The sequence below is a fragment of the Vipera berus genome (genome assembly GCF_964194415.1).
Source record: "Vipera berus genome assembly, chromosome: 2".
Lineage (NCBI taxonomy): Eukaryota > Metazoa > Chordata > Lepidosauria > Squamata > Viperidae > Vipera > Vipera berus.
Window position 1 is genome coordinate 63,350,578 of NC_138203.1, and position 576,716 is coordinate 63,927,293.

Here is a 576,716-nt window from a genome sequence, read left to right on the forward strand (position 1 = left end):
TGTTCCTCTTCTGTTGTTTCTGTTGACTTACCCAGTATTTCCAGACTCATTGTTCCGAAGGTATCTAATAGCTGAAAAGGAGTTAACACGAATTTCGAAATGTGATTAGAAAAGGAAATAGGTAAACTTAATATCCTTTTAACGATGCCGACCACAGTTTGAGCAAGATGGCTATTCTCTTGTCTTCTACTGCTTAAAACCCACTGGAGACCAATCTTGCAAGCTCCTTGTAAGGAGTGATTGTCCGGAGCACTTGAGGGCGATCTCCTTCCCTCCTTCTCCAATCTCCTTCCCTCCTTCTCCAGAGAAGTCGAAGAGCCAGTCTACTTACCAGGTCTTGGTTCTTTGCTGCTATTATTGGCTTTGCTTTTTGCAGAACTGTCTTCACGTTGCCATTTCTTGTTCTGGAAGTCCTTTTATCAACAATACCCTGAGCATATTGTGTGAAAGACACTTTGGTGCATTCACTGTACACGCTGATTCTGCTGATCATTGAGGAGCATTTTGAACTTTAATTATTTTTTTCTTCATCTTGGGATATTTAGAAACCAAGACATAGGCCCATGAAATAATTCTAGAGTTGGTACCTAATTGCCAGCTTTCATCATGGAATGGGATAATGCCATCCCATTCCACTCAGATAGATTATATATATTTTAAAACTTTGATTTTTTTACCTTTCTTGGTTTTTTCATTTCCATAAAAAAACTGCAATAAAATTTTTAGAGGAGTATTGCATGGAGAAACGTAAATGCTTTTCGCTTCCTTACTGCTTTTCATCCAAAATAGATGATTGAGGCCTGCTTTTTGTACTGAGCAGTACAAAATAATTAGAATTTTTTTTTTAAAAAAAATCTCACTTGTAATTGAAATATACAGGGGTTTATACATCAGAATGTAGACTGTGCCCTCTTAGGGCACATGGTATTGTTACATTTTAGTTTAAAGTTTTGCATTTTGATTTTTTTGGGGGTTGGGGAGAGGTTAAGAAGCTTCAACTGCCTTTGATAATAAGAGCATCTTCTGTATCTAAAGGAAGACTATACAGCATACAGTATTCCATACTTGGATATTTTTTTAGGCATGATGTGTTTCAAATTTTCAACTGTAAATTCAGAATTAGCATTTCTAGTAATTTTAAACATTTATTTGATCAATATATTAATGAAAGCACTATTTCATAAAAAATCAGTTTTGTTTCATTGGATTATATCTGTCTTAGCATTAGCAGAAATTATTTCCACTTGTGCAAAGTAAAATACTCAGCATTGAGGTGTATTATAATTATCTATGCTCTATTTAATAATATTCTAAAGATTACTCAGCTTTCAAGATAAGTCTCCCTGGAAAGTCTGGAACAAGGAATTACAGTGTGGAAAAAAAGAGTTTTTAAACTGGGGTTCCTGTTTTGCAAAATCATCATTAGATACATTCTTGATTTATTATTATTTTTAAATAAAGAAGTGATCATATTGATTAAGATTATAATTATTGGTATTAAATATAAAATTATGGATTGTTCTGTTTGGCAAATTCTTTTAATATTATTTGAAAGGAAATATGTAGTCTGTTCTTACGGTGTGATGCCATTTCCTCCCCTATGACTAATTGTCCACTTTGGAAAAAAATGCTCAGTGAATTCCTAGGGGTCTAGACTGGAATGTGAAGTCCAAAAACAGCTTAGTAGCAAACAATTTCTGTACTGTTGCCAAGAAAATTATATGAATATGTCCAAATAATCCAGGTGTTGAGTTTGACTAAAGATAATTTACTCAGAGAATACATTCTAAAATTTATCAGTTTAATATATTGGTTAAATGCTTCTGTTATCATTTTGTTTTATAACAAACATTTATAGATTTGGGTTGCAAAAATCCAGATAAAGGAAACCTAGCTCTTTGATATCTATTAGTTGTCTATCAGATTTTCTCAGCCCAGATCTGATATTTCTAAATATAGGGACCATAATTGATACTCATTGGTGGATTGCCTTTAAAACTAATAATATAAGTTACTGATGTAAATTGTAACTAAAGTGCTACAATTCAGGCACTAATCCAGAGAATTCACTCAATATAAATCCGTTCCATGTTAGACATGCTGCTTACTGAGTCTGAAGGATGTAACAAATACCTCATTGCTCTGCAGGGTTTCCTGCTTCTAAAACTAGAGAACAACAAGAATTTGCCTGGGAGGTTCCGAAGTAGGAGGAGCAGAGCTCTACTTTGTTCTCTCCCAGAAAGGCTAAAGGAGCTTGAGCAGAATGACAATTATCAAGAACACCTCAGTCACTAGTGGGCTCTATACAGTTGGAGGAAGAGGATATCCATATCTATAGCAGCAAAAATATTAATTAAGAAAACAGAAAATAAACTAGAAGGAGTAATTTTTCGCTTCAAAGGCATAGGTTACATGACCATTCCCATCCATAATTTATGCTAATAACTATTAAGAACTAATGTGCCAAGCAAACTTATACTGTGGGTCATTTTCCAACTGCTTTTATAGCATGAACAGAATCCTGTTGTTTCACCTTGAACATCGCTGAGTATTAAGTCAGAAGAATCTTTGCCAACTCATTTCCTTTTAAAAGAATCCTTTTTCAAGACATCAGTTTAGTCTTCTTACTTCCTCAAAATGCTTTCATTAAGGTTGTAGATTGTCCTGACTGGCTTTGTGTAAAATCTGCAAGATTTTAGTAAAAGTTGGGTCCCAAGATGCTACATGGCATTAGAGTAGACTCTGTATACAATTGGGAACGTTTACCTTTTAATTCCTACTCTTTAAAATAACAGATGACTTTCTAAAATGTTTCGTTATCTCAGTTACTCAAGGCACTTGAGTTATTTTTGTATCTTGGGGTGTATGTGTGAAACTGGTCTTAAAGCTCCTTAGTAGCCCAGATGCCTTCCATTCTTCGGTGCCACCAAAGTTAAATGCACATGGCGCCATTTCGATTTTAAAGTGTTCTGCCTAAATATTCCCTACCCAAAATGTTCTCATTTCCTTCCTTGGTTTCACTTAGTTTTGATAGTATAGACCTTTGCTAGCCTCTTGGAAAGGGATAGACTGATGTTTGAGTGGCATGCATAGTATGAGTGAAATCATTGTTTTTCTTGGCCTGTTGGGAAGTATGCAGGTATATTAAATATTTCAAATGAAATGGAAAAAAGGATTTGCTCATTAATTTTTTTGTTTCTGTAGTACCAAGATTTCATTCATTGTAAAAGCCTTTTAAGCCTTTTTCTTTTATTATTTTGTAAACTGAGAAACTACCATGCAGTAAATTGGCAGGCACAGCCCCCAGCTTTCACTGAAACCATGCAGGGCTCAATTATATTTGTTCACTAATCTGTTAAAAATTATCTCTTTATGGGTCATCTTATATTATCTTGATCTATGCAGAAATAGTAACATTACTTATGAATGTATATTTAACATCTGGGGATCTGACATTTGCAACATTGTGTTAAAGATGGGTGTACAACATTTATAAGAAATTACTCTGTCTTCATTAGTTATACCTGTGGGAAGTGGGAGAAAAAAGACTTAAGGGTGGAAGAAGCTATGAAAAATCTTTATGAAAAGTACTGCTGTCTTGCCAATCTTTAAACCCCGTGAGTATGTAATGAACTAGCATCATGTTTATAAGCTAACCAATATGCACTAAATGGTAATTCTTGGAATTATTATACCACCTTTGTGTAAAATGTCCAGCTGAATTGGTTAAAGAGTAGGGTGGGAACTTGGACTGTATTTCCTTGGAGAGAGTGGGGAGGGAGGAGGGAGGGAGGGAGAGAAGGAAAGATAGAAGGAAGGAGTTACCCCTTCTCTGCAAGAATTGTATTTAGTTTATGGTCAATATGCATATTACATGGACATTTATGATTCATTTTATTTTAAAAGCTTTTGGATTTGTGAATGCTGAGAATTAACAGTGTTTCTCTTATTCCAAACATGTGGTTTTTGGATGAAGTATTGCAGCTCAAGGATGTCCGTAGTTTAAAAGTTGAATCCTGACTGCAGTTGTTTCTTGCTGGGTATGGATTTTGCATGCCAGTGTATGTTTCCTTGATCATTGATAACAATTCTATTTTTCTGTTCTTGTCATAAAATATTTAGTAAACAAAAACAAAAGGACAAGTGCTAGTAAAGTGGTGCATTTTGATATATGGATTGCTTTTTATTCCCTCCCTCTTAGTTTTCACACACAAAGCCATTTCCTTTTAGAAACGACTATGGTAATGCATCTCATCATAAAAGCTGTACAAATTTTTAATTCAGTATCTCATAATGTAATAAGAGTTATTAATACTTGCTAAGAGAAAGGCTTTTTTCATTTGTTCCCCTCCTTTTTTTTTAAGATGACAGAATGGTTGAAGATAGTGGAGTCTCTAACTCAAGCATTGAGTTTTGGCTGAACAAGACTCTTGAGTGGGATCAGATCACCACTTTAGAATCTCAGCAAGATGTCTGCCTTCACTTGCCTGAATTACAGGAATTTCTCCTGCAGATTTATGGAGCTTTGAAACATATGGTAAGTGAATTAACTGAAAGAATGAACTGTTTTGAAGACTGTTACAGAAACATTCTGCACCCCACATTTTGACAAGATAAAAAGCTAACAGTAGCACAGAGCCTTGTAGTACTGACCTAATGTATTACTGGATCATAGAAGCAAATTGGAGAAACAGCCATAGGTAATGCAAACAGGAATGTGTTTCCTGTGTTCCTGATTTATTATGAAATGAGCCTTTTTTTTTCTTTTTTTTTGATTGGTTATATTCTCACATGAGAATTTCCTATTCAATGCAGCAAGCTTTTTAAAATACCTTAAAATAAACAAGCATTTAATTCTTATTCTCATGTCATATATTCCATTAGATACAGATCCTTAACTTATAAAATTATAAGTGATCTCTTAAACCTTGGAGTCTGCTGGCTTATTAACTTTATTGTTACTGCTTGCAAAATGTTTTCAGATCACCATTGTGTGATCACAAATAAATATCTAGTTTGCTGCTGCTATTTTGCTTCTTTATTATTAGGTTGCAATAATTTGTAGAAGACAAATTGCAATTAATTAGGGTATTGTTATATGCTGTGTGCACTAAAATATATTTTGTTGATAATAAGCAGTTAGCCTATAAAATTAGTGTAAATAGGAAAGTATTTTTGATAAAATGACAAGTGGCAGATTAGCTACTGAAAAAATTATTTTGTTAGCAATTGCCTATATTTCTGAGGACATAACTTTTTCCCTTGAAATTTTCTAATCGTACTGAATTACTTATAAAACTGGGCTTCAGATGGGCCTTCTGTATTTGACTCCACAGTGTCTAGGGATTGTTCCAAATGTGGATCAAATCTGAAGAATTTATTGTAGTGAGAAGTGATTATTATCTTTGCTGTTACTTGCATATTATCTTGGTTTGCTACCATTTTAAAAGCCATTTTAATATTAGTCATTAAAATTACAAAAAAGAGAAGATGGAAATGCCTAATTATATAAGAATGTTTATTAATTGCATCATGTTTTACTTTAATAGCAAAGCTTCTGTCCATTTGGTTAATTTTTCTTTAGGTTTTTGTAGGTATAGGGCCTGTTAAATTTCAGTTGCAATTTATGTTAAATGTAGCAAGTAGTAATTGAAATATTAAAATTTCTTTATACTGTGGTTGGGACTCAGTCCTTCACATAATGTATAAAATTATGTAAGCAGTATGACATTTTCAATAATTTGTTTTTATTTATTACTCTTATCTTGTAAGTTAAGAGAAAACAACAAAATATTTTTCTTAGTATATTTGTGTGTATTTTTTTCATTTTCCCCCCTCTCTGAAGGAGATAGACTGTTTCTAATTCTGATATATAAAATAAGTAAATAATAAATAATTATTTTGAACTTCTATAAAAGCATTGTGTTGATCCACAAAAAGTTGAACTGGCTGGAAAGACGTTAAAATACTTTAAATCTCAATTTACAACTTTAATGTTTTCTTTTTGCTGTCTTGATTTCTATTTTTCAATTGTATCTCTGTAAGAACAATTGAATAGACTAGTGGTGTAGTGACTATAGTATGTAAGACAGTAGTGTGAACAGTTGTGATTGCTTGTGCATAGCTCTAGGTGTAAGGTGTAAGTGAGGAGTAGTTGGTCTGGTGGTCTGGGAATCAGGCCTAAGGTTTGTTTAGGTTTACCCAATGGGAGTGGGAAAAGTCCTGTGGAGACCCAAGGACAGGTAGCAGAGGGGGTGGGGGAGGACTAGGGCAGTAGGCCTGTGCTAGGCCTCCAAGGGCTGCCCACCCCCGCATCCTGTGTTCCACCTAATGACCTGCATGTTTGTTTAATAATTTATTGGGGGGAGCCGGGATGGGGGGGATTGCTAAATGAGATGTTTCACTTAACAGCCATTATGACATGTGACCGTCGTGGACAGTCACTATGTTTTGGCATCCACTAATTTCAAAACTAAGCATTCTCTTTAATTTTAGAACTCGACAACTGCAGTCCAAAAATTTCCATTAATTGGTCAGTTATTGGGAAGACTCTGTTGGAATCCTTTTGTCATTGGATATGGTGAGTGTTTATAACTTGTTTTGTTAAAGTACTTTCAATGTAAGTATCAGACAGTGGTCCATCAAGCATAAAACCATATACATTCATTGGCATCAAGTTTAGAGACAAGGATTTTGTAATGAAAACAACAGTTGCCCAAAATAATGAAAAAATAATTTGTCAAAAGGCCTTGGGAAAAAAAAGCAAAATCCATTTTAAAATGGATAATAACGAATGTTTATAGAATCCAAATTTTTATAAGAGCAGATTTATATACAGGTACTCCTTGAGTTACAATGGAAATTGGGACTGGAACTTGTATCGTTAAGCAATGCGTGCCTGACCAGGTCTTTTGCCAAGACAGCTGCTGACTCTGCAAGGCTGTCTTGCGGACAACCAGGCTAGTGGGAGCAAGAAGATGGTAAAGGTCAGTTGGGCACGCAAAGCGCAGGGCAATAGGGGCTACAGAGTGCAGGGAACCAAAAGAGCAGAAATGAGGGGGAAATTTGAGTAGAATAGAATAGAAGAATAGAATAGAATAGAATAGAATAGAATAGAATAGAATAGAATAGAATAGAATAGAATAGAATAGAATAGAATAGGACCTTGGAGGTCTTCTAGTCCAGCCCCCTACTCGAGCAGGAGGACCTATACCATCTCAGACAAGTGACTGTCTAGCCTCTTCTTAAAAATCTCCATTGATGGAGCGCCCATGATTTCTGGAGGCAAGCTGTTCCACTGGTTAATTGTCCTCACTGTCAGGAAGTTTCTCCCTAATTCCAGGTTGCTTCTCTCTTTGATCAATTTCCAACCATTGTTTCTTGTCCTGTCCTCTGATGTTTTGGAGAATAGGTGGGTGGGGGAGATGAAGCATCCCTGCAGTCATGTGGGCAGGTTACCAAGCATGCAAATTTTGATCGCAAGGGGGGCTGCAGTGGCTGTAACTTCGGGATTTTTTTCAGACTCAACATAACTTTAAACAGTCACTGAACAAATGGTCATAACTCGAAGGCTTCTTGCAATTTTTAGGTCATCTTCTGCAGTTGGTAATATAGTACTGATGTAAACAAGCAGGACTGGTAACAAAAATGGTCCTACTTTAACACTTGCTATATCATCGTGAAGAAACCGTGCACATCAAAATCCTTTCACATACGATACCATTGTAAGCAAACAGTATCTAATACAGCAAAATTGTCTTAGGATTTAAATGGTTAATTAATACATATAGAGTTTTAACATACAGTTTTACAGGGTTTTTTTATAGTGTGACAAGTTTTGAATGATTGAATTTGGACTCTTTATTAACAGAACGGTGATAATTAAAAGTTTCAATACACCAACCTTTGAGTACTTTTGTCATACCAGCTTTTCTTTCATTGCTGTCAGTAGCAGGGAAAATGGAGGAGTAAAATGGTGGCTCTAAATTTCATTTTATTGGGAGAGTGCAGTCAATAGTGGTTGAGGGGAGCAGGGCTGCATGCATTTCCCCTAAAATAGTCTTCTCTAACAAACATTTTGCTTTGACAGCTGCTTATTTATCAGGCAAAAATTAATATAAAGATTCTTAGGGGACCTGTTTGTTTTGATGAAGGTAATTATTTATGAGGAAAGAGATATTTAGGGTTAGTTTTTATGTTAGAAAAATAAAACAGTGCACAAATTTGAATTTAATGTCATAAAACTGTTCTATGTATATAAATACATTTTATGATAAAACTATCAATAAAATAAGTTGCAAAAAATAAGGTGGCTTGATTCAGAACAAGCTAGCCAGATTGAAACTGATCAGATTTAAGTTTGTCACAATTAACTAGGTTCATATTGAATCAGCAAGACAATCAATTAAACCCATCTCCAAATACATTAAAATATGTCTTATATTAAGAGAAGGAAGAATGAAACAGTCTATATAAATGAATTGAATGAGAATGCAATAGAAGAAAAATAACCATAAAGATTTACTTTGTCCTTGTTTTTTTGTTTTTGTTTATTAAAATGAGCAAAAGAGTCTTCTTGTCCTGCTTTGATTTTTTTTAAAAAAATAACCTTATTTGGATTGGTACCACAGATGAATGCCAGAAGATTCTGATGTGCTGCTTATGTTGTCTATACACTGGTGAACCACAGAACCCTCTGGAATTGAAGGCCAACAGCTGGATACAAGTAAGCAAATGAATCCTCCCCTCAGCTGCTTTACATTAACTTAATTATTTAAAGGTGCAGCATCTACAGCATATAGACACTGTGTCATTTTTGAAAACCACTCTAGAGACATACTAGATTCACATTGTATTGAAATGTATTCTCCTTTAATTAAAGTACAAACTCTGCTGTCTCTCATTTTGAACATTAAAAAAGATGTGGTGTTTAGAACCAAAATAATTTTAATGGCCCTTAATTGAATGGAGCCTAGATTCTGGCAGCTTTAAGTAAAGAACAAAGTCCACAAATCAGCAAGCAAGAGAGTGCTATAAAAGCAAACTTTCAATTAGGGGGAAAAATAAGGCAATCTGGATAGAAGCCCTTGTTTGTTTTGAAAACAATTTATATATGCTCTATAATTTTGCTTTTATTTTTGTTTAATCTTTCTAGCCTTGGGAGAAGCTAATTGTATCCAAATTTTATTCACAGACAGCTAAAGAAAACACTTGTGCGCAACATAATTTTTTTTAGTGAGTTCTGAATTAAATTAATCTGCAATTGCTTGAATTTTACGTTGCACAGTCTTTCATGTAAAATCTGATGGCACTTTTTTCCTAAATAACCCCCTCTCTTAATTTACTTGAACCATTTTTAAAAGAAAAACCTGCCTGATCAATTTATTCCATCATTAAGTAAAAAAAATAAGCTTATATACAGAAACTTTCTTTTTTAAAATATAGTTTATTAATTTTTTAACATAATCACAGTATTTGGTAAACAGCGTGCTGTCTGGGTTTATATTTACAAACAATAACAGTCTCTATAATTCTGTAATCCATATAGTAGCTTTCCTTGATTTTCTCTTCTTCCAATAATATTCTCATTTATTAACCTTAAATTAGTACATTTCTTAGTATTTAATAGATAACAATAGATATAACAATTTTTATCTATTTTAATAGATAATATTTTTCTAGTATTTCTACTAGTAACAACCCCACATCAGTGTGAAGCGTCTTTTCTAATTAATCATCTTAATCACCTTAACATAGATCCGGTTTTTAAAGTTCTTTTTTACAGGTGAAACTCAAAAAATTAGAATATCGTGCAAAAGTTCATTTATTTCAGTAATGCAACTTAAAAGGGGAAACTAATGTATGAGATAGACTCATTACATGCAAAGCATGATTTGTCATAATTGTGATGATTATGGCATACAGCTCATGAAAACCCCAAATCCACAATATCAGAAAATTAGAATATTACATGCAATCAATAAAACAAGGAGTGTACATAAAACAATATCGGACCTCTGAAAAGTATAAGCATGCATATGTACTCAGTACTTGGTTTGGGCCCCTTTTGCAGCAATTACTGCCTCAATGCGGCCTGGCATGGAAGCTATCAGCCTGTGGCACTGCTGAGGTTTTATGGAAGACCAGGATGCTTCAATTGCGGCCTTCAGCTCTTCTGCATTGTTCGGTCTCATGTCTCTCATCTTTCTCTTGGCAATGCCCCATAGATTATGGGGTTCAGGTCAGGCGAGTTTGCTGGCCAATCAAGCACAGTAATCCCACGGTCATTGAACCAGGTTTTGGTGCTTTTGGCAGTGTGGGCAGGTGCCAAGTCCTGCTGGAAAATGAAGTCAGCATCCCCATAAAGCTCGTCTGCGGAAGGAAGCATGAAGTGCTCCAAAATCTCCTGGTAGATGGCTGCGTTGACCCTGGACTTAATGAAGCACAGTGGACCAACACCAGCAGATGACATGGCTCCCCAAATCAACACAGACTGTGGAAACTTCACACTGGACTTCAAGCATCTTGCAGTGTGTGCCTCTCCATTTTTCCTCCAGACTCTGGGTCCTTGGTTTCCAAATGAGATGCAAAAGTTGCTCTCATCAGAAAAGAGGACTTTGGACCACTGAGCAACAGACCAGGTCTGTTTTTCTTTAGCCCAGGTAAGACGCTTCTGACGTTGTTGTTCAGGAGCGGCTTGACAAGAGGAATACGACATTTGAAGCCCATGTCCAGGATCCGTCTGTGTGTGGTGGCTCTTGATGCACTGACTCCAGCCTCAGTCCACTCCTTGTGAAAGTCCCCAACACTTTTGAATGGCCTTTTCCTGACAATCCTCTCCAGGCTGTGGTCATCTCTGCTGCTTGTGCACCTTTTTCTTCCACACTTTTCCCTTCCACATAACTTTCTATTAATGTGCTTTGATACAGCACTTTGGGAACATCCAACTTCTTTTGCAATTACCTTTTGAGGCTTTCCCTCCTTATGGACGGTGTCAATGATGGTTTTCTGCACAACTGTCAGGTCAGCAGTCTTCCCCATGATTGTGATTCCTACTGAACCAGACTGAGAGACCATTTAAAGGCTCAGGAACCCTTTGCAGGTGTTATGGCTTAATTAGCTGATTAGAGTGGGACAGTTTGAGCCTAGAATATTGCACCTTTTCACAATATTCTAATTTTCTGAGATTGTGGATTTGGGGTTTTCATGAGCTGTAAGCCATAATCATCACAATTATGACAAATCACGGCTTGAACTATCTTGCTTTGCATGTAATGAGTCTATCTCATATATTAGTTTCCCCTTTTAAGTTGCATTACTGAAATAAATGGACTTTTGCACGATATTCTAATTTTTCAAGTTTTACCTGTAAATTTATTTTCCCCACAATGTTCAAAAACATTTTTACATGTTAAGATTAAGTATATAAGTCTTTTTCCTCATACAAGCCATCCCAACAATTTTCCATTTCTCATATCATAAAACAAAAAAGAAGAAAAAAAGAAGGAAATAATATACTACTTGAAAAACCTGTCCCTCTTAAGCTAAAATACATTTATGTCCAAAAAATTTTCTATTCTTTTTTACCATATAAACAAATATTTAATCTTTAAGTACTCAGTCTAATAAATTCCATCCACAGCTAATATTTTACAACTATTCAAAACATTCTTATTAATTGAAATTTTCTCAAAATACATTACATTTGAGTATCTAAAACATTTCCCTCATATAAATCATCCTAACATTTTTATATTTCTCATATCATAAACAAAAATACTATGTTACTTAAGGAGCCTATCCCTCTTAAACTAAAATTCATTTATATCCATAATTTTATTTCTTTAACCATATTCAAACAGGTGCTTAATCTTTGAATATTCCATCTGATAAGTCCCACCATCTAATTTCTTAATTCTAACTTTAGCCTCCCCCCCAAAAATATCTTTCCTAATCAATGCTCCGCTGCACCAAAAGGTCTACCCATAGTTTGGTAGATATTTTTGTAAGTACAAGAGACGAGTCAAGTAAGGTGTTTTTATGGGAATATTTTGCCCCTTCGTATTCCTTGAAAATCTTTTTCTTTCTTTCTCTCTTAGTTTCTCTTATCATTTTTTGTCTCTCAAATTCTCGTTCTCCTGACAGCTCTGTAATCCATTTTGTTGAATCTTTTTTCTTGTCCTTAGACTTAGCAATCTTGAAGTATAAGTTGTCTTTCCCATGTCCAATATTTCCTGCAGGTTTTTCTCCACCTAGGTTAAATCATAGTTCCTTCCATTGTTGAATTCCATCTTTAGATCTCTTTCCTCTGGTTTATGTTGAGTTGCCTGCTTTACTTGATCACTCTTATTTTTATTTTCTGAGAGTGTTTTTTTTGTTGTATAGTTAAATTGAAGATGTGTTCATTTAAATTTTCAAAGTTATTTTTAATTTCTTCATGGTTTGAAATCATTGTCATTTATATTAGTTGTAACATAGCATATACATTTCCTCCTGGAAAGTATTTGTTTTTTCTTGGTATGTTTTTTCTGCAGATCTCTGATGTTCCATGATAGCCAAAAATCAAAATTTTCCTTTCTCTGCAAACAGCTTTAGAGTCACAGTTCAATAAGTCTTTATAATTCAGGAAGGTCAATTTTTTCCTAAGTTTTATGGTTCTTGTACATAGCCCAAAATGTTTTCTTTTCTTTCTTTGTTTAGTTAATGCGTTGAAGGTCAGAAAAACAAGTTATCTTTTCCTGGGCTTGCCAGTTCCTGTATTAGAGCAGCTATAATTGTATATTTTCATCCACCACTAGATGTTAGCACCAGTTCGTTTTTCAGTTTTCAAAACAGGCAATTGCCTTGTTTTTATCAATAATCTTTTGCCAAGAAAGTCTTAACTAATTCCACCAATTTCACACTTATCCAGATTTAAGTCTTATATTCATTTCATTTCAGTATTTCTGTCCCCCATAAAAATTTAATTCGCCACTTCCATCTGTGTGAGGGTGGAGCAAAAATCCCCCTCCTCTCACTTTTGGAGGATTTTTGCTTCTTGGTTTTTTTTTTCTTCCAGGAAATCAATTATCAAGTAGAAGAGACAGAATCGGTATTCTTACCCAGTTCCAAACCCGTTATTTACAATCAAGCTTAACCTAGTGCTTTTTGGCTTCGGCTGCTTGTAGCTTGGGCTAGACTGGAGTAAAGCTAACCTTGCTTTTGTTGGTTTCTGGAGGGCTTTTCCCAAAAGACCGGATCAACTGCCGTCTCTCTGTGGTTGGCGGGGCTTCCCTCCTTCTTTGTCGCCTCTCTGGGGCGACTATAGGCCCATTTAGGGTCCCCAAACAGAAAGAATGAGCTGTAGGATGCGGAGCACCGTGATCCCTTGGCTACTTGCGCTACTGTGCAAAACCGGAAGGCTGAAACATTTTCTATTTAGACAACTAGGTGCATCCTTTATAATTATATACTCTGGGGTTTGTGATGGAATAGTAGTTCATTTTGAGGAATAATACTAAAAATACATGAAGTTGAGCCTCTTAATGCAGGTTCTATTGCAGACATGTCAAACTCGCGATGTCACATGACGTGCGACGTATCAGAGCTTTTTCTCCATTGCCGGCAATGGGGTGGGCACGGTTTCCTGGTGACGCGTCCGGCCCCTGTATTGAGATAGTTATCGAAATTGAGGTCTGCTTTGAATTATGAAAACCTGGTTTAATAATTGATAGTAAACTGTTGCAGCTTCATTCCTTCTCATGAGCTATGAAACTAAACAAGTTTCTATTAAGCATAGTTTGCATCACATTCTTTCATTTGTGTATAGCATAACATGTGACTCCATTTCATTAAATCATGGTTTAGTTTCACACAATAACAACATTTGAAGTGCTCTTTGCTTAGTGAATACAGGTAGTCCTTGTTTAGTTAGCACCTGTGCAATAGCTGTTCAAAGTTGCAACTGATCCTTGAAGTTACAGCTGTTGTAGTGTCCTGCAATAATGTTGTTGCCATTTGCGATCTTCCTTGCCAGCTTTCCAAAAGCAAAATGACTGGAAAAACCAGCAGGGAAAATCATAAGTTGCTGTGGTAAGCTTCCCTCCAACCTTCCTGCACACCTTGCCATGCCTTCCCTGAGTCTTTCTTTGCTTGCACAGACCCATGGCCTCCCTGCACTTGGAGGCACTTGGACTGACCCCAGGCCTCCCTGTGCTTGTGTGGACCTGTGCCCTCCTTTCTTCAGCCTCCCTGCACTCATGCGCCACACCATGGAACCTCCCTCTGCCAATTTACGTGCAACCTTCATAGAGCTTCCCAGGGACTCCCTTGCCCTCCTGTGGCACCACTGCACCTTTTACCTGGGACTCTTGCTGCTTCTTGCTTAATGACTTGTCCATCTTGGGAATTCAACTGCAACCGAGACTGTCTAGATTGTTGTCGCTAAACAATGCAGTCCCATGGGATACTTGACAATCACATTGCTTAATCCCAGTCCTAATTGCTTTCTTGACCTGAGGACCACCTGAATGGTTTCTAACCAAGACTTCACTTTGCTCTGAACCTGTATGAAAACATTATCACTAAATTGAGCAAGTATTCGGAGGCAGTGCAGATTATTGCGGGGGATTTTAATCACACAGATCTGAAGCTGGTATTCCCAAAATTTCATCAGCACATTAAGTGTGCAACGAGGGGAAGAAATACTCTTGACAAAGTGTATACAAACATTAGACGGGCATATGAGGTTAAGCCTTTGGCACACCTTGGTGGATCGGATCATGTGTCCCTGCTTTTGACACCAGTATACACACCCCTTAGGAAACAAGTCCTGATACAAACACGGACTGTTACGGTGTGGTCTGAGGGAGCCCTTCAGCAGCTGCAGGACTGTTTCCAGGAGACTGATTGGAATGTGTTTGATCATCAAGACCTGGAAATTTATACATCAACAGTCTTGGACTACATTAGATTCTGCACAGCAAATGTTACTGGGGAAAAGCATGTAAAGATGTATCCGAATAGGAAGCCCTGGATGACAGGGGAAGTCCGGCGATTGTTGAAGGCCAGGAACTCTGCTTTTAGAACTGGAGATCGGGTATTGTATGGTATAGAAAGGGCGAATTTGAAGAGGGGTATTGTTGTGATTCAGGGTCAGCCTGTGGGTTCGGCAGATGGGTCGGATGATTCAGAGGAGGAGGAGGAGGAGGGGTTTGGAGAGCCTGCAGAGGACAGTTCTGAGTTTTCGCAGAGCTCTCAGCCAGGCCCCTCCCATCTGGTTACTACGCAGACCCAGCTGTGTGAGCCTGACAGCGTGGATGAAGATGACCCACAGCTGGCCCTGTTCAAGGACGCCCGACGCAGGAGGCAGTCAATCAGGAGTAAACAGAGGAAGGCAATGGGGCACCTCGGAAGGAGGCAGAGAGAAGCCACGCCTTGAACTGTTTAAAATGGGAATGTGTGGGAGGGCTGGTTTGCTGAAGGCAACCGTTTGAATAGCTCCTGTTTTAGTGGTTCGTGTTTTGTTTTGCTCAGTTTGCTCTGTTTTGGATCTGTTTTGTGTAAATAAATTTGGCGGGCTTCCAGCCTTTTGCCTTTTGTAAAGGGGTTGTCCCTGCCTTTTCTGCAGGGCCGGTAGTAGGCTGGAACAGAACAGTTTGCCTTCAGCCTCCCACCCCCTTAATATTATTATGGAGCAGGTACGTGCTGAGAATGCCCAGCTCGTCCAGCAACTCGCTTTGTTGGCAGTTCAGGTGGGTCAACTGCAAGCTCAGGTCCATGCTGCACCCCCACCATCACCACCACCCAGGAGAAAATGCCAAGTTGCGATGCCGGATAAATTTAATGGCACTCCAGAACTGTTTCCTGCTTTCCTGGGACAATGCCAGCTCTTTATCAGTGTGAGAGCAGCTGATTTCCCCACTGACCAGGATAAGGTGGGGTTTGTGTTAAGCCTTCTTTCGGGTGATGCAGCTCGTTGGGGCACGCCTCTGCTGGCTCAACCATTGTTGGACAACTTTGTGGGGTTTTGTGATCATATGCGTCTGATGTATGAGGACCCTATAAAGACGCAGACTGCTACTCATCGCCTGAAAGCTCTGAGGCAGGGTCAACGCCCCCTACAGGGCTATATCAGCGATTTTCGGCTGCTTAGCCAGGATTCTGCCTGGAATGAGGCTGCGCTTGTGGATGCCTTCCAGGATGGATTGTTGGAGGAGATGTTGGATGAGCTGGCCCTGTTCTGAACCAGCCCTCCTCTGGCCTTGTAAAGGCAAACCCCTATTTAGAAAGAAGAGACTGGAGAGCGTCCAAGGCTAAAAGGCATCCGCCAAGATTTATTACGCAGTTAACAAAAACACTAGAGCTTGTCTTCTCAAGCGGAAAAGTTGCTTTCAGCAACCAGCCCCTCCCCAAACACTCCTTTTATAGAGAGCTCAGGGCGTGGTCTCCCTGTGCCTCCTCCCGAGGAGTCCCACATTCTTTCTTTGTTTGTTCCTGCTCGACTGCCTCCTGCGTCGGGCGTCCTTGAACAGGGCCAGCTGTGGGTCATCATCTTCCGCACTATCGGGCTCACGCAGCTGAGAAGAGGGCCCCGGCTGGGAACTCTGCCAAGCCTCCACGCCATCATCAACCGGTTCGTCTCCCACACGGTCCTCCTCCCCCTCATCTGAGTCATCCGACACATCTGAGCCGGCTGCCGAAACCACAGGCTGGCCCTGAGTCACAACACTATCCCGCACCGCAGGGCCCTTCCCCCGGGTCTGCCGATCCGGATGCGGTCGGGATGGGAACTGTTCGTGAAACGCAGTCACCAACGCAGGGGCATGAACGGCGGTCGCGTCTTCCCATGTGAAGTCCTCCGGCCCGTACCCTTTCCACTCGATCAGGTACTGGAAGCGACCTTTCAGCCAGCGGGAATCCCTGATGCTGGCGACCTCGTACTCGGGGGTGCTGCCTCCATCACGAGTTCCTGATGGGGGAGGTTCCGCTTGGCGAAGTGGACAGGCCGGTTGTTCGAGGACCAACAAGGACCGATGGAAGACGGGGTGCACGCGCAGGGAACGTGGCAGAGTTAAACGATAGGCGACCGGATTGATGACGGCCTCGACTGGGAACGGTCCAAGGTAACGGTGGTCCAGCTTCCTCGCCGGCCGAGTGGATGGTAGGTTCCTGGTGGACAGCCAGACCCGATCCCCCACCGATAGTGGAGGCGTATCCCTTCTCGACCGATCGGCGAACCTCTTGTAGTCGGCCTTGGCCTTCTCCAGCTGCCGTCGCACCAACCGATGGATCGCCTGTAACTCCGCCATAAATTCGTTCGCTGCCGGCTCCGATGAGTCCACGGGAGAAAGGGGGAAAAACCGGGGGTGATAACCCACGTTGGCCAAGAACGGTGTCATCTGCGTGGAGGTGTGCTGCGAGTTGTTAAAGGCAAACTCGGCTATGGCCAAATAGTCCACCCAATTGTCCTGCTGCAGGTTAACGTAGCAGCGCAGATACTGCTCTAAGATGCCGATGACCTTCTCGGTACCCCCGTCGGTCTGAGGATGATGCGCGGACGAGAGGCAAACCTTAATGTCCAACGCCCGCATTAACTCCTGCCAGAAGCGGGCTGTAAACTGGGCCCCCCTATCGGAGACGACTCTATCGGGAAGGCCATGCAGCCGGAACACCTGTTGGATGAACATGCGACTAGTGGCGCGAGCTGACGGTAAGCCGCGACAGGGGATGAAGTGCGCCATCTTGGTCAACATGTCCACCACCACAAACACTGTCGTGAAGCCGGAGGATGGGGGTAGATCCGTCAGAAAGTCCATGGACACAGCCCCCCAGGGTCTCTTGGGTGTTGGCAAGGGCTGCAGTAAACCAGGCGGGGCCCCTGTCGCTGACTTGGCCTGCCTGCAAGGAATGCAGGAGGTGACATAAGACTGGACATCGTGTCGGACTCGGGGCCACCAGAAGGTACGGGAGACCAGGTTCAGAGTCTTGAACAGGCCAAAATGCCCCGCAGCCGGGTTATCATGACACTGGCTGAGGACGAGTCCCCTGAGTGGCCCTCCTGGAACATAGAGCCGGTCACGATAATACAGGAGTCCATCCGCGACCGACCAAGGCGAATCTGGCCCCACCTCTTCCTTCCGCTGAGCCACCCACGCCTCCTGCTGCTGCGCCTCCCGGATCCGAGCCCGTATATCCACCGGCTCCCGCACCGCAGCAAAAGACTCGACGGGGATCACTGTCCTGGGCGGAAGCTTGTCTTCCGCTCGGGTGTATTCGGGCTTTCTGGACAGAGCATCCGCTCTCTGGTTGTGCCCGCTTGGTATGTACCGCACCCGAAAGTCAAACCTCGCAAAGAAGAGGGACCACCGGATCTGGCGTTGATTCAAATTCCGAGCGGTCTGCAGGCTTTCCAGATTCTTGTGGTCCGTCCGGACCTCGATCTGATGCCGCGCCCCCTCCAGATGATGCCTCGAACGCCGCCTTGATGGCCAGCAGCTCCTTCTCCCAGATGGTATAGTTGCGCTCCGAGGGGTTCAATTTCCGAGAGTGATACGCGCAAGGGAAAAGGGTACCGCTGGGCGTCGTTGCCTGGAGTAACACGGCCCCAATGGCAATGTCGGAGGCGTCCGCCTCCACGACAAACGGCCGTTGCGGGTCGGGATGTTTCAAGATGGGCTCCTTCATGAAGGCGTCCTTCAAAGCCTGGAACGCCTGTTGTTCGGGGGCGTTCCACTGGAACCGAGTCTTCTTCTGCAGGAGCCGGGTGAGGGGGGCTGTCAAGGCAGCAAAGCCAGGGATGAATGTCCGATAGTAGTTGGCAAATCCAAGGAGTCGCTGAACGTCCTTCACGCGACGCGGGGGTTGCCAACTCTGCAACGACTCGACTTTACTCGACTCCATGGCGATGCCCTCAGGAGAAATGCGGTGACCCAGGAAATCGATGGTCACCTGGTAGAACTGGCACTTCTCCAACTTGGCAAACAGCCGATGTTCCCGGAGGCGCTGCAGGACCTGACGGAGATGCTGATGATGCGCTTCACGCGACGGGGAGTAAATCAGGATGTCGTCCAGGTAAATCACGACAAACTGGTCCAACAGATCCCGAAAGATATCGTTCATAAAATGCTGAAACACAGCGGGGGCGTTGGTCAGGCCAAACGGCATCACCGTGTACTCGAAATGTCCATAGCGAGTACCAAACGCCGTCTTCCACTCATCACCCGGCCGAACCCTGACGAGGTTGTAAGCTCCACGCAGGTCCAGTTTCGTGAAGATCTTAGCCTCCCGGAGTCGGTCCAAGAGCTCGGGGATGAGGGGCAGCGGGTAGCGGTTACGCACCGTGATGGCGTTGAGTTTCCGGTAGTCACAGCAAAGCCGTAACTCGCCCGACTTCTTTTTGACGAAGAGCACGGGCGCAGACACTGGCGAGGACGAGGGCCGGATGAAACCACGAGCCAAATTCTTTGTCAGGAAGTCCCGCAATGCAGCCAACTCGGGCTCCGACATGGAGTACAAACGCCCCACTGGGAGAGGCGCATCAGGGACTAGATCAATGGAACAGTCATAGGGCCTGTGCGGGGGTAATTGGTCCGCCTCTGACTCGCTGAACACATCAGCAAAGTCGGACAGTTCGGGAGGCAAGGAAACCCCTGAGGAACCCTCCACCTGGCCGGCACAGATATGGCGGGTGTGGTCCACGCACTGCAAACTTGGGAAGGTGACCAAGTTCTGAGACCAATAGATCTGTGGATCATGCGCCCGGAGCCACGCCAGTCCCAAGACCACGGGGAAGTGCAGATCCGAAGTGACGTAAAACTGAATGGCCTCCACATGGGTACTGATGGCCATACACACGGGTTGCGTGGCGGCCGTAATAGGCCCGGACAGGAGCACTCGACCATCGATGGTCTCCACAAGCATGGGCGGATCCACTGGACACTGGGGAACAGCCCATTTGGCCACAAAGGCCGAATCCATAAAGTTAGTGGTAGCCCCAGAGTCAATTAAGGCATGGACCGGAATCCCCTCTGGCTTGCCAGGAAGGATCAGTCGTGCCTCCAGAATCAAATGCCGTGGAGGTTCACAGGCACCGTCGGAACGGCGTCGCTCGGCGTGGTCGTTGTGGGTCGCCCGATCTTTCACACCGTCTAGATCGGGCTCGGGCCGTTTCCCGATAGCAAAGCAGGGGACTTTCTCGGGGCAGGCTTGGTCACTGACGCCCGCTGACGCTTCTTCGGGCAAGAAGCAGCCAAATGTCCAGGGTCCCCACAGTAAAAACACAACCCCTCCGATCGTCGTCTGTCCATTTCCGTCACCGATAGACGGGACCTGGCGGCACCCAGCTCCATTGGCTCCTCCCTCTGGACTGGGGGCTCACGCACAACAGGGGCGGCAGGGGTCTGTGGGGTGGCACGGCGACTCTTACGCTGCTGCAGCCGGGCATCGATCCGCAGACAAAGATGGATCAGCCCATTCAGGTCTGAGGGAATGTCCACGCGGGCCAGCTCATCCAACATCTCCTCTGACAAGCCATCCTGAAAGGCATCCACGAGCGCAGCCTCATTCCAGGCGGAATCCTGGCTAAGCAGCCGGAAATCGCTGATATAGGCCTGTAGAGGGCGCTGACCCTGCCTCAAAGCTTTCAGGCGTCGGGTGGCAGTCTGCGCCTTAATCGGGTCCTCGTACATGAGGCGCATATGGTCACAAAACCCCCCAAAGTTATCCAACAAAGGGCTAGGCTGTGCCAACAGAGGCGTGCCCCAACGAGCTGCATCTCCCGACAGAAGGCTCAACATGAATCCCACCTTATCTCGGTCAGTGGGGAAATCAGCTGCTCTCACGCTGATATAAAGCTGGCATTGTCCCAGGAAGGCAGGAAACAGTTCTGGTTTACCAGCAAATTTATCCGGCATAGCTATCTGACATTTCCTCCTGGGTGGGGGTGCAGCATGTACCTGAGCTTGCAGTTGTGCCACCTGAGCTGCCAGCAAAGTGAGTTGCTGGGTGAGCTGGGCATTCTCGGCAAGAAGCTGCTCCATCGTAGTAATAAGGGGTGGGTGGCTGAAAGCAAACTGTTCTGAACCAGCCCTCCTCTGGCCTTGTAAAGGCAAACCCCTATTTAGAAAGAAGAGACTGGAGAGCGTCCAAGGCTAAAAGGCATCCGCCAAGATTTATTACGCAGTTAACAAAAACACTAGAGCTTGTCTTCTCAAGCGGAAAAGTTGCTTTCAGCAACCAGCCCCTCCCCAAACACTCCTTTTATAGAGAGCTCAGGGCGTGGTCTCCCTGTGCCTCCTCCCGAGGAGTCCCACATTCTTTCTTTGTTTGTTCCTGCTCGACTGCCTCCTGCGTCGGGCGTCCTTGAACAGGGCCAGCTGTGGGTCATCATCTTCCGCACTATCGGGCTCACGCAGCTGAGAAGAGGGCCCCGGCTGGGAACTCTGCCAAGCCTCCACGCCATCATCAACCGGTTCGTCTCCCACACGGTCCTCCTCCCCCTCATCTGAGTCATCCGACACATCTGAGCCGGCTGCCGAAACCACAGGCTGGCCCTGAGTCACAACAGGCCCGTGTGGATATTCCCTCAGACCTGAATGGGCTGATCCATCTCTGCCTCCACACAGTTGACACCATTCTTGGTTTTTCCCCCCTTTCTCCCGTGGACTCACCGGAGCCGGCAGTGAACGACTACATGGGAGAGTTACAGGCGATCCATCGATTGATGCGACGTCAGTTAGAGAAGGCCAAGGCCGATTACAAAAGGTTTGCTGATCGGTCAAGGCGGGATACACCTCCACTATCGGTGGGAGATCGGGTCAGGTTGTCCACCAGGAACCTACCGTCAACACGGCCGGTGAGAAAGTTAGATCACCGATATTTAGGACCGTTCCCAATCGAGGCTGTCATCAATCCGGTCACCTATCGCTTAACTCTGCCACGTTCCCTGCGCGTGCATCCAGTCTTTCATCGGTCTCTGTTGGTCCCCGAGCAACCAGCCTGTCCACTCTGCCGAGCGGAACCTCCCCCATCAGGACATCGTGATGGAGACAGCACCCCCGAGTACGAGGTCGCCAGCATCAGGGACTCCCCTTGGCTGAAAGGTTGTTTCCAGTACCTGATTGAATGGAAAGGCTACGGCCCAGAGGAGTTCACCTGGGAGGACGCGACCACCGTTCATGCCCCTGCTTTGGTGTCCGCTTTTCATGAACAATTTCCATCCCGACCGCATCTGGATTGGCAGACCCGGGGGAAGGGCCCTGCGGTGCGGGATAGTGTTGTGATTCAGGATCAGTCTGTGGGGTCGGCAGTTGGGTCGGATGATTCAGAGGAGGAGGAGGAGGAGGGGTTTGGAGAGCCTGCAGAGGACAGTTCTGAGGCTTCGCAGAGCTCTCAGCCAGGCCCCTCCCATCTGGTTACTACGCAGACCCAGCTGTGTGAGCCTGACAGCGTGGATGAAGATGACCCACAGCTGGCCCTGTTCAAGGACGCCTGACACAGGAGGCAGTCAATCAGGAGTAAACAGAGGAAGGCAATGGGGCACCTCGGAAGGAGGCAGAGAGAAGCCACGCCTTGAACTGTTTAAAAGGGGAATGTGTGGGAGGGCTGGTTTGCTGAAGGCAACCGTTTGAATAGCTCCTGTTTTAGTGGTTCGTATTTTGTTTTGCTCAGTTTGCTCTGTTTTGGATCTGCTTTGTGTAAATAAATTTGGCGGGCTTACTTCCAGCCTTTTGCCTTTTGTAAAGGGGTTGTCCCTGCCTTTTCTGCAGGGCCAGTAGTAGGCTGGAACAGAACAGGTATTAGGAAGGCAAAAGCTGTGTATAGAGGAAAAATTGAGGATCATCTGAGAAATCATGATACTAGACAAGAGTGACAGGGGGTCCAGTACCTGACTGGCCACAAATCTAGTAGTCTATCAGTTGTAGAGAGTAGTGCTTCTCTGGTGGAGGAGCTGAATACCTTCTTTGCCCGATTTGAGGTGACACCAGCAGTGGCTCCAGCAGTGCTGCCAGAGTTATCATCGTTACTTCGTAAAGGAAACGTTGTTAGAGTGGAAGAGGGAGAAGTGAGGCAAATATTAAAGGAGATAAATATGAGAAAGGCCATGGGCCCTGATGGAGTGGCTGGTAGGTTGCTGAGAATCTGCTCAGAACAACTGTCAGAAATCTTTATGAAGATTTTTAATCGGTCTCTGGCCCAAGCCACTGTTCCACCTTGTCTGAAATCCTCTACTATTGTACCTCTGCCAAAAAAATCTAATATAGATAGTTTGAACAATTTCCGTCCTGTGGCGCTTACACCTGTCATAATGAAATGCTTTGAAAAATTGGTGCCGAATCGTATCATGGCTTGTTAGCCTGTTGGATTTGACTCTTGTCAATTTGCATATAAGGGAAAGAGATCCACAGAGGATGCGGTGGCCATGGCCTTACACGCTGTCCTGACTCATTTGGAGAAACAAGGGAACTATGTGAGATTGCTATTTGTAGATTTTAGTTCTGCATTTAATACTATTCTTCCGCATAGACTAGTGCCCAAATTATTAGATCTGGGGCTCCCGCCATGCTTATGCAGGTGGATATTAGATTTTCTATCAGATCGTTCCCAACGGGTGAGGATGGGTTCTCACATCTCTGCGGATCTCAGTATAAATATGGGGACGCCGCAGGGGTGTGTGTTGAGCCCGCTTTTGTACACACTCTACACATACGACTGTGTTCCCTATTACCCCAGCAATAAGATCATTAAGTTTGCAGACGACACAACGGTGGTTGGTCTGATTACTGCTGGGGAAGGGGAGTCAGCTTATAGGAAGGAGGTTGAGTTGCTGACGGAGTGGTGTAGGGAAAATAATTTATTCCTCAATTTTTAAAAAAAACCAAAAGAGATTATTGTGGACTTTAGGAAATGCAAATCGAACATTCATCCACTTATTATTGAAGGGAATTGTGTGGAACAGGTCAGGTGTTTCGATTTCTGGGAATGGAGTTAAGAGATGATCTGACATGGGGAGCAAACACCAAAGTTGTGATGAAGAGAGCACAGCAGAGGTTATACTTCTTGAGAATTCTCAGGAAGCATAGTCTCTCAAAGGACCTGTTGTTGGCATTCTACCACTGTACCATAGAGAGCGTGTTAACCTATGGTCTGTGTGTGTGGTTTGGGAGTTGTACAGTAAGGGAAAAAAACAATGCTGTCCAGGGTCGTAAGGACTGCGTAGAGAATAATTGGTTGTACTCTTCCTACTTTAGATCAAATCTATGCCTCCAGGTGTTATAAGAAAGCTGTGGAGATTGTGCAGGATTGCACACACCCCGGAAATGATCTCTTTCAGCTTCTGCCTTCTAGAAGGAGGTATAGGGTCATAAAGACCAGGACCAGCCGCTTGAGAAATAGTTTTTATCCAAAAGCGGTTTTGTCTGAATGTAGCAGAATGCAGTTTCTGAGAGAACTTCTGTATTTAGTTTTTAGAGTGTTAGAGTGTTTCTAGGGGTTAAATGTGCATATGTGGGGTGGGGTGGTATGTTGATATGTATTTTGTTGTTTTTTGTTGGTTTCTGTGGGGTTGATGTGGATTTCTTCAATTTCATTGTTCTGTATGGGACAATGACAAAGAGTATCGTATCGTATCGTATGAAAGGGTTGGGAGGGGTTGTTTCTGGGGCGAGGGCATCCGGTTAGTCCTCCAAGAAACAGAGACAGCATTAAATTTTTAGGGACTAAGGAATATCTGTACCATTTTTATGATGGTTATTCCTTCATTAACTTTCCTTTTCAGTTCCAACTGGACTTTTTCATTTGCCACAATTTGCAAACACAGTCGTTGTATTGAAAAGCCATTATTATCAACAATTTTCAAATAATGTAGGATTCAGAAACATACATTAAATCTTTGTGTGTAAGTCAAGACTTCTTTCTGCATGCTAACTAAATCAACATACTAAAGTAATAGCCATTACTTTGTAATTATGACAGTAAGCTTTGGGCTTTTACATTTTTTTCTCCTTAAGCGTCATTATGAGAGGGGTTTGAAAATGTTCACTTTCATTTTACATTGATGTGTGACCCAACAAAGAGAAAGATGTGGATTATCCTTTCCAGTAGCAAATTGCAAATTTTTCAGATAGTGATGAAATAGTTGGGAGATCTTACTCTGACATTAGTTAGGAAATAAAGCGTAAGCATATTTTTTTCTCCCATGCACTTGCATCATTTTTAATAATAGAGAAAGTGAACCAGCTATCCTGGAATTGATCTTAACCAATAGGGTACGCTTACTGGCTAAAGTAAAAGTAATGTGGACATAAGGGGAAAGAGACTATGTAATGTTGGAATTCTTGATTGTAATCAGAGCTGAGGCTGACTGTAGTCAAATATACTGTGTACACTGCACTTCAAGAAAACCCATTTTAATAAAACTTAGAACATTGATAAAAATAAAACTTAGAACATTGATAAAAATATTCCATGTCAGGAAAAAGTCATTGGGAAAGAACTCAGGGTGGGTGGGAGTTCCTAAAGGAAAAAGCTACTGAAAGCACAGTAGCAAATAATTCCGAAGGGAGGGGAGAATAGCAGTCAGCAATATAGTTACACAAAATATTAGGTAAGTTATGAAAATAAAAAGTTGGACAGTTACATTTTAGTATGTTCTTTTAATTGTAAGTTTTAATTGTAAACTCTTTCAAGAAAGTTTTTTAAGTGGGAAGCTTTTTTTTTTTTTTTTTTGAAAAGTGAACAAATTACCCAAAACATACATATAGCCTAGAAATTATTCCAGAAAGGTTAATGCTCAGGTTAAACTGAGACTGGCAAAGAGTGAAAAGAGCTGTTTTGGATATGTTCTAAATAAAGAAGCAATACGAGAACTGCTCAGTGAAGATGTCATATAGCTCAGGGGTCCCCAACCTATGGTCTGCGGCCCAGGATCGAGCTGCGGGCTCTTAGCCAGTGGGCCGTGGAAATGGCTGGCCGGTTTACACACGCATGGGTGCACATTTCCCCCACTCATGCTAGCGCCCATGGCTACGTTTGCGCATGTGTGCGGGCACGAACGGGGATGCTAGCGTGGGGTGGCTGTCTGCAGCCCGTTTGCGCATGTGCTACTAGCCCGGGTGGTTTGTGCGGCCCATTCGCGCATGCACAAATGGGGCTGCTAGTGCTGCACCAGTGTGTGTAGCCCCATGCGTATGCAATTTTGAAGCAGCTCTCCTTCCCTCTGGTCCTCAAGCTCAGAAAGGTTGGAGACCTCTGATATAGCTAATCGGTCTCAAGGAAAGTGTGGGATTTTTAAACTACTATTTTTAATTACATCCTCTTTGAGAAGAGGGTATACATTCTATCAGGCAGCTGCTGTAAACATCAGGATGATGGAATAGGATTAAAGTTTAGATTTATAGAAACATGGTCAGGGAATACTTGGCTCAGGTTTAAATCTCTTGTGCCAGATGAGTCCTGAAGATAGTTGCTAACGATCTGGCCAACTGTCTATATTCTCTTCGAGAAATCCTGGAGAGTAGCTAAAGTGCCAAACAGTGAAAAGGACAAAACTTGTCTCTGTCTTAAAAAACGGGAAAAGGGAAGATCAAAATCTATTGTACTATTGACACCTGGGATGACCTGAATTGCAGAGAACATCCTAGAGCTATTTTAATATCTCAGGGGTTGCCACAAAGAAGAGGGAGTCATGCTATTCTTCAAAGCACCTTAAGGCAGGACAAGAAGCAACAGATGGAAACTAATCAAGGAGCGAAGCAACCTAGAACTAAGAAGAAATTTCCTGACATTTAGAAAAACAAACCATTGGAATAGCTTGCCTCCAGAAGTTGTGAATGCTCCAAAACTGGAAATTTTTAAGAAAAGTTTGAATAATCATTTCTCTGAAATGGTATAGGGTTTCCTGCCTGAACCTCCATGGTCCCTTCCAACTCTGTTGTTCTGTTCTATTCTATTCTATTCTATTCTATTCTATTCTATTCTATTCTATTCTATTCTATTCTATTCTATTCTATTCTATTATTCTATTCTATTCTATTCTATTCTGAGTTTTATAAACAGTGTACAGGTAGGTTGTGATTAGTGTGAGAATATAATGCATTCTGATAATTGGGCCTCCTCCACAATCACATGACAGAACTTCAGAAACTTAGCAGTACAGCTGGAAATACTGCCATTCTCACTGTCCCATGTTCATGTGACTGCATTTTACAGTGGTTTTGCTAAAAACTGACACTTCCAGTTTTAGGCAAAGTCACACCCATATTAAATCTTTGGTTCACTTAATGACTGCTGCATTCACTTAATGATGACCACCACAAAATGTCATCAGATTGGGTTGGTCACATTTTATGACCATCATGATGTAATAGGCAGGTTCCATTATGGTCGTATGTCGAGGATTACCTGAAGTTGTTAAATGTCTGGTAGCAAGAATATCTTCAGAAAGGTATTCCCTGTTCATTTAAGTAGCCAAAGTATCTTCCCTCTGAGAAAATAGGCATTTACAGTTTTTTAGATCAATGCTGGGATCAGTACCTGGACTTGGAAGCCAATGCAGATATTTCAGTATTGGATCATATAATCCCTGTATCTTGCACCAGTCAGTAGCTAGCCATTGCATCTTGCACAATTTGCAATTTTCATAGCGCACAGCAGTAATCAAAGTGGGTTGTAACAAAAGTATGGATAATTTTTGCTAAGTCCAGCTAACGCAGGAAGAAAAGCAGCTAACACATTAGCTATCATTGTGAAAAAGTGCCCTTTTCAATCCAATGACAAGTGGAGCTCCAAGACCACATCCCAAGTACAAACCTGTTGCTTTGGGAGGAGTACAATCGCATTCTGAGCAAGTTTCAGCTTAATTCAGAATCCGTTTTTTTTCTCTTACAAATATCCATTGGGTCTGGGTTTAATTTCAATATGTTGTCCGTCACTCAAGCCCAATATCAAGCATATTAATCAGGTATACCAAGAGTATTACTGTTTCATTAGAATGATAAGGTAAAGAGCAACAGAAAAGGTTGTTATCTGCAGACAGATGGCACAGCTCCAAAGCTCCAAATGACTATTCCCTTATGGTTGCATACAGATTAGATAATATAGGAGACAAGATATAAACGTGAAGGACATAAGAAATCTGTGACCCACGGTAGTTATCTAACAGTAGTCCCTTAGCACCCCCTTCTGGACATAACGTGACAGGGAGGACCTGCACCACAGCAAAATAATGCCCCCAAGCCCTTTTCAAGGCAAGCTATAAAAATACCCATTGGGTCAACGTTACTGAAATCTACTGAGAGGCCTAGGTGAAGAGAAAGGTCTACATTTCCCCACCGGCTTCCATCAAGGTGACTAAAGCCATTCTATTTCATTTCCTGAATGAATACCAATTGACATGGATTCAGAAAATCAATTCCATCCTGAAATTCTATGGCCAAAACTTTCTAAGTCACCTTGCTCAATGGAATATTTCAGAGTAGCCTAAATTTAGAAAAGTCTTTTAGGTCAGGGGGAAGACTTTGAAAGCATTTATAACTTTCCTGAAGACACATGCTCAATCACATAAAACAGGGCTTTTCAACCTCTTCACCCATTATACCACTTTTAGGATAAGGCACTCTCCGAGTACCACCAGTCGCCCAGCAAGGTGTCAAAAACGTGACCAAAAATATATATATGATAAAGTACAGGTAGTCCTTGACTTACAACATTTCGCTTAGTGACTGTTCGAAGTTACGACGGCACTGAAAAAAATGACTTATGACCATTTTTCACACTTATGACTGTTGCAGCATCCCCAGGGTCATGTGATTTACATTCAAATGCTTGGCAACTGATTCATACTTATGATGGTCAGTGTCCCAGAATCTTGTGATCACCTTTTGCAACTTTTTGACAAGCGAAGTCAATGGCTGGGGGAAGCAGCTCATCACTCAGGTTGCAGGGTGCCTGTGTGGGAGGAATCCATGGAGGGGGGGTGGGACTGGGGTGGGTGCCCTCCTTCCCTCCCTCTCCCATTGTCCTTTCCTTCCTTTCTTACCTCCTTTGTCCCTTCCTTCCTTCCCTTCCATCTCCCCTCCCTCCTCCCCTTCCCTCCTCCCTCCCTTCTCTGGGAGCTTGAGGTTGCTAAGTGAGGCCAGTAAATACTTGCTGCAAGGAAAGCAATGGGACGGCGCAGCAGAGGGAATTGGCGTTTCTCCGTGTGTGCTGATCAGCGCGTGCTGAGAAATGCCGGATCTCGAGTCTTCGTCCCAACTGCTTGCCTTGCTGCAAGGAAAGCAATTGGGACGCGCAGCAGAGGGAATCGGTGTTTCTCAGCACATGGTGATCAACCAGAAAGCAAGCTGAAACAAAGAGGGAGGCTGTCAGGAGCACAAGATCAGTGTGGGCTGAGAAACGCCGATCTCGTGCTCCTGGCAATCTCCCTCGATTTCCACATGTGAAGGTCAGGGCTGGCCTTACGGAGTCGCCAGAGCTCCCGTGGGCTGGGAGGATGCATACACAGGGCCGCTGATCAGCTGACGACTCTGTACCACCAGCCCCAACCTCTGCCGACAGGCTCCAGTTGGCAGAGGTTGGGGTCAGCTGTACAGAGTCACCAACAGTGGAGGGGGGAGGGAGTCAGGTGGGCACATTTTCCCCTCCACATTCTGATGGCTTCGCCTACCTTGGTGCGGATCAGAAAAAAACATGGGCCTTGATTCCCACCTGCTACTGCGGGATGAGTCCTGGGGAATCATTGCCGCTTTGCTTTCCCCTCCATAAAGAACATCGGGAAGAGAAGAGGGAGGAGGAAAAGAAAATGAACACCTACCTGGCGAGGATGTCTCTGTCCCCTTCAGTCTCAGGCTTGCTTCTGGGGAAAGGTTGCTGACAATGAGTCCAAGGGGATGGCGCGGCCTCACTCTGCGCTCTTCGCCTGCAGGCTGCCAGCAAGCAGCATGTTTTCCAGTAGCAAATGAGCTGGTAAGGAATGGGGGGGAGAGGCGAGGGAGAGGAAGGCAACGTCGTGTACCACCAGCCAGGTGCTCGCGTACCACCGGTTGAAAAGCCCTGACATAAAATACCTCCCTTAACCGTGGGGCCAGACTGAGCCTATTTGTTTAATTAGGCTCAATTAAGCAAGTAGTGGCCTTCATTTCTGCACACATACTCATCCACAATCTTAAAATCTATAAGCTGAAAAATATAAACCTGGCAAGCAACTGAGTCCAAATCAAAGGAAATTGTGATGAATCAAATCATACGGGGGTACTGCTAGTTCCAGTTTCTCTTGCCCGGTATCATGATCAATGAGGTGAATATGGCACAGCATCACCAGTTTGTTTGGTGCAAACACAACAGAGTTAGAGAAGTGATACCTCCATACACTGCTATAGAGGAAGATCTCAAATGGATCTGAAGAACAGCCCCATTCTGTGTCTAAAGTGATTTGTTGTGAAAGTTTCTGTAACTACTGTATATGCTATCCATTTGTCCATTATTTTCAGCCATTTAATGAACTGAGAATTCTGCTAGAACCTTAGAGCATCAACTGCCGGGGCCATTTCTGTTCTCTACAGATCATTCAGACTTTTAACACTACAGGTGGTCTGACACTTACTACTTATTGTTTAATGACTGTTCAAAGTTACTATAACCTTGAAAAGGATGCTTTACAGCTTCTAAAGCACTTCTGTAAAATATTTCCCCCACAGTTGCATAACCACATTTCGGGTTCTTGGCAGCTCAAATTTACAACCAGTTGCAGCATCCTGTAGTCACATGCCCATTGCTTGTGAGTTTTTGGGATTCACTAATCATCTGTGTGATGATTACTCGATTCCCCTAGTACCTTTAGAAAATTACCTATATCCAAAGCTATCCTGTTCTGGACAATGTTAGATGGTCTTCCATCTGTGCAAGGTTTGCAGCAGCTGTCAATCTAAAACAGACCAGGGAATTATTTGTCCATGACTACAGAGTTGCCTTTCCACTCTCAGGTCACCGTCACCAGAAGAATAGAACACAGATTCCATATGTATATGGTTGACATGACAGACATAAAACTGAGCCATTCCTGACTGGGTAGTCTTGGCCATATATGTTGGAATTTCTTTCCCTGGCCTACTGCAGCCTGCACTATTTCTTTAGACAGACCCAAGAGAAATGACTGTCCCCTTATTAATGAGGCATATGGTGCAAATTGGAAAGCAATTCTGCTTCCATAACACACTCCCTCCAAAGTGTTCAAGTTACCACCTTCTACTGTGTGGCACTTGCATATTATTCTGTCTAGAGGGCCACTCAACTCAAGCAGATTTTCAAGAGATACAGAGGAGTCTGATTCTAGAAAAAGTGTCATAATTCTTTTACTGAAGTTTGCATCTGCCTGCATGCAGTGAAATTATATGTTGAAGTTACTGAAATTTTATAATTCCATTTTACCTTGAATTTGAAAACTAAATAACTAAAAACTGGTGCATACTTTTAAAACCATACTTTCTAAGTAGTCTTGGAAGAACTACAAAAATTAGTCCATGTTCATTTGTTGATCTACTTGCCAGTTTTAGTGAAGAAAGATAAAGTATTTGAAGGTTACTAACCTGTGAAATCAACCATAACCTGGTAAAACCACTCTGTTAATGAAAATGACATAATTTCCACATTAATCACCATATCGTCTACCTTGAATGAATACTTGGCATCATGCAATATGAGTTGTGCTGTTTTTCAGAGAACTGAAACTTTTTAAAACTAATTTATGTTATGGTTTTCAAAGGAAAGAAAATCCGCTATAACACTAATCCACTAATTCTTTTCAGTACTTTTCATTTATAGTTCTAGTGGCTGGAATTTATTTAGAAATACCAATTTTTATTTTGCTAACATTGAATCAAATCTATTTAGAAAGTGTAAATCACTTTCTAATTTTTAACTATATCCCTTTAAAGTTATATTTTAAAAAATATAAAGGCAATTCATGTATCAAAACATCATTAAACCCACGCCTGGTAATAGAAAATATCAAAGAAGAACCATGAAGATTCGAATGTCTGCCTCAATAAAATGACGTTTACAGTCTAGTGAAATGACAGAACTAGTACAATTCTATAGATAAGGTGATTTACCTCATGCAAGGCCTATTAAGTGAGTGCAGCCGAATAACTATGCATAGAGCTCTAAATGAACTTTTATCTCAATTACATTTACCTACTTTACTGATAGGATAGTTGTGATTTGAGTGATGGTCTCACTGTTATTGGGGAAAATTTTAATAAGTTATTTAATGTATTTTACTAATATTTTTGGGGGGGAGAGGCTCTGCTCAGCATGTGTTGGGGTAAGAACAAATGGACACCTAGACATTTGTGAAACCAAAGTTGAACATACTATACAAGTTAATAATTTTATGCATATCAAGTGGGAATGGATTGCAGAAATAATTTTATTGTAGGAATAGAAAAATTTTCATATAATTTGTTTTCAAAATTCAGTATCATCAATTTCCTATAAAGCTAACACTAGCAATGAAAATTATTAAAAGTAAAGCAAAATGCTAAATGATGTTGAATTATACTTACACTTCTCCCCTTTCAGCTAGCCAGGAAACCAGGTTTCATTGGTAAAATTTTATCAATATCTCTTCTTGAAATAAAAGCCATTTCTTATTATTTGCTAGCAGTCATGTCATACTCATCTGGAAGTACCTACTGTATCATTTGGTTTTGCCTTTCTAAGAACTGTCTCTTAGTAGTTATTCCAGCTAGTCAATAAATGTTTAGGTAACTAAATAAAAATTAAATGCTGAAATGTTCCCCCTAGTATTTTCTTTTACCCGTTTCTTTCTCATCCCATTTTCCTTTATATATTTCTTATATGGTTTGAAGCCTGAGGCAGAAAATACACTGTTTTACTATTTTTAAATACATTTTTGTTATAAATACCATTTGCCATAAATGTTGGATTTTTTTTTGTTTTTATAAGAAATTAAATACAGAGTTTCTAGTTCTATAGCAAAATGTGGACACATACGTACAGACACACCATCATACAGGCAAAAAAAGAATGTTCAGTTCCTTCCAGGTTGGACGGTGTAGATTGAATAGCTGCAGCACATGAAAGTGATTAAAAGAGGACTGCAAATATAATAACGACAACATGGAGCAGACTACACTATTCAATATTGGAATGCCAGGTTCACTTTAATCACAGTGCTTCCCATAAAGTGGGTGGTCACAGTATGCAGAGAATTGTCTGGAATACTTTCTGGAATACAGATTGCAACAGTATAGAAGAAGACAAAGTTCCAAAGATCTCCTAAGGTTGTTTTTTTTTAAGTGTGTTTCACCTTAACTTATTTAGGCTCCTCAATTTTGCCAGTAGCTTTTGTAGAAGATAGACTTGGGGAAGGAAATGAAGATTTTTGAAATAAACCATTTACTGTCAGTTAGCTCTTTCTTCAATCATAAAGGAGGGCTGCTGAAAATTTTTTAATAAGTAATTACTTTTGCCCTTGCAACATTAGCAATTTATTTTTAGTAAGATCTATAGAATGGTACATGTTTTGTCTTACTGTTTAAAATCTTTTTATTTAAATACTAAAGTGCAATGAATCTAACGATCAGTCTCTGATTTAAATATTAAGGAACTTGTTTTGGTTTTACTCTGAAGCTTCATTTAATTAGTTTAGAAAACATTCTAACATTGGTGGGAGGGGATAAAAATGCATGGTTTTACTATGTGTGTGTATGAGAGAAAAAAGAGTATGTAGTGTGTGTACAATCATTGATTTGATTTCAGAATAGTAATACTGTGCAGACCACAGTGATGTGCTAATGTAATGACAAACATTTTAGAATAGGGCTGTCAGCTGTGAAAATTCACTGAAGGTCTTTGGTCCAATCATATCTCTGCTCAGTTTACCTGCAGGCTTGTTGAGGGATAAATTTTGCGGAGAGACTGAGCTCCTGAAGAAATATGGTCTATAAATCTATAAAATAGAATGAATAAATCAATTACATCTGGTGGCTAATATCCAGCAGCAGCAGCTGTTGATAGGTTTGCCTGATTTTGTTCCTAAATCATTGAATATTTTTTGTCCAAAACAAAATAAAAATCCTGAAATTAAGGGGACTGGAATGGAACCAAATCTGATCAAATGGAAGCCTTATCTCTTAAAAATCTAAATAATTGCTCATGAGGTCACTTCAGCTGAATGTTGCTTCATTCATATGTCTGGCTTCAAAAACTTTTAAATTGCATCCGGACTACAAACCTATGAAATTGTAATTGGCAGAAAGCCATCCTTTCTGTCTCTTCCACAAATTACTGCTTAAATTAAGAAAACCTACACCATGGTTTTGTCTCTTAAGTATAGGATGAAGAAGTAAAATAAGAAAGAAGAAAAGAGAGAAAGAAGATGGATGACACACTCCACTATTCAGTCTCAGTTGTTCAGCATCAAATGCAGCCCTACTTTTACAGAAATTGGAAAAAATATTGTTTCTTGATATTTGGGTTGTGGGAAACAGTGGGGTTCAGAACAAGCTGCTTATCAGAAATCTAAATAGGATTCAAAACAAACTCCTCATTAAAAAATCTGACCATGGAAGGAAAAACAATACAGAAAAGTAGTAAAGTTACTTTGTTAGCACAACTGAAACTTTGAATGGTCGGAAAACAGAGCAGTTGTTAGGCAAGGACTGCATGTAGGCTAATCAAAAGATGACAAGGAAGTGACTTACTTCCAACACCTTTTGATCCAGGAAAGGATGCAATTTGATTGGCTGAAAGCTCTCCTATTCATATCCTCTATCTCAGGCATGACAAACTGCCAGCCCGTGGGCCGGATGCATCATGCCGAAACCGCCCCCACTCCATTGCCGGCAATGGGGAAAAAGTCGCAATATGTCGCGCGACGTCATTCAGCGTCAGCCTGTGATACCGGCAACTGAGTCTGATGATTCTGAAGAGGAGGAGGAGGAGGGGTTTGGAGAGCCTTTGGTGTCAGAGGGAGGCTCTGATGCACTGCAGGACTCTCAGCCTGGCCCCTCCCATCATGTTCCTCATCAGACTTAGCTGTGTGAGCACGAGGTATTGGACGTAGATGATTCACAGCTGGATCTATTAAGGGATGCTAGGAGCAGGAGGCAATCCAGCAGAGTAGAACAGAGAAAGGCCATGAGGCAACTCGGTGAGAGGAGAAGGCAATGAGAAGCCACGCCTTGGGACTGCTGATAAAAGGGGAAGGTGTGGGAGGTGCTGGTTGCTGAAGGCAACCGTTTGAAGATCTTCTGCTAGAGTCCTGGTCTGTTATTCCTCTTTAACTCTTGTTTGAGCTTTCGGTTTAACTCTTGTTTGAACTTTTTGATTTCTTTGTAAATAAATTTGGTTGGGTTTTTCCAGCCTGTTGACTATAAAAAGGGGTTGTCCCTGACATTCAAACAGGGCCGGTCGTAGGCTGGAACAGAAGAACACATTGCGAGTTTGACATGCCTGCTCTATCTGCTGCTTTAGCAGGAGCCTTTTTATTGTGTAGATGCTGCATTGGGTGAAGAACAGTGCCATCCAGAACAATAGATAGAACATCCATTAAGTCATGCAACATCCATGCATATTATCTTTCATTTTATGACATCTTGCCCTTTATATAAATGCAGCTCATGCCTGATAGGAACATTCTGCTCAAAAACGTTAAATGAATTTCAGACAATCTGGTTTAATTTTTTCCATTTACCTGACTAAAAAAACCTCCCACTTTCAACTGGAAAGAAAGTAAAGAAAAAAGAAGAAAAGCTGCTTTTGAGGAGAGAGGCTCCACCCTGGGAAATACAAGAAATCCCTGATTTACATCTTTAGAGTTCTGAACAGCACACAATAACGAGTATTTATGGATCATAGACATACCCTTACTCAGCAAAACAACAACTTTTTACGCTTGAAATGCTAAAGGGATAAAAGAGCCATAGGAAACAAGTCAAACCAACAACTTCAAACATGGCTTTGAAGCTAAATGCTCCATGGACTGCACCAACAGTTCACAAGAGCTCATGCACACACATTTAACAATATAATGCCTTTTATGCGTGTGTGAATTTTGAATGACCTCTGAAATCACCGTAAGCAAGAAGATGCTGGAGTACAGGGCATAGAGTACAGTTATGAATAAATTATGACACCAGCATAAAAAACTCTTTTAAGAGCCAATTACTCTTTATTTCTAAAATGCACTCAGTTAAAAATCACAGAACCAACCAGACCCAACAAGCTATCAGCAGATGTTTTTGTGGAAAGGGTAATAATAATTGAACTATTTTGATGATGTCTTACTGAATTTGTGTGCACTTTGCACGCTCTTCTATTCTGTTGATTGCGTAGCTGGTGTCTTTGAAGATGAAGACATCATCTACAGAATGCACGTGCGTGCACACACTAAATCTCAGCAGAAACCAACATTACATGTACATTCACCGATGTAGCGAACAAAAGCAGCATGTTCACTCCAAATACTTGCAGGTAGTCCTCAACGTGCGACGACTCATTCAGTAATCATTCAAAATTGTGACGACACTGAATGAGGGGCATCTTTCCCGTCAATTTTCCACAAGTAAAATCAAACAGGAAGGCAGCGGGAAAGATCAAAAGTTGCTCCTGTAAGTTACTTTGCTGCTTTTTCTCCCAAGCAGCCCCATTACAGAGTATGAGATCCTGGGGAAATATTCCTTAGCAAATGTCCCATGAACAGCCATACTCCATAATGTGCACCCGCCTGCAGCCCCCATTGACCCACTTGCAGCCTGTGTTGGCTTGCATGCCTATGGCCCTTGCCAGGCCACCCATGACCCATGCCAGCCAGCCTGCCTATGGACCCCAGCACTGGCTGCACTTCCTAATGCTTCTGCAGCATGCTCACACATAACTCCTACATTCCCTATCTGAGACCCCTACATCTTCCTGCTTAACAGGATGGCAACTAGGATAGCTGGGATTGTTGTCGCTAAGTGATAAAATCACATGATGTCACCTTTATGACCACATTGCTTAGAGATGGCAATCACGGTTCCAGTTGCAGGACTACCTGTACATCATGTATATGAGATTAAGCAAAGGAGTGATATTACCTCCAGCATTCCACCTGTACTGCATGACTGGGTGAGTTCTTACCCCAGCTCCTGCCAACCTAAAGTCTGAAAGCATGCAAATGCAAGTAGATAAATAGGTACCACTTTGACCAGAAGGTAACTGTTTCATGTGTGCCTTATTTATATTATTTATATTTAACATAAATAAACACCATTTTCCCCTACTGGATAATGGGTTTTGCTATAGAATTAACAGACTCTTGATTTTATCTGTTTATCAGATTTGTACATTGTCATTTAACTTTTTGTCACTACGATGTTCATTCAGTCTTGTTTTAAAAATCCAAACCACATTTAAAAATTGTGCCAGTTTTGACATGTATGCCGCTAGGTGGCAGTAAAACAACTATTCTGTAGAAAATATATACTTAATTTTCAAGTACATCTATGAAGTATCTAACCTGCCCAACTAATATTCCACAAAAATATAATAAGCAAGAGTTGAATGTTGCTCTTTTCCCACTTTTATTAATGTTTTTCTTTTGTACGGTATCTTTTTTTAAAAAAAAATCTCTACTTTTATTCTTTACACCAAAAGAGTACCGGTATATTAGTCTGAATCACTGAATCAGTTCAAGGCAGGTTTATTACTGAATGTATTTGGGCTGGTTTCTTTCAGTAGATTCCTGTATTCTATTAAGTCAAACATGCCTTTTCATATTTTAGATATTGAAGTCACATTATTGTTGCTATAACATGATGTATCCTTTCCCCATTTTCATATAAGATAAAAAAATTGGTGGAATATATTTTAATTATTTCCTCTGTTGACATGTTCCTTTTAGAACTCATTGTGCCATCTGCTGTCATTTTGTGGACTGGGAAATCATGGTACTGATATTAATAAGTTTATTTCGACTCTTGGCTTCACCTCAGTAGATTACTACTCTAAAGTCATTGAAAATGTGAGTATTTTGTATAAGTTGTCAATTCGGCAAAGTGAATCTTCATTTACCCCTGATTTTGACACATGTAGAGAATAGCTAATATCTTCCTCCAAGTTGTCAGGCATCTACAGTATTGTTAGTTGTCACTAATTCTCATGAATAACCTAAAATACTTGTCCCTACCAGTTTACGAAATGGAGGAATGTGGCTGCTTTGACTTACAGCATAAAAGATCAGCCAGAAGTTCCTATCTAGCAAAGAGCTGATTTGCTAAATATGATTGATAATAGCTGTCTCTTTGTAAAGAATATAATGGGAATGATTGTAGAGCAAGTTCTTTATTTCCATTCCAGTTTTTCTTGCCTAGAGGGTAATTTCTGTGGCCAAAATGAGAAACCCAAGACAAAGCAATGGATGGAGCTAGAATGAAAACTAAATTGGATTTAACATGTTTTTAAACCATGCACAATTCTTCTATTTTCTGTACATAGTTAGCTTTTTATTATACTTGTTTACTGGTGAACCAATTAAATGTGTAAATGCTGAAGTTTAATATAGTCCATCATATTAAATATACTCCATTATTACTTGATTAATAGTCATATTAATAATGAAATTAGAACGCTGAGCCTGTTGATCAGAAGGTCGGCAGTTTGGCGGGTCGAATCCCGAGTGCCGCGTAACAGAGTGAGCGCCTGTTTCTCGTCCCAGCTTCTGCCAACCTAGCAGTTCGAAAGCACGTAAAAATGCAAGTAGAAAAATAGGGACCACACCGGTGGGAAGGTAACAGCGTTCCGTGCGCCTTTGGCGTCTAGTCATGCCGGCCACATGACCACGGAGACGTCCTCGGACAAGCGCTGGCTCTTCGGCTTTGAAACGGAGATGAGCACCGGCCCCTAGAGTCGGAAACGACTAGCACGCATGTGCGGGGGAACCTTTACCTTTTTTATACCTCTAGGACTAAAGACAAAAACTTGGAATGGATGTCTTTATAGGACATTGTTAGAACTAGAATTTAAACAGAGAAAGCAAAAAGTAACTTTCATTCTTAGAAGGAAAAGCTATTTTGAATTGTTTTTTTGACATAAAGTAAATTTGGAGAAATTATTTTCTCATCTTTCAGGCCTCAACAAATAGATTATTCATTCACCTGGAAGCACAAATATAACAGGGAGAAAATATCACTGATGTAATCATTACTGGATGATTTTTGATATTATTTTAAGTTGATAATTACATTTATTTAACAGATAGTCTCATCGTTAGTGATGGAACTCAGCAGAACCCAAGTTAATGGATTTAATGGTCAACAAACGTAGGTATTAATATTAATAGAACTTTGTATAAGTAACTAGTGCAAATAAAGTTCTATGGAAAGATACGTAAGACTGAAACTTATTAAAATTACATAGACATATTCCAAACTATGCATAAGCATGGTTTTATTTATTTATAGAAATGATACATGTTACAAATAATATAAAAACAGCTCAAAGAAAGTCCTCAAATTGCTTTGTGGTCCTAATTTTTCACCAATTTTAACATTGAAAGGGCAGATAAAGTTGTCATCTGTTGGACTTTCTCTTCAGGTGGGTGGTTGTTGTTTTTTAATGCAGTAGTGCCTATGATAGTTTTTTGACAGGAAAGACATCTATGGTGGTAGCAAAAAAGATCAAGATGTGGTTGCAGTCCATAGGCTGAAACCCTAACCCTTTTCTACAAGCATTGACTGCCATATTAATTCTTCCCCCTCTTCACAGACACTAATGTTAAATACTTATTTTTAAAATAATATTAATATTAATGTTGAGTTTTTTGTCAGCTAAAAATTGAAGTTTTCAGCAACTATAATCAAGTGGTTTGCGGGGTGGGGGGTGCCTTGGAGACTTGGGTTGTCATGTTTGTCATATAGAAATACCTAATGCCTCCAGATATATTGGACTAACATTCTTAATTCTCCCCCCCCCTATTATGAATGTTTCTAGTTACAGCAGGAAAAGAATGAAGTTTAGAGCTCACTACTAAAAAAAAACTTTTTTGCAGTCACGAAGCAGCCTAAGTGAATATTGAAAACTAAATTGACACTATCAAGCTAAGTAGGAAAGGAAACAGCATTTTGGCTAAAAGACTATTAAATAAAAAAAATACTGGGATGCTTGCTCAGGCTACACATGTATGACAAAACAGAAAAGAGATTAAAATAAGCAATACTATAAAAATACTGATAGATAAAAAAATAAAATCATCCAAAAGGGATTTCAGGATTATAAATTTCTCTTACAGACTTTTGTCATACACAGTAGCTGACATGGCATGTACACACCAAAGTATAAAAAAAGAAGTTAAAAAGTAACCAATGGTTAATGCTGAGCCTAAGCCAAATTTGGCTCTCTATCCTCAGGCAAGTTCATTTGTTTTAGTTAGTCTGCCTGATTTTACACACTGCCACACAAAATCTGGCAGCCTTGTGAAGAGCTTAGTACATAGGCACGTTATGTGCTGTAAGTTTGCCATTTTATAAATAGAACTTCTTGACAATGTGTATTTAATGAACAATTTAATATATTTTGTTAAATTAAATTTATATACTGCCCAGCTCCCAGTGAAAAGTTTCCTCATCTATGTAAGAGGTCTAATTTTGTTTCTACAGCATCTCTTGTCGAGTAACATCCATGTCTCTTCTCTGTGTACCTCTTATAACTCTGCCTGATGTAAAACCACTGATTGAAGCACTCCTTAACTATCATGATCATGGACCACAAGAAGTGCTTCACTCTCAGTTTTTAGAAGCAGTGAATGAGGCTATACTACGGTAAGTAGGCTCCAAAATAAGAACCTTTTCTTTTTTTTTTTTTTATTGAAAAGTTTTAAAATACAGTTTTCCCTTAAGAAACCCCCCTTCCCCCTCCCTGCTCCCCCCCTACCTCCCCCCAACCTCCCTCCCTCCCCCCCTCCCTCCACCCTCCCCCACCCCCCCCCCCCGACTTCCCAGAGCTAAATACAAGGTATATACATATAAAAAGGCAACCATAGACAACCATATACTAACAACTATAAGTTCTAAAATCCATCACTCTCTAACTTATATAGGATAAGACACACCTTAACAATATTAAATATATATAAAAAACTAGAATAAAAAAAACGAAAAAAAAAACGAAAGAAGACTTATTCGAATGCTACATAAAACTTCTTAACCCTATACTTGTTCTGGATAAACTCAATCCATTTTCTCCATTCCATAATATAGCGTTCTTGCGAATGATCTTTCAAATAAGCCGAGATCTTCGCCATCTCTGCCAGGTCGGAAACCTTTAAAGTCCACTCTTCTATGGTCGGCAGTTCCTCTTTCTTCCAATATTGGCCTATCAAAAGTCTTGCCGCCGTAATTAAGTTCAACATCAGCTTGGTGTCCACAACTGTAGCGTCTGCAATGAACCTTTTCTTGTCTACTAACAAAAATGCTAATTCAGTAACCCTATTTGTTGAAAATTAATTTTATATATCTGTGCTGGACTAAGAATTTATTAGGGTCTATTAACAGTTTATGGATAGGTTCTCAGACATGGGTTTTCATAAACTATCTTGATTATTCCCTCATTTGATGAGCTTTTGGGCATTCTGCATAATTGATGCAAATGTTGGAAATCTGTTTCTACAGATGGATTTCATTTTGTAAATTGAGAAAGAATGTGTTTTATTTGTAAAATAACTCGTTTACCACTGCTATGATGTTTTTTGTAATGATGATTCAGATGATACTTTTGAAAAATGTTAGCCTAACATAAAACATTAAGTCTTATCCATATATTCAGTAGAGATAAATGCCTTTTGGCCACGTATAGAAATATGATGAAAGTGTTTTCTTTTTCCAGGAAAGAGTAGTAATCTCTACATCACAATACAATAAATAGCAAATTCACATTTTATTTTAGATTTTGTTCAGAATTAAATGGAGCTATTGTTTTGCACACCCATATTTTAAAGGAAGTCTTCTTCAATCTAGGATATTTCAGTGTGTTAAACTAAATGTAGCATTACCACCAGCCAGCGTGATCAGTGACTCCACTGCCTGGGGATGAGGGAAACAATTATCAAATATGTTTGGAGGACACCATGAGCTACTGCTCTAAAGTGATCAGTTCCTTCTGCTGTTTCTCTTCTACAACCTTTCTGTTTGGTTAATAGGATGTACTGGAAGAAAAGGACAGAGTCTCTAATGGGGATGCCTGCAAGCAAAAGTCAATGGGAAAGCCAGATTCATTTAACAACCATGTTACAATTGTTCTCGACTTACAACTACAATTGAGCCCCCAATTTCTGTTGCTAAGTGAGACAGTTGAGTGAGAGAGACAGTGAGTTTTGCCCCATTTTATGACCTACCTTATTATAGTTGTTGAGTGAGTCACCGCAATTGTTAAGTTAGTAACCCGGCTGTTAAGTGAATCTTGCTTCCCCATTGACTTTGCTTATCAGAAGTTCACAAAAGATGATCACAGGACTCTGGGACACTGCAACCGTCATAAATATGAACCAGTTGCCAAGCGTCTGAATTTTGATCACTTGACCACAAGTTGTAAGTCAAGAACTTATATATATATACTTGTTGACTTAGAACCCAAATGTGTGCTTTGCATAACATTTCATACCTGTTGTGACTCAGGGCCAGCCTGTGGTTTCGGCAGCCGGCTCAGATGTGTCGGATGACTCAGATGAGGGGGAGGAGGACCGTGTGGGAGACGAACCGGTTGATGATGGCGTGGAGGCTTGGCAGAGTTCCCAGCCGGGGCCCTCTTCTCAGCTGCGTGAGCCCGATAGTGCGGAAGATGATGACCCACAGCTGGCCCTGTTCAAGGACGCCCGACGCAGGAGGCAGTCGAGCAGGAACAAACAAAGAAAGAATGTGGGACTCCTCGGGAGGAGGCACAGGGAGACCACGCCCTGAGCTCTCTATAAAAGGAGTGTTTGGGGAGGGGCTGGTTGCTGAAAGCAACTTTTCCGCTTGAGAAGACAAGCTCTAGTGTTTTTGTTAACTGCGTAATTAAATCTTGGCAGATGCCTTTTAGCCTTGGACGCTCTCCAGTCTCTTCTTTCTGAATAGGGGTTTGCCTTACTCAAGGCCAGAAGAGGGCTGGTTCAGAACAGTTTGCTTTCAGCCCCCCACCCCTTATTACTACGATGGAGCAGCTTCTTGCCGAGAATGCCCAGCTCACCCAGCAACTCACTTTGCTGGCAGCTCAGGTGGCACAACTGCAAGCTCAGGTACATGCTGCACCCCCACCCAGGAGGAAATGTCAGATAGCTATGCCGGATAAATTTGCTGGTAAACCAGAACTGTTTCCTGCCTTCCTGGGACAATGCCAGCTTTATATCAGCGTGAGAGCAGCTGATTTCCCCACTGACCGAGATAAGGTGGGATTCATGTTGAGCCTTCTGTCGGGAGATGCAGCTCGTTGGGGCACGCCTCTGTTGGCACAGCCTAGCCCTTTGTTGGATAACTTTGGGGGGTTTTGTGACCATATGCGCCTCATGTACGAGGACCCGATTAAGGCGCACACTGCCACCCGACGCCTGAAAGCTTTGAGGCAGGGTCAGCACCCTCTACAGGCCTATATCAGCGATTTCCGGCTGCTTAGCCAGGATTCCGCCTGGAATGAGGCTGCGCTCGTGGATGCCTTTCAGGATGGCTTGTCAGAGGAGATGTTGGATGAGCTGGCCCGCGTGGACATTCCCTCAGACCTGAATGGGCTGATCCATCTTTGTCTGCGGATCGATGCCCGGCTGCAGCAGCGTAAGAGTCGCCGTGCCACCCCACAGACCCCTGCCGCCCCTGTTGTGCGTGAGCCCCCAGTCCAGAGGGAGGAGCCAATGGAGCTGGGTGCCGCCAGGTCCCGTCTATCGGTGACGGAAATGGACAGACGACGATCGGAGGGGTTGTGTTTTTACTGTGGGGACCCTGGACATTTGGCTGCTTCTTGCCCGAAGAAGCGTCAGCGGGCGTCAGTGACCAAGCCTGCCCCGAGAAAGTCCCCTGCTTTGCTATCGGGAAACGGCCCGAGCCCGATCTAGACGGTGTGATAGATCGGGCGACCCACAACGACCACGCCGAGCGACGCCGTTCCGACGGTGCCTGTGAACCTCCACGGCATTTGATTCTGGAGGCACGACTGATCCTTCCTGGCAAGCCAGAGGGGATTCCGGTCCATGCCTTAATTGACTCTGGGGCTACCACTAACTTTATGGATTCGGCCTTTGTGGCCAAATGGGCTGTTCCCCAGTGTCCAGTGGATCCGCCCATGCTTGTGGAGACCATCGATGGTCGAGTGCTCCTGTCCGGGCCTATTACGGCCGCCACGCAACCCGTGTGTATGGCCATCAGTACCCATGTGGAGGCCATTCAGTTTTACGTCACTTCGGATCTGCACTTCCCCGTGGTCTTGGGACTGGCGTGGCTCCGGGCGCATGATCCACAGATCTATTGGTCTCAGAACTTGGTCACCTTCCCAAGTTTGCAGTGCGTGGACCACACCCGCCATATCTGTGCCGGCCAGGTGGAGGGTTCCTCAGGGGTTTCCTTGCCTCCCGAACTGTCCGACTTTGCTGATGTGTTCAGCGAGTCAGAGGCGGACCAATTACCCCCGCACAGGCCCTATGACTGTTCCATTGATCTAGTCCCTGATGCGCCTCTCCCAGTGGGGCGTTTGTACTCCATGTCGGAGCCCGAGTTGGCTGCATTGCGGGACTTCCTGACAAAGAATTTGGCTCGTGGTTTCATCCGGCCCTCGTCCTCGCCAGTGTCTGCGCCCGTGCTCTTCGTCAAAAAGAAGTCGGGCGAGTTACGGCTTTGCTGTGACTACCGGAAACTCAACGCCATCACGGTGCGTAACCGCTACCCGCTGCCCCTCATCCCCGAGCTCTTGGACCGACTCCGGGAGGCTAAGATCTTCACGAAACTGGACCTGCGTGGAGCTTACAACCTCGTCAGGGTTCGGCCGGGTGATGAGTGGAAGACGGCGTTTGGTACTCGCTATGGACATTTCGAGTACACGGTGATGCCGTTTGGCCTGACCAACGCCCCCGCTGTGTTTCAGCATTTTATGAACGATATCTTTCGGGATCTGTTGGACCAGTTTGTCGTGATTTACCTGGACGACATCCTGATTTACTCCCCGTCGCGTGAAGCGCATCATCAGCATCTCCGTCAGGTCCTGCAGCGCCTCCGGGAACATCGGCTGTTTGCCAAGTTGGAGAAGTGCCAGTTCTACCAGGTGACCATCGATTTCCTGGGTCACCGCATTTCTCCTGAGGGCATCGCCATGGAGCCGAGTAAAGTCGAGTCGTTGCAGAGTTGGCAACCCCCGCGTCGCGTGAAGGACGTTCAGCGACTCCTTGGATTTGCCAACTACTATCGGACATTCATCCCTGGCTTTGCTGCCTTGACAGCCCCCCTCACCCGGCTCCTGCAGAAGAAGACTCAGTTCCAGTGGAACGCCCCCGAACAACAGGCGTTCCAGGCTTTGAAGGACGCCTTCATGAAGGAGCCCATCTTGAAACATCCCGACCCGCAACGGCCGTTTGTCGTGGAGGCGGACGCCTCCGACATTGCCATTGGGGCCGTGTTACTCCAGGCAACGACGCCCAGCGGTACCCTTTTCCCTTGCGCGTATCACTCTCGGAAATTGAACCCCTCGGAGCGCAACTATACCATCTGGGAGAAGGAGCTGCTGGCCATCAAGGCGGCGTTCGAGGCTTGGAGGCATCATCTGGAGGGGGCGCGGCATCAGATCGAGGTCCGGACGGACCACAAGAATCTGGAAAGCCTGCAGACCGCTCGGAATTTGAATCAACGCCAGATCCGGTGGTCCCTCTTCTTTGCGAGGTTTGACTTCCGGGTGCGGTACATACCAAGCGGGCACAACCAGAGAGCGGATGCTCTGTCCAGAAAGCCCGAATACACCCGAGCGGAAGACAAGCTTCCGCCCAGGACAGTGATCCCCGTCGAGTCTTTTGCTGCGGTGCGGGAGCCGGTGGATATACGGGCTCGGATCCGGGAGGCGCAGCAGCAGGAGGCGTGGGTGGCTCAGCGGAAGGAAGAGGTGGGGCCAGATTCGCCTTGGTCGGTCGCGGATGGACTCCTGTATTATCGTGACCGGCTCTATGTTCCAGGAGGGCCACTCAGGGGACTCGTCCTCAGCCAGTGTCATGATAACCCGGCTGCGGGGCATTTTGGCCTGTTCAAGACTCTGAACCTGGTCTCCCGTACCTTCTGGTGGCCCCGAGTCCGACACGATGTCCAGTCTTATGTCACCTCCTGCATTCCTTGCAGGCAGGCCAAGTCAGCGACAGGGGCCCCGCCTGGTTTACTGCAGCCCTTGCCAACACCCAAGAGACCCTGGGGGGCTGTGTCCATGGACTTTCTGACGGATCTACCCCCATCCTCCGGCTTCACGACAGTGTTTGTGGTGGTGGACATGTTGACCAAGATGGCGCACTTCATCCCCTGTCGCGGCTTACCGTCAGCTCGCGCCACTAGTCGCATGTTCATCCAACAGGTGTTCCGGCTGCATGGCCTTCCCGATAGAGTCGTCTCCGATAGGGGGGCCCAGTTTACAGCCCGCTTCTGGCAGGAGTTGATGCGGGCGTTGGACATTAAGGTTTGCCTCTCGTCCGCGCATCATCCTCAGACCGACGGGGGTACCGAGAAGGTCATCGGCATCTTAGAGCAGTATCTGCGCTGCTACGTTAACCTGCAGCAGGACAATTGGGTGGACTATTTGGCCATAGCCGAGTTTGCCTTTAACAACTCGCAGCACACCTCCACGCAGATGACACCGTTCTTGGCCAACGTGGGTTATCACCCCCGGTTTTTCCCCCTTTCTCCCGTGGACTCATCGGAGCCGGCAGCGAACGGATTTATGGCGGAGTTACAGGCGATCCATCGGTTGGTGCGACGGCAACTGGAGAAGGCCAAGGCCGACTACAAGAGGTTCGCCGATCGGTCGAGAAGGGATACGCCTCCACTATCGGTGGGGGATCGGGTCTGGCTGTCCACCAGGAACCTACCATCCACTCGGCCGGCGAGGAAGCTGGACCACCGTTACCTTGGACCGTTCCCAGTCGAGGCCGTCATCAATCCGGCCGCCTATCGTTTAACTCTGCCACGTTCCCTGCGCGTGCACCCCGTCTTCCATCGGTCCTTGTTGGTCCCCGAACAACCGGCCTGTCCACTTCGCCAAGCGGAACCTCCCCCATCAGGAACTCGTGATGGAGGCAGCACCCCCGAGTACGAGGTCGCCAGCATCCGGGATTCCCGCTGGCTGAAAGGTCGCTTCCAGTACCTGATCGAGTGGAAAGGGTACGGGCCGGAGGACTTCACATGGGAAGACGCGACCGCCGTTCATGCCCCTGCGTTGGTGACTGCGTTTCACGAACAGTTCCCATCCCGACCGCATCTGGATCGGCAGACCCGGGGGAAGGGCCCTGCGGTGCGGGATAGTGTTGTGACTCAGGGCCAGCCTGTGGTTTCGGCAGCCGGCTCAGATGTGTCGGATGACTCAGATGAGGGGGAGGAGGACCGTGTGGGAGACGAACCGGTTGATGATGGCGTGGAGGCTTGGCAGAGTTCCCAGCCGGGGCCCTCTTCTCAGCTGCGTGAGCCCGATAGTGCGGAAGATGATGACCCACAGCTGGCCCTGTTCAAGGACGCCCGACGCAGGAGGCAGTCGAGCAGGAACAAACAAAGAAAGAATGTGGGACTCCTCGGGAGGAGGCACAGGGAGACCACGCCCTGAGCTCTCTATAAAAGGAGTGTTTGGGGAGGGGCTGGTTGCTGAAAGCAACTTTTCCGCTTGAGAAGACAAGCTCTAGTGTTTTTGTTAACTGCGTAATTAAATCTTGGCAGATGCCTTTTAGCCTTGGACGCTCTCCAGTCTCTTCTTTCTGAATAGGGGTTTGCCTTACTCAAGGCCAGAAGAGGGCTGGTTCAGAACAATACCTTGAAAGGGATTACTGTAGCATGATGGTTATGTACATATGTATATTATCTTTTGCGAAAGTGTAGCATGCACACAGTAGATTGTATACCATGCTAAATTGGGGGAAATCAAAACCCTAAATATGGAGAAATAAACTGTACCCAATACAGGTGGTCCTTGACTTACAACAGTTCATTTAGTGATTGTTCAAAGTTACAACAGCACTGAATGACCGTTTTTCACAGTTACGACCTTTGCAGCATCCCCATAATCATGGGGTCAGAATTCAGATGCTTGGCAATTGGTTCATATTTATGACCGTTGCTCTGTCCCAAGGTCATGTGATCATCTTTTGTGAGCTAACGAGCAAAGTCAATGGGGAAACCAGATTCACTTAACAACTGTGGCAAAAAAGGTCATAAAATAGCGCAAAACTCACTTAACAAATCGTGATCATAAGTCGAGGACTACCTGTAGTAATATAGAGGAAGGGAAAACAAAGGTGACTTTGCCAGACAATGAGCAGGAAAAGGTCATGGGGGAAAAAACTAGGAGTTTGCAGTAGTTACTCAAGTTTTAATAGTGTAATATTAATTCTGTAGAGAAAGAATGGATAGATTTTGGAGCATTGGTGTTTCTTTTATTCCATAGTAAAAAAAATGCAGAGGACTTATGTCTGGCCATACTTTGATTTATTTACCAAGCAAAGTTTCCATTGTACTAATTGCTTAGCTCTTTGATATGAATTTCATCTTTGTTTTGAAATGCTGAGAAACAAACTGTGCCATTATTTTCTTAAAAAATGATATTTTCAAAGGTGATTAAAGTAGGGTGATGGGAAGTCCAATGGCTGCATAAATTGTATTCAAAAGCACCATATCCTCCCAATTTGGAATGAAGTTTAGAAATATCACTTGTAGCAAGGGACACTAAAAGAGCATTTCTCTTTGAAAATAGATAAAAATAGGGAGAAAGGCAAGAATTGCACAACACTTCAGTGAAATATATACAGAAATATCCACTCCTTTTTTAATACAGGAAAAATATCTCCTTATCTGAAACTGCTGTTCTGCAGCTATGGCTTCGTCACCTTCCTAGTCTAGAGAAGGCAATACTACAAAATATTGGACAATTAATATCCAATCAATCAGGGTCAATGGAAGAGATGGCATGTGTGATAAAAGATTCTTTATTGGTGAGTATAGTCTGCTGTAAGTATTGGAAACTCAACACATGTGGGCTCCAGAGCAGCAGCCCCCAACCTTTTGGGAACCAGAGTCCGGTTCCATGGAGAGAGGTTTTTCCACGCACCTGAGGGGCCGTGGTTTCGCATGCATCCCACAGATGGGGCTTTGCTTCTTTGCACAGACTGGTTTCTGGCATGTCGCAGCCCGGTGCCAGTCCACGGACCGGGGGTTGGGGACCCCTGCCCTAGAGCACCTACCACCTCTCCAGTCAATGCAGCAGTCTCCCATTATTATAACTTCAACTTCCTTGTGTTCAAAAGGCACTGAAGTATTTCACAGATTCACAAGTACTCTTATCTTTAGGTGCAAACCATCCAGACATTTGCATCTCCTCTCCAGTTTTGTTGACCAATTTACATAAACTCTAGTGAGCCGTGCTATTGAACATTATGGCAATTTTATTGTTGGTAAAGATGTCAGGATACAATTCTCAATTGATTCTTATTACAGTTCTTAAGAACCAAATGTCATTGTAAGTAAATCTTACAATAAACTTTAGCAGAAAGGAAAATTCAAATTCTGACTGGCTAATTCTAGAATTTAGTAGATTTGGAGAGGCAGACACCCAAATCCAGTTCATCCAATTAAAGGAAAACATGAAAAGGAGAATGGATTGGAAGTAAGGAATCCCTTATACTTTCTCAGGAAATTGATCTCCACCTTCTTTCCCTTCTAGTTCCTTTCCAATTTCCTACTACCCCTCCCCCCCAAAAAAGTAAATAGAGGAAGACAGAGATTAATCATGTTGTTTTTTTCTTATCAAGATTACTCTTGCTAACAGTTTAATAAACAGTTAAGTTGCCAAATCCTCTTTTACTTGAGTGCCCAAAATGTACCATATGTGCTAAGCCAATCATAAAACTTCCTTGGGAGAAAAAACACAATTCTGTATGCAGTGTAAATAGCATTATAAACAAAAGAACCTTATAACATCAAAGCAACTAGATTATCCTAAGCTCAGGTAGCTTTTCCATTCTCCCTTAGTCCCTATATACATATTTGAAGAATGAGGCTTATAAAAAAAATTCTAAGTATTAAACATCAGGATTTGTCTCTTATATCTGGTGGCAGTCTACAGGAGGGAAGGACACATTTTAAAATAAAATTTCATTGTATAACTAAAGCAGTGAATGTGATAAATTGTTGTAAACATGTCCAGAAATACAGAATAAAGGGTTTTGAAAAGTTTCTGTATTCTAAAATGAGAAACTGACATTATGTGTTGCTATATGGTTGCTGTATGATAAGTTTAACAGTTGAATTAATTTTACATAGGTATTTGTACATGTAATATATCCTTTCTTGTTAATTAGTTGGGAAGTTATTACTTTTAACTTTTTAATGACTATAATATATCTAGGATTTGCTTTTCACTGTTGAATCACTAATGTGTTTTCTTTTTGCTTTTCATTTTAACAAATAATGTAAAACAAACAGCAAAGCTTATAATTGAAGTTAAAATGATTTAATAGAAAACATGACTAAGTCAATAGTTGATACTATGTAAATGTTTTAGAATGTATCTTCATTAAGTTGCTATATAAGTGATATAGCAAATGTTATTCCTTTCTGTTTTACAAGATGTCACACTGAACTGTATTTCAAAGCAACAACTTTTCAAATCTATTCTTGGTAATGAAACATTGCTAAGTTTTATTATGGAAGGAATATAATACGCAACATTTTTAAGCTAGGATTCTACATGTAATTAAAGTGTGATGGTCTAGTAACTTCTGGTTTATACTGTGTGCTCCTCTTATGTTTCCATCCTTTTGGAAAGAGTGAAACTGATAATGAAAATTCTCTAGTTACCACAAATTGCAAAAACTAATGGTAAGTTTCACATCTATTGCACATAGAACAACTAACTTATAAATATTAATTTTCCTTTGAGGAGTTCGTCACACTAAATCTTTCAAATGATTGACAGTGGACACAAAATAGTTGTTTATTCACTTTATATTGTGTAAATATCTTTTGCCAACAACTAGGGAAAGGATGCGATTTTGTGTGTGATGTTGTCAGTGAACAGTTAATTTGATCTGTCAGCCATTCACACAGATTCCTATTCATAAGTATCATACCTATAACTGAATTGGAACTTCAAAAAAATGTTCTTCTAAACCCACAGTTCTTTTTTGTATGATTCTGTTGGGTAAACCTAATGGTCATGTTTTGTAGCTACTAGGCTGACTTAGGAATAACAACTCTTAGGCCCACAAATGTAGATAATAACTACTGAGTTAGTTTTTAGCTTGATTTCTCAGTTACTTTCTGACTTTTAAGTACAAAAGGGCTATGTCTGGTTCACCAAACACTGTTATCTCCTGTTCCTAAGGTTTGAGAAAAATTTAAGATTTAAAAATTGCAACTTGAGAGAAAAAAACTGACAAATATGAATTGTACCATCTTTGGAATTCTTTACTGATATTATTATTATTGTGAATCAATTAGTGAATGATTAGTCAATTAGAGATGAAGCAATAGTTGTAATAAAGGCTGCAATGTGAAGAAAAGGCTAGGCTCTGAGCTCATTTGCCAGTAGCTACTTTCTGCTGAAGAGTAAGAAAATAGGAAGAACTCTTTCCTGATACCAGAATAACAAAATAATAGAATAACAGAGTTGGAAGGAACCTTGGAGGACTTCTAGTCCAATCCCCTGTAGCATTTCAGACAAATGGTTGTCCAATCTCTTCTTTAAAAACTCAAAACTTCTGGAGGCAAATTGTTCCACAGATTAATTGTTCAAACTGTCAGGAAATTTCTTCTTAGTTCTAGGTTGCTTCTCTCTTTGGTTAGTTTCCATCCATTGCTTCTTGTCCTGCCTTTAGGTGCTTTGGAGAATGCATTGACTTTGCTTGTCAGAAAATTGCAAAAGGTGGACTTCTGGTTTGCATCATGATATCACAGCTGAAGGAAAGCGGGGCTCTGCTTCCCATGGCTGATTTCACCTTGCCAGGGGGCTCTAAATGGGCCTAAAGTCTCCATGGAGGGGACCCTTGTAGATCACAGAAAGATGATTTAATAATAATTTAATAATTTGATTTCTATACCGCCCTTCTCCCGAAGGACTCAGGGCGGTGACAGGGCAATACACAATAAAGATCAAATACAAAAATTAAAAAACCATTAAACATCATGCCCATAAAATCAATACATATTAAGTTAAAAACTAATTTTAAAAACCCAACCCCATCCCGTCAGACCAGGCCAGCTTGTTCGAAAAAGAATGTTTTAAGATCGCGCCGGAAGGAGCGAAGGTCGGGGGCCGTCCGGAGCTCAACCGGTAAGCGGTTCCAGAGGTCTGGTCAATCCATTTCATCCAAGGAAAGCCCTCCAAACTGGCAGGGGAAAGGCTAGCTGCACTTCTATGGCTAGCCTAAGCCATTGACAACCAAATAAAGAAAACACCAGCATTAACAGCATTTTAAACAACATGCGTGGTACTGTATGAGATTATTAATTCTCTCTCTACTACTTTGATATTTGACTCCTGGGTAAGACAAACTCCCATAAAGCAAGAAATCCCCAAGCGAGGAAGGGGAGTTTTGCTCCCCCCTTCCAGAGGAAAAAAAAGCAGTGGGTGAATCTTTTAGGGGGGGGTGAGAAGAATATAATGCCAAAGTGGAAGTTCTACAAGACAGAGTGTTGACAAATTGCAGAACTGAGAAATCTGTTAAGGGTTTTCTCTTTGGAAAGAATATTGGGGTGAAATTCAAGAAACTTTAAAGCGAAAATAATGGGTTTATTTTTAAGTGTTGAGAAATGGATATCTGAGGACATCTAGTGGTGACATAGAGGTACAGCATTAAGCTTATTGCTGCTAGAACAGAGGTCCCCAATCTTTTGGTCACCAGGGACCATTTCCATGGAGAAAGGTTTTCCCACAGACTGGAGAGTGTGTGGTTTTGCATGCTGCCTGCATCCCGTGGATGGGGCTTTGCTTGTTTCTGCAGACCAGTTACTGGCATGCTGCGGCCCGGTACTGGTACCAGGGATTGGGATCCCTTGGCTAGAACATTTGGCACAATGCCTAGATACAGATAAACTCTCAGCTTCTTTGACCTTCAGCTAAGCTTTCAGTTCAATAGAGAAAAATATTATGGACTACTCTCTACTTGGTGGAAGATATAACTGTTTTGAAACTTGCTGACTATTCTGGACTACAAATATTGACTGAATCTTAACTCTTGACTTTCCGCTTCTTGGTTATTCTTTTTTACTGGGGGGAGACTAAAGGATTGACTTTAAGATGGTTGGACATTGTGGATTACAAACATTGGATTGAATCTTTGGATTCCTGGACAGAAGAATTGTGACAAAATACCCTTGGTTAATGATAGACCTATATTGTGGAACTTATTGGATTACAAAGGCTACACATAAAGACTATAAGAACTATATGAGATGATTTTAAACCTAAATTTAATTTTAAGTTGTGTATTATGCGTTGATTATAAGATTGGTCATATCAAACAAGACTAACACTTGGGAAATATAAATAGAAGGAGGGAACAAAAGGGAATGCTCCACATTTAGCCAAAAGTGGTAAAAAACCACCCCAAGTGTCTGCCTCTGAAGCCCACAATATGGCACATCAGAGACAAAGAACTAATAATTTCCATAAAGAAATACAACCTATATTGCAATCAATTCAAGAGACAATTGAGTTATATAGAGAAGATTCAAGAAGAAACCATGAAGAGACTAAAGAGAACATGAATAAGATAAATGAGCAAGTTCTTAAGTTAAAATCTAAACTAGGGAATCCCCAGAAAATGACTACAAAGAAAGAACAAGGAACCCAGAAAATAAGAGGACAGATTGGGAAAAAATGATCCAAAGACAGAGGAAATAAAGGAAGGAAACTATAGACTGACATAGACAAAGAAAAATACTGAAGACCCAGAGATAATATCAGACATGGAAAGAACACACCATCTCTCAAGACCTCAGAATATACTTGAAGATAAGGAAGAAGATTGTATAGAACAGACTATAGAGCCGTCGGAAGAAGCGTTAAAAACTGGGAAACAAGAAATGAAAATTGAAGCTGAGGGAGGAAGAAAGTGGGTGCTTCTCAATGAATACGACTGGATTGAACTCCCCCTCAGAAATACCTTACTCAAATGGCTTTTCCTATCACAAAGAGCACCCGTAAAAATTGAGGAAAAATGCTCTGATGATTTAAATACATGGCTTTGGAAGTCTATCTGGCAAAGAAAGAAAGCTAGAGATAGACTAAAGAAAATAGAGGACTTGATCGATTGGTTGGGGCCTCATATTACCAAACAGGTGTTTGAATATGGCTAGAAACAGATAACTTAGATATTAAAAGACTATATTTAGAAAGATATGATTTATACGCGGTGGCTCAGTGGGCTAGGACGCTGAGCTTGTTGATCAGAAGGTCAGCAGTTTGGCGGGTCGAATGTTACTCGTCCCAGCTTCTGCCAACCTAGCAGTTCGAAAGCACGTAAAAATGCAAGTAGAAAAATAGGGACCACTACGGTGGGAAGGTAACAGCGTTCCGTGCACCTTTGGCGTCTAGTCATGCCGGCCACATGACCACGGAGACGTCCTAGGACAAGCGCTGGCTCTTCGGCTTTGAAACAGAGATGAGCACCGGCCCCTAGAGTCAGAAACAACTAGCATGCATGTGCGGGGGAACCTTTACCTTTATACTTAGAATGATGTATTTTTCTATGAGATGGGATAACAGGATGGTTTTTAATAAGGGAAGCTTTTACTAACCTCAGTGTAACTACTGTTGAGAAAATCGTAATGTATAAAGATATTTTGAACACTGAAGGGAAAACAAAATGGAAATGAGCTGGGAAAACAGGTTATTGATCTAATAAGGTGACTAATTACAAATAAAATTGAGTTACAAATTGGATAGAAAAGATGTTATAATTTAGAAACAATGTCAGTAGATACAATATTAGAAAAATATGATGAATAAACATATTTAATGTATTTATGTTATATGTATTAATAGTAGAAAGAATTGTATGTTTGGTCTTTGAAAATTGAAGAAACATCACTTGAAGAGATTTAAGAAAATATCAGAATGTGCAGAAACTTAAGAGCGATATTGAAGAACAAAGAAAAGATATAGAATAATTTTAATATATATTGTTGACTAAAAATGAACCCAGACAACACATTGTTTATTAAGCACTTATGATTTGTAAAAATTATAAAATCAATGAAATTTTATATAAAAAAAAGAAAATTGCAAAAGGTGATCACAAGACCCTGGGACATTCCAATTGTCATAAATATGAGTCAGTCGCTAAGCATCCGAATTCTGATTACGTGATCATGGGGATGCTCCAACGGATGTAAGTCTGAAATCCAGTCATAAGTCACTTTTTCCGGTGTTATAACTTTCAATAGTCACTAAATGAACTATTGTAAATTGAGGATTACCTTGTACCACAGTTACTGCAATGGCAATAGTTCTGCTATTCAGAGTTATATACAGAAACATTTGCCACTTGGCTAGTCAATGAACTTGGCCATTTTTTCCCTTCTAAATTCCTGTTTCTGGAGTAGAATTGGACGTAATGCTATTATTTCTTCACAAAGGATACTTGGAGATAGGCACAAAATCCTGTATTCGGTAGCTAATTATATCCCAGCTGATCACGGGCATTTCTCTTGGCTATTTGCTTGTACCTACAGTACATAAAAAGTAAAGGTGCTCTTTAGTCTTGATATTATTAAAAAGTTACCATTTTTCTACTATTATTTTTTTACTTCCCATTCTAGCTAGCGACTCAGATTTTCCCAGGTGGTCCTATATCTAAATAAAAGGAAGGCAGCCCTCTTCAACTTCTGAGATCAGCCAAAGTCGGTGGAGTGCAAATAAGATTGGAAACTGACAAAAACCAATAAAACAAAACCCCTCAGATTTTGATGGGCTTAAGTCACTTTAAATACAGTAAGATTTTCTTTGTTCAGTTCCTTGTTGGCTGCTTTTGAACTATAGTCCACTGATCCACTCTATATTGCTAAGGCAATTTTCTGCCTTCAGTTTAGCCTATAAACATTCAGGATAATATTCTTAGCGAAAGTCTTTAGTCTTTTTTTTTTTGTTAGAGCCTAAATGGCAGCAAGGCTTAAGTTCTTTTAAAGGAATGTTATAAAATGCCAAAACTGCATGAGAAAACTTCAGTTAATCACATATAGAATTGCTAGATTCAAGTTCTAAAGCATATCAGATTTGCAGAGCATGTAAATTGTAAAATTATTCAGAGACAGCTCCCAGATAATTATTAAATCACTAAGTTTGGTTCTGCTCAGACACTCAGAACAATGCTTTAATTACACAGGAACAGTTAAGTAGCTTATTTCCAGAAACAGTAATTTATTTTAAAATGTCCAGTGAGTTTCATATCTAAATAGGATTTCAATTGCCATTTCTTTTGGTGTTGCAATTACTTGGGTTGTTTTTTTTACTCATTGTGTTGAATTCCTGAATTCTTTTATTTATTTTTTTTAACAAATGCTACTCTTCTTGCAACAAAACATTAAAAAGGAGGACAATTAGCATTGTTAGGAAAGCCTTGAAGACTGTGGTAAATAAAATTGCATACTTAATGACCTGAAAATCAAATCACCTCTCTTCTTCTTTTTACATATATGTGTAACAGAGCAATTTGTAGAATGAATACTTTTTGACTTAAGTATATCCATCTATCTACAGTACTTTGAAACGATAAAAAATTTGAAATGGCTTTTAAAAAATCCTCATAAGTTTTGCATACAAATATAAGGAAAATGGCCATGAATTCCTATGAACACTAGGTGGCACAGTTTAATATGACAAACAGAATAGTCTGGTAGAAAAAGACACAAAAAGATGCCATCTAGTCCTTTCAGTATGATAGTGGCAGTTAAGAAATGAACCAAATTTTTAGAATAAGGGTGCTCTTCTGATATTATGCATTACAATATGAAAAATATATCTAGGAAACCTATAATTTTATCTATTATTCACTAGAAGTATTTTCTAGAGAAACATGAAAAGTTTTTATCTTACATCCAAAACAACATTATCTTAAAACTCTAATCATTTTTAATAAAACCCTTACAGGAAACTAAATATTAGCAGCACCAACCAGGTGGATTATTTGTTGTAAATATGACTATCTTCAAGTTGACATTTGGCAGCCATCATTAAGTTAAAACTATTCTCCTTTGTGCAAAAAGAGACATTCATCCTCTCCCTGTATGGATGAAGTGATAAATTCTTCTATTTCTGCACATTTTATCCTTCCACATTTTTCTACACTTTGAGTCACATGGAAAAGGAGCACTTTATTTCGGAAGAAGATGAGAAATAAAGGACAGAGTTGCTCTCTATATGATTCCATGAGAAAGGAAGTGAAGTGCTTTGTCAGGAAAGGGAGGGATTTTGGTGGAACATATTTTTAGGAAAAAAGAATGAGGTAATAAAAAAGACAAACTGGGATTTTACTTGCAAAGTTGGGATTTCTCTCTCATTTTCTAGATCTTTATGCTTTTCTACTATTAGTTTTAGCTTAGTTACAGTTTTCGCAGCTTCAAAAGGGGGTTTTCAGTACTGAAGTAAAAATAATAACAAAACTTTTCTTCAAAAGTAATTATAACATAAAACCAATGAGATTTGACTCATAAAATGTGGATTAAGTGAGGAAACTGTAAAAAATACTTGTAATGTGAATACTAGAAAAAGATTTTACAGAAAATGTGATAAATTTAGTTTTGACTCTTCTGCTTTAGATTGTTCTGTGAGGTACAAGATAGCAGTTAGGTAATTGATAATGCTGTAAAAGAAGAAAATAACATGAAGCAATGGAATCTCTTCCATGTAAATTTGGCAACCTATCCTAAAAATTAATTCATAATACAAAATATTAAATTAGGAATCTCATTTTTATAGTAGATAAAATACTGGAATTAAGCTAAGAAAACATGGGATCAGGTACTCACCAAATATGAGGAGCCTAATAATGTTTTAGAGAACAGTGATATTGGTTTCATAATAACATCTCCATTTAAAACTAGTCTCTCCTAAAAAAATAAAAAATGGAAATTGCTGGGGCAGTACACGTCTAATGAAGCTTGCCCCTCCAAAGGTGATCTTGGACCACTTGCTAATTTTGTTTAGCCTTACAACACTAGAAGAAGGAAACTATGGGTTATCTTAAGTTCAACTTTGCAAAGTCTTGTTTAGTCTCTTGCTGAACAGAGTAGAGCAGACCATGTGTGCAGTCTCTGCCTCCCATGTCTTTGTATATATATCCTCTCAACCCTTTACTTTGCCACACTGACCAAGGAAGTTCAAAAGGTTCTTTTCCATAAATGTACTTGAACGCACTTAGAAACTTCCTATAGACATTGTTGCTGAACATGGTGATTAGGGATTTTAACACCTCATCATGATTAATTTTCATCCAGTTTCTCTACTTTTTTAGAAAAGTATCTGAACAAAACTACTTTCTTTGTATATCCATTAACATTATACTCTTGCTTAACAATGGCGACTGTGACTGCCAGAACTGCTATTCCTAAACAACACCGTCACATGACATTGTGCTTTACAACCACATCACTTGGTGACAACAATTCTGTCCCGATTTCCTTCGTAAGCCAAGAACTACCTGTAGATAATTTTTCTTTTAAAAAAATGATAGTTCCTTTGTCATAAATAATTGTTTTATTGCAGCAAGTGACAGGCAAGCACCCACCTCTCCCTCAATATTTGTTATGTAGCTTGGATGGCAGGTCTCAATCTGCATGGATTTCAATCCCATTTAGGTTTATAGCCCAGAGTTTCCCAATGTTTCCGGCTTTGCAGATGGGGGGAGGGGCAGGGGATGCTTTGTGCAAACGGCACGTGCAGCTTTTTTACACGCAGCTCATTCAAATGGAGCGCCCACGCTGCGTGCACAAGTGATACGGGCACTCGCTGGCAGCTTCCACAGCCTAATTGCAAACCTCTCTCATCCCACTAGTGAGCCATTGCCCACAGGTTGGGGACCCCTGTTATAGCCCTAGCATTAAAAAAAGGAAATGGTTTGTTCTAATTTCTCACTTTTTCTGTGAACTTGGCATCGTGTTCTGTTCTAGTGGAACACAAAACATTGACATCCTTGAATGTCTTATTCAATTGAAGCGTAGTTCATAATAAAATGAACATTTTGAATGGGATAATTTTGTTCTAAACACATTTCTCATTTTCTATGTGTGTACTTAGTAAAATATATTTGATTATTATTACTGCCAGCTTCATTGGCCTTTTAAAGTCACAATTTGGGAGGAAAAATACTTTTTGGTGGTAAGATTAAACTAACCTGATAATTCATTTTTCTTCTTATTGTTGAAAACATGACTTTTTCCCCCTGCAAGATTCTAAATTACTCAATTTGTTTTGCAGCATCAAGCTGCATGTCATCCAGCTGTCTTCAGAACTATTGATGAAATTTTCAAGTAAGTTTGCATGTAATTTATATGGGAGGAAGAACTATTTAAAATGTTTCAATCATATGCAGTTGTTTGAATATGATAGATACATATTTGATAGAATGAATTATTACATGTCAAGATTTGTATATATGTGTGGATGTATAGGTATACGGATATGGGGATCTTTAATATATCTTAACCAGGGGTCATTACTTTCCACATGATAGCTTCAGAACTTTTTTGATGAATTTTTGCAATGGTTCTTTTTCACAAAAGTGCTTCAGATTCTTTAACACTGTTTTTGGGATTGACTTTACCTTATATTCTGCTATTACTTAAATAAAAATGCAATGTAAACAATTGAATTTAATTGCACCAGAGTGGCCTTGTTTCATTCAGAAACTAAGCAGGATCTGACCTGATAGGACTTAGATGGAAAACTAAGAGTTGAAGACTAGACTGGATTATTTTAAACATAATCCACCCCCAAAGGGAGTGACAGACAACTTCACAATATTTCAGAGAAAATTGCATTGGTGTCTGTCTGATCTTGTTGGAATCAAACTGTATGCAAAGGTGAATATATATTATTTATAATTAAAATCTGAATCTGAAACAATTGACTAATTTCTATAGCGCAAAGAAAAGTTGCTTTTAGTTATTTATCTCTGTGGAAATTAGATTAGGTATACAAATAATATTAATATAATAATAATAATAATAATAATAATAATAATAATAATATAATAATAATAATAATAATAATAATAATAATAATAATAAGAAGAAGAAGAAGAAGAAGAAGAAGAAGAAGAAGAAGAACTAGTTGGAAGGGACCTTGGATGATGATGATGATGATAATAAGAATAAGAATAAGAATAAGAATTAATAAGTTGGAAGGGACCTTGGAGGTCATCTAGTCCAACCCCCTGCTAAGGCAGGAAACCCTATACCATTTCAGACAAATGGCTGTCCAGTCTCTTCTTAAAAACTTCCAGTGTTGGAGCATTCACCACTTCTGGAGGCAGGTTGTTCCACTGGTTAGTTGTTCTAACTGTCAGCTGAAGGGAGCTGATTTATTAGCAAGGACTTTCATAATCCCATTCCCTAGATTATTTTGATGGAATGCTCTTCCTTTGCAATTAATTTAAGTGGTTAAGGCACCTCTTATTGATCATTAGACTCTTTGACTCTTAAACTCTCAGCCTGAATGAGTGGATTAGAAGCAGATCACCTTCTGAGCAAAGGTACACCATATAGAATGTTGATAGCAGCCATTTTGGGGAACTGGGGATTAGAAATGCAAACTCTTGTTCAGTAAATATGAAGATTTCTACTCTTCCCCCTCCCTCTGTTATATTCACTTAATGGTTACTTCCACTAGAACCAGTCCTTTTCTTTTCCCAAGCATTCAAAGTTACAGAATTGGAAAGACTGGTAAATTAGTGAGGCTGGTAAAACAGTTTATCCAGTACCTTCATCGTTTCTATATGAAATTGCTGATGGGATTTGTGGAGCTGCACATCAAAAACATACTTATTGACTCATTAAATAATTATATTTCCAATTTCCAAAGCCAGCAGTGTATCTAAAATATTAGGGATTAAGGAAAATGAAAGATTATTGTAACAATGCACAGGAATGTTTTCTATTGCCGTTTTCACTATTAGTTTAATTTTACAAACATATTCTGGTGTGAGATTTTGTAACTAAGAAACTTAACTGGGTACTTCAGTTATAGTAGATATAGTAGATCATATGGTTTGCAGTTGAAAAACAATGTTCCAACATCATCAGAAGGATTTGTTCTAACGGCAGTAACAGACAGGTGTTTAATATAGTCATATTCAAGGACAAGCAAAATGAAGTTGGGGTTTTCTTCACTTCTCAAGCGGTTTAAAAGCTAGATGAGTTAAGCCCAAAGCTTGAGGCATGGGAAGAATGTTCTTGTTTGGGTATTTTTTTTGCCTCCCTCTCAATTAGCGACTGTTGTGATTGGCATACTCATAATCTGACCTGTCGTAATTAAACTTTTCACTGCTCAGGAATGCACTGCTGGAAACTGCTGGAGCTCAAGAAATAATGATTGTAATGCAGGTGTTTACACAGTGCTTTGTTAAAGCTTACCATGAGAATAATAAGCAGGTTAGTCAAGTTTCTTTCTCATTATTTTTTAAAAATGAAACGCTTCAAAATTTAGGGCAAAAGAATCATTTTGAAGTTTAGATCAGTGGACAAGTATAACAACCCAAATAATACCTTTAGATTGCAGTAAATGGTTGGTAACGTCCATTTCAGAATTTTAAATGATATCAAATTTAAATTGGACACAAAGCCAATAAATATTTTTCAATCTACATGTTACTTAGCTAACATCAATATTCACTGCAATATTTCATTGCAGTTGTAATTGAGCATGGTGTGGAAACTTTAGATGCATCTTTATAACTTATAGAAAATCTTACTGGTCCATCATCTAGGGCAGGGATGTCAAACTGCCGGCCTGTGGGCCAGGAAACCGTGCCCACCCCATTGTTGTCAATGGGGAAAAAGCTCTGATATGTCACGCGACATCATATGACATCGCGAGTTTGACATGTCTGATCTAGGATAAAACACAGCTATCTGTTTTAATATGAAGTAAGATGTTAAATTTTTTTGCATTCAGATGACCTTTTCTGTTCCTTGGATTTATATAATGAATAACTAAAACACGTCATTGGTTTATAGCTAACCTCATTTGGCATTTCCTCTGGTTTGTATTACTCTCTATAATAACTTTACAAGTGCTCCTTTTTGCTTTAGTCAGTTAAAGTAGTTGTGAAAATTTTAAGTTTGGGCCACACAAATACTTTAATGTTTCTCTGCTCAAAAAATTTTTTTAGTAAATGCTCCAGTGGTTTTTCCATTTTGTGAGGGAGATCAATTGATCAGTGGTTATTCATGTTGCAAATGATGCAGTAATTAATTCTAATTAGCATTGTAATTAAATCTCTTTTTTAGTTCCAAAGGGTATGAATTAGGAGTAAAATTGTAGCTGTCTAAGTTAATATGTATAGGTGCCACACCCATTAAATTTGCTTATAGGGTAGCAGCAAATTTTGCTGCCTTGGCATGAATGGGGTGGCTGGGTGGAGAACTTAAACTTAATTCGTCTCAATCCTGCCAAGACTGAGTGGCTGTGCATATCGGCATCTCGGGCTAACCAAACTATTCCACCTTTAACGATGGGGGGTGAGGTGTTACCCCCCGTTGATAGGGTCACAACTTGGGCATCTTCCTGGACTCACGGCTCAATTTTGAAGATCATATAGGAGCCGTGACCAGGGGGGGCTTTTGCCCAGGTTCGCCTGGTGTGCCAGTTGCGACCCTACCTGGACCGAGATGCCCTACGCACAGTCACTCATGCGCTCGTGACCTCCCGTTTAGACTACTGCAACGCTCTCTACATGGGGCTGCCCTTGAGGACCACTCGGAGGCTTCAACTGGTGCAGAATGCAGCCGCGCGAGTTGTAATGGGGGTTTCCCGATACTCCCATGTAACACCTCTACTCCGCGAGCTGCATTGGCTTCCGGTTGCCCTCCGGGTGAGATTCAAGGTGCTGGTGATGACCTATAAAGCCCTGAATGGCTTGGGTCCGGGATATTTGAGGGAACACCTGCTGCCAGCATCAAGTTCCTTTCGTCCAGTGCGCTCACACAGGGAGGGTCTTCTCAGGGTGCCGCCAGTAAAAGATTGCCGGCGGATAACACCCAGGGGGAGGGCCTTCTCTGTGGGTGCGCCTGCCCTCTGGAACCAGCTGCCCGTGGAGCTCAGGACTGCCCCTGACCTGCGTTCATTCCGCCGGGACCTGAAGACTTGGCTCTTTGAGCTCTCCGGCCCAGGCTGAGAATTTTTAACTGGGGTTTTTATTTTCAGGGATAATTTAATCTTTTTAATTGTCTTTTAACTTTTGTATTTTGTATTGGTGTGATTTTAAAATGCCCTGTAAACCGCCCTGAGTCCTTCGGGAAAGGGCGGTATATAAATCTAATAAAATTAAAATTTAATTAAATTAATTAAATTAATTCCACACCCTTTAAATAGCCAGAAGCCAACTGTGTTAATCACTTTGTTATTTATGTGCTTCATTGTTAAGTTGTTTTTAATATGTTAAATATTAATAATTATGTTTTGGCATTTTATTTACGGAATTTTTTACTTTTACTGTTACAATTTAGGGAAAAATTGAGATTGGTATGGTATGCAGGCAGACAGGAATGCTTTCTGGCTTTTTGTTTACGCTTTAGTCCTGAACAAACTGAGTTCTGTCCATCTCCATGGTATGGGTCAGTGATGGCAAAACTATGATGTATATCAAAGATGACATGTCATGAACATTTTGGGTGACACATCCGTGCTCACAAACACCTGATAACAACTATTCTCAAAAGCATGCCTTTAAAACCCCCCCTCCCCCTCCCTTCTCCCCCTCCCTTCTTTGAGGCCTTCATTAAGAATGAAGGCCTCAAAGAGCCTCAGGTAGGGGCTGTCAACAGAAAGAGAACACCGCCTGAATGAAGATAAGCAGCACACAAAAGATCCTGGGGAACGCTAGGCCACAGAGACAATTGCCTTTCCCCAAGGCTTGCGTGCCTTGGGGAATAGTGCAAAACAGCCTTTTTGAGTGGCAGTAGTGGTGCCTAGGACTGAAGTCAAGGCCTGGGCTCCATTTCAGGCCCAGCCTTGGTGCTGCTGCCAAGTGCTGTTGTTCAGAGTGTCCTAGATTGGCGGGGAGGGAATAGAGAATTATTTCTCTTTTGTTCAAAGATGTTTGTCTGTGACACACCAGTTAGGCATCTTCTGAATTTTTGACATGCTAAACCCAAAAGGTTCGCCATCCTTGATATAGTACTGCACAAATATTTGCCATTCCTAAACTATGAATAAACTATTAGCATGTGCCTTAAAAGCATAACATAAGTTTCCTAATACATTTAGAGCAAGAGATCATTTATGCAATCATGGGTATCCATGAGGAGAGACATGTGGAAAAGTGACAATACACAGGTCACGGTTATGCATATGATGTAATTATATCATTTGCATCATGACATGACTGGTCCAATCACTTAATTTGCATTATTTGTGTGATAGCTTGATGATGCACATGGCTTTTACCAGCTCCTTAATATGTATTATCTTATATTTTAATATTTACTAAGCATATTTGCTTGCAGGATTATCATTTGGTACAATCAAGACAGAATGAATGAAAATAAAATATTTTTTTGCTGATATAGGCTAAGATGTCTGTGTCTATAATTCCCCCCCCCCCAGTGTTGATTTGTTTCCTCCCATCAGGTATTGAATACGGTAAATTGTCCTTTCTGATAATCAATGATAAAGGATGAAGCTTTCTTAATCTTCTTAAAAGCCATTTATGAAATGAATTCTTTAAGTAATATGTGTGTTAAAGAATTTTTTTAGCTTTTGCTGCCTTACAAGCATCTTCAGTGAAATAGTAATTCCTTCACAACTTTCATTTAACAAAAAAACTTTTATGATTTCTTATCTTGATTTACATATGTTACAGAATAAGGAAGTATAATTTATTCATCCAATCATGTACTTCTCTGTATTTCCAGACAATGAGTCATATGTATCATTGTGCTTTCATTTACCCTAATTTGGGAAATATTTGAAGTGGGATTTCTAAACAATTATTGCTGTTTCCTCCCCATTCCCTATTGCAGAATTATTTTTTATTAATCAGGTAGTTCACATGGATTCCAATGGTTGTATTGAAAATTGTGAGCTTTGATATCTTTTGTTTCTCATGAAATGAATACTGATGCATTAAAGTAGCTTTCCCCAACCATGGTGAGCTTCAGTTACTGAATGTAGACTTTATAACCCAAATCATGCAGAAAGACTGCTTGAAAGAAGCTTTTTTAAAAAAATTCCATTTATATCCCGCCCTTCTCCGAAGACTCAGGGCGGCTTACAAGCTTAGCAGTAGCCTTCATTCTATGTATATGCCTGCTTATTAGGGCTTTCACACACACCCCAAGCGGCATTATTACAAAGTCAGCTTAATTGCCCCCAACAATCTGGGTCCTCATTTTACCTACCTCGGAAAGATGGAAGGCTGAGTCAACCTTGAGCCTGGTGGGATGCGAACCTGCACTAATTGCAGGCAGCTGGTGTTACTTAAGGAGGCATTAGCCCACTGCTCCACCAAGGCTCTTAAGCTGCATAGTAAAATAGGCTTTTGATAACCATGCCACTACATATCTCTAGAAAGCCTTTTTTTTCCATCACAGAATGGCCAATTATACAGTCTCTTCTAAATAACCTATTTCCGTGCATGTATTTTAAGTACAGAAAGCAGTTTTTAGCTTTAGATGCATATCTTCTCTTATGGCAGATTTTAAAGATTCTCATAAATTGGTTTAGGTCCTTGATAACTGGAATTAAAAATAGTAATAATTTCATTTCAGCATAAATTTCCACTGAAGGCCTATTTTCCTCATAATCCACACTCACTTGTGATAGCTTTCCTTAAAGCTCCTTCAGGTAAGCTCACTTACATTTTTTTCATGTTACTCATTAATATGAGTTCAGGAAGCATCAAGCATGCTTAATACTGGTGTTCACATTTCTCTTTAGATTTGCCTGGTAATAGTCTATATCAGCATTTAGACCACCTTGCTGGAATGCTCAAAACAACAGTAGAAGTCAAGTGCTCTGAGTAAGTAGCAGTGGACTTGCTTTCCTTTCTACTTTTTTAAAGATTGTCTTAGCTTGTGAGCGATCCTTTTTTGTAATTTGCTACCATGTATGGGAAACAAAGTTATTTTCAATGCATGGTTTTCATTAGTGTAAAATTAGCACTATTGTATATTACTATTCCCATCGATCTTCAAATTAAAAAAAACTTCACTAGTCTTAATAGTTTCAGTTTGGAGCCTTCTGAGAACTTAAGTCATATTCCAATACAGTAGTACCTTGGTATTCAACTGCTTTGAAACTCATCGAATTTGGTACTCAGCCCATTTTGACATTAAAACTTTGTCCTGGTACTTGTTTGGTACACAACACACAAGCTAGAATTGTCAATGTTGGCTGCCTTGTGACTCACTACATTATTCCTTACAGGAAAAATGTATGTAGTACTCATTGTTTTTGGTACTCATCGTGCCTCCTGGAACCAATTAATGATGTGTGCCAAGGTACCACTGTAAATAGAAAGGCTGATACGCATGTTGGTGTTATTCCAGGTCTTTGGATGAAGCCTTCAACAACTGGCTTTTGTTGATTCACTTTGGAGAATGGGCTGATCTTGCAGCGAAGCAGTTGCTGTTGTCACAAGCAGAGTCCTCTAATTTGTTGTGGCTTTTGGTATTTTACTATACTCCAAACAACGTGAATCAGCAGAGAACTCAAATAATGGTAAGTTCTATCTATGGTAATAAATGTTTTGAAAAGCAAAGATGTTTTTGCGACAATGCTTGCAAAACAGCTCAGAAATCATTGCTAAAGATTCATCATTAGCTTTATTTTATAGGCTAGAACAGTCTTCAGGAATAAAAAATAAGAGTGGCTTAAAGATTGGATGAATGAGAATGAGATGCTTAACAATGAATGAATGAACCTTTATTGTCAAAGTACAACCATGTATACATTGAGATTGGCTGAGCCTCCCTTCGTGCCCCCACCCCCCAACTTACAGTGACACAAACCCTCCATCTTATTACACCATGTGAACTAATTGCGCAACACACCAGCCTCGCAAGTCAATTATGCATAAAATTTATAAAAATTATTTCCCGTTCAAAAGCCTAACAGCCCATGGATAAAAGCTGTTTTTCAGCCTGTTGGTATGGCTGGCTATACTCCTATATCTCCTACCCGATGGTAGGAGAGTAAAGAGATACCGTCCAGGGTGTGAGTCATCCCTGAGAATTTTCCTCACTCTTCTAAGGCAGCGAGCCCTGGCGATGTCATCCAGTGGTGTCGGGACAGCCCATAATGTCTTGTGCTGTGCTCACCACCCTCTGTAATACTTTCCTATCCGCGGCTGTCAAACCAGCATACCAAACCACAATACCATACGAGATGACGCTCTCTATAGTAGACTGGTAAAAGAAGGTCATAAGCCATTGTTCTACCCTGTTCTTCCGCAAGACCCTGAGAAAGTGAAGTCTCTGTTGGGCCTTTCTGGCCACCTGGGTTGTATTAACTTTCCAGGTCAGATCTTCGCAGAGGTAGACTCCCAGAAATTTAAAGGAGGAAACTCTCTCCACACAGTCCTCCCCGATGTAAAGTGGGGCAGGTTCCTCCTTTTTCCTCCGGAAGTCTAGCACCATCTCTAACAAAGTATCCATAGTCCCTTGGCATGTGTTAAGATCTATGAAGATTTGTATTCAGCCAACTATATTCTCTGACAGATCTTCTAAATTATTTAGTGAGAAAGTTTTATAGCTTTTGAGAGTCTCACTGTGTGACTTTGAGTATTAGTAATAAGAGGGTAGTTCTGTAATGATTACTAATGGAGAAAGTAGGTTAACCTTATATATCTTATGTTCCTTTCAAATTTAATATTAATCTTATGATAAAGGAACTACTGGCTCTTTCTGTATTCCTATTTGACTTATTGCCAAATACTTTTTAATGTAAAGATGTAGGGGTGCTATTATTTTAGTGATATTATTGAATTTTATCCTACCCCTTAAGATGGCTTACTTTAAAAAAAGTGAAATGTCATTTAGTTCAGATAATCTAGGGCAGGAGTAGGCAACCTCGGCTCTTAAAAGTCATAAAAGAGCCGAGGTTGCCTACCCCTGGTCTAGGGGTTGCAAGGGCAAATGGGACCAGAACTGTTGTTACTAAACGATCCATTTGTAAAGTGCCACATAAGATGACCACATCATTTGGTAATGGCAATCCCAATTATTATCATAACCCCAAGACAATGCAGGTTATTTAAGTGAGGATCTCATGTGACCGTGACATGGGAAGAAAGAGGAGTCCTAGAGAAGCATATCAGCAGGTAAGGGGGGTCAGGTGGGGAAGGTGGATGTTAGGGAGTACAGATGGGTAAGAATTGCCACCTCACTGAGAAGAAAAGGGAAAGGCAAACATCCTCTGCATGCCACTCCTGGGTGGGACAGTCCTCCCACTGAGTAGCAATGTGGGGATGTTTTGTGGTGCTTCCCCTGCACATGGCTGAATGCCTGGTGGTTACTCGGTCAAAGGCTTCTTGCCTGGCAAGTTATCTGGAGGAGAAAGGGCAGCTAGTTGGTGAGCGCAGCAGAGGGGAGGAAGCAAAGAAGATGACAAAGATGGGAGGGGGCATTGTAAATGCAAGTTGGCCAGTATTTTGATCACATGATCACAGGGATGCTGCAATGGTCAGACGTTTGAGGACCAGTTGTAAATCCATGTTTTTCAGCACCTTCGTAATGTTGATCAGTCATTGAACAAATCGATATAACTCAAGGACTACTTGTCCTGCATCCTACTATACAACTGAAACACTGGTCTAAAGCAGCGTATTTGTCTTTGCTTTCTTTCTCTCTCCTAAGTTCTTATTAAAACACTCTCATTAGTTTTGTCTCTTTCACATTTCTCAAGAGAGCTGACAATTGGGTGGTCCATTGGCTCAAGGCCAGAGAACAGTTAAGTTGCTATGAGCAATTTTCAGGTGATCTATGTAGTGATGACAATTGAACATTCCAATTGCTTCTCGCTTACACAACACATTACTATTTATCCTTTGATTGTGCTTCTATGCCATCTATGCTTAATATACATTAGAATATGTATAGAAAAGTCTCCTTGAATGGGAGCAGCTTTACTGAAATATAGTATCAAATATATAATTGCAAAAGAGGTATTACTAATAACAGAATCTAAGGTGGTCTTTGGCTGGTAGAAAATAGCACAACAGATGGCACCACAAAATATTTGTGATTTCTATAAATGCTAATTGTCATTTCCTTTACTTTCCAAGTCCTTTTTCATTAAATTGTTATCAAGCTTCTGTTTGCACCTTTAATTTCTGTAGCTACTCATATCCTAATTTAACATTCTACAGTAAATAGTTTCCATCCCACACTTCTTTTTCTATAGTTGCAACACAGATGCCTAAGAAATTAAGGATAAAAGGGTTTTCCCCCCCCCAAAAAAAAGTCTGCAGCAATTTCCACAAAGAAAAGGAAATATTTAATTCTTGACAACAGAATGAAACTGCCACCATGAGAAGCTTTATAGAAAATTAAGTTTAGAAATGAAATTCTGTGTAAATTACTCGATATGGAAATTATTCAGCTAAAAGTTAGATTTGTAAATACTTGTATTATCTGAGTACTTTGTATCAAGAATTTCAGATAATTGGCTTTTATAGCAAGGCTACTTTTTGTTAGTGTAAGGACACAACAATTCTATTTAAATGTCACACAAAAGTAAATTTCAGAAAATTTACCTTTGAAAGAAGCGAGATAAATTGCCACTGTTTTTTATGATCTGCCTGCTTGCTTTTGGTTGTTTCATGGTGTTTTCTATATAACATTTTATAGATAAAATAAATAATATATATTCCATCTTCAATACCGTTGTTAATTCTTGTCCTGTCAATTAATGTTGGTCTTTCATGCCCCATTTGGAGAATGTGGGCCAGGATTATCAGGGAACTAAAATTTATGTATGTATTTAAGCCTTTCTCTTCTATGTTTCTATAAACACTGGTGTTATGAATAATTGGTGTGATAATTGAGTTAACCATGATCATTTCTGAGCAACATGGTTGTATTCTATCCTGTTTAGTGGATTGGGATAAAGCAGATATTCAACAAGGCTGATCCATGGCTTTGGTCTTGCTGCCAGGTCTAAACGCATTTTTCAAGAGTGAATCTAGCCATGAATCTTGCTGTTGTTTTTTTTTACATCCTTCAGAAGTTCAAGAAACCAGTGCTAGCTACTTCCTTGTTCTGGCTTCCCTTGAATAATATTATTTCTTGAGAAAAGTAGGTCACAAAAATGCACTATAACCTCTAGGTTGCCTAGCTGGCTTGCATGCTTAAGGCAGGACTAGAACACATGGCCTGGTTTTTAGTCTGGTGCCTTAACCACTGTACCAAGCTAGCTCTCATAGGTCGGTTAAGCTGCCTTTTGAACTTTGGTTTTGCCTGTTTTGATTGTCGTTTTTATTTTACAAATGTTATTATTGTGTTTTTATGTTATGAGTTACCAAGAATCTGTATTGGATAGTAGCAAGGATAACTATGTTATATATGTAAATATTTGACTTTGGGCACATCTCATGCAATACTATGTAGTGACTGACAATAGAAAAGGAGTGCATTGTTTGTTTAAAAATAATGAGATAAAAGATATTTAAACAGGATATTATATATATATGTGTGTGTGTAAATAGAAGTGAATAAGGAAATCACTTGCTTAAAATTAAAGGCCAGCAGGCAGGAAATTTGCATATTGCTTTTTATTTCTTTTCCATCCCTGACATGCCTTTAATGTAGTAAATATTTCAAGTTCTATGTGGCCAATAATTTCCTTTAATGCACAGACAATCAAATTCTGCTTCCATTTTGGCTCCAGAAACTGTTTGTTCTGGCTGCTTGAAGAGGTGAAAAGGAGGGGAGGGAAACTTTTGACAATAATAGGAGGAGGAAGCCAAACACTTGAATTCCTATCAGAATTTTTTATCAGAAGAAGTCAAATTGCATGGAGTTTAATTGATTTGTAGTTGTAGTATTATGTTGAGCCCTCAAATAACCTTCTGTTATTTCCCCCACAATATAACAATCTACCTTTATTCTGCTCTGTGGATTTTACCACTTCCTTTTATTTACACACACGGGTCAAATTCTGGATCACGGCCTGCAGTGCTTTAGTTTTTCAAGACTAAAGAGACAATTTTAAAAAATCTTTTGTATCTTTCCTCTTCTGGCCCATGGTCTCCTTCCCTTCTCCACTCTCATTACTTCCCATTATCGGCCTACGAATCCAGTCTGTACTTTGCTGCAAATTTCATAAAATGAATATGACTTTTATTCTTCAGCTAACCCTTGATTCCTTCCAATTGTTGTCAACAGGTAGAAGCTAGATCTGTATGTGACTATCTGACAAGCCTCTCAAGGATGCCAACCATTTCTGTTGCAGACCTACAAACTCTATTCAGCAGCAAAACCAGTGTAAATCATCCTGCAGCTAAACATATTTTTATGCATCTGATTATCAGCTTTGTACTATTTACTCCTAACGGACACACCGTAGCCAGGGAATTGATTACATATGTAAGTTTTTTTTTCCTAATAGCAGAATATTACAATTCCTGTACTGAAAAAACATAGTCATTTATATGTTTCAATTTTTCCACATGGTACTTCGTTGGTGTGTTTGGCTATACCTCCCATCACTCAAGATAGTAATCGTAGATCAGAAATGGGAATTGTAATCTGGTCTAGTAATTTTAAACAATTAACTGGTTTTGACTATAGGGACAACACTTACGTTTTTTTCAACCTTCATTGGGTTTAATTTAATAAGGTCCTGTGCTTAGGCATGTTTTGCTGCTGCTCAGCTCTTGAAAATATTTAGCAGAAGATCCTCTTTGCGGAGTAATTTTGGTTCCCTCATTGGGCAGAGCAGAAACTAGTCAGCAACAAACACCTCTTCAGAAATCACTAATATACCCATTTTGAGTTCTTAATGAATGAGCTTTTAGAATTTTTTTGCTTTCTCTTTTGGCCTGTGAATATCTGTGAACTATCTAGCATGCTAGAGAGCAGAAAAATGTTTGTCTGTGCCATAAGGTAATATTCTAATTTTAAATTTATTTTTTCCCCTCAACTTCTTTCAGATTCTAGCTAGAGGTGGTGAAATCCCAGAGGTTATTGGACTTCTTACCCGTATCTCAAATACAGCTAGCCAACTTGGAGTGAAATATCAATGCTCTGTAAAGCTAGCAAATGATCTGCTCCAGGAATTCCGATGTGGTGCTTAGTACTTATTTAGAATTATGGAATAGAAGGAGAGAAAGTAGCTGTTTTCAAATGGGCATTTTCTGAAAGAGATTGGAAGACAAGACTGTCATTTACAAACTGTACAATAATGATGTTCATGTAGTTTTTCTGCATTTGCAGTTCAAAGTTACTCAAAAGTGCATTGTAAAGCTGTTCTTTTTTCTTTACTTTGAGAAAATGTTTAAAATAGTGGCATGCTTTATTGATGCAATCATTTACAAGCATCTTATTTCTGCTATACCACTTTGTGGCATCTAAGCCCCGTTACAAGCACATGATTATTAGTGATTCCTTTTGAACTAAATTTTTCCATTAGATCAGTGACCAAACACCTACTTGTGTTTCTTCTAACTTGTTTTCTTCAACAGGAAGCAAATATCATATTTTGTTAAAGTGGCATTAGTCAGCAAATGTATTTTCCTTTCCTGGGGCTACATGGACCATAGACCTTTCCTGAGCTGCAGACATGGAACACTGCCAAGGAAAGATTTGTGCAATTTTAAAAATTGATTTTTTTAAAAAAATTCCTCCTTTCATAGCAGAACTAACAAGCTGCTATTAAAAGTTTGTACTTAACAAGGATGTCTCCCAATTTGCAACTTAAGAATCTAAATCTCATAAATAAAAGACTTGTTTGGAAATCTCTGACAAGAGAGATTTTTATACTGCACAAGAAGAACATACTTCCTGTAAACCAGGGGTGTCAAACTGCGCGTCATCCGGAAACTGCACCCACCCCATTGCCGGTAATACCAAAACCGTCCCGATAGGTTGCGCAACATCACTTGACATCGCGAGTTTGGCATGTCGGCTGTAAGCTATGCATTTGGATTTTTAGAAGTTTCCTTTAAGGCTTCTAATTTAAATCTCCTCCTACGTAGGAATAGTGGGATTCTTATGCCAGCATGCTTTTTGAGGGATAGGATGAGTTCCCAAAACAAGGAGAAAAATCCCATAAACATTAAACTACGATAAATGATTAACATGAGATACATCAGGGTTTGATTGCCGAGTATATACAAACTGGCTCTTCTGACCCCTGCACTATGTAATTGGTGTTTTTGAAGTATGATGTTCTGGATCTCTAATTTATATAAAACCTTAATGTTTTCTATTCTGGTGACTAGCCATTTAAACCTAAGAAAAATTAATTTTTCATACTACTATATGAAATACAGGGCTTTCTCTGCCCCTTAAAACTATGTAATACGTTTGCCAAATTAGAATCTGCTCCTCCCACTCCTGAAAATAAATTATGTGACTGTTACAGAACTGCATGTGTTCAGAATTCTACAGTTAATCCTCAACCATTCAAAATTAAGATGGCACTGGAACGATCCTTTGAACTGAACGATTGTTGCCCTGTCCCCACGGTCTCGTATTTAAAATTCAGGCACTTGGCAACCAGCATGTATTTAACAACAGTTGTAGCATCCCACGGTCACACGATTGCCATCTGCAATCTCCCAGCTGGCTTCAGGCAAACAAAGGTCAATAGGGGAAACCAGATTTGCTTAACGACCATCTGATTCACTTTACAACCACGGGGGGGGGGAGGGAAAGTTTGTATAATTGGGTGTGACTCAGTTAACAAACACATTGCTTAACAGCCAAGACTCCCGACTCAAATATGGTTGTAAGTCAAGGACTGCTTGTAGCGTATTCCAACATCATCTTCTAAATCTAAAGGAGATCATTCATTTCAAAGTAGTGATTATAACAGTCTTTTTTCCCCCTTCCATTTTAGAAAATACTATTTCTTGCAATAATACTTGTGATGCTTTCCTGTATCAGTAATGGACCCAAGGTGCATTTTTGGATTGCCGTTTTATGGAAAGTTATAAAAACAGCCTGTTAGGAGGTAGCTCAGTTACTCCTAACGCAGAACCACATATACATATAGTGCTGTTTCCCATCAAGCTGCCTAATGCTTGAAAATTTGACACCTCTCCTCCTCCCCTTTTTAAAGGCATGTTCATAGTTGCAATTTAAATGATATCTTAACATTGATTCTGGGAATTTGCACCGGGGTGGTCCATTTAATACCAAATGCCAGAAGAGTTTCCCTTGCTTTTTCTGGCTGTATTCCTTCAACCGACCGTCTGAGTCTATAAAAGGTGTTAAAAGCCCTTTGAACTGCTTTCTAAAGGGCTTAGGTATACTCAAACTGACTAGGCCCTTTGCATGGCCAGCGTTCTACAGACACCGCAACTCTGACTGAAGTCTTGCATCCCTGTTGCCATCCTGCCAACCCACAAGCAACCTGACCAACTTTCAATTGGCAAGCAGCAAATCCTTCAGTAGTTGATTTCTCCCTAGACTATCATTTTGTTTTAAGCAATAAAGTATTGAGAGGAAAAAAAATGTTTTAGAAACTGCTAATGGTTTGACTTTTCCACATTAATCCTCTCATTATTAATCATATTTCTCTTTAATTGGCTAGTGAAAAAAATAATGGCCAGACTCATATTAGCCTACTTTGGATACATGAAGACCTACCTCTCTGGAGAATGCTTTCAATACTGGAAAAGGTGTGTGTGTGTGGGGGGGGAGAACCAGCAGCAAAATGGATGGACTGAGTTACAGTGGCAATGAGTACATTGTTGGAAAACCTGAAGCCCCAAATTAGGGACAGATTGTCATTGGGGAAAATTTATATATATAGAAGTTGATACTAGCTCCATAAACCCATTCATCAGACTGCCTTGGGCTCCTTATGGGAGGATGAACACTACAGAAATAAAATCATTACCACAGCATGAGAAGAATGAGAGAAAAACTTAACAGCTGCACTTTTATATGTTCCTGCATTTGGATTAAGAATGTGGGCATTGTCACACATATTCCATGCATTAGGTTGGATACAAAAGCACTAAAGACTATTGTTTAATACTTTATATACTCTTCAGGTTATATAGACTTATTTTTATATCAAACAAAAGCCAACTTGAATTCTTATTCAGAACTCAAAACATGGCACATAATGGAATTAAAATACCAAATAAAAGGAAGAAGATGTCACTGGCATTCAGTTAATCTTTTCTAAACTTAAAAGGTACATTAACTGATCTTGTGATCGTCAAAGAATTGTTACTTTGTACTCAACGCTACTGAATGTATGTCTGATATCTTTGGCATTAAAGGATTAATTAGCAATATCCAAACAAGTCAACAGAGGTCTCTTTCTTTTTACATGGGAGAGCTGTGATGGAAGTGGATGTACATTTAACAGAAATGTTTGAATGTAAAATTGACATATACAAAAGCCAAATATTTCTTCTGGATGTGGATTGTTATTTGTACTTCATGGGTTTGTTACTAATACAGCACATGCTATCCACAGCCGTTATGGAGTTATGTAGTGTTCTACATTTGACAAAACAATCACATTAATATAGTTTAAATCACAAAGCAATTGCTCCCTTTGTAGTGTTTTACTTTCTGAATTCCCTTAGTCAGCCTGTTATCTTTCACAATGGCGTAACAAAATGACTTGCTTTTCCTTCATTATCCTTTGCAAAAGGATAATGTGAAATAGAGCACAACTTCTTTCAAAGAATCATTCCGATCCTTTCTTGAATACATCAAAAGGTCTACAGTAAGAGCCATTGCTGTAGCTCAGTAAGAGGCCATGCTGGCTCCAGATGTCTGCAGAGCTGAATCCAGGACTGCCAGCAGTTTAATTCAGCTTATTAAAATTTAGAAACATTAGTTTGGTTTGAAAGGCAAAAAGGGGGTAAATAGGGTTACTCTGACTGGATACATGCATGAGTAAGAGTGTGTCTCCCCTCTTAGCTAACAAGGGCATGGCTGCAGATTTTTAACTCATTAGTACATCCACTGACATTTGAAAACAGCGCATGTATACACACAGAGATATGTCTCAAGCAAAAAACAACTATCACAATGTTTACATAATCAGTTTATTTACAAAATATGTTTTACAAAGAAGGGAGTGATACAAATTCAGATTATTGAGGTTGTACCATTGCTTTGAATGAAACGTAGTCAGCGTTGGGCACAGGAGAGCAGTACAATAACAAATCACAGTAATACTTTAATTAAGCAAAACACATTAAGTTCAATTTAAATTAGCATATAATATTCTCTTGACTGAAGGGTTTAGCTCTTTGTATATTTCTTTTTCTCTTTTTGGCCTTGGATCCACATGCATAATTGTATTTTACTATGAGGGAGATGAAGGACTTGTTCTTCCTGGTTTCTGTCACCTTCTAGAAAAAGACGTACTCTGCACAAAAAGTTTTTCAGCTGATTGTTTTAGCAGCAACATAATCCTCTCTTTGATGTCCAGAATCAAAGAAATTCTAATACCACCAGCATTTGGTAACAAATACAGCTAAAGCCTCTGCCTTTCCTGTAAGGGAAACAGTGGTAAGACGTATTATTCTATCACAGCGAAGCAATGCTTTTTTTAAAAAAAAATGCAGGAAAAGAGTAATAAATGGGATGGCTATTCTTTACAACCCCACTTCTTCAGATGGCATCTCTGCCACTCTAATTTTTCTTGAATGCAGACAGTGGGAAAGAATTGCAGCATTGGTAATTTGATGTTCTCTGACTATCAGGTTTCCTGTCAGCTTCTGTGCAATTTGAGAAGGCAGGAGGCTGTGGTGTTCCATAACAGAAGGGAAAAAATCACACCAGAATGGTGTAAGGAACGTCTAACTATGCAATTATCACAGTTGTTTTCTTCAAATATATATATCCTAGACACAACAACAAGAAAGTTCATAGCTATTCTTTCTGAAAACATTGGGAGAATAAAGCATTCAAGAGATTACTCATTGTGTTTGTTGCTTGAGTTAAGAATTCCTTTACGCAATCTACAAATACTTAATCATTGTGTATTCTGCAGGATTGTGGCTGGGTAGCCCACATAAAGATTTGTGCTTCCCATCAAAATATCAGTCTCTGCTAGCTTTGAAATAAACATTAGTTTTCACCGGCATCTGTGTATTCAGAAAATATTTTTTTGGGTGTGTGTGTGTGTGTTTTGCTTTGGTTTTTGCTTTAGGGCTCGACTCCTGTTCCTGCTGAACTGAGCCAGTATATAAAATCAGAACTGATATCAGCTCAGTAGGCACCGGAGGACGGGTCCATCAACAGCCAGGAACAGCAACTGCTGCATGGGGCAGCTCCCATACCAACAAAAAGAAAAGAGCATTTATTAGAAACAATAGCAATTTGTCCAGTTGATTAAACTTGCAACCTGAATGCTTAAATGCTAAGTTTGTTTTAAAGGCAAATATGTAAAATGCTACAGGATGGGCTGATACACTATGTTAGTATCTAGGTGCTAAGCAAACAAAGTATAACAAACTTTTTTTAAAGCAGCTGGTTACTTCTCTACTGTAACTAAAACCTGGATTTCCCCCACCCCCATAAGGTTTTTTTCCCATTCTTGGTAGAAAGAAGCACACAGGGATTGGGTAGCATCTTCATTGTTTATAATCTGCATTCTGTGAAAATACTTGCTATGATACAATCGCTGCAGGATCAATCAGGTCTCGGAAATTTTAGGCAAGTCTTGGATCTCAACTTCTCTTCAGGTGCAGAACTTAGCCACTGTGAACAAAGAGGAAATCAATCACTGTTCACCAATCAGCTAAGCTCTGCACCTCACTAGAGAGGTCTCCATCGAAATATAGTTAAAAAGTAGTTGATGTTCTTCAATAGCTTCTCTGTGTATCTTAAGAGGAGGGTAGCAGGTTCCAAGAAGCTGAATGAGACCATCATGAATTAAGCCACAGAAGGTAATGTCATAGTTATGTGGTAATCCCTGGCAATGTGATTTTAATCTTAAATCACAAATCAGCATGCCAGGAACCCAAACAACCAAAACAGGAATGGAATCTGTACAAACTGTCAGCTGTAATAAGAACTTTATCCGAGAACTGGAGATTTGAAAACAACTTTCACATTTATTTCATTCACCTGTTAGAATACAGTAGTGCTGCAGATCAGCTCTAGAAACAATTAGAATGGTGTACAAGTAAATTAACTATCTTTAATGAAGATCGTGAAATTATTCTAGAGTAATATGATGGCTCACTTAAGCACACAATGAACCATTTAAAACAGCGGTCCCCAATCTCTGCAACTTGGCCTGGCGGGGGGGAGAGGGAAACTGGGCCATGCAAGGGGTGGTCTGGGGGCATGCACACACCTCAACTTGTGCGAGTGGTGGACTGGCACACATGCATGCAAGCGCAGCTTGACTTAAGCAAGTTGAGCTGCACACGTGCGGGTACACCGGCCCGCTTGCGCAAGTTGAGCTGCACACGCTTGTGTGCCGGTCTGCTGCTCACACAGCCCAGTTGCAAATAGGCCACAGCCTGGTAGTGGGCCCTGGCCCAGGGGTTGGGGACCCCTGATTTAAAACATACTCCTATCCCTTTAAAGAACAACAACCAAAAAAAGCTTCCAAAGTATTAAACTGCAAGATGTTATGTCAGTTCCTTTCATTCTACAGTATGTGGAATAAGAAGCTTAAGAGTTACAGATTTACAAGACAGGTCACAGAATTGATGCCACATGTCTCCTAAAGAAGATTTATGGAAGCAATTTCATAATCCTGGAAGTTCCATTTTACATATATTAAACTTTCATACCTGAGAGATCCCCAATTTGCACCTACAGAATACAGGTCTGGAGGGGATGCTTCAAGTACTCCAATTAATTACTCCATATCTGCATTATAAAATTACATTCCAAAACGCCTAAATGGATGAGGGAAGTATTTTATAACTAAATTTGCCTTACAACTACCGAAGTTATTCATTATATCTGTTAAGCATTTGGAACTAGTTTTCGATGTACAAAGCATGATATTTAATCAAAGCTAAGTCATTTGTGGTTGTTAGTTTTTTTCTAAGATGTTCATACCCCCTTAAAGCTGGCATTAGAACCATTAAACTTCATGTTTTATGAAATTAAAAAGGATGGAGTAAAAAGTTGGCATACTGCAAAATTCAAAAATGTCTATGTATGTATTTCAGAAGATTTTGTAGTAGACTGTGCTCTCTAGCAAAGATTGAGGAAAGAACTAAACGTTTTTATAAATCAACCTAGTCCATACAGAAGCTTTTCATATACTTACATAAGTTCCATATGAACTGTTGTTGCAACCTCTTGCAAATAACAGATACATAGGTAGTTGGAATTATCTTTTTTCTTGAAAAGATTGGTCAATTCAGGAAAAAAAAGTAAGCATTTGCTCACTGATAAAACAAGGATAATTTAAGGAATTTTTTTCTTCAATACTGTAAGAATTACATCAAAAGTCTTGTTAACTATTCAAGGTTATACCACTATTTTAAATGGTTTGATACAATAATTTGATAAAAAATAACCTTTTCATTCATTTATAAGCCTTTGTGGTACAGCTGCTGTCCTTTGAAAGTGCCCAACTAAATTATCTGGGGGGAGGAGGGGAAATCACCTTGTCAGATAACATTTCTGCCACTACTTTAGCTGTGGATGCATCCATCTGGTCACGAATTGTAGCAAAAGTTTTATAGGCAATTTCTTGTTGTTTTGCATCCTCATTCAACATTAATTCTCCATAGAGGTAGACACCCATTGCCTGTAAGAGGAAGAAAGTCATCCTACAGCATATATAATTTTGTGATGTTTTCAAATAATGTAAGACCGTTATAATTTTTTCTATTAAAATTACCTGTAAGAATTTAGCGTAATGCAACCAGTCATTTCTTCTTAAACCCAAGCAAAACTGAAATGTAATTATCTCTAAGAAAAACCCAAGTGAACAAGTGAGTTTCTGCTTGAACAATGGGAATTTACTTTCACCTTGACTATGACCTAAATGTTTTAGGAGCATCCATTTATTTTGCATGTCAAAGTTCCAAACTATTCCAAAGTATCATGGCATTTCAGAAGTATAACTGCGTAGTAAGGCAACAGGATATTCAATATTTCATGAAAATCCCCATATATCATTTATCGATGAAATCTTAATTGATGGAATAATTCCTTGAAATTTTTTTAGAGACACGACATTTATTAAAAGGCATAACCTAATATTGCAGGGAGCAAATGCAATGCATCAGATAGACATGAAACAAAAATTAATTGACCTCAATGCAAGAGACAATTTCATCCTGGTGAAAGCAATGGGAATTTAAGTCAATTATGACCAGTTAATTTTACAGTTTTGGCAAGATTTAATTGTGATAGCGTTCAACTAATTTAGGGCTCCACAGAATAATGGGTCGACTTTTTTCATCCATACTGAATAGAGATGATTCTGATATCTGAACCACTGAGAAAACCTCACACATTTTAAAGAAAGACAACTTCCAAAGTTGAAGAACAACAAATTAGACAATAGAAGAAAGACACAAATTTTGTTCACTCTTCTCAGTGGTACTGTTACCATTTGTAACCAAAGTACTGGGGGGGGGGAAGGGTGTCTACATATCTTCCTCAGTGCCGGTGGTGATAGGAAGAAAAATCCTAATCATCTCCCACACACAAGTGTAGACTCACCTTTTTCCTCCCTCCCCATAACTGATTTTAAAAACTACACAAGAGCCACAAGTTCTACATTATTTTGACCTGGATCCTAAGAAAATGAAGAATTGGAGAAAAGAAAGTAAAATATCGAAACATAGACTACAACAGTTTTGGAGACAAAAAGCAATGGATAGTTACCAAACTCACCATCACAGTACTTAATAATTATGACAGATTATTAGATAATAGTCTACTACTTAACAACCTTCAGAACTACACATGAAACCTGTTTTATCAGGAAGAAAACTTTCTCAGGAGAGATAGCCTAGGTGGGTAATCTTCTTTCCAGTGTAATTTGCCTTTCATTTTCCATAGTGATAGACTTTTAAAAATCTGGGATTGTATGACAACTTTGTACACTTAGACAACCTACACCATTTTTGACAATTCATTTTGTTCTCTTTGTGTTTGAAATAATATGCTTCCCTTTACACAATAAGGAGACCTTTGTTTGTATTATTTACCATAGAAGCTTAGCTTCACTTTAAATCAGGTGCACAGTGGTTTCTGAAACTGAAGATACGTATTAGCAAAATCTATTATTATTTTGCTATTTTTGTTATGTTAGTATTTTTTACAAACAGGAAGAAAGAAGAAGAAAGAAAAATGAGAGAATCTAAAATTTATCTCCTTTCTGTTATGCATTTATTGCTAAACCATGCAAACTTCTCTCATGGAGGGGAACTCTGCATTAAAGTAGAAATAAACCAGCATACAGGATTTAAATTGAATGGATATTATCATCTCTATCTGTCACTTACTGCCAAAATGAATTGTGAAATCCATCACTAAAAATTCCAAATCTGATTTGATTATTTCACCACTATTTTCCATAGCTCAAGTTTAGTCTACATTGGAAATTCTGTTATCTTAAATATTAACTGGTCATATTGGCATTTGGTTCAGACTTTTGAAGAAGCAAATAATCTTTCCAGACAGGAACAAAAAGACACTGGCTTGATTTCAAATGGTATCATTCCAGAGTTTGCATACTTTTTTTCTCAGAAGACTCATAAAAAAAAACAGCTATGGATAGACTTTGTCAGCAAAAAGCAGGGGGGAAAAGCAATAATCTTCACACACACTTTTTAAAAAATGCACAATTGTTTATCTTGCACTTTAATACAGATACTGTAAGTGGTCTAATTATTTGAAGAGTATATAATATCGGAAGTGCTGATGCCACACTTTGTTTTAATTTGTATTTTCCTGCATAAATTAATATTCCCTCTGACAATGGGCACCGGTGACAGAATAAAAGCTGAAGAAAATTCAACGGGGGCTAGGAGCTTTCAGAGGGTGAACTTCCACTCTGAGGTTGGACATCTCCTCCAGAGCAACAGATCCAATTTCAATGAAGCTCCTACTATGCAATGTGAACACCACAGTGAAGAACTTGTAGTCAAATTTTAACAAATCTGAACAAAAAGCAGGATTTATATTGGTTCCACCTTTGAAAGATCATTTCCAATGTATCTGTGTTGTGTAGTTTATGTAGCATTTGGCAATACAACAAGGGTGCCTAAACAACACTGACCTGATCTTCCTTGAGGAATTTCTCAACATCAGCATATCCTGCCACATACTTGTGCTTAACAATCAGCTCACACCATCGATGTCGAACCTTTAGTAAGAGAGAAAAAAATATGAAAATTTTTAAACACTCATTAAAATGTGGCTGTGACATTTAAATTAACTCAAGTTGTTTTTTTTAAAAGACACCCCCCTCAGAAAAAACTCTTCCATTTTAACACTAGATTCTCAATATTAACCAGGCATGCTAACAATGCAACATGGCTCCGTTGTAATAAAAAAATGGAAGTCTAAAACAACCAGTGTTACAATATCAAATAATTAAAGGTAAAACCAATTTTTCAAACAAATTCAGTTTTTAATAGCATATTTCATCCTGAAAATCTTTTTTATTGATAAAGCACCTAAAATTATTTATTTATTCCAAACCAATGCTCAGAGTAAAGCAAAATATGTGAAGTTATACCCAAGGACATGCTAAAAATGGCAACTCCTCTTACAGTGCTCAGATTTAAACCAGAATTCATTAGAATTTTGGGGGAAAAGAGATAATGCTGGTAGTTCTTTGTGCCGCTGAGAATGACAAAAACTAAGGGCTCTCTATCGAGTCTTTGTTTAGCATTACATGTAAATTGGGATTCTTGGCTTTAGAGGAATGTATATAAGGAATGTATATAATCCCCAAAATTGCTGGGGAGTTGTGCCACAGAACTTTTTCACATGGATCCAGCTTGGGAACTGCTTTCCCATGCTAAAAGCAAGAGTGTGTATGAACTTGAATTAGCGGAGCCTATCATGTGAATCTCTCCATAAAAGAAATCCCTGTCCCAGAGATTACTTTCATTCATTCATATTCACACAGTCCTGCGGTATAGAGGAACTTTTTTTTAGCTAGAGCCATCTTCCCTCACTCTCCCCAGAACAGAAGCTGAGGCAGAAAATTGTTAAACAGTCTGAAGAATCAAGGCAAGGAGGTGATGTCGTTATCCTTAATTCATGCCCGGAAATTCTTTCCCAAGTGGTATTGTTCTCTCTGTCTCTTTCAAAGGTCTAGGAGGTTTTTGGGCCTCTGTGGGGAAAAACCCACCGATGGAAACCATAGCAAAAACTCAGCAGGTAAGCCAAGATTTTACTATCATCTCCATCATCTTGTCAGCTATAATGAACTACTTGCTTCAACACAGGTTTTACTGACTGAACAAATACGGAAGAAAAAAACATGTTTTTTGCCAAGTTGCTGATGTCAAGAGAGGCTATCAACTATCCTCCCCTCCCATCCCAGTGCTTCCTCTCTCTATTCTATGGCAACAGAAGGACTAGAAATGCAAAGGGCCAGCATGCTGCACAACTCACAACATCTCATGTCTCAATAGCAAATTAATCAGTAGCTACAAAGGATCAAATCCTAATAATTTAGTAGGATGTGGTAAAATAGGCAGAACAGTTCCCATTTATTTGTTTGTGGGGTCTTTATGTATTTAGGCACGCTCTATACCAGGGGTGTCAAACTCAATTTCATTGAGGGCCACATCAGCATTGCGGTTGCCCTCAGGGGGCTGGGTGGGTGTGGCCTGGGTGGGTGTGGCCTACTGGGTGGGCGTGGCTAGTGTGTATGGCCTACTGGGTGGGCATGGCCAGCTCTACATCGTTCGCATCAAGGGTGCCTATGGGGGCCTGGGCAGGAGTGGGACAGATCTGAGGGTCTCTGGCAGAAGGAGGGTCTCTGGGCCAGGGCCAAGGCAGTGGGGGCCGTTCCCTCACTGTTTCCAGGATGGCTTTGCGGGCCGCATGAAACCAGTTCGCGGGCCACATCTGGCCCCCGGGCCTTGTGTTTGACATGTCTGCTCTATACAGTAATGGAATTAAGATTAAACTATACAACAAACCAAAAAAAGTAATATACTCACTGCTTTGCTGTTTAATCTTAGTGATTATTAGAATATAAGCAACTGTGGAATAAAATGATTCATTTTGCAGAATAGCCCTCTTTCCACATGATACAGTTCAAACCTGATCAACCACCTCAAAATTGGTGCCAAATCTCTTTCATGCTTCCCATTTCTCAAATTAACAACTTGTAAACTCACCCAATTTGGACTTGAGCTTTGGCTGCACCAGAAGAATTTGCCAAAGCAGGGACATGAGCTAATTTCTTATTTCCAAAAGTGGTTCAAAATTTGGGTTTGATTATCTATATATGCTTATACACATTTACCTGAGAATAAGCTACTCAACCTCAATGGATTACAATAAAAAAACTGAACCTGGTTTGGCATACTGTTTAGATATAATGTGTATCACAGTTTATCAAACTAGACTATTATCCGTTTAGAGAAACATGGAAAGAAGCAACAAGTCCATAAGAATATTTTCTTAATTTTCCTGGTCTGGAGGATGAAAAAAAACACCCTACTTCAGAATACAGTCTTTTTTTTTAAATTTAAAATTAAATCACCAAAATCAATGGCCTTTAGGGGTTCTAAGCTCATGTTCAGGATGAAAATCAGAGCATTTAATTAATCTTCCACTTGGAAAAAAATGTGTTGTAAACTTATTGTAACAAATCAACAAAATCAGCATTTTGACTACTTTGATAATTTCTCCTTAAAGTAATTATTCCAACAGACCACTTATATGTTTGAGAACCGGCTTATGCATAAATAAGAAAATATAAGAAAATGGTTTAGTCAGCGACTTGCAAATACAATCTAAAAGACAAGTAATTCAGAACATATGCTTTATTCAAAACAAAAAAACCCTATTACTTTGGTCTTTAGAAAGAGTCCACCAACTTCAGGGAGTTAATGGCTGTTTTTAATTTTAAAGATGTCAGGAAAAAAATAATTTTGAATTATAAATTATTTCACATTATAATACAAAAGAAAGAAAAGATCCTATACAATATATTACTATAACTTCAGAGGCTTTCAGATTCTTACAGCTTCATAAATTTATTCAAACCAGAATAAAACTCAGCCGCCAAGAACAGATTCATTCACATATTCAAACAGCATATATACTTCCTGTTATTTCTAGGTAAGGAAATTATACATAGAAAAAATACGTACTGATACGCTTTTGCTAGTTTTATTCCTGTAGTATCAAAACAAAAACAAAAACCTCACAATCACAGAAATTACTTCTCATGATACATAAGATAAACCTTGATGTTATTAGGAGGGTACTTAAGGAAGTTATAACCCCTCTTGATATCTGCAAGGATGAAGAACAATTTACTTAATAAACATCAAGCATTTTGCAAAGTAAACATTATTACTTCTGCTTAAAATGAAAGAGCTAAAGAAATGATTAGAGACATTAACATTTAGATCAAAGATTAGGCTATCCTGTAATTAAGAATTCACATAATAATAGTTTCCAGACTATCAGATGCACAATAATACCACAACCATTAAAATAACCCTGATTTCAACTCCCATAACCAGCTGTATTACAATAAATGTTCACATGCTACCGAGCACATGTTGCAGAGAGGGCTTCATCTGCTTCCCATCTTGCACACTGCTCAACATAACACACATTGTCCCCTTACGTAAACATGTTAACCCCTGAAAAAATGGCTGGCTCATGCTTATAGATAAGATCCCCTGTTCACCCCCAAGCTTTCCAGCTAAAAGGTTTCATTTCTGGGAGTAGAATAATATCGATCTGAACCCCCAACCTTTGGACTACTCTGAGTCAACAAAGTTCTGCAACATATCAAAAGCAGCTAATTTATTTGGTGTAGAAGTAACTAGGAATGCAGCATTTTAGATTCAAAGGGAAATGATGGTTAAAAATATCTGGGGGTAGAGGAGGGCACATGGAGCACCTGGGATCAACTCCTTAAACCAACTATTTTCTTATCCAAGGATCACAGGGCTGCCATCTGTAATTGAAATATGATCCTGGGTAAAAGCATCTTTGATTTAAAAAGCGTTGCCTATAGACCTTTGGCAATCCTTACAATCCTTTTCCTTTGAAACAAAACTGCTGGATATCCATGAATTGCTGCAACTTTTGAGGGCAGATGTATCGTTTTCTAAACTGGCGTTCTCCTGCTTAGCTGTAGTTTAAGAGTGCATACATGTATCTGCATGGTCCATAGAAAGAAAAAGGGAGAGAGAAATATGTATTCTCCACAATTAGTGATCACACTGTAAAAGGTCATTCTGGGTAGTGAGAGGGGTGGTATATAAATTTACCAAGTAAATAAATAAATAATAGAAATGATGAATTCCCAATAGAGCGTTATGTAGCCAGGCTTGACCAGTTGGATAATAGTTATTAAGGACAAACAAAACCTACTCTGAAGTCAGCTTGGAAAGAAAGAGGAATACCATTGATCCATTCTGCTTATATCCATTGGATAAGATTGCCAAGAAATCAAATTTTTGCCCATTCCAGGTCGAGATATTTGTAGTTATACAATTGTGGTTAAATACAGGTAGGAGTTCTCTTTAAGATACTGCTCACCCATCTCCAACTAATCAACTATAACCAGTCACATTTGGGTGAGCCATCATTGGCTTGGGTTCCTTTGTTCTACATCAGGGCTAGGCAACCTCGGCTCTTTTATGACTCATGGACTTCAACGCCCAGAATTCCTGAGCCAGCTGGCTCAGGAATTCTGGGAGTTGAAGTCCATGAGTCATAAAAGAGCCGAGGTTGCCTACCCCTGTTCTACATCATCAAAAAAAAATTTGGGGTGGGGAAAGAATTTTAATACAGGAGCAAACTTCAAAAACAAGAGTGTAATTAATTAGGAGACTAGTATATCCACCGAATACCCTTTCCCCACTTTGAATTGAGACAATTTGCTCAGTTTAAATGATGCAAATACAACCGTTTCAATTCTGTATAATCAATTATATTCTTGTTCTTATATTCTTGTTTTTCTCCATGATGAACTATCCCTAACAATATTCTCATCACCACTGTGAGTTTATAGACTGCTGCTGGTTGTCGTCTTCCCGTCGTCCTTTCTCAGCATTAGAGCCTTCTCCAGAGAATTAGTTGTTCACAGAATGTGACCAATTGTAGATAATTTGAGATTCTTCATTTATGGTTTGAACAACTCTGGGCTGATTTGTTCAAAAGAGCCATTTGTTTATTTTCTTGGCTGTCCAACACCAATTCTCCAATACCAAAAGTTCCAAAGTGTCAATAGTCTTCCTAGTCTGCTTCTCCAAAGCCCAACATCTGCTTCCATACTGTCACAGAGAATACCATGGTTTGCATGATTCTGATCTTTGCAGGTATAGACACATCATGGTTTTCTTCAACTTTCCGTATTGACTTTTGGAGGGAATTCTGCTTTTATAATTCTGTTCTATGCATTTACACCATTCATCACCATAACCTCAGTACCTTTATAAGCCCCTTCTTTTCATAAACTATTTCTGAGAGCAGGTATAACATTTACCATTAGAATACAAAGAAAATAGGACAGCCAGTTAAGTACAGGGAGGCCAAAATTATGCCAGTCTTCCAGACTGCTGTGTATATGTATCAGCTTATTACTAAGGACTGCTTCTTAACTGATTCCTGCATTGTGACGCAAAGTGAATGCTTTAGAAAAATGCCTGCTGTGGAGTTTTTTTAGCATGTTCAAAGCCAGAGGAGACAAATTAGTCTAAATCATAACTCTGGATGCTTATTTAGGCACACCTAAAATGAAGCACCATACAGCTTATTGTGCTGGGGAAGTGTTAAGTACATTTTTGACCTTCCAATGCGAAAAATGAATTATAGTACAAACAAAAATAAATCAGTGCTTCACAGTACAGTTTCCCAACTCCAAGATGAGTATCATATTGACATAAGATTATGTTACAGTGTTTGAAATCACACCCCAGGCTAACCTTCTACTTCCATTAAAGGAACAACTATATAGCTCATAGAAGGATGTAGGCTAGTATCTTACCTCAACAGCTAAACTTCATTTACAGGATATCAGCAGTCTACATTGAAAGCTGTATACTCTCCCCTTATTTATTCAACTTATATGCCAAATACATTTTAAGGGAAGATGGATTGGAACGAGATTACCATGGTTTTAAAACCGGGGGCGGGGGAGGATAGATCAATAACTTGTGCTACACTGATAACACTACTCCGACAGGCAAAAAAGCAAAGGATTGGCAAACTCTAGTAATCAAAACCAAGGAGCATAGAGAAAAAAATGGGACGCAATTAAATAAGGTAACAATAACAACAACACTCAGCCTTAAAAATGACAATAAAGATATTGTGGTGATAGATAGCTTATGCCTTTTAGGATCAACCCTTAAAGCAGCTGGCTCAGGAATTCTGGGAGTTGAACTCCACAAGTCATAAAAGAGCCAAGGTTGCCTACCCCTGCCTTAAAGGAACCAGCAGTTAGAAACCAGCAGCCCGGATAGCCTTATAAAACGTACTGAAATGTCATGAAGTTATCTATACCTACAAAGATCAAAATCATGTAAGTGATTCTGATGGAATCTATAGAAGCAAAAGTTGGATCTTGAAGAGACAGAAATATTAATACCGTACTTTGGAGATTGGTGTGGAGAAGACTCCTTAGAATGTCACGGACAGCCAAGAAAACAAATTACACTCCTTCTGAAATATCCAATGTTGGATTTGGACAGAAGATTTCAGATGAAAAACTCCCCAGTTCTAGCAGCTAAAAGACATTATGCAGGTGTTCCATTCCCCACCCCCACCCCTTATATCCATGTTTTTAATAAAGGAAGAAAAAGAAGGAAGCTGCATTAGAAATACACAAGCAGTTTCGCCTGGAAATTATTATTTGCAGTCCTTCCAATAATATTTTTGGAATGCTTCAAGGTAAAGCACCCCCAAATTTGGAATAACATCATTTACAATTTGACAGTTTGAATTCTATATTTATTATATGTAAGAGTTATTAGGGCACTTATCTACTCTATAGATAAGATGAGGAAATGATTATCTATGGCAGAGGTCTTCAAACTTGGCCCTTTTATGACTTGTGGACTTCAACTCCCAGAATTCCTCAGCCAGGCACGCTGGCTGAGGAATTCTGGGAGTTGAAGTCCACATGTCATAAAAGGGCCAAGTTTGAAGACCTCTGATCTATGGGGTAGGCAACCTCTGCTCTATTATGACTCTTGGACTTCATCTCCCAGAATTCCTGAGCCAGCTTACCCTTGAATACAGAAACATAACTGTGGATAAGCCGAAATTTGTTTGTTTATTTGTTTTTTGCTTCCCATCAGGAATTCACAATTGCCATATACAGTAATGCATTCTTTTCTCCTTTTTTAACACTCAAAATAATCGAGCGAAGTAGGGGAGGGAGGGAGAGAGAGAATATGACTGATCCACAGCTTCTCTGATGTGCAATCCTTCTTAGATGCTATATATATAGTCACACAGTTTTTAAAATAAAGTGAAATTTTAAGACAGACATAACTTGGGTGAAAAAGAAAATAATTTAGCCATGACTTTGTCCTGAAAAGGTGTGGGGAAATTTTTTTTCCTAAACAAATGCTGTGTGGTAGCAAACTTGCTGAAGGATTAAGCAGAACAGATGAGACACTGCCCAATTCAAAAGCTGGTAAACAGAAATACCACTTTGCGGTAAACATGTTCTCTGATGCCTGCCAGACTTTTCATGGTCTGGGAGATGGATAGAAGTTATCTTCTCTGTTAAGAAGCTCAAGAGTTCTCTATAGTTTACAGCAATGTAACTCTGGCATGTGAAATATGATTTCACAGTTTCGTTTGCTTCTGTACTACAACAGAACAGTTGTATAAGTGCTATTAGGTATCACTGTATATTATGCCATAGCTTGCACTGCTCACATTTTCTGCAAAAGCAGTTTGCTTATATTCTGCCTCCTTTTTTCTCCCCTGATCTCCCCGGTATTCGTTCTAAAAGCCTTGATCCAAAGTGTGTCTTAAGCTGCTGGAAACAGAATAATGTCATGAAATAAATTTCTATCTTCTCCAAGAATTGCTTCAAATGGAGCCAATCAGGAATATATACAGGAAGGGCACAACAGCTAATTTGAGAGCTAATTTTTATTACAGGTAAAATTGACTGAAGAGCCACAGGAAGCAGGATGATTTTAATAGAAATTTAAACGTTTGCAAATATTTCAGCAGATCGATTCTAACTCTGGTTTCTCATTTCTAAATGGAAATAATTATATCTAAGCTCTCCAAATAATTTTGAAAATAAGACAATAATTCTTTATCCAGAAACAGTTTCGAGTGAGCTCATACCACGTGCAACTGCTGCAGGAAGCATGGCTGGTGAATAAATGAGGCAGCTCCATTTCAGTGTGGTTTTCAATCCTGAACTCTTCTGGATAAAGTAAAAGCACATTATTTAGGGTAGCGTCAGTTTTTGCTGCTATTCTCAGTTCATGGCTTACAGTGTTTGAGCTGATGCACACTTTGTATTCTTAATTTTGCTAGTATTATTCAGATTTGTTGTTTTAAAGGCCTAATTCCATTTCTACATGTATGTCTGTGTGCATACTAGTTTGGGGACTTTGGGGGCAGAAAAACAGTTTATACATTGTGATAAAAGCAATAAAATGATTATCCACTGGTAGGAAAAAAAAGTGAATTCCTGAAATAATAAAACTTAAACGGCAACTCCAAAATCAGTTTAAAATACACTGCTGGCCAGTGTATTAAACTGGAATTATAGACACCATGAGGAACATCCAATCTCTTCACTTCCTGATCTGCTTTTTGACTAGCCAGAACCAGGTGAAGCCTTTTGGATTAAGTTAACTTTCTTTGCCTTTATCAATTCTTCACAGACATTGGGCCCCAGTTGAGAATTAGATTGAGATGGACTGATAGAAACTCGTCTTCCCCAGTTTGAGGTCTTTCAAAGATGGGCGTGCTAACTTGGAATTTTGGGGAATTCCAAATTCCAGGAACTTTGGTAGGACAGTAAGTTGAATAATAACAACAATACAGGTAGTCCTCAACTTACAACAGTTTACATAGTGACTATTCAAAGTACAACTGCAGTGAAAAAAGTGATTTATGGCAGTTTTTCACACCTATGACTTTTGCAGCATCCCCATCTGAATTTGACCAAAATTCAGGTGCTTGGCAATTGACTCATATTTATGGCTTTTGCAATGTCCCAGGGTCATGGGATCCCCTTTTTGCAATCTTCTGACAAGCAAAGTCAATGGGGAAGCCAGATTCACTTAACAATCATGTTACTAACTTAACAACTGTAATGATTCACTTAACTGTGGCAAGAAAGGTTGTAAAACTCACTTAACAAATGTCTCACTTAGCAACATAAATTTTGGGCTCAATTCTGGTTGTAAATCAAGGGCTTACTGTAATAGCAAATCATATTTATGAATCTATAAAATTGATGGAACATGTTTTGTTTACCATTTGAACTTGCAATTCTGTCTGACAACTATGATGATGTCAACAACAATTGTACACCAGATTTATATCCTTTTTTGTTGGCAGGAACATGCCCTCAGCAAAGATCTGCTCAGGGCATTTTTGCTGATGGCAACATGGATAATGATTTTTGCCAATTTCTCCTTTTTCTAACTGGATTAGATGGCTCAGATGGAGAAATTAAGTGAAATAAAGCTGCTGTTTTCAGCAGGAGCCAAATTCTCTTGTAACATTTAGCTTATATTGACATAATCTATGTGAAATATTTAAGTATTCCCATCCCTCCCTAGAAGATCAAGCAGAGTTCTTTAATATCATTACTACTGAATTTATCAATGTCTGACGTAGGGACATGTGACAAGCAAAACTATCTTCTTCCACTAAGTTCATTAATTCCCTTGAAAAAGCAGCATTACCTGGCCTTCAAAAGAATTTCAACCCAGGCCCCAAACTACTACTAATTATCAAATAACACAAACTGGCTCAAATAGGAATAAGTGAAAAAAGGTTTGAGCAAGGGATTTCTTAGTTTGTAATTTGGTCATGTCATTCATCCAATGCTGACTTACCTGTACAGGCTACAATAGCCACATAAGCAAAAGCAACACAATACATACCAAGTATGTATCAAAATAATTTTTATATAATTTATCTATCAAATTTATATGTTGCCCATCTCCCTGATAAAAGTGACTTTGGGTGGTGTCACATTCTGCTCTCCTGTCTACACCCTATTTAGCACTCCTACTGTGCTTATATAGCAGATTTTATTTTTTATTCTTTTAATCCCAGCATTAAGATGAGAGCTTTGATGTTCAGTTTTGCCTTCCAGTTGTCTATACTCTGTATTTTATGGGTTCTATACTCTTCTATTGTATGGCAGTGAAAGCTGGACCATAAGAAAGGCTGAGCGCCAAAGAATTGAAGCCTTTGAACTATGGTGCTGGAGAAGACTCCTGCGAGTCCCTTGGACTGCAAGGCGATCAAACCGGTCAGTCCTAGAGGAGATCAATCCTGACTGCTCTTTAGAAGGCCAGATCCTGAAGCTAAAACTCAAATACTTTGGCCACCTAATGAGAAGGAAGGATTCACTGGAGAAGAGCCTAATGCTGGGAAAGATTGAGGGCAATAGAAGAAGGGGACGACAGAGAATGAGGTGGCTGGATGGAGTCACTGAAGCAGTAGGTGTGAGCTTAAATGGACTCCAGAAGATGGTAGAGGACAGGAAGGCCTGGAGGAACATTGTCCATAGGGTCGCGATGGGTCGGACACGACTTCGCAACTAACAACAACAACAACAACAAATACTCTTCTATACTCTTTACTCTGTTGGACAGACCTTTTGCAAAAAAAGCAGCAAATTATAACAGGAGGCTAAGTTTTTGTAAATAATGTCCATATTTTCTTCTATGACTGCTGGACATGAAGTGTCAAGAAATAAATAAGAGATCTACAACTAGCAACAAAAGCAGGAAAATTAACCAGTGATCAATTCTTTGGAAGGAAAAACAAGAGGGACTATGACATATTTTAATGTTCTTTGAGAATAAGAGCTGAAGCTTGATTTCACTGATTCCTGACAGTGAAACCCTAATTTGGGGAGGCGGGGGGATAAGTGAAATTAGAAATACAGAAGATGCCTTCTGTACCTATCAGTGAAATAACTAGATAAGTTCTTGCAATTAAGCCTGTCTGAAGTGGGATCTTCTATAGATCAAACAAGGGCTCCCTTCAGTAAGCTACAGCTTATCCTTAGCCTCTCATGATTTTGGTCAGTGGCTCCAATTCACTGGGGAATCCCACTTCTTGTGAAAACTGTCACGGAGTCATTGCTGCCTTTTGATACAGAATTGACTTTGGAGGCCCAGGTTCTTCATACTATTCCCCAACATACTGAAGAATTGTAATGAAGTTATTTGAAGTTTTAATACCTGTCAGTTTTCCAATTCTACACCCATTTATTAAGATCACTGGAATGGTAAATAAGCCTAGACAAGATTGTGTACATACACACACACATGATTTCTCAATCTCTAACCTTGTCAAATTGAACACAAGAAAACAGGTTTTTTTATAACAACTGGAGCACTACCCTAATGTTTCTTCAAAGGTTTCACAAAATTTTATATAGCTTATAAATCTCTTTTGTTTTTCCTTGTTTTTTTTCCTTGATTGTGCTTTTAAGTATCTTTTTTTTAAAAAAGTGGATAGAAAAATCCTGTTTATAATTACCCAGAAGTGAGTCTCTGAGTTAGTCTAAATATATACAGAGTTAAATTATTACACTCTTTGCTTCTATTTTATTGTCCATAGTAAGGCAAGATTATAATAGCATTCATTCTAATTACTCTAATATATAAACTTATACTGTGTGGTTTATAACTAGATTAAAATTGTTTTCAAAAACAACTAAATAATATATTTCAATTTTATTTTAATCTCCAGCTCACCCTGTTGGTCAAGGAGCTGCTGAAAGACAGTTATTAAATTTTTCTGACTCCCAATATCTAGATAAATCTAATATCTTGCAAGGTCTGCTGGTGAAAACATTGTTTTGAGAATAATTTTCCAGGAAACAATAGAGCTCAGCCTTAATCTTGTCCTTCCACTTAAAATGAATCTTAGAAAATGTAGAGCAAAATAGTCAGGTGCTCTCTGGTAATTCCCTGTTTGTCCCTTAGAGAAAATTGTGGAACCTACATGAAAGGATGTTTCATTTCATTTTTAATACAGTAGAAGAACTTATCTCCAAAATTCATTGTATATATTCTACAAAGTATAGAATTTCAAACCTGTTCTAATTCTCTCATTGAGACTGTCCAAAAATATAGTATACATGGCAACCATTTGAATCCTTCCTCCTTGTTGCTATCAATACAGCATAAGACATCCCATGCAAAGAAAATGCATATTGAAAACCAGTGCATACACAAGCCTTTTGCACAATGAAAGGCACATTCAAAGGCAATCCTCTTCAGCTGTAACCAAAAAAACTTAGGCAAGAAAAACCAAATGTACAGGTACAGATTAGGTGAAACTTGGCTCAATAGCAGTAACTGCAAGAGGGATCTTGGAGTGCTAGTGGACAATCACTTAAATATGAGCCAGCAACTACCAACAGAGGGATAGAATCAAGATTACATGAAATGTTAGTACTGCTATATAATGCCTTAATAAGACACACTTGGAATACTGCATCCAGTTTTTGTAAAAAATGTTGAGACTCTAGAAAGAGTGCAGAAAAGAGCAACAAAGATGGTTAGGGGACTGGAGGCTAAAGCATATGAAGAACCGTTGCATGAATTGGGTATGTCTAGTCTAGTGAAAAGAAGGACTAGGGTTGACATGATAAGCAGTATACCAGTATTTGAGGGGCTGCCATAAAGAAAAGGGAGCCAACCCATTTTCCAAAGCACTAAAAGGCAAGACAAGAAGCAATGGATGGAAACTAACTAAGGAGATGTTTACTCAGAAGAAAAGGCCACTGTACTTACTTCTGCTAAGCAAGATTGCAGTCTTTATAACTAGATATGTGATGACATCATACTGTTAACCTTCCCAGGTAAATCAGACAGGAAACATGACCAGATGAGCTAATTTTACTTTATCATTAGCAAAATATTGAAAGTACAGATTTCCCACCATCTCATTTACATCCCGAGAAACAAGGAAGCATCCCTGATGAACCTCTTTTTTATGTCCTCTATTGTCTGACAGATCAAGGAGAGGAGGTAAATCCCCTCCTTGTGGGATTTAATGTGTTTTGAGCTACAGAAACTTCCTTGTTTAGGCAGACAAGAGTATGCACCACAACATTCCCTTTTGAGGACTGTAGGTGCTTGTTATCCAGTAGCTGTAGAAACTGTAACAGTAATGTTATGTCAGTTGCCTTTCTTAAAGGCTAGAGTGAAGCCCTTGATTTCACCTTGCAAGATGAAGCTGAAGTAATATACCGGTATCTCCCACAGAGATTGTGGCTTTCCTTCAACACACACATACGCACGCAGACACATACCCAAGTACATTTGGAACAATTTATGCCAGGAGAGAATGAAAATCAGTTTAGTGTAAAAATTCACATAGGTCTTGGTGTCCTGGCACGTAACCACAACACAGGCGACACAGCTTTGATGCTACCTTCTCAGTTATTTCTCTTCCAGATATAGAGGTCCTGACATTTCTTTGGTATTTGTATGTGATTAAAATATACCCTAAATATAACTTAATTTCTATAAATAGCAAAGTGTGTTTCAAGGCCAATTAAAAATAAATCTGGCCTTTAGGACATGTATAAACAACAAATACATTAAAGCTGAAATAAACATTACCTATTATCTTAAATATCTCCTTGGATGAAGGAGACAATTTTCAATTGTGGAGTTTTCAATTTTATGTACTGACCTATGAAAAGCTTCAATCAACATTGCAGTAACTATTAAAAGATATTACAACTGCAGCAAACTAAAATCTGCCTTTGTCTTAATTTTGTTTCACATATAATTCTATTTATGGGAAAAAATCTAGTGCAGATGCTTCCTTTTGTTATTATACAAAACAAAAATCACATTCTGAAAGGAGGCTTGTAGTAAATGAAGAGTAGCTACTACTTGCATAAGTACAGTAATGCTAAAACATTAAGATGTTTTAAGAAAAGATTGGATAACCAATTGTCTGACATTGTATAGGGTTTCCTGCTTGAGCAGAGGGCTGGACTAGAAGACCTCCAAGATCCCTTCCAACTCTGTAATTCGGTGAGTTTTGTGGTAAAAGAGTCTCCTTTCAGCCTTATCCACTTCTATTCTTCCTCCAAATGACCACAAGGAAGACCCAAGGGGCTTTTCCAAAGGCAACTGGGCTTTGTTTTTTCTTGAAGACACTTCGTTTCTTATCCAAGAAGCAGTTCTGAAGAAGCTTCTTGGATGAGAAGCGAAAACACCTTCAAGGAAAAACGAAGTCCACTTGTGTTTGGAAAAGCATCTTTGGGACAACCATGACCTGGATGACTGAGAATCCCCATAGACATCCACAAAGAAGAGTTCTGAATTGTTCTCCTTCACTTGGATTACCTACAGTTTCCTTATTATCTGAATGCAGACAAACTATGCTTCATTTCATTTGGGATTGGTAGTTATATCGAAGGCTAAATCCAATGTAGGATTCAGATGAAACATTAGCTGCAATTCACTCAAACCAGGATCTTTGCTTAAAAGGGAAGAGGGATGTGAAGCTTGTAGTGCTATTTTTTTATAGAATGTTTCCGTAAGGTGTTCTATAAGCACTTTATACAACAGTTTAAGAATTATAATAAAAAAATGTATGCTTATCATCTAAAAAACAATTAACAAGGCAGAAAGCTTCCAAATCTATTCATAGACTCACAAATGAGCAAATATGTTGCCCTGAATATTAATGCCGATGTCTGGGATTCTGGAATCCTTAATATTTGAAGATTACCTGCTTGAGGGACTTTGATTTGATTTATAGCCCTTCTTCATATCTCACTTGACAGTGTCACTCGGACAAGGATCGCCATCAAAGACTTCAAGAGCCTAATCTTTAAATAGTAAATGAAGAATAGCTACTACTTGTACAATTTACCAAGTACCTGGCAGGGGGCAAACCCTTTCCAATACGGAATTTGTCTGGAAAATTCCCAAGCATCCATGAGATATTTAACTTTATCCTTTTTAAATTTTATTTTGTTTTAACTGCTTCCTATTGGAGCACAGCACTTATCTGGTTTTTATGTTTTTAATTGTACACAGCCAAGAGTCGCTCTGTGAGTGAGATGGGTGGTCTCTAAATCTGATATATAATTAAACATAAAATAAATAAATAAAAGTTCAGAATAATCCTATTCCTAGATAATGTTTTTATAGTCTATTTTGAATTAAGTTAAGCTTCTGGATCATTTTAAAGACAGGCCCTGTAAATGATTTAGTTCCCATAAACACTTGCACAGTTTTTAGACTGCTTTGAAAATGTGTTTAGCTGCTATCTGTACTGCCTTTGGCTGTGATTTCTCTTTCTTTTTGGTTAGCCAGCAGAAGTTATTATGGTGGCCGGTGGGGTTGATTTTCTTAATTGTAATCTATCTTTTCTTCCTTCCCTTTCCTTTCTTAATTATAAACTACCCAGAAGTTGTATGGGTTGAATGGACAGGTATCAATTAATAAATGACTGATTGTACATTATGTGATTGTTTAAGATCTGTTTTTGAATGGAACTCGGAATGAAAAGAAGCATTTTACTTTTTTTCCCATAAACTTCCAATGAAATATATCTTGAGTACAATTTAGTTGAATATAAACAAAAAGCAGTTTTACTCACAAATATAAACAGGTACACAGTTAGTAAAAAGAAAACGAATCCACAATAAGGCATATATCATTTCCAGATGTGTGTATTTTTCAAACGCAAAGACACAGTGGAGAGATGTGACTTGGCTGTACTAACCAAACTATGCAAGCATACATGTACACACATGCTTTGTTAAAAACAAATGTTTATTAAAAACATAGCCTGTAAAACTGAAACTAGTCAATGCAACTCATGCTCTACCTGTATTGCCTTCGGGACAAATTTAAATTTTTAAAATTGATTTTAAAACAACAACAACAACAGAATAATCCTGCATCCAACAGAATACAATTGCTCCATGCTATTGGCTTAGTTTGTGAGCTCCCTGTGTCTATAACTGGATTACCTCTGCATCCTGCTCACGCAGGTGATAGGTTTTCTGCAAGTATTCCAACATTTTTGAACAGAATGTCCTCTTCTGCAGGAGACTCTCCAGAAGTAAGACCAGCTGGTCCGGGGAAAGCTAAAAGAAAATAAATAGCTTGTGAGATAAAATTATAACGTTTTTGTAATTCAAATAAAAGAGGATAGCCAGTGACTAGCCTCAGATAACCTATGAAATTATACCATGTGCTTGTAATATATAAAAACAATGTGCGAGTTCATTAGGAACACTCTTGTGTCATTATTCTAAGAAATTCCTTTATCAAAATGAAGTGAGAGGTTGTTCATTTGTCCAATTCTTACTTAAGTAAGATTAAACCTATACGAAATATATGGAATATTGCAAAATATAACACATTATGTAATTTTCATAGAAAATTATCGGAAGCACAAATTATACTGCATCACTTCCTGGAGATCTTAATATATATATATAGGATTAAATAAAAACAAAACAGAAATACAAATTTATCCAACTTTCTCTTTCAAAATTGAAATAGCAACAATATCATTTGCATGCACACATGCATCCCTATCTCCATATATTCATCTATCCATCTACCCCTTTTAGTGCAATTCTAAGCATACTTATTCAGAGGTAAATTCCCTATGATCAGTGGGTTTAAGTTTCAATTAAGAGTATAAATAATTCTAGTTTACTGCACGCACAATAGAAGAAAATGAGGGATTTAATTGCAGGGAAAATGAACAGAGAAAAATTACAAAACCACCATTGCAACAAGTTCTTAAGTGCTACATTTATTCTGCTTTCTTTATATGAAAAAAATATTGAAAATAAGGTCAAGGGACAGGAAATAAACCATTTGAATGGGAGGTTTGGTGTTCTAAAAAGCAGTATGTGGTTTCTTGTGTAGCCAATGTTTTCATTCCACAAAAAGAAAAGATAATTCTGTGCATAAAATTTCTAGCTTACAGATCCAACATAACCAAATAATGGAAGATCAGGACAGAACTGCTCCAAAATGAAGGACAGTTGGAGAAGACATACTGCAATTATCTGTATGTTTATAGTTACCTATAACATCTCCAAGAGTATAGATTACTGGATTCTATAATCTCTAAGGATATCTAACCATTTTGTAGGCCTGTATTACTATTCTCCCTCCCATCTTTTCTATTACCTATTCCTATTGATATCTTACAACTATCACTTTGTTGGCTGTATCATATGAATTATGATTGTATCTTATTTTTTATGATTTATCACTTTTTTGCTTGTATGAGCACCGAGAGCTTATGCACCAGAGACAAATTCCTTGTGAATCCAATCACACTTGGCCAACAAAGAATATTGTATTGTATTGTATGGTATGGTATTGTATTCCATTCCATTCCATTCCATTCCATTCCATTCTGTAAATCAAAATAGAGTCATTTTAAAAGGTGTTCTTGTTGTCAGTTGCGAAGTCATGTCCAACCCATCGCGACATGGACAACGTTCCTCCAGGCCTTCCTGTCCTCTACCATCTTCTGGAGTCCATTAAGGCTCACGCCTACTGCTTCAGTGACTCCATCCAGCCTCCTTATACTCTGTCGTCCCCTTCTTCTCTTGCCCTCAACCTTTCCCAGCATTAGGCTCTTCTCCAGTGAGTCATTCCTTCTTATTAGGTGGCCAAAGTATTTGACTTTAAACTTCAGGATCTGGCCTTCTAAAGAGCAGTCAGGGTTGATCTCCTCTAGGACTGACCGGTTTGATCGCATTCCAGTCCAAGGGACTCGCAGGAGTCTTCTCCAGTACCATAGTTCAAAGGCTTCAATTCTTTGGCGCTCAGGCTTTCTTATGGTCCAACTTCACAGCCATACATTGCAACTGGGAAGACCATAGCCTTGACTATACGCACTTTTGTTGGCAGGGTGATGTCTCTGCTTTTTTAGTGTGCTGTCTAGATTTGCCATGGCTTTCCTCCCCAGGAGCAAGCATCTTTTAATTTCTTGGCTGCAGTCCCTGTCTACGGTGATCTTGGAGCCCAGGAAAATAAAATCTGTCACTACCTCCATTTCTTCCCCATTTATTTGCCAGGAATTGAGAGGGCCAGATACCATGATCTTGGTTTTCTTCATGTTGAGTTTCAAGCCAACTTTTGCACTCTCCTTCTTCACCCACAACAAGAGGCTCTTCACTTTCTGCCATTAGAGTGGTATCACCTGCATATCTTAGGTTGTTGATATTTCTCCCGGCAATCTTAATTCCAACTTTAGATTCATCTAGCCCTGCCTTTCTCATGATGTGCTCTGCATATAAGTTAAACAGGCAGGGCGACAGTATACAGCCTTGCCGGACTCCTTTCCAAATTTTGAACCAATCAGTGGTTCCATGTCCAGTTCTCACTGTTTCTCAAGAGACAAGTAAAATGATCTGGTACTCTTAAGAACTTGCCACAGTTTGTTGTGATCCACACAATCAAATGCTTTAGCATAGTCAATGAAGCAGAAGTAGATGTTTTTTTTGGAACTCCCTAGCTTTCTCCATGATCCAGCGTATATTGGCAATTTGATCTCTAGTTTTTCTGTCTCTTTGAAACCCTGTCTGTACTTCTGGTAGTTCTCGATCCACATACTGCTGGAATCTAGCTTGTAGGATTTTAAGCATAACTTTACTAGCATGTGAAATGAGTGCAATGGTGCGACAGTTTGAACATTCTTTGGCACTGTCTTTGTTTCGAATTGGAATGTAAACTGATCTTTTCCAATCCTGTGGCCACTGTTGAGTTTTCAAATTTGCTGGCAAATTGAGCGTAGCACTTTTACTGCATTGTCTTTTAAGATTTTGAATAGTTCAGCTGGAATACTGTCACCTCCACTAGCTTTGTTATTGCTCAGCTTTTCTAAGGCCCACTTCACATTCTAGGATGTCTGGCTTGAGGTCAGTGACCACCTCATCATGGTTATCAGGGACGTTAAGTTCATTCTTGTATAGTTCTTCTGTGTAATTTTGCCACCTCCTCTTAATCTCTTCTGCCTCTGTTAGGTCCCTGCCATTTTGGTCCTTTATCATGCCCATTTTTGCATGAAACGTTCCCTTCATCTCTCCAATTTTCTTGAAGAGATCTCTGGTCCTTCCTATTCTATTGTTTTCTTCTATTTCTTTGCACTGTTCATTTAAGAAGGCATTCTTATCTCTTCTAGCTATTCTGTGGAATTCTGCATTCAATTGGGCGTATCTTTCTTTTTCTCCCTTGCCTTTCGCTTCCCTCCTTTCCTCAGCTATTTGCAAAGCTTCCTCAGAGAGCCATTTTGCTTTCTTGCATTTCTTTTTCTCTGGGATGGTTTTAGTTGCTACCTCTTGGACAATGTTGCGAACCTCCATCCATAGTTCTTCAGGCACTCTGTCTATCAGATCTAATTCCTTAAATGTATTTGTCACCTCTACTGTATATTCATCAGGGATATTATTTAGTTCATACCTCAGTGGCCTAGTGCTTTTCCCTACTTTCTTCAGTTTAAGCCTAAACTTTGCAACGAGAAGCTCATGGTCTGAGCCACAGTCAGCTCCTGGTCTTGTTTTCACTGACTGTATAGAGCTTCTCCATCTTTGGCTGCATATCACATAGTCAATCTGATTGCTGTGTTGACCGTCTGATGATGTCCATGTGTAGAGCCGTCTCTTGGGTTGTTGGAAAAGAGTGTTTGCTATCACTATCATATTCTCTTGAGAAAATTCTATCATTCTGTGCCCTGCTTCATTTTGTAGTCCAAGGCCAAACTTGCCTGTTATTCCGGTTATCTTTTGGCTTCCTACTTTAGCATTCCAATCCCCCATGATGATAAGGACATCAATTTTTGGTGTTAGTTCTATAAGGTGCTGTAGGGCTTCATAGAACCGATCAATTTCATCCTCTTCAGCACCGGTGGTTGGAGCATAGACTTGGGCTACTGTGATATTGAATGGTTTGCCTTGGATTCAAACTGAGATCATTCTGTCATTTTGGGGATTGTGTCCCAGTATTGCTTTTCCTATTCTTTTATTGATTATGAAGGCTACTCCATTTCTTCTGAGGGATTCTTGCCCGCAGTAGTATACATGATGGTCATCTGAATTAAATTCATTCCTGTCCATTTTAGTTCGCTGATTCCTAAGATGTCGATGTTCAGTCTTGTCATCTCTTGTTTGACCACGTCCAGCTTGCCTTGACTCATGGATCTTACATTCCAGGTTCCTATGGAGAACCTTTAAAAGGTATCATATATTAAAACTGGGAGAAAAGATTGTTTGCTTCTCTATTACTCTAGGAGAAGGTATCAAACCTTGGCAATTCTGGGAGATGAATTCCACAGGTCTTAAAGTTGCCAAGGTTGGACACCCCTGTGCTAGGATATCCTACATTTCTTTATGATTTGTTTCCATTTACCAGGTTCATGCAATTAAAGCAATAGGTCATTATGCAAATTTATTTTTTTCAGTACTTACAGACTATGCAGAGTTATCCCTCTTAATGCAATCTGTGACATTACCATTTAATCAATAAGGCACAAAAATGATACAATCATAAGATGGACAATATCCATCTTGCATATAGTTAAAGCTACAACTTAAGCACATTTACCCAAGTTCCAGTGAAGATTAGTGAAATTTATCAGTGGGCTTGTGACAGAAACGGGTAGCTTTTTAGAAAAATTGGTACTTTGAATATAAAATCTTAAATGTAGCAGTAAGAAAACAAACCAATTAGCATTCTGGAACCCATACTCTAGATGTGCAGATTTCAACTGCAGAACGTTTATGATGGCAAGGGAAATATAAGACTTGAATTTACATGTTTGGTTCGTATTTAGATTGAGGAATACAGTTTTAAACAACTGTGTCTGCTCAATTTCATTTATATAATACAATTGTTTGTGGGGCTGTTTAAAGTGAAATAGTGGGGTGCTTTTGGAAAATCACTGTCTACTTCTGAAAATAAATCAAAGTTCAAGTGTTGCATAATGTTATTTTATAAATATTTCTTCTTTCTCCATAGAAACTGCTGCCATTTACCAGACTTAAAAATTGACTTGTGGTTTCCTTTGAAATGTACCTTTGGCATTGACTTTATACGTTAACTGTACAAGGAACTATTGTTTAAAATTTCATCAGTGTTCTGAGTTTGGCCAAGTTAAGCAAAGAAATGTAGAAACAAGGTAACCACACGACCTCAGTTTACCTCTGTGAAATTCATATCATTACGCGTTATGCCATTGAAATTTTGAGATTTTGAAAAATTATTAAAAAGCAACCAAAATGATAGGACAAAGTAAGAATCTTCCACTTATTACTTCTGCCATTCATCTCCAATCCTGAATTTTATATTTAAGAGCAAACGATACTAGGGAGAAATTAGAAAATATGAACATATAAAATGTGCATTTCTCATGTATGAACTAAACGTATATGCATATGTGAAATGTACTGTATATGCAAAATATACCCTTTCTATTTGATTTTTAAATGGTATTTTTAAAACTTTTAATCAGTTGAAGAAGTAGAATTTAATAGAGGATAAACGTGGACTTGTTCCATACACGACTCATGATGTATTTATGACCACCTCAAGATATTCTCTCATACCGTTTATGCCATGAGTGAATTTTGTGCCCTTCAGATAGAATGCATACATTAAGTTCTAACTATGTTGTCTATAATTCATTCTTTAGCTCAAAACAATATAAATAATATTAAAAATGTACAAACTTAAAATATGTTTTGATTGGTGATTAGCTTTTTTCAGCTGCATTCTCCTTTCACTGACGTGTATCTATGTCAGCAGTCTTCAACCTTTCAGACTCCACAGGCTGGCGGTGGTGGGAGGGGGAGAGGAAATGGTTTCACGTGTGTGCCCGCAGCTTGCACGGCCCGGTTCCCAAAGGGCCAGGAGCCAGTACCGGGCTGTATACCAGGGGCTGGGGACCCCTGATCTATATGATTACATGATTCTCTCCATGATAGTTTGTTGATTAATTTGCAAGACTTTCAATTATTTGAACTCTTTGTGTGATGTTTTCTAGTTCATGATTAGCAAATCCATGCTGATTCTTTTCTACTAAATCCATGCTACAATTACTACAACTAGCTTATATGACTCTTCCTTATAGCTTATAACAATAAACAGTTAGGACTGATATTTGGGCAGAATATCACCATTTTGAAATAATGCACTTTAGAGTACTCCCATAAGAGATAACACAAATTACTGCTGCAACTCTAAGTGGGATCATTTAATTTCTAACGGGATCTGGTTGAATTTCAAAGCAACTGAAAGCAGTGGGGCAGTCTACCAAAACTAAAAGGGATGGCAATTTAGGTGACAATATCTGGATTGCAAAAACTATGAAAACACTAGAGGGCAGCAGAAATATTACAGAAAGCTGCTTTGCTGCCCTCTAATGCTCATCCAGGGATGCGGTGGCTCAGTGGGTTAGGACACTGAGCTTGTCGATCAGAAGGTCGGCAGTTTGGCGGGTCGAATCCCGAGTGCCGCGTAACAGAGTGAGTGCCTGTTACTCGTCCCAGCTTCTGCCAACCTAGCAGTTCGAAAGCACGTAAAAATGCAAGTAGAAAAATAGGGACCACTACGGTGGGAAGGTAACAGTGTTCCGTGCGCCTTTGGCGTCTAGTCATGCTGGCCACATGACCATGGAGACGTCCTTGGACAAGCGCTGGCTCTTCGGCTTTGAAACAGAGATGAGCACCGGCCCCTAGAGTTGGAAATGACTAGCACACATGTGCGGGGGAACCTTTTTTTACCTTTAATGCTCATCCAAATTTTTGCAGCCCTAGATGTACTATCCCTAATGGTAAACCAGCACACTTTAAGTAGACTTGTAAGTTTACAGGGGACAGTGTTACTGTACACAGGCTCCCAATCACTTTATTATATTTTCATTGATTTTTTTTTCTGACATGGATTCATCCAGATACTAATGAATGACCTGTGTAATGTGCTCCCACTCTATACAGTAATGTTAAAGCATAAGAATCTTTCAACCTCTTAAAGATTAATATACGGGTAGTCCTCGACATTACAACAAATCATTTAATGACCGTTCAAAGTTACAATGGTACTGAAAAAGTGATTTATGATCATTTTTCACACTTATGACCATTGCATTATTCCCACGGTCATGTGATCAAAATTCATAGCCTTGGCAACTGATTCATATTTATGGCAGTGGCCCAAGTCACCTTTTGCGCCCTTCTGACAAGCAAAGTCAATGGGCAAGCCAGATTCACTTAACAACCATGTTACTAACTTACCAACTGCAGGGATTCACTTCACAACTGTGACAAGAAAGGTTGTAAAATGGAACAAAACTCATTTAACAACTGTCTCACTTAGGATCAGAAATTTTGGGCTCAATTGTGATCGTAAATCGAGGACTATCTCTATGTAAAAGGTTAGGAAAAATATAGGCCTGCTGCACTGAATTGGATGTTTGTAAGAAATTTTCAGACCTCTGGCCAAGCAGCATAATACAAATTTAACAAACAAAGTGAGTTAAAGAGAAAAGAAAGATAAGTGATAAAAATATAGTAAACTCGGCTGGTAGGAAAAATTGCATCAGTGAGAGATACTGCCAAAGCAATAGAGGGCTTAAAAGCTAGCCTGAAAAAAATAATCGTTTTTCCCATGATTGTTTGTGCCAAATGTGTTTTAAGAGAGAGTACTAGAGAGAAGACATAAATTATTATGTTATGCTGAGCGGGCTGAAATAGTCTGCAATTTTCAAAGAACAGTTCCATATGCCAGCCAGAAAATCATATTCCTTGAAATGGTAAATTCTCGCAAGTGTCTCTGGTCTTTAAAGTTTAATAATTCTTTTAAGTGTAACAACTGAGGTTTTAAATCATTTTTACTGGGTTACCGATAACACACGCTGAACTGTACTGTGCTCTTCTGCGGGTTCACACATGTACACGTTTTTTGAAGTTTGCATTCCCGACTCTTTAACTTCCAAAATCCAGTTGGAAAAATGCAGTAAAGCCAAGTTTGAAAAAACAAGAAAAATACATTCCTAAAAATGCAACCAAATTAGAAAAGAACAATTGTTAACAATGCATTCTGACTAAGCAGCGTGTGGATAGTCCTAGCTCCCCCAGGATCTAAACAGGAACTAGATTTATACATCTACTTAGTAAGACAAATGCCTAATGCAGTCATTTTTTAAAGTGAACTGAAGTCTCCAACCGCCAACTCTTTGGAAAAAGTTTTGACAAAGCAAGTACAGGATTTGAGCAGCAACAAAAGCAAGCTCCTTTTTATCCCAATGCCAAACAAAATAGTCACAGGGAAAACCCTCTCTTATTGCATCCAAAGCTTCCTCACTGTTTTCTACAAGGTCACTGGCCTCTCCTCCCAGAAGACCACCCACCTTAAAAGAGACTATTTGTCAACCCTGCATTAGCATAATGACATAAATACCAGATCCTCAACTAATTCTGGAAAAAAAATGTCATTGAAACGTTTAACTACTGACCTTCCACCGCTATAAAAAATGTGACAGAGATATATGCACTTGAGCATCCAACAGCATGACGACTTGTGCCGCACCCCTAAGCCAGGACACAAATCATTAAGGAGTACAGCTGGTATTCTGAATATCCCATTTGCTACAGTCTGCACTTGAATGAATTCATTGAAAGCCTCCTCAAAGGGAAAAAGTGCCTGGACTCATGCGGCAACCAAGTGACGCTGGCGTGATTTCTATTATTACTCCATTATCACACTGGGACCTGTGCCTAAATGAGCATACTTCCTCCCTGATGCCATTTCCTTTTATCCTGGCTGTAGCCTAAAATTGGATCAATGGGAGTAATATGTATGATGTCATTTCATTTAGAGCTACTGCCTCCTTCTCCTCCTCCTCCTCTTTCTCCGGCACATACAGATGGATCAATTCTTCCCAAAAATGGTTAAGAAATGCATAGGGAGTTGATTCTCCCAGAAATGGGTTCTCCGCTATATCCGTCTATGTTATTACGGAAAGGAACTGTTTATGCTGATGGAAAACAGCAGTTGGGTGTGGGGGAGAGAAGGCTTGTTTTTTTGATCCACTACTGTGTGCTGGAGAATGCTGGCTAAAACTCAACACAAACAAGTCCCAAAACAGAATTAGAAAACTTGACCTTTGAATATTACAAAGAGATATCTTTTCTTTTCAGACATACAACAGATTCAAGCGCAGCCCTTCCCCCGTAAAAGAGCACAGTGTTTTACTCTCTCTGTAAAGGTTTTTACGAGATTTCCCGGAGTAAAGCAGAATGCCTTCCTATGCCTCTCTCAAAAAAAAAGTAGGGAAGGGAAAGAAGACAATCCACAGCTTTGGTATTGAATGGCTGCCTTTAAACAAAGCTTCCTTATTAAACACTGATAAGAAAGCTGTCAAATTAGTTCAAGAAACTGGCTTTATAGGGTCAGGGTATCTCTCGCAGCCTTGGAAAAATGGCCAAGAAAGGGAATTGTCAAGACTCTCTGGTCATAAACCCTTTGCTTTGTCAATTTGCCTTCAGGGTTTGTTTTCTACTGGCTGTAATTAAACTAAGACGTTCTTAGAACAATTGTTTCATCTGCCAAGGACAGAAATCAAGAAAAATTAAATATTACAATAAAATTCAAAGCGTTGTTTCTTATTTAACAGTAAACACATTTAGAAAGACCTTGTCAGGGTATAACTCAAATGATATTCCTCAATGCTGTTGTTTTTCCTCTGTACTCTGCACCCCACCCCACCCCCGTCTTTCTTTCTTTTCAAATAAATGCAAGCATTTCTCCTTCAGGGACAAACATACGTTTATTTTAACCAACATGTGAATTTAATAAAAACAGCCACAAAAACAGCTGTGAAAAAAAACAGAACAATATTCTGCAGCAAGAAGGTTCAACCATGGAAAAATGAACCAGGACTGAGTTAAGAGGCAGAACCATCTATGAAAATAAGTCTTCAGCTGATGAGCTGAGTGTCTATGCACACAGTCCGAATGAAAAGACAATGCTGTTTTAAGGCCAATAAGCCTAATCTATCCTTTATTATGAGGGCATGCAGCCTTTTCCATACAGGGTGACAAACTACCTGCTAAGCTCTCTCTTTCTCACATACAAACAAAATCAAACTTTTTTTTAAAAAAAAAAGAGAGGGTTAGGACCAAAAAAGAGAGAAATCTATATTGATATTGAACTGAATTTAAATACGAAAAATGTGATTTCTCATCATGAATATTTTCATTTCCTTTCTTTTTTTGTTGCCACAGAACAAAATGATCCCCAACTACTGTTTGGGGTGTAACATCTGGGGTGTAACACAGCTCTGGAGCAGCAGATCTTTCACCTTTGATTTATTTAGATTATCTCTCCTTTCTTCTCCATAGGTTTAGGTTTAGGTTTTAGGTTTTATTAAATTTTTATACCGCCCTTCTCCCGAAGGACTCAGGGCGGTGAACAGGGCATATCATAAAACTACAAAAATACAAAAGTTAAAAAAGAATTAAATTATTGCCCATAATAAAAACAATAGAAAATATATATAAATATTAAAACCCTAAATAACTCCCCATCAGGCCAGGCCAGCTTGTTCAAATAAATGGGTCTTTAACCCGTGCCGGAAGGAGCGGAGATCCGGTGCCATCCGGAGCTCAACCGGCAGCTGATTCCACAAAGCCGGAGCGCCCACAGAGAAGGCCCTCCCCCTGGGGGCCACCAGCCGACATTCTCTGACTGGAGGCACCCTGAGGAGGCCCTCTCTGTGGGAACGCACAGGGCGGAGGGGAGTCAACGCCGGCAGCAGGTGTATTTACTCTTGATTTCTGAGGTCTATGAATCTTGGGAGAACCTACTCAAGGCTAAATCCTCTCATTTGTTTGTTATTTAGTTAAAATATTTGTAATTTTCAAATAATTTTTATTCTATTTTAAATCTGGCTTAAAGAAGCTCCAACATCCAATTATTTTATGAGCTTTCCATTAATAATGGTTGATACTTTTAACCACTACTACAATTTTATGCTGAAAGTTGTTTTCAGGTAAATATTCTTCTGAATATTGTATCTAACTTCTAAATCTTGTTCGTGATGCTTTTTATGTGGGGAGAGGTCTTGAGTTGGCAGTCGGCAGTCTTTCAAGACTGCCTATTCAATCCACTTCTCAACATATAACCATTACACTGTTTTTCAGCACTACCAAATATGACTAAAGAAATAACTTTAAGAACCTCTGAAATATTTGTCCATAGAAACCTTAAATGTTTTCTAAAACTTTTAGCCTTTCTCATAGTTTAAATACCTGCCACGCAGATGGGAAAAAAGCAACAGGGGTTAAATGAGTATGTGCCTTCTGTTCAATGTTTACAGAATAATTTATATCAGCACTACATACACCATTATAGATTCAAACTGAAATCGCATCTTGGTGTGCAAAATATAACCAAAATGCTCCAGTATATGAAATTATGTCGCGATTTGAAATTCTGACTGCTATATTTTAAAAATCACAACACCCACTAAAAAAAAGCGGGTAGGGTTTCTGAATCAACCAGAAAATTTACTTCATATTCGTGAATGGGCCTTCTGGAACTCAAAAGAGAATTCTTAACATGACACAACAATTTTCTATAAATTCAGAGGCACAGCGGTATCACTGATGCTTAATAATAGTAGAAGTGCTATCAATCAGCTACAGGGTGATTGTATTGACATCAACAGTAAATACTGTTGGAAACAATGTAATTATTGTTGCCTGTAGTACAATGTTTCTTGATTTATAATTCATCATTCTTCTTTCCAACCATGTGCATATAACTCAAGAAGACAGACACTTCAGATATACAATTAGGATGATTTGCACCATAACAACTTTGGCTTTAAAATATTATGATTCTTTTTATTCTTGCTGAAAAGACTGACACAGAAACTACTAATATGCTCTGCCATTGCCTCTTACTTTCAGCATACTTAGCCCTCTAAGACAATAGCTAGAATGGAGCTGATTTGCATCTAGAAGACTAGAGACTGCAAGCAAAGTCAAGAAGTATGTAGAGAAGCTCAGTTAATTATCCTTTTATTTTAAAGAACTTTTATACAAATTATTATTATCAGAAAGGGAATTCTTTTCAGTTTATTTATTAATACATTCATCATGTTTTTTTAAAAATATGAGACATTGCTAGATGAAACTAAACCTTAACAAGTAGTAAAATAAAATGTAAAAAGTGAAAAAACAATTTGTTATAATTGAATTTCATTGAAAATGTCATCATCGTGCACAATCTGAGTTTAAACAATCACTGCTACAATTTGGCCCCAAATCCACAGAATTATTAACATGACTTTAGACTGATCAATGCACATTAAGAATGTATAAATTTTTCTGTACCATCAGAATTTAGGATTGACATTATAGTTTGTGGATAAAAACAATACTAATAATATGGAAAAGAAGCAAGAAGGAAAATTGATCGTTTTTTCAGACCTTTACTCCTCCTTTAACAATAGTGCTTAGTTTATAACATTGTTAACAAAGTAACATGTATGTTTTTTTAGTTTAATGTATTTTTTTAACAAAAAGTAATTTATAAATTCATTTTATACCTGTTTTTAAAGGAACAGCAATGCCAAACAATAGTATTTTATTTCAAAATAATGTCAGATTTAACACCCATATACAATATTCATTGATACAGATTAATTCAAACATTTGCTTCTAATTGGAGGAATACATTATTTAGATCTGAAATAGACAACAAGATCTGGTGTGGGCACCCCTCTGTACCTGTTGCTGCTCTTTAAAAAAACTGTGTCTTTTCCAATAGCCAATAGATTCAAGAACACATTTGTTTATAGGCCACGTGAATTTGAACTCATTTTCTCCTGAACTGCATAGTTATAACCAGAAGCTTAGAAAAGATGCAGTGTCTTAAGGAATAGCAATAGATACCCAACTAACCGGTGGAACAACCTGCCTCCAGAAGTGGTGAATGCTCCAACACTGGAAGTTTTTAAGAAGAGACTGGACAGCCATTTGTCTGAAATGGTATAGGGTTTCCTGCCTTAGCAGGGGGTTGGACTAGATGACCTCCAAGGTCCCTTCCAACTTATTAATTCTTATTCTTATTATTCTTATTATTATTATCATCATCATCCAAGGTCCCTTCCAACTTCTTCTTCTTCTTCTTCTTCTTCTTCTTCTTCTTCTTCTTCTTATTATTATTATTATTATTATTATTATTATTATTATTATTATTATTATTATTATTATTATTATTAACAACAATACCCCAGAGGAGGATTATTTTCTCTTTCTGGAGCAACCCTTTTCCTAATCTCATATTTATCTGTCATTGAGTTTATTTGTTCTATTGTTTAGTAAATAATATCCTATATCAATCCTAGAAAAGAGTAGAATTTCAAAACGGTGTCCTTCAGAGAACTCAAATTACAGTATCAGTTAATAATATGGCTTAAGCATATGGAAGATACTCAAAAATAGAGTTGTGTCTGCTGTGTTTCTTCTTTAATCTGACAACACATCATAGCCTTCAATACTTTCCTTATTTATATTAGCTAAGCTTCCTTCTAGGTTCTCTTATTTCCCAATAACCATTTCATATCAAATTTTTCTTGCTATATGTAGTTTCGATGATTAATACAGCCAAACCCTAGTTTTACTTCAAGGCCAGATATAAATTGCCAAGACATGATTTTTTGTTTTAATAACTGCTCAAATGTTCTTGCTAAAACACAGCTATGTTTAATTTGTGTTAGATATCCCTTTTGTGAAATTGTTTAGATTTATATTAAAGGAGTCAATATAGTTCCCTGAATAATTTCACACAGAGATGATCTGCGTGAAACTGAGGTAAATACAATGATGACACTGGATATTACTGATTTTGTGATTGTCAGAAAAAAAATAATATGCCCTGAAAAACTAGCCTCTCTACCAAAGGAGCAGAAATTGGCTAAAAGTTAATGTTTAAAAGGGGATAGTAGAATTCAGAAAAGTACTGTTAGTTTACTATCCATACCATATAAAATTGAAAAAGGCATGATTAAAAATAGAGTATAAAGCATAGAGAAGTACTAGTCTTAAGGGAGAAGACTCAATTAATGTCCATGAAGAGTAAGCATCTCATTCATCTTTTAGTGGTTCTTTAAAAGTGTCAACACTCATGTGGAAGAGTAATTCAGGCTGGTGATACTGGTTTTTTTTTTCCTCTTCTGGACTTTCAAAGGTTTTGTTCAATGGCCTACACAAAGCCTCCTAAACAAATTTAATAGTCCTGGGAAAAGAAGGAAAGCTCTCATATGAATCTGCAGCTGTGACATAAATTACTTTCCCTATTAAAGGAAGAAAGTCTCTCTTTTCTCAAGGAACCTGGAAATTATAGTTCCACTAAAGGGTTTAGGAAATATATCAGAATTCTGTTGAACGTTGAATATATCAGAAATTTGTCTGAATGTTTACAGTCAGTTTTGAAGTGTTTATACCAGAATTCACAGAAGCCTGTAGCAATGATCGTGCTTGCTGGGGATAATGATCCAAAATATTTAGAGGGGACCAGGTCACCGACTTCTCTTGTTCACACTCAAAAAAATGTGTACCCACAAAGAAGCCATGACAGCTTCAATATCAAGTAAGATCTTATTCTTTCCAGAAGCATCAGATTATGAATACTGCACTTTGAGGTCTTACAGTTTTGAATGACAATAGATTGGATGTGCATTAGAGTCCTTTTTCCCAGAAAATTGTCTCTTCAAAGTTAAGATTAGCAGAATGAAGTCAGCTAGGGTATACTCAATAAACATTTTAAAGATGTTGCTTTATCTCTTAGAGGCTGCACCGCCCACAGAGGCTTCAACACAAAAAGTTCCAGTTGTATGCAAAATATATTTCCAATAATGCTTCTAATGGAAAGAAGATCCACTTAAGGACAAATCTCAACTCCGCAATGCATTCTAAGTGCTTTGAAATGTCATAAATGATTAAACATACAAGATCTAACAAAGTGTTGAGCTAGCAAAATGGAAACCAGGTGGCTTCTAAGCAGGTTTGGTCAGGTAATAGGGCTTTGCCCCCCCCACCAGTCTGAGTATTCACAAAGAAACATTTCATCAGAACTTTACCCTTGAGCATAATAATTCCATTTTAGAGAAAATGGATAATCCTAAACCTTTAATGTCTGTCCTATATACATAGATTTTTATGTTGATTGCCCTGTATATCACAGGCTTTCTGTATTGGCGTAACCCTGTATTTAAAAAGAGACTGAGGGAAGAAAAGGATGTGGAAGAGTTTTCCTGTAGTCTGTGGAAAAGGATAGGCCTTCATTTTCCTTTTTAGGCAAACTAATGACATGTAAGTGAATCTGTATAACGATATTACAGTCTATTAAGACCGACTGGACAAATTATGTTGCCATAGATACCTTCAGAGATTTGGAAGAAACTTCTGCTTCTTCTGTTTTTCAGGGTTTAATAATTGATTCATAAACTTATTCCAGTATGAAATTTATTAGGCAAGAATGTGGTGATGTGTTTTTATTTTGTTTTTCAGGATTATAATGCAAAGATTTTTTTAATATACCGGTAATCAATTAAATTTCCATAGTTTAAAAATATTTCAAATGCTTAAAAGTTAAAAGCATGCAAAAAGCAAAGCCTATTTAATGGCAGCTACTGGATAGCACAAATCTCAAAAATACTTTTAAAAATACTGTTATAACATTATGTATGCCCTTTTTAATAAACCTTATGTTTTGTTTTTTAAAATAAATCCGTATCCCAAGAATACTTGCAGCACAAACCGAATAAAAACAAACAAAATTAGAAAGGTATGCATATAAAGTATGTGCTTTTCACTTGATGAACGGTTGGTTTAACTGGAAGAATTTTGATTCAAACTAAATTTCTTTCAGCCCAGTTTGAAAGGTGACCTGCAATTTTAATACATTTTCTTTAATCAATACACTTTTAATGCCTTCTGTGGGATTTAATACTGAAACTGGCTCCCATTATTTATGCAAGTTTATTTACTGTCTAAATATGTCTAAAAGTACGTCTACTTCATCCTTGACGAGTTTGATCTATCTCATGGCCATACTGAATGCAAGTTTATATATATATTCTTACATTTAATGGACAGATTTTTTAAAAAATACAAATGCAATGAACTGAGGATGGAAATAATTAGGGAGATGGCAGCATACAGAGAGAAAAAATGTATTTTCCGTCTTGCAGCATTTCTAAATAAAATTCTAGTTTGGGAGGTAATATTCTTTCCAAGCTAAGAAATTATAAAGAATGAGATTGAATGCTTTTACTTATTAACTACTTTCCAAATGATTTATGCTGTTTGTATGTTAAATTTCTACAGCTCAAATTAAATTTTATTCCTGGTTTTAGAGAAGCATAAAAATGGGATATCAATCTATCATCCCAGCTTTAATTCTCAGATAAGTTTTGTCATGGACCTATTATAAAACCAGATCACAGGATTGCTTGGAACTATAATTCAAGGCAAACATGTGATGTTAAAATGCGACAAAACTATGTTTAACTCTCCCTGACCAAACAGTGTGGCATTTCACTTAAAATTCATGAATATCTCTTCACTGTTATTTTCAATTTTTCAGAAAACAATCTAATACATAAAATTGTCCGAAAGTCTGTATTATCCCTTTCAGGATATTTTTGGAATTTCATAACCTTCAATTAACTCAGAAAATTCAACATAAAGAAGACAGAAGCATCAGAGTCCACGTTCCAAACTCAAACAGACAATAGGACCAATTAACTGCTAAGGATTCCTTATAAGAAAGTATTTAATTCTTTTCAAGATATCTTAAGATTTAACCCTCTTATCCTCTTTCATTATCCCATCATCATTACCCAATTCATTTGTGCAAATGCTAATGTAATCTAAATACAACTCTGAGGTTAATATTAGTTTAAAAGAGGAGCAAGGCAAATGCTCAACATATAGAAGCCATACAAACTGTACAGCAATACGCACTAAACCCCACATTTAATTAACCACAGTTTAATGGACTTCATATGCCAGGGCTACATTTTTCATTCTGACATCACCTGAAAGTAATGAATGCTATTAATGATCTTGGGCAAAAGATCCATTCTTCCTGAAATTATCTGGAAAGTATTCATTTCTGTTTATGTGTAGTAATGTCATCAGTTCACTTCCGTGTCTGCCCCTGATATTCAGGGAGACATGCCAGAATCCTGCATCTCTGACCACCTTTCTGCGTTTGAATGCAGAGGAGAGAGAAAAGGGACCTGCAGCTGAACTTTGTGTCTCTTTGGGTGCTGTCCATGTCTCCTCTATGCCATATTCTAAAGCTAATTTTTTTGTTCCTGGCGAGTCACCCTGGAAGCCCTGTGGCCCTGTTTCGTAATCCTTGGCCCACTGTTTCGGAGGTGGAGAAGGGAGGAGAGGAGGAAGAGGAGGAGGAGCCCAATTTCTCCATTATATCTCTTCACTGCCTGTGTACTCTTTGTCCCCTCGCCCAGTGATGGTTTCTACCCCATCAGCTCAGCCCTCCCCATCCCTGTTCTGCAGCACCCATTTCTTACCCAGCTCAATGAAGGCTTTAGCAAAGCCTCTGCACACATTCTCTGGTTTGTGTAAAGGCAACCTTCTTTCCACTTCGGCTTGCCACAAGCCGGAAAGAAAAGAACACAATTTTTTTCTTTCATCCTCTCTCTCCTTACATTTTTCCTTCTTTTTGTGCCCCAGTTTGAATTGATATTTGGTTTTAACCAATACCTTTACCACCGATATTCCATTAAATAATTGTTTTAATGTATCATTATTGATCTATGAATCGCTAAATTAAAAACAATGAATTTAAACTTTATTTGGATTCTTTTTGTAGAAGAAACATGTAAATTATGTAAAAAGAAAAATTAGTAATGATTGACGATGCCATTTATTTTCTATTTCAGCAATTTATTGGCTGTACAAAGCTGATACTAAATTATTGCGAAGTAATATATCTCAAATACAGTTCTAACGCTAATAAATTGATTGAAAATCATTCTTTTTATTTCCTTCAATATACTTTATTCCAAAGTGAAATATGAAATAAGAAGCAGAGCAGACAATGGACTGGATCCAACTGATGTAGATCAAAGGCTTTCTGATTCAGCAATAGATTACTTGAGAAATAGAGGATAGTAATTTTGTTGATTTCTCCCACCTCATACATTACTAGAAGTTAAGTCTACTGTAGAATAGAAGGAGAGATGATGATAATAGTTGTGGGAGGATGAATAAATTGGTTTAAACTCTACTTTGTTTTGAATTTGTCTCAATGGACACTCCTCACATGGGCCAAAACATACACTCAGCCGTAATCTCTAAAACCTTCTCAGGTCACCTGTTGTTCCAATAATTCCTTAACCTTTTGCAATAATATTGGTGTGGAATTTATCATTGCAGTTTACAGATTAAACATCAGACAATGCAATACGACATAAAACTTAGCACTTAGCAATTCAAATAGCACACATTCTGGATGTATTCCATGAAATATACACGAAAGATCATAATTATTGTTGGATTGGACAATAATGCAATAATAGTCAATAATATTGCATTTTAAAACTTAAAAATTATTCGTGATGCTAAACAATAAACATTACTTAAGGAGGAGGACTACACAAATGAATCATTATTCCTTAAAGTGTTATCTTTTATAAAATGATATCTCAATATATATGTTCATGTTTTAATAAAATCAATTCCAATTAATATAGTCTTTTCTTTGGTTATATATTTCATGTCAATCCTGCTCTGGAGAAAAATATGCTTATTTTGTACACAAATTAATATTTTAAATAGATTTCATAGCATGGATATTGAATCTGAATGTGGTTGTCAAAGAAAATAATGCAGAAGTATAACATCTACACTTAATTGCATATTTAGTTTAGCCTATTTTTGAAATTTGAATCTATTTCTTTGCATTATGTTGATTTATTTCCTAAGTGTTTATTGATTTTAGTACAAGTCCAATAATGCAAATATTTTAAATGCTAAATGTATAGTTAACTAATTCCAGTAATAACAATCAAGATAAAATTATTTAACTTTACATAATTATATGCATATTTATTTATTTATTTATTTATTTATTTGTTTTTATATACCGCCCTTCTCCTGAGGGACTCGGGGCGGTGTACAGAGCAAGGTAGGTATACAGTTAAACAGTAGTAAAAATAAATGAAACCCCAAGCGCTATCAGGCCAGGCCGGACTGCTGGAACAGGTAGGTTTTTAAGTCGCGCCGGAAGGTGCGAAGGTCGGGGGCCATCCTGATTTCGGTAGGCAAGCAGTTCCAGAGGGTTGGTGCACCCACTGAGAATGCCCTCCCCCTGGGGGCCACCAGTCGGCATTCTCTGACCGGTGGCACCCTGAGGAGGCCCTCTCTGTGGGAGCGCACAGGACGTAGGGGTGTTGACGCTGGCAGTAGGTGCTCCCGCAGGTAATCTGGACCCATGCCATGTAGGGCTTTGTATGTCATCACTAGCACCTTGAATTTCACTCGGAAGATGACTGGAAGCCAGTGCAGCTCATGGAGGAGAGGTGTGATATGGGAGTATCGGGAGGCCCCCAAAAGTGTGCGTGCAGCTGCACTCTGCACCAGCTGAAGCTTCCGAGTGGCTCTCAAGGGCAGCCCCATGTAGAGAGCGTTGCAGTAGTCAAGGCGAGAGGTCACAAGTGCATGGGTGACTGTACGTAAGGCATCCAGGTCCAGATAAGGTCGTAGTTGGCGCACCAGTCGAACCCGAGTGAAAGCCCCCCTGGTCACAGCTCCTATGTGATCTTCCAGGGATAGCTGTGAGTCTAGGAGGACACCCAGGTTGCGGGCCCTATCAACAGGGGGTAATAATTCACCCCCGATGTTAAGGGGTGGAATGCTCTGAGTATCCTGGCATGTCGGTATGTACAGCCATTCAGTCTTGTCTGGGTTGAGTTGAAGCCTGTTCCTCCCCATCCATTCCCGAACCGCTTCCAGGCAACGGGACATCACGTCGAGGGCATCACTGATGCTGTTTGGAGTTGAGATGAAAAGCTGGGTGTCATCAGCGTACTGATGGTACCCTACTCCAAAACCACGAATGATCTCACCTAGCGGTTTCACGTAGATGTTGAACAGGAGAGGCGAGAGGACCGACCCCTGAGGGACTCCACAAACGAGAGGCCTTGGAGTCGACCTCTGTCCCCCTGCCAACACCGACTGCGAGCGTCCCAGGAGAAAGGAGGAGAACCACCGCAGAACCGTGCCTCCCACTCCCAATCCCCTGAGGCGCCGCAGTAAGATACCATGGTCGATGGTATCGAAAGCCGCCGAAAGGTCTAATAAGACTAGGACAGAGGAATGGCCCCTGTCCCGGGCCCTCCAGAGATCATTTATCAGAGCGACCAATGCCGTCTCCGTGCTGTAGCCCGGCCTGAAGCCCGATTGGCACGGGTCTAGATAATTTGCTTCATCCAGGACCTGAGGAAGCTGATGCGCCACCACACTCTCAACAACCTTCGCAAGGAAGCGAAGGTTGGAGACCGGACGAAAGTTATTTAATGAAGCTGGGTCCAAGGTGGGCTTCTTGAGGAGAGGTCTCACCACCGCCTCCTTCAAGGCGGCGGGGAAGTGACCCTCACTCAGAGAAGCAGAGATGACCGCCTGAAACCAGCCTCGTGTCCCCTCTCGAGCTGCATAGGCCAGCCAGGAAGGGCACGGGTCCAGTAAGCATGTGGAGGAGCTTAACCTCCTCATAATCCTGTCCACTTCCTTTGGAGTCACAGGATCAAACTCCTCCCAGATGACGTCGACAGGACTGCCCATGTCCTGTTCCTCAGACTCTGCCCAGTTGGAGTCCAGGCCGGTTCGAATGCGAGCGATTTTATCCAACAGATATTGACCGAATTCCTCGGCTCGACCCTGTAAGGGTTCCTCCCTCACCTCTTGGTTCAGAAGGGAGCGAGTCACTCTGAACAGGGCAGCCGGGCGATTATCTGCGGACGCGATGAGGGTGGAGAAGTAATTGGATCTCGCCGCCCTTATCGCTGCGAGATAAGACCTGGTGTGGATTCTTAGTCGCAACCTATGTGTATAATTAGTTAGTAATATATTTGAATATTTACAGAGGATTGCAGAAATGTTAGATTATTTTTCATTGCTATTTAAATAGTTTCTATAATTTTGTATATTCTGCTCCAATATTTTTGTGTAACAATCTAAACCATACTGTGTTATATAAAATCAAATTAAATCCAGTCTAGCTCCAAAGGAACACCTTTTGAAAACTCAAGCTATTGCAATTAAATATTGATTCTTTGTAAAGTAAGGATTAAAGGGGGTAAAAATCTCAGTCAAAAACATTCTCTACCAGACTGCAAACCTTTCAGTTGAAGTTTGCAAGCTTTCAGGTTAGTGCTACATAATGGTATTCAACAATTTGAGTACCCATATACACTTCAGTTTATTGAATTAAAACATACATTGTCTAGCTCTTACTTCCCTGTACTTAGATTTTGAAAGTTAAAATAGATATTAGCTTGGACAGTTGTCAGACCATGTTTCTTATTTATGAAATGCCTAGAATCTTTTGTGCACATTGTTTTGGAATGAACAGGGCTTGATATGTTCTTTCCAAGCTTTTACATATCAATTGAGATTGGTAAAATGTGAGGTCATCCTCTTTTATTTTCTGATAGTGTTTTCAAATAAGGGGTTTGTCACAGAATAGTTAATTGTAATCCAAGCAGGATTATGAAAGAGTAAAAGCAGGTGTATAATATAGGGAAGTAAGAGCTAGAGAAAAATTAGCAAAATTGTCCACCTTCATATTTTTAATTGTTCTGTTAAAATTTGCTAGAAATTTGTTACTGAAAATGTGACCTTGTCATTATTAGAATTTCCATTCACATTGCAGAATCAGATTTATTTACTATATTTTGATTTTGCACTGAGAATTAAGGAAGGCAATATTGAATTTTAAAATTACATTTTTAAAAAAAAGAAATGTACACATAAAAACTGTTCTTTTATTTTCCTTTCAAAATAGACCTGAGACAAAAGAGGATCTATGAATGAAACTTAAAAGGCAAGTCACGTAAAATGTTAGAAGCAATTGTTCTATAAGCACAAGTTTTAAAAATATATTACTTACAAATAATTTTTCTTCCAGTCAGCTACAAAGTAATCGAAGACCACTTATGCTAGGAACATTTTCCTGCATTATGTTTTTCACCTGGTGGGAAGGTGGAGTTCCCTCCTTTACTACAAAGCTAATCCAACTGTTGTTCCACCCTTGAAATTACGGCATTTAGATCAGCAATTAAATTCTCTGTTCACCTTTTCCCTTACTAAAGCTTCATTTAGACACAATTCAGTAATTAAATTTAATTAGAGAACTTAATTGTAGCCTCTGAATAAATAAAACTCATCCGATTGGATTACACTTTCCAAAGACTGATATTCTAATCTCAAGAAAATTTTAAAAAGTGGGAGTTTCTTCCCATTCAGTTCCCAGAAAAATGGCCGCATATGAATATTTAGGTTTGTTCATTAAATCATTTAGATTTTTATCTATACCAGTCATGACCCCTCTTCCTTTTTTAACCTTAAATTACAGAAGCATCATGTGGTTTAGCATACCCAATGACTGTTTGACAATATATAATTTGAATTTCAATACTGCTATACAGGAATTCCCTGAAAACCCTGGGTGTGGTCCTTACATTATAAAATAGGTTTGGCAAATAAATGCATTGTATGCTATAAGCTTACAGTCTACAGGAATAACTGGAATCCAACACACTTGTTCTAATATTAGAACTTACAGTATATGCTAGTTAAATAAATCAAGGTGAATGTTTGCTTGAATAAGAATGAGATTTTTCAGACAGCACAGAGCTTTAAATTTGTTTTCTCTGTGTCATGAACACAATTCATATGGATAAAAATATCTTCTACTTCAAGTTGCATATTAAACTTTGTAACAAAAGTATTAAATTATATAGAATTTGGGTTAATCTAAACAGTTATATAGGTTTCCCAAAATGGAGTTAAAGATCCATTTCTCCCTCATTTGATTTGTTCGTGAATTACTTCAGAAAACTGAGGAAGTACTGAAGTTCCCAAAATATGTAAATGACTTTCAAAACACTCTCTAAATAAAATATACCACTGCTATGTAATTGTCCCTCATACAATCCGAACATGCAGCTATAAAATTCAAGAGGTCAGAATAGAATTAGATGAGGAAAAAGCAATAATACAATGTACCACACAGACCTATATTTATTCAAATTCATAATAATCAAATGAAAAAGGTCATCCAGAGATTTATTATGAATTTTGCTGTTTCTTTTCTTCAATCAGATAAAAGAAAGAAAGTACCGAATTCCTATCTGGAAGAGGACTGAAATAAGAACCAATAATTATAGTTTCAGCCAGATAGGACAAAGGTTTTTTTGGTGGTCTATAGCAGGGGTGTCAAACTACCGGTCCATGGGCCGGTTGCATCATGCGGAGGCCGCGCCCACCCCAGTTCCGGCAATGAAAAAAAAAAAGTTGTGATACATCGCAACACGTCACATGATGCGGTGAGTTTGACACCCATAGTCTATAGCATTTAACACTTTCTGGATGAAATCATACTTCCAGAATGTCTCCAGTGTTGGTGTATTGAGTCATTGTCAGTGAAGTCCAAAGAGTCTACCCACAGAGAGAGGCTGGTGGATCACATACAATTTCTCCTTGGCAGAGACCCTGCCCACATTCATGTGTGGTCTAAGAATCTCCTGTAGTCATGGGCTGACTGTTCCAGGAAAAATATATGAGACTGTAAAGATGGGACAATTTTGAATTTAAACATTAAAGTTATTGTGGGAAAATGAGTAATTCCATTAATTAAACCCTCAGGAAGACTAACTGAATTAAGACCCTATATATCTGACAATTATTTCTTATAGAAAGTATAAGAAAAATATAATTTTCTTAGAATTGGTAAAAAGGGGGGGTACGTCTATTTTTTATGGAAGTTCATTTACTGAAGGCTTCTCAATATATCAATACAAGTTTCATTCTGAAAAAAACTAGTATGTGGAAAAGAGTTAACAAACAACATTTCAACTTTTATTTTCATAAAATTAAATTAATTTTTATCTGTGGAACGGTTTCAAATCATGAGATATACTGTCAGTTTCTACAGACTTATTTGTTACTCAGGAGGAATTAGTCAAATGGAAACTAGGAGAATCAGATGTCCTGCTTTTGAAAATACAAATTAAAATTAAGCTCTCAGCTTGCTTTCTGAGGGAAAATATTCATTATCAAAGAAATATATATATATTTGTTGTGATCCTTATATCATTACCAAAAATTTTAAGGCCTGTGAAGATGCACATTAAGAAAGACCATAGTAAGCATATTTGTTCAGTGCATTCTCTTTGTGCCTGTTCTGTGTATAAAATGGAAAGCAAGGAACTTGCAAGCTTAACAACATGATAAAAAATGTATATTTCATTTGATAAGATAGGTTAATTTCTACATATTAGAAGAGGAAACCCATCTTTAGCTACTTTACACAAAGAAATTAATACATTTTGATTACATAATACAATATGTCAAGTGCATGCTATATTATGCTAATATAATATTTAGATCATTATGACAATTAACATGATTCATATAGAAAGTTGATGTTTTGCTTAAAATTGAACAGTATTGCTAGGAAATAATTTACTGCAGATAATCAAAATTAATTACATGGAATGGATTTTTTAAAAATACATTTCATTAAAAAAATAGAAATAAGTCAAACATTTTACTGGTTTTACTTGACACTGACATTTTTAAAGCATTTTACTCTACCTGCTTCGATCTTATAATGTATTTTTATTGTCCTGATAGTACTGTGGTTTTTTTTTCTTTCAATTAAAAGGAGTTACAATGTCCCTTATCTGACAAGCAATTCTTTTTACAGATCTATCCTGCAAATATTTAAGTTTGTTTTATCAGCTAGTATCTCACTGGAGAAGGAATAGGAAGACATCAAACAGTGTCACCAAAGGATTAATATGTTTTGGTTAAAAAAGGAAATGCATGATAACTTTTATTGTTTATTTTTATCATCATAGGCAGTTGAAATCTCTTCAGTAATCAGTTGAGAGCACTTAACTGCTCAGGTGTGTGTTTGTGTGTGTGTGTGTGTGTGTGTGTGTGTGTGTGTGTGACTGTACATTCCCAAACAATAATTTTAATATGCATCTTAAAATGCAAGCTGTATACATGATTTAGAAAAAAGATGATTCCTTGTTTTCATACAAAAACGTTAACAGCCCAAATGTACAGAGGTAACAGGTACAACTGCTGGAAAGCTCTGAGAAAAATTAGGAGCAAAAAGTAGCTGTTAAAATGTCAGCATCTTATTAAGTAACTTTGAAAGTTTGGGGACATAAGCTTTTGAATTCATAACCAAATACAAGCTCACAAGCTTGAAGATGATCAGACTCCAAACAGTTCAGAAAACCAAAATGATTTCTGCATTTATTTCCAGATTAAATCATGAAACATTTTATACTAAAAAAAATCAAAATCTGGAAAACTGGATGAGAATAAATTTCTGCTTCATATCCACAAATAGGCATAATCTCTAAATACATGATACACTGAGTTGGAAAAATGTAACCTTTAAATTTCACTATGCAAAAGTAGTTTTGCACTAAAAAGTTATGCATATGAAACGGTAGAGCAATCATAAAAAATAGTTCTGTGGGCTGATTATACATGAAAACGGAATTACTATATATCCTATTTCTTGATAATTGCTTTTAGATACGCAAGAGTCAGGGATTGCTGCTGGACTGTTGCCCCTAATCTAGCTATGGCACACAAAAATGACAACGAAATCCGCATACTCAACCATACAAGGTAAGCAAACCCCTCTAAAACATTCATTTCAAGTCAAGATGTCTACAACATGTGCAAAGGACGTTTCACTGCAGGCTTCTCATAATCAGATTTAAGCATGGTTTTGTTTCCAGTCAGGAAGCTAAAATTAGTTTAACTGTTCCTGAATGACAAACTAAAACATAAACATGTAGCTTCTCATTATTTCGGCTTCAATTGTCCTGTTTGTTACAAAACCAGGTTATACTGAGCAATTTTGTGCTTTATGTGCTATTATATAAGGAACTGATATATGATGCTATTACCCATGGCATTAGAAATTTAAAGTGATTATAAATGAATGTAATTTAAATCTGTATGCATATTGGATTTCTAGCCAAGAAAAGAAAGATTATCTATTTTGCTCCCAATTTCCAGAAAAGTATTCATTTTACCTAGAAAAAGAAACATTTTACTTGATTTTGAGAGATCATCTTTTTTCTTTTTGATGTAGTCATATAGACTTCATGTTTTGAAACTATACTTATAAAATTATCTGTACTTATACATGTATTTTCTATCTGCAATGTATACAGATAGTCCTTGACAGTTTAACAACTATTTGAAGTTGCAACAGCATTGAAAAAAGGATTTATGAGCGCTCCTCATTCTTACAACAGTTGCGGCAGCCTCACTGTGACGTGATCAAATTTCGGCACTCAGCAACCGTGTGTATTTATGACAGTTACGTCATGCAGGGTCACACAATCACCACTGCAACCTTTCCAGGTAGCTTCTGGGAAAGCCAGATTCACTTAATTGGGAGATTCAATTAACAAATGCAGTGATCGCTTAACTCTGACAAAAAAAAAGGTTATAAAATCAAGCCTGAGTCATTTAATAACCACCTTGCTGAGTAACAGAAATTCTGCTCTTCGTTGTGGTTTTAAGTAAGGAATACCTGAAAATTACCCAGAGTCTTCGGAGCATATCATATGGAAAACCTTAAAAATACAGGTAGTCTCCAAACTTATGACAGACCCTGAAAAAACTACTTACAACTTAGATTCCAAGTCTGATGTTTGCCTCCCGCCCAACAGTCACATGACCACACATTATGATGTTTTGCTGAAAACCAGCATTTACTTCTGGTCTCTGGTAAAAAAAACATAGCAAACAACTGTTCACTTAATGACTATAATGCTGGCTTTATGACCATGGCATTCGCTGCAAAAAAAAAAAGTAAAAAAAAATTAGATGTGGTCATGTGATAATCCGCTTTGGAACCATCAGGACTTATGATCAAAACTTTGTCATGTAGTTACAAGTTGAAGAATGCCTGTAAATAAATTGTAAATAAATATATAAAATATATAGGTATCATTAATTTACCCATATAAGAAGAATTGATGAAATATCAAAAGCATGTAGCAAGAATCAGCAGCATCACAAGCCGTACTTTTAAAAACCACGCAGAGACTTCAATAAAGAGTTGCAGAATCACAATGAAGGGCAGGAGCTACATGCACTCTTATAAGCACCAAATAGCTTAACCAATGAGGAATTCTTGATATTCATGCAATTCCAAATCACTGTTGCAAAAGCAACGAATGCACTTGGGGCCGGAAAGAGGGGAGAATACACAGTCTCAGTAGGAACAGGGCCAGGATAATACAGTGGTTGTATAAAAGAAATGCATCATCAAGAAAGATATCTGGGCTATGTGAATGAGTGACAGTTGTAAAAAACTTCGCATCTCAAATAATTGCCTTGGTTTGATTCAAACCAGGGCAATTACTTGAGATGAGAAGCTTTTTAATACAAAGTACAACTGTCACTATAACAATAATATAACAATATGTTATGTTATAACAATCAAACTGGATTTTGGAGCTGTTTCTTTTCTAACAAAGAATTATTTGCCAGATTTTGTCTTTAAGATATTGTTTCCTGATTCTTAAGAGAAGAACAGGGCAAGAGCAATTAGATAACATATATTAATATAATTGCTCATTCTCAGTGTGCAAAGTTCCCAAGTCCATAAGAAGGATCACATTTTTCCGTGTTAAGTTAACCTAACCACCTGCTTGCTTATGGCTTCACTGCTTTTTTCAGACTTTGATAATAGAAAGACTATTTAAATAAATCTGATGCAAACGCATGATGAAAAGTAGAGAATATTTTCCAGCTTTTTCCAAGAAAGAATGGGGGGGGGGGAGAGAAATTGTTCTGAGAGAAAATTGGCTGCAATCTACTGAAGAAAACGGCAGTTAAAAAAAAAGAAAATGTGTACCTGGGTCCGGGGTATTTGAGGGAACACCTGCTGCCGGCATCAAATGCCCTTCGCCCAGTGCGCTCCCACAGGGAGGGTCTGCTCAGGGTCCCACCGGTAAGAGATTGCCGGCGGGTGACACCCAGGGATAGGGCCTTCTCAGTGGGGGCGCCTGCCCTCTGGAACCAGCTGCCAGTGGAGCTGAGGACTGCCCCCGACCTCCGGTCATTCCGCCGGGGCCTGAAGACCTGGCTCTTTGAGCTCTCGGGCCCAGGCTGAGGAGTAATTTATTTTAATCGGGGTTTTAAATGCACAGGGTTAGTTTAATCTTTTTTAAATGGGTTTTAACTTTTGTATTGCTGGTTTTTTAACTCCCTGTAAACCGCCCTGAGTCCTCAGGGAAAGGGCGGTATATAAATGTAATAAAATAAAATAAATACATAAATACATAAATCACACCTCTAAAAATAACATGAAAAAGTTGAATTACTTAATGTTTGATACTATTAATGAAAAATAGTTTTAAAGCTGATCAGTTCCAAGTTTCAGTGTGTGTGTGTGTGTGTGTGTGTGTGTGTGTGTTATAGTAAATCTAGACATTTCTCCCTGTTTTGGAAGGTGGGGTTAGCATCTAATTTTCTTTTTTTTTGTTCAATATTTTATTAACTTTTTAAACTCACAAATCCTTAATATTTTATCAGCAACATATTGTCTGGCTTTCAATGTTTAGTTTACTAATACATGTTAAACTCCTTTCTCTCTAGCTCATTTTTTCTAGCCATTGATAAAATATATCCCATGTTCTAAAGCAGGGCTTTTCAACCAGTGGCACGGGTACCACCTGTGGTACAGTGGCACCTGGTAGGTGGTACACGACCATCCTAGAAAAGTGGTACCGGAGGAGGGGACTGGCAGCACCGCACAAGCCTGAGCAAGAGATGGCTGGAACTGCAGGGCTGACAGGGCTCAGCGGAAGTGCCAGGATCAACGCTTCTTCGGGGCTGCCAGAGCTCAGTGGAAGTGCCAGGATCAGCGCCAGGCTCTAGCTGTAGCTCGGCACTGATCCTGGCGCTTCTGCTGAGCCCAGAAGAAGCGCCAATCAGCTGGAATGTTGCAGCATCTCCAGGGTCTTGTGATTTACATTCAGATGCTTGGCAACTGATTCATATTTATGACGGTCACAGTGTCCCAGGGTCATGTGAAGTGACCAAAACCTGCTGCAACCACCCAGCAGACAGGGGGAATAAAAACCAAACACAAGTTTGAGTACTTGTTTCTTTTTCTCAACATGCCACCGATCGCATCGTGCCCTGGCCCCCTTAGCACCCACCCCCAGCCCCATGGAAGGCTAGAAGAAGCTCCCATCACAGCTTCTCTTATCTCTCCCATTCTTTTCCTCCCCAATGTCACAACTTGGGGCTGCAAAGAGTGGGATCCCCCTGCACGCACACACAAACAAACACATGCATAGGTCTGGGAGAGGTGAGCTGAGCTGAGAGCCACACAGAGAAGTTTCCTGCCCGGAGTATAGGGCAGCTTAAAAAAATAAACCTGCAAAGCACTCAGAACGCGGTCCCCAGGGATGCTCAGTCCCATGCACTCGTCACCTCCTCCTGTGCACATGGTTCCAGGACTGCCCCATGAATCTAAGGATGAGCACATTCTGGTTTTGATGGTAACTACGAGGTTGTAAATCAGCACCCAGTCGGCCTGGGCTCGCTTCTTCTCTTCCTGAGCTGTCAGCAGGGATGTAAACAGGGGTGCCAGGTGCTTACCACCTCCTCCTGTGTGTGTACCCAGGGGGTGGGGCATGGGCAGCCCCTCACTAGTCCTTTCCTGCCAAAACCTCCTTTTTTATATCCTTTCCTTTTTATATCCTTTTATATCCTTTCCTCTATCCCCCCTCCTTTTCCGTGCATCTCCAGCTGCATGCTGCTTTCAGAAGCGCCAATCAGCTGGAACCAGGTGTTGATCTGGGGCTTCTGCCGAGTCCCGACAGCCTTGCAGCTCCAGCTGTCTCTCCCCTGGGCTTGTGCAGCACTGCCACCGCTTCAGCTCATTCCTCCCCACCCACTACCACTTCTCTAGGACGGTCGCGTACTACCTGCCAGGTGCCCAATACCACCGGTGGTACGCATACCACTGGTTGAAAAGCCCTATTGTAGATAGCTGATATGCTTGGATTAATTTTGTCTTTCCCTCATTCCTTTTTTTTTCTTACGACTTCAAACTGCTTCTAACCTGGACATTTTCCAATTCATGGCACTGTGTCTATCTCTGTTATAGCTAAGATTCCCAATCAACATACAATTCCTGATCCCTCTGTGATTTTACCCAGAACACATGTAACGTTTGTGTATTTTTGTCCTTATGGTACGTAGTAAGTTTTAAAGTAAACCGGAATTCTGAAAGGTGTGGATTTCAGCACAAAAATGTATTCCTAGCTGGGAGAGAAGAATCAGGTGGGCTCATACAGAAATCAGGACCAAATAAATTACTTTATCATCTTTGGTGAACTGTACATATTAGCATACTTGCTCAAGCCCAGTGAATCAGAACCCCAAAGTCATGACTAATCAATTAACTTAATTAATGGCTTAATTAACAAAAATGTTTGCTTCCTATGGCTTAATGAATCACACTGGACATGATCACTGACAAACCCAGAAGTTTAGAAAAGGTTAAACAGTTCATGATGTCAAAAGAAAAATGGAACTACTCAGTTCAGCATATAAATAAGTAAAAAGGTGGGATAGGGGGGAAAATAGAAATCAAGAGGATGCTAAACAGTGAGGACGCTAACACTCTAAAATGTTAGATGAGCTAAGACAGTTTGGCTCAAGGGTAGATGCAAAGTCTGAAACTTAGCATAACAGAAGTGGGAACAGAATCAATACCAAGATAGATAAATGTTTTTAAGGCAAACCCCTCCCCGCAAAATTCATAAAAGTGTGCCCACTAGAAAATGTATCTAAACTTTATGTAGGTTTATAATTTTTAACTGCCATGCTCATCAGCTGTGAAAAGGGGAAACATAACAAGATTACAGTTCAGATTCTGACCCCTATACTCAATTCCTGTCTCTCCCATCTTACTCTACTTAGGTTACTTTCACTGCATTGTGATCACTTGCTTCTTACGCTAAGATCTATTAGATTCCCAGCTACAACATTTTCTATTTATTCTCCCAACGATCACATCTTTGTCAAAACTCAGATGGTGATTGCTATTGGTGTCCAAGAACAGACAAACAAGATCAAAGGAACTAAAAAAAAAGAGCCCTACTAGCCTGTTACAATTATGAAATGTATGACAGGATTGCTTTCTTGACAACTGTTTGCATCCAGTGAATGAGATATGCCAACATTAGATTTTTCCTTCTACAGATTACTGTCCACCATATCTAAAATATGTCATAGTTTAAAAAGAGTTATTACAAACATGTTGGCTCTTTGAGGAAATTTACAAGCTAAGTGGCAGAAATAGCTTATGGAAAAATGCAGGCAGTGTTCCTCTAAATTTTTCCAAGGTATTACGAAAATAAGCTAGTTTAAAATCTCTTAAAAATAAGTAAACGACTTTGTTAATTTAAATCCTTCTTTTCAATTAAAACAAATGAACACACCTCATTTTAGGTCAAGCGTTGGGTATATACAGGTAGTCCTCAACTTACAACCATCTTTTAAGTGACTGTTAGAAGTTACGACGCCACTGAAAAAAGTGACTTATGATCATTTTTCACACATTGCAGCATCCCCATGGTCACGTGATCAAAATTCAGATACTTGGCAACTGGCATGTATTTATGACGTTTGCAATGTCCCAAGGTCATGTGATCACCTTTTGTGACCTTCTGACAAGCAAAGTCAATGATGAAGCCAGGTTTACTTACAACAACTGCAGTGATTCACGTAATAACTGAGGCAAGAAAGGTCATAAAATGGCGGTAAACTCACTTAACTTAGCAATGGAAATTTTTGGCTTAATTGTGGTTGTAGGTCAAGGACTACCTGTAAATCCTATATCCTGAACAATGCCTTGTACACTTCAAAAGCATTTAGGATGTCATAAAAATGGGACAAGCTGTCTTCTGTAATGCCATCCTTCTCAGTTCTTGCTAATAAAAGGAATGCAACTGGCATTCAAAGAATTGCTTTTGTTAGACTTGATTTGCAGTGGCTTGATTTGTAGTGATTATGGTATTTGAAGAAGGCATTACATTTTTAAGCATCTGAGCCCCGGTGCTTTTGAAGCCCACATTACTCCCGATGGACCAGGAGAGTATTATGGACAAACTTGATATGACAATTGATGAAGCAATAATGAAAGCATTTGAAAATTCCATCTTTAATGTAGAAAATTAGTAAATATAGCAGGTTTCTTAACAAAGACGATGAGTGACAACAAGGTAGAGCAAGCTTAAGAAGATGAAAGGAAGGAAATCCCTAGGACCAGACAGGAAACTTTACCAAGCATTTTAAATATTTAGTAATACCTGGAAATTTGCTTCTAATGAGACAGAGGGTGCCAGATACATGTCAAGACAATACCCATTTTTAAGCACTTTGAAGAACATTTGGGAATATGGAAAATCTAAATGCGCCAGTTGAAAAATGGTATTGCAGAGGGAAAGAAGAAAAGGTAATTTTAGGTCAATGTTATAAATGATAATAGCTATCACTCAACTTGCTTTTAAAGCAATGAAAGGTACAGTTAAAGTTTCATTCAAGCATTAAATCTGTATACATGAAATTACTGGGCTTCTTTTTCTGTATGGCTTCTATTCACTTCTCCCTGAAAACAATTATTTATGAGCTTCCTTTGGGCCCAAAAGGATCATCAAGAAACTGAACATTCTGGAGTACTTGCAATATCAAAACAGAATTCAGTTAAATATAAAATTATATTCAATATTGTTTGAAAGTCTCCTTTTAAACAGATGCCACCACAGGAAAGTAACCTGTCCCATATTTCTGCCAGCTTTATCTCTCTCGCTGACACAATACTGACTGGAGATGACAAAATGGATCTTAAGGAATGGGGAATTTATGGGATCTGGCCACATGCCTTTTAGAATTTCAGAGCTAAGGTTAATAGTATAGATTTATTTGAATAGAAATAATGGGTTTATTCAGGCTCTTAAATATGCCATAATAAGTTTTTGCTTATCATGGTGGTTAGTAAACTATGGTTTATGCTGAGCACTGTATCAAGCACTATGCCTTGTTTAACAAACCATGATTTAAACAAACCAAAACTTGGTATATTGTGTGACACCATTCTGTACATAATGTATGCTGCTTCAGTATCTTTGTATAGTTTTTGCTCAGCTGTACATGATTTCAGTCAGACTAAATCTATTATACTCAGTGAATGCAAACCTATCTGTCTCATTCTTGATGAAGAAAACTTCAACTGGTGATTCTAGTAACTACAGCACGGTTCCCAATACATAGAAAATAAAATAAAGCAGAAACTTAAAATGGTCCCTGTCTCAGTCAAGAATGAGCTAAAAACTTATGTTTGTTCTGGACATTTTTCTCTGTATTAAAGGACTGTTTGGGTCTAAAATATTTTCACACAGAGCTTCATATCCTTGAAATACAATCTTCCAACACTGAGCCTCACTTCATGCCATTAGCAAACTGCTTATGGCTGGGCATTATGCTCTATGGGACTATTCTTCTCTCCTGAAGCCCACACATCTTAAGGTTGCCAAGGCTGAGAAACAGCCCTTTATGGTCACAATTCCCTGACAATACAATTTTCAGTCTTGTCTACTGTGCTAAACGTATAGACCACACGGGGGAAGGTTATTCTAGCATATCAGCATTTAAATTCTTTACACCCCGCAATCCATCTGGACTCAAGGTGGGTCCATAGGCAGTAAAACTTTGCTATTCATGAAATAACGTTAAGTGGGGGGGGGAAGGATTTGTAATAAATCAGTATTAAAACCACATGAATAACAACAGTTTTGATTGTCAGAACAAAAAGACTGTGGAACAGGCACATGGCACATCTTGTGAATAATTTTTTTTCTGGGGTGTTGAGTGAAATAAGTCAGATGGCCCAGCTGAGAAATAAGCAACACAAAAATAAATGGTGCTATCCCATATTGTACACTGGTGTTTGAGAAAAAGGCAACTGATTAAATGATAACAGCTTAACTACAGTTACATTTTAAACAGGAAGCTTTAGAAATGAAGAGAAACACAAGCTCAAGCAGCCTAAGCTACCTTATAATAGTTGATCAGGACAAACTTAAAACTAAGAGGTATGAAGTCATGTTGTTAAAACTATTCTCAAGGAGTGCTGCCAACTGACAAAAAAGACAAATGAAGGGGGGGAAAAACCCTCTCAGGACAAGTAATAATCCAGTTGCATTGGTACTCTGGAAATAAGCCACTACTGTGCCTTCTTCTGGCACACCAGCCAGTTATTACATTTAAACTGAATCAGTAATATAATGAAATAGGATCAGTCCTCAAAAAAAACACACACGTAATGTTAGCTATTCCATTGTCCAACCATAATTCTGCCTACTTTTCTTTATCCCTTTATACCAGGGGTAGGCAACCTTGGCTCTTTTATGACTCGTGGACTTCAAGGTGGCTCAGGAATTCTGGGAGTTGAAGTCCACGAGTCATAAAAGAGCCAAGGTTGCCTACCCCTGCTTTATACAAACCTAACTAATCTGAAAGTTACTAGGCTGTGAAGATTGCCTTCTGTCACTGAGCAATTATAGTTCTTTTAAGAACTCCTTATGTGACATCATCAGTGAAGGGGATCTGGAAAAGACAGACTTTGATTTATCACAGTTACACTATTGGATGCTGGTAAAGAATGCTGGGCCTACCTACAAGAAAGATTTACCTACAAGAAAGACAGTAAGTAAAAACTGCTGTCCTTTTGTTGAGCTTAACATTTTTACCAAAACAGAAATATAAGAAGTAAGATTTAGGTTTACTGATAGCTGCTTGCAAAATTTACTGAACGGGGGCGAGGTGAAGTGAATGGGAAAATGCTAATAAATCTGCTGAATTAATAGCACTGCAAATCACAACTTAGGAATTTTACAATTTGAACTGTGAAATAGCCAAGATGGAAGCAAATTTGGTCAATTGTCCAAAGACAACAGTGCAATTACAAAGGTTTAGCACTGATGTAGCAAGACAGGGCCTTGGTGCTGGGTCTGCAAGTGCCCTAAGAATCACTATAAGAGTGTTACTGGCTGAAGCATTCTAAATTGTTCTCCATTTATCTGAATCTAGGATAATAGATCACATACTGGTCTAAAACAATAAACTCACAAAATGCAAATAATAATAACAAAAAATACAAAGATCTGCAAACAGAAATAGAACTACCGTGGCAAAAAAAAGCCCTGGGTGCAAGCTATAGATGCCATAGATGCCTTGGGTGCCATCCAAAAACAAGTGGAACACCACTTGAACACCATAAGCATTGAATCACCACCAGTCAATTGCAAACGGCAGCTTTATGAAACAGCTTATGTTGTGTAGTGGGTTCTGGAGAGCAGGAAGGACGCCAGGCCGATGAGTACAACATAACAGCTCTTTATTTGGTGGAAGTGACTGTACTGGGGAATAGGGGCTAACTGCACTCTTATATATACCTGGCCAGTACCTGGCCAGGTACTCAACCAACCAATCGGATTGAACCTCTGTTTCCCGCTGAAAATGCTTTCCGCCAAAACAGTTACAGTTCAACGCCTCCTGGTGGTGACTCTTATACAAGCTTTAGGTGTTCCAATAAAGCCTAATACATAACAGCTTACATCCTGCAACAATATCTCTAACACTTTCAAACATCCATATCTGCCTATCCCAGGTTCTGGGGAAGGCTTTGATAGGCAGACAAAAATGTCAAATCCAATCTGGCTGACTCTGTGACAAACCATAATGGATTTCTGAAAATAACTGACAAAATCTTACTTACTCAAAAATAAGTTTCACTGTCTTCAGTCATTTTTCTTTTACAAATAGCTTTGCATAAGATCTTAGCTTCAATCACATAGCTATGTGCAAAATACTTTCAATATACCAACAGGGCAATCCTGTGCAGATCTTAGGGAAAGGGTGTCCAATCTTAGAAACTTTAAGACCTATGGACTTCAACTCTCAGAATTCCCTGAGGAATTCTGGGAGTTAAAGTCCACAAGTCTTAAAGTTGCCAAGGTTGGACACCCCCAGGTCTAAAGACATTTTCCATATTGCTTTTCCTATCTCAGGAAAGCTGTGAAAGGTATCCCTACGGTTTCAACAGACAAATTTATTCATCTTACATGTCAGATGTTGCTGCCAAGTGCTTTCATACGAGATGGGAATATAACTTGAGATATCCTTCTTTCTTGAAGTGCAGCATCTACACACTCCACAGTAAAGGAAATTAAGGGCCCATTCAAGCCTTCAAGACAACCTGACTGAGAAATAATGCAAGCCGTTTAATGTTTGAGCTTGCACAATGCATTAGCGATGTGCATCGGATGAAAGCCTTAGAAAACATTCCTCTTGGATATTTCATAACAAGACGTTTCAACTGACTATGCTTGCATGTTTCAACAAAGGCTTCAAATCTTCTGAGAGCTCTCCATGTGATACAAAGAATTTGGCAATAGCTAGTGGATCAGACAGACTAAAGGTAATATTTCAGATTCTTCTTCATCATCATCATCGAGTTAATCTATATTAATAAACTCATAATTTAAATTGCATTAAGTATGCATCTGACTACTTAGAAGCATATTTATAAAAACTAATTCTGGTGCTGTGGTTAGTAACTGTTAAGCTTCTTACATGTTGTTATTGTTACTTACGAGGGTGGGGTATCTTTGACTATAGCTGGTCTATATGTAATCAGGTTATTTTTGGTTTTGGCTGACTTGCAAGCCTACATTAGTGATCCCCAACATGAAGCTCAGAGAGGGGCAAAGAATTTGCAGACAGCTCCCTATTGCATCCCACTTGATACATTTCAAGAAACTTTAATTAAAAATAGTAATCAAAAGCAAAATACCACTCTCTAACAATACGTTTATGTTCAAAATGCCTCTGAACCTCAAAGTCCCCACAAAACCTTCTTCAGAAAAATATGCATAATTTTTTAGTTACCCTGAACCAAAGTAAGAAGAGGCAAAAGTTGTTCCCTTGAGAAAGAAAAGCTAAGTGGGATGGCAGGTAGAATTCCAATAAAAGGTATTTTGTAATCATTGATGGCATTCATGCCAGTTGTTTTGTGAATGGGCAGTACTAATACTTCATGTGATCTTGATTCTATGCCTCTGTTTATGCAACCCATGATTGTATTGGCTTTTTTGGCTTCTGCTGCACACTGCTGGCTCATGGTCAAGTGATCATGGTCAAGTGATCATCCACTAGGACTCCAAGGTCCCGGTCACAGTTACTGTTTTTAAGCCAGGTCTCTCCCAGTCTGTACTTATATATTACAACAGCAAGCAATATTTCTTTTCATAGTTGTAAATTAAGCAAACACCCCATCTTGTCATGTAATTTTCCCTTCTCCTACGGCTACTTAGTCTGTTTTGTTTTCCTTATGTTCACTGATTTCTTTCTTGCCCTGTCTTTGAAGTTGTTCATGTTCTGTTTTGAGAATTGGGATGATTCCAAGGGTTGTGGGTAGCCCAGGAATATTTCTACTTCTTCGACATGCACTTGCATGAATCCATAAAGCAAATAACCAGCCAATGCAACTGTAGTATATTACAAAACTACAGTTTGAATTGATTACTAAAAGTACAGCCAGGTAGGTGGGAGATCTCCAGGTTTTCAAGAATCAGTCCAACTCTTACCTTTGTTCCTGGCTAAAGTTGGAGGCCAGGTCATGTCATCTGTACTTTTCCACTTGCCCATACTGACTTCCTCACTATAATTTTAACTTGGCAATTGCTCAATTGAGACAACTAGCATGACAAACAAAATAAGAACTATCCTTGTAGTTCCAAGATTAATCTGACTCATTGAAGGGAAAAAAATATGCTCATCTAAAACTCCAATCACTCATAAATATGAATTTATTTAGGAAAGAAAATGCCTCAAAAAAGTAGAAAGTGCAGAGTACATGACTAGTTCACCATAGAAAACACTACAGTCTACTTCTCCAAAAGGAGAGTATGATCTGACTATTAACTGAGCAACTGTGGGATGGATATAGCCATTGTGAATGTCTGAGAAAAAAAGTTACCTGTTTCTCAAAATACGACAAGTTATACACAACTTTGCTTTTTTGACACAACGTATGAATACACCTTCATTAATAAGGTTAACAACATGAATAACCTTACTTCTGTAAGTATATCAATTATAGTAATTTTTTGATTTTCCTAATAATATTATTTGCCACCATTTCCTCCCACAAGCTATTAGAGAATTGTTCTGTTTTAAACCCCATCACTTACTGCTGAGGGACCCACAGGTTATTGGTATTTGCTTAGTCAAGGATATTCTTGGATAAAGGGATGCCTCTGAACTCACCCAGTTATATTTTAAATAACGTTTGACCACATCAATGATGTGATTACTTGTGCCACCAAGTCATTTTCAACTCTTGGTGACCACATAGATTTTTTTCCATGATGAACTATCACTGTCCTCGCCTTTCAGGTTTTCCTTTTCCTTTTCAGGTTACACTGATCACCAGTGTAATGTAGTCCATCCATCTCGCTGCTGACCACTCTCTTCTCTTTCCTTCCACATTTTCCAGAATTACAGCCTTCTCTAGAGAGAGAGGCACTGTCTGAAGTAAACAATTTGAGATTAGTCAATTTTGCCTCAAGTGAGAATTCTATGTTGATATGTTTGCTTGTTTGTCCATGGTAATCTCAGGAACCTTCTCCAACATCAAAGTGCAAAGATGCAACATTTCTACCCAACATCTACTTCCATAGTGTTACAGGGAATACCATGGCTTGCATGATTCTCATATTTTTATGAATAGAAACTTCTTGGTATTTGAATAATTTTTCCAAGGCCTTCATGGTTTCTTTATCAAATGTTAACCTGTAGTGTATTTCTTGACTGCTTGTTCCGTTACGGCTGATGGTTGATCCTAAAAGGCAGAAGGCATCCACTACTTCAACATCTTCATTGTCAATTCTAAGGCTGGTTGTTCTACCTGTTGCCATTAGTTTATATTGAATTTTAGTCCATTTTTTCCCTTTTCTGCTTAAACCTTTATTAAGAGAACTTGCAGATGTCATCAGCGTAGAGCATGTAATTGATGTTTCTTCCTCCAATTTTAAAATCACGCTCAACTTCTTCCAATCCAGCATCCATTAATATATATTCAGTATATACATTGAGACTAATACAGCCTTGTCTTGCGTGGAAAAGAGGTCAGGCATAAAGAGGTCATCCCAATGCCAAACTTTGAGGGTAGTAAGAATATACAGAGCAACAGCTGCACTTCAAAGTGTCTGAAAAGCTCATGGGAAAAACTCACATTTGGAGGGGTGTGTGTAAAATCATTCAATTCCAAGAAATAAACAGAGGTTTAATACTTAAAGACAGGGAGAAGGGGAGAAGCTTTGGACCCATAAAGTAGAAAAATGGTTGGATAAAGAAGAGGTTTTAATGTGGTAATAACAGACTGAATATGGTATTACAGACTAAAAGGTGTTGTAATGTTATTACTCTACACTGGTCCACTTGACATCCTCCCTCTTCGGGAAGGAAGCACTAAGGTCAGATAAAGGATCTTTGGGTTGAAAAATAATCCTGATCAGAAGACCCATTCCTATAATCATCAGAAAGGACTTGACATTTGCTTCACCCGGTCTCTGGTTTTGGGAATGAGTTATGCCCTTCCTCAGAATGTATTTCTCACTCTAGAGTGCACCACACTCAGGACTCAGGACACTAAATAAGAAATCACATTGACAAAAGATGGCTGTTCATAAAGGGGATTTGTAATTTCTCTGTAGATGCCAAATTGGAAACATCCTTTATTTACAGATTTGTGGCGAGCAATTTAGAGCAAACCAGCTTATGCCATGAAATGCAAAATCCATTTTCCTTTGAAACACACAGTTGTTTTTGTTTAATGAGTGTGAATTGTATTTTTAAATGAGACTGATCTATCTGTCTCATCTAACAGAGCAGTTTAAAAAAAATAGTAGCAAAACCTATCTTTTTAATTCATGATGTTCCAAAGACAGCTTCAGACATGGCATGATGCCTGTTAAGACCTAGTAATAAAGCTCAAGGAACACAGCCAAAAATGGGACTAAAATTAAATATAAAGACTAAAGTAATGACAACAGATACAACAAGCAGTCTTAGAATTGGCAATGAAGATATGGAAGCCATGGAGAACTTCTGTCTTTTAGGATCAACCATCAACAGTAAAGGACCAAGCAGTCAAGAAATACATTTCAGACCAGTACTTGGTGGAGAACCCATGAAGGTCTTAGAAATATTTGCAATGTTTTTATTTACACAGATATCAGAATCATAAAAGCCATGATATTTTCTATGAAAATGAAAGTTAAACTTTGAAGACACAGGATAGGAAGGATATTGACACTTTGGTGCCAAAGAAGTATACCCAAGAATATCATGACAACCAAGAAAATTAAAAAATGGCTCTTTGAAAAAATCATCCAAGTGTTCTCATTCAAAGCTTAAATCTCCAACTCAAACTTGTACTTTGTATTTTGATAATTTTAATACAATTATAGGTCTAGCTCTCTGGAAAAGGCTGTAATGCTGGGAAAGGTGGAGGGACAGGAAAAAAAGATGATCAGGAGCAAAATGGATGAATACAATGTTGGAAGACATGGTTAGGGAGAGATCCACCAGGGACCAGTTCCGTGGAGAAAGATTTTTCCATGGACCAGAGGGGGTTTTGCATGATGCCTGCATCCCAAAGATGGGGCTTCGCTTGTTTGCATGGCCTGGTTGCTGACATGCCAGGGACCAGTGCCAGTCCATGGACCAGGAGTTTGGGACCTCTGCTCTAATATATGTCACTATGTAACATTCTTTGTAATGTCTGGGTTTAGAATGTATTCATTTGTTAACAAGAACTCTAATATATATTAAAGATAATTCCAAAGAAACATAATAGCAATTTTCATGATGCCATATCTAAAATGTACCTATGATTATTCTTCCTTTTTTGCATCAAAAAGCCAAAAAAAAAAGCCTGGCAGATTCAGAATGCTGGGAGATATTCTGGTATACTAAGTGATGCTCCCTTAAAATGGAGACTTTGAGATCCTATGAGGAAAAAAAATAAGTGTTACCCTTACACAGAAAATGTTTATCAATTAAAAGATACCAGTGAACATAAAATAGAGGACTACATTTAAAAGCTTCTGCAGCATTCTGTAGAGATTATAACTACTTAAATTTCTACTGGAAATCTAATTTTATTTACACATAAACAGAAACTAAATGAGGAAACTACGTTTGGTAAAATTTCAAATCAGTTGATAGCTGCAGAGGGCAATTCGTCCTGATTTTTTTTATGATAAGCATCCAACCAAAGAAACTGTAACTGAATCAGTGTATCTGGTAAGGCCACCAAGGACTTAGATAAGAGGAGAAACAGCCCTATGAAATGGAAGAACAACTACCTTAAAAAAAAACTCATCAGGGAGCTAATGATGGTTGATGATACCCTGATCTCCACTTCCAATGTCTTAGCTAAGTTGAGCAAACTGAGATGCTGAGCTCTTAAATTAACTACTCAAATCCCAATGCTTAACTCCCGTGTCAACTGCAAATGCCCTAGCTTATATCGGAAAGGTAACTGCCAATAATCCAAGTTTAAACACTTCCTCACTTTTAAGTGAGGCATGATTAACATTTAGAGTTGTTTCAACACCATTTCCTCTGAACGGGAAAATTAATAATACTGAGTATTCTGTAGACAATTAGAATAGAGAAGTTTGAAATGTAAGAACTTAGAATAGACATGTCAAACCCGCGACGTCACGTGACGTTGCGCAACATATCGGGACGGTTTTGCCATTGCCGGCAATGGGGTGGGCATGGCTTCCACGTGATGCATCCAGCCTGTGGGCCGGCAGTTTGACACACCTGACTTAAACTGTAAATCTACAAACAAAGAGGCAAAACATTATTTTTTTAAAAAAAATAACAAAATACAATTTCATCAGTGATAAGCTTTTATTCTTTAAGTATCAATAGGAAAGTAGCTGCATACAACAATTAGTAATGACCCAAAGTTCATCTCATTTTTTAAATTGCCATACAGGTTCAAAATACTGAATGGATCTGCTGCTCTTGAATGCACATGTGAAGATCAGGCATCTTGTACTGATGCTGACAAGTTAATAATCAGTTTAGCCTCACTGATTTCAAGAAATCAAATATACTTACAACTAAGTCTGAATACAATTCATTCCTCCCTTGTGGAATGGATAAGTTGGCAGTCACCGATACACAACTGTCCTCTCTTGACAAACGCTTGGCTTACACATCATCATAAGTTATTATTTGTTTAATGCTTAATTATTGAATCAATCTTATTTGGCTCGGTTTACCCAAACTAAGCCAAAATCAAGCAAGTAATACTATGACTTCTATGTGAATAGTCATGCTGAGTCTACCAGACCATCTCTCTTCTTGGGATCAAAGGACAACAACAGAAGGAAGTATTGAGAAACTTGCCAAAAATTGATGAAAACTAACTATACTGGTCAAAAAAATAAAGGAAACACTTAAACAACACAATGTACTGTATTTAATAGTAGGATGTCTTATTTTGTGTTCCCTTTATTTTTTTGAGCAGTATATTTTAGGAAGCATAGCTGCCCATCAAGGAATGCAGAAGATCTGCAAAATGTAACCTACAACACGTTATCTATGCCATAAAAAGCATAAGTAAAATGGCTTTGGATCAAATTGAACCTGCTTTGTAGAAATGGTTGCCCTGCCATGTGGAAAGGAACCTATGGGGTTTGCCTTCTTAGAAGCAACTATGCTGATACGCTTCAGTTTGAAAAAGACCTCACTCCAAGTTAATGAGGCTTGGAATGCCATTTAACGGCAGGCTTTCTGTATTCCTACAGAAATCTTCTTTCCCTCTGCAACTCCAAAGAACTTCAAAGCAGTTTTCTAATTTTGTACAGAGATCTGCTGTTCAACCAAGAAAAAAAAGGGGTGGGGGAGCCAGAACCGGTAGTCTTAAAACTACTTCTGTGGAGGGTGGCTCAAATTATTATTGGCATAATTTATTGATCTGTCATCTTCTGTTAGTGATATGAATACTTGACACAAGCCAGAAAATACAAAAATGAAAAGCTATGGTTTTGGCCCTAAGTAGTGCAGACAAATCTAATATGCACTAAAAAAAAGCACAATACTTTCAAGGCTATGAAATTTGCTGCTATGGTTTTACAAACTACCTAGATCTTAATGAGGTAATCCTTTCTTTGCCCACCCCTGAAAATGATCAGATTAGGGAGAAAGTTAAAACCTTCATCCTTAAAATTATTTTATTTTTGTAGGGAAAGAATATACAGAGCTGGATGCAACCAAATGCAATGCATTTGCAATCTCAGGCAATAAACTCTGACACAGAGTGACAACTGTGTCCTTCAGAGAAGGGATTATCTGTCAGTCCGTGGAGCAAAGAGGACCAGAGTAAAAGAGAAACCATTAGCTTTATTTTCAGAAAGTTCCAGGCTACTAAAAGTAGTAGGTGGTAGGAAGTCCATTGGCTGTGACCTTCCACCCTTTCCATCAAAGTGGGAAATGAGAGATTAGTATTGAATTGAATCAGGATTTCCCCAATCTGGTTTCTCATAGATGTGCTGGGATTATAATACCCAGAATTTCAATCCAGCAAAAATCTTCATCCTGTAAATGGCATCTGAATGGCATCTGATCTGGAAGGATGCCAGATCAAGGAAAGATGCAGTAGATCAGCGTGTCCAACCATGGCAACTGTAAGACCCATGCTATCTGGGGAATTCTGGAAGTTCAACTTTGGGAGTTGAAGTCCACAGGTCTTAAAAGTTGCAAAGGTTGGAAAGCCCTGCTTTGGATGACTAGCAGTTTCCAATATCCCAGAAGCCACGTAAATGCTTGCATTCAAGCAAAACTTGCCAAAGAATTTCAGTCACTAAAATGATTCCAGCTTTGAAATTCATTGACTTCTAAAGAAGTAACTTAGGTTATTTCAAATTGTACTAAGAATGACATTTGTACTACTCATGTTGTAAATTGCAACTTCCGCTAAATTCACCTAGAGAAATAATCCAGAATTAGTCAAGCTTAGAAATAGGACCTTTTAACCCAAGCAGGCAAGTTAATCAAGATTAATCTAAGGCCTATTGATTTCAATGTAGTCACTGCACTCTAAGCATGACTAAGCCTGGAAGTAAGCCAGGGAAAGAATACTGCTTTAAGAAAATACTTTTCCTAAATTGATACATTATTTTCTCCAGGTGATTACCTTTCGGATCTACATGAAAAAATAATGTAACATTTTAAATAATCAACCAGAGACACAAGGGAGGCAGGAAATCTTGCTTTTTCTTTGACACTGCTTAAAAATGAGCATGTGTTCATCAAAACGTCCAACATTCTGAATCAAGTGTTGGTTTTCTTGACCCATACAGTATTTGATTTTCCAGACCTTGTTATCTTTTAAGGCTCAGTTGCAATCTGATCCTTAAATGGCCACCAATATCACTCAGTGGGTTAGGACGCTGAGCTTGTCGATCAGAAGGTCGAATCCCGAGTGCCACATAACAGAGTGAGTGCCTGTTACTCGTCCCAGCTTCTGCCAACCTAGCAGTTCGAAAGCACGTAAAAATGCAAGTAGAAAAATAGAGACCACTACGGTGGGAAGGTAACAGTGTTCCGTGTGCCTTTGGCGTCTAGTCATGCCGGCCACATGACCATGGAGACGTCCTCGGACAAGCGCTGGCTCTTCGGCTTTGAAACGGAGATGAGCACCGGCCCCTAGAGTCGGAAACGACTAGCACACATGTGCGGGGGAACCTTTACCTTATCACATTAAGGATGCGGTGGCTCAGTGGGTTAGGACGCTGAGCTGTCGATCAGATGGTCGGCAGTTTGGCGGGTCGAATCCTGAATGCCGCGTAACAGAGTGAGCGCCTGTTACTCGTCCCAGCTTCTGCCAACCTAGCAGTTCGAAAGCACGTAAAAATGCAAGTAGAAAAATAGAGACCACTATGGTGGGAAGGTAACAGTGTTCCGTGTGCCTTTGGCGTCTAGTCATGCCGGCCGCATGACCACGGAGACGTCCTCGAACAAGCGCTGGCTCTTTGGCTTTGAAACGGAGATGAGCACCGGCCCCTAGAGTTGGAAACGACTAGCACGCATGTGCGGGGGAACCTTTACCTTTTACCTTAATATCACATTAATGAAATTTTCCAGCATACATAAGCTTCCATTTAGTAGCCATAGAAAGAGTTCTACTATCTATTGTTTACAGCCACAATTCACACCGACCAAAATGCTCTTAATGTATTTTACATCATATGGATCAATAGACTTGATTGTCAAAAGTCAAGGCAAGATCATGCTGCATTCTGATATCCTGATTATTTAAAATAGAAAGGCATGGCAGTAGTTTTAACATTGTTTCTTACAAATACATATAACTGCAAACATTCAAGCTGTGATTTGCCAACATTTAAATTATTGCATTATAGAATGTAAATTGAAGTCTGTCTACATGAAGTGGACAACACACAATTAATGGGTGGTCTACACTCCTAGATTTGTGTCCAGTATGGAGTATATTGCTAGTACTGTATGCCCAAATTATTCACTTCCTGTGCCAGATCGGATGTAGTCCCAGTCTCATTTAATATGTGCTGTTGCAAGTTGATGATTTCAGACTTCAGAAACTTGACCTGATAATCTGTTTTATGCATAGTTTATAAACAGATTCATCAGATCCAGTGTAAATTGTTTAATCTATATTGAAAAGAAAAGAATTTCCCTCAAGTTAATCATGACTCCTGAGTGACTCATAACTCCTAGTGAATACAACCACATAATTTCTTTGTAGCGTTAAAAAAACAGCTGGCACTACCTTCTTCTCAGCTATTCTTTTGATTTCCCCATCTAACCAACACCTGTGGAATTCACAAATGGTCTGTCCCATTAGCACAGACATGTCAAACACAAGGCCCGGGGGCCAGATGGTTTTATGCGGCCCGCAAAGCCATCCTGGAAACAGTGAGGGAACGGCCCTCCTGGCCCAGAGACCCTCCTTCTGCCAGAGACCCTCAGATCTGTCCCACTCCTGCCCAGGCCCCCATAGGCACCCTTGATGTGAACGATGTATGCGGCCCGCAAAGCCATCCTGGAAACAGTGAGGGAACGTCCCCCACTGCCTTGGCCCTGGCCCAGAGACCCTCCTTCTGCCAGAGACCCTCAGATCTGTCCCACTCCTGCCCAGGCCCCCATAGGCACCCTTGATGCGAATGATGTAGAGCTGGCCACACCCACCCAGTAGGCCATATGCACTCTACCCGCGCCCACCCAGTAGGCCACGCCCACCCTGGCCATACCCACCCAGCCCCCTGAGGGCAACCGCAATGCTGATGCAGCCCTCAATGAAATTGAGTTTGACACCCCTGCATTAGCACAAGGCAAGACAGCCCTGCTTTGAGATCAGCCAATATCAGCTTGGTGCAGCCACCTGCTCAACTAACCTGCTTGTAAGCTGCACTTGAAACATTGTTTTCAACTTAGCCCAAAATCAAGGGAATAATGAGAACATATGGCCATAATATTGATATCTGATTTGATACCCAGAATCAGCCTGATATCTGGATATCTTAATTCAATTACTAAAATATCTCTATGGTATATAGGGCTAGGCTAGGCTATGCCACTGAATGAGAGTACAGTAATATGCTGTTAGCAGCTGTTCTGGTGACACAAAAAGTGATAACTGTTGTTTGGTCCATAGGTATACTATGAGAGGACACAAGGCTTAGCCCACCCCATGCAGATTGTAATTTTCACTTTTAGTTTACTTAATATAAGGATAACTATACAGGCGGTAACTGTATTCATGGGAACAGAAAAGCTACCGCACAACATTTGCTGTTTACTATATTTCAGAATGTGCTTTGTTTGATTTTTTTAATGTTATTTTTTTGTTCTAGTCTGAAGAATCAACTATGCTGATAATGCAGTTTGACTTCTATTTATAAATTACAAAGTCACACAACTGCAAGCACTCTGAGTAAGTGCAGCTGAATTGTTAACTTATTTTTGGTTTAATAATTGAGACAATGAGCATTATGTTTTCATCTTTTGAAAGTGTATATCTTATATCTTTACCATGAAAGTTTGAAAGTACCTCACTGTGTTACTTTTGAAACAATTATGCTAAAAGTAAGATTAACTATATGTACAGCCTAAATAAAAGTCTGCTTTTACTGGTATTATTTAAGGAAAAGGGATTTATAAATATTATGTCTTAAGACTGGCTTTTTGCATCTTTTCCAAGATATCATTACTGAAAGCTAACTCTGCAGCCTGAAATGTTTCTTCTTACAAAAAGTGGGTGGAATTGTGCATTAAATAAAATATTTTGGCCAGATCTCAGACAAAACAAATATCACATTCCAGAATTTGACAAAGTTTAACCAAGTTCAAAGACTCAGGCAAAATCTTTTAAAGAAATCCATTATTTACACATTTTGTTTCTCTTAGAACCATACAGACACAATTCACTAGATATGTTATTTAAAATCTACTCAAGTAAACTGGTTTATATTAAAGAGGCACCTCAAAAAATGCTTACACAGAATCACAGGCAAGTTCACTAAGCCAAAACTATACAGCAGACATGTCAAACACAAGGCCCGGGGGCCAGATCCGGCCCGTGAAGTGGTTTCATGTGGCCCGTGAAGCCAACCTGGAAACAGTGAGGGAATGGCCCCCACTGCCTTGGCCCTAGCCCAGAGACCCTCCTTCTGCCAGAGACCCTCAGATCTGTCCCACTCCTGCCCAGGCCCGCATAGGCACCCTTGATGCGAATGATGTAGAGCTGGCCATGCCCACCCAGTAGGCCATATGCACTCTAGCCACAACCACCCAGTAGGCCACGCCCACCCAGGCCATACCCACCCGGCCCCCTGAGGGCAACCGCAATGCTGATGCGGCCCTCAATGAAATTGAGTTTGACACACCTGCTATACAGTTTCTATCAACTGCAAAATTATTCTTGGTTTTCCACATTTTGAGGACTACACACTACAGGACCTAGAAGACACAGTCACAAGTTTTGCCCATTAAAATCATTCCAAAACACCAAAAAACTAGCAAAATGTTAAAGCCCTAAATACTTGGTGAAACCAAAAGGAGTGTTAAGCAGCTAAATTGTGTATGTGTGTGGGGAGGGGTGTTTCAGCCTTGCATTAAGCAGTGGTTTGTTTTTATCTTGGTCTATTGAGTTACTTTCAATGGCTGCATAAACAAAATCTATAAACCATGATTTAGAAATGCCAGGTTCTTGGTTCATATGTCATACTAAGCCAGGGGTTCCCAACCGGGGGTGCTCGCACCCCTGGGGGTATGAGATGATATTCTAGGGGGTGCAAAAACATGAGTTTTTGAAATTATAGTGTATATGCATAATTCGTTGCCATTATTTTGAACTTTTGTAAGAGGTGCCTGAAAATATCAGAAGCGTTCTAGGGGTTCAGGGTATAGAAAAGGTTGGGAACCGCTGTACTAAGCTAAACCAAAGACCCAACGTATTTTTATATGTTATAAAAACCCCATTGTCTGGCTCTAAGATTTTATTTATTGATTTGATTTATTTATATGCTGCCTTTCTGCCTGACAAGAACACTCAAGAAGACTTACTATTTAAAGGAAATACAAAGAAATATCAATCATACATTATATTAATGAAAACACAAATAATCAAATTAGAGGGAGTGTTAAAAGCTCTGACAAATGCAGAGTCACGGTATAGCCTGAAAACTCTGATTACAAATCTCCTCATCTATTTCTTACTTTATTCATTGGTAGAAACAGCCCACCTGTCTCCAAGCAAGCATACTGTACACCCAGTCTTTCCAACGGAACGTTTGTGTTCTTTTTTTAAATCACATCTTTTATTATTTTTATAAATAAATCTAGATGGAGAATGTAACTACCGTAATACTCCTTCCTCCTTTTATTTCCCCAACAACAACCACCCTGTGAGGTGAGTTGGGCTGAGAGTGTCTGAACCGAAGTCACACAAGCGGCTTCCATGTCTTACTAGAACTCACAGTCTCCTTGTTTTTTAGCTTGACACCTTAACCACTAGACCAGGGGTAGGCAACCTTGGCTCTTTTATGACTCATGGACTTCAACTCCCAGAATTCCTGAGCCAGCATAGCTGGCTCAGGAATTCTGGGAGTTAGTCCATGAGTCATAAAAAGAGCCAAGGTTGCCTACCCCTGCACTAGCCCAAACTGGCTCTCAGCTTTCTTAAAATACCCCACTGCAAATTTAGGTGTTATCAAGATTTGAACTTGCATCATTGGATTAAAGTTCAGAGGGCTGTTGTATTTCACCTGCTTTGAACAAAATTTGTCTTGACTGTGGACATTGAACGTATCAAAATATAACAAGAAGATAAAATGTGATTGCACTGTATTAAAATGGGCAAATCATTTTAAAACCATTGTGATCAAATTCATTTTATAATGAGGGAGGGAGGGAGGGAAAGAAAGAAGGATCAAGCTTGTCAGTGAAACTCAGTTGGTTTAAAAAGACAGGGCTCAGGTGACAAAAATGCAATGGGTGAAAACTGCAATCTCACCTATGTTTACCTGGAAAAAATGTTTCACTCTGTGGGGGGTTTACAATTGCAATCTTAATTTATTTTACTTTCCAACAAGTAAAGGCAAGAACTGATAACAATGTACATTATTTCAGAGTAAAGTTAAATGGCTTAATTTTTCTGAAACATGCAGCTTTTTGCTAATTGTGTGGACAACACCACTATCCTAAAATTAAGATCTTCTTTCTTGGGCCTCCAATTCTCTTCTCTCAGAATGTCTAATTCAGTGACAATTTGCTTTTCTATTTATAGTATTTCAAATCTGGTCTGCCAATTACTTCTGAACCGGGCTGTCTCCTCAGCATGCAAAACAATGTAATAGACATGTCAGTGCCAGTGCAGTTCCATTAGTCACATTATAGCCTTTGCATACAATACTATTACTTCTTTTTTCAGCACTGGCTGTCTCATCCTCAAATCATTTGTTGCACCATGTTAGAATGTGAAAGCAGACCAAAAGGATTGACACTTCAGTTCAGTAGATGGCAGTTTGACTTTTCCTTCAATCCAGCCCAGCCCAGTTTAGCCCAGACATTTTAAGCAAGTCATGAAACAATCAATCCTTCATCTAATTCTCAGCCAAGTCTGACAGAAGGTTATATATTCCTGCACTTTTTACAGCCTGTAACTGCTAATATATTCCTCTTATATATTCGTGTTGTCTGAAGTTTAGGAGCAGACCAGCTTTTTGGAATCTAATCAGTGAACTCACTTCAGTGTCCAATTTGTTATCACATTCACAGGTTTAGAGAAAACAAGTTTAAGGGCTATTCTAAGATAGGCAAAAATGTAAACATTATTTCAAGGACAAGCTTTGTTCTTACATTGGGAGCTCCATCATTGGACTCTGCATTCCACAAGATGCAACAACAACAACAAAAGCGCCTGATGATAAAATAACAAGTCAGCATTAAATGAAGAAGCAAACTGAATTAATTCAAAGGAACTACATTGCTCGTTTTTATCATTGCTTTATTTGCATCTTTGAAACTGTTTCCTTTATATGTGTGCAAAGTGCACACGTTGGAGAAATTATGTATAAAACACATATAGTTGTAAAGGCATGACATGGTTGACTATAAACGAATACACCCGAATGTATTTTATTTTTGCTTATAAAGGTGACAAAAACTAAACAACATTATATTGCTGTTAAATAGGCAAAATCTATCACAGATTGCTCATTTTGGAAAATATAGCTTTTGTTGAATTTTAATGTTCCAGGATGTAGTCAGTGAATAAGATATCCTACCTCCTTTTACTACAAATCTTAATTATCTGGAGAAAATATTGTTCCCTTAAGAAAAGAGATACCGAGATAAAGAGAGGGACACAGTCCTCGTAGTTTAAAGATGGAAGTGGACAAAAAAACCAGCACTGATTTCAGTGAGAATTATTTACTAGTAAGAAGCCAAATTTCCCAAGCACAATTTTCCCAAGAAGTGAATTGCACATGGTACTGAATGATGCTGGACACGCTCTAGTACCGCCGAGCTTCCTGGAGTCAGTCAGTCTGTCTCAGCTGAAATCTTAATAGGCAGAGATTGTGAACACAGATGGTTCTGTACACTGAAATGTCATTAATCTAGCAAAGCCTTAGGATTGCAAGCATGTCTCTTTTGCTAGAAACTAAAGAGAAATATATTCTTAAACTTTTGTATCTGTTACATGAAAATAGAACTAACCTGGACATGATTTTTTTATTGTGAAATACTGATGCAAACTTCATTTGATACTAATCTTAATTTAGTTTAGTTTATTTGTCATTCAAACTGAGGCTCTCTAATGTAGTTAACTCTGATTACTTCAATTTACAATAAATAATAATAATAATAATAATAATAATAATAATAATAATAATAATAATAATAAACCTTTATTGTCAAAGTACAACATGTGTACATTGAGATTAGCTGAGCCTCCCCCCCCCGTGCTCCCTCCCCCCAACACATGATAAATTCTTAAAAATGGCATTAAGATGCTAAAGCTAACAACACAAAGACTTCTTGCTTCAGAAATTCCTCATGAGTATTAATCATGACCAACTGAATTATTTAGAACACAATAAAACTATTTTGAACCTTAAAGACAAGCTAAGTGTTATGTTATTCACATGATAGCCACTCTCTCCACTTGACAGCCTAAGTGAAAGGGACTCAAAACATTACCATGTGAACGGATTCCATGTGATCAGATCTTGGTCACATTAGACCATTAATTCCTCAAGAACAACATACAAGCTGACAGCAGACCACTTCTTTATTAAAAAAAACAGGTAACAATCTATTCTCAGAAATATACCTACTTAAAAATTATACTTTGGATTACTTCAGGTTTTCTTAATTGTTCCCTTTAAATTACTGCTTTTTTTTCTGTTACACTCTTTTTTTGCTCTGGCATTAATGTATAAATGTGAAATTGCTTGTGTTATTTTATCAATTCCCCCAAATGTCCAGCACCTTATAAATTAAATTGGATGCATTTCGAAGAAATCAGTTAGGATCATAAAGAATTGAGAAGGAAATCTCAGCAATTATAAATGAAGGCAGAAAGAAAGGATAACAAGGCACCGAAATATAATTATTTCTATGAAAAATAGTAATTTGTAACATTACTATTCGGGCTATCTATCCTTTCTTTTGATGATAACAAATGCCTTGCCCAGGTTTAGTGGAAGGATATCATGGACCAAGTATTTCTGTTGAACGTATACCAAGAAGCTTGTTCTTCCAATATGGCATGGTTGGCAAAGGTGCATATTCATTGTGATGCTGGCAGAGGAATTCTGGGAGTTGAAGTTCATAAGTCTTAAAGTTACCACGGTTGGACACCCCTGGTATAGGGGCTTTATCAAGAGATACTAACAAGTAAGCAAAAAAACCCAACATCTAGGAGAGACCTGTATGAAATTGGTATTAGAAACTCTTCTTTTTTAGATAAAATTCCTCTGACACATTTCAGAAGGAAAAGGTTTTTTCAATCTGCCCCAAATAAGATATCAGAACATTTGGCATCCACTTCCTTGTTCCATCAGTCACGCTCTGAACAAACAAAAGCTTCAAATAATTCTTGCTTCGTATCCATGCTTAATTAAATATGAAAGTCAGAAATTCTGCTCAAACCCTGCTGGATTCCTGTAGCATCTTTACCAATGTGTTCCTAAAGGGAGAATGCTGGGTGGCGAAAAAAATCCATCACAGTCTACTCCCATTACTCTAACTAAGCCAAAATTATAATTGTAAAATTCAACAACCATTCTATCCATGCTATCAGAGATAACCTTGTAAGGACATATTTAGCATTTCACACACACACACACAAACGCAGACACACACACACACACACACACACACACACACACACAAACTGCTCTTGTTCTGTTGCCTTTATTTCTCCCTCAAATCTCCCAGAATTAACAAGCAGATCAAACTGCCAAATTGCTTTATCAAGTACTTTTGAGTACTTTGTACTTTTATAGTCAAATGATTTCATTTTCCTTAAGAATCCAAGAGTAGAACAGGTATTCTTACTGATATATGTATATATAGTAATCTGTAAAGGAAACCTATTTTGCTTTTCTTTCCCAAATTCTATGTCTTTACATTTGATTCAGGGTTTTTTTTCTAACTCTCTCCACACTGCCACTTTCTTATGCTTCTAGCAGCAATAATCATAAGAAAAATACAGGTAATCCTCAACTTACAACCACAATGGAGCCCCAAATTTCTGTTGGTAAGTGAGATATTTGTTAAGTGAGTTTTGCCCCATTTTACGACTTTTCTTGCCATAACTGTTAAGCAAGTCACCCCAGTTGCTTAGTTAAGTCACATGGCTAAGTGAATCTGGCTTCCCAGTTGACTTTGCTTATCAGAAGGTCACAAAAGGGGATCAGATGAGCCAAGGACCCAGCAATTGTCATAAATATGAGTCACTTGCCAAGCATCTGAATGTCGATCATGTGACCACGGAGATGCTACAATGGTCATAAGTGTGAAAAATGGTCATAAGTCACTTTTTTCAGCGCCTTTGTAACTACAGTCGCTAAATGAACTGTTGTAAATCAAACACCGCCTGTAATCACATACCATTCACTGATTAATTTTGGCTTTCTAGTCTTCTCTCCAAACATAAAAGTCTGGTTTGTATTTGATATTCAAATGATATGCTCACATCTTGAGCTCCAAAATTAATAAATGAGGCAAAGGACCTCTTACAACCTTCTACTTAAAGACCATGAAGAGCAGCTATCCAATCTGCAAATATTAATCAACTGGGCTTAGAAAAGTAATAATAACAACAATAAAAAAAGTTGGAAGGGACCTTGGGAAGTCATCTAGTCCAACCCCCTGCTCAGGCAGGAAACACTACCATTTCAGACAAATGGCTGTCCAGTCTACCAAAACATTCAGTATTGAATGATTCGATTTACAAGTATAACTGAATGTGGAAAGTGGATCCTTTGAAAGATTCTGTGTTTCAAGTTGATAGCAAATTACATTAAAGTTCAAAAACACTTTTCCATGCCCACCATGTTTTTAAACTCTTTCTGTGTTCACCGTCAGAAGATGAACACACATATGAAAGGAATATCAATATGTATAAGAAGAAAAAAATCCAGAGATAAAATGAGTGGGAAATGGAGAACATTGGCAGCAAATAGAAGGCTATGCTCTATTGAGTCTCCTAACATTAGGCTTTTAGAGCAAAAAGTACATTTAGAATCAGTGATAGCAACTGTGGCTATTTTTATAAATGGCTGCAATGATGCACAAGGCCAGTGCTAAAGAACAAATTCACGAGAAGGAACATGGATAAGGCTAAAAGGGATTTTGTTTCAGACAAAGCTGACATCTGACCTCCAAACATAAACCTGCTCATTGGAACCCACCATTATTATTACTTTTTGCTTTAGGCCCTATTCTAGAGACTAGAAAGGTTCAGAGTCACCCAGCCTGCTTAAAAACAACACATAAAGAAAAGATGGGAACTCGGCCACAAATGTCATTGCCTAAACTTACCCCTCAGACTAAACTCTTGGACACACTGAGGCAACAATATATAAAAAAGTGTTTCACCATTGCCTTTTCCAGAAATGTGGGGTTTTTTTTAAAAAAACAAGGAAACAACACTTTCTACTCTATTAGACCTTGTTGTTGTTAGCTGCGAAGTCGTGTCCGACCCATCGCGACCCTATGGACAACATTCCTCCAGGCCTTCCTGTCCTCTACCATATTCTGGAGTCCATTTAAGCTCACGCCTACTGCTTCAGTGACTCCATCCAGCCACCTCATTCTCTGTCGTCCCCTTCTTCTATTGCCCTCGATCTTTCCCAGCATTAGGCTTTTCTCCAGTGAGTCCTTCCTTCTCATTAGGTGGCCAAAGTATTTGAGTTTTAGCTTCAGGATCTGGCCTTCTAAAGAGCAGTCAGGATTGATCTCCTCTAGGACTGACCGGTTTGATCGCCTTGCAGTCCAAGGGACTCGCAGGAGTCTTCTCCAGCACCATAGTTCAAAGGCCTCAATTCTTTGGCGCTCAGCCTTTCTTATGGTCCAACTTTCACTGCCATACATTGCAACTGGGAAGACCATAGCCTTGACTATACGCACTTTTGTTGACAGGGTGATGTCTCTGCTTTTTAGTGTGCTGTCTAGATTTGCCATGGCTTTCCTCCCCAGGAGCAAGCGTCTTTTAATTTCTTGGCTACAGTCCCCATCTGCAGTGATCTTGGAGCCCAGGAAAATAAAATCTGTCACTACCTCCATTTCTTCCCCATCTATTTGCCAGGAATTGAGAGGGCCAGATGCCATGATCTTGGTTTTCTTAATGTTAAGTTTCAACCCAAGTTTTGCACTCTCCTTCTTCACCCGCAACAAGAGGCTCTTTAGTTCTTCTTCACTTTCTGCCATTAGAGTGGTATCATCTGCGTATCTTAGGTTGTTGATATTTCTTCCGGCAATCTTAATTCCAACTTTTGATTCATCTAGCCCTGCCTTTCTCATGATGTGCTCTGCATATAAGTTAAATAGGCAGGGCGACAGTATACAGCCTTGCCGGACTCCTTTCCCAATTTTGAACCAATCAGTGGTTCCGTGTCCAGTTCTCACTGTTGCTTCTTGACCCGCATATAGGTTTCTCAAGAGACAAATAAGATGGTCTGGTACTCCCATCTCTTTAAGAACTTGCCACAGTTTGTTATGATCCACACAATCAAAGGCTTTAGCATAGTCAATGAAGCAGAAGTAGATGTTTTTCTGGAACTCCCTAGCTTTCTCCATGATCCAGCGTATGTTGGCAATTTGATCTCTAGTTCCTCTGCCTCTTCGAAATCCTGCCTGTACTTCTGGTAGTTCTCGATCCACATACTGCTGAAGTCTAGCTTGTAGGATTTTAAGCATGACTTTACTAGCATGAGAAATGAGTGCAATGGTGCGATAGTTTGAACATTCTTTGGCACTGCCTTTCTTTGGAATTGGAATGTAAACTGATCTTTTCCAATCCTGTGGCCACTGTTGAGTTTTCCAAATTTGCTGGCAAATTGAGTGTAGCACTTTTACTGCACTGTCTTTTAAGATTTTGAATAGCTCAGCTGGAATACTGTCACCTCCACTAGCTTTGTTGTTGCTCAGCTTTTCTAAGGCCCACTTCACTTCACATTCTAGGATGTCTGGCTCGAGGTCAGTGACCACCTCATTGTGATTATCAGGGACATTAAGCTCATTCTTGTATAGTTCTTCTGTGTAATTTTGCCACCTCTTCTTAATCTCTTCTGCCTCTGTTAGGTCCCTGCCATTTTGGTCCTTTATCATGCCCATTTTTGCATTAAACGTTCCCTTCATCTCTCCAATTTTCTTGAAAAGATCTCTGGTCCTCCCTATTCTATTGTTTTCTTCTATTTCTTTGCACTGTTCATTTAAGAAGGCATTCTTATCTCTTCTAGCTATTCTCTGGAATTCTGCATTCAATTGGGCATATCTATGTTTTTCTCCCTTGCCTTTCGCTTCCCTCCTTTCCTTAGCTATTTGCAAAGCTTCCTCAGACAGCCATTTTGCTTTCTTGCATTTCTTTTTCTTTGGGATGGTTTTGGTTGCTACCTGTTGTACAATGTCGCGAACCTCTGTCCATAGTTCTTCAGGCACTCTGTCTATCAGATCTAATTCCTTAAATCTATTTGTCACCTCTACTGTATATTCAACAGGGATATGATTTAATTCATACCTGAGTGGCCTAGTGCTTTTCCCTACTTTCTTCAGTTTAAGCTTAAACTTTGCAAGGAGAAGCTCATGGTCTGAGCCACAGTCAGCTCCTGGTCTTGTTTTTACTGACTGTATAGAGCTTCTCCATCTTTGGCTGCAGAGCATATAGTCAATCTGATTTCTGTGATGACCGTCTGGTGATGTCCATGTGTAGAGCCGTCTCTTGGGTTGTTGGAAAAGAGTGTTTGCTATGACCATCGTATTCTCTTGACAAAATTCTATCAGCCTGTGCCCTGCTTCATTTTGTACTCCAAGGCCAAACTTGCCTGTTATTCCAGTTATCTTTTGGCTTCCTACTTTAGCATTCCAATCCCCCATGATGATAAGGACATCATTTTTGGGTGTTAGTTCTATAAGGTGCTGTAGGGCTTCATAGAACCGGTCAATTTCATCCTCTTCAGCACTGGTGGTTGGGGCATAGACTTGGACTACTGTGATATTGAATGGTTTGCCTTGGATTCGAACTGAGATCATTCTGTCATTTTGAGGATTGTATCCCAGTATTGCTTTTCCTACTCTTTTATTGACTATGAAGGCTACTCCATTTCTTCTGAGGGATTCTTGCCCGCAGTAGTATACCTGATGGTCATCTGAATTAAATTCACCCATTCCTGTCCATTTTAGTTCGCTGATACCTAAGATGTCGATGTTCAGTCTTGTCATCTCTTGTTTGACCACGTCCAGCTTTCCTTGATTCATGGATCTTACATTCCAGGTTCCTATGGAGAAAAAATCTTTACAGCATCGGACTTTCCTTTCACCACCAGACACATCCACAGCTGAGCGTCCTTTCGGCTTTGGCCCAGTCGCTTCATTCTTTCTGGCGCTACTAGTACTAGCCCTCTGCTCTTCCCCAGTAGCATATTGGACGCCTTCCGACCTGAGGGGCTCATCTTCCAGCGTCATATCGTTTTGCCTTTTGGTACTGTCCATAGGGTTTTCACGGCAAAGATACTGGAGTGGTTTGCCATTTCCTTCTCCAGTGGATCACGTTTTGTCAGAACTCTCGGCTATGACCTGTCCGTCTTGGGTGGCCCTGCACGGCATAGCTCATAGCTTCATTGAATTACGCAAGCCCCTTCGCCACGACAAGGCAGTAATCCATGAAGGGGTATTAGACCTTACCGCCCCGCAAAAGTTCTATGGGAGCTTCCATCCTAGCATTGCTACGTAGCTTTATTGAGACCAGCTAGCGTCAGCCAGGGGCACCATAACCATTCCTATGGTTAGGAAGAGCTAACAATTCTAGCTGCCTCATGCAGCAGATGTGAGCCTCCATTAAATATTAAATTATTGAATGAATTATTTCTGGTTGCTGCAGAGGGGGTGCATCTGTGCATTTCTACCCCAAGAGCATTTTATTTGCAGCTCCATAACCTGAAAGCAAGACTTTTAACTCCTTTAGCATAACCCAATTAAAAGCGTACAGAAAACTTAAATCTACAATGGAGCTGTGACTCCTTGCTCTTTGCTTTAACTTCAAGGCAACATTTAGTCCACAATAATGTTCTTAAGTGAAGATGGTGGGTGCTCAGTCAAAAAATCTTAAGCATAATCTATTACATTAGATTAAGCTGGTATTCATGTGTGGATACAAACCCAGGAAAGGAGTAATCGGATATTAAAAAAATAAGGAAGGAACCATTTCCTCTTTTCCTGATTCTAGCACGGAAGGCTTGCCATAAAGCTAACTATTACGTTAAATAAAATTTTATATATACTTCTGCCACTAGCCATAAAAAAGACCCAACTACTTTTTTTCCAGTGTATTGTTCCAGGAGGAAATCAAAACTGATACACACATATGCATGCTATAACAATGATTCCTATAACAATGCAGCATGAAACAGAAAATGCACGAAAAATCTATCTACATTGCATTTAGGTCATCGGAATTGCAAACTCTTTCAATTTTAAAGGAGGACTTCAAACAGATTCCTATCCAGGATGTTTGTAGGCGATAACATGTTGCAAAATAAAGGCTTGGGATTCCAGAAAAGTGTTTATTGCTTCCCTTTTCCTTCTGCCTCAGAAACCTGGCAAAAGGTCATTCAGAAAATGTGTAATATTTTAAAACATAATGGAATAATATGTTTTATTTAAAATGAAGAGATCTTATACATCAACTAGCAAGCTTCACAAGTCACAAAAGTGGAGACACAGCAAGTCACCCACTGAGATTATAACTGGAAATTGTCCCAATTTATGAAATTGGCATAAGAAAACTGGTAGAGATCATGTTCAATGAAATCCAAAACAGGAGACAATGGGAAAGGCAAAATAATGCTAGGAAGTCCTCCTTTTGTAAAACTAAGTAGGGCCCAGGGTGGGGAGAAAGCAGAACAATGTGTTCAAGAAGGGAAGCTACTCCAGACTGAATGTCCCAGAAATCTGAGATGAGCACCTTCCCAAATTGGTAACAATCATCATAAACACAACACAGTACTCATATTGGGAAATAAGAACAACAGAAGCAACATGGTGATCTAAAAATGAAAGGGAACAAAATGTATTTCCAGAATCTTATTGTCAAGCCAAGTTACATTTTCAAATAATTTCCTGCTTCCAGAACTTGTCCACATTGGCTGCTCAATTTTTCTTTAATTCATAGACTTTACCTACCCTTTGAGATCAAGTGATAGCGATAGCTTCACTATTGTTCTTTAGGTCTACTGGTGCAGACTTCTTCTGGCCCAGAGTCAAACTGGAGAACTTTTAAATGTATGAAGACTACACTTTGTACATGTGTCTGAAGTCATGTGAACTCTAAACATATAACTCGATTCTAAGTTATGCCTTTTGGAATATCATTGGGATTAAGTAACATAACCTACCAAAGATTTTGAAAGGCTGCATTTATTTATTTAAAACTTAGGAAGTCTGAATAGAGCAAACCCCCTTTACACTGCTTCTCAGATACTGGAAGGCCACTCTAACGCAGAATGACTAGGAAAAAAGGAACAGTCTGTTCACCTAATACTAAAGCAGCAACACACACATACACATGCACTACAAATTACAACAGCAGTTCTATTGGAAAGGAATTGCAGCCACCAATCTGATTCCCAAGCCCCTTCCCTAAAGCAGGGGTGTCAAACTGCCGGCCCGCAGGCCAGATGCATCATGCCAAAACCACGCCCACCCCATTGCCGGCAATGGGGAAAAAGTCGTGATATGTCGCAACACATCACGTGACGTTGCATGTTTGACACCCCTGCCCTAAAGCAATAAAAGCATTCATAGAAGAGAATATTTGTAGCTCAGGGTTAAACTGTGGGGTCCCTGGTACCACTGGTGATGTTACCAAGTTTGATAATGAACACCTGCAAGAAAGCAACCAAGCTCCGAGAACACCAAGGATCCCACAATCCAGCACTGCTAAGCCACATAGGAAGAGGCAGTCAGACTGACAACTTTGTAAATACCTTAACAGTAGTTCCATGACAACTGGCATGGACTTGCAACTACCTCCCACTGGCTGGCAGTGATGGATATTTACATTTTCCCTACCACAAGCAAACCAGTTTCATCCTCTGCAGCTCCTAGGAGCAGCTGAAAACTTCCTCAGAGGCAATGTGTGTCTCTTTCCTCTTTTGGACACCTTGCTTTTTTCTCTCTACCTCTTTGAAACTCTACACCCAGCTTAAATAGACATCTCCAAAGTTCCATTAAAGAAGGAAAGAAAACAAAATGTACTTCTAAACTCTAGACTTAAAGGCAGCATCCCAAGAATAGATGTTTTGGAACAGCTACTTGCACGAATGAAAGTACCACCAAATACCCTCATACCAGGGCATCACCATCTGCAGAAATTTTATTTATTTATACGATTTCTGTAGACGCCCAACTCAACCAAGTGACTCTGGGTGGCTCCCAGTTTGACATGGTTTTGTGTTAACTGTAATTCATTAAAATGCTTTGAAGGAGAGACACAACAGAATGAAAGGCTCTGCTGCAGCAGTGTGGCTAATTTTCCCTTCAAATAAAAGACCCGACACTTCTGCTGTCTGTCTTTCTTCAGTAAAACTTGTGTTTCCCATTAAGGTGGTCTTAATCTTTCACTGAGCAGCAGGGAAATGGCTGCTGGCAATGAACCACATTAATTAAGTGATGTAATTTCACGTACACTTCAAGTTACTCCCAACACATGGCCGTGCTAGTTGTGTGCTCTTAATTTTAAAAGGGTCATATCAGATTGGAGAAGAAATCAGAAAACTGCCTTAGAGTGTGTTTCACTAATATTCCCAAAGGTCTTTAGACTCCATCAAAATTATTTTACTAATGACACCTGTCTGTGCAACATATAAATGAGGAGATATTCTTTTTTTTAAAGACGCAATCTGAGTGGTTGTAAGCAGAACTATTTTGAAAAAAATAAAGATAGCAGCATATTTAAATGGAGGAAAAAGGCAGGTCTCATTTCCAAATATTATGGTCAAACTTTTCTTTATTTGCATCCCTGAATAGAATAATTTTCAAATTATTGATCTGCAATTAATTTCAACACAAGCAAAGTGACTAAAGACAACCTTTCATCAATTAAACTATAACATGAAACAATAGATAACTGTGTTTTAAGTTTCTGGCTTCAAAAATATGAAGATGTGAATACTTTCTCTTTTTTTGAATATATCAGTGTTATACAAAATCAAATAATATATGGAAATTATCATATAACCCTAAAATACAACAAATGAAAAGCAACTATTGGCCTGCCAAAAAAAAGGCAGCAAAATAACACCCCCCCACAAAAAAAAGAGTTACCATGCTCAAGGAAACAACATATGTTGAAAAGATATACATCTGATGCCAACTATAAGCAATTGCCCTTAAGATATAAAGTGGCCATTTAAAGATCACAAAAAAAGAGAAACAAATGAGCAAAAATTAAAATAAAAAGAACTCATATTTGCACATTTATTTGATTTGATTTCTTTTCATCAACTTATTCTGGGCAATGTATATCATAAAACATTAAAACAATTAAAACAATGCAAAATAAATATGCATGGCACCAAGCTAAACCATTACGATGGATGTTAATACAACCAGGAAATGCACATATTAATTTATAGATGCAAATATGAAAATAATATATACTGTAAATAAAACCACAATAATCAAAAGCCTATGTCCTAATTCTTCTTAGGAAGAAGTGTTCACCTTTCCCCTGCTACGAAAGAGGCATTTTAAAAAAAGTTTAGAATTGAGTATTTCTTTAGATTGTGAAACACATCCTGAAAATACTAAGTCTAACAGGATAACATTAAATGATATATCTATACCTACATATATCCCAGCTGCTATAATGTTCCTTCTTAAAACTGAACAATTATTTCCTTACACTTTTTAATAATATGCTTTTACATTAAATGCCAATCTGTTTAATCTATTATTACAAACAACCTACAGTACTACTACTTTCAAATAATACTCCATGTATTTGATAGCCAAATATTTAAATTACAATTCTTTTGTCTTGGTCCTAAATAAATATGGTATTTGAGTATGCCAGCTTTCCAACAGATGTTTGCAATTAAATTTCCTATTGCTATATCCCCAATATATCAATTAAGTGCTCTGCAGTTAGGAACTCTTTGGTATTATGGCTGATCTCATCATAAAGCAAAGAATAATATACAGTAAATATGTTAAGAAGTTCTTAACCTTGCCTAACTTCTCTTCTTATTTTATGGTAACACCTAAAAATAATTCATTTTATCATAAAAAGTATAGATTTAAATTAGATTTACTATGGTCTCTTTCTTTGAAGATTTCAGTTTTTGTTCCTTAGTCTGATTTTACAACAATTTTGCTCAGTGTTTATTTTAGATTGTTCCTCCTTGTTATAGAAAAATAAAGCCTAAGCTAATCAAAAAATCGAAAAACTAGGCTGTGTACTCAACCATCCTGTTCAAAGAGGAATCAATAGGTGTAAACAACAAAAAAAATTATGGGTGTGAAAGGCAAAAAAAAAGCAGTCAAATATTAAGAACTTGAAAAATAATTGGAAAAGAGAAGTCAATTCAGGAAAGGAAATAAAATAAAAAAAGAATATCATATACATGGCAACAGGAAGTAGGTCTTAAACTAGATGTTTGAGCACAGCAAGCAGTATGACAATAAACAGAAGAGATAAAGGAGTAAACTGAAAAATATCCAAGAGGCAGGTTAAGATGGAAATGACCATTTAAATACCTGTACAAGCAATACCACATAGCAAGTTAAAATTGCACTCCCTGGTATTCCCAGAAGATAGCCCATACTTTTCCAGGACTAATTACTGTATTTGATACCTTCGAGGCTTCTGTCCTACAACTTCTAATATGGGATAGCCATAAAATTATCATCTAGTGAAGAATACCCGCCTACTTTCCAGTTCTTGGAAAAATTTTCTAAGCTTTTGCTCCATGGAAATAATTTTTCAAAACGTTAAGTAACACTTAATGTTGATGATCTTCCTTTTTTAAAAGTCACTAAAGCTATAAAGCACAAGATAAAAACAGAGATAAAATACATTCACTAATTTTAATGGTGCTGTGATGGTATAACTTTTACATGTTCTCACTGTTTTTTAAAAATCTTCCTTATCAGCTTACTAGTAAAGGCAAATGTTTCTCTTTTTTTTACAATAATTGTTTTATGATAATTTTCTGAAACATTTATGAAGTAACACCAGTCAATGGGAACAAAACCTTCACTGGGAATTAAGTTGTCTCCTATTTACTAGTATTTTCTTCTTGTCTAAAGATTTTTTTAAATCAATGTTTCCTTTTGATTTGACATAATCCAGGCTTTTAAAACATCATCTTAATGTCCCATTATAACAATATTGTTGCATTGTTCTTTCATATCCTATTATTATTTATTTATACATTTTAAAGAAAAGCTATTATGTCATCCCATTTTAGATCACAAACAGAATATAAATAAATAAAATTCATACTGCTGGCCATCAATACCGGAAAAGTTTCATGGATCACTGTTTAATCTCACTGCATCATTGTACAAAACAGATTGTTACTTATTTGAAACACTCAAATTCTAATTGCCTTCTGGTCAATAAATCACATGAGATACTACTGTGATAGCCTTCGTTTTTCAGGTTTCAGCACTGCAAGTTCCATAACCTTTACAAACATATTCGTGTTAAAACAACAGTTAGTTATTCCTACAGAAGAATAAACGTAACTCTGTTTATCTTCTTGAAGAAATTACTGGTTATTTCACATTTGATTTTGTTGAAACAGTAAGTTTTGATCAAGACTTTTAAACTGATCTGTACAAAAAGTGAAGTAGCATCTTAAATACAAATTACTATGCGTGTCCAGTAAAAAATTCAGCTGAATAGATTGTATTATGACAGCCTGTGTTATAACGGTAGTCAACTGATGGAGAGTCAGAATATTATGGCTTCATAAGTTTATTCTTCAATTGTCCATCTCTCCCAATGCCACATTCAGCTGTACTATCCAGAGATATCTGTCAAACAGACCAATGTCCATACTAAGGCAACATAACCCTGGAGTTGGCACTCATATTAACAGCAAGAACTTGGCTACAGAAACAGTGATGATTCATCAGACTTTCTAAGCTGCATTGTCAAGCTATAAAATAACATACTGCCTTTTAATCTTAATGAAGAAAGATATATAGATTTTCAATAGTTCAACTTAATAAAGAAGCAGTTCTGGTATTTACAATTCTACAAACAGCTCAACATAGTTACTTACCAATCAGTTTTGAACAACAGCACAATTCACAACACAAGGCAGAGATGTAAAATTACTTGGAAGGAAGTTTCGTGGAAATCACTAAAATTTAACTTTGTTGAAAAGAGTTCAAGGATAGAACTTTATTCAAATGGATTTGACCCTCAGCATTATCAAGAAGTATAAGCTACACTTGTTAAGTAGGAAGACTAAACAAACACGCAGAAAATCACCAGTAAACCATCTTGCTGAAACCTTTCCATTTACTTAGCTATTCCTATATTTCATAGCAAGACAGGCATAAAAGACAACACATGTCTAGCAACATTATTCTTGAGAACAGGAAATGTTATTTAAGTAAACAAAAAATTACAAGAATCTGGCAGGACAACCCATATGTGCATTCAGCTTTACCAAGTAGTCCATCAAACATTATTTAAACCTAATACCCATTTTTTAAAATTTTTAAGAATGAAATCTTAGGAGCCTTGCACATAATTAATACTGATTAATCCAAGCTGGGAAATTCTTTTAATCTGAAAGTCATACATCAACTTGAAATTTGATATACTGTTTATTTCTAAGACACTAAGCAGGTTTGTTATTTGAATCAGAGGCTTTTAAAGGTTGCATAAAGATGCAAGAAAAATGTGTTTTATTTTCCACAAAGACCTTTTTAAACGCTCCTTGGCTACAAACAGAGCACCTAGCCTATATTTTACAGCTCTGTTCACAACAATGCTTCCAGGAATAGTACTATATGAGTTACTTGGTGGCACACAATCAATAAATTTTCATATCATTTAAAAATATATTTTTAAAAAAGCATAATATGCAATAAAAATACAAACAACGTGATACATGATAATATATCAGATCATTAGGAGTTGGTACCTTTTGGAAAGTGACTTTTTCTGGTCGCTGCCTTTTCCGCCGAGTGCTTTTTCTGAACCTCTGATTTACTTGAATCCATTTTACGACCTGTATGTCAAAACCATACAGCTTTTTAAAGAAGACGCAACTTGAGCACAACTACTCAGCATGAGTAAGAAACTATAAACAGATTCAAGATACAATTTTCCATTGCTTCACTGGAAGGGGAAAAAAAACTAGGGGGGGGGGGGGGAAACCAGGATAGAGAGATGAGGAAGAGAAATATTTGTTCCAGTCCTCCATATCGTGTTTCAATCCATTTATCTATTTCTTCCTGGTCAGAAAAAAACTTTTCTCTCTCTGTTCCCTCCACCACCCTGACCCAAATGCAGTAAGTTCCGTCTGGTGCTATATAATCTAGCCAGCGCCCCAGCAAGTTAAACCTCGCACATACCCAAACATGAAATTGAAATTGTTACATAAGTGCAGCAAGGCGAAAAAAGTGATGATGGTGGAGGGGAAAAAGGTGCGACCGAGTTCAAATAGTAACACATCTTCCAAGGGGAGAGGAGCATTTTAAAAAGAATCGATCTCGGCATTTCCTTCATCGCCCCTCTAAATAGGGTGGGATTAAGGGGTCGCGGTCAAGGTAATAACGAAGGGGCAGCTTCCCCGTGTCACTTCTCGTGGATATAGCGATACTTCAGGATCGGAGGGCGGAGGGGGAGTGGGGCGGACAGAGATGCAATCCCGTTTTGCAAAGAAATAAAAATAAAAAAAAAATAATATATATATATATATATCCACGATCTAAAACTACCAGCTCCCAAAGGAGGAAAGCGCCTTTTTACCTCTTCTTTCACTTGCTGGGCTAGTCGACCTTCTTGCCAAACGCGACTCTCTTCCAGCAAAGGCTAGATGGGGGAAGACAAAATAAAGCGCAAGTTTATTCCAGGCGATCTGGAATAAAGAGCTGAAGGAGGAGGAGGAGGCAGAAGAGAGAGCCCCGATCGTGGACCCGGCTTCCGAGATCTCGTTTCCCCACCACCACCACCCCCAAAAAAAGATCCAGCGTCCCCGAAAGCTGCAAGATCGGCTGCGATCAGAACCAAACTTCCCCTCCGCGCAGCCCGAGCCTTAGGGCGCAAGGCGAAGGAGTCCAAAAGCCTGCCCGGTCGGGCCGGCGCCCGCTGCCCTTGCAAAGCCCGCCGGCTGCGATCGCTCCCGAGGCGGACACGCGGTCGGTCCGCTCGTGTGTACCCCTCGCTAGGGCGGCCCCGGCAGCACCAGCTGCGGCCGCCGCGAAGGGGTTCGCCGGGCTGCTGGTCGCAAGAGACGGTCCACTCCCCACCCACACCCAACCACCCCCCCAACACACACTCACACACTCCGCGCAACAGGCTCGCAAGGAGCGGAGGTCGCGGCTTCCTCGGGGTTTTCTTCCCCGCTGCCGCGGCAGACGAGGGAATCTCCTACGGCTGCAAAACACCTTAAGGGAGGCAGGGGACACCCCCCCCCCCGCTTCCTCCCCGGTCTTCGTGGTCCAGCCTCCGAAATCAAAGTGGGGGGGGACGCGGAGGAGGAGGAGGAGCCTGCCTTAAGGGAATACTCCAGCCCGGTCGGCTTTGTTCGCCCCCCATCCGCCGAAAAGGTACCGCGGAGGGACGGCTCAGGGCGGCGAACGCCACCATTTAAAATATCAGGGGTCTTCAAACTTGGCCCTTTTATGACTTGTTGGACTTCAACTCCCAGAATTCCTCAGCCAGCTTTGCTGGCTGAGGAATTCTGGGAGTTGAAGTCCAACAAGTCATAAAAGGGCCAAGTTTGAAGACCCCTGACTTAAATAGTGCAGCGTCTGCCTGTCTTCCTCCTTTGCGTAAAAAGGCGCCGTTTGAAGTCGAGCGCTCCGAGCAACAGGCAACCGCCGCCTCTCGCTCCCCCCCTCCCTCCCTCCCAGCCACACACAACCTTTCCCCCCCTCCCCGCTGACGTTTCCGCGCGAACGGCGTCCAGGCTGTCAGTTCTCGCTTGCACGCAAGGCAGGCAGCTGGATCGAAGGTGGTGGTGGTGGGGGGCGGGGAAGGAGGGGTCGAGAAGAGCGAGCGTGAAGCGGGTTGTTCCACCTCGCCTAGGCCGAGTGTGTGTGTGTGTGTGTGTGTGGAGGGGGGGGGGTCTCTCTCGACGGCCCGGCTGGCTTCGCGGCTTTATCGGGGGCCGGCAAAGTTCCTTCACTTTTCCTAGCTTGTAATTCGAAGACCGGGTTTCTCCGGACTTGAATAAAGCGAGGAAGATGAGGGTGGTTTTTTAGACTGTGCGCTTGATTAGCGTGTGTGTGTGTGGGGAGGGGTGTCTTACCGGTTACTACAAGGAGCGAGGGGGTTACCCTTTGCACGGTCACGGGCATTCCTTAAGTGTTTGGTGCAGGGGTAGGCAACCTTGGCTCTTTTATGACTCGTGGACTTCAACTCCCAGAATTCCTGAGCCAGCTATGCTGGCTCAGGAATTCTGGGAGTTGAAGTCCACGAGTCATAAAAGAGCCAAGGTTGCCTACCCCTGGTTTGGTGGGACTGGAAGGGGCCAAACGAGCCCTGCTTAAGAGCGGGGGTGGCGGAGGGAAAAGGTCGTTTGCATTCATCCAAAAAAAAAAAAAGGAGGGGGGGTCCCGGATTTCTGCCGTAAAACTCTGAAATTTAAGACAGCGCTATATTTAATCCTGGAAATGCAAATGCGTGCGCTGAATGGACACTAAAATAACGCTGGCGTAAAGTTCATCGACTTTTTTTCCCCTTGCAAGTTGCAAATGAAACAAATCGTGAACCTATTTTTTTAAAAAAGCGCAGCGAGGTAGAAGCGCAAAGAGGGACAATTCCATTTTACATCAGAAACGTCCTTCCTTTCTCCAGCATCCTGCCTGCCCTCCCTTTCATTCCAAACCAGAGCTTTCTGTAAGCAAGTATTCTAACTGAACATATTAAAATGCAAGGAAGAATTTAAAACTTTCTTTCCCCAATAGCTAGCTCCTTGACCTCTATGGAATCCAAAACGATATCAGATGAATTCCATGGAGACTCTGAAGTGCATCTTAAAAGCAAGCATTAAGTTTTGCTTTTTGCTACTGGAATCTTGCCATTTCTATTAGTCACGGCCATCCCGCAGTTGATTCCTCCATTAAGCTGAAGCTTGGCAAAGCCTAAACTTTGCTTTAAGACCGCTACTCCACCATCAGTTGTTTACTTAAGAGTAAATCCCACCAAACTTACTGAAATATCATTACTAAAATTTGTCTACTGGTATGAAAATGTACAGGAAATAGGAGATTAAAATGACTTTGGGAACATGTTAAAACAATTAACACTTTTGTGGGAGGGGAACCATGCTAGTTAGTCTATGGAGGCAAAAAAAATCATAAATCTGGTAGCACACACTAAATCGCAAAATTGAAGAAGCTTCTTGGATGAGGAGCAAAATATTTTCAAAGAAAAAACATAAAAGTCCAGTTGCATTTTGGAAAAGTACCTTTGGGACAAATATGGTAACACCTTTTCCAACTACTAAGTTATATAAAAAGACGTATGTTTGTAGACTTTCAGCATTATTCAGAAAAGTGCTACTAGATTACTGATGTAGCTTGTTTCTGTAAAGTTAAAAAAAGCAAGGAAAGAATCAGTCCTCCAGGATAATTATTTTTAGCATATTAATATTTTCTGACATAAGTATAAGCATAAACTCATGCTCTCACAAAAATTTGATTGATGTAACTGCATTCTGGGAAAGAAAGTTTCTAAATTTTTAGATCAGAGCAGATTTTCTCCTACATGAAATTAGACGCCATTTACGAACAGATGTCAAAACGTAAATGTGTGTCGAGTGAGCTCACTAAATCTTGACCACCACTTTAACTTTATTGCTTTTGGTTTTTAAAAAGACATTGCCTGCCCCCTTTTTTACTACCACAATAACCTTCTTTCAAGATCAAAAGCTTTAGATCAAAGCCAAGCTCAAGCTCTTTGCTTTAAATAGAAGCAATATTGCCATGAAATATATTATTCAAAGAAAAATATCTTAAAGGAGATATTATGATGGAAAAAACCCTTTTCTAGATTTTTACATTCGGGCTAATCCCATCTGTAAATATGAAAACTGCTACATTGAATTATTCAGCACTTCCATTGGCAAAAATTATTTAGGAAAATATTTGTTAACAGAAAGGAGGCATCTGTTTAGAATATATGTACAATATTGCTTCTATTTAAAGCAAAGAGGTGTACATATGTACACCTCTTTGCTTTAAATAGAAGCAATATTGCCATGAAATATATTATTCAAAGAAAAATATCTTAAAGGAGATATTATGATGGAAAAAACCCTTTTCTAGATTTTTACATTCGGGCTAATCCCATCTGTAAATATGAAAACTGCTACATTGAATTATTCAGCACTTCCATTGGCAAAAATTATTTAGGAAAATATTTGTTAACAGAAAGGAGGCATCTGTTTAGAATATATGTACATTTACTCCAAGGGACATCTTTCCGCAACTGATACACTTATTTGCATATTATAATATACATGCATTCATGTATATCAAATGACTATACGTCACCAGCCTCTTTGAATGGTTCCCTCAAAATATACAAGATGATGGGATGGGATCCCAGGCAGTGCTGATTAACTGTAGCTTTCATCTTATGGAAATTAGTCTAGCACCTTTAGTGTTTGCATATCAGAAGTTATTAAAAACAAACATATTCTAGAAAGTCTTAGGAACCGAATGTTCACCATTGCACCTATTGTCTCCAAGGTACTTTTTCAAAAGGCAGCTGGACTGTTTTTTCCTTGAGGAAGAAGAACTTGGATGACTGAGAAACTCCACCTATTGTACTATGAAAGATTTGTTTCAATCTTAATTTAGTGTTTTTTAAAGTCATGTTTTATGTTTTTATGATGTACACTGCTGTGTAACAGTAATTGTTGAATTCGGCAATATAAAAATACCTTGCGTACAGTCACTCATGTGCTCGTGACCTCTCGTTTAGACTACTGCAATGCTCTGTACATGGGGCTACCCTTGAGGACCACTCTGAGGCTTCAGCTGGTGCAGAATGCGGCCGCGCGAGTTGTGTTGGGGGTCTCCCGATACTCCCATGTAACACCTCTACTCCGCGAGCTGCATTGGCTTCCAGTTGCTCTCTGAGTGAGATTCAAGGTGCTGGTGATGACCTATAAAGCCTTAAATGGCATGGGTCCGGATTACTTACGGGAGCACCTGCTGCCGGCGTCAACTTCCCTTTGTCCAGTGCACTCCCACAGAGAGGGCCTCCTCAGGGTGCCATCGGTCAGAGAGTGTCGGCTGGCGGCCCCCAGGGGGAGAGCGTTCTCTGTGGGTGCGCCAGACCTTTGGAATCATTTACCGGTTGAGCTCCGGATGGCTCCTGACCTTCGCTCTTTCCACCGTGACCTGAAAACTCACCTATTTGAACAAGCCGGCCTGGTCTGATGGGTTTGGGGTATTTTAATTGTAATTTTAATTAACTTTTTACTGCAATTGGGCTATTCTATTTAATTCTCATTTTAACTTTTGTATATTGCATTTTTATTGCATTTTATTGCCCTGTACACCGCCCTGAGTCCTTCGGGAGAAGGGTGGTATAGAAATTAAATTAATAATAATAATAATAATAATAATAATAATAATAATAATAATAATAATAATAATAATAATAATAATAAATAATAAATAATAATAATATTGTATTATATATTGTCTATTAATGTTCTTGAGATAGTGCTACCCATTCAGATGACCTAGACCTGATTATTTTGATGTAAATTACTATGATGCAGTAAACTTCAGAACTTGGGACCAGGAGATCTAAGTTTAAATGTCCATTAGTAATATTTGCTGTGTAAATATTCAGAATACCTATGAAGTACAAGCAGTTTTCAACCACAGAATGCTAAATGTTAAATGCTGAAAATACAGATTTAAATTCCTTCACTGAACCAACTCAACCTCACAGAATAAAACAAAAATAAGTTTTTATGTACCACACACACACACACACACACACACACAGAGAGAGAGAGAGAGAGAAAGAGAGAGAGAGAGAGAGATGCTCCTCTGCACTACCTCTCTGGGCAACTTGTTTTACTGTTGAAATTCTGTTATATTCCATCAGAATCTGCTTTCCTGTATCTTAAATAATTACTCTGTATCCTGCACTCTGGAATGAAAGAGATCAGATTTTAGTCGTCTTTGTGACTTCACTGCAGATACAGATAGTCCTTGCTTAATGTCAACTTGTTCAGTAATCATTCAAAGTTACAACAGTGACGAATGAGGGGCACTTATGATGGGTCCTCGAAGCTGCAGCTGTTACAGCATCCCTGTGGTCACAGATTTGGGCACTCTGGCTTGAAATTGCAGCTTTGCAACATCTCATGTTCACAGTATTGCCATTCGAGACCTTCACTGCCAGCCTCCGACAAGCAAAGTCAATGGGGAGGCTGGCAGAAGGTGCGGCTATGTGGGATTTACCTAATAGCATCAACTGGGCTGCCAGAATTGCCATTGACTGTGTGGTCACATGACATCATGCAACAGAGTTCCTGGGTCCAATTACCTTCAGTAAGTGAGGTCAATCCGTATTTGAAGAGAACTATCCTTTCCCCCCTCAAGGCTTTGCTCAAAATTAAATATACTTGTCTCCTTTTATCTTCCTAGATTCTAGTCTTCTAATCAATATTAGTGTCTTCTCGAGACCTGTTACAATTCTCTGAATCATTCTTAAAATGTGATACTTTGAACTTGCGATTATGAAATAATGTTTGTTTACGCAGAATAAAACAGCATTTCTCTTCCTTACAGTGACATCTCACTTTCGACTCATACTTAAGTTTGCCGTTAATTAATATTGCAAAGTATTTCTTACAAATAGCATTGCCAAGCCAGGTGTCCACTATCTTTTATCTCTGCCTTTGATTTTTGTTTCCAGAATAAAAACTCTGCACTTATCGGTGTTAGATTTCACACTATTACATTCAACTCATTTCTTTAAAGGACATTCAGAATTGTATTTCTTCCTTCCAGGTATTATCTCATTCAATTTTGTGCCATCTGCAAATAAGAAAAGTATTCTCTGAGTAGGAGAGTCTACATGGAATATGATTGTCATTTCCATTCAGCTACTCTTAAAGGGGGAAAAAACAGACCAGCACTTCCACAGTTCAAGTTATCAATAGAGAGATCCGAAGATCCAGTTTGGTATACATGTTAAGGCATTAGACTGGAAACTGGAGACCACGAATTCTAGTTCTGGCCTTGTGGTACATAGACAGCTGGGTAACTTTGAGCTAGTCAGTTTCTCTCAGCCTTAGGAATGAGGCCATGGCAAATCCCTTTTGAAAAACCTCACCAAGAAAATTGCAGGGACTTATCCAGGCAGTCTAAAAGAACCAGACACAATTGAACATTAAAAAAGGGGTGGTGGTGCTAGTAGCGAATATGTCATCACACAAAATATCCCTGTATGCTGGCATCCTAGAAAGATACTTAAGGTTTAGAATCCAGTGAAAATTAATCGATTTGCAGATATTGGATATGAATTCAGAACTTGCAAGTCTCTTCATGTTCTAGTTAGCTTTTATCATGAAATGCACTGGGGTATAATATAAAAAATGTTGGGATTTGGCTTCTATTTTCTTATGCTCTGAATTTTAAGACTGTAGCATAATGTAAAACACTTTCACATGGCATGCATGAATCTTTAAACATAATCAGTTATTTTTTGGAATTCTTATATAGTTCACACAAATTTTTTTTAGCATGTCTTAATGGCCACCCAAAAAGAGTTTAAGGCATGTCCAATAGAGCATTTCTATTAAAAATCCAAGCAGCTGGGCCCTCTGAGTAGCTGGGGCATACCAAAACATTAAAAAGTTTTATCCACCACGCCAGCAAAATTTCTTGCTATTTAAAGGAAATTTGAGCTTTTCATACTACATGCCTGAAAAATGCTCAACTTTATTCAATAGCTAGATGGAGCCTGATTTAGAACAGAACTTCGTGTCAGATGTATACACTTATTTGTTTGTGTCATACTCTGCCTTTTTAATAAATGTAGGAGCATTGTTGCTTCTTTACCTGTTCAAAATTGGGCCACACCCAGATAAGTAGATTAGCCAAGAAACAGCTGACTTTTGTTTTTCCTTTTCCAAAATTTATCTTTCCCAAAGCAAAACAAAACTCAACATGACATTAATTGTTGGTAATGCTTTAAATATGAGTATTCCTATCAAAATCTATCTATGATAAAAGCTAAATGATATCTTTTATTTGTTTTGTGCTGGGGCCTTAAAGTCAGTGTTGATTTCTGGTGACTGCCTAGACAAGTCCCTCCAGTTTTCTTGGCAACATTTTTGGAAGTAGTTTGCCATTTCCTCTTTTCCAGGGCTAAAAGAGAGTGACTGGCCCAAGGTCACCCAGCTGGCTTTCTTCCTCAGGTGGGAGTAGTACTCAGTCTCCTGATTTCTAGCCTGACATCTTAACCATTTCACCAAAATGACATGGCTGATATTTTTATCAAGGTAAAATAAATTTAGACGAATATGTGTGTAATCTCTTATTTTCTCTAGAATATTTCAAGCGAGCGCTATAAAATATAGGGAAGGTGAAAGGAAGGTGGAATTCAAATCAGCAGTCTGCATGTTTAAAGCCATTAATGATTATCGTTTCAGAAGAGAGCTTAGGTATAGGCAGCAATTGCGAGGGAAAAGGGGAGAAGCATTTTCCCCATCTTTGAAAGTACAATGAGATCCTAGCCTATTTCCCACCAATGGTGATACACAGAGTTGCCTTGACAAAGCACATCTAGATTACAGGTAGTCCTTGACTTACAACCATTCCTTTAGTGCAGTGTTTTTCAACCACTGTTCCGCGGCACACTAGTGTGCCGCGAGATGTTGCCTGGTGTGCCGTGGGAAAAATTCGAAAGATTTTAAAAAAAAATGTCCGCCCGAAGAAGCCGGAGCCACATGAGGCCGGGGCTTCGGACAGCCCGCACCGTAGTGCTTCGGAGGCGGCGAGGCCGGCAGTTGCAGTTGCAGCTGCTGCTGCTGCTGCTTCATCGTCGTCCTCCCCGGTGCTTCCCTCACCGCCGCCACCGCCTTCGCTGCCGCCTCTTGCTTCTTAGACAGCTCGCCGGGCAGAGCGCATCCTCCATCCGCCTGCCCCGCTCTGCCTGCCCTGCACGTTGGAGGGGAAAAGTTCGCCGGAGGTTCACGAGCTTTCTCTCCTACCCATTGCCGGCTTGCCCAGCGTTGGGGTGAGCCTAGGACCCGGGGAAAGGAAGCACCCCACTCCCCGCCGCCGCCGTTGCCTCCCCGAGCGGGCTTTTCAGTTCGGTCTCTCCGCTGCCCAGGCGGCTTTCAGCTCCCTCTCGCCTCGCAGCGCTGCGCTCCAGTCAGTTTTGCAGGCTCAAGTTACAAGTCCCGCGGACGGCGGGGCCGGGTGCCCGCAACTCGCTGGAAGCAAAAAAAAAAAAGTTGTTTGCGTCTCTCGCCTTGCAGCCACCTTCCTCTCTGCCCAACTCTCTCTCGAGCTCCCGGGGAGAAAAGGGGAGGGGGCGCCGTTGCTCACTACCACAACACCCCCTGGAGGACGGCCGTGACAGATCGGGCGAGGCGGTGGGATCGTTCGAGGCTTCTCCGAACTCTGCTCGAATCCTTCCCTGGTGGCGGAAGACGTCATCGACCTCCTTTCCCATTCAGCGCTGAAGAAAAGGGCGGGAGAAAGTGGTGGGGGGGGAAAGGGGGAGATGGTCTCCATTTCCCCAGGCCGACTTTTTTCTGGCCGAGAAAGGCGGATGGGCTTCGGGATGACATTAGCGCCCGCAAGCGCTAATAAAGCTTTACGCTGCCATAATAATGATAAATGATTACATTAGATTTTTTTTTTAAAAAAATGATTAGCTAGCAAACTAGGGCTTCCTTGTTCTCAGGGCTGTTTGGGAAGATACAGTATTTCTGTTTATAACGAAAAGGAACCTCTCTTAACTTCCCTCTGCTTGGCCTTAAAGCAGGGGTAGGCAACCTTGGCTCTTTTATGACTCATGGACTTCAACTCCCAGAAGTGCTCAAAAATTACTGGTGAGAAGAATTATTTTCTTTTATGGTTTCAGGAAGCATTAACGGTAAAATTTTCAGGAACCATTAACGGTTAAATTTTTTAACATTTTCTAATGGTGGAGTGCCTCGTGATTTTTTTCATGAAACAAGTGTGCCTTTGCCCAAAAAAGGTTGAAAAACACTGCTTTAGTGACTGTTCAAAGTTACAACAGCACTGGAAAAGGTGACTTATGACCATTTTTCACACTTATGACTGTTGCAGAATCTCTGGGGTCACATGATCAAAATTCAGATGCTTAGCAACTGGCATATATTTATGGTGGTTGCAGTGTCCCGGGATCATATGATCACCTTTTGCAACCTTCTAACAAGCAAAGTCAAAGGGGAACCCAGATTCACTTAACAACCATGTTATTAACAACTGCAGTGATTCACTCAACAACTCTGGCAAGAAAGGACGTAAAATAGGGCAAATCTCAACAACTGTCTTGCTTAGCAACGGGAATTTTTGGCTCAATTGTGGCCGTAAGTCTGCATTCAGGGTCTGGTTTGTAAGAAACATATGATGCTCTTTCATCAACAGCTCCATGGGCTAAGAATTAACAGTTCTTTTATGACATATAAATTTATTTTGATAAGAGACCAGGATATTTGGAAACCATTCTCATCCATATACTCAGAATTTAAGATCTCTCAGAGAAACTCTTTTATCTCTTCTGTGGAATCCAGTTGGCTTCTCACTGGTTGCTCATTAGGGTCTTCCACTTTCTATTAAGAGAAGTTAGCTCTATTATTTCTCTTCCTGAATGCATTTTTATTTTGACAGATGTTTGATTCATAAGCCTCCTTGTTGTGAAAGCAGGTTTTGAAGTGGTATATGCTATTATTACTTTGTTGTTATTGTATGTTTATTTACTATTTTTACATGTTTTAATTACTACTTTCTTCTGTGACCTATATTTTATCATTAGCCTAATGTAGGAACTGTATCCAAAACCATTTTACTGAGAAAAACCCAATGAACAAAAGTCTAGATTCCTGCTGTTCTTACTCATAGATCTTCCTTCATGATAATTGCATCTCAGAATGTTGTCTGAAAGTGCATCATGCAATAATCATGTTAAAGCTAAATAGGCTTCACCATGCTCAGTTAATATATGAGAGAGCACTTATGTTTATGTACACTCATAAATATAATAATGTACTGGACTGCTCTAGTTTTTCATGAAGAAATATGTAGGAAGTTGAAGCCTGATTTTGTAGAAGAAGAATCTATGAAGTTATCTTCTGATGAGCAGGTCACTGATTTATCTAGCCAAGAATGTGTTTATTTTAACTGGCAATGGCTTTCCATGATCTCAAGTGGGGTCTTTCATAGCAACCGCCAGCTCTTGGTATGTAGATATGATGTTTTTAACCCATGGTACCAGGTACTGATCGTGAACCCACTACCATCAAGGCTTGTTCTATGGTTACTGACATATCACCCTACCCCAAAAATGTGGTGGCCACTCTGTCAGACTAATAGTCCTGAATGTGCTTGAAGTTTGTTCCAGTAAAGGAAGAGATTGAAGTGTATTGTGATGTGCCATTTCCTAATTTATGGTACTGCCCTTTTTCTTCCTGTTCTTTATTTATAATGGAATAAACTGAATGCCTCCCTGAGATTTAGAAAAAAAAGGCATTAGCTCATTTAGGGTTATACAAACCAACAATTTTAAAAAGTGCAAGTCACTTATTAATGCATTTCTAGGCTGCAATCTTGCATAAATAAGAAGAGCCATTGAACTTTAGAGTAGAGATGCTTAGGATTGTCTTTTTATTGTCTTATATTCTTTGTGTACACCTTTTGGTTAGAAAGCAATGTGAATATGATTTAAATATGGTCATAAGTATCTATAACCATATTTAAATATGACTTAAATATGGTCATAAATATTCTCATAAAAATTCCTTCATAGTTCAAAAGCTTCAACACATTTCCCTGTAGACAGGACAAAATAACATTGGAGGGACACACACACACACACACACACACACACACAATCCCAAATTTGAAGTATTTTAGCAATAACAGTGGCAATTGTAAAATTACTCTCAATTACAGCAAGATTTTAATTGAAATCTAAATAGATGAAATATAACCAACTTCTCTTACAACTCTTAAATAATTCAAGCATAACAACCTAAATGTATTTTATGTTTTACAGCTGATCCAAGTCACAAGCTAGTAGGCTTTTAAAAATGTGAGGTTTTCCCCCTCCCCCCCGAAATAGTTAATCCATACTTGCTTACAATATTTCCAGAATCAATAGGAGGCCGCCATTGGTTGGCATCTTTATACATCTGTTGTACTAAAACTGTCTCCACTTCAGTCCCTCCATTGCTGAAAAACAGTCAGCACTGAGCCTCTGGGAACCACTTGAAATGAACTCAGCTGCCCTCCTTTATTGGCATGCCAGTAGGCTTGAGAGAATGAAAACCATGGCAAAGAGCTAGAAAGGGGTGGGGTACAAAAACTTTTAGTAAACTGATATAGTAAAAAAAAAATCTGAGTTAGACAGACAATCCATTGCCATGCAGAGATGTGCTGTTTGAATTACAGGATGCCTCTTCCTCCTTCTCAGGGTATTGAGAATAGGGCCTTGAAGCCAAAGGTTGACTCCATTTTTTATTCAGAGTTAGTTTTGCAACTACATACTAGATCAGCCAGCAAGTCAACAGCCGAATGGTTGGAAGTTGTGTCTACAGCATTTTGCTTGTTTATTACTGCATACAGACACCATGAAAGATATTCCAATAAAATTTTAAACTCGGGGACCAGTGTTCAAAAGGAAACATATTCTGAGACTACGCATTCTTCTCATGTTGTTTTGGATGGGGGAAAAACCCTCAGCAAGACAAGAGTTAATTCGTAGCTATTTTTTCTCTCCTTTTCTTAGGATCTTTTTTCGAGGCACAAATTAAAATAGTCTTGTACTGTGCAGGCTCAGCTTTATTAGAAAAGCTCATATCCCTATTTAAGAAAGAACTTTCCTTCATCTTCTGGGCTTCCAGACCTTTGAATATGTAGGTGGAAGAGTAGGAACTTGGGAATGTGAATTTGATCCAGCATAGACCAGCCAGGCAGCAAACTCTTATTGTTCTGGAGATACCAAACATACTTCCTTTCTACTAGGGGCAAATCCAACCATTCTGTGCATAACTTAGCTTTTATGCTCAGCAGTGTGATTAACAGGAAGAAGACAAGCCACAAAGAATATTTAAGCTCTGTAAACAATTTCTTATGAACTACTTTCATGGATTCTTTTCTAAAGGGAACCTATTTTCATATTTCAGATCCCTGTATATAAAGCTGCTTCCAGTATCAATACTGTGTGACTATTCCTGAGTTTCTAAGGAACCCCAAACTTTTTTAAGCTAGATTTTTGGCTACATGGTGCTATTTTTAAAACTCTCTGTATAAATTCAAAGTAAAAGCTCATTCATTAACCCACAGTATGTCCTGAAATGCCAACATTAGTTACAGTTCAGTGATATATCAAGCTTCAGAATGATGGTAACTTTTTCTTGAGAACAGCTATCAACACCAGACCTGATAGGAGTTGAATAGGCAAACTGTAAAGCTTCAGTGGAGCAGAAAAAAATAGGAAATAGTCTCCAAATGAGGGGTTGTAACATATGCTTACTAGATGGAAGAGGTGTACCACCAACTTTTAAACACTGTACTTGACCTACAGAAATAGAGAGATCTCCTTAAACTTGCATTACTTTCACTTTCTTCATCAAGGTATATTCTTCATCAAGATACATTACATCAGGGGCGTCAATCTCAATTTCATTGAGGGCCGCATCAGCATTGCAGTTGCCTTTGGCAGGCCGGGTGGGTGTGGCCAGGGTGGGCATGGCCTACTGGGTGGGCGTGGCCAGCTCTACATCATTCGCATCAAGGGTGCCAATGGGGGCCTGGGCAGGAGTGGGACAGATCAGAGGGTCTCTGGCAGAAGAAGATGGGACCGGGGCAATTGCCAAGGCATGGTCCACTGGAGGAGCCTCACTGTTCCTCTCAGGCCTTGGGGGGGGTTGGACAGTGGCGTGGAGGTCAAATGCCCAACCTAGCCATCAAGAACCCACGGCACTAAGCCCAGGTCCACTTCCCCAAGGTGGCGCCCAGCTGCACTTACTTCCTCCTCAAGGCTGCTGCTGCTGTGCTTGCTCTCCTTAGCCAGGATGCTCATGATGGGTACAAGGGCAAAGTCAAGAGGGAGGCCCACTCCCTCTCCATATGAGGAGACCTGGCTTTGTATCCAAAGCTTCCTTAGCAATAGGATCGGAGACCCCCCAGGATAGGCCAGGAGGAGGGGGCAAGGGGATGGTGAAAGGGCAGCAGGGCATGACTAAGGCAGGACTTCCCTCAGACCCTCCCTCTCCTTCCTTCCAAGAACAGAGTGGTAGGAAAATATTTGAGATAAGGGAGGGAGCAAGAAACGCAGCTGGGGAAGTGTCATCCTTCGTGAGGAATGAAGAAATGCACCATCGCCTGGAAGTGGCCAGCACATGGCCCTCGCCTACTTCACATATCCAGCTTGGTGGGCTCTGGGGGAGGGGATGCCATGAGCAGCATGAGAGTCGATGTTACCTAAACAATGCTGCCCAGGCCCCAGCCTGCCAGGTTTTGGCAGGCAGTGGGGCACTTTCCTGACAGTGCCGAGAGGCTGAGCCAAGTGGCACGAATCTGAAGAGAAGCGCAATGCTGCCCAGGCCCTAGCCTACCCAAAGTAGGCAGGGTCATATACTGGCCACTTCCAGGTGATGGTGCATTTCTTCATTCCTCACAAAGGGTGATACCTCCCCAGCATGCGCCCAGGGGCAGTGCCGACGCAGCATGGGCTGGTCCCTCACTGTTTCCAGACGGCCTTGTGGAGCTAAGACTGAATGCATTTCAGCATAGATGACTACCACAAAATTGTACATTGGCTTCCGGCTGGCCTGGGCCGGGGCCAAGGCAGCGGGGGCCGTTCCCTCACTGTTTCCAGGATGGCTTTGCGGGCCACATGAAACCACTTCGCTGGCCGGATCCGGCCCCCGGGCCTTGTGTTTGACATGTCTGCATTACATGAAACTATATAGCCACTGGAGCAAAAGAAACAGAAGAAATACATGAAAAATAATCTAGAAGGATTGTTAATACTCTAGAGCTGACAACCTCTTTCAGAAATTAAGTCCGAATTTGTTTATGCTGGAGATGGGGTAAAGAAAGTAAGGACTGGGGACAAATACAAATATTAAAAATGCCCCCCTATAAATGTCAGTCATTCATCAGTAAATTTAAAATAGAGAGAGTTTTCTTATTTGATGAATGCATTCCCTAAAATCTGTAAGGTTGGTTTATAATAGCGTAATTAAAAAATAATATGTAACCTACTGTCTTCAGCCATAATTATTTTCCCAATCATACTGAAACATTCCAAAGCCAGCCAAAACAAAACCAGACTTTTGTTGAAAAGACTAGTTACTACAGCTTACTTTATGGATAACTAAAGCACAAAATATCTCTAAGGAAAAACATTTTGTTATTATCTCTGGATGAATGCCATTTGCTTGTTTTTCATTTATTTAAAACGTAATTGAACATGGAGCTGAGAAATCACAATCTGACTAGCAGAGCTGAGAGTGAATAATCTGGAAATGCATTTACATTTAAGCACTGTAGCTCTGATAAAAATTGTTTAAATGTGACCTTTACCTAACCTGATTTTATTATATTTTATAATAATTTAATATTTCTAATCCCCTTGAAATCAGCTAAAGATACTTTGGATGGTGACCAAATATCCCAGACAAAAATATTCTTTATAAAGATAAAAATTAATAAAAAGACCAAAATTAGTAGATTGAAATACTTAAATCAAATCTTGCCAAGCGTCTGGATCATTTGAAAATGTTTCTGCAAAATGACAGAAAATTGACAAATAACACTTAACTTGTTCTGGGAAAGGCACATGATCCTTACAGAGCCCTGAGACCTGGATACCTCAAAGCACTTTATTTTTTGGAGCTCTGTTACTATAGTTTAAGATGGAAAGGAAAATGCTTTATGATTAGCCCTAATTGGATCGGATTAACTGAACAAATATCTCTCTTCACCATATTTATTCAATGTTATATTCCAGGACATTCTCCAGGTGCCCTACCCCTCAAATGAGACAGAAGCTGCAAGAATGAAAGTCTCAGATTACCTCCTTTTCATTATTTAAATTATTATTGTTGTGTTCTTTCTTACAAAGGGACTCCAGAGTAAGCTGCAATTTCAGTTACTTTATTACATGATACTCTGACACCTCACTTCTCTATTTTGCTTCCCTTCCCACTCTTCTCGAAATTCTCCCTCTGCCTGTTTGCTGCAATGTTTCTTCAGAGTTGTATTGATACACTACAACTATTCTGCTATTAAAAAGAGAGAGAGAGAGGAAATTAATCATTAAAACTTTCCTCTCCCAGACAACAAAAGCTGATGTTAGAGAAATTTAAGATGGCTAATTAAGAAGCAAATCTGAAATTAATCAGTCTTTAATTTTTCAATAGCAACTAATGCAAAGTGGATTGATGTTGCGAAGAAGTGATATATTTATACTACGAGGGTCTTTACTAGCTTCTCTGTATATTTCATTACAAAAATATTTATTTATTTGTAAAATGTATTGATTGGCTTGCCCATCTTATGTCAGGGTAACTCTGGGCATTATTGCCTCAGCCCTGGAGATTATAGATATATTTAGAGGGGGGGGGAATTGGAAGAGGCCAAAGTTACCATCACATGGATCTCCATTAAAAAAGAGAGAAAAAGAGCAACGATTCTAAAGTTCAACTTCAAAATGAATGCATGCAGAAGAAGGAGAAAAAAAATCCTCATGTGGCATTTTGGATCATGGATATAATAACAAGGGAAGGTAGGGAAAAGTGAAGCCTAACATATGCATATCATATAGGAAAGGAACAAACAAAATCACTGTGTACTGGTAAGTTGTAAAAGTACAGCAAATGCAAGAGAAAGCATAGACCAGGGGCTCCCAACCGGGGTTGCGAGATGATATTCCAGGGGGTATGAAAACTTGGGTTTTCAAAATTATAGTGTATATGCATAATTCACTGTCATTATTTCAAACTTTTGTAAGGGGTGCGAGAATCTATCTAAAGCATTCTAGGGGTGCGGGGTATAAAAAGGTTGGGAGCTGCTGGCATAGAGCAACCAAAATAGGTGATTTAATGAAGTGTACAAATTATTATAGAATATGATTATTAATTGTTTAAATAACTGAAGGATGTGTTAAGTAAGCATGGAGTTTATGCATAGTTTTACCTTATTTATTACCTTGGGTGGGGTTATACTAAACAGATGACTAAAGAAAAAGTTATGTTGACCATGGGAAGCTTTGTTCAGCAATAGAGAATTATAGTTCAAACAAATCAAAGATGTCATTGCTCTTGAAATGTTTAAAAACAGATAGGAACAATAGCAAACATCTGGAAGCATATTTTTACACAATGATGGACATAGCCACACCATTAATAATTTTTTAATTGGTTGTTTCATACTCTAAAATCAGCTGTTTCTAAATTCGTTGTGTCATTTAAACTCAGTCTGGAGTTGCTGACATTAAATCATTATTAACTTACTAGAAGGTGAAAAGCTCTTCAGTCCTGTGGTGAGTCACCTCTTAAGCTGCTGTACATCCTGAACTGATAAACAGCAAAATCAGCAGCACAGGGCAATTGACCTTATTTAACCCAGACTCAACAAGTTTCAAGAAAATGCTCTCCTACAATCTTTTGTGTCTACACAAATGTCTTTTTTTTCAGAATACATATATAATGTAAGATACTGGAAAATCTAACTATGATCGGGTCAAAAGCTATGGGTTTGCAGCTATGGGGAGGGGACATTCTTTTATAAAGCCCAATTTCCTGAAAAATCCTTCATAAGGAATTTGAAGAATATTTACTAAAGTCATGGCCTCTCCTATCCCGACATCAAACTCTTTGGAGCATTAACATTGTTGTATTCCATTTATCTGAACTGCTCTGAGTGGGCATGGTAGGAAAATAACTGAAATGGATAGATAAAAACATTTGCTCCTTCAGATTTATAGGATTTCTAAGATGGGAAATGGAAAACTGGTTCTACGACTCACTGCTGGATTAATCTATTCTTGGTTTCTGCCAATTTTGCCTGGGCTAGCCAAACAGACTGGCCAGTACAGAGATTAAAGGTCAACATTCCAGGGAGATCAAATTTTGGATGTCTGGAGAATTATGTATGCAATCCACAGAAGGACCTGTGAAGGATAATGATGTGTTTTCAAATGTACTTGTTGTCTATTTCCAGATAACTGGACGCAGCAATTAAATATATGAATCACAGATAGAATATGCAATTGCTATATAGGTTACTGGGAAGATGGTATCTTTACTGCCACTGTTTATCTTGCTTGAGTAAACTGTGTAATATAAATATCATTTTATATTCCTTTGTGAAGTATATCACTCCATTTGAAAATTAAATGTTTCATTTTTCCTCTTTTCTTTTCAGAAAACACTCTGTTCCTAGCATATCTGTAATAGGTGTGAAACCTTATAAATCAGTCCCACTAAAATTAAAAAATTGATAAATAAAATTATTTTAAAGCAGTGTTTTATTTCATCCACAGTAATGCAAGAAACATAAAGTTCCATTAAAAAAAATGCAAAGTGTTGCTAAGATTCCTTAATAATACAACTTCCAATGAACAGTATCCTTAGTAATAAAGTAAGGTTTAAGAGATTTTTCCCCCTCTTGGCAGCATCTTTTTGAGGAAAATAAAAAATGGAACCTGCAATTGATAAAAGTTGATTCCCATATGTACATTTTATAAAAACATAAACTGGATATCATTAAAATTTAGATTTTATTTCATGCTGTATCTATTATAGAAGGAATAATTTGAACAACATGTTCAGCAGATTCATACACAGAACTCTATTCAAAAAACACATTTCCATTTACCTTGGGTATTCCTGAGCAGTCAAGCCACTTCTGGAAAATGTTTTCAATCGCCAGACCATACCTTCCAAACAAATAAAAAATTAATCATAAATATGTAATGTATATAAGTGCGTGTGTGTGTGTGTAAAACCTTGAGTTATAACCATTGGTTCAGCAGCTATTCAAAGTTATGACAGCACTAAATGAAGGGTACTTACAACAGGACCTTGTAATTCTGGCTGTTGCAGTACTCCGCAGACACATTATTGCTATTTCTGACAATCCTGCCAGGTTCCCACAAAACAAGTCAATGGAAAAGCCGGGAGAAAGTTGAAGTTATATGAGGTCCTCATTTAACAATCCTTGTGGCCCTTGCTTAACAACAGATGTTAGAATTGTTGTTGCTAAGCAATGTGGTCACTTGATATCACCTCTTATGACCATGTCATGCTCTGTTGCTTAGCGATAGTAAATGCAGTCCCAGTTGCCATCATAACCTAAAAACTGCTATGTTCGTGTCTTTGTGTGAAACGCACACCTATCTCCCCTCACACACACACACACACACACACACAAAATAAAAACAGAATAGTTGCATTTACTCTTAAGAGCTTATTAATTTTTCTGTTTTTGTAATTTCTTCATAGTTTCTTAGTAAAGCATATAATGAATAGGAAATTCCAGTTATTTAAAGTTCCCTAATACGACTTTTCATATGCTGCTCCTATGTACATTCATACATGTTCACCTATAAAACACATTAGTATATATAAATTGGCATCCGTTCTTTCTGGGTTCAAGGAGAACAGCTAAGGCATGTTCCTTCTAACACAGGAGATGAATCTGACACGATTTGCTATACTTTCCCCATAATTTTAATAGTGTATTTGCTTTATTACGAGTGGGTTTATTGACTGTTTTTGAAGGATGTTTTGGTTTGTCAGCAACCCAGAGCTTCCAGGATTGGGCAGTATACGAATGAAATGAAATGAATCAAAACAAAATGAAACAAGACAAAACAAAATTTAATTATAGGGACCAAGACAAAGCAGTGAACCTATAAAAATATCTAAATCAACTCTCAACTGTGTGTCTCTTAAAGATGGTTCAGCAGACCAAGCGCCTTAAACTCCCCATCGATGTTTAGATAAGAGAAGCTAAAATTAAAAGGCATTTGGTAGAATGTCAAACATAACAATAAAACCAGTGCTCTGTGAGATCAGATCCCTGTCCCTTTTAGTCCAGCGGTCTGTTCTCACGGTGGTCAACCAACTGCACAAGGAATTCACTGGTTTCCCAGCAGATGGCCTTCAGAGGCAGTCTACATTGCCACTGAGATTAACAGCCATTGATCCCCATGACTTCTATGAATTGATAACCCCCCCTTTTTTTAAGCCAAAGCAGGTGGGCTTTAAAATTTGTTTACAAATTCAGCCTTTTTTCCCACACACTTATTTTGTTTCCATTAGTCTGATGCAACAAGAGGATAATACTTTGGAGAAATAGTTAAACCTTTGTAAGATTTTGCCAGCAAAGCATCGTTCCTTATGAAACAATCTGGTCTATAAACCCGACTGCATATTTGTAGGATATTTCATTGTAATTAGTTGAAAATATTCAAAATAGGTTTAAGCAAAAGGACAACTGCAACAGGACAGTTATTTAGTAATGTGACAGGATGACATATTCATTCACCCTAGCCTATTTGCTACTAAAACTATTGTATCTGTTTGTACCCTTCAATGGGCGAAACAGAGCATTATAGGACAGTATATATTTTTTTGAACTAATGAACCTGAAATGGGCTATACAATGCATTCAAAATCCAGGAGCCATGACTCCTGTGGGATTGAAATTTGGCAACGTTGTGGTCATTTCAATGCTGCCACAGTCAATGATCACAATTTTCAGCACTCTCTGCCAATTTCCTATAAGAAAAATCAATGGGGAAACTGATGGGTATTTTCTCCTGTTCCCTTTGGTTTTTTGCCTGCTTGGGTCATTTTGTTTCTTTGTTAAGATTAAACAAAAAGTCTGAAATGATGACCATAGGTTGTATAATATATTTTAAAGCCCAAAACAGAACCGCATGTATAGTACGTAGATAATACAGGTTTCTATTTCCATCATGAAAGATAATTAGTACAGTATTTCCACTATACACAGAATTCAAAATGCAGAAGTCTAAAATTAGTTCATTTGGAGATGAATTACTATACAAGAATTATTATATAATTATTATATAAATGAAAGTACATAACAGCAGAGGTGTGTACAGGTAATTCTCAACTGAACCCAGAATTTCTGTTGCTAAGCAAAGACAATTGTTAATTTGAGTTTTGCTCCATTTTACGATCTTCTTGCCACATCTGTTAAGTGAATCACTGCAGTTGTTAAGTTAGTAACATAGCTGTGTGAACCTGGCTTCCCCACTGACTTTGCTTGTCAGAAGGTTGCAAAAGGTGATCGTATGACCCCGGGACACTGCAACCGTCATAAATATGAGCCAGTAACCAAGTGTCTGAAATTTAATCATGGGGATGCTGCAGGAGTCATAAGTGTGAAAAACAGTTATACTTTTTTTTCCAGTGCCGTTGTAGCTTTGAATAATCACTAATCGAATGGTTGTAAGTCAAGGACTACCTATAATCTGAACCACTGACCTAACCATTTCCAAAAGATGCATTTTTTATGTGACAACAAGAAAAATGTCATTTATGGAGAATAACCATATTGATCAGATGTAATTAACTACCTTTAATTTAATTTATATTTTTCATTCAACTACATTAGGTTTTGTTTTGGTCCTGGTCCTGCTCACTTTTTGTCTAGGTCTATCCTCTTATTAGAGTGCTGCATCCATTATTTAAAGCCAAATGCTGTTCCTGATTCCCGATACAATGTCTTGAACCATTAATACAGAGCATGGTCCACATTTGCACTGGGATCCAGGACTTCAGATATTTAAATAAAATTAGTACGATAATTTAACCACATAATTTATAAAGTAGGATCTCTTCTTTACTTTGTTATGGACTGAGTGTTATGTTACTGCTATTCATAGCAAATTTTGAACTAGTTCCCTCTAAGCTAGTTTCAAAGCATATCGATTTTTAGGGCTATTGTACACAACAGGCACGTAACTTGAAAACTGTCTTTTAAAATCAGGATCAAAACAATGGCATCTTAGAAATTCAGGCTCAAGTCCGATATACTCAGAATTTATTATGAAAAGCAGATGTGATTATGAATCAAATGCTATCTCATGCCATTAAAATTGTGCTGCTTAAATGTTTTACACCACCACCCACTCCCCCACAAAGCTAATACACTGTACAAATTGCATAGAAATAAATTCTGTTTGTTTTTAAATCCAGCAGAAAGTTGAGCAACTAATATTATCTGTTGTGTACTTTATTTCTTTCTCATCATGTTTCCAGGCAGTTCTATTCATTTTAGTTGTCATTTCTTATTGTCTCATCCATTTGGGTGATCTTCAGTTACATTCACTTTTCCAAGTCTGCCCTGATTAAATTGGAAAATTAGTCTGCCTTCTGAGGCCACAGTCTTGGAATTTTCCATTCAGATGAAATGGTGCTTTCTGGTATAGTACAACTTCCTTAAAGCTACATTTCATTTAGACTGAATGAAGGGTCCACAGTTTCCAAATTTCTCAGAAATTTAAAAAGGGGCTGACGTTCTCTGTTCCCCAGATTGTAACTTTTACAGCTTCCTTGTGTCCAGCTGTTCAGCATTTGACTACTTACTTAAGGGTCAGGCATATTAACTGTCAGAAAGATCAAACAAATGGCCATTTAAAAATTAACCCGATGGCATCTTCTCAGATCTCCATTGCTTCAGCTTTAGACTGGATGATTTTCATGTGATTTTAACCCTACATTATTATTTCCTGAAGGTTTATATTTATCTACATAACAAATATAAGCCAATACCTTTATCAATTCCAAGAATCAATAGTGTTAGAGACAAAAGAAATTTTATTTGTTTCTTCCTTTAATTTCTTTATTTAGAAAAGCAAAGTGTGATGTTGAACCCAATTTGATCATTGCTTAGCAATGGAAGACAATAATATAAAAATATTTGTTATATAACATTTGCAATCTCTAGATATCCCTTTAATACTTCATGTCAAATGAAGACATAAAATTGTTTAATGTATTTCCACATTAAAGTTTCTCATGACATAAAAGTATTATTGTGGACTAGATGTTACACTACAAAACAGAAAGCTACTGCTGGGAAACACAATGTTAAACTACGCATTTTGGGGAAAAAAAGTTTAGCAAAAGTTTATATCTGTACTATGAAGTGTTTTAAAATGGTCACAAATGACTGCTTAAAATAAGAAACTGGAAATGGCTTACATGAAGAAAAACACGTTTGAAAGGTATAATATTAGAGCAAGTGGATACATATGTTGGTTGAATCACAAAAATGTTGTTTATGTTTACATAAGGAGCATTTTGTGTTTAATTTAATCAAGATACCCCTCCATCATAACCTAAAGTGCTTCTAAAGTATCATTTGATTTAAACAGAAAATTTTTATGTGATAAAACAAGTATTTTTATGATGGGGAGAAATAATCCAAAGTCTAAACTTCTTTCAGGTCAAAGAAGTATTGTATATAATTAAATCCAAATTAGTACATTTCATTTTACATGTACAAAGCTCTACTCTTTTCTTAACTTTATGTTAAGAATTAAAACTTATATTGTAATTAGTGGGGAAAAAACATAATTGCCAGACATATGAGTATAGATGGCATACTTTATATAAATATGATCTATTATTTTTGGCACTGCACTTTACCTTCTCATTATTCATAATACTGGCAGCATACTATATGTCTGGCTATAAAATAAATAGAAGTGAAATCTTGTTTTTCTTTCTGTAGGGACAAGAAATATAATTTCCACAATTTTTACTGGAAATTATAATATTCTTGGCATATTCTTAAGGAGCCATTAACTTTCCAGTTTTGTAAAATCTTAATTGATAAAATTTAGAAAAGGGAGAGTTAAGTTTATACAGAGATCCTAAGTACAACTGACTGAAACAAATTAATTTCAGCAAGAAAAACACTTTTTTTTAGCAAGAAAGACAAATCCATTAAAAACTTCCACAATACTTTTCAAGCACATCATTAGCGGAAATAAAATTGATACCATAATTCAGCACCATGTGTTTGCATAACTTACTGTAGATAAACCTAGCCATAAAAATGCTTTTTTAATACAAAGTAAATGGCAAGGTTTTGCAACTAAGGTGGAAAAAACAGAGAGCAGACACTGGAAACAAAGCAAGGCTAAAAAGTGCTAGTTAAGAAAAAAAAATATTTGGAAGCCCAATCTGTTCCAAGAAATTATTTTGTAAAGAATACTAATGTCCTTCAACCAAAATGTTTTACCAGGTAAACAGAGCGCACTTGACAAAGGATTTTTTTTAAATGCATGGCGCTTTCACTTTTTTTTTCTTACTGGAACTTGGGACACTCTTCTCCCTTTTTAAGTTTTTGGAAGTGAAAAGATAGGGCTGATCACAGACACAATTTACTCATGTGTGTCAGTGAGATAATTTATTTCAGTTGAATTTAGAACTGATTTTGAATTCAAAAACCTAAACTCTGATCCCATGACGGGACCCTAAGCTTCTTTCTATGGTTTTCCTTTCCCTGTATTTTTCTTCTCTTATAATAAAAAATATAGCACCCTATAATTTAACAGATAGGTACGAAACACTTTAATTCAATATCATTCATAAGTTTGGTACTAATTTATTTATTTATTATTTATAATTGAATTTCTATACCACCCTTCTCCCGAAGAACTCAGGGCGGTGTACAGGGCAGTAAAAGCTTTACATACAAAAGTTAAAATAAAATTAAATTAATTAATTTTAATTTAATTTTAATTAACTCATTTAATTACTGCCCTTCTCCCGAAGGACTCAGGGCGGTAATTAGGGTAATTAAGCCCTAACAATAAATAATTAAAAATACCCCAAACCCTTAAACCAGGCCGGCCTGTTCAAATAGGTTTTCAGATCCCGGCGGAGTGTTTTAGGCATATAAGATTATCTTAAGATATTCTCTGCAGAGATAAAACTTTAATACATTTCTGGAAAATTTACACATTAAATAAAATGTCTGAATCATGATTTTTAGACTCATTTTCACATACCCTTTTAACTGGGGGAACTCTTCTAACAATAAATGAAGAAATTCCTGTATAAAAATAACAAAATACTGTTATTGTTAAAAAGCACCCATAGCAACGTTTTTATAACTATTCATTTGATATTGATTATTCATAAAATGCAGATGTGCTTATGAAATTCTAAGCCACAAATAATGAAAGTAGATATAAGATATGTCAAGTTTTAACAACTATCCTCCTCAAAGACAAGGGCAGTACATTATATTTCCATACACTCATAATCAATTTAGCATAAACGCCAAATAGTACACTGAATGGCAAAAAAGTTAGAAGATTAAAAGTAAATATAACTATATGTATAGCTAGCTATAATTCCATATGTTTCTCTATTTATATAGATACATTAAAGTTACAGTTATATTTTTATATGTGACATTTAATCTCCTGTTTGTGATCTTTAGGTGTAAACTTGCGTAGTACTTACCTGGTAATTTCAATATCATCCAAAGACAAGTGGACAATAACCACAGGCCCAGGATAAACCCACAATTGCAGAAACACAAACGAAAATATTATGCATGCATATTATAAGACAAAAACACTAATATCCCATTATGAGGTGTACACATGCTCAGATCAAGGGAATGCTGAATGGTTATTGAAAAGGGGAAGAAATTAAAAAAAAAGGGTGAAAGGAATAGAGTATCCTACAGAAGTGAAAAAGAACCTTGCATAACTACATTCCACAGGACAACACAAGACAATGCAAGATTCCATTGTGTTATATAAGCTATATTTCAGGAGTTCAAGACTTAACATTTTAACAAGAGAAAATAAGCTGGCCATTGAGATAGTTAAGTTGTGTATACTGGTTACAAATGGCATCATTTTCGCTTTCATAATACAAAATACAGAGATGCAGTTGAGGATTCCATAGACTGGGGCAGAGATTCCCTGATTATTTCTATTACTAAGAAAAGCATTCTTCTGTCTGCGCAGTTCTTTATATGTGCAGCTCAACTGATTCTTTGGCTATGTAAAAATGTCACAATATTTTAGAGAACAAGACAAATTTTCCAAATGGGATTATTATTCACCTGTATTATAATTAGTTTTAAATTTGTTAATCCATTTTGAAGTAAATCAATCAGATACTGTTCTTAAAGATATAAATAATGTAAACATTTTATGTCTGTGAAATCAATCTACACAATTACATAAGATTGTTACATGAATTCTCAATTCACATTTTTATGCCCAAGATATACTAGTATATACAGTCTTTTTGATTGACTGTTGGAGGAACCAAAACCTGGAATAAAATTAAAGGCTTTCCAAACTAACCACATAATTTAAAATGAAATACAAATGCAATTATATCATAGAGTAATTTTTTCCTGGTGCAATTTTTAATTATTTTAAACACATACCAGTGACATTACGTATGAATTAGCTAATATATACATCTAGCAGCTCCATGTTATATTTATTTCTTTATTTGACCAGAAGTTATACTGAACATATTAAACTCACCAAAGATATCCATTTTTCATCACCAAACTAAATTAGTCAGCCCTAATTACACAAGTAGAATCAGCACTTTAAATTCATTTTTATTTATTTATGGTTACCAGCACTCCATCTAAAACACAAATTTCATCAAAAATATTATTCAGTGGATTCTCTAGTAGAAACTAGAATGAACTCTTTTTTTAAAAAAAATCCCTTCCTAAAGTTCCAAACTTACTTACTACTCAACTAAAATAAACAAAAGCTATTAAAAATATAACTGAGCTTGCAGTCAAAATGAAGGGAGAAAAGCAAACTGATTAATGCTTCACATGTGAAGTCATTTCCTTGCACCTGTGGCTGAAATCTAAGAAAAATACTACAAACGCTGCTAGAAACAAGACTAGTATTCAGAATGTGAGAATTATTTATTCTTTAGTTATTATACCGTGGTGTTCATGCTCTTAAATGGTAGGAATTCAGCCCAATTTTTCTAAACACTAAAACACTGCAATACTTTTATTTATTCAATATCTCATATTTGCTTAAAAATCATATTCCAATTTAGATATAAACTCTCTGACTAGCAGAAGAATTCAGATAATTCTTTCTGCTCTGTTAGTGCAAAGAAGGAATGAATTCATGTCGTTTGCCACATATCTAGTCGCAAGTCACTGACAATCCTGACACGGATTCCTGCCAACTTATTTGTACAGGCATAGTGCACTTTAACTAAAAAAATAAAACAAAAAGAAACTTGTTCCGTTTGTATGATGTAACTGCCCCACCCTTTGCAGTGCCTAGCTGCCAAAAATAGTATTATTAAAAGTGCTGCTTGGGGCCATAAAATGGTTACCTGCCCCTGATCTCATCTTGCAACAGAAGTGAACATATCACGGGATGAACGAAAAAAAACCCCTGCAGTCTCTCTAACACAGAGACGGATCAATTGCATGCGGACAAAAATCTAAATCTGTGTAAACATATTGTCTGAAAACACCATGAATCAAAGCTTAACTGGAGTATAATTAGATGAGTGTTAGGATGAAAGGTAGGGAAAGATTGCTTTGCTCTCTCTTATGAGATTTTGTTCCATTCTTTGTTATGACATGAACGCGGGGGAGCTGGGACTTCAAAAATGTATGTCACAAGTCCCATCTCCTATTAAGGAGAATGTTGACCTGGAGTAAGAAAATGTTCTCACCACATCCAAACAACTAAAAAGCAGATTATTTGACATTAGCTTTAAAATCTGATTTGTAAACATTTGCCTCTAGGATAAGAGCAAGAACGAAATATTTCATATGGACAGAGAACAGCTGGGGAATTTATAAACCAGATTTCACAGCAGGCTGCTAGGCAAAAAGAAAATGACCAGCGGATTAACATCTCCATTGTAACGTGATCTTACTACAATGACTAATAGCCTTATGAGCTGAGATCCTCCAGTGTTTTGCAATATTTATGTAATTTGCTAACCAAATTGATTTAATATCAGGCTAGCAGAGCTAAGTGAAACAAATTGAAATCTTCAATACTGTTCACATAACAGAAGTAATGCGTGGTGTTAGCTGGTGTATAGTTAAATTGTGGTACTACGCTATTCTCAGTTGCAACTGAATCTTACTTGGCAAGATGTAAGCACATTTAACTCTCTGAAATTTACTGTTAAGAAAATATATTTATGGTTGAGGCATAAAATAAACTAAGCATTATCATCACTATAATGTTGAGCAAGCCATGTTCAGAAACATGGTTGGGTAATTCCAGAGAAGACTTTTATTGTGCAATCATTGTAAGTTTCAAGTGATAATGTGTACCTTGATTTGTAGGTGTCCCATTTTTTTTTCTTTTGGGAGAAATCTCATTTGCCTACTACAGACATGTCAAACTCGTGACGTCGCGCGACGTATCGGAGCTTTTTCTCCATTGTCGGCAATGGAGTGGACGCGGTTTCCTGATGTTGCATCCGACCCAGTTTGACACCCCTGGCCTACTAGAAAAAATCCAGTAACAAGTGGAAGGACAGAGTAACTCCATACAGTGGAAGTTTTGGTGCTCTCTGCGCTTGGTTGTTTGCTTGCATTTGGTTGTTTGCTTGCATTTCATGACCTAACTAGATAACATCATCACTGCTAATGAGTGTGGGGTTTGCTTCCTGTTTATAGAGGTAGTCTTTGACTTACAACCATTCATTTAGTGACTGTTTCAAGATACAATGGTACCGAGAAAAAGGGGCTTATGACTGTTTTTCGCACTTACAAAGTCAATGGGGAAGCCAGATTCACTTAACAACATGTTATTAACAACTGCAGTGGTTCATTTAACAACTGTGGCAAGAAAGGTCGTAAAATGGGGCAAATCTCACTTAATAACTGCTTTGCTTAGCAACAGAAATGTGGGGCTCAATTGTGGTCGTAAGTCAAGGACTACCTGTATGTAGTTGCTTGCCCTACCAGCTTTGGTGGGGGTGTAGATTCTTCCTTGGTGGTTTCTTGATTAGGGCACTGTTTTCTATCTGATTGTCTGATCCTGCTTATCTAAATGTAGGATGCTGGAAGGATATTTTTGTTTCCTTCCTAAGTTTTTTTATTGTCTTTTTTAAATGGTGCGTAAATATGGTTTACACATACTGTATTTTCCGGCGTATAAGACGACTGGGCGTATAAGACGACTGGGCATATAAGACGACCCCCGACTTTTGAGAAGATTTTCATGGGTTAAAAAGTCATCTTATATGCCGGAAAATACGGTAGTCCTCACTTACTGACTGCCTTGTTTAGCAACTGTTCAAAATCATGATAGTGTAAAATAAAACAGCCTCCGCAACCAGTCCCTACATTTACAGCCGTTGGAGCATCTTATGGTCAGGTAATCACCATTTATGAGTTTCACTGGCTTCCAACAAACAGAATGAAGAACGCGGAAGTGAAATTGCAACTTGCAGTCATATGATATCTCATTTAATGATCCTAGTGATCTATTTAACAACAAAGTGAAAGTGACATTGCAAATTCAGAACGGTGACATGATTCACTTAATGATTGCAGTGCTTAGCACTAGAATTGTTGGTCCCAGTTGCGCGTCAGTAACTGAGCACTACCTGCATATCTATGTGTCTATTATGGCCGATTTGTCTGAATGCCAGCATTTTTTTCTCATTTTTGGGTTTGGCTTGGTCTGCATTCTAAAAGCCTTTCATTTGGTAGCTCCTTTTCTAGATGTATGCAATACTATAAAATTGTTATTAGTTTGACTAGCCTATAATATTGATTATATAAGAAAGGTTCAAATATACATCAAAGCCATTCCATTATGTCATATTTCTAAACATCAAATTAAGGAAAATATCTTTTCAAAGATACTCTTGCCTTATATTTCTGGTTGACTGTTAAATCCTAATTTCAATGATTGCGTCTTTAAAAAATGTTTTAATCTTTGCAATATTCCATGCTAAATTACGTTTGAGCATCCCCATATTCATTCCACTTCAGTTTCATAATATTATCTAAGAGGAAGAATATGGGAGAGAGAAACTGAAATTCCAAAATTTCTATCTCAGTCCATTTCCATGAATGCCATGAGAGATTAGTTAGGTGTTATAATAAGACCTTTCCAAATTTTGGCATATTGTTTTAACATTTTCATAACCTTAAGTCTCATGCTGTTCACCCTGCTCTCTTTGCACATTGCTATCTCTGAAGATCATATACATACTATTTAATTTTCTGATATGCCTTCACCAAGAAAACGACGTGCACAAATACCTGAGAGAGTATCAGTTGTCCATGAAATGCTTGCACATATTTTCTTAAAAAAGCAAAATATGCAGCTTCTCCAATTTTTTCTGTGAATGTCCGAAGCAAGAAATAACCCTAGAAGAAACCAAGGCAGGGCAGTTCTCAGTTTCAGATCTGCTCTGAAGATAGCAAAATGACTAACAAAATATCAGCACATCGTAATTATCTTACATGGCATTTACTTGGACTTCATCTGGCCAATAAATTTTGGCAATGGAAACTTACACCCTATCTTTTCTGATTTCTTTATTTTTTTATTGTTTTGGATTTTAGGCTGTTTGTTGCTAACTGGTAAACAAAAAAAAGCAATGAAATATTATAAAATTATTGTTATCAAAAGCAGTTAGATCATTATGCAGGTAGTCCTCGGCTTATGATCACAATTGGGACCAGTTTCCACTGCTAAGCATGGTGGTCTTTAAGTGAAAATTGGCTTCCCTGTCGACTTTGCTTGTTGGAAGCCAGTCAGAAAGGTCAGAAATTGCAGTCACATGACCCCGGGATGCTGCAATCGTCACAAATACGTATCTATTCCCTAGTGCGCAAATTTTGATGACATGACCATGGGTGAGGCTGTGTGAGGGCCAGTTGTAAGTCACTTTTTCCAGTGCCGTTATAACTTTGAATGATTGATAAATGAATGAGTATAAATCGAGGACTACCTATAATAATCATGAGATGATAAAACTGATCATTACTACATAGTGCAACAATATTATCAAAATACGGATTACAATCTTCTAAGGACTACTAACAAAAAAAGTATTAGACCTATTTTCCCTGGGAATGTATTAAAGAGAAGAGATTTCATGCAGAGGTCCTTTCCCTAATACTTATTAAAATCCTTGATTGTGATCCTCACAATGGACATAAATGGGTATCTGTATCCACAATAGTACTTCTAGAACAGGGGTGTCAAACTCAATTTCATTGAGGGCCGCATCAGCATTGTGGTTGCCCTCAGGGGGCCGGGTGGGTATGGCCAGGGTGGGCGTGGCCTACTGGGTGGGCATGGCTAGAGTGCGTATGGCCTACTGGGTGGGCGTGGCCAGCTCTACATTGTTCTCATCAAGGGTGCCTATGGGGGCCTGGGCAGGAGTGGGACAGATCTGAGGGTCTCTGGCAAAAGGAGGGTCTCTGGGCCAGGGCCAAGGCAGTGGGGGCCGCTCCCTCAGTGTTTCCAGGATGACTTCGCGGGCCACATGAAACCACTTCGTGGGCTGGATCTGGCCCCCGGGCCTTGTGTTTGACATGTCTGTTCTAGAAGTAGGGACTGCAGAATTTGTCAAGAGAAAAAGGCCACATTGATAAATTAAAAACCATGGTGGGACACAAAAAATAAATACCTACAATGCTGTTGTTCAGATGTTCTGTGGCTAGTGGAGTGGCAGAAGCACTGGAGCCGGTGGAGGCAGTGACTTAATTTACTACTTTAAAAAAAAAACCTTTGTTGGGCAGTATTAGATGGCTTGGCAGGCTGTATCTTAGGCAGATCCTTTCTAGAGCTTGCAGAGATCTTGAGCCCCAGTTCTATCACTCATACACAGAAATAATGGTATAATGCTTCAGATTCAATTCCAAAAGGATTTTTCAGAGCAGATAGAAATTTGAACTCAGTTCCTGTTTGCTTTTCTTAAAAGAATTGCATTTTCTATCCAATGGGTTTTGGATCTGTTCACTTTCATTAACTAAACAAGTACTGTACTCATGAAGTAAGATATATGTTCAGACATTAAAATTTTTGTAAAAGATCACTGATCAAATGTGTTCTTGTTTGAAAAGACTTTTAATGTTTCATTTAACATGGGAAAGACAAAATACCAAATAGAACGTTACATTCTTTTATATATCTTATTCCACACATCCCCTCCCATACTATGAGGTTTGGTTTTGCTTTCCTACCCTGTCTGAACCTTCTCCTTTCTACTTTTAATTGCTTTGAATGGCCATTTCAACATCTGTTGAATGGTCAAGGGGTGGTCAATTTTCTCCCATTCAAAAGAGAGATCCTTTTTCAGGATTTTTTAACATACACTTCTAACTTGATCTGGGACTTAATCCCTGGTTCTCCCAGTGTTGATTATGGATCTGTTTAGATTGCTGGCTATTTGCCTTATTAATCTGCACTCTTGGAAAACTGTTCTTACTTGTTATTACTTCTACCAGAACATTTAGTAAATTGGCTGCTCTTTGATTAGCTGACACGTATCTTACTTTCCATAAAATACTGTCATCAAACGGTACCTTTTTCTAAGTACCACAATCAAGTCATATATTTTCTATTTCTTTTCAATATGTCCACTGCTAGATCATTGCTGCTAGAAATTTCTTCTATGAGCTGGTTGAGCTCCCTTGATCTAAGCCTAGTCAAAGGCTGCATTAACTTCTAGGATCTGCTCTGACACAGTTCATTGAAAGAAGTAAGGATGACTGTAGCCCAGACTCAATATGCCACATTCATAAAACAGTACCACGTAGATCAGGGGTCTTCAAACTTGGCCCTTTTATGACTTGTGGACTTCAACTCCCAAAATTCTTCAGCCAGCGTGCCTGACTGAGGAATTCTGGGAGTTGAAGTCCACAAGTCATAAAAGGGCCAGGTTTGAAGACCTCTGACTTTAGATGTTCACTCCCAACATAATGCTTCACGTATGAAAGCAATCCTGAAAATGTAAGCCCATGTCCAAGTAACACATGCTACTCGGCTCTTTCTGTGATTCATAGAGACCACAGAAATGTTACCTAGAACTCTGTTTTCTCAGTAGCCAATCTTCTTGGTTATTTCCAAGGGTCACCGTACAGGAATTTGCAGGATTGCATTATGTATTGAATGGAATGGTTTTTGCATGACTCCATCACACTCTCTAAGCTTTAGAAAAAATCTGAAGGTACTGTATATGGTGCAGATACATACACCTGCATTTCTGAATGCACTATAACAAATCACAAAATTTGAACAGGTTCACAGAAGATATTCTGGCGCTTTGAAAATGTAATATCAGCATGTTAAATTTCTATGCATAAAACATCTGGTTTCCAATAACAGCATTAAGCATTCTGACCTTTAAGTAGTGAACCTGCATGAAGATTTTTTCAGCATTGAGGCCATGTTTGACTACAGAGGATCCAGATTCAATCACTTTGCCCGTTTTCTCTTTGTTTGGCCTAAAAGGATACAAAATAGTAACATGATTTTAGATGAAGTGACAGAAATATATTTATTATTTCATAAAAATTTCATTAACAAAACATTTGATTAAAAATAGGAACAGCATATTTGACTCATGGACCCGGTTCTGAAACCTCTGTTCAATGAAACTCTCTTTGTGGAAAAGTAGTGCAATGATACAATTTTCTACTGTAATATTGTGTGCATGGCTAAATAAAAAGCTGACACTGAACCGACAGCCCACGTTAAGCTGGTGTGAAGCTACTTAACACTTCTCCCAGACATTATATCATATCGTGTGGCATTCTGCTAAGATACGTTACACAGACAGGATCATCACATCATAGCAAAGGGAAATGAGAAGTGATGGAAACATTCTAGATGAAGGGGGGGGGAAATCCAGCTACATATTTTGTTTGGTTTTATCCAAACTTCACTTTAGCAGCTCACAAGGCCATACCTATCAAGTAAACATCTTATTTCATCTATGTCTACCATGTTTAAAATGTGCCAGGTTTTCCCTTATTTTTCTTCTATTTTATAATTTCTTCCTTTAGAAAACAATGACACACTATGTTTTGGTCTCCAAATTCTCATTCAGGAGGTCTGCAATATCCTCTACCAGTTCTGAATGATTTGATTCTTCATCAATTAATAGTCACTCCCTGTAGCTCTGCCAGAAATGCATTCATTTGCAGAATTTTTATACTAGCCATATCATTAAATTATTCTGTTTACAGCATAGATTTAAATACACACACCTTGTTCTGCTTCAGTTCAAATGACAACTTGCTATAGTGAAGCATTTATATAATTTCTCATGAAAGCTGGTTTCTATACAGGTAATCCTCAACTTATAACCTTTTGTTTCATGACCGTTCAAAGTTACAACGGCACTGAGAAAATAACTTATGACCATTTTTCAAATGACTGTTAGGCACCCCCATAGTCAGGTGATCAAAATTCAGACGCTTTGGCAACTGGCATGTATTTATGACAGTTGTAGTGTCCCAGGTTCATGTGATCACCTTCTGACAAATACACCACCTGGTTTTTTGCAAACAAGAAAACAGCAGCAGTCCATTTAATTTTGTGTTATATTTATTAGCCAATAAATTACACTAAATAATTTTAGCTTATCTTTTGATACTGGGAATTACTCCAATTCCTTTACCTACTTTATTTCTTCTTTCTGTACAGTTTCCAGCATAAATAGCAGCTGAATGTTGGTTTTACGTTCTTTTACATTTATATGGCAATAAATCACAGGTTTTAATAGTTGAAAAATGCCATTAAAATTGAACTTATTTAAAAAGCTGCCATATATGGCAGGTTACATTCTGTAAGAGAATCTCATGTGTGTGTGTGTGTGTGTGTACACACACACACACACACACACACACACACACAAAGGCAAAAGCAAAGGTTCCCCCACACATGCGTGCTAGTCGTTTTCCAACTCTAGGGGCCGGTGCTCATCTCCGTTTCAAAGCCGAAGAGCCAGCGCTTGTCCGAGGACATCTCCGTGGTCATGTGGCCGGCATGACTAGACGCCAAAGGCGCATGGAACACTGTTACCTTCCCACCGTAGTGGTCCCTATTTTTCTACTTGCATTTTTACGTGCTTTTGAACTGCTAGGTTGGCAGAAGCTGGGACGAGTAACAGGTGCTCACTCTGTCACGCGGCACTCAGGATTCGACCCGGTGGTTTTAAAAATTCTTTAATCACAAATTAAAATGTAATTGAATTGAAAGGGTACATAAAAGCTACAAGGTTCAACCCCGTTCAGAAATCTGAACTGAAGCATCTGGCTGTCTATATTCCAGAGTTAGATCTCTATCACAACAATCCATACACACACCCAAATATACTGTATAGACAACCATTACCAGTCACCCTGTCAATCAGTAGCTGCATGGAGTCTAATGATAAGGCAGTCTCTTCTATCCATGGCACTGTTGGAAATACGAGAATTGAATGTGATTATTTAAATGGGAAGAGAAGTTAGGCATGATGGAGGTGTGAATCCAGCAGCTCTTTATGATCTATTGATCATACTGTGATGTACCGTGTAGATAGGTGGTTAAGGATTTATCCATGCCCCTTATTCACGATCACTCTGGCTGCTGTTTGTCTTCTCAACTTCAACAACTTTAATAGATGTGACTTCAACTCCCAGAATTCCCCAGCCAGCCAATTCCCCAGTGACTTCCTTCAGCCTTCACATTCACAAAGAGCATGTGCTCTTAGACTCTCCTCCTCATAGGATGTAGCTAGCTAGGTGGTAGGTTTGGCCTAAAAATGTAATGCATTTCTATTATAATTATAAAACCAGCTTCACTAATTCTTGCTGGACTTAGATTTACGCCTTCAGGAACTGTCACCTGTATACCCATAATATTTGAACAGCTAACATGGAGGTCAAACAGGAGCTGGGCACAGTGGAAGACTCTCAGGACAACTATCATAGCAGAGAAATGTTAAAAGTAGAAAGCTTTGAACTCCCTAACTATGACATTTTTTTGATCTAGCCACTCTCTTTGAGCCCCAATTTAACTGAGAAATATTTTTGAAAAGTAGGAGGGGGTGAGATTAATCCTTTAAATCTTCTTAAAAGCCTCGTATCAGTTCTTGGCTCTAGGTTGGGAGGTTATATCAGCTAATGGAATCTCAGTATTAATATTCAGCTCTTTTAACATTTCAACTATATAAAATGGGTTTTGAGAAGCTCCCTGGCACCTCATCTTTGGACGTAGTTTCAACAGGGTTGTGTAGTACTTTAGATCTGAGGGCAAAATGAAGCTTCAAAGGTGAGGGACACTCATACTGCTCTTCTTGGCGCTTGACTTATGACAAATATTGAGCCCAGAATTTCCATTGCTATTCAAAGCAGTTTTTAAGTGAGTTGTGCCCCATTTTACAACCTTTTTTTGTCACAGTTATTAAATGAATCCCTGGTGTTAATAACTCATGCTGCCGTTCAGCAAATCTGGTTTTCCTCTTTGACTTTGCTTGTTTGGGAGCCAGCTGATCACAAAAAAAGTGATCAAATGACCCTGGGACATGCAACTGCCATAAATACATGTCAGTTATCAAGGGCCCGAATTTTAATCACAAGACCATGGGGGGCGCTGCAATAGTCATGTGTAAAACAGCCACAATGGTCATTCTGCCCTCTTTACCTTCAGCCCAATGCTAGAAAAAACAGATTTTCACCTTTGAATCTGAAGTTCAGAAGAGACCTACCACAGGTTTCAACATGGGAAGAAGTTTATAATGAATTCCCTGCATACAGACCTGTATGAAAAGTTTAATTTTCAAACTGGGGTAGTTCAAAAACCAACATGGAATGAATTTCAGTGGGTATACTGTTTCAGAATAAAGTCCTGCTCTACACAGAGACTTCCTATACACAATTGTCTAGACTAGAGATTTGAGCCGCAACTTTCTGTGAAGCATTACACATAAATACATGAATAGCAGCATACTCCAATCTGAATTCCATGCATAACTATGTATGCTATTGGAAGGCTGGAGACATTTCATGGAATAATGAAACATAAGCAAAGCCAACCATGAATTAACCATTTCTCTATACAATTTCATAGAAAGGGGTTTATACCTTAAAGACTTGGAACGTAAGCACAGGTAAACTGTAGTGCCAAATCCAGCTCCAGGTCTCCATTCAACAGTAAATAATAGAGTCAGTATATTTTAGAACCAATCAGTGAATTTTTACATTTAAGAAAGAAACTTTAGACTGAAAGAATATATATATCAGGCTATTTATATGCAAAAAAGTGTTCTTTAAATAAGTCTTCCACATTTTAATATTGTCATTGGTATTCTGTGTGATGGTAATAATAAATAGATATGATGCAGAAAACAGAAAGCTCTGTCCAACAGAATTTGTGGTTCCAATAAATAAATTATGTGAGAAAGGAAATCTTTTATTTTTTTTTCTGGAATCAACATTTACGACAGCTAAGCTTCTTTTTATGATTCCAGTAGCAATTTACAGCCAAAACGTATATAGCCAGAAATAAATCCCACTGAGTTGCACAAGACTGCATTCCAGAGTTGTTTTCTTTAATTTGTCTTCACTATCCTTACATCACTTTGGCTCACTCATATTTTCCAATATCCTCTTTGGGGGGAAAAAAGTGCAATGACTTAATCTGATCATTTGAATATGCTTAATTTTCAGTGGAAAAACAACCTGGAAAGAGCCTTGGTGGAGCAGTGGGCTAATGCCTCCTTAAGTAACACCAGCTGCCTGCAATTAGTGCAGGTTCGAGTCCCACCAGGCTCAAGGTTGACTCAGCCTTCCATCCTTCCGAGGTAGGTAAAATGAGGACCCAGATTGTTGGGGGCAATAAGCTGACTTTGTAATAATGCCGCTTGGGGGGGGGGCGAAAGCCCTAATAAGCAGGCATATACATAGAATGAAGGCTATTGCTAAGCACATTGATTTGTGCTTCTTAGACTGTAAGCCGCCCTGAGTCTTCAGAAAAGGGCGGGATATAAATGGGATTTTAAAAAAAGAGGAAAGACAGAGCCAAAGTAAGCAGCCTGAACTATACCTTAAAACCTGCAGATCCAGTTCAGAATTCTGCACTTCATCCATCAGACGGTGCCAGCGCAGCAAAGTTTTCAGCTCCTGTTGCTCTTTTGCTTCAGTGACTGATAGCTGCTTGGGACAACAAACACACTGTTCGCTGTTAGTTTTTTCCTGATTTTTTTTTTCAATAATTTCTGAATAGAAAGCATAACAGAAGTTATGTTATACTATTAATATAATTTATGTATAAATTTGCATCTGTATGTGCATATTTATTTACACAAGCACATATGCACACATGCACCATACATTTAAACATGGTACGACAGAGGAATCACAGAGGCTTTGCAGAAATGAAAATAACTGTTCCAAGTATTAATTTGGGAGATATTTAGTTTTAATAACAGTTTAACTATGCATAAGTAATATTGCTCCAGGGATCCCTTATGTCTTCAGACTGTCTAGAAGATTTATCTTTTTAAATGCAAGCTGTTGCTGCAAAGACAGCGTAGAACGTCTGCATAAAAAGCAAACAAAGCAACTTCAAACTCACAGAATGTATTAATGATGGTGTGTCTGTCTGTATATTTGTATGTGTGTAAATCAATATGATGCAGTGGTTGAGGCACCAGGCTAAAAGCGGCAAACCAGGAATTCTAGTCCTCCCTTAGACATGAAACCAGCGGGGTGACCTAGGGCCAGTCACTCTCTCTCAGCCCTGGGAAGAAAGTAAGGGCAAACCACTTCTGAAATCTTGTCAAGAAAACTGAAGGCACCTCAAAGGCACACCCACCCAATAAGTTTAGTGTTCTCTGATTTTGCAGGCAAAATAGCCCCCCAAAAGAAAAAAAAAGAATGAATAGGGAAGCACACCAAAAATTCAGCAATTGAGGCAGATGTTCTAGTCATGACAGTTTGCAGATTCAATTTGCAGAGTCAATCTCAAGAGAGTTATTAATCATTACTAGGTGTTACAGGAATCAAATTATTCATGGTATACTAGACCAAAGAAATAATGGCTACTTTTTCAGTTCTGAAAGCATGAAGGCCACCTGACTCTCAGATTTACACCCTGTTGTGAATGGCTTAGCAAAGTGATACTGAATGATTTTAAAAAAATTAAGACAGACTTCAAAAGAATATGGAACTCAGCACGTGTACAGAATATAAGTAGAGTTTTTAGCAGGACTACTATCTGATCAAAAGAAATTTTAATAAACTAATTGCATATTATTGGTCAATTAATGACAGGCTCCCCCAAAGAAGAAAGATATGTGGTAATTCTTCCACGTGGGTGTACAGGTACACTTCGACTTATCATCGCAATTGAGCCCAAAATTTCTGTTCCTAAGCGAGTCATTTGTTAAGTGAGTGTTGCCCCATTTTACAACATTTCTTGACACAATTGTTAAGTGAATCACTGCAGTTAAGTTAGTAACACAGTTATTAAGTGAATCTGTCTTCCCCCACTGACTTTGCTTATCAAATGGTCACGAAAGATGATCACGTGTCACCCCACCCCCAGGACCCTACAACTATCATATGTATGAGTCAATTGCCAAATGTCTGAATTTTGATCACATGACCATGGGGATGTTGCAATGGTGGTTAAGTATGAAAAATGATCATAAGTCACTTTTTCCAGTGCTGTTGCAACTTTGAACAGTCACTGAATTAATGGTTGTAAGTTGAGGAATACCTGTAGTACAATATATTGGCTTTTTTTTATCTCAGCCAAGCCACATTTCCAACAAAAAAATAATTCTGTAATATGCTGCTCCATGTTAAATAATAATTCTTTACAAATCTGGTATACGGTCAACTGGAAACATCATTAAATATTTTGAACATTTACTAATGGGCCTTGGTGGAGCAGTGGGCTAATGCCTCCTTACGTAACACCAGCTGCCTGCAATTAGTGCAGGTTCGCATCCCACCAGGCTCAAGGTTGACTCAGCCTTCCATCCTTCCAAGGTAGGTAAAATGAGGACCCAGATTGTTGGGGGCAATAAGCTGACTTTGTAATAATGCCGCTGGGGGGGGGGGGCGAAAGCCCTAATAAGCAGGCATATACATAGAATGAAGGCTATTGCTAAGCACATTGATTTGTGCTTTAAATTGTAAGCCGCCCTGAGTCTTCGGAGAAGGGCGGGATATAAATGGGATTAAAATAAAATAAATAAAATAAAATAATGGAACAAATTAAATATTTCAAGCCCTATTGTATAAAGATGTGCTCCTGTGTGCACCAATGTATGTTACATGTTGCACACAGATGCTTGTTTTATCATACAATTGCTGTAGAATAATGCTGCCAAGCTAGTTTTTAGAGTGACTAACGAATGAATAGCAACAGTCTTTCATATCTTACAAATGAAGGCAGATATACTTGTCCCAAGATAATGTTCCAGGATCCAATCTGGGTCGGTCTCCGGGACTGTGCTGTTCTGTGAGTGGTATTTATATGGTGCCTATCATATGAGGCGTTTTAGATGATGGTTGAGGTGTACTGATGGTTGGCTTTTAAGTTGTAGGCTGTCATTTGCTTGTGCTGCCCAGCCCTCGCTTTCTAAGTACTTGATATGTTGGTGGTAAATAAGCACTCCTGTTGATTGATGAGGGGCCTGTTTCCCAGGCTTCAATCACTTCCCTGGCTGCTTTTGTGCCTCCTCATCCAACAATCTTAGTAGCTGCAAAGTTGAGAACCCACTGTAGTAGCCAGTAAGTCAAACAGCTAGAGACCAGTATGTATATGAAGATTCTCAGTCATCCAGGTCATAGTTATCCCAAAGATGCTTTTTCACGAGGCAATTGGACTTTCTTGGGGTTTTTTTTCTTTGAAGATGTTATGTTTCTCATCCAAGAAGCTTCTTCAGATCTGACTGGATGGTGGGGAATGGAAGAAGTTCCATTCCCCACCATCCAGTTAGAGCTGAAGAAGCTTCTTGGATGAGAAGCGAAACGTCTTCAAAGAAAAAACAACAACAAGAAAGTCCAGTCGCCTCATGAAAAAGCATCTTTGGGATAGCTGGAGAGCAGGTACGTATTTGAACAATTCAAGCAGAACCACAATCATTTGTCACAAGATGGGGAGAGAAAGGAAGAAACCAGGTACAAGACCAATCACATGGCACATGCAACATATTTCGGAAGCTGTAGAACACAGCTTCTGAGATCTGCAAGTGGGCATTGCACACTGCCCAGAAGCTACCATGCGAGGACAAATTATGCATTGTAAAGATCACTTGGAGGTGGGAGATACTTCCTATGTAATCTACTGAATCCCCTCAATGGATTGTCCCTGTGACTATGCAGATCAGACAGGGAGGAAGCTAACCACTATATAAATACCACACAGGGAACAATATTACACTCTGCTAGAGTGAAGTTCCCTGAAGATCAGCTCCAGCATGAGTCAGAAGACACACACTCTGGTCCCAGTGACCGACCCAGATTGTATCTTTTGTGTTTTCTTTGCAGAACTTTGATTTTTTTATTTTATAGGCCATCCAGAGTCACTTTACAGGGGAGATGGGCAGCATAAAAAAATAATAAATAGTAAATAAATAAACCAAGAAGGGAGAAACTGTGCTGAAGAAAAGCTCCATAAATGAGTAGAAAAATTCAAGTCTTCAAAATCAAATTGGAGATGGTTGAAGAAAATTGGAAAGTGAATATAATAACCAAAAGATAAGTTAATTTAGCAGGGTAGGAGACAGCTTTGAAAGTTAATTTGATGGGGTTAATCTGAATGACTTGTGATAAAAGTCACTCAAGTGAAATTCACTAATCTGAAATTTGTGAAAGTAGTAAATTTACAGGTTCTAGATAAATTCATGTTATAGCAGAGATTAGGTTTTGAATGTTTGAAGCCAAATCAATTAAACAATACTGAAGTCAGGAAAGGTGATGGTAGATTTTGGACACATAATACATAAAAAAAAAGAATCCTTGGGGAAAAAAACTCCTGATGTTTGGGAATTTGGGCAACCCATTTTTCTTTCAATCTCAGTATGTAATGCCCTATAGGAGCAAAGGAAAGGCTTAATAGTTAGGCTTAATAGTTAGGAATTCTGCATGCTTTTGCCTTTTATTCAGCCATTGGCACTGAGGATGTCACTTGTTTCCATCAATTTTGTTTCATCTAAACATATTTGGGAAGCTTACAAGCAGGACATGAAAGAAAATTTAATTTAGCTCTTTGTCCTAACTTTCCTAATCTAGTTGCTCCTAGGATTAGCTGTCAGATGAGTTCTTGCAAGCTGAGCCTTGTTTTCAATTGCCTCTGATGTTTTCCAAACACCAGGATTTCCCCCCCCTCCCCCAATGATTCTTGTATATGTATTATGTGTCCAAAATGTTTAAGCTTTAGCTGAATTATTTGTGTTTCCACTGATCAATTCTGTTTTACTTCTTCTAATACTTAAGGTAAAACCTATACACTAATCAGGAAGGCATAGCATGAATAGAATGTGGCAAAAAGAAATGATTCCAAGTTTAGTGATTGTTTGGCTATCCAACTCGCAAACCACAGCTTACAATTAGGAAAAACATAGAAAACACACACTGAGACACACACACAGAAACATATAACAGGTCAGTAAAGAAAATTAATCAAGGTAAGATCAACACAAAAGCAAAAAGGGGGCTCTAGAATCATCCTATCTCCGAGGTCAGGTAAACAACTAAATCTTCGGTGCTTTCATGAACAATATGGGTGGTAGAATCTCTGGATGAAGATAATTCCAGAGGGCAGGAATTCCAGCAGTCTTAGCATATTTGCCAGGTCCTGCAAGATGACATTGCTTAATTGATAAGATCAAAGGTTGGCAAAGGAGTGAACCGAAGCATATATTCTTCCCTTATTTATTCAAGGTATATGCAGAATCCCCTTCATGGATTACTGCCTTGTCGTGGCGAAGGGGCTTGCATAATTCAATGAAGCTATGAGCTATGCCGTGCAGGGCCACCCAAGACGGACAGGTCATAGCAGAGAGTTCTGACAAAACGTGATCCACTGGAGGAGGAAATGGCAACCCACTCCAGTATCTTTGCCATGAAAACCCTATGGACAGTACCAAAAGGCAAAACGATATGACGCTGGAAGATGAGCCCCTCAGGTCGGAAGGCGTCCAATATGCTACTGGGGAAGAGCAGAGGGCTAGTACTAGTAGCGCCAGAAAGAATGAAGCGACTGGGCCAAAGCCGAAAGGACGCTCAGCTGTGGATGTGTCTGGTGGTGAGAGGAAAGTCCGATGCTGTAAAGATTTTTTCTCCATAGGAACCTGGAATGTAAGATCCATGAATCAAGGAAAACTGGACGTGGTCAAACAAGAGATGACAAGACTGAACATTGACATCTTAGGTATCAGCGAACTAAAATGGACAGGAATGGGTGAATTTAATTCAGATGACCATCAGGTATACTACTGTGGGCAAGAATCCTTCAGAAGAAATGGAGTAGCCTTCATAGTCAATAAAAGAGTAGGAAAAGCAATACTGGGATACAATCCTCAAAATGACAGAATGATCTCAGTTCGAATCCAAGGCAAACCATTCAATATCACAGTAGTCCAAGTCTATGCCCCAACCACCAGTGCTGAAGAGGATGAAATTGACCAGTTCTATGAAGCACTACAGCACCTTATAGAACTAACACCAAAAAATGATGTTCTTATCATCATGGGGGATTGGAATGCTAAAGTAGGAAGCCAAAAGATAACTGGAATAACAGGCAAGTTTGGCCTTGGAGTGCAAAATGAAGCAGGGCACAGGCTGATAGAATTCTGTCAAGAGAATACGATGGTCATAGCAAACACTCTTTTCCAACAACCCAAGAGACGGCTCTACACATGGACATCACCAGATGGTCAACACAGAAATCAGATTGACTATATGCTCTGCAGCCAAAGATGGAGAAGCTCTATACAGTCAGTAAAAACAAGACCAGGAGCTGACTGTGGCTCAGACCATGAGCTTCTCCTTGCAAAGTTTAGACTTAAACTGAAGAAAGTAGGGAAAAGCACTAGGCCACTCAGGTATGAATTAAATCATATCCCTGTTGAATATACAGTAGAGGTGACAAATAGATTTAAGGAATTAGATCTGATAGACAGAGTGCCTGAAGAACTATGGACAGAGGTTCGCGACATTGTACAACAGGTAGCAACCAAAACCATCCCAAAGAAAAAGAAATGCAAGAAAGCAAAATGGCTGTCTGAGGAAGCTTTGCAAATAGCTGAGGAAAGGAGGGAAGCGAAAGGCAAGGGAGAAAAAGAAAGATACACCCAATTGAATGCAGAATTCCAGAGAATAGCTAGAAGAGATAAGAATGCCTTCTTAAATGAACAGTGCAAAGAAATAGAAGAAAACAATAGAATAGGGAGGACCAGAGATCTTTTCAAGAAAATTGGAGAAATGAAGGGAACGTTTAATGCAAAAATGGGCATGATAAAGGACCAAAATGGCAGGGACCTAACAGAGGCAGAAGAGATTAAGAAGAGGTGGCAAAATTACACAGAAGAACTATACAAGAATGAGCTTAACGTCCCTGATAATCACAATGAGGTGGTCACTGACCTCGAGCCAGACATCCTAGAATGTGAAGTGAAGTGGGCCTTAGAAAAGCTGAGCAACAACAAAGCTAGTGGAAGTGACAGTATTCCAGCTGAGCTATTCAAAATCTTAAAAGACAATGCAGTAAAAGTGCTACACTCAATTTGCCAGCAAATTTGGAAAACTCAACAATGGCCACAGGATTGGAAAAGATCAGTTTACATTCCAATTCCAAAGAAAGGCAGTGCCAAAGAATGTTCAAACTATCGCACCATTGCACTCATTTCTCATGCTAGTAAAGTCATGCTTAAAATCCTACAAGCTAGACTTCAGCAGTATGTGGATCGAGAACTACCAGAAGTGCAGGCAGGACTTCGAAGAGGCAGAGGAACTAGAGATCAATTTGCCAACATACGCTGGATCATGGAGAAAGCTAGGGAGTTCCAGAAAAACATCTACTTCTGCTTCATTGACTATGCTAAAGCCTTTGATTGTGTGGATCATAACAAACTGTGGCAAGTTCTTAAAGAGATGGGAGTACCAGACCATCTTATTTGTCTCTTGAGAAACCTATATGCGGGCCAAGAAGCAACAGTGAGAACTGGACACGGAACCACTGATTGGTTCAAAATTGGGAAAGGAGTCCGGCAAGGCTGTATACTGTCGCCCTGCCTATTTAACTTATATGCAGAGCACATCATGAGAAAGGCAGGGCTAGATGAATCAAAAGCTGGAATTAAGATTGCCGGAAGAAATATCAACAACCTAAGATACGCAGATGATACCACTCTAATGGCAGAAAGTGAAGAAGAACTAAAGAGCCTCTTGTTGCAGGTGAAGAAGGAGAGTGCAAAACTTGGGTTGAAACTTAACATTAAGAAAACCAAGATCATGGCATCTGGCCCTCTCAATTCCTGGCAAATAGATGGGGAAGAAATGGAGGTAGTGACAGATTTTATTTTCCTGGGCTCCAAGATCACTGCAGATGGGGACTGTAGCCCAGGAAAATAAAAGACGCTTGCTCCTGGGGAGGAAAGCCATGGCAAATCTAGACAGCACACTAAAAAGCAGAGACATCACCCTGTCAACAAAAGTGCGTATAGTCAAGGCTATGGTCTTCCCAGTTGCAATGTATGGCAGTGAAAGTTGGACCATAAGAAAGGCTGAGTGCCAAAGAATTGAGGCCTTTGAACTGTGGTGCTGGAGAAGACTCCTGCGAGTCCCTTGGACCGCAAGGCGATCAAACCGGTCAGTCCTAGAGGAGATCAATCCTGACTGCTCTTTAGAAGGCCAGATCCTGAAGCTAAAACTCAAGTACTTTGGCCACCTAATGAGAAAGAAGGACTCACTGGAGAAGAGCCTAATGCTGGGAAAGATCGAGGGCAATAGAAGAAGGGGACGACAGAGAATGAGGTGGCTGGATGGAGTCACTGAAGCAGTAGGCGTGAGCTTAAATGGACTCCAGAAGATGGTAGAGGACAGGAAGGCCTGGAGGAATGTTGTCCATAGGGTCGCGATGGGTCGGACACGACTTCGCAGCTAACAACAACAACAACAACATATGCAGAATACATATTGAAGGAAAGTCGTGGATTGGAACAAGATTTTGAACCTGGAGAAACAAACATCAATAACCTGTACTATACTGAAGACATTACTCTGGTAGCTGAAACTGCAAATAATCTACAAGCTGTAACAATGAAAGTCAAAGAGTACAAAGAAAAGATGAGGCTAAGCTTTAATATATATATAAAAAACACCAAGATGTACAGGAACCAGGCTTAGAACTGGCAATGAAGATACTGAAATGATGGATAGCTTCTGCCTTTGGGGATCAACTATGAAAAGTAAAAGAATGATCATGAAATAGGAAGCAGACTGGCAGTTGGCTGGATAGCAATGAAAGCTTTGGAAAAAAAATATTCATGTGTCAGGATGTATCTATACCTACAAAGACCAGAATCATGCAGAGAATGGTTTACCCTGTCGCACCCTATGGAAGTGAAAGTTGGACTTTGAAAAGGGATCAAAGAAATATTGATACTTTTGAACATTGGTGCTGGAGAAGACTCCTGAGATTACGATGGATAGATAGCAAAGCACCAAACAAAAGGATCATAGAAGAAATCAATGCAAAGTTTCCACTCGAGGCATCAATGACTCAAATTTATGATATTTTGGATATATCATGTGAAGATATAGCGCTCTAGAGAAGTTGTTAACTTGTAGTTCCAGGAATGAAGGAAATAAATTATCTGGCCCCTTTTCAGATGGGTTTCAGACCAAACTATAGCACTGAGATATAGCATTAATCACACTTGTAGTTAACCAGTGGCAAGACTAGGATGAGTGGTGCATTCCTCTTGGCTGTTATTATTTCCACAAAGTCAGAAGACTCTGAGATGCCCACTCCAGACAAACGTCACCTCAGGAATCCAGAAATAATCAAGAGTCTGAGCCTGATTCTGCCAATATAGACTCGGATCACCCTGATACCAATTGGTTTGCCTTGGATTCAAATTGAGAGCAGTGTGTTAGTTTGGGGCTTGTACCCAAGTACCCGAAAGACATTGACAGTCTTTTGTTAACAGTAATGCCTATTTCATTTTGTCTCTTAGCTTCCTATCTACTGTAAAATATCTAATAATCCTGTGATATAAGGTGCCTCTTTCTAGTGCATTTCAGTTCGCTGATGCTCAGATGTCAGGTATCACTCTGATGTTGTCTTGGTTGTAAATGTTTGCTTTGCTTTCTTGGTAGAATGATGCAGTAAGATGTTATTTCCGTTTCTAATTGACAGTATTTAGCCTGATTCCTCATTTATCATGACTGTCTTTCATTGGTGACCCTTCTGAGGAGTACAGCTCATAGCATAATTGGGATACACAAGCATCTTCTACTTCTACAAAGCAGAAGTAGAAGTAATCCTTGCTGAATGTTTAGAAGTCTAATTACTTGCAAAAATAGATTAGAAGAATGGTGGGAAATCACCCCACTGTTTATGAAATTACAAATGGTGAGAAATCCACAATGATATTTTATCTCAATTGCTACAGGTGATAATGTAGAAATGAATTACTACACAAGTAAATTAATAGAAATGATGTATAAAGGCAGTAAAATGTAACCAACCTCTACAACTTTCTAGAAGTGGAATGGAAAGAACAATCCACAGCCCCTCCTGCAATCCTCAGCCAATTGGTTGCAAATCCCAAATTATCTTTCTGTGTTATTCTACTTTTTTAAAAAAAGAAAATGTAGTAATAAATGAGGTTCAGTTAACCTTACCAAAATGTAACTTGTTTATTGAAATGCAGAACCAAAACAAAAAGTCATGAAAAAAGGGAAATGGACAAAAATGCCTGACTTCTTTGATAATAATATCCCTCCTTCCTTATGTCTCCTGAAACCCTATGTAATAAAACATGAAATTAAAAAAAATGCAAGCCCCTTACAATAATAGGATTTGGCAACAGTGTGTTTCTTCTTAGTGTTTGAAAAGCCAAAGGACTGTGTCTTAGGATTCAATTTCTGGCACCTCCAGGTGAAGATGTAAAAGAATTTGATTTTTAAAAGTAAGAGATCTAGCACTGAGGATGTTACCTAGTTCTGGTAATGAAACATCTGCAAGAAAACAACCAAACTCGGAGAGCACCAAGGATCCCACACTTCAACCCTGAGCTACAAATATTCTCCTTTATTGGTGAGAGATCTATTGCCATTCAGTAAAGATCAATCTCTCCCAACCTAATGCCCTCTATAGAAGTATAACTCCTGTTGGCTCTGAGTGGCAAGGCCACTACAGACATCATTCACACTGTCAGTCTGATTCAGTAGACAGCAACTTTGTACTTTCCTGTTGATTGCAGATCAAATATAGCCAACCATGTAACATTCTTGCAAGAACAGCTCACAAAATTTAGACTGCATCAATAGAAATGTCAGTTCTAAATCATAGGACTTCCTCATTCCACAATGATCACACCCCAATTCGAGCATTGGGTTTAATGCTTGAGGGGGATTCGAACACCTGGAACAAACACTTCAGAGGACAGCAATGAGGATCAGGGCACTAGAAACTAAATCCTATAAAGAGCAATAGAACAATCTGAGAATATTAAGATGACCCAAAGGGATATGATAGCATTCTTTCATACAGAAGAAGATTGGGATTTGTTCTCTATCCTTTCAGAGTGCAACACACAGAGTAATGAGTTTAAGGAAGGTAGATTCTGAAGGATCCTAACAGTAAGAGCAATTTGACAGGTTGAGAGTGAAACTAATTACTCAGAAAAGCTTCACGACTATATGATTTTATCTCGATATTAGAAATACTCAAATTATTTTGTGGTGATTTAATTCTTCTACGACCAACCGAAGAATAAGAGCTAAAATGTAAATGTTAAAATTAATAGCCTGTTAAAAATATTTCTGAAGCGGGATAGTTTTTCTTCGAAGACTGAAAAAAAAGTTAATTGTGTATTCAAGACTTAGCATAGCATTTCTGTAGAATTGTTTTTATTATTCATTGTAGCCTTAAAAACCAGAAGATGTGGACGATTCATCCTAAAGCTTTAATTTTTGTTTTGTCCCACAACCCACAAGAATATATATTATATTATCTAACAGTGAGTTGTAGGCCAATTAGTCAACAAATAATTTTCCACTTGTGGTAAAGAAGGTTTCATGCCTTATTTATTCTTCCACAAATATATGTATATATGTATATGATTAAATTAGTTCATAACAACTAAATTACCAAAGAGTTAGACATAAAATTAAAAATAAGTGCAGTGCTCTTGAAAGTCTCTCAAACAATTTTTGGTCCTATCCCATTAAAGTATCAAATAAAACAATTCCCACTGATGGAAGTTAAACAAACCTCACCTTAAAACAGTTATAAAACAAGGAATTTAGGACAGCTATTAGTTAGCATCCTTGCAAATAGATACAATTCCCCACCCCTTCCCAACAGTTAGAATCAGGATTCTTGCATTTATTGACATTTGATGACAGGAATGATTTAAGTCATTTCTTTTGTTCTAGTCAACTAGAATGTTGACAAGCAGTAAGTGATCTGAACATTTGCTTCTTCATCAAGCAGAAAATCAAACAGCAAAAGAAGTTTCATGAAATATTGCAATTAGGAGTCAATGTTTATTGTACAATAATTCAGAAGTCAGCAACAAACCCAATCCAAAGGTACTCAATGATTTTGGTTTGAGTGCAATGAGCTATAATTTTGGGCTCAGGCTTCATACTTCACTTTCTTTTTAATCTACTGACCCACTAATACAAAGAGAAATGGGAGTGAACATTCCAGTTTGTTACACTACAAATCATAGTTTAAACAGTGAAGTCTCCACATGATGATAAAGGACACTAAAAATATTGCCCATCTCTCTTGACACTGTGGTAATAGACATTGTACTCACAGCCATTAATGTAGCTTTTTATGGACTCAAAGGGGAAGTCCACACATCTTGCCAAGATTGGAAACCCCAGTCTAAATGTGTGATCTGCAATTAACTTAAGTAAGATATTTTGTGTAGCCTAATCCAACAGGATGGCAGTATGACTGGCTCAGGAATTCTGGAAGTTGAAGTCCACAGGTTATAAAGGGACCATAGTTGCCTACTCGGCATAAACTAATGGTTGCCTTTTTTTTAATTACAGACTATTCTAACTGTACCTTTTGTGCTGCTGACCAAAATGCATCTTCTAAGTGAGTAGCAAATCCTTCACTAAGCCATTCTTCTGTCCAGTCACGAGCCCCTATGGCCAAGCCAAACCAGGCATGAGCAATTTCATGGCACAGTCGTGTTCCGCAGAGGCTGCTTTCTCCAGATAATGTGCTCTGTGACAGGAATATGATATGTGGGCTGCGAAATATGAATGAAGGAGAAAGTACATTATGGAGCTGTGTTTACAGAAATACACACACTTTATTTAGTCTTGTCAGCCTGTTATTACTATATGCATGCTGTGCCATGACAGCTAGTTTATAGCTCAGACATTTTTAGGAATTAGGTTGCACTTTATTGTTTTCTGGCTGGGATTCCAACCAAATATTCTGCCAAGTGTTTGTTTCATCAAATGTCTATTACCTGTAATAAGTAACCCAAACCAATGTTTTGTATTTTTCAAATTACAAGGCCAATTTATTTCAATGGAAGCATTTATACTTAAACAAAGGCTAGGTGTGAATGTAATCCACAGGTATTCTTAACTAAAGATCAAAACAAAAAAAGGAAAAAAAAGACAGACAAGTGCACCTAGTAAAAAGTGCTGAAAACTATAAGCTAGAACAACAAATACTGTAAGAGTAAAGTAAGCCTTTAACAGCCCATATTTTATAATCTACTGTATGCAACTCTTTACAAATAAATATTCTTTTAAGATGACTGTGTAGTCAAAGAAGAAATTATCATTGTAGCAATAAGCTTCCTATTCAAGCTCTATTTTCTTCTTTTATTAATTTCATAAAATTATCTCTATAAACAATCCAAAGGTTGTTTTGCCTTGGATAGTCTTTGTGTTTTTGCGGAAAGATGTTGGGTATCCATATCTGAGGAAAACTATAAAAACGGCTGCTAGTGTGGAATCTTTGGTGGAGAATTTGTAACATAAATATCTGTGACATTTACTAGTACTAGAGGTGGATATGGGAATTATCCTAAGGACAGAAAGCCATAGACTGGATGGAAAATTGTCAAACAGGCTGGCGCTAGGTTGGCAAAAGAGTGAGATAAAGCTATATGCATTCCCCTTACTTATTCAAACCATACAGAATATATATTGGGAGAGAATTAATTGGAAGAGGCTGAATGTGATTTTAAAACATCAATAACCTATACTATGATGATGACACTCTTGGATAGCTTAAGATGCAAATGATCTGCAAGGTCTAGTAATGAAAGTGGAGGAACATAGTAAAAATGGGACTCAGATTAAATGTAAGAAGGCCAAACTCATTACAACAGATACAACAACCAGCCTTAGAATACTATGGGTAGTCAATAAAATGAAGAAAAACATCATAGGAACAAAACAATACAGAAACACACATACACACACACACACACACACATACAAATATAACAGGTTAGAAGAGCAAAGAAATCAAGTTAAGATAAAAAAGAAAAACAAAACATCAGCTCCACAAATCACCCTATCCCCAAGGTCTAGGTGAACATAAAATTTTCTGAATCATTTATTTGCCATTTTCTCATATCTAGTACAAGATAGACTTATTGAATTAAAGTGAGAATGAAGAACTGCAGGCTTTCCTATTACGTGTTAGATTAATCCTTCTTTTAATTCTAGTAATGACATACGTCAGCACTAAATGTGAACTTAAAGTTGCTTTGCAGTGAGAGGTTAAGCAGCATATAAATTTAATGATAAATACATTTCCTTTCTTTCCTTTCCTTGATATAATACTGCATCTAATATATGTATTTAGTACGTGTATGTTATAAAATGATAAATATAAAAAACTATAAAACTATAAAAGTTATAGAATCACAAAATGACAGATTTGTAGCAGAAAAGACAGAGCTTGCAAAAAAAAGTATTTTTAAAATAGTATCCTTATCTAGTATTTCCAAATACTGTTGAAACAATGTTTTAAAACTCATGCTATAATGATCCTTCATACAGAAAGAGGACTATAATATTCTCTTGTCACATTGTTTAAGAAACAAATTTCAATTTAAGAACTTAGAATTTAATAAATTAGCAATCTCAACATTCCATATAAAAAGCAACAGTTTCATTTTCCTCATGTAAGTAATTGGACTAATATACTTAATATTTAAATTTTTTATTCATCTGGGTCGTATAGATCCATGCTTAAACACAGTTCTGGTTTCCTGAAAATTCTTCCTCAGCTAAATCAATATCATAGATCAAATTTTCCTAGCCTTTACCACCCAACCGGACACAAATACTACATAGCTTTCAGCCTTAAATCACTTCTAGCTTATAGTACTACCTGAGGGAATTTATTCTGGTCAGATTCTGCTGATTGCTCAAAGTTTCTATCGCTACTTATGGTAAAGTTTACAGCAGCTCTGGACATCTCCCAGCAGGATTCTTTTAAAATGGAAGGCTTGTCCATTCCTCAACACTGTTTCTGCATCCTTTGGCCACCAACTTTTTCAATCTGTCAATTTGAAGCTCCTTCTCCCATAGCTTCCAAAATGATAGCATACTGCCTGCCTTAAAAATGTCAGATTCTAGCCTACCAGATTACTTTACTAATCTGCAGGGGTCTTCAAACGTGGCCCTTTTATGACTCGTGGACTTCAACTCCCAGAATTCCTCAGCCAGTATGCCTGGCTGAGGAATTCTGGGAGTTGAAGTCCACAAGTCATAAAAAAGACAGGTTTGAAGACCCCTGCTAATCTGGCATTGTAATTACTTGCAAGATAGGTTTTATGGCACCTAGAAACAATGCTTGTCTGTGCAACCAGAACATCATCATCATCATCATCAGAAGAAGAAGAAGTTGGAAGGGACCTTGGAGGTCCTCTAGTCCAACCCCCCTGCTCAGGCAGGAAACTCTATACCATTTCAGACAAATGGCTGGCCAGTCTCTTCTTAAAAACTTCCAGTGTTGGAGCATTCACCACTTCTGGAGGCAGGTTGTTCCACTGGTTAGTTGTTCTAACTGTCAGGAAGTTTCTCCTTAGTTCTAGGTTGCTTCTCTCCTTGACTAGTTTCCATCCGTTGCTTCTTGTCCTGCTTTCAGGTGCTTTGGAGAATAGCTTGACTCCCTCTTCTTTGTGGCAGCCCCTGAGATATTGGAACACTGCTATCATGTCACCCCTCACCCTTCTCTTCATAAAACTTTCTGTACAAGACTAGGTTTCCTTAAGTGCTAATTCTGTAATCTAAATGTCAGTACTGGAAACCAGCTAAGCATGCAGCATAATAGCAGGGGGTGGGGGTGGAGTTCAGTTGTTGAAATTCAACATCTGGAATGTAGCCAATTGGGAAAGTTGAGCCAAATTATTTCTTAAGGTGAGGTTTGACCTTATTTAGTTCATACCCTTTCAGCAAAGGATAGACTTAGCCAGGTAGGCTCTTCCCTAAAGAAGACAGGATTCCAGACAATTCCTGGTATATAGCAATGGTTCAAAGCATAACAAACAGTTTGTTTATGTAAATTCATTGTAATCAATTCTAGCTCTAGTAATTTATTGTATCTTTTGCACACACAAAAAGAACAGTACCTGCAAAGAAGTACATTTTTGTTAAAACTTTAGAGAGCAAGAATGTTTACAAATTCAGTTAAAAATAAAATTTTGATACGATTTCCAGAAAATGGAAAAATAAAATTCCCTAGAAATAGTTTTATATGTGTAGAACAGGTGAAAGAGAAATCTGAAACCAAATGTGTTTATTTGCTTCAGGGAGCGTAGATTTGTGAGTAAAACAATCCCAGCAGGAAATGTAAGTCATTATCGTCCACCCACATTTCATCCTAAGCTTATTTAAATTAATTTCCACCCAAAATTCTTCTCAGCTTCTAGTCTGTGCACGTCTCACAGAACAGATCAGTCACTTGCCATAATAGCCAGCTTTCTACTACAGCTAAGCACATCTAAGATGGAGATCGCAGGCCTTAGATTTTATGACTTTTAAAACAAAAGAACTCCTACTACATAGACAGTATCATATTTCTTAGCAAATGGCATCATGCAAGAATATGAAAGCATTACTAAATATTTTTATTAAACACTGAAATTAAAAATATAAGAACTAATACAAACTAAAGACATTAAAGCATGTGATATTTAATTTCTTTCTTTAAGAAAGAAAAAATAGAAAGTGCAGAAAAGGAAAAAAGATTGGAAAGAGGAATAGAAAACATAGAGATAATAAGAATGTAATAAAGTAAAAGAAAAGAAATATATAAAAATGACTTCTTTCATAACAAATATAAACAATTTTAGTAACTTCTCACCTTCTCTTAAAATATAATAATGATGTCTTGTTTCCACATCCCATCTCTTATCTATAAACAAATCTTTAAAGCCTCATTGTTCAGTCATGGTCAGCAAAAGTCCATTAAGGGCTACCAGAGATAGCAACATAGTTATATAAATGTTAATCAAATAAACCAACTTTATATTCTCTCCTTTTACTTCAACAATCTTGATCTTTAATCCCTTCAAACCCTGTCCTAGAACTTGGGTTTTAATTTTTATTCTTTTATTTGTCCATTCTCACAACCTCCTTAAAATCGTTAACAAGACTATTTTGTAAATCCAATATAATAAAATTATCCCAAATATTCTTTTTTGTTATTTCTGTATTCCTTTTAATTATTAAGATAACAGCTAGTTTTATATGCAATGCAGCATCTTTTTCCACATCTTACTTTTAGATCCAGTTTCAAATCAGAATGAATCTTGTCCAGCAAAATCTGTTCATCTTCCATTACATCTTTTAAACAGACTTTGTCTATAATAGCAGACATTTTATATTAACTTCTGGGTCTATTTTTCACAAACACCCTTCAATACATCTGATGTTAAAGTATTTCATTCATTATGTATTATAAAATCAAATTTAAATGTTTTTCTTTCTTTAATTGTAATCTTTAGTTTCTTCTGATACCTTCCAAAGTCCCCTATCTGTGAGGCCCAAGCTCAGAAATGAGACAGTGAGATCAATCATGTTCAATCCTTTGTCATTGTTGTTAGTTGTGATGTTGTGTCCGACCCATCGTGACCCCATGGACAACATTCCTCCAGGCCTTCCTGTCCTCAACCATCTTCTGGAGTCCCATTTAAGCTCATGCCTACTGCTTCAGTGACTCCATCCAGCCACCTCATTCACTGTCATCCCCTTCTTCTATTGCCCTCAATCTTTCCCAGCATTAGGCTCTTCTCCAGTGAGTCCTTCCTTCTCATTAGGTGGCCAAAGTATTTGAGTTTCAACTTCACGATCTGGCTTTCGAAAGAGCAGTCAGGGTTGATCTCCTCTAGGACTGACTGGTTTGAACGCCTTGCAGTCCAAGGGACTTGCAGGAGTCTTCTCCAGCACCATAGTTCAAAGGCCTCAATTCTTTGGCGCTCAGCCTTTCTTATGGTCCAACTTTCACAGCCATACATTGTAACTGGGAAAACCATGGCCTTGACTATACGCACCTTTCTTGGTAGGGTGATGTCTCTGCTTTTTAGTATGCTCTCTAGATTTACTATAGCTTTCCTCCCCAGGAGCAAACGTCTTTTAATTTCTTGGCTGCAGTCCCCATCTGCGGTGATCTTGGAGCCCAGGAAAATAAAATCTGTCACTACCTCCATTTCTTCCCCATCTATTTGCCAGGAATTGAGAGGGCCGGATGCCATGATCTTGGTTTTCTTAATGTTAAGTTTCAAGCCCACTTTTGTACTCTCCTTCTTCACCCACATCAAGAGGCTCTTTAGTTCCTCTTCACTTTCTGCCATTAGAGTGGTATCATCTGCATATCTTAGGTTGTTGATATTTCTCCTGGCAATCTTAATTCCAACTTTTGATTCAACTACCCTGCCTTTCTCATGATGTGCTCTGCATATAAGTTAAATAGGCAGGGTGACAGTATACAGCCTTGCCGGACTCCTTTCCCAATTTGAACCAATCAGTGGTTCCGTGTCCAGTTCTCCACTGTTGCTTCTTGACCCGCATATAGGTTTCTCAAGACACAAATAAGATGGTCTGGTACTCCCATCTCTTTAAGGACTTGCCACAACTTGTTGTGATCCACACAATCAAAGACTTTAGCATAGTCAATGAAGCAGAAGTAGATGTTTTTCTGGAACTCCCTAGCTTTCTCCATGATCCAGCACATGTTGGTAATTTGATCTCTAGATCCTCTGCCTCTTCGAAATCCTGCCTGTACTTCTGGTAGTTCTCAATCCACATACTGCTGGAGTCTAGCTTGTAGGATTTTAAGCATAACTTTACTAGCATGTGAAATGAGTGCAATGGTGTGATAGTTTGAACATTCTTTGGCATTGCCTTTCTTTGGAATTGGAATGTAAACTGACCTTTTCCAATCCTGTGACCACTGTTGAGTTTTTCAAATTTGCTGGCAAATTGAGTGTAGCACTTTTACTGCATTGTCTTTTAAGATTTTGAATAGCTCAGCTGGAATACTGTCACTTCCACTAGCTTTGTTGTTGCTCAGCTTTTCTAAGGCCCACTTCACTTCACATTCTAGGATGTCTGGCTCGAGGTCAGTGACCACCTCATTGTGATTATCAGGGACGTTAAGCTCATTCTTGTATAGTTCTTCTGTGTAATTTTGCCACCTCTTCTTAATCTCTTCTGCCTCTGTTAGGTCCCTGCCATTTTGGTCCTTTATCATGCCCATTTTTGCATTAAACGTTCCCTTCATTTCTCCAATTTTCTTGAAAAGATCTCTGGTCCTCCCTATTCTATTGTTTTCTTCTATTTCTTTGCACTGTTCATTTAAGAAGGCATGGTGCCGGGTGGGCATGGCCCATTGGGTGGGCATGGCCCATTGGGTGGGCATGGCCCATTGGGTGGGCATGGCTGCAGTGGTAATGGCAGACTGGGTGGAACTAAAAAGTTCAATCAATCAATTCCAACTTTGCGATTTCCCACAAGAAGTTGAAATTGATTGACTGATTGAACCTTTTGTTTTTGCACATGGCAGCAGAGGCCTAAAGCGAAAAGGTTTTATAAAACCCAGCTGAAGGCCTAGGAGTGGGGCAACAGTGCATGTGCCCACAGAGAGGGCTCTGCGTGCCACCCGTGGCACGTGTGCCATAGGTTCACCACCACGGTTCTAGGATGTCTGGCTCGGGGTCAGTGACCACCCCATCGTGGTTATCTGGGACGTTAAGCTCATTCTTGTATAGTTCTTCTGTCTAATGAACAGAATCTTGCCAAACTAAAGTTATAATTTCTAAACTACTAGATATATCCTGAGAGATTATCTTCTTCCCTTCTTCTCCATTGTGCAATCTCTTAATTTGGTCCTCTCTCTGGGAAAGTGCTGTGTTACCAAAAGTCTTCCCCACTGCTCCTGCAGGTGCACATTCCAACATACTATCTCTTTTTAAAAAAACAATTCAAAAGGGAAACATTTTCCCATGAAAAGCATTCTTATAATTAATTTTAGAATCTTATTTCAAATCCATCTGCAACCTTGGTCTGTTTGTAACTATCCAAAATCAAACCTTTTACTTGGTTGGAATCATTCAACTCCCAATTGCTCGACTCATCGAGCTCATCACAAAAATCACATTTTCTGGAATCTACTCATGAGGAGCAGCTTTCTGGAGGACATGAGGGGAATCTCATGATCTCTTCTTTTTTGGAGAGATTTCATCTGGCAGAATTCAGCACCTGGCCATTAATCTTCACTGCAATGCCACACCTATTCCTTCAGAGACATCTAGTTTGCCATTAATTGTCACTGAAAGTCTGAAACTAGAAACACTGAGGGCATGGACTACATTTGCTTTTCTTTATATACCGGTAGTTAAGTTCCACAGGACTGTCCTGCACTTCCTCAAAATTGATGTAACTTGTCAAGAACCACAGAAAAAGAATCATATAGCTCAACGCAGTGTAATATATGGATCCATAAATACAAACTATAAATATAGTATATAGGTGTCTTCTTTCCATCTTTCCAACATATTCCATAAAATATGTTCTTAAGATATTTCCAAGATGCAATAATCCATCTTCTGTAAAGCTCTTATTATCCAACCCAACCCTTTCCTCAAAAATGTATGAACACCCACACTTCTCCTTAAACAAGTTTCTCTCTTGGCATCTGCTTGCACAGCCATGTTTGGAAAAACTATGGTTTCAACTTGCTGAAAATAAACACACCCAGTAACCAAAAAACACATGCATCAATGATCCACCTCCCACTCAAAAAAAGAAAAAAGGTCAGATTCTGTTAAAAGAACTACCACAAAAGACACTACATGAGACTGAAATATTAACAAAGGAATAGAGTCACAGAGAACAAGTAGAAAGAATAAACAGCACCTCCTCTAGCCTCTAGCCAAACAACCGTAAGTCAAATTATGAAGAATAAAAAAGGTACTACTTGGGCAAAAGCACAGAAGCTAAAACACATAATGAGACACTCCCTTTTATTACAAACCCCCACTGAGAGGACTAACTATACAACTTGGGGTACTGCTTTGGATAAATGACCCCTAACTGTGGTCTACACAGTACTACAAAGAAATGGCCCTGAATGGATCAAGTAAATAACATTCCAGACATACTGCTGGCAGCCTTTGGGCCATTTGGCTGAAACTAAACAGAGCAACTTACGATGTAGAAACAGACACATGTAAGGAGTTTGCATTTTAAGTATATCTTGCATGACAAGGGGAAAAAATTAAGCTGAGCTTATATTTTCAGGTTCTCAATACTTAGTTCTTAGATTTAAGCAACAAGAAAGGTAACACACTGTCTGTTATATTGAGAAAAAAGAAGCAAGATACATCAACGCAGCATACATGAGCTGGTCAAAAGTCTGATCGGCAGAAGAAAATTTAATTTTAAGGCATAGCCTTCAGCCTGCAATCCATGCAGCCGCATAATCTGGTATGGGCCCAAATCTAATTCTTCCACCCTGGACCCACAAAGCCCCTGCCCCAAGGATCTCTCCATTAACTCATACAGCTGCCCCAAACCTTCTTTTGTTTGAATTTGCTGCCCTAAAAAAGATCCAAAGTGTCTCAAAATCTCCCTCAGGACTTGGTAATCTTCATATACCCACAGCAACAGGTTGGTTCAACCATTCCTAAGGTCTGTCCCAAGCATATATATATCCCAAGCATATATATATATATATCCAGCCTTGGATATATAGTCAATCCACTTCCATTTACTGTCATTTTAAAAAGTCACTTGCTGTTTCTTTTCATTTTTTACTTTAATTGAAATATTCCCTCTTCCCCCCACCACTATGATGTGGTTTCTTTCATAGTGACATTTGTCCTTCAACTGCATTGGGAATTCTCTTACTTGTTTATCTTTTAAATTCTTTTTTCCACTCTTAAACTCTATCAAGTTGTTCATCAGGACACCTTGTCCTGCTGTATTTGGTGACTTAGTTAATTTTAAGTGGATAAATTTGGTGACAGTGAATTAAAAAGGATTTGGAAGTATTACTGAGTCCTTCTCAGATTGAGAAATATTTGATCATTCTGGTTTGGTATAAAACAAATTCTGGAAAGATTTCATACCGAAGTTATAGGATGAGTTGGGGAAAACTAGTGTGACTGTTGCCTTTTCTCTTCTTCAGCTACTGTTGTCATTCACCTCTCATCTTTCCAGCACTTGACTTCCCCTCCTTCCCCTTGGTTGTCATTATGATGTGAAGGTCTCCAGGCCTAAGCGAAACTTGAATTTCTATTGCTATCTCCTGCTTCAATAAAGCCAGCAAAAGGAATCCATAGTATTCAATTATACTGTTTCCTTTATGTATAAAGAATCATGGTTTCACACAACCACTACTGATTGGGTTGGTGGTAGGAGACTTGCTTAAGAGTAGACTAGAGCTTTTTGCAAAATACAGTTTCTGGTTCATATGCAATCACAATCAGAAACGGGTCTAATGAAACTATACTTAAAAGCTAAATTATTCTCCTGGCTGCCCTGGAGTGAAGAAGACAAAAATATGAGATTTTTCCTAGGTTCATGGAAGCTTATGTAGCCAAATATGACTTGACTACCATGTTTTCTAGATGGAACGTTGGCCTCTCCCAACATTCTTTTATGGATCAAATCAAACTTCCTTTTAACATTGAGGAGAATATAATGAGTGTCATTAACTTGTTTCTTTGGTTAAAGTTGAAACAAGTATGATTATGATTTGACCAGTTCTCCTGAAACTTGGGAGAGCCTCAGGGTGCTATGCTTTCAGTTTGTAACACAACATGAACCCAAATTGCAAAACTTCCAAAACAGGCCAGAACAGGTTCATGAGTAGAATGAAAAGAAGTGAAAACCGCACCTTGTTTTTAAATATATCTATATGTGCATGCGTATTTGTGTGTGTATGTGTCTCTCTGTGTGTACACATGTACATATGTCCCTAATAATTCTAAAAAAACAAATCCCAGGCATATTTATGCAATGGTATAAAATTCTTGAACTCTAGGATAATTGTAAAACAGATGTTTATTGTTTAAGAACCATAAAACAATAAAATCAACCATTTATAAAATCTAAAAATCGACTATCTTAGCTTTCGCTGATCCACTGTCAGTGTCATCAGAGCAGGCATTAGGGGGTGGGGAGTTTGCTTATAAACCCAATTGACTTCACGCCCTACTCATTGATCGTGTGATGGGCCCACCTGTTCTAATTGACCGTAGTTGCTCTAGTCGGCCCGCCTCTCCCTGTTCGCGTTTTAATCCTATCGCCCTCTTCCTTCCCATTGTTTCTTTCCCTGCTTGTTTTGTTCCACTTGCTCCAATCAGTCCTGTCTCTCCTCGCTGTGTCTTATCCCCTAATGTATACGCTAATTCTGGGGGTTCTTCTCTCTCTTTTTTCATCTTCCCTGCCCACCTTTCTTGCACCTGGCCATCTGTACATGTACATATGTCTAACAACTACATAGGTAAAGGTAAAGTTTCCCCCGCACATGCATGCTAGTCGTTTCCGACTCTAGGGGCCGGTGCTCATCTCCGTTTCAAAGCTGAAGAGCCAGCGCTTGTCCGAGGACGTCTCCGTGGTCATGTGGCCGGCATGACTAGACGCCAAAGGCGCACGGAATGCTGTTACCTTCCCACTGAAGTGGTCCCTATTTTTCTACTTGCATTTTGACGTGCTTTCGAACTGCTAGGTTGGCAGAAGCTGGGACGAGTAACAGGCGCTCACTCTGCTACACGGCACTCGGGATTCGACCCGCCAAACTGCCGACCTTCTGATCGACAAGCTCAGCGTCCTAACCCACTGAGCCACTGCGTCCCAATAACAACTACATATAAAATAGCTATTTCTTTATCACTACAGAGATATATATGCAATTTCTCCCCAAAAGTTGGATTTTGGTAAGGCTTCACCTTCCAACTCAATTCAAAAACAAAATAGCATCTACATGTGTATCTTTGGGTTTTCTTTTCTACAAATGAAATTATGCTAATCGTATCTCATCTGTTCTCTGTGTTCTTTGCTTCAAAAAATAGCCTTTAAAACCCAATCAGAACAGAGCATGAAAAACTGAGAACTAGTTCTCAGATTCACTTTTCTGATTTAATAGATACAAAACTTAAAAAGTCCTCTAAACATACATTAATGTTTAACTGAGAAATTAAATTAATTCAGAGAACATACGAGACTTCCAGCAGGACTGAGATGTTTACTGAAGACATGTTATGGTAATTTCTTCAATTTTTTTGTGTGTCTTGTGTATTTCCCTTTCCCCAAATATTACAGAAAGTTTGTGATCACTCAAATCAATATTTTTCCTGAAGCAGTTCTGAAAAGCAGATTCAGGAACATCCTCCACAATTAAGGAATTTGTTGGTGAGATTAAAACAGTGCTGTACATTACATTTTATTTTACTTTTATAGAGATAAATGCAACAATTTTGCCTCTAATTAAAACTATTCCCTGATGAATGTAATGGTAGATATCTTCTAAATACCTAAACCCAAACACCACAATCAAAGAACAGTAATTATTTTACAAGGAAGCAGAATATTTATCCCCCAAAATGCTAGTTTCCTGCTCATAGTATATTGAAAATTATATGTGGTATTTGTTTACTTACTTACATTTTGGTCTGTGATTATAATTCATTTAGTATTCATTTAGTTTAAAACAGACTAAAACAGATTAACTTCATGAAAGCTAGCTTTCTTTAAGTCATGCTTCAAGAGTAACATGATTAACAGCTGACATAAATTTGAAAACTTGATCATGCAAGGGGAAAAAACACACTAGACTGTGCCATATTTTGCAAAGTTTTTTTTCCTTTTTAAATTCTGGCTTCTTTATCATATTTTTATTTGCTGGGGAATTGCAAGATATCAAAACAAGTACTAGAAGGACATTAAGCATGGTGTCAGGTAGACACTCCTCTTATTATCTGTTGGAAAAGTTCAGGTGGTCCTCGACTTATAGCAGTTCATTTAGTGACTGTTTGAAATTGCTCCTCTGAACAACATGTGTAAATTAAGCAATTACAGCACAGCAAAAGCATTAGCATTAGAACTTGAGGTTAATAGAATACACCTTTATCTATATTCACAGCCTTAGTGAGAACACAAATCTACTTCACCTTGATTGGGAAGAGATTAAGTAACACCATCAAATGAAAACAAAGTGTTCTCCCGACTGTAATCAAAATTCTTTGAATTTAAACACGTGTAGCAAAAGAAATGTTTTCTAGAAGAAAAGGTTACAATATAAAGAAGCAAATACGCACCATTCCTTATTTTAGTCATATGATTCATTTCAAAGTTAAGGAAGTCATTTCTGTAAATCTGGTTTTGAAATGTTAACTGTAAGTTTTAAAACTGTGCCTTCTATCTATTCCAATCAGCAAGAGTATTTTGGTTTCTAAGTTAGTATCTTTGGATATTGCACATTACTATTCCTTCCCTTAAAGGGATGCGGTGGCTCAGTGGGTTAGGACGCTGAGCTTGTCGATCAGAAGGTCGGCAGTTTGGTGGGTCGAATCCGCTCCTTATGTATTAGAAGAACATTCCATGTGAGCCAACAAACATAATGGGCAGAATCCATGTCCCTTTAGCAATTCTTTGTAAAAACTAATTATGGATGAGTGGCTCCCTTGAAACTAAGGCAATCTTTAAAGAGAATCCAAAGACAACCCAAAAGTTTGGCATTTAGTTAGAAAGAAAAACATGCTACAATTACTCTGTATTTCTATGATTAGTTTGGCAATTAGCAAAAATACAAGCCAAATTATCACCACAATATATTGCAACTGCACACCCTTTTTCATAACATATGCCAGTTAAGACCACTGATCTATCAAACCCAGTGCTTTTTTTGTAAAAGAAAAAGGTGCCGGAACTCACACATGTCATACAACCCGCCTTGCCTACCATACAAGGTTCCATCCAAAAAAGGTGCCGGAACTCCGTTCTGAGCATTCTATGAGAAAAAAAGCCCTGATCAAACCTATACTTGTCTACATAGATTTATGTAGTGCCTAATTAGGGATTCTAATAAATTAACTCTGGAAATACTGCACTTAAGGGCATATGACAATCTTTTATTGCAACAGAGCCAACTCAATAGATTATTTATGGTATAAGTCACCAAGAACAATACAATTGTATATTCTACTACAGAAGCATGCCTCATCCTTTAAGTTTCCAAGTTGTCTCTAACATAGTTTTCAATTCCAGTCTAGCATTCACCATTTTGGAACTGATGAATGCTATTATTTATTTCCAGAAAGCTTTCCTTTATAGCTCTTTACTAGACTATCTTCTATATTTAGGGGGTAACCTCTGTAATTATAGTAATTACAGAGTTTATTGTCCCAAAGGTGCTTTTTCACGAGACAACTGGACTTTCTTCTTTTTCTTGAAGACGTTTCACTTCTCATCCAAGAAGCTTCTTCAGCTCTGACTGGATGATGGGGAATGGCAGGATTTATACTCCTTTTAGACATCTGGTCGTTTGCATTCTTTTAGCCAGTCGTTGAATCCACGGGAGGGTTATCTGTGTTGTCATGATCACTTCAGTAGTGCAAATGGTTGTGGAGCCTTCTTAGAACTGTTGAAAGGACTGTGTTGTACATCATCTATCTCCAGTCTACAACACAGTCCTTTCAGTAGTTCCAAGAAGACTCCACACCCATTTGCATACACAAGTGACCCTGACGACACAGGTAACCCTCCAGGGGATTCAACAACTGGCTAAAAGGAGTATGAATCCTGCCATTCTCCACCATCCAGTCAGAGCTGAAAAAGCTTCTTGGATGAGAAGCGAAATGTCTTCACAATCTGCCTCGTGAAAAAAAAACATCTTTGGGACAATCATGACCTGGATGACTGAGAATCTCCATAGACATACAGAGTTTATTGTTGTAACAAGAAAAAAAAAGAATATGATAAAAAAGTATGCTAGTTAAGATCAAGCTAAAACCTGGCCCCCTGCTAAGAACTTAATGCTTTGTAAGTTTAAATTACAACTAAACAAATGTAGCAAACTGACTACAAACAGTCAGAAATACATCTACAAGAAGATAATTCAGTCTTACAAGATCTGAACCCCCGAGTTTCTCTACCATCAATATTTTGATCCTGCTCTCACTGTAAATGGGTCACTGGAGGACACAATGAGTAACGTCCTCTATTATTTCTACAGTTATAGCTAGAAGCCTCTCTCCAAGGCAAAAAAACTATATAAAAAACAGCATTAGATCACAATTAAGAAATGTTCTCCATTTGCAGTTTTTGTTCATAGCACTAATTCCACAAGTCTACTAACAATCATAAGGTATGTAAAATTCTTATGTATGTCAGATGTGTAAACTCTTAGAATCTTAAACCATATTAATCAGGAATGAGTTTTTTACTTACACAAAATTGTCTCTAGTTTAACTTTTCCCAACCTAGCATCCTCCACTTGTGTTATGACTGTAATTCCTAAAAGTCCCCACTTGTATGGTCATCTTAAAGTATTCGCAATTCCAATTCCAATACATCTGTATCTATTACTGTTTCAACCCCTTGCATGACTTTAGCAATTTCCAGGCTTTCTTCTCTACCTAGAACTAATAAAACTGATGTAGAATAAAAGCTTATCAGAAATACTGCTATAAGTTATTTGTAAGCCTGGAAAAAGCTTTTAAAGCAAAGAAACAAAAAATTAGTAGGAGTCAGTAGTCAGTATCTTATAGTTCTTTTCAACTTTATGAAAACGTTAAAAAGTATTATCACTGTCAAACTAAATTTACCACGTTTATTTCATCTTGAGAACCAGACAGTAATGTCTTATTTCAAGAAAAGTGGAAAGATTTCTTTTTACCTATTTAGTTCATATCTAATTAACCTTTATTTTTATGCCAGCATATATTTCAGTAAGTAAATTACAGTACTGAATCCTCCACCTACTTCATTATGTTCATTATATACATAACATAGCTCACTGAATCTTCTTCAGGCTTTCAGGCTATGGGGGAAAAATCAGAATCTTTTAATCAGATGTCTTTTTTTCTGCATAAAACAAGCAATACAATAATGTGTCTCAATCCATCTCGATATGCAAACATTTTTTAAGAACACAATCAGTTTCTTATACCCTCATTATAATGCTTCAGACTTTTTAAACATCTACTTTAGACTTCCACTGACTTTTTTATAATAAATCAATTTTACTCTTATGTATTACACATTTTTGGATTTATCTGCCTCTGCAAACCATATGCAAACTGCATGGGATGCAAAATAGAATGCTTTATATTTACTGAATGAACATTTACTAATTCTCATTATTTGGGAGATACATGTTAACAAAAGGAAAGACACATGGGGAAGGGGAACACAGAATAAGCAATGGCTTCAAAATCATTTTCTTAGCTTATTTTGTGAGACAACTATACAAGCCTTCCTTTTTATGTGTATCAGTCAATAAGATATCTGTTGTGTGTTTTGCACAAAGAACAAAGATGCCTTTATCGATTCTTAAAGTCTGTAGGACAAACCATTCATGCTGTCAAACCCTCCCAAATCCCTTTCAGCAAATAATAAAATCCATCAGTGACAAATGTCAACATGCTAATTTGTTAAAGAGGGAACAAAAGCAACATTCAGGCAAGGCGCCTCATTTCATATTATATCAGCCCTCCAATTTGTAACAACTTTATAGCAACCCACATATTATGCAATTCTAGATGGAACAGTGAAGCAAATAAGGTCAGAAAACAATTTGGGTTCTGAACAAAATGTGAGCTTTAAAAGCTGAGATTTTAAAATAGTATTAACTTGAGAGTTCCAAAAATATTGCTTGAAATTCTTAATTTTGAAATACTATACATTTGCAATATACTCATTGATTAAATTGGAGGGTAATTAAATTTCATTTATGCAATTCATATTATCAATGAAAAATCAACTATAATTGAAAACTAAAGCTATCAAAAGATGCTCAAAAAAAGTGTTACCCTGGACACTGTATGGTTGTTTGCTGAAAAAATAAATTATACGTATTTCCTGTATACAGAAGAACATGCTGGCTGCCACATTCTTCTTATGAAATCTGAAGTTCTCAATCATGATTATAAAGTGCGATATTAATACCAAAAATGTTATGAGAATTAGGAATAATTAACATCTTGCTACCATTGTACGTAAGTAACAGCAAGCATCATTTATGCAATACCAATTCAACTTCTGATTTTTTCCTTGACAAAATTAATAACTATAGCATTCAATCTGAATTTTAGAATACTGATGACCAAGGTTTATCTTTTTCATAATGGCTAAGAAAATAAGATGCTATATCACAGTTTGCCCATCTAATTTGATGGTTCAGTATGAATGAATATTTGTATGTAAATTCTAAAGTGTAGAATCGGCTAGGAAGATATTATTCCTCCGTCATTTGTTCTTTCAGGGGTTAACAAAATGTTAACTGTACACCCACAAACAGGACACAACTTCAACAGCACTTCCCTCTCAACTTGTATTAAGAATCTACTGCTTGCATTCCATTCTACTGATGATAAATAACAGCTACTGATAATCTTATTCTCTATTAATTAGACTTGAGCCTTCTCTGTTAACATTCCTGAAAGCTATTAAGACTTAATTACAGTAATGTCTGGGTTTAGGGTGGAGAAATGTAGTTTAAAAAAAAAGGTGGTGGAGGGTGCTACAATATGTGTGTGTGTTTACTCCTTAGGCACAAAATTAATGGCAAATGTAATTTGTTTATTCATGTTATTTCTTTTGTCCTTTCTGCTATTTTGTTTCTCTTCATATTAGGGAATTATTTAATCCCCACTTAAAGAGAGGCAAATTGTTTACCATCAGTACTTTTATAGATAAGTATTCCATACAAATTTCTGTAATTATTACTCACAGAGTGAAAGGAAAATGTATTTGGTGCTGCCCAGGGTCCTCCTCGGGGCAACCTATGTAAATTTGATAAATAAATAAAGTCTATATACTGCAAGGTCTTCAGGGAAGGGTTGTTTGGGAAAGTAATGATAATATATCTCCTGATAGTATTACTTGTTAAAAGACCCAACTTGACAGTAATAGGTATGATAGTGTGCCACTCTCTTCTTCAAGGTTCTTTTTTTCACTTTCCAAATTATTAATATTAATGTCTCCTGTCTCCCAGTGATTCTGGGTGATTAGTCTATGTAGCTCTAAAATTAGTCTATAAATTAGTTTATATCTCTAGCATTTCGTATTCATCCAAGTGCTAAACAAGTCTGATCCTCCTCACTTCTCTTAGATCAATCAAATCAATTAGGTGCTAAAACATATTTAACGGGAATCACAGGAAAACTTATGCCATTGACATCAGTTGGGTCTTTCATTTATATAGCTCCACAATTTGGATTTCATTCCTTGGAATTACCAAATAGAGGTTTTTGTTTGCATCTTATCCCAACGTTTTCCTGTTTTCTTCCACTGTCCATTCTGCCTCAGTTGAACAGCTTTCATCTTTTTCCATAACACTGGGAAAAGGTTTCTTAAGTTTCCCCTAAGCCCCCCCCCCCAACATGTTATTTGAAACTGTTGAAATTTTGGAGCTATTTAGGAAACACAAAGCTTGGTATTCTGGAAATGGGTTCACTATTAAACTATAGAACAGTCTAACATTACAAAGAAATTTAGAAAGAGAAATATATGTTGCTATGTCAAGAAATCACATTTTCAAAATGATAGCAATGAATAGGTTTCAGAGAAAAGCAAATAATTTCTCCCTTCAATAAATTATCCTAAAAGGCATAGATTACTGGGGTTGTACAAGCTTTTCTAAGCATAGAACAAGGACATATTCAGAAATGTTTATGCTACTGAAAATAAGCACCGTGATCTACAATTATTCTAGACCACATATGGCTTGCAATCATGTAAATGAAGTGTTTGAGGCACTCTGAAAACTCCCATTATTGTAGAAGTAGCTTTCAGAGACTTCATTGTCATAAGAGATTTATGGATTATAAACCTGTAAAACAACATAACCTTTTAACATTAATTTTTGAAGTTCTATGGTAAATAGTTGAACTCTTTGGAATATTTATTACCAATCTTCTTGAATAGAATTTAATCAAGGTAAACTAAAGTCCATTCAAACGGCCAATTTGGATGCATTTTAAATAGAAAATAGGATGAAACTATTAATATTATATATTATATATCAGTGTTCCCCAACCTTTCTGGCGGGAGGTTCCGTGTGAGTGGCAGGTGAGTGTGAGTGCTCGCCGCTTGTGTAAGTGGAGCTGTGCATGTGAGTGCTGGCCTGCTGCTTTCGCAGCCCACTTCCAAATGGACTTTGGCCTGGTACTGGATCGCAGCCTGGGAGTTGGTTACCCCTGCTATTTATTACGTCTTTCTTGAATCCCAAGGTAATATATACTGCCTAGAAATTTTAAAACAGTATTCTCTTCCCAGCTTTATCTGCAAATGTTGTCAAGAGCATCCTGCCTCTTTTTCTACCAGGTATACCATTTTTAGATTAAATAAATGAAACAATTGTTTTCTAAAGGGAGGGAGGGAGGGAGGGAGCACTCCACTTCGGTAGCATGATTGTAGCTGAGTTCACATTGAACTATTACAGGATGGAATGGTGGATTTGGATAAGAGACATCCAAGTTAAAATCCTCATTTGGTCACAGAAATCACAAGGTGACTTTGTGCCAATCTTTGAGCCCAACCTACTCACACCTCAACTGAAGATAAAATAAGAAGTGCCCCCATGTCTACCACCTGGAGCCCCCCAAAAGGAAAAACTGAGACATATATAAAATAAATAAATAAATAAGAGACAGAAGCAGTAGCAACTTTTCCAAGGGGAGTCAATCTTTTGCTCATTCATCCTGCTTTCTATACCGAATAGGTAGTCCTCGACGTACAGCCATTCATTTAATCACTATTTGAAATTACAACAGTACTGAAAAAGTCATTTGTAACAGGTCTTTCCACTTAAAACCGTTGCAGCATCACCACAGAGACATGATCAAAATTTGGGTGCTTGGCAACCTGCATGTATTTTACAATGGTTGCAGCATCCTGGGGTCATGTGATAGTTATTTGCGACCTTCCTAGAGGGCTTCCAGCGAGCAAATTTAATTGGGTAAGCAGGATTTAACTGCCATGATAAAAACATTGTAAAATCAAGTGCAACACACTCAATGTCTGCATGGTTGGCAACAGAAGTTCCAGTTTCAATTACGATCATAAGTCAAAGACTATCTGTACTGTGTAGGTCACCTTGACTAACTAAAATATTTCAGAAATAGCCCAATTAACATATCTACAATATACGTGTATATAAATAATGTTTTGTAATTGCTACATGTATTGATTTATGCTACTGAAATGTCAGCATCTATCTGTTTATATCTGTAATTTCAACCACTATAAACCACATATCATTATAACTCTACACAATGATAACGAATTTCCTGCAAAAACCCAAATCGGTTATGGCTAGAAATTCTAGCCCAGCTTGGTGAACTTATCTGAATGGGAAGGCAGGAAGGCAGTGAATGTCAACAATCATCTGTCATAAGTAGACATTTTAAGAGTTAGAGATAAGAAGAAATGCAAGTATTCTCTTCTGAGAGGGCAGCATTGCAAAAGAACGTAAGATTTGACTGAGGAAACACTGAGAACTGGAATTCTTGCTGACTCAGAAAATGTCAACTACAGTATCTTACGTGCTACCATGTCTTGGAACACAATATAATTCTTTCCTATATTTGTCCTGGTTTCTGTGGGAGCTACACAAGATGTTAGGGAAAGGAATAAAAGAACAGCCACCAGAATTGTCCTTGGCTACTGTTCTATCTAGACCAGGGATATCAAACCTTAGCAATTTTAAGACTTCTGAACTTCAACTCCCAGAATTGGGAAACTCTGAGAGGTGGAGTCCACAGGTTTTAAAGTTGCCGAGGTTGGACATCCGTGATCTAGACCTAAAATTACACAGACCCAATTGATTATTAATTATTATTGCTGCAAAAAAATTGTATCCAATTACCTGGAAGGCCTGGCTCAAGCTGTCCATTTCATTGCAATTTAAAGATATACAACACTTTTAAAATAATTTTACACAATTATAAATGAATGTACCAGGTAATATATAATCATTCTATTTGACTTAAAGCTATACAGTCCTCATCAGCACTTAGTTGATTATGGGTAGTCCTCAACTTATGATCAGTAGTTTAGGAACCATTCAAAGTTACAACGGACACTCCCCCCCCCAAAGGTACCTATGACCCAATTTCAAAGTTATGACTACTGTACCTGTCACATGACTTTTACAGCCATTTACAGAGGCCATTTCAGGGGCCACGTTACTGCTGATTTTCAGCAAATAACCCCACCCATTTGGCATAATGAATTTGCTTAACATGCACATTATTTGCTTAACACAAACAAATGTCATAAAGTCAAGTCCAGTTATGTGGTGACCCACCTAATGATTGCAACAATTTATGACTATAATTCTAGGCTCAATTAAATCAAGGACTACCATAATTGTAGCCTTAATTCTATGCATATTTGTAAAAAAAATAGTAGAGGAATGCTAGGCTGGAGAAACAATAGATGAAAAAGCTACCATATTCCTCCCATATATACATATTTTTCAATTTTTGCAAACACCAGGACTAAAGAAGGTAGGGGACTAAGAACCCTGCAGATTAAGGATTAGTATCTGATTAATGGTTGCTGCTGGGCTGCTATTTAGTGATTCTAAAGTATCTGGGATTATTAGGCCCAGATAGGAAGCCTACATTTATTTCCAGAATAAATACAATCCAGTCTGCCAAGAACAGCACTAGAAAAAAGTAGCCATCAAAGAAACGGAAGCCAAACGGTCTAAAATTAAAACAGCGATAAAGAAACAAAAAATACATTTATAAATGGCTGCTTTAAGAAAATAGAATATACTTATATAAATTACCCACATTCTTATCTAATACACAAAATTAACACATCAGGGTTTCCTATGTGTTTCATAAATTGTTTCTCAATAAAGATATGCTATTACAAACATAGTCATCATTTTAATGGGTATCAAAAGTTTGCTTATTCCTGAAAATATGCATTAAGTTTGGGTGCGCTGAGGTCCATGATTGAATGAAATGGCTTTAATGAATACAAACATGCACTGTTATATAAACATTTTTAAAACTTAAAATCACCCAATCTAAACAAATCCTATATGTTAGCTTCCTAGTTAAGAATTCTTTTGGCAACATTCCCTTTCCATTTCCTACAGATATAAATCAAGCAATTCTACTGACCTAAGTCCAACTCATCAGCATTTGCTTTATTTTAATTTAACTCTGTTCAGCGTATGTGTGTGCCCATACGTGTGGATTTGAGGGAGAAGAATAAATATGTACACAAATAGAATTTTAACTACTTGTAATTATGTTTTTCCTGTTTTATCACAAATCAATTTACCTAATCTAAATCTAGATTCTAAACAAATGTACAGCCAACTTGGTTCAATCTACTAAATTTAATGAAGAAAATATTCTAGGCAGCAGTAAAAGGATGAGGCATTTGTATTCTCCTTAATGAGTTAGACTACTGTGTCCTAGCATAAGATTTTGAACTACAGAATCATAAATCTAAAGTAAGACAAGGGCAACTAAAACATCATACACTAGGTCAGGAATGTCCAACTGGAGTAGCAATTTTAAGACACGTGGGCTTCAGCTCCCAGAATTCCCTAGCCAGGCATGGTGGCTGTGGAATTCTGGGAGTTGAAGACAACAGATCTTAAAGTTGGCAAGGTTGGGTACTCCCGCAGTAAGCCATTGAGAAATTTAAACTGTCTACATTGGGATGAAAAAATGTGTGGCCCTCCAGATGTTGTTTGCAACTCTGATCATCATTTATCATAGACATGCTGCCTAAGAAGAGAGGAAACTGATTTTAACACATCTGGAAGACCACACACATAATACAAAAATCTAGTCTACATTAAACATACACTACTGTTATTTCAGCAAAGGGTGGCATTTTTACTGGATTATCCCAACCTTCCCCAAAATATTCTAGGTTGAAGCTATACCAAAAAGATTTTCTATCTATTAGCCATGCCGGCTAACAATAAAGAGAGTTGTGGTCCCAAAATATTTTAAATTGTATCACTGTGTAGTTTACCATAACAGAGGTAACAGCATCCCAAACCCCCTGTGTATGTCAATCATTAAAACATCAACATTGTTACATAATCAAGTATTTTAGCTGTTAACTTCTGCTATTCAAGGACAACACCATATAATCACAAAGCAGTCACTAGACTTCTAATCTGAGTATCAAAACAAGCATTTAACCAAGTTTAAACTTCTATGATGTACTTCCTTATATTGATGTTACAAGGTTTCCCATCAAATGTTTATACAATTAACTTACAGTTACCAGGGGGGGGGTGTCTTTGCTCTAATAATGCAGTTTTAAAAGTGTTACAATAAGATCACTATTAATTCAAAGGTAATACTGAGAACATTCTGGAATTGGGTATGTCTAGTTTAATGAAGAGAAGGATGAGGGGGGACATGATAGCAGTGTTCCAATATCTCAGGGGCTGCCACAAAGAAGAGGGAGACAAGCTATTCTCCAAAGCACCTGAAGGCAGGACAAGAAGCAATGGATGGAAACTAACCAAAGAGAGAAGCAACCTAGAACTGAGGAGAAACTTTCTGACAGTTAGAACAATTAATCAGTGGAACAACCTGCCTCCAGAAGCAGTGAATGCTCCAACACTGGAAGCCTTTAAGAAGAGATTGGACAGCCATTTGTCTGAAATGGTATAGGCCCTAGGGTTTCCTGCCTGAGCAGGGGGTTGGACTAGATGACCTCCAAGGTCCCTTCCAACTTTAGTAGTAGTATAGTAGTAGTAGTATTGGTATTAGTATTGTTACTCACAGAAGCATTCTGTAACTGTAAACTACAACACTCATCAACCATAACCAACATTACCACCGTTATGCTAACTTGGTTTCTGGGAGTTATAGTCCAGTACATCATACAGGGTTGAAATTTCTTTATTTTTTTCAAATTTTGCCCAATCTCCCAATTTTCTTCTTTATAATCTCCAAAACATTTCCAACTGTTCCACCTGTGCTTGGACAGCTTTTACCCTGTCATGGTGAGAAACATCAAGTGAAATAAGCTGAAAAGCAGCACCATTCACAGGAGAAAAAAAACAAGAGCAAGAGTTCAAATCTCTGTGATATAATACTGAAATAATATACTGTATTTTGCATTTAGGAGGTGAACCTATTATGGTTTTCCCAAAGAGGCTGAAAGCTATACAACTGAAATAAAGGATACTTATAGTTTTGTAATAATTGCTATACTGAAACAATTAACATTAAACTCAAATACTACCATCATAAGCAGTATGTATCAAATTCTCAAATAATAGTAAAAATGTCCTGCAAGAATCTATACGAGACTTGGGAAAAAATACAAGGCCTCTCCACAAGCTTATTGTCCTAATTATGTTTTCCAGCTGAGTAGATACTCAAAATTCTTGTGTTTAAGTTGTGTCACAACTAAAGGAGCAGCAGGGTACCAATCTTTCTGAAACAGCTGATAATAGCACAACCAGGAACTCCAATGTCCTCCATGGAGAGCAGGAAGTTATAATGGGGTAGAGAACCTAGCCAGATGTTCTCTGGATCACACACCAGGAAGGGTATACCTGCTCTCATGTGGTTGTTTGCACAGATGTCAGTGAGGACATTCTCATATCATTGCCTCTAGATATATTTCTTGAGGCAAAAAATTCAGAGTTTCACAGGACTGATCTGAATCCTGTAAAGATACAATGTTCATGTTATATATTTACAACAGAAGTGATCATCTGTAGATTACAATCACTTTGACTCATGACAACAAAAATGGATCTGCTTACAATTATAATTTCTGTTCATTTTTATTGTCTTCTGGAGTGCTGTTGTTTGTTCAACAATCCAGACCTTGCTGAACTTCATCCTACCCAGTATAAACAATGGTGAAAGATGCTGAAAATTATAGTTCAACAACATCTGGAGGGTTTCATATTATCCACTGACAATTGCAACTGAGAATCAGCTTCAAGAATTAAAGGATAAAATACTGGTACATAAAAGGTTTGAAGTCTGGTAAACAAATGTCAAGAGCTGCAAGAAAACTGAAAAATATCATCTGAGGCTGATGTATTCATTCATGTTCAAGTGTTAATACATTTAACTCCAGGGTTATTCTGACACCATAAAAAACTTTCAGAGGTATAGAAATATCAGTAAAACAGTCTGAATGTTATAAATTGCACATGAAATTGGAAGTCCAATTTTAAAAAACTTTTAAAAAGAATAAAAATAGAACATAAATTCGTAACATAAAAGAACATTAAAAGTCATTGCTATTTTTAGCCAGTCTCCAAAACCAGGTTTTGCCTCAATGTTTTTTAATTGTTCCAGGAAATAAATGTTACATCTTCTCTTATGCCTAAAGTAGTTTTTTCTAGGTTGAAGATTATATAGAGTAAAGAATCTCTAGAATTGAAATCATTCCCTGATGATTATCCGGACACACATGCAACACACAAACACAGTTTTTCTTTCTTTCTTTCTTTCTTTCTTTCTTTCTTTCTTTCTTTCTTTCTTTCTTTCTTTCTTTCTTTCTTTCTTTCTTTCTTTCTTTCTTTCTTTCTTTCTTTCTTTCTTTCTTTCCTTCTTTTCTTTCTTTCCTTTTCTTTCTCTCTCTCTCTTTCTTTCTTTCTCTCCTTCCTTCCTTCCTTCCTTCCTTCCTTCCTTCCTTCCTTCCTTCCTTCCTTCTTTCCTTCTCCAATCTTGGAAAAGATGTCTTCCATCCAAGAAATACAAACAGGGCCAACCTTGTTTAAATAAGATAAGATCTAGTCTTGATGCTACCAGTTAGCTATATCCTACCTTAGTTCTAAAAAAAGAAGACATATTTATCCATTTTAGCTATTCAAGTATTAATCAATCATATGGTCACCAGTTCCATAGTCAGAATTACTGGAGACAGAGGTGATTAATACATCCTTCTCTAGCAAGCTCCAAATATAATTTTATTATATTGCTACAAAGAAGGTGGATAAGAAAAGTGGCACAATCCATATTTAGACAAGTTTAGATATTTTTGTACCTAGTGTAAAATACTGTATGGTATAAATTGGTAATTATGACAGGAACGAAAGTCAATCTTAGTTTCAGTAAAAAAGTTGTGTATTGGTGTCCTTTTTTCTGGGGAAGTGACATCAAATACAGAAGTTTTTGTTTTATTCTCATATTCAAATAATGCATTAATAGGCAGAAAGTAAATTAAGGTTATTAGCTGGTGACTGAATAGTCTTTTGCAATAAATCAGCAAAGTTACTAATTTACAATTATTTAACAGTAACATAACAATAAAACTTACCCTACCCTATTCCCAAAAGCTGTTGAAACAAAATACTTGGAGGGAAAATAAGGAGTACTGTAGAGATTTGTGTGAAATGACTTATGAGTTTGGTCTTGGCACTGATTACAAATGTTTTTAAATATCCTATTCAGTATTTAATATGCATGTTGGTATATTATCCACTTGACCCTAGTTGATGGATTTCAGAGATTTAATAAAGCATAAAGTTCATTCCACAAGACTTGTGATTTCTGAGTGGACATCTGTCACGAGATGGATGTTCTCCATTCAAACTGGGTTAGGGCCTGAAAAAGTTATGGGATGTTCTGATGTACATTAAAAAACATAATCTGTTTTGTCCATTATCTACTACTAAAATTTCAATCTATATACTTTAAATGTTTTTTTAAAAATGACACGCTAGAAATATTTTGACAATAGTTTTAAATCCGGTTAGAGAACCACTGCAAAGATTGAGTTCAGTCGTATGGGTCTCAGTTTTACTGATAAATGCTCTGCTCGATACACATCTGTTACATGTTTATGAGCTAAGTGGTTCAATGTGTAAGGAAATCTCATCTGCTTGATGTGTTCCAAGTATTGTTTTAATCCTCAGTTGATAACTGAGTTGAGAACCATTATCAAAATAATTCAGATTTACTATGAGGTAGAAATGGTTTTATTATGAAGAGGTATCATGACGAATTGTCATGTTTGTACACAATATACAAACATCCCCAAAAGAAGAAAGGTCTTCCTGGGTCTCATCTGTTGAAGTTTCTTAATTGAAGGGACCCAGCATGTGCTCCTCACATTTATGAGAGCACCTCCTTCAGCCAGGTTTCAGTAATGCACACCGGATCAGCCCTCTCAACCATTAATAAATCACATGTGAGGAAGCCCTCATTATAAACTGACCTCTGGCATTCAATAGAAGCAGCCAAAACGCTGGGCCTCTGAAGGTCCAATGATCAGGACTCGAGGCTGGGTGCAACAATGCTGCAAAATAGCATTAGCACCAAGTACTGGGTCTGTATTGCTCAAGAGTGTCCCAACCACTGCCTCCCACCAAGCACTGCTAAATCAATGTTCCTGCCTGACCTTAACCTCCTCGAGGAAAATGCAATGTGCATACAATCTTTTAAAACAGCGTTCCACAACCTTTCTGGCTTTGCAGACTGCGGGGGGGGGGAATAGTTCTGCATGCAGCTCTATTTGCGCAAGTGGAACTGCGCACGGCGCATGCTTGCCCGCTGCTTCTGCAGCCTGATAGTGGGCCGCAACCCAGGGATTGGGGACCCCTGTTTTAAAAGATAATGACAAACTAGAATGATCATGATAAAATAATAGCAACTGACAAGTGAGAGTTAACCGAGATTTTACTAAGGTACTATATATTTATATCATGTGTGGAACTCACAATTTTTTTTTTGCAAATAGGAAACTTTAAAAAAAAGAACTAACTACACAAAAATCTGGAAAGGAAATTCACATGTGGCTTTCTTATTCAAAACTTACTTAGAAGTAGAAGAGTAGAATAAGTTGATGAAATAAATGAAACATAGAGTAATAAATACTGTTTTTCTTTGTGACTCATATATGCAGAAAAGCCATGATCCCTTTTTACTCACAAATGACATATTTACAAATATTTTTAGAGGAAGGTACATAAGTCATAGTAATCACTCATCAAAAAAGTATCCAATATTTGTTCAGGTTCTAGAACAAACTTTTTGCTAGTCACATAAACAACTAAAAAACCTGAAACAGTATTAATTTTATAGTTGAAAGTTGCAATCTTATGCAAGCCTGCTGGGAATAAATCTCATTTCCCAGTTAAATTCAGTAAAGTTTATTTTTAGGCTTATACTTATACTGGAATATAAGGAATATATGAATATGCAATTAATTCTTCAGCTATAAGAAGAAGGCTGAAAAGAGAAAATAGAACAGCATTAAATTCAGCTAATTTGACATTGCATTTATCTCTATAAATACAAGCAATAAGCTGTTTTCCTTGAAGGCAAAATAAGTTAGGCCAATTTTAGACCAAATGGCCTGCGTTTGGAAGAAAAGAGCCTATCAAGTACACAATACATCATGCTTAATGGTTGACAAAATGCCAATTTTAAATTGATCTGTAATATATAAAATACAGAGTGTACAATATGCAGAATTAAACCTATTTAAGATACACATGCTATAAATACTGTCACAATCAGTGAAAACAACAGAAGGGGCAGTATTATAGATTTCCTTGTTAAAAACTATGGGAACCTTGGAAGCTTATCCTGTTTCTGTTTTTCTGAGTTTTTTTCTTTTATATTCATTCATTTTTTGTTTCTCTATTTACAGTACTACTATTCATCTCCATAAGGGACGCGGTGGCTCAGTGGGTTAGGACGCTGAGCTTGTCGATCAGAAGGTCGGCGGTTTGGTGAGTCGAATCCCGAGTGCCACGTAACAGAGTGAGTGCCTGTTACTCGTCCCAGCTTCTGCCAACCTAGCAGTTTGAAAGCACGTAAAAATGCAAGTAGAAAAATAGGGACCACTACGGTGGGAAGGTAACAGCGTTCCGTGTGCCTTTGGCGTCTAGTCATGCCGGCCACATGACCACGGAGATGTCCTCGGACAAGCGCTGGCTCTTCGGCTTTGAAACGGAGATGAGCAACGGCCCCTAGAGTCGGAAACGACTAGCACACATGTGCGGGGGAACCTTTACCTTTACTTTATCCATCTCCACATTCCTACCCATCCCAACTCCCATTTATGTCTGTGGAGTTGTTTGTTTTGTCTACTCCATTTAGGGGGAAGTTCCTATTATATTCAGAAGGATATAAGTATGATACACGAGAGGTTTCCAAAGCCTCCAAATGCTGAATAAGACCAAAAGAAAAGGACAGCACTGAGCTAAAGTACAACAGTTAGTAGAAAACAACTACAAGCAGTCTTCAACTTACGACAATTGAGCCCCAAATTTATGTTGCTAAGCAAGATGTTTGTTAAGTGAGTTATGCCCCATTTTACGACCTTTCTTGCCACAGTTGTTAAGTGAATTACGGCAGCTGTTAAGATAAGTAACACGTTTGTTACATGAATCTGGTTTCTCCATTGACTTTGCTTGTCAGAAGGTCGCAAAGGGTGATCACATGATCCCAGGACACTGCAACTGTCATAAATGTGAGTCAGTTGCCAACTGTTTGAATTATGTTCATGTGACCATGGGGTCGCTGCAACAGTCATAAGTGTGAAAAATGGTCCTAAGTCACATTTTTCAATGATATTGTAACTCTGAATGGTCACCAAATGAACTGCGAAGTCAAGGACTACCTGTACAGAATTTCCACTGCCATTTCAATCACTACAAAAATGGCTGCATTACTCTGAGCATTTCCAGAATCCAACACCTCCTTCAGGTTCTATTGAAAATCCAGAAGTAACTTCCATTAGAATTACTATTCTATAGATAATATGTAGCAAATTAAAAGAGCTCAAGTGACAACCTACCCAAAGCATATGACAATTATTTCAAGGCAGATTTTTCCTTCAAAAAAGCATTGCAAAGTCTTAAAATAAAATAATGCTGAATCTACGTTGGCCATTGCTGGAAAACACAGCTCTCAAACTTCCAATTAAGAATCCCTGTTTCTTCCTACTTTGAAATATGGGGTCACCTTCAAAAAAAGGAAAAGTCCCTGGGTGCTGTACATTAAACATGTAGCTTCCACACTAATGAGGACAGACTTGCCCAAGTACATGGACCTATGTTATATGTAAAAAATAAGAGAAAGGGAAAGAGAAAAATTGCAGATTTAAAAATGAATGACTGAAAATGCATAGCTATTTCCTTTGGTAGCAGTCAAATGCAAAGAACATTTTCAGAACAGCAGCTCTTTTGTTCTTGCCAACTGTATTATGTTATATTTATACAACTGCGGATCAAGTAGTTGATTAAATGCACACGTAGCACAGTACTCTTCCTGTATCAAGATAATACATAAAGTAATAAGAAGCTTTGGAAAACATCCATGCTTACAGTAAAGAGAAAATAGTGTATAGGACATAACAGAAAGATCCCCACGTCACTGTAATTATTAAAAAATTTTAACATTAATGTCAAAAGTACATATACCTAATTATATCCTTATGGTACTATGCTTTTTTATTCATTTCCCCTTTTAAATAAGAAATGAAGAATTTAAATTCCAAGAACTCCCATAAATATTTAGGCGTTTTAAAACAGCATTCAAGTGTATACTGCTTTTCTTTAGATTTCATCATTCACCACTCTTTTTGGCTTCTGTATTCAAAGTAATGTAATAAATTGCTTTAAACCCTAATTGTTCTACCATTCTGAGATTAACTGTCTCTCTGCTTTCATATGTTAGTTGATACTAATATAATAGCTTAGGTTATCCTAAATTGTATTTATGTGTGTGGCTGTGACTAAATTCCGAAAGAAGTAATCAAGGGTTTAATTAAAACTTAGCTGGCAACTTGTACAGCTAGTTCAAACCTCATCTTTTCTATATCGTTGGTTCATTTTCTCCCTCAGGCTATCTACATATGGTACACAGCTCTTTCACTATGTCATTCTCCTCTTCATCTGGAACATTCTTCTCTTTAGCAGTCCAATACTGCCTAATTTCATCTTTGCTCAGCCATTTTTCTTCTTCTCCTCTCAGCCAACTCCAACACAGCTAACATTCTGCTTGCTCCTTAGCCCATTTCCACTTCCCCCATCCATCAGATATGTATTTCGGAAAAGATCCACTTCCACCTCCCAAACTTCTTTTCCCAGCCTCAGATATCACCCTAGGAACAATTTGTAAGCCTGGTGATGGTGTTACAAGACAGCAGGCAGTGTTACCTTTTCTATTCTGTCATACAACGGATGAATTAATTCTTTATTTATAATTTAGATTCATGGGATGCCCAACTGAGTAATGACTCTTTTATGTTATAGGTTCCTACCCTTTATAGCCACATCTGCAAAGACAGTGGCTCTGAAAAATGCAGAAAGGATTTTAACAATGTTTTTCTTCCTGGCAAAGACATACATACATACATACATACTGTACATAGATACATACATACATACTGTACATAGATACATACATACATACTGTACATAGATACATAAATAGATACATATATACAGTATATACATACATATGGAGTGGGTTCACACATTCTGCTAAGTCATAATGTGGTTTCTTTGGTTATGTCTCAGTATGAATCCAATCACTGTGATTTGTCATCATTTTTTACAACATAGCACATTCTGCATTTGATTGCAGTTTATTCAATAAACCATCATCGCCATCAGCCATTCAGCTGGCCACTCTATGGATCAGCACTCTCCATGACCCTCTGTCATGCACTGCCTCCTTCAGATCCGCTATGGTCATCCTAGTGTCATCCTTTATAGTGTCCAGCCAACGGGTATTATAAAGGATGATACTGGGATTCAATAAGGCACTGATAGCCAAATTAAACCACACAGAAAATGGGAAAAATATCCATACCTTGCCATTCCAAGACTGGAAAAGTTCATTGGAACTATCAAAACATCAAGCCGGGAAAAGGGATGTGTACCCAGCAGATCATACGCCGCAGAGAGACACTGAGGAAGCAGGTGGAATAAAACCTTTTTGCAGGATTCCTTAAGGCACAGAGGAGCAAAGATGCGGTGAGGAATAATAACCTGAGTAGAGGTGGTAGGATCTTGGAAACGACAAGGATATGGTGTATGACTGCAAGCCTTCTTTAATAACCTGGCAGAGACAAAGAAGTCATTGAATTGATTTTTTTTAAAAAAAAGTTATGAGAATTCAGCAAAACGTGGCCAAGAGATTTGTGTGATTTGTTCATACTTATACAACATTAAGAGGGAAACATCTGGATCAGATGACAATTTCTTTCCTTTGACAATCTTTTTCTTTATCTGCTATATATAGAATTCAGAATCTCATCCAGGCAAGAAAAAATGTGGTTGGGTAACTTGCTTGAAATTATTGTGAGAAGGTCTGCAGGGATTTTCAATTATTGTTATTGTTTGTCTCGCTATCACCTGCCTGTCACCTCTGCAATTTAGGCAATGAAATAATGCTAATGCCCCAAACCAGGGGTCCCCAACGTTGGCAACTTTAAGACTTGTAGACTTCAACTCCCAGAATTCCCCAGCCAGCCACAAGTCCACAAGTCTTAAAATTGCCAAGGTTGGGGACCCCTGCCCAAAACTACTCAATAATAGCACTAGCACTAACACTTAGACTTATATGCCACTTCACAGTGCTTTACAGCCCTCTCTAAGCGGTTTACAGAGTCAGCACATTGCCCCCATGATCTTGAACACCTCAAGATAGGACACTCTTAGAAATATCCATTGAAAGAAATTTTCATCTTGAAAGTTTTTCCAGATGAATGTGAAAGTTAGTTCTTCCACAGTCAGTGAAAACCACCATGATAACAAATCTGATAATTATAAAAATAAAGGACAGATTGAAGCAAGCCAGTGCACAGAAAAGAAAGGGGGGAAATATCACAAGAAGGGTTGAACATTGCTTCAATATACATGGCTTTTTGAATTATAGCAGTTGCTAAAATTCTTTGCTTATGGCCTCTAACATTTTTGAAATACATATTACTTATGTGAAGTTCTTGTAAGCTTGCCTAAGTAATTTTTCCTGCTATTGGATAAAACCTAACAGTGAGATTCTATCATGCAGTCATCCTGCCCGGTTCACAGAATTGATAATGTTTCCTTCCATTTATAACCCTATCATATTTTGTCATTTTTTTAAAAAAGGAAAATATATTTGGAGAAGAAAAATAGTACTAACAATGCCTTTGATTTGGTATAGTTCATTAACTATTTTAACCATTAACCAATTTCCTGTGATTAAAAAAAATGGTCATAAAAAAGTTAAAACACTGCAGTTGTGGTTTCTCTTACAGGTACACTTTTGTTTTTTATCATCTGCAGAACAGAAGACAATAAATTATTGACATGCAGAAAGCCTGAATTATGCTCCTATCTGGAAGGGTATACAGCCACAACCTATAAACAATAATATTTTTTTCAAATTCCTTTCAATAAACTTTTGATATGAAATGCATACTCTAAGCAGTGGTTATATCAGATCTGCAACATGTTTTTGGGTGGTACTTTCATTCTATAAATATAGGAACAAAGATTACAAATGTAATTTTTCAAACCAACAATGAAAAGATGGAAACAGGAATGGGATTTTAAGAGACAGCCTGCTAATAATGTGAAAGAACGATGAAAAAAAAATATGATACAGGAATAGCAATCTAATAAGCTTCATAAGATATGCCAGCATCAATCAAGGCTGTAAAATAGAGGACAGTTTTTACCATGCAAAATAATAAGGAATTTCGAATTTAAAAGAAGAAATAAAAAGGGATGCTTAACAGCATTGTTTTATTAGGCCTCAATTAAAATTCACCTATTAAGCAATCCATTTTGTCTTTGGTTTTGCCTCTGTAGTGACATTTGCAATCATGTTCTTGTTAACCTCAGTGTTAGGAACTAATATTTTATTTTATTTTTTTATTTATTTTATTTTTATTACATTTATATCCCGCCCTTCTCCAAAGACTCAGGGCGGCTTACAAGCTTAGCAGTAGCCTTCATTCTATGTATATGCCTGCTTGTTAGGGCTTTCACACACATGCCAAGCGGCATTATTACAAAGTCAGCTTATTGCCCCCAACAATCTGGGTCCTCATTTTACCTACCTCGGAAGGATGGAAGGCTGAGTCAACCTTGAGCCTGGTGGGATGCGAACCTGCACTAATTGCAGGCAGCTGGTGTTACTTAAGGAGGCATCAGCCCACTGCTCCACCAAGGCTCTATAATAGGCTCTATAATAGGGTTTGAATAATTTAAAACTAAAAATGTAACTGAAAAAAGTCTAAACTCTGTAGTTTAGGTGTTTAACTTGCACATTATGCAGCTAAAGTAAATGACATAAAAAGCCATGCTCTTTTTCAAAGAACCCTTTCTTTCTGTACAAGCAACACACCCTTGCCCAGTGTGTGGTTCAGTGGACAATTTCTCTTCTACAATTTTCTTCTGCTTTGATTAAACACGTCCAACTATTGTTCCTCAACTACGATGACTCATTTTCTTTTATAATAGAAGAAACTGAATGTTCTTTAAAGTACATATTTTTCAGCTGTAATCACCAACCTGACATCCACTTTTGAAGACAGCCCATCATTCTTCAGATCATCAGTTTCATAACTTTTTCTTTTAACTTCTGCCCAACATCCAACAGCAATAGCAAAGGTGGATGCTGGCATTGGCATTGTCACATAATAAAACCAACTTAATATACCTAAGGAAAAAAAACATGTAGACTATGTTAACTATCAAGTTTGCTCACCATTTGTTAAATCTAAAAACGTCTTCCATGATTCAGGTAAAGCTTGAAATAGAGATTTGTTTTTGTTTTAATGTTTTATTTTGATGTTTTGATTGGATTGTAGCTTTATACAATTAAGTTTTACAAAGATAAAATATTGCCTAGGATGGAACTAAGAGTGCAGGATACACACACCATGCAATTTCCACTTGCTTTGCAGATACCTAAGATCTGCTCTTGAGTATCATGGGAACTTCTAAAGGAGGGGTGTCAAACCCGCAACGTCGCGTGACGTGTCGCGATGTATCGTGACGTTTTTGCCATTGCCGGCAATGGGGTGGGTGCGGTTTTGCTATGATGCATCCAGCCCCGCGGGCCAGCAATTTGACACCCCTGTTCTAAAGGGTGGTTAAAATGGTAGATCAGGAGAAAGTCTTACATGAGTGGATTTCTGTGTTGTGATATGATATTTCCGAGTTTTTAAATGGTGAGATTTCTTGCCTAATTTATGTGTAAGATGGCAGTGAAAATACTGAGTGTAATGTAGTGTTGCATGAATGGATAAAGTCAATTTTTCCATGTTCTATCCAGTTTTTGGAATCCCTAATTCCTAAGTTGGGGGAGGGTGAGGAATGTTGAATGTAGTGGGAGAAGATAACTGCCATATTTAGCAAATTTGAAAAAAAACACGAGTGACCTCCAAATAGAAAAGCAGGATATAACTGGGATATCATATGTATGTGAATACCTCCACCTAACTTAAGGCAATTCACCACTTCCTTTGCAAATAGGCAAAATATATCTTGTAACGTTCAGTACATTGAAGGAGTATATGAAGCTTCATTGTGGAAAAAGGAGAGAAACAGCCTTGCCAACTACTTGTGCAGAGTGAGATGTTTGCCTTTAATGAAAAGTATCAATGTGGGATTAATCTCAGTATGCACATATTTATGCCCACTGTAAGAGCCTTGCAGCACTGATCCAATATATTCCATCTGATTCTGAACTATAATTAAATAAATAAATAAAAATACTACAATAAACAAATATTCTGTAACACTTCCTTCATTTTGCTTAACATGCATCGATTATATCCAATGTAATTATTCAACTATTCCATTGTGTATTTGTTTTCTATAAAAGTTGCAAATTAGGTTCCATTTATTTCCATGTATTTACCAGAGACATAAACGAAATTCACCATATATTTCAAACTCCAGGCTAATGCACATTTGCAGTGGACCCACTGTGCTAACATAATTAATAATCACCTATCTTATAGTGTTATTAGAAGGAACTCATACTGTATATGAACTGTTCTGATCTGTCTAAAACATTCTGTAATCTGAGAGTAGCAACTCTAAATGCCAGTGTGTCTGTGAATACATATAAAAGAATATACAAGGGAGGGAGGGAGGGAGGGAGGGAGGAAGGAAGGAAGGAAGGAAGGAAGGAAGGAAGGAAGGAAGGAAGGATCTTTCTCTGGGAAAGAAAGGCCTTCTCTCTTGCTTAAAAACAGGGCAATTTAATTGTTGGCAATTGGTTGACTTCCCCGACCAAAAAAATCTAAATTAATGGATAAATACTCTGTACAGGACATTTCAGATCCCTTTCTGTGGTCTCTTACTCTGGGAATAAAAATACAGAGAGGAGAAAAAAAGCAAGGGGGCCCCCACAGCAGCCATTTTGTGGTCAAATGCAAGGCAGATGATTAAAAAGAAAAATCTGTCAAGTGTATCTTTGGGACTGAAAGCTAAAGCTACAAAGCTAAAGGACTATCTCAAATGTTCATGATCATTTTAGATGTCTTTCTACTGAACCATTGTTTATTTTTAGGTACTATACTGTAACTATTGTGCTCATCACTATTAGAAAGTGTCAAGCTGTCTGTATTTCCCATGTAGCATTTTTAATCATGTATAACTTTTCCCCAAGTTATATTATATAAAATAGAAATATTTGATCATTCTTTTTCTTCATTCCTCTTTATCTCTAACTACAGTGTTTCCCAAAAAGTGCAAGAAATAAACTAAACTAAAATTATTTTCTTTATCTTTATGTTTTCCCTCTTTTCTTCCTCTTTGTCTTTCTGTCCAGAATGTTAATCCACTATCTTACTGTATCTATTGGGACCCTATGAGGCTCCCTTGGATACAGCACCACCTAGGGTAGAAAATATATATATAATTATTTTTTATGAAAGAAATGCATATTTTCATGTGGTACAACAGAAACCCATAAAACATGGAACTGTATTTGTTAAAAATTAGAAGTGAATTGTTTCCCATGATGCTGTATTAATAATTTTGTGTAGCAATCAGTTCTCACCATCACTTCTACATGAAAATTTACACATACGTAACATGGAGAAAATTCCCACCTATTTACAAATTATGCAAATTATGTCAGATAATTTGCAATACTGTATCTATAAATTTAAGATGTTATTCTAATTAATAATGCATTAATAATTTGCATTTCATGTTCTCATTGAAAATCCACTCAGTTTTTAATTGCATTATCGGGGCACTCCATTTATTTATTTTTCCTCTTAGCCCTTTGAGTAGAATGATTTTTCAGCATCTCAGTTATATTTCAATTTACTTCCTATTGACTGTCTTGTGAACAGGTACACTGAGAAGGGCGTAAACTGACTTTTAAAAGACATTTAATATATTTTAATAATGTATTGTCATATGTAATATAAGAGAAACCCAGCTTTATACTGTATTATTTCTACTGCATTGCAATTAATTTAATCAAGCTTAAAATCCCATTATCTAAAAAGCCTAAAAAATGAAAAAGAAACAATAGCTGATAGTTATTTTAACTCATATTTATAAATCTCAGTTAAGAGGCTTTTTTTCAAAGTTCTTGAATCTAGCAATAGAATTTGAAATGAAATATTTTTAAATTTTGAAGGAGCAAATAACCTCTTGACGATTTGCCTAGAACTATTCAACAGGTTCCAACAGACATTTCAACAGAAGATTTTTTTTAATGTCAATTAATATGAAACTGGAGAAAAACAACAGATGCTCCAAAAACTGCAAGTGTAACACACTCTTCTCCAAATCTGAAAGAGGAAGACATTTTTGAAATTGTGACAATAACTTATTTCTGGAAAAAATATTACTGGACCAAAAGTTTGTGGCTGCACAAAAAGCTGGATAGAGTTGAGGGTGAGCTGATAACATCAGTGGAAATCACTTTAGTGAAAACTTCTCCAAAATGAACATTTGTTTCTGTAACTTCCAATTCACCTCTGAAATTCCCAGCCAGCTGGACTATTGTGGAAGGATATCCATAGATACTGAGTGACCACGTAGTCCCCTCCACACAAGTTTCAAGTACTTATTCTGGGAAATCCAATCTCACTTACTGTGTACAAGGTTGTGCAACATCTAAAAGGTTGTGGCATGCAAGCAGGAGCTTTCACTATTAAAATTGAAGACACAACAAAGGATGGAAATCAAAGGAAATTCATACTGAATGTTAACAGGAATTTCTTTGTTTTTATTTGTCAAACAAACAAAAATGCAAATTCAAACAAAGAAAATTAGAAAATCAAATTGTGACAGGGACAATAGGCACGCCAGTGCACTTGTGCATGCCCCCTTAGGGACCTATTAAATACGAAGTCAGGTCCACAGAAGTTAAGTTAGAATTAAAACTGTGAAAGTTCTTGAACACTTATAGATTGCCAAGCTCTACAACAGACACGTCCAAGTCAAGGCCTATGGGCCAGATCCAGTCCTTGATGTGTTTAGTTCTGGCCCTCAAGCAGACTACTAGAAGAAGATGATTGACTATGTAGCGTGTGTGGGGGGGAGGGGGGGAGCTGAAGCAGTGGTAGCATCAGAGAGGCCTGGGGGAGAGTCATCAGGTATTGCTGGGGCTCTACTGAGGCCCCGGGATCAGCGCACACGGCTCCAACTAATCAGAGTTTCCAGCAGCTTCACGGGTGGCCGGCAGCTGCACAGTCTTCAGGGGAAGACACAGCTGGAGCTACAGGGCTGCCAGGGCTTGGTGGGGACCCCAGAATCAGCTGATGACCACTGCGTGACAAGGCCAGCCAGGCAGTGAATGAGCACATGGGAGAGGAGAGGATATAAAAGGAGGAGTTTTGGTGGGAAGAGGAGGAGTGAGGGGGGAGAGAAGGCAATGGGGAGGAGAGATGTCACCGGGGCAAACCTGAGGGAGAGCAGGGGATGGAATAGGAGAGGCTTCTATGGGGCAAGCTTGAGGGAGAGAAGGGGACAACAACTGGCCCTTTGATAATGTTGATGCAGCCCTCAATGAAATTGAGTTTGACACCCTTGCTCTACAGGTTTACAAATGGAGTCTGGATGGCTACCTGTTAGGCATGAATTAATGGATTTCTTCATGGAGCAAGGGATTATACTAAAATGATCTATGGGATTTCTTCTACTTCATATATTTTATGCTTACAAAAATGTAATCCTGCCCAAATCTTAAATAAATAGCATGTACTTGACACATTATTCCCGTGCAGTCTAAGCAATGTTATACAAAATGCAGAAGGAATAAGAAACTGTCACCCAGAAGGAGGCATGACTTTACGAAAAATGACTTCCACGGGTTTCAGTTGTCATGCTCAGTTGCAGTTAATAAAAACAGAAGCTAAATCTTCTAGAAAAAGCAGGCAGGGGAATCAATGCAAGCCCTAAACTCACAAAGATTCATTCTCGCAACACTAAACCACTGTTTACACCAGGAGTTTTTGAACTAGGTGCAGCCTCAGCTTCGCTGACACAGAGAAGTAAGGTGGCAGTTATAGATCTTCTCTAAGTAGAAAATATTTGTCTCTCCAGCCAGATAAAGGAGGCTAAAGTGTGGCTGCCCTTTAGCCCTATTCTGAGGTGTTGTCACTTCTTGGATAGGGGCCAGTCAGCTTCCTGTGGTTAATGAGAGACTATAGCACTTTCAAGCTTCCTGATGCCTTTAAACTCCCATTTGGCAACTTCCCTCCATCCACCTCAACAAAGAATTGGGGGAGCATAAGGCAAGCAAGTTGAGGCCAGCATTGCACAGGACCGGCTTCTCCTCTGCAGTCATTAGCCAAGGTGCAACAGAATGGCTGCTTTGGGAATGGAGGCAGAGGAGAGAAGAAGCAGAGATAGATGGTGGTGTAGTTCAGGAAACTCCAATGATCTTACTAGGAGAGGAGTCTGTGCCTCATCCCAAGTGGGGATGTGCTCCTGGTATGCCCTCTACCAGCCAAGCTCTACTGAGTGCTATCCTGGGGAAGATGCTGTGCACTCTCTCTCCTAAGCTTTTCCATGCTCGTTGGTGAGAAGCTGTATCAGTTTTGGGGGTAGGGTGGTGTTAGCACAGCTTTGGCCAAATGTTCCTCCTACTAAGTGATCTACCTGCTATATATCCCAAATAGAAGGATTTCAGTTTCTGCCCAAGCAGGTCACTTCCCATCCATCAATCGATCCATGATCAATTAGATGAGGCTTATGCTCAAATCTTAAGCCAGATTCAATATTTCCCCATTAAGCATCAAATGCCAATTGCTTTTTCCTGTGTCAAATAATACATCATTTTTAGCTTGGCTTTTATTAAATATAATCTGAATTTGAGCTAAATTTTCAGAAAATTGAAGACAAAACATGATTTTTTTAACAAGAGAACTGCCAAAGTAATTTTTATTACTTGGCAGAACTGAAAATAATGTTCAGGCACAGTTGCCTCTTATGAGCAGACAAATCCTGCCAAGTTTCAGATTATTAGATTTAAGGGTTATATATTTATTCAGCAACAACCAAAACAAATATTGATGTTCTGCTTTAGAAAAATGCTGTCAGATAAGTGGTCAAACTGAAATGGCAAAAGCCCCTCTGATTTGCAGAATTATGTAAAAAATAAAAAAATAAATGTATGTTTAATGGCATACCATAGTATTATTCATAATATTCAAACATTTCTTTTTTTTTTATTAAAGAGTTTTACAAAAACAAAATCTTACAATATATCCCCAAATCCCCCCCACCCCAAACCCGCCCACTTCCCCCCCCACTTCCCAGAGCTAAATACAGGATTATAGTTATAATAATCATATTCTAAATAAAAATTATGCATAATATACAATTAACCAAATTCATAATGTGCTTTAACTCCCCTTTAACATAACTACATACAAAGTACCAATAACAATATCCCACTAAAATCTACTCATAAGCTAAATGGAACTTTTTAGTCCCATATTTGTTCTGAATATATATATTCTTAATGTTTGATTGAGGCTTCAGTTTCAGGCTCTTGTGCTATGAAACTAGTCTTCAGGAGCACTCAGGAGCATTTGAGTTTGGACCATAGATTCAGAGACATATTTGAATGCTGCTTAAAATGAAAACACAGATTCTGTATAAAGTTAAGAATCTTCAGCAAGGAGAGACAATTGCTTTAAATTATTGCTTTAAAAATTACTCTATGAAGTAACAAACAATTTTAATGTTATTTTATTTATTATTAAATTTATTGTGCTGTCCATCTCATTACAGGGTAAGATGTTGTTATCTAACAGTAAAAGTCAAACAGAAAAACACAATGCAAAACTGATGGAAATAATGGGGTAGTATGCAGGAGTTGGGGGACGGAGGGAGAGAGGAGTAGAGGCTTAAAGTGGATGACAGTTATAATAAAGAAAAGTAACTCTGTGTAAATCCTAAACATACTAATATCCTTTGAGTTCTCTGTAATACCCAAAAGTATAGTTTGGATTCTAAACCTGACTACAATTAATATATTAAAACAATAAAATAGTGTATCATTTGTAATCCATTAATTAAGAGCTCTATGCTTTCACACCTCATGATTAAACTTTCCAAACTGAAAGCAATCTAAGTTTCTCTCTCACTTTCTAAAAAAAAAAATGATATAGCACCAAAAAATCTACACTTTGTACACAAATTCATTCAGGTGAATGAATCATCAGCAAAAATCCATCACAGTTTACTAAACTATACAAAACTATAGCATTTAATTTAAATAATTTGCTATGGGAAACTTGCCCAAACATTGTTATCTCATTGCTTTATTAACATTTTTGTAAGAAATGTCTGAGGAAGCATGGCAAACTAAACATGTCTTTGAAAGAGCTGAGATGATGACCGTGGCTCTGGACAAGGAGAAAACAGGAGATTACTTACATGTTATCTAGACAAGTGCTCCTCACAGTGAGATTGCAAGGCAATACACACCTGCAGATTTCAGGCACCAAAGGATCAGAGGGGCAAGCCATCATACTCATGAATATAGCAGAGACTTTTAAAAGACAGAGTTTCCTAACCTTTCTAATCATTTTCAGAAAATTGCTTTTTTAAATTAACCTAGGACCATTAAAGATCTTTAGAACAACAGGTTTGAAAAGCTTCTTGGTGAGTTTATCATCTTTTTTTGAGCAAAATAAAAATTAACCATAAGAATTTAAAGAATTAGCAACAAATAGCAAAAAGCTAAATGCAATGTTAATCTAAGAAAGTTATAAACCAATTAAGAATACAAACACATTTGAAATATTTAAACTTTTACTTTAAGATTTTGGAAACAAATAAATAGTGTTTTATGGAAACCAAATTGTTTTGTCTATCTTAACTCATAATGGAAATCTAAGACTATGATTTTAGAAATTGGACACTAGATGGGATGAAAGATTACAGGCAGAAAAAAGGGGGAAAAGTGTAAACTTGTCTTTGTTTTTTTGATTACTACTGGTATTTACAAAATGAAACAAAATGTTGTGACATTTGAAATCCCAAGGAGATTTTTGAAAAATGGGGCCAGAAATTAGTAACTATGATATTAGCAATGTCAACTATGAAGCCTGTTTCCATGAACAGACTATGCACAAAAAATGCTAATGAAAGAATGACAGATGTGAAACAAATTTTATCCGATGCAAAAATAGTAAAATCAGAAATACTGGATATCAAACAAAACTGTGAATTAGAAGATAGAGAAGGCAGCTAAAGTAGAAAAACAAATGGCAAGCTAAGGAAATGATCCTAATAGAAAACATTTTGCTGGTTACGCAAAAAGTAGATTAAAACATTGAAAATCAAAGTAAAATTACAAACGATAAATCAAGAGAATGATCTGGATAATTACTTTTTGTTGGATTTAAAAGGGTTTGCTAAAGCCTCAAAGAAGTCTTTGGGACAGGAAAAAGAGAAACTGAAGAAAGACCAAATTCTATGACATCTGAATGAATGATGTTGTTAGAAGTAAAAAAAAGGGAATATAAAGTTGGTTTGTTTGACCAAGGTTAAAATATGTTTTATAAAGCTCTGATAACCTTTTATGGACTTTTTGCCAACACGAGGACTGAAATATTGATGATTTATAGATTTACATATAAATAAGAGACAGGTTACAGGAAGAAGAGAGGTTTGTTTGAACACTTGTAGGGGGTGAAGAATTATCAAATTTGTCTATACTTGGGATGAAGATCGGAAGTCACTGCTTTATATATTTCTTTTCTTTATCTTTGTAAGCATTTTTAAATTCTTCCTGTTTCTCTTTCATTCTCTGGGTTTAGTTTATATTTGCTTTTATTACTGTAATAAAAATTATAAAGAAAAAAAATTGTAAGAAATTTTAAGATTGTATTCTTATGATATTGGTAATGTCCAACTGAATTCAGTAAGATTTACTTCTGAGAATAAATCAGTGAAAATACAGCAGAGCTGATTGAGAGAAGTGCTAATGATATTAAGGGCTATACTAAAATCTAACTATAGAAAAGCTCCCTTTGAAATGCATATATTCTTCAGTAATTATGTCAAACGGTATGTGTTCGTATTTTGTTGTTTGAATTTTTAATTTTAAAGAAAAATAAATTTCTATTGTGAAGCAGATTTCAATATGATAATTCAACCAACAGAAATAAGGTTAAGTTACATAAAAATAATCAACAGCAAATAGGATTTGTTGTACCAAACTTCCAATTATCAGTTTGAAATGGCCCTCAGTATCAAGGCTAATCCAATCTAAACAGTTCACACACCAAGGAGGTATATTCTAAATCAAAATTGTTATTGTTGTTGTCGTTATTTAGTAAGCATGCTATAGCATTCAATTTGATTTCTCATGTTTCTTGTATCAAAGAAAGAAATTATTTTAGGCCACTTATCTCAACCCCTTAATCCTAGCTCAAGATACTAAACACAATTTTAACTGATCCACTCTTACTGCAAAAATGTAATTCACCACAACCAACAATTGTATTTTTTTACAAACACTTTAAAGCAAGATTTTGGGTCATTATAAATTGTTATGGCAACAAAGAAGCAGATTTCTATCATAACTTTGTTTAGAATTAATCCACCTACGAATTGCATATTACTAGTTCCTGAAAATCAAGGATTGGTGAGAAAAGAAAAACTGGTAAGAAACAGGAATCAAGTAAGGAAAAAATAAAAATAAAAGAATGAATATGAAGTTAATGGTTCCAGATAGAGGTGGACTAGAATCTCATCAGACTACGTAGAAGAAATACTGCACTGATACTAAATCATTTTCCAAATGAATATTGAATCAAATATTAATATCGCCATATAACAATATAACAACAAGTTGTACCTTTTTCAGATTCTGCTGGTTCCGCTACATTCTCACCACTCATTAGAACAACAAAGCATGCATCTGCTCGGACTGTAGCTTGCCATGTTGACATGGCAACAGGCGGTTCCTGGCATGGAAAAAGGGCCCTGTTGTTTATTGGAGATCCCACTGTATAAACACATGGTCTATAGGGAACAGAAAAAGATAAGGAAGTAGTGTGTGCTCTACAACTTATTAAAAGAAAAACAAAATTGCTAACAGAAACAGAAATTCAAACCATTAATACCACTCAATACATCTTGTCTCAATCTAATCTGAAAAGAAAGAATCACATCAGAGGATAAATCACTTCTTGAACCTTATGTGAAATTAAATTCTGATTTGCTCTTTGATATCTCTGGAGACCAGAGAAGATAGAAATACATTGTATTTGAACTTGTATCAGGTTATTCTGCTCTAAAGAATCCAATAGAGTAGTTTTGAAAAAATGTTTCTGAATTGATCACAAATTTACCGTCACCAGGAATAACCTACCAAGTGGAATATGAATTTGTGGATTTACAAACGCATGCATGCATGACTGGATATAGCATTAATGGTAATGCATTAGGGGGGTAAACTTTAGCAATCCTCAGGCCTATTTGTGACCTCTATTCATCTCTTCTGGCACAGCAATAGGGAAATCAGAAGCTTCCATTTTCATTCAAGGAGAATATATAATTTTAAATTTAAGTAATGATAAATCCTAACTACAGTTAGTTAGACTTTAGTTTAGAAGGGTTAAAACCACCACTTGTACGTTGAATAGAAAAGAAAGGAAAAGGGGGCTGTAGATAAATCAAGACTTCCTTTCTTAAATGTAAGATTAACAACTGTATGCAAACCAATCCTATGTCTATGTGGATTTTTTTTCAGAGATAAGGGTAAGTTAAATCACCAAATGTCCTATGCTTTTTCCGCAGTAGCAACTGGCAGCTGTTTACTTCTATGGTTAACCAAAAATGGCTTATACTCAAGAACTAAACTACAGAGATGGCTAGAGCACAGGTCTGCAACCCGCAGCTCCGGAGCCGCATGAGGCTCTTTCAGCCGTCTCCTGCGGCTCCCAGTCCTCTGCCATGTGCAGTCCAAAAAAACAACAACAGTGGGACTAAAAAAGTTCAACCAATCAATTCAAATATGCAGGGTAGGTGCATATCTCGCCTTGGCTCCACTCTTCAGTCAAGCCCTGTTCTGCGCATGTGCGCATGTACGCACATGTGCACACATTTTTTGCGGCTCCCAGTTTTTCCTTTTGTGAGGGAACCGGTTCCGAGTGGCTCTTTCACTGTTTCAGGTTGCTGACCCCTGGGCTAGAGTTACCCTTTCCCTTGGCAATTTTAGTGTTTAAATAGCATCCTTTCTACTGTGACCTTAATTGTGGCAGAACCCTACTGAGATCTTCTGAGAATGTAGCATCAACACATTTGAAAAGTACCCAGTTAAGGATGGCTATCCCAAAAAATCGCTACAAGAGACCAAGTCCAAGAACTGGCTCCTGTACATAAGTCAGCCCAAGCTCCTTCATCTAATTAACTTTTGGTCATATCCCTCTCCACAGAGACTCTTTAAATCCCCAACCAGTGGTTTTCAATCATTAAAACAAAATATTACATCAAATATTTACAAAGTTGCACAGCTTGATGACCTTTCCTTTCTATCTTCTAAAGATTTTTATTGCAATACCCCAGCAGGCCCTATTCTTTTTGTTATGATGTTTACTGAAGAAGAGGAAACACAGGCAGCCCACCTGTTACCTGACACATGCCATTATTTACTCCCACACAGAGTTTTTGACAGTGGAACTAAAAATAATCACCAGAATGCCAGAAAACATTTAAAATCATGGAAGCAATTGTCAGGCTCCTTCTTCCAAGTTCCTCTCACAAACTGTAGGATAAAACATATGGAGTATACTAGTCTATTTATATAAGAACCCGAAAAGATTGTATGAGTTGGTTGCTTGTTCTACACAAAGTACAATGTTTTCCTGGTGCATTTTAAATGAAGGTACTGTCACTCTCAAACCTGACAAAATAATGGTAGTGGGGGAGGATGCTGTTGATTGCTTTGCTTTTGCTTTTGTAAATATTTATGCACATTATTCAAGTATTTTCAATCAGCACAGTTATTTCTATACAACGTTTGGAAATGTTTAAACAAACCCCACAGTAGCATAACAACAGAACTACAATTTATGCCTGGTTTATTACCTACGAAGCTAAAAATATACAGGCACTATTTAACTACTAAATGCATAATGTTGATGACAATAGATATTTCTCCTATGAAACAGATGTCCGTTTGAATTACTGTTTGTTTGTTTTGGAGGAAAGAAGTCATCTGACTCATTAATACACAAGTTGGGTAGCTGATAACAGCTAACATGCACTACCACTCTACCCATATTTGAGGACCCTGGGTGAAAAATAAGGGACCACAAGTCTTGCTCAGAATCCTCAATGTTTCTTATGGCTACATAGATTCTCCATCATGTGTCAAGCTTGAAGAATCAGGACCACATGTTAAGTTCCAGTTAAGCTGATTTATTGCTCATACCTACACACAAGAATCTTGTCAACTAATGGTCAGCACTAAGTTGGTGCTAGATTACAGTTAATTCAAGAGGGGCTGAACTTACGGGAATGTAACAATTCCAGGCTAATTCCTCTCTTGATTCTGCTCCCAGGCTCGGCCTCTCCTTCTACTACATCATGGCACCTATGATCTGGAACAGTTTTCTCCTGTAGGCTGGGCCCTTCAGTAATGATCTTTTGTTCAGTAGGGGAAACTGAACTTTTTCAAAGAATCTTTAGGCAATGATTGATTGACACTGACATTGCTCTTGGTTTTGTATCATATTATATATTTATTTAGTTAGAAGCATTGATATTGATACATTATTGTTAATTTCTGTGTACATTATTAGGGATGTCTATACTGTGGATGGTTCATTATAATGCATGATTTGTTAATGCTACCATGAGCCTTGTGGGAATCAATAGCACATAAATGTAATAAATAGTGGTAATAATAACAATTGCTTTGACTTTTGTTTCAGCAAAACACAGAGCATTTTATTTCGTTGGAACATAGCTAACTTTAAAAGTTGCACTGTGATGATTCAGGTAGGCTGTTCTGTTCTAAGCAAAAAGCTAATGTATATCTTTAAGTGCCCAGAGCAATGGGAATCATATTACATTACTAGTATTTTGAAACAAGGACTCCAGTGCAAAATATAATACAGCATATGAAAATATTAGTATAGAAGTTTATACTTTCATATAATAGCATATCAACTTACTAGAATAGAACACAATAGTACTTAATTATTAACAGTGCTGTTATTTTACATCCCTACAATAGGAATTTAGAGTTTCTCTTTCTCATACTTTCCAACAATTATAGCAACTACATATAGCCCACAGCCTATATATGGGAAGACAGCAGGCAAATACAATGCTGATGCTGAAGGCATCAGCATCATATATATTACCAAACTTCCACAAAGTAAGTGTCACTTACACTTTCATCTTCCATAGTAACTTGGGCTGCTTAGCACTTGTGATAAAGGCTGAGCTTTTATATCTCCACTGACATGGAAGAAGCCAAAAAGAAGTCAATGGAAAGATTGTATCAGCACACACATAAAGTGTATAAAATGTATTCCAAGTTTACCTTCCACAATAAAATTACATTTCAGGATTAGATGTTGATGAAAAAATTAAAAGGCCAACAACATACAGGGCAGCACTTTGTACTTGCTTAATGCAATTAACTAGTATAAGCATAGGAATTTTCCTCTAGCCATTTTGAAAATACACTGGCCAATCTAAGCATAATGGCAATCTAGAACAAATTAGCATGTCAAAGCAGAGAATTATAAGCATTTGGAAGTCCAAGGTAACCCTAACTTGAACTAAATATGATGGTGGAGGCTAAATGTTAATTGGAAGAATAAAAAAAAAATCTTTTCCCCCAGAAACATAAGCAACAATTAAAATATGCTGGCTATAATTCAATGCAATTATTATATATACCTAAGGCCAAATGAGAAGCTTATTTATATATAAGAAACTTATTTATAAAGGTTATTTATAATCATGTTTTGATTTGTTCTCAAAAGAATAAACATCACTGAAGATAAATTTATATTAGAACTGGGGAAAAGGCATCCCAGCTAGCCACATGAACATGATTTCATGATGTAAAGCCCACCCTTACATGCATACGAACATGTGACACATGTACACAAGGCATAGTGTTTGTGTCATGATATTACAAGGCATGCTTCATCCCTTTCCTCCTCCCTTTCCTCCTATAGACACCTACGGTGGTTAAATGTTCCTCTCTTAATACCATTTTCTCCCTCTGAACTTACTCATCTCATCTTGGAATTGTTACCTGCCCATGAAGCAAATAGAAGACTTATATAGACTTATTGTATGCATTCTTACAGGACAAACGTAGAGAATAAATGTGAACAGAGAGGGAGAATCATCTAGGCATTTTTCCTGAGCATGGCTTTGACCCTTTATGAGCATATGGTCAGGTATTCCCTATAACCTCGTATAAGTTGCATTTATCAAAAAGGAAATTATTAACGTATCCAAAAATACAGGTATTAAGCAATTAAGACTGTAACATGAATTTGTTCCTGACAAAAAATTTTATAATCTGTATTACACGACAGGAATAGAAATCAAGTCCAGAGCTGGTAAATGAATAGCCTGGATGCAATTAAAAGAAGCAAGTTGGCTGTAATGAGGCCTTGTAGGCAAAATGCATGGTATGTATACAATACATAAAATATACTGGCCTTTGTTGACTCATAGCCCAGAGGTGATGGAACTACAACCCAACCAAAGGTTACTATTGAGATGGGCTAATATGCTACAAAACTATATTTGGCATTGAAAAACAAGGTCTCATTAAAAAAATCACATATAAAATTGCTACCTCATTAAACAATACTATTACATCCTGATCCTCCAAACATTCCATACATTTTGCATTTACTACAACAGCATTTTAAATGCAAGTTCTAATAGGCTTAAACATTTGACTGTTTAAAAAGCAAAGTGAAACTGCTTTACAAAATACTTGCATCTTTTATCTAAGCTATACCACAAAATTATTACTTTGACTGTTTTGGTTTAATGAAATGTATTAGTTCGATTCAGACTCAGAGAGTGACAAAATCCTCAAAAAGCTATCACAAGCTCTGAAGTTTACCGGTTTGTGCTACTCATGCAATTAAATTCATTATGAATGAGATCATCATTCATAATTCAACTGTGTCCCATCTGGAACGCAACACCAAAAGGTACCAAATGCACTCAAGACTGCTGCTTACCTGTCACTTTGATCTGTAGTCCAGCTAAGTGATTGTCCTGCTGGCTTTGTTTTGTACCATATTCTTATGGCACGAGGGAAGTCCTCTGGTAGTTTGATCCCTGCTTTCCTGATTTTCAAGCTCCAAGCGTCTGTAATAAACAGAAGCTCACCACCAGCAGGTGCCTGGCTGCAGTGCTTGTAATGCTGAAGCTGCTCTCTCCAATTATTTGTGGGCAATGTCACAAGTTCATGCACAATTTGATTCCGAAGATTTCCAGCATCCTTAGAAGCATCCACTAACTTGGCAGCGCTTGTACATTTCTCAATGGCTGGAACCAGAGCAACATCCACCTCCTCGACCTTTAACACACATAAATCACAGCAGTCTAGGACCAGCAAAAAATCTTCACTCCCATGAATCTCAATGTCACAGCAGTTCTTTGAACTAGAAATCCCAGAAGCCTGTTCCCTGTTGCCATGGCTACCGTTTTTATCAGAAGTATCATTTTCACCTTTACCACAGACAGCAAAATCATTACATCCACTTTTAGTTGTGCAAGCACTTGCGTCTGGCACGACTGAGCAGGCTTCAGGTGTCGGAACGCGGCAAGCTTCATCAGACCAAGAAGGACCGGCTCCTTCCATCTGCTTACTCTCTCCTTGTCTTCTGACAGGCTCAAGGAAAATAACTATGGTGCCTTCTATAACATGGTTTCTAAAGTCCACATCCAGGTCTAAAACATAATGTTTTACCAACACGTGGTTAGTATTGGCCATCAATGGCAGATCATCTGTGGTCATATCTAGCTCCATTTGTATAGGTCTTCCATGCAAAGAAATCTTGCTAAATCTTGCTGTTTCCTATATAGGCTCTGCAGCAGAAAAAATAGTCAGTATGCCATCCTTTCCATTTTTATAAAAACCTGTTATGTACAGTAATACATACGGCCCAACATATGTATCCCACTGACAAAAAAAAGGTAAGTTTTGATTTAAATTAGGGCTACAAAAGAAGGAGCAATGTACACTGGAATCTATTTTTAATGATAAATAAATCTTTTTAATACTGTGTTTCCCCAAAAATAAGACCGGGTCTTATATTTTTTTTGGGGGGGGGCAAAAGACCCATTAGGGCTTATTTTCATGAGATTGCCTGACTTTGTGGCCGCCTGCACGCTTCCTCCCACCGTTTGCGTGCCCGCGGCCACAATGGCTTACAGGGCAGATGCTCGGGAGGCGAGGGCAGTGCCAATGGAATGCGCCTTCAGGCGAGGAGGAGAGTGTTGTGATTCAGGGTCAGCCTGGGGGTTCGGCAGTTGGGTCGGACGACTCAGAGGAGGAGGAGGGGGGTGTTGAAGAGCTTGCTGATGATGGCCTTGAGGCTCCGCAGAGCCCTCAGCTGGGCCCCTCCCACTTGGTCACAACGGAGACCCAGCTGTGTGAGCCTGACAGCGTGGATGAAGATGACCCACAGCTGGCCCTGTTCAAGGATGCCCGACGCAGGAGGCAGTCAATCAGGAGTAAACAGAGGAAGGCAATGGGGCACCTCGGAAGGAGGCAGAGAGAGGCCACGCCCTGAACTGTATTTAAGGGGAATGTGTGGGAGGGCTGGTTTGCTGAAGGCAACCGCTTGGATAGTTCCTGTTTCATAGCTCCTGTTTCATGGTTGGTGTCTTGTCTTGCTCTGTTTTATGTTAATAAATTTGGCAGGCTTTATTCCAGCCTCTTGCCGTTTGTAAAGGGGTTGTCCCTGCTTTTGCTGCAGGGCCGGTAGCAGGCTGGTACAGAACAGAGAGCAGCACGGACAGGCAGGGGAAAGCCAAAAGACCAGGCGGTACAAACCTCCCCTGCCGCCTCCTTCCACCTGCCACACTCTTTCCTTTTGCAAGCAGACGAAGCTTCCATTCTCCGTCAGTTCTCTGTCTGGGCGAAAAGTGATTGGGCGCCTATGGGGTGCTTGGGAACGGAGCAAATTGCTCCGTTTCCAAGATCCCCATTTGCAAGCAGATGAAGCTTCCAGTCTCCATGATTTCTCTGTCTGGGCAAAAAGTGTTTGGGCACCTGCCCTCACTTCCCGAGCATCTAACCTGGGAAGCCCTGTAAGGCGTTGCGGCTGCAGGAAAGCAGATGGTGGGAGGAAGCGGGCAGGCGGCTTCGGCAGATGTCTGGCAAAGGGAGGGAGGTGGCAGGGGAGGCTTGCGCTGTCTGGTCACGGTGCAAGCCAGGGGGAGTTGGTAGAGAAGGAAGTGGCTGCTGCCGCCAGGCAGGTAATCTGCAGAGTGAAGTAGGGGCAGCCGGGACTGAAGAAAACCCCTCCAGTGACAAACACGCACCCCCCTAACTGCCTCGCCTCACCTTGTGATGGCGGCACCAGTGCGACATGTGCTTTCTTGCCCCATCAAGGCAGTGAGCAACCAGTGGGATGGAGTGGGCGGGCTCTTAACTAGGGCTTATTTTGGGGTTAGGGCTTATATTAGGTGCATGCCAAAAATCAGGCTATGGCTTATTTTCTGGGTGGGTCTTATTTCAGGGAAACACCGGTATGAAAAGACCCGTCAATGTTAAATTTGTTTGTTATTCATAACAAGGCAAGTGCATAAAAATTAACTAATGTCATTTACATAACCACCGGAAAACAAAATCAATGAATCAGTACTGTATTTCTGTATAATGTTATCAATTAAAAAAATCTTCGGCAATATAGAAGAATCAGCATGAATTTATTGCAGCAATTCAGTTGATACGATCGCTTGTCTAATTTTATAATTTTCAAGAGGTTATCTTATATGTAATATGTGACTATACGTGTATATGTGTAATAGGTTATCTTATATGTAATATGTATGTGTGACTCCTGGGAACGACATAGACAAATCTATGCAGTTTCTTGACAACATTTTCAAGAGTGGTTTGTCATTGCCTTCTTGCTTTTTTTCTTTCAATGTAAGTAGCACACATGACTGAAAGCTAAATGGCCTCTACTATTTCCTATACCAGAACAATCACTGACTATACATTACATATCTTATGTGATCACTGTAATGTAGTGTTATGTTCCCATATTGTTTCACCATTGTTAAATGACAAGAAAAAGAGTCTTGGAAGACTAGGAAATTCTAAACATTCTTTTGAGATTGTACTTGAAGACTTCTGAAATTTACAGCTAACTGTCCCAATATATAATTCCTTCTAATAGTGACAATCTCATTTGCATCTAGGTTAGAAATATTTCTCAAGAAAAAAGAAAGGACTTGTCATTCAATGTTAATATTTACCTACTTAAGGGAGAGCAACTGTTGATTAAATTTATTCCACAATTAATTACTGAGTGACTGTCATCCATTATTTGTTAATCAGTGCAGGTAGTCCTCAACTTTATCACAATTGGGACCAGAATTTCCGCTGCTAAGCAAGATAGTTGCTGAGTGAGTCACAATTTTACAATTTGTTTTGACATGGTTAAGCAAATCACAGTTGTTAAGTGAGTCATGTGGTTGCTAAATGAATCCTGCTTTCCCCATTGACTTTGCTTGTCAGAAGCTGGTTGGGAAGGCTGCAAATGGCAATCATATGACCCTGGGATGCTGCAACCCTCATAAATACAATCTGGTTGCTAAGCATCCAAATTTTGATCATGTAAGAGTAAGGATGCTGCAACAGGCATAGAGGGGGGACCAGCTGTACTTTTTTCAGTGCCATTGTAATTTTGAAGAGTTGTTAATGAATGGTGGTAAGTTGAAGATTACCTTTACTGATTTCTGTTTTTGTCCTCTTATTCAAAAGATGAGAAGGGGAGGGATGGCAGAGCCTAGCAAAAGTAATACTGTATGATAATTTATATTCTCTAAATATCCTGGAACTGAATTCCCCATAATCCTTAATTAGTTTTTGTTATGTTTTCTGGAGTTATAACTATTTAAGTTCAACACCTCTGAAGAACACCAAGTTAAGAAACACTGTCTTGGTATGACTTAGGTTTTGAATATTCCTATGTTTTGCTTTTCAAAACAAAGATCTGGAATTCAGTTTTCATTTTCCATTTTAAAAATCCAAACAATATATATAATTTTCTGTTATAGAGTTGATACCAGAACTTGTTTAGTATTCAGTCAGGTAAAAATGTACTTTTAGAAACCAGTGTACTATATGTCTATATCTCAATCATCCAGATCATGATTGTCCCAAAAGTGCTTTTTCCAAAAGGCAACTGGACTTTCTTGGTTTTTTTTTTCCTTTGAAAATGTTTCATTTCTCATCCAAGAAGCTTCTTCAGAACTGATCCAGTTGCCGTTTGGAAAAAGTACCTTTGGGACAGCTTTATACATTACTTACACATTACGTTCAAGCTTACCTGTGGTTAAATTGAACAAAAAACAGACCATATGATTTTTCTTGTAGTGGTTGGTGACTTTATTTTTAAATCCTTACTAAATTGCATGTGTTCCGTTTTATAAATCAAACATGTGGGAGTGAAGTACAGACCAGTTGAGCAACTGAAGTTCATTTGTGAAAAGAAGATTCTTGCTTCATTTCTCCTCTTTCATTTCTTTCAGCCCTTTTTAAACGTATTGTTCAATGTGTATCTAAGAAGCACGTGACACTTCACATTCCTATGCTGCAATTATGTACATGAGAGATTTCACATTGCTCACAGAGCAGCAATTACTTGTAGGAGAAAAAACAACAACCCATCAACAGGCTCAGAAACAAAAAGGACTCTACCGCAGATCTCTCCAGCAGAGAATATTTTAGTTACCAAAAACTATGGAAATCCTTCAGAAAGAGGTGCTTCAGAACAGTGCAAAATACAGTGGCTTTGAAAGCAAACCGTTGAGGGCAGCTTCCACAGTAGCAGCACAGGTTTGTTTTCATAATTTGAAAAAGATAGTGTACTTCATACACATTCCTATTGAATAAAAAGACTTCTTCTAAAGAATTTGCACCTACCTGTTAGCACATCAGACAAAAAATATATTTCTGTCAATCATTGTTTTGCAATACTTCAGGAAGGGCAAGAATCTAACTCTCTAAGTTAGTTGCAGTGGTGGGATCCAAATATACGAACAACCAGTTCTCTGTGTGGATGCCGCTTACGGAAGTCCATTCTGGGGCTGGGCAACAAAAAATTAGCTATCGGTTTTGCCGAACTGGTGCGAACTGGCTGAACCCCACCACTGGTTAGTTGCCTAAAGACCCCTTTCCTACAAAGCACCGCTCCTTTAAATCAGAAATAAACCTTGTGATCAATAAACACTACTATTAGTACACACATTCCAGGGTTTGTTTTTGTTTTCTTAGCCACAGTTCTCTGAGTAAAGGATAAAAGGCTGGATACACAGTTAATACAAGCCATATACCGCTATTTATAGACAGCAATGGCTGAATTCACACACTAATCCAAAACCACAGAAATGCATATATGGTAGTATTTAGTGATCATATAAAGATATGACATGTAAACTTTCCATCCAATCAGTTTAGACTTTTAACAAGCCTGGAAAATGTATAAGAAATGCCAGCGGCCATTGATTCCCCCCCCCATGTTCAAAAAAAGAAGCCAAACATGCAGACCACAGTGCCCACAATGGCCTTGGAAACCAGAGTGGGCTAAAATACACCAAAAGCATCTGTGCTCATTCAAGAGCTGAGCTTTTAAAAACGCGGTAGCCAATCCTTTAAATTAAAGTCATGTGGGTGTGACCTAAAAGTATTTTGAAACATACATACATAAACACACAGAAATATTTATTACAAGAATCCTCAGACTTGAAGAACTTCAGTGTCTGTTTCCCAAAGTTATGATCTATGTGTCTGGATAATTTTAATGAAATTAAGTTAGTTTTTCTAACAATATTGACTGTTGTGAAAGAATGAATACTGCAAAACCATACTGTATCCACTTGGAATTGCATTACTGTATATTATTCATCTGACGAAATCAGAATCTACTTGCGGTTAATTTTAACACAGTGCAACCTTGTTAAAGAGCAAGAAATAAATCAGAGAAATTCTACTCCTTACTTAGTGCTTACAGCTGCCAATTTTACAGAATATGTATTGTCAATAACAGACATTAACCGTATTGAAACGTATTGAATGAATAATGGTTTTATGAGGAATGCAAGATTCAGCATATAAATCAATCATATACTAGCATATATTTCTAGATAACTGTATTTTAAATCAAGAATATGTATGTGTGTGTTTGTATGTGTAAATGACCTTTTTGGCCACTGTTGTTAAGTGAATCACTGCAGCTGTTAACTGAATCATACAATCAGTAAGTGAATCTGGTTTCCCCATTGGCTTTGCTTGCAGGAAGCTGGCTAGGAAAGTTACAAATGGTGATCACATGATCCCAGGGCGGTGCGACTGTCATGAGTACACATCATTTGCCATGAACCCAAATTTTGATCACCTGACCTTGGAGATGCTGCAACGGTCATAAATATGAAAACCAGTCATAAGTCACATTTTGCAGCATCATTGTAACCCCAAACAATCACTAAACAAATGGTTGTAACTTACTGTTCCAGTACTTTATGCCTCTGCCTCTGTCTGGCCTATAAACTCATCTTCCATAACTAGGATTAAAGCAATAATGAACAATAAACACTTCCAATGTCTTCCCTGTAAACCAGAGAGTACCAAAATATAGTTAAACACAAGAAGAGAAAAGCTTCATACCTTATCAGCCCCCAAGACCTACTGGAATAACAAGGTTTTAATAACCTTTCTAAATCCTAACAGGGTTGGAGCTAATTGAGCCTCAGGTGGAAAGCTGCTCCAAAGACAGAGAAAGGTAGTAAATGAGAAAGTTCTGCATCATTCACCACCATCCTGACCCAGCTTTCTGTCATTTCTCTGGAGGCTTTCCAACAATAGGAGTGCCCAGCTACAAGTGGCACAATTGATGCCAGTGAGAATTCTGCCCAGGTGTTTCTCAAGTTTTGGCCATGTTAACATGTGTAGCCTTCAACTTCCAAAATCAAGGTTTCCTAGATACAAGTCAGATCTGTTCTGTTATCCATGGTTTAGGAGGAATTGATTGCAGAGGGATCTGGAATTAAACAGTAGCAGATCGGGAACAAGGGCTCCAAGGATCTGGAAACTCATTTGGGCAAGATGGACCACACAGAAGTCTAATAATAAACAAACCTGGCTCCAAGGCTGGAAGAGATTATGCCCAGACAGGCAGAGCTGGTGTGAATGGCTATACTGAGGCTGCACTTTCCTAGAAAGGAGGGAGCACGTTCTAGAAATGAGGAGAGGGAGATAAGAGGCAGCCCAGAAATGATGAGACAGAGAAATTTTTTTTTAAATAGCCACTCCTTGGGTATATTCGTTAGACTGACGGTACTGGGTAAAGGTAAAGGTTCCCCCGCACATGCGTGCTAGTCGTTTCCGACTCTAGGGGCCGGTGCTCATCTCCGTTTCAAAGCCGAAGAGCCAGCGTTTGTCCGAGGACATCTCTGTGGTCATGTGGCTGGCATGACTAGACGCCAAAGGCGCATGGAACGCTGTTACCTTCCCACCGTAGTGGTCCCTATTTTTCTACTTGCATTTTTACGTGCTTTCGAACTGCTAGGTTGGCAGAAGCTGGGACGAGTAACAGGCGCTCACTCTGTTACGCGGCCCTCGGGATTCGACCCGCCAAACTGCCGATCTTCTGATCGACAAGCTCAGCGTCCTAACCCACTGAGCCACTGCGGGTACTAAGCAGGGCTTTTTTTGTCACAGAACGCCCAGAACAGAGTTCCGGCACTTTTTTTGGATGGAACATTGTAGGGTAGGCAAGGCAGATTGTATGACGTGTGTGAGTTCTGGCACCTTTTTTTTTTTACAAAAAAAGCACTGGTAGTAAGGATTTAATCTGGCAAGATTCTTTCTGTGATGTGTAGGCAAATAAAGAAATGAACCCTGGCTGAACTATTCCATATAGTTGACACGTGCTAAGGGACAAGAGATTGGAAATAGGAATCGAGGACAAAAGATTGAACTGGAGGAGTTGAAGATAGAAGGCCAAGACTGGCCTAGTTACACGGATAAAGAATGTCCAAAAGACATGATATTCCATCAAGCTGCAGTACAGAAGAATTAGACAGAATTAGGAATCAGGTCCATTCTACTGAAAGCCAAATCCCATTTGACCTTTCTTTTCTTTAGCTGTTTAGTTTGGTACTATAAAATTAAGTTCAGACAACACGCTTTGCTTAGCTGTACTGTATAGAATAAACTGCTATAAGAGTTACATGATTTGTTAGAATTATAAACTCTTATTTACAAACCACATTGGCTGCATTCAGACAATATGCTAAGTCAAACACAAAATAAATTGCATTATCGCTCAAACAATGGCTGCATTCATACATTTACCAGTGTCTGCTCATTTAACTCATTTTCTGAGTTTGTACAACCCCTTGAACTATACAAGGGCTAGATTCATACGTGGCTAGGTTAAAATGGATATAGCTTGTCTGCATTTCAGTGCTTATGAGAACACAATCAATATGAAAATATAAGTTAATAGATAATACAGGACATGTGACCAGCTAACTCATTACCTCTTATTCCCTTTGCATAGCTATGGTAAACCCTAATCTATTCTGTTGCACTTCCCAGAGAATAGCAGTGTAGAACATTGATGCACAAAGGGTACATTTTGGCTTAGAATGTAAAATGATTTTTTTTTTATTTTGTAAGCTGCAGTTTATGATTTAGCACTTTGGGTAAACCTAGGTAAGGAACCCTTTTGCATAAGGAAGCTAAAGCAGCTTTGTTTCAACATTCATTCAGGACTAGTCAAGTTTTAAGGGTCCCTATGGTGTGTATTAATGACTTTTAATAACATTACTTTAACTATCACTGAAATTTTGTTTCAGTCTTTTGAATTTGATTTTGTTGTACCAAATCCAAAGTCCATTAGAATTCAAGCAAGTTGTAACAAATAAAACAAATGTTCAACAATTTTAAATTATTAAGCATTACTTACCTGTTGCACTATATGAACCATGTCATTTATTTTGAAATTGGCACTACTTTGGTGTAGAAAAACATGGGATGGTACCTGGTTAGCTACAGGATATTTTCCCATTGGAATCAACCCAATGTGTTTCATCTACATGGGAGAAACAGCAAGTGATGCCCATTTTATGGAAGTGAGGGAGGTTGAGGCATAGTGGCACTAGTTTTTGTGGCTGCAGTGGTCCTATGGAACAGCCTCCCAGCTGGGTATCAAGAGAGCTTCCATCTTAATTGCCTTTTAAAAGCTGCTCAAAACATTCTAGAAGGAATCCGGCCCTTGATTCCATCTTAGGTAGGTTAAGATTTGGCTTTGTTAATATCATGATTTTCTGTTTTATTGGTTTGGGGAGTTTTTATTTATGCTTTCACTGCATATTACAAACTGCTGAAAGTCTATAAATGTGATCAATCATTAATATACTACACCTTAAAACCATGGATATACTCTCTGTGTGTATGTAGATAAATAGACATATGCATATATATACACATATAAAGGTGTCCCTATGGATTTTACTCCACAAGTCATTGCTGACTATAGGGGGCGGTATTCATCTCCATTTCAAGGTCATTGATTCAGTGCTGTCCGAAGACATTTCTGTGATCATGTCGCCAGTATGACTCACAGAGCGCTGTTACCTTCCCGCTGAAGTGGTACCTATTTATCTGTTTGCAATTGCATGCTTTCAAACTGCATAGAGATATATTGTTTTTTTTTTTTTAAAAAAAGACAGGGTCAGACTACTTCCTGGAATGGCAAGCTGAATTAGGTATTTATTCTATATTTGCTACTGACATTATCCACCATTCCCTGATGTTAGTTTTATAGATATTGGAAGCCGAACTATATTAATATTTAAATCAAAGGTTTGTGGGTAAAAGAGGTTTTAAAGCAAGCTATTCTGCAATGCCCCTTCATGGATTACTGCCTTATCGTGGCAAAGGGGCTTGCATAATTCAATGAAGCTATGAGCTATGCCGTGCAGGACCACCCAAGACGGACAGGTCATAGCAGAGTGTTCTGGCAAAACGTGATCCACTGGAGAAGGAAATGGCAACCCACTCCAGTATCTTTGCCACAAAAACCCTATGGACAGTACCAAAAGGCAAAACAATATGATGCTGGAAGATGAGCCCCTCAGGTCGGAAGGTGTCCAATATGCTACTGGGGAAGAGCAGAGGGCTAGTACTAGTAGTGCCAGAAAGAATGAAGCGACTGGGCCAAAGCCAAAAGGACGCTCAGCTGTGGATGTATCTGGTGGTTAAAGGAAAGTCTGATTCTGTAAAGATTTTTTCTCCATAGGAACCTGGAATGTAAGTTCCATGAATCAAGGCAAGCTGGACGTGGTCAAACAAGAGATGACAAGACTGAACATTGACATCTTAGGAATCAGCAAACTAAAATGGACAGGAATGGGTGAATTTAATTCAGATGACCATCAGATATACTACTGCAGGCAAGAATCCCTCAGAAGAAATGGAGTAGCCTTCATAGTCAATAAAAGAGTAGGAAAAGCAATACTGGGATACAATCCTCCAAATGACAGAATTATCTCAGTTTGAATCCAAGGCAAACCATTCAATATCACAGTAGTCCAAGTCTATGCCCCAACCACCGGTGCTGAAGAGGATGAAATTGACCAGTTCTATGAAGCCCTACAGCACCTTATAGAACTAACACCAAAAATGATGTCCTTATCATCATGGGGGATTGGAATGCTAAAGTAGGAAGCCAAAAGATAACCAGAATAACAGGCAAGTTTGGCCTTGGAGTACAAAATGAAGCAGGGCACAGACTGATAGAATTTTGTCAAGAGAATACGATGGTCATAGGAAACACTCTTTTCCAACAACCCAAGAGACGGCTCTACACATGGACATCACCAGACGGTCAACACAGAAATCAGATTGACTATGTGCTCTGCAGCCAAAGATGGAGAAGCTCTATACAGTCAATAAAAACAAGACCAGGAGCTGACTGTGGCTCAGACCATGAGCTTCTCATTGCAAAGTTTAGGCTTAAACTGAAGAAAGTAGGGAAAAGCACTAGGCCAGTCAGGTATGAATTAAATCATATTCCTGTTGAATATACAGTAGAGGTGACAAATAGATTTAAGGAATTAGATCTGCCTGAAGAACTATGTACAGAGATTCGCAACATAGTACAAGAGGTAGCAACTAAAACCATCCCAAAGAAAAAGAAATGCAAGAAAGCAAAATGGCTGTCTGAGGAAGCTTTGCAAATAGCTGAGGAAAGGAGGGAAACAAAAGGCAAGGAAGAAAAAGATAAGCCAAATTGAATGCAGAATTCCAGAGAATAGCTAGAAGAGATAAGAATGCCTTCTTAAATGAACAGTGCAAAGAAATAGAAGAAAACAATAGAATAGGGAGGACCAGAGATCTCTTCAAGAAAATTGGAGATGAAGGGAACCTTTCATGCAAAAATGGGCATGATAAAGGACCAAAATGGCAGGATGAATTATAAGTGCAAACAACAACGAAATGGCTGAATACATCCCACCACGATTATAAACTGATACTGGACACCATTTTGGCAATGACAGAGCAAATTAAAGCCAAATTGCAAGAAAAATCTGACAATCTAAAGCCACCAAATCAAATTTTGACTTTAAATGAGGAAAAAATAACCCAAAATCAAATAGAAGTGGAAACTAACACTAAAATAGGAGATTTCAAAGAACAACAAAAGCAACCAACAGAAGACCTTAAAGTCCAAACTTTAATGGCAACTACAAAACCTACAACCCAAAAAGCAGTAGCATCTGAAGAAAACACCAAGAGTGAAGACACTAAAGGCCTTCAAATACAATATATTGAGAATTCAATTAATCAAAGGACAATCATAATACCAGCTACTACTTTCTACCTAACCCATATAGAATTGGAGGAACAAAAAGATTTGACTGATTTAATGACAACTATATTATATCAACCATCAAACTATCAAAGCAAAAATATAATGGTTACAAAGGGGACATCTTCCTTGCAAAACTGACATTTGGATACGCTCCTGGATTCAAATAAGGGGTATAGGAAGAAAGGAAGATACATTTGAGATTTTAAAGATGCCAAGAGGAAAGCATGATTGGCACAAAAGGAAGGCAAGAGTTAGATTTAAAAAAAACTGAACTTGTTTCTCTTTTGGGATTCCTAAAGATAGACTATAAAAATATCTCTTTTATGGATTAAGGGGAATCCCTAAAAATATAACTGATTTTACACTTAGCTTTTAGATAGGTAAAGGAAAACAAATGTAAGCTTTTAGAATATAACTCCAAACTATATTTTAGAACTTGGAATGACATATCAAAAGATAGTACTTTAATAATTGATGTATGGTCAAGATGACTTATAGAATATTCAGTGGTTACTTTTGAACCATAGTATAGAATCTAGAGTTTTATATATAAAAGATAGTATTTTAATAATTGTTGAATGGTTAAGGCAAAAAACATATTTCTAATAATTGGTGATTTCTTAAGATGAAAATTAGACTTTAATGGTAAAACATAAGAATGCTTTGTAATGAACAATATAAGTTTTGTAGACAAAAGAATTCTTTATTGAAATAGGGAATTGTGGGTTACCCAAAAATTAAGCTTTTTCTTATATACTATAGGCCACTCTAGAATATCCTATTGCAATTAGATAAAATTTAAAAACAGGATATTGATATGTATTACTGAAAATATATTTTAAGTTTTGTTGATTGACTAGGTTACTCTTAGAAATGTACTAACTTGCCTATTTTAACTATGTAATAACTAAGGGAAGTAGAGAGGGCATCTCTGTTGATGTAACCTGAACTATTTACAACTGGTTATTTCTTATTTTAACTACCCAACCACTATATTGTTTCACAAATACTTGTATATGTAAATATTAAAAAAATCAATAAAACTTGTCTAAAAAAAAAAGAAGTCTTCACTCTTCCAGAGTCCTTTTCACTTCCCATGTAAGCCGTGAAATATATGAGCAAGAAAAGAAACATCTGTTTCTACTTCCTTCTTTTTGCTTTCTTCCTTGGCAATGCCATTTCATCCCCTTATTCCTGTGCTTTTTGCAAGAGCGGCAATGGAGGGGATTTAGTGCGACTCCTTTCTACTCAGGGATTACACAAAGATGGCAAATGCTCCCCTAAAGAGTAAGCACCAGAACACTTTACTCGCACTTTCTTCTACACATCACTAGAAAGTTGAGCTCACCACCCATAATGAACAACCACTGCTGATTCAAGTAACCCAATTTTCCCAAACGACACCTAAAGGAACAACACATGCTAGGATTTACATAACACATGAGCTGAATAGGGAACGGGCTGCTTTGTGGGTCCATGAGTGGAGAGAACACAACCAATAGTGTGTGTGTGTGTGAGAGAGAGAGAGGAGGGGGGCAGGTGAAGGGCATATCACTAGTTCTTCACTTCTTCACTCTCTGAAGAGCCCCAGTTAGTCCCTGTCCGTCCAATGCATTGCCCAGAGAATCACGGAAGGAGACGGCTGCCAGAAAGTATCTGCCAGGAGCTGCTGCTGCTGCTGCTCCATCCTTCCTTCCCGGCCCATCTCTGGCTGGTTCAATCAAAATCCCCACCGCGAATTCAGGCAGACGAGGAAAAGGCAGTTTTAAGGGGCAACTCTTGGCGTGACAGAACCGGGTCGGGAACGAACAAAGACGACTGGTCGCTCTCTTTCCACGGGCGGCACCTGGGCTCTACCCGGCTCAGAAGGTTATGCGCACGTTCAACCCAGCCCGTCCCCTAAATTGACAAGCTCATAGCATTTGAGTTGGGAGAGGGGGAGACAAATGGGGGCTCCTGTCTGGGTAGGTCAGCTCAAGAAGACGGGGCAAAGGAGCTGACAGGGGGTCCTCCATAACGAAATGGAGAAAGGAAATTATGGTCAGATTGAAACAGGGGGCTGTGTCCAGCAATATTTACCCACTCTTCCCGCCGCTCCCCCCCCCTTTTGAGTGATGGAACCGGCCGGAGGCCGCCCTGTCACAAGAAGACCCCGCACCCCGCGCTACAACAATCCTCAGCGCGTGCCGCTCTTTACCTGGCGCACCACCAGCGACTCTTGGTTGTGTTTTTCACCCCGCTCGCCTACGGGTTTCGGCGGCGAAGGCTGCGCCTGATGACGTCAAGGATTAAGCCCCGCCCTCCCGGCTGTAACTCAATGGGACGGCTTTGCCTTGCTTGTTGTGCCAGCGCGATTGTAATTTCTTCCATTTCAACAACCGAAAGCAAAGACCCAAATTTTTGTGCTGGGTTACAAACTGCTTTTTGTTCGGGGAATTCTACTCGCAGCTGGCTATTAAACCCTAAAGATAGGAATCATACGTTCAGGAGAAACACAACCGCATAAATTTTGTGGATCATATTTTTTAAAAAAAATCAATATACAGCACTTTGTGCCTTTAACCGTGTAGGAATTTTCAGATGTGGTATGTCAGTGTCGTATTTGTTTTACTAATAGCAGATTCAGTTTTTGGCTATCAATCCTTCTGTAGCCTAAACAGTTCAATGCCCATACAAGAGAGAGACAGATCAGGAGATATAAGGGAGACCTAGTTTTTCAAACGTTGGAGATGATAGATGATAGATAGATAGATAGATAGATAGATAGATAGATAGATAGATAGATAGATAGATAGATAGATAGATAGATAGATAGATAGATAGATAGATAGATAGATAGATAGATAGATAGATAGATAGATAGATAGATAGATAGATAGACAGGTGGATCTGAGTGATTTTGTCACTCTCAGCCTAACCCACTTCAGAGGGTTGTTGTCATGGGGAAAGTTGGAGGAGAAAGGTGTGTTGTATATACTTGCCACCTTGAGTTATTTGTAAAAATAATAAAGGTGGGATACAAATAAATGCTCAATGAAAAAATAATTGTTGCATCTCTATAAAGGAATGAAAATAGAATAATAAGAATGAAGCAAAGTACCTGAGAAAGGTACTTTGTAGTCCAGTACTCCACTACTCCAGTCTTCATGAAACAATGATTTAAGTAAATTAACAGTTTGCTGCGTTTAAATATATTATCTTTTATGGTCTAATTAGCATATACCTATAAGGCATAATGTGTTTTTTATCTTTTTCTTGATATACCCACCCATTATAGTTTAGTGCTATCTCATTGGAATTTAAAGAATCTTATTTCAGATTCCTATTTTTCTTATAAAATTATAATACAGCTCTTATACTGTTAACCAAATTGTCCAAGAATATCATTCCTTCAGCTATAATATTTGTAAAGATAAGATTTTGAACGTATGGGTCTTACAAAATCTCATCAGTAGAAATTTGTACATTGCCTTTATTTTTTCCCCTCGTGTCAAATTGATAGATTTGTTTCAGTTTTAGTTTGCCTATCCCATAATTAGAAGATGCTATAACATTTTAAAGAAGATAAATGAGTGCATTAATTTTAAAATTATACAATATATATTACAGATTTTGAGCCTGGTGAGGGATGCTAGTTTGTTTTATGAAGTATCATATCCAACTGTATGGAAAGTAATATTGAAATAAGTAATTGCATGCATTCATTTTTTAAAACACAAATATGCTTTTTTTGTGGGAAAATTAAACAAAATGTGCTGAACAGGAGACATTTTATTTGCTTACAAAATAAATAAAAGTAAACAAAAATCCTAATTTTGAACAAGCAAATCCAGTCGTCATGAAACAATGATTTAAGTAAATAACAGTTTGCTGGGTTTAAATGTAATATGTTCTATGATCTAATTAACATATACCTATAAGGCATAATGTGTTTCTTAAAAAAGGCTTGTCTTGATATACTTGCTCATTATAGTTTAGTGTTATGTGTGAACTTGGGCACTATTGGCTGTTAAACAAATCAGGATTAAAAACACTGTTTCAGTGTTCAGTATGAATTAAACCATACTTTTATTAAAAACTTCCAACCCCATTCACATTGGGAACAAAGAAGGAAGACAATAATATTTAAGTTTCCTAGTCTATGTAAAAACTGAGACCTGAAATTAACAATTATATACTGAATCTATTTTTTAAAGAATCTCCATATTCAAATAATTAAGTTCTAGGTTAAGTTTGCCCTTTATTATACAATCTAGCACTCAACTAGATTGAAAAAACAATCTTCAGTCACCCATTGAAAACTTCTATTCTTGCATGCACAGCTGCAGTACATCAGAATTTACAACTCCTTTCCCATATGTAGACCAATCATCCACAAGTAACGATAATACAATATAATTTCATTCTCAAAGTTTAAAAAAGGGTGGATTCTGATTTTAAACTAACCAAGTTAAATAGCTATGACATTTCTTTAGCTGGCTTGTTCCAGTGTTAGATAGAGGCCACTAAAGAAAGACAGAGGACTGGAAGAGAGCTTACTAGGCTAATTAAAACAGGTATACAATTAGAACTGTTGGACTGTATTGGATATGATTGCAGACATTGCAGATATTGGGTGAAGAACTGGATAAAATTGAGTAGTTTAAAGAGAAAAATGAAATACTATGGAGCATACTTCTTCCACTTTAATGAAGCTTTGACCACCCAACAAAGCTTCTTTGTTCATAAAGTGGAAAATAATGTAGGATTGTGGTATCTGGATGTCTCTATGTTACTTCATGACCCAGAGCATCGATATATGAGGCTGTCCACAAAATACTTGCAGATAGATAGAAGGGTTTTGCCTAATGGCTTTTGTCGAAACTCTCCACCTTTTTCATCCTTCATTAAGAAGAATGCTTGACAGATGTTTTCCTACCAGTTTGTAATCTTTGATGGGTGGGAAGGGAAGCCAAGCCAAGGGAACCCACCAATCCCTTACCTTAGCACGCCCTGCCCATATTAAATAAGGACAGCATCATTTCTAGGCAACCCTAAAGAGGCAGGATATTTTTTAAGGTAAATGTAAGAAACTATAAGATACACCTGTGCTTGTCTCATTAGGTATTTCTCCAATGTTTTAAAAAGTTAGCCAAACACCTTCGAGCTGGCTAAATACTACACCAGCATAAAATTGGTTGCTCCCTTTTGATCCAGATTGTTATTCCAGATCATTTTGGCCATTTCTCTATTTTTGAGTTTCTAAGCAAAACATGACCTCTGAAGGGCCCTGTCCTATTCTTGACAGTCTTTTTCCATGGATGAGAGAGACATAGCCTAAAGGAACAGTCTCTGGCTGCCACTTGAAAGAGAAACAAAGACACAGCGATGATGAATCAGTATCTTTCACCTTCCATTTATTTGGCTTGATTACTTAGGAAAGCTACGTGTCCTGCTTGCTACATGATTATAATTTCTGATCAACCCTGGCCTGAGTGGAACTAGAGTCTTAGAGAGACCACTCTGAACAATGTCAAACTGGCATTTTAGACAGCTGCAACCAAAGAGCTGCAGATAAATGTTTTGACCAGAGAACAATTCAATTACTCATCCTATGGTGATGGGAACTAAATTTGGCTAATGGCTTGTGATCTCATTTTAACTCTTCCCATGCTGCTTTCTCTTACAAACAAGCTGTCATAAAGCCATAAAGGTATCCAGCTCAGGAAAATAAAATATAATGCTCTATATTAAGGGTTAACCAGCCCTAAATAACAAACAAGCCTTCTGTATTTCATCAGAGGCTTTACTGTAAAAATGAAGGCAATATTTGCAAAGAGATTTACCGTAGCTGTTTAAAATTTTATGATTGTTGATGCATTCCCAGGATGAACACAGATCAGCTAGGGATGTTCTTGGCATTTCATATTCTGACCTTTTACTATCATAATGGTAGAAAATGAAAGAAAAACTGAATCAGCATCAGAGGCAGCATGTTTTACCTAATTATGTTGTCTGTTACACTTTATTTTTCATCTTCTGCTGAAAAATTAAATGTGAATGTGATCAACCAGGCATGTTAGAGTCTGTCAGTCATGGAATATAGTATATGGATTTCTGTTTTTCCCTACCCCCTATACTCTGGCTTATGTCAAACGTTTTCATCACTACTTTATTTTACTGGCTGATATTAATAACTGGCTGCCAAGGACCAATACATAACCATCTTGAAGTATTACCATATTCTATGGTGGTCTCCTATTTTACAAAGCCACAAGGCATGGAATAAATTTATTTGAAAGATAAAACATGGGCTCTAAAAGGTATTTTAAAACTTTCAGGATCCAAAGAGTTTCTTTATTGACAACCAAAGTTATATTATTTAAACCAGGGCTGTCCAAGCTTGGCAACATTAAGACATGTGGACTTCAACTCCCAGAATTTCCCAGCCAGACATTCCTCATGACCTTAAACTTTAGGTCTTAGTGTTCAAACAGCATATCTCCATGGCTTATCACTCACTCACTCACCCAATTGTTAATGTTCACTCAATTTCTGCAGCATCTTGAAATATTTGGGGTATTGTTAATTAGTTACAAGCATAAACCTTGGTAGCCTTGGTAGCATAAACCTTAGTAGCCTTGGTGGAGCAGTGGGCTAATGCCTCCTTAAGTAACACCAGCTGCCTGCAATTAGTGTCCCACCAGGCTCAAAGTTGACTCAGCCTTCCATCCTTCTGAGGTAGGTAAAATGAGGACCCAGATTGTTGGGGGCAATAAGCTGACTTTGTAAAAATGCTGCTGGGGGGGGGCTGAAAGCCCTAATAAGCAGGCATATACATAGAATGAAGGCTATTGCTAAGCACATTGATTTGTGCTTCTTAGATTGTAAGCCGCCTTGAGTCTTCGGAGAAGGGCGGGATATAAACTTTTATAGCAAATTTTAAGAGCTGATTCACATATCAGTTACTGCGTTTCTTTTCCCTCAAACAATACTGACATTCATAACTCTCTCCATAAATAAGGAAGAATAAAATATTTCCACTTTATGTGTTTACTTAACTAGAAGGATCTATAGATCAACATCACACAGAAATTTCTAGTGTTATGAGTATATAAACTGAACATTTACACGTTCCCATCAATCATATGAACAGCAACCAAGATTTTTTTTCAAGTTACGAGAAGTGGAATTGAATGACCAACTGGTTGCTTAGTATTTGAGGTAAATATTTTGACTCCCAGATATGTATAGCTTCCAGGTGCATGCCAAGTAGACATTTAGGCCTTAAGGAACGTGAAAGGATTTTTTTAAAGAAAACATGTTGGAGACTGAGGTGCATGTTGAAGTTATTTCCTTATAATAAAGGTAAAGGTTCCCCCGCACATGCGTGCTAGTCGTTTCCGACTCTAGGGGCCGGTGCTCATCTCCGTTTCAAAGCCAAAGAGCCAGCGCTTGTCCAAGGACGTCTCTGTGGTCATGTGGCCGGCATGACTAGACACCAGAGGCGCACAGAACGCTGTTACCTTCCCACCGTAGTGGTCCCTATGTTTCTACTTGCATTTTTACGTGCTTTTGAACTGCTAGGTTGGCAGAAGCTGGTATGAGTAAAAGGCACTCACTCTGTTACGCGGCACTCGGGATTCGACCCGCCAAACTGCCGACCTTCTGATCGACAAGCTCAGCGTTCTAACCCACTGAGCCACCGCGTCCCTTCCTTATAATAGTCAGGTTTATATCATATACGTTTGTTATGGTCAACACAATTTGTATTTTATTTATTTTACCTTGAAAAACTTTTACTTTCTTTCTCCTTGAAGCTAATACAATAAAGTAAGTGATATTCATAGTGACCTTATAGATTTTTCGTTTTTCAATTTTTAGATTTTTCTTGAATAAAAATATATGGCATGTTTTATAATGTGACATGCTCTGAAGAAACTTATATGCTGTTTCTGATTTTTTAAAAACATATATTTCAAAAGACACCAAAATGACATTCTTATGGCACCCTCCCTTCCAAAAAACCCTGCTACTGTACCTCTGGCCTAATAGCCTAGCAAATCACTATAGTATTCAAGTCCATTTCATCAAATGCCACAGAAAAAGCATGCTAAGAAATAAAAACTACATCTCCATATTATGCTTGAACACATAGCTGTGCCGGAGCTTCCAATTTATGTATTTTTATGCTCCCTAAAGACAATAGCTGGTGTTATCATTAGTCAAAGTGAAGCAACTCATTAGGAACATCATAAAATGCTAACTTATTTTGAATTATTTAACTAATTATTGCAAGGAAGGAAGGAAGGAAGGTACATGTGGATTTTTTTTATCAGATTCCAAAGTAATTTGATCCATAAATGGAGGAGGAAACAAAGTATCTAAGGTTATAGATTCTTAAACTATTAAATAAAAATTTACAGAGTAACAAAACAGAAGGACCTAGAATAGAGACAAACTCTGCAACAAGTGGGAAGTCGAATAAGTTCCTGACCAACCTAGCTGGCAAAAGGTAGAGGAGGGAACAAGAGGGACAGGTATACTGGACTTACTGCCAGAGAAGAAGTGATAAAGGGGGTTGAAGTTGCTGGAATTTGGGGGGAGAGCGACATCACTTCCATCCAAACATAGGAGCACAACATGAATTGTATTTCTCTGCTCTCAGAATGTTTAGGAAAATGGGCTATATATATCATTCTGATAAATTCTATAAATCTCTTCCCACAGCTCTTGAGTGCCGGAACCTGGATAGCTCCAAAAATAAATGCAATGTATTTTGTTATTAAAAATTCAAAGTCTATGCGTTCATGTTTCAGGAGAGAGTTTGCAGCCCACAGTGTAACATCTGGCTATCTATGTTTGATGATTCCTAATAATCATCAAATTGATGATGATACTGATTCAGTATAATGCTGAGTTCATTCAATCTACCATTTACTTTATGCCAGGGGTCTTCAAACTTGGCTATTATCTTCTGTGATGATTTTTCAACTTCCCAGTCGAAATAAAAGTGCTGGGGTTTTCTGATGATCTCCCAAATTAAGACTGCTTAGCTTTTTTCATGAGCTAATGTTGCTAGGTGCTGCCATCTGCTGTAGGGATAGTGCAATTTCTCCCATAATGCTAATACACATTGTTCATTCTGTGCATCTGTTTAAAAACAAGTGAAAGACTTATGTACATTACAAAAATGTCTTTGTGTTTGTGTGTGCGCGCTTGGGCACAATTCTTGCACAAAATATATTGTAGGCCTTAACTAAAACTTTCATGCTAATAGATGTATTTTGCTGCCTTTGAAATGCTGAGTTACAACATATTACTGTTTTTAAAATGTGCAAAGATCTTCCTTGCACATATATTTACACCAAAGCATGTTGCAACGATGGAAACTTTGCTTATTATGTTAGTAAATAAACAATAAAAGAAAGGGAGCAATGGCATTACTTTTTCAGTCTAGGAAGGCCACACCATTATTCACTTTTTCCCATTCCTTTACTGTCTGTCCATCTGTGAATTGAAAAATATTGCATTGCTAATCTTTCTTTGGCATTTATAATTTATGCAAAAGTGATGCAACAAAGATCAAGCAAACAAGTATTAAGTGTATGTCCTCACATTTGTTGAGAAGTCAATTAATTTCCCCATATTGTGTATAACCCTTCGAATTGGGATATATTGAAGAAGTATTGCACCTATGGAAAAGGTCTAATTCATTCTGACTTTTCAGAATGAAAAGGTAGTCCTCAACTTATGACCACAATTAAGCCCAAAATTTCTGTTGCTAAGTGAGACATTTGTTAAGTGAGTTTTTCCCCCATTTTATTAACTTTCTTTCCACAGTTGTTAAATGAAACACTGCATTTGTTAAGTTAGTAACATGGCTGCTAAGTGTATCTGGTTTGTGCATTGACTTTGCTTGTCACAAGGTCACAAAAAGTGATCACATGACCTCAGGACACTGCAACCATCATAAATATGAGTCAGTTGACAAGCGTTTGAATTTTGATCACGTGACCAAGGGGATGCTGCAGTGGTCTTTGGTGTGAAAAATGGTCATGAGTCATTGGTAACTTTGAATGGTCATTAAATGAATTTTTGTAAGTCGAGTACTACCTGTACTGAAACTGTATTTGAGACTGTTGTGTACTGGGTTCGTTGCGCAGGAATGAAGACGAGGCGAGTGAGTTCAGCAAAGATCATGGTTTATTGCTTGCAGGATCTGAACCAGAGAACAGGGCTGCAGATGCAGCAATTTATACCCTGGCCCCTAGGTGGCGGCCAATAGGTTGGAAGCAACCTATTGCCGCCCTAGGGGCAACCAATAGCAGCGCTGAAGACGGGTTGTCTGAGGATCTGGGAGCTGTTAGCTAGCTTTCCTGCTCAAACAGCCTCCAGCAATAATAATAATAATAATAATAATAATAATAATAATAATAATAATAATAATAATAATAATTAATAATAATAATAATTTAATTTCTATACCGCCCTTCTCCCGAAGGACTCAGGGTGGTGTACAGGGCAATACAATAAAAAATACAATGTACAAAATTTAAGAAAGAATTAAATAGTGTAGCCCCAAATTACAATAAAAATTAATAAAATTAATATTAAAATACCCCACACCCATCAGACCAGGCCGGCTTGTTCAAATAAGTAAGTTTTTAGGTCACGTCGGAAGGAGCGAATGTCAGGAGCCATCCGGAGCTCAACTGGTAAACGGTTCCAATGGTCTGGCGCGCCCACAGAGAACGCCCTCCCCCTGGGGGCCGCCAGTCGACACTCTTTGACCGACGGCACCCTGAGGAGGCCCTCTCTGTGGGAGCGCACTGGACGAAGGGAAGTTGATGCCGGCAGCAGGTGCTCCCGTAGGTAGTCCGGACCCATGCTATTTAGGGCTTTATACCACGTGGTGTTAACAAAACAAGCCCAATACATTACAGAGACCACTGTTTATAGTTTTTTTTTAAAAAATGATAATGTGGCTGAACTGTAAATAAAGAGATATTTCATGACATTTTAAAACAAATCCAAGAGATCAAGCATCCCACCATTATAGGAAGGAAGGAAGGAAGGAAGGAAGGAAGGAAGGAAGGAAGGAAGGAAGGAAGGAAGGAAGGAAGGAAGGAAGGACAAAGCAGTATGTAAAAATAGCATTTGATTTAGTTTTATTTTGAGGTTATTAGGTCTCAAGGGAATGGCTGGTGGTCAAAAAACACTCAAGCATAGCTTCTGATTCCCCTTTTTCTTTTGTAGTTTGCTTTTTTCTTTTAATTCAGTTTTAATCCCAGGTGAACATGCTAAGGAGCCAGGATGTTTTACAATTATTTATAACGTCTTTATTCCATTCTGCTTCAGTTTTAAGATCTTGGTTATATTAAGCTATTAGCTTAGCTAGATTTATTCCAGAGATTTCATTTCAAATTATTCATTTTTAACTGGCACAAAACTACTAATTCAGTATAAATGCATGTCATGAATTAACACATTTTGAATTACCGACCAAGATTTATTTCAAAAATGAAGCCAAACCTATGTAAACATATTAATATGCTTGCCGTTTTCTATAATGCTTTCAATACTGTTCAAAGCACTTTGTATATGGCTAAAAAGGAAATCTGCCTGGACTGTTCTTTGGAAGACAGATTACTGAAGCTGAAGCTCAGATGCTTTTGTCACCTAATGAGAAGAGAGGATTCGTTGGAAAAGGCCTTGCTGATGGGAAAGAGTGAAGGCTGTTCTAACATTGATGGCCTTCTTTCTATTGGAACCATTTTTGGTATCTATAGAAAGGTAGGATATATTGAATGGTTGCTAAATATCAAGGAGGAGGAGGAGGAGGAGAATCACTTTTATATTAAACCATTTTTATGACCAAATTTTTGATTATGTTCCTGTTAAAGCTTCTCAAATCCACAAGTAGCAGTGATAAGTTTTAACTGAGGCCATAGACACTGTGACAGAGTTTACACTTTGTTTAATCTCGATTTATTAACTAAACAACAGTTGATTGGATTCACCCATTGTCCTTAGTCAAAACCAAAAAAAAACATATTATCACTTAGCATAATATATGAATCTAGAGAGTTGAAGCTCCAATACTTTGGCCATCTAATGAGGAGAGAGGACTCATTGGAAAAAACCCTGATGCTGGGAAAGAGTGAAGGAGGGATGATGGCAGAGGATGAGATGGTTAGATAGTGTCATTGACGCAATGAACATGAATCTGGGCAAACTTCGGGAGACATGGGAGGACGGGGTTCTGGCATGGTATGGTCCCTAGGGTCATGAACAGTCAGGCACAACTTAGTGATTGAACAAGAAATATGACTAAAAAGTCCATTGTAGCCAAATTATATAACTACTTCATTATTATTTTCTTTTAAACTTTACTTATGATATTAACTCTTTCTATTAACAAGTTTTATTGTATTTTTATTATATTTTACTATTTTATTATTATTAATAATAATAATAATCATCGCACAGTCAGCCAGATGTTCAGACTGGATTCGGCATTTTTATCTACCTATTGAGCCCTTACCAAGGACCTGGGATAGGCAGATGTGGATGTTTGAATTGATGGTATTACAGATATCGTCGCAGGATGGAAGCTGTTCCTAGTAAGGCTGCCATTTGCAATTGACTGATGGCAAATTTGTCAATGCCAATGGTGTTCAAGTGGTGCTCCAGTTGTTTTGGGATTGCACCCAAGGCGCCTATTACTATTGGTACTACCCTTGCTTGCCTTTGCCACAGTCTTTCTATTTCTATTTGTAGGTCTTTGTATTTTGTTATGTTCTCCAGTTCTTTCTCTTCTATTCTGCTGCTCCAGGCATTGCCACATCCACTATCCAGACTTTTTTGTCTTTCTTATTGACAATTGTTAAGTCCGGGGTGTTATGTGGCAGGTACTTGTCTGTTTTAATTCTAAAGTCAATAATAATAATAATAATAATAATAATAATAATAATAATAATAATAATAATAATAATAATAACAACAACAACAACAACAACAACAACAACAACAACAGGTTTTTGTTATTTGAACATCCTTGATTGTTATGCAAAAGTCTGCAAACATTATGAAAAACAAGGCAGAGGAGTTAAGACAAGAAAACATAAATTACTCTTGGTTTCAATATACCCAATTGAAAGCTAGGTGGAAGTCAGATCAAAAGGTTGGTATCACAATTACAGATCAAAATTTAGTAAAGCAAATTAGAGATTCAAAATGTGCACATATAAAGAGGATATATAATGCTTTAATTGAATTGAATTCGGAAACGGAATTGGTTAAAGATAGCATGGTAAAGTGGGCACAAAATATTCAGGAACCAATCTCGTTGGACACCTGGGAGATAATTTGGGTTAGAAATGTTAAATTTACCCAGGCTCAAAATTTAAGAGAAAATTTTTACAAAATGTTTTATAGATGGCATCTGGATCCCAAGAAGTTGTCCAACATGTATCCTAATCTGCAGTCTAAGTGTTGGAGGTGTGGTAGCTTAGAAGCTACCTATTTCCACATGTGGTGGACTTGTAGAAACATAAAAGCCTTCTGGATTAAAATTTGGTGGAACATTCAAAAGATTTTTAAGAGGAAGATAAAGTTTTCCCCGCAATTGTTCTTACTGGGTATTGTTGTAAATTGTGATGTCAAAGAGACTAATCTGATGTTGAATATGATAACGGCAGCACGGTTACTGGTGGGACAATATTGGAAGAAGGACAATCTGCCCACGGTAGAAGAATGGGTGTTTAAAGTTTCTAATCTTGCAGAAATGTCCAAGATTTCTGCTTATTTAAAGGATCACTCACAGGAGAGATATATTTCAGTTTGGAGGAGATGGATAAATTATATTGAAAACAAATATGGGACCAAAAGGTTCCATTTAGCTTATGAGTAGAATTTAGTGGGATATTGTTATTGTTAGTAGTTATGCTAAGAGAGAGTTAAAGCGCAGTATGAATTTGGTTGATTGTATATTGTGTAAATTTTTATTTAGAATATGATTGTTGTAACTATAATCCTGTATTTAGCTCTGGGAAGTGGGGGGGGGGAAGTGGGGGGGTTGGGGTGGGAGGGATTTGGGGATATATTGTAAAATATTGTAAAACTCTTTAATAAAAAAAAGAAAAAAAGAAAAACAAGGCAGGCATCTGACATTTGCCTTTCAAATAAAGCATTCCTTCTGATGGCAAATTAAGTAGCCAAGAAACCAAAGGATCAATCCATGTATGTCTACTCAGAAATCAGTCTCATGGAATTCAATGGATTTACTCCTCGATCATTCTATATTAATTACAGCCACACCTAAAGAATGCCCAAATTGGGACACAGTTGCTGGGACACACACTTGCAAAGATTTGAAAAACTGGGGGAAGGGGAGAAGAAAATACACATATATTGGGCTAGTATTTCTTAAGAAGCAATTTAGTAATGTGTAATGATTTGTATAATACACCATTTAATAGTGCAGTCATTCAGTTTATGTAACCTTCTCCCTTTTTAGCATCTTAAATTAAATAGGAATCAGAAAATCACATTAATTAATGGCTGGCTAAACAATCTTTAGAATTTTCTGGAAGGCCATTAAATCAGGGCCCTGCTCAGCTTCAAGGTCCCCTATCTTCTGATTTTTTGGGGGTTCCTGAACAAATATTCTCTAATAGTCCAGATTGGACAGGGCAAAAAGATGTGACATCTACTCTTCTCCCAAATAAACTTTGACTATAGCCTGGATCCAGCTCCAAGTCTTCTTGGCCACTTCAGAGCGATCTACTACTCCAGGGGTCTCTTTACCAGCTTCATTTCCTGAAGCTGCATACTGCCAACTAAATCTCATAGGTCTAGAAACCTGGATTCTTCAGTTGTCTGGGGTAGGCCATCTTACTCAGTCCTTTCCTCCTACAGTGGGCAGTGGGCCTAGTTAACCATCATCATGAGGAATTGATATCTCTGTGATAAAGGACTGGTAGAAATGTCAGATCATGTCTCATCTGCTTTGAACTAAAACTAGCAATAGCAGTAGAACTCAGGCTTATATACCTGTTGTGGCCCCGACCCCCGGGCCTGTCCTAACCAAGGAAGAGGACTCTGAGGATGATGGGGATGGACTGGCAAGGCCTCCCTCTCCTGGGCCCTCCTCTCTGGCAAGGCCTCTATCTCCATCTGAAGGCCGAGATGAGCAGCCTGGGAGTAGCCAGGCTGGGACGGAACTCGAGCAGCTGCAGCAAATACAGTCTAGTGAAGATGACTCATGGCTAGACCCTTGAGAAAGACGCAGGGCCAAGTGTTTGCAGCAACGTAGGTTGAGTAGGAGGGCCAGGGAGTAGCTGAGTCATTGAGCCACACCCCATAAGGTACAAAAGGGGGTGTGGCTGCTCTCAGAACTTTGTGATGAACAATAGTTTAAACAACTTCTGGTCACATCTTTGGAACTCTGCTTCTTGTTTGAATCCCTGGTCTGAATTCTTGGCAACGCTTCTGTACATCTGCTTCTGGACTGTTTGTTTGGACGTTATCTCATTACAGCTGATGTTTGAGGTAACGAGCCTATTTTGCTGCCAAGGCCTTATCAGAAGGCAATTAACTAAAGCCTGTAGAATTAACTCTTACTAGTCGTGACTGCTTGTCTGTTTGTTTGTACTCTGGGAGGGGGGAACAGAACAGTATCGCTTCACAGTGCTTTACAGCTCTCTCTAAGACAGACATGTCAAACTCGTGACATCACATGATGTCACACGATGTATTGGAGCTTTTTCTCCACTGCTGGCAATGGAGTGGGCGCGGTTTCCTGATGACGCGTCCAGCCCTCAGGCCGACAGTTTAACACTCCTGCTCTAAGAGGTTTACAAAGTCAGCCTATTGCTTCCAATAATCTGGGTCCTTATTTTACTAAAGGCTGACTCAACCCTGAGCCGGTGAGAATCGAACTGCCAAACTCCTGGCAGCCGGCAGTCAGCAGAAGTAGCCTGAATTCTAACCACTATGCCACTACATCCCTAGTCCAGTAGGTGGCATCAGAGAAAATAGATTAAAATTTTCAAGTGCAGGTAGCCTTCAATTTACGACCATAAGTAAACCCAGCATTTCTGTTGTTAAACAACGTAGTCGTTAAGTGAATTTTGCCCCATTTTACAACCTTTTTTGGCCACAGTTGTTGAATGAATCACTGCAGTTGTTAAATAAATCACGCGATCTTTAAGCAAATCTGGGTTCCCCCATTGACTATTGCTTGTCAGAAGCTGGCTGGGAAGGTTACAAATGGTGATCACATTTATGACAGTGCCACTATCATAAATACATGCCAGTTGCCAAGTGCCCAAATTTTGATGCTGCGACCATGGGGATGCTGCAACAGTCATGTGAAAAACAGTCATAAGTCACTATTTTCAGTGCTGTTGTAACTTTGAATGGTTGCTGAATGAATGGTTGTAAAATGAGACTAAGTTCAGTGATGCTGCCCTGTAACTGGCAGGATAATACAGGGACATCACCTAAAGTTTTCTCCTTTGGTCCAACATCATACAGGACCTTGCAAATGACCACCTATGCAACAATGTTGCAATAGCCAGGGTCTCCAGACACCCAATGGCCTGATAATGTCCATTATGTATTACTCGCTGTCACTGTCTACTCAGAGCCCATTGCTTCATCACTTTCACACTGCAGGCCCAGCCTTTTAAAAGAATAGGATTCTGGAGTTCCATGAAATTGGCCTATCAAGCACAGTGCTTTTTTCATAAGAAAAAAGGTGCTGGAACTCACATTTAATTTAATTTAATTTAATAACATTTATATACCGCCCTTCTCCCTGAGGACTCAGGGCGGTTCACAGGGCAGAATAAAATACCAAATACAAACATTAAAAAAAAGATTAAACAGTTGCCCTAGTTAAAACAATAGAAGTACAATTCTAAAAACCCCAAGATACAATTAAGAGACCAAAGATAAAACAACCCCACGGATCCCCATCAGGCTAGGCCAGCTTGTACAAACAAAAACGTCTTGAGATCGCGACGAAAACGTCTTGAGATCGCGACATCTTGTTAATCTTTTATTTTAAAAAATATATATTCAGTTCTTAACATAATTTTAATTTATTGTATTTAAAGCAAATGTTCATAGTAAATTTTACACTAAAAATTAAAGATTTTCAATTCAACGATTTTTTAAAATAAATAAATAATTTACCTTTTGCATACAGTCAATCACTGTACACACACCCACACATCAGTTGTGTAACGAAACACAATGGTCGTCATCCGCAGTAAGCATTCAGCCTGCGACCACACAACCAATCACAAGCTGAGCAGTGCCACAAGCCCGGCAGCCCCATCACAACCAGCACGGACGAAGTATGCATGCATCGGACTCGACACACAAGCAGCTCGCATGCACCATTTTAATGATTTTGCCGCCAACATGCTACGGTCGTCAGGGCGATTCAAGTCCACTTGGATCAAACATCAAATTTTCAACAGTTACTTTTAAAACTTGGAAAATCTGTTGAAGAAAAGGTGCCAGAACTCTGTTCCAGTGCGTTCTATGACAAAAAAAAAGCACTGATCAAGCATACAGTGTTTCTACATGTTATTATAATCTCCTGTGCATAGTTATTAGGTTTTTAAAATGAACTGGGTTTTTCCTTATTTACTGCCAAATTTTGATTGCTGTTATTACTTAACATGTGTGCTAGTCATTTCCAACTCTAGGGGCCGGTGCTCATCTCCGTTTCAAAGCCGAAGAACCAGCGCTTGTCCGAGGATGTCTCTGTAGTCATGATGACTAGATGCCAAAGCCGCACGGAACGCTGTTACCTTCCCACCGTAGTGGTCCCTATTTTTCTACTTGCATTTTTATGTGCTTTCAAACTGCTAGGTTGGCAGAAGCTGGGACGAGTAACAGGTGCTCACTCTGTTACGTGGCACTTGGGATTCGACCCGCCAAACTGCCGACCATCTGATCGACAAGCTCAGCGTCCTAACCCACTGAGCCACTGCATCCCACAGGGATACACTGTACATATAGACAAAGAACTATTATAAAAACAAAACCTGCAGAACTCCAAAATATTCACTAGGTGGCAGTTATCAATATTCTGTATTTTTTTTTCTTGTTCTGCAGAGCTGGTCTGGACTTTTGTAGCCCAGGTCTGATACAATAGCCACACAGAGAAAGTGATTGGCTTTAATCAGGTCAGTTACAGACCCAGGAGGCTGTACAACATGCCAAGGTTTGTATTATTAATCTTGGTTACTGTTTGCAGCTCTTTTTGAATTTAATATAGTATGTGAATTCCGAAAAATTGGTTCATTCAAGAATCAATTATGTTGTATGCAGTTCTCCCCACTTGAGATAGTAGATAGAACAATGCACACAATTACACTTGCAGAAAGAAGGGAAGAAGAATATATTCAAAATGGAGTTTGTACACATTGCCTATTTCTCATTCGTTAATTTCTTTTCCTGAGTTTTTTTTTGGTTTTTTTTAAAGCAACGAGTCCCCGATCTAGTTAGATCTAAATTGCTATTGTGATCGGAAACCTGTTAAAGCAGGGATGTCCCAGCTTGTCAACTTTAAGACTTGTGGACTTCAACTCCCGGAATTCCCCCAGTCAGCATGTGAATCAGCATGGCTGACTGGGGGCATTCTGGGAGTTGAAGTCCACAAGTCTTAAAGTTGCCAAGCTTGGACACCCCTTTTCTGACGGTAAAAAGGAGGCGAAGGGATGATTCGCACGTAACATTCAACTATAAAAATGATTTGTGTGGTTGGGTTTAGCGCGACGGTCGGGTCTTAAATCAAAACGTCTTCGTCGTGGTGTGCCCTCCTCCTTCCTTCCCTTCCCCCACTTTCTTAGGGGACCTGATCGGTCCTGCTCCGCTCGAACCGTTTTCGGGCCACGTAGTCCCGAAGATCAGAAACTCCACAGCGATTCTCCTGCCCTCCCTGCTCGGAATCGGGCTTCCCCACCTCTTTCTCAGGATTGGGCGGCGGGAGGGAGGAGAGAGCGCTTCTCTCCTCTCCTCTCCCCCTTTGGCTGCCCGCGGAGTGGGCGGCTGGCGCCAGTTCCGCGTAGTAAAAGAGGTGGACCCGGGAAGCGTCGGGACGGCCTCCGCCGTTGCCAACCGTGCCCTCCCCTCTCAAAAGGACTCGGATCGGCCACCGCGTCCTCCTCTTCCTCCTCCTCCTCCTCCTCCTCGTCCAGCGCCAAAGCCACAGCCGTTGCCATCATGACAGACCGGTCCACCTTCGACACCAATGTGACCACTGTGACCCGGTTCGTGATGGAGGGAGGCAGGAAAGCGCGGGGCACGGGAGAGCTCACTCAGCTGCTCAACTCGCTCTGCACAGCCGTCAAAGCCATCTCCACCGCCGTGCGTAAGGCGGGCATTGCCAACCTGTAAGTGTGCACAAGGTCTCTGGCTGACAAAGCCAAGGAGCACGGCGAAACCCTCCCCCCCCCCGCCCACACACATACTTCTCTCGGGTTTCTCTTTGAGGTCCAGCGTGTTGCTTGAGTGAGGATGATGGGGTGGTCCTTGAGCATTCCTGGAGAATCGAAAATGGGGAGCTTCGCAAAGGTCCCATGGTGGTTGCGGGTTTCTAAAGAAATGCAGCGGGGATCGTCATGTTCTCTCCGAATTGAAGGCAGACAGGTGTTTGACCAGCTGACTCTACCAGGTGTCAGAAGGAGCCTGGATTCTGCTAGATTACTCAGATGGCAGATGTTGAGACAGAGGCAGGATGTTGTTCCTACTTATTTCTCTGCCTGGAAAAAAGACAGGGCACCTGAGTTGTTACCTTTTCTTTTTCAGTTACTCAGTTTCGTTCTACTCACTCTTCAGTTGGAGTGTGGGGAGCCCCCCCCAACCCCCCCCAAAAACCAGCTACTGGTATTGCCTCATGTTCACCTCTGCATTCCTTTGCTCTATGTGTCCCATCCTTCCTGATCTTTCTCTTCTTGAGAAAGTTGTGTTGGTGGCCCCTTCCACTCACTGTCCACCTAGATTCTTCTCTTGGACAACTAGGAATTAGCCCCATGAAGCCCCATCACTCTTCCATACCAAGCTATCCCGAAAGGGAGAAGTGACTAAACCAGCCAGTTCTCTCGCAGAAGGCCCAAAAGGAGACAGCTTTTTGAGAAAAAGGATATGCAAGCACTTTGCAAGCCATCATTGGCCTGGTCCTCCATTCACACTTTGTGGTATGCAATATTGTGGATGATTTTATTTTACCTTAGCCTGATGTGCAAATTCAGCTGCTATGATTTGTAAATTGGGGTTTGCAGCTTGCTGTTACATATGTAAGTAGGAAGTCATGATTTATTCAACAAATTATTAAATCACTATGCCTTAGTATAATATATCAGTTTTTTCAGGGAGCAACTGCCTTCTTTCATGGTTTCAGAATGAATCTTTCCTTTAATTATTCAACCTGCTTCTTTCTCTGGATTAATCTTGATGGATTTCATGGCCACAACATTCAGCTATATAAATCTTGTCCTCCATATCCACCACCTAGAGAAAGCAAGCGTGTGGCCAATTATGCAGGCTTGTATTTCTTCCTTGGTTGCACCCATCTTCCTGCCCGATTTTCAGAGTGGACTGTGTATGTGATCCATTATTACTTGTCCCCTCTCATTTGCTGTCAAGGTTTGGAAAACCAAAGGATGGGGACTATAGTTATTATACTCCAAAATATGACTTCAGAATCTATTCTAGAGTCCAATATCTGAATACGCCTTCCTTAAGTTCCACTCCTGGGATTTTGTAGCTAACTGGGATCCATTGATCTGAAAGCTAATGCAACCTAGCTGAATGACTCCTCAGAGTTTGGAACCCATTCTTCAGTTGGGACTTTCTGGAGTCTCAACCAGGATTTGTGTGTTGTCCTCTGATTTGCTGTAGTTTGCTATTTAGCGTTGGAATCCAACTGGGAGTAACCTTGCTTCTTTTATTTTGCCAAAACTGTGTAATTCATCAATCTAATTTTTGTACTTATTAACTTTTCTGGAATATCAGCTAATCTATTTTGCCTCTTGTAATTTGAAAATGTGCTGGGAATGATGAGCAGCAGCAGACTAAAGGCTGCCCTTTCTCATGTAACTACTCATTTTCTGATTTACTACTGTATTTTCATTCTATTTACAAGGAAGAAGAAAGGATTTCCCACTTATTTTATAAGTGTGCACACGCTTTTTGCATACAAAAACCAAACTGTTAAAGTGATTTCCTGTTAATGAATCTGTATTCAACATTAGTTATATATGACCATAGAAAATCAGTTTCTTATATATTTAACTTGTATCATTATACAGGTACTTCGCAGCAGTAAGTCATATTCATTTAAATTAGGGTTGCTTACCAGGTAAATAGATGTACAATAGCAGTTTTGTTCTACCCTCTTTTTAGTCTAACATCATCTAGTAATTACAAAAAGAAGTTCAGTTTGATAGAAAGTGTCTAATATTACATCAGAACATTAGAGAAAAAAACCCATTCAGCTTAAAAGGTTTTGGTCAGTAAAAGGTTGAGGGTAGAATCCCAATCACCCAACTATCTTTGGGGGCAAAAGATAAGCTCAATAACAATAACTCTGAAGTGTACGCAAATGCCCTGCAATTGTGTTCTTTGTCTTGGGAACAAGTTATGATGCAAGTATAGCCATTTAATGCCAGCTCCCACAGGAAGTAGCAAACTGAAGAGATGGCTGTTGCCTGCCTTATGTGCACATCTATGTGGACATACTTTGTATTTCTCAATGAAGAACTTTGCTTATGTTTGCCCTTCTTTTAGTGCAATCGGCAAATAAGCAAAGTTGAGCCATCAGATAATAATTGGCTACTGGATGATCCTCTTATTTGGGTAAAGTTAATATGTGATTCAGATAACATCTTGGCAGATTTTCTTACTGTGAGCTCTTAGAGAATACTCCCATATCTCCCTATGTATATGGACAGCATGATCTTATTTGGATATGAATTCATATGTGAATTTGAAATATTCCAAATCTTAGGTTTGATAAGTCAAGTGTTTATAAAAAGATTTTTTCATAACAAGGACTTGTTAGCTCATTTGAATAGCAATGCTGCCTTGGAGCACGATAGAATTTGCAGTCCAAGGTATATAGATAGTCCGCCACTTACGACCATTCATTTAGTAACTGTTCAAAGTTTTAATGGCACTGAAAAAAGTGACTTATGACTGTTTTTCACACCATCATTGCAGCATCCTCATGGTCAGGTGATCAAAATTCAGATGCTTGGCAACTGGCATGTATTTATGACAGTTGCAATGTCCCAGGGTATTGTGATCACCTTTTGCAACCTTTTGACGAGAAAAGTCAAGGGGGAAGCCAGATTCACTTAACTACTGTGCTACTAACTTAACAACTGCAATGATTCACTTAACTCTGGCAAGAAAGGTCGTAAAATGGAGCAAAGCTCACTCAACAGCTTATCAGTTGAAATTTTGGGCTCAATTGTGGTCATACGTTGAGGACCACCTGTATCACATAGCATCATTGTGCTTTGCTGCGGCCATTCAGCTAGGTTTCCCATTAAACGTAGTACTATGATCTTCTGAAAGGACCAAACAAATAGCTGATTCATCCAATGTTTGAAAATCCTACATCATTTGGCAGCTAATAATGTTACTCTGTCCCATTGATTTTCCCCAGAAAGCAAAACTTGGGTCCACTTTTTTTTTTATAAAAAAGTTGAATAACAGCGGAAACTACTTGTTCAACAATGGTGGGCTTAGGGATTACCAAATATATGTCCATCTTAGCCTTTACCGTTCTTGCGCCCTCCATATTTTGGGGATACAATTAATTGCCTCAATTCTCAGTTACACCATGGGATTCTTTTATGGGCAAGAAAGGAATAGGTTTTACCTTTTTATAGCTATTCCAGCTAATTATAATGAAACATATGGCCTACGGCTCTTGCAATTTTCACCAGTTTCTGAAGAAAGATATAAAAGATGTCAATGAGTAATTCTGGTGGTTAGGGAAAGTTGTAGTTAATATGGCACCATATAATCCCAACTTTTAGAATGATCACCTGTGTTATGCTGAGCATTATTATCTTCTTGGGGTACCATAAGTTATCAGTTGCAGTAATATATGTAGAAGACATCAGTTGAGGAAGGTTGGTCTAAATTAAAATCTTAAAGCAAAATTTTAAAAAGATTGCATCAAAAATTAAGGATGTCATGTTAACGTTCTGAGGATTACAGATGAAACATGTTATGAAAATATGAGCATACTCAGATAGTAGCCCATAGCTGTATTCAGACGTCACATTAAGTTTCAGTTTCATGACCAAGAAAAAAAACTGAAGAGGAAAGGTTTGCTTCTAATTTTGATTTTGTTATCCAGACCTGACAAGTTTAATTGTGGTTTGTCTAAAATAAATCACATTGAAACCATGTGACCTCACATGGAATTTGGCAAACTATATTTAACAGTGCAGTCCAAAAGTTTAGATGACATGCTGAATTGCAATTAATGTTAGTGGGACAGGGACACTTCTGAAATGTCTGTACTGGAGGGCAGAAAACAGGAACGTCCATAAAGGCTTGAATTTATTATGCATTTTTTGTTCAAGATAAACTAGGATCAGTGTCATATGTGTATATACCTACCCATTTTTATTTAAAACCCTGAGAAATAATGTCAAATGTAACCCTAATTCAGGGAGAAGGGAAGAGGGACTAAAACTTGTGGGGATCTATGTGAGATATTAGTCATAATTAATTCTAACCTGCTTGAGAGCTTCACTTAACACATACACACACACAGATAGATATTTTCTGATGATTTCCCTCCCCCCTTTCAGCTATGGAATTGCTGGTTCTACCAATGTGACAGGGGACCAAGTAAAGAAGTTAGATGTTCTTTCCAATGACATGGTGATCAACATGCTGAAATCATCGTTCACAACTTGTCTCATTGTGTCAGAAGAAAACAAAGAAGCAATCATAGTGGAAGAGGATAGACAGGTCAGTATCTCTGCTAAATTCCCCAGTGTTTGCTTTCAAGGTAGCATTGAGCAACAACTAGTTTTTAAATGGGTAAAGTTTAACCCAACATGCTGATTTCAAAGGCCAAAGAGCAGTACCCTCTGAAGACAAAAAAGGGGAAAAAAATTAGAATCAATAGGCAATTACCCTAAACCAGCTTTCACTAAACTTAAGTCACATATTGACCACATGTAATCCAATACTCAGACCTAATGGCCAATATCTGGAGGACACTAGGTTAAATTTCACAGGGCAAATTTATGTTTCCTTCATTGTGCTAATACAAGGGCAAAAAGAATTGATCAAAGAGCAGAAGGTGATCCTGTATCAGGGGTCTTCAAACTTGGCCCTTTTATGACTTGAGGATTTCAGCTCCCAGGATTCCTCAGCCAACATGCCTGGCTGAGGAATTCTGGGAGTTGAAGTCCACAAGTCATTAAAGGGCCAGGTTTGAAGACCCCTGTCCTATATAATCAATCTCTTGAAAATGTCTCAAGGTTTTATTTTAATCCAGATATGGGAAGCCAGAGCTGCATTTTTTTCCTCTTATTATTTTCAGCCATTATGAGTCTCATTATGACAACCAACATTTTTATCAAATTGGGTCTTTTTGGGGGGGGGGTGTCAGGTTAGGAAAAAAATGTCATTGAAATTCACCACTTTTCTGCAGGATCAAGAGCATGAGTTTTCAGACACTGGAAGCCACTGAAATCACAGGTGGAGAGTGGGCCATAAGTTCCCTACCTTTAACTTGAACCTTTTAAGTGTATCAAGTCTGGAAGTGAATATTACAAAAGATTTGTTTGGAAGAATTGATGTGTTATGCAGGTTATATCAAAAATCTCATTCCTTCCCCCCTGCTGGGGATTTAGGGTTGGAGCATAAACACCAAAGCTCAGTTAAACCAAGTTAGATATTTTTCCCTGTGTTACTTTGCCATTCCACTGTCTTGGGTTGGCAGCAAAGGACAGTCGTCTCAATTTGACTGAGACAGGAATGTCCACAGAGAAATAATAATAAAAAAACCCCTCAAGATCCTGCCACAATCATGCAATGGAATCTTAATTTTTTTTGGCAAATTTTGCATGATGCATGTAAAAAAGGGAAAAGGGTCCCCGTATACAGTCTCCATCCTGACTTTTTTTACCCTCTTTAAGACAATTTCCTCAGTCTGATCTTTTTTCTAAATGTTGGTCTGCTCTAGTCTTTTCTGGATCATGGCTTCTACTTGATTGGAGAGCTATATCATGATCAGGACCTTTTTTGCTCTTCCTACCCCTGCATGCTAATTTTGTGTGACCTCTTGCAGGAGAGTTTTGGGCTGCTGGTGGTCTAGAACTGGGGTAGGTAACCTTGGCTCTTTTATGGGTCATAAAAGAGCCAAGGTTGCCTACTCCTGGTCTAAAACATTCAACAGCTAGTGTTGCCTGCAGTCTGGGAGGTAATGCAATACCTGAGATGTAGATTGTGATACATCTTACAGAACATTCCTCGAGATTTTGTGACTGAAATATGCTTCTTGCTGTGGTGTCAACATTTTTATAAGCGATTCAGAATCTTCTGAGGGGGCTGCCATAGCAAATCCAATGAATTTAATTACCTGCAAAACCCAAATCAAACAACAGTTTTCCCTTTTGAGAAATGTGTGGCCTGATCACTTCATGAATGTGATGTTTCTTTGTCATTTATAGTTTGGGATCCATCAGCTTGAGATGAGTAAGTAGTTCAAACCTTTCATTTTAGGCAGGTAAATGGGAAAAGCTACTTACCTTCTCCCCAAAGCTTTTATTTGGTCAAAATATTTAATAATAAACTAAGCGTTCATTTTTGTTTTTTGAAAACTTATTCAAATATTGTTTTCTTGTAGGGTAAATATATTGTCTGCGTTGATCCACTTGATGGCTCTTCTAACATTGATTGCCTTGTTTCTGTTGGAACCATTTTTGGTATCTATAGAAAGGTAGGATATATTGAATGGTTGCTAAATATCAGAGGAGAAGGAGGAGGAGGAGAACCACTTTTATATTAGACTATTTCTAATTATGTTCCTGTTAAAGCTTGTCTAATCCACAAGTAGCAGTGATAAATTTTAACTGAGGCCATAAATAATGTGACAGAGTTTACACTTTGTTTAACCACAATTTATTAACTAAACACCAGTTGGTTGGATTCACCCATTCACCCTTAGTCAAAACCAAACCTACCATATTAGCACTTAGGACAATATATGGATCCAGAGAGCTAAAGCTCCAATACTTTGGCCATTTAATGTGGAGAGGGGATTCATTGGAAAAGACCCTGATGCTAGGAAAGAGTGAAGGAGGGATGATGGCAGAGGATGAGATGGTTAGATAGGGTGATTAACGTAATGAACATGAATTTAGGCAAACTCCTGGAGACAGTGGAGGACAGGGGCCTGAAGTGCTATGGTCCATGGGGGTCACAAAGAGTTGGATATGACTTAGTGACTGAACAACAACAACAACAAAAACATGAATCCAGAGACTGTTTAGATACATTGAGTTTTAGTGCTGTATCGCTGGATATTCCTAAAGACTATATAATAACTTTTCATTTCCAATCCAGAGTTAAGAGGCCATGTTTACTGATTCCAACAGAGTTCACTGTTTCATGTGAAAGAAGTTTTAACCATTGCTACTATATTTTTTAAAATTCCATATCGGATTAGAAAGCCATAGCTTACCATTATGTGTGAAACACAGTGCCTGTGCCACAAAACATGCTGATCGAAAACCAAACTATGTAAGTTAAGCTGTTGTGTACTAAATAAACTCCACCTATGCTTGAGCGGATGCAGTTTTTCTTAAGTCATTGTGATTTGCAGCTATTTCTTTTCATGAGTCAGGCTTGTAGGATGTAATGGTGTGGGCAGCCTATTCAGAAGAGGGAAGTGATCTTGCACATTGGAAGCAAAATCACAGTGTAAACTTCCAAGCAGCTAAACCAGTAGGTTTGGTTAATTCCTGTAGGCAACCAATTTGCACAATGGAACGATAAGTATAGTAAGAGTGCATACCATTTTATAGGCAGGTGACCTGATTGATGGAACTTGAAATTCTAGATAAGCATGTATTTAAATATACACATTGATAGTCTTTAGATGCACACATTCTACTATTTGTTTTTATTATTCATTATATTGCAGATTGTACACGGGTTAAAAATATTGAAAATAGAAAAATAAGGATCACAATAAAGGGAAAACTTTGGGTTGCAAACACAGCTAATAGCTACCTCCTCTTTTGTCCTATTTGTTTGCAGAGTGCAGTAGTGGTGGGACTTATTGGGGTTTTCCCATATGGGGATGGAGTGCTTAATTTCTTCTTCTTTCAGATTCTGTTTTATCTTGTATTTAAAAATAAATAGTAAACTTTCCTTGGCCAATTACAGGAATTAAGAGATTGTGGGGTGGGAATTAAAGTGGGGAGGAACACTAATGATGACACTGAGGAGTTGTATACTCTATAAGTTGTACATATAGCTGAGTGAATGGAGTATGGTTTTATTGGAAAAATTGATTCCATCCAGCTTTGGGTCTAAAGAAGAAGGTAATTACTTGATAGCCTCAGGTCCCAAAACCATTATTTTCATTCAGGGATAATAATTGTCAGATATCCATAAACTGTAATTCCTAGCAGCTCCAAAAAGTGTGGCCATTAGAATGCTGGAAGATATGATTCAGTAACATCTGAAAATTATAAGGAAGAAATCATAATATTATGAGGGGCGGGGCAGTGACTTAATGGTTAAGATGCTGGGCTTGTCAGCTGGAAAGCTGAGAGTCCAGGTTCAAGACCCGAGTGCCATGTGGCAGGATGAGCTCCTGTCCTCACACCAGCTCCTGCCAATCTAGTAGTTCAAAAGCATGCAAATGAGAGTAGATAAATAGGTACCACTTTGGTGGGGAAGTAATAGAACTCCGTGATGTCATACTGGCCACATGACCGTGGAAATGTCTTTGGACAGCACTGGTTCAGTGACCTTGAAATGGAGATGAGCACTGCCCCCTATGGTTGTCAACAACTAGTGGAGTAAAATCTGCAGGGACTTCTTTACCTTTGTACATAGTATTATGGCCAGGGGGGAACTATGAGCAGCATAAGGATTAAGTCAACAGTTGAAACTATTTCTTAAGCTTGGGAACCATGTGATACTGGAGCTAAACCTGAAGCAATCACATTTACCAACGATCAAGATATTTGTTGGTGAAATGATAGCTTTTATGAGTATCACAGCATATTTCAGATTATTTGCTGTACTAAGAAGACAACACGGCCACCAGTGAACTGAAAGAATCTCAGTTTAGCGGTGAAACTCTTCTCACCAGCTGCATAAAATTATTGAAATTTCCAGGTTCTAAACTTATTGTATTTATCATGCAAGGTTACACCTGGTGCTCCTTGTGAAAAGGATGCTCTGCAGCCTGGTCGCAATCTGGTGGCAGCTGGTTACGCCCTCTACGGAAGTGCTACCATGCTTGTCCTGGCCCTGGAATCTGGTGTCAACTGTTTTATGCTTGATCCGGTAAGGGGGATCCTGAGGATCCTGAGGTTGATTATTGTTTGCTTGCAGTCTTGCAATCCTGCCTTTTCAGTCTCCATTTTTAATTTGCGAAATGAAACAACCACCAATAAGATAAATACTATGCTGGAGTTTGCATATTATCCACGGTTCAGTTAGTCCTTGCATAACGACCAGTCATTATACAACTGTTCGAAGTTATTATGACCACAAAATGAGTGTTTTACATAATTTTATTATAACAGTGCTATGTTCAATAGTTTAAGGGGTGAACAGTGTAAAACTTCATAAAAATTATACGTGATCACTGTGAAACTGAGTTTTGTGATTTTTGTGACAGAAAGTAATAACTAATAGATGGCAGAATATACAAGGAAGCCTACTTCATGTTGTCTTTATGTACTGGATATTTCCAGCAAAAGAATTTTTTTTGGTTCTTTTATGGGGTTTTTTTTGGTTCTTCAGATGATATTTTTCATATCTGGCATGCAAGGATCCCTGTTCCTTTTTACTACATCAAGGGGCTGTATGTCTTCATTTGGCAAGAGGAACCTTCATCTAGGAAGGATCACAGTGGGGATTTATAATTTGCATCTGTGCTGCTACGATCCTAGTTAATGCTAGCATCCCAATTTGGAGTAGATCTTCAATCTTGCTTTGGAATAATAAGAAAAGGACAAATGAAATTGCACATTTCTTTTTAAATGTAATACACAGTTTAACACTTAGGAAAGGAAGCTGGAAAGCAGTGGGAACTTTGAAATGTGCACAGGCAGCATTTTAAAATTAAATGATGAAGATCAACAGAAATGTGGGCTGTTTATCAAACAAAGGTGACAGTTATGAATGAAAATCAGGGCAGAGGTAAGGGTGGTGGGGAAATTTAACTGGAACAGACAATGCCTTAATGCAGAGTCTGCATTAGAACTGATGTAGAGTTAGAAGGCAAAGTACTTGAAAAACAGGGAGGTAAATGCTGCTAACAATGAAATGATGGTGTAGGGTTTTTTTTAAATAAATTGTTACAAGGGTGGCTCAGTGGGTTAGGACGCTGAGCTTGTCGATCAGAAGGTCGGCAGTTTGGCGGGTTGAATCCCGAGTGCCGCGTAACAGAGTGAGCGCCTGTTACTCGTCCCAGCTTCTGCCTACCTAGCAGTTCAAAAGCACGTAAAAATGCAAGTAGAAAAATAGGGACCATTACGGTGGGAAGGTAACAGCGTTCTGTGCGCCTTTGGCATCTAGTCATGCCGGCCACATGACCACGGAGATGTCCTCGGACAAGCGCTGGCTCTTCGGCTTTGAAACAGAAATGAGCACCGGCCCCTAGAGTCGGAACGACTAGCACGCATGTGCAGGGGAACCTTTACCTGTACCTTTTAGAGTTAGAAGGCAAAGTACTTGAAAGACAGGGAGGTAAATGCTGCTAACAATGAAATGATGGTGTAGGGTTTTTTTTAAAAAAATAAATTGTTACAAGAGTTGCAGAAAGCCACTTATCTTCTAAAAGAAATAATATATATAGGACTTCCTTTATTAAAAGCTCTCTTTAACTACCATAATTTCCTCTGTGTCCATGAGCACAGTGTGTGGTTTTTGAACAATCCTCGCATTTCAACCACCGTATACGATGAAACTCCTTCCAAATAGGACTGCCTTCTTATTATCTCTAAAGTATGTTAACACATGTTCTTGTACGCTTTCAGATACACCTTGATGTCTTAAAGAGTAAGTGGCATGTTTGTGTGCATGTGAGGCACCATATACATCCTAGAGGATTTTCATAAAGGATCTTCTTTGCATGCTCCTGCCTAGCTGATGTCATGCAATTTACATTAGAATCGCTTTCTAGAATGTAGAATATAAAAATGGATGGCCGTATTGAATTTGACCTTATTGGTTCAGATGTAAGGCACTGGAGTGAAATATTTTGCATTTCTAGAATTTGTCGTGATCTGTTATGTATCCTTTTTGTAGCTGTATCTAACCTACATTTTCATTTTGTTTTCTTTTGTCTTCTTATGTAATTATAGGTGGTTTTTTTTAAATAATTGTGAAATTATAACCATCACTTAGGAAAGAACGATTTTCAAACTTTTTATGATTTCTTATTCTGCAAACTGAAAAGTATTTTGTAGAATTATTCTAGTTACCAGTAGTTTGTTTTTATGTGTGTATATGCATATTTGTTTTTATATATGTATATATAGTTTTATTAAAGTAAATTTCTAAGAAAATTGGAAAGATGATGATACAGCATTTGACTGGTTATAATAAATAAACACTTGAAATAAGTTATCCACCAACACTTTACCTTGTAATACTTTACAAAAGAATTTTTAAAAAATTATAACTTCAATTCAAGATGCAATATTCCATGCTATTAAAAAGCTATTGTTTTCTGCTTTATTTGCTAGGCAATTGGTGAATTCATTTTGGTCAATAGGGATGTTAAAATAAAGAAAAAGGGAAATATCTACAGTCTAAATGAGGGATATGCATCGTACTTTGATCCAGCAGTCACGGAATATCTTCAGAAGAAGAAATTTCCCCAAGTAGGTTTTCATATATATGAGAGTCAGTTATACAGGCAATCTTTTAAGTGAATATATCTGGGTTCTGCAAAGATTTGATTAAATCATCATTTCAAAGGCAGTTTGATCTAATCTCCAACTCAAACCAACTTTTTTCCTGATGTGATCTGAATTGTCAAATAAAATGATTCCTTCTTAATCACTCTAAAGATTTGGTAGCTTTTGTGCACTCACAGAAAGATTGTTTTTCAGATCTGAATTGATTTTTTGAAATCAGATTGATTCATTTTTATGATGCTATTGAAAAATTCAAATTGAATTAATTCAGCAGTCCATACCACCCAGAGTCCATCTTTTCCATAATTAGGTATTGGATTTAAAGATCCTCTTGTACCTACAATAGGGAACCTATGCATTAGAGGAACAGAGGCAGAGGGAAGCTGTGTTTGGATGCATGGTAGATACATAGGTCATCACTGAATGAGGTTATCTGCAAACCAAAACTTATTCTAATCTACCATTTCATTTTGCTTTCTAGGACGGTAGCTCTCCCTATGGCAGTAGGTATGTAGGTTCCATGGTGGCTGATGTGCATCGTACTTTGGTGTATGGAGGAATCTTTTTATACCCAGCCAATTCAAAGATCCCCAAGGGAAAGGTAAGATTACTAAACACATGCACCTGTACATTTGATTTTCCTGATAGTTTAGAGCAGAACCCATTTAAAAAAATAAGTCCAGGAGTCCATCCTTGTGCAAGAACATTGACAAAACATAGGAGAAACAATATTGGTTCCAGTTTTATAATTTGAGTGATCTGTTTTCTCACTTTCACTAAGCTTTGCCTGGTATATTTTTGAAGGTGCCTTTTTCAGTGCGCAAGGAGGAGCTCTCTTGGACCATCTTGGATGATGGACTTTGTTCTTTACCAAAATGTAGGGCTGGCTAGAAAGTGAGATTTGACAAAATGAAAGTATGATTAAGCAGGTAGCTCATAAGTAGGATGTTTATGCTTAAAGTTACAAAATAAGATGTGAATCCATGTTTAACACCTTTCAACGGTACAGAGTATGATATGTAGTTAAGTTCCTCTGATTGTCAGGTAGATTTCTCTTTCCCTTGCTCAAAATGTTTAACATTGTTGGTACAATTTTTAGAAGCTTTGGGGAAATCAAGACCTCTGAACATTCTCTTAGTACTCGGAATGTTAAAATTAGATGTGATGCACAAGAAGTCCAAATAAGATGTCCTGTGGTTGTTGTTTTTTTAGATTTTCTTATCCTCCTTGTATTATTCTTTCTAAATAACTCAAGATGATGTCGAGAAAAGAGGGGATTGATATTGTCTCCCAAAACATCCTTATTTTTTTTCTATACATTCTTGATGAGAAAGCTTTCTGGCAGTCTCATAGTCAGGCTCTTATTTCTATTTCCCATTCCCCTATGACTTTTTAGATATATTAATGAGCCACTAGAGGGGTTCCTGATAAATTTTCTATGTTACCTCTAGTTTGGTCTTTAATCCCAAACATACATTGTTGTTGTTAGCTGCGAAGTCGTGTCCGACCCATCGCGACCCTATGGACAACATTCCTCCAGGCCTTCCTGTCTTCTACCATCTTCTGGAGTCCATTTAAGCTCACGCCTACTGCTTCAGTGACTCCATCCAGCCACCTCATTCTCTGTCGTCCCCTTCTTCTATTGCCCTCGATCTTTCCCAGCATTAGGCTCTTCTCCAGTGAGTCCTTCCTTCTCATTAGGTGGCCAAAGTATTTGAGTTTTAGCTTCAGGATCTGGCCTTCTAAAGAGCAGTCAGGATTGATCTCCTCTAGGACTGACCGGTTTGATCGCCTTGCGGTCCAAGGGACTCGCAGGAGTCTTCTCCAGCACCATAGTTCAAAGGCCTCAATTCTTTGGCGCTCAGCCTTTCTTATGGTCCAACTTTCACTGCCATACATTGCAACTGGGAAGACCATAGCCTTGACTATACGCACTTTTGTTGACAGGGTGATGTCTCTGCTTTTTAGTGTGCTGTCTAGATTTGCCATGGCTTTCCTCCCCAGGAGCAAGCGTCTTTTAATTTCTTGGCTACAGTCCCCATCTGCAGTGATCTTGGAGCCCAGGAAAACAAAATCTGTCACTACCTCCATTTCTTCCCCATCTATTTGCCAGGAATTGAGAGGGCCAGATGCCATGATCTTGGTTTTCTTAATGTTAAGTTTCAACCCAAGTTTTGCACTCTCCTTCTTCACCCGCAACAAGAGGCTCTTTAGTTCTTCTTCACTTTCTGCCATTAGAGTGGTATCATCTGCGTATCTTAGGTTGTTGATATTTCTTCCGGCAATCTTAATTCCAACTTTTGATTCATCTAGCCCTGCCTTTCTCATGATGTGCTCTGCATATAAGTTAAATAGGCAGGGCAACAGTATACAGCCTTGCCGGACTCCTTTCCCAATTTTGAACCAATCAGTGGTTCCGTGTCCAGTTCTCACTGTTGCTTCTTGATCCGCATATAGGTTTCTCAAGAGACAAATAAGATGGTCTGGTACTCCCATCTCTTTAAGAACTTGCCACAGTTTGTTATGATCCACACAATCAAAGGCTTTAGCATAGTCAATGAAGCAGAAGTAGATGTTTTTCTGGAACTCCCTAGCTTTCTCCATGATCCAGCGTATGTTGGCAATTTGATCTCTAGTTCCTCTGCCTCTTCGAAATCCTGCCTGTACTTCTGGTAGTTCTCGATCCACATACTGCTGAAGTCTAGCTTGTAGGATTTTAAGCATGACTTTACTAGCATGAGAAATGAGTGCAATGGTGCGATAGTTTGAACATTCTTTGGCACTGCCTTTCTTTGGAATTGGAATGTAAACTGATCTTTTCCAATCCTGTGGCCACTGTTGAGTTTTCCAAATTTGCTGGCAAATTGAGTGTAGCACTTTTACTGCACTGTCTTTTAAGATTTTGAATAGCTCAGCTGGAATACTGTCACCTCCACTAGCTTTGTTGTTGCTCAGCTTTTCTAAGGCCCACTTCACCTCACATTCTAGGATGTCTGGCTCGAGGTCAGTGACCACCTCATTGTGATTATCTGGGACGTTAAGCTCATTCTTGTATAGTTCTTCTGTGTAATTTTGCCACCTCTTCTTAATCTCTTCTGCCTCTGTTAGGTCCCTGCCATTTTGGTCCTTTATCATGCCCATTTTTGCATGAAACGTTCCCTTCATCTCTCCAATTTTCTTGAAAAGATCTCTGGTCCTCCCTATTCTATTGTTTTCTTCTATTTCTTTGCACTGTTCATTTAAGAAGGCATTCTTATCTCTTCTAGCTATTCTCTGGAATTCTGCATTCAATTGGGCATATCTATGTTTTTCTCCCTTGCTTTTTGCTTCCCTCCTTTCCTCAGCTATTTGCAAAGCTTCCTCAGACAGCCATTTTGCTTTCTTGCATTTCTTTTTCTTTGGGATGGTTTTGATTGCTACCTGTTGTACAATGTCGCGAACCTCTGTCCATAGTTCTTCAGGCACTCTGTCTATCAGATCTAATTCCTTAAATCTATTTGTCACCTCTACTGTATATTCAACAGGGATATGATTTAATTCATACCTGAGTGGCCTAGTGCTTTTCCCTACTTTCTTCAGTTTAAGCCTAAACTTTGCAAGGAGAAGCTCATGGTCTGAGCCACAGTCAGCTCCTGGTCTTGTTTTTACCGACTGTATAGAGCTTCTCCATCTTTGGCTGCAGAGCATATAGTCAATCTGATTTCTGTGTTGACCGTCTGGTGATGTCCATGTGTAGAGCCGTCTCTTGGGTTGTTGGAAAAGAGTGTTTGCTATGACCATCGTATTCTCTTGACAAAATTCTATCAGCCTGTGCCCTGCTTCATTTTGTACTCCAAGGCCAAACTTGCCTGTTATTCCAGTTATCTTTTGGCTTCCTACTTTAGCATTCCAATCCCCCATGATGATAAGGACATCATTTTTTGGTGTTACTTCTATAAGGTGCTGTAGGGCTTCATAGTACCGGTCAATTTCATCCTCTTCAGCACTGGTGGTTGGGGCATAGACTTGGACTACTGTGATATTGAATGGTTTGCCTTGGATTCGAACTGAGATCATTCTGTCATTTTGAGGATTGTATCCCAGTATTGATTTTCCTACTCTTTTATTGACTATGAAGGCTACTCCATTTCTTCTGAGGGATTCTTGCCCGCAGTAGTATACCTGATGGTCATCTGAATTAAATTCACCCATTCCTGTCCATTTTAGTTCGCTGATACCTAAGATGTCGATGTTCAGTCTTGTCATCTCTTGTTTGACCACGTCCAGCTTTCCTTGATTCATGGATCTTACATTCCAGGTTCCTATGGAGAAAAAATCTTTACAGCATCGGACTTTCCTTTCACCACCAGACATATCCACAGCTGAGCGTCCTTTCGGCTTTGGCCCAGTCGCTTCATTCTTTCTGGCGCTACTAGTACTAGCCCTCTGCTCTTCCCCAGTAGCATATTGGACGCCTTCCGACCTGAGGGGCTCATCTTCCAGCGTCATATCGTTTTGCCTTTTGGTACTGTCCATAGGGTTTTCATGGCAAAGATACTGGAGTGGGTTGCCATTTCCTTCTCCAGTGGATCACGTTTTGTCAGAACTCTCAGCTATGACCTGTCCGTCTTGGGTGGCCCTGCACGGCATAGCTCATAGCTTCATTGAATTACGCAAGCCCCTTCGCCACGACAAGGCAGTAATCCATGAAGGGGCCAAACATACATAGCTCACATCTAAGTACAAGTGTTTTTTCTAAGTATGTGAGCTGAGTGCGGATAGACATTGGGCTGAAGACAGACCATATTGTAAAAAGATATTGAAAGAGAGATGTGCAAGACCCTCTGTAACATACTGGGAATAGTCTTGGTGTGATTTTGTAGCAGTTGAAATAATAACCAAAAAGACAGCAGTAGCGTAATTAAGCACACAAGGATCATTGGGTTCTTTTCTAATCCCTTTAGTTCCTTGGAAAATAGACAAGGAGAGTAGGGCAGGATTCCTGCTAGGTGATCCAGTCCTGAGTCTGATGCCCTCTCTTTACGGGCTTCATACTGATAGCAGCGGGAAGTTATTACTCATGCCTAAATTAGAATTTGCATCTGGCGCTTTCACATAGTTGGAAAATACAGGTGGGATATAACTGGGGGGAGCTGAGTAGTGATGGGGGCTGCTTGAACATGGCAAGAGAGGGCATCAAAATATGAGGGAAGATGGTAGTAAATGTGATGCAGCCACATTCTGATTTGTTTTTTCAAGACACATGTTCATTTTCCTGAACTATTAAGATGCTGGACACATTCACATTAAAAAATGGCACAGATTTTGAAAGTATCAGGGAATGGTTGCCTAAGTCAGACATGAATAACATCAGAAATAATTCAACTGTGTTTGTGGCATCCCTGCTTTGTTAGCTGGAATTCTTTTAAGGAAGTGAAATATAGTCCTCTCTGCTAAACAGTTGCCACATTTTTGCTGTTAAAAAACCCCCAGAACCCATTTCTTCTTACTGAGACTTTACAGTGCCATTTGAGTATAATACTGTATCAATCTTCAGAAATTGAGAAGTAGTCAATAAACTCTTGGCCAGTTTTTCCCAGCTCTAGTTGAACATGGGGAAGAGTCCATATTTATTCAGCAGAGGACTTTAATCTCTGAGAATTCTGAAATTTTGTTTGCTTTGGCTTGTAGATAAGAGATGGTTACTCATTCATGCACCACGTTTCAACAGGGCTTTCATGTTTATTAACCACGGGGTTCCCCCTTTTGTGCATATTTTTGTCTTTTTAAATAAGTCAAATAGCAGACATGGAAATTTTCTCTGTGGGATCCAATCAGGGTTGATCACTGGGACCAGAAGTTTTGTCTTCCAAGCTTTCGGACTCATGCTGCAGAACTTCTCTCTAGAACTAGAGAAGTTAAAGAGAAGTTCCCTAAAGATGGGTTCCAGCACGGGTCCCGGTGACTGGCCCAGATTGGATCCTGCAACATTATTCTGAGACACGTATATTCACCTTCATTCATGAAACTCTCTCTCCCCCCTGCCACAACTATATGAGCAAAGGTAGGCTGTGAGACAATGACTGGTTCAAAAGTGCTAGTGTACATCCAATACTGTTTTACTTGGAGTTGAAGTCCACATGTCTTAAAGTTGCCAAGGTTGAGAAACAGTGTTCTATAAAAACAAAAACTGCAATTAGGAAGCTGGCACAGAATGGGATGGATCCAGCTTTTTCTGAACTGTTAACATGTTGGATGTGTTCACATTAAAACATGGCACACTTCTTCCATTACTGGATGTAGTAGACCAGTTTTTCCTGCTGCATTCCAGATTAGTTAGTTGACCTAGCATCACACATCTTACTAAGCCATGATTTGATCAGTATTTGGGATTACTGCCATGTATGAATTCAGTCAGCCACCATCAAAAAAATGAAAGGATTTTATTCATGCTGGTTGGAATGGCATTCAATCACGTGGGGGAAAAAGCAGACTAGGGAGATTTCTGGATTTCTGTCCTGAATTAGTGTGAGAATGTGTGTACGCGTATACACATGTACACATATGAAAATCTAGTCCAAACTTTGAATTTGTAGTTTAAAATACGCTGTTTAGAGTGGAGTTTGCTTCTTGGTAAATACCGATAGGTGAGTCCTGAAATAAATACACAAAGAGCAGGATATCCCCATAGGACTGTATAATGCTTGTTTGCTGTGTAAACAGAATGCTGACATTGGACCTCTGTCTTTATTTTTCACATCTTCAACTCCAGCTGAGATTGCTGTATGAGTGCAACCCCATGGCTTTCATCATCGAAAAAGCTGGAGGGATTGCAACAACAGGCAAGGAGGCAATCTTGGACATTATTCCTGAAAACATTCATGAGCGTGCGCCAGTTGTGCTGGGCTCTTCAGATGATGTGGAGGAATACTTAGCCGTGGTCAAGAAGCATTCAGCCAAATGAGGAACAGAAGACTGCCAAGTTCCCAAGAGAAACATCTTGCCCCTGGACCAAGCCCATATGTGGTGTGCTGTAGCTTCGGAATGCCTCAAAAGTTAATGCAGTGTGATTTTCCAAGTGCTATTAAAAATTTTATCTACTCAATCCCCTTTCCTAACTAAAATCTTGAATCATGAATCCCAGATTAATGAAATACCAACAAAGTCAATCTAAAATCTGTACTTTAACTCATTTTGAGAACATATATTTAGGTTATCTGGTACATTTTCTATACCTCCTAGCTCATTATGTATACCACACTATGTTGAATTTGGGAAGTTAAAGTCCAGACTTCTTAAAATTGATAAGGTTGAGGAAAAACTGCTCTAGAGCAGTATTTACCAAGCGGTAAGATTTCCAGCTGGCAGCTAAAGAACTTTGGCATTTGGTGAAAGGACAACGGCTTAGGTGACAGATGGTTTGGTAACTTAAACTACTAACATTTAAATGCAGTTGGAAGAAAGTATCGTCTTATATAGACTGTTTTGAACATTGGGTAATGGAAATAGCTCACTCATATTTCATACTCCTGTCATTGTAAAACATTACTTATGATGCTCAGAGAATTACTTTCTTCTTTAACATCATCAGCCTAACTGTAATCCAGATGATTACATACAGAAGAGCTACTTCTAACAGAGAGATATCAAATATATATTAGATTATGAAGGGCACTTTTCAGCAAATCTGAGACCAAGTTTAATTTTGGATTAGTCCCTTATCTAAATATACTAATATATGCCAGTTGTGATTTGTTCAATTAAATCTGTTCACCAAATAGAAAGATATAGCACTTAGCACTTAGATTTATATACTGCTTCATAATGCTTTACAGCACTCTGTAAGCAGTTTTCAGAGTCAGCATATTGCCCCCAACAATCTGGGTCCTTAGGAGGATGGAAGGCTGAGTCAACCTTGAGCCAGTCAGGATCAAACTCCTGGCAGTGAGCGTGCAATACTGCATTCTTACCACTGTGCCATCACAGCTCTCCTATGATAAGAGTCCAGTCAATGGCTGGACTCATATTTCAAGTTTAACCACGAATACTAGTTAAGGCAAATACATTTCATCACAATCTTCTCCTCTTCTTCCTAGCCCAGGGGTAGGCAACCTTGGCTCTTTTATGACTCGTGGACTTCAACTCCCAGAATTCCTGAGCCAGCCATGCTGGCTCAGGAATTCTGGTATTTGAAGTCCACGAGTCATAAAAGAGCCAAGGTTGCCTACCCCTGTCTTAGCCATTCATGTAGCAGCATTTTTCAGTGGAGTGAACCAGAGGACTTAAGCATGAGCAAATGTCAACAAACATGGTTACATTAACTGGAGATGGGGAAAATACATGAGACTTGTGTTTGGATGACATGCTTGATGTATCATGGATGGTAAACATACTGAGCTGGAGAAGGGGCCAACGGGTGCATTTGACCTAGCCTATGGCCTACAGCTAAGCATGGCATGTGAATGTTCATATGATCTACTCTAGCTTAGTCTCCCATGCAGACATCTTGATACGGGAGTCAAGTGCCATTCTGAGTGATAGTAACAATGTAGACTGCCTGCAATGGGAAAGGCATGGACTTCTGCAAAAATTGTTATTAAAGAATAACAACACACACAAGGGGACAGCAGAGGCTTACGTCATACTGTATCATCTTCCCTACAAAGATTTATTTAATTAACCATTTTTATAACTTGCCCCAATCCTAAAAGGTGGGTTTTTTTTTCAAATATAGAAATCCAACCATTAAAGAAAAATATAAAAATTCAAGAAATTCATTAGACACAGGTGCCGTTATTCATTCATACACTGGGACTGAAGGCCCATTGAAATATATTTGCTTTGGGGGCTAATACATATCTCCTGTTGGAGAGGGTACCAAATTGTGGGGTTTATTGCAATGAACTCTTTCTGGCTCGTCCACACCTTTCTCCTCTAGTACTACTTTACATTAAAAGGGCAGATTTTCCTCGACAGCTGAAACTTCGTGATTTCCAACATTTTCAAGGGCGTTCCTCATCAATTCTGCAGAAGAACTAATTTTACACAATTTTAATGCATGTAAATGGTGTGGATGTCCTCTCTTCATGGGACTGTGAAGATTTCTGCTTCTGGTGAGGGAGCTGTGGTGTGTTGTCAACGATAAATATGTACTGTATATGTAATCACCATTGTAGAATTAACTTTCTTATAATTTATAGCTACAATTAAAACCCACAAGATTCTTTATTTGACAATACTAAATGAATGCCAATATGGATTCATTGAAGCAACTACCCCATTTATTATTTTGCATGAGCAAAACCAGAGTTGTATTTTCTAGAATGGATTCAGAGTCAATCTACAGAAAACAATGTGACTTTTAAGTAGTTACATCTAATTTCAAGCCTATTTATTTTATAGACATAGTGGGGCATGCTTCAGTTGTGCTGAGAAGTGGTTGAGCCTGGTTAGTACTCGGATGGGAAGCCCCAAGATATTTCTGAGTACTAGAGTAGGCAGAGAAGTTGAAAAACAACTTTCCAGAAGAAAATAGCAAATTGCTTCCTTACAACAGGGGTAAGATGGACTCTAAGCAAAGTTAGATTTGGTGCTGCTTGAAGGTTTCTCACTGTAGTACAGCCGTTGAGGTTTTATCAATGTGAAAAAGCCCTGGATACATGATACAAAAAGGATGGATGGTTTCATCTAGAACACATGTGTCAAACTCACTGTGTCATGTGACATGTTGTGACATAACAGAACTTTTTTTGCATTGCTGGAGCTGGGGTGGGTGCAGCCTCCACATGATGTATCTGGCCCATGGGCCGGCAGTTTGACACCCCTGATCTAGAACAACCAGATCTGGGCTAGTTACTAGATGAAAGTGTCTCTTTGCTGATATCTTGTAGCCATCTGGATATTTGTAGACCAAATCTTGTAGCCTCTCCTTGTGCTTCAGATCTCTAACCAGGCAGATTTCTTTAGGTAGAGCAATTTTGTCTCTATCTATTTCAACTTGATAAACCCTTAGATTTTCATTAATGCATCTCCATCATTTTTGGTGGGGAAAAAGTAAGCTATATTTGTCCTGGAACAGTGCCATAAAGTTCAAGAAGGTCATTGTATAATGAACTGCTTGAAGATAGAAAGCTTGGTTCCACATTAATCTGTAAACCTAAATCATAACCATGAAGAAGAATAAGTGGGTGTCATAGCCATAACTAGGGGGCCCATAGGGATGGAATCAAAAAAGTAAAGATGGTGGGCAGTTACAAGCTTGATGGAAACAGGATCAGAAAATTGGTATTTCCATAGTAGATGAAAATTTGGTTAAACAAATTAGAGATCAAAGTCCTGCACATATAAGAAGGATATACAGTATAATGCATTGATAGAAATAGACTCAGAAACGGAACTTGTTAAAGATTGTATGATAAAATGGGCCCAGAATATTCAAGAATCAATAACGATGGATACTTGGGAAACAATCTGGGTCAGAAATGTAAAATTTACACAGGCACAAAATTTAACAGAGACTTTTTATAAGATGTTTTATAGATGGCATTTAGATCCTAAGAAATTGGCATGTATGTATCCAAATTATCAGCCTAAATGCTGGAGGTGTGGTTGTGATGATGCAACGTATTATCATATATGGTGGACTTGTAAAAAAGTTAAAGCTTTTTGGATTAAAATTTGGTGGAATATGAAGAAGATATTTAAGAAAAAGATAAAGTTTTCTCCACAATTATTTTTGTTGGGTATTACTATAGACTGTACTGCTATAGAAACTAAATTGATGTTGAATTTAATAACGGCAGCAAGACTTTTGGTAGTGCAATATTGGAAGAAGGAGGATTTGCCTACTATAGAAGAATGGACTTTAAAAGTTTCGAACCTGGCAGAAATGGCAAAAATTTCAGCATATTTGAAAGACCATTCGCAACAAAGATATATTTTGGAATGGAGAAGATGGATCGATTATATTCAAAATAAATATGGGACTAAAAAGTTTCATTTAGCATTTGAATAAGTATTAGATTTATAAGATTTATTATTATTTACTTATTTTTAAGGAGAGTTAAAGTGCAATAGGATTTAAAGTGTTATTATAGTTAGTTAGCATATTATAGTTTAAGATTGTTAGGGTCAATACCCCTCTGGGAAGTCGGGGTGGGGGTGGGGGGGAGGGAGGGGAAATTGGAAAATGTATCTGTAAAACTCTTTAATAATAAAAAAACAAGTACCGTATTTTCCGGCATATAAGACGACTGGGCGTATAAGACGACCCCCTACATTTCCTGTTAAATTATAGGGTTTGGGCTATACTCGCCGTATAAGACTACCCCTCTTCCAACGCACACCAAATAAGAATTAAAAAACATCAGATTTGATTTTAATATGGTAATTCTAATTCAAATGTTTATGACATGCAGGTACTTAGTAGGAAAACTGTCACAGTTACATCAAACATGTAAACATAAAACAGTGCAAGTGGATTAAACATAATAATAATAATAATAATAATAATAATAATAATAATAATAATAATAATAATAATAATAATAATAATAATAATTTGGAAGTGACCTTGGAGGTCATCTAGTCCAACCCCCTGCTAAGGCAGGAAACCCTATACCATTTCAGACAAATGGCTGTCCAGTCTCTTCTTAAAAACTTCCAGTGTTGGAGCATTCACCACTTCTGGAGGCAGGTTGTTCCACTGGTTAATTGTTCTAACTGTCAGGAAGTTTCTCCTTAGTTCTAGGTTGCTTCTCTCCTTGACTAGTTTCCATCCATTACTTCTTGTCCTGCTTTCAGGTGCTTTGGAGAATAGCTTGGCTCCCTCTTCTTTGTGGCAGCCCCTGAGATATTGGATCACTGCTATCATGTCACCCCTCACCTTTCTCTTCGTTAAACTACACATACCCAATTCCAGCAACCGTTGTCTATTTTCCTAATTCACTTTTTCACTTTTCCTAATTCACTCTAAAGCTTTCCCTGCGCAGAGCCTTAAGTAACACCAATTAGTGCAGGTTCGCATCCCACCAGGCTCAAGGTTGACTCAGCCTTCCATCCTTCCGAGGTAGGTAAAATGACCCAGATTGTTGGGGGCAATAAGCTGACTTTGTAATAATGCTGCTTGTGGGGTGGGTGGGGGTGAAAGCCCTAATAAGCAGGCATATATATAGAATGAAGGCTATTGCTAAGCACATTGATTTGTGCTTTAAATTGTAAGCCGCCCTGAGTCTTCGGAGAAGGGCGGGATATAAATGGGATTAAAAAAAAAAAGACCAAATGGGAGATCCGCTCCAGGTTTTCCAGCCAGCCCACCCAGTTCCTGAGTCAAATGTGTCCTTAGAGCTAAGCCGCTGCTCTGACTGCTGCATTCCCCACCTGCCTTTCAAGTTGGGATGCAGCTGCTCTTCAACTTTAGAAGGAAAGATGGCCAGACCCCAGCCTGTAAAAAAAATCACAGACTGCAGCTTCTTCTCCAATTGGTCCCGCTTTCCCTGTGCAGACTAAATGGGAGATCTGCTCCAGGTTTTCCAGCCAGCCCTGTCCCTAAAGTTTCAGCACCCGGCGTATAAGACGACCCCTGATGTTTGAGAAGATTTTCATGGGTTAAAAAGTCGTCTTATACGCCGGAAAATATGGTAAAGATGATAGCTATGACTGTGATTGAAGCTGTGCCTTTTTTTTTTTTACAAAAGGTGCATGTGCAATGCATGTAACAAAAGATGAGATTTTGATAATGTGGCCCTGGCTACCATCTTGAATTTCTTGATAAACCTTGCAAATACCCTTATCTATATAAGAAGAAAATAGAGTGCAAATTTCTACATAGGAAAATATGTAGACAGTAAACAACTTAAGAAACACTTGTGTGTCTGCTGTTTGACTTTACCACCTGCTGAACAATCCTGTTTTAAAATTCAGATTCATAATACAATATGGAAGATTTCAAGATTTCTAGGCCAAAACTGCCCTGTGACATTTTTATCTGGGATGGAACAGCAGATTACCCCCCCCTCCTCCCACCCTCAGAGGAGCTGCTTCTCAAAGTAAACCAAGTGATTTTAGAACAAGAGTTGGAAGAATAAAAAAAGTCTCTATACCTGGCATTAAAAATACAACAGCAAGAAACCAATTTGCTGTGCTTTTGTGGAATCCAACAACTTTTGTCTGATTAAGCAAGGCTATCCCTGTTCTAGGCATGTTGATAAACAAAAATTGGGTAGATTTGGAAAACAGAAACTCCTGTGTTAGAGTAGAAGTTAGGCATTCCTAACACCCCCAGACTGGAACCAATCCAGGAATTGGAATCCCCTTCATAATTACAATACTATTTGAAGCAATGCTGAAATGGGCTTTGAATATTTGACTCAACTCCCTGGACTACAACTCCCATCATCATCCTTCAGCATTAGCCAAACTGTCTAAAGTGGTGTCTAGAGTGGGAGTTCTACATCTGGAAGAAGACATGTTTTCCACTTAATACCATGGTTTGATAAAGCTACAAACTCTTTAGCTGTTTTGGCAGGACCATATCTTCACAGTTTTTCTTGGAGCTAAATGTAAAGCTCCTTTGAGCCAAACTCTGAGAAAGTTCCCCATTTGCAATTTGATGAACAAGAGGCAGCTGCTCAAAATGTCATCCTGGCCAATGTGTAGCTTCTGCCTGGAATTGGGCAAGATGACTACAGTATCTCTTTCTTTCTTCTATATTTAAAAGGGTGGCACTCAGATCAAAGAAGTTGCCAACCTGTAGTGAAGCAGATAATATAGGTCAGGGACAGTCAACCCTTCAAGGTATGCAAGGTCACGAAACAGGAGTCACTAGAAGCCCTTCTTTAAGGAGCTTAGGGCATTGTAACAAAATCTTCAAAGTCCATTAAAGCCTCTCCTTACTTGAACTTATATCTAACCCAGTCGAGATGGACTTGTTTTGTGTTTCTGCCTCATGCTTTCTACTTTCCCAGGACTCAGATATCTTTTCTGTAATGGTTCAACATTGCCTTCCCTCTACTTCCCTGAACCAAACCCACATTCCGTCACAGATAGATGCACTTGCCAAGTTTGGCAATAAATGCTTTGAGAGTTTACAGCATAGACCACCTTGCTCACATTGCTGATTTCCCACAAAATGAGATGGGATTTAGAGCCATTCATTAATTTTATCTTTATACCATGTTCAGCGCAATCACAATTAATTGTGCATTTACTTCAAAAGGGTAATTTGTTCAGCTGGGTAGACGTTGCATTCTTGCTGCTTTGAAGATCCAGAGGAATTGTGCAGCAGGTCTATTTTGAGCATTCAGGTCACATGGGTTCAGGAATCTTTTACTAATCCATGCTTGGTGTGCCACCAGCTGCTTCTCCTTAAAAATAAAACTACCGGCAAACAGCAGGAATCAGGAGGGGAAGAGAAAAACTAATAGATTCTAACCAAGAAAACCGGTCCAGCTTTCTAGCCAACATGTCGGATCAAAGCCCCTTTGAAACAGATATGATAACCCTGAACCGATATGTCATGGAGAAAGGACGACGGGTGAAAGGGGCAACAGGAGAACTGACCCAGCTTTTGAACTCAACGCTCACTGCCATCAAGGCCATCTCATCAGCAGTCCGAAAAGCAGGTCTTGCACATATGTGAGTAGCATAGAGAAAGGGAGATGTGGATCTGTATTAGAATGTCTTGGATGAGATCTGGGGAAGGAGGTCTATTTTGTATAATACATTGAACAAAATCATTGAGATAAGAGTTCCACGTGGCTGCAATGAAAGAAAAACAGCTATGATGGCTAACATATGCTGAGTTATAGAAGCCTCTCTAAACTCACTATTGATTTTGGTTTGATATAAACAGATTTTGATCAAATTCGGGTACCTCTGCTCCATTAATATTATAATTTCAAGGAGAGAACAAAGGTTTCAGAAGATAGCAAAACCTAATACCAGGATCTGAGCTGTAGACTGATAATGTACTAGCATGTAGTATGCATTCATTTTAATATTAGTAATATAATTCAGCAAACCAAACAGTAATGTTAACTCAGGAATAATCGGATTTGCCTCTGTGCTATTTCTGTGACTGAGAGGTTCAAACAAAATGGTCCATAAGCATGTCAGCGTAATGATCAGGCCAGCTAACCTGTTTCTAATGTGATAGGAAATGCATTCAGAGAAGGATTCAGAATTGTGCCAAGTGGCAAATTGCACTGTGTTCATTAACAGGTTTGATGTCATTGCCAAATCTCGATTGTCTTCCAGAAACCTGATGGCATATTTTTATAATTTCAGATGAACATGAATGAGTTAATCAGAGAATAAGTTGCCAAAATGCAATCTTGTGCTTCCTAGCCCAATGACTCAGGGCAACTGATTTTCTTGAATTTTTTTTCTTATAAGTTTACAAAGAGGGCTTTGGCCTTGAAGGAAGAAATCAAATAGCAGAAACCCTTTTGTTCCCATGCCAGCCTTTGAGATTGACTCTTATAAAAGTCAGAAATGCTATCCAGAAAATGGAAAAAGGACTAGGATTGGTCATGGGGAAGGGCTATATTTGGTTCCGAAGATCTTAAGCCTTTTCTATTAGAGAGGAACTGCAGTTATCCTTTCACTGCTTGCAAAGGGATGTAATTAAGTGGAGAGAGAGACAGAGAGACAGAGAGACAGAGAGAGACAGAGACAGAGACAGAGAGATATTTCCTCATAAGCTCATTAATGTGCATTGAATCAGTAGAAACATATAATGTTAGTTGTTATTATGTATTATTTTATTGTATTTATTATTCTACTGAGCTTGCATGTTGTGAACCATCCAGAGATGTATGATTGAGGCAGTACAAACATTGGTTAAATAACTCGCTAAATTCTGCTGCTCTGATCATGAAGCTTTATTCTGCCTTATTACTGAGTCTTGTAGTGTAGCTACAATTTCTTGTGACAATTGAAGGGCAGCATTTCATGGAGTGCCCTGGCTTCATTTTTCTTCTTTAACATATGATGGAATGCGACTAGACAAGAATAAATGGTACCTAGATTACAGACCTTAGTCACCTTTCAAGTTGCCCAAGGGACAAGTTGTCAGTGCAAAGAGGCTATTTCTGAATTCAGGTCTGCCAGTCTTCTAGAAGATGGATAAACTTGCGTGGAAAAAATAGACCAGCTGACAGGATGATGGGGCAGAGGAGAAACTTGGCTGAAATAGAAAGGAGCTCACAGAGCTGATCAAAATTCTCTCTCATTTCATCCTGGATCCATTTAGTGCCTTCCAGCAGAGTTGACCATGGAAACGGACCCTATCACAGTATTACAATGATTGGCATTTTACAGAATCAGTTCTGGACATTTAACACTGAAGATGTCAATAAGATTGTGCTAAATAAAACATGGAGGATACAAAGGCAGACTCATATATTAAGGAAGTGGTTTGCAACACTTTAAAGCACATTCCTCCTATATATGCCTTATTTCATGATTGCTGTGGTAAAAAGATTCAATAAACTGAATATTATCCTTGGTCTCCAATTAACCTCTGGAAATGCCTGGGAGCACATCCACATCCTCAGTGCTTGCAAAAGGCCATCAGTATGGTCCTTCTACATGGCCAATGGCAAAAGACTGTGAGAGGTACAATCCACATCATGAGATGTGGCCCTTGGGCTCAGTTGGGCCTTTTGCTAACATACCTGGCACCCAGCTGTGTAGCAATGGCCCTGCCTGAGCTGCTCGACACCCTCTCAGGGTTGACGGTGGAGTTTCCCAGACTTATAGTTCTGGGCGACTTCAACCTGCCTTCCCTGGGAGAGTCGTCAGAGTTAGCTCAGGAGTTCATGGCTTCCATGACGGCCATGGACCTGACCCAAATAATTCAGGGCCCGACTCATGGGGTGGGTCACACTCTTGACCTGATTTTTCTATCTGGTCAATGGTTGGATGATCTGGGAGGGGGCTTGCCAACTATTGTCCCCCTGTCATGGTCCGATCATTATCTCCTGCGGCTGGTCTTCCGCTGTGCCACCCCCCGCCGCTGGACTGTGGAACCGACCAGGTGGTTCCGTCCCAGGCGCCTAATGGACCCAGAACGGTTCCAGATGGTGCTTGGGTCTTTACCTAGCTCCCTCACTCACAGCCCGGTTGATGCCTTGGTGGATGCCTGGGAAAGGGCGGCCACCGAGGCACTCGATCGTGTTGTACCCTTGCGACCCCAGACCCGGCACAGATCCTGTTGGGCCCCATGGTTTTCTGTGGAGCTCCGGGAGATGAAGCGTCGGAGACGGGGTCTAGAGAGCGGTTGGAGATTCACCCGGTCTGAATCTGACTGATTGTGACTAAGAGCCTTTACAAGGTCTTATCTCACTGCGATGAGGACGGCAAAGTCTAATTACTTCGCTGCCCTCATCGCGTCCGCAGATAATCGCCCAGCCGCCCTGTTTAGGGTGACTCGCTCTCTCCTTAATTGGGAGATGAGGGAGGATCCCTTACAGGGACGGGCTGAGGAGTTTAGTCATCATCTGGTGGACAAAATCGCTCAGATCCGGACCGGTTTGGACTCTGACTGGGCAGAGTCAGGCATGGAGGAATCAAGCGGTCTTGAGCATGTTGTCTAGACTGAGTTCGATCCTGTTTCCCCCGATGATGTGGACAGGATCATGAGAAGGCTGAGCTCCACCACTTGCTTACTGGACCTGTGCCCCTCCTGGCTGGTTTATGCGGCTCAGGAGGAGACACGAGGCTGGTTCCAGGCAGTAATATCTGCTTCCTTGAAGGAGGGTATCTTCCCTGCCGCCTTGAAGGAGGCGGTGGTGAGACCCCTCCTCAAGAAGCCTGCCCTGGACCTGGCTGTTTTAAATAACTACCGTCCGGTCTCCAACCTCCGCTTTTTGGCGAAGGTTGTTGAGAGTGTGGTGGCACATCAGCTTCCTCTGTTCCTGGAGGAAACTGATTATCTTGACCCATACCAATCGGGTTTCAGGCCCGGGTACAGCATGGAGACGGCATTGTCCTAGTCCTTTTAGATCTCTCAGCGGCTTTCGATACCATCGACCATGGTATCCTACTGCGGCGTCTCAGGGGGTTGGGAGTGGGAGGCACTGTTTTGTGGTGGTTCTCCTCCTACCTCCTGGGCCGCTCGCAGTCAGTGTTGATGGGAGGGCAGAGGTCCGCCCCGAGATCTCTCGTTTGTGGAGTCCCTCAGGGGTTGGTCCTCTCTCCCCTCCTGTTCAACATCTACATGAAACCGCTGGGCGAGCTCATTTGTGGTTTCGGGGTGGGGTATCATCAGTACGCTGATGATACCCAACTTTTTCTTTCCACCCCGAACCAACCCAGTGATGCCCTCGCCGTGATGTCCCGTTGCCTGGAGGCGGTCCGGGTTTGGATGGGGAGAAACAGGCTTCATCTCAATCCTGCCAAGACTGAGTGGCTGTGCATACCGGCATCTCGGGTTAACCAGGTTGTTCTATCACTAATGATGGGGGGTGAGGTGTTACCCCCCGTCGATAGGGCTCGCAACTTGGGCGTCCTCTTGGATTCATGGCTCAATTTCGAAGACCATATAGGAGCCGTGACCAGGGGGGCTTTTGCCCAGCTTCGTCTGGTGCGCCAGTTGCAGCCCTATCTGGACCGAGATGCCCTACGCACAGTCACCCATGTACTCGTGACCTCCCGGCTAGACTACTGCAACGCTCTCTACATGGGGCTGCCCTTGAGGACCACACGGAGGCTTCAACTGGTGCAGAATGCAGCCGCGCGAGTTGTTATGGGAGTTTCCCGATACTCCCGTGTAACACCTCTTCTCCGTGAGCTGCATTGGCTTCCGGTTGCCCTCCGGGTGAGATTCAAGGTGCTGGTAATGACCTATAAAGCTCTAAATGGCTTGGGTCCGGATTATCTAAGGGAACACCTGCTGCCGGCATCAACTTCCCATCGTCCTGTGCGCTCCCACAGGGAGGGCCTTCTCAGGGTGCCGTCGGTTAAGGAGTGCCAGCGGGTGATCCCCAGGGGGAGGGCATTCTCTGTGGAATGATTTACCGGTGGAACTTCGGACCGCCCCCGATCTGCATTCATTTCGCCGGGACCTGAAAACCTGGTTTTTTGATCTATCAGGCCTGGACTGAAGGGGTTTTAGCTTTTAATATTGTTTTAATTGTTGGGCTTAATTAATTTAATCTATTTTAATTTTATAGTATTTTTATATTGTATTTTATGTTGCCCTGTAAACCGCCCTGAGTCCTTTGGGAATAGGACGGTATAAAAATTTAATAAAATAAAATAAAATAAATAAATAAATAAATAAAAATATGAAGAACATCCATTTGCTTTTCTTAACTTCGCTCTTTTTCATGTTAGTAATCACCTTGTGGGGTTTTTCCCTCCATAGGTATGGAATAGCAGGAAGCATGAACGTGACTGGGGATGAGCAGAAAAAACTGGATGTGTTGTCCAATTCTCTGGTTATCAACATGCTCCAGTCCTCGTACAGCACTTGCGTCCTGGTCTCTGAGGAGAATAAAGAAGCAATAATCACTCCAAAAGAAAAGAGGGTCAGTATGTGGTCTAATTAAGGGGGAAGAGAGTGATCCCTCATTTAGCAGCAGGGGGCGCAATTGAATCGTGGTAGGAAAAAAGAGATTTTTCCAAGGGGCTCCAAAGAAAAATGTTAGACTGCTCTGAAGCTGAAAATGTCTGGGGGCAGAGTTGACAATCTACAGTTCCAGAACTGAATGTTGCTTCATGCAACATGCAACAGATAACACTGCTCCCAAGCTTCCAAAACTGAATTAAGACTGAACTGCTTAAGCTGAAGGAGAAGTTAGTCTGAAAGAAAAACTTTCTCATATTCATATCGAACTAAAATGTAGGACAGCATCCAAACATCGGGGGTGAGCCTGGGGTTGCTAACCCAAAGCTAAATTGCCAATATGATCTGAGCTGATCCCAACCTCTTGGAGTCACCTGACCATATCAGCAACTGGATGATCAGTGAAGCATGCCAGATTGAATCCATGACAAAAACCATGTCAAGATAAGAACATAGAACATAATAGGGTCGGAAGAAACCTTAGAGGACTTCTAGCCTAGTCACCTGCTCAAACAAGATGTCCTATACTCTTCCAGACACATGGCTGTCCAGTCTCTTCTTGAAAACCTCCCGTGTTGGAGCACCCACAACTTCTGGAAGCAAGCCATTCCGCCGATTAACTATTCTCACTGTCAGGAAATTTTTCCTTAGGTCTTTCTTTAATGATCTTCCACACAGTTACTTCTTGTCCTGCCCTCAGGTGCTTTGGAGAGTAGGTCCACCCGATTCTTCTTGGTGACAGTCCCTAAGACAGGGGTGTCAAACTCAATTTCATTGAGGGCCGCATCAGCATTGCGGTTGCCCTCAGGGGGCTGGGTGGGTATGGCCAGGGTGGGTGTGGCCTACTGGGTGGGCGTGGCCAGCTCTACATTGTTCACATCAAGGGTGCCTATGGGGGCCTAGGCAGGAGTGGGACAGATCTGAGGGTCTCTGGCTGGAGGAGGGTCTCTGGGCCAGGGCCAAGGCAGGGGGGGGGCGTTCCCTCACTGTTTCCAGGATGGCTTTGCGGGCTGCATGAAACCACTTCGTGGGCCGGATCCGGCCCCCGGGCCTTGTGTTTGACATGTCTGCCCTAAGAGGCTAAACATTCCTTTAAAAACAGTATAGCTAAGGATAGCTGGAGGTTGCCTCTATTATTGACTAGGGAAAATGACATTGTGATGACACAGAATAACAAAGAATGCAGGATTTAGGTACGTGTAAGGAAATGCCTGAGCCTTATTCTGTACTATGATAGGCAGGATACTTGCACTGGGCCACCCTACAATTAAATGTACACCACGTTCTACCAGCAAATAAGCAGTGAACTATTATTTTACTTGGAAAGACGTAGAGAAATAAAATAGCTTTCCATTAATTGAATGAGAACTGGTTAAAAACCCCACCCCCACGGCCACCCTGGTCAGGATAGATTTTCCTATCTGACAGTTACATATACTTTTGCACATATTTTGTGCACAATTCACTTGGAAGGGGAGCAGGAGATTTGAAAATATGAAGTCTCCGACTTTTTGTCAAAAGAAGCAAAAAATGAATTTATTGATTTATGAATTGAAGATTTAAAAAGATGTGGATTAAATGTGGAGGTGAATAAGAATGTTCAAAATAAGGTCAGAAGTAATTTGTATTTTTTTTTATTTTAGTTTCCTTTTCTTGCATTTTTCTGGGTTTTGGGGGGGGGTTTGTTCGTTTCTTTTGGTTTGTCTTTTCACATATCTTACATGAAAGTTCTCAATAAATATAAATGAAAACATGGAATCTCTTCCCTGAGATTCTAGTTCAGCCTTGAAAGGTACCTGACATAATTTCCAAAATGAACCATGGAGAGAAATAAATACATTACCTTGTATCCAAGGTTGGCTTTGCATTACCAGTACTTACTGTACATAATCTCTCTGGTGAAAGTCAGGTGCTTGATTTCATTGCTACCCTATTGCAGTTCCCAGTTTCCCTGAAAAATTGGATCAGGAAGCCGCCAAGCTTCCTGAAATAATATTTGATACCGCAGTTGAAGAACTGCAGAAAAAAAATATCTTTAGCTTCTGGCAATTTACCAGAAACAGCCAGACAAGAACTGTTTTATTTCCCTATCACATTTTCTTGTTTCTCTCTCTCTCTCTCTCTCTCTCTCTCTCTCTCTCTCTCTCTCTCTCTCTCTCTCTCTCTCTCTCTCTCTCTCTCTCTCTCTCTCTCTCTCTCTCTCACAGTACAAGTTGTACTATATAAAAGTAGTACAATACCGATTCCAGGCATCTGGTATTGTATCATATAATAGTCTACTTTTCATCATCCCTCTGATGTAAAAATGCACTTTTGGACTGTTCTTCTGCGTAAAGCAGATTTCTCAGAACTGCTAACTTTCTAAATTAGCTTTTACTAAACTGTGAATGAATAATGTATCTGCTAATATCTGTTTTAAGACTGCTTTTGTTTCTCCTCTTTCAGGGTAAATATGTGGTGTGCTTTGATCCACTAGATGGCTCTTCCAATATAGACTGTTTAGCCTCAATAGGAACAATATTTGCAATTTATAAGAAGGTAAGCAGCTGAAAAGAATTGGAATAGTCAATAAGGTAAAGGTAAAGGTTCCCCCGCACATGCGTGCTAGTCGTTTCCGACTCTAGGGGCCGGTGCTCATCTCCGTTTCAAAGCCGAAGAGCCAGCGTTTGTCCGAGGACGTCTCCGTGGTCATGTGGCCGGCATGACTAGACGCCAAAGGCGCACGGAACGCTGTTACCTTCCCACCGTAGTGGTCCCTATTTTTCTACTTGCATTTTTACGTGCTTTCGAACTGCTAGGTTGGCAGAAGCTGGGACGAGTAACAGGCGCTCACTCTGCTACACGGCACTCGGGATTTGACCTGCCAAACTGCTGACCTTCTGATCGACAAGCTCAGCGTCCTAACCCACTGAGCCACCGCGTCCCTTTTGGAATAGTCAATAGTAATATCCAAAAAATGCAGAACAAATATCTTGTAATATCGCATTTTATTAATGCCATTTATAGATTGCCAGAAAAAAACATTCACTTTACGGAATTTTCCCTCAAACTGATAGTCGTCAAAGTTGTTGAATTTGTGCGATACCAGGTTGAAGAACTCCTTGGTGAAACAAGTCTAGGAAACAACTCTGGATCAGATCCTAATATACGTTCAACCAACCCTATAAAATCTGATGTTGCTGGCATTAGTTCCTCACCTTCTCAGGCAGAGAGGTGAACTGGAGTTATGGTGGTTGATCCTCTTATCTTCTTTATATAAGACATCTTATATTCTCACCGCTGAGCCACATTTCTTCAATCAATTATAGTCTGTGACCCCCAAGACAGCTAAAGTAACAAACTTGAAATGGCAGGCAGGTTCTTCCATGTTTTCTTGCTTTTAAATAATACAGGTATTCCTTGACTTACAGCAGTTCAGTTAGTGACTGTTTGAAGTTACAACAGCACTGAAAAAAGTGACATGACCATTTTTCACACTTATGACCGTTGCAGCAACGGATGCATATCGTCCCAGGGTCACGTGATCCCTTTTGCGACCTTCTGACAAGCCAAGTCAATGGGGAAGCCAGATTCACTTAACAGCCTTGTTACTAACTTAACTGCGGTGATTCACTTAACAACTATGGCAAGAAAGTTTGTGAAATGGAGCAACTGTGTCAGATTAGCAGCAGGTATTTTGGGCTCAGTTGTGACTGTAAGTTGAGGACCGCCAGTATCTGCAAAAGGCATCTGTGATCTTCAAAGTAATTCTATAGATGCAAATTGCATATGAAAGAGATTATAAATACCTCATCAATTAATGGTTGCAAAGTATTGGAAGTAAAAATCCATTTTTGGTTGGCACCTTCCAAGGTGGCCTAAAGTGTTTTGTTGTATGTCGCTTCAGGAGCTTCTCACTTAAATGTGCTAGTAAAGTCCCCCCCCCCCAAAAAAAAAGACTCTTTGAGATCTGTAATGGAGTGTCCCAGGAAATTGAAGTGTTCTGATTGTCTATGCATGTGCATGCCTCTGAGTCTGTATTGGTTCGTAATTACTGCCTGGACATTTCCCACAGTTTTCTTCCCAAGATTTTGGAAATAGTTTGTTATTGCCTGTTTCCTAAGGCTGAGAGTGATTGGCTCAACTCACCCAGCTGACTAAAACTCCTTGTCTCTAGCCTGATGCTTTAACCACTACACCCAACTGGCTTTGATATTACTTTGTCTTAATTGTGTGTCCTGATGTGACCAGCATGGGCTGTAGTTTATTAATAATTGATTGGAGTGTGTTGAACTATGAGCTGTAAAGTGACAAACAGTGGTCTTTCTTGTTGTAATCCTCCCTGGAACTTGATCTGGATCTATTGATTTGTATATGGATCTTGTTGGATGGATCGTCAGTCTTCTGACTGCTGTCAATTGAGCATCTCAACCTCTGAGTGGGTCAGGATAAATGAAATAATGGTATAATGTACAGTTTGCCTATAGATTATTGATTGGTGTTGAAACAAGCAATACTAACATGGGAAACAGACTCTGCTGCGGAACACTTTAGGATGCTCCATCCTGTGTATATTAAAACCAGATTGCTCTTCCCTTATCCATACATTAGGGAAAAGAAAAAAAACTAGAAGGCAATATATGTGATATTGCACATATTATATAGGTTAACATCAAATCCCAGGAATATGTTCCAATCTTTTGGTAGAGAGATATAGCCCAGCATTTCTAGTAAAAGATCAGATTATACCTAAAAGTTATCTGATCAATTTAGGGCAGAGTCCTGATTTGCTAAGCCTTTTGCACTAATTATCTGGAATAATGATTAAATAACCATCTAGCATCACATACTCTTTAACCTTTTGCAGTTGTGTTCTTCAGGCTGTTCTGAATGTCTGAAATTGTTCCAGATTGAGTGTGGTTTCTGGCAATCTGTGCATATTATAACCTGCACTTTGTTATGAAACCAATCTTAAATTGCCAGAGAAAATTTCAGTATATTCCTATCAAGCCCCAATAAGGTTTGAACTCACATAGTGTGCACCTTTGACCTAAAAAGATTTGTTTCAGAGGACATTTTCCATTGATGGCTAGCTGTTATTAAACGTGAGCTTATTATTAGCCATTTGCAAATAGACTTAACACAGGCATTGAGTCTCACAGTGACATTTGGAATACGTAAAGAGACAATGCTAAAGGACTCAGTGTTTCATTTGATGATTCCTGTTATTGAACATTGATTATTAACATGGGCAAGTTACTTCAGTTTATGACTTGACTTACAGCTGGTATATCTTTACTGTTAATGTTCTTATTTGTAATTTGGCAGTATTTGTAGTTCTATTATATTTACTGTAAAAGCCTCTTCAAGTCTCAGTATATCAGACATACTGTAGTTCCAATCATTAAGAGAAAGTCCTATCCATACATTTTAAGTTTCTTCCCTCCAATTTAAATTTCGAAATAGCAAATTATATGGACAGTGCTTATACTGCATTTTTTTCTCCTTTTAGACCTCTGAAGATGAGCCTTCTGAAAAAGACGCCTTACAACCTGGACGCAACATTGTCGCTGCAGGCTATGCTCTATATGGCAGTGCAACGCTGGTTGCCCTTTCAACAGGGCAAGGAGTGGACTGCTTTATGTTGGATCCGGTATGATACAAATACTAAGCAGAAGTATGCTTTGGTTGCTGTTTCATATCCCATAGGGAAACCTACAGAACTGTGGTGGTGGGGAGATAAGGTGTTTATAATATAGAGCAGTGCCCCCACAACCTTTTGGGCACCAGGGACCAGTTCTGTGGAGAGTGTTTTTTCCATGGACTGGAGGGGGCATGATTTCACATGCTGTCTGCATCCCACAGATGGTGGTTTGCTTGTTTGTGCGGCCCAGTTTCTGGCATGCTGTGGCCTGGTGCAGGTACACAGACCGGGGGTTGGGAAGCCCTGATATATAGGCCATTCTGAATGGGAGCTAAGCTTCCTGAACTGGTTTTTGGCAGTATAACATCATTATATTGCCATGGTGGCAAAATGATTGCTTATGAATTGGCATGTACAAATCATTTGGATGAGGCATGAAATATATTTCTGGGTCTGGTCCTCAAAAACTACAGAACAGCTGATATGTTTTTTTACAAGGCTTCTCCAAAGTCAGAACAGAAGAGTGACTGCATGCTACCTTAGCTTTCAAAGCAGTGAAACCAAGAGGAGTTTCGTCAAATGAACGAACAACATTAGCTGCCATTAAAAAGAGTTTGAGAAACATTATGTGGAAATAGCAGCTGATAAAAGGTTTCAAACATATTTCATCAAGCAAGGGAACACTGAACTGGAGATTTAGGAAGTGAAAGCTGCTTTATTATCTGCCACATAAAAATGTGGCCAGATTTTAATTAAGCAGAATGTGCAAAAACTGAATTATTTTCTAATTTGCTCACAATTTTGCTAGGAGGAAAAAAAAACAGAACTCTCACTAGAATAGTGTTTCCTGCTGATGCTAAACTGGAAGCACATTAGTTTTAACTTGACGTAAAAAAACTTTACTGACTAGTCTGAAATTTTAGCTTGAGTCTGCACTGCTTTAGTCGCTTTCATTTCTAGTGGTGATCCCTGTCTTTTTTTATATCACTGTTGGAATATATTATCAGGAGAAGTCAAAACGTAGACTGAGATGTATTGGTCAGCTTCTGGGAGGTTCTCAGAAGATTGGTAAAGGTTTCTAAATCCCAGAATTATCAAAACTTCAAAAGCCTTTCCTCCCAATTATTACATTATTGAAAAATAATGCTTAGAGAAGGAGAACCCCCAAACTGGTTTTTTTAATGAATGTGCCTTTGGATATCCTTATCCTTAATTCTTAGTTTAATGGTCCATCCTACTATTTTGAATCCTGGGCACCAGCTGATGGACTATACAGGGTCTTCCACTATAGAACAAAGTAGACAGTGCAGACCTGAAATCTATTCACAAAATCTCTAAGATGCTTATGACTCTATGCAAAGACAATTAAAACTGCAGAGATTTCTTAGAATTGACTATCACTAAGTTCAATTATTTTTATTCCTTTAAAAGTGAATAAAATTGAGTTTTGCCTGATTGCTTGAAGGAATGGGAAATTTTTACAGTAATAATTCATTAAGATGGTGTGTGAATTAATAGTATATGAATAAGCTCCTTTATTTATTTCTTCTGTTTGTAGGCTCTTGGTGAATTCATTTTGGTGGAAAAAGATGTGAAAATCAAGAAGAAAGGAAAAATCTATAGTCTTAATGAAGGTTATGCAAAGTATTTTGATCCTGCTGTGACTGAGTATTTACAAAAGAAAAAATTTCCTGAGGTAATTTATCATTTGTCTGCTATTAATCACAACTAGTAGTATTTGGTGTATACATATTTAATATAGTTTAGCTTCATATCTCTCACCGAGAATTTTCATTACAGTTGCATTAATGCATTCAAGGAGAAAAGGTGTTGTCTAAATAGTAGACCATTTGTTTTATAAATGGATTGAATCTCATTTTATGGCTTCCACAATAGGTACCTATTTCCCATTTCAAAATAACCAAAAATACTTTTGCTAGGTAATTAGAAAAGCCTACTAAGGCCAGAGGGGGGAAAAACCAGAAAAAAGGGAGTTTAAGGACTGCATGTGCCCTGGGACATGAGGTTGTTCTAACCTGCTTTAGAGAAAGAACACAAAGACAGTAATATGTAGATGGATTTATTTACCCTACATGGGAACCAATCCTTTGATGTTTCCTATTCCAAATTCATGAATAGGATGCTGTATAATATGGTAAATTTGGATTCTGAACCATACTTCTGTAATTGTGTTTTTAAGGTTTAAGTTTCCTTCCTTAGTACTTTTCCAAGTGACTTTAATAGACTGAAATAAAATTAGTCTTGAAGGTGAAGGCTTGTTCTCTGAGCTTGTGGGTTGGTTTCCAAATTTTTCGTTACCAGGCTAGGTAATATCTTCAGCCAAGTTTAGTGGGCCCCCTAAACTCCACTGAAGATGTTACCTCGCCTAATAATGAAATGTTCAGAAATCAATCCACAAGTTCGGAGGACGAACCTTCACCCTCATCCTATACCCGAGCTACAGATATTCACCACTATTGCAAAATTAATCTTACAAAGATATACATGGTTTAAATCAGCAGCAGATGGTTTTTGTGTGCTTCTCTCAACTGCAAGAGCAACTCACCTCATGATTCATTTTTCAGCCAAATAAGAAACCTTCAGAAAAATGTATTTTTCCCCTGTGGCTTTAGTTGCCCAGGCATATTTGTCTGATTCAGAACTTGACCTATAAACTTGAATTTTGCTTGTGAAATTTATCACAAAAGAATCAGAAACAAAAACCAGGAAATGACTTCACTGTATTATAAAGTATCTGGATTTTGGTGACTTTGCCTTTGTTTATACCTGTTTCATAATCACCTGTATATTTAGTGCAGTTCATGGGCAGGAATTCCATGAAACCAGCAGGTGTGACTTTGTTCAGTTTACTGTAGTTCAGGATGACATTATTTCACATTTTCACACACACATATATTCAACTGAAACCAGGACAGCAGGGAAAGAGAAACAGACAGGGACTTAACCTATTGTGCCTTTTCCACAGCGACTCCAATTTAGACTGAATCATCTGGTTTACTTACTTTCTTTTACACAACTGTACAATATTTTTATAATTTTTTTACAAAATTGAACAGACAGATCTGTAAATCTTAGACAGTCACTGAAAAGAGGGCTGTGATCCTAATCATAGTGTTGATTAAATAGCGTATTGCAGTTGGTTGTGGTTTGTTTCATTGGATTTTTTTGGATAGGTACTTAAATGATCTCTCTGTGACTGGCATCCCTTAATTCATTCTTTCTCAGCCTTTGCACCCATGATTGTAGAATCAACACCCAAAAATTCTAGTCAGTGATGGCCATTGATGAGAATTTTGAGGCGTGGAATAGAGAGAAGGCTGAAAAATGTCATAGAAGGCTGATTTTGTGTAAGAATATGCTGTATTTTTCTTATCTGATAAGGTGATTAGCTATCTAGGGTAGAAAACAATGGGCATAGTAGGAGTTCCTAAGCCTTGTAATCTGTGTGTAGATTAGCTAAAACCACTGTACTTGTTCTGTAGGGGATTAACCAGTAGAATTGCAGTGTTATCTCTCCACAAAACTGTGGAGTTGGATAAAAAGCATGTAGGTAGCTTTTGCCACCATTGTGTTGTAAGTATGATTGTAGAAAAATTGGTAGGAAATGAGATTACGATCTTACCGGTATTTACTCTATAATCTTCGTCTTCGCTGTACTTCTTACATCACTGTCAACTGTAATGATCAGATAAACATTGCTATTAAGTTCTTAAGAAGGGAGAACTGAATTCTCCCCCTAGATCAGCCAGATAGCTGGCTGTGGAATTCTGGGAGCTGAAGTCCACAAGTCTTAAAGTTGTCAAGGTTGCAGACCCCTGACCTAAATCAGACTTTACGGCAATTATGGCAACTTTACAACCTGTGGACAACTCCCAGAATTCCTGCGCCAGCCCTAGATATTTTATAGCTTTTGAAAGTCCCACCCATGCAAATTGCCCCATGGGTTGCTCGCTGCATCTTTCTTGTGTAAAATTGTTTCAAGGAAAAGGAAACTTAAGCTTAAGCCACTGATCTGAAGCCAAAGCTATCACGTTATTTTAAAGAAATACAATTGAATCAAGGAATAACTTTGAAAGCTGTCTGTTGAATTGATTTTCAAACCATCTTTTTGGAGGAAAAAAAAGATATCACTTTTATTCCACTTGCTGAAAGAAACCACAAGACATAAAAATGATCTTTGCTGATATTATAGAAGAAATTGACTTTTTTCCCCAGTAGATCCTAGTTCTCATCCCAAACACTTAAAGCCATTTTCAACAGGTGGCTTGAATGATATTGTGTTATATATGAGATTGATTGTTGCTAATACAGGTAGTCCTCAACTTATGAGCACAATTGAGCCCAGCATTTCTGTTGCTAAGTGAAATGTTTGTTAAGTGAATTTTGCCCCATTTTACAACCTTTCTTGCCACAGTTGTTAAATGAATTGCTCCAGTTATTAAGTTAGCGACACAGTTGTTAAGTGAATCTGGCTTCCCTGTTGACTTTGCTTATCAGGAAGTTGCAAAAGGGGATCACATGAACTCAGGACACTGCATCCGTCATAACTATGAGTCAGTTGCCAAGAATCTGAATTTTGTTTACGTTAGTCTGGGGATGCTGCAACGGTCATAAGTGTGAAAAACTGTCATAAGTCACTTTTTTCAGTGCCTTTGTAACTTTAAACGGTCACTAAATGAATTGTTGTAAGTTGAGGACTAGCCGTATTGGGTTATATGAGATTGATTGTTGCTATGTTGCTTCTTTGGGGGCATGGAATGGGGTTTAAAATTTGTTTGGGCATATACTGTATGTGAAGATGGAAAAGGAGATGAAATATATCTCTGTTTTTCCGCACATTGTAGAATCATCTGTTTTGAATGATGTGGTGGGAACTTCCTTGAATACAGGTGCAAGACTACAAAGCATAAATGAAAATTAATATAATACTCTGAAATGTCTGCATGATGAGGAGTTGCTCTTTAAAAATGAGCAGACTGGAATGGAACCAACTGGCTTACTCAGAACTCAGGTTCTATCCATAAACTGTGACTTTTGTTTGAGAGAATAGAATAGAATAGAATAGAATAGAATAGAATAGAATAGAATAGAATAGAATAGAATAGAATAGAATAGAATAGAATAGAATAGAATAGAATAGAAGCTGAAAGGGACATTGGAGGTCTTCTAGTCCAGCCTCCTGCTCAAGCAGGAGAACCTACACCATCTCAGACAAGTGACTGTTCAGTCTCTTCTTAAAAACCTCCAGTGATGCAGCACCCACGATTTCTGAAAGCAAAAGCTGTTCCACTGGTCAATTGTCCTCACCCTCAGGAAGTTTCTCCTTAATTCCAGGTTGCTTCTCTCTTTGGTCAGCTTCCAACCATTGTTTCTTGTCCTGCCCTCTGATGCTTTGGAGAATAATTTGACCCCGCTCTTCTTTGTGGCAGCCCCTCAAATACTGGAATACTGCTATCATGTCTCCCCTATTTCTTCTTTTCTTTAGATTAGCCAAACCCAAGTCCTACAGCCATTCTGTGTATGTTTTAGTCTCCAGGCCTTTAGTCTCTAGAGCATTTAGGAAATCTCAAATGGTAGAATTCTATCTTTCCAAGTGTCCAAGCTATTCCTGGAAAGGAAAAATGAATCATTCCAAACCATCAATCATTATCTGTTTCTTTTGTCATGTGAAAGGGAAATCTATGAGTTGTTCACTTGGAGTGGTGAAAGTGGCTTGGAAAGTAACAAAATAGGAACGGAAAATTGCAGTGGAAATTCAGAAGGGCAATAGAGCAGCACTTCCCTATTTGTACTCTTGTCCACTCTCTATCTCATTCTAACTTAAATAAATCCACAGGCTCCATAAGTGCAATAATTTAATGCATAATAATAACGACAACGACAACAACAACAACAATAATAATAATGATGATGATGAAGAAGAAGAAGTTGGAAGGGACCTTGGAGGTCATCTATTTCAACCCCCTGCTCAGGCAGGAAACCCTATACCATTTCAGACAAATGACTGTCCAGTCTCTTCTTAAAAACTTCCAGTGTTGGAGTATTTACAGCTTCTGGAGGCAGGTTGTTCCACTGATTAATTGCTCTAACTCTCAGGAAATTTCTCCTTAGTTCTAGGTTGCTTCTCTGTTTGGTTAGTTTTCATCCTTTGCTTCTTGTCCTGCCTTCAGATGCTTTGGAGAATAGCTTCATTCCCTCTTCTTTGTGGCAGCCCCTGAGACATTGGAACACTGCCATCATGTCACCCCTCATCCTTCTCTTCATTAGACTAGACATACCCAATTCCAGCAACCGTTCCTTATATGTTTTAACCTCCAGTCTTTGTTGTTCTTCTCTGCACTCTTTCTCAGGGCTTGAAAACATTTAATACTATATAGTCTGTTTTGCCAGGGATATAATATTGCACTGGGTCAGAGATATTAGGGCAGTGGTGGCAAACCTTTTAGAGACCAAGTGCCCAAACTGCAACCGAAAACCCACTTATTTATTGCTGGGTGCCAGGTGGGCGTGGCCCACTGGGTGGCTGTGGCTGTGGTGGTCATGGAAGATTTGGTGGGTGTGGCCAAGGTGGGTGTGGTCACCTCAATGTTGCTCATGGGGACACCTATGGGGGTGGGCAGGGTTCGGGGAGTTCCAGGAGGTCTCTGGCAGGTGGGCAGGAGACTCATCCTGTGGGGTGAGGTGAGGCAGAGTGGGGGTGCTATTGCCATGGGGCAAGGCAAGGGCTGGGGCAGCTGCTGCCTGACACCATTGGCCCCTGCACATAGAGGCCAGCGAGCACATGGGGGCCAATGGTGTCCGTCAGTAGCCACAGCCTGCCAGCCCCTCGACAGGTGTACTCTGGGGCTCCACAGCCCATCACCAGCAGTTCAAAGAAGCAGCCTCCAAGATGGATGGTTGGCCAACAGCAGAGGAGGTGATGCAGTGGGTCGTGCCTGGGAAAAGGAGAGCATGTGAGGCCAGGAGGGACAGGATGGGCGGGAGGGAAACCAGCCATGCCAGGATGCATTCAGCCATGTGGGACCTTGGCAAATTAGCAGGCGGCTGGTTGAAGAGGGACAGTTGCCATCTCCAGGGCATGGTGCGTGTGCCCACAGAGAGGACTCTGAGTGCCGCCTCTGGCACCCGTGCCATAGGTTCGCCACCACAGTATTAGGGTATGATATTTTGCCACATTTGGATTTCTGCCAGCCAAAAAATTGGATTGATATGAAACTTATTTCTCTGTCCAGAATTCCACGGATACAGGATTACTGGAATTACAGACTAGGTATTTCGTTGTTTTTCTTCCCTCTGAATTATGCCTCAGATTAGGTTCGGGTTTGCACTAGGCAATGAGTATGAACAACTCCATTCTGATATAATCTGTATTTCTGCTTTACAGGAAGGAATATCTCCTTATGGGGCCAGATACGTAGGCTCCATGGTGGCTGATGTTCACCGTACCCTGGTGTATGGTGGGATATTTTTATATCCAGCTAACCAGAAAAGTCCCAAAGGAAAGGTAGGCTTTTAATTTAAATTGACTTATTATAAGAAAGTACAATTTTAATGAAAAAGGTGGACATTTTTGTTCCTTGGAAAATCAGGATTTAGAATTAGAGAATCAATTGACACAAGGAATCACAAGGAACCCATGAATGCAGTAAAAATTAAGAATAGGTATATAATAAAAAATGCATATTATTATTTAGTAAATGTATATGCTGCCCAATTCCCAGCAACACTTATTATTTGGGGAAAAAAGCAATGTATCACAATATGCTATATATGTGAGTAAATGTGTTTAGGATTACTTTACACAGTTATTAGAAAATTAATCATAGCACCACCAGCAGAGACTAATATGAAAACTATATGTCTTCATTGTTTAAATAATGGCATTTGGCTTGTGGCTTCAACCAGTCTTTGAGTCTGCTGCTGCAATTTTCTAAACCTTGACAAGGTCCTCATGAATTCAGGATTTCTCATTTTTAGTTACTGTAGAAGGTGATAATAATGTGAAATTCTCTGGAGAGAGTAAAAGTTGATTTTAAAAAGCAGAAGAAATAATTTGTTTTCTAACATGTTCATTAATAGGTTTTCTTAGTTAGTCCTGGAACATTTTAAACTATAAATTAGTGTTGTGCAGGTTTACAGGTCATTTTGAAAGCTACCTAGTGAAAAAAATCCAAGTATACAATGGTTGAACTACCGTGTTTCCCTGGAAATAAGACACACCCTGAAAATAAGCCCTAGCCTAATTTTTTGGGGTGGGCCTAATATAAGCCCTACCCCAAAAATAAGCCTGGGGTGATGGGCGTGGCTAGCACAAGAAGTGGCGAGCGTGCAAGGGCCGATGGTGTCCGGCAGTAGTCGCAGCCTGCTGGCCCCTTGGCGCAGTATGCAGGTAAGTTCGAGCACAAAGGCAGAGGCAGGGGGAGGCAGGCGATCTGGACATCCTGCATGGCTGCCTGGCTCACAGGAAGCTTGTGGGAGGCTTGCGGGCGGCACCGGCAGCAGGCAGAGGAAGAGGCACGGGGGAGGCAGGCAATCCCAGCGCAGCCGCGGGCAAGGTGAGAGACAGTGAGATGGAGTGGGCAGCACATCAGGATTGCTTCCCTCCCCCCCATGCCTCCGCCTGCTGCCAATGTCGCCGCACAAGCCTCCCACAAGCAGGGCAGCACATCTGGATTGCCTTCCTCCCCAAAATCTTAGGTAGAATTTATTACCAGGGAATAGTAGGATTAGATCTGGACTTTCTGCATGTAGGACTGTTACAAAACTATTGTTCTTCCTGATCATGCTTACTCTTTGCTGCAGAAAATACAATTCGTGTTCCTATTGAAATGAATTGGAAAATTAATTTGCACTGCATTGTATTTATTAGTGTTGCGATTTAAAAAAACCCAGCAATGCAAGGTCTTCAAAACTGACAGTTGATATATGTATGAGTGTTTATAAGTTGCAAAACTGTTGTGATTAGATATAAATTCTTCAACTGCTTCTTAAATAGTTTCAACAAAAGAGACTAATTGGTTTTCCGCTTCTATTCTAGCTGCGGCTCTTGTACGAATGCAACCCCATCGCTTTTATCATTGAACAGGCTGGAGGAATAGCTACCACAGGCACAGAGGCGGTGTTGGATGTAAAGCCAGAGTCTATTCATCAGAGAGTCCCTTTCATTGCCGGTTCTCCCGAGGATGTTCAAGAATACCTTGCCTTTGTACAGAAACACCAGAAAAGCAGCTAGTGCAGTGGTGAGATTCAGCCAGTTCACACCAGTTTGGCAGAACCGGTAGCTAATTTTTTATTGCCCAGGCCCAGAATGGACTTCCGGAAGCAGCATCCACACAGAGAACTGGTCATTCACATATTTGAATCCCACCATTGAGCTAGTGGCCCTCTAAAGTGCCCCATCTATTTGCGTTTCTATTATGCTCCAAAAAAATATGAAGCTGCAAAGTGAAAGAAATGTCCAATCTGATGATCACAATAAGAAAGGCATTGTTCCCCTATTTTTTTTAAATCCTTCCTTTAAATAAAAATATCAAGTTGAACATTTTTTAAAGAAAAAACAAGAATAAAACAAAGATCTTTTTGAATGAATTGAGTACCATGTTTTCTGAGACAAGCTTTGCATGTGGAAGTTCACTCCTCATGCTTAGCATCAGGTCAGCTAAATCAACTCACTCATTGCCCTCTCTTGTGACCTCTGGGGTAATGGGTTTATCTCTCCATTTAGACTTGATCAAAACAATAAAAATATGGTTTTTTTCCTAAATAGTACGTCGACTCTGTTGGGAATTTTGCATTGCCAGCCTGGCCTAAATCTGTGCAAATTAAAATGGTTTTTCATTATTTGTTTCTTGTTTTGTTTTTCACATATATTTTGCAAACCAAACATTTAAAAGTTGATTTTACCTTCAACCAGCTAACACAAATAACTCATATATTTTTAAAACTCTCCCAATTTGTTTCCCCCCCAAAAAATATGAAGGATTGATTGTTGTGCCTATATAGCAAGATGATTCTGGTACCTTGACAAAAATTTAAAGAGAGATTCCAGAGCAAGAGTCTAGTACTTAACTAAGGTTTACTGTTTCTATTCAGTTTGGACTTGTTTAGATCCTTGGATATGACCCTACTGCTGGATAATCATGTAACCACATCTAGAAGAACTATCTTATTCCATGGAAGATTTCCAAATGATTCATGTTGTTCCTATTTTATGTACATTTGGACCCTACAGTATATACACCTGTATCAGATCTGTTTAACATGTCTGGTGCCCCCCGTCAAAATAATGATTTAGAATAAAAGAGTATCACTGCCTATATTTTTTACAATTAGAAAAATGCTCTTCTTAGTATTGACAGCTGAGATCAACACTTTCTGCATCTCATGAAATTGGCTTGAGTTCTCAGTAATTAATCACTGAGGATCTGTAAGAGTCCCTAGTTACCACAGCTGCTACATCGACTTTTATACAGAATTCTAAGCTGCCTGATCAAGTTGAAATCCCAAATCCTCTTCTTAATATTCTTTTAAAGCATAGAGATATAAAAACTATTTGGGTATGTGTGTTACTTTGTTTTTGCTTCATGAGCAAAAATTGGCTTCCTTTGGCACTTTTTTCTGCATATTGTATTTTTCCCTCCAATGCTCTTGAACTGAGAGAATGTCAGAGTGACTAGATTAGGGATGTCCAACCTTGGCAACTTTAAGACTTGTATACTTCAACTCCTAGAATTACCAGCTGAGGAATACTGGGAGTTGAAGTCCACAAATCTTAAGGTGGCCAAGGCTGGAGACCCCTAAACTAGATCATTCTACCAGCCCATTGAAAGTAAAAGCCATCCTAGTTTAAAGCCATATTATTGTACTACCTGATTCTCCTTTGAAGATATCCATCTAATTTCAAATGATGTTAAACCTTGTTCTTCAAATCTTGTTAATGTTCTTGATGGGTGATTATTATTGCACTTGAAATGATAACTTCTGTAAGATATTTCAATTTTTCAGTCATTGGTGGTTGCTTCTGATTTTAATGTGGACATTTTTTTCAGTTTTCCAACCACATACACACAATTGTTTACAAGATTTAAATTATGAGTTTATTGAAATAATTGAAATCAACAGGAGATAATGCAGGATAGTACAAGCAGTGCCAAGCATAACAACAGAAATTTCCCACTTACCCTTCTGAAACAAGCAGCTATAGCCATGCATACAGAAGAAATAGTAAATAGTAATGATCTTGCCTTAGATGAATCCTAGGATTAGTGAATGTGGTTTCAAAAAATACTGTATATTGAATAATAGCTGGAAAAACAGCACAAAGTATGACAAAAGAACTTATCAACCAGTACCATGCCTGTTATGTATTCTATGATATCCTTGTCTTCTCAGTACTGCAGTACATGTAAGGGAAAAGATAGTAGCTTATTCTCTCAGTTCTATATATTTAATAGGTTAATAATAGGTTTTCCAATTAGGAGCATATTTGCAGCATATTTATTGCTGCATTGAGTCTATCACTATATGTGTTATGTCCGGAATGACGAGCGGAGACAGCGATGTCACACAAGGAACGTTTATTGGAACTCACATGGGTCAACTGACTAGCAGCCGTTGAACCCAGCCTTAAATACTAACTCCATTCAAACATAACCAATCCCCGGCTTAGAATCTCCCGCCGGGAAGTAGCAGCCAATGATTGCACTCAGGTTTCCCGCCGAAGGGAAACCACTCCCATAACTATGTACACAACACCCCTTCCCCCCTGGATGAAATTACTATTTGACATAGTCCTTCAGGTAGCTTGGGGGTTTATGTTGCCTGACTGGATATCTGCTGGCCATACTAACTGCTGGGGTTCCTTCGGTTCCACCGGTGACTACCTCCTCTGACCCTGTTGTGTGTGTGGACGGCCCAGGTGGTGTTTCCTTATTGGGCTGTTGTTGTGATTGCTGTTGTTGGGGTACGTTGGGTTGACTGGATGCCCCTGGTGTGCTGTCAGGGGGCGCTATTTCTATCCTTGCGTTACAATTCTGGGGGTTTGCGTTACAATTCTGGGGGTTTGCTTCAATTGTCCTGAAATGTATTCTCCTCCCTTTCCCCCCTGGTGCTTGGTTACCCTTGGCTGGGGAAGGTGTAGAGTTCGTTGTAGAGTTGTCCCTCTCTTTGTTGGCTTGTACACCTTCAGGGGCCCTTTTCCTTAACTGATCGATGTGTCTCCTAATCAGCTGATTCCCTTCCCCCTCAATTAAATAAGATAAGGGACCGGTTTTCTCTATCACAACCCCTTGTGCCCATTTGTCCCCTTGTCCGTAATTTCTAGCCCACACCATGTCCCCAATGTTCAGAGACCTGGTTGGGGTAACCGGGTCGTGTTCAGCAGGTAGTCTGTCAGGGTGTAGTCTGTCCAATTTTGTTATCAATCGCCTGCCCCACCTCATTTCAGCAGGACTCTTCCCTGTGGCCGCACACGGTGTGGTGTGTTGGGCCAGCAGGAACTGAGCCAGTCTCTGATGCCAGTCACCGTGGATTATTCATCTGAGGGCGTCCTTGGTTGTTCTGACGTTCCGTTCTGCCAAGCCATTAGAGGAAGGGTGGAAGGGTGCTGAAGTCGCGTGTCTAATCCAGTTGGCCTTGAGGAAGTCCTGAAATTCATTAGATGTGAATTGTGGCCCACTGTCAGAGACAATTACGTCAGGTAACCCATGAGTGGCAAAGAGTCCCCTTAAGACCTGTATGGTTTTTGCTGATGTCATGGACTTAACGGGCACGACCTCCAACCACCGGGAGTAGCTATCCACTACTACAAGGAATGTGAGGCCCTGGAAAGGGCCGGCGAAGTCAATATGGATCCTAGACCACGGGTTCCTGGCCTCTTCCCACTTGTGTACCGTTGTGTGTGCTTGCTCCGGTCTAGAACGCTGACACTGGTAGCACCCTGCAACTTTATCCTCTATGGCTGTGTCTAACCCTGGCCACCATACGTGACTTCTAGCTAGGGCCTTCATATGCACAATTCCAGGGTGCCCATCATGTAATTCCCCAATTACTGTGTTTCTATGCCTCTCTGGTATGACAACCCTGTTGCCCCACAATAGACATCCAACATGTGATGATAGTTCGTCCTTCCTTCTAACATATGGTGTGAACTTGGGGTCAGGGCTTTTGCTAGGCCACCCACCTTGTACCCATGCTGCTATTCTGCTGAGTATGGGGTCCTTCCTGGTGGCAGCTGCAATGTCCCTGGCAGTTAGGGGACACTCAGAGAGTTCTTGTAGGGACATGATTTGTCCCACAGGTGCGGGGTCTGTACCTGTATCCTCTAGGGGTAACCTGCTGAGGGCGTCAGCGTGCCCCATCTCCTTGCCCGGCCTGTGTTTGATTGAAAATGTGTAAGCGGAAAGGAAAATTGACCATCTTAGCATCCTGGGAGACATTATTTGTGGAGTCTGTCTATCGGTAGTAAATAGCCCTAGCAGAGGTTTGTGGTCAGTGTAAATAGTAAAGTCCCTACCATACAGATAATCGTGGAACTTTTTTACGCCTGCCACTATGGCCAATGCTTCCCTGTCAATCTGTGCATAATTCCGTTCCGCCTTTGTTAAGGTCCTGGAATAGTATGCTATAGGCCTCTGTTGCCCTTGCTCATCCATGTGGCTAATAACTGCTCCCACTCCATAAGGGGAAGCATCGCAAGCTAAGAATATGGGTTTGTTTTCTATAAAGTGAGTAACTGTAGAATTGCTAGACAGGATGTCCTTTAAAGTTTGGAAGCTGGTCCTGTGTTTTTGTTGCCACTGCCAGGGGCTCTTCCTATCTAAAAGTCTATGGAGGGGTTCAGCAATAGCTGCTTTGTGAGGCAGGAATGTGTGATAAAAATTAATTAAGCCAAGGAAGGCTTGTAGTTCCGCCTTATTCTGGGGTTCTGGGGCTAACTTTATGGCCCTATTTTTTCCTTCTGTAGGGTGGATGCCTGATGCATCAATTCTAAACCCCAAGAATTCAGTTGATTTTACCCCTATGCAACACTTATCCTTTTTTAATTTCAATCCTGCCTCCCTGAATTTCCCCAGTACCTGTTCTAGCCTTTCAGCTAGGATGTCCTCAGTTTTTCCAGCGATGAGGACATCGTCAAAGTAAGGGCATACACCTGGAATGCCCTTCAAGGTTCTCTCCATCACCTCCTGAAAGATGCCTGGAGCTGCAGCTATCCCGAACTGAAGTCTGTGAACGCGGAACGCCCCCTTGTGGGTAACTATTGTTTGAGCCTCGGCGGCTTCCTTAGACACGGTAAGTTGCAAATACGCCTGCGCCAAGTCGAGCTTGGCGAAAATGGCACCGTCCTGGATCGTCGCGAGGACCTGCTTCACCGTCGGGACCGGGTAAGCATGTTTTTTCATTGCGAGGTTCAGGGTAGCTTTATAGTCGGCACAGATCCTCACATCCCCGTTCGGTTTCAGGGGTGTGACGATCGGTGTCTCCCACAGGCCCCCTTCTACCGGTTCTAAGACGCCCTGGCCTACTAGCTTATCTAGTTCGGCCTCGATTTTTTGTTTGAGGGCGAAAGGCACCCTCCGGGCCTTAAGCCTGATGGGCCTAACCTCGGGGTCTAAGTTAAAATTAATGGGGGGTCCCTTGTACCTCCCTAATGACCCGTCAAATACGTCTGCGAAATTATCGCAGACGGATTTTAGGGTTTTATTCTGAATGGTGTTAATTCCCCCCACCCAAATGCCTAGGGCCGAGAACCAATTAAGGCCTACAAGGCTAGTTCTCTGGCCCTCGGTGACTAAAATCGTTAATACTCCACTGAACCCCTTATATTTAACGTTGATGGTAGCCTCCCCCACTAGTTCTATGGGTGATTTCTGGAAGTCGGCTAATTGTAATTTGGTGGGTTTAAGGGGAATTTTCTGGCCGCTTCTGGTTTCGATGTATTTAAGGGTGTCCCTAGAAATTATAGATACTGAGGCCCCGGAGTCCACTTCCATTTTGCAAGGGACACTTTGCAACTGGACTTCGATTCTTAAGTTAGGCCTCAAAATGTGGTTGACTCTAGGGGTGTGTTTTCGTCTAGGGATCCCCACGTGGTTGACCCCCACCCCAGTCCCCGGGTTGGAAGTGCGTGCCTTGGGCCTAGGGGTCTCTCCGCCACTCCGTTCGGGGGTTATCTCACCTGAGGCCCAAGCGTCGAGCTCGTGGAGGCGGTTGTCGCGCGGTCGGCTTCTGCAGATGGCCTGGATGTGGCCCGTTTTTCCGGGTGATTTCCGCCGCAGCTTCCGTACCGGGTCTCTGGGTCTCGAGGTCTGGCGGGGTTGTCCCTCTGGGGTCGTTGCGGCACTGGTGGTGGTTGCCTTCTGTTCTGATCTGGGCCTTCGGCTCATAGTGGTCTCGGCGCCATCTTCCCGAACCTTCTGGCTACTTCGGCAATCTCAGCTTCCCACTGGTAGTCCACCTCCCCACCGTCCACATGGCTCTCCAGGTTAATTTCGGCTGAGGCTGCCATGCTGTTGTAGGGGGGGGTCGCGTCTGCCTGTAGACTCATACGTGAGTAGCTTGTCTAAGACTTCTTGGAGGTTGCCGGTGGGCTTAGAGATGATTCGGTTTTGCAAGTGTTCGTCTCGCAGCCCCAAAACCACTCGGTCCCTGATGCAAATCTCGAGATTGTCATATTTACAGCGCAAGGCTGCTTCTCGGACTGCCGCCACAAATTGTTGTATTGATTCGCCCGGCCGCTGGTTCCTCTTCTCAAATATCCTCCGCCAGAACAGTTCCGACCGTTTAGGGGTGAAGTGGACCCTCAGTTTCGCCAACAGGTCGGCGTACGATACGCTGGAGACCGGCAGGGGTTGGCACAGGCCGACGGCCACCCGGTAAACCGGCGTGCCGCTGATAGTTAGTAGCGCTGCCGCCTTCTTCCTGTCCTCCGTGATCCCGTTGACCAGCATGTACCCCTCAACTTGTCCGACATATTCTTCCCAGTCTTCAGGGTAGTTAGGGTCAAACTCCTTCAGGGATCCGACTTGCGCCATTCTGTTGTTTTAATTTGCTTGCTGCTCGGTTGACTGTGGTTCAAATTTCCTGCTTTTCGCTCTGTCGTCTTTCCGCGGTTCTCTCGCTGTTCTGCCGTCAATCCCACCTTCGTCGCCACTGTTATGTCCGGAATGACGAGCGGAGACAGCGATGTCACACAAGGAACGTTTATTGGAACTCACATGGGTCAACTGACTAGCAGCCGTTGAACCCAGCCTTAAATACTAACTCCATTCAAACATAACCAATCCCCGGCTTAGAATCTCCTGCCGGGAAGTAGCAGCCAATGATTGCACTCAGGTTTCCCGCCGAAGGGAAACCACTCCCATAACTATGTACACAACAATATGAATGTGAGGGGCTAATTGAGATCAAAGTATTTGTTTTCTCTGAGCAACTCCATGTTCAAGGTTCACTGCCTTTTGAGTGCATATTTTTTTTTAAAAGAAAGTAAATGTTGTGTCCATTTCTTTAGTAATTATACATCCCTTCTTCCTGAGAAATAAATAGGAACAATAAAGAGGAACATTTATTTTAAGAAACCTCTGAGCTTGAATCTTGCTAGCAGAGGTTTTGCTGGAAGAAATGCAATTTATACAAGACAGAGGGTCATCTAGGAACAAGGATTTACGAGAAATTTACAATAATTCTATTCAATTTTATTACAGATGACTTGATTTGTTTGGTTTGAAAAATAGCCTCTATTCATTTCAGATAGTCTGATTCGGCCCCCCCATATCTTCCAGGGAAGTAAGTGAAATTGTCAGGACTGCTAATATGAGCATGCACATACTGTAACTAGAAACCCTCTTCATTACAGCTTTAGCGATATTACTCACTTGCATTTATCTTCTTAGAAAAAAATCTCACAATAACATACTTAATATCTTATGTTGACACCTTTGATTTATTTCATTTGTGGGCCAAGTCTCTATTCTGTTTTGATCTTCCATATTACATCCAGCCAGTAAACACTCAGTTCTATCCAGTCACTCTGACTGTACTCCAAATTAAGGGATTAAAGGGTCAAAAAAGGGAGGGTTTTATCTGCTGTTTTTAAAGTTGTTTTTAAAGTTGTTAGACACCCAGAGTCACGGGCAAGATGATTTGAATAAGATACATGAATATTAAACCAGCCTGCCAATATCCATGGAGGAGGCAATTATAGCAGCAAAAATTCTTGACCAGATAGATCAATGAATATACCTGTAAAGAGGTTGTCCCTGGGCCACTTCTCTGCCAATTACTGTTTAACTTCCAACAGAAGTTTAGCACTAAGGGAAAGGTGCCAAGATATCCTATTCACAGTCATGTGCTATTGTGTTTGAAAACAAAACATGGGGCAAGAGCCAGGATACTTTATTTTGAAATGCATTCTCAGCACATTTAACCTCATCCTCTCCCATTTCAAACTTGCCAGCCTTTAGAAGTGTTCCATTTCCTGTGTAGTCAAACCTTTGATGCTTCAGATCTTTACAGAAAACAATGTGCTTTCCTGTCACTGACATTCACGGGGGATGTTTTTTTGATAGTTTTGCCGATGTAAAAAGAATTGCTTGAAAAGCATTATGAGGAATTGGGTCTTGTCTTGCAGTAACTTGGCATTGTATACATAATTTAGACTGCAGTTTTCCAGCATGCTTTTTTTCAGAAGCAAGTCCTGCTTAGTTTAGTGTGACCAGTTTTTGAGTCAACAAGTTAGGGATCAGGTTGGCTTATTTCACAAGAACATAATGATCAACTTACTTTTCACCAGTCAAGGACAGTGGAAAAACCTTGTTTACCAAGCCATGTCCAGCAAAAACAAAGGTAAGCTTTTAAGAGTCACAAGGATTAAGTCCTGACCCAATCTAAGAAATCTACAGAAAGAGTTTGCAGGATTATTTGTTATGTCTACTAAATTTTCATACATCAGTTCTTCATACTTTCTCAGGATTCCAATGTTTTGTGTACCTATTTTATATATATAGTAGACAATGTATATACAGGTGAAACTTGAAAAATTAGAATATCGTGCAAAAGTTCATTTATTTCAGTAATGCAACTTAAAAGGGGAAACTAATATATGAGATAGACTCATTACATGCAAAGCAAGATAGTTCAAGCCATGATTTGTCATAATTGTGATGATTATGGCTTACAGCTCATAAGAACCCCAAATCCACAATCTCAGAAAATTAGAATATTGTGAAAAGGTGCAATATTCTAGGCTCAAAGTGTCCCACTCTAATCAGCTAATTAAGTCATAACACCTGCAAAGGGTTCCTGAGCCTTTAAATGGTCTCTCAGTCTGGTTCAGTAGGAATCACAATCATGGGGAAGACTGCTGACCTGACAGTTGTGCAGAAAGCCATCATTGACACCCTCCTTAAGGAGGGAAAGCCTCAAAAGGTAATTGCAAAAGAAGTTGTATGTTCCCAAAGTGCTGTATCAAAGCACATTAATAGAAAGTTATGTGGAAGGGAAAAGTGTGGAAGAAAAAGGTGCACAAGCAGCAGGGATGACCGCAGCCTGGAGAGGATTGTCAGGAAAAGGGACTTTCACAAGGAGTGGACTGAGGCTGGAGTCAGTGCATCAAGAGCTACCACACACAGATGGATCCTGGACATGGGCTTCAAATGTCGTATTCCTCTTGTCAAGCCGCTCCAGTCTGTGTTGATTTGGGGAGCCATGTCATCTGCTGGTGTTGGTCCACTGTGCTTCATTAAGTCCAGGGTCAATGCAGCCATCTACCAGGAGATTTTGGAGCACTTCATGCTTCCTTCCGCAGATGAGCTTTATGGGGATGCTGACTTCATTTTCCAGCAGGACGTGGCACCTGCCCACACTGCCAAAAGCACCAAAACCTGGCTCAATGACTGTGGGATTACTGTGCTTGATTGGCCAGCAAAGTCACCTGACCTGAACCCCATAGAGAATCTATGGGGCATTGCCAAGAGAAAGATGAGAGACATGAGACCGAACAATACAGAAGAGCTGAAGGCCGCTATTGAAGCATCCTGGTCTTCCATAACACCTCAGCAGTGCCACAGGCTGATAGCTTCCATGCCAGGCCGCATTGAGGCAGTAATTGCTGCAAAAGGGGCCCAAACCAAGTACTGAGTACATATGCATGCTTATACTTTTCAGAGGTCCGATATTGTTCTATGTACACTCCTTGTTTTATTGATTGCATGTAATATTCTAATTTTCTGAGATTGTGGATTTGGGGTTTTCATGAGCTGTAAGCCATAATTATCACAATTATGACAAATCACGGCTTGAACTATCTTGCTTTGCATGTAATGAGTCTATCTCATATATTAGTTTCCCCTTTTAAGTTGCATTACTGAAATAAATGAACTTTTGCACGATATTCTAATTTTTTGAGTTTCACCTGTATATCCTGAGATACCAATTCCCTCTTTTAAAAAGTTGAACATATGGTTCTCCCCAATACTGGACAACTCCCAGCAGCCTATCCAACATAATCTCCTTTAGAGAAGCTTTTATTGACTTGATACTGTCTTCCCAATAGACATGTATAAGATTGCATTGTCAAATCTTGAAACCTCCCTCAACTCCTGGACCCAGTCATCACTCTTCCTAAAAGCTGGTGCTATTGGAATTAGTTCATTTTGATCCTGCATCAAGGACTAGATTCACAGACCAGTAATGTTTTCTTGGCAACATTTTGTAAGAGATTTTGCCATGGCTAAGAGAAAATGACTGGTCCCAAATCAGTCCCTAGCCCAGGGGTCTTCAAACTTGGCTCTTTTATGACTTGTGGACTTCAACTCCCAGAATTCCTCAGCCAGCGGGGCACGTTGGCTGAGGAATTCTGGGAGTTGAAGTCCACAAGTCATAAAAGGGCCAAGTTTGAAGACCCCTGCCCTAGCCCTTGTTCCTGTGTTTTAAACCACCACACTAAACTGCCTCTCTCTGTTTAGGAATGCCAAAGTGTGGATTATAATTACATCCACATTAGTTGTTTTTGTCCCTGCCAATCTACTTTTGAAATCACCCATATCACTGGCAGGCAATTCTACGATAAATTAAGTGCTTTTCTACACTGCAGCAAAGAAACACCAACACAGCTAAATATTACTGCTTGTATTTTGTTCACATTTTCCCCAATAGGATATTTCTGGTTGTATAAAACATTAGCCAAACAGAAGAGAGAATTAACTTTGAGATAAGGGAAAAAGGAAGAACACTCTCTTTTGCTTCCTTTTCAGGAAACGGTCTTGCTTGGAAAATAACATCCGATAAGGAGATTTAACCACTCCAGAAAATGACTGTCCCAACTGACCCAAAATGAAAACAACAACAACAAGAAAACAAATTTAATGTACAAATAAAACTCAAAAGCTCAAAGAAGGATATTGAAATGTTCAGTATTTATTTCTGGGTGCTGTAACACTTTGTGCAAGTTGCAGTTTAAAAAATAAAATAGCTGGCTGCAAGCTATCAGTATTACAAGCTCGGGCTCATAAGCAACATTTACATTAAAGTTTAAAAAAAGAAGGCTTCTCTTGCCATCAAGTAAACATCAGAGAGTTTCAAGGTAAAAAAAAATTAAATCACAAATTAGTTCTCAGAAGAAACCGATACAATCTAATACATTAGAAAATATGTGCAATTGTCAGTTTAAAATCCTTTCGATGCCAGAATACTTTGGTGGCCCCAGAATGTGCCAAGAGAGACCAACAAGCTAGAGACCTTGTTCCAGTGGTTCATCTTTCTGTCAATCTAAGGAGGCTCTGGTTGTCCCAGGTGACACTTTTCTTTGCACAATTATACCAAGGGGTAGCTACCTGCTGTAGCTATTCCACAATGATTGTTTCGGTCTTTAGCCATGTATATGTAGCCTTTGTCTCCCCATTTTTCACTCCAGCTGAAAAGAACAATATAAGAGTGTGTTAGGAATCTTTCCACTCTGCCAAGATTCTTTTTAGAATGTAGTATGTGCACATAACATACAAAGTTATTTATTTATTTTATTAGTTTTCTATACCGCCCTATTCCTGAAGGACTCAGGGCGGTTTACAGGGCAATGTTTAAAAGACAATACAGTATAAATTAAGATAAAAATAGAATTAAAAAGAATTAAATTAATAATAGCCCAACAATAAAACAATGTTAAAACTTAAAACTAAAAACCCCCTCAGTCCAGGCCAGATAGATCGAAAAGCCAGGTTTTCAGGTCCTGGCGAAACGAGCGCAGGTTGGGGGCAGTCCAGAGTTCCACAGGTAAATCATTCCAAAGGGCAGGCGCACCCACAGAGAATGCCCTCCCTCTGGGGATCACCCGCCGGCATTCCCTGACCGGCGGCACCCTAAGGAGGCCCTCCCTATGATGTAGTATTGTAACCTGTACATCCAACATGCCACTTTTTTGGAGGATAGTAACATTTCCTGACCAATCTATACTCACTCTCGTTTCATTTGTTTTGCTAACATGTGTATCTTGTGCCTCTCCTTCAGCAGTGCAAGGAAGAACCCATAACATTCCCATGGATTGAAAACCCAGGTTTCCCCAGTGCCAGTTCAGCACCGTAACCACCATACGACACTGCTTTATGGATTTTAAGATTTTTAAAAACAAGGTAACGAAACAAGGAATGCAGTTCACAAGCTCAGATGACTGCATTCACCCCAATGCCAAATCAGTTGATTTAGTTTACACACGAAATTGTTAGGAAATGCCTTGGTTGCCAAAAACAAATAACTATAGTTTTTAGTGTGTGACATCGACATTGAAAAGGAACCATTAGCCCATTGAGATTTTTTTCTTAAAAATAATGCTATTTTTATATTGTTCATTACTAGAACTTTACAACTATTTACATTAAGACATGAACGATCCTACAATTTCCATCAGATGTAACAAGCAGGATCTGTAATTGAGAGTTGGAGGGCACCAACTTTACATCTTCAGACTTGACTTTTCCAGGATTCCAGAAATGGTTGGAATGGTCGTCCTTGCTTAGTGACCAACTGTTCAGCAGCCTTTTGAAGTTACAATGGCACTGAATGAGGAAACTTTAACAGCCAGTCCTCAAATCCGTGCCCATTAGTTCCCTCATGGTCACATGATCACAATTTGGTACTTGGAAACTTGCATGCAATTACAAAGGTCATTGCATTCCATAGTCACATGATCACCAAAGTAACTTTCACTGCCGGCTTCCAACAAGCAAAGTCAATTGGGAAGCTGGCAGGAAGTCATGGTTATGTGATGTTGTGCTTAACCACCACATGCAATTCACTCAATGACCACAACTGCTACCCTAAGTCAATGTGGACATGTGAGTTTTCCCCCCACTTTATGGCCATGTCACTTAGCAATAGAGTTCCTGATTAGTTAACTGAGGACTACCTGTGTCTAATACAGTAGCTCACATGCCTCATTGTTAGTACCCCTGCATTTGAAAGCAAGAATGCAGAGGAAATTTGTGAAACAAACTCCTAAATATTCTAAGCACTGTTGTTGTTGTTAGCTGTGAAGTCGTGTCCGACCCATCGTGACCCCATGGACAACGTTCCTCCAGGCCTTCCTGTCCTCTACCATCTTCTGGAGTCCATTTAAGCTCATGCCTACTGCTTCAGTGACTCCATCCAGCCACCTCATTCTCTGTCGTCCCCTTCTTCTATTGCCCTCAATCTTTCCCAGCATTAGGCTCTTCTCCAGTGAGTCCTTCCTTCTCATTAGGTGGCCAAAGTATTTGAGTTTTAGCTTCAGAATCTGGCCTTCTAAAGAGCAGTCAGGGTTGATCTCCTCTAGGACTGACCGGTTTGATCGCCTTGCAGTCCAAGGGACTCGCAGGAGTCTTCTCCAGCACCATAGTTCAAAGCCCTCAATTCTTTGGCACTCAGCCTTTCTTATGGTCCAACTTTCACTGCCATACATTGCAACTGGGAAGACCATAGCCTTGACTATATGCACTTTTGTCGACAGGGTGATGTCTCTGTTTTTTAGTGTGCTGTCTAGATTTGCCATGGCTTTCCTCCGCAGAAGCAAGTGTCTTTTTTTAATTTCTAAGCATACCTGTTTTTAACTATCCAATACTTCTTCTTGTTATCGTCATCTGTACCTTCATATCCATAACCAACAACAAGAACACCATGATCCAATTCTTCACTATTGCACTGTGGTTCATAGTAAACACCTAGAATTAGAACAGTGGATCAGCTTCCAAAAATCAGTAACTTCTCAAGAAATTGTATTAATATTAAGCCATTAGGGGGTCTTACGTTTTGGTTTAGCATGATGTACCTATTCCCATGAGGTGTTTGGACCAAGGTTTTATATATACCTGATAAGATATGTGTCTTGGCAGACTATCTTATAGTCCAATCATCAAACAATATATTTGATAATAAAGGCTAGCAGATTTAGAGCTTTAGACAAGTGTTTTTTTTCTAATGAGTTACGCTTTTCCCAATTTATATGGTATCCAACTTTTGCTGAAAATAATGAATAATGCCCAAAGTAGTGCCAGAACAAGAAACAAAATTTCAAAATCTATATACCATCTCACAAAGTACAATCTCTTTCCACCAAGTAGAGGGGAGACCCTTATTTTTAGGTAGATTTGTTGAAGGCAGAACCACCACAAAATAGATCTTATAAGAAGTTCAGCACAAAATTAAGCAAGCTTCGGATCCTCTGCAATCAAGACTCCTCTAACATATGTAAATGTTTTTGAATAAGTGACTGTTAGCTCTTTCTGGATTTTGGAGAAGACCAAGAGACATAGTGGTCCATCTTCCTATTCTTTGCATGGCAGAAGAGGACCTTTCCTGATTGCTTTTCTCTACTGAAAAGCTTTGGTGGTTTCTCAACTCAATATATCCTTCCTCAATCCTGGAGAACATAGAGTAATGGAATCAACATCAAGCACAAATAACAGTAAGAAATCTAAACCAAGTTGAATGGATTCCTCAATAGGCACTGTTAAACAAAGTAAGAAGTGGTGGTAATGCTTTTTCATTAAGATAAAAACAAACAGGAAATGTCCTGAACTCAGTGATATGCTGGTACTACTCCTAACACAATTAGCAATTCACACTAATTACACCTATGACAATACATGGGCATACAATATTATTGTATAGCTGTGCATGAGCTATACTCTATAAAGAACAGCTCGTTTTAGATAATCCTTGCCTGAATTGAGACAGGCAGGTATGCATAGACATGCATGGATGGATGTGTGAATAAATACTGCTCACATACAAATTGAATTGGGGGCTATTAAAGCACTCTGGAACCTTTTCAGTTATTTCCCATTTCATGCACTCCACCTATGCTCTATTCTATAGTTTCCCAACCCTGTGCCCTCCTGATACATAAGACCACAACCCTAATAATTCCAGGTATAGGTTATAATGATGGTTGAGGTGATGGGAATTTCATCCAGTGCATCTTGAGGGCAGTAGATTAATAAATTCATTCAAAAGCCTTTGTTTTCATAAATCCTCACCAGATTCATAGAACTGGAAAGAGGTGTGGCTTGCATCAATAGCCACAGAGACAGGTCCAACTGCAGCCACTGCCTTCATCAAAGCTCTTTCCCGTCCTTCAGGGATGTCCACAAAGCCAGTATCATTAGCAGAGTTGTATTCAGGCTTATACAAGCAATCCTCATCATCCTTTAAAAAAAAAAGAATCAGTGCAGTGGTTAAGAGCTAAGCTCCATTTTTCAAGGTGTTAGCTAGTTCCGCTATAAAACAAAATGTTTATTTCATACAGCCAGAAAAAAAATGTAAGGAACCTAACACTGCAATTTTTCAAGCTATTTTGCTTGAAAGGAAGATTCTGGCTTTTCTTACCCTGAAGGCAAGGATTCCAATTTGGACAGCCATTTTTTTTAACACGTAAAGAACAGAAAGGTACAATGGTAGTGGAGATAGCAGCTGAAGGACGGATAGCGTTTATGGCTAAATGAGGCTTGCTTTAGAGCATGCCTTATGTCTTTTGGCTGCCCATGATTAATACTGAGCCATTTGAAGCTACTAATCTCTGGACTGCATAAATAAGAAAAGGCAATAAGCCCTAAAACAAGGTAGAAATACTACGTTACTTCATCTGCAGATATTAATATCCTTTGCTATGGAGTCTCGTTTCTTTCTGGTCATTTTCATACTGCATGCAATGTAAATACAAAATGCAGTAAAACTAAGAAAAGACTACAAGAAATATACATATAGATTAGCTCATCTATAAATATAGACCTGTCTTCATTTTCCATTGTAAATTTGAAATAGCAGGAAAGATTTTGCGGTAGTTATTTTGTTTGCATGAGTAAGATGAAATGATTGTATCTCAACATAAACTTCCTGGAACAATCCAATTCACCAAATGTTCTGCTTGCAAAACAAAGCAGAAAAACAAGTCCTATGTCCAAGTTAAAGGAGTTTCTACTGTATTTATCAACCATTTCTGTCATTCCAATATAATAATTGTTTCCAATCTGCCTTTGTGTGGATTACTAGAAGACAACCAACGGGTTCTAGCAACAAAGTTATGTGATGACTTATGTGTAAACCTGTTAAAAAATTGTGGGAGAGAGTTTAGCAGTCTCTAAGATTTGGATACTCATTACACATATCTTAAAAATAGTCTTCATTTGATAATTTAAGCATTCTGTAAAACTCTTACTTATGTATTTTAGATTTTTTTAAAATCCTGGGTTAGGACGCTGAGCTTGTCGATCAGAAGGTCGACAGTTTGGCGGGTCGAATCCCAAGTGCCGCGTAACAGAGTGAGCGCCTGTTACTCGTCCCAGCTTCTGCCAACCTAGCAGTTCAAAAGCACGTAAAAATACAAGTAGAAAAATAGGGACCACTACAGTGGGAAGGTAACAGCGTTCCGTGCGCCTTTGGCGTCTAGTCATGCCAGCTACATAACCACGGAGACGTCCTTGGACAAGCGCTGGCTCTTCGGCTTTGAAACGAAGATGAGCACCGGCCCCTAGAGTTGGAAACGACTAGCATGCATGTGCGGGGGAACCTTTACCTTTATCTTTAAGTAACTTAAAGTGGCAATTCCTTCTTCTGTTTTCCCCATGACAACAATACTGCAAGGTGACTTGGTCTGGGAGTCTGGCCCAAAGTCACCCAGACGGTTTTCATGCTTAAGGTGGGGACTATCTGGGGGAGTACTGTCCTCAGAAGTAGGGGACAACAATTAAGAAGCCTCCCTTGAATGAAAGAATCATTTGTCATTAGTGCAGGAATTACATTCTCATATCAAATAAATCTGACAAATGAATTTGACTAAAAAAAAAACCAAGTGGAGTTCACAAATCAAGATGGAAAGATATAATCCTGGTTTTGAACGTTTTGTTTTGCTGGTCAGTGGCCAAAACAAAGGGGCATAACTTGATTCAACAGTGACTTTTTTTACCTTTCCTATGTATGGATATGATTCCTCTGAGTCAATGCCACTGTTATCCTTGATGTACTGGAAAGCCTGGTCCATAAGTCCTCCATTACAGCCCTGGTTTCCTTCTGGCCCAGAACAGTCAATCAGATTTTGTTCACTCAAAGAAACCAGCTTGCCAGTTTTGCGGAAGTGCTGTCCTTCAAGAGCACCAGTTGCACTGAATGCCCAGCAAGATCCACACTGACCCTGTGGTGAAATGGAACGTGCATTTTTTTTTTAAAAAAATTGTGATGTATTTTATTCTAACTTGTTACTGTAACAAACAGTAGAAAAATATTGTCTGCTACTTTTTGTTCTCTCAGTTCAGTTTGTGCTTCACCTTGTCTCTACAACTGCTCCCATCTCCCAATGTTGCTTCCGTTATTCTTGCTTATTAATCTTTATTGCATGCAATAATTAAATCTCTTGCTATTCCAACTTTTTGGACTCCCATCTCCTATTTTCCATAACAGCGGATTTACACTGCATACTAAGCTTGCTTATGGCTTAGTATATTAGAAATCCAGCCAGCAGCAGCTTATGTTTCAATGCATTGTGCCAAGCCAGGAACTGGGTAATTAACCTTATATTACGAGTTTTGTGTGACTCCAGCCTTTAACTTTGATCACAGAATCTACACAAAGACCAGATCAGCTTTGTAAGTAATGGAATTCTAAAAGTGCATATTCAGCAAATTACCTAGCAGTTTTTCCACAATGTTTTCATTTCCTGGCTGAGTAAGAGTACACAGAGCAGTACATGAGAAAAAACAACAACAACTGTTCTCTCCATCTTCAGAGGGAAGACTGAATGAACAAGCACTTCAATCATTCTTATTTCAAAAATGCATGCTACAACTCATGGTATCCTTGCAAAGTACATACTACTTTAGGTTCTTGGCACAAGGAACTTGTATTTTTAACTAGCACTGCTGAAAAGCATTTGGCTTAGCTTCAGCTGGCACAAGCCGATGATCTGTCTAAATGAACCTCTTGTCTTCATTGTGCTATTCTAGATGACTTTGTGAAGCCTATAAACATAGGTAGGACCAGGGGTCTTCAAACTTGGCAACTTTAAGACTTGTGGACTTGTGGCTGGCTGAGGAATTCTGGGAGTTGAAGTCCACAAGTCTTAAAGTTGCCAAGTTTGAAGACTCTTGGGTAGGACTCTTCCACTGTTGCACCCTAGCAGTTTGCATTTTAGATACATTGCCTACGTTTCAGGAGGTATTTATTATACAGCTATCATGACTAAAAGTCACTGAAAGCCTGAATTTCCATACATTTGACCAGTCTGTTTTAAAAATTGTTTACACTGGTGGACATTACCATAAGGAATTCAACAGAAGTCTGTATTGTTCTTTGTATAATATCACAATATGACAAAAGGAAAAAAGATTTCTCTGTCCAGGTTGCCTACATTATGCATTATATACCTCTGTCTTGTCTTCTCTTTATCATAATATACTTCCAATTGATATAAATTTTCTTGTAGAACTGGTCCACTTCCTCATTTCCATTTTTTTCTCCCCATTTTTCTAACTCTAATGTTCAAAATAACATCTCTGGGGGCTATGATAAATGTTACACTAATTGCCTTAGGGCAATTAAAATAAGGAAGGCACATACCTGATCCTTTACTGGTGTTACATAACCCTTCTCCCTCCAGTCAACCGATTTCGGAGCCTCCAAGAAGTTTGGCTCAAGAAATTGTGATCCTTTATATTTCCTTTGAGACCGAGATTGTTTAAAGCCATTCATCACTTGCCTAAATTCTTCATTAGTCTGAAGAAAGAGGACATCCATCAGTGTAACATGCAAGCAATTACTCAAGAAAAACAACCTGGCAATTTTGTCCATCCATACCATGTCTCCAAAATGATTCATTCCTAGTCTGTAATTGTGTTTGCCTAGACTGTGGTCCAAGTTGTGCATTTCAATCATTTTCAGATTCTTTTCCCAGATCATTCTCCTCCATCCTTCTTCCTTCTATGAATAAGGAACAAAAGAAGCAGAATTTTATTGCTGGGATTTAATGCATACAAGTGTATGATTTAATTTAACTTGGAAATTACATCAAATCAAGCTTCTGCTCTTTTATATCTTTAATATTCTATTCTATTTCCAAAAGGAAATCCAGTTCATTTATCAATTTAAATTATTGCAGAAACTTTGCTTCAAAACTACCGTTATCCCAAACCACATTTTGATAATTTAGCCAACACACCAAATCACCATATTTAAAAAAAATGTATTTGTAAAGATGCCTAATTAACTATTTCTAACGCATGACTCCTTTTCCAAGAAAGACATGTTTTATACCTTGTCAATCACTAAAGCAATCATGCTCTTGAGTCCCAAGAGAAACTCACCTCATGATACTTCTTGCTGTGCCATGATTTCCAGCTCAGCCAGTGATCATCTAACGCAGGATCTAAACTTGGAGCAGCAATGGAGGCCCCAAAACTTAGGGCCAAAATGCACAGATAGATCATCATGAAATGTCTAAAAAAGAGTGTGAAAAAATTGTCCAATCAGAAAATGAAGATCTCCCCTATATTACATGAGATGGGAATAAAAATACAAGCTCTTGTCATCCTGATAGTGTCAAACCATGCAGTCATTACTTTGTGCCAAGGTACAATAGCTTAATGTATAAACACAGCTGCAAAGGAACTACTGCCTGCACTCATGAATGCGAAAGCAATGACTATGAAATTTAGTTGAAATGCCGCTGGCTCCCATCCCATGTCAGTAATTTGATTTTATGTAGGTACTTTGCAATTTCACAAAATTGCAAAAACAACTAAGGGCAGTAATACATAAAGCAACTTGTTTATTATCTGATTTTAATTCTTGTACAACACCTATCATTATTGCTATGACTTGAGTGGCAATAATAAACAAACAAGCAAACTATATTAAAAATCTCCAACAATGAATCATGTTTAGCTAATGCATATCTACTCAAAATGATATACTGTACTTATTATTGTATTATCTTTTCTCAAAATGCTCAAAAGTAAGCTCTTGGGGGGGGGAATTCAAATTTTATCCTTGGAACTACTCTGTAAGTCATTGTTGAAGGTCACTGGCCAAAAGTCACAGGGAGTTCAAAGTAAGGAAGAGTCAAAGGACACTTTTAAACATAGTTACATTTTTTTTATTCAGGGAATAAACATGGATCAGACAAGTTCCCCACAATTGCCATTCCATTGCCAAAAAGTAAAGTTAAAATCTCTTTCAGGTGTGACTTGATTCTTGGTGCCTACAGACACATCCATGTGGTGTTTTGCCAACAAAATAGAAGTGGTTTGTCCCTAACTTCTGGTTTTATTTTTTTCCAAATTTATATAGCGACCATGTCACAAAACAAATGACTCTCAGCTGTGTTCAACAAAGCTAAAAACAATAATTAGTATAAACAACCATTATTAGAAAGTGTTGAAACTATAAAAGCAAGGCTATAGAAAAGGAACAATGGGTGAGGAAATGTTAATAACCATGGAGCCGCTTCGCTCATTTGCCAATGCCCTGAGGTCCTCAGATCTAATGGCACAACCAGATCTGGAGGGATTTTCAGAAAATCAAGCTTGATGCTGGCAGCCTGGCTCACCTCAGGGGGAATGATCTGTTTGTTTTCTACCTCCTAGACAACAGTCTCCCATCCAAGCATTAACCAGATTCAAGTCTGCTTAGCAATTCAATATAGGCAATGATCCACTAAAGAACAGGGATATTTTGATAGCCAACTCTTTTTTCAGAGCAACAACGTCAAGGGGGACTGCAGTTAAAGATTAGAATTATCTTTCCCTTGCACCAGCATGGAGTGGACTACTGTACTTTCTGAACAATAACAAAAGTGTACAGCTAGATACTGTAGCTGCTAGATATTGTTAGCTGTATCTTTAGAGCTCCGACTTGGGTTTGGAACTTAGGTGAGTGTAGCAATATACCTGAATGAATAGAGGGAAAACACGATTCAATATGCCCCCCCCCCATTTTAAGTAACGCGGCTAAGAATACAATTAACCAGCTTCTTCCCTCCTTATTTGCAAGAGATGTGACACTACAGTCCTTAACGTTGGAAAAAGATGGAAAAGGAGTAACTAAAGCACTCAAGACTGGGGAACTGTGGTGATTCAGGCAAGCACGGATTGTTTATTGCTCGCATCGCTTTTCGCTCATTTGCCCTTCGGAGAAATTATACGGTGCTAATAAGATATCCGTCCATTTGACCGATGTAGCACAACCAGGTAACTCAGAATGCGATCCACACGACAGATTTGACTACACAGCACCAACTAAATTAGGTGTACAGCCTTTTCGCTCCATCCACCCCGCCCAGCAGATGGATCGCTCGCTCGCTCGGTTCTTGCTCCGATCTTGTAGCAATTTCCCAGATCGCCGGTGTGATGCGCCAACCAAATCCTCATTAAGTGCATGAAACGACTCATCCGGCCGTATTCCGGGAATCACTTCCGCTGTCCTGACTTCGAGGCAGGGGCGGAGATGCGACGGCCTACTCTTGGGAAAGGAGGGGAGGGGGGCGCTAGCGGGCACGTGACCCGTCACCAGTAAACACATACGGAGCCCTCCCTTTCCAGGCGCCGGGAGGCAAGGCGAGGAAGAAAAAAAAAAGGGGGGGGGGCGGGATAAGCAAGCAACCGGTCCAAGCAGAAGCCGGCAGGGGCCTTCCAGAGGGAAAAGAAGGGGGAGGCAAGCCCAGGTCGGGGGAAAAGGCAAACAACTGGAGGGGCGGGGAAAGTCTCCGAAAGAGCGAGGACGACGCAGGGCAAGCAAATTCCTCTACGCCCGGGACTCACGCCAGTTTCTAGCTTTCGTAAACAGCGACCAAAACAGGCGCGCCCTCGTTGCCCTCGTCTCGGAAGAGTGAGGAAGCAAATAGTATCGAACCGGTCCCCGGCAGCCGAAGCAAAGGAGATGGGAAGGATGCCGGTCGCGATGGTCCTCCCGCTCCCCGCGCCCCAAACCCCAGTCGATCGGCAGTTTTCTGCGATGGAGGAAAGCCCAGCTTTACCCAGTCTAAGACACAACCCCTCCGCACACAAACACACACAAGGCTCCCCGAATATTTACTACCTGGAAGCGATGCGGATCGTCCCGTTTCTAAGCGATGGGTGGAGGAATAGATTGATTATCCCGCCTTTATTATCGCAATAGCTGACTCAAGGCGGCGAGTCGTTTATAAATTCCACTTTATTTCCCCCCCCCCGCCCGTCTTCCAAACACCAACCTGGGAGGTGGGCAGAGAGGGAGAGGAAGAGAATGACCCAAAGTCACCCAAGCCGGCTTTCACGCCTAAAGGATCCCAGCGCCAGAAAGGCTGAGAGATGAAACCGGTGTGAAAAGAAGAAGGCCACCGACCCTCGCTGGCATCCCCACCCCATTTTCACACCCCAAATTCCCCAAATGTCAGGAGCGATGCTGGATTAGACGAATGCCTCTCGCTCACTTTCCTTCCCCCCCCCCCCCCAGAAATGCTGCAAACCCTTCGCTGGCTTACCTGTAAACAGCGACCAGAAAAAACCCCTCTTCGCCTTTCTGACTGGCTCCGGGCCGGGGTCTTCACTTTAAAAAGTCTCTTCGGTCTGAAGCGGCCCGGCCCCTTCCGAGGGCAGATTGGCTGGCAAGGCTCGAGGGTGGAGCCAGGACTAATCCGCGAAGGAGCGTGACTCCCGATCCCGTGATGCCAGAGGTACTCAGACTTGTTGGGGATGGGGAGGAGGTGGTGGTGGTGGGGGGGGGGGGTTGAGATGTTGGGACGTGACGCGGGGGAGGGGGTGGGGGAAAGCTCTGGTGTCCTGGGGCTTCTTGGAGAAGAAAAAATCAGCTGAAGAGGCGGCATTCCGCCCCCCACCCCACCCCCAACAGCTGAATCTCAGCCCTTCCTCTGGAAAGCCAAATGATAAAAGCTGACCTTGCTGAGCAAATGATGGAAAACATCTTTGTGCCTCCCCCCCTCCCCCCCGTAGAGTTCAGGCTATTTCCTCCTCGTGGCGTAGAGATGCTAACTAAACAGTTCCTTGCTCAAGCCCTTGGCTTCCTAGGCTGGGAGGGAAAAGGCTTGGCGTTAAGGGTAGGCAACCTCGGCTCTTTTATGACTCGTGGACTTCACCTCCCAGAATTCCTGAGCCAGCTATAGCTGGCTCAGGAATTCTGGGAGGTGAAGTCCACGAGTCATAAAAGAGCCGAGGTTGCCTACCCTTTGGGAGTCCGACGAAATTTTACAGGGCCGCAGCGCTTCCCGCTTCTACTTCATCTTTTATGTTCCAACCCAGGGGACTTCAAACTTGGCCCTTTTATGACTTGTAGACTTCAACTCCCAGAATTCCTCAGCCAGCATGCCTGGTTGAGGAATTCTGGGAGTTGAAGTCCACAAGTCATAAAAGGGCCAAGTTTGAAGACCCCTGTTCCAACCAAATGATGACCACTTACTGATCACCACTTACATACAATCCGGGGAGACGGCTCGTTTCTTCTTACTTTCTGGCTCTGGAAGGGTGCAGTCCGACTATACACGTTCTGTATGCCTGTTACAGCTTGTCTGATGAGATCCGATGGCAACCTAGGATCTCAAATCTTAGAATGCGGTTTTTAATGTGGAGGGTTGCGGGTCATCGTTCATAAGGGAGGGAAAGAAAGTGCTGGGTTCCCCCCCCTCCCCTTGAGTGGAAAGCTATTTCATGTGGTCTGACAAGAGTTTGCAAGCTCTGGGTCTGATCCCTTAAACACAATAATGTCGACTTTCGGAACCCAGAAAGTGGTTCCATTGAGAGGATCCGTTAAACCCTGGCTCTGTTCCCAGGCTTTGGATTACATTGAACGATGGTTCTGTTTTTTTAAGCAGGTTTTTAAAAGACTCTGAAATGGTATGTTTTGGGGTTTTACTGTAATTTGAAAAATTGTGTGCCTGTATGTTATACATTTCATAAACAACCATATGCAGGAACAAAAATCTATGCAGGAACAAAAGGCGTCATAACACATTTTCCTACCTGAGATTAAATTCAGATCATGCCTTTTTCCAAGATAAGCCTGATTTACACAGTATGCTAAGCTTTGATGTAGCATTTGGTTTGAGGCTACCAAGTTCTGCAAGCCCAGCTAATAATAGTTTATGCACAGCTATGTAAAACACAAGGGACGTGGTGGCTCAGTGGGTTAGGACGCTGAGCTTGTCGATCGGCAGTTTGGCGGGTTGAATCCCGAGTGCTGCGTAACAGTGAGCGCCTGTTACTCATCCCAGCTTCTGCCAACCTAGCAGTTCGAAAGCACGTAAAAATTAGGGACCACTATGGTGGGAAGGTAAAAGCGCTCTTTGGCGCTCTTTGGCGTCTAGTCACACTGGCCACATGACCACGGAGACGTCCTCGGACAAGCGCTGGCTCTTCGGCTTTGAAACGGAGATGAGCACCGCCCCCTAGAGTTGGAAACGACTAGCACGCATGTGCAGGGGAACCTTTACCTTTACCTTACACCCATTCTCAGACTGATGCTTGTAAGGTTACAATATCTGGAACCTACTCCTGAGTAGAGGTTCCTTGTGTTGTAATTCTGGACTCCAATTTGCCTTTTACAGTATAGCTTTATTCTTGACTGAATACTCCATGTCACAGAGCCCAGTTGTAGATGAATGACAGATATTTGTGCGTAAAAGCATGGAAGACTGTAGCAAGTATTTTCTATCATATCAGTGCTTTGAAAATGGGAAAGGAATACCTGCACATTGCCTGTTTTTAAACTGGAGTCTTCATGTTAAAACCAGTCTGACAACATTCAGATTAGCCTGTCTGATGTAATGGTCAGGATGACTGGAATTTAGGATTCAAATCAGTTGTGAAGTTTAATGGGTGAGAAAGCAGCAGGTTTTTTTCAGTGTAGCCTATTTCACTGGGCTGCTGTAAGGATAGAATGGCAGTAAGAAAAAGGTCATCTTGTGCTTCTTGGAGAAAAGAAAAGAAATAAAAACAATACATTATAAAACATGGAATATAAGTGGCCTTGGTGGATTAAAATTTGTGGCTTGTATAATGTTTTTAAATGTTTATAATGTTTTAAACTGGTCTATTCTACAGTTATCTTCTAATCAGTTTCTACTGAACAATTGCATTCTTATTTGGTGATTTAAATGTTTCATTTAATGGACAAGTTACGAGATCAATTACAGAATAAATTTCTGTTATTCTATCCATTGAATAGAATTTAAATTAGTCCATTTAATTAAAAAATTTACCCAGATAATGCTTTCAATTTCAGGTTAACAAAGATTATAGAGTAAATTAGTTGTACTCTTAAATTTGTCAGTGTTAATGAGTCGTTTATAATCACCTGACCCCAAAAATCATGTGAGAGTTTTAGCTGATCTTAGGGATGATTGAATTTGCCACGCATAAATTAGTTTAAACTGATTAAATACAACTGTTTTTGAAGTGAAAGAATAGGTAATTGTTAAAAAGAATAGGCAATCTTACTTCACAGATAGCTGTGTAGCTTAGGAACTGATACTATTCAACTCTTTAACAATTTGAATATTTTTTTGCACCTAGAATCAAAGATCCTTTGAAAACATTATTTTTGTATGTGTTTCTACAGGAGTTCTAAAGCTAATAAGGACTGATATTTATTTGCATGGAAAAAACAGCTCCTAATACCTTTTATGGACAAATATATGATTTGACTAAGATTACTGCCCACATACTTGGAAGCTGGTTCTAGTGTATATCAGGTTTTTTTTTAAAAAATAAATCCTTGAATTGGATTTTCTTTCCCCCCCTCCATATTATTCAGAAATAGAAGTTGTCTTCTTGCTTTTACCTTGTATAAATATTTTTTGCATAATATTATAGAATTGCAAAAAAGGCATAGTGATTTGCTTCCATCCAAAATGTAGTACCTTTCCTAAGAATCCAGCACAGAATTGGGCTACATGTTAACAGATCCATTGGTATTTTGAAATTATTTTCAACTAAATGTGCCCTAGCATATTCTGAAGCGATTTTTTTTGTACTATTAATTGGTAGTTCTAAGTAGCAGTGACTTCTAGGTAGCAATGAGATTGAATAAGCATTTAAAGTGCATTGATCATATTACTGAATTGATAAAGTCACAAACGTCATCTCTCTTTTGAGAAACCTTGTCATATTTTAATATAAAGATAATAAAAACAGTTCCCAGTCTCATTTTAAATTTTGGGGCTATTGATTTAATTTTATTTAAATTTTTATATTGTATTGTTTTAATTTTGCCCTGTAAACCGCCCTGAGTCCTTCAGGAAAAGGGCGGTATATAAATTGAAATAAATAAATAAATAAATAAATAAATAAATAGTTTTGAAATTCCAAAACGACACTTGGGGGTGATTAGGAACTTTGATTGACATTAGGGGCTTTGATTGATTGACATTGCAGTGAGTGTATTGTTATGCAAAGTTAGTAGAAACAATTCTCTCCCTTATTCAGGGACAGTTTTCTTTGCACATACTGTACTTAAGTCTAGTTTCACTTGTTACATGATAGTTTTAATGTGCTTTCTACCTGAGAGCAATGTGAAACCATGATGCCAATTTCTAGCAAACAAAGTCAAGATGACTCTGAAAACTGCAGAAAAGGGATTTGACGCCCCTGGGCTTCAGACTGAAAGGCTGGAGGAATTAGCACCATGGTTTAGTCATTATTCCTAGGGATTGTAATCCCAGTTCAAAATGTCCTGCTTGGTTCTTTTGCAATAACCACGAAAATTCCACCTGAGATTGATTCATGGTTCATTTGTTCCTAAATTGGCTTTTGTATGGGTCCCCCTCATTCAGGATATGTACAACAAAACAAGAAACAAAATTCAGAATCCAGGAGGAGAAGAAAAAGGTATATACGGTACTCTCTAATCTTATGAGCTCACATCTGACTTTGTATTTTTGCTAACTGTAGCTAGCTGATAAGAGAATAACTAGAAGCAAAGGAAAAGCAACTGTCATTAAAAGATAAAGTATAACTTGAGCCTAACATCTAGTGAAGATGTGGACATAACCAACTGGTTTTCTAATGTTCTTTGGATGATTTTTACCATTTTCAGGGTGGGTTTTTTTTGTTACTTCGTATAGTTCTTAGATTTTACTTAGATCTTCTAAGTAAAACCAGATCTAAATCTGCTTAGATTATTTTTTTAAGTTTTGCCAGCCAGATGTTCAAATACAGAATCATAAGGCTTGATAGTCTTCTAGTCTAATCTTCCGCCCAAGGTAGAAGTCCTCATACCCATTTCAGATGAATGGTTGTCCAATCTTGAAAACCTCCAGCAATGGAGCATTCACAACTCTGGAAGGCAATCTGTTCTATTGCTCAATAGTTCTTATGTAAGCAAATTCTACCTTTTTTCTGTTGAGTTTCCACCCATTGCTTCTTTTCCTGTCCTCAGGTGCTGTAGAGAATAAATCGACTCCCTTTTCCCTGTAGCAGCCCTTCATATATTGGACGACTGCTGTCATATGTCCCCTCACTCTTCACTTTTAAGCCAAACACACCTAGTTCTTTTGAATGTTCTTCATAGGATTTAGCTTTCAGATCCCTTATCTTTGTTGCTGTTCTCTGCACTCTCTCCAGGGTCAGAACTGAACAGTGTTCCAAATGCGGCCACACCAGTGTAGGACAGAGTGATACTTTCACTTCCTGTGATTTTGTTGCTATACCGTATTTTCCAGCGTATAAGACGACTTTTTAACCCATGAAAATCATCTCAAAAGTTGGGGGGTCGTCTTATACGCCCAGTCATCTTATACGCCGGAAAATCAGCGAGCCCGGGAAGGCATGCCCTCCCCTCTCACTGTGGAGGAAGCAGGGCAGGCTGGCGTCTGGCAGGAGCCGGCAGGGCAGTCCTGCGCACGCGCGCGCTCCCCGGCTGTTAAGGAGCACTCCTTAGCAGCCGGGGAGTGCGCGCGTGTGCAGGACTGCCCTGACGGCTCCCGCCCGACGCTCTTCCCTCTTGAGGCAGCATCGCTCCCCGGCTCCTAAGGGAAAAAAATCATTGAAAATCATCTCAAAAGTTGGGGGGTCATCTTATACGCCCAGTCGTCTTATACGCCAGAAAATACGGTAACTCTTTTCATGCAGCCTAGGACAGCGTTGGCTTTTTTGGCAGCTGCAGCACACTGCTTACTCGTACTAAGAAGTGGTCTACTGGGACACCTAGATCTATTGGGCCAGATGCTATATATCCTGTACCTGTGTATCTGTTGTTTTTTCCTTCCCATGTGCAAGACCTTGCTTTTCTCACCAATAAACTGCATCTTCTTGGATGCATATAATATAATAATATTTAGACTACATTTCCGGAATGTCCATGAAGTAACCAAAAATTGACTTTCACTGAAAAGAGTCTTTGCTTTTCAAGCTTTGTCACATGACAAAATCATCTTTGTCATTATGTCACCCTGTAAGTATTCTGGGAATAGAATTCCCTATAGCACAGTGAAAGGCTTGGAATTCTGGGATTTCAATCCCATAAAAAAAATAAAGAGTGCCAGATTGGGAAACTATCCTGAGAACTTGGGAAGTGTCCTGAGAATAATGAACCAATGATGTGGCAACATTAAAACAAGCATTCAGGTTCTGTTCCATTGGTCATTATTGTTCTGAGTATCCAAGATGCCATACTGTCCAGCAATCCTGTATGGGCAGCAGCTTAAAATTTTGAAATAGAATCAATATGTAGAAAGCAATTGTGATAAAAGAGGCTTAGATGTTACTATATAATTACAGATGTGTTGTGCTTTGGATCCAAACATGAAGGTGATTAGAGCAGGTGTACACACTATATCTTTGGTACCCCTTAAGGAAATTGTCCTAGAAAACACAGATCTGAGGAAGATGGGGGAATCTGTGGAGGATGGTGGTGGAATCAAAATGGCCCCGAAATTGAATTGTGACACTCCGAACAGATACTCCAGGATCTGAGTTAGGGAGTTTTTCCTATTGCCTGGTGCGTGCACAAGAAAGAAGACAGCAAAAATGGAGGAATCAATTATTTTCTTACAATTTCCTCATTGAAAGAAAATCATGTGCAATGGATCAGAAGAGATATAAATTACGTGGTAATAGACTCTTCTGTCCCTAATGAGGAGCTATCCTTTTTGTACTGATTCAGGAAAATATCCACTGATTTCTGTGGGGCTCACCTTCACATTGCACTTTAAATGTTTATTTTAAAGTCCCAGGGAATCACTCATCACTTTTGACAATCTTTAATTTTCAATCTCAGCACAAAACAAATATAAACCAGGATGGGTGTTTTACAGAAAAAAGGCACACAGAGATATTCCTTCTATGATGTCTGGTTCCTGTTCAAGTTGAGCTTGATTGTACCAGCCATGCAGCTTTTTCTGGGCAACCTTGCAGTAGTTTGTTGTTTCTCAGCTATTATCTCATTTCATTTCATTTTTAATTTCTTAGTTAGTGCCCCTCCCCAAAATGAAGGTTCACTCAAACCCTTTAAAATACTTTTGGCCTGGATGATTGAACCTTCATTCATTTTTTTTTTCATTCTTTGAATACCCCTCCTGAAAAAATAATTGCATGTTTGTCTATTGAAGAGACTTTCTAAAGCTTTGGTCAGCAATTTGAATTGCTAAGAGGTCCCTAGAAATTAAATCTTGGTAGTGGTACTGATACTCCCCTCAATGAAGACACAGAATTGTGTGTGCAAGAATATCTAGGGTTAGGTTGACTGTTGATAATATACTGGAAGATAACTATTTTTCTAGGAAGTCTTTGTCCTAAAAAACAAACATAAGTTGTTTCATGAAACAACAGAAGCAGTGATACTGTAAACAGAGCAGAACCAATAATGGGTTTTTGACAAATGTAGAGGGAACAAGCTAAGACATTAAGCTTGGCGTGAAAGGAAAACTGTCAAATAATCTCAAGCATCATATGTGAAATATCACATTGTACGCCTACTTGAGCTTGTATTTTCTTTATTAAACACACAGTGATCTTTTGTATTGTTCTTAAGAAAGAATAAAATTATCTTAATTTTAATCTTGGTAAAAAGATTAAGAGATTGAGACAAGATAGTATTTGCTTCCTTATTTTATATATATATAATTTGCAGGAATATATATTGCAGGAAGCTGGACAGGAATAAGATGAGTGTGATTTCAGTATTAGAGAAGAAGTATTATTAACTTATAGTATGCTGATAAACTACCCTGATAGCTGAAAATAGTTTCTGCCTTTTAGAATCAACTGTCAAGAGCAGGGGTCTTCAAACTTGGCCCTTTTATGACTTGTGGACTTCAACTCCCAGAATTTTTCAACCAGGCATGCTGGCTGAGGAATTCTGGGAGTTGAAGTCTACAAGTCATAAAAGGGCCAAGTTTGAAGTCCCCTGGTCAAGAGCAAAGGAACTAGGAGTCAAGAAATATATCACAGACTACCACTTAGTAGAGTAGCCATGAAGGCATTGGAAAATACATTTAGATTTTAGATGATTCAGATGTTGGGCTGTGCCTGTAGCCACAAAGATCAGAATCATACAGACAAGGTTTTCTCTGTAAGTTATTATGGAAGTGAAAGTTGGACTTCAAAGAAGCAATACAGATATTTTGGAATTTTGGTGTTGGAGAAGACTCCTGAATATACCATAGATAGTCAAGAACAGGGCTTTTTTTGTCATAGAACGCTCAGAAAGGAGTTCCAGCACCTTTTTTGGATGGAACCTTGTAGGATAGGCAAGGTGGGTTGTATGACATGTATGAGTTCTGGCACCTTTTTCTTTTACAAAAAACACTGGTCAAGAAAATAATAAAATGGATTAGTGAACAATTAAACCAAGCATTTTCATTTAGGCACACATAACCAGGTTCAAATTATCATACTTCGGACACATATGAAGATCTCTCTGGAAATATATACAGTATATTGTTGTTGTTAGTTGTGAAGTCGTGTCCGGCCCATCGCGACCCCCATGGACAACGTTCCTCCAGGCCTTCCTGTCCTCTTCATGTCCTCATTATATATATATAATGCTGGCAAAGCTGGAAAGAGAAGATGATGACTAGCAACATGGAGGATGGATTCAATTATTGTGGGATTGAATGCACTGTTGGAAAATGTGAAGAGGTAGATCTTTCTGGGAAAACCTATCTACTGTATATGTTAGCTAAGAGACAATGCAAAGTTGATGGCACATCTTCATAAAAAGACCAAGAAGCAATTAGAGTCACTTAATTGAGATAAGTGAATTAACAATAAACTTACATAAACTTATTACGTTTAATAATCTACAGAACTAAATAGCTCCACATTATAACCTCCAAATCGAGGCTCTAACCTTGAATAACTCGAGGACAGTATGAAATGTAGTTGTTACAGAAAAATTGATCTGTATTAAAATGCTTAAGATGGGTGGGAAATCCATGGGCAATGGATGATATGCCAGCCCAGCATCTATTTTGTGCTTCCCTCCCCAAATCATATAATACAACTGAACTTTTCTGATAATGAAATGGGATATCTTTTTTCATGAAAATGCAAAACACTTACCCTCTAACTCTCCAAAGCCAACTAAAGTGGGGCTGAAAATACTCAGTTCTGATTCCAAGGCATTCTTTCTGAAACCTGACTTCAGTTTATCATATTTATCTCCTGCCATTTTCTATTCATTCAAACCTCAGCTGTTTCGACAAATGTATTTTCATGGTTCAAATTTAGTTTGGTATTTCTAATGAATAATAATGATAATAATTAAACGTACTGATATTTGCGATCTGTCAAATTGCTGAAAATGGAACTCCTGCTGAAGGTTAAATGTTGCCTGAGTAGGAGATCTGCATTAAAAACTTCACAAATTATAAATGCCTTCTTCTGCAGAAATGCATTACTTGTGATTAGTGTTAACAGTGAGTAGAAGGAGGCAGGTAATTCTGTCAAGTGTGAATATAGCTTTTACAATTGAATTATGGGATATAATTGTAACTAGCTAATGTAGCCCTACATTGACATTGCTGTACATGTTGAAATGTAACTGTTTGTTTTTTTAAAAAATACCTTATCTTTTGGAGTTGTCCTTCATATGGGAAAAGACATTCTAGTATGTCTGAAAAGCTTTCCTCTTTTCATATCTCCCACTGTTCCAGTCACAAGTTTGGACAAGCAGCAAAACAACATAGTGATGTAACTGAATGCTCAAATTCCATAGTCCAGTTTTTGGGGGTGTTTGTGTGAAGAGGTGTTTTTTAGAGTCTGCTTAGAAGTAAAGGGATTTATCCTCTTTTGCAACTTGGACTCAAAAGCAAAAAGTGATTTGGAGCACATGTGGATGACTGCACCATTTTAACTCAGTGTGCTCCACAATGCTATTTCATCTTTTAATTTGGATTGCTGCACAGCCATAAAGTAAAGTAATTATTTGCACAAGTACATTTACAAAACCCATGATGAAAGCTAAACCATGGGTCCCCAATCCCCGGTCCGTGGACCAGTACCAGGCTGCAGCATGCCAGCAACCGGTCCTCACAAACAAGGAAAGCCCCATCCACAGGTTGCAGGCAGCACACAAAATCATGCCCCCTCTGGTCTGTGGAAAAATCTCTCTCCATGTAACGGTCCCTGGTGCCCAAAAAGTTGGGGACCTCTGAGCTAAACTATATCCATTAGAAAAAAATAACTTGACTATTAATTCACCTCCCAGTAGCATGTGTTCTAGGAACTATCGGATGTGTAACAGATAACCGTTTCTCTGTGACCTCTTCTGTCAAGTGACTGGGGTCAAGAAAGACAAGCAAGTTGCTTTCTTGAATGTTTGTCACATTGTTCAGATCTTTGCTCTTGCAAAATCTTTATTTTTACTCTTTCCACATCACATGTTTATACCTTTACCTCACAGTGTCCTCCCTTTGTTTAGTCAGCTAGTCATTTATCTCTCTAACCAGTTTATAAGAGATAAATTCAGCATTTTATTTTCCAGTAAATAAATGATATGATAATATTTTTAGCTGTTTCTTTCCAGTCACCACTCCCATACAAAGAATTCCCTATTGCCATTTGCTTTTGATGTTTTTGTTTGATCCTAGAAGTATTCTGGAAGTAGATGAAAAGGAATATAAAACATAAATGTTCTCTCAACAACATATATATACTATATAGCAATTTTGCTAATTTTAAAGACTTTGACTAACTTTTAGTGTCTTAAAAATCTCATTAAAAACTTTAATAATTATAGAATATTATCTTCCTTTATTAAAGATGTCTGATAATTTATTCTGACTTCTAGTCCTTTGAGAGATCTATTTTAGTATCTTAGATATAAGTTTAAGAAGTTGACTTTCCCAAACCTTGAACGTCTAGAGTAGGGGTCCCGAAACCCTTTATTTATTGACCCTCAAATATTTATTATATGAAATGAGACTACTAATAGATAGTCTCATTGACTTTGGGGGTTTGATATTGACCATTTTGGGGAACCCTACTGTCACGTTTTGGAATAGAAATGAATCTGGAGTTTCCCATATTCTTGGTCTCTTCTCACTTTTTTGAAATAAATGGATTATTTTACATTAATAAAACATAGATAGCCTAGGAAATTCTTAGAAAATATGAAGAGGAGTGGCCTATTGTCCTGGGACTGGGGAAAGGGGCTCTCAGCTTATTTAGGGGCATTGTCCCCAGTTGTGCCTCTTATATTAGCTATTTGAATCCTCCTGTCTTTCCCCCTAACATAGCAGACTGAATATTCATAATATATTTTCAAAATTCCAGACTTGATCACAGGCTCCCTAACACCAGGCTTCTCTGCATTAATTTTTTTTGGTAAACTTTTCGTTGTGCAAAAATAATTTTGTAACAGACAGACACGCAAAAGAGGAAGCTTATCAGGCAGCTGCAAAGAACATAAAGATTGCAGGTGCTAATTTATACAGCCTTTCTTAGATTGCTCTAGGTGCTGACTTGGGCTGCAAAAATGCCAACAATTTCAGAAAACTCCCAACTCTTCTTGTCAGTTAGGGGCCGTCTGAATGTTTGCACCTTGGCTATGGTGGCTCAAGTGCAGATGGACAACTCCAGGGCTTCTGTTATCTCTTCTTCTGGTACTTTACCTAAAAGTGGACTTAGATCAGCCTTTCCTTTGGAGGGTGAACTAACAAATAATCTTCCTATGCAAATAGAAGGCTGACCTTTACAAAGACTCAGGGCAGACGTGAGGGAAAATCAGGAAATTACAAGCTTCCAAAATAGGTAATAAGTACTCGATTGCACAGAAACCTCTGGTCTTGGCATATTTTGGGTTGCCAGATATCTGAACCAGCAAAGGAGGACACGGCCATTTGGAAAGGAAGACAAGCTAAAGATTTAATTTTCTTGGCATCTGTAACAAAAAGTACTGTAAAGTGAAAAACTGAAAAAAGGAAGAAAAGAAAGAAAGAAAAAGGCCTACGTATATATGAAATTATTTCTTCCAGCATCAGAAAGACTGGGTTTTGAATCACAGTATTTTCCCAAAACATCTTTATTTTCAAGAACATATGCTAGTGAGAATACAGAACGTGCTTTCCAAATTTCACCATCATGTGATCTACAGACCACGGCAATCCTAGGCTTGAAGAGGCTGGATGGAAGCCGATTGCTGCAATCAGAAAATGGATTACTAGACTGCTGAATCTGCTGACAGACAAGAGAAGGAAAGCAGCAGACACAATACAGAAGAGTTTAAATGACTACTGTTCGGAAAGTAATCCAAAATTTTACAAAGATACACTCAAAAATCCAGACCAGATTTATATTATTTATATTATATTATAGAGCCTTGGTGGAGCAGTGGGCTAATGCCTCCTTAAGTAACACCAGCTGCCTGCAATTAGTGCAGGTTCGCATCCCACCAGGCTCAAGGTTGACTCAGCCTTCCATCCTTCCGAGGTAGGTAAAATGAGGACCCAGATTGTTGGGGGCAATAAGCTGACTTTGTAATAATGCCGCTTGGGGTGTTTGTGTGAAAGCCCTAATAAGCAGGCATATACATAGAATGAAGGCTACTGCTAAGCTTGTAAGCCGCCCTGAGTCTTCGGAGAAGGGCGGGATATAAATGGAATTAAAATAAAAATAAATAAAAATAAGATTTTATGGCTTTGCCTGCTGGATGGAGAACACAAGGATAAAAGGGGGAACATGTCTTCCTTTAGCCAGAGGTCTGATAACCCTACACATATTGAACTCCAGCAGTTGAGTTTTTATTCTATTTACACAAGTCATCTTGGTATTAAAACGGGAAGCTAATTTCGAAAGAATGTTTTCCATACTTGCTTTCTCTACATTTTGGCTGTTTTTTTTTTAAATTTGTTTTTGACAAAGCTGAAAGCTAAGCAAACCACATGACAGATAATGTAAAATCATTATTTATGTCTAAGCGCATTTAACCAGCTGGCCTTTTTTTCTTTCACAAAGTCTGGTTAAACTAACTTTGGTTAATATTATGGTATTCCAAGATGTCCATGTGCCAACTTTTTGCATCATACCATATTTTTAACCACGTTAAGTTAGAAATGATTATTTCAATGTATTCAGAAACAAAGTACTGTAAATTTCTCTGAATACAAATAAAAGCAACAAGCAAACAGCCATTCCAGACATATTTTGCAAGTTCTGTCTAAGGAAGGAAGCAATAATTAGGCAATAAGCAAATACACAAGATTTCTCCGATGAAGTCAAGAAACTCCATTCCATGCACCGATGAAGGGAGCTGTAGTGTACAAAAGCTTCTATCTTTCAGTAAAATTTATTCATTTGAAAAGATGCTCTCGGACTCTTTTTGATCTATGGCTTTGAGAAAAATGTCAAGACAAATACTGTAGCTTAATTGAATGTGGAAAATGATAAGCATTCAGATGTTGCTATGACAGCCTGAATGACAATGCAGAGTGAAGCACACTGCCTATTTTAGATTTCTCTGCAGAAGAGGTTTTTAGAGTCCAGTTGCTCTAGAAGTCTTTGAGATGGAAGAAGTACCTCATGGAGCACAAATATATATATCCATAGGGAATTTGGGGCACAGGAAGAAACACAGTAGATTTCTTGGATCCTTCTTAGCAGTACGCAAATGCAACCGTATATTCAGAGACGGCTTAATTACAGTCAGGTCTGGGTTTGGAGATGCATGTTCCATCCGGACTGAAATCTGTACTTGCTCCAATTCCACTAATTAAAGTAGCAGGGGAAAAAAAGATGCAAATACCAGCTATGACCATGCAATTGAACCCTGCCACTTCCCTATGTGCTTTGCATGCAAGTCTAGCCACTATCTTCATGGTTTTGAAAGACACGCATGCATGTCCCTCAGCTGGGCAAATAAAATCAAATCCAGAGCTCTAGAGTTTTTTGCTTTTCTTCAGAATTTACCATTTCATTTAAATTCAAAAGATCTTCAGCTAGCAATACCTTTTGAGATACAAGCATCTGAAGAGAGAAGATGAGAGTCTGGCCCTTTGCGAAGGGATACTAAAGCATTTAAGTACCCCTGAGCCTTTACATGGGATGAGTACTGTGTTTCCCTGAAAATAAGTCCCTACCCTGAACTAAGACCTACCCTGATTTTTTTTTTTGGGGGGGCTGTTATAATCCATACCCAAAAATAAGCCCTAGTTAGGACCCTGGCCACTCCATCCCACCTCACTGCCACAATGGGGCAGGAGGCCGTGCGGCACATCATGGGTGCGGGGAGCGTGGGGCAGCTCCACCCCCTCCCCCACTTGCCTTGCCTTGTAGTGGCGGCAGTGGCGTGATGTGCCGCGTAGTCTCCTGCGAGCAGCCTCAGAAGTGGACCGGCAGTCATGTGGGCTGCTGGACAGGGCTGTTGGTGCCACCGCCGTGAGGTGAGGCAGGTGTCATGAAAAATATAAGACACTCCCAAATTAAGACCTAATGCCTCTTTTGGGGGCAAAAATAATATAAGACAGGGTCTTACTTTCAGGGAAACACAGTAGCAAAGCATGACTTTTTCATAGAACATTAGGTCATCTCCTTTAACATAGTATTCTCCCTCCAATATTATAGATCCTCCCAGACTTTGATGATATCAGTTGTTCTACCAGATGTTCCAGGCTGGAGATTTACTTTAAAAAAAACAGAGAGAGATTAGCATACCTACCTATCCAACAGGTTAGCCAAGTTTCATGTTTTTTGCCTGTGCCAATCATTGACTAGTTTTGGAAGACTCTGAAAAAATCTTATGGCTATTGGGTTTTAATACAAAAATTTGACACACAGACACACCCCAATCACGCACATACTCACATACGTAGGTACAAGTAGTTCTCAACCTATGACCATAACTGAGCCCAAAATTTCTGTTGCTAAGTGAAACATTTGTTAAGTGAATTTTGCCCCATTTTACAACTTTTTTTTGCCACATCTGTTAAGTGAATCACTGCAGTTGTTAAGTTAGTAACACAGCTGTTAAGTGATTCTGGCTTCCCCATTGACTTTGCTTATCAGAAGGTTGCAAAAGGGGATAACATGACTCCGGAACACTGCAACCGTCATAAATATGAACCAATTGCCAAGCATCTGAATTTTGATCATGTGACCATGGGGATGCTGCCATGTAAGTGTGAAAAAGGTCATAAGTCACTTTTTTCAGTGACGTAACTGAACGGTCATTAAATGAACAGTTGTAAGTCAAGGACTGTCTGTATATGTGTACATCTAAAACATTTTTGTTGGCCAAATTACAATGATATATGTCTATGTTTCATTTCTTTTGCCAAAATCCCAGTGGACTTTTTAAGGAAGAAGGTATGTGCATAAAGCAAGATGGTAAGCAGTGGATTTTTGTTAGATAAAGGTAGAATATTTGGAGGCATCCATGGCTGGCTTCATTGCAATAGTTTCAGAGGAAGGTGGGAAAGCGCGGGGAAAAAGGATGCTACCTCAGGGAAAATATTTTGCCAGCATTATGGCCTGATCGTCATTTCCATCCAGCCTGTTGAAAGAAATGCAGCTTTTGGGCAAGGTCGGAAGGTGTGGATCCTACTGAGTCACTGAAGCAGATGCTAGCGTGAGTGGCAGTTCTTAAACCCGAATGAGTAATAGCCCTTGTAACCAGCTGCTGTCAAGAAACTCAGCCAACTTAGTAAACAGTTTTATCTGTGGCATCCTTTTGTTGCTGATACTGTATTTCTTTTTTTGTCTTCAAGAAAAGGCCAGGGTGAGACTGTGTGGCATGTGACTTGCAACACATTTATTCAGCAGCTTATGACTTTCTCTCAACATCTTCCCCTCACCCAATAAATTCCAAAGTAGGATTAACCTGGTTACTTACTGCAGCCCATGGCATGCTAGGTCCTCACAAAGTGAAGTAATCTAAGATAAGGTAAAGGTAAAGGTAAAGGTAAAGGTTCCCCCGCACATGCGTGCTAGTCATTTCCAACTCTAGGGGCCGGTGCTCATCTCTGTTTCAAAGCTGAAGAGCCAGCGCTTGTCCGAGGACGTCTCTGTGGTCATGTGGCCGGCATGACTGGACGCCAAAGGCACACGGAACGCTGTTACCCTCCCACCGTAGTGGTCCCTATTTTTGTATTTGCATTTTTATGTGCTTTTGAACTGCAAGGTTGGCAGAAGCTGGGATGAGTAACAGGCGCTCACTCTGTTACGCGGCACTCGGGATTCGACCCACCAAACTGCCGACCTTCTGATCGACAAGCTCAGCATCCTAACCCACTGAGCCACCACGACCCTCTGAGCCACCACGTCTAAGATATTTAGAGTCAAATGTTAAAAGCAAAAAGCAGACAATACCCGATCTACACTTTCTGAAGAAGACCAGCATAGAAAGTGGAAATCACATTTAATTAAGTCAGAATGAGACTTGTTTGATTTTTTTAGTGTCCAATGGGAATTGAAGGTTTACCTGCCAGGGATGGTTTAATGGATTCTTGAGTAGAGGATTGGACAAGGTTATCTATAAGGTCTGTTCCATCTCATACATTTGACTAGAGATATCCAATATTCAAATCTGAAGGAGGAAAAAGTGCATTTGGTTTTGGACACAACTGAATGGATCCCAGAATCATCAGCTGTTTGCATCTACTGAAAAAAGCCTTTTCTTTTCCTGGGGGTCTCATAATTTATTTATTTAAAACAATTATATTGCCAACCATCTTATTCCAAACTCTGGGTGTCTTCTAATTGCTGACATGCTCAGGAAAATATGCATTTTAGGGGAGGTATTGAGGGGAAGGGGTGACAGCAAGCGTGCTACGAAATATTGGCAGTACCTTTGGTCTGAAGCTGAATATTTAATGCTTCTGTATTTTGTGATTCTGGGTGGAAGCACAAACCTTGATCTCAAAAAAAAATGAAGCAGGGAAGACTGGCAGGGAAATAATTATAAGTTATTTAATCACAGGAGATCCAAGTTACTAAAAGCTGCTGTTTTTTCAATCATATGTATAAAATGAGGTTTTAGGGGGAAGGAGAGGCCCTAGATAGAATGAAATCCTCCCAAAGTCCAGCTTGTCAGGAAACCTTTCAAATAATTTCAATCTAGTTATATACTTTGGAAGGTTAAGTAGAGGAAGTGCTTCCTTAGGACTTGCGTCAAAGGCATTTAATAGGAGCAGCAGATTGTTTCTAATTTAGCACCACACCTAGATAATAATGGATTGAGGGTTAATTCATTCCTATTAATAGGTTATCAGCTCCAAACTGGTTAGTAAGGTTGTTGTTGCAGTTATGTTGATGAAAAGCCTGTACCATACATATGCATTATCTAATAATATTACAAATGGCCTTTAGGGAGAAAGGAGATTTAAGATACAGATGTGGTAGAGTTACATATTTGGAAAAAAGGAGTAGCTAGAAGACGTGATTGTTTTTAACTAACCTGTTCATGTCCCATGGTGGAAGATGTATCCATGTAGGTGTTTACATCTTGCCTTTTCTTTGAAAATCCAAGTTTGTTTACCCAGATTGTTTCATCACGACTGTAACGTTGGATCGTAAAGACAACAACTGGCCCAAAGGCATCATGGTCTAATGGCATCTTGAAGCTGGATCTTTGGCTAATGTGATGGGATCTAGAATCTAAAAATCAACCCATGCTGCAATATCTATACATGTAAGATACTAAGACATGGTGTGTTCTTAGCTTGGCTCCCACTAGCCTGTTTTCTTCTGAAATGTTCCTTTTAAAATGTTTGCTTCTATCCTGTTAAAAATGGTTGTGGAGATCATATACCAATGTATGATGCCATAGATATTAAACTTGTTTGTCATTAACAATGGTCATGGTCAGCTTAGATGTGCTAAATGTCTATACCTGTAACATAACTTTTCACTTTAAATAAAGTGTGTTAAGGGTACACACAATATTGTGAAAGAAAATTGATTTTCTCTTCCGTAAGGAACAGCAAAAGCTATATAGGAGGAGCATAATGCAAGAGAAAAAGTTTAACTCTTGATTTGAGGAGCTCAATTTCCAAATTGCATATTCCAACTATTATTAAATAAAATCAAGGCACATTAAATACTTTTATGTACTTACTCATACAAGATCCAATTTGGTCTAGTGATCAAGGCACCAGGAAAGAAAGTGGGAGGCAGTGAGTTCAAGTTCCACTTTCATCATGAAATCCAGCTGGATGACTTTGGGCCAGTCACACACTCAGCACAACCCACCTCACAAAGTTGTTGTTTGTGGGGAAAATAGGAGGAAGGTGGGTTTTGAGATTTTTATAAAAGTAATGAAGGCAAGATACAAATAAACAAATAAAAGAAGAAAACACAAAGAAGTCTTGACGAATGAGCGCATACATCAATCAGATTTGCATTTACAGATTTTGCAAAGAGCAGAAAATATATGTGTTATGTACTGGGCTCTTGTGAAACACCACGTGGGTTGCTGGAGCAGCTAACGGCTCTCCAGCAACCCAGACTTTAAGTCTCCTGTGCTGCAATTGGCTATCTCCAGGCGGCAATGGTTGATTCAAAACCTATTGGCTGCCACCTAGGGGCTAGACTATATATTGCGGCTACTTGCAGACATTTCCCCAGTACAGTTCCAGCATGAAATAAACGATGAGTTATCCTGTACTCAGCTTCGCGCCTTCATTCCTGCACCAAAGAACCCACTATTTAACAGTGGCAACGAAGGTGGGATCCTTCTTCACTGATTAAAGAGCTGAAGTCTTCGAGGGAAAGGCAGCACACGCTGGAGGGAAGAGGCATTCCCCCCCTCTCTGAAGGTCGGCTAGCATCTACGATAGCGACCTCGTGCTCAGGGAACTCCCTGAGTCTGAAGCAGGATCTGGAAGAAAACAGGAACCAGATAGAAAGAATACCGAAGGTTGGCAAATTGCGAGAATTCGACGTGAAACACCCGGAGGAATGGCCATCATATCTATCGCAAGTAGAAAACTACCTCAGAGCCAATCAGATCGCGGAAGAAGGACTGAAGGCTGCAACGCTACTCTGTGTGTGCGGTCCTGCTACCTTTGATTTAGCCAGGAACCTTTTCGCGCCAACACCAATCGAAGCAGTCTCTTACGCAGATCTCAAAAAGAGGCTAACTGGGCACTTCCAGCCCAAGATGTCTGAGATGGCTTGGCGGTTCAAGTTTGACCAAAGAGTGCAGCTTCCCAGGGAGTCAGCATCGGAGTTCATAGTGGGCCTAAGGCAGGCCGCATGCCTATGCAAGTTTTCAAATTTAGAGGAGCGACTACGAGACCGGCTCGTCTGCGGCCTACGGGACAGAACGCTTCAGCAGAGACTATTCGCTAGGTCAAATTTAACCTTTTCCGAAGCGGAAGATGAGGTGATGGCTGATGAAGCTGCCGGGGGCGCCGTTCAAACTGTACATCCCACCAATTCGACAAAGTTAGAAGAAACGGTCCACTGTGAGGACGCCAAACGCACCGAAGAACTGTCCAAGGAAGAAGAACCTGAAATCAACTGACTCCAAAAGCAACCCAACGTGCCACACCGCAATGGCCAGCTGCAAGAGGACAATTACAAGGCAGTTCTCTTACCAAGATGTAAGGGGTGCGGCGGCAACCATTTTTGCACCAACTGCAGATTTCGTTCAGCCACGTGTAGAGCTTGCGGAAGGACAGGCCACATCACGGTGGTTTGCAGAGCCCGACAAAGAGACCGGCCACCCAAACACCCATTGGAAGAACCGACTAGGAGAGGTACTGGGGCTCAGGGTCCAGTTAGTGTGGGATTCTTCAGAAGCCATAGAAGTGTATGCTGCACCAGGGCTCAACGCCCCCTCAAACCCAAACTTAAGCTCATGGTAGAGCTACAAGGAGTTGCATGTAAGATGGAATTGGACTCTGGCTCTGCAGTCTCAATCATTTCTCAAGACACGTTTAACTTTGTGTGTAGGCCCAGTAACAATTGGGCCAAACTAAGACCCTCAGATATAATCCTAACGGATTTTCAAAACACGCATGTTAAAGTTAAGGGAGAAGCCACCTTGTTGGTTAGGTTTAAAGGGTTTTTGGGGCACCTGGATGTAATAGTAGTAGGGGGCCAGAGAATGAGTCTCATTGGACTCGATTGGTTTGATGCCTTAGGTATTCAGATTATTGGCATAAACCGGACACAAACTGCAGACCTCATGTCAGTGTGCAAGGAATATGCGGATGTTTTTGATTCAACCCTTGGAACATACACAGGCCCGCCTATCTCATTTAAGCTTGATCCCAACGTAGTTCCAATCAGGGTTAAACCTCGTAGGGTCCCCTTTGCCCTAAAACATAAAATTGATTCTGAAATTGATAAGCTTGTAGAGCAGGGCGTGTTACAGCCTGTTGATGGTGGGGAGTGGGAAACTCCTATAGTCACCCCACTTAAAGCCAACGGGGAAGTTCGCATTTGCGCTGACTATAAATGCACACTAAATAAAGCCCTCAAGCAACACGCTTATCCGGTCCCAGTGGTCAACCATATTTTAGCCTCCTTGCAAGGGGGTACTATTTTTGCTAAACTTGATTTAGCACAGGCCTATCAGCAATTGCTGGTTGATGAGGCCACAGCCGCGGCTCAGATGATTGTGACTCACAGGGGGGCTTTCAAAGTTAAACGCTTACAGTTTGGAGTCAGTGTTGCACCAGGTATTTTTCAGGGAATCATGGAGCGTACACTCAAGGGTATTCAGGGCGTCTGCCCTTATTTTGATGATGTTCTTATTGCAGGGGAATCCCCAGAAGTGTTGGCCAGTAGGCTCAAGGCTTTGTTGCAGAGGCTTCGCGAAGCAGGCCTCAAATTAAAAAAGAACAAGTGTAGTATTGGGGTTTCTTCAACAGAATTCCTGGGTTTCTGAATTGATGCTAATGGCATTCACCCTGCTGATTCTAAAGTGAAGGCCATTAAAATGGTTCCTAGGCCCAAATCCAAAGGAGAGCTACAAGCATTCTTGGGCCTCCTAAACTTCTATCACACATTTCTACCTCATAAGGCTGCAATAGCAGAGCCCCTCCACAGATTGCTGGATAAGAAAGCTCCATGGAAATGGACTAACTTACATGAAAAAGTTTCCAGGAATTAAAAGCACTATTGTCAGAAAAGTCCACTGATTGTTGGGGGCAATTAAGCTGACTTTGTAATAATGCCGCTTGGGGGGTGTATGAAAGCCCTAATAAGCAGGCATATACATAGAATGAAGGCTACTGCTAAGCTTGTAAGCCGCCCTGAGTCTTCGGAGAAGGGCGGGATATAAATGGAATTAAAATAAAAAATAAATAAAATAAACCTGTATGTCTTGCATGTGATGCATCTCCCTATGGCGTGGGGGCAGTTTTAAGTCACATAGAAAAAAATGGGAAACAGGTTCCAATAGTGTTTTACTCAAGGACATTGTCTTCTGCTGAGCGCAACTATGCTCAGATTGACAAAGAGGCCCTAGCCATCATTGCTGGAATAAAAAAATTCCATGACTATTTATATGGTAGGGATTTCATGGTCTACACTGACCACAAACCTCTGTTGGGACTTTTCACAATGGACAAACAAACCCCCCACATACTATCTCCAAGAATGTTGAGATGGTCTATCTTCCTATCTGCGCACGCACCTCCTCCCGAACGGACAATGGCGCCGCGTTTGGAAAGCTGCCAGATCCCCCGCAACCTCCAGGTGAAAATCCTCCATTTTCCCTCTCACAGCCCTCCCTTAAAAATTCCGTTCCCAGCGAGGCCCCGGGCTTTTAAAAGCCAACAGGGCCCGGCCGCTGTAGGCGAGGACCAGCTTCCTGGCTCGCTCCCTCTCTTTTCTGCAGGCATTATTTGCTCGAAAGTGTTTAAGTTTATTGCTCAAATGATGTTTCTAATTAGCGCTTCGGACCGGGTCCCTCTATTTTTGAGGGAGGGGAGAGGGAGGAGAAACTTATTGTAAAAAAAAAATAGAGGGAAAAGACTCCATGGGAAGCAATTCCTGCTTTACAAAAGCCACTAGTGCCGAGAACTCCGTTCGGGCGGAGGTGCGCGCGCACCTCTCCAAAGGGGAGACCTGTCGCCGCGCAGGTGTCTTCCATGTTTTTTGCGCATGCGCAAAATGTTTTTTGTGCATGCGCATGTGTGGACGCACACGCGCACACTTTTTGCGGCTCCCACTTTTTTGTTTGTGTGATGGAACCGGTTCTGAGTGGCTCTTTTCCTTTTTCCGGTTGCCGACCCCTGGTCATGGGAATCTGTGGGTTCCTGGTCAAATCACCAAGGCATCAGGACCCCTATCTTATGAAGTGGGCGTGGAGGGAGGGCGAGTTGTCAGATGACACATTGATCAGCTCAGGAAACGATTTCCAGAACGGCCACTAAGCGAGGACTGCGTCATAAGTCCCTCCCGAGGTCCTCAAATTTGCGGCCAAGCCAGCCCTCACATGGACTACCAGGACTTTTCCTTCTTAACTGAGGTGGAACCAGAGAGAGAACTGGGGAGCTCTGCAGTGCAACATGGACCCCCTGAAGGAGCAAGCCAACAGAACTTCAGCAACCGCTGTGCCTACTCTGCCGATCAGTCTGACTCTGGGGTGGGCCAACCTGGTGAGGCCAACCAGAGTGCATCGAATCCCCTTGACTCAGGAGCACAAAGGGGCACAAGTCTACCCAGCCCACTGGGTAAGCTGGTAGACCACAAAGTGATGGGAACTCCGAGACATTCCTCTAGGGCACACAAGCCTCCTTCATATCTTGCAGATTACATTGTAAAATAAAGAGCTATATATTGTTGTAAAACCTGTTGCCACTAGACTACAGAAACTAGTGCTATGTTGTAACTGTCTATTACTGCAAATGGAAGCCTGATCATTGAGACGTTGTTTAATCTCATTGTAACCTACATTGTTTTTTTTATTTTTATTATTATCACTTTACTTTTGTGCGTTTGAATAATGAGTCTTGACAATTGTTGAGACTAATTGGTGTCATAGTCTGATCTAAGAGGGGAGGGGTGTTATGTACTGGGCTCTTGTGAAACACCACGTGGGTTGCTGGAGCAGCTAACGACTCTCCAGCAACCCAGACTTTAAGTCTCCTGTGCTGCAATTGGCTATCTCCAGGCGGCAATGGTTGATTCAAGCCTATTGGCTGCCACCTAGGGGCTAGACTGTATATTGCAGCTTGTTGCAGGCATTTCCCCAGTACAGTTCCAACACGAAATAAACAATGAGTTATCCTGTACTCAGCTTCGCGTCTTCATTCCTGCACCAAAGAACCCGCTATTTAACAATGTGTTTTTTCTTGCCTGTAATAATCCGGGTACTTCTTTGTGCATTACACATAACATTTAACAATTGGCAATGTTAATGGTAGAGGGTGTGGGATAGCCCTCCCTTAGAATAATTAGCCTACAGTCAGCGTGACCAGGTGTTGATGGGCATCGTTAACTAAGCCATTCAGACAGCTTGCTGGGGGTAAGATAGTTAGGAAACACATTGAACATGCTAAATTGTAGGTCATACAGGTAGTCCTCGACTTACGACAACAATTGAGCCCAAAATTTATGTTACTAAATGAAACATTTGTTAAGTGAGTTTTGCCCCATTTCACCATCTTTCCTGCCACAATTGTTAATTGAATCATTGCAGTTGTTAAGTTAGTAACCTGGTTGTTAAGTGAATCTGGTTTCCCCATTGACTTTGCTTGTCAGAAGGTTACAAAAGATGATCACGTAACCCTAGGACACCGCAACCGTCATAAATATGAATCAGTTGCCAGGTGTCTGAATTTTGATCACATGAGCATGGAGAAGTTGCAATAGTCATAAATGTGAAAAATGGGTCATGTCACTTTTTTCAATGCTGTTGTAACTTTGAATGGTCACTAAATGAATAAGTCGAGGGCTATCTGTATTTAAAACTATTCCAATCTTTGTCTCCAAAGTCTTTTATTTTCACATTGCTGGATCAGCTAAAAGTGGCAAAGTATTATTTCTCATATGTCAAAAGATTCTGTCTGTATATTCTGATATTTATTAAAAGTGAATAAGTATTTGAGTATAGGTCTTACCCTTTTCTGCTCAGACTGCATAGAATTTCTTCCTTGTTTTTCTTTCTGACTTCTCCCTACTAATTTGCTTTAATTTTATGATGGCCTTTAATATAATGGGCATGAATTTGTTAATGTATTTATATTCTAAATTTTGTCTCTGAAGGAATTTTGATGGACTGGATCGGTTTAGCAGCTTTACTGTATTGAAGCTGGGAGGCTTTTAGAACCTGGGAAAATATTTAGCAGGCTTAAGTTTGAAATTTCAACAAATACAGATTGTATCCTATCTCCCTGAATTGAGAAATGCTTTAACATTTGTTATCACTTAGCAGTGTTAAAAAATGGGATTAGATGGTAGTATTGCACTTGGATTGTAAACATTTTTGAAGTCAAAATTTAAATTCTCTTGGATTCCATTAAATACTTAGATGGCATTTAAATAGCCAGAAATTTGGAGTTGGCTATGCAGATAAGATTATATAGAATCTTCGACAAAAGCAAGGCTCAGATTGACCGTATTTAGTCTTTATGTTGCAACATACTCTCTTCAGTGATTCAGCAGAGTGCAAGGGCACAATAATTCACATAGGATGCAAATTAAATGACACAACATGAGGAAATAAGGAAATCAATACACTGACAGCAAATCCAGTCATATGTCAGAATTCAATTGCTCAACAAATTTTCCTAGGAACACACTTTTGAGGAGTCTTGTGGCAGAGGTTTTTAAAGGAGAATATGGGATTATTAAATGAGAATACCAATTTACTGGCAGAAGTCACTATTTGCTGACACAAGATTATGGAAGGTGGATAGCAGGATATTATACTGAGATGACCAACTGTTATTATTTAATTTTGCTCAATTGTGTGCAAAGGTTGTGGTATCACTGGTGAGATCTCATGTTTCAATAAATCCCTAAGTTTGCAATGATAGCGAATATCTGTAGCTCAGGTGTAGGATGAGGGCGAAGGTTCATTCTCCGAGCTTGTGGGTTGTTTTCCGAACATTTTGTTACCAGGCAAAGTAACATCTTTAGCAGAGTTTACGGGATGTCTATGTCAGTGCTCTTCTGTTTATAAAGGCTTCGGGTGTGGGTGTGTCAAGTGAGGATCTAGTGATGGGTCAGGTCATGGGTCACTGACACCAAACAGCATCAGTTCAATTGGAGCAACACAAAAATAATTGGCCACACTACCACTGGCCATGCTTGGAGTTCATCAAAGTCTGGCATTCCACAAGCAATTCCATCTACATTGACCTATAACCAGCTTACGAACCCCTCTGAATCCAAATCAACCGCACAGCCAGAGACAGCACCGACCCTCAACCAACCCAAGCAAGGCCCCTCCCCCCACCAGTTCACCTTCCAATGACCCTGATCTGATGTAACCTCCCCATCACAAGCCTCTCACTGATGACTCACACCTGACCCATCACCAGACCCTCACTTGACGCACCCACACCTGAAGCCCTTATCAACAGAAGAGCACTGACACAGACATCCCCTAAACTCCACTGAAGATATTACCTAGCCTGGTAATGAAACGTTTGGAAACCAACCCACAAGCTCAGAGAATGAACCTTCACCCTCAAATCCCCGTCAAGAGAAGTTGACGCAACCTTCGCATGATACACTTAAACACGTTTCAGATTTGAGTTCATATTTCCTATGTGTATGTAGTTGCTTACAGAATTCAGAATACGGCAGATGGAAAAATTAAGTCAATATTTTCTAACACGTTCTCTGGAGGAAGTAATAGTTCATGGGAAATGGATGCTGCTTAATCTTTCTATTCTAGCTTTTGATTTTTTTCCCTTTTTTCAGGACTCTTCCAGAGCAGATCTGTTCTTACGACTCTCTGTGTATATAGTGTGTCTGTGATCTCCCCCAGGATTTTCAGTAATATTTAAGTCTGTGAAGGTCATTTCAAAAGCCTTTTTCCCCTCTATAAATACATTACGATTGGTTTGAAAATACAGTCAGGTCCAGAAATATTGGGACATCAACACAATTCTAACATCTTTGGCTCTATACACCACCACAATGAATTTGAAATGAAACAAACACAATGTGCTTTAACTGCAGACTGTCAGCTTTAATTTGAGGGTATTTACATCCAACTCAGGTGAACGGTGTAGGAATTACAACAGTTGGCATATGTGCCTCCCACTTGGTAAGGGACCAATAGTAATGGGACAATTGGCTTCTCAGCTGTTCCATGGCCAGGTATGTGATATTCCCTCATTACCCCAATTACAATGTGCAGATAAAAGGCCCAGAGTTCATTTCAAGTGTGCTATTTGCATTTGGAATCTGTTGCTGTCAACTCTCAAGATGAGATCCAAAGAGCTGTCACTATCAGTGAAGCAAGCCATCATTAGGCTGAAGAAACAAAACAAACCCATCAGAGAGATAGCAAGAACATTAGGCGTGGCCAAAACAACTGTTTGGAACATTCTCAAAAAGAAGGAACGCACCGGTGAGCTCAGCAACACCAAAAGACCCAGGAGACCACGGAAAACAACTGTGGTGGATGACCGAAGAATTCTTTCCCTGGTGAAGAAAACACCCTTCACAACAGTTGGCCAGATCAAGAACACTCTCCAGGAGGTAGGTGTATGTGTGTCAAAGTCAACAGTCAAGAGAAGACTTCACCAGAGTGAATACAGAGGGTTCACCACAAGATGTAAACCATTGGTGAGCCTCAAAAACAGGAAGGCCAGATTAGAGTTTGCCAAACGACATCTAAAAAAGCCTTCACAGTTCTGGAACAACATACTATGGACAGATGAGACCAAGATCAACTTGTACCAGAGTGATGGGAAGAGAAGAGTATGGAGAAGGAAAGGAACTGCTCATGATCCTAAGCATACCACCTCATCAATGAAGCGTGGTGGTAGTGTCATGGCGTGGGCATGTATGGCTGCCAATGGAACTGGTTCTCTTGTATCTATTGATGATGTGACTGCTGACAAAAGCAGCAGGATGAAGTCTGACGTGTTTCGGGCAATATTATCTGCTCACATTCAGCCAAATGCTGCAGAACTCATTGGACAGCGCTTCACAGTGCAGATGGACAATGACCCAAAGCATACTGCAAAAGCAACCAAAGAGTTTATGAAGGGACAGAAGTGGAATGTTATGCAATGGCCAAGTCAATCACCTGACCTGAATCCCATTGAGCATGCATTTCACTTGCTGAAGACAAAACTGAAGGGAAAATGCCCCAAGAACAAGCAGGAACTGAAGATAGTTGCAGTAGGGGCCTGGCAGAGCATCACCAGGGATGAAACCCAGCATCTGGTGATGTCTATGTGTTCCAGACTTCAGGCTGTGATTGTCTGCAAAGGATTTGCAACCAAGTATTAAAAAGGGAAAGTTTGATTTATGATTATTATTCTGTCCCATTACTATTGGTCCCTTACCAAGTGGGAGGCACATATGCCAACTGTTGTAATTCCTACACCGTTCACCTGAGTTGGATGTAAATACCCTCAAATTAAAGCTGACAGTCTGCAGTTAAAGCACATTGTGTTTGTTTCATTCCAAATCCATTGTGGTGATGTATAGAGCCAAAGATGTTAGAATTGTGTCGATGTCCCAATATTTCTGGACCTGACTGTATGTCCCAGACACCATGTCCCCCTGAACTCTAAGCTTTTAAAATTTCAACCTCCCACCCTGAACACAATTGAAAATGAGAACAAAATCTCAAACATATGGTATATTCAAGGAGACCTAAGAATAATTCTGAGGTAGAATTATTATGCAAGAAGAAAAACATTTCCCAAAACAACAACCATAACTTGCCACAGGAAACATTTTGCAAGCAGTTCTTTCTGCCAAGTAGGTATTATGAAGTACTGAAAGGATGTTCAAATCCTTTCCTACGCAGTTTATATGCAAAATCTATAAACAACTGCAGATAGATAATATACATTCAAATCTGGAGCACAATGGGATACTTAACTCTGTACCATGTAGAAACTGTGTTAGCTTCCATTCACTTGAGGATTCATAGAAATATACAATTTGTGCATACAACTATAGTAGGGTTGAAATCTAATGAAGTCTTTTACACTGTATCATATCTTTCCTTCAAGGAGCCCAGAAAAGGATTTTGCATTACAATCTCAACCTCTCATTCTCATCCAGCAGTTAAAAAGGTGAAAACATTATTAAGCTCCAAATAAGCAAGGTAGATTTAGAGGGATAGACACTTATAACAAAGATTTTCTTATGAAGCACATTCAGTATGAATTATATTAATTTACAATAGTGAATCAGGTCTTCAAATTTTCTGAATTTAAAAAAAATCTACAAATGGGTGCTTTGGACTCTTGTGTCCTATCCCCTGGTCATACTTCTCTTCCATGTGATTAGGTTGCTAAAATGTCACAGTGTGCAAAAACATTGCACATTACACCATGAAAACTCTGAACAGTACAAACAAACTGCTATATCAACAAAATCAGCTCCCTGTACTCATTTTCCTTTTGGGGCATTTTTCAAAGTCAGTCGGGAAATCTAAATCTGAAATTTCATTTTCAGTCATGCTCTTGTTTCCTGAGAGGGCATTCTAAAGAAATGCATGGATTTCCAGAAAACATTGCAGACTACAGGAACCATTGGCGCTTCAGTTGGAGATACAGACCACACAGACTCATCCCCAACAGCCTGTGCCTGTCTTCAACAGTGAAGGGACACAGGGCAGAAGACATCCTGGAGCCAAGAAGCTCCACACAGATTTGCACTACTCAGGTGACCCTGAGGACACAGGGAAACCTCCAAACTGCTTCAACAACTCTTTTAAAGAATGCAAATGACCAGCTGTCTGCAAGGAATATAAATCCATCCATTCCCCACCATCCAGTCAGAGCTGAAGCAGCTTCTTGGATGAGAAGCGAAATGTCTTCAAACAAAAACAAGAAAGTCCAGTTGCCTCCTGAAAAAGCATCTTTGGAACAACCATGACCTGGATGACAGAATCTCCATAGACATTCTAAAGAAAGTTAACTTGCAAATCTGAACCTATTAATATAATTAATTTCCATTAAAAATAACAGATACTAGGAGGACACCATCAGACTTGCAAGTTCTTTTGAACCAGGGAACTCTTTTTAATTTGTCAAGATATAATGTTTTGAATTGGTATTGAGCTACATCCAATCCCACATAGCCTTTCAGACCTCTCTGCCAGAAGCAGTTCATATCAACATTTTTCAAACTATTGCTTCCCCACAGATGTGGGGAATTAGGGTCTAATTCTAACCAACACAGCTGGTTGATTCAACCTCTCTTAAGGTCATCAGATGGAGATTTGAGTCCCTGCTGAAATTATCCTATGGAGAAGAATCATTATCTAAAAATACTGTATTTTATAAATAACATTTTAGTTGCTACTTCTACTTTAAAACCATGAGTTCAAGACAGATTTTGTCCCTTACCAATTCTGATAAAGTAGTATGACATATTAGAGCTAGGCAAAGCATTTAAAAGAAGTGCATTAAAAGTATTAAAGCATCTGTGTGACTTCCATCATGGCTGTGAAGGTTGTTCTCAGTTGTCTGGATGCACGTGCTAGGGCTGCCTTCAACGCCATTGTGTAAACATTCCACAGGCTTCAATCATGGATGTGTAAGATGCAAATGAATGCAAATCAAAATACTCTTGTAAAACAATGAAATGCACTGAAAATAAATTGGAAGTTGAAACCTGGAGATTCCATCCTAAGTAATCTTACCAACAGACATAGTTTAAAAAGGGAAGTTACAGAGCAACCATTTTTACAGCATATAACTTTTGTTGAAATTCATCACAGTCTTATGACCAAGATTCAGTCACACACACTTTTTAGATTTTAGCATCATTTGTACAGAATTATGCTATAACATTAGCAATCTACATTATTCACTGCTTCAAACTGTAGAATCATCATATCAGAAAGGAAATTAACACAGACCTTCGCCAAAAATTCTATTTCCCCAAGAAGTCATTTCCTTTTCACACATTCTCAAAGTGATTAGTTAGCAAAACAAAACCTTCAAAAACATATTTGGACACTTTTATTTTTGTACTTTCCCACGTCATTCTGTGAATATCCAAATCATGATCAGAAAAATAGCCTTAATACTATTATTACTAAATACTATTTCTCATCTAGTTGACATATTACAAGATTGCTGATTGCATATTTATGCATTAAAATACATGCTATGCTTTGGGTAAAATTTTATACTTAATTCTGTCCAGTCCTGTCATAGAAAATTGTGATACATGAAATGGTTTCTTGGAATGAAACTTTGTAGCTGATGTTGGCTAGAAAGTTAAAATCAAGAGCTAACTGTTTTGCATGTCCATAAACCAAATAATTAATGTAATTAATGATATGAATGCAAATAGGAAATGAAGAATGATGAAAAAGTTGCAACAGGCAACAATTTATTTGTAAAAAAACTTTTAAAATTGTACTACAACAAAGATTAAGGAAAAACAGTATTAATATATACATATATTATATATGTATATACACATAATATATAGTGTACCTTTAAAATTACATGCTTTTCAGAAAAGAAGAAAGTCATTTTCCCTCATAGTAATTTTAAGCTCTTGCTTTCTTTAATAAAAACAAAATGAAATTAAACGTTCAAGTATAAGAAATAAGCACACTAGTATCTGAAAGTGGAAAACCATTTGCTTTGCACAAATGATCAGTGTTAAATACAGAGTAAGTTATAGTTAGCTAACACTTGTATATGTGCCTTGGTGAACTTTACACTTGTGTAAAATCTTTACCTGAGATATGTAGAAATAATGGAAGGTGCAAGTTCATGGAGTTCAAAAGTTTTCATTCCACTTCAACGGAAATAAACATTTATAATGTCTTACATATTTCTACCCTCATGATAGTCTACATGAGAGCTCTTCAGTGGAACAGATTTCATGTTACCAAGTATCTTATGCTTTATGACACACAAAGGCAACAACCACTTGCAACAACCAGCATGCAGACATGAAATAGAGGTAGCATTGTCTTACAGCTTCCACAGGAACAACTTGATTTTAACCACATGAGTCTTCCGCAAAAGGCACTCACTTCTTCATTTCTAAGCATGGTATTCAAATTCAAACCAATTAGCATTGTTTGGCTAGCTATGTTTTTAAAATAAACAAGGGGAAAAAGAGAGTGTGTAAGAAATGTAGCTTAATTATTGTGCAGTCTTCAGTACAAGGAAGGATGGTGTGTTAAAATGACCAGCTATTGAAGAATTAAACAGTTAAACCAATAGAATTCAAAAAAGTACAATAATCATTAAAAAGCAGATTGCAAAATAGCTGAAATTATACTAGCCTTTTATAACCAAAGTAAGAGCAATGTGTCACTTAAAAAGCAATGTTTCAGGGTTTTAGTCACTTAAAAAGCAATGTGAAGGAACAGAGACAACTCATTACAGTAATATACAGAACTTATAAATACCAAAAAGATTGCCATCCTGAACCCTTTCACATTAGCTGAAATTAGAAAAAGTTCCACATTATTACTTTTATCGAGAGACGACTGAACTAATTGAATTATAAGATGTCCCACTATTACAGCTTGAAGCATAGGCTTCCTGACCATTTGCATCGAAACTGACTCTGAACACAGAAGATGCTTTCAATAAAAAGTCAGCTGCATCTCTGCGGCCCAGTTCCCTCAGCTTAGACATCAGAATACCCACAGTACTTTCAGGGGCATTTCCCCATTCCTGGAGAAGGGAATAGGATGGACTCGAGACATAGTCATTGGAACTCCCGTTATTTATATTATGCTTTGCGACCAGATCAGGGAGGCCCAAGTTCATTGCAAGAAGGCACCAATCCTTGCCCATAGGATCAGGTGGATCCAAAAGTCGGCTCAATTTCCTCCTTGTAAGTAGATTCAAATCTGATACATGGATATCCATTCCTAAACTTCCTTGTGAGTAAACATCAAGACACCCAAAGCACAATATGCTGCTAAAACTTTCTTTGTAACCACCCATGGTATTAGTCAAGGAGGTCTCTTTTTGACTTTGTGCGCGGAAAAAATCTCTTGGCTGGTAAATCATGACTGGCTCATGATGTTCCCTCAGCTGCTGAGGACTGAGATAATGTTTGATTGTCAACAGCCCTGGCAATGTGGTGGCTATCAAATTATCAATGGTACTGCATACAGAATCCAGGAATAAGCAGCATTTAATCTTCTCCATTTCCAAGCCTCTAACTTGAACCTCGATACCCTGACCATTGTTGACAAGCAGTACAAGAAGTTCAGCTCCACGGTTCATAATCTTTGATCCATTGACCCACAAACGTATATCTGCATCTCCCTCTGTGCTTTGTTGATGAATCCATCTACACAGATTCACTTGAACTTTATGAAAAATTCCACAAGGAAGTGGGGTTAGATGTTCCACAGGAACAATTCTAACACCACCATAAATCATAACTTCATCTTCTTCATCAGCCCAAGACCTATGGAGGCTATCAGTTTTAATCAAGGCTGGAATATCAATCATTGTTCCACTGCTGATATCTCTGGCACAGATGTCCATGGCATCCAAGACTTGTATAAGTTCTTCTACATCACTGTCTGGTATAAGGCGCTGGATATCTTCTATTGTATATCGACCTCTGTAGTGGTGGAGGGCTTTAGGATTCTCTATAGACAAAAGTCTTCCAAGGACATTTGAACATAGCCAGCGAGGATCCAGCAGAACAACATCTTGGACTGTCTCACTCTGCATGATGTTGATCTGTTTAGAAAGATAAAAGTCACATTCACATAATTACATATACACGAGAAAGGACAAGATCTACATGAGAGTCCTCAGGGTTTCTCAACCAGAGCTTTGACTGTAAAAAGCTAGGCTTGTGTTCAGATACCTATGATAGGTAGCCATTTGTGTACAAATGCGTATAATCCTATTCACCCTAATGCTAACCTTAACCCTAAGTAGGACTCAGTTTATAAGACTGAACGTAGAAAAAAACTAGAAAAAGATTGTTTTGTTCTACACCATGTTTTCTTCACAATTTATTCAAGACTTTATGTATTTATTGGTGACAAATACCGTATTTTTCGGACCATAAGACGCACTTTTTCCCCAAAAAAGTGGGGAAACGAGGGCGCGTCTTATGGTCAGAAGGTGATCCGTATGGCCAGCCCCAACCTCCGCAAGTGGAAAGCAAGGGAGATTGCCAGGAGCACGAATCGGCACGTGCCGAGAAATGCTGATCTTGCACTCCTGCAATCTCCCTCGCTCGGTTTCAGCTTCCCTTGCTACAAGAGAAAGCAGGCTGAAACGGAGCGAGGGAGATTGCCAGGAACGCGAATCGGCCGATCTCGCGCTCCTGCAATCTCCCTCGCTCCGTTTCAGCCTGCTTTCTCTTGTAGCAAGGGAAGCTGAAACCAAGCGAGGGAGATTGCAGGAGCACGAGATTGGCCAATTCATGTTCCTGGCAATCTCCCTCGCTCCGTTTCAGCTTGCTTTCTGCAAGAGAAAGCCGGGCCGCAGGGCCGCCTCCATGGGTACTGCTCTAACGCAGAGAGGGAAGGACAAAGAGGGAGGAAGGAAGGAAGGAAAGAAGGGACAATGGGAGAGGGAGGGAGAGAAAGAGAGAGGGAGAGAAAGAGGGAGAGAGAGAAGGAGAAAGAAAGAGGGAGGGAGAGAAAGAGGGAGAGAGAGAAGGAGAAAGAAAGTGAAATAGAGAGAGAGAAAGAGGGAGAAATAGAGGGAAAGAGAAAAAGAGGGAGAGAAAGAGGGAGAGGGAGAGAAAGGGAGAGAGAAAGAGGGAGAGAGAGGAGAGAAAAAGAAAGAGGGAGGGGGAGAGAAAGAGAAGGAGAGAGAGAAATTAAATTAGTAACATGATTGTTAAGTGAATCTGGTTTCCCCACTAACTTTGCTTGTCAGAAGGTTGCAAAAGGCGATCACATGACCCTGGAACAATGTGACCATCATAAATAAGAATCGATTGCCAAGCATCCGAATGTAAATCACATGAACCTGGGGATGCTGCAACGGTCATAAGTGTGAAAAATAGTCATAAGTCACTTTTTTCAGTGCCGTCGTAACTTTGAACAGTCACTAAGTGAATTGTTGTAAGTCGAGGACTACCTGTACTATCATTTTTTTCCCTTTTTTTGGGGGGGGGTGTCAAGTTTTTGACACCTTGCTGGGCGACTGGTGGTACTCGGACATTCCCTTGTCCTAAATGTGGTACAATGGATGAAAAGGTTGAAAAACCCTGTTTTAGTATACATGGTACTATTTGATTCAGAATATATTTTTTTCTTGTTTTCCTGCTCTAAAAACTGGGTGCGTCTTATGGTCAGGGTGCGCCTTATGGTCCGAAAATATGGTACATTCCTCATGTAATTTCTAGCATGTAAGAGAAAAAACCCCCTAACTTTAATATCCTAGTTAACAACCATGTTTATGCCAATTGTAAAAATGATTATAAAACTGAGACAAGTCATTAGTGACCTGCTTAATGACTTATGACCAAAATTCTATGCTCAATTGTGGTCATTAAGTGAGGACTACCTGTAAATCTATTTTTCTTAACCACTAGGCTGCCATAAATCTTCTTTTCACATGCAATGACCCTATTCAATGCAATATGAATTTCTCTAGTTCCAAATTCAGTCATAGTCTTCAATATTACATTGAACTTTACAACAAGAAGAAGCAAGTTAAGCTGTTTCTATCTTTTAAAAACACCAGTTGGCATAAAGGCAGTTTCTCTTTGTGCTGCAGCAGGAAGTAGGTCCTGCTTGGTTTCTCTACTGTGTGCTTTGTGTGCATGCAGAACTTAGAATAAGGAAAACTTAGTAGGGGCAACAATTTGCAAGCAGTGTGATAGGCAAATTCCACTGCATAAACATTTATATAATTAACACTTATAGAATTATCCATGTAATTAATATATTACTTACTTCGCCTATACTGTGTAGCTGGAGGGCTATATGCCGAATCTCATCTTCACTTGCTAATGGATTAAGTTGATCTTGCACATCATATATAAACTGTTGAAGGGACATGAGCTGATTGGGCCCATTCATTTTCCTCCATGATGGTAGAGTGGAAATTATTTTTTCACATAAGTGAGTCATAGGTGGACATGTCTATAAAAAAATCATAGTAGATATTAACTTGGTTTCTAGAATGCAAACTCTTTATTTTTGCTTAGATTTTGTCTAAGATATTTTAATAAAGTAATCAATTATATATGTGTGTGTGTGTGTTTGTTAAGTATTTGTTAAGTATTTTAGAATACCTTGCTAGGCCCAAATATGGGCCAAACCTTATTGCCTGTACCAGCCTAACCTAAGGCCATCCACAAGCTGTAGTCACAACTGTGACAACTCATTATTTGTGTAAGTTTTTTGGTTAGTAATCCAAAAAAAAATTACACAAATAATGAGTTGTCACAGTTGTGACTACAGCTTGTGGATGGCCTTAGGTTAGGCTGATACAGGCAATAAGGTTTGGCCCGTATTTGGGCCTAGCAAGGTATTCTAAAATACTTAACAAATACTTAACACATATCTCCCTTGCCTCTCAGCTAGCAAAGCGAGTAAGAGCCTGTGGCCTAGAGGTTAAAACAACTGCTTATGTGCAATCGGCCCAGGTTTGAATCTCAGAAGGGTATGGCTGACTGATGAGAACAAATGAGTTTGAAATGGCCATATCGGTCTCCCGCTAATAAAGAATTAGGGAGGCTGAGATGGCCATTTCGAACTTATTTTGTTCTCATCAGTCAGTCATACCCTTTATCTGAGATTCGAACCTGGGCTGATTATATATTAGGCAGTTGTTTTAACTCCCTGAGCCACAGCTTCTTTCTCTCTTTATTAGCAGGAAGCAAGGGAGATATGTGTTAAGTATTTGTCAAGGCTTTTTTTGAATACACCTTGCTAATTAACTCTTTCTTTCCTGTTTTTGCCTAACCCAAGGCTATCCACAGGATATAGTCAACTTATGACAGCTCATTATTTGTGTAAATTATTCAGCCTCCCTAATTCTTTATTAGCAATTTGAATAAGTTACACAAATAATGAGCTGTCATAAGTTGACTATATCCTGTGGATAGCCTTGGGTTAGGCAAAAACAGGAAAGAAAGAGTTAATTAGCAAGGTGTATTCAAAAAAAGCCTTGACAAATACTTAACACATATCTCCCTTGCTTCCTGCTAATAAAGAGAGAAAGAAGCTGTGGCTCAGGGAGTTAAAACAACTGCCTAATATATAATCAGCCCAGGTTCGAATCTCAGATAAAGGGTATGACTGACTGATGAGAAAATAAGTTCGAAATGGCCATCTCAGCCTCCCTAATTCTTTATTAGCAATTTGAATAATTTACACAAATAATGAGCTGTCATAAGTTGACTATATCCTGTGGATAGCCTAATTTCCTGTAAGTGAAATTACAGATTACACTGAAATTACTGACATATGGCCCCTTTGTGCAAATATATTTTTTATTCAGTGGTTAGATGAAATTTGAACTTGTTTCATGAAAAAGATTTTATTTCTCAAATCAATGCAAACATCCCACCTGAAGTTGAGTTTCATCTTTCCTCTTATCTCTATTGCTTGGACTATTTTTCTTATTTCATAAAAATAACTCCTAAATTGCCTTTTTCACTTGCTATAGCAATCAAAGGTTTTATTAAGTGGATAAATAGGATATTCTTTCATAAAATGGGCAGGCATTTGTGTAGTTACTGAACATAAAGTTGCATGTGTTAAATAATTTAGCACAGAAAACCAATAGTTTTAACATATATAGTGGGCAGTATTATTAGCTACAACATATACTCTGTTTCCTGCTAATAAGACTAATAACATTATTGCCACAAGTCAACCAGCCTAAAAGATTGGGCAACATATATTGACCACAACACTTAAAACAAGATACGGTAAGCCAAACCTAAAGTGTGGCTTAATCTCTATTGACTGAAGTTATGTAAGTTACAAATAGAATAAAATCAATAATATATTCATTGATAAATTTAAAAAACACTGAACTAGCTTTCCTTAACCTAATGACCTCCAATACAACAGCCCTTCAGTTCCCAGAATTCTTAGGCAGCTATATGAAAATTCAAGGAGTTGCAGTTTTAATAGGTTGCTAGGTTGGAGGACAGTCTTGTTGTCTTCTAAAAAATGGGCAGGAATTCTCCCACCAAAAAAAGTTCAACTTTGTTGAGACATGTTTTAAAAAAACAATGTATTATGATAAAAACTTAATAAGCAAAAGAGTACATTTCTGTTCTAATTCATATAAATGTGACTCCAATCTAACTATTATTTTTAACATTCTCCCATATCAGGAGTGGCATAACTGTAGTTGAATTCAAAATAGGTAAGGACCTGCTCAGTGATTACACAGTGGGTGTACATACAACTTACAGAGATAATCTGACTGCGCAACTCTTGAAGATGGTTTCGGAGAATCTTCATATCTTTTGAACCTGATGCTCCAGCATCTAGAATAAATAATCTGTCCAAAATGTGAAGGTCATTCCCAAACCTAAAAATAAAATGATTATCATTTTAATCCCAAAGTCCAATTTTACCTTTTTCTAACTAAATAAATTTGGCAGATTTAAATTTTTTCTTGAGATCACAAATGAAGCAATCCACTTGTTGTTTGACTCTGTGGGTATTTGAAAGCAAGTTCCGTTAAATTCAATCACTTGTTTCTGTTTTAACTATTTATTTTCTTCACTACATTTATTTTTATTTATATTTCATACTTCTTAACTGACCATCTCCCTCAAAGAGGAGCTATACTGGTCCCTTATCCAGTTTCTCCAAAAATAAAGGGAGACTGGATGTTTCTTCTAATTTTAAACATAGTTCATTTTTTTATTTCTGAAGTCAGAAATCTATTTATTGTATCAATGGTTAATCCAGACTGTCTAGGAACTCATGCTTCTAGCTTGCTTAAACTACTAAATCTAAAATAAATTTGCACTGGAATAAAAAAACCTAGAATGTATTAAAAACTTTTACAGACACTAGAAGCTTTTAGTCCATTCTGTCAAGGCATGGAAGGTGGAGAAGTCTTCAAGATGGTGGCAACACAGTCCTATAAGAGAAACTATTGCTTCTTGAAGTATAAAATAGTATAATTAATATGGACTTATTCTTTTCCTGTGCATAGGAGCACTTCATTTTTCTTTAAAAAAGTTAAATTAATTCAGTTAGTTCATGTATATGAAAGAGTTAAAATATGCTAATTTCAAAATATAGAATATATTCCTGTAATTGATATTATGTTTTCTCTCTTACCTATTCCTAATTTCTTTCAAAAGTGATGTATCTTTCTCATATTGGAACTCTCCTCCAGCAGAACGTGGAAGATTCACAATATCTGCATGTGTAGCCACCAGTGCAACATGAGGTGGGGTTTTCAGCCTTCCTCCGAAAGCTTCAGAAGACAAAGAATGAAGACTTTCAGGACAAACAGATTTGTCTTCCTGTTACTGTAATATGCTTCTGTATACTTTGTGTTCTTGGTCTGAAGAGATTGGCTATATTTATTCTACATTTATTCATATTACTCCATTTTATGAAACAAAGAAAACACATTATAAATGGGAATAAATAGTCACAAACTGTCCATTTACTAAATAAATATACATTTTAGAGGTTAGTTTTTTTAAAAGAATTTATCCATTAGATTCAATATCTACAGTACTGCAAATTTATGGTAGATATTAAAGGCAAGGAATAACTGATCTAAAACCCATTCATACAATGATATGAATGCAACTTTACAGTACTTACACAAAGAGAGAATTAAGTATGAAAGCCTTGGAGATACCATGAAAAAGAATGGGAAAGTGAGAGAGAGTGAGAAAGAGATACAATTGGGACAAGAATGAGGTAACACTAAACACAACTCTGCACAAATACATCATCTGGAGAAATAACGTTATGTTTTTTTTAAAAAATAGTGGTTTCAACCTTGTAGTAATTAATTACAATACTCAGTAGCATTACCACAAAAATCAATGAGCAAAAACCAATATTTCCATTAAATGCAAATAATGTAAAAACACATTCTAACTTCTTTTATTTCTTTGAATTATAAACATGGATTTACATTTTATATTCACTAGAAGAATGCTTAAGCGTTCAATATTTCAAATAAATATTTAATATTTCAAATGAATATATATGTTCGAACACACATATATATCCACACATTGTAGCAGATTCCTTCATGAAGTAACACTATTGAAAATGTTGCTGACAATGAAACAGCATTCCTGCTAATGTTGGGAGTCAAGTGGTCAGTCTCTCCCCAAAGCCAAAAGCTCCAACTATTATTTAATATTCAAAGAAGGGGGTTGGATCAGGTTGAGGTTTCAAAATTGGCTACATATTATTTATATCTATATATCAATCACACATATAAACACACATGTATATTAAACATACACACACACACACACATACATGCACATGTACACAGATATACGCACAGACATATAATTGTACAGGAGTTATTCTAACATAAATATTTCTCAGAATGTAATCAGTATTGGTTCCTGATGATGTGCAAAAACGCTGCACTGAAAATAAAATTCAGTGTTAATAATTAACATCTATGCACATTTCTTAAAAATTCAATGTGCACTTCAGTGACTGTTGAAATATCTGAAAACAATTCTTAGTTCCAGCATTTATTTTCTCCAACTTGTTGATGCAGTAAATCTTCCCATACAAAAAAAAATATTGAATGAATGTGCAACAAATAGGAATGTACATATGGCTGACTTGGGAAAAGCCAATTAATTCCAATGTACCTTGAGTGACTGTTTGCAAAAGATAAATACCCAGCCTATGCAAATCATTCAAGGGGATTCTTTTTGCTTGCAAGGGAGGTGTCCCTGGGGAACTGGTCCCTGGGAAAGCCAAGAAGACGCTGCAGCTACTTAAGGATGTGGCATGGCTGGTTCAAGGTTCTTCAAAACTCTTGGGGGGAGGGGAGGGAAGGGAAGGGACAGGTGTAAATGAAAACAGTCATTTTATCTGCATAGCTGAGGAAGCTTTGCACAGGAGAAGAAAATAGCAACATTAAAATATTAACGGGTTATCTTTAATAGTGTCAGCATGGAATAGAAAATCTTTTAATCCCATGATGTGACCATTTAATTAAAATTTTAGTAACGCTGTTTGGACAGAAATTTAATCAATGCATTTTAATTCTGTTTTTCAATGAAAATGTCACATAACAGGTGAAAAGTGATTCACTGAGATAAAGTAAAGATGATCCTGAATTACGTGAATTGAATCTTTTCTAAAGTATGGAACAATGACATTAATAGATACAGTTTATAAGCAATTTAAGACAGTATGACTAAGATATCTCATCAGTACGCTCATCATGTAAATAAACATACCTATAGGTTCTTCAACGGGAACTAGTGATTTTAAAAAACTAAGCCAAAAGGTCACTTGGTTCAACTGTATTTCATAAGGTTCTTCAAGGCTAAAAAGCACAATGTGAACTGAGGTGGGGTCATTTGCAGCAAAATAATCATAGCAGCAGAAATAGACAGGATTTCCAGAGAATTCCCATACACTGAAATCACCAATTCCTACCAGAACAAAAAGTATGAAAGAAATGAAAGAAATTATGAAATGTTAACAAAACATTATTTCCAGAGACAGAAATCACAATATTTTTCTCAGAACAAGATTCAGCAGTCCATCTGCATTTGAAATACAAAGGCCACTCGTTTGAAGACAGCAAAGTCCACATGGTTTGAAAGAGGGGTCAAAGAGGCCATCTATGTTAAAACTGGACAGCCCTCTCTCAATAGAGGAGGAGGGATAAGACACCACCCATCTCCTGTTTACCGCACAGTCCTTTCAGCAGTTCCAAAAAGGTTCCACACCCATTTGTACTATTCAGGTGACCCTGAGGGCACAGATAAACCTCCAAGTGGCCCCAATGACTCTCAGAAAGTGCGCTAACGACCAAATGACTGGAATATAACTTCTTCCACTCCCTACCATTCAGTCAGAACTGAAGAATTTTTTTTGGCTGAGAAGTGAAATGTCTTCAAGAAAAAACAAAGAAAGTCCAGTTCCTTCTTGAAAAAGCACTTTTGGGACAACCATGACCTGGATGACTGAGAATCTCCATAGACAATATTTTTCTCAGAATGTTTTACATTTGCTGGATGTCCCATTATTTTGTAAACTATCCGTAAGTCTCCATTCAGACTCCCCACCCCTCACCCAATTTACTTTTACCTTCTTCAAAATTAACCTGTAGACGTCTTTAAAAAGTACCACAATAAGTCCAGTGGAAAAAATAGGATGTATTTAAGCTCAAGAAGCTCAGATGTTAATAGCATAAAACCAAAGTTTATACTTTACCATTCAAATAAGCATTCTGCACATCAATGCCCTTTGTGGACTGGTCATCCATAGAGCAATGGGAATGATGAGAGGGAGAAACAAATACTTCCAACATCCCTTTGGTCAGGCCTGGCTCAAACATCATGCTTCGGCTTCTCACGCTAACATTCTCACAGCCAGGATACAGATTTGAAATACTTACTGAAACTGGATAAGAGAAAGAATATAAATTAAAGATTATAAACTTTGGAAAGTTGGCCACTTAATGATTTCAAACTATGTAGAATCAAAAGTGGTAAGAGTGCAGGCTTGGTAAGATGCAGATGATGAAAAGTCCCAGTACCATCAACAGTCAGAGTCATCCATTTACCTTAGAAAAGACTTAGGTTTTTGGGAACAACCCTTTTTGCGCAATATTTCTCTCATATTCCTAATGATAAACAAACGAAAGTACACAAAATCTGTAGGGTTCCCAAGAAGGTTCCCAAGCATACTCTTAACTCTGTATTTAGCCTTTCCCAACTTGAGGCCCTCCAAATATATATTTTTATTTTTTATCCCACCTTTATTATTTTTTATAAATAACAAGCTGGTGAACATAACTACCGTAATATTCCTTCTTCTTCCTCCAATTTTTCCCCCCACAACAACAATTCCATGAAGTGAGTTGGCTTGAGAGAGAGACTGACTGGCCCAAAGTCAAACAGCTGGCTTTTGAATTATTTAATGCAATGTAATTTTATTTTATTTAATTAACATCAGAGTTCCCATCTGCACATGCACCATGCATCCGTGTGGAAGGCAGCTTATGAAGCCAATTTCCTTTACCCTTTACCCTCTTCTGCATAAACCTTGACTGATGATACTGGACTCTCCTGAACAGTTTAGACTGTGCTGTAACCACTGAATTGGAAGGTGAAATCCTCTGAAGTTGCTCAGAGGCCAATTTGTAAACACTTTCACTTAGAATATCAACATGCTATTCTGTATCATTAAAGAAACTGACTATTTTCCAATTAGAGGAATAAACAGAGATTTTGCTTGATAGGCCTTACATTATATATATATGTATATATATGTATATATATGTATATATACGTATATATATGTATATATGTATATATATATGTATGTATGTATGTATATATATCTTTGGTCATTCGGGTTTTTCCCCACGTAGAATTTCCCGCGAAAACCTCAGAAAACATATATATTTGCACTCTTCTAACCTGTTCTAGTAGAGAACCAAGTTAATACACCAATATACTAAAAACATTATATTTTTAATATAGGTGAGCAGAATCCTCCTGCAAACCTCTTGCATGCATGTGCAAGTGGACCATGTGCACCCGTAGCGGTGCTGGCAGCAGTGCAGGTCCCTGCGTGCCCATGCAAGTAGGCCACTAGCAACCGTGCGCATGCACAAATGGGCCAATAGTGATTGTGTGATGCTGATGGTGGCACTAGCACTCCTGCGCATGTGCAAACGGGGTTGCTAGCATGAGTGGGGGGTGCGCGCACATGTGTGTGCACTCACCAGCCATTTCCACGGCCTGCTGGTCAACAGGCCGCAGCCTGGTACTGGACTGCGGCCCACAGGTTGGAGAACCCTGCTTTAGCACACTGCAGATTAAAAAGTTACCAGACGTTGCTAAGATGCTGGATTAGGAAGGTCATGGTGTGACTTTGGATCAGCCACTTTCTCTCAGCCCAACCTGATTCATAAGGTTACTGTTGTCGGGAAAACTAAGAGGAGGGACCTTCAACTTCTGTGGCAAAAAGCAGGAATATAAATCTAGCAATAAATAATAATAATAATAAATAAATAAAACCTCACCATTGAAAAATGATCATGATTCTAACACTAAGCTTTCCATTAGACCAGGGGTAGGCAACCTCAGCTCTTTTATGACTCATGGACTTCAACTCCCAGAATTCCTGGGCCAGCCAAGCTGGCTCAGGAATTCTGGGAGTTGAAGTCCATGAGTCATAAAAGAGCCGAGGTTGCCTACCCCTGCATTAGACCATATTTAACTTTTGATTGAAATAACGACAGATCAAATTTAGGTATTTTCACTGTAGATGGATTATATAATAATATATTAATTCTTTGCCTTACTACTCTATTTGCTTAGAAGAAGTATTAATAGGTTAAAGTGGTTACCCCATAGAAAAGGATATTTTCTGATTCTACACAACCATATCCATTAAGTGCAAGATTGCTTTAAAAAATTGTTATATTTCTTTCCAAAAACATAGAAGGTAATATATTTAGCATACTGTAAGTAAGGAGAAAACTCTTAAATGTGAAGCCCAGGTAAGATTAAATAAATAGTAGATACAACGATTCTCAAGTTAGCTAGCCTAATAAGGGACAGGGTTTATGCTCAATAGGAGTATACTAAATATCAGAATATAGATTCAAAGTGGATTAGTGCAAGGGAAGCACCTGTCCTTGAAGCACTGAAACTGCCAACTGATAACGAAGTTTATGGCTGTATGTATACACAGTTGTGTCGACAAACAGGTGCAACCTTTGAAATTGGTGCATAAATTTTCCAAAGGATGCAGCTGTTAGGATCCCTGAAGCAAGGACAAAAACCAAAAGCTTTGCACAGCCGAATATTCAAGACTGTGATGGTCTCCTCCAATACTGACTGACTGATTTCAGTTTTTTCTCTTTCAAAAGACAAAGCGATCAGACCTTACCCATGGAACCTGTACAATCAAAGTTGATTTCCAATTTCTTATTTTTAATATAAAATGTAACCATTCAGGAATATGATGGAGACCAAGGGTTCAGTCAAAAGGAAAAAAAGGCCATCCTTGATTCCTTAATTCCAAGTGTCAGAAGCCCAAGAAATATATTGGGGGATCCAAAGGATATCTTCTCAAATTTCTGACTGAAGAGCATATAGTGACGGAGTCTTTATGAATACAGATCTGGCAGCAATTATAATCTCTAGAGCAACAAAGAATACTCCTGCTCTGTTTTTGTACAGCACATGACAACACTAGATATTTCAATATACCGGTAGCTATCATGCAAAACTCCTCTATTCTTTAGTCAGTTTTTACAAATATTCTTCATAGGATCTGATTTCCAGATTTCTTAGCATTCTAATTCCTTGTCTATAGGGAATCTGACAATATCCTGTTCAAAAGTATGGCAAACTCTCTTTAGCCTTTGCTCACATTTTGTAAAAAACCAATGAACAAATAAGGCATGGTGATTTATATCAAGCTTCTTTCTCATGGGCCTTGACCTGATCCATCTTTTCCTAACAGGCATTAAAGTCTAAGCATTCAAGAATTAAACAAGTAATGAGAGCTTACCTCCCATCCAATTTTTAAATCTCAGTTAATTGGTAACAGACTTACTTAAAAATAACATCTTATCTATATCAAGCAGGGATGTCCAACCTTGGCAACTTGGACTTCAGCTCCCAGAATTCTCCAGTCAACTATGCTGACTGGGGAATTCTGGAACTGAAATTCACAAGTCTTAAAAGTTGTCAAAGTTGGACGGCCCCAATATAAAGTATTTATACAGAGTAAAAATAAGCATGATGCTTCACAAGAAAAACTTTTATCTTACTTACCATGCAGATTTCCACCTACGGAAAGGATGATCCATATTAGGTCTTATCTCGCTGCGATAAGGGTGGCGAGGTCTAATCACTTCGCTACCCTTATCGCGTCCGCGGATAATCGCCCGGCCGCTCTGTTTAGGGTGACTCGCTCCCTCCTTAATCAGGAGGTGAGGGAGGAACCCTTGCAGGGTCGTGCCGAGGAGTTTAACAATTATCTGTCGGACAAAATCGCTCGGATTCGGACCGGTCTGGACTCTGACTGGGCAGAGTCTGACGATCAGGACGCGGGTGGTCTTGTCGATATCACTTGGGAGGAGTTTGATTCTGTTACTCCGGAGGAAGTGGACAGGATTATGGGGAGACTGAGCTCCACCACGTTTATTGGACCCGTGCCCTTCCTGGCTGGTTTATGCAGCCCGGGAGAGGACACGCAGCTGGTTCCAGGCAGTTATATCAGCTTCTTTGAGTGAGGGTAGCTTCCCTGCCGTCTTGAAAGAGGCGGTGGTGAGGCCCCTCCTCAAGAAGCCTGCCTTGGACCCAGCTGTATTGAACAACTTTCGTCCGGTCTCCAACCTTCGCTTTCTTGCGAAGGTTGTTGAGAGTGTGGTGGCGCATCAGCTCCCTTTGGTCCTGGATGAAGCGGATTATCTAGACCCGTACCAATCGGGTTTCAGGCCCGGGCACAGCACGGAGACGGCATTGGTCACGCTGGTGAATGATCTCTGGAGGGCTCGGGACAGGGGTCGTTCCTCTGTTCTAGTCCTATTAGACCTCTCAGCGGCTTTCGATACCATCGACCATGGTATCCTGCTGCGGCGTCTCAGGGGATTGGGAGTGGGAGGCACGGTTTTACAGTGGTTCTCCTCCTATCTCCAGGGACGCTCGCAGTCGGTGTTGACAGGAGGGCAGAGGTCGACTGCGAGGTCTCTCGTTTGTGGAGTTCCTCAGGGGTCGGTCCTCTCGCCTCTCCTGTTCAACATCTATATGAAACCGCTGGGTGAGATCATTCGTGGCTTTGGAGTTGGGTATCATCAGTACGCTGATGATACCCAGCTTTTTCTTTCTACCCCAAACCACCCCAGTGATGCCCTCAACGTGATGTCCCGTTGCCTGGAGGCGGTTCGGGTCTGGATGGGGAGGAACAGACTTCAACTCAACCCCGACAAGACCGAGTGGCTTTGCATACCTTCATCCCGGGTCTATTCGGATATTCCATCTCTTTCTATGGGGGGTGAATTATTACCCCCCATAGATAGGGCTCGCAACTTGGGAGTCCTCCTAGATTCGCGGCTCACCTTGGAAGATCACATGGTGGCTGTGACTAGGGGGGCTTTCGCCCAGGTTCGCCTGGTGCGCCAGTTGCGGCCCTATCTAAGCCGGGATGATTTATGCACGGTCACTCACACGCTCGTGACCTCTCGTCTAGACTACTGCAACGCTCTCTACATGGGGCTTCCCTTGAGGACCACCCGGAGGCTCCAGCTGGTACAGAATGCAGCCGCGAGAGTTGTGTTGGGAGTCTCCCGATACTCCCATGTCACACCTCTGCTCCGTGAGCTGCATTGGTTACCAGTTGTCTTCCGGGTGAGATTCAAGGTGCTAGTAATGGTGTTTAAAGCCCTCCATGGCATGGGGCCGGAGTACCTCAGGGAACATCTGCTGCCGGCATCAAGCTCCCTGCGCCCTGTGCGTTCCCACAGAGAGGGCCTCCTCAGGGTGCCACCGATCAGAGAATGCCGACTGGTGGCCCCCAGGGGGAGATCCTTCTCTGTGGGCGCCCCGGAGCTATGGAACCAGTTACCGGTTGAGCTCCGGACGGCGCCCGATCTGCGCTCCTTTCGCCGCGATCTGAAAACATACTTGTTCGAGCAAGCCGGCCTGGCCTGAGGGGGGATTGGTGGGGTTTTTTATTATTTTTATTGGGGCTTTTTACTATGTATCAATTGTATTTTAATCGGGCATGCATTTAATTATCTTTTAGTTTTTGTAAATTTCTGTGTTTTATTCTTGCCCTGTACACCGCCCTGAGTCCTCAGGGAGAAGGGCGGTATAGAAATATTATTAAATTAAAAATTAAATTAAATGATCTGTTAAAACACTTATAGTTAAATGAAAAAAAAACCCCTAACAAGCTCCCTCATCAGAAGTTCCTAAGCATAATAGCTATAAACAAAACACAGAAATTTGTTTAAAACACTATAGTGTAAAAATATAAACTTATGATCATCATAGAATATAAGCTATTTAAAAATACTTAGGATCACTATGGAATATAAACTATTTTATTTCTAATTTACAAAAGAAGCCACTGAAAATGGAGCTATATTTTACATTTTTTTTGCAATGGTGCTATTGGTAATCTTTGTTACTGTAGTGTGCAATTGTGCATACGGTAATTCCCAGAGTTCCTGCCCCCAAATCTTGTAAGATCTTGTGAAATGTTGACGTTTTATGAGATATCACTTGAAAAAAACTTGAAAGCATTTGGTTTTTATCATATGGAATAAAGCTTCTGGATGACTCACGATTTGCAAAAAAAATCTCATTTGGGGGGAAGAGGGTGAGAGATTGGGGTGCCTTGTACTAACAATCTCTCTTTTCATAAGCCCTACTTGACAATCTAACTATTATTGCTGTGAAAGGCTTAGCTAAGGCAATCAATTGAAAAGCATGGTTTTTACTAATTATTTCACTAATTTATTTCAGATATTAAGATGAGTTTACTGAAGGCTAGATACTGTATATGCCTTAGGGATATTGCATTTTCCTTGTACTATAAAAGCAACATTGGGGCAGTAGAAAAACATACTTCCTTCACAATTAACTATAATGAATTCCCGTGTGTTATTGCTCTTCATATCTTACCCATTTTAAATCTTTGATCATTATGAAACCTAAAGATGCTCTCGGATTGAACTTGACTCATAGTAACTACATGGAAATAATCATGCTGTTTCATTGGCAACAGTTTGATACTACTAATTTTAGAGATGCTTTTTCAGCTTTCCAGTTTAGCCTACTATCCATGTATTCCCTGGTGATTTATTATCCAAATACTGACTAGACCTGATTCACCTTGTCTTGTGAGACCAAATGTTGCTACCTTAATGTATCACTGAAATAGAAAACAGGCTGTCGAACAAAATGAAACAAACCACTTTCCTCACCACACTGTCAGTGCTCTACTATTATGAAGTACAACTTTCCTTCTACTTGAGTATGCATTTGCTTTCGTGATGGCATAGACGGTGTACATTTCTCTCTAAAAAGAGCCGTTTGATTCAGCCTCCATTTACAAAGGAATGCAGTAGTGCATTACAGAATGTGGCCACGCTTATCGTAAATACAAAAATGAAAAAGCTGTTCTAATGTTTTTCCCAGTGCTGATAACACAAAAGCATCCTTAAAAGTGGTACCTGTTGGCTTATTAGATAAAGGTGAAGGAGGAAATCGGACAGAATTTGTAGATGCGAGTCTTGGTCTGCGCCTCCTGAAGAAGCTTCTCAGTAGCCCACACTTTAAAGACTCTACCAGAGTTGTTTTACCAGATGAAGAGTGGCCAAAGAGTTTAATTTTTATTCTTGGTTGTAGATTATGAGTAGGTTTGAGATGCTGGATGAATAATGCCCTATGTGTATCCTAAAGGTAAAACAGGGATTAAATCAGACACAACGTTATGATGAGAAATATTAAATATGCTTTGTAATACATTTTCCAAGAAAAAAGACAGCTATCCCGATTTAGCATTCTGATTAAAATAACAAATTATTTAATTAACAACATTAACTACCCAGTCTTACATCTCTAGGTAGTTTTGACCAAAGTGAATTAAATAGTAGTAACACAAAAATAAAATAATAAATTAAAAATACAACCCAAATGGCCATGCCTACAAGGATGCCCATGCCAACCTGCTACCATCAAAACCTTATTACATAAAACTTTAACGGAGATGGGAGAATGGGTAGGCATTCCTGAGATTTCTAAATTAGATTGGTAAAATACACTGATGCTCAGCTGCTATGAGTTTTACTTCTTATACTATTTAGCTTATCTGCTTTATTGTAAGTTGCTTAGGGTCACGTATGTGAAATGGGTGACTGTACAAATCCAATGAAAGAATAAAGAAATGGATGGTGTAATAAAAATAATAGGAACAGAAGACAAAGAATTGGAGAAAATCACAAAGTATCAGGATCTGAAAATCAAAACATTATGGCATAAACCAGCCAGGCTGGTCCCAGTGATTATTGGCACACTTGATGCCATGTCAAAAAATATGGAATGGTATTTAGAAAATCTGTGCATTGACAAAATTTCCATCTTATCAATTAAAAAAGGCCACAATGCTTGGATCTGTGTATATACATCGATCGATACATTATGATATCCTAAGTTCTTGGGAATAATTTAATTGTACAAAGGTGAACATTAGCAGCTGTGATTTCACATTCATATATGCCAGTTAACTATTTATGTGCTACTTAATTCCCTGTAACTTATAAGCTGTAATAGTAGTGGCTAAATGGACTTGGAAGCAAAATGCTTCGAATTATGACACTGTACTGAGTTATCATCTCATCAGCAGACTAATAGCCAGCATATTTTGAATTAACTGGAGTTTCTAGATTGTTTCCAAAGGCTGTCCCACTTATAGTTCATTGAAATATATTGCTCAAAAAAATAAAGGGAACACAAGATAAGACATCCTACTATTAAATACAGTACATTGTGTTGTTTAAGTGTTCCCTTTATTTTTTTGAGCAGTATGTTTCAGCCTTAAGATGATCTGGTTATTGGTTTCTCTAACCACAGTGACCCCTGCTGTTTAAGCAGGAACCATGAGTTCAGAAGTATTCTCAAGTAACAGACCTATTTCTTCAGGGACATATAACTTGTTGAGTGACTACAGGAACCATTGTTACTGCACTGACATGTTTTTCGGCAAAAAGTAACTTGGTCTTGGATGATTTGAGCTTGTTTGCTTCATCCAGATCCTGACAGCTCCAGAAAGAGGCTTTTTATGGCATCTCTGGCTTGGCCTGAATATGTCATTAGCATACTGATAATATAGACCTGCTTTACATATTCAATATGTTCTTCCTATCATTATGGTGCTATGTTGTGAGTGTTTTCTTTTGATGCCTTTGAGTCGGTGTTGACTCCTAGTTACTGCCTAGACAAATCCCTGTTGCTTTCTTGGCCTCCTTTTTTAGAACTAAGAAAGAATGATGGGCCCAATGTTATCTAGCTGCTGGCGTCATGCCTAAGGCAGGACCAGAACTCAACAGTTTCCCAGTTTCTAGCTTGATGCTTTAATTACTACACCAAACTAGCTCTCTTCAGGTTGCAGATATCTTACAAATTATTTTAATGAAAAGTTAGTAAGCCATTAATTACTATTACTAAATGAAATTTCTCCTTTTTTCACTAATCAATTTCAATTAATATCAAAATTACTTACATTTTTATCTTACAATTAAACAGTTCATTGCTAAAATTAATATCAAAATTACCTACATTTTTATCTTACAATTAAACAGTTCATTGCTAAAATGTCTACTTGATTTTTAGAATTCTCTAGAACTGACAACAAATTATCAATCACTGTTTCCAAGTTTCATAAAATCTTTTAAAGTGTTAGGTGGAAGTATACAAAGCTTGGTTCTTCATTATAAGTCACTGTATGTGCTTACTATAAGATGCTCTGACTACTTACTTAAACAGAAAAACAGGATATAAATTTAACTATAAGTAATAATGCGATTTCATTCCTTTACCTTTTTCAACCTTGTAAGCAGACTAGCTACATGGTCATGCTGCTCTGTTCTAGCCAGATCTTCTGCTGTTTTCCCATCCTATTAGAAGACAAATAGCCAGTTAAAATGAATTTTTGTCCATATATGAAGAAGTAAAGGTAAGGTAAAGGTAAAGGTTCCCCCGCACATGCGTGCTAGTCGTTTCCAACTCTAGGGGCCGGTGCTCATCTCCGTTTCAAAGCCGAAGAGCCAGCGCTTGTCCGAGGACGTCTCCGTGGTCATGTGGCCGGCATGACTAGACGCCAAAGGCGCACAGAACGCTGTTACCTTCCCACCGTAATGGTCCCTATTTTTCTACTTGCATTTTTACGTGCTTTCAAACTGCTAGGTTGGCAGAAGCTGGGACGAATAACAGGCACTCACTCTGTTACGCAGCACTCGGGATTCGACCCGCCAAACTGCCGACCTTCTGATCGACAAGCTCAGCGTCCTAACCCACTGAGCCACCGCGTCCCTTTTTATATGAAGAAGTACCACCGCTCTACTGATAGTATGAAAATGGTAAGAAAATAAACTTTCAGAAAGAAACAGATTAGAAGATATCGTGTATGGAATCTTAAATGCATTTAACATAAAAATTAGCTTGTCATCCTTACAATTATTTGATATTTGATGTTTAAAATTTAGCATCTTAAAGCAACATTCTACTTTTTTAAAGTGCTTTTATTTTTCTTTCTTATGAGCAATACAAAAATGCTTTAGAAGATGGTGAAGCCAATATATTTTTACTAATCTAATAGGAAGCAAGGTATTGAAAATTGTGTCTAAATTATACAAGAAGCAAAATATTTTATTATTTATTTTATTATTTATTTTATTATTTTATTTATTTAAATAATCCAATGCGTTTATTAAAGACCACTCCTGTTCCATCATATCTGGAGGAGCAGACTCTGGCTGCAGCCAATTAAAGAATGCTAAGAAAAGCTTGTCTTTTCAGTTGTGGCATCAAACCTCTGAAAAACCTTATCACCTGAAAATTCTTGGCCCAACCAGAATAATTTTCATCAATCAATCAATCAATCAATCATAAATAAGTAAATGGCTTTGAGACATTTCTTTAATTGGGTTCTCTTTATCTAGTTTTAGGACTTTTGTGGAAAACAGATAATGTTTTAGATCATTCTTATGCAGAAATGTTTAACATTCAAAAGGGTTCACAGACTTATAAGTACCCCCGTAAACTCTTGTGTCACTCCTGATTTTCTTTGCTCATCTCTCCCATGAACATCTCCCGTCCCCACCACTAGGAAGCAGCAAAGAAAAACTTGATGGACAAGGATATTCCTACAGAAGTCTTAATTAGACTTATGACTCAGCTATGCTAATGGTACTGAAGCCAAACATGCATCATAGCAGTATCACTTAGCAATTCTTGCCTTACAAGCATCGATCTAAGCAATGATTAGAATACAGGCATCAGCTCTGTAAGGATATCACTGGTGCTGAAGTTTTCAGCTGAATATTTAGTAGCTGAAAATGGTGTATTAATTATTTTTTTGTTCTACAGACAGATTTAACAAAGAGATGCACTGATTGCTCCCATTGTCCCCATAGATATAAGCAGAATATTAGAATGAAATGTTCAGGTGTATTATAGCTTCTGCCAACCTAGCAGTTCGAAAGCACATAAAAATGCAAGTAGAAAAATAGGGACCACTACGGTGGGAAGGTAACAGCGTTCCGTGTGCCTTTGGCGCCTAGTCATGCCGGCCACATGACCACGGAGACATCCTCGGATGAGCGCTGGCTCTTCGGCTTTGAAACGGAGATGAGCACCGGCCCCTAGAGTTGGAAACGACTAGCACGCACGTGCGGGGGAACCTTTACCTTTACCTTTTACTAATTCATATTTTCAAATTGTTGTAACCTACTCTATATGTTTTGAGAAATAAATATTAGAAGAGTTAAAAAGTATTTATATTTCATGGCAACAACATAAAATAGAATGCTCCATCCTGCCCAGCCTAAATTAATATTTTTATGTGAATTAATAAATGTCAAAATATTTCTGACTAGAAATACAAATCAGCATAGGGACCTAAAAATCATTTCCTCACAACATTATCTGAAGCTTAGCAGTATTCTGACATTTTAGAGCTTTTATTTCAAGGAGGATCTGGCGGGGTTTTTTTAGCAAGAGGAAGTTATTTTACTTGCAGAATCTAGAGCTTGGAAAAATTTATATTTATTTTTAACCCTCTATATCTTTGCAAAGAATAATTAGATCAACAAAAGTAACATAAGCGATAGCTAAAAATACACACATGCAAATAAGGATCTAAATTTCCTATTTTGGCTGGCACAAACATAAGAACAGAAATGACCAGATGAAAATGTTATTCAAAATGCAAGAATTGTGTACAATGTAACATTCATTTAGGCCTAATGCATTACAGATTAGTGGTTACCATTCTTGATATTAAAAAGGTAAAGGTTCCCCCGCACAGCTGGGACGAGTAACAGGAGCTCAGTCTGTTACGCAGTACTCGGGATTCGACCCACCAAACTGCCGACCTTCTGATCGACAAGCTCAGCGTAATCACTTTTTTCTCCAACTCCAATGTCTTTTTCCCCCCTAACCTTAGCTTTATTTTGTCCATATTTTGCTTTTTGGTGATAATGTTTACAAACACCATAGAATTCTATAATTCAATATTTTCTGAGTGATTATGTGCCATTAAGTTGGTGTCAACTCTTAGCGACCACATAGATTTTCTCCATGAAGACCTGTCCCTAGCCTGGTCCTTGGTGCACCGATTGCCATGGTATCTGAGTTTATCCACCTTGCTGCTGATTATCCATTTCTTCTACTTCCTTCCACATTTCCCACCATTACAGATTTATCAGAGGAGCCTGCTCTTGAAAACTTTGGGTTGATTTTGTTAATTTCCGTTTGTTGTTTTCTTGGCTATCTTTGGTATTTTCAGGAATCTTCCAAGATCAGAAGCATCAATGCTCTATCTGGCTTTTTCAAAACTGACATTCCCTTCCATAAGTGTCATAGGCAATACCATTGTCTGCACTATTCTGATCTGCGTAGGTATAAAAGCATCTCAGCATATTTTTTTCCAAAGCCTTCATGACTACTCTATAAAGTGCTAGTCTATGGTCTATTTCTTGAGCATATTGTTGATGGCTGATCCTAAAAGGCAGAAGCTATTTACCACTTCAATCATAAGACTGGTTGTTGTACCATTTGGTCTTTATAGTCAGACTTAGTCTTTTTTTCACTGTGCTCCTTCACTTTATTATAATTATATTTATTTGTGGGGGGGGGACAGTACTTTCTAGAAGTTACTTATTGGAGAGTGATGGAAGATGACTCTTTAGTAAACACATACATACATACACACACGTGGATATAAAATTCCGTATCTTGATTTGTTTATGCAATATTGTTCTGCATTTCAGTTGACATAAATGGATCAAGTTAATAATTGCTTACTGTTAGTTTTATAATAGTAAAATGTCTCTATATTGTCAGAAGTACCTTGCTATGGCTACAAATGTAGAAAAAAGAATGTGATCCTAAGTTGCATTAACAGAGGGATTCAATCAAAATCACGTGAGGTACTAATACCACTCTAGTATAAAGCCTTAGTAAGACCACAACTAGAATACTGCAAACAATTTTGGTCTCCACACCATAAGAAAGATGTTGAGACTCTGGAGAGAGTGCAGAGAAGAGCAACAAGGACGATTAAGGGACTGGAAGCTAAAACATATGAAGAACGGTTACAGGAACTGGGCATGGCTAGTCTAGTGAAGAGAAGGACCATGGGAGACATTATAGCAGTGTTCCAATATTTGAGAGGCTGTCACAGAGAGGAGGGGACCAACCTATTTTCCAAAACACCTGAAGGCCAGACAAGGAATAATGGATGGAAACTGATCAAGGAGAGATTCAACCTGGAAATAAGGAGAAATTTCCTGACAGTAAGAACAATCAACCAGTGGAACAGACTGCCTTCAGATGTTGTTGGCGCTTCATCACTGGAGGCTTTCAAGAAGAAACTGGACTGCCATCTGTCAGAAATGTTATAGGGACTCTGGCTTGGGCAGGGGGCTAGACTAGATGAATAATTCTGTTATTCTATTCTACATCCAAGGCCACTGAGTTCTTTACATCTGTGACATATTATTACCATATATTTAGAATGTGAAACTCTTCCTGGTGTTGGGAACATTTTCACAATGCATATCTATTTATACTATTGTTTCTGGCCACAAAGTGACCCTTGGAAATTCTTAGCCGGATTCAATACAGTTAAACTTAAACTTATTGATGCATATGCATGTAGCTTATAGTTTCCCTGCCAATTCAAAACTGTCAGAGCCAGATATTCTATATAAACAAAGAACAAACCCCTCACTCACCTGCACTGATGTTACCTAGTTGGGTAATGAACCATCTGCAAACAAACAACCAAACTCAGGTAGTTCTAAGGACTCCACTGTTTTTAATAGAAAACTGCTAATAAGCAGAAAACAAATAGGTCATACTTACAGATGTTAAAGCCTCCACATTAGCCCCGCTAAGACAGAGGTACCGGACCACATCAAGGATTCCATTATTTGCAGCCAGATGTAAAGGAGTTCGCCCATACTATAAAAGAAACACAGTGTTTTTGCTAAATAATAAAACTGGTAAATCTACAAATTCATTTCGTGGTCAGTTGGCAAAGGAAAATATGCCCTCAGTAGAACAGTTTAAATACATCAAGCAACTTACAATGAGAAAAGTCCCATAAAATGCCCATTTTACAGGAATAAATCATATAAGAGCATAACAACAACAGGACAGCTGGTCATCTCAGATGCACATTTGATTTTCATTTCTTCTGGGCCAAGTGAGCAAACTTTACTTACAGTACATTACAAATTAAAAATTAATTTTAAATTTTCATGCACTGCTATATCCTTGCACTTAAAAATGTTATGAACTTCCATCTTTACAATTCAGATGACGGCAATTCTTTAGAGCTGTCCAGTCCCATATATGTACTACTTTAATTTCAGCAATACAGACAACTCCCACAAAGTGCACAGATTTATTGAGCCAAGCATAAAGTGTTCCAAGATATATTTGTAGCATACAAAGAGCTTTCAATTTATTTTGAGCTTAGCCTTGCCTACTAATCTGAAGTGAAACAGGACAAAGGTAATTTCCTTATAGTAAAAAACAAAAACAAAAAACCACAAACTCAAAATAGGTCCATGATCAGCTAGTGAATTATGACAAATAAGTAAATATTAGGTTAAATCATTATATGAGAGGGGAAACAAGGGAATTTCCATTTTATGTTTTAATCTTTGTTGTGGTGAGGAAGAATTCTGCTGTTCAATTATAGCAGAAATTCCAGGAATTTGGAATTTTTGTCAATAGTTTTATTCTGTACTGATGACTTTACACCAACTGAACATTAGGAAGTAAGATGAATTTATCAGTTAAATATAAATCAGTAGGTAGTAGGAAAAACTGTCAAATGGATTAATCTCCTGACAATTTATGAATTTGTGGAATTAGAATACTAGCAGGAAGATGATATATAATCAAAAGTCTACTTTTCTTATATTCCCTTAGGAAGGAAGAAAAACATCACCCTTTCTCTGGATCCCCTTCTCAATTATATTGCAATATAATTCTGAGATTTTAGACTGATAACCATCTAATCTTGAACAATAAAATAATGCTTACTGTCCAGAAGAGAAAACTATGAAATGGGTATAAAAGGAACGTACTGTCTCTTCTACCGATTTTACAAAGCCGGGAAAACATGTGCATTTTTTTTCTTTCAAAATTTTTAGCTTGTTCATAAAAGATTAAAATACAAAACATCAAAATATTAAAAAAAACAAAAGAAAAAACAACAAAAGACATTAATAAAAAAGTGTCTTAAAAATTACTAAAACACATATACATTTAACGTCCTCCCTAGCTGAATGCTAATTATTATAATGTAACAATATTAGTTTCCCATCCCTTGCGAAAAAGGCCAATAAAATTCAGTGTTGAACTAAATCTACTCGCAAACAGCCTGTCATTTATAAACTATATTAATAACACAACAGTTAACAGTAAAAGCAATAATAATGAACTTATTATGTTAAGAATATACCGGTAAGAATAATAAAAAATTGTAAACAATAAGAAAAAGACAAGGTTAAAAGTGCAAAACCCTCTGTTAACAAACTGTTATTGTAATCAACTGGTAGAAAATTTACCATGGCTTCAATCCTGAATCATCCCAAATATTAATCCTAATCGATACTGGATCATTGATTGATATTAATCCATATTTGCTTCTTTATACCATCTCTTATAATTGCTGATTTATTAGATACAATAAGTCAAGTGTCCAAAACCAATCTATCTTCCCCCCAAAAAACCAGATAAAATCATTCCTCAAATAGATATATGAAGTCCATTTCCCATTCTCCATCAAATCCGCTAAAAAAAAAAAGCCATTTATTCACCCCAAAAGTTGGATCTATATATGTGGGGCTTAGAATACAATACTTCTCTCAGACATTGAGACTTTCCTATTTTTGGTAGTTATCTATCTCTTAATATTTTTTAAAATTATACTTAATACACTAAAAGAAGTGAATTCTTTCTACAGAAATCTAAAAAAGTAAAAATATAAAATAAAATATTGAACCATACGAACAGAAACACTCCTGACAAGTAGTAATACTTTTAGCATTTTTATTTTTCAAAGACAATTTCTGTCTAAATTTCTGGTCCTGCAAGGAGACCTCGTTTTATAAGATAACTAGGGAATTCCTCTGGAACAGGTTTTGGGAATGCCCAGAATAGAGTAGAATGTTTCTTGATTTCATTTCATATTTTAGATAATACTTTGAAATAGGTTTAAGATAAATCATCAGATAATAATCCACTTGGCCCATAGTAAGAAAAATAAGAATCTGCTAAGAATTTTATGTGTTTTTCAGATGTAACAGCCACAGAAAAAAAAGATAATGCAATTATATACTATCTAAGTTTCTATGGGTTTTATGTTTTATTCTATCTCAAAGCATTTGGTTGCTTCATTTGTGCTAATGTTATTCTCAGAAGAAGTTGAATAAAAGCAACTACAAGCCAACCTTTATTTGGAAACATCTATCTCCCTTTGGAAGCAATTCCAAATTCCTTCCATGCACTTCTCCCCCCAAAATTTTTGTGCCAAATCCTCTGGACCAAACAAAGATAAGATAATTGAAATAACAAAAGCTGGATTGTTTGCTCTTAATTCTGCTTTACTGATAAACAGTTTCTAGCATGGCTCTGGTTTTAATTGCTCAATCAGTCAAGATTAAACTAATACAAGATGACAGAGGGCTCATTTACATAAACTTTTTAGGTGGCAGCTGGTGACATTTACACTCAAAAATGATTCAAACATATGTTTTCACGGGATCAGCTAAAAATCCAACATTTTCATTTTGAAGTTTTAGCACAGAAGGTCACAGGGTTTTATTTTAGATGACAAAACTGTACTGCAATTCTACTTAATTCCCTAAATTTCAAAAATGTTCCTTAATGCTAGCACTCTTGAAATCAACTGGTTTTTTTGGCAACTAAAATGTTTCATTATTCAGATGTCGTTCATTATACAGTAGTAGACATCCAAATCTGTCTTGTTTTTTTCATCATCAACACCATTTGAAAATAATTCTATAAGGAAATCCAAACAATCAAGATAGTTATTTAGATTTTATTATTTTTTCATATTTCATGTAATTTACTAACCCATTTCCACAAAGCAAGTATACGAGGTATTGAGCTTTTAAATATCATTACTAGAAGAACAACAGACATTTTTGCATTACAGTTAATACTAATTTTTGAAGGTCTACTGAAAGGAGAATTATTATCTGACAGCTGTTTGTGATTAATTAAATGAGAAAAAAGAGGGGGAAAAAACAAAATTTGTCAGAGGGATCTCCTCTCTAACTCTTTCTGATTTATAAAACATAATCATTGTTCTGTCCTTTATCATCCATAAACTTTTTTTTTTTTAATTCCATTTATATCCCGCCCTTCTCCGAAGACTCAGGGCGGCTTACAAGCTTAGCAGTAGCCTTCATTCTATGTATATGCCTGCTTATTAGGGCTTTCATACACCCCCCAGCGGCATTATTACAAAGTCAGCTTAATTGCCCCCAACAATCTGGGTCCTCATTTTACCTACCTCGGAAGGATGGAAGGCTGAGTCAACCTTGAGCCTGGTGGGATGCGAACCTGCACTAATTGCAGGCAGCTGGTGTTACTTAGGGAGGCATTAGCCCACTGCTCCACCAAGGCTCTTATCATGAGTCCTAAACCTATTGAGGTTGTTTGTGTCTCCCAATAAAATTCCTTATACGCCCCTATGAAACGATTGTAGACCCTTCACCCCAGAGTCCCTTTAATCTTATCTTCTTGCTTATGATTTGTGTTGTCCTTACAGACAAGAAACGGAGACTGTGGAAAACGAAAATATTGGCTATTGTTTTTCTGTGAAAGATTTAGGCCCAGGTGAATTAAATCAGGCCACATGGAAAAAGTATTGAACCAAAGTCTGTGCTATGTTCAGTTTTACAATCTGAAGGAACTAATTGTAATCTAAACTGCAATTGTATTTTACTTAACATGATTTTGCTAAGCTTGCTTGTTTCAAATACATTTAGAACACAAGGACTGGAATTGTGAGAAATGGGGAACTGAAAGTAGTTGATAGGTGCAGGTTCAGATGTACATGGGTATAAGGAGAGTTATGATCAGCAGAAAGTCTGCAGAAAGTGCAAGGTTGCTGACCATCTGTCTACGGTTTTAGGATGGGAAAGTGTATAAGTGCATGTGCTTCCCCTTCCCGTAAACATTGATTTACTTAGAGCAGTTGCCTCCTTATTCCACCTGCTACACAGAATGGGACAGCTTGATAATTAGGTTGAGAGAAATGTTCATCTACCTGCTATTGAAAAATATGACTGAATAACTAACTTGGAAATACAGACGTATACTAATTATATTTAATCAGTCCTATAGCTTACACTGCATAATAATTGCTTATTTGGACAATGGCACAGAAGAGATACCTATGCAAGATAATACAGCTTCAAAAGTTCAAAACCAAATAAATTGTTAATAGTTACAAAAAAGGACAGAAAGCAGTTTTCATTAGGAAAGCTAGTAAACAGATGCCAATGGCACCATACAGTACAATATTTATTCTCCTACTGGCTCTAGTGGCCGTAGGGAAAGATCCCTCTATGTCCTTAAAACATAGCTATTGCACAAAAATTAAATCCTGTATTTTTCCCAAATATAAATGTAGTTCACTAAAAAAAGGTATTTTAATGTACACTCATGATAAATACTTATAGGATTAGATTTATTATTTTTATTACCTTGTTTGTCATATCGATGTTACAGTTTGCTTCACAGAGTGCCATTACAATGGGGACATTTCCATCTTTGCAGGCTACGTGAAGAGGAGTGTTACCATGTCTATCTTGAAAATCTATAGAACAACACCGACTAATCAGCATTTTTACTACCTCCATCTGACATCTTCGTACAGCAAGGTGAAGGGCTATGTGTCCATCCTAAAATAATAAACACAGGTAATTATTTCTTCTGCTGCAAACAAAATTTCTATGAATATATATATAAAATCTCCAGACCTATTATGGCAATACCCGTCGTATGTAGATATAGATATGGAATATGTTAGATGCCTACGGTATGGATAAATTCTACATGAAATGGGTTTTCCCCCCCTTTTTAATTCAATAATCACGTATTTCAAGAAATCTAATTTTCAAGAAAAAAATGGGCATCCTTTCCAGAATTACCATATTTATGCAAAAATAAGGTACATTTTCTTTCCCAATTAACTGTTTAAAAATGTGTGTGTGTGTTTGTTATTTTACATCGGCTCAGTACATGGTAATAAAAGATACTGATAAATGCAAGCAAATGGGCAGGATGTTCAATAAAAGGAAGTATTTGAAATTAAGGCAAATGAGTAGGAGGAATTGCCATCACTTTGGGAGGAACCTCCTCTAGTTGGCTCTGCAGGGGAATGCTTGCAATGGAGCTCTCCTACAGAGCCTCTCCCCATAAATGAGCTAGTGTACAAAAAGTGAGAGATACCTCTTAAAGTTACTTGTTTTTCTACTTAGTTTGAAAAAATCCTTTAGACAACTATACAAAGTATATAGTAGCAAAAAGGGATCATTCAGGCTGAATAAGGAAATCTAATATAAGGGAAGGATACTGAACAATAAAGGCGACTGAAATAGTCAACCGTGAAGTCAAATAACAACTGAGTTAATCGCTACACAGTGCTGAGATCTCATAAAAATAACTGCATTTACAACAAAGAGTGCTTATGAGTGTATTTAGTTTTTAAAGAATATCTTTATTTAATAATAAATATTGAATGCTATATCCAAAGAATTATTAAAGAACATAACACAGAAAGCTTTGTATTATTTAAAAGCCTGTTAAATGTTTCTCATTCAACCATAAACTAACCTTGTCAGTTGCATCAAGGTCAGCGCCATGTTCTGCCAAACATTCCACAATATCATGGTAACCTCTAGCTGAAGCTGTCAGAAGTGGAGTTTCCCCTTCTTTATTTTTAATGTTCACGTTACAGCCTGCCGTACAAAGTGCTTTGGTAACAAGAAAATAGCCATGCCAAGCAGCACAGTGCAAAGGAGTTTCTTCTTCCTATAAAGTAATTTTGAAGGACTTAAATTAATAAAGTTATGTCTCACATCCTTTTTGCTTTACCACTATTTAAAACGTCACTGTAAATTTTGACTCAATAAATAAGTATATTCCATGTCATTATTTATTCATGTTTCATGTGCTATCCTATAAATGTAGGATATGAAGCAATCTTCCAATATCTAAGGGGCTGTCACAAAGAAGATGGGGTCAACCTACTCTCCAAAGCACCTTAACACAGGAAAGGAAGTAACAGATGTAAACTTATCAAGGAGAGATGTAACCTAGAATTAAGGAGAAATTTCCTGACAGTAAGAATAGTTAAGTCAGTGGAATGGCTTGCCTCCATAAGTTGTGGGTGCTCCATCACTGGAATTTTAAAAAGAGATTTGTCTGGAATGGTATGAGGTCTCCTGCTTGAGCATGGGGCTGGAACAGAAGACTTCCAAGGTCCCTTCTAACTCTGTTATTCTGTTATTAAAATCTAACCCTACAGTTCCAGATGTTATAGGAGCCTTCCCTACATTAATGTTCTATCACTTGAATAAATGTCCAGCATGGTACAGAGTTTCAGAGGTTGTACTAGTACTCAGTAGGCCCAGGTTTAAGTCTCTCCTCAGCCAGGGAAACTCAGTGTGTGATTTGGGATCACCATGCACTTTCAATTCAACCTATACCATACTCTTGTGGGGAAAAACAAAGCAAAACTATCAGTAGTTCCAGCTCATATGTTCACAATGAATTTCTCTCTCTCTCTTTCTCTCTCTCTCTCTCTCTCTCTCTCACACACACACACACACACACACACAGAGAGAGAGAGAGAGAGAGAGAGAGAGAGAGAGAGAGAGAGGAGAAAAGACAAAGACAGCTTTTTATATTTCTGAACTTATTAACATATTTTAAATAAAAAACACTTCACAACTATATTTGCTTTTCAGAAGCTACTCTCACTTTACACAAATATGTGTAAATAAATCTTCATTACTTACTTTATCTTGAAAATTAGGATTCGATCCAATGCTACAGAGATAATGAACTACCTCAACATGACCATATCGAGAAGCCACATGGAGTGCAGTTTCTCCAGACTGTATTAGAAGACAACCACATGCAAATATTATTTCTTATACCAGACTGTTGAAAATTCCTACATTATGACTGCATTGACATGAAACAATTTCCAATGATTAACTCCACTAATTTAATTTTCTTCATTTGCATAACTCACTGGGAAAAATATGAATTGCACAACATGCTTGACAAAATATGGTTGTATTTTATGGTTAAGTGTAATATGGAAAAACAGCTCATGAGTTCCACTACGTCTTCCTGCACAGGTAAAAAACTAGATATGTGGGAATAGTAAAGAAGATCCTTAAAGCATCTCTTCTCTATAGGTGGCTGAAACCCTTTTTCAAAATAATTTATTTTCTCTTCCTACTACTTTGGCTAATGTTCTATGAATAAACTAGATTTTTCATTACTTGCTCTCAAATTTGAAATGTGCCCACCTAGCAAAAATGTAGCTTATTAAAAATTAGAATATTTGGTGTCTTTTTCTAATTGAAAACAATTTTCCTTACCTTGTCTCTAACATCCAAAGGACATTTATTTGTATGGAGAAATTTCAGAGTTTCTATGTGACCATGCCGAGATGCCCAGTATATTGCATTGGATCCTGCCTGTGCAAAATATTTTATGGTAGTAATCAACAAAACCATACACTAATTTGAGCAATTTGTTGCATACATCCTTAGAATTATAATTTGATGTCAGATAGATACAGCTCATTAGTATTCGTGAATTGAAAACAAAGAACTTGGAAGACTGTAATTTGAATCTGAATGAACTAAAACGGGTCTTCAAATTTGGCTCTTTTATGACTTGTGGATTTCAACTCCCAGAATTCCTCAGCCAGCATGCCTGGCTGTGGAATTCTGGGAGTTGAAGTCCACAAGTCCTAAAAGGGCCACGTTTGAAGACCCCGAACTAAAACAATGTTCATAATCTACAATGATCTACAGATATTTAATCTCTATCCTTCCACACTACAGTATCAATATGTAATATGTTTTATTTTATTTGCAATGGCCAATTATTTTCCCACCTTATCTTGGACATCAACGCGGGCACCTCGCTTTAGAAATAACTGTAGCATTTGAATATTCCCACATCCAGAAGCAATCAGAAATGGTGGTGTTCCATGCTAGGTAAAAACAACAATGCAGAATTCTGTAAGGATTCTATATCAGTACAATTTAATTACAACACAATTCTATAGATTTAATAATGCTCAGTTTTGAACTTACATTATGCATTTTCTTATATATTTTGGTGATATTTCATACTGCTTGATTTATTTATTCTATTAAATTTGGGGAGGGGGAAAGTTAAGTAACAAAGATTTGATCACAGATTAATTGATGCAATGATGTATGCTTGGTGTTAAATACATTAACAGCACACTAGAAAATGATGCACATTTTCTCAAATATATTATAAAACATTCTGTTATCATATAGCAAATATAAACAAATCTTCTCTCCCAAATTTCTAATTAGTTGCTCAGTGTTTAAAAACAATTACAATATACCTTGTTTGGTTGATTGACATCATAATTGGTCAGAGACCCCAGAAGATGCTGAAGGCCAGGAACATTGTCATCATTGATAGCATGAATGATGGCCTTCATTACAAATGAATCTTCCTCATCCTCACAAATTAAGCAAAATGAAGCACAGAGTTGTAAATGGAGGGGGAATAGGAAATAAAAAAGATAATTAATTTGAGGGATAAGAACTCTTATAAGGATCAAACAAAACAAAATAAGGCCATAGCAATATATTGCAGTTCTGACAGGGTTACTACAGTATTCTTAATAGGAATTGTGCTGCTACACTATATGCACTAGAAGTGAGCATTTTCAAATGGCTCAATCTTGAAAGGAGCCCTTTGGTGTCACTGCAAACATCTAACATATGGCAACTTTGTTCTAATCTAAGGAGATTTTTACTTCCTTAAAAGTGTCCATCTTGCAAGTATAAAGAAGTAATGTATGAAGAAATATAATAAGGCTTAAGGCCAAACAGATTTATTTATGTTTCTTTTTTTTAATCTCATGTCTTTCATTTCTTTGGCTCAGAATTTTTAGTCCTTTTCTATATTTTGTATTTAGTATCTGTCTTGTTTTCTAAAACAGTTCAACATATGCTAGGAGTGAGCAGCAAAGATTTTGCAAAAGTAAAAAAAATATAATTTAAATGTTGCAGTCCTACAACAGTTTAGTAACTGAATTTAGTACCCCAGTAAGTAGAAATCACATTTACAATAATGAGAAAATCAGCAGATGAACAAAAAGAAAAAAAGATCACTCTGCAAAATTTCTTATATATTTTTTTCCTTTTCAAGAACAAATTTGTTCAGTACATATAGAAACCATTTGAGAAAATAAAGGTATCCAAATTATATGAGGTATATATTCCCTAGATTTATACATTTGAATAGAAGCCTCAGGAGGTCAATATAAATAAAGGCAATATACTCTGCTTTAAATTGTAACTATAACTGAATTATATATTTTCAAACCATCCTAATTGCTAAGGGATACAAAGAGATGAATTGACATGTTACATTCTTTCAGTATGTAAATTTTATGTAAAGAGGAATTCTAATTTTATAAAAGATTTTATCTAGTAGACCCTCTATTAGACTTGAAACAACCAATTCCTGGTTTTAACTTTCTATGGCTGGGGTCCCCAACACCCAGGCTGTGGCCTGTTTGGAATCGGGACCTGCTGGCAGCAGGCGTGTGCATGAAGCTCCCCTCGTGTGAGTAGCAGCCATCTTGCTCCCCTTGTACTATCTGTCTGCCTTCTGGGCCAGCAAGCCAGAAAGGTTGGGAACCACTGTTCTGTCTTCTATTGTTATAACTTCACTGTGAATTCTTTAAATTCTTATTCAGTTAAGACTTTTAAATGGTAGCATATCTGACTCATTTCACTAAAACTTCATACCAATTATCACAACTTGGTCCAGTGTAATAATGATAGGCTGCATTTAATTTAACCAGGAAAGAGATATAGGTAGTCTTCGACGTACAACCATTCCTTTTGTGACTTTTCAAAGTTACACCGAAAAAAGTGATTTATGACCGTTTTTCACACTTAAGACGATTGTAGCATCCTCATAGGCCACATGATCACAATTTGCACACTTGGCAACTGGCTTGTATTTGTGATGGTTGCAATGCCCTGGGGTCATGTGATTACCTTTTGCGAAGCAAAGTCAATGAGGAAGCCAGGTTCACTTAGCAACAGAAACTTTGGGCTCAGTTGTGATTGTAAGTCGAGGACTACTTGTATTTCTAATTTCTTTCTTAGGGCTGCTAACTTTAGTTTATCAAAGCTATAAATTGTTATGTACAAACAATGCATAAAATAATGATTGGAAATCCTATATGGGAGCTCAGACATATTAGCCTTTGTCCATAACAATATTTTTTAGGTTCAGACGAACTTCCAAGATTTCCGGCAACTTGGCCAGTTAAGTTGATAATAATAATAATGAAGTTGGAAGGAACCTTGGAGGTCATCTAGTCCAACCCCCTGCTCAGGCAGGAAACCCAATACCATTTCAGACAAATGGCTGTCCAGTCTCTTCTTAAAAACTTCCAGTGTTGGAGCATTCACCACTTCTGGAGGCAGGTTGTTCCACTGATTAATTGTTCTAACTGTCAGGAAGTTTCTCCTTAGTTCTAGGTTGCTTCTCTCCTTGGTTAGTTTCCATCTGTTGCTTCTTGTCCTGCCTTCAGGTGCTTTGGAGAATAGCTTGACTCCCTCTTCTTTGTGGCAACCCCTGAGATATTGTAACACTGCTATCATGTCCCCCCTCGTCCTTCTCTTCATTAGACTAGACATACCCAATTCCTCATATGTTTTAGCCTCCAGTCCCCTAATCATCTTTGTTGCTCTTCTCTGTACTCTTCTTTCTAGAGTCTCAACATCTTTTTTACATCATGGTGACCAAAACTGGATGCAGTATTCCAAGTGTGGCCTTACCAAGGCATTGTAAAGTGGTATTAACACTTCACGTGATCTTGATTCTATCCCTCTGTTAATGCAGCCTAGCACTGTGTTGGCTTTTTTGGCAGCTGCAGCACACTGCTGGCTCATATTTAAGTGATTGTCCACTAGGATTCCAAGATCCCTCTCACAGTCACTACTATTGTACAAGGTACCACCTATACTATACCTGTACATTTGGTTTTATGTTTATGTTTATGGTAGCTATAGTGCATACATTGCCAATTTGGAGATGGCTCCTTGATAGACATATCATTAATTTCTTAGTAATAATCCCTATGAGATCTGAAATTCAATTTATCAGTACAGTTAAATAAAATTGAATCCTGATTTGCATAAAACATTTTATCCAAAATTTCCTAAGGAAATTAGCAATCTTATGTGTTTACTTACCAGAGTATCATCACTTCTGGCCACACTCATGTTACTTCTGGACAAAAATGATCTTGATAATCTTTGGCATAATGATATTAGACGCACTGATTGCTTTTATTAAAAAAAAGAAACAAACATTCATTTCTCAGGAAATTTATGTCACATGAGATCTATCCTAGGAAAAGGACATATTAAAATATAGGTTTCTACATGCTAATTTGAATTTTTTGGCAATTCAAAAATTCAGTGAGAAGTATTTTAAAACAAATTCTTCAGTGTCAAAAATCGTGATCGTTATCTAGAGGTAGATGTTTCAATCTCATAGCCATTCTCATAGTAATTACATTCTTTGTGGTATGTTATTGCTTTTGAAATTTTTATGCATATCTTATCTTCACACCTTTGCTGCTTCCTTCTTCTTCTGAGTTATAGTGGAAGTATTGCACAGAAACCTACATTGCTAAGTTTAGTGAACAGATGATCCTGCACTATTACTAATTAAAAGCAAGAGACAGAAAATTGAATATTTATATTAAATTTAGCCACTGATCAATCTTTTAATATTTTTGTTATGATAGCACGCTCTTGTACATCTTACCCCAAAGACAAAGCTAAACTGCATTATCATAAATAATTATTAACCTTACTTTCCATTTTCTTCGTGCAGCAAACTTTTTGAATTTCTCCATATTTACTGCAGAGGCTTTTCTACTCAGGGCTTGCAGAGTATCTTTTGGCTGTGAGAAAATTAAAATAACACTTTGAAATGCTACTGTCATAGTCAAGGTTATCAAATGATACAGTCACGGTTCTCAGATTCACGTGTTAATTAAGTAGGTAATGGCACCACAAAATATTATAATCCTTAGTCCAAGGAGAAGAAGAATCAGGGCAGAATGTATTGCCCATCAACTACAGAATATCCATCAGCAGTTATTTTATGCAAGTGTACAGTAAGCATTGTACATTTTCTACTGGATTCTTTCCTCTTTGATAATACAGGGCAAATTGATTTGGTTCAAGGGTTAGAATAACTATTAAAAAAACACCAGATAGGAAGAAAACAATTGGGTTAGTGCCTTAGAGGAAGAAAGAAAATGCTTATACCTGTATGCCTCAAAAAGCAAACAAAAATACAAATAGGAGCTATAGGCAAACAGAATCAAACAATTTAATTTTATGTATTAGATGCTGACCTTGATCCATGGATGTTGCAAGCTGTCTTGAATAGTCATTCTCTTCCTTTTAAATGAGATACAAGTTAATTAAGCCAATAAAATTCTTATTCTATTTTCCTCACCTACCTATAATTTTACAACTGTAAATCAAGTGGGCAGAATTTAAAAGTTATCTTTAAAAGTCCCAGACTAGTATTTTCAACCTAGTAACTACAAACTCACTACATCAGCTCTAGCAACATCACACAGTAGCAATCCTGGTGCATTCTCCATGAAACTTTATTAAAACTCATCTGTTTAATATTAGAATGTGATAGGTAAAACAAATCATCATCATCATGTTAATTTAATGAAGTCCAGGACAATGAAGTGGCAAACATGTCACTGGTTTCAAAAGAAATAAAGCTTAAGTTTAGAAACTCAGATATTTCCAACTAGATTGCTGCAGAAGGCACTTGGATAATCATGCTTGAAGTATGCAATGCAGTTAGAAGGTCAATATACCAGTTGATAAATTGATGAAATTGTGTACAGGTACTCTTACATCCATTTGATTAGTGACTATTTGAAGTTACGATACTGAAAAAGTGATTTAAAACCAGTTATCACCTGACTGTTGCACCATCCTCATGGTCACATGATCAAAATTTGGATGCTTGGCAACTGGCATGTATTTATGACAGTTGCACTGTCCTTGGGTCATGTGATTGTCATTTGCAACCTTCCCAGCAGAAACTTTCGGCTCGATTATGTTGTAACTTGAGGATTATCTGTATTATACCCATAACCTCTACCCCGTAACTGGGGGTTTTCATGATGTTCCTTATTTGGCCTTAATGCTGCTGCTGCTGCTATATGCCAACTTGACTGAGAAGCATAATTTAAAGCATAAAATAAAAAAAATGATCATACCGGACTTCCGCTGGCGGCGCGGCGCTGAAGACAGCCTCCCCTGGCTGCCCGCGGCTCAGCTGTTTGTTTTTTTGCCTGAAACAGCGCCGATCAGCTGTTCGGGCGAAATTGAAGCCCCCTCCTCGGGAGAAGAGGAGGGGGTGAGGCCCCAGGTAGGGGTAGAGTTCTCCGAGGCCGCCTGAGCTTTGAGCTTGGGCGGCTGAAGGATCGAACTCCCCCGAAGCCTGGGTTGCTCCCAGCTGGCCGTCGTCTCTGCTCCGAACTTCCTGGAGCAGAGCCAGGCGTCTGCGAACCAGCCCTGCCTGATGAAAGGACTATGATTTAAAGGAGCAGGCAGAGCGGTACAAGAGGAAAAGGTGAAGAGGACTATTTTACTGTACTCTCTAACTTGTTGGACTTTTTAAACTTTAATTGAAAGTGCGTCATAATTGAGGATTAAAAGATGGCGGCTAAACCTCCCTCTAAAACTCTTCGGAGTGGAGGATCCTCGCCGGTGCAACAATCATCACTACAGGCATTGCACCCTCCTGAAGTGCTGACATCGAAGGATTTGCGAGATGCCTTGGATAAACATGCCCAGGTACTTTTGGAATCAATTAATCAATCAATTGCTGATAAATTTGCACAGATGGAGGAGAAATTGGAGAAATTTGAGGAAAGAATGGAAGAGAGGATGGAACAGAAGTACAGCGTGATGAAGGTAGACATTTTGACTTCAGTGCATAAAGTGGCGGAATGTGTGGAAGATTTAGATGAAAAAGTGGATGATTTGGCTCAAAGGAATGCTATACTAGAAGTAAAAGCACGGGAGAATGAAATTGAAAGAGGCAAGTTGGAAAGGGAGTTAAGCCATGCCCAACATTACCAGATGCAGTTTGCTGTCAGAATTAGAGGCTTAAAAGAGAATGTTAAAGAAGATTTAAAGCAGCTGATCTCTGAGGCTCTCGAAGGGGTATTGAACCAGCCAGCATCTGAAATAAGAGCAGCTATGGATAAAGTGTTTCGGGTGAATTCATGGATTGCCAGACAGAGAAAGTTGCCTAGAGATGTGGTGGTTTATTTTGCAAAAAGAGAAATTAGAGATCAAGTTATACAAGCTGCCTATGATGTTAAGGTTGTGATTGCTGAACAAGAAGTCTTGGTTTTAAAAGAAATTCCTCCAAGGATTTTAAGGGGAAGAAAGGACTATACATTTCTTGTGCAAGAGCTCAAGCAAAGAGATATAAGGTTCAGATGGGAGATTCCAGAGGGGCTGATGGTGATGTATGAAGGTAAAAGGTATAGGCTGACTACTGTGAAACAAGCACGTGATTTCTACAATAATGTCTTAAAAGCAACCTCATTAACGCTCTTGGAAGCTGGAAAGGGATCTGGAGAAGAAGAACAACAAGAGGAGGAAACAGAGGAAAATGGTGCTGGAGGAGATCAAGCTACAATCTCTTTGGATGATCCTAGAGAGCAAAGAGTGACGCGTGCTGCTTTAAAACGAGCAAAGAAAATAAAAGAACAAGATCAGCAAAAGTCTTCAGATTCTTCACATCGCATTCATAGCCAAGCTGTGGGAGGAGCACGGCCTAAAGTAACCAGTCCTATCAAAGCTGTGGTCCAAGAGCTTTTCGAGGATATACATGGCAACTAAATTTTTAACCTGGAATGTTAATGGACTAAACTCACCGCAGAAGAGGAAGAAAGTTTTTCAATATTTAAAACAATTTAAGATAGATGTTATATGCCTGCAAGAAACGCATATTAGAGTTTTGGATCAAAAGTATTTATTGAACTCGAGGCTGGGTACGCAATTTGTTGCTTCTGCAGAGAATAAGAAAAATGGAGTGGTTGTTTATGTTAAAAGTGCCTTAACAGCGGACCTAATTGAAGCAGATAAGCATGGAAGATATGTTATGATCGAGCTGTTGTTTGAAGGTAAAAAGACGCTTTTAGTTGGATTATATGCTCCAAATCAACAACAAGCTGACTTTTTTAGTTTACTTCATACAAAGCTTACCCAGTTGGATTATAAATCCTTTATTTTTATGGGGGACTGGAATGGAGTTATGGATGTACAGTTGGATAAGGCTGGAGCCTTTAAACGCATTCCAAGTCACGCTAGACTGCCTAAATCTTTTTTTGAAATGAAGGATGACCTGGAATTGCGAGATATTTGGCGTGAGAGACATTTGCGGGAGAAGGATTATACATTTTATTCTGATAGACACCAATCTTTTTCGAGGATTGATTTTATTTTGTTGACTAATGATCTTCTTTTGAGAACTAAAAAGGTGAAAATCTGCGCAAGAATTATCTCTGATCACAGTCCAGTGTGGTTGGAGATTGATAAGGAAAGAGGAGATAGACGCTCATGGCGCGTAAATGAGAATTTGTTTAGAAATCAGAGAAATGTGGAAGAATGCAAACAGCGGATGAAGGATTTTTTTGAGATGAATATGAATAAGGGTACCTCTATGGATATGGTTTGGGATGCTAGCAAGGCCTATATGAGAGGGGTGTTGATATATATGAATAATAGACATAGACGTGCAGTGGAAACTAGAAGGAAAGAACTGGAGAATGAAATAAAGGAAAAAGAAAAGGCTTTGATTTTGAACCCAGAGGAGGTGAAGATCAAGGAGGCTATTAGACTGTTACGAGGACAATTTGATAAATTAATGGCTGATCAAGTGGCGACCAATCTGCGGTTTGCTAGGCATAATACTTTTTGCAATGCTAATAAGCCAGGCAGATGGTTGGCTTATAGACTGAGGAAAAAACAAAGGGCATCTAATATAGATAAGATTGAGCATAAAGGAAGGGTTGTGTATCAACAGAATCTTATTAAGGATGCCTTTGTGGATTTTTATTCGAAATTATATACTAAAGAGGACATTAATGCAAAAGATATTGATACGTATTTGGAGAAGGCTAGCATCCCGGTTCTTACGCAAGTACAAAAAGAGGGGATTAACCAACTGATTACAGAAGAAGAAATTTTTACAGCTATTAAGGAACTGAAGGTGGATAAAGCACCAGGCACTGATGGCTTGACTGCGGCCTATTATAAAAACTTACAATTAGAGATGATAAAACCGTTAAAGGAACTGTTCCAGACAATCCAGAGGGGGGGAAAGGTGCCCCCGTCTTGGAGAACAGCTTTTATCTCTTTGATTCCGAAGGAAGACCAGGATGCTACTTTAGTTAAAAATTACAGACCGATATCGCTTTTAAATACAGATTATAAGATATTTGCTAAGGTTTTGGCTAATAGACTGATGAGGGTTCTGCAACAGGTGATTCATGGGGACCAAACGGGGTTTATTAGTGGAAGACAAATGAAAACCAATGTGAGACATATAGTTGATGTGTTAGAGTTTTTGGAAAGGCACAACCAGATCTCTGCTGCGCTAATCTTTTTAGATGCTGAAAAGGCTTTTGATCAATTGAACTGGCAATTTTTGTTGAAAGTTTTAGACAAAATGGATTTTGGGGAAAAATTTTTACAACCGATTAGGGCATTATACCAAAAACAAACTGCCCGAATTATAGTTAACAATAGTTTGACAACAGTATGTAATATTGAGAAGGGCACAAGGCAAGGCTGTCCGCTATCGCCCTTGTTATTTATATTAACATTAGAGATACTATTGGTTAAGATTCGGAATTCGGAAAAAATTAAGGGGATACAAGTTGGAGATCAGGATTACAGATTGAGAGCATTTGCAGATGATCTGGTTGTTACAGTGACCCAGCCAGAGAACTCTGTTGTGGACCTGATGGAGATAATAACACAATATGGGAAGGTTTCTGGATTTAAAGTAAATATACAGAAAACTAAAATTTTGGCTAGAAATATGACAGTTTCGCAGAAGGCTCTCTTAGAAGGATTAACTGGATTTGAGATTGTTAAAAGGGTTAAATATTTGGGGGTGATTTTGTCGCCCTCTAATACAAAGCTATATAAAAATAATTATGAAAAGTTATGGGGGAAAATTCAAAAAGAACTGGAGAGTTGGGAAAAATTGCAATTGTCTTTGTTGGGACGGATCGCAGCAGTGAAAATGAATGTCCTGCCCAAATTTTTATTCTTATTTCAAATGATACCGATTCTTAAGAAAGACTCTAACTTGGAGGAATGGCAGCGTGGTATCAATAAATTTGTGTGGGCAGGGAAAAAGCCACGAGTTAAACTTAAGATTATGCAGGATACTCGTGAGAGAGGTGGCCTTAAAATGCCTAATTTTAAATTATATTATGAAGCTGCTGCACTAGTAGGAATAAGTGATTGGATTAATTTGACACAATCGAGGTTATTAAATCTTGAGGGCCATGATCTGTTGTTTGGCTGGCATGCATATTTGTTGTATGATAAGAAGGTAGATACTGTGTTTAGGATGCATATTTTAAGACAGGCATTGCTGAGAGTTTGGAAGAAGTATAGACATAAGTTAAGCAGCAAGATACCATTGTGGGCAATCCCAAAACACGCAATAGAAAATATACATGCTGGTTTCAAACATGATGAGACTACTTACAAGGAAATTTTAAGTTTGGAAAGGAATATTTGGTGCTTGAAATCATATAGTTTCTTGCGAGAAGAGAAGGTTGTTCAGACTTGGTTTCAATATATTCAGTTACAGGCCAGGTGGAAAGAAGACCAAAAAAATGGATTTGCAACGACTGATGAAAATTTGATAAAGCAAATTAGAAATCAAGGACCAGCACATATTAAACGGATATATCTTGCATTGATAGAGATCGATTCAGAAACAGAGCTTGTTAAGGATTGTATGATAAAATGGGCCCAAAACATTCAGGAAGTTATTACAATGGACACGTGGGAAAAGATCTGGGTGAGGAATGTAAAATTCACTCAAGCTCAAAGTTTAAGAGAGAACTTTTACAAAATGTTTTATAGATGGCATCTAGATCCTAAAAAGCTTGCAAGTATGTATCCGAATTATCAGCCTAAATGTTGGAGGTGTGGTGATGAAGAGGCAACATATTTTCACATATGGTGGACATGTAAAAAGGTCAAGGCTTTTTGGATAAAAGTCTGGTGGAATATGCAGAAGATTTTTAAACGGAGGATAAAGTTTTGTCCGCAATTTTTTTTGTTGGGAATAATTGTTGACGCTACAGTTGTGGACTCTAAGTTGATGCTGAATTTAGTTACGGCAGCAAGACTTTTGATAGGTCAATATTGGAAGAAAGAGGAACTGCCGACTATACAAGAGTGGATTTTAAAGGTTTCCGACTTGGCAGAGATGGCGAAGATTTCGGCCTATTTGAAAGATTACTCGCAAGAACATTATATTATGGAATGGAGAAAATGGATTGAGTTTATCCAGAATAAGTATAGGGTCAAGAAGTTTTATCTAGCATTTGAATAAGTCTTCTTTCGTTTTCTTTTTTCTTTTTTTATTTTGTCTTCTATATATATTTAATAATGCTAAGTTTTGTTTGATCCTATATAAGTTAGAGAGTGATGGATTTTAGAATTTATAGTTGTTAGTATATGGTTGTTTATGATTGCCTTTTTATATATATATACCTTGTATTTAGCTCTGGGAAGTCCGGGGGGGGAGGGGGGTTAGGGGGAGGTGGGGGGGGAGGAGGGAGGGGGGGAGGGGGGGGAAGGGGGGAGGTAGGGAGGGGAGGTAGGGAGGGGGAAGGGGGTTTTTTAAAGGAAAACTGTATTTTTAAAACTTTTCAATAAAAAAAAAAAAAAAAAAATGATCATACCCATCAGAAATAATCAATGACAAAAACTCACTTTGGGTCCTTTATTAGAAGTCGCCTTATAAAATCTTTAGCTAGAGCACTGGTATTACTGAAGAATTCTTCCTCAAAGTCAAAATTCACTGCAGACACATTGGCTAGCGTTTCTTGTTTTGTCTCTCCAAGAAATGGCGAAGCGCCACTTAATCTGCAAAAATTAATTTTGGCACAATAAATATGATGTTGCATGACTTGAACAGAAACATCTCTAGAATCTATTTGGAGCAAAAGAAATACAAATGTTAGTAAATTATTATTGTTTTTATATTGGGTTTTTATCTTTTTAGTGACTTTTATCACTGTCACTGAGAGTGATTTAGGGGCTAAATAAATATTCTGAAATTTAAAAAAATCTTAAATAAAAAAATACATAAACCACCAATGCCCCGGCCAATGTAAATTAGGAGTCAAACAATATTTCAGAGTTTGATGCATTTGGAAATAAAGAAACAGAGGCATAAGTTTAAAATGGCTATGCTGTGAGTATGGGCATCCATACAGTGGGATGGACCACATCAAATAAATTAATTTTTACTAATGAAATTACTAATTAAAATAGAAATAACTGCTTAAAACCATAAAATATTTTAATCTCTACCTGTCAAATAAATTTATGTGCCCTGTAATAATTTCAATTCAAGTTGACTAACATTACTCTAAACCAGGAGTCTTCAAATTTGGCCCTTTTATGACTTGTGGACTTCAACTCCCAGAATTCCTCAGCCAGGCATGCTGGCAAAGGACTTCTGGGAGTTGAAGTCCACAAGTCATAAAAGGGCCAAGTTTGAAGACCCTTGCTCTAAATATTCTCACCCCCTTCACTTTCACATAGAAAAAAGGTGGGCGGTGGAAAATCACAGCTTGTTTTCTTCTATTCTAGTTTCAGTGATGCTCAATGCATGTATTAATGCCAAAAGTGATAGACAGATTTCCCCTAAAATCCTCTTGCTTTTTAAAATATACAATGTTGCTTTTTTAAAAAACACAAGTTTATTTAAAAGAGGCAAAGCAAGTCTCCTGCTGAATCACTGTTCTCTAGTCTTAACCATGCTGTTGTCTTCTGCTGCTCCAACTAGCTGTTTCCTCTCCTGTTTATCTCTCTCACCAAATTAAAAAAGATGTTTGATAAAAATGTTCATTTCGGAGGACTCTTTACTCATTAAAATGGTGGACTCATTACTTGCCTCATTCAAAATACTTTTACTGTCACTATCATTGTCTCTATGTCTAAGTGGAAACCAAGCACCAGGTTTTTAGAGTTTCCAAATAGGTTTCTGTAATGATTAAACCAGGAAGTGGAGGCACTTAAAGTAATTTATATCTGTTTTTGAAATCATAATTAAGAAATGGAAAATCCATGGCCCTTCAGATTGTACCCTAAAGCTCTGATCATTTTTCTGTGTTGGCTGGACTACAATCTAACAATATTCAGGTTTCTCACTTCAATGGGTGGACAAGTACATTTAAGACATACCAACTTATATTCCCAAATATTAAAATAATGCTTAGTACAGTTACACTTTCTATTCACTATATACTGAAGTATGTTTTCATATAAGTATTTCTGCAAGTATTTCAAGCTAATTTCATAACAAGATTTCTATGGTTATAAACAGATGAGATTATCAGTGACAAGACTGAATAATATTGAGAAAATTACAAAAAACCCCACATTAGGATGTTAATACTTACAGAATATAAGTTATTACACCAATGCTCCTGCAAAGAAATATGGGAGAAGGAGAAAAGGTATTTTTCAGTGCTAAAAGCCTCCTATAAAAATTACCAAAAAATGCCAGAAAAAAAATTGAGAACTTACCACATATCTGCCTCAAGACCAAGTGGTTCATAGTTTACTATTTCAGGAGCTAAGAAATAAAGAATTTGCTAAGTTTTTTTCCAAAATTCTCAACACCTTTTTTGTGATATGGTGACTAAAATTGGCTGCAGTATTCCAAGGACCACTTTAGTTCTATTTGGACCTCCCATTAAGGCTCCAATTTTATAAATACATGCTTACCAAAGAGGAAACCTAACTGAGTTCAGCAGGACTGAATGTTACAAACTGCGAATAGGCAATTTTTAAGAACCATATGGCAATACATATTATACATTGAAAATATAAATATAAATATTCTTCTAAATGCTTACTATGCAGTAGTTATTTTACATTGTTTTCCTGATATTCTTGGGGTTTTTGGGGGGCGGGGTTATGAAATTATTATTATTATTATTAATAATAATAATAATAATAATAATAATAATAATAATAATAATAATAATTTTATTTATATACCGCCCTTCTCCCGAAGGACTCAGGGCGGTGAACAGGGCAAATGTATAAAATACAAAAATACAAAAGTTAAAAGGAATTAAACATAATGCCCAAGGTAAAAACAATAAATACAAATATTAAGAACAATAAAAAACCCAACCCATCCCCCATCAGGCCAAGCCGGCTTGTTCAAATAAATGCGTTTTCAGATTGCGTCGGAAGGAGCGGAGGTCGGGCGCCATCCGGAGCTCAACCGGCAACCGATTCCATAATTCTGGGGCGCCCACAGAGAAGGACCTCCCCCTGGGGGCCACCAAACGACATTCTCTGATCAGTGGCACCCTGAGGAGGCCCTTAGATTTCAATACCATGACAATATTATTTTAATTTCTTGTTTGTAGAGATGGAGGTCAAGGATACGAAGGGACCGTGCACAGCAAACTGCCTGCCCTAGTATCTTGTTATCCACATGTCATGAGCTCATTCCAATTAGCCTTGCCAAGCACTGCAAAGAACCAGCTAGATAAGAGAGACTCTGCCCTGGCTTGGATGTTTCGGATGTTCTCTAAGATTGACTAGGGAGTACACCAATAAACAATGCTTTTGCTATGCGTAATTTCCTGCTTATTAAACTATATAAATACAATAAACTCTGCGTAGGCAGACAGACATATTTGGGACACCCTGAGTTGACTGGTCTCTGAATCCCACACTTGTTTGTATTAACTATTGTTTTTTCTTATTAAAACACATAGACAAACTATGTCTAAGTCTTACCCCAAGTTATGTTGCACTTCAGTCTTTAAATAATTAACCTAGTATATACATAACAATATATGATGTTTTCCATGGTGAGCTTAACATCAATAACAACATTTATTAAAAAGGCTAAAATAATTTCTGGTGGTATTATCTGTAAATTAAAAATTTGTTTAGTCAAAATCTTTCACTTTTCACATTCTGGGCAAGCAGTAGTCATGTATCCTAGCAAAAAATGTTACATATGTGCATAAGCATGGTCAGTAGTATATGCCTTTTTAAAAATATCAAACATGCAAAGAAACAAAAATAAGTCCAAAATATCTGTATTACATCCAGAAATGCCAACTTTGCAACCAATATTTCTCATCCATAACTATGGCCCCCTAAGCATACCTGCATACATGCAAATGCTTCTCTGGGATCAGTAACGCAGCAGGGATTGCTTTTTCCTTCCAATAACATATACCTAAAACCAGTTTATTGCATTTGGCAATTGTACTAAATATATATATATATATATATATATATATATATATATATATATATATATATATATATATATATATATATATATATATATATATATATATATATATATATATATATATATATATATATATATATATATATATATATATATATATATATATATATATATATATATATATATATATATCTCATATTCAACCAATATAATTCATTTAATTTGAAATCAAGTGAAAAATTGATTTAAATTGTTTTATTAAAACAAATTAATGGCAATTCTTTTATAAGAAGTTGCCTCAAACAAAATGAGTTTGACATGCCTGCTCTAGATAGCTGAATGCTCCAAAATAAATTCTAGACCAGGACTGTACATGCAGCCTACCAAGCACCCTTGGAGAGAGCACAGACTTTTTTAAAAAAAATATCACCACCACTGCCCTGAAAGTCATGTTGCCTAGTGCCTCCATAGCTTACCATGACCACGAGCTCCAACACTGTAGATGCTCCTCTAGTCACCAAATCATTGATTAGCCCACCAGCATTCTTTTGCAGACCACAAAGATTTTTAATTTATCAGTGTGGGCCTTTCCCTTCTACAAGTTGCACAGACCTCTTCTAGATTTTCCTCTTGCCTTTCCGAGTTAACTCCTTGGTCTGTCATTGAGCAAGAATTTACTTTGTAGGGAAGCATATTATCATTTGATGCATATTTAACATATGTTCTACCTTTATTCACCGATTATATAATATTTGTATGCAATCCACATAATGAGGTTTGGGACAACTTACAATAGAAAAAATATTTTTTAAAATCAGAAGATTAAAACATAAAAGCATGGCTTTTTTTCTCATAGAACACTCAGAATGGCGTTCCGGCACCTTTTTTTGCACACACACAAAAAAGCTTTTGCACAAGCTATGCTACTCCCTCTATTGGCTTTCGAAAGCCTATTGGCTTTCAAAAACCAATAGGAATTGCTGCTGAGCATGCCAAAAGACCTGGCCGGCAAACGTTGCACCGGCAAGTTGTCTAGAGCGAAGGCGAGTTGGCAGGAACTTTGCATCCTTCCCTGCTGCCCAACTACACCATCTCAACTAGGTAAGTAAGAGAGGACAAGGAGTGGGAGGTGGATTCTGTGGAGTCCATGTGCACTCCTTCCTTGTGCTCACCCATGACAGCCAGGTTGGTGGCCTACCCGGTGCTGGACCTGCGCCACCATCGCCTCGCCCTGCACGCCTAAGTGGCAGCCCTGCATTGTCTGGCCTGCACCGCCTCTGCCGCACGCCCCGCACAGCCCCGCCATATAGAGCGGGCTCTGCTGTTCCCACAGCACCAGCCGCACCGGCTTTGGCCCCGGGGGAAAGCCCTCCACCAATACCCCTTGCACCCGTGACTGCAGCAGCGCCCCCCCCGCCCCCCCACCTCCTGCACCCACCAAGTTGAGAGTTCCGGCACCTTTTTTTTTTTTTTTAACAAAAAAAGCCCTGCCTTCAGGTATCAGAAGTTGGGGAATATAGTATAAGGCCTTCAATATTAGATTTAGTTGCTGGACAGCTGGTTTCTAAATTCTTAGGCCACACATGTCAAAGCAATTTCTTTAGTTAAGTCCATGTATAAACTTGTAATAAGTAAGCTATTTTATTACCATCATAAATATGTGTAGGGAATTCATATTCAATAATTCAACTAGCATCTTCTAAAATAGTTTCTTGATCAGCCTTATTCAACCCAGATGTGATGAAACATAGCCCATGAGATCTACGAATTCTGTGGACTCTAATCTCAACATATCTGGAGGGAGCCAGAATATTTTACATGATCTTCAAGAGGTGCCCCATGGGCACTATATTATAGTAATCTAGTGTGGACATTATTATAGAGAGTGGTAACTAGCCATGTTCTGTTTCTCCAAAAAGGAATGCAACTGGTACATCAGCAAAAGCTTGCAAAATATGCTACATGCTCTTTGTGTCAGTTGAAAGTCCACCACCTAATTAAATCCCTCCAAAACAGAAAGAATACTATTCCTCTAGACTGATAAATCATTAATCAACAGGACTTTTATTTGGATGGAATTACTCTTATCCTAATATCTTACTTATTCCAGATACAGATTATAAGGATAAACGTAAAGAAGAAACAGAATGGAGTATAAGCAGTTCATAATTAAAATTAAACTCCTGATATATCTCAGGAAATATACTGTACTATTTTTTTATTATTTTAATTCCATTTATATCCCGCCCTTCTCCGAAGACTCAGGGCGGCTTACAAGCTTAGCAGTAGCCTTCATTCTATGTATATGCCTGCTTATTAGGGCTTTCACACACACCCCAAGCGGCATTATTACAAAGTCAGCTTATTGCCCCCAACAATCTGGGTCCTCATTTTACCTACCTCGGAAGGATGGAAGGCTGAGTCAACCTTGAGCCTGGTGGGATGCGAACCTGCACTAATTGCACTAATTGCACTAATTGCAGGCAGCTGGTGTTACTTAAGGAGGCATTAGCCCACTGCTCCACCAAGGCTACTATGGTGATATTGAATAGCAAGGAATTATTTATCAGACTTTATGGGAACCATAGCATAATTCTTATAGTGCTACACTACAATCTTCAATACAGAACCATATCTAATGCTAAAAATTAAGAAAATGAATTTCTAATCAAAAATGTTCTTAAGGTCTCCTCAGTCTAGCACTCTTGTGTCATACAGGGTAAAATAGCTACTCTGGATAGGATGCTAACAGTTCTCTTCATTGCTTCTCCTCAACAAATGAAGTTTGTTAACAACACTAATTCTATTATCTTCCTCAAACATATATGGCTGATAGTGAGAATAAGTATTCAAGGAGATTTTGGGAATCAGAATGTAAGTAATTCACCTATTAGAAAAGAGGATTTTTATAAACTAATGGAGCTGGGCTTTTTTGGCATTTTTTCCTTTTTAAATGTAGGTATCCAGAGAATAAGAAAGGTTAACAGTTGTATAGAATTCAGACTGCAAAAATATATATGGACGTAGAATGTCTACAAGAAATTACCCATATACCTATACTGCTACATGCACTGAAAAGAAGTTGAACTCTATCTCCTATCACCCATCTTTAATTCTCAGTATAGCAACAAAGGACAAAAACAGGACTAAATTCATCAAAAATGTCATTAGGTGGACTATCAAGAACACATCTGCTTAAAACTATCAGACAAATTTTAATAATAACAAAGTAATGAAATGTAATACTTACCAACAAATTCAGGTGTCCCAAAAATGTTCTTAAACTCATTGCTGAAGTCTATTTTGTGTGCTAAGCCAAAGTCAATGATCTTGATGTGTGGTTTTGGTACATTTCTATCCAGCAGCATTATGTTTTCAGGCTTCAAGGAAAAATATTGATTGTACGTGAGCAATTCCAAACCACACCCATACTTTATTTTAAAAATAAAAAAAATATACAAATATATGCAGACATACATATAAGAGTTTCCCAATGTATACTGTATATAGAATATCCATAAATATATGGCTCCATAAAAATAATCAGTAATCTATTATATCCATAAAAATAATCAGTAATCTATTATATCCTACTTTATTCTAATATTCTATTATAATCTATTATAGTCTTGCCACATAAAGAACCTTCAAGATGTCTTTTGTTTTCCTGAACAAAACTTTACATTAGCATTTATTCTGGATATCCAAATTGTAAGGGGTATCCAAGGTTTGAAAAAGCTGCTTGTTCAATGTACCTTAAGATCAAAATGTGCAATTTGCAGAGAGTGCAGATACTTAACACCATTAAGAATTTGCTTGAGAAATTCTGTGGCCTCCTCTTCAGTCAAAGATTCCTTTTCAGCTAAAAAATCAAAGAGTTCCCCTCCTGCAACGCTGTAAAAAATAGGAGCTTTAATTATGACTTGAACACTTTCCATTAAAAAAAAACAAATGTGAAGGAGTCTGCACACTTTATGAAGAAAAATACCTACTCTTAAAAGCTTTCTACACTATTTAACAACTATTAAAATGTTTAATTAAATTTGCCAAGTATTAATACAGATTTATAAAGATTTTTGGCCTTTAGAAAACTTCTCTGCCTAAGAAATATTTTCTTGGTTAAACCTTTTAAGCATTTTCATATGCTACTTTATTTTAACCATCATGTTTTAAATTTAATTTAGCAAAACATGTTCAACATTGATTTTGTACAACAGAAAAAAGCAGAATTGGCAAATCTCTGCAAAAGAAAAACAGCAATGTCATATCTTAAAAATAAAACATTAGTTTAAGCAATAGAGTGGAAGAAAAATATGACACATGGTTATTCACCAATTATAATGTAAAATCTACTTTCCTTTGTATTTACAGTAAATGTGTTCTAAGCCATAGAAATTAAAATGATTCTTTCAATATTATATCACACTTTCATATGTTCTAAATATTATTGGATAGTCTTTGAGTGGAACATATTCATAAAACTATTAAATATTTCGGTTTTCACTTCTTAAAAAATCAGAAATGCAAACACATATATTTCTATTCTATCAATTACCTTCTGATAGTGGGTTGAGCCTTAGCCAGCATGAAAAAAACTACTTTTTAGCATATTTTTCTCATTGATATTCTTCTATTCTATCAGCTCTTCTCAAGTTAGCAAGGAAATACTGCATAAAGTCTCTCTTCTTACAACCACCATCCTAAACCAAGGATGCAACTTTTTAAAGGGCCAACTAAATACTTGGTGAATAGATGTTATGCTAAAAACCACAGTCCAAACAACTGGCAGAAATGCAACAGGCAAACAACCTCTCATTTAATTAATATATCTACTATACTAATATTAGTATTAACATATTATTAAAAATACATTAAATTAATTAAACATAGTTAATATGAAAATTCCTTATATAATTTGATGGGTCTCTCTCTTAAATAAAAAAACCCACAATTTGTTGAACCAGCATTTGTTGTATGTTACCATGGGTTATAGATCTGTGTAGCTGTCTTAGCATATGAATATTGAAGCAGTGGCTGGAGCATTATTAAATGTTCTTAATAAATGAGGAAGTTTATATGTAAATAGGCATGTACAGTAATCCCAGAACTCTTCAGCTTTAAAGATGAATATCAGTATTTTTAATTGTGCCTGGAAAGTAACTGTAGATTGGTCAGACTCAAATAAAATAGGCACAGTATGTTCTCTGTGATAGGTTAACAATCTGGATGTTTCATGCTGAACAATTGGAATGTTCAGTTTTCAAAAGCAGTTGTACAAAAAAACATCATGTAATTCAATCTGGAAATAACTATGTATGTATGACAAAGACCAAATCCCTATTTCTACTGATTGTAGACATTAAAACTAGTCCAAACCTTTACAGGGACAATCATCTCATAGATATCATCATGTTTTTAAAAGCTATAATCAGATGCTTCTGGCTTCTGCTTCTGGGAAGGTTTTCTATGTCTTAGCTAAGAAGCATTCACATTAAACAGATATCATCTCTTATCTTGTGACACACAAATCCACCAATTTTAAATGATTGATGATGCAAAGAACATGGTATCAGCAACCGCAGTTCTATATGCAATATAGCTTTCACAATTAACACTTCATAGTGTATCTAAAATCATATTTTTCCAGTAACAATTAAGTGTATCTATGGAATTTTAAGACTCGAATATGAAAACGTATGTAAATGTCTCAGATAACATGTACATCCATGTTCTGTGCTTATGATTGCTCAAAAAAAAAAAGATCAGCTCCTCTCTGCACAAAGCTCTTCCACAATTTATCATTATTCTATATTCTTTGTTCTGCCAATATTTGCAATAGAGTTTACAGACCTAAACAGAAATTTTACACACAAAAAAATATTATTCATTGATGGGCCACAGCAGGAGAGACACAACATACTGAGGCTTTGGATGCTATACTATAGATATATTACTACCCCACCACCACCAATAATAGCGATATTTTGTTGAACATAAATGGAGGAATTACTTTAAGTTATAGCACCTTGGCTGTCTTACTCAACCTTCATTGAAAATGTAAGTACTTTTCTTTTACTATAAATGAACAAATCAATCAATCAATATATTGATAGTGATTATCTATAGGTCAAAGCAAGAACCCATTCAATACAAGTTTAGAAACCATTCATGGCTTCATATTTCTAACATTTTTATCAATATAAATGTTTTGCCCAGTACACGTAATCTGTGTCCTGATTAAAGAAAATGTATTTTAGAATTTGTATAAACAAATAGATTGTATTCAAAAAAAAATATTTACACTGACTACTAAAAGGTGAATAATGGGGAAAGTAGCTTATTTTAGTGTTATGACTAAGTTATCCAGAGCAAAACACTTTGAAATTAATAAGTTCTTATAGTATACAATGTATTATACCCAAAAAGCTTTTTTTAAGAAAACCATTTACATATATTTATTTTATTGCAACGGCTCAAAGTACTTATGTTTTCTTTATAAATGAAAATACAGAAGGCCCACCAGCAAGTTTACATGGAATTCTAATAGGTTTTTGATCTTTAAAGTCTCATATAAAAGCAATTAAATAAAAGTAGTTAAAGGAACCAAGATGTTTGTTTCTTTGGGAAGAAAACTGGATTACATTATACCAGAAAATAATTCCTTTTCTAGCAAGTAAACTGTTACCCAAGCTTTGGGATTACAAATTATATCTCACAAGATATAATTATAGGTCTTAAGCATTTAATGTGAAACAGATTAGTTTATAAAAATAGCATTATCTCTCTTAATGAATTAGCACCAACATACTTATATGCCTTTATTAATGAACCAATTAAATAATTAAGGCACTATCTAAAGACATTGTCCATGGAGATTTATATTCCCAGTGCGTTTAACAAAATTAAAAGGACATTCACTGAAAGTGGTCAGAAAAATTAGCAATATTAACAAAGATTAGATTAACATGATAGGTTTTCATATTAGCAAATCAGCCCATTGTATAATTTATTCATAGAAAAGATTTAAATTTGCTAGATTTTTTCTTGCTTGATAAGTGTTAAAAACCTTTACTTGCTTGGTAAAGTATTAAAGTATGATATAGGTATCAACTATTAGATATAAGGACATTATAGATGACAATTTCATCACTTATAAAGGACATGTGCTTTATCAACTATATGCTCATCATTTAAATAGACTCTAGAGCATAATCTGAAAGTGTTACTGGGAGGTTCAAACCTATTTTCCACAAGGAAAAAGAGGATTAATTCTTAACCAAGAAAGCTCTCAAACTGGCAAAATACCCTCTATCACTGGAGGTCTAATGGAGGGAAAGATTTAAAATTCCACAAAAAAGTCATGTTTCTTTAAGCCTGGACACTATTTTGGATATGAAGAACTTGATTTCATATCTACTATAAAACCAATCTTGAATTGCTATCCTTTGTTTATAAAAAGTTATGATTTTATTTTCCTATGTTAAACTAGGCAACCTATGCCCAACTGGATCATCGTTTCAAAGGTATTTCTTTATCTAAACAGAGAAACAACATGACCAGGAGTCAGCATTGGGAATGAGAATAACTTCTGATTTCCTGCCAGCTTCCCCATTGAGTTTCCTTATGGGAAGATGGCTGGGAGAATCAAAAACCTTCCTTCCTTCCTTCCTTCCTTCCTTCCTTCCTTCCTTCCTTCCTTCCTTCCTTCCTTCCTTCCTTCCCCCTCCCTCCCTAGTTTCCAAGAAAGAAAACATGATAAATCATCCAGGATTCAACCTTAAAAACAGAATGAGAAGGAACTAAAAGCAAAACTACAGCCTGGATTATCATTTGAAATGTCATTTCTAAATATCCATTTTAAGTGGAGAATGTTCTTTCAACCGCAGACAAATCTTCTGAAATTAAGACTTACAACTAATACAGAAAGAACAGACAACTTAATATTACAAGCATCCTAAAAACAAAACCCATTATCAACAGAAATTTCTCAAAATTATTTTTTCATTTAAAACATTTATATAGCCACCATTTTATATGAAACTCTGTGTGGCTCCTAATCAGCAATTAAAACAATAATAATAAAACAGCATAATACATAAATTTATTAAAAACATCAACATTAAAAACCTGGCACTCAAGTTAATCTTCTGAATGTCCCTCATAAAATGTTATTTTCGGTGATATGCCCCCATACAGGTGTGAATATTCTGACTGTATGCTTTAAATGCACCAGAATTGTTTTCATGTAACATTAATCCATTTGTTCCTCACTCTTTAAAAAACTAATATGACATTTCTAGCTTGCTCATGACTGCTGAGAGTTAGCCAATAATTACAAGAACAGGTATTAGTAGAAACAAATGTCCATGTTAAAAGTTTTCTATTCTACTCTAGAACTGTATAAATAAGTCAATTAAGTGCTGTAAAGCTTGGCAGGCCCTCAAAGCTAACATTGCAAGCTTCAAGTGGCTGTGGCAGCTTCAAGGAATGGATCCAGTGGGGTGCTTCATTTAGGAGCAATGCTTCACTGGAAGATTTGCACAAGCCTATTCTATTAATTGACATTCTTTAATAGAATTGTTTTTTGTTTAATAGAACACTAAATATTACTAAGTATGGGTAACTTGAGGCCCACAGTCTCATACTGTTGCATCATTTGATAACAGAACTGTTATAGTTCTGAGAATTATATACAGTATGTTTCCAGCAGATTTTGAAAAAAAAACTGATGAGGTACATTTCCAATGTATATGTTAGAAACGAACAAGTTGCTTCCTTATGCCATTCAGACCTTAAGAATATCTGGCTCTCTTGTTTTGCTCATAGGCGTTTATATAGTTCAGTGAATGAACGAAAAGCACAAGGGAATACTGTAGAAAAAAACTGGCCTCATGTTTGTAAAAATGAAAAAGATGTCACCGAGTCTACTGTATTGCTTTCAGGTTGTTCAACCAAGAACAGCGCTCTGACTAACTTGATGTTTTGCTCTTGCAGAAGGAATTACACTGGGGGTGAAGAAAGGAGAGGCAACTGACTGTAAGGAAGAAGAAATGTTAAGAGTGGAAGAAGGATTTTGAAGAAGTAAGCTGGACAGGAAATAAAACAGGCTGTGGCTTTAGCACAAGTTGCCTGTACTGAGAAAAAGAGAGTACAAAAATAACTTACAGTCTGCAAATGATTAACAGCATTTTAAAAGATGCTGATTTAAGGCAAGTAACATTGCTTCTAACATTGCTTTTGCAGAATGAAAGCAGTGATCTTCAAAATGAAACCCAGATTTCAGGAATTATGCAAAAGAAAGCAAATATTTGATACATATATTCCTTGCCCTGGATTGACAAGTCCAGCTATACTAAATCTGGAAAATTCTACTCTTGGTACTCCACAAATGCATGTACTGCCTGCCACAAGCTATGCTTCAAAACCTGCAGACAAAACCCCCTATGTTAACTGTTAACTAAAATTAATGGTCTATAAATATGGTAACCCATTTACAAAATCAATTGGTCCCCATCTGCTTATACCAACTATTCTACTCTACACATACTTCTCTATCAGAGATGTTTCATTCCCTTTCATATAAGAACAGGTGAGAAAGAAATAAGACTAACAAGCAGAGAATGGAAGAAAAAAGAAGCGGTGGCCAGAGGGGGGAGGGAAGGAAAGGAGAAGACAAAACTGGATACTAATGAGAGGGGAAAAGGTAGATGGATCAAAAAAGAGAGAGGCATTATAAAAGTTAAAATTCAACAGGCTCAACTCTTTCCAAGCAAATAATCTTCAGGGTTAATTTTCAAAGGTACCCATGCTTTACAGCACAAAAAGTCAAAGATACCTGCATACAAATGCCTTTATTTTCAACTGTTTATTCTAAGTATAAGCAAATGTAGAATGACCCTCACAATGCAAAGACAATTACTGGGTGGGTGGGTGGAGAGGGGAATAATTCTCATTTTCAAAACTGATACAAAAGCTTCATTTCCAAAACAGGCACTATACAAACAACTTAAAAATTACTTACAGTTCCAATATAAGAATTACATCCATTTTACTTTCATAAACATCATGGAGTGTGATCACATTGGGATGCTGGATTTCTTTTAATATGTTTACTTCTCGTTCAATGTCTTCACGGCTCACCCCTCGACGGCTGGATTTTGTTCTTCGTTTTTTAATGAATTTTGCAGCATACTGTGCCCCAGTGGTTTTCTCACGGCATTTCCTTACTATTGCAAACTGGCCACTGGGGAAAAAAAACCAAAATAAAATAAAGTAGTGCTTTTAAAGTCCAACAATATCCTGGTGGAAATAAGAACTGTTACACAAAAGTACAGGATGAAAATCTTATGTTGACTAATCATGGGGCTACCCTTGAAGACCACTCGGAGGCTCCAGCTGGTACAGAATGCAGCCGCGAGAGTTGTGTTGGGAGTTTCCCGACACTCCCATGTTACACCTCTGCTCCGCGAGCTGCATTGGCTTCCAGTTGTCTTCCGGGTGAGATTCAAGGTGTTGGTAATGACCTACAAAGCCCTACATGGCATGGGTCCGGAATACCTTGGGGAGCACCTGCGGCCGGCGTCAACTTCCCTCCGCCCAGTACGCTCCCACAGAGAGGGCCTCCTCAGGGTGCCACCGGTCAAAGAATGTCGACTGGTGGCCCCCAGGGGGAGGGCGTTCTCTGTGGGCGCGCCGGATTTATGGAACCATCTTCCGGTCGAGCTCCGGATGGCGCCTGACCTCCACTTCTTCCGGCACGATCTCAAAACCTACCTTTTTATTTTATTTTATTTATTTTTATTTTAATTCCATTTATATCCCGCCCTTCTCCGAAGACTCAGGGCGGCTTACAAGCTTAGCAGTAGCCTTCATTCTATGTATATGCCTGCTTATTAGGGCTTTCACACACACCCCAAGTGGCATTATTACAAAGTCAGCTTAATTGCCCCCAACAATCTGGGTCCTCATTTTACCTACCTCGGAAGGATGGAAGGCTGAGTCAACCTTGAGCCTGGTGGGACGCGAACCTGCACTAATTGCAGGCAGCTGGTGTTACTTAAGGAGGCATTAGCCCACTGCTCCACCAAGGCTCCTTTTTTGAACAAGCTTCACACAAGCACAGCAAGGTATCTATATTATCCAGAAACTCAATCTTGCATACCATAACTAGCAAACAACAGAAACTTCATACTTGACAAGATTAAATAAGATGCTTTACTGCAGACAAGAATAAAGTCACATGCAGTAAATCTGTGTAATAAACAGCTCTCTATATAGGCCAGCCCTAGGGTTAAATCTTCAGCCATTTCTCCCATCCTTTCAAATTAATGGACTAGCAGCCATTTTTTAAATATATATTTTATTAATTTTCTAATTTTACAATCACGAGTACTTAATAAACAACTTTCACTGGTAATTCAGTGGTACATATTAACTTTCTTAGTCTAGTTCCAATACTATTCCATCCAGTGCTTCCTTGGTCCTCTCTTCTTCCGGTGGTATGCATTTTTCCACACTGGGCAAATACAATTCTTGTTATTGTTACTACATATATAATTAAGTATAGACATCTTCATCACATTTTTCTGGTAATATACGTAATATCAATAGTGTCAGTTTATATTTTCTAGCCAGAACATATCTCAATTGCATTTGCACTTAAAATCCATTTGTTCAATCAATATCCTGTTTTTTCCACTTTTTAATTTTTTTATTTCCCATCAATGTTCAAAATATCTCTATCGCTTATAATTTTCTCATAATAAATTATATTTGGGTAACCAAAAGCTTCCCTTATTCAAACCCTTTTACAATTTTCATATTTCCCATCTCACAACACAATATAATATTCCAGTTACAAATCTTATCCTTCTAATTGTAATAATACTTTTATTTCTAACGGTTATCTATTTTCTTAACCATATTCAAACATGTTTAATAGTATAATATCCCATCTAATAGGTCAAAACCTATTTTCTTCAGTCTTACTCTAGCTTTCTTCCTTTGCCAAATAACTTTCCAAGTCAGTGCATTTGAATCATCAAGTAATTCTTGCTCTGTTTTTGTATATATTATTTGGAATGAGGAAGAGAATTTGATTGAAGTATTTTTAGAAGAACGCTCAACCCATTTATATTAATTAAACAGCCTCCATCCTTTTCCGTCAGTTTTGCTTTTTATTTCTTGTTTGTCAATATTCAGCATTTCTCCTAACAGCTTTATCATCCATTCGATCAGCTTTTCTTCCTTATCTTCAAATGTGTTCTGAGATCTTGACAAGTAAGATATCTTTTCCATTTCTGGTGTTATCACTGCATCTTCTAATTTTTCATTTGTCTGTATCTACCTATTCTTTCCTTAGGTCCTCCATTTCTGGATCTATTTCTTCCAATTTTCCTTCTGTTTTCTGGGTTAGTAGTTCCTTCTTTGTAGTCATTGTCTGGATTTGTAAGTTTAGGTTAGAAAATTGTTATTTTATCTCATTTGCATTATTTTTAGTCTCATTATGAAATAAAACAATTGACTCTTGGATTGATTTCAACATAGAAAGAATTTCTTTCTGAGATTCATTAACATTTTCTTGTTGGTATATCAAGCTGGGGGCTTCAGAGACAAGTGTTAAAGATGGTTTTTTACCATTTGCGATTAAGTATGGAACACCCATTTTGTTTTTGTATGTAGTCTTTATAGTCCAATAGGGTCCCCAACACAGATAAGCAGCACGAGAGCTTTTTTTCACTTTTCCCAGCTGCAGTCTGCAAAAGTGAAAGTTTCCAGGAACAACAAAGAGTCTTATCTAAGTCCGGGCTTCAAGCCAAGTTTCCTTTAAGCATAAGACATTGTAGTGCCATGATTCCCTACTAGACGTTGGTGACACCGTCACCCAGCTTTCCAAATCCAAGCCTATTTTAGACTTTCAAATCTTTTCTAAAAAAAAAGTCTCAAAGGTATTTTTGGTCCCCAAATTTCAAAGCTATGTATCTGTATTAATTTCAAATTGATTCTGCAGTTTTCTCTATTTTCCCCCAAAGCAATTAATTTGACGCTTTTCTTTTCCTGAGGGGTAAAAATTTCCCTTCCCTCTCTCATCAGGGAGGATTCTTTGCTTTGGGCACTTTTTTCCCCAGGAAAGTAGTATCAAGGTCATAGAAGAGGATAAAGTCTCACCCAGTTCCATCCATGTTGCTCAAAAATTGCTAGTTAGTGCTTATCTTCGGTTCTCATCAACTTCTGACTGGCCACACAAATGTAGCCAGTCTTTTCCCTGCCGGCTTGGAGGGCTTCCAGCAGAAGAGCCCCCCCCAATCAATGAGGGTCCCCTCCTTCATCGCCTCTCCAGGGAGACTTTCGACCCTTTTTAGGAGCCCCATCTTCCTGCATCCATCATGCCGCAATGTCTAACTGGACTTGTAGTCATTTTTTACCCAGCTTTGAGACTGGGATATACCTGCTAAATGTGTGTGTGTGTGTGTGTGTGTGTGTGTGTGTGTCTGTCTGTCTGTCTGTCTGTCTAATTAGTTCTGTCTGACCTGAATACCTCTTGTTCCAACCTAATTATCTCAAACTATATTCTGCCCTATAATTAATTTTAAAAAATAATTTTTATGATTGTAGAGTTACTTTATTATCAGATTATACTACATAATAGCGTCTACATGCTGGTAACAAGCCATTTATAATTTCCATATATTTGGCATTCATAGAAAAATAAAATCATGTCAATCCTGAAAAAACAATGATTTCATTTTTTAAGCATGTAAATTTTATAGATCTGCTCAGGCAGGTTCTCTATTCTTTCTTTCATTTCCTTTGCTGGATATGACAGTATGTGGTTCAGGGAAGTTCCTCTGGTTGTGTGAGAATGAAAAGAAATTGTGCCTTTTCACATGGGAGTTGCCATAGAAAGAAGGCTTAAAAACCAAGAAAGGGAACTTGCAAGAAAATTGGGATTAAAAGCCTTGGCAATTATAGAAATATATATAAATAAAAATGGAAATGCTTCAAAAACCTATCTAGTATTTCAGGAGGAAGTTTTAGAAGTGGCCCAAAGGATGCAGTTGAAACTGAGAGCCATGACATATCCGCACATTAACAAAAAGGTTTTCAAAAATTTTGAAACTGTTTTATGCAATACAATTTTCTCCCCCTATAAGATGTTCAATGCAATTTTTCTCATTTCATGTTGCTTAGTTCTATTTAATATCTATCTGTCTGTCTGTCTGTCTGTCTGTCCGTCCATCCATCCATCCATCCCCTACCCACCCACCCAACCCATCCATCTAAATTTTAAGTAAAAAAATCCAAACTTGAGACATTATTATTAGAACCAACCAAAATACAATTCAATCAAAATCTTTGATTTTATGCAAAGATGCGGAATATGTATTTGAGTAACTGAAGAACATAACAATAAAACGAACAGATGAAAAAATGTTGGTATATGTCACTCAAAATTGCAATAGAGTTATGTTAATGTTACAATTTGGAGGGCAGATAAGTATACAAAGAATACATTTAGGGAAACATGAATGAAAATTAAAACTACTTAATTGACTTTTTGTTTGGAAATTATTCTTCAATTCCAATTTGAGCAAGAAGAGAAAGCTTATTTGAGAGTATAAAACCCCTGCAATAAAAGAATATGACAAAGTACTCATCAGCTATAACTCGTTTGTCATTAGTTACAGGATTTTAACCAGGACAAAAGTATAAGGTGTCTATTGCAGTATTCACTATTAAGAATCATCAATATCCCCAAATATGATCATAAAATGGTTGTGTGAGTGCCACAGCATTCAAAAGCATCATTTTACCAACCATGTGCCAAAACTGACACTAATAGAATAAGTAATAGAATTTTAAAATCAGCATAAAACCTGCTCTAGTGTGAAATAACCACTGATACCAATCTAAAACAGAGGTGCCCAACCTCTGGGCCGCAGCATAACAGCAACTGGTCTGCACAAACAAGCAAAGCCCCATACGCAGGATGCAGGCAGCACACAAAACCAAACCCCCTCCAGTATGCGGAAAAACCTCTCTTCATGTAATCAATCCCTGATGCCCAAAAGGTTGGGGACCTCTGATCTAAAATAATATAAAGGAAGGTGATTAATTTACATAAAGATCAGATATATATGCAAGCCTACTTCTTAATCATGAAAGTCGAAACAGTTGTTATACTAGTATACCACACCAGAAATCATAGTTTGTGTTATGTTATTGATAACTCAGCTGCTATCCATTGAGAAGTTAGTCAGTTAAAAGGTAAAGGTAAAGGCTCCCCCGCACATGCGTGCTAGTCGTTTTCCAACTCTAGGGGCCGGTGCTCATCTCCGTTTCAAAGCTGAAGAGCCAGCGCTTGTCCGAGGACGTCTCCGTGGTCATGTGGCCGGCATGACTAGACGCCAAAGGCGCACGGAACGCTGTTACCTTCCCACCGTAGTGGTCCCTATTTTTCTACTTGCATTTTTTACGTGCTTTCAAACTGCTAGGTTGGCAGAAGCTGGGACGAGTAACAGGCGCTCACTCTGCTACGCGGCACTTGGGATTCGACCCGCCAAACTGCTGACCTTCTGATCGACAAGCTCAGCGTCCTAACCCACTGAGCCACCGTGTCCCTTTAAAGTCAGTTAGGGACACCTAAACAGATTGCTATAAAATGTAGATCTAAAAAAACTCTGCTTTGAGCAGATGGAAAATAAAAACAGACCAGCAGTTTTCTCAAAATACAATATGCATACTGATTACTCCCTTCGTGGCTCATTACCAATGATAAACTTGCAACATTTCAGTGATCAGATGAACCACACCATTATGAATGTACAATCCCAGAAGGATCACCTTTGACAGCCACATATGGGAGATCAGATTAAAAATGATCCATTGGAAAATGATATTACAACCATTTTTTTCCTCCTAAGATCAAGAAATCATTTTTTTTCCTTATTAGCTGCTTGGGCTATCATAGGATTACATTTAGAAATACATTACTTAAGGTTCTCACATAGTTAAACCATCTGTCAGTACAAAATTGTATAGAATATCTTTACTAGATATCTTTAAAGCCACATTTAGACATTTGAGAGCAAATTATGGGAATTCAAAACAGCTGATATGATCATGACCACACCAAAACACTGATTTACCAGAGAGAAAATAGATAACAGCCCTCAACATCTTTTAAATCATTTCAGCGTTTAATTCAGATTTAAAAATTGTTCATAAAAATCTTGTAACTATCAATCAATATTTCAAGTAACATTTCTTCTGATGTCTTCCTTTTTATCTGTTGTAATTGCAATACACACGAATTGGTAAGGTAAACATATATGGCACTGCGGTGGTAATGTAATTATGACGTGGCCTAAATTTGTGATTTGGACAACATAATTAATCTACTGTAAGCAGAGCAAAATAACTTTTAAGATAAAAGTTCATTTGTTCCTCTTTTTTAAAATAAACACCCTCCTCCAACTTCCCTTCTGAATCTGTATAATTCAAAAATTTGCCCAAATTGTTTTACAGATTATCAGCTACAGATACTTCTGTACTACGAGCTCTATTGAGCTATATCTATCCAATAGTAAGGAATATGTAGACTTGTAATAAACTTTCTATGAATTAGCATAACATGTTTTTAAAAGGACATCTCTAGTAGGAAGCTTAATAAGGATTCCTAGGATACTAATAACATGAGCAGTTTTGCTAAGCAATACCTATGAATCCATTTCTCATATCTCATTTCACACAGATGCTTCCAGAAATCCCATGAGATAATTATGGCAAGAGGTTCCCCCCTCTCCTATTATTCAAAGAACTCAGAGAATTTTAATACAGTACTAACTAAATGGTTATGTGCCATTAAATCAGTCAATCACCACAGAAATAGGCTTTATCCAGGATGAAAAATATAATACACTGTCATAATTTATTCCAATGACGTTCAGGCATTAAATACAAACATATACATTAAGAAGCAATTAAAATAAATTAAACAAATCCACCAGCACATATTAACTTATAATTTTGAATAAAAGTAGATTATGTCTGATGATATATTTGCATAGTAGTTGATCACAGCTTTTATCACAACGTGTGATGGTTCTAAAAATATAAAGCTAATCTGCTGAAGGTAAAATATTACTGAGATTTTATCAGGAAGCATATAATCAATACACAAGGCTTCCACAAAGTTGCTGAGGAAATACAGCAATTTTTTAAAAATATTTTGTGTAGATTTCAAAATTTAGATTTTAACATTTCAAGTTGCCTGAGGTTCTAAAGTCACGAAGACATTGAGAAAGGAAAGTAGAATGAATCTACACATAAATGTTTCCAAATGGGAATAATAATATAAACTGTCATGCAATAATTTTGACATTAAATGGAAAAGACTATGTCTACTTCCATAAAACCAATAAGCAAGATGTACAGTATTTCAAATGGAAGAAAGCTCTGTTTAAACAGTATCTGCTTTTTTTTAAGCAAAGACATGCCCAAATTGCATTAAATGGGCCTTTATTTCAATTTTTTTGATTACAAAAACTAAGATCTGGTGTGCTTTTTACTCTCTTTCTGTCTCTTCCTTCCTCTTTATGTCCTGTTTTTTCCATGTATAAGCCTCAGGACAAGGTTAGTTCTCTATTTCTAGTCTTATAACCCTTTGTTTTTGTTTGAAAAGCAGAGTAAAACAAAGAGACAAATAATAGGCTCCATGGCAAATGTCGTATTTCTAATGCTACTGGAGTATTATGAACAGCTTCAATGAACTGAAGAATATGCCCATAAAAAACTGCAAATGGAACAAATTCCTTGAGCTACTGAACTAAATTCAGGATTGCTAGATATCTGCCCAGGAAGAATGCCATAAATTACATTATAAAACAAAAAACTCATATATACCTTAAATTTATTTTCCCCAATACCCTCTTTCTCAAGCTGTTTCCATGCTCATTGCATCATTATTAGGAGGCCCTCCAATTACCACAAACAGAAGAGATTTCTGGTAAAGACATACCGGTATGCCAAAATAACAATGCAAAGAAACAAATTTAATCTATTACATATGTTTTATCAGGCCTAGAAGGAACAGAATTCCATTTTTTAACCGACACAATGGATCTTTGGTTTCACAGAGAAAACTGTTTCTTTTGTACTTAATATTCTTCACATAAAATATATGAGTACTAATGATTCTTCACATGATATAAACATGGTATAATTTATACCATGTTTACATCATGTGAAGAATAATTACAGCCAAGCTAATAATGATATGAGGGTCAGTTTAGTGTAGCGGTTAAGGCATCAGATTAGAAACCAGGAGACCATGAGTTCAAGTTCAGTTTAAGCATAAAACCGGTTGTTGATCGTGGGCCGGTCACTTTTTCTCAGCCCAAGGGAGGAGATAATAGATAACTACTTCTGAAAAACTTTGCCAAGAAAACTGCAGGAACTTGTCCGACTTGCCCAGGTACTTTCCGAGAATTGGACACAGCTGAATGGAATAATAATAATGCATACATATATACATTTATGGAACCTTTTTATATCTACTGAGTGCAAACAGGCATAACTATGATATGTTCATATAGCATCTGCAATGTGTTATTATGGAAAAAAATCAATAGGTGAAAATCGTATCAAGTTGTGAGACTTTGAATAAAAATTTGTTAGAACTTCTTTCTAAAGCAGATTAAGTGTAAGTATAACACATGGCTCACATTTTAATCCATGAAGTATTTTTTTTTACATCTCTCTGTTTATGGCACCTAGCATTAATATACAGATTGAGATGAAACCTAAGAGGTTGTTGAGATAAACAATTAGGATCATTATATGCTAACATATTTTTGTTGATGCTCAAATCTACTAACTAAAAAAACAAAGTTGACTAAGACTATAACAGCAGATTAGATGGAATAGATGTAGGTAGAAGAGAAAATCTGAGATCAGAAGTATGAAATGCAGATAATTCAGACAACAATGTAAGATTAAATATGTATATACTGATAAAATATATTCTGCATTTTGAAATTTAACACTGTACTAAGTGAAAGCAATGTACATCTGTCTTTACTTTTGAAATCAGAGATTTTAAACCATTTGTGAATGTAATACAGGTAGTCCCCTGGTTCTTTAGTGATCATTCAAAGCTATGGTGGACAACCCCTCAAAAGCTACTTATGACCAGGTTCTGAAGTTACTGTGGCTGCAGTGCCCCCACAGTCATTCAACCCTACGACAGATTGCAAGGATACTACAATGCCCCTGCCTTGTCTATCTCCCCTCACCTCCGAGTCCCCAAAAGGTCATAATTTTGGGATTGGTCATAAGTAGCTTTTGACAGGTGTGTCGTAATTTTGTACAGTCACTAATTGACTAGTTATAAGTAGAGGACTACCTGTAGCATGCACTGAAAGTAATGAATGAGAAAAATATACTTTGACCTACAGCCATTCATTTAGTGATAATGGGAAGTTACAACAGCATTGAAAAAAATGACTTACAATCAATTCTTGCATTTACAACCATTATAGCATTACCATATTCATATGTTCAAAATTCAGGTCTTGCCAACTATCATGTATTTACAATGGTTGCAGTATCTTGGGGTCATATGATTGCTATTTGTGGCCTTCCCAGCTGTCTTCCTCAGTTAATGGCTGAGTGATTCACTAAATGTGAGTTATTCACTTAATAACTGCCTTGTTTAGCAATGGAAATTCTGGTCCCAATTGTAGTTGTAAGTCAAGGACTATCTGCATTTGTTTAGATCAGCAAGTAGTAAATTCTAGATTCTAGAATATATCTGTTCATGGAACAGGAATATAGCTTGCAATACAAATAGGAATTCATAATCAAATTATAGAGAGACCTTGAATTACAATTGTAATTGAGCCTGGAATTACAGTCATAAGAAATGCCAGTCATTAAGCAGTTCACTACATGACCACACCTCTTTTATTTGTGGTGGTCATTAAGTGAATCACTGCAGCTAAGTAACTGCCGTGGTCAGTAAGCAAATTCATTGTCAACAAGGGACATTTTTTACCACAAACCACAAATACGGGTTTCTGGGAAAAAAGCATTGTAAATTGTGGTCATATGACTGGGGATGCTCCAAATGGTCGTAAAAGCACGCCAGTTGCCGAGCACTCAAAGTTCAATCACATGGCAATGAGTGGGTGGAAGGGCTTTCGGAAATTTGAATCTGGGTTGTAAATAGACCTGGGGAGGTCTGCTGTAACTTCCAAATGTCACTAAGAAACTTGTATTTGGTATGTTATATATGACCCAAATGAATTTTGCATTTTGGGAAGGTAAATTATGTGCTTGTTTTTTCATATTTTAAGATATACTTTCTGGGTCCTAGGGACAAAAGGGATATTGGATGCTTGCGTAATATTAGGTATCAAACATTCGATCTACTATACAATTCCCAATAATAAGTTTTGCAGTTTTTGGAATCAATGTATCCCAGCAGATTTTTTATTAATGTCACATAGAATGGTACCATGCCTTTAGCAATCCCCCTTCCTGATTGCTATTTGTTAAAAATGGATACACAGCAGTAAAACTAGTTAGGCTTTTAGCCTAATTTTGTTCTCAAATTCAGAGCACGGGTGTGGGGGGATGGGTGGGGAGGTGGAGAGGAAGGATAAATTATATTAGAAAATAAAATGCACTTTGCTATTGAGGTGAGGATTATACATACATTTCTGCTATTGCCAATCATTAGTAGATACAACCTTTGTTATCTTTAGACATAACCACATAATAATGAATGTGGTTCTATATGTAAGATCATTTTGTGAGTAGCAATGCAAAACACAACACTGCCAGGTGCCCATCATACGATTTGAACAGTAGAACAAATTTGAAATTTCATACTACAAATATTCCTCTAAATTTCGTTTATTATTAAGCATTCAATCTTATATTAGAACCAAATTTCGGCTGTTGCAAGGACAAAAATGAAAAACACCCATCAACAACAAATGTTAATATTTCAAACTAGTACCTTCCAACAAAAATTTCATCTATTAAACTTAGCATTATGTACTAGTATTAGTATTATAGAGAAGTGGAAGAAAACCAGGAAGTAATCCTCTTTTATTTATTTAGACATCTCTTTTTACAGCTATATTGTCAGAATCCATTTATATCACATTTCATAAATGTATAGGTAGAACAATGTGCTTATTCTGGGGATTCTGTCATCTCTCCGAAGGGGGGGGAGAGGATAGACTTAAGGCGATCTTCAAACAACAGGGAACATTTGAACTGGGGGAGGGAGGGGGAGAGACAGATCTGGATTGCATCTTCATTTACAACTGAAAAGGAAAGCAATAACCATAAAACCAAGGAGAGTTCCCTTTCCCATGGAAGGGCCTGACACCTAAGCAAATGATGAGAGCCTGACCAAATGGATGAGGGGAGGGGCTGAAATGGGAATGCTTTATATAGGATTGAAATGTAACTTTGTTAGATTCCGTCTTGTATTGCCACAATCGATTCCATCCTAGTAAACATTTTCCTTTTGGACTAAACTTGCATCCAAGAGTTCTTATTTCCTAAGATGTGGATTGAGGTGGGTCCTGACAGTAGACGGAATCTGCTTTAAGAGTCAACCTGGAAGGGAAAACCTTACCGGGGGACTTTGCAACAAATACAATGTCTGGCGACGAAGCAAGAGAGGAGGGAAGCCCCATGGAGGGGGAGTTTTCCCCCCAAATAGAATCCCAGAGACGATGGGAAGCTGAAGCGGCAGATTCCCCCGGGGAAGAAGCGGTGGAGCAGTACGACCGAAAACCCCAGTGGTCGATGGGCGTTGGAAGGAAAAGTGAGTGGGAAAAGGCTTCGGGAGAAGCGACCCTGAGGCGGAGTAACCACCAACCGGAATGGAGGCAAGAGATGGAGAGTTCCCTGCATGCCAGTGAGGAGGAGCAGATCCTGGAAAAGGCCATTGATCTGATGAAAGCAACCCTGAGCTCACTGAGGGAGGAGAGAGCTGAAAATCGCAACCGAGGCAGCGCCTGGGGACGCAACTGGAAAGGTAACAGAGGGGATCCAACACCTGAAACCCCGGGGCCGTCCAATGGAACAGGAATTGCTGCCTCAGCAGTATCCACCCACCCCAGAACCACAGACGGGGACCAGGATGAGGAGCGATACCGGCCACGGCGCAGACAACGCTCCAGCCAAAGGCTCCCGCCCCTGGAAGTCAAATTCAAGGGGGAGCCATCACGACTGGGATTTTTCCTAACCCAGGTCCTCAGCTACATGGAAGAGTACGGACGGGACATCCCCAGTGACAAAACACGCATCCGAATTGTGCAATCTGCCCTGGACGGGACGGCTGCAGACTGGGTGGTGAACTTGCATGACTCCAACGCCCCAGAACTCAACGACTTCAACTGATTCATGTCATCTTTGAGGCGGCGGTTCGAGGATCCTTTGGCTGACCGTAAGGCCCGGGAGAGAATCAAAACGGTGAGGCAGGGCAGGTGAGCAGTGGCTGATTATACCCAAGAATTCCGAGCCATTGCCAGCAAGCTGAACTGGCCAGAAGACATCCTCCTCAGCCGCTTCAAAGACGGTCTAAACTACGACCTGTATGACGCTTGCCTGCCTCGAGGAGACCCACCCCATCTCGACGACTGGTACATCCTGGCGGAGGAAGTGGAAATAGACCTACTGAAGAGACACCACAGAGGAAAACCACGGGGCCGCCTGCCACCCGAGCAAACACGCGAGGGGGAAAAACCACCAGCCACAGCCAAAAAATCAACGGGTTGCTTCAACTGCGGGAGAGAGGGCCACCGTGCTGCAGAATGTCGTTCAAAAGCCCCCCCCACGAAAACCAGAGGTATCATCCTCCAAGAAGCCGGGGAAGCCCCAAGGCAACACAAAAGAATCTTCCATGAAGGGGACAGAGGCTGTAGAGTCCACAATTCCTGCCAGGAACTGGGATTGGACTCCGGCCTGCACCGCAGGGACGGTGGACAACTCGGAAGACAGCTCAGAGGGAGAACCATTGGTAAGTGGACCCCTTCCACCCATACTTAAGACAGTGACTATATTAGCTTCCCCTATGCCTGAAGCAGCCAAAATAAAAGCTCTGATAGACTCTGGGTGCATCCGCTGCCTTATCAGCCCAACGCTGGTGGAGAGATTGAGCATCCCAGTGAGGAGGCTAAAACAACCAATCTCTTTTAGTCAATTAGATGGGAAAATAGCAGGGGGAGGACCAGCCACCCTAGCCACTTTACCAATTCACCTATCACTGGGGCCCCATGAGGAGGACATAACGTTTATAGTGGCCCCAGGCATGGAATGCCCAATGATTCTAGGACTGGAATGGCTGAAGAAATGGAACCCCGGGATAAACTGGAGGACAGCAGAACTCAATTTCCCAAAGGGGGGGGCAGAAGAACTTAGACTCCAAAAGCACCCCCCCAACCCAGAGGGAGGAGACAGCAGCAGTGGGGAAAGAGAAGGGGTTACCAGAGATACCGTTAGGAAAGCGTTGGAAGATGCCAGAAAAGCATACAAGACACAGGCAGACAAAAAAAGAACCGATCCTACACCATTTAGGGTAGGAGAGATGGTATATTTATCCACAAAATACCTGAAATCACTCCAACCCTGTAAAAAACTAGGACCAAAATATATTGGACCCTTTCCAATTAAAAGAATCATAAACCCAGTAACAGTTGAATTAGAACTACCCAAAAATCTTAGACGAATACACCCAACCTTCCACTGCAGTCTATTAAAGAGAGAACAACAATCACCACTACGAGCAAAAATCCCACCACCACCACCCCCCATCATGGTGGAAGGAGAACAACATTTTGAAGTGAAAAAAATCTTAGATTCCAGAAAACACCATGGAACGATACAATATTTAGTGGCATGGAAACACCTCCCCTCCTCAGAAAATGAGTGGGTTAACAAACTCCATGTTAAAGCACCTAAGTTGCTTAAGAGGTTTCATACAGAATATCCGAACAAACCAGGCTAACATTTATATGTTTTCTTTCCCCACAGATGGACTCATCTTTTTTCTGAAAGGAGAGCCGAATGTCAGAATCCATTTATATCACATTTCATAAACGTATAGGTAGAACAATGTGCTTATTCTGGGGATTCTGCCATCTCTCCGAAGGGGGGGGAGAGGATAGACTTAAGGCGATCTTCAAACAGGGAACATTTGAACTGGGGGAGGGAGGGGGAGAGACAGATCTGGATTGCATCTTCATTTACAACTGAAAAGGAAAGCAATAACCATAAAACCAAGGAGAGTTCCCTTTCCCATGGAAGGGCCTGACACCTAAGCAAATGATGAGAGCCTGACCAAATGGATGAGGGGAGGGGCTGAAATGGGAATGCTTTATATAGGATTGAAATGTAACTTTGTTAGATTCCGTCTTGTATTGCCACAATCGATTCCATCCTAGTAAACATTTTCCTTTTGGACTAAACTTGCATCCAAGAGTTCTTATTTCCTAAGATGTGGATTGAGGTGGGTCCTGACATATATAATTTATACTCTGCCTTTTATTATTTTCACAAATAACCCAAGACAGTGAACACATCCAGCACATTTCCCTCCTCCTATTTTCCCCACAACAATCCTGTGAGACGAGTTGGGCTGTGAAGTGAGATGACCTTGGATAATGACTGGCTCAAAATCACCCAGCTGGGTTTCATGGCTAAGGCAGGACTTGAACACACAGTCTTTTGCTTTCTAGCTAGATACCTTAATCACTAGACCAAACTGACAGCTCTTCTGGTTACAGATTGTCCTCGACTTACATTCATTCAGCAACCATTTGAAGATACAGCAATGCTGAACAAAGGGACTTATGACCTATCCCTGAAATTACAGCCCTTGCAGCACCCCAGGCTCAAAATTTGGGTGCTCTGTAGCCTGCCTTTACTTAAGACTGCAGGGGCACTTCAATTCACCCCACCTACCTCCCCACAATCTATGCCATTTGGATTCCTTGCACTCTGTGGCCCCTGTCAATCTAGCTGATCTTTGCCACCTTCTTGTTTCCATTGATAACCAAGCATGCCTGACCTCGCCCTTTGTGAAGCAGCTGCTGGCACATGACACTTCCTTCCCAAGGTCATGCATGGCAGTTTCCTTGTAACACCTGGGGAAGATGGCCTCAGGTGGCAAGGAGCTGCCTTGTAAAGAGCCATGGCAGATACACCTCAGTAGAAGCAAGAAGACGGTGAAGGTCAGCTGGGGTGACGGGCAGTGAGGGCAGCTCGGCTCTCTGGGCTTCCGGGGGCAACTGTTGTGCCATGGGGCTTCCTGGAATGCTACAGCTTTGTGCTATGCTGCTGGGGCTCGCGAGGTGCAGCCATGTTGTGCTGCACTACTGGGCTCAGTAGCTGAGGCTTCGAAGGGTAGCTGCAATTTTGTGTCGCTCTGGGGACCAGAGCCTTCTTGCCCCAGACCCAAGGTATGCCAAGAAGCCCCTGAGACACAGCGTAGCAGATAACCCCAGAGTCAGTTTTGGGGCTGCTTTTTGCCCCACTAGGCGGGGTGCAGGGGGACTAAATGGACAGGGACAGTGGTGAGATAAGCAGTGGGGGCAGTTGAAGTTAGTCCCTTATCTTACCCAGCCTTGCAGCTGCAAGGAACCAAGCCCTAAATGCATGAATTGGGTAGGTACTTATAAGTAGGTATTTATAACCAGTCAAATTTATTTAACAACGGCAAAGGGGAGTGTTGGGACTGCTGTCACTAAACAATTCAGTCATGTCACATTGCACTTTATGATCGCATTTTTTAGCAGGGAAAATTTTGGTCCCAATTGTCATCATATGTCAAGGACTGCCTCTGCTTTTAAAAATGTTAATTTACTGCTCAAGAAGTCTTTTTAAGAAATTTCTATAATGCTTATGAAAGCAAAGCATATTTAATATATCATTTAATCAGAACAGATAAACACTGTCAGGGCAAACAGATAAAATATTAAATAAATACACAAGCAATCACTCAGCTACTGGAAGCTGTAACTTAGGTTCCCACTGTTAATTCAATAATCGGAAAAAGTGGCTGTAAACAAAACAACCTTATTGTGCTGAATATATATGGGGGATGGCAGTCAGCACATTCTGGGAAACACTAAGATCAGTCCTGACTCTTTATGAAAAGTAAAGACGAAAGGTCAGATAGACAAAAGTGAAGACTTTTCTCATATAATGTTAAGAAAAATAGAGATACTGATAACTGGCAGCAAATATTTTAATTATGTCCAAAGGAGTATATGCATGCACTTTTATACAGCTAATTACTAGAACAAAAAACACATCTTTTTTCTGATCCAAATGTCATTTTTTCCCCAAAGCCCATTTCATATTGTATTCATTTTATTTAATCAAGCAATGCATACCTAGAAATAGAGTATTTTTCCACTGAAAATTTTTATCTCACCTTGCTGGCACAAGACCTACTTTCTTGAGAAAGCATTCATGCATGGATAAAATCCATTCAGACAGAAAATGTTTCTGCTACAGGCAAGAAAGATGCCATCATATTTTACCTTGCCTATCAAGAAAAAAAATATTCCCATCCATGATGTTTGTTAAAGGGAAATTCATGAATATACACAAGAAAGTTTATCTCTATAAATATGAGCTCCTCTGTACCACTTCTTAAAATATCTACCCATGATTAAATCCACAAGAAATTATGTCATGCAGCTTTAACCCAGAAAGAGCTTTTACTGGCTTTCTTTCAAATAAAAGTGAAATAGTTTAAAAGTGAAATATTTTTTAAAATTTATGCAGAAACCTAATTATGCACTTGATACACCTAACAATTATAATTTCATTCAATGGGCTTCAGACTTTGCTTTCATTTTAACACTAAATATAGCTAACTTCAACTTAGTCAATTTAAAAAAAAGCCACTACCATAAATTATAAGTTAAAACTGGTTTCTTTCAATAAAGCATAGTTAACATTACATAGAAATTCTGTCTAGTTTTGGCCACGGGCTATAATTAATCTAAAATGGAAAAAGGTTTCAAGTCTTGGTATATAACTATACCAGAGGAGGCAGGAATATGCAATATGAACGTCCAATATTGTGTCTGGTGGGGCTCATTCATGTTACCTTAGTAAAACCAGTGGTTGAAAACAGTACACCAAAGCACTGCATTTGAATATCTTGTCTACTTTAATTTTTCCATCTGTTCAGCAGTACAAATTATGTTACTACTGTAATTATAGTTTGTAATTCTGTATAGGTTCTGGTTTGCAAATTTGATCATTAACTATATTTTGTCAATATGGACCTCACATCGAACTATAACTAAAAATCAGGAATTCATTAGATGTAAAAAGCATAAGAATGAGCATTTACAAGTTTGGTAAGCTTAGGCATTCTGCTCTGATATGGCTACCAGAAGAGAATATAATACTTCCAACTAAAATTCTGCTTCTGTTAAATATAGCTTACTGAAGGAATCAAATTTCATATTACCCTGTAATAAAATTCAGTCATGATTTATGAAATTCAATTCCTTATATAAGCCACTTTATCCAACTTTTAACATAGCACTAATCTCTTTGTACATTTTTATAGGTTGGATGAGAGATATCAATCCACATGGATTACCATCCTTCCTTTTTTGTAACCTGGAGGTGAAAAACAAGGGAACAAAGTGTTTTTGGCTCAACCTCTCACTAAGTTTTGTCCCATTAGATTACAGACATTCAACTCTTTTTCTACCTTCATACTGTAAAACAACATCAGCTTGGAAAGAACATTTTGTCCCAAATTTGAAACAAAAGATATTTCAGGTGCATCCCTTTCCAGTTCTATTCTGATTGATTGATACTATTTTTTTGCAGTCTTTTTTGCAAGTATCAAAGTGAGGACCTGCAATTTCCCCAAATATTGGACTTGTAACTAGAATCTATTTTTAGCATTTTCTTATTTCATATGCTTATTATATACCATTACATTTCCCAAATATCAATTAGTCAAGACTATTTCAGTCCAGTGAAATTGAAAATGATACCACTCTAATTGTATGAAGCAAAGGATGAATGGCATTCTAGGGCAAGTCATTATATTAAATATCAGAATATAATCAGCAACACTTAAAATGAAGATCTAATAATCTTATCCATGGTTTCAAGGATTTATATATCTGCTTGCATTCTAGTATGCTATACGCAGTATATATCTGAATTTACACAGCATTTCCCCATTTATTATTTCATAGCATTTGTATACAACTCCAGTCATCAACTCCAGGCAGATGACACTTCAACTCACAACACGTATCAGAAAAGACATAAAATCCAAGAATCACCATAAAAACCATAAAGTAACACAACTGCCAGACACAGCAAGTAACAGCTTCTCTGATTCCAAATTTATGTTCCAAGACAATAGTTTTCGTCTCTTTCCTAACAGATGATTAGAACAAGGCATCTCTTCTCCTAGAGGAGGAAAAAGATTTCTGTTAGGTTGGGGAACCACAGAAAAGGCTTGCTGTCCTTCTGACCAGTTGTGCAGCATCTCTTCCTGCACAGAATGCCCAGGATGGGATATTTGGAGAGGAAACAAGAATCTGAACCAAAAAGTTTTAATGGCAACTCTCTGAAGTGTATCCAGAAACTAGCAGCAAATGTACTTCCCACAATACTGCTATTATCCTGCTAAATATTGCCAAGTAATCTTCACAAGCAGACCCAAATATAGTAACACACCTTTGAAGTGATAAGGGTGTGAATAACTGGCACAGCATCTTCTCTAGGGACAGCTGCATCTGCTGTATCAGTGAAGATGGCCAAAGTGTCTCCTGGCCATGGCCTCCAGCTGCTGCTTCTGCAAACTTGCTGTTGCAAGTTTGCAGAAGCCCCAAATGGCAAGCCATGCCATTTTGCAGAGGAATGTGTTCCCCCCTGAGAGCTAAATTAATTCTAACCTAGCTCAAGGTTTCATCTTGTTGAAATATAATTGAAATTGAAACAAAGTATGCAGTATGACAAGCTAGCTGGATTCTGTAACTGGGGCATTTCTAGCACTGGAGAGTTCCTCTAAATAAAATATACAATATAAAACAGCATCGCCAGTTTTCGAGATTTAAATATTGGAAGAAGTACATTTCATAGAGTTCCTGCAATCCCATAGTTCAGGAGTCTCCAACCCCCAGTCCGTGGACCAGTACCGGATCACGGCATGCCAGCAACCGGGTCGCACAAACAAGCAAAGAAAGCCCCATCCGCGAGATGCAGGCAACACACAAAACCATGCACCCTCTGGTCCGTGGAAAAACCTCTTCTCCTTGGAACCGGTCCCTGGTGCCCAAAAGGCTGGGGACCTCTGCCATAGTTGACTTGCAATTCTACATGGCTACTTGTATTTTGGAATTCTGATATTAGCACACATGGGTCAAGTGGTACCAACAATTGACTGGACTAGTATTTTTTTCCAGATTACTACCATTCATATTATTCACATTATCCTTCTCCTTTTCTTCTACTCCTTAACATTGTTGTTTTCTCTCAAAGTTAAAAACTAGAAGAAAATTAGTGTAAAGTTTGCATTAAAAAGTCATTTGATGTGCATGTACTAAATCAAATGAAGAAACACTGATATGAAGCAAGCTCTCCTCTAAATGAAGGAGCTTGCCTTTAGAAAATTGGGTGCTGTATTGTTTTACAGCAACAAGCAAGAGATTCGAAGGGAGCTTGTTACAGTTTAAGCCCATGTATGATCTCTGCACTTAACTAATTTCAATCTATTTGCAATAATTGGCAGGGAACTGCCACTAAGGATTAGACTACAGGTATAGGAAACAGTATCTCTATTTGCCTCCAACAACTTGTATTTGGAGAAATGGCCTATGTGTATATCTGATTGTACAAACTTTATTTCTATTCAGATGTGAGACAGAATCTAGCGTGAACTGACATAACTCAGACTGTGCTATACTCTTTACCCTAACACAGGGGTGTCAAACTGCTGGCCTGTGGGTCGGATGCATCATGCATCCCTAAAATGAAAATTCTATATAGGTATTTCATACATACTGAACCAGTGATCTTGTAGTTTTACTTTCTTGAAATACAGAGAGTTCTCGATTAACAACACTTTTCAGTGACCATTCAAAGTTATGACAGAACTGAACAAGGAGACTTACAGATGGTCCACAAAATTGTGTCCTTGAAGGGCCACTGCAGTCATGTGATCATGACTGAGACACTTGGCATGAGACCGCAAATGGCAATCACATGATCTCACACTTAACAACCAAACTGGATTCTCTTAACAATGGCAAATGGAACTGCTGTTTTAAGTTGGCATGGTCATGTGCATTTTATGACTGTGTTGCTTAGCAATGGAATTCCTGGTCCCAATTTCTGTTGTTATCCAAACACTACCAGTAGAAGGTATTTCAGATACAAGTTATTTAAACTATTTCACTTCAGGTTAATCTTAAAGTTTCAAGGTCAACATAATACTGCCTTTAATGTTAAGCCACCTTCATGGGAACAAATTCTTGGGCTGTTTTGATCAAGGATAATTTTTAAAAAAAGTATTACAAGAATGTAGCACTCTGGCAACTACATATATAGTCCCTGAAACAGTATAGCATATAAAAGAAACCAGCGAATACAGTATTTAAAATGTACAGTCACACTGTTCATAACCACAAAGGACAGAATGCAACAGAGAAGGAATGCATGTATTTCATAATAATTTCCTCTTAAATGGAACCCAAATCTTTTTTGGTCTTGTACAATGTATTGGTTGCTTATAACTGTTGTTTAAGTCAGCTTTGCTGGCTGAGGAATTCTGGGAGTTGAAGACCACAAGTCTTAAAGTTGCCAAGGTTGAGGACCCCTGGTTTAAGTGACAAGCAAGGGGGTACTAATTATTTTGCTCATATGGCTGTGGGTTCAAATCACTGTTATAGAATGTTAACTACACATTCATTATCACCATTTAGAGGCATAAAATTATACTGAGGTAAAATGATTGGTGATACAAGTCAGTATAAAAGCAAGTTAAAAGTTCTCAGACAACTTTTTAAAATGTCCCATAGAGGTTAATAAATTTCCACTTAATAAAATGTACAAATTTTACTTACTCATATATTGTCTTTTAAGATAAGATACGTTTTGCAGTTTTGGCATGCTTACAGCAAATCAGCATCAGTTAATTTTAAAGAAGAAAAAGTTATATACCTCACTACAAATTTTGCAGCAGTTAAGAAAAAGAAACCCAAAGTATTATTTTTGGCAAATTAACTTTTTTTATCCTAATATATAGAACCCAAGAATCACCTATTTAATACATTCTGGATTTCAAATCCTTTCCTTACATTAATTCTGTATACATTTAACACTGTCACAATTCATTCTCATTACTATTCTAAATTAGTATTAGACTCCTGGTAACAATTTGAAATTCTTAAAACAGTGCTCAGTGCTTAAAACAGCCCTACAATTATCTTGTAGATTATAATTAGCTACATATTGCATATAAATAACAATGAATAAAATGCTATAAGTTTATTTTTACTTTCACAATAGGCTGTAATTTTCTGTAGAAATTTATTTGAATGATGTCAGAATGCAAGTTAATCATCTAGTTGCCGTTTTCTTATTAATTTGGAGGAGGCTTAGATTTTCCCCTGTAGCTACAGCATAAGCAGTGTACAATCAGTTCACAACACATACAGTAAAACTATTGCCTGCTCCAAAATAATTTGAGTGTTGAGATTAAAAGTCCAAAAATGTCTTTCTTTGCATTATAATTGCACATAAAAAGGGGGAAAAAAAACCTCAGGCCTCAAGCCATTGATGACTCTTGGCAATTTCCTGGTTAAGTCCTTGCAGTTTTTTGCAACGTTTTCATAAGTGGTTTGCTATGGCATTCTTTCTCAGGCTGAGAGAAAGTGACTGGTTTCTAGCTTGGTGGCTTTAACCACTACACTGAATTGGTCTCTTAATTGTATAGAACTCAAAATATAAATTCAAGAGGACCATAATTTAAACACATCCTCAAAAAAGTCCTATAAATCACAATTACTAAAGGGTTGATTTGAACCCATGTCCACATTTACATAGCTCATTAGTCCAACAGCTAGAAGTCTTTCTGTAAGTTGGTCTATTTGTTCTGTTTACATTATTGTTTCCCTGTGAGTTTTTGCTTTGCTTTGCATGGCATACAAATTGCTAAATTGGTTCTCAATAATCTTGCCAACCTTTATACCATTTTTATTATGGCTTGGAAATCACAGCAAACTTTCAATCTAAACGTTCTTTCCAGGTTGATTATGAGGGTATATGAGAACTGTAATACTTGAGATGGAAGCATTTACTGTTCACTTAGGGATTTTACTGAAAGCTTAAACACTACTTTAACAACTAGAAGGTAATACACTTTAAAACAAATGCAGTTGAGCAATTAAACTTGGAGATTTAAAACAAAATGGAACTAAAATCAGCAGTCAACAGTTTTGTTTATCCTATCACAAAGCTATGGTACACCCCCAGCATGCTCTAATGTTCAACTAACAAGCTTTATGTGTTAAAGCTGCACTGTATAATAACAATAATTCATTTGATCTGGCATTTGACTAAAATGAATAAGGATACTCGGAAATTGTTTGGGAATTATCAAGTGTCAACAAAATGGATAACATTAAAAATTATTTGGATTCAGAATCTACCATATTAAGGCTTAAGATGCAACTGAATAGGTGCTACCACATCCATTAACAATCCACTGCTGAGGTTGGGATCAAGCAAACCGGTCTTATAATTAGTTACTATCAGCGTAAAACAAACATAGAGGTGACAATTTCAATGTTTTTCAATCCAGTAGTTTTCATCGAAGCAGGTTTCTTGGAATCTTTTTTTTGAGGTAAGTTCATCAGAATATTGAGTTTTTCCTCAGGAAAAATGCCTACATAACACCAGTATCAGTGCTCAGTACCCAGCCACACAACATAATACATTTCACTGGGGTCTAATGATCCCCTCTTAAAAGGCATGCAGCTGCTAAAAGATACCATAATATATTTCTTAATCTGCAGCATTTAAGCAGCTCATTGGAATGCATGCATGAATGGTAAACACATTTACAGTTCAGTCCTGTGACTTTGATCCTACAATATATTATCTTGGTCAACTGAACTAGAGTTTAGTCAATTAACCCAAATTTCTGGGTTCACATGCCACACAGAAACAGCAATCTATCAAGCAGCCTGATTACACATTCCACAGAAGGCTAAAATGCGCTTAGCCGGTTCACAGTTTACTGTTGTGGTGTACATGCCACCAATTGGTTCCCACGTCCTGTTGTGGTCACCATAACCTTCAGCCTTATTCCCAACCCCAAACGACTTGCTCTGTGGGTTTCATTGTCCCCAAGGATTTTTTTTATCAATCGAAGCCATCCAGTCCATGTACTTTCCTCCCAACAGGTACTCTACCTTCCAAGTTCCTCTCCAATCTCGTAGTGATCCTCCAGGTTTTCTTGCCGGAAGACGGTCATGATAAATAGCTGTGGCTGCTCAGAAGGGAAAGCCCACAACCAGCTTCCACTGCCTTTGCCTTTCAACTCATCACCTCCACCTTGGTAGGATCTTCCAGGACTTCATGCATGGCCGCTAGCTCTGGAGAAGAGACACAGAAAAGCAAGGGGGCGAGTTAAAATGCCCATGTTTGCAGGAAGGGTGCGGTTACGTCCCTTGTTTTCTCCCTGCAACAGAGGTCCGTACACCAAGCCGGCAGTGCCTCTAAGCAAGCAGGGTTGGGAAACCGGAGCCAGAGAGCAGCTCTGCCGGTCCCGGGTAGCCGCCGGCTGGTTAACTTCGCTCTCTACAAAATCGCCGGGCCTGGGCTGCCAATACGGCTCCCAACCAATGGAAGCCGCCGGTGTCCTCTCCCCTCTGCCTGCCTTGTCCAAGCGACAGCCTCTCCCCCTTGCCTGGAGCTGCGAAATGGAGACACCAGAAAAGAAGTCACCCTTTTTGACTCAGAACAACGCCTCGCCGGGGGTGGGTGGGGGGAGGGAGGCAGGAGAGCGAGGGAAAGCAAGGCGCCTCCTCAACTCCGCGCGCCGCTTTTCTCGCGCGCATCTCACCTTGTTCCCCGCACGGCAAGCAGGAGCACCACAAAAGCCACCATTTCACCTGAGCCTGGAGCCGCACGGACGCCACATTCCTCAGCAACTCCCCCTTCCGTTACCCGGTCAACTAGGACGTGCAACCGGGAGGAGCCGCCGCCGCCGCCTCAAATCCGCCTGCTCGGCTGTCGAAGAAATCCAGCTGGCCAGGCGCGGCGGGCATTCCCCTTCGCCTTGCCGGGGAGGGGCGCAAAGAGCCTTTGCGCTTTTCCTCTTTGGCCTTTGCTCTCTCCTGGAAGGCCTTGCCCCACTCTCCGCCCCCGGCGCTGGCGAAGGAGGAAAACCCCCCGACTCGTCTGGCGGAGCCGCCGCCGCCACCGCCGCCGCCGCCGCAGGGGGGAGGAGGGGAGGCGCGCCGGGAACCTCTCCTCGGCGCAGGGAGCTTCCTTCTGGCTGGGGCAGCGAGAGACCGGGGAAGAAAACCCGCCCCTCCAGCTCGCTCGCTCACTCACTCACCCGCCGCTTGGCTCGCGCTCCCTTTTCCGGCCACCGACCTCCCTTTTCTTAATAGCTCGCACTCTTCGGAGCCGAGCAAGGGAAAAACCACTCCGGCAAGCGGCCAATGGGAAAGCCGCGGAGCTTTACACCCCTCCCTCTCCCGCTCACGACCAGCCCACGCCAGCGGTGAGCACGGGGTGGGGGGGAGGGAAATGCGGCTCGTGCGCACGCACGCACGCACGCACGCGGGGTGGGGGGGCGACAAAGGCGTGCAGGTGTAGTCGGGCTGCCCTTTTGGGTCTCGTGGGGGCGGCTTGGAAGGCGTCGGGACCTCCCCGGTGCCAGGTTAGCGCCCGAGTAAGAAGAATACGGCTTAATCCCGTTCGGAGGGCTTTTGCAGAGGTTAATGGCCAGTATGTAAGTACTGCCCACCCTTCTCTAACCGGCGCCTTCCAGTTGGATTCCCAGCTACCCAAAAACCGCCAGGCGTGAAGCTAGTTGGGCATCGAGGGGGGACGGACCTTGAACGCATTGGGAAGGCTCCCGGTTCCGAAGGTTTCCCAAACGGGGCTTGTTAAGATCACACACAGGGAAAAATGAGTTGTAAGCATCCGCAGGTATAGCAGGCAGCAGGTGTGGAGCTCTCCTGGGTCATGATTGTGGCGCCTTATCCAAAAGTTTTTTGGATGTGTGTGTGTGTGTGTGGTTTGCCAAAGAGAAATTTCCCTATTGAGGTTTTTTTTTTATCCCCCAAAAGGCAACTGGACTTTGTTTTTTCCTTGGAGACCTTTCCCTTCACATCCAAGAAGCTTCTTCTTCAGAGCTGATGGATGGGAGAAGAAACAACTTCAAGAAAAAAAACAAAGTCCAGTTGCCTTTTGGAAAAAAAAAGGACTTTTGGGGTAACCCTGACCTGGATGACTGAGAATCTCCATTGACTTCCTGATCAAGAGTGATTATCTGACAATTGCTCTATTCTGTAGCGGTGAAATGATATGTAAATGACTAATATGTGAATTACTTTATAGGACTTAATCCCCACTTTTTCATCTTTTAACCGAGGAGCTAATCTTGGGGGCATCACTAATGAAACCACCATAATTATATATGTCTCCACGGAAAAATATAGCATTATAGTGCCTGTAAATTTTTTGAAGGGTGTTTTTTCCATGTTGGAATCATTATCTGTTGGGTTGTCTGTAACCAGACTGAAATTGTGTGTTGTGGTCAAATTGAATGCCAATATAATCATATGCTGAAATTCATTGGCTCATTTCTGAACTCAGTTCTAATTGCTGGGACCCATGCCTGGAATCACAGCACTTGAAGAAAGAATTCCACCTCATCTATTCCACAAAAGCTCTTGCACAAAATCCTTGCATGCTACACTTTTGTCATGCCTGGTCAGAGGTGGTCACTTCAAACAATAGGTAAAAGTTTTAGTTTTGGGAAGCCTGTTGCTAATTTCTTAACCTTTCCAGTCTCCCCTTGGACTTCGTTTTCGTATATATCCACTGTTTTGTCCTGTAATTTTATGTCTGATAAATACATACTCTTTGTGTTGCTGGTTCTAGTTTTGCTGCTTTTAATTAGTTCTCTTTTTTTCCTAAAGTTATATATAGTATTTTTATCTTCTGCTTTTGTTGTACTTTACTTTTGAAAGCAAACAATAAATTGTTTTGAAAATTATTCTGAAGATCAGAAAGTCACTTTGTTGCGGTTTATAAACCTCACTTATGGTAAAACTCCTATCCATGGAAATGCACATCTAAGTTTCCCCAAGTTTGGGATGTGCATTTGTTAATGCACCCTGATGCAACTAAAAAAGGTTTGATAAGATACCAAGTTTGGGTTGAGCCATTTCTCAAATGACCACAGCATTTTAAAGGTTAATGCAAGAAAATGATATTCTTAATTAGTTTTCAATTAAAGTAAACGATGTAAAAATTTGAGCAAAAGAAATGCAGCCTAGTGAACCTCTCATATTGACAGAAAAGAATTTTAAATTGCCAAAACAAAACCAAGAGAACTGCCTAGAATTACCGTACATGTAGCCTGCTCTTCCAGCTGGCTTATATAATATGCTGCAACTTTTAATATGACTCAAGACTCGGGAAGGGAAACTAGACTGAAGGATCTAAACATATCCTTAATTATACAGCAATATTGCAATATTTATTATATTTTGCATTGTAGTACCAAAATTTAAAAGTGTCAATGTGAGCTTTTTCTTCCTTAGTATTCCATATGCTTCTGCACTGTAAATCTTAGATAAATATTGTTCAGTATTACTAAATGCAATTCCAGCAGTTGCAGCAAATTTAACAGGTTTTTTTTCTTTTACATTTGATACTGCTTTGCAGACTATACATATCTCGAAAGGAACTCATAACCCATAACCCTTGATCTAATGAAAAGCTAATCTTCAAGGGCAAGAAACAATCCAATAATTATGTATCTTCCTGGTTTTGCATACAAGAATTCTAGTTCTGACTTTATATGTACGTTCCCTCTCAATAGTCTTCCACGTTACTGCTTAGTTGAGTAAGGAGAAATACACTGGATCAGGGTCTATAGAAGAAATATCTTTAAAATATTTTGCCATCTTAGCAATGTTAGCAAATCACTGAACTGTGAAGTAGAACATTTAGTTGCCTCTAATTTTAACCCTCTTTCCCTTTATAGAATTCTGGTGTACAGATTAATTCAGGAAAGTGAAGTTAATGTGGAAACAAAGACCTGTCATTGGCAAAAGATTTAGACCTGATAGACTGTGGTTTGCTTAACCCTAATGTTGAATAAGGCACAACCTTGATTCACACACCATAATAAAGCACAAGGAAATAAATCACATATTGATCCAAACAAAAATATGAATCCAATCTTATATTGAACTTTAGCAGACATGGTATAGAACTTTTTTGCATGCTTATGAAGTGATGAATACTGAAGCAAATATGCTTCTGTGCATGTACTGTAAATAAGTGCATGTGTATCTTTTTCTGCAACTTTTAAAAATATTTTATTATTTTTTTATAATTACAAATCTTTAGTGCTTGGTAAACAATGTGTTGTCTGAGTCCACATATTTAGCTTAATAATACATCTTAAATTCCTACTCTACTCTTTTTCTAGCCATAGGTAAAATGTATCCTATGTTTGAAAGTATTCTATATCTTCTTTCCCTTTCATTTTCAATGTAAGCGTGTCCATTTCCGCACAGTCCAAAATTTTCTTAATTATCTCTTTTTCATCTGGTATTTCTTCATTTTTCCAATGCTGTGCAAATGTGATTCTCGCTGCTGTTAGTACATGTAATTAAATGCACACATTCTTTATCACAATTTTCTGAGGTTATACCTAAAAGAAATAATTCCAGTTTAAAATCTACATGTTTTTTTAACATTTTCTGTAACCACTTTTCAAAATTCTTCTATCTTTGTCAATAATTTAGAGCTTGTTTCCAACAGGTCTTCTAGTATAAATATCAAATCATCCGCAAATGGTTGTAGTTTATATTTTTTTGTCTTTTATCTCCATTCCTTTAATTTATGAGTCCTGTCTGACATTTCTATTCTATTCTATTTTTCTGTTTTTTATGTTTTTCTGCAACTTTTAAGTAAGCCCAATCATATTTGAGTTCTTCCAAATGGTTCACAAGATCATATGCCCCAAGTCAGATGCTTAATGATTATATTACCTTGCAAAATAAAATACATATTTTGCCCTAAATTAAAATGCCTGAACTATTCAGGGTACTCATACTATCATCATACTGTGTTTGCCCATTTTAATTATTGTATTCATTGTTTTTTATTTTTTAAATTTTATTTGCCACCCAGAGTCACTTGGTCAGATGGACAGCCAAAGAAAAACAAGCAAGCAAGCAAACAAATATTATGTGTCTGCCCTTGGAAAGTACCTGAAAGCTGGTGCAAAATGTGGCAATATGGGCAGTTTATGTGTGCCTCTAAAAAAAGGATAGTACATTGGACAGCCCTTCATTTGCTGTCACTTGCTTCCAGGTCCACTTGAAGTTGCTGGTTTCGACCTTTACAGCCCTACATAGCATGGGGCCAGGTTATCTGAGGGATTGCCTTTCTCGAATTACCTCTACCTGTCCCATCAGATCCTGCAGGAGAGGCATGTTGCGGATCCCATCTGCAAGGGAGTTCCATCTGATGAGACCTAGGAAATTAGCCTTTATATATATATATTTCCTCTTGTGATTTTCCTTTGTTTATGTTCATAGTTTTTTAACTGGCTTTGTAGAAAGTTTTCATTGCATGCCAGTCACCTGGTGTGAGATGGGCAGCCATATAAATTTGACTAGCCAATAAATTCTTCTCAAAAGTTCTAATTGTTTGGTTTTCCTGCTGCTGTTGTACTATCTTTTCCGAGGCTTAGTTCTATTTTTACCATATTGAGGTTCTTTCAGTGAGTAAAGATTTATAGGCAGCTAATGGCCAAAAGAAGAAATCTGAGCTGAACTAGTAATGCTTTGGTAATTAAATGGACCTTTTTTGTTTGAAGGATTGTGATCTATACCAAAGAGAGAGATAGCTAGCTGCAATGGCAATAATAAAAACTTTTCAACAACATGCAATAGCAGCCTGTACTTCTAGAATAAAGGTCGGACATTGATAGCTTCCACTCTAAAGTTCAAGACTATTATCGACATTTATTTGCATCACATGGAAAGTATTCATGTATTAGATTTAAGCAGACATAAGCCCAGTTCAGATAATTCTTTATCTGATCTCAATCAATCCTTAATCCATGGCCTTTCACAACTATTCTGCAACATTTTCTTTTCTGACAGCAGTCAATTCTAACCTTGCCAGTCAAGAAATATGGGAAATAAGATATGACTAGTCCTAAAGGGACGCAGTGGCACAGTGGGTTAGGACGCTGAGCCTGTCGATCAGAAGGTCGGCAGTTTGGCGGGTCGAATCCCGACTGCCGCGTAACAGAGTGAGTGCCTGTTACTCGTCCCAGCTTCTGCCAGCCTAGCAGTTCGAAAGCATGTAAAAATGCAAGTAGAAAAATAGGGACCACTCCGGTGGGAAGGTAACAGTGTTCCGTGCGCCTTTGGTGTCTGGTCATGCTGGCCACATGACCACGGAAGATGTCCTCGGACAAGCACTGGCTCTTCGGCTTTGAAACGGAGATGAGCACCGGCCCCTAGAGTTGGAAACGACTAGCACACATGTGCGGGGGAACCTTTACCTTTACCTTTAGTCCTAAAGTTGTGCCATTGCTGTAGAAAATCAGTTCAGTATGAGTTGCATGTTGATAGATTTATTTGTGGCATACTTCTACATATATAAAGGGCCCGATATGTTAATGATTCTGGTTGTTCCTGTTTTGGGATTTCTGTGATTTTAACTACCAGATTGTCTTGTTCTACCTGGTTGATCTTCTGATCCACTGGTGCCCCCAATGTTTCATAAGAATATAATTTACCACCTTTTCGCAATACATTTTGCTGCATAAAGTTACAGTAAATAACATGCTGAAGAGCTGTGGCTTAGATTATGAAAAAGTGAAACAGTTTATCTTACTTGATTGCAGAATGGTATCTCAATAACCAGAAAGATTGGCAAGGGTGACCAAATACTGTATAGCAAATTGCTTTTTCATTCCTTAATAATTACTCTGTGTTCATTTATTGTATTCCTTGTGATACCTTCAATAGCCTGATAGAATCAGCCATTTTCCATGCGTAATTTTCTGGATAAAAAAAAATAAAATGCTGTTGCTGCTGTTGTTATAAGATGTATTCCATAGGCCCATAAGAACTGCCAAGAACCTAATGTGGTCTCCTGCAGAATTTCCAAATTGCATGTTAGTCTTTCCCCGAAAGAGGTTGGAGGTAGCAGAAGAATGCATTTTCCCCATAGGGTTTTTGTTCAGCCTTTGTAACTTCTAAGCGCAGCTAAGGTTAGCAAGAAAGAACTGAAAAGGGGATTGTTGGAACAGATGATATATTTTAATGATTTGATTTTTGATTTTATTAGATTTATATACCGCCCTTTCCCGAAGGACTCAGGGCGGTTTACAGGGCATTTTAAAATCACACCAATATAAAATACAAAGTTAAAAGACAATTAAAAGATTAAATTATCCCTGAAAATAAAACCCCAGTTAAAGTTCTCAGCCTGGGTCAGAGAGCTCAAAGAGCCAAGTCTTCAGGTCCCGGCGGAATGAGTGTAGGTCAGGGGCAGTCCTGAGCTCCACGGGCAGCTGGTTCCAGAGGGCAGGCACACCCACAGAAAAGGCCCTCCCCCTGGGTGTTATCCGCTGGCAATCTTTTACCGGCGGCACCTTGAGAAGACCCTCCCTCTGCGAGCGCACTGGGCGAAGGGAACTTGATGATGCCCAAAGTAGCTAACAGCTGTACTATCAATACCATAAAACAATAATTATACATGATTAAAGTTATACAGTTTAGGACACCAGCCTAGATTTCAGGAGACTTTACGTTCCAGTCCCACCTTAGGCAATGAAATCAGCTGGATGATTTTGGGCCAGTCACTCTCTCTCAGCTCAAGCCACCTCATAGGGTCGTTGTTGTGGGTAAAATAGGAAGAGGAAGGAGTATTAGGTATGTTCACTGGCTTGAGTTATTTATAAAAATAATAAAGGCAGGATAAAAATGCCTAAAAATATTATAGTAAAAATAGCAGTGACATTATGGCAGTATAATGATAAGGATCAAGCTTGCCTCTCTTATTTGGATATATTAGAAAATAGATTCAGTATGGAAATATTACATAAAATTATTTGTTTTAACAGCTTCTGTCTTTCTTACATTTGTTTAGTACTCCATCATCCTCTATTACAGTATTTCTCAACCTTGGTAACTTTTAAGAAGTGTGGAGTTCAAGTCCCTGAATTCCCCAGAAAGCAGGGAATTCTGGGAGTTGAAGTCTACACAACGTAAAGGTTGCTGAGGTTAAGAAACACTACCAGGATGAAGCAACTGCATCCAAGATAGAGTTATTGAGTAACATATTTTTCACTAGCTGTCACTGAGGTTTATGTGCCAAATTAACCAAGACACTTAAATTGAGAGCTAAAAATCTGCGCTGATTCTGCCACTCCTTGGGATCAGGAGAGCAAGGAATTTGGAACATGATTTGTTTTCTTTCATAGAAGTTAATGATTGCTTTTCATTTGCAAACAGGAATTGCTTGTGAAAAGGGTGGCTACATAATTCAACAAACTGATAAATAAATTTCTACAACAAAAATTAAGACCAAGTAATTCCCAAGCTGTGAAACAATACTGTGAAGTCCATATCAGAATACATTAACTTCAGCTAAATGAGGCTGTAAGCTCTTGGAAAAAGAAAAAGGAGAATCTGTGGTTCAGTGCACTACAGTATTTCATTCCGGTTACCTAAACATGAATCAATGAGGCTAAGCTACTTCTATTTAATCTCTATCTTTGATAATTGCATAGAAGATAGTATTATTTTCCTCACCATCGTAACACACAGTTCCTTGGTGTAAAAAAAAATGCAGAATCTTTGCATTATATTGAAAAATGAAATATACAGAACTTTCTTATTTTAAGTTTGAACTACAACCTACAGATTTCTAGGGCAATTATATGATTATTCTGCCCAATGCTTAAAATAAGATTCAGGCACACATTCTTCAGTGAGAAGAATTTGGTTAACATTGTGTAGCGATTTCTATTCCCAACTGTTCTAGAACTGCTTGAAACCTTACAATGACTTATTAATTACACAGCATTCAATCTATCTGAAAGCTTTTGTATTTTGTGGCATAATATGCTGAAATAAAGATTCCATTATCTTAACTAGGCAAATGATTTATAACCCTCTTCAGTATCACTTATGCACAATTTACATAGTAATCTTTATATACAAATAATAGGCTAGCAGACACGTTACCTATTGTCTTTTCAGCACAACATCTGCTTTTGTGATTTGGGGGCTAGCCAACAAAGCAACACAATTTCATTTTATTTTTTGTTTTATTATGATGGGATTAAACTTTCTTGATTGTGAACAAATGGCATAATATTGGTTCATTACATTTATTTCCACTGAGCAAGAATATTCTTAGCTTATTACCTAGTGTGACAGATCTGGAATGTGACAAAGACCATATTTTTCCAAGATATTTCTTTATAAATTGTAATAACTTACCTGTGACTTGATGCGAGTGATGGTAATGATGTTATAATTCAAGGTGTTGGTAATGACTTACAAAGCCCTACATGGCATGGTTCCGGATTACCTACGGCAACACCTGCGGCCGGCGTCAACTTCCCTCCATCCAGTGCGCTCCCACAGAGAGGGCCTCCTCAGGGTGCCTCCGATCAAAGAATGTCGATTGGTGGCCCCTAGGGGGAGGGCGTTCTCTGTGGGCACGCCAGACTTGTGGAACCGTTTGCCGATCGAGCTCCGGATGGCCCCCGACCTTCGCTCCTTCCGGCGGGATCTAAAAACTTATTTATTTGAGCAATCTGGCCTGGTTTGATGGGTTAAGGGTTGGGGTTTTAACATGGTTTTTAATTACTGTTTATATTCGGGCATAATATTTAATTGTTTTTTAACTTTTGTACTTCGTTTTTATATTTATTGCCCTGTACACCGCCCTGAGTCCTTCGGGAGAAGGGTGGTATAAAAATTTAATAAATATAAATATAAATATTATGGCTAACCACTTCAAAAAACTATGGAGGGCATACATTAGACTATACAGTTAAAACAATTAAAAACAACAATTCAGACTAAAAAGCCACATAACTATAAAAAAAATCCAGGATCTCCAGAGACACACTAAGCCCCCAGTGCCAGGCCTTAAGAGCCTGGAGAAATCAGGAGAGAGGTATATACTGATTATCTTTGGAGAGCTGCTGCTCAGAAGGGCAGAGCAATGACAGAGAATGCCCACTTCCTTGGTCCCAGATGACAGCTTTTAACTGAATAGTATAGCCACTCTACCCAAATGTACCTAATGGGTAAATACTGTTGGAGACAGGTGGTCATGCTGATATCTAGACCCCGGGCCATTAAAGGCTTAATAGATGACAACTAGCACCTTGAATTATCCTTGGAAGCCAACTTACTTGTCCATATTCCACATCACTGCAAACAAATGGATGATATAAAAATCAAGAGTTCTCAATTGAGACACAAATAGCTGGACTCAAATTGTAACATTTCAGACATATGCAAAGACCCCGACTCCTCAAAACCTCCATAATGCTGGGAAATGTGCAAGGAAAAAAAAAGGAAAAGTAGCAATGAGGTGGATAGGCTTGATTAAGGTGATAATCAGAGCAACATTGGGAGATTAAAGGCCAAGTTGAAAACAGAACATCCTGTCCTATCTATGTGCCTGCTAAGAGTTAACACTAACTTGATCAGTGATGGAAAATTAGCACCACTAATTTTTTGTTGCCCAGGCTCAGAATGGACTTCCGGAAGCGGCATCCACACAGAGAACCAGTTGTTCACATATCTGAATCCCACCACTGGACTTAATGGTATGTGAACATAAACAGAGCGAGTGTAGTGTGCTGGTAATTGTGTTGGACAGGCAGTGGGATACTGAGGTTCAAGAATCACCCTAGGCCACAGAAACCAAGTGGGTGACTTTGGGCTAGTCACTCACCCAAATCTGTTTTACAGGGTGGAAGACATGGAGGAAGGGAATACAGTAGTTGCATTCACTGCCTTGACCTGCCTGAATGAAAGGCTGGGTATATATATCTAATAAGTAAAGGGGTGACTGTCACCAATTCAAAGTGTAATGAAATGTTACTATCATTATAGGTTTAGCACTCCTAGTAAGCCGAGAAAGGTATCACAGCATGTGGATACAGAGAATTGCATGTGAAGCTGAAACTTCTCTATACCTTTTTTTCTTCTGTAAGTTCTACTATGAAAGTACCAGTATCTTTCATTAAGGAGTTTATATCATGCATAGACAACCAGTACCCTATGCCTCTGTCTAATTTCAAATACATTTTTTTCATGCTAGCAATTTAAATCTCAGGCAAAAGCAATTTACCACTTTTCTTATGGTTTGCTATAAAATGTAAGAGAGAGATTCAAAGAGGAACCTAGAGACCATTGTCCCATCTGCTTGGAGATGTGGTTCCACATACTGCCTTCTTTTGGCCACACTTACCCTAGACCAGGGGTCCCCAACCCCTGGTCCATGGACCGGCACTGGGCCATGGCATGCCAGAAACTGGTCCATACAAACAAGCAAAGCCCCATCCGCAGGATGCAGGCAGTACATGAAACCATGCCCTCTCTGGTCTGTAGAAAAACCACTCTCCGTGGAACCAGTCCCTGGTGCTCAAAAGGTTGGGGACCTCTGCCCTAGAGATGCAATACAACTCCAAAGATTTCTGTTGTGGGAAGATGGCTCTTGACATTAAAAAAAATTTGTCCATGGCCAGTATATCTAGTCAACTAAGAATTTAGCACTTAACCAGGATTGAGTTTTCTTCCTTTTGTTTGCAGTGGCTCTTTATTTATTCTCTCTTTCTATCTTTGTGAAATATATTGTGGCATAAACTATTTCTGTACTTTCAGGGCCATTAAGCAATAGTTTTCTCCTAAAGAGATAAATGCTTTTTGCAAGATAGCACTTCTGATCTGAAGATATATAGCCAGATGCCTCTTTTTTTTAAAGGCTGCTTTCTTCCCTTGCCATGGTGAAAATCTCTTTTTGGGAAAGAGTTTGAGGATGGCTTTTGTCAATTAGGCCACACACATGGGTAGCAGACTTCAGGTTTGGATTTTCTTTCTTTAATCTGTAAATTAAAATTCATGTGGGGAAGAGATGTAGGATGAAATGTACCCTGATGAATTTATATCAATATATAAACAGTACTGGAAATGCCTACGTAATCTTTTCATTTCACCCACCATTGCTTATCAAGGTAGTTAGTACTGCTGAATCCCCGGGACTTGCACAATTCTGGGAAATAAATCAAAATAGATCAATTGAATTACGCAGACTAAAAGGGCATTTTTGTTTTGTTTTGTTAAAAGTTACAGGGTTAGCATGACTTGCTGGTAGAGAAAAGCCTTTGACAACATGACACAGGAGAAGAAATGTTTACAAACCAATACAAAAGATCCCCCTATTTTATGTTATTTTTGTGACATTATTTATTTATTTTTTTATTTTAATTCCATTTATATCCCGCCCTTCTCCGAAGACTCAGGGCGGCTTACAAGCTTAGCAGTAGCCTTCATTCTATGTATATGCCTGCTTATTAGGGCTTTCACACACCCCCCAAGCGGCATTATTACAAAGTCAGCTTAATTGCCCCCAACAATCTGGGTCCTCATTTTACCTACCTCGGAAGGATGGAAGGCTGAGTCAACCTTCAGCCTGGTGGGATGCGAACCTGCACTAATTGCAGGCAGCTGGTGTTACTTAAGGAGGCATTAGCCCACTGCTCCACCAAGGCTCTTTAAAAGGTGATAATCAGATATAATATATGGAAGCTATAAAGGTCAAATCAGCAGCAAGGAAGTTAATATTTTTCAGGTTCACAGTAGACATCAAGGGAAAATGCTGAATATGTGTATTTAAGGAAGATAAATATTATTTCATCTTAACATGAATATAGTTCCTTTCTCCTTTTTTTTTTAGAACCGGGAAACAAAAGAAACTAAAAATCCACCAAAACAAAAATGATGCAGTGTTATCTTCCTTCTGCTTGTCCTTCCACAATATCTAATGAGATAGAGGCTATATCAGGGGTCTGCAACCTTGACAACTTTAAGACTTGTGGACTTCAGCTTCCAGAATTCCTCAGCCAGCATTGCTTGCTGAGGAATTCTGGGAGCTGAAGTCCAAGTTGTCAAGGTTGCAGACCCCTAGGCTACATTGTTTCTTACTGTGGATTGATGGATTACTGGGAAACTGAATTGTTTCTATTCTCTTGATACTGAACTTTTCCTCACTTCCTTCAAACCAGACAATCTGTCCTGATAATCCGTGCAGCTACTTGATGCGACAGTCTCCTTCCTCTTCTTCCTTCCTCTTCTCTTTGCCGTCCCCTCTTCATACTGTTATTATGTCTCCTACCCAGCCCATAGCTGAAACAGCTTCAAGTTGGCTGTTCCAGTTTTGTTGTTGTTAGTTGCAAAGTCGTGTCCGACCCATCGCGACCCTATGGACAACGTTCCTCCAGGCCTTCCTGTCCTCTTCCATCTTCTGGAGTCCATTTAAGCTCACGCCTACTGCTTCAGTGACTCCATCCAGCCACCTCATTCTATGTCGTCCCCTTCTTCTCTTGCCCTCAACCTTTCCCAGCATTAGGCTCTTCTCCAATGAGTCCTTCCTTCTCATTAGGTGGCCAAAGTATTTGAGTTTCAAAAATTTCAAAAGTTCCAGTTTTAAAGCAGCCTTTTTCTTCTTCTCCAGATAGTTTTTTCCAAGGATAAAATCTAGTTAGGATCTCCTTGGCTCTGATCGGCCACTTTAGGCATCTTTGAATGCAACTTCTCCCATCCCTAGGAATTGCTCTCCATGGCCATTTTGCTTTGGGGTGCAGGAAGGACTGGATTACTGGGCTTAAATGATAGTTTTTAAAGCACTTACCAAATCTTAAGTTAAATATATTCCGCTATGTATTCAAGATGGGCAGTGATTAATATTTACAGGTATTTATATGTAAGGGTGCAGGTATATATATCTGAGGTATATAGCATTTTTATATGTGTGTTATGTATGTATACGGTTTTGAGAGCAGGCAACAGAATTTCATTTTTAATGTGTGCCAGTGTGCCCACAGTAAAAAAAATGACAATAAAGGTTACCGTATCTTTCTTAACACAGGATTCAAACAAGCAAGTATGGGGCTCTTCTGAAAGGCTACTAGATCTGTGATTTAAAACTCGTTTAGGTTTTTTTTTTCTTCTGAGATGGATCAGTAGTTCTGTGATTCATAGTTCGATTTAAACAGGGAAATAACCATTTTTTTCCAGCTGTGTGTTGCTAGTGTTGTCACAACTTGCTGTATTATTGGTTTCCATAAAAGCATTTCACAGGGTCATGCTTTTTACTGTTTTTTAAATACCTTGATGGGGAAAAGGATAGCACCATTTTGCCCATTGTGTTTGGATGTTAGCAACAGTTGTTGCCATGATGATGGCTGTAGTTATTGCATGCTGGTTAATTACAACTGCAGGTTTTTCATGACTGCTCTTGGGAATTGTGAACCATAAGATTTGACCTGGATTCTTTGGTCATTTGCTGCCAGCAGAGCCAATCTTTTCAAGTATTACTTGATAGATTTTGATTGTTATTCTCTCTCTCTCTCTCTCTCTCTCTCTCTCTCTCATACACACCATTTTTTTCCAGCTGTGTGTTGCTAGTGTTGTCACAACTTGCTGTTGTCACAGCAAGTTGCTGTTGTCACAACTTGCTATTTTGCCCCCACTCTCAATTACCTGCTTGCTGGTCTATTTTGAAACATGGGTTTAGTGCTGCTTGGTCGTGGGCCCAGAAGATAGATTATGCCAAGGAGAAACATCAGCTCCCTATCCCATCAGCTCTTCTTTCCAGTTCCTTGTCTGATAGACCAGTTGCACTTTTCAAAGATCTTTAGGCCTGTATTCAGAAGTGACACGGCAGTCAGGTCAAACTTGATTTAGAGTTTTGTGCAGAAATCATCACCATATCACATACACTGTGAAGGGATTAATGGGTAAGCATAGGTTACAAATGGCTATAAGACAGGACCTGCTCACCTTCCAAATCCCAACTGCGCATTGTGCAGAAGTGCATGTCCTGCATAATGACTGGTTGACCCGACCGCCTGCTCTGTGTTTTGCTGTTTGAGTGCCCCCCCCCAGCCAGAATGAACATTTGCAGACATATAAATACAACAGCAATGCAACTGTCTCTGAATGTCATATGTTCCCTGACGTGTTGTGATGGAGACGTCTGATCCAGGCTTCACAGGGTTGCACTGAGTAGGAGGATTGGAAGGAGCCTCCTCCCACTTCATCTCAGGTATTCTTCTATGCCTGTGACTTGTTAGTTTGACAACTAGAGGAGTAACCAAACCGGCCTTTTAGAACAGCCATCTCCTTGATTGTAACTTAGCCACAATTCTGCGCATTAAGATACCGTAGCTGTTTCTTTTTGCTAACAGATCAGAGGTGGGAAAAGTCAAGGAAATCCACCTGCGCCTTAATGTGTCCCTCAAGAGCTGCATAAGAAAAACGTGTCCCTCAAGAGCTGCATAAGGACAGCACTCTTCAGCTTCATTACCATTGCATAATAGAAATTGGCAATGTGGTAGCACAATTTCTGCTGGCAACATAATATCCCTGCTGCCTCAAGGACTGTGGGATAGGACTTTCACTCCAGCCATCTGGAGGAGCTCTTAGAGGAATTTTAACAGTCTAGCTGTGCTTGTATGCATAGCCAGACAAGTAGCCCACTAAAGATGAGGAGAGAGCAGCTTATGTTAAGTTATTTTTATTCTTATTATTTTTACAGTAGAAAAGAAAGATGCTGGTGGATTTTCTGTCCCTGGTGCCAAAATCATTTGTCTAGTTTGAGTACTCTTCACCATGATGGGACTTAGTGCCTTTGATCATTCTTTGTACAAAATAACACTCAAAAGATGCTTTTATGTATGTACGAACAACATATAATACACAATATATCTGGTGCTGAGACAACTTACAATTTATTTTAATGTGATCATAAGTTGATTTTCATTTCAATCATAAGTCAAAAAGAAAATTGGTTTACTTTAAATGACATTTAATTTATTACATTATGATTTTATTGTGTATATTATTTATTGTGTATTTTATTTTTCAGATGTATGTTTTCTCTTTGAATATGGCTGAATTTTGTTATACTGTCTGTAAAACAGACACACCCTGATCAGCACAATGTCCTAGCTGAAAATTTATGTGATCCTATTTTAGTTAAAATAGAAATTTTATTATTATTATTATTATTATTATTATTATTATTATTATTATTATTATTATTATTATTATTACTACTACAATCCTGATTAGTGACCATAATAACAATTACATTCTATTCTACATATTTCTAAATTCCTCTTCCTATGTATAAACTAGGATGTGATTTAAATTCTCAAGGGAAATCAAAGTGATGGAAAAAGGGGGAAAAATCAATAAAAATTATGAAATACAACAATAAATCCAGCTATCCTAAAAGAAGATAATGTAATCAGTAAGTGTTAAAAGAGTTTTTTAAAAAAAATGCCAAAAAAGATGTGACATGGAAATGGCATATAGTTTGATTGCTTCCCCTATCCATTAACAGCTGAAATCTTTTTACGTAGCAAAACACATTCTTCTAACCAGGTCTGGGTTCACTTTTGGAGCTTGTCAAGGCCAATCAAATCATGTGAAATGAACTTTGGTAGGAGAAATACTTTTTGAAAGATAGAATCTACCTATCTTTTCTTTGATCCTTTTAAATTTCATTCCTATCTCATGTTTTATATGTGAATGGAAGGGACATCTGCTTACATATGTGTCTCCTATCATGATATCATATGACAAACAATTGTTATAGGGAATAACTGGAGGCAGGAGTGTTGTGAGGAGGAAAGGCAGGAGACAATAAATGACAATAAATTAATAATTGCATTGAATTGCAAATCCTATAAAAATTGACCTGAATCTTGTTTTGGGGCTGACAGGAAACTGCCATCATACTTTTGGAAATAAAATGTTCTTTAAGAATAAAACACTTCGCTGGTGTTGTATCCTGAAGAAAGGGCAGAGGGCAATTATATGGTTAATGTAATATGTAGTTCAGCCTAATTCATGTTTATCAAAAAGTCTTTCATGGACTTACTGACAAGTATACACTGGTAAATTATCAGACCTTTGTTGCTGATATTAAGGCTGTAGTGTTTAACCGTTTAATCAGATGAGTTGATTAAAAGGCTTTTGATCCACAATATTCCTTTGCTTATTTTGACTTGAGAGCTTCCTCTTAGTTTAAGAAGAACAAAGTTCACGTAGAAACAAGGAATAGACAGGTTTTATTTTACTATAGTTTACAATTAAAATAAATATAAATTAACTTTCTTGTTGATAGATAAGCATACCTTGTCAAACCAGGAAGTTGTTTAGGGACTGCTTATCAACTAAAAGAGGAGTTTTAAACGTATACAGTAAATAGTTACTTTTAATAACTATTCTTATAAATATATATGGGAAAATTTATCTTTCTTTCTCATGGGAAGCAAATGATTCCTAGATGTATTTATTTAGCTGTTGTATTTATTTACTGTTTTCTAAAATGCAGTTCCCTGATATGATCTACAACGTAGCCAGATATCAAATAGATAATGCTTTTCCTTTGAAAACAATTGCTTTTTCAGAAGAAACTCTCATGAATGTAATTGAGTTGTAAAGTAAAGTGCAAATGATTAGTTGATTAAACTTTTTAAAGCTTATGGCACAATATTCTCCTTTTCAGCGGAATTTGGGAAGAACTGAGTGAGATCCATTGATCTCCAAATAAAGCTGTATGGCATTTATACTTGGTGTCTCATACCTTAGACAAGATGCTCAGCAGGTTATTAATCCAGTTGTTCTAGTTGTCATTATAGTCCCCCAGACACCAAGTGAATTTTTTATGCTGGGTACAAATATGAGTTCAGCAGAAAAAAATTGCTGATAATGTATTTGTATTTCTAACACAGAGATGAGAGAATTGGAAAAAGAAGCTGCAGGCAAAGCAGCAAGTGCCTTTAGGAAATATATACCAATTTTACTACATTTGCCCTTGCAAAGCAGTACATAGTTTACTTGAAGGACCAGACAATCTTGTCTCATGAATGTTATTCAAGTAAGACTGAAAAATACCAAATTGCTTTTTGGTACAAGTATTTGGATCAGTGTCAAGTGAAATGATAGGAAAATTGCATGCAAGCTGGGTATCAGAGGGGTTCAGAAGACTTTGAACTAAAAGATCAAGCTTTCTCATTCCTAAAGAGAAGCTTTAGGTCTTGCTGAAGAATGATAGATGAGTATCTTGTGCACTATCCTAATTCTTAGTTTAAATGTACAATCCGTGTTCCCCATGTTGGAAAGTACTGTATAAGATCAGAGGGCTTTGGGAAGGATATACACAAATGCAGTTCTGTTTTTCAGAGTGCTGTCCACTGCAAGGTCAGCTTCTGAGTATCCATCATTTTGCTCTCTATAGTGCTTAAGTAGAAAGATCCAGATTTAGTTGCTTACATAAGACTGTGCATCACTATTCATCAGGAGGATACGATTAAAGTGAAGTACAAGAAGTACCTTGCTAAAAATTATTGTATCAATTACATCACGCAGTGGGGCGAGGGAACAGCCCTGCAGATTTTGTAATGACCTGAACTCCCTTATGTGAAAACTAGCAAGATAGTTTTGTGATAAGACACAACAGCATTTATACCATACTGTGTTTGATGAGAAGGGGTCCTCTCTCAAGACATTGGCTTTGCAGCAAGCTTTCCTACTAGGACAAGTCAGGGCAGAAAGTTAACCTAGCTCTGAAAAACATTAGGAAACATGCTGCTCTCTCTCTCTCTCAAAAAATAATAATCTCCCTGTTTATTACAGATAAACATTATTTCATTAAAGGCATCTTTCTTACAGATATACAGGTTCCATCAAAAGATAAAATATCTGACTGGAAACCATATATTGGACCACAAAGATGGCCTCATTGCTACTTTATTACTTAAGGCAGGGGTGTCAAACTCAATTTCATTGAGGGCCGCATCAGCATTGCGGTTGCCCTCAGGGGGCTGGGTGGGTATGGCCAGGGTGGGCGTGGCCTACTGGGTGGGCGTGGCTAGAGTGCGTATGGCCTACTGGGTGGGTGTGGCCAGCTCTACATCGTTCGCATCAAGGGTGCCTATGGGGGCCTAGGCAGGAGTGGGACAGATCTGAGGGTCTCTGGCAGAAGGAGGGTCTCTGGGCCAGGGCCAAGGCAGGGGGGGGCGTTCCCTCACTGTTTCCAGGATGGCTTCACGGGCCACATGAAACCACTTTGCGGGCCGGATCCAGCCCCCGGCCTTGTGTTTGACATGTCTGACTTAAGGTATTGAAGTACAGTATGATAAAATACAAGAAGTCTCTTGCAAAGGAAGACAATTGTTAAGTGAGTTTTGCCCCATTGTTAAGTGAATTTCTGTAATTGCTAAGTTAGTAACATGGTTGTGAAGTGAATCTGGCTTCTCCACTAACTTTGCTTTTTTAGAAGCTTGCAAAAGGAGATTGCATGACCCCGGGACACTGCAACAGTCATAAATATGTGTCAGCTGCCAAGTAGCTGAATTTTGATCACATGACCGTGAGGATGCTGCAGTGGTCATAAGTGTGAAAAATGGTCACAAGTCACTTTTTTCAGTGCTGTTGTAACTTTGAACAGTCACAAAATGAATTGTTTTAAGGACTACCTGTATTGGTTATGTGTGTGTGTGTGTGAGGAACTGATAAGATAACCTTTTATTGTCATTTTTTTACTGTGGGCACAACGGCACACATCAAAAATGAAATTTAGTTGTCCGCTCTCAAACTGGAACACATACATGACACACACCTAACCATACACATATGTATGTATGAACCAACTTTTGAAACATACAGTAAAGTGGAAGAGCAAAACTCTGCTGCCCTGTGACATTTTTTTCCAAGGCAGAAAAAACAATAAAATGGGTGCGGCAACAGGAAGGAGCAAAGGGAAGAGCCCTGGAGTTGATCCAGGAAAATAAAACATGGGAAAACAGTCGGGAGAAAATACCCACAGTCTTTTTAACTTTCAAGCACCTTGTGTTCCTTACAGGAATGATAGAAATTAGAATCCACATGTCTGACATGTGCAGAGCCTCACAACCCCAAGAAAATAGATCAAGGGTCTTTAAACTTGGCCCTTTTATGACTTGTGGACTTCAACTCCCTGAATTCCTCAGCCAGTGTGCCTGGCTGAGGAATTCTGGGAGTTGAAGTCCACAAGTCATAAAAGGGCCAAGTTTGAAGACCCCTGAAATAGATGATGGTCATCAGCTACGGTCATTTTCTGGGTCAAAGCCTTAAAGGGAGGCAGTTGCCCTTGGTTCCACCAGAGAGATGATTCTAATCCATCTTTGCTAAACTGATTCGGCAGGACAAACTGAGGGGAAAAAACCTTCACTGTCATGCAATGAGGGAAAAAAGTGGGGCCTCCAATGAATACTCTGCCCCTGAACTTCTCAGAGGTGTAAAATGGCACTACTCTGTTTTTATAACAATGGATGCTAAACCATTTGATCTTTTAATCCAGGAAAATGTGATTTATTAGATAAGGGTGACTGTAGTTCAACAAAATATGGAGAGTCCAAGACCATTTTAAAACTTACTTAGTGGACCTATGATGCTATCTCTTTTGAACTAAAGTACTGGAGAATATTTTTGCAGAATTTTAATGTACATTTATGTCAGAAGTTCAAAACTGGAATCCTCCCACTTTATTTGTTAAAGTAACTTTTTTGTATGAAAAGTCAAGTGCTATATATAGTCCATACTTGCATTCTTATATACTATTAGTGAAACAGAAGGCCACTAATAAAGCTGAGAATCTATGATTATTTTCTGCATAATAGTTTGATCTAATATAGACCCTTCTAATGAATTTTATTTTTGTTCTCTCATAAGTTTCTAAATGAGTATATCATCATTTTTTCTTCTCTTTCCAATTCCCTTCTTTTGAAATTTAAGCTTATGCAAGTTATTAAATTTACTTCAAGATTTTTGGATCCTTGCTAAGCCAATATAATGATACTTGTTATCAGCAAAACAATACTGTATACTGTATTGCAAGACACAATACTTAGAAAAAATCCTGCTAATCATAAATGAGTAACTCAGTGAAACATTTATTAACTGGAGGTACATCTTACAACTGTGAACGCAATTTCACTCCTATGTGAAATTAGGGTCTAACTGGAATGAAATGGCCTTTTTTAAAAAACATCAAGAGAATTTTTATCAAGATAAAACACATTTCCTTTAATCCAATGGCTGCATATGAAAAAGCTGATTATATTTTTTCTGTAAGAACTATTGAGAATAACACTTAGGAAATTAAAATATCTGAGAACTCTGTTACGCTGGTCTACCTGGGTAATATTTCAACAGTTTCTGAAACTTCATCATAGTTTATGGCTAAATTTATTTCTAATAATAACCCACCATTTGGGGATGCTCTTTAAATAAACCAGTATTTGTCAGATCTAGTAACTTAAAGATGTATGGACTTCAACTTCCAGGATTGAAGATTCCCAGCTGGCTAGGGAATTCTGGGAGTTGAAGTCCACATGTGTTAAAGTTCACAAACACTGAAATAAACTAATCACTTTGTGTGTACAAGTAATCCTTAGTTTAAAACCACAATTGAGTCCAATATTTCCATTGCTAAGCAAGACTGTCGTAAAATATTCTCCATTTTACAACCTTTCTTGCCACAGTTGTAAGGTGAATCACTGCTGTTGTTATATTAGTAACATGGTTGTTAAGTGAACCTGGCTTCCCCATGGACTTCGTTCGTCAGAAGGTCACAAAAGGTGATCACATGACCTTAGGACTCTGCAACCATCATAAATACATGCCAGTTGCCAAGCGTCCAAATTTTGATCACGTGACCACGGGGATACTGCAACAGTCGTAAGTATGCAAAAATGGTCACAAGTCACTTTTTTTTAGTGCCACTATAACTCTGAATGACCACTAAATGAATGGTTGTAAATCGAAGACTACCTGTATATTCAAAATTATATATTCCTATCTTTGAAAACAACATTGTTGTCCTGAAGTTAAGTATTTTAATTATACATGGCATACAACTCAACCTGCCTTCCTTTGTGCTTTATATATCAGGTGCTGGGGAAAAAAGGCATACGTTTCATTCAAATAAAAGAGAATATTTGTAGCTCAGGGTTGAAATGACGGGTCCTTGATGCTCTCTGAGCTTGCTTGTTTTCTTGCAGACGTTTCATTACCAAAACTAGGTAGCATCGTCAGTGTTAGTGAGGAGTGCAGAATATAAACTGACAGCAAACGGCACTCCTCACTAGCACCGATGATGTTACCTAGTTTGGGTAATGAAACGTCTGCAAGAAAACAAGCAAGCTCAGAGAGCACCAAGGACCCCTCTTTTCATTCAAAATACTGGGGATGGTAGAGTAGCTACAATAAGAGGCAAAATTGATTGCGCTTATTTTAGCCTGCTGCTGTTGGGTCAAGATAAACACCCCTAACTTAATACTAACTGATCAGGAGGCATTTTCCAAGGTTCAGCAATTCCAGCTTCTCCTGAATGTGCGGTCCAGGAATGTGACCACCCTACCTACCTCTTCCACTGAATCTTGCCAAATGCCTGTTTTATAGTACTAAATGTCCCAGAGACCTGTCATCCGTATTTATGACTTATTATGGTATGTGGCTAACCTTCTGTCATTTAGCATTGCAGGAAATGCCTATCACAACTTGCCCATTGGCAAAACAAAGAAAAAGTAAATAATTTCCTTTTGCTGCTATCCAAGTCCTATTCCTTCATGTGACTAAGGAATTTAAATGTAGGTGTAAAAGTAACCAAGTGTAAAAAGTAAACAAACAGTGCAAGAAGTGTTGGACATGGATGGTTGTTCCCGTGTGACCACCCACTGCTTTGCAAAGAAAGCTGCGCCTGTTACTGGTTAGCTACCAGATTCAAAGTGCTGATATTCAGCTATGCATAGACCTACAGTCTGATTATTGGAGGGACAATCTGTCTCTGATTTTTTTATGCCCATGCTGTGTGATCAAACAGGGCAGCCATATTATGGGTCCCATCAATTAAGCAGTGTCATCTTGTGGGACCCAGGGAGTTGCCTTCTTTCTATCATGCTTCATGGCTGCCCTCAGGAATGATAGCCCTCCCCCCCTCCAGATCCAGATGGTCCCACCCTGATGACTATCCAAAGCTATTAAAAAGCTGGCTATTGTCCCAGGCTTTGGGGTAGAGTAAAGAGTGATCTTCTGCTGAATAGCTTTTTTGAGGGGAGGGGAGGAAATTGGTTGGTTATATGTTCTTTTGGGGGGTCATTCATAATTCCTTACTTGTGTTTTGAAATTCTTATATTTTTAATTGCATGCTAGTCAGAGTCATTGGGAGTCAGGTAGGCAAGCCAATAAAACACATACATAAAAATAAACAGTGCTTGGTTTCCAAGAAAGTATGTAACAAATCCTTTGGATCCTCCATATTAAAAAATGAAAAAAAGATGTGATTGCTGAATATCCTCTTTTCATTCATAGGAAATTAGTTTGAAGTAAATATGAACCCTTGAAATAAATGGAGCATTTGATACAAAACAGGACAGGGTTGGATGGAGTCTCCTTTACCCAGCCATATTTCCTGCTGCATTATTGACTTTTAAGAATATTTTCTTAGTGTAATGACATTTTTAATATTTATTTGATTTACAATGTATCTTTGTAATCTGCCAAGTAATCAAGGCAGTTAAAAATGTAAAATATTTTGTAAATCATAGGATGATTAAAAATATTCATTGTTTTAAGAGATTAAAATTAATACACACATACACACACACACATCTTACTAAAAACACATATTCATTAAAATCCTAGGGAAAGCCTACCAATGTTGAGAGACTTGGGGATCAAGCACAATAATCAAAAGGATGCGTTCTGTGATCTGTGAGCGCCTGGGTGTCACAATCATGCAGTAGAAGCCCTGACTCTTTGTATGCATTGACATCACACACATATATAAAGGGGTATAGCTTTGAATTTAAAATAGATAAAGTTGTTGACCAAAATTGGCACCTGTGACCAAGATGACAACCCTTACAAATCAAACTCGATGATAGGCCAGTTCTACTTGAAGAAGGCAGACTTGAAGGACCTGGGAACCAAGTCCTGAAGGCATTTATAGAATAAGAGCAACACTTTTAGTTGTACTCAGAAACAGATTAGGAGCTGTGCAGCATCCCTAAGCAACTATTATGTGCTTTAATGGATCTAATCTACCAGGAGGCAAGCCATTGCATTTTCCAGGCAATCTTATGCATTACAGTACTGTAATTTATTCTTCAGTTGTTAACCACATACAGTCGTCTAAAGTTGCCCTCTTGCTTAAACTGAAGCATCACAGACGTAACATGTTTATATAAGCTGTTTTATTGAACACAAAAAGAAGTCCTATATATCCTGAAGAACACAGAAATCAAACTTTCCATGTATGTATCAATCAAACCATCCAGGAGCTAGTGTGGTGTAGTGGTTAAGGTGTTAGACTAGGAGCAACTTCTTGTCCTCCCTTAGGCACGAAAGCTGGCTGGCTGACTTTGACCTTTCTCTTAGCTCTAGATAGGGAAGTAAGAATTTTATCTGTCTGTCTGTCTACCCATTTATCATCTATGTATCATCTATTGTTCTATCTACTCACTGTAGATTAGCATAGTAGTTTATGATCTATAATTTTCAATGAACCTTATTTCAGTGAACTTTCTTTCAATGGATTGGTTCTGGCTGGTGTGTGTGTGTGTGTGTGTGTGTGTGTGTGTAGCTGTTCTTTTTATTAGTTCGATCATTTCATGTTTTAGTACAGTCTTCTCCAACTTTATGCCTTCCACATGAGTTGAGCAATTCCTTTATCATCTTAACTAGATGAGATTTCACAGAATTAGGCCACTGAGTCCATTCTCTTGCTTACTGCTGAAATCCAAATGAAACATCCCCAAACAAAAGCATTGCTTGAACATATCTGGTGAAAAGAGATCATGCCCATAATTGGTAAAACAAACAAAACAAACCTGTGGTGCACATCTTAAGTGGCCTTGAAGTGATTTGCCATCTTAAAGCTGTTCTCAGAATAAAAGTAATCACTTAGGTATATTCCTTATGATCTGTTAACTCTGAACTTGTGATTAGATTCTATCACGTCTGTACAGTACATGTATTTACCACTGTTTACTAAAAAAAGGTATTACTACACGTTAAGGAAGAAATGTAAATTTTGAAAAGGATCCATACTTGTGTGCATTTTTTTTAAATCTCAACTGGTATTTTACCTTTGATTTAAGTGGACAGGATATAAAAGCTTATCACTTGGCTGTTTTATATCACTTGCTGATCTTACATGGTTGCAAAAAAACTTAATATAAATTAATGGCCAGAAGAGATGTATATAGGAAGTGTATTCAATTTTAGCTAAGAGAAGACATTTATATTTTATTAGATGAGCTACTTTTATAATTCACAAATGGACTTTGTTTAAACAGCCAAAGTGCTAACATTCCAGTGACCTTCGGTAAGGATGGTCAGACTCACCTTCAAAACTCTTCTATTTTCACTTCAGCATTCAGGAAAGATAACCGAAAATATAGCAAACAAAAGCAAATAAATATTAGCACCATTTTTATGTAGTGAAGAAGAGGGCATATGGTGAAACAGGAAAATTATCGCTGAACATGGACTAAAAATCTTGATTTAGCAAGAACAAGTTCATCCTACAACCTTCTGTTATTAGAACTGCAGCTTTTTTTCATAGGGATATAATAGGACAATCTGTAGAAACGGAGACTCGACAAATTCTTAAGTGTGATTGTCTGATGCTGGTGCTAAATCAAGAATAATTACCGGTATATCTGCTTAGTAGTGTAGCTGGGGACTGAGGCTGATGAAATTCAGAATGCTATAATATCAAAGGTAGCTAAAATTATGTTAACCCAGTAATCCTTACTACTATTTAAGGGAATGTCTTGAGTGTTAAATTTTAAATGCCAAGAAGGAACTTTTTTTTTCTTCCTAACATTTTCCCACAAATGCAGGATCCTTTTTTTTTCAGATCAACTCAGTGTTGTTCCACTGATTGACACCAGAACTGAATAATCGGTTTGTCAACTGAGCCTGAGGTTGTGGGCTGAGAGAGAGAGCACGACTGGCCCAAAGTCACCCAGCTGGCTTTCATAGTTTCCTGGTTTCCAGCATGATGTCTTAAGCACTAGACCAGAGGTATATGACTCGTGGACTTCAACTCCCAGAATTCCTGAGCTAGCTGTGCTGGCTTAGGAATTCTGTGAGTTGAAGTCCACGAGTCATAAAAGAGCTAAAGTTGCCTACCCCTGCACTAGACCAAACCAGCTGTCCAACAATGAACAAATATCCTGGCGGTATTCAGAATCATATGGTCTAAGAAGTTAGATGGAGAGGGCAACTTTTATATTGCTTAGTGCACATAGTCTTTTATAACCATTTGTTTAGCGACCGTTCAAAATTACAATGGCACTGAAAAAGGTGACTTATGACCTGTTTTCACACGTATGACCATTGCAGCACCCCTGTAATCACATGATCAAAATTCAGGCACTTGGCAACTGACATATATTTATGACAGTTATAGTGTCCTGGGTCGTGTGACTACTATTTATAAGCTTTCCTAGCCAGCTTCCAACAAGCAAAGTCAAGGGGGGAAAGCCAGTTTTGTGTAATGACTATATAATTCACTTAACAATTGCAGTGATTTGCTTAAGAACTATGGCAAAAAAAAGAGGTTAAATGGGGGCAGAATTCACTTAACAACTACCTTGCTTAGCAATGGAAATTTTGGGCTTAGTTGCAGTCATAAATCAAGGAGGCAGGAAATATTCTTCATCACAGTTAATGCAATGCAAAAACTGATGGGAGAAAGTTAATCTGCCCAGGAAAGTTTAGCCATTCTTCAGCCTAAGGCCTTCAGGGTACACTTACCTGCTGACTTGCATTCGTGTCAATGGTAAAATGAAATATTCTGTGCAATTTTACCTACTCAGTAGCTCCTGAAGTTGTGTTGTGATGTCAGTGGGAAAAGTGACTGCATGCAGAATGACTGTCCATTCTGCAGATGCCTGGGTATAGGAAAACTTCCATTCTGAACTCTGGATTGACCACTGTACGTTCAAATGTCTCTGCAATGACATCAATGTGCAGACAACTCTTTTCTCTGACATGGTAACATGACTTTTAGAAGGGCAGTGTTGCTCCCTGCTGCTTGACTGTGAACTATAACTCTTCGACAGAATCATTTTTATTCAGATTTCATAAAAATAAAAAATCTCCACGAATTCAATTGTATTTATTTATTTCAAAACTAATAAGAAAACAAACACCTTGGTTTTGCAAAACAACAACAACCTAGATGTACAAATTGTATTGGCTTTGCTTTGCTGATATGCAAGATAAATTGAGGTTTTTCATACTGTTGCATCTTCTTTTTTTTTTTTAAGGTGAACATATACTTTAAACAAAATAACATACAGCTTATTTCCCTGTCCAAAACTAGGGGGCCATGAACACTTTTTTCTGACGCAGTAAATGATAAGCAGATATATTTCTTGCAACTATAATAATATGGGCTATTTTTCTCTCCTCAGTGTACTACTTCGCATATCCAGCACGTATGTCAAGGTCTTTTCCTAGTCCTTTTCACTTATAATGAAAACTTCCTTCAGTAAAAATAGTCCTATTAAAAATAAAGGGGCATGAAAACACCAGGGACTAACGAATAAATTGAATTTGTATGCTGTGGGATGTTGGAAATTAACCCAAAGAAAGTGAGGAGGAAGTACTGTAACTTAATTACAAAGCTTTATATTTAAATGAAGAAATATTTGCTTCAAATCATTTCGCTAACCGTAAACTGTGAGCTCTCATTTTTCCTTGGAACTAATACAGTCTTTTGGGTTTCCTTTCTTTCTTTCTTTTTTAAATCTTGCCTAGTTCACAGGATTTTTGTTTTTCTTCCCTAGCCCTGATAAGCCTTTAAAGATGTTAATATGGACTAATTTGGAAGCCTGGCTGCTGTAAGAGGAGGTAGCCTGCTGCGTAAATGCAAGAGAAATTCATCTCGGGAGAACAAGATTCATTTTCCAGGATGAAATTGCTTTGGCAGTGTCAGACTAATAGAGATGTTTGTTCTTTCCTATCACCACACTTGTTATGTGCTTGGGCACATCTGAACCTGACAGTGAATGTGCCCTTCAGAGAGCCTCTCCAATAATACGAAAAAGTGGAGAAGAAAAGACAGGGCAGGGATTTCTTTCCACTTTAATTACTGAAATGTTTTGGAAGGGAAGCCAACCTTTTCTTTTTCATCTTTCCGCTGCTGATCTCCCGCCTTGGCGGTCCACTGCATAGTCATGTCTCACATGTCTCCCCCAGCATCAAATCTGTTAAATGGTTAAGCGCTGGGAAATAGGGTGGTGGGAATGTTATTGACAGACTGAAGGAAGAGTGGGAGTTGATTGCACATTGCTAAAAACCTGGGGAAAAGCCAGTATAATATAATTTCACTCTGGGAATCTATCTCTATGGCAACAAAGAACAGACTTTCTTTAAAAACAAATGTTCCCGTTCAAAAGTATTACTGAAGCATAATTAAAGTGCTGGTGGGTCTCTCTCTCTCTCTCTCTTTTAACTTGTTGGTTTATATCTGATACATTTAAATATGGAGAGGGAAAACCTGTTTATTGATCCAAGACATCAAACCCAGGATTTCTGCCAAAAAGTTTTCCTGTTTTAATGTTATTTATACAGGAGCCAGACTTAGCCTGCAAGCAGTACTGATGCTATCTTAAATTTATTTCTTCAAGACAGTTGTGGTTTTTTTTTCTTTTTGGCATGACTAAGAAATTTATAAACCAAAGGGCTAGTTTCAAATCTGCCCTAGTCTGTTTGTCTGCCTCTCTCACAAACACACACACAAACACACACACACACACTTACAAAGTAATATAGTCAAGAAAATATTATCCAGTCTATATGTCCACTTTATACTAAAAGCCAAGGAAGTATATTGAACTGGGGATTAGATCTAGCATTTCTTTCAGATGAAGGACCATTCCTAGGAAGAATAAATAATGCTAAAGCCATAATACTAGATAGTTGCAGAGGATCTTTAATTGACACCAATTATTATATTTAAAACCAACATGTACAATTCAGAGAGTTAAACAAACAACAATATAGCAATGCATGTACTGAATTTTCATTATCATGAGTAGGAATAACTCATAATCTACTGGCTTCAGAGCAATAAACCACTTCCAAATTCATTCTGTTACCATTCTAATAAAAATTCACTTGAACTTTGTTATTGCAAAATTCATAAAAACCAAATTATAAATGGTTGGAAAATATAGCCCATCATACAACAATGGCCTATCAATTCACACCCATTCTTAAAAGAACATCTAAAAATCTTGCAATCCAGATAAAAATAAGGACTGCGATATACTCAGTGCATTTGAAAATCTGCTCCTGAAGTTGGAGGAGCATAGTAGGAGACAGTAGGTTTCCCTTCTGCCTTCTTTTGTGTTTATTTCAAAAGATCCTCTAGATCTAAATCACTTCTCCAAATGGATGGATTTTCATCCCACCCAGCCCAAAGTTTCTGATATTTCATTATTTGTTATGATTTATGATGGAACAAACAATAGGTAAAAGTCAAATGTTTTCTTAAAAACGAATAACCAAAGACCATGTTAGTCTCACAGTGTCCACCCAGATATCTCTGGGAGCTAACAAGCAGGAGGTGAAGAATATTCATCTCCTGTCATTGTATTTGTATTTGATGCCTGCTTCTTCCAATCCAGAAGGAACACTGAATTGCCCTTGATGGAATTGCCATCCATGAATGTATAAGCTTATATTGCCACTCCAAATTAATGATCATTACCATGCCTAATAGGGATGGATTCTACATGTTAATTCCACAATTAAAGATTAATCCTGAAGAAGTGCTTCCTTTTGTTGGTTTCAGTGGCGTAGCGTGGGGGGTGCAGGGGGGGCGGGCCGCACCGGGCGCAACATCTGGGGGGGGGGGCGCGCTCGCACTGAGCTGCTCAGGGAGCCCCAAGGGCTGCACAGAGTCGGCTTGGCTCCGCTCTCGAGCTGCTCTTTCTTGCAAAGCGAAACGAGTCCGGCAGGTGAGATGGGCGGCCACATAAACTGAATAAAATAAATAGAAGCGCCCAACTCTCCGCCCAGGGCCCGCAGGCGCCCCGGCAGGCTTGGCCGAGCGAAGACGGACCCGCCGGCCGGCTGGCCTAGCTTCGTGCGCATGCGTGGCTTTATTTAGCGGGGCTCACGTGCGAGCTTGAATGCAGCGGCTCTTGCAGGTCGGAGCCCCGCCCAGCCGCCCTCGAGAGGGACCCGGAAGCATCCCGCATGCGCGCGACTCTTCTTGGAAAGTCTACACCGCTGCGGGGCGCGTCTTTTCGGCGGTGCCATGACGTCACCGGGTTAGGGGGCGCAAATTGCCCCAGGTGCTGACAACCCACGCTACGCCACTGGTTGGTTTTAAATCTTCCAATCAGTTTCATTTCATGGCCTGTAGTCTTACTATTTTGAGAGAGAAAGAGATAGAAATTTTCACTGTCCTGTTTCTTAATTTCATGCATGGTTTTATACACTCCAATCATGTCCCCTTAATTGCCTTTTTTCCAAAGTAGTCTCAAACAATCTATTCTTCTCTCATAAGAAAAATGTTCAGGACACCTGATAATTTGGTTATCTTTAGCACTTTTCCAACTGTTATCAATATCACATATGAACTGCGTATAGTACAACATATTCTGTACATAGTATACTAAATACATAAAAAATGTTGGCATTTTGTTTGTAATCTCTTTCCTAATGATCCCTAACACAGACTTTGCCTTTCACCACTGCTGTAAACTGACCTGACATCTTTATGTTTCTATAATCCTTTTCCCAATTACCTACAGACATATCAGACCACGTCAATGTGAAATTGAAGTTTTACTCTAGTGTGCATCCTTATGTACTTATTAAAAGTGCAATTTTTTTGGTACTTGCCTAGTTCAAAGAATTTCTTTTGGATTTCTTCATACAGTTTCTGTCATACTGACTAGTTTACTGCAAATTTGGTTAGTCATTGCTTACTCCTAAGTCAAGATCATTTGTGAGCGAGCCAAAAAGCATGGGTTCCAACATAGATCCCTTATTTTCCGATGGAGAAAACTGTCCATTTTTCCTACATATTTAATAAAAAATTTTTAACCAGTTTTCTTTCTTTCTGATGCCTTTAAATCAGTGTTAACTCCTGAGAACTGCCTGCACCTGTCCCTGCAGTTTTTCCCCACAAGTTTTAAGAAGTTGGTTTGCCATGGCCGGCTTCCTAGGGCTGAGAAAGAGTGACTGGCCCAAGATCAGCCAGCTGGCTTTGTGCCTAAGTCAGGATTAGAACTCACAATCTCCCAAGTTTTTAGCTTAGTGCCCTAACCACTACACCAGACTGCCTGGGTAATATTAACCAATTAGCAGTCCATAAAAAATCAGGTCATCTTATTCCATGGCCACTAAGTGTACTTGAGCTTTGATGAGGAATTGTGCCAAAGACATTTTAAAAATTCAAGTAATGTTGACTTGATGAGTTGGAGGGGGTCAGATAAAAGTAATGCATTTAATTGAAGGTACTAGTGCATTTCATTTGAGGGCAAACTATGTAATTCACTTCTACAATGTATTTAACATGCAAAGCAGATGTAAAACTTTTTGGGCTCAAAGAATATAGTTAAACAGAAATAGTCTAACACTAAAGGATAGTGGATGATCAGCTAGCCAGCCGCTAAATGAAGACCAAATCTTTCGGGATTCATTAAAACAGGTGTTTAGGTAGCCCTCTGACAGCTGATTGTCACACTTGCACATTTGGAGGCCTCATTAAGTGCACTGGCTTTTAAAATAGCAGCTGTTTCTTATTTGATTTTTGAGAGCTCTGTCAGCAGTTGTTTGTTGTTTGTTGTTGTTGTTGCTGTTACATTTGTATGCCGCCCAACTTCGAAAAGATTCTGGGTGTCTAAATATGCAACCATTTTTCTTCGCTTATTAATAATAACAACTTCCTCATTATTTGTGTTAAGGAATGCCTGCAGGATGATGAAAGCATTGTTGTGCTGTGAGTCCCTTTGCTTCGTGTCTGTGCAGTTTCATGTCATGTATGCAAAAGCGAGTAGAGAGCTTACACTGTGATAGCAACAAAATTTTGGTCATTTGCCCTTCCCTTGCCCCTCTCCCTACACATCCCAGGACACTTGTGAATTGGTATAATTCATCTGTCATTCCATATCTGTTTTTCTCTTCTGAAGTTGGATGAAGAGACCCCAGTTGCTTGTGTTCATCTAAGGCAGACATGTCAAACACAAGGCCTGGGGGCCAGATCCGGCCCGCGAAGTGGTTTCATGTGGCTCGCGAAACCATCCTGGAAACAGTGAGGGAGTGGCCCCCACTGCCTTGGCCCTGGCCCAGAGACCCTCCTTCTGCCAGAGACCCTCAGATCTGTCCCACTCCTGCCCAGGCCCCCATAGGCACCCTTGATGAGAACGATGTAGAGCTGGCCACACCCACCTAGTAGGCCATACGCACTCTAGCCATGCCCACCCAGTAGGCTATGCCCACCCTGGCCATACCCACCCAGCCCCCTGAGGGCAACCGCAATGCTGATGCGGCCCTCAATGAAATTGAGTTTGACACCCCTGATCTAAGGTGACAGCTGACACTTCAATGGCACTGGGTCCTTTTTAAGAATGCTTTTCTGTTTGACTGTGTTATTTTCTCTTTCATTCTGTTAAAGGTTAATATTGTATCTGATATTGTTTTATAATAACCATGAGCTGCCCTGAGAGTTTTAGTAGTTAGAGGATGGCATATCAATTGTTTCAGTCAACAAGTAAACAACTGCTTAGTTGAATCCCCATGACAACTGCAGAAGTAGTTTAAACAATTGTGTACCTGTAACCGAAGCCCTGGCTGGAATGATAATTTCATTTATTCTATCATTTTCAATCACAAAAAGAGCTTTGAATGAAGGTGACTGTTTCTCTTGTAGCCCAATATAATAGAGGCAGCCATATTTCTTGAAGAACAAAAAAGTATTGTAAAAATCCCAGGAGCCGTAGAATATTAGATTTCCCCCTCAGAGGTCACTCCAACCTTGGAAGAATCATCCACTGTTCAAAACCGAATTAAAACAGTCATTTCCAATTTGTTATCCTCTGGATGTGTTAGAACAGGGGCCTCCAATCTTGGCAACTTCAAGACTTGTAGACTTCAACTTGCAGAATTCTCCAGTCACTTTGGAGACCCCTATGCTAGAATATAATCCATATCATCCTCACAGAATAGTCCATAGTTGCTTTAATTGTGGTCCACCTCAATATGCATGTCAAAGCTATATAATTAAATCCATCTCTGGATATTTTGGCTAACTTTTGTTTTTATGATATTATACAGTTTATCTCCATATCTTGGTGGTGAAAAAAATTATAATGCAATGCCAGAACTAGCCACTAGTTTCTTTATGTGGTTCCATTCCCAAAATAACCAGGCTTTCTCTCAGCTCTTATAGCAATAGCACTTAGACTTATATACCACTTCACAGTGCTTTACAGCCCACTCTAAGTGGTTTACAGAATCAGCATATTGCCCCCAACAATCTGGGTTCTCCTTTTACCGACTTTGTAAGGATGGAAGGCTGAGTCAAACTTGAGCCGGTCAGGATCGAACTCCTGGCTGTGGGCAGACTTAGTCTGCAATACTGAATTTTAACCACTACGTCACTATGTCTAGAAGCCCTTCCACACTACCCCTGAATTCACTTCCTAAACCTTCAATAAGTGTGTTCTCTCTACTGCCATCCTTACTCTGGTCCAGCCACTGCTTCTTTCTCTACATCTTCTTTTCATGTCAAAGAAAAAAAACAAAGCACAACTAGCTAGAGTTCTAGAGGGCCCCCTTGCAAAACCATCTTCCCAGTGTTGCTTTTGGAGAAGCAGCTGATTTAGAAACGGATTGACTTAGTTCATACGTACCTTCTCAAGCCGTTCGGTATGGTAAGATACAGAGATAGTGCTAATCTTTGATTAATGCTGTCTTGCATGTGAATGGAGGCAAATATATGGATATCTGTAGGGAGGAAATCTACTTTCCCAGGGACTGGGAGCCTTTGGAGTTATTTATTTGAAGATCATTCAGGAATAATACTGTATAGACATTGTATGTGTTTGTGTATATGTGCATAGGGGAGGACAGATGCCAACAGTTTCTTGGTCACAGGAATAGGGCAATTCATCATAAATAACAATGATGTTCTTTTACAATGACATAATCCTGAGTGATATAGTACAAACAAGTGTTGCACTTCGTAATTGACACTTTCTAAGAATCTTTTACATCTCACTAATGATTTTTTTTAAAAAAAATCATACCATGATTCTGGGCTACTAGAAATAGAGTTTTGACTGTTCTACATTTTAAATTCTGAAATGTGGAAGATGGAGATAGCAGGAAACTTCTAGATTGTACTGCATTGTTTAGCAGACTAAACAATGATTCATTGAGCCAGTGATATTATTAACAAAAGGTTCATGATCATTCCCATCTGTTGAAGAGCTGAGATGTCAGGAAACAAAGAAATGCATATGTGATAAAAGAAAGTGGTCAGTTTGTTTAGAATTAAATCATCATGTAAGCCTGGGAAATAGAAATAGTATCCTGGAGTAGGCTAAAAGCTAGAAGATCATGAGATAAGAAACTAAAAGTTGAAGAGTCCCAATAAAGTGTACTCAAAGGAAGGAGCAGACTTTTAAAAAAAGGGATTAGCATGTGGAGATTTTTTTAAAAAGCGGGATGCAAGGGCAATGATGTATTAAAATAGATTTTCATCCCAACATTAACCCAAGTACTTAATTTTTTTTCTGTACACTCATTGCCACAAAACAATTTTTTTATTTTCTCTGGAATCTATCTAATAATTTTTTATCTATTATCTAATATATCTTATCTGTCTATGGAATCCAAGCAAGCTAAAAGTAGGCCCCATTTTTCAGTCTTTCTATAGTAATCGTTGTAGGATTGTAAAAAAATATATCAAAGTTGCAGTTTTTTATTAAAAAATGGCATCCTTGCAATTTTTCTCTTTGAAGACAGCAGTAACATCAGACAGCCATGCAACTTTCACCCTTCACAAGATGTTTACTAGTAATTCTAAAGGCAAAATTAGTTTATGCTGCTTGTGAAGCTATTTTCTCTTTGGAATTGTCCTTGGTTGTAACTGAGGTCATGGCAGACCATTTGCTCTTACTGTAAAGTGAAGTCTCATTTATTGTAGGCATACAGTAATTGGAAAGGCAATATGCAACTTATAGAGACTGGAAGTTAGTCATCAGTTATGCAATGGTGAGTGCATATACCGTATTTTCCAGTGTGTAAGACGACTTTTTAACCCATGAAAATCTTCTCAAAAGTCGGGGGTTGTCTTATACACCGGGGGTCATAAGCTGGTATATGGCGTGCTGAAACTTTAGGGACCGGCACCCTCTAGCTGAGCCCCCTCTCCCTGCTCTCATGCGTACTCACTGTTGAGCCCCGCAGGCTGGTGCCGGACATGCCGGGACCTCTACACGCAGATGCGAGGCTCGGCGGACGGCAGTAATGGGATGGACGCCGCAATGTGTGTCAGAAGGGCCGACAGATACCGGGCCCGAGCCAGGGATGTTGGGGGGAGGGTCTCTGCTAGTCCAACCTGGGGGTGCGGGGCAGGGGCTGGCTAGGCCTGGGGTGGTGGTCTCAGAGTGGGGGTTGTGTGGCATGGGTGGTGGGGGTGCGTATGATATGGGCGGGAGGACAGAGGATAGAATGCTAAGGGGCGGGCTGAGTGTTACCTGGCAGGCTTGCTTGACGATGGACGACGCTTTGCAGGGCTTGGGGCAGGCGCGCACGGGAGAACTGGGTGGGGTATTTATCGGCCTACAGGCGGATGTTGGCTTGTGTCGGTGGGGTGGGGTTTTTGAGTGGGCGGACGATAAAAGAGCGTTGGAGCACGATGCTGCCAACGCTGACTTTGTTCCAGTTTAGTTATTCCTGTTTGGCTGTGTGGAAATAAACATCGTCACTCGTACCTACAACTGTTTGTGGTTTTCGTCGGGGATGCACTGTGATACTCACATTGCGTACTACCGCTCGGATTGTCTTGGAGACAGAAACAGCAATCAAGTCTTTCAAGAAGTGTGGCATATCAAATTCATTAGATGGTATGGAGGACGACTACTTGTGGCAAGATGAAGAGGAAGCCGAAGCTGAGACCACACCATCTGATACGGAATTAGATCCATACGATGACTGCCTTACAAATGTATCACAAGATGTCATTGATGTACTTATGATATCAGATGACGAACAGGAGGATTTTGAAGGCTTTTAAAGGGAAACTGTCACGCCAGCAAATCCTGTAGAAATAGCTTGGAGTTATGATGGGTGTTGCTGACTCGCCAGGGACTTGCCCGGCACTTGCTCTCTCTCTATTGTTTGTTATCTTCCTCCTATCATCATCAGTTCCAGTTTGGTTTACAGCTTAGAAAACAAACAGCATGGCAGCTCCCATGGGTTTATTGTCTTATCCTTCCTTTCAGCTTTAGAGTGAATTAGGAAAAGTTTAATCCACTTGCACTGTTTTATGTTTACATGTTTGATGACAAACAGCCTTATGTTTATAAGTGACAGTTTTCCTACTAAGTACCTGCATGTCATAAGCATTTGAATTAAAATTACCATATTAAAATCAAATCTGATGTTTTTTTAATTTTTATTTGGTGTGCGTTGGAAGAGGGGTAGTCTTATACGGTGAGTATAGCCCAAACCCTATAATTTAACAGGAAAAGTAGGGGGTCGTCTTATATGCCCAGTCGTCTTATACGCTGGAAAATACGGTATATACGTAACATGTCTTCAATCTCTGGAACACGGCAAATACTTCCTCCTCATAACAGGAAGCTTGGTTAAGTTTAAACAGCCATATTTATCCATTTTATCTAACTGCTCAAAACTTTCTCCAGTACATAGCCTCCTGAAAAACTTGGATATTTTTGTTTTGAGATATTTTTTTAATTTGAAAAGTGTGTTTATGGCAGCTCATCTATTTCAGCGGGCCAGCCTTACTTAAGGTAGCTACTGTATACATTATGAGCTTCTATATTCCAGGTTCTTTGTGTGGCAGTCTTTTAAATTTGTGGTCCAGAGGCATTTGAACAAGAAATGGGACCAAAGGAATAATATAGTCTAACCTGACATTAGATTCACAGTTCTCTGTCTCTCCAATTGCCAAACCACCAGTATCAATACAGGAGCTGCAGCTGAAGATTTACTTCAGAAACCATGATCTCTGGCTACCTTCTAGAATGTGCAGATCTGGAAATCCCCACACATTAAATTAATAATTCTCTTTTTCAGTAATTGAGTTATATTAGTGGTGAGAAATCTGGTACTGGGAGATTTACCCAAATATGTTTATCTATGATAATAGCACAATTTGTCCCACCCAAAAGTAATATATATATTTCATCTTATTTCTGACACAGGTTGGATCACATGAAATTATAAATTATTATATATTTTCTTAATAAAATAAATGTTATAAATAGGGTTCAGATAATGAATTTTGAGATTTCTGGTATAGGTTTTATCTGCCTTCTGATGAATAAATAATTAGATCTCCTGAACTTGAAAACAGTAGCATCACAGAATTTCAGATAAAAGAATTCACAGTTGCTGTGAAGCCAATATTTTGTGTTAAGAAATCGCTGATTATATGTGTCGCCAATACCGTATTAACTACATTTTCCAGCAGCAATATGTCTGTGACTATTAAAATGGAATAAGAGATAAACCCACACACAGAGGTATTCATTCATATGTGTTCCAAGAAAATCCCAAAATAATGAGATGCAAAGTGTAAAAAGAAGCAAACAAAAGTAATTGGATAAAGAACACTGATAATAAAGAGAATGTCAGGTGCAAGAAATCAGGAGCCAGGATAGAATTCAAAAGTATTGCAAGTTTATTTCATGCTGCTTAATACACAAAGAATCTGATCTATTAACGGTCAAGGCAAATAGGCACCAGATAAGAGTCAATGGACTTCAAGTGGTGGTGGTGGGACTTAGGTCTGTTATGGGGCTGAGGCACAAAGATTCTGAATTGATGATGCATTTGGAGAGAGAGAGAGAGAGAGAGAGAGAGAGAGAGAGAGAGAGAGAGGGAGGGAGGGAGGGAGGGAGGGAGGGAGAGAGAGAGAGAGAGAGAGAGAGAGAGAGAGAGGGAGAGAGAGAGGGAGAGAGAGAGAGAGAGAGAGAGAGAGAGAGAGAGAGAGAGAGAGAGAGAGAGAGAGAGATTAGAAGATTTAGTGGCTCTAAGAATATCTTTCCTCCCAGGATAAGAACAGAAAGTTCACAGATGCTGACTTTTTATCATAGGAGGTAACTTCCTTATTTGACTTTACTTATCCTTTGGCTCTTCAGCATCAGTCTGTAAGTACTTTTATTTTATTTTACTTACTTAGCTATACTATTAGAGCTATACATGTGTTCTAAAGATTGGCCATAAGGAATGAATTGGAATATTATAAGCATGCTTGGGTCCTGCTTATAATTATTCTCCTACAATTTTTACATCACCTTTGCCTACAATGAATTACAAGGGGACAGATTAAAAGAAAAACCACAAAGGTTTTGATTTCAAGCTGCTTTTTAACAATAATATATCCTTTTTACTAAAGGTATTAATTGCACGGCCACTAATCTTATTCTATTATTTGTCTAAATATTGCTTAAGGCTATTTTTAGGCAGTAAATAAATCCCATAAATATATACACACTAAAAAATAAAGCTGATAAGAAGTAAATTCTTCAAAACACTTCAAACCAAAATACTATTTTCGACAAATACTATAGAGATTTTGTTGTTAGCTTAGGATCAACCAGTGCAAAAGTTCCTTTGATTCCTCAGAATGCAGAAAATTTAATTCCCAGATAACAACAATAGACAAGGTTTGCAGTTTACAGTGCCAAGTCTTGATAACAGTTAGTTCAACTAATCTTACTGAAAAGGATTCAAGACCATAATTAATATGTAAGTTTGTAGAAGTATACTTAACTTGTCACTTCCAAGTTTCTCCCTAAATGCTGACTCTCAATTTATAGGGCTAAACCAGGCAGTGTGCATAGGTGTTATTCTTGCTCCAGTCTTGAAAGCTCTGTAGTTTCACAAACAGACCTGAGGAAAACAAAATATTGCTCTCCCAGATCAGACAGAATTGAATAAACCTTCTTAAATGCCAGAGCGTATAACACTGTTGTAGGTGATGTCCTTGTAAGGAAATAGAAGATGTCTGTGTCCTGAAAAGCATTGTTGTGAGGGCGAATGAAAAACTGGGGCTGACTTATGAGGTCTGCAAGATACTAAAAGCACGGAATGTGGCTTTTAAATCTGGTGACATGCTGGCACTCAGAACAGCCAGAGCAAATCTGAAAAGTGCCATAAAAGGTGCAAAGCATTGCCAGAAAATTCAGAACTTTTTTCAGGACCCAACAAACACCAGGTGAATGAGGCAAGGAGGCAGGCCATTACGGGTTATAAGGTGACTCCATCAAGATGCAAGGATGACACAGACTTCCTAAACAAACTGAATACATTTTTTGGAAGATTTGAGGCATCAAATAGCACTCCTGCTAGGAAAGCTGTCCCCCATCCTGATGAGCAAGTGCTAAGCTTTGATGTCACCTCTGTCCAGAAGACACTGCAGAAAGTTAACATTCGGAAAGCAGCAGGCCCAGATAACATCTCTGGACATCTTCTTAGGGAATGCACAGATGAGCTGGCTTGTGTGCTCACCGGTATTTTCAATCTCTCATTGCAGCAGGCAGTGATCCCATCATGCTTTAAGATGGCCATCATCTTGCCAATGCCAAAAAAGTCCACAATTACAGGACTCAATGATTACCGTCCGGTTGCACTGACATCCACCATTATGAAATGCTTTGAGAAGCTGATAAAAAAACATTATCCTATCCAGCCTCCCACTAGCATTTGACCCACTTCAGTTTGCCTACCGACAAAATCTCTCTATGGAGGATGCTATTTCTTCCGCTCTCCATCTGAGCTTGAAGCACTTAGAGGAAAGAAATACTCACATGCATTTGTTGTTTGTCAACTTCAATTCGGTGTTTAACACAATCATTCCCCAGCATCTAGTAGACAAACTGGGCCTTTTAGGCTAAAACACTCCTTTGTGCAACTGGATTCTTGATTTTCTTACCAACAGGCCCCAATATGTGTGAGTTGGAACAAATACCTCTAATACCATTTTCTTGAGCACAGGTTCTCCTCAGAGCTGCGTTGTAAGTTCGCTGCTGTTCACCCTGTTGACCCATGACTGTTGTGCTAGGTTTGCCACCAACCATATTGTGAAGTTTGCAGATGATACAACAGTAGTGGGCCTTATTCATGATGACAAGGTGGAAGCTTACCGCAAGGAGGTTGAGGGGTTAGTGAACTGGTGTAAGGAAAACAGCCTAGTTTTAAATGCTGGAAAAACCAAAGAGATCATTGATTTCAGAAAAGGCAGGCACAGCAACACTTCTCTGTGCATAAATGATTCACCTGTGGAGATGGTTACCAACATCAAATTCCTGGGTGTGCAGCTAATGAATAAGCTGGCTTAGTCGCTCAACAGTGAGAAACTGGTAAAGCGGGCACAGCAGCACCTGCATTTTCTGCGTTGCATGAGAAAAGCACATCTTCCTTCCCTTTTCCTGACCACTTTCTACAAGGGAACGATCAAGAGCATCCTGTCATACAGTATCACAGTCTAGTTTGGAAGCATCACTCCTTCAGACAGGAAGGCGGTGCAGAGAGTGGTGAGGATGGCCGAAAAGATCATTGGTAGTTCCCTCCCCTCCATCCAGGACATAGCATAAAAGCGTTGCTTGAGCAGGGTCCATAAGATTATGTGGGACACTACACATCCTCTTCACAACCTATTTTCCTTGTTACCTTCTGGGAGGAGGCTTCGTGGTATCTGTAGCAGAACATCCAGATTCAGCCATAGTTTCATTCTATACAGCATTAACCTTGTGAACTCTCAAGCTTCCTCCTTCCGTTATATATTCATGATGGACAGTATTTAATATTTATTTGTTATGTATATGCAAGGTTCTTCTCTCCGTCCAGGTGCATAGGTAGGTGTTACATGTTATATATTCAAGATGGACATTATTTAATATTTATTATGTATATGTAGGGGTGTGGGTCTATACATATGTGTATATAGTATGGTTAGGTGTCATGTATGTGTTCCACTTTGAGAGTGGGCAACTAAATTTCATTTTTGATGTGTGCCGTTGTGCCCAAGTAAAAAAAAATGTCAATAAAGGTTATCTTATCTTATGTTCTTGGCTTCTTCTTCATCATCATCTTCATCTGTTTTTTGTTTTTGAGGTAGAGATGTCCAAAATAAATGAATAAATAAGAACTGATTATGTTCTTATTCAACCCCAAAAATTAAAAAAGGAAGGAAGTCATCACACTCTGGAACGGGAAGAAAAATCTTGTTAGTAAACCTTCTTTGGTCACCTTTATCTGACCTTGCATTTGTAAGCAATCTCCTTTCAAAAAGATAAAACACCAGACAGACAGAATACAAAGGGCATGGTTTCCTGAAGGATTTCTCTCTCCCCCCCTCTCTCTCCCTCCCTCCAAATTGTCAATGCATTTGCTTGTAAGGCAGAATTGTAAGGAGGCCACCAGATTAATCTGAGGTTGTATGGCTGTGTTGCTACCCTCCAGCCACTGAGTATGTTGCATGGAGCAAAGCCACATGGGCTGCAAGATTCTTCGTCCAGGTGCATAGGTAGGTGTTACATGGCAACACAGGGACCGCTGCCAGGCAGACCTAGAAAGGAAATCCATTGTTGTGGGCATCATCCAACACAGTCTTATGTACTAGTGACGGGAACAGCTTGTTTAGGCATCTGTGTTGTGTGAAGAATTTCTTAAAAAATAAAAAAAGAAGTCCTGCAAAACTGCTCGTCTTTAAATAATTCCAGGAGGCATAGTGCTGCTTAATTCATCACTTATTTATTTATTTATTTATTTATTTATTTATTTATTTATTTATTTATTTATTTATTTATTTATTTATTTATATTTGTATACCGCCCTTTCCCGAAGGACTCAGGGCGGTTTACAGGGTAATTAAAACAAGAAATACAAAAGTTAAAAACGATTAAAAAAATTACAACAGTCCCTGAAAAAGTAAAAGCCCCCAATTAAAATTAAAATCCCCCCCCCAAATGCTATTTCATTGAATGTGTTTCCTTGTACCTTTCAAGGATCTAGTTTTTCCCAAAGTGGTTTGGAACATAAATGGTATTACGATTTTGTTGTACCTATTGAATAATAGCAAATGCTTTTTCTTCAGTTTACACAGTATGTTTTTAAAGCACCTTTAAAAATAGCCACAGGTAGCCTTTAAAATAAGGTAGGTAACCTTTAAAAATAGCCTGTTTCCTTTGGGATGAACATCCAAAGGCAGGCTTAAGCAGAAGGCTCTCTCTTAAGTCCCCACACACCTTGCTGATCTTGGTGGTAAAGCAAGTTACTGGCCTTTCACCTCTCTGTTTTCCCCAATGGTTTCCTATTCTTTGGCCATATGTCTTCGTCATTTACTAAAGTACAGAAAGAAAGAAATATATCATAGACTGCTATTTCAGATTTCATTCAAGCAGACTTATCTCACTTGGTGGTTTCCCAATGTGTGAATGGTTAAAGAAAGAAGCATAGTTTGCAGTTCCCATCAGTATTCTCCAATATGCCCATCTGGGATTGCAGTATGGCAGGCACCTGGAGGGCGACACAGATATATTTCCTTTGAAATATAGTCATGGCTGGCTGGGGAATTCAGGGAATTGCAATCCACACATCTTAAAGTTGCCAAGTTTGGGAACCTCTGCTCTAGACATCTCTTGAGAAGCTCAAGAAACACATGACAATATATAAAACAATAGAGGATTTCTATGTGTCTGTTTTTTCTCTCCTTGTGACAAAATCTAAAGGCATAGGATATTTTTACAGAAGCCAGAGGAAACAGTTACTTCACTGAGGTCTCACAAAAGCCAATTCTTTCTCTCAGAGATGTAATCATTTTGATGGAAATGGTTACTGATTGCTAATGTAATTTGTGTAATTCCTTAAAGAAAACTTCTTTCTGCTACACGCATTAGCCTGTTTCATTAACCTTTTTAGATTCCAGCTCTCAGCACTGCTCACATGCACATATCATGTTACCTCAAACACTTTGCATATTTTCTAAGGTATTGTGATGTGCAACAGCAGCACTTTTGTGAGAATGTTCCAGAAAAAGAATCCTCCTGTGTGGGTATCTATGTTAAGCAATTTAGCCCAGAGAACAGGTTGAAGGCGGGGTATAGCGAGACCTGCTTTTGCAAATTTCTACAAGTTAAGCATTTAAAGGAAAATTATGCCGGCAGACCCACATGCTCTGAAATGCTGAGTTTAACACCTTTTAATGAGAAAATATGCTTTAATCTCACTTGTCATTTTTGTATTGAAAACATGCACCAGTGCACAATCTTCCATATATACTTCAGTGCACACAAGATGTTCTCCAGTGACATTTCTCAAAGATTAACGCCTTCCTACCATTTGCCTGCCCGCGTATATTTCCATGTGACGTAGCAGTTTTTAACATGATCAGGCCCCAACAGTCCATGTGACCAACAGCTTTTTTCATTGCATATTTTTAATTTTTATTTATATCTTGCCATTATTATTTTTATAAATAACTCGAGATGGTGAACATACCTAATATTCTTTTCTCCTCCTGTTTTCCTCACAACAACAACGATCCTGTGAGCTGGGTTCGACTGAGAGATAACTGGTGCAAAGTCACCCAACTACTTTTCACAGCTAAGTGGAACAAGAACTCACAATGTCCCAATTTCTAGCCTGGTGGTGTAACCACTAGACCAAGCAATCTTTCATATAGCCAAAAGTTGCATTTGTCACATTTTTATAATCACATTGAAAATGTCTAAGGCAGGGGTGTCAAACTGTCAGCCTGTGGGCCAGTTGGATCTTGGGGAGGCCACACCCAGCCCAGCTCCGGCAATGCGAAAAAAGTCGTGATAAGTCGTGACACATCACATGACATGGCGAGTTTGACACCCGTGATCTAAGGCAGGGGTAGGCAACCTTGGCTCTTTTATGACTCGTGGACTTGAACTCCCAGAGTTCCTGAGCCAGCCATGGCTCAGGAATTCTGGGGGTTGAAGTCCACGAGTCATAAAAGAGCCAAGGTTGCCTACCCCTGGTCTAAGGGATAAACTGCTGACAAAACAGAATCATTTCTGCTTTTATGACCCATTCTTAACAGTGAGATAGGTAAGTAAGAAAGAGTAGACTTATTCTTTGTCTACATCAGAGTTTTTCAACCTTGGCAAGTTGAAGGTGTGTGTCTTTCTACTCCCAGAACTTCCCAGTCAGCAATCACTAAAGAGCTCTGTTCAGATCTCCAGCATCCCCTCCTCCCCCCACCCCCCAAAAAGGAACATTTCAATCAAATTTTACTTAGCTTGCAAACTAGGGACACAAAAAGTTCCAGCAAAGACTTAGCTGCAGTTCCCCAAATCCTTCCAAAAATAGCTACTGAACTTTAATTTGTAACGGGACCAAATAGGAAAATTATTAAACAGATGGGGAATAATCCTCTTAAATGCATTACTTGGTTACACTGAATTTTAATTAAACAGAAATATAAATTAAATGCAGACAATTTTGTCCTGTCCCCATTCAGTTTTTGAAATACGGCTCTGGGCAAGCGACAGAAAAGGTGGGTGTTTGCTCTAAACAAGATTCATATGACAGTTTTTTAAGGGAAATTTTGCACGTTGTTCCATTTGGAAATACTTTGAAAGGACAAACGTGCTAAGGAAGTCTAGATTAATACTGGGGACCAGAGTGAAACAATGACTAAACAGACATTTATTAAACAGCTAAATAGCTCAAAATGTAATTAAGAGATAGAAGACAATCAAACCAAATAGGAATTATAGGGAACATGTCTCAAACCTTATATCCTCAACAAACAGTTCCCATCTGCAAGATAAAGCCACATTTTTCAGGAAGCGTGACTAAATCTTCAATATGGATGAAACAACAAAAAGGGGGAATTAAAATGATTTCTTTCTGACTTCAAAGCACAGTCCAATTTGGAGCTGCAATGGAAGAATTTATTTTAGAGCAGGGGTGTTCAATCTTGGCAACTTTAAGACTTCTGGACTTTAGCTCCAAGAATTCTGCAGACAGCCATGCTGGGAGTTGAAGCCCAGAAGTCTTAAAAGTTGCCAAAGTTAGACACCCCTGTTTTAAAGCATTGTGTCCTTGGTAGAAATCCTGCATGATACAGAAACTTTTTGAGTTTTCCATGCTAGTACTTATGTATTGAGAAGGGGGTTATCATTTTAATATTATTAACGTTTGCATTTGCTGGCTTAAAAATGCCTCAGAAGTAAGGTGAACATTACAGCCTTCCTTTTCCATTGGGAACTGAAGACAGATCACGGGAGATGTCAACCCCACCTTTACGTTCTGGCTTCTTACCCCAGTACAAGGATCTCCAATTGCCCTAGTCTCAGCTTAATCTCTGAGATTTTCTGGTAGGACTGGACTGCGTGTCCCTGAAAGTCTGGAAAGGTGCTGGTAGTTTCAACAGTAAAAATTGGCATCCACAATGCTAGTTGGCTAAATGGAACAAGACCAGCTCCTGAGGTAGATTTTTATGATGAATTTATATATTATGGTGACGATTAGGAACACTGAAAAAATGTGGCTTGTCCTGCTATTATACTGCTAATGGCACCGTAAAATGAGACTTTCTCAAGTAGTTTCTTTGCTGAAAAGCAAATTAGATATTGTAAATGGTTGGGTAACTGAGAGGAGTTTGGCTGAGGAAAGCAAAGGTTAGCAACAAAGCTAGATCCTACTAAAGCCCAATAATCTCAGTACAGAGTCAGATTTGACCTGGAATGAACTAAACTATTTCCTATCAGTAAAACAATCTCATTTTCTAATTGGAAGAAATGGCTTATTTCTTCCAATTTCTTTTAAAAGAGAGAAGGCATAGTTTTCAAGACATGTACAGCAATGGGTGTGCAGACAGCAGAGAAGCTGTACCATGCAATTACAATGTGCAAGAGTGTTTCTCTTCCACATTTTCACATCTTCAAAACTAAAATTCCTCAAGGCAATCAAAGCCAGACAATCTATTGAAAGAGGAACTTGGTTCATGACCATTTCTCCTTTCCTATGGACTGAAACAATTCAGTAGAAGAAACTAGCATGTTTAACAACAACAACAACATCAAACATCCAAATCTGCCTATTCCAGGTCCTTGGAAAGGGATTGATAGGTAGACAAAAATGCCAAACCCAGTGTCTGAACATCTGGCTGACTCTGTAACGAACCATAACAACAACAACAACAACAACAGTGTTCCTTTATTTATATGGAAGAGCCTTAGAGATCTTGTTTAGATGCTGATAAAGGATGATCTATATTCCTGAGCAAGGAAGGGATAGGGGAAGATGAGCATTGGAACCTACACGGTGTCATGGCTACCTGCAGCATGTCATGGGGTCTTCCTTCTCTTCAGCTCTCCAATCCTGCTGGCTAGCATAGCCTGGCACCCTGGCAGGACCGCATCCATATCTATTTGCCTTTCTAAGCCTGTTGTATGCCACAGGCTAGGTGGAAAGATACCCTGTCCTAGAATTTTTTCAAAAAATCGGTTCTCAGAAATTTGATTGGATTTTGCTGCCTGAGACAAAAATAACAAATGTCCACTTTCTTTCAGGTCAAGATATATAGTGTTCAAGGCCAGCCAATTTTTTTCCCCATATAAAAATCTTGCAAGTGCTTCCATGATAGCTGCTTCAATTTGTCTAATGATCAGGCTATATTCAGCTCAAACAACCAGATCCATATGTGAAGAATTCAATTAAGCCACTTTATTGCTCATGTCTTTTACATAGAAATCTTCCCAGACTGGCAGTTTGTTTCTGGACCAGACTAGATAAGGTTCAACACATTCAAGGAGGGAAGGGTCAGCCCTTTCCCTCTTGTGCCTGAGTAAGGATTCCAGACTAATTCCCCGCTTGACTTCTCCCCCTGGATTGGCCAGTCTCTCCCAAACACCCTAGAACTGAATCTGAAAGTTCCAAAAACTTTATTTTCTGAGCAAAGAATGTAAGTTGTAGAGCAAAGCACCCTCTCAACTGGCAAAATGGATGGCATGGCACTTATATATCCATCCCTTTATTACCTCCTCCTTGATCTGCCATCTAGTCTGATCAGCTCCCCTAAGCTCACTTTATATGAGAGGCCTCTAATCTTACCGGGAAGGTGAGCCCTTTTAAAATTTTGAGAACACACTACTGTATATGGTAGATACTTGCACAGATGGACTGCTGGCTGAGTTTGTCCATTCACAAAACAGTTAAGAGCATCAGTATTAGATTTTATCCAGAGTGATATACTGGGTCTGCAGAATGACTTGGCAGCCTAATGCTGAGCTGCCTACAGAGATAAGTGCAAAGTTTGGTCTGTCCTGATCTGTCTGGTCATCCAATAGCAGGAAAACAATCAGCACTGCTCTCTGGAGTATTTATCAAACACCTTGCTCTGAGAAGGTCTTCAGCATGGGAGAAGTGGCTGGAGCAGCCACCTGTTTCACTGCAACACACAACCTTCAACTTCATTGTATCCTTCTTTCAGATTTCCCTAAGAGTGAGGCATATTTGCCTGGCATGAGACATATTGTCTTGCTACGTATTTTTTTTCCCAAATTACTTCCCAATCTAGCTTTCCAATGACAACTAAGCCTCACCTGGGAACATAATTGGTTAGAAGCTCCAGGGAGCTTTTGCAGGCAGTCAGGAACTTATCACAGGGATATCAGAGAAAGACAGGATATGCTTGAATAGTTTGAAGCAGCAGAAGAACACGGATTCAGCAAGGAAAAACAAACTGTTGGGTCAGTTTGGAAAAGCTGCCAGGGCAGAATTTTATTATACATTTGTCTAACAAATAGCAAAAGCAACACATGACCTTCTATACTGAAAACAGACCTTTATTTGTAAGGCTATGGGAGGATAGTCTGTATTTGAAGGCATCTTCTAATTGCACATTGGTTGAAATGTAAAAAAAAATAAAGTTCAAAGAAGGAAAACATGAAACTTCGGAGTTGCCTGCTAATGAGTTAGCAATTGGATAGTAGAATGAGTTGCATGCAGCTCCTTTGGCCATATATTTCCTCACTAGGGTGAAATGTACTGCATGTTTATTTCAGTTAGATGACAGACCTTGATCTTTGCATGTAAATGAGCAGTTTTTAAACAAATCAATACACCCATCTGCTCAGCTAGGTAGCCTCAGTGAATGATCTTGGCTCATTGCCACAAACACACACACACAGAGAGAGAGAGAGAGAGAGAGAGAGAGAGAGAGAGAGAAAGTGGCAAGTTGAAAAAAATATCCCAGAAGAAAACTTTGGCAAACCACTTCTGAACTGTTTCTCAGAAAATAAATGGATGCAGTTCTGAATTCAACTCAAAGGAGAGTTTACTTTCTAACCATATTACTTCTCTTTCTGCTTCTCTTCCTCCTCCTCCTGTCAGTTTTTGACTTCCGGCGACTGCCTGGACTACGGTTTTCTTGGCTACATTTTTCAGAAGCGGTTTCCCATTGGTTTCTTCTTAGGGCAGAGAAAGAGTGACTGGCCCAAAGTCATCCAGTTGGTTTTGTACTTAAGATGGGACTATAATTCACAGCCTTCTGGTTTCTACTCCACTGATTTAACCATTGCACCAAACTGGCTCTCTGTCCTGTTCTTGGGAGTAGATAACAGGACACTCCACTCCAGTGGTGGGATTCAAATATGTGAACAAACGGTTCTCTGTGTGGATGCCGCCTCCGGAAGTCCATTCTGGGCCTGGGCAACAAAAATTAGCTACCGGTTCTGCCGAAGTGGTGCGAACTGGCTGAATCCCACCACTGCTCCACTCTCAAGTGAGGAATGTCTGTATAAATTGAATGTTCTACTTTTTTCTCTCTCCTACTGCTTGGCAGATATAGCAATTGCTGTAGTTCAGTCATTGATCCAGAGTGTCGATGGACAGAAGGGACTTCAGAAATAGTTTTAAACGTAAACTTCACCTTTAAAAAGCAATGGGCAATGAATCTATATTAGGCTGAGGAGAATTTCCCACAACAACTCTATTGGAACCAGAATTGCTGAGCTGAATCATTTCCTTTCTGTCTCTTGGTATCAGATAAGGTCAGACAGTTCAGCCTGTATCCTAGTTACATGCAAAGCTCACGAATATTTAATATATATTTTTAATCAGCAAAAATCAGTCCAGGCTGCAAAAACCAGGCCTCTCCAAAGCAAGTGGTAAATGATGACTGCATCAGTTTGTGGATTCCAGTTACATCATGTCTACAGTTATCCATATTATAAAAAGCCAGTGGACACCCAGTGCAAAATCATGGTGGAGACAACTGAGAGAACCCACCATGATGTCACAGGTCATCATACAAAATGTGTAATTATGCAATTAATTATTACAAATTGCATAACTTGCATCGTTTGTACAGCAGTACCAATGTGCAAAAAATACAATAAAAAGAGGTCTGGGTAATGAGGTAACTGTATTAATCAAAAGTTCCAAGATGAGATAGAGGTTAAAGGTATAATTGGAGAATAACAAGTAGGATTTGTTTGCATCTGATCATAAATTGTAAATCGGGTCTTCAAACTTGGTCCTTTTATGATTTCTGGACTTCAACTCCCAGAATTCCTCAGCCAGGCACACTGGCTGAGGAATTCTGGGAGTTGAAGTCCACAAGTCATGAAAGGGCCAAGTTTGAAGACCCCTGCAGTAAATAAAGACTTCAACTTAAAGTCACTTGTGTAATGACATAATGTAATGATAACACTTGGTCTCCCTTGCAGATCCTCAGGTACAAAGAAGTGCAGGTGGATTTGTGAGTTGGTACTTGTGACCAATTAATACAGGTGAAAAAAGAGGTGGGTCTTTCATTGCCTGGACATGGCTGCCCTTGTGCCTTTTTTCATCCCTATTCCTACAGATGGTCCTGATATAGTGAGAGACTGGAAATACAGACTGCGACATCATAGACCAAGGTTGGTGACAAGGTTTTCCCCACTTTTCTAGAGTGTTATATTGCTGATTTCTGGTCATATATCTTGCTTCAAATTACTTTTCTTGCTTTTTGACGGTTGTTCCTTTTCAGAAAAAATAACTAGATTTCAAGATAGTTCTTTGGAAGGACTCTGCAGTGCAACTGAAAAATGTACACAAATTCTTGCTAAGGCTTAAAAATTCACAGCACAGTTTCACAGGATATAAATCTGTATGACACGTTATGCCGCTGTACTTTATATTTCTGTGTGAAAATTCTGAAACCATTACTATGATTTATTTGGACTTTTTTTCTAGAAAGATTTAATGATTAGTCTCCCATCCAAATTACATGGAATAAACACCTTATTTCATTAATTTGGTCTCCAGATCATTTCAAATCAGTGGGCAATTTCCCCCGCAGTACAATTTATTTGTAGTTTGCAAATAGGTGTGAAAAATGTTTGCAAACATTTGACTAAGATGCTTCTTCCCATCCCATGCCCAGATTGACCGAGAATTGTGTAAAAGAAGAATTTAGAAATCTGATGCCAGCTAATTAAAAACAAATGCAGTGTGAATTAAAAAGTTATCCTCTATCCAATTTCCTTAATTCTTCTAAAACCCTTCTCTCCTGAGTGGAGACATTGGGAGGTTGCAGAAATTGGCTTTTTCAACCATGGCTACTGAAAGATGTGTGGACTTCAACTCCCAGAATTCCACAGCCAGCTCCCAATTCTGAGAGCTGAAGTCTACCCATCTTTAAGTTGTCAAGCCTGAGAATCACTGGGCTAGAAGGTTTCCTGTGATCAACAACCCAAATGATGCTCTATATGATAGTCGTATCTCTAGACTTCTCCCCACGTCCCCATGTAGCCTTAAGCTGACATCTGTCTTCTAGCCTAGTAGCAAATACCACCTCCAGTCTATGTCCAGAAGTGGGTTAGTCGGGTTTTCACATTACTTGTGAATGTGGATTGGTCTGTTCAGAAAAAATAATAATCAGATGACAAAGCCATCAATGGCATTTATCCATCTCTCTGGTATCTTACTTTTCTGTCTGTTCTCCACCCCATCTCCTGCTTCTGCTTATTTCTTCCTGGACAAAAATGTTCAACAATGCAATGATGCTTAGAATACAAATGTGTTTAGTTTTTTTTCTAGTTTTAATAGCACCAATATTTTTATTTTTCTTGCTCAGTGTTACACTGGGAGAAGAGATGATACAACTGCTACTAAAATAACTACTGACGTGTTTGCCTCCTCCCCAAAAGAGGAAAGAATCCCCTTCCAGTATAACATTTATTTATTAAATGTATTTGCTGATCATCTCACTTTTAGGTGACTCTTGAGTATAATTATACTTATACTCTCTAACTGTACTTATTAAAAATTAAACTTAAGAAAAAGTCATTCATGGGCACCAATGAATTTTTAGGGTTTCAGGAGTTTTTAAGACCTATCCTCCATGTCATATTCATGTCATGTTTTCTCACAGTCTCAACATTTCAAATTAGCTCAGTTTTCAAAGCAACTATTTTCATTGATATAAGAATATGAGATATGTTGACAGTCTGAAATACTAAAATGGACAGTCTTGCTAAAACACATGAAGCTCACCCAGTAAGACTGTGACATATCATTTAATTTAGTTAGTAGATTTGGGCTACAAAAATCTGGATGACAGCTAGCTGGCAGCAAAGAATTAATGCTCTGTACCTCCTTGCTCCCACCTAGTGGTCATCTGGAATTTCCAGCCAAATCTGAAGGCCCCATCTAACTAAGTTTGTGAAACTCCCAAATCAGATATATTTAAGAGATCATGTCCTACCTAATATGTGAAGGTTTTTACATTTCATTTTATTTTGACAGATGTGGATGACCTTTGGGACAAGGGTGAGAGATGCTGCTAAGGAAATTATCAGATAAGAAAGGCAGGAGCTCCCAATGATTAACAGTCATAAATAGAAACTTAGGAAGGACTGCCCTAATGGATCAGGCATTTAAAAGTGATGGCGAAAAGTCTGTACTTTTAGACTTGCAAGATTCTGTTAATGTAGCCTTACAATAAAGTAGAATTAGCTCATTTAGTTCTGTTTCCTATGTGGTTTAGTTGGGAGGGCTGATAGATTGGTTTTACTCCTCCCTTTTATTTGATTCTCTGAATATTGTAATCCATCAGACAAGACCTCAGCCTTGAATAAACATTCTCCCTTCACATTCTGGAAGATGGCTAAATAAACCTGGAAAGAAGATGGATGGTGGTGCAGTTTGCAACAAAGATATCTTAGAAAGCTCCATGCATGGATGTCACAGGTTTTATTAAGCCTTACTGCTTCTTAATATTTAGCTGTTTGCAAAACTGCCAAATATCAGGTGGAGAACATGGAAAGATGTGTAAGAGAGAAATACCAGCAAAGTGCTGAAGGATACCCTGGGAAGATCTATGGCTTGCATATGATAATTTGCTCTTGCCTTGGGTGCCCCAGAAATTTGTATTTATGATATCCTAAATTCAGACTTTCAACAAACCAAGATTTCACATAGGGATTAAAGCACAATGCTAGCAAATTGCAATCTGGGGCATTTGTTGAACGTTCAAAAAGTGTGCTGAGAGATAATAAACAGTCTGAATAATCTGTTTTCTTTTTCGAGATAAGCCTGAATATTTTGAACAAAAGCTCATTCTTGTGTATGATTTGATCAATGAAACATGGATTCATTAATGTGAAATATTTATATAAAATTTCCTTGTGCTAATTGGTTTTGGTTGGATGTTAATATTATTAACCTCTTCTAGCATGGTATGTGAATTGCTTGCTCAAGAGCTCAATATCTCCACCTACTGGCAGGTTTACACCAGCTATAGGCAGCCAATGAAGGACTCTGGGAAAGAAAATGCCATGTCTTAATTGATTGAAAATATTTTATACCTTCTTTTATTAGATAGGATTTTATGATATTGCAAAACATATGAAATGGCAATCTGAAAATACAATAGTTTGACCACCATACAAAGGACAACGATAAAATAGAAAGCACACACCAAGGAATACATAATGCTTAAAATGCCAAAGTAACTGTCCTAACCAGGTTAGCTAAAGTTGATAAAATAGATGTGAGGCAGACTTTCCTAGAGAAAGCAATACTAAATCACAATGACACAAGTGAAAGATGAGTTGTGTAATTATGTAGCATGGCTCTGCAGAAGTTGGGCCACAAGTCGAATAGAAGAGCTGAAACGGGCAGATTAGAATGGAAAACAGGTTGTTTTTCAATACTGGGCTTACATTATTGGCTGATGACTTTAAAATACAATACCTAACAGCTAGATCAGGGGTCTTCAAACTTGGCAACTTTAAGACTTGTGGACTTCAGCTCCCAGAATTCCTCAGCCAGCCAGGGCTGGCTGAGGAATTCTGGGAGTTGAAGTCCACAAGTCTTAAAGCTGCCAAGTTTAAAGACCCCTGAGCTAGAGTTTGTCCCAGGAAAAAATAAGCTACCTCTGTAATTAGGTGGTGTATTAGAACAGTACATTGAAAGATAGAAAAGGCAAAGGTTTCCCCTGTCCACTTGAGTGGGACTGTAGGGGGGCAGTGCTAATCTGCATTTCTTAGCCGCGGGAGCCAGTGTTGTCCAAAGACATTTCTATGATCATGTGGCCCGCAAGACTATACGGTGAAGGGCACAAAATGCTGTTATCTTCCCACCAAAGTGGTACTTATTTATTTGCATTTGCATGCTTTCAAACTGCTAGGTGGGCAGGAGCTGGGACAAGTAACGAGAGCACACCATGTTGCGCTCAGGTCTCAAACACAGCCTGTGAGCTTTCCAGTTGACAAGCTCAGCATCTTTAATAGCTGAGCCATTGCAGTCCCCTAAAAGATGTCTAAAACGTATTAATCATTCAATATTTGTTTAATAGAACCTTCTTCTATGTTCAGTTCTTATGGTTTTGACAAAGAGAGAGTGATTAGGTCAAAAGACTTTCATTTTCCCATTTTTAAAGTAAAGTCATTAGATGAATATTCTTATTCCATTGTAGTTATCTCTTATTTTGGTGGGATAAGAGCAACAATAGATTGGTCTGGAAGTAGACACCCTAGAATAGAATGAGTATGTTTGAGGTAAAATTAGGCTTTGCTTGGACTTATAGCATATTGACCAAAAGATGCCAAAACTGACCAGTACTATCCTGTCTTGCTCCCTATGGCACCGATATATCTAAGGCCACTTTTCTTATTTAAAAGTGCCCTGTAAGAATGTCAGCTGACCACAGCTTGAGTCAGCTCATGGAAGTCAATAGCTATAAGCCCATCTGATATTTAGCTATGTTTTCCTTCCATATTTTCAATTTCTTTTGCCTGTTCTTTTCTTACTCCTTTTCTGTACTTTGCATGACTTTGCTTATCCCAGAAGAATGTAGAGTGATAGGTTGGTAAGAATGAATGAGAATAAATGAGAAGGCTGCTATCATGTACAGTGGTACCTCAATTCTCAATGTTAATTGGTTCCAGTAGGCATGATGGATACCAAAAACTATGAGTACCAAACAATTTTTCTCATAAGGAATAACATAGTGAGTCACAAGACAGCCAATACCAACAAGTTCTACCTTGTGCATTGAGTACCAAACAAATGATGAGTACCGGGACAACATTTTCACATAAAAATGTGTTGAGTACCAAATTAGATGCATTTCAAAGCAATTGAGTACCAAGGTGCCACTGTATGTATAAAATATATTAATTTGACCAACTGTAGTTGAGTAGGTGCTCTAAATCCCTGGTATAATTATGAAGTGTAGTTACAATGGTGCTGAAAAGTAATTTTAATGCCTGGCCCTTGCACTTACAACGATACAGCATCCTGGTAGCGACATGATTGAGATTCTGGCACTTTCCAACTGTCTTAGTCACCCACAGTCTCATGACTGCCATTTGCATGCTTCACAGCCAGCTCCATATTTTGCTTCCATCAAGCAGAGTCAATGAAGAAGCTGGCAGTAGAACTGTAACTCATGGTCATGTGATGCCTCGCTTAAACAACATGGTGATTTGCTCAATGATCGATCATAAGTGATGTTGTAAGTCTAACATGGTTGCATAATTTTTGATTTAGCAACCGTGTTACTTAGCGATTGTTTAGCGAGGACTACCTGTAAAAGAAGCCATGGCAAATCCAGACAGCACACTAAAAAGCAGAGACATCACTCTGCGAACAAAAGTGTATATAGTCAAGGCTATGGTCTTTCCAGTTGCAATGTATGCCTGTGAAATTTGGACATAAGAAAGGCTGAGCGCCAAAGAATTGAGGCCTTTGAACTATGGTCCTGGAGAAGACTCCTGTGAGTCCCTTGGTCTGCAAGGCAATCAAACCGGTCAGTCCTAGAGGAGATCAACCCTGACTGCTCTTCAGAAGGCCAGATCCTGAAGTTGAAACTCAAATACTTTGGCCACCTAATGAGAAGGAAGGACTCACTGGAGAAGAGCCTAATGCTGGGAAAGATTGAGGGCAATAGAAGAAGGGGACGACAGAGAATGAGGTGGCTGGATGGAGTCACTGAAGCAGTGGGCATGAGCTTAAATTAGGCTACTGCTAAGCTTGTAAGCCGCCCTGAGTCTTCGGAGAAGGGCGGGATATAAATGGAATAAAAATAAATAAATAAATAAATAAATAAATAAATGGACTCCAGAAGATGGTAGAGGACAGGAAGGCCTGGAGGAACATTGTCCATAGGGTCGCGTCGCGATGGGTCAGACACGACTTCACAGCTAACAACAACAAGAGCAGGGAAATAATCTGGAGAAAATGCTGAAGTAATCACAATTAGCGGGAAATATGGTATGAAGTTGCAACCTGACATTTGTAAAGAAAGAGAAGTCAATCGATAGACTTTCTCACTAAGAAAATCATGGTCTCTTCAACTTAAGAAGCTTGCTTTTAATGCCAGATGAGTTGCTGGTAAGGACCTATCATCCAGGCTTTATTCCCAAATGAAAGTGTTGACTGATACTGTATTTATCATAGGAGCTTGTCTGACACTTTTTCTCAATTTCAGGAAGAATTTCTTGATTTTCCCTTTTTTGCCGATAGCAGTTTTCTCTTTCCTGTATACAGCTAACAATGTCCGAAGACTTCAGAAGTCACTTCTCTCCCATCCTTGACTTTTCAGTGGAAACTAAAGAGGTGCAATGTGTGTTCCCAGTTTACGAACAGTTTAGGTCTACCAAATCTGGGCAGCGACTAAGTTCAGCTTATTATTAGTAGGTGGCAGCAAAATAGTTTAGATCTTTACTAGTAAGTATTGGTCATCTGAGTTCATTGCAGCTCAGTTAGGTAACTAATACGGCAACCCCTTTTTTTGCAGTGGTTCAGGCATCAGGCTAGAAGCTGGGATACTGTGAGTTCTAGTCCCGCTTTAGGCGCAAAGTCAATCACTCTCACAGCCCTAAGAAACAGATGGTGGCAAACCATATCCCAAAAAACCTTGTCTAGAAAATTGCAGGAATAGTCCAGGGAATTGCCAGGAGTCAATACACACACACACACACACACACACACACACACACACACACACACACAGAGAGAGAGAGAGAGAGAGAGAGAGAGAGAGAGAGAGAGAGAGAGAGAGAGTCTTATGTCTCTTTAAAATTTGTTTCTGAATTGTATTACTTTCCATGACAAAAGAGAGAAAAAGTTACATACATGGAAGGTAACTTTATTAAAAGTATTTAGAAATTGAATTATATTTAAATAAACTTGATTTTTATATTCACCCTATGCATATTTTATCCTTGCTTTGCCAAATTTTTCAGTGTGACCCTAGTCGTTCCCTGAAAGGCAATCTGTGATTCTTAACCTTAAAAAGAATCTCTGACGTTAGTTCACGTGTAAATAATGTAATGTAATGGAAGAGTCAGTAAACAAGCAGCAGAGGAATTATACAATAAAAATTGCCTAAAGATGTTTAATTAATAGTTCTCAGCACAAAAAACAACAAAGAAAGGAAAGGAAAGGAAAGGAAAGGAAAGAAGAAAGAAAGAAAGAAAGAAAGAAAGAAAGAAAGAAAGAAAGAAAGAAAGAAAGAAAGAAAGAAAGAAAGAAAGAAAGAAAGAAAGAAAGAAAGAAAGAAAGCCATTCAATCTGATGTTTCTTGCATTCTGTAAAATATTTTGAGTTGGAAATAGGAACTACAGTCCCACACATATTGATATGGAAATAAACCCACTGAATACTGTCAGATTTATTACTAAGTAAACATGCATCAGATTACCCTGCTGCAAGAAGATTGGAAGAAAGGAAGGTGCATAATTCCACTCTAATTATTGTGATCAAGAGCCAGTTTGTTATAACAGTGAATTAAATTGGGACTTCTATTACTGCCTTGGGCACAAAGCCAGCTGGATGGCTTGGACCAGTCCCTCTCTCAGCTCTAGCAATGGCAAACTAACTCCAGAGAAAACTGCCTGGACTTGTTCAGGCAATTGCCAGGAGTCAAAACTAATTCAAAGGCACAAAAATAAAATGTATAAATCAGATTGGATGAAACGGAATCCCATAATTCCAGGCTAGTTATTGTCAAAGTTCTAGTATATTCATTATATTTCATTTCTTTGTTAATCACACATTTATTATAACACACATTTATTATAACACACCGTTCAAGCGAGAATAATTTATTAGCCACAAGTAGCTCATATGTTTGGAATCTTTAGTTATTAAAAAGGTAACAATCCTTGGTGGGTCACTTTGGCCAACCTCACTGAAATACCTTATTAGACTTTCAAATAATTATAGTTTCCATAGCCACCAAACTGACCTTTGTTTAATTGGCTGGAATTCTCTGGGGCGAAAGGAGGGTTCTGCAGTGTCCCTTTCTGAATAATAAATCCATCTTTTGAAGTTGGTCATCATGCTGGCTATCAAGCTTCTAAAGGACTTAAATCAAAGCAATCAATAGTACATTGGGAAAAACAATAATGAAATTTAGTGCTGAATCATAAAATCAGTGCATTATTTCCAGTATGATTCTCCACAGCCCTTCTGAAATTTTAGAAGTGAAACACACAGTTAGCTTTACCCTTTATGTGATGCCAGTTAATTACTATAAATTAGTTACTATGATTAATTGATTCTCACTTAAATGATGCCTGATCACTTAAATAATGGTTGATCAACTTGATGCTACCTGGATACACACACACACACACACACACACACACACACACACACACCCCTTCATATTAATGTTATTGCCAAATATGAAGAATCATGACACACAGCTTTTCAACCAGATCTGCTGGAGTACAGAATATGTAGAGTATATTCCTTAATCCACTTATAGCTCATGTGTCTTCCTCATTTTTAGGAAATCCTGCAGGCCCTAGAGGGGGTAGAGGGTTTAGCAAAATACTTCTAGGACATTCTAGAACAGACATGTCAAACACAAGACCCGGGGGCCAGATCCGGCCCGCAAAGTGGTTTCATGCGGCTCGCGAAGCCATCCTGGAAACAGTGAGGGAATGGCCCCCACTGCCTTGGCCCTGGCCCAGAGACCCTCCTTCTGCCAGAGACCCTCAGAGCTGTCCCACTCCTGCCCAGGCCCCCATAGGTACCCTTGATGTGAACGATGTAGAGCTGGCCACGCCCACCCAGTAGGCCATATGCACTCTAGCCATGCCTACCCTGTAGGCCATGCCCACCCAGGCCATACTCACCCGGCCCCCTGAGGGCAACTGCAATGCTGATGCGGCCCTCAATGAAATTGAGTTTGACACCCCTGTTCTAGAATCTTCCATTAAATTGCAAAAATCTCAGGGTAGCAGAAATTTTGCAACCTATTTTAGATTGCGGTAAGCTTCCACTGACAAGATCATGACTGGAGATTAATTTTCTACTTCTGAAAGCCAACTCCTTCTTTAAATATTCAATAAAAATTAATTGTTCTATGGGACATAAAAGGGTCTGCATCCCTTTGAACAGTTACTGATTTTATTAACTTTTCTAGAGATTTCTTTTTCTTACTTGCTTTAACTATTCTTCTAAATTCATGTGCATTCCTGCTCTAGTTTAGGTTTCCTGGCATTTCAGCTATACCTGGATTAACATTGGAATAGGCCCTGAAATAGGGGGAAGCAGAGCCTCTACTGAGTATTTTTGTATTGCAGATGAAAATCTTTCAGACATGCATGGTTTTATTGTTTTATTATTTAATAATGTAAACTGCCCAGAGTTTTTCTGCAAATCAGAAAATCAGAAAAATAGATAGATAGATGAATGAATAAATAAATAGATAGATAATATAATTCTGATAGATAATTGTAGAATAAATAGTTGTGGAACAATGGAGGTTCTCTCAAGTGGTAGTCAGTGTATTTCAGCCTTCATTTGCATACAGTAATTATTTTGTTCTTCTCTATCTAAATTTCAAGATCTGTAAAGCAGAGTAAAGTAGGAAGTGAATTTTTGTCAGTTGCTAATTAACTCAGCTGGGGTCCAATTTTGCATTTGTTACAATCAATGGGAATTTCTTCAGGGATGTGCCAGCTCCTACTGTGTTTATCAATAAAAGAAACAGCTTTCTTCAGATTACTAGGCACATTGTCTTAAGAGCTTTGGAAATTTATTTTGGACGTCTTCTAATAATTTCAAATATCAATCAGTAACACAGTAAAAATGGATTTCAGATAGAATAATATCTGGCAAACAAGGGAAAATTCTAATTCCATGAAGATCACACACCAAATTTGGTCTTTTCCAGTGGTGGGATTCAGCCAGTTTGCACCAGTTCAGCAGAACCAGTAGCTAATTTTTTGTTGCCTGGGCCCAGAATGGACTTCCGGAAGTGGCATCCACACAGAGAACCGATTGTTCACATATTTGAATCCCACCACTGGTCTTTACATGAGATAGTAGAATATAACTAGAGAAACTTATAGATAGACTCATGCATAAAATGTGAAACCTTGCAAACTGTGACTTAGTATAGTGTACATACTTCTTTACTCTGGTAATCACTTGTTTAAGAAAGTGGTATTTATGGTTATGTCTGTATGTGTCTATATGTTTGGAGGTGTGAAATATTTTATAGCATAATCAGAAGGAATGTCAGGAAAAAAAATAGGAATGGAAATACCTCCCTTCTCTTAACTGCTACATATCTTGTAGCCATAAATATGCCGACATGCCCTTTCTATACAAAAGGGAAAGAATTAAAAACAAAAATATTTGAGCAGTTTCTTTGCATGGTGCCCTTGCTGATCAAATAATTTATAATTTCACCCTTGCTTGTTGGTTTGTTCTGGACTGCAAGTAGCTATGCGGCTAGAATTATTCTTAGGGAACAGAAAGCTTGGGAGGAAGAATAACCCGCAGTTCACTCCAAAGAGGAAACAGAGCTGCAATAACTGTGCAAAAACCAAAAACCAAAGCTCAGCTTTGAGCAATGTCAGCAACAATCAATTAGCTTATCTTTGCAACACAAGTGATGTGGGAAGTGATAGCCAAATTTGGCCTTAGGTTCTACCTCAGTTTATCTTCCCAATAAGCAACTGAGACGGAAGATCCTTTTAAAGCATTTTATTAGATACCCTGATAAAGTGGGATCTCCCTATGAAAAGGGAGAACCTTGAGATCCATCTTACCTTCCTTTTTATACTTAACACAAGAAAAATGAAAGAGGAAAGTTGGTTGGACAAGAGTTACCCCTCCTTGCACAATAAATCAACTACAAAGCTTGTTTGAAGTTAGATAACCAGATGCCAGTTGACACTAAGAAACTTTTTCTTATCTTGAGATAGTCTCCAGACATCCTTCTGTAACTTATCTTTTCAGTTTAGGAATGTTAGAAGCTATCTAATCTATCCATACAACCGTAGGATAAAAGTTTCCCTGCATTCCAGTTTGTAATGAGCCTGAACATCATTTTAAAAGAGAGAAAATAAGTCAAATTAAAATACAAAGTAACTATGTTAGTTAACAAGTTACAAAATCCATGTCATGTGTCCCTCAGAAGTGTTGTCCTGCTTACTCCAAAATAGTATATTAAATTCATGGCCTTGTAGTAAACCCTCCATTTTGGGCTGCTGATGCAGATTCAAGTTGGACCAAACTGGCAGGAAAGTGGTATTTGCCATGGACAACTAGAATAAGATCACAATGTGGACATTGTATATCATAAGAAGGAATAGTCTTCAGAAGGCCAACAATTTGCTGGGTTAAAGTTGGCCTGGTGTAAGAATGTCCTCTCCGATTGGGCCGCTAGGCTCTGTTTATCCATAGCTGTTTCTTGCCAAACCTCACCAAGGAAGTATTTACTATCTTTAGTTTGGGTGTTTAGTCAGGGTTAAGTGGCTAATGTGAGCTTTAGGCTCTGGTTATGAATGGGAATATGAATCCTGTGGCAGTCTTCCACAAGATCCATATCACAACAATAAGCACAGCCTAAACCTCAGGTTTAAATGCTGCCGCCACTGGTCTTCCTCTGTTAAGTAGTTGCCCTGGAAGACATATACACACACGTGACAAATAATAGAACAGAACAGAACAGAATAGAATAGAATCTGGAAGGGACCTTGGAGGTTTTCTAGTCCAACCCCCTGCTCGAGCAGGAGAACCTATACCTAGACAGGTGAATGTATAGCCTCTTCCTAAAAATCTCCATTGATGGAGCACCCACAATTTCTGGGGGTAAGCTGTTCCACTGGTTGATTGTCCTCATTGTCAGGAAGTTTCTCCTTAGTTCCAGGTTGCTTCTCTCTTTGATCAGTTTCCAACCATTGTTTCTCCAAACAAATTATATTTTTTTAAGGAGGACCCGTGTATGGACAAAACCACCTCATGTTGCCTCCTGGACTACTTGTCTACAGGAGATTGTAGAGCAATATATTATTGGGCAAAAAACAAATCTCCTCCCCCACTTTTTCAGCTCATTTTCATTGAGAGGGATTTTGAAGTTCTAGTGGACAATCACTTAAATATCAGCCAGCAGTGTGCTGCAGCTGCCAAAAAAGCCAACACAGTGCTAGGCTGCATTAACAGAGGGATAGAATCAAGATCACGTGAAGTATTAATATCACTTTACAATGCCTTGGTAAGGCCACACTTGGAATACTGCATACAGTTTTAGTCACCACAATGTAAAAAAGATGTTGAGACTCTAGAAAGAGTACAGAGGAGAGCAACAAAGATGATTAGGAGACTGGAGGCTAAAACATATAAAGAATGGTTACTGGAATTGGGTATGTCTAGTTTAATGAAAAGAAGGATGAGGGGGGACATGATAGCAGTGTTCCAATATCTCAGGGGCTGCCACAAAGAAGAGGGAGTCAAGCTATTCTCCAAAGCGCCTGAAGGCAGGACAAGAAGCAACGGATGGAAACTAGTCAAGGAGAGAAGCAACCTAGAACTAAGGAGAAACTTCCTGACAGTTAGAACAATTAACCAATGGAACAACCTGCCTCCAGAAGCAGTGAATGCTCCAACACTGGAAGTTTCTAAAAAGAGACTGGACCATCATTTGTCTGAAATGGTAGAGGGTTTCCTGCCTGAGCAGAGGGTTGGACTAGATGACTTCCATGATCCCTTTCTTCTTCTTCTTCTTCTTCTTCTTCTTCTTCTTCTTCTTCTTCTTCTTCTTCTTCTTCTTCTTCTTCTTCTTCTTCTTCTTCTTCTTCTTCTTCTTCTTCTTCTTCTTTATTTTATTTTATTATTTTATTTTATTTTATTTTATTTTATTTTATTTTATTTTATTTTATTTTATTATTTTATTATTTTATTTATTTTATTTTATTTTATTTTATTATTTTATTTTATTTATTTTATTTTATTTTATTTTATTTTATTATCATTTATTTTATTTTATTTTATTTTATTATTTTATTTATTTTATTTTATTTTATTTTATTTTATTTTATTTTATTATTTTATTTTATTTTATTTTATTTTATTATTATTTTATTTTATTCCTGGCTCCTATTAACCCCTTTAGCTTCTGTCACTATTTCCTCCAGCCTTGTTGCTTTCTCTCAACTACTGCCCAGAAAATTATCCTGAGTTACTTTCTGCTCAGGCAGTGTTATTATCACCCTTGTGTTTATGGTGGGAGCTTTTGCTCACCAACAGGACTGTGAGGAAGAGCTCCTAGAGGCTCATAACTGTTTTCATCTCTACATAGGATCAGCAGCACCTACAGATTCTGAAAGCAGGGTTGAGGTGTTGTGATGCAAGGCTTTTCCCTTTGTACGCAAGTTGTGACATTGCACATATATAGAAAAGGAGTAGTGTTTGTGGTGCAATGCCTCAACCTGCTTTCATCATTCAGACAAAACCAGCAAGTTCTGCAAATGCCCGTAGCCAGAATGCTTTTGTGGATATGCTCTTGATGTCCATAAGAAATGGTAGGAAAGTTGGTCCACAGATCTGAATGACATCAGTTTAGGAATCTGTTTTAAACCCGTTAACAAACTTTGGAAAAATAATACTGAAGGAAAGAAGAGTTGAGAATAACTTACTTTCATTTGAATTTCTGTGAAACAAAGAGAAAAATAAAGTTCTCAACACTTTTCTCTCATTTAAAAATATTGGCCACATGTAGCGGCAATAAAAATATCTTTTTTAGAATTTCACATATTGTGAGTGTACCAAAGAAGTAAAAACTTGGGAACATCATTCTTTTACATGTGGTGCACTATCTCATTCTGTTCCATGGTTCTGTTAAAATAGGTAATAGAGGATTTATGCAAGTAGATTGTAAATGCTTGGCTACAGAACAATCTAAAGATTACATCTGCTGATTAGGCATGTTTAAAGGACTCCTTTTCATGTTTTAATTTTTAGCTATTTTATTTACGAGTGTGCAATCAGTCCAATTCACTGATTAGTCAAACCTGATATAAATGAGATTTCAACTTCTAGCAATTAATTCCCTCATTTTTAAAAGCGCCCTGAGAACTTTTTGCAAAAGAGAAATTAATGCATTTTAGAACCAACCACCAACCACATTTATGATATAGTAATCATTTTGGAAATTTATAAGAAAAGACTGGACAGTCACTTGTCTGAAATGGTATAGGGCCTCCTGCTTGAGTAGGGGGCTAGACTAGAAGACCTTCAAGGTCCCTTCCAGCTCTATTCTAATTCTGATTCTTTGGAAAGCAAGTGGTGTGCAAACATATAGACAACATACACATTACTGTTCCTGGATTAGATTTCAATTTCAGCTGAACTTAATTTAATGTTAACTATAGTTAACTGTAGATTGCATATTCTTACCTGAGCCCACCCAGGTTGCCACACAAAAGCAAAGTGTGCCTCCCCATTAGTTGTGCACCTGTGGATATAATATTAATATTTTAAAAAAGAATTTTCCTTACCCCAGATAGGATTAATTTATGTTTAGTAATATTGGCCAGATGCCATTAGCAATGTAGAAGTGTGATCTGGCACATGTTCCTGAAAGGAGCTGTGGTTACTCCAGGATGAAAGAGAGGAAAACCTGGTGGTGAAGCTGCTCCAGTGAAGTATTTGAGGGGAAATGACTTTTAAAAAATCATTAAAAAGGGCAAATTTGGTTTGGAATTTACTCAGCTCCAAAATGCAATTGGAAAATATTTGATCCATTTTAGTCAATGGAGATTTTTTTTCCTGTGTTAATGTAGAATGCACACATTCCACAAATAACACTTGAGCAAGATTTAAATTCTCCAGCTGTTGGAGGTTATGGTCTTCATACCTTAGTGTGGCCTTCATGGATTATTGATTCAATTTCCCCCCTGAAATCAGCACTTTTTTAATTCTAAAAAATGCAGGTGATACAGAATGTTGCAATCCTTTACTAACCAGTGTATGTCCCATCATATTAAAAACAAATCAGTTTACTTATTGTCATAACTCAAACTTCAGTGTTTGACCTCGGAGATGAAAAACCTTGGTGCTCCTGATGTTTTTGAAGCACAGCTTCCAGCAGCCATTGCCGACTGGGCTAGAGATGCTGGGATCTATAGTTCAGCAATTTCTGGAGAACTAAAAGTTCCCCCTTCCCTAAAGTTACCAAAAGTTCTGTAATGATCGACCTATTCCTTAAAATCTCTTTTAATCTAAAAGTCTCTTTTTTAACCTACACTGTTTTCTACTGTTTCCACCCAGTTTATTATTCTGCCGTCTCTTCACTTTTGTTTCTTGTTTTTATTATTTGGGTTCCCCCCCCCCATGTTTTAGGTCATTTTTAAACCTCCCAGAGTTCCTGGGAATCAGGCAGCATGTAAAATTAAATCATCATTATCATAGAGGTCATCTTTCTTTGAAACTCTTCTTGAAGTATCCTCTTTATTTAGACAGAAGTATAAATGCTCATATTGGGTTAATTTCCTCTGAATTAACAGTGTCTCACTTCTGGGTATATATTGTTTGATTGAATAAACAATTTGAATCAATGGCTGCATTTGATTCTGGCTGACCATTATACTTTCTAAATGATAGTGTATGGTTTATGGGATTATACAGATCCAACTTGTCATGGTTGACTAAACAAGCTATGATTTAGTGTGTTGTGGACTCACTGATTATAGTTTGCACAATCCAATGGCTGGCTTAATATATCACATTAAATACGTTCAATTTCCATAAGCATTGTTCTCTAAGGTAAGCTGGCCTTCCAAGATGGATCAGCACCATCTCACATCACCATCTCTGACTTTTCCCCTTGACATAAGCTGGAATAGGAAATTAGGTTTCCTAGTCAAGCTGCAAAAAAAGCAATTTGTATTGCAAGCTAGAAAGAAAATCCATATCTTTCCATTCTAGGCTGAAAAGTACAGTACAAATTTATCAATTAACCACTTGCTACCCTTTTATAATCTCCATTTAGCTACATGAGATTATCTTCTTCCTCTACCTAATAGGAACGCTATCCCTGATGGTACTGTAAGTTTTACTGCTTTTTGGTTAGTATTTTTTAAATGAACAACCAAAATTACTGCAGGTTGCTTTCACAGGCAAGGTTACTTTTGTTCCTAGAAACCTTCTTTCTAAATCCCACTGTTTATAGCAGTAAAATTTGGGTACATATGTAAGACAATTTATTTATTAGCACTCCATTCAACCAGGAGACAAAGCTACTGTCAAACACCCTCAAGATGGCAGTCTAATCCTTTTTCACTGAGTTTCATAAAGGCTCAAGTATAGGAGCTGAGGCATCTATAAAAATAAAAATAAAAACGATAGGTCAGCTCTGTTGAATTTAATGAAACTTCCCAGCAGTCTTTATTATCGAGGTGAGACAGAATTTAATATAGACTATGGCTGGACAAGTGCATTTGGGATACAATTAAAATATTTGTGGATATTAGAGAAAAAAAGTCTTTTCAAGTCTTTGAGAATTCTAGATTTCTTCATTCAAAGAGGTTAAAGGAGTTGGAGAGGAGGAAGGGGATAGCTGGAAAAAAAACACCCCAATGATATAGATGAAAAATTCTGCATTGTCATATTAAACAGTCATAGATCATTCTAATTATCTTTTTTTTACTATCTTATATGAAAACAGTAAGGGACGCTGAGCTTGTCGATCGGAAGGTCGGCAGTTTGGCGGGTCGAATCCCGAGTGCCGCATAACAGAGTGAGCGCCTGTTACTTGTCCCAGCTTCTGCCCACCTAGCAGTTCAAAAGCACGTAAAAATGCAAGTAGAAAAATAGGGACCACTACGGTGGGAAGGTAACAGCGTTCCGTGCGCCTTTGGCGTCTAGTCATGCCGGCCACATGACCACGGAGACGTCCTCGGACAAGCGCTGGCTCTTCGGCTTTGAAACGGAGATGAGCACCGGCCCCTAGAGTTGGAAACGACTAGCACGCATGTGCGGGGGAACCTTTACCTTTACCTTTTACTATGAAAACAGTCCTTGTTTATATATTCTAGCATGGTGAATTGCCTGAAACCAGCCAACTCTTATTCATTTAATACACCAAGTTTAAGCAAACGAGGATTGAGCCTTATGCAGGAACAAATTAGCTCTCGACTTACAATCACAATTGGGACTGAAACTTATAATACTGAGTGATGCACCCTTTTAGTGTGTCACGACTGAGTTTACAATCTTTTTTTTTTGCTGCAGCCGTTAAGTGAATCACTGCAATTGTTAAGCAAATCACATAATTGTTAAGTGAATCTGACTTCCCTTATTGACTTTGCTGTCTGAAGCCCCCTGGGAACATTGCAAATAGTGATCATGTGATCCCTGAATGCTGCAGCCATTGTAAATATACGCTGGTTGTCAAGCACCCACATTTTTTTTTATCATGTGACCCTTAGAAGCCATGATGAGCATGTACACTTGGGTTGATTCTCTTCACGCACTGCATGCAGAGAGAGCATATTTTGTGAATGAGGCATCCATCCTCAGAGCACCAAGGCTGGCTTGGTGCAACTGCTTTGAAAGTTTTCCCTGTGCATGTACATCCGCTTTGTTTTTCCAAGAACCCCACAAGACCTTTAGTCTCTGCACATACTCACCCAAGCTGACCCGGAAAGCCTGCCAAGCTTCTGGAAGAGCCAGAGACCTCACCACACTGAGAAGGAGGGTTTTGTTTGCTCAGTCCTTGCATAAAGTAAGGTTCTGAAAGAGGAACAATTTCTGCACAGGCAGCTGTTGAGAGAGAAGGGAAGAGATAAAATAGTGATGGCAGAGGCAAGGAGAGAGCGACTTATTTGGCGAGATGAGACCACACACACACACACACACACACACACACACACACGGTTATTTCCAAGCATTGCAAAATTTCTCTTTATTTTAACAGAGGCTTTCCTTATTTTGTAATTTCTTCTCAGGATACTTCAGCCTTTTGAATTGTTTTGGTAAGATATTTGTTGGCAATAGCAAGCTCCTTAAAGTACTTTAGCTACTGTTAAGAAAACCGCATGAATCCATCCATGATCTCGCCAGCAATCAAACTTGAATCAAGATAGCTTTATTAATAAAAAGAGGGGCTGCTAAGAGGATCAGATAAAGTGTAATAAGTACTACTACCACTACTTATAAGACAGCCATTGTTTCAGAAAGCTGGTGGCTATTCTTCCATAGCTAAATATTAATTAAAAAAATATTCAAAATCTATTTTATAAAAACCTTAAAATATTAGAATGGATCTTAGGAGCATCTATTTGATTGAAGCATATCTCTTGTTACTCACCCATCTTTCTCTCCTACCTTTTTTTTAAAGAAAACAACCCTGTGAAGCTGTCACATTACAAAGTAAATCATCATTAATTTCTGTCAACATTCCTGGGCCACCTCATGAGTCTTGTCTGTAGGTCTGCCTTGACTACACTATTTGTAAATATAAACAGGAGATTTCAGAAGCCCTATCCTTTGCTTGGAAGCATTTGAAAGACTGAGGAGGCAATAAGGTAACTGCATGGTAGCAAGGAACAACTTCACCAACTTGTCTCCTTTTTGGTGGATATTTTGTGACATGGCATGTCCAGTATTAAATGCCATCCCATGAAGAGGCAAATCTCTTGGGTGAATCGTCTTGTGATAACACCAATAACAGACTTTCAAAGTTCCAAGTCAGCCACCAACTCTTCGGAGATGTTATCCAACAGGCCCCAGGAATCCATGTAATCAGTGCATAGAATAGTAGATTTATTTTTTGTGTGACATGCTATTGGTTTTCTTTTACAGGTTTGTTGTTGTTGTTAGTTGCGAAGTCGTTTCCGACCCACTGCGACCCCATGGACAACGTTGCTCCAGGCCTTCCTGTCCTCTACCATCTTCTGGAGTCCATTTAGGCTCACGCTTACTGCTTCAGTGACTCCATCCAGCCACCTCATTCTCTGTCATCCCCTTCTTCTCTTGCCCTCAACCTTTCCCAGCATTAGGCTCTTCTCCAGTGAGTCCTTCCTTCTCATTAGGTGGCCAAAGTATTTGAGTTTCAACTTCAGGATCTGGCTTTCTGAAGAGCAGTCAGGGTTGATCTCCTCTAGGACTGACCGGTTTGATTGCCTTGCAGACCAAGGGACTCACAGGAGTCTTCTCCAGGACCATAGTTCAAAGGCCTCAATTCTTTGGCGCTCAGCCTTTCTTATGTCCAAATTTCACAGGCATACATTGCAACTGGAAAGACCATAGCCTTGACTATATGCACTTTTGTTGGCAGAGTGATGTCTCTGCTTTTTAGTGTGCTGTCTGGATTTGCCATGGCTTCTTTTACAGGTAAAAAGGTAAAGGTAAAGGTTCCCCCGCACATGTGTGCTAGTCGTTTCCAACTCTAGGGGCCGGTGCTCATCTCCGTTTCAAAGCCGAAGAGCCAGCGCTTGTCCGAGGACATCTCCGTGGTCATGTGGCCAGCATGACTAGACGCCAAAGGCGCACGAAACGCTGTTACCTTCCCACCGTAGTGGTCCCTATTTTCCTACTTGCATTTTTATGTGCTTTCGAACTGCTAGGTTGGCAGAAGCTGGGACGAGTAACAGGCGCTCACTCTGTTACGTGGCACTTGGGATTCGATCGCTAAGTAACATGGTTGCTAAATCAAAAATTATGCAACCATGTTGGACTTACAACATCACTTATGATCGATCATTGAGCAAATCACCATGTTGTTTAAGCGAGGCATCACATGACCATGAGTTACAGTTCTACTGCCAGCTTCTTCATTGACTCTGCTTGATGGAAGCAAAATATGGAGCTGGCTGTGAAGCATGCAAATGGCAGTCATGAGACTGTGGGTGACTAAGACAGTTGGAAAGTGCCAGAATCTCAATCATGTCGCTACCAGGATGCTGTATCATTGTAAGTGCAAGGGCCAGGCATTAAAATTACTTTTCAGCACCATTGTAACTACACTTCATAATTATAACACCTACTCAACTACAGTTGGTCAAATTAATATATTTTATACATACAGTGGCACCTTGGTACTCAATTGCTTTGAAATGCATCTAATTTGGTACTCAACACATTTTTATGTGAAAATGTTGTCCCAGTACTCATCATTTGTTTGGTACTCAATGCACAAGGTAGAACCTGTTGGTATTGGCTGCCTTGTGACTCACTATGTTATTCCTTATGAGAAAAATTGTTTGGTATTCATAGTTTTTGGTATCCATCATGCCTACTGGAACCAATTAACATTGAGAATTGAGGTACCACTGTACATGATAGCAGCCTTCTCATTTATTCTCATTCATTCTTACCAACCTATCACTCTACATTCTTCTGGGATAAGCAAAGTCATGTAAAGTACAGAAATGGAGTAAGAAAAGAACAGGCAAAAGAAATTGAAAATATGGAAGGAAAACATAGCTAAATATCAGATGGGCTTATAGCTATTGACATCCATGAGCTGACTCAAGCTGTGGTCAGCTGACATTCTTACAGGGCACTTTTAAATAAGAAAAGTGGCCTTAGATATATCGGTGCCATAGGGAGCAAGACAGGATAGTACTGGTCAGTTTTGGCATCTTTTGGTCAATATGCTATAAGTCCAAGCAAAGCCTAATTTTACCTCAAACATACTCATACTATTCTAGGGTGTCTACTTCCAGACCAATGTATTGTTGCTCTTATCCCACCAAAATAAGAGATAGCTACAATGGAATAAGAATATTCATCTAATGACTTTACTTTAAAAACGGGAAAATGAAAGTCTTTTGACCTAATACATACAGCCAATCTACTTGGTACCAAGTTAAATAAGAGTTGGGCAGTATTTTAGTGACAGTTTAACTCACCTGTTCTCCGTGAAAGAGATGTTTTGTCATAAGCCGTGCAGCAGCTCTTACCTTCGCTTTTCAATTTGTTTATTTTGATTCCTAGCCCATCTCATCCCTAAGGGCTCAGAGTGGATTCAACACAGCATGCCAAAACTAGCATAACAAGATGCCTACTTAAAGTATAAAATTATCTATTCAAAAGCATATTAACATTATCGCACGGTTGTGTTTTTCAGGCTGTTCATAGCTAGAGGAGATGAAATGGTATAATTGGCTAGCAATTATGTAGTAATTCATGCAGTCTGTTTATCCATTCTTGAAATTGGCTGTATAGAACCACAGTGGAGAACAAAACCACTTATGATTGCATTGAGTTGAACATTGGCCAGGTTGCCTACACTATTGTATTGTACGGCATGCCGAATTACCAGTCAGCTACATTTTAGCCCAATGTGATGTTCAAATGTAGTGATACAGTTAATTTGTGACTTACTGTACCATCCAAACTCTATTAATATAGTATTAATATTCTACTTAGACCTTGAGGTTTCATATAAACAAAGCAATTATTTGTTACTTTGAACAAAAATGAAAGACAAACAGTAAAATATTCACATTCACCCAGAAAACAAAATCAATCAAATGAAATATTTTATGAAAGATGTAAGGAAAATGTTTTCCTTACAGTAGATAAATAAACCAAAGTTCTTCTCATTTAAGATTTTTATACAGTGTTAGCTCGTAGGTAGAACCAAATAATTCTGGAATAGTCATTAAATTGACAGGGCCTCTTTCGCTTTGAAAGACGGGGTATGTGTCTGCTAAACATCTCTTCTATTTAAAATTATTATAATCCTTGATGGAATTTTGGCACCAAAATCACAGTATAATGATTAGTGTATTATGTGAAGTTAATCAACATTTCATAATCTAGGTAGCTGTTTCAGTTTTCCCTTATAAGAGAAATTCACTGGCAAATCATTTCCCTGACTTAAATAATTCATTTGAAACGTTAGCGTCTTTCAGAAACAATATGTTTCACATCTGTTTTAGAAGTTGAGTCTTTGTGAGAACGTTACCCTATAGAGCCTATAATGTATCCTTAATCCAAGTAAGAAATCAGATAATCATGAGCATATCATTTGTTCATGGCTCCAGTTCTAGAAATGTGGGCCCACATCAAAGTCACTTACCACTATTTTGTCCCCATGTGCAGAAAACTGCCTAAAGCTTCCAGCTTTCCCCTCTTCCAGCTTACTTAAAGGAATAGATGGTCCTTGACTTACGACCACAATTGAGCCCAAAATTTGTGTTGCTTAGCGAGACAGATGTTAAGTCAGATGTTGCCCCATTTTACAGCCTTCCTTGTGGTAGCTGTTAAGAGAATCACTGCATTACTACTTTATTACGTAAATTATTGAAGTACAATATGATTAAATACAAGTAGTCCTTGATTTACGATCACAATTGAGCCCAAATTTTCTCTTGCAAAGCAAGACAATTGTTAAGTGAGTTTTGCCCCATTGTTAAGTGAATTTCTGTAATTGCTAAGTTAGTAACATGATTATTTAGTCAATCTGGCTTTCTTATTTACTTTGCTTGTCAGAAGGTTGCAAAAGGGGATTGCATGACCCTGGGACACTGGAACTGTCATAAATGTGAGTCAATTGCCAAGTGTCTGAATTAATGATTGTGTGACCATGGGGAATGCTGCAATGGTGTGAAAAACATTCATAAGTCACATTTTTCAATGCTTTGAACAGTCACTAAGTAAACTGCTGTAAGTCAAGACTCCCTGTAGCAATACAGTAATATCATAATGGCTCTGTAAATGACCAGTGACTTACTAGTATTCTGTAACAATCCCAGAATTATTTGAGCAACAAAAAATAGGCCAGATGTCCAGCTTATTGTAGCCACTGCTAAGTCTTAAACCAATGTATGTGTGAAAGGATAGAAAAGTTATTTCTGTCCTGTGTAGCATTTGAATAGCAGGTAGTTCTGAGTGAAAATGCATGTAAACACTAAAATGTAAGCGTATAACTTCAACAGAGTTGAAGTCCCAAGTCGTAAAGTTGTCATAGTTGCTCATCTCTGCTGTAAGGAATCTTTTGGCTCTTGGGGCTCTTACAGCATGGTCTTTGGAAATCCCTACTCCTGCACAAGGTACTGTGTTTCCCTGAAAATAAGACGGGGTCCTTTTTTTGCCTCCAAAAGAGGTACCAGATCTTATTTTCGGGTGGCGTGTTTTATACTCACCTCTGGCACCAACAGCCCCTCCCAGTGGTCCATTCTTCTGACAGAAGGAGCAGCTGCATTCTGCAGCTGCATTCTGGCCTGCATTTTGCAGTCAGGCCTTTCTGGAAGGCCTATGCAGACAAGTACTGAGCTATGGATTCAATCCATAGCTCGGTCCTCGGTTGCAGAGGTATTTCAGAACTGAGCTATGGATTGAATTCATAGCTTGGTTCTCGGCTTCAGTGGCCTTCCGGAAAGGCCTGGCTGCAAAATGCAGGCCTGGGGAAGCTGCAGAAGAAGTGGGCTGGTGAGGAGAGGCCTGGCTGCAAGGTAAGTGGGTGTGGGGCACAAGGGGCAAGTCCACACCCCCACTCCCACCCTTGCTTGATTTTTAGGTGTGTGCCTCACCCCAAAACTAGGCCTTATTTTTGGGGGTAGGGCTTTTATTAGGCCCACCCCCAAAAATCAAGATAGGGCTTATTTTCGGGGTAGGTCTTACTTTTGGGGGGAAAACACGGTATGATAGTAGCCAGAGCAGCATTGCCTCCAGAGAATAGTATTATGTTAATAGGACAAGGCAAATAATCTGCTTCTTGTATAATCTTTGCATTGTGTAGATCCCAGTAATTGCCTCAGTCTGCCTGGTTCTACCATGTAATCTATTAATGTAGCATTATAGGTCAGAGGATGTCCTGCATGATGTAAAAATGTCTAATTTAAATATATGCAATTATATGCCGCCTCAATCCAAATGAATGTAGTGTACAGAAAAACACTAAAAATAAATTATGGAGTTGTAAAGTGGTAGTAATCACCACAATAACAAGAATGTTAACAAGAACATTAGCAGAGATTATTCCACTTTAATCAAAGGCCAAAGGCCTTCTGGAACAGCTATGTTTTTACAAGCGTCCATAAGGTTATGAGAAAGCTTTAAGAAACAAAGGAAGGGAACTCTTAAGAGGAATGCCTGCTGTCATTTTCCCTCTCACAGCACCTTCCGATAAGGGGATCTTGGCCAGATTTATTTGGCTACCCACATGAAAATGGCAGAAGCAATTTAGGAGGGTCTCTTAGATACCCAGGCATTTAGGCCTTTAAAGGTAGTAAAAAGATTATTTCAACATATGATGACATCAGCAAGATTATTTTATACTCTCAGAGATGGAAAGATTCGACACTTCCTACTATGAAAGAATGATTAGTGAAGCTTTGCTGAAATGGATGAATTAACCTCCCTGATTAGAGAAATGACATCATCCACATTTATTGCTAACTGGAAGCCACTTATGGCCTTTTCGTGTTAAAATGAAAACACTTGTGACTTATGTTTTTGACAATTAGACAGAACAGATTATAGACAGAAGAGCAATAGAATGTAACTTTAGTGAGAGGTTAAAATATATTGTAATTATCTTTGTTGTCACGAATATCAGAAGCTACTTCTTCGTACTTTTTTCTTTCTTTTCTATTTTTTAAAACTTTTCTTTTCTTACACTTGTTGCTTTTTAAAATTTATTTCTTTTTCTTTCTCCCTCCTTACTACTTATTGGTTTGTGTTAGTTTTTGTCTACTTGTTTAAAACTTTAAATAACAATTATTAAAAGGACCTGGCAGCTCCCACAGCAGTGGTGTTGTTATGTCGTGGGCTCTGATGAGCAGGAATGAAGACGCACAGCTGAGTACAGAGAAACTCATTCTTTTATTAAGCTGGAACTGTACTGAGAACTTGGGTGCACCTTGCCACAATATATAGCCAGACCCTCTGGTAGCAACCAGTCAGATTGAACCCATGCTTGCCACCCAAAGCTGACCAATTGCAGGACCGGAGACGTCCTGTCTGGGTTGCTGGAGAACCGTTACTTCTCCAGCAACGCATGTGGTGATGTACCAAAAGCCCAGTGCATAACATGTGTCACCTACCAGTACAATAACTGCTTATATCATCTTTTCTACCACCTTCATGTTGAAATGAAACATAGTGTGGGAAAAGAACAAATCCCTGGGGCATCTCATAACAGAGCATCCAAGAGTCTTGACTTCTCTTTAACTGCATCTCATGAAAGAGCAAAACCATCATAATATAATGCTTCCAACTCCTAGCCTTTATAAGTAGTCAAGAAGAATGCTATGTTTGACAGTATCAAAAATGATTGCAAGGTTCAGCAAGACAAAGACTTTTATCCAAGTCCTACCACATGTCATCTTTGAGGGAAACCAGTGCAGATTCCTTCCCATGTCCAAGCCTAAATTTACTAGTGCCACAGGTCCAGATAATGTATATCTTTCACAGATCTATGTAATTGTTGCACCATCATCTCAGCAACTTTCCCCCCCAAAAGGGGAAGTTGGAGATGGGATGGTAGTTATACATTGTTTTTTTAACAAATTTAGTTGGATTTTCTTGAACAACAACATGTCCGGTGGGGGATAAGTCTCTTGTAAGTAATGCAGCTTTATTCAATTTATTCATTCTGCTTTCAAGCTTTATTTTTAAGTATTATTATTTTACTCATTTAACTTATCTTTTGCAATTTTGGCTCCTGATGAGATGACAAGGCAAATTGTACACTCCCAGCACCAGAATCCAATTTGCACAATAACATATATCCAGTGAGGCAAACATAGATACTGTATTTCTAAATCTGGCTAAAAGCTTGTTTTTGTTCATGGACTATTTAAACTTTACTGAAATCTAGCTCCGCTCTCAAAGTGTATCCCATCATTTACTTTGTGATTTATGCCTCAAGAATTGAATACTTAAAAACTGACAAGTATGTTATGTTTATTTATAATTTCCATTTCCTTCTATATTATTTTATCCACTTATATTAGACATGCATGATATATCTTAAATATACAGTATAGCTTGTCAACTAGATCCTACTGTTCCTTTGAGCCACTAATTCCAAATGGTGTTTTTTTTTGCTAAAATGAATTGGAGATTTGTCTTTTTTTTTTACATACCTGGTGATATTCTGTGCAGATGTCTGTCCTTGTCAATAGTCTGCAGACATGCTACTTATTCATCTATTTCCTGTAAAACACATCAGTACTTGATCTATGCCATTATATATAATTCTTTTTCATTTCAGGAAAAAAGTATTCATGAAGTTTTGTGAATTAGTGATGGAAGGGGAAAAAAAGGTCCATCAGAATACTTTGCCAAGAAACTGTCTAATTATCTAGTGCAGAATTGTTTCCTGTTTTTTTTTAGTTCAGTCTAGTCTAGTTTGTATAATCTGAATTTAAAAGTCTAAGTGCTCCCAACCATTTCCTGTTGGAGTCTGAACCACATTCTCATATATCTCACTGTCTGGAAGTTTTTTTGTTTTGTTTTGTTTTGTCTTCTCTTTGATGTAAAACCACGATTTGCTCTTTTTGAAATTTATCTTATTAATTTCCTTTTATTCTATTCTGTGTTATAATTGATCTTTGTTTCTTATTACAGATGTTATCACTGGATTTATAACTATTGCATATCTAAACATCATAACATCTAAATATATAATAGTAATGTTTTCTCCCTCTCTTCCTGCATTATAATGTACATATTTTAAAATCTAATGTATACCTAGACAATATCATGGTTGTCCAAACCTTTGGCTTGTCTGAGCCCCATTAAGTGAGGAGGAATTGTCTTGAGCCGCATATAAAATATATAACATAGTTAATGTAGATAAATTAGGAACTACTTTTAATTTTCTTTTTCTTTTTTAAATTCTCTTGTGGGGCTACTTTACTGTCTGTCCTGGGCCACATGCAGCCTGTTGGACATGCCTGTTTTAAATCTTATGTGTTCAGATTTCTGATTTTATTTTCAGGCTGTTTGCAGTTAGAGCAACTAAACTTTTCTTACTTGTGGTGATTATTTACATATCTAACATCTTTCTACAGCACATGAAGAGTGAAGGAAGGAAACAGAGAAAAAATGTATGGAAGGCAATGATCACATTCATAATATGATGGGGATAAGGCAATAAAGCTGGCATCCAAACTGCATCGGAATGCTTAGGTTTAGGACTGAAATCAAAATCTGATGGAAAAACTGTCTATGGAGGGTCTCAGTCATCCAGGTATCGTTGTCCCAAAGGTGCTTTTTTCAGGAGGCAATTGGACTTTCTTGTGTTTCTTGTGTTTGTGATGGCAAAATCTGAAATCCATTTGGCTTTCTGCCCATTTCAGACAGTTTTAATGAGAAAATATAATAGGAATTCAAGACATAAACAAGAAAAGCAATTTCTGGGGTAAATACAATAAAAACTGGCAAGCCTACACAGCCCTTGGCACAATATTTTTAAAATAAGCAAATAAAATTAGAGGCCCGTAAGGCAATAGTTGTCTTCATTAGTTTACTTTCACATAGGAACATGGCATGATTTGTACAGAGGAAGAATACCGAGAGCTGACCTTAAACCTGGATGAATAATCTTTCCCAATAATGTTTCCCATTGAAAAGATAAGCTCATTTGTGGAAGTTTGCTTAGATCACTCGTGCTGAAAAGACGTTTGGTGTTTAAACAAGTAATTTGCAGACACTATCAGAAAATAAGAGACCCTTGCAGTACCTAATCCTAAACTGACCAGCTGCTGCCAATATTCATGTAGAAGGTATCTATAACAGCTGTGCATCAGAAGGACAGAAGTCCCCTGGAGAGGATTGTTGAAATGGAAACAATTACTGCTCTTCTGAAGTACAGTAATATATGCAATGAATGAATGAAAAGCAATCATACCCACTATTACCATAACAGATTTCCATGCATTTGTGGACTCTACTTGTACTAGGCATAAGTTACTGTGTGTGTTTTTGTGTGATATATAATGTCATACATATGTGATGCCTTGCAAATGAATATTCCTTGATTGTACTTAGGCCACACGTTTGCAACTTGGATGTTTTTAGATTCTGTACAAAATACTGGTAAAAACGTGGAGGTTAGGAGAAAAGAGGACACATATGAAGCCCTTCCCTTCTTTGTATTTGTTTCTGTACTGTATTTTTGGATACATGACATGAGTTCAAGGTTCTACCTTTAGTGCCAGTGATATTAGAGTAAGAAAAAAAATATTTTGGTTTCAACCCAGATGGGATTACTTTTTTATATATATACAAGTTTTATTGATTTTTTAATATTTACATATACATGTATTTGTGAAGCAATATGGTAGTTGGGTAGTTAAAATAACAAATAACAAGTTGTAAATAGTTCAGGTTGCATCAACAGGGATTCCCTCTCTGATTCCCTTAATTATCACATAGTCCAAAATAGTCAAGTTAATACATTTCTAGTTGTAACCTAGTCAATTAACAAAATTTTCAATATATTTTCACTAATACATATAAATATCCTATTTTTAATTTTTTTTAAATCCCATTTATATCCCGCTCTTTTACGAAGACTCAGGGCGGCTTACAATCTAAGCACAAATCAATGTGCTTAGCAATAGCCTTAATTCTATGTATATGCCTGCTTATTAGGGCTTTCGCCCCCCCCCCCCAAGAGGCATTATTACAAAGTCAGCTTATTGCCCCCAACAATCTGGGTCCTCATTTTACCTACCTCGGAAGGATGGAAGGCTGAGTCAACCTTGAGCCTGGTGGGATGCGAACCTGCACTAATTGTAGGCAGCCGGTGTTACTTAAGGAGGCATTAGCCCACTGCTCCACCAAGGCTTTTATCTAATTGCAATAGAATATTCTAGAATAGCCTATAATGTACGAAAGAAAGCTTAATTTTTGGGTAACCCACAATTCCCTATTTCAATAAAGAATAATTCTCTTACCTACAAAACTTAAATTGTTCAGTACAAAACATTCTTATGTTTTACCATTAAAATCTAGTTTTCATCTTAACAAATCACCATTAGAAAGATATTTTTTGTCTTATTATTATTTATTTATTTAATAATATTTCTATACCGCCCTTCTCCCTGAGGACTCAGGGCGGTTCACAGGGCAAGAATAAAATACAAAGTTACAAATATTAAAAGAAAATTAAATAATTTTAACGGTCTTAACCGTTCAACAATTATTAAAATACTATCATTTGTATATAAAGTTCTAGATTCTATAATATAGTTCAAAAGTAACAACTAATATATTCTATAAGTTGTCTTAACCATACATAAATTGTTAAAATACTATCAATATATCATTCCAAATTCTATAATATAGTTCCGAATTATATTCTAAAAGCTTACTTTTGTTTTCCCTTACAAATCTAAAACCTAAATGTAAAATCAGTTATATTTTTTAGAGATTCCCCTTAATCCATTGAAAGGTATTTTTATAGTCTATCTTTAGGAATCCCAAAAAAGAAACAAGTTCAGTTTTTTAAATCTAACTCTTGCCTTCCTTTTATGCCAATCAGGCTTCCCTTTTGGCGTCTTTAAATTTTCAAATGTATCTCCCTTTCTTCTTATACCCCTTATTTGAATCCAGGGAGAGTATCCAAATGTCAGTTTTGCAAAGAAAGTGTCCCCTTTGTAACCATTGAAGTTTTGCTTTAATAATTCAGTTTTTGATGATTGATGTAATATAGTTGTCATTAAATCAGGCACGTCTTTTTCTTCTTCCAATTCCATTTGGATTAGCAGAAAGTAGTAGCTGGTGTGATGGTTGTCATTTGATTAGTTGCATTCTCAATAAAGTATATTTGAAGGCCTTTAATGTCTTCACTCTTAATATTGCTTTCTTCAGGTGCTGTTGCTTTTTGAGCTGTAAGTTTTGTAGTTGACATTGAAGTTTGGACTTTAAGATTCTCTGTAGGTTGCATTTGTTGTTCTTTGAAATTTCCTATTTTAGTGTTAGTTTCCACTTTTTCTATTTGCTCTTGAATTATTATTTCCTCATTTAAGGTCAGAATTTGATTTCGTGGCTTTAAGTTGTCAGATTTTTCTTGCAGTTTGGCTTTAATTTGCTCTGTCATTGCCAAAATCGTGTCCAGTATCAGTTTATAATCAAGTGGTGGGATATATTCATCCATTTCATTGTTTGCAGTTAAATCTTCCATGGAGGCTATTTTAATAATAGTCAAAGATTATCCACCTCCAAGAGTTGTTTTCAGTGCCAGGTGTTCCCAGACTTATCTTTAAAAGTAAAGGACAGCTCTGTTATTCAGTCAGCTCTCAGAACAGGAGAAAAGTTTACTTGCTGTACCAGGTTTCGCCACAAGATGTCATCAATAGCATATAAAATGCAATGTAAAAATTTTCTTTTTTCCCCAAATTAATATAAAACTTTTGTAGCATTAGTCCAATTTTTTTCTTTAATTCACAGCTTAGAGAGGAAATAGGGTAGTAGATCCCCACCAAAAAAATAGGAGCTTTTTAGTAAATACAAATAAAATTACTTAATTTTTTTTGCTGAATTACTTGAATTTCTTTAAGCCTTTAAGATTTGTTCCCAGAGTAGATATTCGCCGTTTTTTCAAAAAGTGGGGAAAGAAATTTTCAGGAAAGTCCCACAGGAAAATAGTTAAGGGAGTAAGAAAGGTAAAATCTCACCCAGGTCCTCCAGATTGCTTCTTAGTGCTAAGTAGTGCTTTTGGCTTTCGGCAGGGAGCAGCTTAATGATTGGCCATCTTTATGGCTGGTCTCTTCTTCTTCGGGCCAAAGGAGTTGTCAAGCGGAGGGCTGCCGCCCTTCTGTGATCACAGGGAAGGCCTCCTCTTGGTAGTCGCCCCTCCAGGGTGATTTTTGACCCTTTTCCAGGTCCTCCAAAAAAGAAAGAACGGACGGCAGGAAGTGGACTGTTGCTGCGCGTCCGGAAGCACTGTTGCTGTGTGTCCGGAAGCGCTGCACGCGCAAACCGGAAAGGGGATTACTTCTTATAAAGGTAGACAGGAGTGAGTCATTTTTCTCAATGATGAACAAAGAATCCTTGACTTACAAGTTTGTTTAGTGACTGTTCGAAGTTACAATGGCACTGAAAAAAGTGACTTATGACCATTTTTCACACTGATGACCATTGCAGCATCCCCATGGGTACGTGGTCAAAATTCAGACACTTAGCAACTGATTCATATTTATGATGGTTGCCGTGTCCTGGGATCATGTGATCCCCTTTTGTGACCTTCTGACAAGCAAAGTCAATGGGAAAGCCAGACTCACTTAACAACTGTGTTACTAATGTAACAATTCCAGTGATTCACTTAACAAATGTGGCAATGAAGATTGTAAAATGGGGCAAAATTCACCTAACAAATGTCTCAGCAACAAAAATTTTGGGCTCAACTGTGGTTGTAAGTTGAGGATTATCTGTATATGCTTGTGCGTAAATCCAAGCAGTATCTTTTAGCTGGTTTCTCATACACCTGGGTTGGGATGTCTACAAGGTGTGCTTAAAATGGTTAAAATGGCAACTGTGAATGTGCCTCTACTGAGGCAAGATTTTTAGATTTTACAATAAGCATTTAAAATGTTATTATAAGCCATGGTAATATATATGTTGGTTCCTCAAGATCATTTGAACATTCTGCAGGATGTAATCTGACTCTGTATTTCATCTGCTCTAAAATTACTGTCTCATATTCACTGACTTGTGATGCTGCACTGTAAAAAGACAAATATGATTGCCAAGCCATTATTAAAGTGGAATTTGTTGCAATTAAAGGTAATGAAAACCACCAATTTATATACTTTTTAAAGGGAACTGGACAATTTTAAGCTATCATTGACCACAAGTTTTGATGGCTGGTTATACCTTTGATTATAGGTAACATCTCTTGTATGCAAGCTGCTAGGGATCAAGAATAGAAAATGGTGAACATTCTCTGGTCCATATGAGGTTTGTGAGCTTCCTGAATATATCTGATAGGCCACTTTTTACATAGGATGCTGGGCTAGATGGGTATTTGGTATGGTCCAGAAGAAAAGAAGAAGGACTAGGGGTGACATGATAGCTGTACTGCAGTATTTGAGAGGCTGCCACAAAGAAGAAGAAGTCTATTTATTTTCCAAAGCACCAGAAGGTAAGACAGGAAACAATGGATGGAAATTAATCAAGGAGAGAAGCAACCTGGAATTAAGGAGAAACTTTCTAACAGTGGGGACAATTAACCAGCAGAACAGCTGGCCTTCAGAAGTTGTGGGTGCTTCACCACTGGAGGTCTTAAAAAGAGACTGGACAGTCACTTGTCTGAAATAGTATAGGATCTCCTGCTTGAGCAGGGCATTGGACTAGAAGACTTCCAAGATCCCTTCCAGCTCTATTCTGATGAAAGAAAGAAAGAGAAAGAAAGAAAAAAGAAAAAGAAAGAAAGAAAGAAAGAAAGAAAGAAAGAAAGAAAAAAAGAAAGAGGGAAAATTGCAGTATTCCACTTGAACCACTGAGAAATTTGCAAAATGATGTTGATTTAATCTGTTTTTTTAATAGGTTTCCCAAGCTGTGACTCTTCAGATGCTTAATTCCCTTTATCCCCAATCAGAAATGATGAGAACACCACTACCTGAGCTTAGATCTAACTTTTGATAATGTCTGATGTTCATTATTTACTAGAATTTCCTCTGAACCTTCTGAGTCTCTGAACTGTGGATATAGGCCTGCAGGGTGCCTTGGATTCTCTTGCTAAGGATTATAACTCAGGAGACCTTGTATGGTAGTTTCAGATACGAATTAATCAGGAGAGTGAATCAGTAGACTGAAAAGAATGTGATTTGAAAGGATTTTAGCTGTTAATGGGTACAGTGTTTTTCCCCCCAAACAAAAAGGGCAAGACTTTCAACCAACTACAAAAAAAATGGGCACACAAAATATGAAATATTCCTCTATAGTTTTTCCTGTGTTTCATTTGGTGGCAAGCTGATTCAGAACTTCCTTTTATTATAGCCCACTGGGGCAATAAGACAGTTTGTGTCATACTGCCATGTATACCGTTATTTGGCAAACGTAGCTTTGCACTTTTCTGTCTCTATACCATGTAAAAATGTGGCAGACTAAATATGAATGGACCTGATTTTTTTACACATGAAACGTGAATGGCTCTTCCATACCACATCATTTTTACAATTCCTCCCAAAACAGCTGGAAGCTGACCCCTGATTATGCTTTTTTTGCTAGTCTTGAAACACTGAGAATTTGAAGAAAACCAAAGCTGAACAGTGTACCCTCCAAATGACCAAGAGGAAAATGTTAAATATATAATTCAATCACTATCCTGCAACCTGGTCAACCACAGGGGGAAAAAATGGAATGTTATGTGAGGGGAAGCTTCTGACCACAAAAGCATGATTTTTTAGCTGCATTTAAAAGCTTCTTACCAGCTGCACTGATGAAATGCAAATATATCAGCATTACTCCAACCATATGCTTTACTCAGAGATTATAGCTGCATGTTTCTGTAGTGGCTGGAGAGAGCAAGATGCCTTCTAAGCCATGCATTCAGATGAACATGCTCCACATGCATTCCATCCACAAGCTCCACATAATTGAAGCACTACAAAGGAAAACTCCAGCGTTGCTCTAATTTCAAATAAACTAAAATAGTGCTGGAAATAAGTTCATGGAAGTTGCCAGACCAGCAGATGTTTGCAGATTGGAGCCATGTTTGAATCGCTGCAAAAGCCTCAGCTGATGCTGCCTGGGTTTGCAATGAGTATAATCTTTATTAACTCCACCATAACCATCAGCATAAGCGGGTAACATTGCACTGTTTTCAGATGGTGAGGTAATTGCAGAAACAGATTGAATACACGGAAATCAAGGAGAACCTTTCAGAACTGGAGCAGAGAAGATCAAGTGCCAAAGACTGAGGTCAACAAGATTATAGTGAGCCATGATGGCACAGTGGTTAGAATGCAGTATTGCAGGCTAATTCTACCCACAGCCAGGAGTTCGATCCTGACCAGCTCAAGGTTGACTCTGACTTCTCTTCTAATTGGCAGCTGAATGCTAGAATTTGTGAACTGCTTTATATTTTGCTATATATTTTAATAAGGAACTGATGAAAAAATAATGACCAGCATGGTGGATGTGGGCACAATATATATTTACCAGAAAGGAAACTGGTGAGAATGCTTCCTATTGCACATTCTAATTCCCTATTGAACCTTGACTTTCTTCTAGAGCTTTTGAGATTTACTTTCCAAATAAAGTACAAGACTCCAGCTGAATAGTTACACGTTTTAAGGATTCTTTTGGAACTTATGTGGACCATAGAGATGTTCTGGTTAAGTAAGTGTATGCTTGGCAGTCTAGCCTTTGCAAGATGCCAGCTTCCCATTTAATTCTTTAAAGTGAAGAACGTAAAAATAAATTGAAATCAGATGGAGCAGGGAATCTGGAGGCTGCTAAAGGAGTATCTGCTAGAACATAGGTGCACATGGGCACCAGGTTGGCTATATCTGTGCTAGGAGGCAAATGGGATGATGGAAAGTAGCATTAGATGAACTTAAAAAACACAGGAACGTTAAAAACCTCTCTTGCCAGTAAGTGATCTGCATTTTTTTAGTTGGAATAATTCCATTCTGTGGTGTGGAAATGGGATCAGTCCCTTGCTTTTTTGTAAAATGGGGAACTGAACGTTGTAGCTTTGAGTTGCAAGAAAAGTGTCTGCTGAAATTCCTCTCTGCCAAATCAAACATCTGGAGAGGCCTTTTCAAAAGCCCATACCAAAATATTATCTCAGCATTCAGTAACGGAATGTGTTTTGATTTATCTTGTCTCCTTTTTCTGCCCATCCCGAGTGCAGCACAGAGGGCATTGCAGCCTTGGAGAACAACCAACAAAACAGCCGTGGATATTCTGATATTTGTGAGAGCCGCCTGGGAAGCTGTAGGCTGCAATCATTTATACAGTTCCCCTGGTATGTTGAGAAAGATTTTTTGGTCTTTCCCGTCAGCATGTTTATAGCTGGAGCCTGCATTTTTGTGCGGTAAGCTCACAGAGCTGGAATCCCTTGGGATGTACAAATCTTACCCTCTTTCATATATTATACAAGCTACACTGCGCAGCTGGGGCTGGGGGCGGCGGCAGCGGTGTGTTTATTTTGTTTTATGTGAATTAATTTGTATTTCTTTTGCAAGACACTTGCTCGTAATGCTGGCTGACTGGTTGGCTGTAGTTTAGCCAGAAGTCCATCAGTTTGTCTCCTGTGGCTCTTTTCTTGCTTTCTTTCCCTTATTTACTCCTCTGTAGGAATGAAGAAGAAAAAAAGCCACAAAATGACAAGGCATGCAATTCTAGGGAGTTTTCCTTTTAGTTGAGAATATTATTTGCATGTTGCTAATTGGTTGTGAGTCATTCTAGCTGGACACAACTTCTACATCTGAAAAAAATAAGGATCTATGCATTTTCATCTATTCATTCATTCATCCTTTTTCTTTTTTAAAGGAAGAATGAGAATTACTTGCACCATAATAGATAATCCAGGCATCTCATGAAAAAGCTAGCCACTTTCTCATGAAAGACATCCGAGGTTGTTTCTGTCGTAAGAAAAGACTGTGGACTTTGTTATTTCCTCCAAGCCCAAGATCCTGCCCAATATACATACATACATACATACATACATACATACATACATACATACATACATGTATATATATATGTGGGTGTGGCCTATTCATGACAAGGCCACACCCACGTTCCACAATTTGACCATTATAACTGCCATATAAGTGTATGTACTGACTCCCTTATCATTCAGCCCTTGCAGGAACGATTAGACAGCCTGTTTCTTATAATGGTTAAGGCATCAGGCTAGAAACTGGAAGACTATGAGTTCTGGAATTGGCTGGGGAATGAACCCATCTGGGCACAAAGCTAGGCAAGTCACTCCCTCTTAGCCCTGGGAAGAAGTCAAGAGTAAACCACTTCCACAAAGTCTTGCCAAGAAAAATTGCAGGAACTTGTCCAGGAGTTTTTTTAAAAAAGATTTGAAGGCACACACAAATCTCAAGGTTTTAAAAAATTTAAAGGGTTTCTTAAGAATCTTCCCAATTCCCCTGATATAAAAGGATCCAGATTCCTACCCCCTTCCCAATCTAAGATCACAAAAGGAAGCTGTAAGGAGGTATATTGTCTCTGGCTTACACTTTTGGTACCTGTGATATGCATAAGAACCTTTAATGCCCCATCGAAAAAGTGATGGAAGTCTTTTAATGTAGAAGAAATACCCGAAGCAGGAACTGGTCAAACAAATAGTGATTATTTTGTCTCAAGATTGATCTTGGCTTAATGAAGAAACCATGGTTAAAAAAGAACATGGCTTGCATAAAACATGATGGTTGGCATATAATGCCTGTAGCAGACCACTGAAATGGATGGAAGACTGGAGGTTTCTGTTTTTGAAGCTGTCTGAATATTTACACCATCTTCCTGCTTTTGGGTGACCAACTAATTCTGCTGCTATCTATCTTCTAGAGCAGGGGTCCCCAACCTTTCTGGCTCCGTGGATAGGCAGCAGTGATGGCAGTGATGATGGGGAGAAAGCGATGGTTTTGTGTGAGCAATCTAGATCCCGTGCATCGGGGGTTGGGGAACCCTGTTCTATACACATATTTTGGAGTATGAATGAAATAGGGCTCTCATATTCTGTGTTGTCTTTCTGATGACCAAAAGGTCAAACTATGATATGAAAAGTTGACATTGGTAGAACACTACTAGCTATAAGGTATAGAGCAGGGGTCTTCAAAACCTGGCCCTTTTATGACTTGTGGACTTCAACTCCCAGAATTCCTCAGCCAGCATGCCTGGCTGAGGAATTCTGGGAGTTGAAGTCCACAAGTCATAAAAGGGCCAGGTTTTGAAGACCCCTGTGGTATAGAGATGTGTTATCTAGAAAATTCTCTTTCCCTTCAGAAGGGATAAATAAAATAAAGCTTTAATTTAAAAAAACTAAAGGCAACCTTACTTGAAATATTAAAATGCAAACATTCAGTGTTGGAGAAAATAGATGTCAGGGCTGTCCAGATAATGCCGCTTGGGGGTGTGTGTGTGAAAGCCCTAATAAGCAGGCATATACATAGAATGAAGGCTACTGCTAAGCTTGTAAGCCGCCCTGAGTCTTCGGAGAAGGGCGGGATATAAATGGAATTAAAATAAATAAAAATAAATAGTAGAATAGAAGTTTGCAAATTAAATTTTAAAAAGCCAAAAGAAAATATAACACTAAACACAGACCACAAGATGGCGGTAATTTACTAAAAATTACTTCCTTCTGTTCAAATACCCACAAACCTATGAAGAAAGAGTTCCAAATATTATTACAGATCACAAGATGTTTCTAACAGAAACAAATTGCTTCATCCATAGCTTGAAGTATGAATAAAGACTGAAACATAATTTGCTAATTGATACAGAGAGTTACAGATAATAAAGCTTGGTTTCACACAGAAATTGAAAACCTAAGAGAAGTAGAGCGACATTTTTCTGAAGCAACAGCTCTTTCAATTGCTTGCCCTTCTCTGGCTTCTTAGAAATTATAGCTATAATTTTAGGGGCTGCTAGAAAAATTATAAACTCCACTTTTTTCCACTTTTAATCCATGGATTGCTGGATTCTTCCCTTGGTTTAAAAAGAGTCAGATCTTTATCTGATTTCAAAGTGTTAAAGAGGGAGGGAAAAGAGTAAGATGGAAATTACTAAATAGAAAGAAGGGTGGAAGTCAAAATTCCATGTTTCCTTCCCTTTCTTTCCCATTTTCTTGGTTTTCTTTTCATCTTTTAAAAAAATGTTGCATTGCAATATGCTAATAAAAGTATTTTTAAAAAGTCATTTTTTAAAAAAAATCTCAGAGGGAGAAATTGGAGACACCTATGCTGACCCTGTATGTATGGATTGATGTCTGATCCTGCATGCATCTATGTTTATAGCAGCATAAAACCGAGTGTGGTCTATACATAGTACATAATTTATTTTGTACACACACCTATGCACACATGTACACATACATGCATACACCTACATTTTCACATACTCCAACAGATAAAGCAGCAAAATCCATAAAGACAAAATAGTCAAGATGGCAATTACAATGCGATAGCAACCCTGCTTATTTGTATATTCATGCAATGTCAATGCCCATACAAATGGGACAGGGCTTTGACCACACCATCATGTCTTCCATCTTTCTTTCTTTCTTTTTTACAACATACACACCTATAGATACCACTGCATACATCTATATCTTTATTATACAATGGATTTGCATGGTTGAAAATTCTGAGACTTATAGCCTGATCTTGCCATTAGGAGTAAGACAAGAAATAAATCAAATAAATAACAATCATCTAGAGTGTCTAGAAGGCACTGTATTGAGAAATGATTGTATAAAGCAATGCTCAGATCAAGCCATCACATTTTCAGCCAAATTACAGTTTTAACAAAACCTTTGTCTTTCCCACTCTACTCTCCTTCCTAACCTTTTTGCTTCAATCTGTATAATGAAGATGGCTCAAAATCAAACAAATAACAATCAGTAGAACGTACAAGACATCAATTAATCAATTGGTTGATTATTTAAAATTCTTAATAGGTTGCCTCTAAGGTTAAAACTCTATCAAGGTAGCTTAGAATAATAATAATAATAATAATAAAACATAAACAGCACAAAACTGAAACCAGAATGAACTAAGAGCCAACAGAAAAATAAAAAACCAGCCAAAAGGAGTTAAAATCAACAACAGACTAAAATAAATTGCACTTGACCACTTTTTCTTTAAAGAAAACATTTCTTACTTTAGGGCTTTTCTAAAGAGCTGACGTACAGAAACTGATAGTAAATTTCATAGCAAAGGTCATTGCTGAGCAATCCTCCCACTTTTAGTTATGCTAAGAGTAAGCAAGCATCACCAGGTAGCATGGGCAGGCCTTCCACAATTAAGGTCTCTTTTTGTCCATAAGTGTTCATTATTTTAGAGCAGAAGTGTGTCCAACTTTGCCAACTTTAAGATTTGTGGACTTCAGCTCCCAGAATTCCCCAGTCAGCATGGTAAGTTTCCATCCATTGTTTCTTGTCCTGCCTTCAGATGCTTTGGAGAATAGCTTGACCACCTCTTCTTTGTAGCAGCTCCTCAAATATTGGAAGACCACTATCATGTCACCCCTAGTCCTTCTCTTCGTTAGACCAGATATACCCAGTTCCTAAGTTGGGCAGCATCTAAATTTAATAAATAAAAATAATATAAGCAGAGTAAGTGGGATGTCTGCAAGATATGTTAAAAAAAATCAAGATGGCAGCAAAGCGATGCAGTTGAAGCTCTGTCTACTTTTTATGTGTGATGTGTATAATAAAAAAACAATACCCTGAAGATACACCTGGTGTGTAACCACATCTTGCATATATGAGTTGCTTCGTTTTCTATTCTGCTACTAAATGTTGCCTCTGAAGAAATTCATCCCACAATTATCCCAAGAAGAGTGCTATCTCCTCATATGACACCCCATAGCAAATTGGGAGAGGCCGAGGAAAAATGGGGTTTCGTCTCTTATGGCAACCTTCTCGAGTCCAGCGCCTTCTGGATGTGTTCACAAGTGTACTCAGAAAGTGCAAAGAAAATGGGAATTGTAAACTAACATGTACGGAGGGCACTGGGTTGGGGGAACATTGTGCCAAGGTATTTGACCTTAAGCTATATTTGAGCAAAAGCTCAGTCTGTCTGTAACTTTACAAACATGCAATTAAGGTTCATGGAGTTATCTAAATTCATTTTCTTGCCTTATAATTTTATGGCCAAAAGCATTCTTGTTGATTTTAGGCTTCCTTTCTACATACAGTAGCCAAAAGAAGGAACCAAATATTGTTTGTTTTCTTACCCATGAAATAAATTATGCCCTTTCTCTGTCTTTGCTATCTAATCTTCATCGGATATACTATACAGTGTAGAAGAAAGTAAGCAGGGCCTCCTGGCCTTGAGAAAACTAGCAACAAAACGTGAGAGGCTCAGGGCCTATAATTTTTATATAATAGCACGCTGTAGAAACTCAGTATAGCAGCCTTGGCTGGAATAAACATGGCCATTTCAATCTGCACTCTTACGTGTCTTTAATAAATGAAATGTATTTGGCAAGGATCCTATTACTCAAATACTTTCTAAGCATTGCTTTATGCTATAACATTTTCCATGCACTGGTCAATTTCTTTACTGTACTGCACTGCTGCACACAGGAAAAGAATAGGAATATCCTCTTGTTTTTATTTCTTTGCTGTGCCATTTTTAAATAGATTCCTTTTTCTTCCTAATATTATTTTGATTTGGATAGGATTGAGTTTTATAAATGCATAAAAATGATCACTTGCTCACATGATATAGTCATACCCAGGGCTTTTTTGTCATAGAACGCTCAGAACGGAGTTCCGGCACCTTTTTTGGGTGGAACCTTGTAGGGTAGGCAAGGCGGGTTGTATGACGTGTGTGAGTTCCAGCACTTTTTTCTTTTACAAAAAAAGCACTGGTCATACCGTATGCATTTTTGACTAAAAGGCATCTTCCAAATGCATTTAAAATACTTAATGCTAATAGTAGGTTTTAAAGGATCTCAAATACCATAAAAGTTATTTGAGACTTTTGGGGGATTGCTTCTTGAAGTTGGACTTGCAATGAGTGCTTTTATATGGGTGGCATCGGATAGATGCCATATACAAAAACAGGCATTCAGTGTGAGAAATGCATGTTTCAAATCTATATGTGTCTCTTCAAAATGACTTCACTGGGACTTACATCCAAGTCTATGAATAAAAGTTTAGAGCTGTAATGGTGCCATCTTCAAAATGCATTTAAGATACTGAATGCTAATAGTAAGTTTTAAAGGATCTCAAATACCATAAAAGTTATTTGAGGAGTTCCTGTTTGGCAGCTGGCGGGACAACTGGGAAAAGCCGGTGCTCGGCTTTCCAGCTTGGTTTTTCTTCGTCTAGCGACCCTTAAAGAATTGGAAAGTTGCCCTGGAGGGACAATGAAGAAGGAGGGATACTTCAGGAGCTCAGATTAGGGGGCACCTGATCAGAGCGAACTGTAGGACCCCCTGGAAAAACGAAGGAAAAGGCTGCCAAGACCTAGCAGCCATAGTCGTCTCCAGCAGGAAAGAAAAGGAGTAAAATCAGTGAAATTTCAACTGCGTGCTGAAGCTGGGTGAGCAAGATTTTCTTTTTCCTTCTCCTTGAGGATTATAAATGTTATGCCCCTGATGGGAAAGGGCTGAAAAGTAAAGACCCCCAGAAGGATTAAAGTCAAAAGCGGCGAGTAATTATAAAGAGGGGGAGAGACTCTTTGTTAAAAATATCAGACATTGATAAATAAGCCAAGGAGGACATCTAGTGGTGAAAGAAAAATGAAAATTTTAATATATTGAGAGAATTGAAAAAATTGTTGTGGATTGAAGTAACCTTGACAAAGAACACCTGCAAATGATAAAGAGTGCCTTGCTGTGAGATTGATATTCAAAGCTATTTTTATTGAATTTGGCTAAATCTAAACAGATGTTGTTTTGGCTCTAGATTGTAAGCTGTAAAATGACTTCATCAAATATTACTAGGCTTATGAAGAAAACTTCTTTTGCACCTTCAGTAGGATAATCCAGTCCTACAACACAGGGATCTATTGAAGCAATGTTGCAACATGAAAAGATAAGCACTGCTCAGAGTGAAACACAGACTTCATTAAAATTTCTTCAAGAGCTTATGTTGAAAACTCAAGAGAGATTGGAAAAAATCACCTGTAAATGCAAGAAAATTATAAGAGCACACAAAGTAAATTGGAGAAACTAAATGAAGAAATTTTGGATATAAAGGGAAAATTTGAAGCTCAGAATCAAATGATAATAAAAAATCAACAGAAAATACACAAAATTGAAGAAAAACAGATGAGAATGATAAAAAGGTAGAAATGTTATTACAAGAAAATGAAAAAATAGAGAATGCAATCAAGACTTTAGAGATGGAAAAAGCGGAACATTATTTAAGATTTCAAAATATCCCTGAGGATAGAGAAGAAAACATAGCAGAGGTGATTATTGACATCCTGGAGGAGGCTCTGAAGGCAGATCGAGGTGAAATTCAGCTAGAGGTAGATGACGTATTTCGCATCAATTCAAGCTATGCAAGAAGAAATAAACTGCCAAGAGAAGTACATGTACGGTTTATAAAGAAGACAACAAGAGATGAAGTACTACGGAAAGTTAGAGATGAACCAATACAATATAAAAATAAGGAAATTGTGGTTTTAAAGCAGATACCCAAGAGAATTAGAGACACACGAAGACAGTATCACTTTTTGACCATGAAGCTGATTGCCAATGGTATAAATTTCAGATGGCTGATGCCGGAAGGCATCTTAATAAACTGGAATAATACAAGATATAGACTGGACTCAATTTGGAAAGCAGAAAATTTTGAAGTGAAGAACAGGTCAATCTTAGATGAAGGAGTGAAACTAAGCCAAGGGAAGAGTAACGAGAAGAAAAAAACAAGGGGGGATCCAAGGAGCAACTGCACAAACAAAAGAACACAGAGAGGAAGATGACCAAAAGGGCAAGGATGAAGGACTTGCCAGAGAACAAAGGACTACTAGATCTACTAGACCGAAATATAAATAAATGGAAATGGAGAAAGAAAATGGAGTTTTCTCAGTAAACATAAATGGACTGAATTCCCCAATTAAAAGAAACAAGATTTTTAGGAAATTACGGAAATTGAATTTGGATATAATCTGTTTGCAAGAAATGCATATAAAAGAACAGCATCACAAATTATTGGAATATTCAAAAATTGGAAAACTTTATTATGCATCAGCACAACAAAAAAAAGAGGAGTTGCTATATACATTAAAGAGACAATAGATTCTAAAATGGTATATTCAGATGAAGAAGGAAGAATTTTAATGGTAGAAATTTATCTGCATCAAAAGCCAATATTATTAGTGGCAATTTATGCACCGAATAATAATCAAGAAAATTTTTACAAAAACTTACATAGAAAAATAATAGAAATGGAGTATCAAAACATTTGCCTACTAGGAGATTTCAATGCAATAATAGATGGAAAAATTGACTATAAAAGTAACAAAACTGGGAAAAGTGGAAGAGGAAGATTACCTAAGACATTTTTTGATATGGTGGAGGAAATTGGAATTCAAGATGTTTGGAGGGAAGTTAATCCACAAAAATTGCAATATACTTTTCATTCAAATAGCCAAAAATCTTGGTCAAGGATTGATATGATTTGGATGACAGCTGACGTGAGAGTGAACGTTCTGGACATTGAAATAGAAACAGGCATATGGGCAGATTATAATCCTTTGAAAATGACCTTGAAAGGAATACAAAAAAGGCCAAGATGGACTTTAAATTGTTCCATATTAAAAGAAAAAGAATTTATAGAGTTAACAAAAAAAGAAATGGAATTCTTCTTCAAAGAAAATAAAAAAGAAGATACAACAGTACAAAATGTATGGGATACAGCTAAAGCGTACTTTAGAGGTATAACTATAACTTATATGGCAAGGAAAAATAAACAGAGAAAACAGCAATATGTATTATTAAAAAAAGAATTTGGAAAGTTAGAATTAGAATTGCAAAGGAATCCACAAAAAAAGACTTTAAAAAGAGAAATGGACATAATAAAACATAAATTAAATTTGTTAGACTCAGAAAAAGTGGCAGAGCAGATAAAAAGAGCGAAACAATTTTTTTTGAAAATGCCAACAAGCTGGGAAGATGGTTAGCTTATAAACTTAAAAAACAGAAAGAAAAAAAAGATACATAATTTACTCGATGGGAAAGGTTATTTACAATATAAAAATGAGGAAATAAAGAAGATAGTTAAAGAATTTTATAAGGAACTGTATGATAAGGAGGAGACTTCAAGAGAGAAAACTGTAAAATATCTGGATGAAAGTAATCTTCCAAAGATTTCAAAGACATTTAAAAATATGTTAGACGAAGGGGTTACAATGATGGAAATAACAGAGGCCATAAAGAGACAAAAAAATGGGAAAACACCAGGTCCAGATGGACTTCCAGTGAAAGTTATATAAGAACTTACAAGAGATATTAAGCGAACCGTTGAAAGACATTTGCAATGGACTTTGATTAGAAGCTAAAATGCCAATGACGTGGATTGAGGCAAATATTACTTTCATACCAAAAGAAGATTCGGATTTGACCCAAATTAAGAATTATAGACCGATCTCATTGCTCAATGTGGATTATAAAATTTTTACTTCAATAATGGCGGAGAGATTGAAAAAATATTTAGTTGAATTTATACACCCAGATCAAAATGACTTTTTACCAAAGAGACAAATTAAAAATAACTTAAGAGTGATAATAGATGTATTAGAATACTATGAGCTACATCCAGGGAAACAAATGGCATTAACATTCTTAGACGCTCAAAAGGCATTTGATAATCTTTCATGGCAATTTATGATTCATCAATTACAAATAATGGACTTTGGACAGAATTTTATAAACATGGTAAAAACAATATATAACAAACAAACAGCCAAAGCGATTGTGAATGGAGATTGTACTGAGAGTTTTGAATTAAGGAAAGGCACAAGGCAAGGATGCCCTTTATCCCCTCTGTTATTCATTTTCACTTTGGAAGTTTTAAATCGAAATATAAGACAAGATACAGAAATTAGAGGGTTGGGGATAAAGGGTGAAGCATATAAGCTACAAGCATTTGCTGATGATCTAGTATTTATTTTGGAAGAACCCTTGGAGATGATCCCAAAATTGTGGAGGAAGATAGAACAATATGGAGAAATAGCGGGACTAAAAATAAATAAAGAAAAAACTAAGATAATAGTTAAGAATCTTACGGATAAGCAAAAAAGCCGATTGTCAGAAGCAGTAGAGGTACAGATAGTGAAAAAGGTTAAATATTTGGGTATATATTTATCAGCCAAATGCTCAACAATAAAAGAAGACAATTATATAAGGTTATTGAAACAAATAAAGCTAGACTTGGAAAAGTGGAAGACTTTACAATTGTCATTATTAGGAAGAATTGCTACAGTTAAAATGAATATATTGCCTAAGATTTTATTCTTATTTCAAACAATTCCGATAAAACTTGGGGAAAAATTCTTCCAAGCGTTGAATTCATTAATTTTGAAGTTTGTATGGCAAGGAAAGAAAGCTAGAATAAAGATGAAAACGTTGCAAGACGCTAAGGAAAATGCAGGTTTTGGTCTACCCGAGTGAGCTTTGTATTATCAAGCATCTGTATTAACATGGGTGAAAGAATGGATAATGCTTAGGAATAAAAGGTTGTTATATTTGGAGGGACATGACTTACAATTGGGGTGGAACGCTTTTTTGTGGTACGGGAAAAACAAAATTCATAAGTATTTTTAAAATCACTGTATTAGAAATGCTTTGATAACAGTATGGGGAAAAATTAAAACTAAAATATATGTAAAAATTCCAGGGTAATTATCAACGACGGAAGCTTTCTCACACCCAAATTTGTTAGATTTTGAAAAAATTTGGGTATATAGAGATATTTTAAATACTGATGGGACATTAAAATCAAAGCAAGAGCTGGAAAATCAAGGCATTAACATGTCATGGTGGGCATTGTTACAAATACAAAATAAATATGAAAAAGATGTGAAATTGTATGGATTTTATAAAGAACAAACTGTATTTGATAAGATATTGTTAACTTCTGATGAGAAACTAATTAAGAAAATGTATATTTTTTTGTTAATTTTAGAGATGGAAAGTGAACAAACTAAAGAGACAATGACAAGGTGGGCGAAAAACTTTGGTCATATTATAGAATTAGAAAAATGGCAAAAATTACGGGAGAGAAATTATAAATTGACAATGTCAACTGCGTATAAAGAAAATTTATATAAAATGTTTTATAGATGGCACTTGCCACCAGCAAGATTAGCAAAAATGTTAAAAAATGTGTCAGATAAATGTTGGAAATGTAAACATAATTCAGGTGCATACCATCATATCTGGTGGACATGTGACAAAGTAAAGGTCTTTTGGAAAAAAATACATGCTTGGTTAGAAAAAATATTAGGAGAACATGTAGTATTTAAACCTGAATTTTTTGTTAGGTATAATACCAGAAAAGATTAATAAGCAAAATTTATATTTGGTTCTACATATTATAACGGCAGCAAGAATAACCTATGCGCAATGTTGGAAGAATGAACGAATACCATCAGAGGAAGAAGTAATTAAAAAAATACTGAAATGCGCTGAGATGGACAGACTGACTATGAGGCTGAAAGACAAAGAAGAAACAGAACATTACCAAAGCTGGAATTTATTCTACAAATGTTTAGAGGGGAGAACCAAAGAGTAGGACTTGATTATGTAATAGCATTTTATGAACCCAGATCACATGCTGATTGAAAAGTTAACATATGTATGTAGAGAAAAAAAAACAATAAAAAGCTTACTATGGAAAAAAAGTTATTTGAGACTTTTGGGGGATTGCTTCTTTAAGTTGGACTTGCAATGAGTGTTTTTATATGGGTGGCATCGATAGATGCCATATACGAAAACAGGCATTCAGCGTGAGAAATGCATGTTTCAAAATTGAATGATGCAATTCTATATGTGTCTCTTTCAAAATGACTTCACTGGGACTTACATCCAAGTCTATGAATAAAAATTTAGAGCTGTAATGGTGCCATCAAATTGTTCAAAGAGTTAACTCGCATTAAGTCTGCAGACATTCCAAGATGGTATCCTTCATGAATCATGGTCAGATAACTGTTTGAAGCTGCAACTGGTAATAAATACAGGATGCTTGCCAAAGGGGGACCACAACATTTACTGATTGTAAAGCACCCATTCCAAAGTTGTTGTAACTCCAAACCATCATAAATTGACTAGTCAGAAGTCGAGGATAAACTCAAATGAATCAAAGCAAGTCAAAAGTTGAAAAACAGTTGTATACTGATGATGAACATGTAATTGCTAAAATGTACAAACTTTTGTTGAAATTTGAAATAGAGAAAGAACAAGTTAAAGAGTGTGTGATAAAATTGGTTAAGAATTTTGATTATAATATACAAATGATCAGTTAGAAAAATATGTGATTAACAGGGCTGAAATTTATATAGTGTTATAATCTGAAAGAGTATTTTTATAAAATGATGTATTGTTTTATACATGACGCCAGAGAAAATGTCTAGAATGTATAAAGGCATTTCAAATTATGTTGGAAATGTGAACATCCTGAAGGGAATTTTGTCCTGTTTGATGGGCATCTAAAAATGCTTTAAAAATGAAACCAAATACATGCTTTGATAGAGAGGAGTTTAAAATTAATATTCAATTGAAGCCAGAATTTTTCCTTTTAGGACTAATGGACAATAATTAGAAAAAAACCATGGAGGATTATTTCAATATATCTTTATCTTTATCTTTATTAGACTTATATACCACCCTTCTCCCGTAGGACTCAGGGCGGTTCACAAGGTTTTTAAAATAACAATACAACAATTACAAAAATTAAGAACAGTTAAAATGATTATATTTAGACCTTGAATAAATATAAAAATATAAAACCCGAATTAAAATCCAATTAAAACCCCAATTAATACTCTCAGTCCAGGCCAGAAAGCTCAAAGAGCCAAGTCTTCAGGTCCCGGCGGAATGAGCGAAGGTCAGGGGCAGTCCTAAGCTCTACGGGCAGCTGGTTCCAAAGGGCAGGTGCACCCACAGAGAAGGCCCTCCCCCTGGGTGTTATCCGCCAGCAATCTTTTACCGGCGGCACCCTGAGAATGCCCTCCCTGTGGGAGCGCACAGGATGAAGGGAGCTTGATGCCGGCAGCAGGTGTTCCCTCAGATATCCCGGACCTAAGCCATTTAGGGCTTTATAGGTCATCACCAGCACCTTGAATCTCACCCGGAGGGCAACCGGAAGCCAATACAGCTCGCGGAGCAGAGGTGTTACATGGGAGTATCGGGAAACCCCCATCACAACCCGTGCGGCTGCATTCTGCACCAGCTGAAGCCTACGGTCCTCAAGGGCAGCCCCATGTAGACAGCGTTGCAGTAGTCCAATCGGGAGGTCACGAGCGCATGAGTGACTGTGCGCAGGGCATCTTGGTCCAGGGCATCTATATGATCATAGAAGCGAGATTATTATATGCACAAAGATGGAAAGTTTTGACAATACCGACTATGGAGGAATGAGTGGTGAAATTGGCATATTTTGTTGAAATGACTTCTTTAAGTAGAGAAAAAAAATCTACATTTATTGCTGATTGGAAACCTCTTATGGATTTGTTGTTAGAAAATGAAAAAAACAACTTGTGACTTACTTTTTTGATAATTAGACAGGATAAGTTCTAGAAAGTAGAGTATGTAGACCTTTAGAGAGAAAAGTCAAAATATTTTTGTATTTATAAGTACTGTGAAGAATATCATAAACTACTTCTTTATACTTTTTTCTTTCTTTTCTATTTTTCTACAACTTTTCCCCTTTTCTTGCACTTTTTGCTTTTTCTTTGATTTCCCTCTTTTTCTTTTTTTGCTTTTTCTTTCTTATTGTCCATTACTTTCTATTGGCTTTTACCTTCTTGTTTAACATTTTTAATAAGAATTATATTATAGAAAGGAGCCTCGTATCTCAATTTTAATGGTTTGTATTGTATTTTAGGTAGTCATTCATGCCTAGATATGGCAGCAGAAAATAAGCAAATAGTGAGGTTCTGTGAGTGAGCCATGCATTAAAACAAGGCTGATTATAATTAGCCTGATTAAAATGATTATTATTTTTTACCATTTTACCATTCAAACTATGCAACTTCTCAAGCACATTACTCTTCCTTATTGCTTTTGTTGAAGATTCATGACAGTGTATATCATCTGAATTAAATGTTTTCTTCTTCCTTCCTTCCTTCCTTCCTTCCTTCCTTCCTTCCTTCCTTCCTTCCTTCCTTCCTTCCTTCCTTCCTTCCCTCCCTCCCTCCCTCCCTCCCTCCGTTCCTTTCCTTTCCTCTCCTCTCCTCTCCTCTCCTCTCCTCTCCTCTCCTCTCCTCTCCTCTCCTCTCCTCTCCTCTCCTCTCCTTTTCTTCTTTTTGTTTTCTCTGCCAAAATTTATTAGAAGACAGGGAGGAACATGCACATAATTCTGTTATTTGTACTTCCTGACGCTTGGCAGAAAGACTAGAAAATATAAATCACTAAATAAACAGAAATCTTTTTCATGGCTGATGTGCACCTTCATGTTATTTCTCATTTATTTATGTTAAAAAAGTGGATGATTTTGGCAACAGCTTCCAAAATTCGATAGGACAAATTTAGAATGCAACATTATCATCATCATCGTCATCATCATCATCATCATCATCATTTCTTTCAGTATGAAACTACAGTATTTGCTGATTTTAATTAAGAGGCCTGTTTCAATGACAACTTCTTTAAGTTTAAAGTGTTGGTCCTTTTTTATCATTCTCGTTTTTCACTTGTCTTCCATAATCTTTATAGTGATCTTCTCTACTTTACATTGAGCAATTCTATTGAAACATTTTAGCTCTCATCTAATCCATAGAATCAAGTAAAAGGTTTAGCTGACTCAAAGTATTATGTCTACTTAAGTGTCTCCTCATGTTTTAAGTGTGAAATTAAAAATGTATCATGTGAATATACAGAGTATTGCTACAATGCTGGCCACTCGAGAGCATTCATCAGAAAGCTGGGGACTGTCTATTGTCATAGTTACATTTAATTATTGAAAATCTTATATCTCCTATATAACATATGAAAAAGTATTGAAACCTGAGGGAAATCTGT

General features: G+C 38.7%; 6 protein-coding genes and 3 long non-coding RNA genes across 12 annotated transcripts; 5 read left to right on the plus strand and 4 right to left on the minus strand.

The window, feature by feature from the left end:
- Positions 1–3,584: 3,584 nt before the first annotated feature.
- On the plus strand, positions 3,585–73,444 carry FANCC (FA complementation group C). Its single transcript, XM_081319362.1, has 16 exons — positions 3,585–3,617; positions 3,977–4,040; positions 4,365–4,537; positions 6,496–6,580; positions 8,631–8,725; positions 37,883–38,002; positions 39,235–39,299; positions 40,635–40,796; positions 48,997–49,153; positions 59,635–59,687; positions 61,709–61,808; positions 66,147–66,222; positions 66,316–66,397; positions 66,927–67,098; positions 71,763–71,963; positions 72,530–73,444. The coding sequence occupies exons 3-16, from the start codon at positions 4,373–4,375 to the stop codon at positions 72,671–72,673; spliced, it is 1,677 nt and encodes a 558-aa protein (XP_081175488.1). The 5' UTR covers positions 3,585–3,617; positions 3,977–4,040; positions 4,365–4,372; the 3' UTR covers positions 72,674–73,444.
- Positions 73,445–76,606: 3,162 nt separating this feature from the next.
- On the minus strand, positions 76,607–278,795 carry AOPEP (aminopeptidase O (putative)). The gene is made up of 18 exons (XM_081318746.1): positions 278,777–278,795; positions 264,697–265,549; positions 259,320–259,486; positions 249,536–249,683; positions 246,843–247,091; positions 215,408–215,597; positions 203,183–203,289; positions 198,492–198,594; positions 195,397–195,504; positions 190,145–190,188; positions 183,964–184,024; positions 165,647–165,709; positions 164,817–164,903; positions 98,905–99,021; positions 82,786–82,872; positions 80,155–80,298; positions 79,813–79,841; positions 76,607–77,067 (listed from the first exon to the last, which is right to left on the minus strand). The coding sequence occupies exons 2-18, from the start codon at positions 265,488–265,490 to the stop codon at positions 77,007–77,009; spliced, it is 2,559 nt and encodes an 852-aa protein (XP_081174872.1). The 5' UTR covers positions 265,491–265,549; positions 278,777–278,795; the 3' UTR covers positions 76,607–77,006.
- A 16,896-nt stretch (positions 278,796–295,691) lies between these two features.
- Positions 295,692–314,840, plus strand: LOC308663404 (fructose-1,6-bisphosphatase 1-like). The gene is made up of 7 exons (XM_081319781.1): positions 295,692–295,976; positions 300,417–300,579; positions 302,468–302,560; positions 305,005–305,145; positions 307,557–307,694; positions 308,212–308,331; positions 314,482–314,840. The coding sequence occupies exons 1-7, from the start codon at positions 295,807–295,809 to the stop codon at positions 314,671–314,673; spliced, it is 1,017 nt and encodes a 338-aa protein (XP_081175907.1). The 5' UTR covers positions 295,692–295,806; the 3' UTR covers positions 314,674–314,840.
- Positions 314,841–322,095: 7,255 nt separating this feature from the next.
- Positions 322,096–342,735, plus strand: LOC308661328 (fructose-1,6-bisphosphatase isozyme 2). Its single transcript, XM_081316251.1, has 7 exons — positions 322,096–322,343; positions 327,079–327,241; positions 329,725–329,817; positions 332,771–332,911; positions 334,461–334,598; positions 340,308–340,427; positions 341,961–342,735. Exons 1-7 carry the CDS (start codon positions 322,171–322,173, stop codon positions 342,153–342,155), a joined length of 1,023 nt encoding a protein of 340 aa, XP_081172377.1. The 5' UTR covers positions 322,096–322,170; the 3' UTR covers positions 342,156–342,735.
- Positions 342,736–353,315: 10,580 nt separating this feature from the next.
- CTSL (cathepsin L) lies at positions 353,316–364,993 on the minus strand. Of its 2 annotated transcripts, XM_081318747.1 has the most exons (8): positions 364,893–364,993; positions 361,738–361,870; positions 361,232–361,354; positions 360,995–361,150; positions 359,349–359,573; positions 357,424–357,592; positions 355,986–356,106; positions 353,316–353,831 (listed from the first exon to the last, which is right to left on the minus strand). In XM_081318747.1, exons 2-8 carry the CDS (start codon positions 361,861–361,863, stop codon positions 353,732–353,734), a joined length of 1,020 nt encoding a protein of 339 aa, XP_081174873.1. In that variant the 5' UTR covers positions 361,864–361,870; positions 364,893–364,993; the 3' UTR covers positions 353,316–353,731. The 2 variants fall into 2 exon arrangements, with proteins under 2 accessions (XP_081174873.1, XP_081174874.1); XM_081318748.1 differs by lacking the exon at positions 364,893–364,993 and having other exon boundaries at positions 361,738–362,355.
- Positions 364,994–365,069: 76 nt separating this feature from the next.
- Positions 365,070–405,267, plus strand: LOC308661039. Its single transcript, XR_014024875.1, has 3 exons — positions 365,070–365,084; positions 369,195–369,249; positions 403,210–405,267. It is a non-coding gene; the product is annotated as an uncharacterized lncRNA (long non-coding RNA).
- On the minus strand, positions 395,289–477,911 carry DAPK1 (death associated protein kinase 1). Of its 3 annotated transcripts, none has more exons than XM_081315743.1 (26): positions 477,896–477,911; positions 476,745–476,927; positions 453,275–453,496; positions 447,009–447,147; positions 446,504–446,633; positions 441,552–441,600; positions 441,425–441,451; positions 439,728–439,880; positions 433,067–433,112; positions 432,518–432,607; positions 431,889–431,981; positions 429,008–429,127; positions 428,522–428,620; positions 427,998–428,096; positions 427,404–427,502; positions 426,217–426,414; positions 425,085–425,282; positions 420,196–420,294; positions 415,647–415,724; positions 413,283–413,505; positions 406,292–406,480; positions 405,307–405,504; positions 403,187–403,325; positions 402,302–402,422; positions 399,824–400,012; positions 395,289–397,640 (listed from the first exon to the last, which is right to left on the minus strand). In XM_081315743.1, exons 2-26 carry the CDS (start codon positions 476,804–476,806, stop codon positions 396,408–396,410), a joined length of 4,293 nt encoding a protein of 1,430 aa, XP_081171869.1. In that variant the 5' UTR covers positions 476,807–476,927; positions 477,896–477,911; the 3' UTR covers positions 395,289–396,407. The 3 variants fall into 3 exon arrangements, with proteins under 3 accessions (XP_081171869.1, XP_081171868.1, XP_081171870.1); XM_081315742.1 differs by lacking the exon at positions 477,896–477,911 and adding an exon at positions 477,398–477,629; XM_081315744.1 differs by lacking the exons at positions 427,404–427,502; positions 477,896–477,911 and adding an exon at positions 477,398–477,629.
- Positions 415,840–427,918, plus strand: LOC308661038. Its single transcript, XR_014024874.1, has 3 exons — positions 415,840–416,186; positions 425,158–425,300; positions 427,421–427,918. It is a non-coding gene; the product is annotated as an uncharacterized lncRNA (long non-coding RNA).
- A 41,715-nt stretch (positions 477,912–519,626) lies between the features above and the next one.
- Positions 519,627–541,372, minus strand: LOC308661102. Its single transcript, XR_014024888.1, has 3 exons — positions 541,320–541,372; positions 534,868–534,986; positions 519,627–519,665 (listed from the first exon to the last, which is right to left on the minus strand). It is a non-coding gene; the product is annotated as an uncharacterized lncRNA (long non-coding RNA).
- Positions 541,373–576,716: the final 35,344 nt, after the last annotated feature.

What these genes read in the sequence shown, in the direction of transcription:
- FANCC (XM_081319362.1), top strand. Translation starts at nt 4,373, where the DNA reads ATGGTTGAAGATAGTGGAGTCTCTAACTCAAGCATTGAGTTTTGGCTG. An exon ending in ATGGAGCTTTGAAACATATG is followed by an intron (nt 4,538 to 6,495) that starts GTAAGTGAATTA and finishes CTTTAATTTTAG; the next exon opens with AACTCGACAACTGCAGTCCA. An exon ending in CCAGGGAATTGATTACATAT is followed by an intron (nt 71,964 to 72,529) that starts GTAAGTTTTTTT and finishes AACTTCTTTCAG; the next exon opens with ATTCTAGCTAGAGGTGGTGA.
- AOPEP (XM_081318746.1), bottom strand. Translation starts at nt 265,490, where the DNA reads ATGGAGCTAGATATGACCACAGATGATCTGCCATTGATGGCCAATACT. An exon ending in AAAAAGTCACTTTCCAAAAG is followed by an intron (nt 99,022 to 164,816) that starts GTACCAACTCCT and finishes ATTTTCTTTTAG; the next exon opens with CTTTCCCCGGACCAGCTGGT. An exon ending in CAGAAATGTTATCTGACAAG is followed by an intron (nt 79,842 to 80,154) that starts GTGATTTCCCCT and finishes TATTTGCAAGAG; the next exon opens with GTTGCAACAACAGTTCATAT.
- LOC308663404 (XM_081319781.1), top strand. Translation starts at nt 295,807, where the DNA reads ATGACAGACCGGTCCACCTTCGACACCAATGTGACCACTGTGACCCGG. An exon ending in TTTTTGGTATCTATAGAAAG is followed by an intron (nt 302,561 to 305,004) that starts GTAGGATATATT and finishes TTATCATGCAAG; the next exon opens with GTTACACCTGGTGCTCCTTG. An exon ending in AGAAGAAGAAATTTCCCCAA is followed by an intron (nt 307,695 to 308,211) that starts GTAGGTTTTCAT and finishes TTTGCTTTCTAG; the next exon opens with GACGGTAGCTCTCCCTATGG.
- LOC308661328 (XM_081316251.1), top strand. Translation starts at nt 322,171, where the DNA reads ATGTCGGATCAAAGCCCCTTTGAAACAGATATGATAACCCTGAACCGA. An exon ending in TATTTGCAATTTATAAGAAG is followed by an intron (nt 329,818 to 332,770) that starts GTAAGCAGCTGA and finishes TTCTCCTTTTAG; the next exon opens with ACCTCTGAAGATGAGCCTTC. An exon ending in ACTGCTTTATGTTGGATCCG is followed by an intron (nt 332,912 to 334,460) that starts GTATGATACAAA and finishes TTCTGTTTGTAG; the next exon opens with GCTCTTGGTGAATTCATTTT.
- CTSL (XM_081318747.1), bottom strand. Translation starts at nt 361,863, where the DNA reads ATGATGATCTATCTGTGCATTTTGGCCCTAAGTTTTGGGGCCTCCATT. An exon ending in TGAATCATTTTGGAGACATG is followed by an intron (nt 361,151 to 361,231) that starts GTATGGATGGAC and finishes CTCTTTCTTCAG; the next exon opens with ACTAATGAAGAATTTAGGCA. An exon ending in TTTCCAGTTCTATGAATCTG is followed by an intron (nt 356,107 to 357,423) that starts GTGAGGATTTAT and finishes TTCTAATTCTAG; the next exon opens with GTGTTTACTATGAACCACAG.
- DAPK1 (XM_081315743.1), bottom strand. Translation starts at nt 476,806, where the DNA reads ATGACCGTCTTCCGGCAAGAAAACCTGGAGGATCACTACGAGATTGGA. An exon ending in GTAATTCTTATATTGGAACT is followed by an intron (nt 447,148 to 453,274) that starts GTAAGTAATTTT and finishes TATTTTTTACAG; the next exon opens with CGTTGCAGGAGGGGAACTCT. An exon ending in TGCTTACAAGGTTGAAAAAG is followed by an intron (nt 413,506 to 415,646) that starts GTAAAGGAATGA and finishes TTTTACCTTTAG; the next exon opens with GATACACATAGGGCATTATT.